Source organism: Lygodium microphyllum, chromosome 7, assembly GCF_053477565.2.
Source record: "Lygodium microphyllum isolate KBCC chromosome 7, Lygodium_microphyllum_v1.1.10, whole genome shotgun sequence".
NCBI classification, from domain to species: Eukaryota; Viridiplantae; Streptophyta; class Polypodiopsida; order Schizaeales; family Lygodiaceae; genus Lygodium; species Lygodium microphyllum.
Genome location: NC_141141.1, coordinates 99073276 through 99649991, shown reverse-complemented (window position 1 = coordinate 99649991; position 576716 = coordinate 99073276). Strand labels below are relative to the sequence as shown.

General features: G+C 41.7%; 4 protein-coding genes, 1 long non-coding RNA gene and 3 pseudogenes across 7 annotated transcripts; 3 read left to right on the top strand and 5 right to left on the bottom strand.

Annotated features, from left to right (window-relative positions):
- Positions 1-9468: 9468 nt before the first annotated feature.
- LOC148033757 (Trm112p-like protein) lies at positions 9469-42439 on the bottom strand. Its single transcript, XM_087681746.1, has 4 exons — positions 42240-42439; positions 10305-10504; positions 9878-9967; positions 9469-9766 (listed from the first exon to the last, which is right to left on the bottom strand). The coding sequence occupies exons 2-4, from the start codon at positions 10479-10481 to the stop codon at positions 9665-9667; spliced, it is 369 nt and encodes a 122-aa protein (XP_087537872.1). The 5' UTR covers positions 10482-10504; positions 42240-42439; the 3' UTR covers positions 9469-9664.
- Positions 42440-113969: 71530 nt separating this feature from the next.
- On the top strand, positions 113970-141833 carry LOC148033756 (28 kDa heat/acid-stable phosphoprotein-like protein). The gene is made up of 8 exons (XM_087681745.1): positions 113970-114395; positions 116443-116483; positions 129384-129452; positions 129540-129623; positions 130135-130169; positions 140470-140555; positions 141401-141466; positions 141551-141833. The coding sequence occupies exons 1-8, from the start codon at positions 114317-114319 to the stop codon at positions 141583-141585; spliced, it is 495 nt and encodes a 164-aa protein (XP_087537871.1). The 5' UTR covers positions 113970-114316; the 3' UTR covers positions 141586-141833.
- Positions 141834-190230: 48397 nt separating this feature from the next.
- LOC148033755 (uncharacterized) lies at positions 190231-191091 on the top strand. 2 transcript variants are annotated; one of them, XM_087681743.1, is made up of 2 exons: positions 190231-190517; positions 190610-191091. In XM_087681743.1, the coding sequence occupies exons 1-2, from the start codon at positions 190369-190371 to the stop codon at positions 190806-190808; spliced, it is 348 nt and encodes a 115-aa protein (XP_087537869.1). In that variant the 5' UTR covers positions 190231-190368; the 3' UTR covers positions 190809-191091. The 2 variants fall into 2 exon arrangements, with proteins under 2 accessions (XP_087537869.1, XP_087537870.1); XM_087681744.1 differs by having other exon boundaries at positions 190251-190517; positions 190643-191091.
- An 84064-nt stretch (positions 191092-275155) lies between these two features.
- LOC148033751 (uncharacterized) lies at positions 275156-516712 on the bottom strand. Its single transcript, XM_087681741.1, has 17 exons — positions 516363-516712; positions 459791-460063; positions 458417-458481; positions 443210-443426; positions 443036-443086; positions 442846-442959; positions 408300-408395; positions 408131-408202; positions 367219-367351; positions 362893-363071; positions 361424-361710; positions 361010-361121; positions 359490-359630; positions 359317-359412; positions 358763-359135; positions 358492-358671; positions 275156-275365 (listed from the first exon to the last, which is right to left on the bottom strand). Exons 1-16 carry the CDS (start codon positions 516609-516611, stop codon positions 358493-358495), a joined length of 2637 nt encoding a protein of 878 aa, XP_087537867.1. The 5' UTR covers positions 516612-516712; the 3' UTR covers positions 275156-275365; position 358492.
- LOC148033754 (uncharacterized) lies at positions 399444-400243 on the bottom strand (annotated as a pseudogene).
- Positions 424812-516742, top strand: LOC148033750 (uncharacterized). 2 transcript variants are annotated; one of them, XR_015691371.1, is made up of 3 exons: positions 424812-425862; positions 442472-442588; positions 516329-516742. It is a non-coding gene; the product is annotated as an uncharacterized LOC148033750 (long non-coding RNA). The 2 variants fall into 2 exon arrangements; XR_015691370.1 differs by lacking the exon at positions 516329-516742 and adding an exon at positions 460343-461341.
- LOC148033753 (uncharacterized) lies at positions 436407-437312 on the bottom strand (annotated as a pseudogene).
- LOC148033752 (uncharacterized) lies at positions 464302-470543 on the bottom strand (annotated as a pseudogene).
- Positions 516743-576716: the final 59974 nt, after the last annotated feature.

Here is a 576716-nt window from a genome sequence, read left to right as displayed (position 1 = left end):
TCGTGGTGGATGGCAAAGAGGCCAAAATGCAAACAGTAATGTTGAATGCTACTACTGTGGTAAAATGGGTCATATGGCTAAAGACTGCTATAAAAAGCAGAATGACATCATGAATGGAAAACTGCAACAAGGGAATTATGCATCTTCTAGTAGACAGGGTGATGACAGAAATGAGCATTTGTTCATGGTGCAGCACATGAACAATTCTATGACAAGTGCAGAAGAAAGCAATGATGTATGGTATGTTGACTCAGGTGCATCAAACCACATGACAGGTCATGCAGAATGGATGGAGGATGCAAGGAAAATGGAAAAACCAGGATTTGTGGAGACTGGTGATGATACTGCACATCCTATTGTGCAGATTGGAAAAATTCCCTTGTCTATGCAGGGTGGGAAAAAGAAATACCTGTCCGATGTATTTCATGTCCCGAATATCACCAAGAATCTGGTTTCAGTTGGTCAAATGGTTGAACAGGGCTTGCAGGTCAGATTTAATCCTCATGGATGCTTTGTTGAGGATATGAAAAATAAAGGTCGCTTGATAGCAAAAGGAAAGAAGAAGGGCAGAATGTTTACATTGGATGCAGACATGTCTGAATTGAGTGCAGCAATGTTTGCACATGGGACCGGTGTAGTTGCAGATATTGATATCTGGCATAAACGCATTGGTCATGTTAATGTACAGCGACTTAAATCAATGCAGGCCCAAAATATTGTTGCAGGATTGCCCAAATTCAAGGTTGCAGAAATGCATAAGGTATGTGAAGCCTGTCAGTTTGGAAAACAGGCAAGGAAACCATTTCCTAGACATGTTCAAGAGAGTGAGAAGCCATTGGAATTAATTCACTCTGATGTGTGGACAACTAAAGCTGCATCTCTTGGAGGCTGTCATTATTTTGTCAGTTTTATTGATGACTATAGCAGAAAAGTTTGGGTGTATTTTATGAAAAAGAAAAGTGAAGTTTTTGGGCATTTCAAAACTCTTAAAGCTATGGTTGAAAAAGAAACAGGCTTGCAGATAAAATGCCTAAGGTCAGATGGAGGGGGAGAGTACCTCTCAAATGAGTTTGCAAAGTTCTTGCAGGAGCATGGCATAAAGCAGCAATATTCATGCAGTTATACCCCACAACAAAATGGAATTGCAGAAAGGAAAAACAGGCATATTGGAGAGGTATCTCGTGCCATGCTCAATGAAAAAGACTTGCCAGATTTTTATTGGGCTGAAGCAGTTGCTACAGCAGTCTACATAATGAACAGGACTCCCACTGCAGCAATACATGGAATGACTCCAGAGGAGAGGTATACTGGTAGGAAACCAGATATTTCTCATTTGAAAATTTTTGGTTGCATTGCCTATGTACATGTGCCAGATGAGCTGAGATCCAAGTTGGATCCAAAAGCTGAGAAGTGCATCTTTATTGGTTACTCTCTGCAGCAAAAAGGGTATAGATGCTATAACCCTTCTACTCGTAAGTTTACAGTGAGCAGAGATGTTGTTTTTGATGAGATGAGTAGCTGGTATAAACCAGTAAATGTGATTGATGATGAAGATGCACAAAATGGTAATGCTACACAGAATTCACAGCAGCAGTCACAAAATATTAGTGGACCTGGAGCGTCCTCTAGCAGTGGTTCACATTCTTCGCCATGGACAGGCAGATTGAGATCAGGAGAATCTTCTCAAAGCAATGCAGATAGTGGTATGCAGGTATCACGAAAAGGAAAAGAGAAGGTTGATCAGCCCATGTTTGATGTGAATGCAGGTCACTCTTATGTGGATGGTGAATCCAGTGGCTCAGAACAGAGCATTGATGATGAGTTGGGTATTCCTTCTATTGTTACACCTGGAGTAAGGAAGACCAGGGATGTTTTGAGAGCACCTGGGAGTGAACCTACTTTGCGCAGGTCTACAAGAGCTAGGTATCCTGTGGATAGGCTGAAATATGATGGATTTACAGCCATTCACTATGCATATATGGTCAAAGTGATACAGGAACCAGAACCCACATCTTTTGAGCAAGCCATGGGAAAAGAAAAATGGGAGAAAGCCATGGATGAAGAAATGGATGCCTTGGAAGCAAATGCTACATGGGAGTTAGTACCTTTGCCTGAAGGTAAGAATGCAATTGGCTGTAAGTGGGTTTATAAGGTGAAGCACAATGCTGATGGTTCTGTGAACAGATACAAGGCAAGATTAGTAGTCAAGGGGTATGCACAAACATATGGCATTGACTATGAAGAAACATTTAGTCCGGTTGCAAGGATGGCAACCGTAAGAGCAGTCATTGCTATGGCTGCATCAAAGGGATGGTCTTTACATCAGATGGATGTAAAGAATGCCTTCTTGCATGGTGATTTGCAAGAAGAGGTCTATATGGAGCAGCCACCAGGTTATGTACATGCTGTTCATCCTGAGTTTGTTTGCAGGTTGAAGAAAGCCTTGTATGGCTTGAAGCAAGCACCTAGAGCATGGTCTGACAAGATAGGACAGTATCTTGTCACTATTGGCTTTCAGATTTCCAAGGCAGATTTCTCACTTTATGTGAGAAAAACAGAGAAAGGTATTATGCTGCTTGTCATTTATGTTGATGATTTGATTTTGACAGGTGACAGTGATGAAGATATCCTTCATGTGAAAATGCTATTGAAGCAGAAGTTTGAGATGAAGGATTTGGGAGAGCTGCGTTATTTCTTGGGCATTGAGGTGATTAGATCACCAAGTGGGATACAGCTCTTGCAGAGGCAGTATGGATTGGACATGCTGTCCAAATATGGGATGACAGGCTGTAAGCCTATTTCAGTTCCTTTGGAGCAAAATGTGAAGCTGAGCACAGATGCAGGTGAGCTTCTAGAAGACCCTACTATGTACAGACGCATAGTAGGAAGTTTGATTTATATGACTATTACCAGGCCAGATTTGAGCTATGCTGTTGGATTGGTAAGTCAATTTATGCAGGCTCCAAGGAAACCACATTTGGATGCGGCTAGACGCATACTTAGGTATGTGAAGTCCACATTGCAGTATGGACTATTTTATGAGACTGGGGTTCAAATACAGTTGCATGGATACACTGATGCTGATTGGGCTGGTAGCATTTCTGATAGACGATCTACCAGTGAATATGTGTTCTCTTTTGGGAGTGCTGCAGTCACTTGGAGCAGCAAGAAACAGCCTACAGTTGCCTTGTCGAGCACAGAGGCTGAGTACAGGGGTGCAGCAATGGCTGCATGTGAGGTAGCTTGGTTACATAAGCTACTTTATGATATGCATCAGTCTACAGATGGGCCAGTTGTCATTTATTGTGACAATATGAGTAGTATACACTTGGCAAATAACCTAGTCTATCATGCTAGAACAAAGCACATTGAGGTGCATTATCACTATGTGCGAGAGAGGGTTTTACTAGGTCTTATTGATCTAGTTTATGTCAGCACAGAGGATCAGGTTGCTGACATATTCACGAAGGCATTGGGCGCAGAGAAGTTGCGCAAGTTCAGAGACCTGCTTGGTGTGCAGGAATTGGGATTGAGCTCGAGGGGGAGTGTTGAGATATCGAGCTCCACTCGTGATACGCCAGGGTGACCGTTGTGCATTTATGTCACCGACTTGTCAGTTGCAGACGCGGTTGGTACACCGCCCATGAATAATAGCTACATGATAGCTATCCTTATCTACTCTAGTTCGTGGCTCAGTTAGTATGCCACCTTAGTTAGTTGAGTTTGGTTTGAGACCCATATATAGGGTTCTTCTATTTCTTTGTACTTGAGTTCTTTTGGCTTACACAACTAAGAAGAGGAAAACTGTTTTCAGCCTCCACCCTTGTGTGTCTTCCCCCATTGTGCAAGCAAGAAAGCTTCAAGCGAGACTCCTTCCTTCTCTCCCACAATCTTGACATTCAAGTGGTACTCCTTCCTTAGTTGTGTTAGATTTTCCTTCTTGTTGCACTCCATTAAGTTTATCAATTATAGTGCATATTCTAGATCAATTGCTAAATGAGATGGTTGGTTGAATCATGAAGGATGGAAAAATGACTATTTTTCCGCTCGTCATTTCTGTAAAACTCAAAATTAAACTTAGTAATATTAAATGTGCAAGCATAAGTATGCATAAAAGTTTTGATAAACTCGAAATGTACATTGTCTTTAGTACATATAAAAATGCAATTACAAGCATTTGTAGAATGAGCTATATGCCTATGTAGAAGACTAAAATCAAATAAAAACAACAAGGATTTTCAATAAGTAGTATAGTGTTTATGAGTATGACTCTCTAGAAAAATACACACAAGTAACCCTAATGAAACGGAAGCAAACATGGGATGCAAGAGAAAAGCTATGGAGTGCAAGAGAGTTGAGAGAGAGAATATGACAAGAGAGTTATGTGGGTACAAAATCAATGTACCCTCATTCTTTATTATCTTCACCTATGTATGACTATATATTGTGTACATATACAAGGGTTACCCACTCAATTATTGGCCATTGGCCTTTACCCCAACAACCTCCCACTTAAAGGCTAGTGTACCTTTATCGGAGCATAAGAAGAAAATGAAGATACTATCCAATGCCCATTGGCTTTTTGTAGTGTGCAAAGCACTCAAAAGGTAAAATCTTTGTGAGAAGATTTGCAAGGTTGTCTTCTATGTAGATCTAGACAAGCTCAATGTGCTTATCCTCAAGCATCTCCCTAATGAAATGATACCTCACCTCAATATGCTTTACATAAAAAACAAGGTTTCATGCCAATTTAATAGTACTCTCACTATCACATTGTGATGTAGATACTTCTCTTGCAATGCCAAAGTCTCCCACTTAAAGACTAAGCCATATAGCTTCCTTGCATGTGTCAATGGCTACAACATACTCTACCTTAGTGGTAGGATAAAGCCGTATATGGCTACAAAATATCCAAGAGACTACACCACCTATGAAAGTGAAGTCAAAACCCATAGTAGACCTCCTAAACTCTACACTTCTTGCAAAATCAATATCTACATATCCAAGAACATATGTATCCTTCATTTTGAAATGTATATGCGTAGATCTAGTGTCATTCAAGTATCTCATGATACTCTTTATTGCCTCCCAATGCATCTTGCTAGGTTTGCCCTAAACCTACACTACTATTGTATAAGCAATCTCTAAATATCTGGCAATTGTGGCATACATCAAGCTACCGATTATGGATGCAAAAGGAACCTTGGCCAATTCATCCTTTTTCTCATCTAACTTAGAGATGTCCTAAGTTTCAAATATGGATGCAATGGAACATTGATACGCTTCCCCCTCTCCATATTTAAAACACTCCAATACATTCCCACTATACTCCTTCTAAGATAAATAGAGTATCTTTTTATCTTAATCTTGCATAATATTCAAGACCACTATTGAGCAAGTATGTTCCTTGGCACAAGAAGCATCTATCACTGATTAATGGATCTTATATAATGGTATCTCCAATCACATGACCAACAAGAAATGTCTATATGGTTCTATACAACCTCTACAAGACTCCATCATTGTGGTAGTTGGAAATAAATTCTATATTCCAAAGATTATGAGAAATATCACATCAATTTCTTAGAAATATCTTATCAACTTTTTTTAAATTTTAAGAGAAATATGTTACAAAAGTATGTTATCAATTTCTTTCAAAGATTAACAGAAATACATTTGACAAATGTGTTATCAAGTTCTTCCATAATTTATATTGGCTATGAAGTGAGATTCACCAAGAGAGGTGCAAAAAATCTCAAAAGTACTAACAAAGTTGTAGGCAAAGGAGAAAGAAGAAACATAAATGAGCTAAGCCCTCTTTCAACCACTACTATTAGAGTAGCAAACTTTGGCATGAAAAGTTTGATCGCATTTGATTTACAGTGTTAAAGAATACACATAAGCAAGGTATGGTTGCTCATTACTTGCCTACAATGACTAAAATAAAGGAACTATGTGAAGCTTGTATGAAGCGCAAGGAATATAGAAAGGTATTTCCACATGAAAGAAAGAATAGAGCAAAGGCTCCTCTACAATTTGTGCATGTTGACTTGTGTGTAAGATGCCTATACAAATTTAGAGAGAGAGAGAGAGAGAGAGAGAGAGAGAGAGAGAGAGAGAGAAAGAGATTTGCAAGTGTTTTAGGTGAGATTTTTTAGCATATCTTTCTTTTAGGAGAGCTTTTCACTCTATCATTTAGATCACTAAGATCGCAACTAATTAGATATCATGACAACATTACAATAAGCGGGTGTCCGAAATGTCAGGAGTTTCATCACTAATCAATCCCATACAATTTGCATCTTAGTGGAACCCTACATATTGCTTAGCATGCTCGGTGGGTGATGCTATGCTCTATAATTATGAATTTTTATCTCAATGGTATTGACAGTTCTTATTTTGGCATCACTGCCTAGTGCATACTTTCTTCATCCTTACTAGCTGCACCTCTGCCATCACCAATCATGCATATGCTAGTTTTTCCCACACCATCAAATGAAATCTTTGAGGATACCCTTCTTGTTTCTAGTCCTCGATTTTCATGAACAGCCTTGGCTTGTGAGAGCAAATTTTAATTTTATTTATAGATTTTGTCATCTTGCACCACACAATCTCCTTATTTCCTTGCAAGCTTATTGGTCCCTCAAACCTATGATTCCTTGCCATTATTTCATGCACCATAAGTGCAACTTGCATCAACCATAGGATAATCCTCACTCCTCCAAGCCATTGTAAAGGTGCTCTCTCTCTCTCTCTCTCTCTCTCTCTCAAACACATGCATACATGCATAGAAATATATAATGCATGCACACATGCATGCTTGCCAATGCATTCATACACACACACCCATATGCAAATGTACATTACATTAAGAGAAATTTGGAGTTACATTTGGGCCGTTTAAGCTCTTTGGGATTCTAGGGAATATTCCATAATAACAAAAGAGGGTGAGGCTATGAAGCTTTTGAGGCTCCTTTTTGGTCAAGAAGTCATAACTTGAGCATATAAACTCCAAATTTGTCAAAGATTGGTGCCTTAAACTCTTCCCATCAAGACCTTTCCAATGATATGTTATATGATATAGTTTTGAGATACAATGGAAATGATTGTCCATGGATCCCCTTTTTTCTAATAGGACAATGATATGGCAATTCTTACAAGGCCCAAAAGTGAGTCCGAATTTCCCTTAATGCACACATACAAGTACATGTACATGTATAAAGACTATCACAAAAACGACTTTTAAAAATGAAAATTTTATTTTATAAAGTGGTTTCAATATTTCAACCAAGAAAAGGAGCACATGCAAAGTACCCATTTGGCATATCCTAACCCTCCTAACCCAAAAAAAAAGGTTGTAAGGGAGAATAGTTTGCTTAAAACAATGTGGAAAATTGACATGATAGTGGTCACAAATCATGCTCTCCCAAGACAATGAGTATCCAAGGAACAAAAAGCTAAAAAAGAAATGAAAAACATTGCAAGGGGACACCTACAACATCATTTTGAGTGTGAAAGAGTGGTTAAAATCAAGGAAATTTGATTTTGTTTAAGTGGAGACATATAATCATTTCTTATCATCTTGCCTTAAGAACATGGACCATGCTTGCTATATATGTTCCTCTATATTACACATAGTTGTTGGAAGAATCCCACAAATAAGACTTCTTAAGACATGGGAAGAATCTCACAATGGACGAAAATTGGATCATTTAGCATCCACAAAGAAAATGCATTTAGTACTCATGTTAAATGTTATTATCATAATGTGATCAAAATAATAGGCATGTCACATACAAACAAAATATCCAAGTGTGGTATAAAAACCATAAAATGTTACCATGATTTTGTTACCAAAAAAAGCCATTTCTTGCATGTAAACATTTGTGTTATGGGTATCTTTGCATGTTTGGAATGGTTGCAAACACAAGCTCTATTTTATTTGTATCACATGTAGGAATTGTGACTAATAAATGGGAATAGAAATGATATTATAGACCATTAGTATTTATTTGAAGTATCAAAGAAAGGATATTGATTCTCCACAAGCATTGTTGGGATGAAGAAATAAGGATACCACTAAGAGAAGAAAACAAGACCCACAATTGGTAACTTATAAAGAAGATGAGTATTGACGCCCCATCAAAGGATTGGATTATTTGCACTTTGGTATATGTTAAACAAACTATAATACCCTCAATGTGCAATTTAATACGATCTCTTAGGGTCCAATAAATGCTTAATATGACCATCATTTTTAACATGAATTCTTATTCTAATCTTTATGCATCTTCAAATAAATACATATCATGGTTTTTATGATTATGATTTACATGTTTGTTTGTTTTCTGTTTTTGAGATTCATTGTTGTTGATAAGTTTATAGTGATTAGCTATGAGAATTGTGTAAACAAATATGTATGTGCACATATATGTACATCTATTTACACAAGCAAAGGATATACCATTGTGATGTCGATATTTGTAGGGCGTTTGAGATAATACCATAGGCCAAGCTCTTACATCCGCTTCAAGCCATGGGAATATTATTAGAGATGATGGGACATGCATTCCATGACTTAGTAGCATAAGCGCTAACTATGATGATTGAGCCCTAACTATGATGCCTACCAGCATAGTCTAGAGCATACGATGGCATGAGCTAGGGCTATGCCCTTTCATCAATACTTCTTAGGCTATACATTGATGCAAATGTCAGTTCTATAGATGAGAATGGAGGACCACCACTTGGTCTTACTACTATATTGACATTAGATAGATTGTAGATTCATCGAAAGGACGACATATCATCTTAATGCCCCTACATGCCTACAACATTTTGAACCTAGGGAAGATAAAGATCATAATATTTAATATCTCTACTAGTTTTTTGCCACTTCAATAACAAGGCATTCTAGAGGACCAAGTATCATCTTGTGTCTACCCTCAGCATTGTAGTGGAGTAAGTGTCATCCAAAGTCTACCTTGGGATTACCTTCACTAGACCCAAATTCTCCATGAGGAGAGGTGTTGTTACAAAGCTCATATGTTCGTTTTTACCCCTTAAGGACCTAAAGAGACAATGTACCTAAATCTTATTCCAAGTCGAGGGCAAATTTATGGCCTTTCAATAAACTATTTTTCCAAGGCTCATGTACGCAACTACTTTTCGGTCTTCTTATCTCCACAACAAATAGTGAATGATAAGAAGAGTCTATGATTTCTAGCATAATATGCAACACATTGAAAATACCATGTAAGATCATGTAAGCAAAGTTGTTGCTACTCCATGCATTGGTGCATTCATGGATTATAGTAGTTGATGCTAGACAATACCCCTAACTGGCATTATGCTCTCACAAACGTGAAGAGGCAAAAGTTGTTAGGTTGCACAAGTGCATGGCTAAGGAAACACTCCCAAGTGAATGTCCTTCCACAATTCTAATACAATCTAGATACACCCACCATGTACCTCAATGACACTAAGTTGAACCACAAGAATAGACATCCAAAGGATATATGTGTGCATATCAAGAGACGCTGATAGAAAGGCATATTCTTGCTGCTGCACGGATGATTGTCATGTACAAAATTCCTATTGAAGGTAGATCGAGCAAGTTCAAACAACTCGCCCTGCTGTGTTGTATCGAAGAAACGGTTATCTGCTAAACCTCATCTTCATTCAGAAGCATGTTTGGAACTCCCTTGCTTACTGGGAATCGCCTGCCAGTTTGTGGGCAAATAAGTGCCCCTTCTTCCAAATGGACCTACATAAGCATCTCAATAGTCAACAGTCAACTTAAGGCTAACATCATCAACCACACTGCCTCAGATTAGAATCATATCAAGCTAATGGAATCCAGTATGATTCCCAGTACCTCCAGCAAAGCGTGATGGAAGATTTGGAGGAACTCCTCTTCTTCAAGGTTGACCTGATCCGCTTGCTCAGGAAGATTGTTCACACCAAGCTACAGTGCAACAAATGGCATATAAAGTTTACTTTAGCAACTTACGAGTCCTGAACAATTGCTTGCCCAGAATGAAATTCAAAATCATTTTTAAAAATTCCAATTACTATAAAAGATGGATTTAACCCTCCAAAATCACAGCACCACATCCTTTTCGAAGCATAATACAAATTAAAAATGGTCATGGGTTAACACTTCATGTACTCACTGTAACTGCAGCATCATGAAAAGCCTTCCACTCTAATTTGGGGAAAATGTGTCTTAAAAACTCTCGATTCATGTCCACCACCATGATACAAATTAAAAATGGTCATGGGTTAACACTTCATGTACTCACTGTAACTGCAGCATCATGAAAAGCCTTCCACTCTAATTTGGGGAAAATGTGTCTTAAAAACTCTCGATTCATGTCCACCACCTTAGTTTCGACATGTGTAGCCTCAATTCCAAGGGGAAATCCTTCAGTTACCCCTTTTATATTACAGGACAGCATGTTGTGGGTTAGCAGCCGCATGACTGTATATGCTTTTGTATCTCCTGCACATCACAGATTAAAGGTAAGTACAACAGCTTCTTAACCAGGTACCATTTTCAAGTATCCATCCATGACAATGCATAGATTGCATTCTATTGAAGGTAAAGTAGCTACATATACAGCTGGACAGTTTACTTTCCAGACTTTGGTAAAGCTATCTCTGCAGTTGGGACTACCCCAATAACAGCAATAAGCATTCAGTAACAAGGTATTTGCTTATGTACTATTCTCAACACCGTCCTCGTGTAGGTCTTGGACTACCACTCCAATATGAGCAAGCTAACCAAAACAAGTTTCTTGACATGGGTACCTGGCGATGCTTGAAACCCAATGTATTATCAAACATGCATTCAACATGGGTATGACCCACCTTAACATAAGAGTCCATATAGACATGCAGTTCACAAGCACATGTTTAAAGCACTTCAAATATGTTTATTTGGCTAGTCCCTCCTCAACTTCAAAGGAGAGAAAGCAGTGGCAAATCCAAATGTGGAAATGATCCTCCTACTCGTACATCGCAGTAGAAATGATGATAAATCCAAGAACAGAGGCTGCCAACAACAAATCTCGCTGCATTCTATCCTGCACACTCTGGCATTCGATAGAATACAGCTGCTGCTCTGTCAGAACATCACTGGGTGTCCAGAGATTTGTCATGTTTGGCCTAAAACCACCACCGTCCTAGCAAGAAGAGTTACAAAAGAGAGACAAGAAATTCTGCAGAAGATGAAGGCAAAATCCAACAAATTCACAAGAAATAGAAGAAACCCAACAGTAATTTATATTTTTCGCAAAGAAGCTTTTGGCTCAATGATCTATCATATACCTCCACTTTCAAACTATATTTCTAAGACTATGGTGTTGAGCTAAAAATGCATTAGCCTGACATAAACAGCCCCAAAACACGCTTAATTAATGAAGAAACCTTCTTAAAGAAACACTGTCCAAGTAGCACCATTCCCCTACGAGGACACTGTCCAAGTGGCACCATTGCATCATATTCCACATGAGTATGAAAACTTGCATCTTCCTTTGCATTACCCCATGCATTGGCATTCTGTTCATGTAAACACGCATCTGTGCACATTTATCCCTTTTCGATCACCCTTGGTCGACTCTAGATCCACCATACTCATAGCATAGCACCTGGCAGTCTCCTAAGGTAGTTTTTCCCCTTGAGGATTTCAAATCAATGTTCGTCCCATTGAGTCACTGTGCCACGAAGTACGGGAAATAAGGATGGATGGCCCACTACTTTCATAAAATAAGCAAAACAATCCCACACACTACTAGGATAAGTGCCTAGGGATTACCTAAGGATATATTGTGTGCCAATCATATGGAGAATGTGGAGAGAGAAGCATGACAAACATGGGAGCAAGCAAGTCAAGCAAAGCTAACATGTAAATGAAACCAGTCTTCCTTCTGTGGATGGGTGGTAAATCCATGATTACAACTTAATTACAACAGCAAACAATTAATGCAAATCTGAAAATACAAATTTACCTATTGATCTTGGACAATGCACACCCGATTGGCCCCAAAATTGGCGCCCCTTTCGGTATTTCTTTAGCTTTATTGAAGAAGAAGTTGATTTACAATGAGATTCTCCCGATCCCCTTTGCAATCCAAACTCCCCTTGCTATCCAAAGTGACTAGCAAGTCTTCAATCTGATTTGCCCCTTGATTCGAGCACTTAATTGGCCTTCACCCACTTCATAGACAATGGAAATGCCCCAAATTCAATGGCTGGCTAGTTCTCCACCTGAATTTAGCTGAAATTCACCTTCTGCCCTAAAAAATCCAAGTCTTGGAGCTTCCAATTTCTAGCGCACTTCCCGAGGCTGCTGCTAAACCCTAATTTCTGCTGTAAATTAGGGTTTACATCAGAGAAATTTGCAATTTCTCAACCTCCAAGGGTCCAAATGCTGAGATCTTCGAAGCAAGGCTGTAAACTGAGAGATGAGAGAGAAAGATATAGAGAAAAATCTAGAGTTTTGTCGCGATGAATGACTGAAAATTAGTCAAATGCAACTGCTACCCTGTCACAACAACATTAAATGCTGTCACCTACAGCTGAGATATCCAAATCAGCTGTCACCTTGCACTTGGATACAATCGCCCAATTGTGGAGGGTTCGAATCTGCAATCGCCTTCTCAAAACTCACTCGTGGTTGGCAACAATGGCTGAAAATAGGTTGGCCATGGCTGCTCACAGCTAGCATGTGAACATAGGGAAAAACTACCTTAGGAGACTGCCATGTGCAATACCACGAGTATGGTGGATCCAAAGTCGACCACTCCAAGGGTGATCAAAAAGGAATAAATGCACACAGATGCATGTTTACATGAACAGAATGCCAATGCATAGACACAAATATATGTATACATGAACAGAATGCCAATGCATGGAGTAATCCAAAGAAAGATGCAAGTAGTCATGCTCATGCAAAATACAATGTAACAGAGTCACTTGGACAATGCCCTTGCAAGGAAATTGTTCACGTGCCCCAAGCACCCTTTTATAATCATGTCATCTTGACAATGCGAATGAAGTTACAAATGTCCATAATGTAAAAATTAAATAAATATCTAAGAGTAAAAAATTTGTAAGCATCCGCATTGTCACTATCAAGAGAAGAAGCCGCCCCCTCACAAAGTGAAAGTGAAAACTGTAGACCGCCCCCTCTCACCATCAAATGGTGGAAGGAGAAGTAACCATCCCCTCTATCCCCAAAATGTTGATATCGATGGGAAAAAGGAGTAGTACCCAAAGAAGTGAGATACATGCTCAATGAAAAAGCTGTGAAATGAATACTGTTATGGAGATTGGCACAAACTATACACCACTTCCATCATTCATCCTTACTTAAGTGTCAAGTATGAACACATCTATTCATGCTGATTTTTCTTTTTCTCAAGTGTCGAGGGATCCTCTTGATGAAGGGGCTATTCATAATAATCTCCGTAATGGAGACTCGACCTCCCCCCCATACACTTTTTGGGTATCCCTTTGGAAGTGTATCCCAAACATATTCGAGTATCCTCCAATTGATACCACAATTTGCCACCATGGCCTTACCTAGTGGCCCAATTGGTCATTCTTCCATTTCCCAACCAACATTTGGACAAGGCTTATATGTCCCGATGCCTCCACCTCCCATCGGCATCTTACTGAAATATTCATGTTACCGTGTCTTCGCATCACTTAGCACCCATCGGACACTCACAATCTATTTCTACCACATCCCCACCCCTCCTCCACCAAATCCACCTTATCCACCTCCATATTCTACACCACCCATCTATTTCCCCCCCCCCCAAAGTTTTCCATTCATCTTCATCTACAAAGCATGCTTTTTCAAACAAGGCTCATTTTAATAGGTTGAATTTTACCACTTCATCCAATTTGATGAGGCATGTATTGGATTCCCAAGGTTTGTGGAAACTTGTCCTTACACAAGAATCTCAGTCTAGTTCCCCGTTGTTATCCATACGAGGTTTGTCACTCTAGGAAAAGTAAAAATGGCATAGGCATCATCGAGTAGAAGTAAGGTCTCCTTCTTGAATTTCACTCACAGCTCTAGCACATTGACCTTGCCTTTGACCGTTGGACCCATCTCGTTGGCCACTATGTGGTTCACGATCAAACTTGTCACATCAACTTAGATCATGAGCTTCAAAACTTCACCATCACCAATAAGGATGACTTGAAAGTCAAGCTAGCTGAGCATCAGCGTTTACTCGCTGAGTTCTCAACCACTAGGGTCCCTCCATCCCTTGACGATCAAGCAACATTATTCCTTAATAAGCTACCACATGAAATATTTCCATTTTGTGCACAAGATAATCTCATAGCCTCAAATACCCACGCTCTATGAATTTGAGTGTCAACTATTGTGTTATGCTCAACTGTTCTCAATAAATTTCATAGGACATCCTCCACAGAGGGGGCCTTAGTTACATCTTCTTAGAAGGGACAACAAGGCAACATTATTCCTTAATAAGCTGCCACAGGAAATATTTCCATTTTGTGCACAAGATGATTTCATAGCCTCAAATACCCACGCTCTATGAATTTGAGTGTCAACTACTGTGTTATGCTCAGTTGTTCTCAATCAATTTCATAGGACATCCTCCGCAGAGGGGGCCTTAGTTACATCTTCTTAGAAGGGACAACAAGGGACAAGCAAGCAAACTCAACCTTCCAAAAAACATCCAAATCCAAACCAAGCTAGTGAGTAACAAGAAACTTCCCAGTCAAAACTAAACCCGGGTGGCAAAATGTACCAAAGAAAAATATGTATTGTCAACATTGTTAAAAGGTCGGTCACTTTGATGACGAGTGTCGTTCAAAGGCTAAGGGCAATCCACCCAAGACTCGTGTCTTGAGCCCATCTAGTGTGGGCACTCCCTTCCCTCCCCCCCCCTCCCCCTTTCCCCCACAACCAACACAGCAGGATAGATCCACTGCTCACATGGAAGTTGATTCTTCTACTCCCTCTTCACTCGAGGAGTTGCCAAAAATGTCTATCCATCCTACTATTGTGGACTTCAATTATCCTCAAGCATGTGTTGTCTCTCTTGAGAACTGACTTGATGAGTCCCCTTCTCGCTTCAAGTTGCCCTCTCCTTTGAGTTCACAGCCAGAAGTACTTGAGCCCACTATCTCTAGAGACCATTCAATCCAACTAATTGCAAAGCCTTCCTCTAATTCAGATCTCCGTGATACTCACCATGATTGCTTTCCACTCCCCACCTACACATCACTTGCTCCTTGTAGGGCATGCTCTAGTTTTTCTTCTCTTTTCCGCTACACATTTCTCCTTTTACTTTCTTACATTCTTAGCACGTCTATCTTTTGGTAGTGGAAGTCTCATTCACATTTGTCCATACCACTCACTTGTAACGTTGAAGTCAAGGTCTGCATGTTTTATAATCTAACGTAGTTGTTTTTGCTTCCTTTTGCAGGTTGACATTTGCTTTTACAAGATCTACAGCCTAGCGAAACGTTGGATCGTTTGGCATTCCTTCCCATGGTTGCATCTTTTGGTGGCACTTCTTTCACAAGATTTGTCATTGCCTCTTCAGAGGCCACCTTGGAGGCTATTTATTTCACAAGTTTTCAGCTCGACATGTATCTCTCTCTTCTTCTTTGGGTGCTACTCATTTTCCCCCATCGATATTGACATTTTAGGAACAAAGGGAATACTTACTTCTCCTTCCACTGTCCGATGGAGATTGAGAGGAGGCGGTCTACAAATTTTCCCTTCCACTTTAAAAAGAAGTGGCTTCCTTCACTTAATAGTAACAGTGATGATGTTTACAGTTTTTCACTCTCAAATATTTATTTACTTTGTATTGTACATTATGGACATTTGCAACTTCATCCGCACTGTCAGGATGACATGATTGTAAAAGGGCGCTTAGGCAAGTGAACTCCCTACGAGGCCACTATCCAAGTAGCATCATTGCATTGTATTCTGCATGAGCATGCAATCTTGCATCTTCCTTTGCATTACTCTATGCATTAGCATTTTGTTCATGTAAACATACATATATGCACATAAATCTCTTTTCGGTCACCCTTGGAGTGGTTGACTCCGGATCCACCGTACTGATGATATTATACACATGGCAATCTCCCAAGGCAGTTTTCCCCTATGCTTACATGCTAGCTTTGCTAATCTTGCTTACTCCCATGTCCGTTGTATTTCTCTCTCCACATATTCTCTATATGATTCACACACACACACATCCTTGGGTAATCCCTATGCACTTCTCCCAGTAGTGTGTGGGATTGTTTTGCTTGTTTTATCAAGGTACTAGGGCTATCCATCCTTATTTTCCATACTTCGAAAAACAATGACTCAATGGAACAAATACTAATTTGAAGTCCTCACATTATGCTAACTTTTGTGATAGCCTATAGCCCTCAAGATTTTATTTTTTTTAAACAAAAAAAAGTCCATTAGTGATTCCATCTGCCTTTGTAGGACTTTGTAGGCCTCTAGGCAGCCAATAAGCACCCTTGGTCCAATGCCCTCACCTCTCTAGGGTAATCACTTAGCTTCCCTTGGTAAGATAACCATTGCCTTTATAGTCTTGGCAAGTTACTGGGCACCCGACATACACCCTTTGCTTGATGCCCTAGCTGCTTTGGGATGAAATGCCTTGGGATAAAAGAAAATAAACAAAAGGGCTTATTTCTCATGGCTCAGTTTTGGGCATGAGATGGGGTGTTGAGAGCTAAAAAAGCATTAACCTGAACTTAAACAGCCCCAAAACACACTTAATTAATGAAGAAACCTTCTTATTGCGATCCTAGAGAGTTACTGTGTCCCACATGCTAAACTTAATTTAGGTGTCCCAAACTTTCTACAAATAGACATGCAGCCCACCACTCTCCCTCAATCTCGTTTTTGCAAGTTTCAAGCTCTCTAGCTTTGCTGCCCACATCCAGTTCGTGGAGAATATCTCATCCGAAGCTACCCATTGCTATCTACATCAGTCTGAAGCCTGTTTCCAACCTCCATCATGTAGTCTATATTGATTTCTGTTGCATTTGCTAATGAGCCACATCATCTACAATTGGCGAACTATTGAACTATTGCATTTGTGATCTACGACTGTTGTAGAGTGTTGAGCTAAAAATGCAATAGCCTCACTTCAACGATCCCAAAACATGCTTAATTCAAGAAGAAACCTTCTTTACTTAAAAGAAATGTGTTCCTAGAGAGTGTTTGTATCCCATAAGCACAAATCCACTTGAGAGAGCCCAAACTTTCTGTAAAAGGTATGCTACTCTCCATTCAGCCTCAATCTCGTTTTTGCAGGTTTCAGGTGTTTTCAACTTGCTGCCCACACCCCATTCACGAAGGACATCACAATCCAAGCTATCCATTGCAATCTTCACTCATCTGGCAAATGTTTCCAATCCTCCATCATTTTGTTGTTTTTGTTAGCAGTCATGTTTGTCATGCCTTGTCATCTCCTGCCTATGAGCCTCACTCTGAGTCAGATGAGGACTTTAGGAGCTCTGACTTGTCTATCACTTGTTTTGATGGAGGAGGTAGCTCATTCTAGAGCACTCAGTTTATTGCATTTCAGTGCATTTTCTCCTCCAGTCGGGATTTTATGTGCATTTCCCGGGGCAGTTTCTACATTCTTCAGCTTGCCTCACCTGCCGGACATTGTTCACCCTTTCCGGATTTTTCTGAGCATTCCTGGCATTTTTACCGGCATTAAATGCTGGTCGGACATATTTATGGTCTCAAATTTCAGGTCGGCCAGTTTTTGGGTTTTTTGGCTATTTATAGCCATTTCCCACTTGGCAGTCAGTTGTATTATCATCTTCCCTCCTTCTTTGGCAGGTGCACACTCCGACTCCGTCATCTTCCTCCGTCTTCGGTGCTACCGTCATCATCAGCCTGATCTGGTGCCCTCATTGACGCTTCGAGCTGCGTGCAAGGACTGATCAGTCCATTTCAGTGTATTCAGCATTTCATTTCAGTCAGTGCAGATTTTCTTCCTTCATTTTCTGCTCTCTCTCTCTCTCTCCTCCTCTGTGTTCGTGTTCTTCCGTTGCGCACTCTCACATTGTACACCAGCCTTCTTACATCGAGGACCCGTGAGAAGCTTCTATGGAAGGAGCTATCCCTACTTGTCTTGGAGCATGACGAGCGACTCAGAGAGGTCAGTGCTAGTGGATCCAACTCTGCTAGAGCCTTTGTTGCAAGTTCGAGAGGACAGAAGAAGAAGAAGAAGAAGAAGTCAAAGGCTAAGAAGAAGGACAGTTCTTCAGACTCTGACTCAGATTCAGAGAGACCAAAGTGCCCACACTGTGGGAAAGGGACACATCCCGAGGAGAAATGCTGGAAGAAGTACCCTCACCTTTGTCCGGGAGCGAAGGGTGGATCTACATCGGAGCCTTCTTCTACCTCTACACCAGCTGTTACCCATGAGTCAGTGTTCCTTCATATCCATGCTTTGGAGGAGGATCCTTCTTCTGTGGCTGCAGTGTCTTCTGCACAGCCTTGGTTAGTGGACAGTGGTGCTTCGAGTCATATGACTCCCCGAGGTGATTTGTTACAAGATCTCCGTCCATCAGAGGGTTCAATCACTGTTGGTGACATTTTATCGGTGCCTATTAGTGGTGTTGGCACATTGCCTTTGTTTACCGACCGACCTTCGAGCTCCTTTTCACGGGCCCTACATGTTCCGGATTTGGGCCTTCCCCTCCTCTCAGTTTATGGCCTTACGAGGCTTGGAACACGAGTGATCTTCACCGAGCATGCCGTTGTTATTGAGGATTCTTTTACAGGAGTTGTCTTATCTACAAGTTGGCACGAAAGCGGGCTTTACAGGCTCCATTCCCCTTCTTTGATGCAGGGTCCTCCGAGGCAGTCTATTGCTACATCCGTTCCCGCTTGTGCACCTTTGATTCCACAGGTTTCTTCCCATCCCCTACCTTCTCCTCCGATGGTTCCCTCGTACCCCCCATCCCTTTCAGAGGGGGACGATCTCGGTGATGCAACTATGGATTCCCTGGGCCCTAGTGTTTTAGAGGAGGATTCCCAAGATCGTGAGGAGCTCCTTCAGCAGCAATCTACATCGACGGACTTCATCAACCTTGGCATTCCTCTTGCCACCCCAGGATCCGTTTCTCCCTCGGCCTTTAGCCACATCCAGGATCTGAGAGGGGATGTTAGCAGTCATGTTTGTCATGCCTTGTCATCTCCTGCCTATGAGCCTCAGTCTGAGTCAGATGAGGACTTTAGGAGCTCTGACTTGTCTATCACTTGTTTTGACGGAGGAGAGGTAGCTCATTCTAGAGCACTCAGTTTATTGCATTTCAATGCATTTTCTCCTCCAGTCGGGATTTTATGTGCATTTCCCGGGGCAGTTTCTACATTCTTCAGCCTGCCTCACCTGCCGCATATTGTCCACCCTTTTCGGGATTTTTCTGAGCATTCTTGGCATTTTTACCAGCATTAAATGCTGGTCAGATCAGCATTAAATGCTGGTCGGACATATTTATGGCCTCAAATTTCAGGTCGGTCAGTTTTTGGGTTTTTTGGCTATTTATAGCCATTTCCCACTTGGCAGTCAGTTGTATTATCATCTTCCCTCCTTTGGCAGGTGCACACTCCGACTCCGTCATCTTCCTCCGTCTTCGGTGCTGCCGTCATCATTAGCCTGATCCGGTGCCCTCACTGACGCTTCGGGCTACGTGCAGGGACTGATCAGTCCATTTCAGTGTATTTAGCATTTCATTTCAGTCAGTGCAGATTTTCTTCCTTCATTTTCTGCTCTCTCTCCTCTGTGTTCGTGTTCTTCCGTTGCACACTCACAGTTTTCTCTCTCCTCCTTGCTGCGTTTTACAGTTTTCTCTCTCCTACACCTATCGCCATGATCATCTCTGCCTGCATTTGCAGATTCTCTCTCTCCTCAACCTGCATTTACAACACACACTCTCTAGACTACCGTCTGCATCAAGTCCAACCACACACAGGCTGCATTTACTATTGTTTGACACTCGGAGGCTGCCTTGCTGCAATTTGAGATCCATTCAAAGTACAACACACTCTTCATCTCATTACCCATGCCCTGATCCTTGAGATACGGGAGTTCGAGGTTCAGTATTCATTCATTGCATAATGTGTTTGCTGCATAAGCATTGTATATTCAAAAGTCGTATCACTTCATTCATTCTCTGTGCTCATTGTCTCTGAGTTACCCTAACCCTAACCATGTTCTTCTATCGGTCTGTTTTTTGTCATATGGTGTTATTTGTGTTTTTGTGTTAGAGTGTTTCTTCACATACAGACTGCCACATAATCAATACCTACATTTTTGCTGCAATCAATCTGCCGCATCATCATGCTTTCGTTCTTTGTTGCCGTCAATCTACCACGTTATCATCAGCTTGCTGCAATTTTTCTCCTTGGATACCTGTGTTTTTAGGCTTTCTCTCTCCTCACTACCCGTCTACATCAACTCCAACTTCCAAAGCTGCATTTGTTGGGTGTTCGACACATTGGAGGTTGCCTTGCTGCGTTTCGGGATCTATTCAAAGTACAATACACTCTTCAACTTCCAGAGCTACGTTTGTTGGTGTTCGACACATTGGAGGTTGCCTTGCTGCGTTTCGAGATCTATTCAAAGTACAACACACTCTCCAACTCGTAACCTCTGCCTTGATCATAGAGATATGAGAGTTCAAGGTTTAATATTCATTGCACAGTGTGTTTGTTGCATGAGCACCGTATATTTAGTAGTCATTCACTTCATTATTCATTGTGTTCACTGCCTCTGAGTTACCCTAATCCTAACTGTGTTCTATGTTTATCACTTTGTGCTTTGTCATACGATTGGTTTTGTATTTTTTACATTTAGAGCATTTTTTCACATGGTATCATAGCCAAGTTCTCTTTGAGATACCTAGGACTTTGATCGGAAAGCTCATCTACAGAATTAAGAACAACAAAAGGGTCTGATGACTTTGAACACTTCCACACCACTTCAATCTCCACAACCAAACATGTCTAGAAACAATTAAGAGTAGGCCTCCCAGTTTGCCTTTGACAGACCTAGCATGGCTAGAGAGGCTTCAAACTACCATCGAATCTACTGACCGTATGAGATTCCAACTACAGAGAACAATCTCATTCTTATGCATAGGGGTCAACGACAGATTGTGTAATGAAGGAGACCTAACTGTCCTAACTAAGGGGAAAGAGAGAGAGAAGGACTATAGAAGAAGAGGGAGAGGAGAGAGAAAGGCAAGAAGAAGAGAGAGAAAGAAGGAAAGGGGAAGAAGAAGAGGAAGTCATGAAAGCTTGAGAATGTGAAAAGAGAGTTTCTTGATAATTTCTGCGATGCTTCAAAATACCCTCTTACACCTTATATACCGTCAGTGAGACTGGTATGTTCCCATGCCATATTCCCGTGATCCCCGTTCATTACAAACCATCCCGTCTCATGAAGTTTTTGTCCTCAAAAACAAGGGATGTAGTCATGGACTGTAAGAGTGTGCTGTAGAAAATCAGCCATAACTTTGGGTGGGCAACTCCGAATGGGACAATTGAGGTGTCGTTACGGAGCCCATGAGATGTACTTTCAGCCCATGTGGTTGGGGCGGGGCTGCAATCAGGTCAGAACCAAAACTGGTACAAAATAAAGGGCTGTCCAGGAATTTCTAGTGTGCAGTCCCAGATGGTATGGCTGGAGAAAAACAGCCATAACTTCCACTAGGGAACTCCGATCGGGGCAAGTAAGGTGTCGGAACGAAGCCCTTGAGGTGTACTTTCTGGCCATGTATGGAGGGTGGGGCTGAGAGTGGACCAGGACCAAATCTGGTACAAAACAGGTGGCTGTCCAGATGCAGACTGCAGCCCAAAATAGGGGTCATGGTGAGGTACCAGCCAACACAGCCTCCTTGAGGTGTGGAAATTCATCCAATATAGATGCTGGGCGCCAAGAGGCTTCCTCTATTGGTAGGCCTTGCCATTTGATCAAGTATTCATGTATGGAACGGATGCGGAGTTGCTTTTTACGTTGCCCAATGACCGCTTCCGAAATGTACTGAATAAGGCCCTCCTCATCTATAGGTGGGAGCTCCTCTACATGATCTTTGGGAGTGCCAATGAAAGGTTTCAATTGGCTCACGTGGAAGACGTCATGGATCTTAGTGGTGGAAGGGAGTTGGAGGCGGTAAGCCAAATCCCCGACCTTCTTAATGATCTTGTAGGGCCCATAGTAACGGTGTGCCAATTTGTTGCAAGAGCCGTCCTTTAGTGTGGCATAACGGGATTTGGGGACCTTGAGGAGCACCATTTCACCCTCTTGAAAGTCAAGGGGTCTTCTTTTTGCATCAGCATGGAGCTTCATGTGCTCTTGAGCCCTTTTGAGGTTTACCTTGCATTGTTGAAGGAGAGCTTGCATGCGGTCCAGCTCTTCTTTCCCCAAGGGGTTGAACTTTTCATTGAAGATCACGGTAGGAAGAGGCACCCGATAACCATACAATGCTTCGAAGGGAGAGACTCCAATGCTTGAATGGGTGGAGTTGTTGTAAGAAAATTCAGCCAAATGCAGCCATACATCCCAAGAATTCTGCACATCATGACAAAAATGTCGCAAATAAGTTTCAAGCCACTTATTGACTCTTTCGGTCTGCCCATCCGTTTGGGGATGATAGGCTGTAGGCGGAGCCAATTTGGTCCCCATGGAGCTGAAAATGGTCTGCCAAAACTGACTCATAAATTTGGTGTCCCGGTCATGTACTATGACTTGGGGCAAGCCATGCAACTTAAAAACATGCTCCATAAACTGAGTGGCAACTTGGGATGCTGTAAACTGTGATTTTGTAGGGATGAAATGGGCTGCTTTAGTGAATCGGTCAACTACCACATAAATGCTATCCCAACCCTTCTTGGTTGTAGGTAAACCAGTGATGAAATCCATAGTGATGTGGGTCCATTTTCCTTCGGGAATAGGTAAAGGCTGCAATAAACCACCCGGTTTAAGAGAGCTATCTTTATTTTGTTGGCAAGGCACACATCTAGACACAAAGTCTTTTACATCCCACCATAGGCCTTTCCAATGGAAGCTTTTTGAAACTCGATCATATGTTTTGAAGACCCCTAAGTGGCCAACAAACGGGAAAGAATGCATCTCTTCAAGGATCCTTTGGGTGAAGGGAGAGGCATGGGGAATCACAATACGGCCATGGATCCAAATGAGGCCATTATGGAGCTGATAATGGAAGTTCTCATCCAAGACACCTTGCTGTAATTTCTAGAAAAGAGGGCTGAATTCAGCATCAAGCAAGTATGCCTCTTGAAGCTCTTCAATCCAATCATGGTGGAGTTCAGTGATGGATGAGACTTCGCATGCCCACATGCGAGAGAGTGCATCGGCCACTACATTGTCCTTTCCACGGGTGTGGGTAATCTCAAAGTCATAGTTTTGTAGTGTCGCCACCCATCTACGTTGTTTGGGAGTGAGGTTGGGCTGAGTCAAGAAATATTTGAGCACACGGTGGTCACTTTTTACCTTAAATCTGCTGCCATACAAGTAGTGATGCCACTTTTTGATAGCATGAATGATTGCCAACATCTCCCGATCATAAACATGCAACTCTCTCTCTTTATCATCCAATTTTCGGCTCTCAAATGCTATTACCCCATGTTCCTGCAACAAAACTGCACCAATACCCCGTCCACTAGCATCACACTGAATGGTAAAATCCTTTGAAAAATCGGGGCATACGAGGATGGGGACTGAGGTGAGCAAGTCTTTCAGCTGCTGAAAACTGCGGGCAGCCAGTTCATCCCATAGGAAAGCCTCTTTTTTCAGCTGGTCTGTTAATGGGGCTGCAATGGTGGCATAATGGCGAATAAATCTCCTATAAAAGGAGGAAAGACCAAGAAAACCGCGCAAGGAGGTAGTGGTAGTGGGGGTGGGCCACTCCCGGACACATTGCACTTTTCTTGGATCAGCTTGGATTCCTTTTTCACTAACGATGTGTCCTAAGTACTCAACCTCCGTTTGCATAAAGACACACTTACTTTCTTTGGCAAAGAGACGGTGCTCTCTTAGTACATCAAAAATCTGTCTAACATGCTTCAAGTGCTCATGCATTGACTTGCTGTAAATGAGTATATCATCAAAGAATACCAACATAAACTTGAAAAGCCATGGCTGCAATATCTTGTTCATTAAGCTCTGAAATGTGGAGGGGCATTTGTGAGCCCAAATGGCATGACAAGGAAATGATACAAGCCACGGTCAGTCCGTAAGGCCGTTTTGACTTCATCACCCGCACGCATTCTGATTTGGTGGTAACCGGATCGCAAATCAGTCTTAGTAAAGTAGCGTGCACCCTTGAGTTCATCAAGCAAGTCATCAATTCGAGGGATGGGGTATCTATTTTTGACGGTAATCTTATTGAGATCACGGTAGTCAATGCACAACCAGAAAGATCCGTTCTTTTTCTTAACCAATAGAACCGGGGAGGCATAAGGGGAAGAGCTAGGCTCTATGAATCCCATCTCAATGAGCTCCTTGACTTGCTTTGCTACTTCCTCTCTCTCACATTTAGAGAGTCTGTATGGGGGTTTATTGGTGGGCTTGGCATGGGGCTCCAAGTCGATCGGGTGATCCACCAATCTTTTAGGGGGAAGGGTAGTGGGAGGCTAAAATAAGTCTTCATACTCAGCCAAAAGTGCTTTTAGTGCTGCATTTTGCTTCCCCAAGGTGTGTTGGTCATCATTATCCTTATGCAAGTGCAAGACAAAGATTTGGGAGCGCTTCTTGAATTCCTTTTTGAGTTGTCTTGTTGTTATGAGCTGAAAATTTACATTTTCTTTGATTCCCTCCAAGTGTGCAAGCTGCCCATGCATTACAAACTCCATGTACAGCTGAGAGAAGTCCATAGAGATCTTTCCCAACTGCTGAAGCCAATCACATCCCAATACAATATCCACGGGGCCCATATCAAGGGTAATCAAGTCCACCTTTGCTATGTAATTTTCAGCCAGCATGAGAGACACTTGTGTGCATACATGGGAGCTCACTTCCTCGTTTCCATTGGACACTTGAACCCGGAGGGTTTGCTGTAATTCAGTGGGAACACATGCCAAACGGCTAAGAGTTGATTTATTTACAAAGCTGTGTGTGCTGCCACTATCTATGAGGATGTATACACTCTTGCTATCAATGTTACCATGCACCCGTAAGGTGTTTGGACTCCTAGAGCCGGTCCATGCATCCATGGAGATTGAGCAGGCTGATATAGCGGTGGATGAGGGGTGCCAAGGGTCATTCCCAAGCATGTTATCAACGGGGCAGCCACCGGGGTCAAAAGGGAACCCGTCCGGTGAGTCATAAAACTGATCGGGATCAATATCCTCCTCATATTCAACATTTTCAGCAAGTGTCATTATTTGAGAGCTATCACGCATGTCCTCTTCCAGCTTGTCACTATCTTCCAACACATACATGCTATTAAACTTGACAGTGGCGTTCTTAAAGGGGCATTTGGATGCATGATCAGTTGTGTACTTATCCCCGCATTTGAAACACAAACCTTTGGCTTTTCTATCCTTGACAACTTCAGGAGGAATGAATTTTTGACCGTTGGAACCGAAGCCATTCCTGGCCTTATTTTCAGCATACTTTGGGTCACTTTTGAAGGGTGGTGCTGTCCCAAAACTGCCATATTTCCTTTCAGCATTAAAAGTGGGGTAAGTAGGAATTTTGGGGCTGCCATTCCCTGCGTTATTGCTGCAATAATTAGTAGTATATGGGGGTTGCCTACTAGGGTATCTTTGCTGTCCGGCAATGGGCTGCGTGCTCTCATTGCAGCGGTACTTTCGACCATAGCGTTCGGCCAATTCTATGGCTGCAAACAGGGTGGCTGGCTTTTGAGCCATTACATCAGCTGAGAGATGCGCATCCAGCCCATAAATGTATTTATGCAATTTGGCCTCATCACTAACTGCCTCAACATACATGGATAAGTTCATAAACTGGTTCGTGTACCCTCACAGTGAGATTTCGCTGATCAAACTGATACCATTGCCTAGCCAAGCATTCTTTTTCCACCGGGGAGACAAAAACTTGGATCATATGCATTTTGAACTCTTCCCAATCACGAAACTGCAGGTTTTCTCGCTGAACAAATCTCCACCATGTATGGGCAAAACCTTCTAAGTGAAGGGAGGCAAAAATGATATTTGCTTCATCGGTACGGGGGTAGATGAGAAAATAGGCTTCCAATTTAGAGGTCCATTCCTCTAGTTCAGCTGGGGATGAGGATTGCCCATTGAATCTTGTAAACACGATCTTGTCACGCAGCTCATTTGGGCCTGGTTGCCCATGAATGCCATGTGCTACATGCTGCCCATACATGCCTTGCTGTCCCAAATTCCCATGGGGGCCATGCTGCCCGTGCATTACATGAGGACCGAGGGCGGTTAGCCTCACGGGGAGGGACATACTCCTTGGGTCGATCCAAGGAGGGGACAATGGCGGGAATGAGGGCGCCCATGCGCTCTATGAGTAAGTCCATCTTAGCCATCATCTCGGAATGACGCTGATCTTGGCGGGTTTCCATCTCCCTGTGGCGTTGCTCCATCTCTCGATGTCGATCAGCATGGCGGGTCTCATGTTGGCATAGGGTTTAGTTGAGCAGAGACAAACGATCTATCTCGGAGGCACCTTCTTCAAACAAGTCTTCACGATCCTCCTGGGCTGAACTAGGATCGTTCATTGAGGCACGGAAGTCCCTTATTTCACGCTGAAATTCCTCCTGGGCCTTTGCTTTACCCTTGTGGCCTGCCATTCCAAGTGCAGTCTACCAGACCCCCTGTTACAGAAATGATGATAACTTGAGCTAGGGAACTCCGATTGCCAAACTCTCTGATTCAAATGAAAGCCCTCAATCCCCTCTACGAGGCTATGTAAAAATATCTCCGACAGTAAATGATCAGGGCTTTGCTGTAATCACTTTTTGTGGGCTGACTGTGTAGGACTGCTGCCTGTCCCACAGTACCTCTGGGCACAAAACTGAGTGTAACTCCCAAACCGTAGGGCGGAATGGAGAGGTTTTTAGCTCAGATCAGGGGGAAAAATGCCCTCTTCGAATCAAGCTATGGAGCTCACGCTCAGTCACACGAGAAGGCTTTGCTGTAATCAGTTCTTGCGGGCTGACTGTGTAGGACTGCTGCCTGTCCCACGGTGCCTCTGGGTACAAAACTGAGTGTATCTCCCAAACTGTAGGGCGGAATGGGGAGGTTTTTAGCTCAGATCGAAGGGGAAAATGCCCTCTTCGAGTCAAGCTATAGAGCTTGTGCTCAGTCACACAAAGAGGCTTTGCTGTAATCAATTCTTGTGACCTGACTGCGTAGGACTGGCTGTATGCAATACCCTGCAAAGGCTCCCTCAAGAAGCATTCTTTATCCCAATGGTGAGGGTCTTATCCCAGACATCCAGGGCCTCAATGGTGGCTCTCAATGCCCCATAAAGCCATATATTCTTTGCATCCATATCTTATTGCTTAGACCAGTTCCATATTGCATTCCCTGCCCTCCTTGCATTGCATCCACCATACATTACCAAGCGGTTTATGACATTACCAATGCATGTAGGGGTTTGTAGGCTCAAGTGATCAGGGTTCGGGCTATTCCATCAAATGTACCTGCACCTGCAATAATTCTTTGGGCTCCGGATCACCGAGAGGTGGGCAAAGTTCCCCCCAGGCCAGGTTGTGCACCCCTTCAGGGTCTTTGATGGCAAGGGGGAGTCACCCCTCTTTTGTCTTGCCACCTCGCCTAGCATCAGGCTTTTCCTCACCCGGAATATACATGGCAGACATTTATTAATTAAACAACCAGCATGAGATGCATTTCTGGAATCAAAATTTTGGGCTTTTCATGAAGTGCAAGGAATTGGAATGGGAATAGGGATAGGGAGCTTACTGGCAGTGACTCACTGCCTACTCACCCTTATACAATGGATTTTTATCACTTCTTGGCTCAGCCAATTCACAAAAGCCAAACGGGTTATGGATAAGCAAAATATAATCACAATGAAGCTTCAGCATGAGTAAAATCCATTTCAGCACTATAAGATCAAAGAGAAATGACTGGGGCAATTAATCAGCATGCATTCAAGGTCTGGGTCTCCTATTATCTACTTGGACTCATACATTCTCTCAAACAAATGGATGGGATTCAACAAGAGGCTTAAACGGAGAGAATGAGAGCCAAGAAACAGTTACCTTGAGTCTTTTGGAGAAGAAGGCAGCCACTGATGCCACGTCGGTCCTCCATGAGAGCTCCATATGATCCCGAATGCTCCACGGCTCCAAAATGGGTATGCTTCTTCAAGAAAGCTTGGGGCAAGATGGTTTAGGACCTCTCCATGAGAGTTCTTGCTGAAATGGAGGTCCTACTCCATAGCCATGGCTGCCCACAAGTGCATGCCTTCAAATCTTGCTTGTAATCTTCTTCCCGTTCTTCTTGATGGCTGAAATTTTGAGCAATGTTCAAGAGGGGGACTCCCGGGGACCAAGGAGAGACCAAAATCTTCAGGAATTCTAAGCTTGATGCCAAGGTTTCATGGCTGCCATGGACTGCACCAGACCAGGGTCTCTTGAGTGCCAACGGGGAGTCCAAGGACTGAGGAAAATGCCACTGATGCTGCCCAAGAAGGTGGCCAAGGACTAGGACTGAAGCCAGGAAGGAGAGGAGGGCTGGGGGGACTGCCCTGCATGCCAGGAAGCAGCCCATTTTTTGCGCCGCAAATTTCGGGCTGCTCCTGGGGCCATAGGCAGGGCTGAACCACGTGGTGCTGCTGCTCATTGTGCTCCTCTCACTGAGGGGAACACCTTAGGACCAGCCCAACTTGCTGAGGAAGAGGAGGGGGAGAAGAATTCCTAAGATTCTTGAGCTGGAGCTTCCATGGCAACTTGGGAAAAGAGGAGAGAGAAGGTCTTCTTGAAAAGTAACTGAGTCTTTGGCCTTCTCTAACTGTGCTACCCTCCTTTTGCCAAAAACCCTAAAAACTTGCATGAAAATTAGTGACGACCTGTCAAATTTGTTCGCCCGCCTCCAAATTTGTCCATGGTTCTTGGGAAAGCTCCAAGAAAGGCTGCCACAGACATCAAGAGGGCTGACAGCCTGCTTGAGTACTCCTGTGTACCTGTGAAAGAGATGTAACTGGAGCTTTCTAACTGTGGGAAACTGTAAGAGCCCTAAATCTATAGGGAAAGAGAAGGATCAAGGACAAAGCTCTGATACCACTTGTAATGAAGGAGACCTAACTGTCCTAACTAAGGGGTAAGAGAGAGAGAAGGACTATAGAAGAAGAGGGAGAGGAGAGAGAAAGGCAAGAAGAAGAGAGAGAAAGAGGGAAAGGGGAAGAAGAAGAGGAAGCCATGAAAGCTTGAGAAGGTGAAAATAGAGTTTCTTGATAATTTCTGCGATGCTTCAAAATACCCTCTTACACCTTATATACCATCAGTGAGACTGGTATGTTCCCATGCCATATTCCCGTGATCCCTGTTCATTACAGATTGAAGGTAAGACCGAGTTTTCTCCTTTAGATTCGATGCATAGAACTTATGACCATGAAGAAAAGACGGAATCTCCACCACGGACTAGTCATCCACAAGTGGAAACTAGCACGGACTATACACCACTTACATAATTCATCTTTACTCCAATGTCAGATATGAACACATCTATTCATGTTGATTCCTCTTTTTCTCAAGTGTCGTGAGATTCTCTTAATGAAGAGACTATCCATTATAATTTTTGTTTATGAGCAATGAAGAAGACAAATATTTCTTTTTGAACTCAAAAAAATGTATTCAATTGAAAGCAAAAGCTATAAGTATCCCTTCACCTCCTTTTTCTTCAAATGATTTTGTTTCTCATAGTCAAATTGAAGTAATGATTTTGTTTCTCATAGTCAAACTGAAGTAGATGCATCCACTTCCTCATCACAATCATCTTTTCAATTTCATGCATTTCTTGGACTAAAAGAACCCACTTTATTTCCCACTCCCACACCCATCACAAATCCTTTTGGGCTCCCACCCTCACATTCCACTACATCTTCCTCTCAGCCTCCATTAAGTGCATCGCATGTTCGACCACGCAACACCTTGGGGGGTTCCACAAACTTAGGCACAACCTTTAGGACACCTCCTTCCCTCTATCCACGCAGTGTGCCTGTGATGGAGGCTCCCACACACTTCCTAGGTATCCCTTTGGGAGTGTATCCCAAACATATCCAAGTGTCCCCCAGTTGATACCACAGTTTGCCTCCATGACCTTACCTATTGGCTTGATTGGTCATTCTTCCATTCAGCAACCAACATTTGGACAAGGCTTACATATCTTGATGTCTCCACCTCCCCCATTGACACCTATTCCAGCATCTCCACATCCTTCCCTCTATCCGCACAGTGTGCCCATGATGGAGGCTCGGCCTCCCCCCCACACACTTCCTAGGTATCCCTTTGGGAGTGTATCCCAAATATATCCAAGTGTCCCCCAATTGATACCACAGTTTGCCTCCATGGCCTTACCTATTGGCTCGATTGGTCATTCTTCCATTCCCCAACCAATATTTGGACAAGGCTTACATGTCCCGATGTCTCCACCTCCTCCCCATTGATACCTATTCCACCACCTCCACATCTATTGACACCCATTGGACACTCATAGCCTCTTTTTGCCTACCCCCCCTCCTCCACAAAATCCACCTTATCCACCTCTATATTCTACACCACCATCTATCCCCTCCAACTTCCCATTCATCCTCATCCAACAAGCATGCTTTTTCAAACAAGACTCGTTTTAACAGGTCAAATTTTATCACTTGGTCCAATTTGATGAGGCATGTATTGGATTCCGAAGGTTTATGGAAACTTGACCTCAAACAAGAACCTCAACCTAACCCCCACTGGTATCCATGTGAGGTTTGTCGCTCTTGGAAAAGCAAAAATGCCATAGCCATCATCGAGTTGATGCAAGGTCACTTGCGGTCCTAGAGAGTTTCTATGTCCCACATGCAAAACCCTAAATTAGGTGCCCCAAAATTTCTATACATAGGCATGCAGCCCACCACTCTCCCTCAATCTCATTTTAGCAGTTTTCAAGCCCTCTAGCTTCGTTTCCCACACCCCATTTGCAGAGGACATCTCATCCAAAGCTGCCCATTGCTGTCTACATCAATCTAGCGCCTATTTCCAGCCTCCATCACGTAGTCTATGTCGATTTTTGCCGTGTTTGTTGATCAGCCACATCATCTATTGTAATCTATGACTATTGTACCGACCACCATATCATCATACCTACGTTTTTGTTGCCATCAGCCTACGACATCATCATTCCTGTGCTTTTGCCGCCATCAACCTGCCACATCATTATCAGCTTGCTGCAATTTTTCTCTCTCCTCAGGTACCTACGTTTTTAGTCTCTCTCTCCTCATGGCCTGTCTACATCAAATACAACCCCTCTGACACACAAAGGCTACCTTGTTGCGTTTCGGGATCCATTCAAGTATGGCACACTCTCCAGCTCATAACCTCTACCTTGATTCCAAAGAGGTATGAGAGTTCTAAGTTCAGTATTCACTATGTAGTGTGTTTGCCACATGAGCATTCTATATTCAATAGTCATTCACTTCATTATTCATTGTATTCACTATCTCTCAGTTACCCTAAACCTAACCATGTTTTGTGTTATGAGTTTGTGCTTTGTCATACGATTGGTTTTGTATTTTCTACGTTTAGAGCATTTCTTCACATATGACTCGCAAAAAACCCAATTACTAAGACTATACCTCAATGAAATCCCAATTACTGAGACCATGGCTCTATGAAATCCCATTTCTGAGACTATGTCTTAGAAGAAATCGAATTTAAATCAGCCCAAAAGATCCATGTTTGCTATTCATGAATACAAGCAAAAACAATGCATCTATATCCCAAAATCAAGCCCTGAGCAAGCATAGAACAATTTGGTACCAAAACAACCATCATACATCAAAATACCCTCTATAAGAGCAATATCAGCCCTTAAAACATCATAAAACCTTTCCTTGATCTTCAACACTACATATATCCAAGAAGACCATGTAATTGTCAATGATTCTTTAAGACAGCAATTCTATCTTGAGCTTGGTTGCAACTTGTTTCCAACATGACTTTCACATACAAGCTCTGAATAATGTCGTCCAAGTACTCAAATCGAAGTAAACGAATCTAGTCAACAAGTCAATACGGGCAAAATTGTGAAAATCCTCTCAAAATAGTTGTTAACACCACTTTTTGAAAAATGCATCACTTTTTTATATTTTTAACCTTAGACCACTTATAACACTCCTCGCATGTGTTTAGATCCACCCAATGTTCTCATCAAGTTATTAGAACTTAATAATTGAAACTTAGACTATTTTGGTGGACTAGTTTTGATCTTAGAAAAATCTAAGCATATATCTGAAATACTAGTATAGATGTCTTTTCCTTGCTTTTTCTTCACTAAATATGTAGCCATACAACATCCACCTCCTCCAAACCTGCACATCCTTTGGCACGTACCACATTATCCAGCCTGCCTAGGTCAAAAGGCCAAATACTCATCTCCCAAAAAATCACACATATCAACATACAAATACCTTCTCAATCAAAAGCCCACATAATCACCTTGCATAAATCACGGACAGCATAGATTCTTCCGAGATTGTAAATCCAAATACTTGACATCCACAAAAGCATGCACCTAACCCAAGTTCTCCCTCTCAGATCATAGGGCATCAAAAGATCATGAAACCCAAATCGCATATAGCCATTTGCATCTTGCTCCAAGAAATTCATAGATCCACTAGGATCAAACAGTAGCAGTACCCTATCAAAACTTTGTAGCATCCCACGGCTTGCGATTCCACCCAAATAATACGGTAGCATTGAGGCTTCCCACATCCCTCTTGCAATCAGCTTACATTCATAAACATATCCACATTTGCCCCAACGTTATGCATAGAAAAGCATACATCCACATTCATCATGTTATCATGTATATAAAAGCATAGGATCCCAATATTAAGCATCCATAAAGAAGCAAATTGCATGACAAATATCTCTCTATTTTATACTAGGAAAACACCTTCAAAAGCATTTTCTTTAACTTGCACAAATTGAACAACATTTGCATCCTTCACAGATGCATGCTCAAAAGTATCATCTGCATTCTCTACCAATATATCATATGCACTTGCAATCAAAGCATCATCGGCATGCACTGTCATTGTCTCAATTGCATTCACTATCACTATATCATTTGCATTTTCAAACAAAGCATAGGTATCCATTGTCTCTATATCTTTTGCATCCATTGTTATTATATCATCTGTATTGACAAGGAATGTTCATTTGCACTTTAGGCAAAGCATCTATCCAAAACACATCTGCAACATCAAGCAACTCATCAGACAAGTCATTTGCATGTTTAGAATACTAAGCATCTCCTTCAAGTCGTGTTAGCTTTCACTATAACTCATGCGTTTTATGCAAGACTTTCTCAACTTCATGCTGCACAATCATCCTTGTATCCTTACAAACCACCCCTTCCGATATTGTTCACTCTTTTTTCTTGAAGTCGTGTAACCTTCAATTGCAACTCTCATATTTCTTGTAATAGCTCGCCACTAAATCTGATTCTTGAGATTATTCAAAGGCTTACTCTAGATCATTGTCTTGCTTTGGTTCCTGCATGAAATACTCTTGTTTAAGAGCTTGCTCAAAGTTTTCCTAGATTGCACCATATTCTAGCTGTATGTCTCAAACATGCTCCTTGATTTCGCTCACCACAATCTAATCAAAATACTTCATCATATGATTTTTTGGTATATCATACAATTCCATCTACATGCAATAGATTCTAAGATATTTAGATATTTCTTGCCTATCAAACCGACCTAGTTCACTGACGATTGCTTGAAGCACTTTTATCACTAGTTTATTTTCCATGATTGCATAATACATCTGCATCATATCTTCATCAAGTTGGAACTCCATGTTCGAATCCCTCCCTCAGTATACAATAACTCCCTTACGTCCGAAGGACCTATAGCATCTCCCATCCTATAAAACTCTTCTATGGGCCTTTCATGCCATGTTTATCAAAGATGTCAATAGATTTGTGGTATCTTGCCTAAAACCACCATGACTCACCAAAAGAGTTTATAGAAGAGAGAAGAGAAATTATGTAGAAGATAAAGGCAAAATTCAACGAATTCACGAGAAATAGAAGAAACCCAACTATAAATTATAATTTCGCAAAGACGCTTTGGCTCAATCCTTATACAACATATATATACACTTTTAGATAATAATTCTAAGACTATAGCTCAAAGAAAACCCAATTACTAAGACTATGGCTCGATGAAATCCCAATAAACGAGACTATGGCTCAATGAAATCCCAATTTTTGAGACTAGCTCATAGAATCCAATCCAAAAAATTTGATGTTTGCCATACGAGAATATAAGCACAAAACAATGTATCTATAGCCCAAAATCTGTTAGCAGTCATGTTTGTCATGCCTTGTCATCTCCTGCCTATGAACCTCAATCTGAGCCAAACAAGGACTTTAGGAGCTCTGATCTATCTATCACTTATTTTGACCAAGGGGAAGCTCATTCTAGAGCACTCAATTTATTGCATTTCAATGCATTTTCTCCTCCATACAAGATTTTATGTGCACTTCACCAAGGAATTTCTACATTCTTCAGCCTACCTCACCTGTCGAACATTGTCCATCCTTTCCGGGATTTTTCTAAGTATTTTTGGCATTTACCAGCATTAAATACTAGTCGGTCATATTTTGGCTCCAAATCTCAAGTCGGCCAATTTTCGGGATATTTTGCTATTTATAGCTATTTCCCGCTTGGCTGCCAATAGGTGCACACTCCGACTCAATCATCTTCCTCCGTCTCCGGCACTGCCATTATCATCAGTCTAGTCTTGTGCCCTCACTAACACTGTGGGCTGCATGCAGGGACTTATCAGTCTTGTATTTAACATTTGATCCTTGTTCAGTGCAGGTTTCTTTCCCCCTCCTCTTGCACGTTCTCTCTCTCTCTCTCTCTCTCTCTCTCTTCCTCTGCATTCGAGTTCCTTCTTCCATTGTGCACTCACATGGTATCAAAACATGGTATCATTGTCTAAGAGACACAGACCTGACTACTCACGGAGGAGACCACCCTAAATTGCCAAGCAACCTTGCCACATCAACGTTTTGCTGAAAACGTAGCTTTTTTCTTGGGGGCATCTGCTTTTCTTGTGCCAGGTACCCGTTTTGCTGCCCACTCTCTCTCTCCTGCTGGAGGTGACAAGCTTCCTCACTCAGACAACAGTCTTCTACTGCAAACGCAATGTTCCTTGGTCCGACGACAGCTCTCCTCAACAAACGCACATAGTCCTTGTGCACGCCACAATCTATTTCACCTAGGCGGACCCTCTACATTGACTTCCTTGTGATCTTGTAGCTGTTGTTGGAAAATGACAACTAGCTATGGTGGAGAGAAAAGAAAGAGAATGAGAGAGTGTCGAAGCAAAAAAGTAGAGTGTACTTGATAAACTAAAAGAATAAGAATGAAATGTAGAAGATAGGTCTAAGATAGACCTAGCTCTAACTCAACCAGAGTTAACTGACTCTAGCTGGTGACACAACTTATAACTTTAGTTGTGTTCACACTAAGAATTGAAAAAGAACTCAAAACTAAAACATAGAATTGGCAACTTCTAACACCTTGCAATGCCGATGTGGTAAAGTACAAGAATGATCAATCATCAAAGGGTAGCAAGCTTAAGGACTTGCAAAAAACCTCAAACTTCTCACAAGGTAGTGCCTTGGTAAAAATGTCTGCATTATTTTCCTGTGTAGGAACATACATCAAGTTGATCTCTCATGCATAGCATCTCTCTCTGACATAATGGTAATGTACCTCAATATGTTTCGTACGAGCATGAAACATAGGATTTCGTACCACTAGAATAGTACTCTAACTATCAAAATGAATGGGTATAGAATCCTCCAATGGCAAATGTAGATCAACCAACAATCTACACAACCATACACACTTCACAGTTGCCGTGATTGAAGACTGCCCTGTGCTCAACCTCACAGGACAAGGTAGCCACTATAGGATGTTTCTTGCTTAGCCATGAAATGCATGAACCACCCAGAAAGAAACAGTGTCCACAAGTAGATTGCCTGGTGTTTGCATCACCAACCCAATTTAAATTACTATAAGCCTATAATTGCAAGTCTCCCCTCCCGAAAATAATAATACATGTGATTGAGTACCTTGCAAGATCTAAATCCACAAAGTTGGCTAAAGCATCACCATCAATAGATTTGTTGGCTAATGTCTCTTAGACAGTCAAACTGGAGTCCTTTTTCTTCTCTATGGCTAATCTCTTACAACATTCATCAATATAGTGACCTGGCCTCTTGCAATAATGACATTTCCCATTCTTTTTAGACCTTTCTATGTCTTGGACAGCCTTATTTGGTGGTTGTCCATCATCACCCTTTTGCTGATTTTTTGCAATCTGCTTGACTTTTCCTTTGCCTTTGAACTTGGAAAGCATAGCCATATCTCCTAAAACACAATGCACCATTCTTCCAAGTTTATTCCTTTTGCAACAAGAGGCCTTCCAACCCCACAAATGTAAGGGGTTGCTGCCCCTTTCCCCCCTCCCCCCCCCCTCAAATACAACATCAAAGAGGTGTGGAAACCAAGGTACGACTCTAGAAGAGAGTTCAATGTGATGTTTAACAATTCAGCATCCTGGATGATTTCATCACATTGAGCTACTGCTCACGCAAATCCTATATGTGAATGAGGTGATCTATCATAATCACCCATGTTCACATTGGCCGACTCTCTACAGAGATAAGATATTCTGGCCTCGTTACATGCTACAAACATAAGCTTAAGTATATCCCTTGTCGAATGTATCGAATGATCGATCTTTTCACTAACAAGGCAATCAAAGAAAGTACCTATGCATCTTTTGAGTCCCATATCCTCTAATCCTCAATAGGAGGGGAAGGAGATACAACACCACCCACAGTCTGTCATCTAGCGTTATGCTAAGGTGTTTAAGGTACAAGACCTCCTAGTCGTTGCAAATTACCTTTAACATAGTCCCACAAGCCGTTTACTACAAGAGGATTACGGATCATAAAACTCCACAACGAGTAGTTTGATTCTTCAAGTCTGTCCTAATTGAGGACACCAAGGATATTGCTCTAATCATTAGTCCCCTAACGTGCCATGCTATTAGTAATGGACAAAAATCTGCATCCAAATACTTCTCTGCTAAAGTATAGATTGTACTTCTCAAAATAACAAAAATCCCCTCGAGATTATGCAACAATTATCAAACTGTCACATAAATTCCAAAGTGTGCCCAATTTGACCCAAATCAGCACTCAGTCAAGAAATAACAACAATGCACTGACGTACCACACCTGTCTCGTAATGCATGCCCTCAAAAGTACAAATTACAACTTAATGTTGATTCTTACCAAAATTTTATGTTCAATTTGACTGTAACAACAATTAAATGCTGCTGTACTGCTTATTTGCTACCTTCTTGGAATGTGTGTCGAGCAAAAGCCCCAATTTTCTTTCTAAATTTTCAAAGAAATTGAGAAAATTTGTACCTTACAAACCTTGAATTTCTGCAGTAATGTCACCTCGAGGTGTGTGCCAACAACAAACAACAACTGGTATTTGCCTTATGATGCGTGCCATAGCCTCTAGGAGAAAAAAGCCCCAAATTTCTTGCACAAATGTCGATGAAATTGTGCAATGTCACCGTTTCCAATGAAGATTCGCACATGAGACTGCAAATGAAACAAAAGCCCGAAAAGTTTTGGCAGGAATCTCAAAGAAATTGGGAAATTTCTTCGAATTAGTTATCAATTACTCTAGGAGCAAAAATTGACAAAAGCCCCAAATTTTGGGCGGCATGAGCTGAGATTTGAAAAGAGATTGCCAAAATGGGTGGAAAATTGCAAAAATTTCAAAAAAAATCCCAAACCTGAAAATTAGTTTTTTGTGCTTTTTAGAATTAGCAGAAAATCGCAAGCAAGGCTGAGAATATGGCAAGCAAAGGAGATAAAATAAGGGACAGAACCGAAAACAGCAGCAGTTCCTCCAAAACAGTAGCTCCTCAAGCTATGTGCGTAGGGTTGCGTACGAGACTGCTTGTAGGACTGCGTGTAGGGCTGCACGCAGTCCTACACGCAACACCCACTGACAGTGACTGAACTAAATTTGTGCATAGAACCTTGCTCTAATACCAAATGTTGGAAAATGACAACCAACTATGGAGGAGAGAAAAGAGAGACAATGAGAGTGTGCTGAAGCAAAAGAGTCAAGTGTCCTTGCTGAGCTGAAAAAATAAGAACGAAAGGTACAAGATAGGTCTAAGATAGACCTAGGTCTAACTCAACTTGAGTTAACTAACTCTAGCTCTAACTCTAAGAGTGGTGACACAACTTATAACTTTAGTTGTGTTCACACTAAGAACAAAAAAAGAACTAAAGACTAAAACATTGGGCACTGCCCATAGAATTTGGCAAATTCTAACGACCGTTTCCTCCTATTTCAAGGTTGTCTACCACCAAAATGCAGATTTTTTGTAGATATCTTGCAGGATATCGAAGATCTCTTATCACCAATTCTTTGCTAACTCAAAGAATGAGGTCTCTGTTCTTTCCTCTAAGAGACTGAGAGATTTTCGCGCTAGTTCACGCAATGACCGAAGACCGACTTGATGGTTTCAACTACTCGCTTTGGTCATGTAAGGTGGGGTGTATCCTTGATATCTTCGATCTTTGAGAGTTTTTTATCCACCCTATTCCCCATCCAATGGAGAATCTCACAGTTCGATTATTGATGGATCATGTGGCCTTATGAGATCGGCTCAACTCTCGATCTTGATCTTTCCTCTTTATGAGCTTACAGGATTCTATCCTAGTGTATGTGCGCAAGTTGGGAAAAGCAACAGAAGTGTGGACAAAGCTTGCTTCTTTGTATCATCAGAAAACATTTGCCCATCAAATTACTCTCAAGAAGAAATTACAGATGATCATTGTTGATGATTCTCCTTCCACAAGGATCATATCAATACGTTGGAGGACATGAGGGATGAGCTTGCATCCCTTGGCAAGATGATCTCTTCAGAGGATATGGCTATGATTCTTTTGACTCAACCGCCATCTCCTCGGTTTGATGTCTTCCATACCAACCTTCTTACATCCAGGACCCATGTGAAGCTTTCTATGGGAGGAGCTTGCCCCACTTATTTTAGAGCATGATGAGCACGACAAAGAGGTAGCTAGTGGATCCACCTCCACCAAAGCTTTTGTTGCAAGTTTAGGAGGGAGAAAGAAGAAGAAAGGGAAGTCCAAGACTAAAAGACCAGAGAGTTCTTCAAGCTCTACCTCCGATTCAAAGAAGTCTAAATACCCATATTGTGGGAAGGGGACATATCTAGAGGAAAAATGTTGGAAGAAATACCCTCACCTTCATTCAGGAGCGAAGGATGGAGCTAAAACGTCCAAGCCTTCTACCTCTATTCTGGCAATTACCCATGAGTCAATGTTCCTTCATATTATAGACTTGGAGAAGCCTTCTTCTATGGTTGCCTCATCTTGCCCTTCTAAGGGTTCAATCTCACTATTGGTTACATCGTATCAATGCCTATTTGTGGTGTTGGTACTTTGCCTTTAGTTCCCGACCACGTGTCGAGCTCTCTTTCACGAGCCCTTTATGTTCCGACTTTGGGCTTTCCACTCCTCTCAATTTATGGCCTTACAAGGTACTCGGATTGTCTTCACTGAGCAAGCCATTTGTATTGAGGATTCTTCTACAGGGATAATTATCACGACAGGTTGGTAGGAGAGCAAGCTTTACAAGCTCCATTCCCTTTCTCTTATGCAGAGTCCTCCGAGAGGCAGTTGTCTATTGCTACACTCGTTCCCACTTGTACATCATCTTTTCCACAGGTTTTTTCCCATCCCCCACCCTCTCCTCCGATGGTTCCCTCATACCCCCCAATCCCTTTCAAAGGGGGACAATCTCGATGATGTGGCTATTGGTGGAACCACTATGTCTTGTACGAGCATGCCAATGATGCTAGGTTTCGCAAAGTTTTTCAATTCCCTATGGCATTGTTCAAGGTTGTGTGTGATTTGGTTCGAAACAAGATGTGCCAAGATCGTACACTCCTTGCGTTTCACAAGGTTCGAAGGAGGATTTTCTTCGCGGAGCGAAAAGTCACAATCGCAATTCCTTGACTCGCATCACGCATGAGATGCATTGACATCTCTAAGCACTTTTGCTACGGTCACTCCATAGATTCCAGAGTCATTGAGTTCCAAACATCTTTAGGGAAACACGACTATCAATTGTTGCAATGGCCTCAAACCAACTCCAAGCTAGAGAAAGTCAAAGATGAGTTCAAAGGTTTACATGGATTCGCTAACTATTGTGGTGCAATTGATGCCACTCGTTTTAAGCTTGATCTTCCTATCCTAGAAAATGGAGCTGACTGGTGAAAATAGAAATATAATTTATTGGCAAAAAGGGATGGCAAAGACGTCCCTAAATTAGAAATACATGGACCTACTTTTGATATTTGATTAACTTATGCACCACATTGTTAGCAGCTGCAAATGTTTGAGCTTGGAAACTTGAGGACATAGCATAACATAGCACCGAACACAATAATGTGTTTGTGCAGGATGGCAACCAGATGATAATACAAACACTATATTCATGAATCCCAAGAAAGGCAACTAAAATCAAACCAAATGTAACGAGATAGATTTGCAGTAGTACTACATTTCAGGTTGAAAACTTGTTTTGTACAAAATTTGCATTGGCGTATCATTCAGAAAACATAAAAATGGCATACACGATATTATATTGCTTGCAAACATTATACTAATATATAGGCATGCAGGACCTAAACACCGTTGAACGGAAAATTGAAAGCACTTGAATGTTGCAGGTACAGCATTGAATAAACCCTACCATTTCCAGACATTCAAGCACAGAATTGTTTTATTTAGTCAAGAAGGTGTGCAAGTTCAGTTCTTTCCATTTCTGAATAAAATTAGTAAGTGGCAACATTATTTCAAGAGGATTGCAGAGCTGTTTGAATGACAACATGCTATGGAGATGTGCACAAATGGTAATCTGTTTTGTGATGGTGTGTTGTAAACATTGTTTCAAACAAAATACATGCTATGGAAATGTACACAGATGGTAATCTGTTTTGTGATGGTGTGTTGTAAACATTGTTTCAAACAACATACAGTCTGTCCGGTACAGGAATGAGATCAGAAGCAACTGTAATTGTCATCCTAACATGAAAATGAATCGATCTATCTTATGTACTGCGTATTGGAAGATTCCTAAAGATCGATTGCAAGGATGCTTGCAAAAACCATTTTAAAATTTTGGGCGCATCCTAAAGCAAGATGCGCAGAGATGGTAGAAACGCTAAGTTATATGGAGTTGCAAATCAAAAACAACATACTTGGGGAAAAAATTTCAAATTTGCATGAGATGCAAGCAGCACTGATATCAATATAGTAATGAATTTGAATTAGACGTGCACAGTATTGAAACAAACACAGAAAAATAAATGGAAAAGGCCAGTGAGAGACTGCAGCAACCGCAAAATGACACATGCTGCGAGAGACAGAGAGATCTAGGACTGACTAGTGAGCATGCAGCCTCAAACAATACGAGCCATGATTTTGTGCACGCGGTCTCTGTCCCGCAGGATACACAGTGGCCTTGAATTTGAAGCAGGGCATATGGGAGGTCGAGTATGTGCAGAAATGCAGAAACATGCAGCTGCGTTTCTAGTAGAAGCACAGAGAGAGAGAGAGAGAGAGAGAGATCCTCTGATCTTTGGCATAGCATGAGTTGGCACGGCATGTTGCGGACGAACTGGATGCAGATATGGAGAAATCTACACCAGCGTTGCCGGTCCAACAGAAAGAGGGAGAGAGAGAGAGAGAGAGAGAGAGAGACGCAGAAAAAAGGCATGACCACATACGCTGAGACATAAGATAGAGATTGAAATCGCAGTGAGAAGTATCAACAGAAGGAAATGTGCACCTGAGGTTGACTCGCGGAAGGTGTTGTCGCAGGTCGTGGAGGCTGAACGGGAGCAGGAACGCAGACGTCTGCACGCCCAACGGTCACTGGTTAGCGATGGCGTGCTGCAGCAGATTGTCCTCTCTCTCTCTCTCCTCCTGAGCAGATGGAGCAACCCGACAGGCAGTGTGGGAGCAGTGCAGGGCCGTTGTGCAGGGCCGTTTGCGTATGTAGACCTGATGTGGAAAATTTGAAACGTGTTTACATCATCTAACAACACGTGTAAAGTGAGAGCTCAGGCCTACCATGGCACGATGCTGTGCTTGAAATGAGGGGCTAGAGGTGGGCGAGTAAGTTTCTATCGGTCGAACGATCGAATCCCCGCAAGAGAGGGGCTAGAGGTGGGTGGATGCGTAAGTTTCTTTTTTTCGAATGACAATGAATTGTATTAGGTGAAAAGTTTTTTACAAGAGGAGAAGTCAGCCTTGTTGAGCTCCGAGGGTGAGACGCAAAGAGCGGTACTTAGTGGTAGAGACTAGTGGGTCGATTATATGATTATTTGGCAACAACCATACATACATCTCTATATGTACTGGGTAGATGGCTAAGCTACATTCAAGTGACTTTAGGAGCATCTAATCAAAAAGTGAGCGGAAACCCACTGGCCACATGTAGGTGGGGAGGAATCAAAACTTGGACATGGCTTCCTTTAAGAATAGGAGTATCTCGGTAGCTTCTCTTTCTTTGGCCAGCAATGCATCTTTCCTCTCCTTCTTCCCCATTGAAGTATTATCCCTTTGCAGCATCTTCCTTGCTTAGTTTCCAACACACAAGGAAGTAGATACATGCAGATGCTAAATGCCTCTGCCATGGTTCCCCCAAATCTCTAGTCACTGATGGGGACTCTGCCATGGACATCAGTAGACGGATAGGGGGTTGCCAATGTCCTGACCATAATGGATGAATCGAACGTTGTAAACATGTTGATTGGAAGTGGAGTGGGGGACGAAGCTGCTTCAGGACGGGAGGAAATGCTGGCTCCATGATGTAGAGGAGATAACCCTACCTGGGGGTGGGGGGGCAGACCTTCTGGGATGACGAGACTGTTAGCATGAGCGCCTGATACGGCATGATGACTTTCCCCCAGGACACGTGTCTTATCCGCCAAGAATGTGGCGGAGGAGAGTCTCGAGGCTTCCACGTGTCCATCCAAGAGTGGTAATGGTACCATTGGCGCCAAAACCGCCCTTAACAGTTGGTTTGGCGCCATGTACTCTGGTTTACGTGGTGGCGCTCCACCTCACTACAAACTTCCTTTCAGCTAGCTAAAGCTCATACCTCCGCTTCCCTCTCTCTCTCTATGACCGATGAGAGAGAGCTACCGGGTGCGTAAGTTTCTATCGATTGAAAGATCAAATCCTCATACTTTGTGCAACAGTACCTGTCGTGACATGCATCAAGTCTAGTACTGCAATCAATAGTCGAAAATCAAGGAAACACAACCACACATCATCATTGCTAACTCTATCAACTCCAATTGCTTCCATCCATCTGCGTGTGACTTGGCTCTAAGCAATGCTTTGGGTTAGACATGGAACTAGTGAGACACATGCAGCCAAGTTCAACAAATGGGTTCTATACCAATATTTGCTCCTATCCTAAGTATATGGAACTAGTGAGACACATGCAGTTAAGTTCAACAAATGGGTTTTATATCTATATTTGCTCTGAGCGACACTTTGGGTTACACATGGAACTAGTGAGACACACGCAATCAAGTTCAGCAAATGGGTTTTATATCTATATTTGCTCTAAGCAATGCTTTGGGTTACACATGGAACTAGTGAAGTCAAGTCTAACAAATGGGTTCTATATCTATATTTGCTCCTATCCTAAGGGCATGAACCTTGCCATGAGTTAGAATAGATCAATTAATGTTTCTATCCTTAAAAATAAGTAGTACATCATTTGACTACAATACTCATGCATGCAATAATTGAATCTTGGAAATTTAACTATTTGTATTATCAATCTAGAAAATATAACTATTTACGTTATGAAGCATACTAATATAGGCATATTGAAGTTGCTTTTAGCCATATCTAGGAAAAATGAATGTATGACTTTTGAACTATATATGAGAATTGAATGTGTATGCATCGTATTGATCTTGCTAAATTTTAACCATACCTAGGCAAAATGAATATGTGTCATTTAAACTATGTATGAGATGAATGAGACAAGTTTTTGAACCTAATCAGATTGGTTTGAAAATTGTTGTATTGCCTAAGATGTTGTCTTGATGTAGAGTACCTTGCAAAACATAAAATCAAAACCAAAGAAATAATTTGGTCAATGTCTTTTGTATTTCTTTTTTTTTGGCTCGGTATTAACTTATAACTTTATAAAAGCATAACAATAACACCAAAAAGCACATGAACATGATAAGCATATCGATGAGTTGAGTTGCACACATTTCTTCGTTGTTATATAATTATAGGAGAAGGTACCATTCCCCATATTTCAAGAATAAACATGTTTTTCTTTCATTTTCTTTACTTTTCTTTATTGTTTGACATCTTTAAAAAACAAAAAAAAAGTATATTCTAATATTGTGAAAATTTTGTATTTATGAACATTGCAATTCTTTTTGCTAATGTCAAGCCTACAATGATGAGACAAAATTAAATTACCATACCACATTAATTCTAAGTTTAAAAATTCATTATTTCACATTGGAAACTACATGAAGCAAGAATTCCATTATTAACTCAACATACTTTAACTATATGGTATCATTACCTTGACCTATCAACTTAACATAGTTTAACTATTTATGAAGTTTTATAAGCTCAAACTTCAAGACTATCATGACTCACTATGTTGATCCTACAACTTTAAATAATGTAGCAAACTATCCTAGAATTATACTTCATCCTTCTTATCCATGTTGATTGCATCATCTTATAAAATTGGCAAGTTTTCTAGGTACTTCAAAATCACCCCTTTGTCAAGGTCATTTGATTACTCAAAACCCCTTTACTAATCCTTTTCATGACGTTAAAAGCAAAGTTTTTAAAGTATCGACATACACTCTTCACATGTACTAGTGCCTCTCAAGGCCAGTGGCATCCCAAAGAGTCTTCCTTGTATAATGTTGTGCCAAAATCTCTATTCAATGAACCCCTATGCCTACATAAACTTCTACTTCCATCCTTATAGAATTCTTGTGAAAGCTTAATCGACTCAATTCTCTATATTTTAAACACCTATGAAATATATATCACCACTTGGTATGTACACTTTAATAATTAATTTTTACTATGACATCCAAACTCATACAATTGAGCATACATTTGATACAATTATACCTCATGATTCGATTAATTTGAAAGCATCACAATATTTGCTACATGTTTTAAATTATAAAAAAGCAAATCCGTATTCATTATAGGATGAATTTGTTTATAATGGTGATCGATACTAGTAACTTCATGAAGAAATATAGATACAACCTAATGAAGCAAAGAAATCCCTAAGTGAAGGTTAGCATGTGTTCATCTCTCCTTTCACCTTTCTTCACACAATCACTATTGAATATGTGCATAATTAAAATCATCATTCTAATTCATAGCATGTCAAATTGATAAAAACATAAGTATTATTGTTTGCTGATCAAGACATCAGTCCCTTGTAATAATGTCGTTGCTTTGGGCTCCCATTGCTTATTCTTATGCCACCATTGGCTGTGTCGCCCTAGTTGTTTCTTACCAACTTGCAGTGTTGCCCTCGTTTTGTCAACCTCACAACCGCCTTATACCTGGTCAAAATAAGTCCCCCATTATACTGAAGCTTATTGTCTGATTCGCCCTCATTTTGTCAACCTCGCAACCTCCTTATACCTGGTCAAAATAAGTCCTCCATTATACTAAAGTTTATCATCTAATCCAAGTTTTATTTTGTCCTTGTTGTTATCTTGGTGAGGATGTCATAGACTCTTCAATAAGGCCGAGGTCCTCTCGCCACTTGCACTCGTCGTCATCTAATTTGTTGTTGTTGGCACTTGTGCTCATCATCATCTAGTGGCATGACATGTATCCCTCAACATGGGATCAAATGGCCTCATTCTTTGAATCACGACATTGTCAATTGTGCTCTATGGCTAGGATGGTTCCATGTGTCATCAATGGACACATGGTTTGTATTTTTGTATCAATATACACCTCATTTGCTTTGTATCTTTGTGAGCAAAGGGAAGCAACAATGCTATCACATGGTTGCTTTTGACCTTTGCTTCCCAGGTAATTCGCTATATGTATACTCTCTATATCACGTGCACTCAATGCCTATTTATAAAAATCCTTATCTGTGAATTTTCCCTTAATAAAACATAGCCCTTTTCTATTCAATATGTAACCCTTTTATATGGGACCTTTCTATATGTAAAAAATGTGTAAAAATAGTATTTTTAAAATCCTTATGTTGAACCCACGTGATACAAGCATATATTTATGACTAGCCTCCCCAAGCTTTGCTTACATAAAATACAATAAAAAATGTGATACAAGTGCAACAAACAATCTATGTTTTTAGCTACTTGAAGCTATAACACAAATTCTTAGATATTTGATGTAGCTTATATGTAAGTAAACTTTTAACAATGAATCCTTTACTATTAGTCTATACCATCTCATTATTGATTGAGCCTTATATGAAAATGCATCATTCTAAAACTCATTAAGATGTGCCTCAATAACTTCAATCTTTTTGCATAGCACAAAGTCTTCAGTTAAAGACATAGCAACTCAAGTTTTGTTTCTTTATTAAGAGACCTTATGTGTGCATAAAGATGTAGATGCACCTATAATTGCATTGTGGCATTAAAGAAAAGGCCCATAACATGGAGATGTGTGTGTGGGGGGGGAGGATTTCTTACCACATTGATGAGAGAGAGAGAGAGAGAGAGAGAGAGAGAGAGAGAGAGGACATCCCCTATTGATACTATCATGTCACAAAGCCTTAGTTTTTTTATACTTTAAGATATTCACTAGATATCTAAGATTTGGTAGCATGGGTATTTTGTTGTGTGAATGTACAAATGTAGATATTCAAGCATGCACAAAATGTATATGTGTGGACCTTGATTGCATGTAAAGAAATACATATAGGGTCAAACATGTGACATGAGATTTTTAGTGATGCCAGGAGGCATATTCCACGGTGGATTCCGTGAGGTTTTACGGTGGATTCCGTAAACTTAGATGACCGGGGCTCATACACAAAGAGGATTCTTTGTGTGAGAAGTTGATGGGGATGCCTGTCCTTTTCGGGCGTTTCATTAATTTAGTGTGTACATGGGTGATTCCATAGCGGGTGATTCCGCAAAATGCATATTAAATTAATAAACGTTTATGAGTTTAGAGTGCGCACTCGTAATAAATTAAGGTTAGGATTTATTTCTAACCAGTTGATTTATTTATGTAGCTGAAGACTGCTAGGTATTCACTTTTGTCGGTTTAATTGTATTATTTTACTAACGATTGTGAATGCTTCAGTTGATGTGTAGAGATAGCAGCAGTGGCGGAGGAAAGCATTGGAGTCTAGCGAGTATTCGACCTTTGGACTATATTTTGATAGGCGCCACGCCTATATTTTGTTATGTCTATTGAGACATTGATTATTGATTATTATTTTGTATGCGCCTATACGCCCGGATATGTTATTTCTATTTGGACATTGAGATTGGGCGTGCCAGACTCTATGGGCACCGTCCATTAGCTTTATTTTCCTATTTTTGTAGAAAGCAAACTCAAAAGCTAAAAGCTTGTCATATTTTTGTAAATTGGGCTATTATTGAGCATGAAGATTGAAATATACATAAAATACATGCTTTGTGAAGCGCTCACACAAGGCATGGGGGAGATTAAACCCAATTTGTCTCTTGCTTCTTGTTGTTCAAGCTTTTACATTGTTTTTTGTGCAAAAAGGTAGAGTTCATTGTTCTTGGGGACCTTCAGGGATTCACTACGTGAGCTATCTGCGACCGATCTGCGCACTAGTGGTATCAGAGCGGAGCAGAGATCAAGAGCTTCCAATCGCTACCAATCTCGGGCGAAAGCGGAGCTCCAGGAACGAACGGGCTCTACAGTCAATCTCGTCGCGAACCGTCGATACAGGCAGACTTCTGGCAATCAAGAACCCTTGTTTCTACTGTCAGATCGCGAAGGACCAGGCTCTGCAGGCGGAAGACCACGCATACATCTCCATCATCAAGTCGTGGAGTTACAGAGATAAGTTTCAAATTTTCATATCTACCAAGCTTAAAATTAAAGCTTTATAAGCTTAAAGGAAGCTTAAGACTTCTCAAATTCACCTCGGCGTATCAAGAAGTGCCTCCGATTTTTCCGTGCGGGCAAAAAAAACGGCCCCCCCCAATGAAAATTCACGCCGCCCTGTTTCATCCCCATTAAGCTTATTAAGCTTAAGCTTCATCACTTAAGCTTAAGTCACTCAATTCTCTGCAAGTCACACAGGGCAGACAAGTCGGCAAACTCCAGGTCCTGCGCTGCAAAAGTCAAGTTCTACAAGTCAAGTGGAATCAAGTCCTGTAAGTTCTGTAAGTCGGCCTAAGTTCAGCAAGTCAACAACTCTGCAAGTCTGCTAAGTCTGCAACTCTGCAAGTCAGACTAGTCAATTGGAATCAGAACTGACTAGTGCTTAAAACTCATAGAAGACTTGTTCCTATGCAAAAACTCTGAACTGGAAAGTTGTTCGTGGCAAGCTGTTCTACCTATCTACAAGTTCGTTGAAGTACTTTCAACAAACGGATACAGAAAAATTGCAGATTTTCTGAAAATTGAGAAAGAAATACCCAAAAATACATAGCCTTGTAACCCCGAATTTGAGCTACGCTCATCCCGCTAACCTGATTTTGAGTGAGAAAGGTTTATTGAGTTTTATAGGATGACTACCCCACATATGGATGATCCTATGGCTGAAGACGACTTACCTGAGCCTACCATGGAACAAAAACTGGATCTAATTATGCTGCAAAGCATTGCAAGCGCAATTGACAAAACTACAAAGAGCGTCCACCGATAAAGAAGAACCACAAGCTGAAGATTTGATTCGACGTACCATCGACGCCACTCTTGAAGCACAAACCATTCGCAAGGAATCAAAGATAAGTAAATGAAGTTTCAAGTTTCGCACTTTCAATGGTATACGAGAAGGAAAGACTGTTTTATCATTCATTAGCCAGTTTGATGACTATTTCCATGAGAAAACTTATCCAGAAAAAGATAAAATCAAGTGTGTTACTAACCATCTGATAGACAGAGCATCACTTTGGTGAACTGTAGTCCGCAAGAGCATAGAATGTCTTGCTACATGGGAAGATTTCAAGAAGAAGTTCATGCAGAATTTCCTTCCACCGCAATTTCATGAGAAGGCTATCAAGCAATGGGATTTACTTCAACAAAGGGATCGTGAGCCTATTCCACAGTATACAGAGCGTTTTTGGAATGCACTCCTACAGCTACGCATGCTTGAAGACGTACCAGAGACGACACATAAGCGGAAGTATATGTCTGGACTTCTTGGACATTACTACGCTGAAGTGAACATGTTCAAGCCTGCTACCCTTGAAGACGCCATCTCCTTAGCTCACGACACTGAAGATAAGTTACGCGGAAGAGATAGATGACCACAGCAATTCCAAGCCAACGGTAATTATGGATCTAAACAATTCAATTCTAATTTTAGAAGGTTTAATCCAGGTCGTTTCTCATCACCATCTTTCCGCAAGAATTGGCCTAAACCACCTGCATTACCATCCACTGTCAATCCAAATCCTAAGCCTATTTCACAAGCAAATCCAAATGTACCCAGACTTTCAGCCATTGCAAATAATGTAACTAAAGCCAAGCCAATAGTATACTATAAATGTCACCAGCCAGGGCATCTCGTAGCAAATTGTCATTCAAAGAAGCCACCAGCACATATCAACTATCTTGGAGCCATGGACAAAGACGAGCATGAGGATATGCCGGATTTCACTGAAGATGAGGATGATACTACTACTACTTTCGATACTTTACCAGGTATGCCTACTCCACATTCATTGTTGACTATGAAATGTATGGTGCATGGAAAGGAAAGAACTATCTTGCATGATGACGGTAGTACTCATGACTTTATTTCAGCAAAATTGGTAAAGGAATTGAAATTACATACAGTACCTACGCATTATCGCATAAAAGCTGCATTTTTAGGCACTAGGTACAATGGCACACAAGAAGTACAAGATTTAGAAATTCAAATTGGTGCATACATTGAAAGAAGAAATTTCTTAGTTGTCCCATTACAGTCAAGCGACATTATTTTAGGAATGCCTTGTAGACACCAGCATAATCCAAATATAGATTATTCCACACACACAATGAATATTAATTTTCAAGGCAAATCTATTACATTATATGGTATGCATGCATCTTATATTTTTCCACTGCTTTCGCATACTCAAGCAAAACGTGCACTACGCAAGAATACTAAATCATATCTCATTTGGGTGAATGAATTGCAAACAAAGGAAAATCATATGCACCCTAGGCATAATGAATTTCTTGCATATTTTAAGGACTGTTTTGCAGAAGACCTACCTCCAGGTTTACCTCCTTCACGTCCAGAAGACCATAAGATTGATTTAATTCCTGGCACACAACCACCTTGCAAAGCACCATATAGGCACAATCAAATAGAGCAAAAAGAAATCCAGAGTCAAGTTGAAGAATTACTAAATAGAGGCTTAATTCGACCTAGCAGTTCTCCATTCGGTGCACCTGTACTCTTAGTCAAGAAAAAGAATAATACCTATCGTATGTGTATTGACTACCGAGCATTAAATAAGATCACTGTAAAGAATAGGTATCCTATACCTAGAGTTGATGACCTTATGGACAAACTGCAAGGATCTTCTATATTTAGTAAAATTGACCTTAAGTCTGGATATCATCAGGTGAGGTTACATAAATCCGACATATTTAAGACTGCATTCAGAACACAGTTTGGCCATTACGAATTCTTAGTCATGCCATTCGGATCGACTAATGCACCTGCTACTTTCAGTAGAATGATGAACCGTATCTTTCTGAAATATCAATATTGTGTGATTGTTTTCTTTGATGATATTTTGGTGTTTAGTCAAAGTGAAAAAGAGCATTATGAGCATTTATAATTAGTTTTTCAATTACTGAAAGAAAATCAATTGTTTGCAAATCTAGGCACAAAGATTGATTTCTCATCTGCATTTCATCCAGAAACAAATCGACAAACAGAAGCCACAAACAGCACCATCCTAGATCTTTTACGTGCATATACTATTTCTAAACCTCAGACATGGGATATTCATTTGCACTTATTACAGTTTGCATACAACAATACACTGCACACATCTACAAAGAAAGCGCCTTTTGAAGTCATTTATGGATATAGATTATCTACACCTGTTGCATCTTTGTCTAATAGAATTCAGACTGCTGATGATATTGCTACTATGCATAACAGTATTTTTGATGAGGTAAAGGATATGATTGCTAAAGCCCAACAATCATATACCAAACAAGCCAACAAGAAAAGACAAGCCATGAATTTCAAAGTTGATGATTATGTTTGGCTTAGAATAGAAAAGCGTAGACTGCAAAGTGTGGACAGACACCCAGTTGTCAAATTAGCTCCTAGATTTTATGGACCATTTAGAATCATTCATAAGATTAATGACAATGCATTCAAATTAGAATTGCCATCTCATTGGAGAATTCACAATACATTTCATATCAGTTTATTGAGACCATTTAGAGGCCAATTACCTATCCACCCTGTTTATGAAAACCCACCTTTACTAGAGGAAGAAACTGAAATACTTGAACCAGAAGCCATCATAGACACTGACTACATGACCACTAGAACTGGCCGAAGGTATTCTAGATATCTAGTTAAATTTAAGAACCATCCTGTAGAGGAAGCACAATGGATGCACGCTAGAGACTTAAATGCTTTCCCCACTCTGTTAGCTCCACATTGAGCTAATAGCAATTGAGGTCAATTGCTATCCCACCCCGGGGGTATGATGCCAGGAGGCATATTCCACGGTGGATTCCGTGCCACGGTGGATTCCGTGCCACGGTGGATTCCGTGAGGTTTTACGGTGGATTCCGTAAACTTAGATGACCGGGGCTCATACACAAAGACGATTCTTTGTGCGAGAAGTTGATGGGGACGCCTGTCCTTTTCGGGCGTTTCATTAATTTAGTGTGTACATGGGTGATTCCATAGCGGGTGATTCCGCAAAATGCATATTAAATTAATAAACGTTTATGAGTTTAGAGTGCGCACTTGTAATAAATTAAGGTTAGGATTTATTTCTAACCAGTTGATTTATTTATGTAGCTGAAGACTGCTAGGTATTCACTTTTGTCGGTTTAATTGTATTATTTTACTAACGATTGTGAATGCTTCAGTTGATGTGTAGAGATAGCAGCAGTGGCGGAGGAAAGCATTGGAGTCTAGCGAGTATTTGACCTTTGGACTATATTTTGATAGGCGCCACGCCTATATTTTGTTATGTCTATTGAGACATTCATTATTGATTATTATTTTGTATGCGCCTATGCGCCCGGATATGTTATTTCTATTTGGACATTGAGATTGGGCGTGCCAGACTCTATGGGCACCGTCCATTAGCTTTATTTTCCTATTTTTGTAGAAAGCAAACTCAAAAGCTAAAAGCTTGTCATATTTTTGTAAATTGGGCTATTATTGAGCATGAAGATTGAAATATACATAAAATACATGCTTTGTGAAGCGCTCACACAAGGCATGGGGGAGATTAAACCCAATTTGTCTCTTGCTTCTTGTCGTTCAAGCTTTTACATTGTTTTTTGTGCAAAAAGGTAGAGTTCATTGTTCTTGGGGACCTTCAGGGATTCACTACGTGAGCTATCTGCGACCGATCTGCGCACCATTTAGCCCATTATATATTGGGTTTCTAAGGAGTGTGCATGTGTGGTTGTTTGAGAGCTCCTCAAGATAAGGAATGTGTGTGTTACAACAAAGTAAAATCTCAAGCACTACTTAAACCACATGTTTTCTTACAAATGCAATTAACATCATAAAATGAAAATGGAAGGTCACAAAGTTACTAGCTTTTAGGTAGGAAATTGCCATAATCATTACAACATAAGGACAACCGAAGCATGAATGAGAGAGGGACCATTTTGATACTTGCAAACCAAATAGGTAGAGAGTTAGTAAGGACTACACTATCTATCTTACATCACACACATTGACAACAACCCCCCATTGTTATCCTTGTCACTCTAAGAAGTTTACGTACCTTGTTGTGCTCCATAAAGAAGCAATGGATGATAGACCACTATTAATGTAGAATTTATAGCAGCAACAAGGCAATGCAAGTTCTTACACTAGAAAGAGCACACTAAAGGAATAGAAGAAGAGTAATGCATGGAGTACCCAAGTTGAGACATTGTCATGGCATTGTATTTATAGAGTATGGTTGCATGTCCTTAAATAGAGGGTTAGGCAATTGTTGAGAATGCCGCTATAGAAGGACTAGAAGAACAAGGGAAAAGTTACCTCATTAGAGTACATAACAAAGAGATCCGTCAATTTTTATGTGGCAGTAGACATAAAAAGTTATGTAGACATTGCATCACATAATAGGGATAGCATTAAATAAAATAATAGTCACTAAGTGAGTTGAAGGTTCTCGGAATCGTTTGGTAGAGTTTATTTTCTCAGATATATTCTAGTACCTTGAAGTGGTGGGGACAAGGATATAACTCGGATAAAGCTACTCAATACTATCTTAGTATGAGTTTGAGTAATGAATAGCTACATGTATTTTCTTTCTGTTTCAATATATTTTATACTTTTTAAAAGAAGCCGTATTTGAATGAGTTGGGAGTAGCTAAAATCCATAATTAGCTTGAGATATCAACATAGAGGAGAATAAAGGGTAGCCATCAAATTTCTAAGTGGTGTTATGAAGCACCATTGATTAGAGTACAACTACATTGATGATTATGGATAGTAATATTGTATGTATTTCTTCAAAAAAACATCCCAAATTGCTATGGATGTAGAAATCACATGCAACTAAGCATGATACTACTAATATGAATGCACTAGTTTATCGTGAAGATAATTGCAAAGCACTTGTCCATCATAATGGCTATGACAAGTAGCCATATTACCTTGATTATGATAGCAGAATAGAGTGCCGAGTTTATTTAGTAAAGGTAATGCTCAACACATAGGGGCTTTATCACTTTGTAAGCAATGCAACAAGGCATGCACCTCTACAGTTGATGTATGGAGCTGAGAAGCTACTATTGTGAAGGCAACATAAAGAGCATAATTAGTCATATAGGTAAGAATGAAGATTTGGAGCAAAAGTGTAAGATTGCAAATTAGCAAGAATCATCCCATGAGTGTGGTCAAATAGAGAGCATATATAAAAAAGAGACAACAATGCATTGGAGTTCACTGTATTATACAATCCATTATGGATTTACAGTAGTAAGAGGAATATGTAACAACGAGTCCTACGAGAGATACAAATGCTTATGAAGAGAAGCATCCTACTATCTAGGAGAGGGAGGAAAAATAGCACAAGCCATCATCACATCATTTATTGATGTTCAAGGAAGGGAGAAGGCGAGGGAGTTCGTCAAACTCACCTTCATGTATGCTTCTCCAAAAAGCTGCATAGTGTTTGATAACCTATTTTTAAAGTGATGAAACCCTAGGTTAAAAAGTTATATTTAAATGTGAATAAGCCTTAAGAAAAGAACTTCGTGGAATATGGTTTTGCATGACCAATTAATTTTGTTTTTACACCATGTCAAGGGTTCTTGAAGCACTTGAAGGACTTGAAATAAAAACTTTGACCCCTCGAATCACATAATTTTTGTAGCTCATGTGTTAGAAGCCTAAACAAGTGGTGACACCTCAGTGACCACACTCGTTTGGTGTGGTCCATGAGGTATCCACCAATGGTTACTATAAAGTAAGCACAATCAACTATTATAAATCGAACTTCAGAAGGGGGTGGTTGGTTTTCAAGGAATCTTGCACAAGTCTCCATAATTTAGGTTTTTCAAACCCGTTATCAACAAACCTTTGTACAAATATGTGAAGTTTCTTGAAAGTACTATATGGTTGATTGTTGGAATATAAAATAGGGAAAATTTGTGAGATGATGGTCTTGTGACCCCAAGAGGTGGGTCTATTACTCCTACAATTTATATATCAAATGCATTTGATAGGAAGCTTTTCTCTTAAGCATGGATGATAAGATCTTGCAAACTGCAAGATATTATCGTATTGAGAAAATTAGTGGAGATGGAGAGGAATTGACCTCTATTTAGGAAATAGAGTTCATTATCTGAAAAGCCAAATTGAAGTGGGGCATTTGCACAGATAGTGAATGGAGAATTGTCTTGGTTTCACAGGAAGATAATAGAGTTGGGAACAATTAGCATAAAATATCATCATAGAATCTAAAGGTATGGGTGGAGTGTTAAAAAATATAAAAATTCTTTAAAGTAGCTAAGTTTTTCCAAAATTTATATTTTAAGAAGAATAAGGATAAGTTGCACCCTAAAGCTGAGCATGTTAAACCCACGGAAATCCCACGATGTTACCTTTTTGTAGTATCGGGGACAGAGCTCCTTGCCATAATCCTCATAAGCAATTTGCTCAAAAGAAACAATTGAGAACTTGTTATGTAGATAGTTGTCCAATTGAGGTAGAAGTATAGTTTCATATTGAGGAGTTGGCAAAAATCCAAAAAACCATTCTCTATGGAGTTCTTAGATTCAATAACATCAAATGTTCTATGGGAGCCCTTTGGGAAAGAGCAAACTTAAAGAGCTATTATTGACCATGCATAAATTTGTAGTAACAAAGGCTTAAAGTCTTGAAAGTAGAATGAGGTGGAATATTTGTGGCAATTACAAGACATCAATAGATGTAAAAGTATCTATTGGAGTGTAAACCATTGTCTTAATAAAAGATAGGAAGTGCCAACCAAAGATCACATGTTGCAAAATATGAAGAAGGATAGGATTCCCTAAGAACTCATTGTAGATTTGTTTTGGGGAAATTTTATCCATCAGCCCATTGACATAGGTAAGACGGATATATAAAGCCTTCCATTTTTCCAAAATCAGCTTGGAGCATCCATGTTATTGAATATAAACTTTGTGCATGCATCACTCAAAGAGAGCCTTTTTAATGGGGGAGCTGCTGCAATCATCCAATTCCACTCCTTTCCTTTTTAGATTGCTTGAAATTGTTTTTTCTAAAGCTACACAAAAAAAAGAGGATGTAGTACAATTCCCAAAATTTATGGGTCTAGAGTATGGTGGAGGGCATCTAGTATGTCTATGGTGTGGTCTATAGTGTGGTTGAAAGCATCTACTATGTCTGGAGGTTGTGTTAGTACCTTTGTTTGGGGGAATATCATTAGTTTTTTTTTTTTGTTGGTTGATCAAAGCATCTTTCAATTAGCTTAACCAAGTCTCCTCTTTTGTTTCCAAGTAGATTGTTATCATTTTTTGAAACCATCAATTGTATAGCTGATGTTAAGACTAGCTCCTTGTAGTAAGAAAAGACAATTAACTGCTTCGCAAGCTTCATTGGTCACCCATTTAAAAACTAGAAGCATTGATTCTCATAATGTCTTAGCTACTACAAACATTAAATCTATATTGTACATGATGAACCATAAAGAATGGTCACCAAAGGATTGTATTATTCTTGCATTCATTGCAATGTCTTGCTAGATCATAGAAGCACTTGATAAAGGGCCTAAGATAATTGAGAATTCCATATAGCAACTTAGAATCATGCTTGCTATCATTAGATTTGTGGACTTAATTGTCACACAAACACCATAAGGGGAAGTGCATCTGTTGGGCTTAAATAGAGCCATAGTTATGGGTCCATTTAAAATCGATATCTTGGAGTGAGAGAAAACAGAGCTAGAAAATTAATTTATCAATAGTTGCTTCATCAATCTCACCAAATAGAAGTAACCACATTTCAAATGGAATGGAAGCCATTAAAGTGAAAATAGCATAAAACCATGCTTGGTGGTTATTTGCATGTAAATCAATTTTGAGTAGGTAGAATGGTACAATGGCATCCACGTGTGAGCCTTGGTATTGTCTCTTGACCCATTAGGGTCTGTGTCCCAACAAGAGGCATTCAAGAATTCAACTTCTTCTTCCAAGAATTAAAAAGGTGCCAAGGATTTCCTTTTTGTATTGCTAACTTGAGAAGGTGTTTCTATCTTTAAGGACTTTCTAGGTCTAAGGTTTTCCTCTTTGAAAGGAATGTCCATGTGCCTAAAAAGATTGTTCAAAATACATTTAGAAGTACTCAACCTCTTGTTAAGGTTGGTCTCATCAGCCTTGGCAAGATTATCCAAGTTTTCCATTAGTAGTTTAAGCTTTGTGATCACAAGCTTAGTGTTGGTAAGAGAAATGCAGTAAATCTTGAGCCTGCTTACTATGTCTAGTTGTAGTAGTAGCAAGTTCTCCATGTCTGGATTCAAAGCTAGGCTAGCATTATCCATATCAATAAGAGTATGGTAAAATTCTTATGAGATAATGTAAGGTAATAATACTTGAATAAAAATGGACAGAGGAGGGAGGGGATAAATGTAGCCAAGGGCTTCCAAATCTGATGCCATGAGTTATGCTACAGTTATCCATAATAACATAGTTGATTAAAGGAGTAGGCTATATTTTGCACTAGCCCCATGAGTATCTATTACAACAAAGCAAGATCTTAAGCACTACTTAAAACAAATGTTTTTTTGCAAATGCAACTAACAACATAAACTAAAAAGGAAAGATTACAAAGTTACTAGCTTTTAGTTAGGAAATTGCCAAGATCTTTACAACACAAGTATAGCATAAGCATGAATGAGAGAGGGACCATCTAATACCCACAAACCAAATAGGTAAAGAGTTAGTTAGGACTACATAGTTTATCATGTGTCACAGGTGTCAATAATAACCCCCAATCATTATCCTTGTTACTCACACAAGCTTACATTATCTTGTTATGCTCCATAAAGATGAAGGGATGATAGACCACCATCAATGGGGGATTTTTAGGAGCAATAGGCAAGGTTGGTCCTTATACTAGAAAGGATGCACTAGAGGAATGGAAGATGAGCAATGGATGGAGTACTTGAGTTCAACCATTGTGTTTATAGAGTATGGTTGCATGCCCTTATGGAGTACTTGAGTTCAACCATTGTGCTTATAGAGTATGGTTGCATGCCCTTAATATAGAGGATCAGGCAATTGTCGAGATTGCTAGTGGACTAGAAGAGCAAGGGAAAAAGTTACCTTGTTAGACTATGTATCAGAGAGATCCCATCAAAATTTATGGTAGTAGCCTTGAAAAACTATGTATAGATTGCATTAAGTTCTCATATAGGGGTCGCACTAGAAAAAATAAATGTCATTAAGTGAGCTCAACAATACCCTAAAGTGGTGGGGACAAGGGTATAACCCAAATAAAGCTACTTAATACTATATTAGTATGAGTTTGAGTAATGAATAGCTACAAGTATTTTCTTTTTGTGTTAATATATTTTATACTTCTTGAAAGAAAACATCTCTAAATCAGTTGGGAGTAGTAAAAATCTATATTTAAGCTTGAGATATGAATGCAAAGAAGATTAATGGTTAGTTGCGAGTTTTTAGGAGGTGTTAAGAAGCACCATTGATTAGACTACGCCTACAACGAATTATTGAGAGGTTCCCCTAAATGAGCTCATGATAAATTATAGTAATATCTTATGTATTTCATTAAAAGAAACATCCCAAAATGCTTTGGGTGTAGAAATCACATGTGATCAAGTGTGATAATATTGATATGGATGCATCGGTTCATTGTAAAGATGATTGGAGAGAAATTGTCCATCGTAAAAACTATGATAAGTAGCCACATTACCTTGATTATGATAGCAAAATGGAGTATTGAGTTTCCTTAGTAAAGTTATCACTCGAAATGTAAGGCCTCCATTATTCTATAGATGATGCGTTAAGGCATGTGCCTATATAGTCGACGTATGGAGCTAAGAAGCTCCTTATTGCTATCATGGAGGAAGTGTCAGGAGCATAATTAGTCACTAGATAGGAATAAAGATTTGGAGTAGAACTATAATATTTGCGGGTTAATAGAAATCAACTTGCATGTGTAGTTAAAATAGAGAGCGTATAGTAAAAAGGACAATAATGCATTGAAGTGCACTATGTTATATAGCTTGGTATGGATTTGCAACAGGAGTAAGAGGAGTATGTAACAAAAAGTCATGAGAGAGATCATAAATGCTTATGAAGCATAACATCCTACTATCCAAGAGAGGGAGGAAGAATAGTATGAGTCATCATCACATCAGTTATTGATGTTCAGCAAAGGGAGAATGTAAGGGAGTTTATCAAACTCATCTTCACCTATACTTCTCCAAAAAACCACATAGTGTGTGATAAGCTCCTTTTAAAGTGATGAGAACCTAGGTTTTAAAACCTTCTTTAAGTATGAATAAGCCTTAAGAAAAGAGCTTTGTGAATAGGGTTTCGCAATGTAATAAAGGGAGCATCTAACCATACAACACTTGCAAATAATCCAAGAAAATATCAATGGAAACATAATCAAATATCATTGACACCTAACTAAGAAATAAACCATAGCCATGAATCAAGAATTAAATGGAGATGTGAGATGGAGGATCAATAAGAAACTCACCTCTTGCAATGGTGGGATTAGATACTCACCTCCAATCTAGGTGGAACTTGAACACACCCATACCATAGTGGATGGAACCATGAAAGGTTCTTGAATCTTGAAAAGGATAAGAAGTCCCTACATTTGGTACACTTGCCCCTTGTATAGAAAACCCTAAAAGCTAAACCTAATTTTAAAGATGTCCCTAGATTTGGCACACTTGCCCTTATATAGCAAACCCTAAAGGCTAACCCTACTTTTAAAGACTAAGGCTAATTATCCCTACCTTACAAGCCATCCTCTCCCAAAGAAGCTTTGTCTTGAAAGCTTGCCAGATGGGAAAAAAAAAGACTTTTTGAGATGGCTAAATGTAGCCAAGTGATAGTTTGAGATCCTCCCAGATCAAATGGGAATCCGCTAAAGAAATCATCTTCATATGTAGACTCCATAGAAATATACATCATAACAACTTCATTAAGAATGGGCTAAGGTGCATTGTCATTAAGCTTTTCATTAGCTATTTCACCTTCATCTTCTTTGTCCTCCTTATCAGCTTCTTGCTCTTCCTCGTCATCGTCATCGTCGTCATCATCATCATCTTCATCATCATCATCATCATCATCATCATCATCATCATCATCATCATCATCATCATCTTCTTCTTCTTCTTCTTCTTCTTCTTCTTCTTCTTCTTCTTCTTCTTCTTCTTCTTCTTCTTCTTCTTCTTCTTCTTCTTCTTCTTCTTCTTCTTCTTCTTCTTCTTCTTCTTCTTCTTCTTCTTCTTCTTCTTCTTCTTCTTCTTCTTCTTCTTCTTTTATAAAAAATGGTCAGATCAAGTAGTGGAGTTGGAAATGGATCATGTGAGTGTGGAATAGGGTCAACAATAGGACGAGGTTCCTAGAATTTTGATGCCCAAACCTTTTATGATAGCAATCAACTCATCAAACATGCTATCTATCTTTGCCATGGATTTGCTTAATAAATGGATGCCCCCAAGAATACCCACATTCATGCTATGTGTTTCCTTGGATAATTGTTGGTAGTCATTGGATGCTTGAGACACATGCTCTACTTCATCATCTTAATGATTGTTTTGAGCATTGAATGCACTCGTGCCTTCATTCTCTTAATGATTGTTTTGAGCATTGAATGTAGATATGCCTTTACTTCATGAATGATGCATGGTATGCATGTTGCTTAAAAGAAATAGCACGTTTACATGGCTGGCCATGTTCATTAGCATACTGTTGCCCATAGTATGCATGATGCTCCCTATGAGAGTAAGCATGACTATTACATGCAGCTTGCTATTCCATAGAATTTATGTCACTATCATACGCATGTTGTCCATAAATATACATATGTTGTTCCTCATTTATATTTGCATATACATCCTTGGATATGTCTGACACATGGACTTTTGGGAGCTCTTTGTGTTAAATTCTTTCTAGAAGTGTACCTGTGTGGATGTTGACCGAGATCTTCATTACCATGCAAGGTAATGAAATAAAGCTTTGGCCACCCTTATATCCTTTAGATTGGTACATACCATCATTGTGGGGATACGAAGTCAACACTAAGTCATGGTCCATAGCCCATTCACTATTTTGAATAGCAGTTTCTCTACTAAAGCTTTCTCCATACTATTATCTACTATCCTACAATTTCCTTTGCTTAGAATCAAAGCTTCTAAAAGATTCAGAGTATAACTACCTCTACCATATTCATTACAACCACTTCTTGTGTTGACATCATACCCTGTAGGACTTAACTCTATATGAGTATCTTACATGGGTAGTGTCATTAGCAAAATCCCCCCCTACATTTGCCCCTCGTCCTCCATAAGAATGTCTCTAATCGTTATCACTTAAGTTTGAAGAGATTATTCAGTTTAAATCCATGTCTTTGCAATCTACTAATACATTTTGTACTCTTGATCCTAAGCTAGTAGATTGATGCATCATATTCATCATTGCGAATGATGTTGTGTCATTGTGCTAATAACCATGCCTAATAGACTAAGAAGCTGATAAATAGGTTTTTCATTTGCTATAATACTTTGCAATTGTTCTTAAGCATAAGCAATAAGTGAGGATTGGTGATATTCTTGAAACAACTCTCTAATACCTTTGGCAATAGTTGATGGATAAGGCTATGAGTCAAAGACTCTAGAAACATCCAAGCTATCGTATTCCTTTCCCTCATAAGGGCCTTCACATAGAACCTCATCAATGGCATGACCATGTCTTCTGCAAGTATGTACTCAAACATGCATGCATCCATAAGAAGGTTGGAAAGTAAATTTGTAACCATCTTTGCAACTACTATGTTAGATGACTGAGCCAATGCAATCAATGGTAATATAGTTTTTGCACGGTTGGGCAATCTGTTGAGTCTTGTGAACTTATATGAAGAGTGCACTAATAAGGGCTATTGCAGCTTGCTTTATGATTCTCTTAATTTCCCCACTTAATACTCAAATAAGGGATTCTAGTCCACTAACAATGAGAGGGCTTTCACAAACGTATTGCTTAGCATGGAAGGCCTTAGCAAGGATTAAGGCTGCATGTTCTTGAGTTTTCCCATTTCCTCAATTGAGCAGCCATAGAACAACTTGAAGTGCAACATATGCATCAATACCTTCATTCAAGCTATTATCTTTAGAGGCAATACAAAGCAAGAACCACATGATATTTAGCACCTGAAGTTTCCACTATGGTAGATTGCTAAGAAGTAGAGTAGCTAGTTGGCCAATTGTGCTAGCATCTAAGTCATATACCAAATGTATTGGGGAAGGGCAACAAATGAGCATTTTGAGCGAGCATTTGAGCAAGCTTTTCTGGGCAGCCTCCAATTCTTATTCCACATAGTCCACTTATTCCACCCCTAGATATTTCCACCTCCACCACCACCATGGCTTCCTCCACCACCATCGTTGCCGCCACTATCACCATTGCTACCACCACCACCATAGCTACCTCCACCACCACTACCACCATCTCTGCCACCACCACTACCACTACCCTCACCACCTCCACGTTCACAACCACTACCTTCACTCTGTGTACCTCTCTCTCTCTCTCTCTCTCTCTCTCTCTCTCTCTCTCTCTCTCTCTCTCTCTCTCTCTCTCTCTCTCTCTCTCTCTCTCTCTCTCATTCTTAGTTTCTCAATTTCTCTCTTTACATGTATATTCTCTTTTTCTCTTTCTAACAAACTCAATCAAATAGCACACACACTCTCTCTAGCATGTAATGTGGGTACATTCATATGATCACCCCAGAATGGTACACCATGGCCCACACCTCTCTCTCTCTCTCTCTCTCTCTCTCTCTCTCTCTCTCTCAAATTGCTCCATGTCTTTACTCTCTCTCAACTTCTCTCTGTACATGCAATTTCTCCCTCCCTCTCTCTCTCACCCATATATGTATGTATGTATGTATGTATGTATGTATGTATGTAAATCTCAGCACTACTCACTCTCCGTGTTTATCTCCTCTCTCTCTCTCTCTCATGCAATTAGTCCACATTTTATAGTAATACCTCACATCAGATTACATGTGTTGTAACAAACACTTCTCTTAAATCCTCTCTCTCTCTCTCTCTCTCTCTCTCTCTCTCTCTCTCTCTCTCTCTCTCTCTCTCTCTCTCTCTCTCTCTCTCTCTCTCTCTCTCTCTCTCTCTCTCATAATGTGAATGCTTTGCACCACTCTATGTTTTTAGAACTTAAATTGCAATGGATCGATAAATCCCTCCCCCTCCCTCCCCCCAATGAATTCGATGCAAGACAATTCATACAAGCAATCTAAAATTACATTTATATTGCATTAACTCTAGAAATAGTGCTTTTGCTTGACAAATTAAGAGAGAAAATATCACCATAGGCTTGTCATAAGTTTGACATAAGCTATCCAACTAAATTGTAAAACAATACTTTCTTGACAAAATAAAATGCAATTGTGCCAAAGGGTAGTGTTAGTGTTGCATTGTTGGTCATACTATAGATGGTGTTGGAAAAGTTCCTCTGCTTTCAAATACAATATGTAAGTTTTCTTTAGTGAGTGTGGCTTGGTGTACACATAGTATAGGTGCTTGCATGCCAAATAAGCTTTTCCTTCTACGACATAGTCCATGAAATCTCGACAACTACATGTTGGATTCTTTGCAATGTGCACATCATAACACTCATGTAAGACACTTGAGTTAGGTGTCTTTAGTTTGAAAAGATCATGCTTCAAAGGCTTGACCACTGTGTGGACCTTCACACAGTTGCATCTAGAGCCAATGCCAAGTCTATCCTTTTCCCTATAGCCAATGAAAAACCTCTTCGATATCTACATGAGCCCTCATTAGCATCCACCTTTTGTGCCGCCTTTTGTAAAACAAACCCACCACTCTCCAACATGTGGATTTCTTTTGCTATCAAATTTTTGCCTCATGCCACTGGCTATACTTGTGGAACCTTGGAAGATTTGTGATGAATGGAAGAATAAATGTTCCATGTATGGTCCATACTATCATTATAGAACCACATGAACTGGTGGTTCATTCCATGTTGATTGCTATCTTCTCCTCTCGAGCTAGGCCACTCCATGATGCCCCAAAACAAGGGTGCTAGCACCCCATGAGTCGTGTTTTTGATTGGTTTTTTGCATTTTCCCTCTCTAACTCCCAACCGTCCTTGAAATTGCACACAACTATGAGCTCGAATCCTTCTTACAGCCCAAATAGTGTCATGAATGACTATCTCCACCACCATTTCCTCTGAATAATTTGATAATAGTACCCTTGATTGGTCAAAAGGAAAAGCATCCTCAAAGTTTAGTTTTCTTGTGCCCTTTCTTCTAGGTATGTTTTTGGTCACATAGCTAGGCATGTGAGAGGTGTTGGCTTCCTCTGAACTCACTTTCCCATCAATCTTTTGTTTTCTTGCTACAATCACATAGTTTCCTCGACATTGATGCAACTCAATTCCTCCTGCCACCTCCTCAATCATCCTTGATGTTGCTCAAGGCGTGGGGCTAATTCCTTCTTGTAGTCGACTCAAAAGCTTCTCTTCATTGGGTCTTGCACTGTGGAACTTTTCATTAATGAATGCATGCCATTTTGTGCTCAGTAGTAGTAGAGCATTGGCCAAATCACTAACACATGCATCATACAAGCTAATAGATCCCTTGAATCCCTCCCCTACCAACCAACTTGCATGCATTGGCTCCGTGAGGTTCATGGTTGGCATATGAGCAATGTCCTCCACCACTTGGACAAAAATACAACATGAGAGAGTATGGAGCATGAGAAAACAAATGCACCATACATCACATCCTACTATTATGAAGTATCGCCCCTCCAAGGTGGATATCTAATATGCCACTAACTAAGCCAACAATCCATTGCTAGTATATTGCAATCTGCAACTTTCCTTGAGGCCCACCAAGCTCAAATGAATCGATATTGTATTGTCGCATCATCTTGTGTGGTTGTATACCTCCACATGTGGCACAAGTGATTATGCTCATCTTGGAAACTCTTGTGCACACACTATGATGTGTGTATTTGGAGACTTTACTTCCAATGAAATAAGCAAGATCTCTCCCTTCCTTGCATTACGTTGTCTAGACCAACATTGAATGCTATGCGGATTGCCCTCCACTTGTTGGCGGCTACTTCGTCTACCTATGAATCCTCAAAAATTTATGCTTGGGTGGCCACACTCCTCCATCACTTCATTCATCTTTGTCCAAAAAAGAGCTGGTACATCTGTATCATCTTCCTTCATCTCACATATTGCTAGAGTCATCAACTCTTGTACACTACAAAAATACAAGACATGAATGGAAGAGTAAGGAGAACTATATTCGTTAAGTTTGTGTTGTGATGGTAGAATCATATGTAAGAGAAACTACCTTGGGTCATACACGTGCTACCATGGTGGATCCAATCATTAATGTGATGCACATGGTTGAAGCATATCCAAATGCCATTCCTTCATATACGATTCACTAAGTCAACCCCTGAGGTTGGCCCAATTGTTGATATTTTGAATATAAAGCACCTGCTATCATTGTCAATGAGTTGCCCAGGCATTAGGCTACCATGGAAAAATTTGTATGCACAACGTTGCTTTAACTTTAGAAGACGAGATTTCGTGATTGCTCTCAGCACATGCTGCACGGACCATGTATTTGAACCTGCATGCATGAAACATTGATCTTCATATGCATGGCTTTTTAATGATATTTTGGGAGGTGTTATGAATGGAATAACATGTTACCTATTCCTCTGAATGAGTGGTTGGAGTTTCTTGAGCATCATCGAGAGTTCAGTGTCAGACATGGGAACACCTTACTCATGAACTAGGGCACTTATCACTAGCCTTCTAGCCCCAGTCATTTGCAAGTGTTGAGGTCTAGCTGCACTAAAGTCTCTTACCATTTCCTCTATGGTCTTTCACACCTCTTTGACATTTGTTCTACACGTGTCTCTTTGTACCTCATGGTTGTGTGTGCCTTGATGGATGAAGAGTCTTGGTATTGTGCTCACTGACATCACATAATACACTACTCCAACTTTTCTATCCTAGACTTCACCCCTCTCTCTCTCTCTCTCTCTCTCTCTCTCTCTCTCTCTCTCTCTGTCTCTGTAAGGAGAGTTTGTACTTGGATTTGTTCCTACTTGGCTATTGTATTTATATATATCACAATTAGTATTTGATGGTAGGAAATCAAAAGGAAGCAATATATGTGCAAGAAGTAACTTTGAAACCCTCCATCATGGTGCCAGGTCAGATTTCAAAAGACAAGATCATGTCACCCTTTTCGAGGGCGATGAAAGCATAGCAGAAGGTTTAATCCAGCAAATGTTTTCCTTGTGTGCCGAGCTTGCTCCTTGGACGAGTGGGAGTTCTTATCACCATCATGCATCATAGAGGTGTGAAGGCTTGTAGCAAAGGCAATACTGAGATTGATGTAGACGAAAATGCAATTGTGCAATGGCCAATGGAATAGATGATAAGTAGCCCCTCTCTTTATTTTTGTTATGGTCGCTTTATCTCCCCCTCTTACCCTATTTTGGATTGTTGTTTGTAAGAAAGAGAGTGACTACCGGACGCGTCTCCTGATGAGGACTTTGACTTGCATCCATGATATAGAGTAGGACAGGTTGTTGTTATCAATAGCATGCAATCACAAGGGGAGAGTCGCCCTCCTCCAAGAGCAAGGGGGAGAGTAACACAAACACAATCATTGACTTCCATCAAGCTACAAATAGTCATTGCACTTGCATGTGGGAAAGGAGTGACTTTAGGAGAAGGTGGACACACTTCAATGACACATATGAGGAAAGACGAGAAAACTCATAGTATCAGAGAGCGATACTAATGAGAAAAGCAAATACTATCAAAGCATTGAGTCCTTTGGTGCACTACAGGGGCGTGGCTACACATAAATCAAGAAGAAGCAAACACAAAGAATTAAAAAGGAGCGTATGACAAAGGCCGTGGATACGATTGCCGAGACTGCTCTCACATTCACTTGCGTGATAAACGTATCGTGCAAGCATGCATTGAAGACCATTTGGAAACATTGACGGTGAGTGCTTGTAAGATATGGTGACATGATTTTGATTATGGTTTTTATTTTTTTACATTGATGTGGATATTACTTCATCATTTCATATACGTGCAAACATCCACCCCTTTGCAACCCATCCCATTACGTCATTTGGTTTCCATGCCTACAATTAGACAAGTCACACCAAGATACAAGCAACTCTCTGAGACATTTTTCAGCAATGGGTACATTAGAGGAATAGGTATATTCATAGTATCATTAAACACTCCAAGGCACCAGTGCAAGAAAGTTGATGATACAATTAGAAATGAATGGGATCCCCATTAGCTAAAGAAGCATGAGGACTTTGAGATAGAAATCAATAGCATCGATTGGGCCTTTTTGTCAAATTGCATGTTTTATGTTGGGAATGGCAACCATCGGCTCATAGCATGGATGAATGAGATATGCACATGTGAGTGGCCCTAAACCGTAGGACCTTAACATTTTGCAAAGTATTTGTTGCTCATGTCATCATTAACATAATTGATTATTTGCAATAGCCTTTCCAAATAACGCCAGGCAACATGTGCACATTGATTGTTGCCTTGTGAAAGTGACAAGTGTGGTAGAGGGGAAGATTTTGTTAGCTGTATCTCATGCAAATAGGTATACATATAGTGGACCATTTTTGCATATGCTTGGATTTCCTTTGTGCACTAAACGTCACATGGATTATGAAATATGCATGAGACCTTGATATTGAATGTAAACATGCTGGCACAAAAAAGGGGATTGCCCATACCTCATATACATACATTGTTTGCAAAGTAAGGATGCTAGGGCAAGCTAACCACGCAACTATTTTTGACAAGTTAACTGATGAGGCAAAGGCATTGGTGCAAGTGCACAGAAAGTTGGCATCCATTCCTGCATGGTACAAGCCACCATTGGTTACACTTACCTACGTCATGTGGAAGGTAGGTAGCTTTTCAAGCTAACTTAATAATGTTTTTCTTGATGTATTTTTTCCAATGCAATAATGTTGTCCTTAATTACCACGTGTAGGACGAGTATAATATGGTGGTGCGATAGAAATAGACACATCTCTGTGACTCTAAGTTTAGAATCAAGTAGGGCGAGGTGTATTATACTGTTAATGACAAGCTCGTCAAGAAAACTTGATGTTTGCTAAGAGTTGTAGACCCCCTCGGAGAGAAGTGGTATCAGTAAGTTGCTACCTCTTTATACTTGCCATTGATATGTACTCAAGCTACATTGGTCTAGAGTAACAATGTTTTTGTCAATGCAAAATCGTCTCATGCTTGGAGTCGGGGCTCTGAGATGGGGGGGTGTATTGAACGAGGAGAGAGTATGCACATTGGCATCCTCAAAGCTAAATGAGGCAAATCACATAAGGATATTAAAGGCCATGGAGAGTTTTGATTGGAAAATTTGAACGTTGATGGATATGCCCGAATGTAGGTTATTCTTCTTTGTCTATATTATGTGCATCATAAGTTTGACAAATTGGTATTAAATGATATAACTTTGATTCGAACATATGGAAATGCATCTTTTCAAAGTTGGGTATGATAAGAGACCTTCTAAGCCATGTTACAAGATGGCAAAAGAATATTGCTCTTAAATTCAATGTGTGATCACAGTTGGCAGGCAACAAACAACACTCTGAATTGGGAGAAGAAGGAGCGATCTGGAAGAATCTTGATCAGGTGTCATGCAATTTTACCCCCCTTTCGGAGCCAATAGAGCCGTTGGATTTGCAGTTTGAGCAACAAAGAAGAAGTGAACAAAGAAAAAGTTAATATTTGGTACACGTTTTTTATCTATCAGGGAGCTCTAGGAGATCTAATGCTTGGAGATTGCTTCCAAGTAGTCCTAGACAAGGATTTTGTTCATCTTCTTAGGTTCTATCAATACATAGTGCTTTGATTCATTGAGCTTTGTCTTTATCTTGTGTACCTCTTAAGTAGTTGGATATAGAGGATTGGTAGAGACTCAAGGAGAAGGCCATAGATTTTCCAGGATGATGGCACCTTATGACATACGTGTCTCATGATTAGAGGCCCGCTCACTTTCCAACAGCTCTGCTGACGATCCTTCCAACCTTGATCTACACTCCTTTACGCTCCAACATCATCCCACAATCAAAATCTCTCATCTCAGCACACCCCCTCCTCATAGAATCAACCATGGAAACATACAAGAGGAGAGAGGAGAAAGAAATATTGAAAATTAAAATTTTTATTCCCTTCATGAAAATCTATGTGCTCACAACCAAATTGAAGCCCTTGAGGAGTAGATCAGGGATGCGCCTCGATTACTTGATGATTCCCAGGATTGAGAAGACACAAATCTCCACAAATTTGGGGCACAAAGAAATTTGTGTCCCCTCCCTGCTCACAACAAATTTCTTACATGTTTTTTTAATTATTCACTTGCCATTTCATTTTTAAAAGTATTTGCTTACTCTTTGGGTATTCATACTCTCAACAAGTGGATTTTTGCATTTTGGAGGGGCAAACAAACTTAGATTTGAGATTACTGATTTTTTAAAGCTTTTTTATTTGTATGACTTATGTGAAGTGTGACCCATCAATATGCTTATGTTTATGTGATGTAAACATCATTTATTTTCTAAAATCCAAAAACAACACTATTTTTTATTGAATCTAGTGTTTCAAATTTAACAATTTTATTATTTAAAGGAAGTATCTTTGATAGTGTGCCATCCTCATGCTATGTGGAAAAAGTGGTATGTATCTAGTTTGAGTATCTTTGCTTAGATCACATAATTTAGCTCTAATTCCAAGTATAGGGCAATCTAGGCTATAATCATAAGGGTACTGTAATCTGTCAATTTGTAGACTAGGAAAACTTGTCCATATATCCATCTAACTATACGAGCAATGTCTAACATCCTCTACTACTAATTATCTAGATGAAGCCAATGCTAGCCATGGGTATCTATCCTAAGGGAGCTCCCATAGTCTATGTAAAAAAGTTATTGCATGTAGCAAGGCCTCAACGACTATAGATGCTCTCTCCCCATCTCCACTCTAATGATCTCTTGTGGAATTGAGCTCTTCACTCATAACATGCATGATATCATCATAGTCAAGGGTTGCTCCATATGCTACCATCTATCGTAAAACTCCCACTTTGATCCATCATAATATATTAGTGGTTTTCTCCTCATATGATAAAGGCTTAAGCCCAAAATTGCTACCCCATAGTGATTTTCTTGTAGAGAGACATAAGAGGCTCCCTTGAAATGTAGTAGACAAGTGTGGGTTTGCGTAATGTTCATAAAAGGCATTTAGAGCAAGTGCATTCTCAATGGTTTTAGATGAGAACATTCACTGACAAGAGTTTGTTATTGTGATAGTGTGTAAGTATAATGTTGTGTATCATGCTTCATCACAACACAGAATGAGCTCACCATTAAGGAGACAAAGGTGCCAAACACAGTGTTGGAAAATTGTAGAATTGAACAAATAATAAAATGGCATGTTTTAATCAAGTTGGAAAGTGTGGATAATACATATGCAATATACCTTACTTTTTAAGGTCAATGGAAGTACCTCAGTGATATCATTAAGGTGTTTATTTGCTTTTGTCAATATTAGGCCCAGCCCATGTCCTTCATCTCAAAGCTCTTATTGAGCTAACCTTTCAAAGCATCCAACTCATCATGAGCACTCCCAGCATGATATATTATCCACATAGAGTACCAAAATCGTAAGGCTAGCATCACAAGCCTTCTTCGTGTAAAAACACAAATCCATATCACTACAAGTATATCCTTGTGAATGCATGAAATCATCAAACTTGTGATACCATTTCCTAGGTGCTTGCTTGAGGCTATAATGTTCCTTGTCTTTTTCCTCAAAGTTCTTAGGCTGCTACATATAAATATCATCATGCAAGTCCCCATGTAAGAAAGCCATCTTGACATCCATTTGATAGAGGTCCAAATCTAGTTGTGCAACCAAAGCCACAATACCAAGCGTAGGGTAGTCATCTTGACTACAAGAGAGAAGGCTTCATTGAAGTCAATACCATGCTCATGCTCAAAACCCTTACCAATCAATTTAGCCTTATAGGCTAACTTGGGGTGTCCATGGGTACTTTTCATCTTGTACACCCACTTGCATGGCAAAGTACATTTTTCATAAGGTAAAGAAACCAAATCCCACGCATCTATCTCTAATGGACCCTCACAAAATAGGTTGTGGGGCTTGTACCTCCTATCTAACATCATGATCATGGGCCACTAGAGAGCATCAGCTCTATTATAGGCTATTTAGCAAGCTGTACAATAATAGAAGACTTCTCCTAAAATATCACACTACATACCTCAATGACCTGCTCAAATTTCTAATGCATTTTCTCCTCATGGAAAGCAACATCATGGATGCAAATGATATTTCGAGCCTATGAATCCCATACATAATAGCCCATCTCATGTGCATTCTCATAACCAAGAAATATATATTTCATAGATTTGGGATCTATCTTACTGCGCTTGTCAAATGTAACTAGCTAAAAGTAGAATGAAACTCATTTAAGCAGATGGATGTGGAAGTTTCCTCCTTTATATATAACTAGCCAATACATATAAGAGGCAGGCCTCTACTTATCATGGACATTACGAATCTTATCCCATAACTACCATGCAATCTATCTATTAAAGACAACATTATGGTAGACCTACTTAGAGAGTGACAAAATGATTGTAGATTTACATAACTCATTCAATTTAGCCTAATCCTCTACATCAATGTATTCAAACTTCCACCCTCGTGTCTCAATGGATTAATTTGCATTTTTTTCACCAGAACTTGTTAAATTTGTGCCTTCCAATAGCTATTTATTGGTGCCATCCAACTTGTTTTAATGTTGAAGATAGCATTGTCATTCAACCCATAAGCCATAATGCAAGAAATGAAAGCACAATCCAATACAAACAAGCTATTGTAAATGATAGCAAAATAGTCCAAAAGCATAGCCAAGATAGTGTCTAACAGAGAAAACATGGCAAAGAGTAGGGATGTCCACTAACTACAAAAGAATGTCAGTCAAGTCAAGGCATATGCCCTCATTAGTGATGCATAAACCTACAATTACAGCAAGCTTAAAATAAGGACAATAGCAAAATCCAAAGCCAAGTGTGAGCAATCAACTAGTAAGATCCAATCTACAACTGCCAAGTATATTCTGTAAGAAGTGGGATATATACAAACCACTAGCAATCATTGAGCATGCAATCGGTACCGAGAACTGTCAAACTCAATGTGTTAGAGAGCGATATATCCAATAGACATAACTATCATGTATAAAATAGGTCTCAAAGATAACTAAAGAGAACTACCGGATACACAATTGATTGAGCAAGTGTAAAGAAGCTCAATACATAGCCAAGCAGGATGAATACATCATTAACAACAACCTAACAAACATAGGTACCCGCACAAAATATGAAGCAAATTGACCAACTAGGTAAGAACTACATCCAAATAGCATCCACCCAATGAGCATTGACATAACTCCATTGAGTCCCACGGTGTCGGAGGGGTTTTTGTTGAAAGGTCGAATCCACCGGGGATCAGAAGTAGAAGGAAGTAGAGATAGGAGATGGGAGAGAAGATAGAGAATACCGAAGTGGTAAACACTATAAAGACAAATCACAATGAATTGAATCAATATGTATTGAAAGAACTTAGAATCCTCGCACTACTCAGAAGCAATCTCCAAGAATTAGATCTCCTGGAGCTTCTTCATAGAACAAAACGTGCATAAAAATTACAGCTCCTTCTTTACTGCTCGGAACCCAAATCTGATGGCTCCGTTGGCTCTAAAAGGGGGATAAAAACCCAGGACACCTGATGATGGAGCTCCCAGATCACTCCTTCTTCTTTCAGTTCAATCTGCAGTTTTCAGCCGATTTACAGCGATCGTGACGCGCATGATTTTGTCAATCTATCCTTCTTGTGAAAACCCCCTAACTGGTTGAAAAAGCAACTAGCTTTTTGCATGCCATCCTAATCTAGAACCTTTTTTCTAACTTTTTTGAATTTTTACAATAAATAATATAAAAAATATGCTAAATTTATCCAAAAATCTAGTATTTTCGGATAATCCATACAACTCACACTAGTACTAATGGCTCATATCACATTGACTCTCTAGATCAATAATAAAGAAGTCGGATGATGATGCATTCCATACTTTTTCACATCGTATCCTCATAACATCATGACATTCACCCCCTTTGAACCTGCACATCCTCCAGTATGTGCCAAAATCCTAGTTGTCACCGGATTCTGAGTCCTTCTCATCCTCTGCAACCATATCCTTTACTTCTTCATCTTCCATATCTTCTTGGCTAGCCCCTATATCAGGACCACTATTTTCTTCCAACTCTGGCAACTCATAAGTACTAGACTCCCACCTTTTGAATAATTTGATTCTTTTCCCTGATATCAGAAGTTTGATGGCTGTCCCATCCAGCTTATTTAATGCATAAGTAGCATTATCAAACACTTGTCTTACCACATAGGGTCCAAACCATCTGAAACTTTACGCATGGCACTATGCTGGTTATCTAAACTGCTATCATAAACCAATACCCAATCCCCATCTTATATGGTTCTTAGTCTCAGTCTATGTCTTTTGTTAAACCGTTTCTTGTTCTGTATCCTTGCTACCCTTAACTTTGCAGTTGTTGCCTCTATGTCTTCTGACTTTCTTTCCAATTGTCTAATGCGTAAGGCCAACAACTCCTCTAGATTCAACTCCTCCTCCCAAGATAACACACTCCATATGGCTGTCATCTCTTCTATCGGCATGATAGGTTTTTGACCATACATCAATTCTATAGGCATATATCCTATAACAACACTATGAGTTGTTCTGTTGGCCCACAAACCATAAGGGAGCAATCATGGCCACTCTTTTACCTTCTCTCCACATGCTTTTGCCAATGCCTTCACAATAGGTGGGTGACCTCTTTCACTTTTTCCATTTCCTTCAGGTTTATAGGCTGAAGTTAAAGCAAGCTTTCTCCCCAACCGTGCAAAGAAATCATGAGCTTCATCTACATCCAACTCACCCCTATCTACTGTAATTTTTTCCACACAACCATACTGACAAAAGATCTCTTCTAAGAGAAAAGTACACACATTTGTTGTCTTAGTACGTAAAGCTTTTCCTTTCACTTGATTAGTCAAGACTTCACGAGCAAGCACAAGATACCTCATTTGCCAAAGACCTGTAGGCATTGTGACCAAATCCACCACCCACTTAAAATGAAGAGACAATGGATATATGGGTTACAATCCATCCCGATGTCTCACAGATGAATACATTTGACATGTCATACATGTTTCCACAAAGTGAGCAACATCCTTATACATACCCTGCCACCGATATCTTTCTTTGATCTTTGTAAAAGTACCCCAAACACCTCTATGACCAGCCCACAAGCTTTAATGAAATTCTTGCATTACTTTTACTTGTGAAGCTCTATCACCCAAAACTCGCAATGGCATACCCTGTTTCTTTTTAGCATGTTTCCATATGTATCCATCTTTTAAAAAAAAACCAATACGCTTTCCTCTTGATTTTCTTAAACTCCTCATTTGACCATTCATCTCTCTTTGTTAATGTATTAAGGTATTAACCAATTCTCAGCCACTATCCTATATATTTGTATTCCATAAACACTTCTACACAAGATACAAAACATCTAAAGTGTCTTCTCTTTGTTGTCCAAGCTTCTATTAATGTTGTAGCAACACCTTGCATTGCTAAATTCACTCTTGCAACATCATTTTCAGCCATAAGAAAGTCATCTTCTTCCTCCTCATCCATCATCCCATCTTCATTTTCATAACGTGCTCGAGATAACATGTCTGCCACTAGGTTATCTCTTCCTGCAATATGCTGAAATTCAGGGTTCAAAGATTTGATATATGCAATCCACCGAAGCATACAATGTCCAGAGTAGCACAACTAGTAATCATACCCAATACCAGCAAACAATCGGTCTCAATGACTACATGAGCACCCATAAAATACGCCTTATCACATTTAAGGGCTGTCACAATTCCCCATAATTTTCTTTTAACTTATGGATATCTTCTATGCTGTTCAGTCAATACTTTAGCACCAAAGCGAATTGCATATCTTTGTCCTTCCTCATCATCTTGCCCAATTGCCCATCCAATCCCGATTGGGCTTATATTAACAATAATAATGATAGGTTTTCCATGTGAATAGTCAGCCTTTCTCAATGTAGGAGCAAATTTTAAGAGTTGCTTCAATTTTTTCATTGCTTTTTTATGCTTCCTTTCCCAATGAAATTTCTGACCTTTCCTTAGAAGCTGATAAAGAGCATCGGCTACATGTGCAAAGTGAGGAATCCATATCAAATAGAACACACATGCACCCAATAATCTACGCACCTCTGATACATTCGTGCATAAATCTTGCATTCTATCAATCCCATCTATTTTTGTTGGTGATGGCCTTCGCCCATAAGGCCCACACATATGCCCAACAATCAAAACCTCTTCAACTCCAAAGACAAACTTTTGTCCAGAAAGAGTTAAATGCACCTCTTCTAGACATATCAAAATCCTCTCACAATCCACAATATGGTCTGCAACAAACTGTCCGCATTCATGAGTATCCATCTCTTCATTCTTTTCATCCACTGCACACCCTTTGATTGGAAATCATCCAAGAAGGGCATAGTCAATTGTGGTATGAAATCCTTGAGTACCCTATTCATAGCAATTGTCATGTGTGCCACTAAGTTTGTTGCTCCTTGTGGGAGAGTACACTTCCGTACTAACCCCAAAGGAGTCTTCATGGTTGTGATATCCCTACTTTCAATTGCAAGCTGAAGCTGATCATAACCCGAGTAAAGATCACCCAAAGAATAGATCGCTCTGCTTGCAAAAGCCTCTGCAAATTCATCAACCACACGACCTGTACCCAAATTTCTTATGGTCACTTTATTGACTGGTTGCATGTCTTGAATAAATCTCAAAGCCCCATTCTTTTTGGGCACAATAAACCAATGATTTAAGTACAGTGCTAAAAAAGGCTCCAAGATCTTCATGTGAATATTTTTATTTAGCAAATCCATCAGCTTTGGCAAGTAAGTTTTAGGCACTGGAACATGCCTCAAGTTCCATGGTACATGTGGCACAGTAAATATGACCATAGGAGAGACAACATTTGGATCTAACAACCTATTTCACTTGGCTGAAATGTAAATGTCTTCCCATGTCTAGCCAACATCTGCATAAAATAGTCTCTCTCAACAAGCAAAAGAAACCCTTCTGCACCAACTTTCAATTCCTGTAATGTTTCAGATGTAAACTGATGACCTATATCTTTAGGATCCCGTAAGCTTGGCTGCCTTGACACTTTTTCATACATACCCTCACTCTCTGGTGGAAGTGGCAAAGCAATTAGTTTCACCTTTTTGTCAACTGTCTTATACTTTGTCTCCACAAGTGCTTCAACACATTTTAATCCTTCCTGCTAAGCAAACAATGCTATAACATCATACATTGCCAAAGAACATACTAACAACACTCTGTTTTCAGCCTCATTTTCTACATGTATAGTTGTTGAAATTTCAGCCATAGTGTCAGTAATATTCAATCCGTAAAAGATGCCTGAAATGCCATCATTTTCAGCTAATAACCCCAATGCTCTCAGTTTCTTAGTAGCCCATTTCATAGATATGCGTTCAGCCCTATAGATAGCTTCCATAGGCTTAAACCAACATGAACTATTTGCTGTAAACTAAGAATTACCAATAGTAAATGCATGCTTCATTTCATCAAGAGGCAAGTACAACCATTGATCAGCACTACTGTAGCCCCGCATTACAGCAGTGCTTAATGAAAATCCAAGTCTTTGAATTCCCTTGCATTTGGAACCAAAGGAGACTCTCAAAGTGTATCCCGATTTATAGGATGATTAACACAAACAATAAGAAATTGGACTGTTTTTCTCCCATCCTTGCTTTTGACTCTTGCATAAGTAGAACCATCATCAAGCACCTTTGTTTCCATATGCACACCTGTAATATAGGGCTGTCCCAAAATCATTGCATATGAGGAATTATCTTGCACAAAGAAGTGTTGCTTGCAACCCTCATTAGCCAACCATAATCAGTGTCTACAGGCCATGCACCATTTTCATACAATCCCCGCTCAATGACGTTTATCTTAGACCCATGGTCAAGTAAAGCAACACAAGGAGTTTCATGTTCTCCTATTTTCACTACCATTTCAGTGGTTGCTCTAGCCCAATGATTTCTTGTGTAGTGACTTTGAGGAATAAATCCTAGAGTCTCTTCTCCATATTGTTGCATTTGCCTTACTCCACCATGCATATTGCTACAAGACAATGCATTTACACCCACTTTCTTCTCTTTTCCACATGCTGTCCATTGATTAGTAGCATCCTGCATAGACAATCCTGTACTTACTTCATGCTCATATTCAACCCGAATATCCAACAAACCAATTTCCTCTTCAAATTGTAGCAATGCACTAGTGGTATCACCAAGAAACTGACGCTTCCTTTTAATTATGTCAATGATCTCATCATGAAATTCTCGCTTGGCAATGCCAAGCACCTCTCCCAAGGTAAATTCCACCCGACTATTTAAGATCCGTTCTTCAATAACCTTCTTAAGATCTGTGGATGTCTCAATGTCAGATTGCAACTTATATCCTGGCTGCTTGCCCTTCTTTTTGCCCTCTTGTTTGTTATCCTATTTTTGCTCCTGATGACTGACCTGTTCCATAACATGCTCGGGAGGTGGCTGATTTGCAGCTTTAGGCTGATCCACACTTCTTCTTGTTATTCTTTTAGATATCCTTACAATATCTTCATCTCTTTTTCGTTTTTCTTCCACAAGTACATCCGTGTTTTGTACCTTTGCTAAATATGCATACACTGAATGTGCATCTATCAATGATTCCCAACCAATTATGCCACGAATGTCTTGCCTTGCATGAGACATTTCACTATCAATGACCTTTCTCTTTTCAGCTGCATGTAAAGCATGTGTCCATATTTCAACCTTTGGACCAACCATCACTTGGCCATGCATTCTATCCAACTGTAGACCAAAAGTAGAAGCATGTACCGCCACATAAGCATTTCAAACAGCCAAGTCTTCCAACAACTTCTGCATACCTCCCTTTCCAAAATTCAAAGCAAGAGGCAATTCCATTTCTTGTGCATGGATCTTGCCATCTTTCTAGAAGATAAGCTATCATGCCAAGGCCTCCTGATAGGCAGCACGATCCTTTCTCTTGTGCTACAAATTGTCACACCACATACATCTTTTTCCAGGCTTAGGGACTTCTGCCCGTCCCCTTTCCTCTTGTCCTTTTTTGTCCAATTTTGCAACCTTCAATTGAAGATTCCACATGCCTTTGACCAATTCATCTAAGACATCTTCCCTAGCAGAGGGAACGATAGTAGGTACAACCATAGGGTTAGCCCCAGAAGAAAGTGACTTACTAGATGCATCAACTGTCTTGCCCGTAATAGTGGGCAAGCTAGAGACATGCAATCTTTCTCTTCTTCTATGCTTCTTCACAAGTGCAGTAACAGCTTCCTTGACATGTCTCCACTCTGTTTCCAAACCTGCCTCTATAGTCTGATCCTCCAGCAAATCATTAAGCTTCTCTTGAAGCTCAGGATCAGTTGCCTGTAGAAATAATTCAATTTTTTTACTTGCAAGAGCTTGCTGTTCTACAAGATCCAACTGCTCAAATCGACTTTCAAATTCTCTTAACAATTCTGTAGCCACAAGACCCTTATTGGGTTGTAAAACCCACTCTTGAAAAGTCTTGCAGGTAATCAAACTGGTGTCCTCAATGTAAAATTTTTCCCTGAGTGTCTTCTTGAAGGCTACCCAGTCTGCATCCTGCAAGTATAATTCAGTAATCTGTGCTTTCAGTTCATGAACAGTAACATGTACAAAATACCAGCTCCATGTAGATTGAGCCACCCCAAAGAATTTCATCTTCTGAGCATAGGTATATACATATGCCGATGCATTCCTTCCATTGAATAACTTCACCTCACGCTCAACTGCTTGCAAAGCATTCATCACAACACTTTCTGTTTTTTAGCTGAAGCTTGCATCACTTGTTGTTGTTGTATATGCATAAGCATATTCATATTTTGCACCAACTGTTGCAAAACATCACTGGAGAATGTATTCGAAGATTCTCCCATCTTGTCTTTCCTTCTTCTGACGACCTTTCACGTTGGGTTCACCAATGTCAGAGGGGTTTTTGTCAAAAGGTCGAATCCAGCGGGGATCAAAAGTAGAAGGAAGTAGAGATAGGAGTTGGAAGAGAAGATAGAGAATACCAAAGTGATAAAAACTACAAAGACAAATCACAATGAATTGAATCAATATGTATTGAAAGAACCTAGAATCTTCGCACTACTCAGAAGCAATCTCCAGGCATTAGATCTCCTGGAGCTTCTTCATAGAACAAAACATGCATAAAAATTACAGCTCCTTCTTTGCTGCTCAGAACCCAAATCTGATGGCTCCGTTGGCTCCAAAAGGGGGTAAAAACTCTAGGACATCTGGACACCTGGTCCACGGATCTCCCAAATCACTCCTTCTTCTTCTTTCAGTTCAATCTGTAGTTTTCAACATGTTTATAGTTTTCAGCCTATTTACAGTGATCACGATGCGCGCAATTTTGTCAATCTGTTCTTCTTGTGAAGATCCCCTAACTTGCTGAAAAAGCAACTAGCTTTTTGCATGCCATCCTAATCTAGAAGCTTTTTTCTAACTTTTTTGGACTTTTACAATAAATAATATCAAAAATAGGCTAAAATTATCCAAAAATCTAGTATTTTTGGATAATCCATGCAACTCACACTAGTACTAATGGCTCAGATCACATTGACTCTCTAGATCAATAAAGAAGTTAGATGATGATGCATTCCATACTTTTTCACACTGTGTCCTCATAACATCACGACAACGGTCTAACTGAAGTAAGCTCAATGGCATAAACCCAAAGCTCTACTCAAATCCAAAGTATCCAAATAGCGCAAATAACTCCCACTGGAACAAAGTAAATGCTAAAATGAGCAATGCAAGCTCAAAATATTGAGTAGATGACCATCCAAGCATCCAAGGTACATGAAGTGTAATAAAACAATTTTTGTACCCACCATTAGCTTAGGGGAAAATACCTTAATTGGGACTAAAGTATAAAAGGTAAGAGTGTGCCATTGTAACCATCTTTTAGAGCATTTGTAAACTTCTCCATTTTGCTTAGAGCTTAAGGGTTCTTGCTTTTCCCACCAACATTGAGGGTGAATACTCAATGCCCATCATAGCAAAAGGTGGATTTCTTACAATAGTCTGTCATCCATTATTCTCATTGTACTTTTGATTTCATCCAGCTATGGTTTCCTTATGTTGTAGATTTAATACATTTTCATCTATGGCATGGCTATTGCCAATTGATTCAATCATTGTTTCTTAGTTTTCTCGCTATTTTAATTCATTCTAGGCTAAGTTTATTTCACGAAGCATAAGCTGAGAACATAAAACCTAATATAGTATTTGTAACTACATAAGCCATTAAAGTAACAAAGATATGTAACCATAGCCAATATAAAACCTAATAGAGTCTTCGTAATGGTGTAAGCCATTGAAGTAACAAAGGCATGTAACCATAGCCAATATAAAACCTAATAGAGCCTTTGTAATGGTGTAAGCCATTGAAGTAACAAAGGCATGTAACCATAGCCAATATAAATGTCATCAAGCTCAAGAGCATCCCGTAGCATATTCGAGTGCGTAGACCAATGCTAAGCATCAATACATTTATGTGAAGCACCCGAATGACATCCGAGAGAGCAATAGGCATTAAACTTTCATGTGTAAAAGCTTACTATCCACTATATTGTAGCAGTAAAACTATTAAGAAAATGAGCCAATGCAAGCTTAAGATCAGCCCCAAAGCATGTTAGATCAATGCCATAACATCCATCAAGTGTCAAGCATCAAATACATGTTGTATGGGTAGTGCAAATGAGCAATAGAAGCTCAAATAGTAGATGAAATGTCTATCTTGCTGCTATTATAACATCCTGCCCACAATATGCAGCAATAAAATAACTATCAAAATCAACTCAAAAAGAGCTCAAATTTATCCCAAAAGCATTCTAATGCATCCTTGAATGATTCAAGACCAATGCATAGGCATAAAAGCATAAGTAGATCTCCAAAACTCTAAGAAATAGCCTATCCCAAAGGTATTACAACAAACCCAGCAATGGCTGACCTTATACAACCCAAACAAAGCTCAAGATCAACTCAAAAGATGTTATAAGACATTGTGCAACCATCCTCCAATGGTCCTAGCATCATAGCATGAGTAAACGAGTAGAAGTGGAGCTCTTTAAGAGGTTCAATGGATGTCCCTATTTTATGATAGTAGGTTGTCCTAAGTATCTAGCCACAAACTAAAGTTGAGAAGCTCAAAGATCGATGCTAATGTCAATGACCAATGCCTAGAGTGATTGGGATAAGCACCAAGTGTCCAATGAGTGTCCAAGAGGTGAAAGTGACTATTGCAAGGTAAGGAAGGGAGCTTGACAGCCAGGCACAAATCACACTAAGCTGGTTGCCCTACATGCTAGTTGTGCTGCTCAATATTGAGGCTTAAACACTACTAATGGCAAAGGTTTTTGCACCCCTAGAACAAGCCTCAATAGGCAGGAACAAGCAAGATAGAAGATAGAGCTCAATGCATAACTTGAGGTGAAAAAGCCATGGCTAACATGAGTGAACTACTATAGGTATTATCATGAGTTAAAGCAAATGTTAGGTGACGCTCTTTGATCTCAACTCTGATACCAGTTGAAGGGATGAGCCCTCAATGCAAGTACATGAGTAGAAGCAAAAGCTATGGTGGAAGAAGCAAGAGAGGAAGAGCAAGAGACACAAGATGTGGCGACTTCAACAGTCACAATGTGTGACTAGCCTTCCCTTATTCAAATGTCATTGAAAGAATAAAGAATAAAGTGACAGTGATGGGCGCCCACCACCTATAATATGCGTGTGTAGGTACTCTCATTGTAATGAATACACAAGCAATTAAGCACATGCACCTTTATTCCCATATTGGATCAATTGGTTTGGCTATGCTCTTAATAAATGTGACATTTTAGTGGTGGCCAATAGTGATGGATTAGATCTTTAGTAATGTTGCATCACACCTGCATAGTGACTAGAATATGATATTAGGCTAGAACATGATACTTGTTACATTAAAATTTGCTATTTTATATTTATTATGATGCTTGCTAACTCAAACAATTAATTTTCTTTCAATTAGCTATCTTGCATATAGAAGCTTGTGGGGCCTTGTTGGTTTGTGCAAAGTATGTGCTTTAAAAGTGAAATAGAGTATATTTTATAGTTTTGTTTTGATGCTTCATTAAAGAATTCTCTATAAGGAACCTAAGTTTGAACTACATTTTTTTCTAAGAATCAAGGTCTCATTCATAGATCCCAATCCCATCGTAATATGAATTTTCATGACTTTAAGATTTGTGTGGCAAACAATTTCCAATCAAAAATGGATTTTCCTAAGGTGTCCTGGTAATAAGGAAACATTGAAAATAGCACATGGCTTTGATCTGAGGAAGGTATAATGGTAACAATGATTACAAGTGAGGGTGATTCCAACACAAGCAAATATGTATTCAATGTCTCTCGCATGCACTCATCAACATGGTCTCTTTCTATCTTACAATGCTACTAACTTCTTTACGAGGGAGACTCAGGAGACCTTGGTGTATAGTTATAGCCCCAATCCATACAAGAGACTCTCTCACCACCATAGTTCACACGGATAGGAAGTATTGATTGATCGAGCTATTTAAACTTAGCCAATCTAGATGGCCTAGGCCTTTACACAGACGTTGATGACAACTTAATAGGTGGGTACCATAAATTATTACTTGCTTCTTGTTATATGTTAGGGATTTTGGTTTTGTTTGAGTGAGCTAGATGGGATCTCCTAAAAAATGGGTGTTAGTGGTCATGTGTTTATGTTCTATATATTTTCTTGAGTTTTGATACCCCATTAGTGTGTGGTGAAGATTTGTGTTACTATAAGTTTTGGATGTTTATTGCCTAGACATGTACATTGTAGGGATGTGTTCTATCTTATGTGTTGATTTTAACAACTTTGTTCTATCCTTATGAGGTGTCTATGACAAATTGTGTCCTAATTTGCATATCCAACAATGTGTCCTAATTTGCATATCCAACAATTTGTCTATGACAAATTGTGTCCTAATGGGGATTATGAGGTGTCTTCCTCTCCCTCTCTCATTTCCTCTCTCTCCCTCACCCTCACCCTCTCTTTCTCTCTTTCCCTATTATGTTTAATGTTTTTTCTCTCTCCTCTCCCTCTCTCATTTCCCTTTCTCTCTTCCTCTCCCTCTCTCATTTCCTTATTATGTTAAATGTTTTCTCTCTTTTTCTCCCTCCTCTCCCTCTCCCTCCCTCACCCTCTCCCTCTCTTTCTCTCTTTCCCTAAACTAGTTTAATGTTTTTTCTCCCTCCACTCCCTCTCTCATTTCCTTTTCTTTCTTCCTCTTCCTCTCCCTCTCCCTCTCTTTCTCTCTCATTTCCTCTCCCTCTCTCAATACACATGAATTTTAACAAAAGCAAGTACAAGAGAAAGAGAAAACATAAAAACAAAGCAAGAAGGAACAATGCACTCACCGTAAAGGCTCGAAGAAGGGTTTCACCGGCTCCTCTTCGCCCTCCGTACACTTCCTCCTCTTCTTCTTGAATGGCAGCGACGACGGTGAGAAGCTTTTCTTCTCCTTCTTTCTCTCTCTCTCCCTCTCCCTTTCAAATGCAAGATGTTCACTCTCCCTTTCACTCTCTCTTTCATGTATGCACGCAAAATAACGCGCTCGGGTTTCAGCCCGCATTTTTTTTGTCTGAGTATTGTGCGTCGTATTTGCGACACAAATAGCGATGCCGCTATTTTGCGTCGGAAAGCGTCGTCACTATACCTCCATATCCTTGTAGTGTAGGCCTTCTTATTCTTGGGGAGAGGGAGCGTAACACCTAGTGTTGCCACAACTTGAAAATGTCACAAATAATTTGCATGCTTTGTTTATAAGCTAGGTGTACTTGCTTGTAAAAATTGTGACTAAGCTTTGTAGGTTGGGACTTTGAAGCACCTTAACTAGGAAAAGACCTTTCATGAAGTTTGCTAGAACGAAACTAGGTTGTCACGTGCATGGAGATTTGGTTTTGCTTTTTTTTGTGTGAGTACTTGTTTTTGGAGCAATTTGGAGGAGTGCCATCCACATTGTGTTATTGGCATGTGAGAATAAGGATTGTATTTGATCGCTCCATCAAAACTTACATTGTTCCATACATCTGTCAATCATTGCTTTGTGATATGGTGGTCTAATATTACATCATGATCACTCCACAAGTTGCACGTATTGTTACTGTACCAATGATGCTCGGACATTCAGTTCCCCAAGTTGATTCCAATTTGTACAGATGATACCAACCTGTAGCACATGGTTTTAGCAATGTCTTTCTTGAAGCTATAGTTTTCATTTTCCCAGGAGACCTTAATGATGCCCTGTGATTTAGCATCTACATGGAGTGTATGGCTATTCTCTATTCTATTAGTACATGAACGTATTATCATTGCATGATTAAATACAATTTTACATCTTAATCTCTATGGTTGAAAAAACTACAACTACAAGGATATGGAGGTATAGCGACGGCGATTTGCGACATAAAATAGCGACATCGCTATTTACTTCACTATTAGGGTCGCAAATGCGACGCTAATAGCGATGATACTTAGACGAAAAAAATGCGGGCCGAAACCCGAGCGTGTTATTTTGCGTGCATACACGAAAGAGAGAGCGAAACGGAGAGCGAACATCTTGCATTTGAGAGAGAGAGAGGGAGAGAAAGAGAGAAAGAGGGAGAAAGAAGCCTTCTCACTGCCACTACCACCATTTGCGAAGAAGAGGAGGAGGTGTATAGAGGGCGAAGAGGAGCCGCCAAACCCTTCTTCGAGCCTTTACGGTGAGTGCATTATTCATTCTTGCTTTGCTTTTGTGTTTTCTCTCTCTCTCTCTTTCTTATTTTTGGTATAATTCGTGTATTGAGAGAGGGAGAGGAGATGAGAGAGAAAGAGAGGGAGAGGGAGAGGGGGGAGAGGAAATGAGAGAGGGAGAGGGAGAGAGGGAAACATTAAACATAATAGGGAGAGAGAGAGGAAGAGGGAGGGAGAGGGAGAGAGAAAGAGAGGGAGAGGGAGAGGGAGAGGAAATGTTAACCCCAACACGAAGAAAGCAAAAGAAAGTGGAAAAGACGCAGGGCAAAGGGGGAAAAAAGGTAGCCCAACTGAAGAAAGAAAAGGAGAAAAGGCCAAAAGCGCAAGGGCAACCTTAAAAGTCCAAGGCAAATACAAAAGGGGAAAGTCACATTTTTAAATAAAAAGGCGCATCCTAAAATATTGTAAAAGAGCGCCGGGCTCTCACCCGTGCAATTTGTAAATGTAGAGGGGCGGTGAAAAGGAAGCTAGGAAGATAGAAAGACAATGGAAAAAAGGGCCTAGGCTATGGCCGGCCATGTAAAAAGGGGAAAAGGGGATGACCGCCCAAAAGGGATTTAGGGTTTTGTATATAAAGTTGAAAAGTGAATGAGGAGCCCATTCTTTGGTGTGTGGCAAAAGGAGTCTTCTTCTTCCTCTCTTCTTCTCTCCTTCTTGCTTGTGTATGCTCTTAAGGGAGGGAGTGTGAGAGTGTGAGGGAGTGAGGGTGTGTGAGAGTGAGGGATCAAGAGGGTGAAGCTCTTCACCATCTCCTCTCCTCTTCTTCTCTTCTCTTGCGCACGCGGCTATGGAGAATGGAGCTTGGAGATGGAGGAGGCTTGAGGATGCTTGAGCTAGCATCTAGGATCGTGGAGCTACCGGAGTGCAAGAGAGAGGAGGGTACTCGATCGACCATCAAGGTAAGCTCACTACACTCGTAGGATCGACGGCGCATCGACTAGGTGAGAGATAGCCATTAGAGCTCACTTGGAACGCTTGAACAATAAGCAGTCCGTGGGTCTTGGCGGTTGAGCGAAAGCTCCCACATTTTGGTTCCGTTGCCGGGACCAACGGATTCAAGCTTGAGCACTTGCGCGCCTCATATCAAGCATCGAAGTAGGGTATTCATCCCTGAAACGGAGCTTGAGATAGGTAGGAAGTTGGGTGTTTTCGATCCTCAGAATAGGTAAGTATTTTGGGATATTTTGGTTGTTGATGATTGGAAAACATGGAGAAACTAGTTCAGTGTTTTGCTTTCGATTTATGTTGTGTTTAGGGTAGATTAACAGTAGGAAATCACACACGAAGAGGCAGAGGGTTGCTGCTGTGAAACAGTGAAACAGGGGGAAAATCGCAGAAAACAGGGGGAAAAATGGAGTAAATGCGAAGGTAACTGCGTAGGAAATGCCAGGAAAGGGATCTGTAGTGTTCAAGGAAGAACCAGCAGGGTATAAACTCTGGGAGGGCAAGAGAACCCCCATTTCCAACCAACGGAGAGAGAGAGAGAGAGAGCGAGCTTGGCAACCGTCCGATTGACCAGGGCACGGAGGACATTGCGTTTGGCGATCCCCAGGTAACCGATCTCCCCCTCACCACTCCAACTCCATCACTGGTGAATTTCGTGGTCAATAGTAATAGACATTTGGAGATAGTTGGGCAAATCCGTGTGCGCAATCTCATCGGACCGGCGGACTCGGACGTCTGACCTAGTGTCCGATTCCCAGAATCGGACACTCGGACAACCGTCCGATCGAAACAACCTGTCTGACTACTAGGATCGGACCAACCCGTCCGATTTTGAGAATCGGACGCTCGGACCACTCAGACACTCGGACTTGTACCAACCCGTCTGACTCGGATGCTTTGACTCGGACCCACCCTGTCTGATCGGACGGATTAATACACGTCACCAATCGAACCACCTGCCCGGTCCGATTCCCAGAATCGGATCCGCCCACAACTGGACCACTAGGATCGGACACTCGGACCAGTCTGTCCGATTCTAGAAATTGGACCACCCTGTCCAATCGGACCATTCGGACGAATCGGACCACCCAAAATCGGACCAGTCCAGAATCGAACCCCTCTTGTCCGATTCATCGAACACTTGCCTGTCCGATTTTTGAGAATTGAACACTCGAACCTTAAGACTGCCACTCAGCCCTGATACACCTGGTCCGATTCCCAAAATCCGACCACTGGTAAATCGGACGTCCGATTCCCAGAGTCAAACCAAAACAAAACCTGACCCATCCAGGGACACACTGGGGCACTCCCGAGTGACCCACCCCTGCGTGAACAACAGGAAGCAGCACAAGACCCTAGAATTTGTTAAAACAGCCAGGACTGGAGTAGCAAGCCTATGAGGCCCGAAACGAGCGAGAGTGAGTGAGATATCGGGAAATCGCTCGTAGCACTCATGTTGAATTTCCGCACTTGAAGTACACTTAGGAAAGTTGAGAGCCTGATTGAGCACAAGTGCACGAGGAACAACAAGCACTCACGAGTGGCCATAAGTTGAGCACTGCATTCAAAAATTAAAGGAACTCACTTAGATAAATCACCCAAAAAAACCCACCACTAGGAGAAGACCCAAGGTATAGGCAAACACGTGAAGCACAGGGTAGGATCAAGCAAGGAGCGTCAATGACAAGGATCTGACTCACGACCGGGCGTAAGAATTCAACCATGACAGAGGGAGGCTCAGACCATCGGTTTACAGGGGAGCTCGATGTGAGCGCATTCCCAGATGTTATACAGCAGATAGTGAGCAGTTATGATGCGCATGCCCGGTACGAGCACCGTGGCAGGACGGCAGATGCAATCATTGCGGACCTAGAGGAGGAGAGAAGGCTAGCCCGCAAGGCATTGCAGAGCATAGCCGAGTATAATAGAGACCAACAAGCCAGGAGCCTAAGGCAAAGCATGGAGCTGTATGAGGTGCAGCGAGTGCTGAACTTGGCTGGCCGGAACCGGACAGACCAAGAAAGAGCACTAGAGGAAGACCTGACGCTGGGCGAGCTCCTTATGAAACGGCTACTCGATGACACCGCGGTAGAACAGAGTGCCACTGCGCTAGCAACATCTCTACTTGCAGGGCTGGGGGCAAACCAGGGCTCAAAGAGCCAAGCCAAAATACCTATTGTCGCCAAGCAACTCGACAAGTACCAGTCATCTGACGACCCGTATAGCTTCGTCGAGCAATTTGAGCAAGTCTGCGAAGCCAATGGCCTCAACGACCAGGCTCAACGTTCGCAAGCATTCGGACTTTGCTTAAGTGATAAGGGTAGGACGTGGTATACAAGCCTGGACGCCATAGAACGAGCCAACTTCAATAACCTCAAGGACCTTTTTGTCAAGAGGTTTGCCGAACCCGGATACTCTGACAACCTGCTAGTACACCTGATGAACATCAAGCAGAAGGAGAAGGAGGGTATCTGCGACTATGTGACCCACGTGAGAAGCCTCCTTAAAAGAATCCCCTTAGGCGAGAGACCGACTGATAGGGCAGTATCGACTGTATTCATCAGCGGAATTCGAGATGAGGAATTGTATAAGGCACTTGCAGACAACTCAAGCTTGCAACGAGACATGGTGGCTAGGGTTTTTTAGGAAGCCATCAGGGTCGATGACTAGCTGAAAGAGTGGAGCTCCAGGAGCTCAAACCTAGAAGAAACCAACCCACGGAGTTTAGAGCGAACATCAACCTCTAGCGAGCGATCAAACCCATCATCCCAAGATAAGGGAAAGACCACCGAGACAGCTTGGCCGAGGTCAAGATGGAATTGGCCAAAATACAAGACATGTTGAGGCGACCGGCACGTCCGCACATCCAGTGCGTGTACTGTGGAGGAAACCACCTGCCAGCAGAGTGTCAGGACCCTAGATCAAGACCATGCGCTAACTGCGGTAGGTTCGGCCACGATGCCGCACACTATAGACTACCACGAAGACCACCATACGCGCAACCCTACGGCTAGCTTTATCCGGCTAATAGGCCGCAATCATTCTTCGAAAGGGGAGCCCCGCTAGCCCTACCTGCGCCTAACAATATGAAACCAGCTGTCCCTAGGCTGGACATAAATCCTACCGGCATTCCTAGACCGCCTGGTCCCTATGTGACCCACCCACCGAGCGATGCTCCCGTACACTACATAGAGGAGCCCAGTGACGAAGAGACCTACATATACCCTTACGTCTCGCATGACGACGAGGGCAATGCGGTCCTCATGGATTACCGACCCGTGCCGGTGATGGCATTAGGACGAGGATGGGATAGAGGCCTAGGAGGGCAGCCACAGGATCCGGTCACTTGTTGGACTTGTGGACATCCCGGTCACATCTCATCGCGCTGCCCCGAAAGAGAGCAGCAAAACAGGGACAAAGCTGACCAAAGGTGCGCAGAGTGCAGAATCGCCCATCTTTTCATAGACTACCCAAAACGGAAGTAGTCTTCCGGTTCAGCTAATTTGCCATCCGTCCCGCTGGGGCTGTTTGGTGTTGAAAACCCTGATGGGGAGGCCACACCTATTCCCTTACGAGTTATGACCCGAGCACAAACGAAGCAGGCCGGCATCTCTCTGCCAGGACCTAGCAATCTTGATGCAACCTCAGTAGGAAAGAAAAGCCGTAGGCGGAAAAAGAAGAGATCGAAGGCTAAGGTCGCACTAAAAACCGACAGTGTTACGACCTTACCTCAAGGGAAGAAAGTCTCAGACGCGGAGGCAGAGACTTCAGCCCCTAAAATAGCCCAAAAGGGAAGTGCTAAGGTAGGGGAATACCCATACCCCAAGCGACAATTAGAAGCCATAGAAAAGGTGAAGAAATGGGTGAGGGAGGCTCAACAACACCTTAAGGATGTTGAACCCATTACGGAGGACGAGATCGATGATCTCTCCAGCATAAGCATGCCAATATCACCACCCCAACCTAAGTCTGCCGAGGCTACTATGCCACAAGCAGTGCCATCGAGGCCAAGCCTAGACACAACAAAGCCGCAGATCAGCCGCGGCCATTGGCCCAGACAGTCTAGGCTAAAGGAAGGACGAGTGTTTAGCAATCTCCTGACCACACTAGTAACCACCCCTGTAACGTTTGGCCTGGGAGATCTGCTTAAGCAGCACCCTACCCTATGGCAGGACCTCAAGCAGTGGGTCGAGAGATCGCAAGAGCAGGCCCCGGCAGATCCTCAAGACCAGGATACAGAAACACAATTGCCAACTTTGACGCTACACTCCGGGCCTAAATCCTTGCACGTTAATGCTTTTTGGGAGGGCTCGGAGATGCACGCAGTCCTGCCGGTCCTAGCCCTGGGAGACGCAACGAGGAAGGGGATTGTAGACACAGGAGCTGGGGTTAGTGTACTTAGCCACGCAGTGCTATAGACGTGGGGAAATCCGCCTGTCGAAGCTGCTCGGTTTAATGTCACGCTAGCAAATGGTATGCGAGTGAAGCCATTCGGGGTCTTGAAGAATTGGCCAGTGAAGATTGCAGGAGTCCAGTTCTTTGTCGACTTTATAGTCATGAAGGGAGTGGACTATGATATCTTATTGGGTCGACCCTGGATGCGCAATGCTAGAGTTATTGAAGACTGGGGTAACAACTTGATCTTCCCTGACAACCGAACTGACGCCGTGAGAATAGAGATGGACACTTGGAAGACCTCGCCAGTCGACCTAGACGCCATCTCTACTATGCTCAAGGAAAACACTCAGGACAAGGAACCCTATGGGTCCTTAACTAAGTATATCCCATGCCCAGAGGACGAGCGGGATTGGATGCACGTCCTCGCTACACTTGACCTGTCGTTCTCAGACCATGAGGCGTACGAGCAGGCTGTCAAAACAATTGGCAAGCCAAAAGAAACACTCCCTACACCTGTCTACATGATAGCAGCATGCCTCCATGAAGGGCCTAAGCCTGTCATCTTCCAAGTGCCTACCAACAAGAGGGAACTCTGGGGAATACTGGAGCACTTAACGGACCGACTGGCAGGCAACGCAGCCGCCAATCTCAAGCCTCTCCAGGACCTCTTGGAAGAGTCCGAGTGGAAGTGGACCAGGGTACATGAACTGAACCTCAGGTATAACTGGGCTTTGGTTCCCGGCCAACAAGACGAGGCAGAACAAGCCTTGGGAGACGATGAGTAGTCGAGCGATAAAGATTCCTGTGATGAATACGAAGATTGCCAATCCTTCGATGATGAAAGTGAGGGTGAGGTAGATACCATAGAATACGACACCGAAGGGCGAGAAATTGAGCAAATCTGGGTAGATGCTAAGCCGCAGAAGAGACAGGCCCTTAGAGTGGACCAAGGAGTTATGTGTACGAAATGTGATCGTGCTTGGTTGGAACGGATGGGAGCAGTGGACCTTGAGCAAGCCGGCCTAGCCCAACTAGGAACGGCATCACTGCTTAGAACCGAATCGCCATCTGAACTGTGGCCACCGGGGGAGACCACCTCCTTTAGTGAAAATGGGGGGTTTAACTTTGAATCGGAAGTTACTTCGGATAGTGACCCAGAAATCCCTAGGCCACCCATGACCAGACGCACCAAGGGGGACTTACCTGTCCACCTAAGGCGCAGACGGTTGCGGCAGGATGAGGCAGACGTCCCAAGGATGCACGATCAGAGGAACAAAGGAAGCCGCAAGTCCTCCCTAAACGTTTCTCTAAATTCAAAAGAGGGGACATGGTAGTGGTTCTGCTAAGTGCCAAGCGCCAAGGGCAAACCAGCGAACCAATCAAAGGGCCAGCCAAGGTCAAGGAGGTAAACCTAGCCCTAGAAGGGGAAGTACCCCGACCAGTGTTCATTGCCGAGGACTTGACCACGGAAGAAGAGTCCAGTCTTGTCACTCTTTTGCGGGAGTACCTAGACGTATTTGCTTGGTCCTTAGATGAGCTACGAGGGGTAGATCTGAGTGTTGTGACTCACAACATACCCATGACAACAAATGCAACGCCGGTCAAGCAGCGACCATACCCCATGAATCCAAAGCATGCTCAGCTGTCAAGGAGAAAATCGACAAGCTGATGAGAGCTGGATTCATTTACAAAATTGAGCACACAGACTGGGTGTCACCCATAGTCATTGTGATGAAGAAAAATGGCAAGATTCGAGTGTGCGTCAATTACAAGAAGGTGAATGCTGCTACAAAGAGAGACAACTACCCCTTACCGTACACCGAGCACATGCTTGAGAGAGTGGTAGGTAAGGAAGCCTACAGTTTTCCGGATGGCTTCTCGGGGTACAATCAGGTGCAAGTGCATCCTGCAGACATGCACAAGACCGCCTTTGCCACTGATTGGGGCGTCTTTGCATACGTAGTCATGCCCTTCGGGCTAACCAATGCCCCCGCCACCTTTCAATGCCTCATGTGCACCATATTCAAGGACATGCTGCACAAGGAGTTAGAGGTCTTTGTCGATGACCTGTGTGTCCATTTGACCTGGATCAAACATCTAGACAAACTCCGCGCGGTCTTTGAATGGTGTCGCTTGTACCGTCTCTCCCTGAACCCCTTGAAATGTCAGTTTTGGGTGAAGCACGGATGCATCTTAGGACACGTGGTGTCCAAGAATGGCATTGCCACGGACTTCTCGAAGGTCAAAGTTATCGTGGACCTTCCACCCCCAGGTAATTACAGGGGAGTTCAATGCTTCTTAGGTCACACAGGATACTATCGGCGGTTTGTACTGAATTACTCGCTGATCGCTAGGCCATTGTACAAACTGCTAATTGTCTTCGAGTGGACTGAAGCATGCCAATGGGCGTACGAAGAATTGAAAAAGGCACTAACAATGGCACCTATTCTAGGAGCCCCAAATTGGACCATTACTTTCCACGTACACATTGACGCCTCTAAGTTTGCCGTGGGGGCAGTGTTGTGCCAACCTGGTGAGCATAACCTAGATTACCCAGTGAGTTTTGCTAGCAGGCAACTCACTGAGACGGAGATGAATTATTCGACAACGGAAAGGGAGGGATTAGCCATGGTGTTCGCCGTGAAGAAGTTCTGACATTACCTACTGGCCACCCCCTTCACCTTCTTCGTAGACCATCAAGCCCTGCTCTATTTAGTGAACAAACCTTGTGCTACAGGACGTATAGCTCGATGGCTTCTCCTGCTCCTAGAGTTCGACTTCTCCGTGGTGGTGCGGAAGGGAAAACAACATTACATGGCTGATCATTTGTCCTGTTCACCCACGAGAGAAGCCGCTGGACAAGGCATCATGGACGAGTTACCGGACAACCACTTATTCCATCTGTCCAGCGAGGGAGACCTATTCAGAGCCGATCTGACACCATACTGGGCAGACGATATAGTCCAAGTGCTCGAGCATAGGCTGCCCGAACGACCAGTAGAACGGGCACGGCTTAGGCGCTTAATCCTGAAGATCCAGTCCTACCAGCTGATTGTAGGCCAGCTCTATAGGCTAGGGCAAGATGGATTGCTACGTAGGTACGTATGTGAGCATGAGATGCACGATGTGCTCTCAGAGGTGCACAACGGTATTGCAGGAGGACACTTTAGCAGAGACACGATAGCACGAAAGGTGCTCCAGTCCCAGCTATGGTGGCCCAGACTTTTCCACGATGCTACACAATTTGTCAAGCATTGTGACGAGTGCCAACGGACAAAAGTCCTGGTTTGTAAAGATCAGATGGAGTTAACCCCTGTTATTGCTCGCCAACCCTTCGAAAAATGGGGGATTGACTTCATAGGACCCAACAGCCCCGCGGCACAATACTCACAAGCCAGGTACATCGCGGTGGCCACGGATTACCTCACCAAATGGGCGGAGGCGAGAGCCACGCGGAGAAATGATGCTAGGACGACTACCAAGTTCTTATGGGAGCAAGTAATCTCGCGTTTTGGTTGCCCCATCGAACTGGTTAGCGACCAGGGAACACACTTCATCAACGAAGTGATAGCCCATCTCCTATCCACCTTTCTCATCATCCATCGCAAATCCTCACCATACTACCCTCAGGCTAATGGCTAGGCTGAATCAACCAACAAAATTCTCATCAATGTCCTGACTAAAGTAGTCAGCCTCACGAAGTGACTGGGATAACAAGTTGATGGCAGCCTTGTGGGCCTACGGAACAGCTTATAAATCGGCCGTCGGTCAAACACCTTTTAGGCTAACCTATGGGACTGAAGCCATTCTCCCATTAGAATTCTTCGTCCCTAGCCTGAGGATAGTACTCCAAGAACGATGGGAAGGGAAGGAAGCATGGATGCAACGCTTGGTTGAGCTGGAACGCCTATCAGAAGTTCGTCTCCTAGCCACCCACGCACTTATCTGCGAGAAAGCCCAATGTAAAAGCTGGTTTGACAAACATGTCAAGCAACGGGAGTTTGAGCAGGGTGACCTAGTGCTCCTCTACTTAGTTAAAGGACATAATCAAAAGATGAAATTCAGAGGTCTCGGACTCTTCAAGGTCCGGGCAATCAGCCGAACTGGTAATGTCAAGCTGGAAACATTGGATGGTGAAGGAATGGGCTTCTTCAATGGCAGTCTGTAGAACCCACCTACCTCTGTGTCACGGTCACTGCCAAGCAGACGTGCTCCTTCAACGCCCTGATTGATGAGGGGGCGGATTTTAATGTTTTAACGCACGAGCATTGGATCCAGCTTGGCGCACCAATACTTCATCCCACAACAGCCAAATTAAGCCCATACGGGGCTCAATCCTACCCGATCCTCGGCACATGCCGAGTCGCCGTTTCTATCGAGTCTGAAACTATCCCCATGCTGTTTTACGTGTTGCCAAGTACCATGGATGCAAGCACAGAGTCATTGCTCGGGCGAACCTTTAAAAAGCAGACCCACTGCAATGTTGATTATGAGTCGCAACGCATCCACTTAACGATCGGCAACGTGCGTATTGTCACGTCTTTCAGCAAGGGCCTCGTAACCCTATCATCGCTCACAGGGCCACCGATAGAAACAGCTGTAGCTAGGACTAAGGAGGGGGGCCATGCATATCTACCACACCTAGGTCCCCATAAACCGTGGCCCGTAGCACCCAAAGCAAAACCCCAACAGACTCACTTGCAATGGGTACCTAAGCAGCCTCGAGAACCGCCTAGAACTAGACGCATGTCTGCAGAAGACCTACAAATCTAAACCTAGGAAACCAAGACACCATCATCGCAAGTGCCGCGTGATTAAACAAATATGGGTCCCTAAAATCCTCCTGTGTGTACAAGGCTACTATGAGGGGAATGCCTCGCTGTGGATTCCTAAACTCCCAACTGTCAAACGCACTAGTTCTACGTCGACCTCAAGTCTAATCAGTCCTTATCCCCTGATGCCTCAAGACCATGAATCGCAGGGCTCACCCCACTCATCCGACCCCTCTACGTGTCAACCCAAGAGTGTCGCACACGCCTATCGGCCCAAACAACGGCCATCACCACAAGTGGCATCATCCAACCAACCCAACCCACCGCTCAGCAGCCTAGCTGACTGTAGCAGCATAGCCCCTAAGATCAAACCCGACCCATCCATCTGGCCAACGCCCAGGTTGTCGACTCAAATGGACCCCCAGTCGCAGCTCCGCACTGTCAGAACCTCCAGCTCCAGCAAATCCCAACCACCCACCGGCCTTAAGCCCTCCTATGAACGAAAGTCATTTCTAACGCTGGCCATTGACCTTGCAGAGGACACTAGAGATGATGTGGTGGATTGCATCAAATAGTTCGATGCCACCTTTGTTGCACTGGCCCTCAGCTATGATCGCCTGGACTTGGGACTATTAGCAGAACCCTTTGCAACAGACGTGCGCAATATGCCTTGCTCTTGGGAGACTTTTGAATTCGCCTTTGCACAGGTTTCTTGCTCTGCCGCCGAGTTGCTCGCTAGCGAGGTCTCCAAAGAGCAAGCCATTAAGCAATGCCTCATCGCATCATTTGACCCGCGGACAATGTCTGCCATCACTGACCAAGAGAGCGCAAGGTTGTCCCACCTGGCAGATACGGGATCACCCTTCTTGAAGCAGTGGTATGCTCTTAGGTTGAAATGGGAAGTCGACGAATGCCGCATAATGACCAACGCCGAACAACGCCAAGCCATCAAAATGGCCGAGTATGATCCCACCTACATCGCGCCTACCTCGTATAGAGTGTTAACCACTCTTCGGGGTCGGACCATGGACGATCATATCTCAAGGCACCCCTATCTCGACCGCCTCTTAACAGAGGAAGAGCTCCACATCGCAAGTCGGGTCGACTCCGGTGATTTGCTCACATATGTCCTCACGTACATCACACATGTAGGCATTCGACCCTGTGACCTGGACTACGCTGCACACCTAGAATATAACCCCAACTTCTATGTTTGGCTCCTACACAAATAAATATGAACGCCTTGGCCCCACAACCTCCAATCTTGGGACGGATTCTTCTTTTCCAAAAGGGGGAAGGGGCAATAAGGGGATAAACGGAGTTAAATCTAAAAAGTAAACCAAGTGTGAAAAGCTCAAAATTGAAATGCCATATAAAAGGAGGTGATAGAAGTCTGAAAGGAAAAGTTAGGGCTATGGACAATAAAATCTGCTATGTTTGTGGTCGTCCAGAAAATTGGTTGCCAAAAAATACTAAAAAGGGAATTGGCTAAATGTGTAGGTGGCGACCATGGCAAGCCAAGACAAAGCATGCAAGTTCCCCTTCTCGGAGGAAAAACAAGTGAAGTACGGCCTCACGGTGGAAACAAGAGTGTTCAACCAGCTGAAGTTCCGCCACATATTCAACCTGGAAGACGTGGTCATCGAGGAACCTGCGGATGACAAATTATAGAGCAATGCCACCTACAGAGGTACCTGGACGCAGTGGGCCAGAGGTTAAACTACACCCTGTGCGCCGAGTTCTTGCGCACCTTCAACAGAAACAGGGGCATCGTCACGGTGCAGGACAGGGAAGCTACCAGACAAGTGCAGGTCGAACTGACCCCCGAACTAATAGAAAGGGCACTAGGGCTCCCAAACAAGGTGGAGAGGAAACCAAAAAGAGACGTCTATGCCATGTTGGGGATGGACAAAGTGAAGGTCCACACCAACGACAGAATTAGCATGGCAGACATCCCCAATCAAGAGATTCAGCTGCAGGCGAAGATGATGCATGCCCTGTTCTCGAGCCAGCGGTACAACAGCATTATGTCCAGAATCAATGTACCTCTGCTCGAAAGCATTGCTGCGCAATCGCTGGACGAGGTGAACCTCAATGGGTTCATAAGGAAGACAATTGAGGCTTCGGCAAAGGCCCTGGCGACTGGAGGAAGAGCCGTGGCAGGAGAATCCCCTTCACCCCGATCGACCCACAAAGCCTCATCCTCCAAGGCCTCCACCATAGGGTTTGGAGGTGCCCTTACCGCAATCATCCACTAAGCGATAGGGCAGGGACAAGCAGGAGAAGACAAACAGGGAGGTGACGAGAAAAGTGGCGAATCGCCGTCGCAGTCCCAGCCTCATGCGAAAGAGCAGTCTGATGAAACGGAAACGGACACCGACGAGGAGGGAGAACCCCAGGCTACACCAAAAAGAAAGGCGGAACAACGGACTAAGGCCCTACACGGAAAAAGAGAGGAGGAGCGAAGGAGGAAAGAGAAGGAAGAGCTCGAATGGACCCAAAGGGAGTCAGTAAGGGAAGAGGAGGAAAGAAAAAAGAGGGCCGAGGAGGAGCTGAGAAGGAGGGAAGAGGAAGATTTGGAGCTGGCGACCCATCGCTCCATCGAGGAACAATGAAGAAGAGACATGGAAGGAGCAGGGGGTCCGCACCAACCTGAGGTACCCGGTCCCAGCACTGGGATGTCGGAAATTGTGCACCTGCCTCCTGCAGAAGGAAAAGGAAAGGACCCAATCAGGCCAGCCTCCCCTCTCCTCATGCCACCCATGCAAGCCACCCCTATCATGGTGACACCCCCTGCTATCGCCACCCAGGGGCACACCCCAAAAATCGATGAGAGCAACGTGGTCACCTGGCTGCAGTTTCTGGTGGAAAGGGAGCTGGCAAGGGAAGCAGCCGTGGCCACCCCAACTTCAGGTGCCAAAAGGGCAGCCAGGACCGAACTGGAGCCAGGGTCGGAAGTGAAAAGATAAAAATTAGAAGAGATTGCCACCACTACAACCATGCCCCACCCCCCACCTCCAGTAGGCCACTACGACGAGTACGTGAAGGAGCTGCTCGCAGAGTTGCAAAGAGCCAGGCAGAAAAGGAGAATAACTGTGGAGGAGTTGGCAGCGGAAAGCGAATCATAAGCCGCTCTCCAGCTGGACAGAGTGAAGCAGATAACAAAATATCAAAGGGAAATCGTTGTGCTCAGGGAGGAAGCCAGCACTAAGGAGGCTGAAGAACTAAGAGCCTTGAAGGAACGCGACGCTGCCTGGGAGGGAAGAAGGAAAATCCTGATGGAGCGTCTCAACGGGGAGAGGGAAATGAATGCCCACCTTCGGCGCGAGAATGATCAGTTATCTGCAGCCAACCTGGAAGTGCAAAGCCAGACAGGAGGCTGAAGAGCTGGATCAATTAAGGGCAGAACATGTGCGAAGGATGCCGGTGAAGCTAGACTAGCTCAATGCGCAAATCGCAGAGGAACACCAGGAGCAGTCCCGCCTACACTGTGAGCTCGAGGCCCAGCGGCAACAACTCATGGCAATGACCCTCCATCAAGGGGAGAGCCTGGAAGATATGGAAAGAAGGGCAAAAGAATGGTCCGATCATAACGAGCATAGGGTACGGGACTTAGCACGCCGGCTAGCAAAGGCCGAAGGAGACAGGGTGCTGGATGAGAATCATGCAGAAGCAGCCCAGCTCTCCATGATAGCCCTGCAGCACACCTTTCTCAATACGCTGCTCCACGCCACCAGACCAGAAGGAGATGAAGCCAATGATCAGTTGCAAAGGAAGCTAACCATTGCGTGCAAAGCTCTCGCAGCAAGCCTGCACGTGCCGTTGCAGCTAGGAGGCCCACCACAGAGCCTAGAAGAGTAGAGAAGATATCTTGCATAGGTAGGCCTGATGGCACAGGAGATAGATGACCTCGGTTTCACAGAGGAAAAAACACAAGAGAACAAGCAAGCAGAAGGGGGTAAACCGGAGCTTGATCTAGGACCTCAGGAGGAGGAATATGTCCCACCATCCCCTCATCCACAACAAGCCGAAGTACAGCCCCCTGATACATCTGCCGAGCGAAGAGCGGCCCAAACCAACCGTAGAAAAGAGATGGTGGAGAAGGCAAGAAGAAAGCTGAATGCCAAACCTGTCCCAAGACAGCCTACCCCTCTCCTACTGTGCACCCAAGATTCCCCTGCTGAATTCCGTGCCGAATTGATTATCTGGGAACAGCAGGAGTATAACCGCGACCCCTTCGACTTGCGCTTTGAGTTCCCCACTGCCTTGAATAGGGTAGTGCCCATTCAGCTGGTGGAGGATGTCACTGCCATGGGGGCAAGGCTCAAAGCCAAATGGTTAGTGGAGCGTGAGGCTCACCCAACTGCTTGGGGAGCCGAGGACCGCGAGTTTTGGCAAGATAAAGTCCTCCAGGTGCCTAGATCAGTGGAAGGCTATAATTGCCAGCCCATCTGGAGGAGACGCATTTTTTACGTCAACCTGGAAGCGTGGATGACATTTTGCAACACCCTCCCTTCAGAGAGAAACGACCCCACTTTTATGCCGTATCCTCGAAGGGTAGGAGTGGACTTCAACCCCCGTCCATCCACGGCAGGTTCGATTTCCCCATCATCTATAATACCAATAGCACCTCCCATAGAAACGCCCTCCTTTTCACCCTCCCCGACTTGTATAGCTCTATAGATAAATTTCTTAGCGAATTCACCTCTTGCCCTGACCCTGCATTCATCACCACTTGTAATTATCTTAGGTTAATTAGGGATCCTAGTCCACCAAGAACCCGCACCCCAAGAATGCCACCTCCCACCCCTCTGTTTTGACCCCAACGCCATAGACAGCAACACCATGACTCGCCTCATGATGCGTGCTTCTCTTTTGCCATCTTTCTGTGGTGCACTACTCGAAGACATGAACGACAGCAAATTCACCCAGTCCAACCACCCCTTTCTTTCTACCACCACCCTCAAAACCCGCCTCCACATCAAAGGCTACTTATTGAGTCGAAAATTCCTTAACAAGGCCCCTCGCCCTCCACCAACCCTTACCCACTATTCAGATGACGAGGAGTAAAACTCCTGTCATGCCCTTGTACCGTTGCCTCCATGTATACGCCTCCTCATGCTATTTTATATATATATATATATATATATATATATATATATATATATATATATATATATATATATATAAAGAGAGAAAAAGAAAAAGAAAAAGAAAGAAAGAAAGAAAGAAAGAAACAAAAAGCACACACGATCACAGCACCGCACCTAGGGGTCCTCAAATTAGGTATGACTAGCGACCTTGGTCAGCTGGCTCTGTCCCTAATCCCCTGGCCCTTTCATACATCCCCCACAATCGTTGAGGGCACATTAAGGGTAGGACATACCTAGGGAGATCGCCTCGCCCATGATATTCCTTTGCACTCATCTCAACGCCCTTACAACCCACCGAGGTAAGCAAGGCTTGAAAGACAATGGAAAGCCCATAATGACGTCTCGAGCAATCTTCAAGTATACTCCACGTCTTCATTGACACATTTTTCCATCAACTTAGCCCCTTGCTATACAAGGCACCAGGCCCACAGTCTTGTAACTAAGTAATATCTAAGTATGCACAAGCACTCACATAATGCCTACACTGAAGTATATTCACAGTTTGGGTCCTCAAGTGCAGGACAATACTCTCAGCTTGCTTAGAGTTCGACCTGTCTCCCAAACTAATCAAATATGTCTTGTGCACAATAGGGAAGACTAGCACTACCCTTAGGGAGAGACCACCTGAGAGGTTTTCAATTGCAGGTATTGAAGACCACAACAGAAGTGTCATTCGTTCTTCATCACCACCCAACTCTGACTGCTCACCCCTCACCATCCGACAAGCCCGGAAAGAATAGTCCTGTGTAGAATCCCCAACAAACCAACACGTGTGCCGGCCACCAATGCAAACCCCACGAAAACCATAGGCGTCCTTGTCACCCACGTCTTCGGTACATGCTACCACCTGCTACCTATGACAATGAGTGCCATGGGACTGGCACTCGTCTAGGAGGGGGGTAATGTTAACCCCAACACGAAGAAAGCAAAAGAAAGTGGAAAAGACGCAGGGCAAAGGCGGAAAAAAGGTAGCCCGATTGAAGAAAGAAAAGAAGAAAAGGCCAAAAGCGCAAGGGCAACCTTAAAAGTCCAAGGCAAATACAAAAGGGGAAAATCACATTTTTAAATAAAAAGGTACACCCTAAAATCTTGTAAAAGAGCGCCAGGCTCTCACCCGTGCAATTTGTAAATGTAGAGGGGCGGTGAAAAGGAAGCTAGGAAGATAGAAGGACAATGGAAAAAAGGGCCTAGGCTATGGCCGGCCATGTAAAAAGGGAAAAAGGGGATGACCGCCCAAAACGGATTTAGGGTTTTGTATATAAAGTTGAAAAGTGAATGAGGAGCCCATTCTTTGGTGTGTGGCAAAAGGAGTCTTCTTCTTCCTCTCTTCTTCTCTCCTTCTTGCTTTTGTGTGCTCTTGAGAGAGGGAGTGTGAGAGTGTGAGGGAGTGAGGGTGTGTGAGAGTGAGGGATCAAGAGGGTGAAGCTCTTCACCATCTTCTCTCCTCTTCTTCTCTTCTCTTCTCTTCTCTTCTCTTGCGCGCGCGGCTATGGAGAATGGAGCTTGGAGATGGAGGAGGCTTGAGGATGCTTGAGCTAGCATCTAGGACGTGGAGCTACCGGAGTGCAAGAGAGAGGAGGATACTCGATCGAGCATCAAGGTAAGCTCACTACACTCGTAGGATCGACGGCGCGTCGGCTAGGTGAGAGATAGCCATTAGAGCTCACTTGGAACGCTTGAACAGTAAGCGGTCCATGGGTTTGGCGGTTGAGCGAAAGCTCCCACAGGAAATGAGAAAGGGAGAGGGAAACATTAAACATGATAGGGAAAAAGAGAAAGAGAGGGAGAGGAAGGGAGAGGAAATGAGAGAGGGAGAGGAAGAGAGAAAAAACATTAAACGTATATAGGAAAAGGGAGAAAGAGAGGGAGAGCAAGGGAGAGAAAAGAGAGGGAAACATTCAACATAATAGGGAAAGAGAGAGAGAGAGAGAGGAAGAGAGAAAAAACATTAAACATAATAGGGAAAGAGAGAAAGGGAGGGAGAGGAAGAAAAAAACATTAAACATAATAGGGAAAGAGAGAAAGAGAGGGAGAGGGAGGGAGAGGAAATAAGAGAGGGAGAGGGAGATAGAAAAGGAAATGAGACAGGGAGAGGAGAGAGAAAAACATTAAACATAATAGAGAAAGAGAGAAAGAGAGGGAGAGGGTAAGGGAGGGAGACGAGAGAGAAAAAGAGAGAAAAAAATTAAACATAATAGGGAAAGAGAGAAAGAGAGGTAGAGGGTGAGGGAGGGAGAGGAAATGAGAGAGGGAGAGTAAGAGAGAAAAGGAAATGAGAGAGAAGAGAGAAAAAACATTATACATAATAGGGAAAGAGAGAAAGAGAGGAAGAGGGTGAGGGAGGGAGAAGAAATGAGAGAGGGAGAGGAGAGAGAAAAAATGAGAGAATGAGAGGAGAGAGAAAAATAGAAAAAACATTAAACATAATAGGGAAAGAGAGAAAGAGAGGGTGAGGGTGAGGGAGGGAGAGGAAATGAGAGAGGGAGAGGAAGAGAGAAAAGGAAATGAGAGAGGAAGAGGAGAGAGAAAAAACATTAAACATAATAGGCAAAGAGAGAAAGAGAGGGAGAGGGTGAGGGTCGTAGTCGTAGTCGTGGTCATAGTCATGGTCATAGTTGTAGTCATCGTAGTTGTGGTTGTAGTAGTAGTGGTGGTTTTCTTGTTTGTTGTTGTTGTTGTTATTGTAGTAATGGTTTTTTTTGTTTTCTTATTTATTGTTGTCTAGTTTTTTAATTTGTTTTTGTTATTGTAGTAGTGGTAGCAATAGTAGTTTTTTTCTTTTCTTGTTTATTGTAGTAGTAGTAGTAGTAGTAGTAGTAGTAGTAGAGAGAGAAATATATTTTGTTAAAGAAAATGAGAGAGGGGGAGGAAGAGAAAAAAAAAGAAGGAATGAGAGAGAGGGAATAAACATACAACATAATAAAGAAAGGGAAAAAGAGAGAGAGATGGAAGGAGAGGAGATAATGAATGGATAAAAAACAAAGAGAGAGTGGTGGCAAGATCCGATGAGGTTCGGTGCAACACCACGAGACGGGAAACACTCCGACATATATACGTTAATTTGTGGGTGGGTGGGTGGAGACTTTACATACATTAATTTTTGCTGAGTTACAAGAGAAGAAATCCCTTCTCAAACAATTTAAGAAAGAAAAAAAGAATGATAACAAAAATAAATTGCTTTTTTGTAATGTAGACAAAATGGAAAACGATGAAGGTCTCATGATGATACCACTTGCAAATACCATGCCTGAGTCTCGTGATGATACATGACATGTTTTACGAAAGCTTGGCATAGACTACAACAGCATCCATGCATGTATCAACGATTGCATATTGTTTCGAGGAGAATACGAGACTATGGAGACATGTCCAAAGTGTGGTGCTCACAGGTATCGACAGGACTTGCAAGGGCAAACCATCCCTCAAAAAGTTCTTAAATACTTTTCGCTTATCCCCCGCATAAACCACATGTTTCGTACGTCTGGCATGGCGAGCTTGACAACGTGGCATGCGCAGAATAGGTCCACAGATGGAGTTCAACGAATATCAGCAGATTCACGCGCATGGAGCCACATTCTCTACCTTCCCAGGATTTGCTTGAGAGCCAAGGAATTTTCGGCTCGATCTTGCAATGGATGGCATGAACCCATTCGGTCCGTGCTCAACTTCTTACAATGTGTGGCCTATAGTCCTTATCAACTACAATATCCCTCCATGGCTTTCTATAAAGAAAGGACATCTCATCCTTAGCTTACTCGTCCCCGGCCACTACAAAGTCAAAAATATGGACGTGTATCTTCGTCCATTAGTTGATGAGCCTAAGATTTTGTGGGAGGAGGGGGTCACCGTGCAAGATATGAGCAAACACGATGGTCGACAGTCCGCCAATATTCGAGTCATCCTCATGTGGACAATGCATGACTTTCCGGGATTCAGAGAGTGCTCAAGTAAATAGGCTTCTGTTCTCATTGGTAATATCTATCATAGCTCGTTCAAGTTTGTATTCACTGGATAGAGGTGTTGGAACAGGTCTGGTTACCTCAGGTTATCATGCATGTCCATTGTGCAGGTCACAGTTAGACTTCCGAAGGTCACGAACCATGAAGAAGATTGTATATCAAGGATACGCCGCTTTCTTGCGAGAGAGTCATGAACTCAATGAAGGTTTTCTTGAACGACCTCTAACACGTATGAATGCTGCATGCTAGTACGAGCTGAAAATGGTCCACACGGAGTCACATCCAAATGGAATGCAACGGTTCTCAATTTTCTACGAGTTACCATATTGGACCCACTTATAGATCAACTACTTGTTGGATCCCATGCATATTTTCAGGAACATGGGTAGCTTTCTATGGGACCACATCACAAGAAAGAGAGACACTATAGGGGCACGAATGGATTTGAAGGAAGTAGGCAAGATGGAGGCGCTTTGGCCACAGTCAAGTGCTGATGGTCGCATACAGCTACCTCGCGCTCCTTGGGTTTTGTCCACTAAAGAAGAGCGCATTGTGAAGCAAATAGTCAAGTCTATCTGCACTCCGACAAATATGATGTGTTCTCTCATGTCTGTGTTTTCTAAAAGACGACCAATTATCAGGGCTAAAATCCCATGATTGGCATAAGATATGCCATATTTGTACTACGAATGGATTGTAATTGTCGTGCGCATTTTGCTATTTGGAGTGTAGTCATTGTTTATAATGCTTTCTCATTTGTGGCAGTTTGTACTACCGATAGCGATCGTAGGATGCCTTACTCCAGAAATACGTGTGGCCATTTACAAGTTGTCGACTTTAGTGCAATGGATCTCACATAAAGGGGATTAAGACGTCCTCTATTGAATCCGCGAGGCGAGGAGCAGTGAAGACGGTCCGTCTCTTTGAGAAACACTTGCCTACCAGCATGCTCACGATACAAATCCACCTTCTTGTGCATCTTGTAGATGAAGTGGAGATTGTTGGACCTCTCCATACACGATGGATGTTCTTCTTGGAGCGCTTCATGAGAACCATGAAAGGCTTTCTGCGACAACGAGCTCAGCCAAAAGGTAGCATGGCTGAAGGTTGGTTGGTGTCTAAGGCGCTAGTGCATACTTCACAATGGCTACCAACGATGGATCCAGACAACAATATGCTATGGTCGCTGCTGCTGAAGGATGATGATAGACTGACCTAAGATGTGGTGGTTGAAAATGGGGTAGAAAAAAGAATGGATGCTGTAATGGAGGAGAAGGTGAATCGCTTTTGCATGTTGCACCATGTCTTTATGGAGACGTGGCTCACCAGGTACCAGCAAGCTAGGCAGATCAAGAGAAAGCGCAATCTGAATTTCGACGTAGTATGCGCCATCGACCGATTCAATATCCCGAGGGCATAGAGGAGATGCTGTGGTTCATGTTAATGTGATGGTTGCATGGAGCTTTAACCACAGCATCTCGCGAAGGGGTGGAGGTCTCAACCGAGGAGTGGAAATTCTCCAAGGGACGTAGTCCAAAGGGTGATGACGTGTTTAGGATTTGTCGTATCTATATTTTATATGCAACAACTAAATTGAGTGTTTCAATGTACAATACACAATATATAGTGCAACATGGTCGCGCGGACGGCATTTTCTCATGGAGCATATTGACAAAATGCGCTCCACAACAAATTGTGGTATCATAGCAAGGTTTGAGCAAGAGAGCCGACGACAAGCAACGGATCCAAACATAGTTATAGATAAGATGGAGTATTTTGGGAACTTACAAAGTATTGTTACGATGGATTACCATAGCTTCTCCATGATACTATTCGATGTGCAGTGGTTCAAAGCAGTACTTGAAGGAGCTGGAGCAACAGTTCGATGAGGTCCATCTAGATTTCTCAAATAGATTCCGAAAAAAAATGGACGGATTTGCGCGATACCTTTGTGTTGCTGGCCCATTGTGAACAGGTGCATGACCTCATTTATTTGTTAATTGTATTACGACATGGTACGTGTTTGTGAACATATAATCTTTTATCCAAACCCCCGACAACCTTAATGGTGGTATGTTATACCTTCAGCTCCTCGAAGTGCGAGAGTATATGATCAAAGCGATGTTCCAAGCATAGATGAGGACAATATGCAAATAGAGGGGTTGATATTACAAGGGGTGGAGGCCATTGAAAGCTTGGAGCATGTAGAGAAGCCATCATCGGGTAACAATGATGGAAATACAGGAGTCCAAGAATTCTTTAAAAACGAGGTGGACTCATCCTTTTGTGGTGACATGTCTATTGATCTTCCAGTGTATGCGACAGGAGATTGACATGGGACCATAGGATACTTCATACTTGGAGCATCCACTTACTCAATTCGTTGACTAATTGCTTGTAAGGGTATATAAGATATATATTTTAAGTGATATCATTTTTTAAAGATTTATATTACCGTACTTTGTATGATTTAAATTGATTATACTAACATCATTTTTGTCTATGCAGGTGACCTTTGTGGATACTTAGATCATCAAGATGAGTCGAGGGATGAGCGATGAGGAGTTGCAGGATATCTTCACACGCATGTCTTCAGATCAAATGGCAAGATTCAGAGACATGGCGGACCAGGAGCTATCTCGGACATCGTCAGGCCGCTCTATTAGATCTACTTCAACGCGATCAGATGCTTCAGCTTCGAGCATACGATGTCGACGCTCGAGACTTGGGCCAGATGGAAGGAGTGTTTCAGGGTCAGGGGGATGCTGCAGAGATATGGATGCAGTGAGCCCGCGGTCGGCACGGGATACATGTGCTACTCCTCGCTGTCATGGCAGTTGCAGAGAGCGTGGCTTAGGTAGTTGGTATGGAGGCACAGACGCGGTATCTCCATCTCGTCATCCTGCTGAAGTTGCGTCACCTCAAGGATTTTTCACACATGTGGGGACGTCTACTCCAGTCACTCCGGCTTTTGCTCAGTCGTCTGTAGGTGGCACCCCTATGGGTGCTACTCCGATAGATATTACCCCGATCAGTACACTAGATGTACAGGGGTCTCCTGGATATGCCCAAGAGCATGGTCGTAGGTGGGAGAGGACCCATCTTAGGCATACCCCAGAGGGGTATGCCTACCTTGTAGATGATAGGTCATGAGCCATCATCATGAATGATGAGGGGAGGAGGGTGATGGCTCGCATGAGAGAGTTGTGCCAACAAGTTTTTCGGCACAATGTCTTGGATCATTGGAAAAACATACCGGAGGGGAGCAAGGACTACATAGTAGCATACTTGCATGAGGATTTTCCAGTACCAGCCGCAACAGATGGAGTGCATGCATGCATACATGTCACACAGACTATCGGATACACGCAAGGCACTTAAGAGTGGGGCTACAAAGTACGAGTGGCTAGACACAGATGACTGGCGTCGACTCAGGGAGGAGGCTATAGATTCTCTAGGACGTTGGAGTCAGCAGCGCGAGGCGGTGAGGGCATGATTAGAGGCCGGAGTAGTCCATCGTCTTGGGAGTGGCGGCCACAGGATATATCTGGAGGACTTTGTAAGTTTTTCTTTTATTTTGCTTGCTTATTTTTTTGCAATATCCTTTGTACTGACAATCGTGTTTCTAACAGTTAGTATTTTGTTTCCTTTGCAACACTCCATTACAAATCGCGATCCGATCGACCTTGAGACTCAATATGCAGAGAGGCACAGTCTCACTGCATTGATCGATCGATTGTATGGATGTGGTGGCCCTATAAGTCACTCATCTTTCTTGTCCGTAGTTACTATGTTTAATTAGAATGCATTATTATATGGTGGATTGATGTGTAGTTGTTTCTTTTTTTGCAGAGTTCGTTCGATGCTCCTTTGTGGCGAGACGAGCTTTTGGATGGCGATGATCTATAGCTCGCCCTTGGATCTCTGGAGCTCACACACCCTTCTTTTTTGGTCACGTGATCTGTGTACACATTTTCTATGTAGTAGTGATATCTTGCCATGATTATACCAGTCGCTTTCATTATGCGATCATGTATTTATTTCATGTATCAATGTTATGATTTAAGTACACTTTATCTTTATTTACACGAGCATTGTACACAGTGCAGAAACTATTTTGTATGGCCCAAATAAAGCACATAGTGCTATCACAAAATTTTTTCCCTTGTTATCGTGACTATTAGCGTCGCAAATTTACCTACATGCCTCATTGTTAGCGTCACAAAGTGTCGTTATCAGCATCGCTTTGCATTGATATCAGCGACGCTGATACCAATGCAAATAGCGACGCTGACAACGACAGTAATACTGACTTTTCTATGGTGTCGCCAATAACGAATTTTTTTGCGACGACGGGGGTAAATTTCTTTATTTACATTTTCGTCGCTTTTAACATCGGTATAAGGCCTATATCTTGTAGTGTACACGGCTTTTTTGAGTATTTTGATTGAGTTTAGTTACTCATGTAGAAATTACACAGTGTAATGAATAGAATCTATGTGAGGAGTAGAGAATACGCAACAAATATGATAAGAATAGAAATTGGTTTAATTTCAAACGAACTAATAGCAAGGTGGCTTTGTCCACCCATGTGCTTCCATTGCGAAGCTTGGATGGCGATCCAGATAGATGATAGAGGCAAAGAGCTTAAGGGTAGTTGTAAGAAAACTCTAATTGGGTGAAAGATAGATCGATGATAGCTTTGGAAGGGTCTTCCTTTTATAGCCCATGAAGGTAATCTAACCATATTATGAACCTTCCCTAGTTAGCCAATGAAAATTATAGGAAATATTTTATTTATTGTTGAGCCTACCTCGAGTTGCTACTAGCATAACTACTCTATCTAACCCAAACACTAGATCCACAAAAATCACATTTTTGCCATTCGGTCACATAGACCTCATCTAACATATAAGTAAGGACCCAACCAATATCCATGCTTACACATGGCTTCTCCTCATAATGGGCACCTTACAACTTAGAGCACCATGGAACCTTACGAGGGTGGGACATTGAGCATATCTAACAACCCATAGGTCATTGAAACTAAACAAATTTGGCTTGAGATGCTATATTGATAGAAAAACCTTGCAAACCATACAATTTTAAAAAAGGAAGTTGCTTGGTCAAACTCTAAGACTTGGTGGCTTTATTGGTTAACAATTAACTTATAACTTTGAGAAAACATAACAATAACACAAGAAAACACATAAACATGTTATGCATACAACATCTTGAAGAGTTGGCACATGTCTCTTCCTTATCTTATAATTGTGGGGGAAGATGCCATTCCCTTGTCTTTTGAGAAGATTTGTATTTTCCTTTCCTTTCCTTTACTTTACTTTTCTTTGCTACTCATTATCAAAAAAGAGGAAAAATATAAATTTTAACATTGTAAAAGATTGTACAGATGAAGATTGCAATTACATTTACTAAACTAATCCCTACAATGATGAGACACAACCAATGAGGAAAGTATATTCATTCTAAGTAGAACACTATTTCATTTATTACTTTACACATCTAATTATATTAAATTTTGTTAACAATTTTTATTAATTATGTAATTGATTTAGATATCTAATTATCTACTAAGAACTAAAGTAATATAATAATGCATAACTAAACTACATAGCCTACCTAATAATTAACAAGCAATGCATTAATGCATAATTAACTATATTCTCAAAGTGCCTTATGACTAATTAACCCTACTCAATGCTATATTAATTATTAATTACTAATGACTAATAGCTACCACTAACTAAAGTAACACACACATAATTTAACCAATTACTAATTAATTAACTACGAAGAACTAGCATCTAAAGTAATGCATAACTAAACCCTCTAGCTAAACCCCACAACTTGCCTACTAACTTATTAAGTACATACTAATACATAATTAACTACAATCTCTGTACACTACTAATTAATTAGTTAATTGCAACTAACTAAAGTAATACACGCATAACTACTAATAATCTCAATACTATGAATTAATCATTAGTTAGCTATTAACATAATATATACATAATATATTTAGTTAATAATAGCTACTAACTAATAATTAGCAAACTAGAACTAAAGTAACATGCAATTAACTAAGAGATACTACTATTTAAAGTAATGCAAAACTAAACCCTCTAAAGTAATATAGAACTAAACCCCAAAACCCACCTAATAACTAATTAACTGCATACAAATACATAGTTAATCCTAGTCTCTACAAATCACTAATTAATTAGTTTACTATTAACTAAAGTAATACATGCACAACTACAAGTAACTAAAGTACTGGCTAACTAATAATTGTTAACTATTAACATAATAAGTACATAATCTAATTAACTAATGATAACTACTAACTAATAATTAGTTAGTTACTAACATAATAATGTATACATTATTATTACTTATTTACTAGCTTGGTAATAACTAATTAATTCATAATAATAATAACTAAAGCTACCAACACAATATATAAATTAATTACTAATTACTAACATAATATGTACATATTAGTACTAAGTATTTATTATTAAACTAATAATAACTTAAATAATTGATAACAATTACTAACTAATAATAGCTACTAATATAACAACACTCACCCTTGTAGCCCGCATCCCAACCCCTCGCTAGCTTTGTGCCACCTTGCAACACATTAATAAACTTAGATAGATGAACCACAAAGCTCATGTTAGCCCTATGACGCAACATAATAAAACCATCAAAATAGGGCCACCCACCTTTAAAATATTAAAATAAATTAATAAAAGACTCGGAGCCACCACCATTAAGCATGTGAGTTGTTCGTCATCTCTCCAACCTCTTTGCCATCATCGAACAACTTTCAAATTACGGCAATTCCCATTTTGTTATGAAATCATGGAAAAGAACTTTGCCACGATGAGCACATAAGAGAAAAGAGCACTTGAACATCTGCAATTGTCCCTCGCCTCAATCAATAATAGCATTAGACAAGAGATACGTTTGTTGGTCTTTTTTCAGTGTTTGAGTATAAAAAGAAAAAAAGAACATAAAAATACCGAGCATTAAAAGTAGGGAGCATTTTTAATAAATTTTATTTTATTCAATAAAATGAAAAAAAAAAACAAGAAAAGTGATAAGTTGAGAATCATGATTAGTTGCACATGTAAAAAGCTAGGATTGCACAAACTTAGCTATGGTTACCACAAGTCTATTTTGACTTGGAGAGTGAATGTGATGCCCTCTAATATGAGACTACGTGGGCCGCAAATAGTAAAATGAAAACTTACTATATGAGCTAACATTTGAGTGCAAAATCTTGAGAAATTTTGAAGCTTAGTTATGGTTGACTAGAGGTGGATATGTTGTAAATGAGACCAACATGCTTCTAGCTATGGATATGTTTAATAACTTAAAGGAGGAATGAATGCATGGGAGGCTTTGGTACTATGAAAAGATGAGGGGGTTCAATCAAGATGTACACGAAAATACTTAGTATTAAAGAGAACATGTGATCAAACAAGAAATGAAGCAGTGCACAAGCATACCTATTCGCATTAACTTTGGGTCTCTTAAATAGGCATTGTGTACAATAGTGTGGGCATCAAGAAACCCTAACTAGCAAACCTTAGTTTGTGGTTGCATCGTTAAATAAGAACTAATCAAGCTTGAGACTCTTCAAGTTGCATCAATAGTAACATTGGCAAATCATATCTTGAACCATGCTTTATCTCCAAGGTTTCAACACATTTCTTATTTGATCACTAGGCCTAATTGGCCCAAACTACAATTAGATTCTCAAAACTCATGAGCTCTTATAAAGGAGCCACCCTCAACCTAACATGTTTTTAGATGGCCATGTCCTCACTAGGCTAGGTATGAGGTCCTGTATAGGGGGATCTTAAAGTGGCACTGTATACATCAATGTGGGCATCAAGAAACATAATTGGAAATCCTAAATCATGGTAACATCCTAAATAAGTGCTTATCAAACTAAGACTCTTGAGGTTGAATTGATAATGACATTAATAGGTCATATCTTGAACCATGTTTAATCTATAAGATTTCAACACTTTTGTTGTTAGATCCCTAGGCCTACTTGACCCTTGACCCTAGCTACAATTGGATTCTCAAAACTCATGAGCCACTATAAAGAGGCTAGGTTCATAGTCACATGCAAGAGCTCACGAGACTAAAAAACGCTTAAGAATGACATAAGAGTTTCCAATAGGGGAAAATGGCAAAAACTTTGCCTTGCACCTATGGCCATTGTTCCTCATTGAAGTAGGTTACATATGTGCTAGCCCTTTGTAAGAGTTCGTGACAATGTTCCTACTACATGGAGCACTAGAGGAAAAACACAAAACATTGTTAAGCATGTAGTGCTTGAAATGAGAGGGGCAAGTATAGTTTTCTATGTTTACAAAGATTGAAGCTATGCATGCACACACAAAAGGCTTATAACAAGGGCTCTACACTAGAGTTTCTAACAATGGAAATCGATTATGGCTTATCCGAATAAATGAATATGATGATGACAAGGACATAGAACAATGTGTCTTACTCTCATTTGCTTCAATATAGCAAAAGTATGTGCGCAAGTGGGCGGATTTGGGCAGTGTAGCAGACAAGCGCAGGATTGGGTCTTGAACATGGGAGCTGCTTGTAAAAGAAGATGTGTTAACCCTCAGGTAGCAGCAATTGGAGGGCACTCAACAGAAAGAAGTAACACACGATATAATGCAAAAGCAATATTGTGAATATCTTTAATCTCAGATGCCTCATTCAGAACAAGTTTGCGACAAGGCTAAAGCTTATTGGTGATTGAGAGGGTTGTGTGAAGGTCCAGGGGCCGTCTAGGGTCTCACATGGTGGTTTGTGAGGGGGTAGGTCATAGGTGTAGGTAAGGAAAGGTGGAGGAGCCATCATCATATGAGTCATGTGCCTGTCCACCTGCGCACTAGCACATAGGGTACTCACTCTTAACAGTACCTACATAAAAATCGAAAGGAAAATCTGCATTCCAGAGTACTTCAGTTGAGAAAGGGTTGTTCTCTTGCCCTCCCTCTCCCCCCTTCCCTTCCTCCCTCCCTCCCTCTCTGTCTGTCTGTCTGTCCGTGTATGTCCGTTTGTCTGTCTCTGTGTCGCACCTTAACTGGAAGCTCGCGCGTCTGCGCGTGGGAAGAGAGCTCGCGTCGGGCAGAGGCGTGCTAGTCTTGCAACCGACAAAGAAGAAGAAATTTGGTTTCTGGTGTCAGATTAACACAGGAAGCTTCAGCCATGGGGAAGGGTGCTGGTCGAGGCAAATTCAAGGGGAAGCCCACCGGTCGGCGCCACTTCTCGACTCCTGAAGAAATGGGTACTCCATCTCTCCCCCTTTTACTCTTTGCAGAAAAACCTGTCGTTCTTTGGGAGCTTTCTTAGGAGGAAAATCATTATTCTTGTTCCCACCAAGAGGCTCTAAAGGATCTCTTAGTCGTCTGATTCACAAGACGACTATGATGATTCATACATACATCATAATAAGAACTCTGCTAGTGCAGTTCGGAGAATCCGAAACCCATGGATTCGTACAAACAAATATGTGATGATTACACGATCAAGTCAGGAAAAAGAACGATTACAAGAAAGAAATTTTGTAAGACGAGGTCCTTTTGTATTTATGCATTGACAAATAAATGCACATGTCTATACATGTGCTTCCATGTACAACTTTTACAGGAGTATGGACGCATTGAAGTTCTCTCTCGTAAGGAAAATCACAATGGTATTTAATGCCATTTGATCAGGCTATTTCAAGGACACACTAATGGCGCTAGAATAGTTTGGCATAGAACTTTACGTCCACATATGCATGTTTTGTATGTAGAAATGTAACAAACAGATTAGGATCCTTTGTCAAATGGGAGGTACCAATTGTAGCCAGTGGACACGAGTAGTAGCTTCAGTGGATTATCTGGATTTGTTTATGATATGGTTATGGCTCATTCTTACCTTATCAGTGAAATTCACTATGCCGGATATTGAACAGGTGACTTATGCTGTCTGAATCATTAAACTTCAGGCTCATCAAGTTGTTTAAAGGAGAGCAAACTTCTATCATTGCTCATCAGGTGACTTATGCTGTCTGAATCATTAAACTTCAGGCTCATCAAGTTGTTAAAAGGAGAGCAAACTTCTATCATTGCTCTATGTAGATAGTAGAGTTGTGGCTCATCAAGTTGTTAAAAGGAGAGCAAACTCCTATCATTGCTCTATGTAGATAGTAGAGTTGTGGACTATTCAGAACATGTATAGCAAATTAGGGAGGCTGTGAGCCCGGGTCTGTAGAGTTCATTTTAGAAAATGGTACAACAAGAGGCGTCTTAATAATATTAACATGCTTCTACCATATTCCCTTTTTGGCGAAGTCTTACCTTGTCCTCTCTTTTTGATGAAACCTGAGCCGTAGGCTAATATTTGACCATCCCAATGCCATGCACTATTATTGTCTGGAGGCCGGACTTCTGAGTTTCTGTAGGGACCTATTGATCACACTTCTGACTAGGAGTGCAGGTGCTGTTTAATTGAATTGTTAGGAATGTTTCAATGTTACTGTTACACATTCTTTCCCAGGATATTGACACTTTGATAGCGGCATGCTAGCCCATGGTGAGTTGTAGCCCATGGTGAGTTATCATTCAGTCTGACTCTAAGCTCATTGGACACTTTAGTTGGCAAGTGTCCCTGCCCAAGTGCCCGCCATTGAAGTACTGATGGAACCTTTGTTGTCTCATACAAGCCTTGACCCTCCAAGCTTGTTTTTGTCACCAATGATTTATAAGTACATGTGCACTTGGTCATTTTTCTCAAAGAGTGGTGTCTGCTTGTATGTATAAATACTTTGCGCGTCATGAGAAGGAAAGAAAATGGAGGGCGTTGAGTTAAAGCAAGACATTGAATCACAGCATATCTTTTGAGATCCAGGTAGTTGCGTTTCTGCTTAGCTTGTTTACAAGCACTGGTCTGAATCAAGGCTTCTGTCGGTGCATTTTATGCAGCTTGCACAATGCAAAGGATCCAAAAAATGTGTCTTCCTCTTAGCAGTACTTATACACCAGCGAATTTAAGATAGTGTAACTTGCTTGACAATGTCTCCATGCATACCATATTTACCCGACCCTAAAGGCAGGTCTTAGCTTTTTGGAAAGGAAAGTGTTTTTTCATTATAAGTCTTAGCAATTGTTTTTCAACATTTTACTCCCACTTACCATCTTCCAGTGCTGTGAAGCACATGTTTGTTCTAAGCTTTCAATTTACTCAATTGAAATGTCACATGTAATTCAATTCAGTATTTTCTTAGCATTCTGATATGTTTTCTCATTACTCTATGCATTTAAACTAATTGTATTCTAGGGGTTTAACAGCTGCAGGTACGTCACAAAGAGCTCGTGGCTTCAGCAAAAGGGTAAGGCTTACCTTGTCCACTACTTGTAAGTGGTCATGGATTTATCTGATTTAGTGCACAGATCTATTATTCTACAGACCGCTTCATGTTTTTAATCTATGTAACTTAGAATCTGATTGTCCAAAGCAAGAAACCTTATGAATCTTAAGCCGATGAAAATGCTCAATTGTAGGCCATTAGAAAGATTTTGTTGTTGTGTAATGTTGACAATATATAAGTATATTAAATGAAGGGAGGTCTCTCTTTTGATGCACATGAATGTGGACAGCTTTTGTGGTGAAGCTATTGGAGACTGAAACAATCCAAAAGAATTGTGGATGAAAAGGCTGATTGATTCTATCATAAAGTTTGAAATGAGTTCCTGCAGATGTTACGTCCTGCTGAGAATTCTCATTAAAAATGTTTAGTTGTTTTTTTAAATATCTGGAAACTTCCTCTTTTTGGCTGTTTATAGAGCTGGATCAAAAAGGCTGAAGTGTAGTTAATGACCAATTGTTTTCTTTCAAATTTATGACAACAAAAGTTCTTATTTCAGTTCTGACCTGCATGTACACGTGAGCAAACAGTTAACAATGGACCTATGCCGATTGCTAGAGGACATGGTTCATGTTCTTGCAGTTGCGTGCTCGTGTGCTCTGTATTTCTGCTTTGTGGAACAGCAGCTCCATGAGAATGCTCTGCCTGCCCTGCTTGTTTGGTCAAACAGCCTAACAATCTAGTGATGTGCTTGATAGTCGGGGATATCTATCAAGTAGTCAACTTGGCTCATTGAGTCAAGCAAGCCCGACAATTAGCTTGTTAGTAGATGGAGAATCTAACAATTAATTGCTGATAGATGGTTTGTAAGTTTTGCTTGATAATTAGGAGTGGTCTTTCCAACAGTCATCTAACCCACTGTGGACATTGATGGTGATCTTGAAAGCATGGAAGGAGTTAGGAAGGTGCTGTAGAATTTATGACATGGAATCATCCTGTTTTGCCTTGTTGTCCTTGCCTACTTAAGCTGATCCAACAAATTGCTCTTGCTCATATGCCTTTAAGCTTGAAATGAACAAGCTGCTCCTCTAACTGGTAATGGCATCTAGCAAATCTAGCCTTCAAATATTCCCAAGGAGATTGTGTTTACCTGTTGAAGCAAATACCTTCTCCTAAATGAGTTAGACAAGGGCAACCAAGGTGCTTGATCAGCTACGTGCCATTAAGTTGAAATTGAACAGCATTTTGTAGAATTTGAACATTTTCCTTTTGGTCATGTCTCAACATTGGTGCAACTTAACGGGGGTTTGACGGATGCCTTCTATATATTGAAGTTGTTCTCAGTTTGATGTTGGGGAGGAACAGGGAAGCCTTTTGTGCTGCAGGAAACTTGCTAGAGGTAGTAGAAGCACAAAGACGAAGGGAGAAAAAAATACTGTGATAGGAGAGGGAAAATGTGAAAATCCAGATTGGAGTCATCTGTGGATTCCTTCCAAAATGCAGCAGTCCTCTGCTTTGGATTGTGTGTGGCTGATCTTAAAATGGGCTGGAGTCGTGGTTAAACACCTTGATCAGCATGACGCACTGCCACAGTCGGGGGCTGGCTGAAATCTGCTATAATGTAGAATTTGGGTGCCATGGCCCACTAACACGCATTGGAGGCTAGGAAAGCATGTAAAGACTTCTGTGGTGAAAAATGCAAGACTGGACTGGTCTGCTCCCACTTGCAGACAATAATTCTCCATCTTTTGGTAAGCTGCAAAGAAAAGGATAAAGTTTTTACTCCCATACTATGCTGCTAACAGAGAGTAGAGGCGTGTACAAAAGAAACGAAGAAAACCAAATGAAGGCAGAAACTAGGCTGCAGACTGAATGTTCAGAATTGGTGCACTCTATAGTTGAAATGGGCTGCATGCTGAAAATGGGCTGATCGAATGCCAACTCCTCCATAAATCAGATCTGATCTTTTGATCTGTAAAATAGGATTTCAGCGGTTGAACAAGAAGAAGAGCAGAGTGTCCAAGTTGCACCAGTCACCATCCAACTACATCACAACCATATTAATTTATTGCTTTAGGCTTAGCAAGTGCATACATGCTTGCCACACCAGCAGGTCACTGACCTGTTTTTAAATGACCTAAGCCCTTAGTCACACTTCAACCCTGAACTGAAGACAGATCTATTCTATAGTACACCCATGGTCACAGCTCAATATGTTTCTCATAAAAAGTCACATTATTTAATTAAAACTGGAATTTATCTGACACTTCCGCTTAAGGATGGTTTTCATCCTCAGAAACAGAATTGGGAAGGTTTAACTACAAAGTGGGAAATATGTTCTGAATAGCAATTGTTCCACTTTACCAAGCATTCTTGTTAAAAGATGTTCCTTGTTTGTCTACTACGATCATCTTAAATCCTTTTAGGCTCATATGGAAGGGATTTCTTATAAAAGGCTTCACTATCTTATTCCTTGTGACGAGGTTATTAGCTTCGCCTAGCTTTTCCTTAGCTTGCTTACATGGAAAACTAGATGTAACTTTGTGGCAAGATTGTAAACCATTTGATATATCTTCTTAAATATTGTGAATAGAATGCACTACATAGGAGACAACTTTGGACATTGTCTTTTTTACATGGTTTTGGATTGCTCAAGCATGTGAAGATAGGCTAGGGCTAGCATTAGGAAAACATAGTATGTATGATACAACTTAAACACAATAACTCAAATAAATGGCAAGGGTTTGCATTTAGAAAACATAGAATATACGAGCATGACTAAAACACAATAACTTAAACAAAAATACAAAATGCAAAATAGGGAGAAATGCAAATGAAATGGAATAGATAATGGATGTTGAAAGGATAAATGGTGTACGCAATGCTCAAAGGGAGACTAGTCCAACAATCAATGACTCGGGGGGGGTGGGTTGAGAAAGTGTATCGTCCATTGGAGATGGATCCAAAGTGTAACAACCACTAGTTGGATTAGAGGTTGATGAAGAAAAGGTGTGAAAAACTCAAAATGTTGTAGTTGGTAGTAGGAGTGATGACATGGCATTTGATAACTTGATTTATTCTCTCTTGGAGCTAACCAACAACTAGGTGATGATGAGGAGGGACTAGAAACAACCAATGCACAACCTGAATTGATGATGGCTATAGGCACCAACAATAACGTGTAGGCAGAGCGGCATCAAGATGACACAAATGCTAAGGTGGAAGTTCTCTAGAAGTTGGTGATAGCAAGCTGGCATGCTTAGTCAACGAACGTAGCAATTTGGATGAAGATGGCAATAGCGGGAGAGAGTCATTTATCTATTGAAGCAATCGTAGAGGATGAAGAAGAAGATGATGATGAGAATGGCAATAATTGAAGGCTCATTGTTGTATGAGTGGGGATAGAAGTGCCTTAGTATACCCTATTTATACAAGTGGGACCAACCAAAGTTTACGGGATTGCTTATGGGACAATTGAAGCACTCTTGTGCATTTGAGTTCTCGGGTTATTTGATGGAGTTTATGAAAGGTTTGATGTTAATGCGCCTTCTTTAGCTTAACACCCCCTCTTAGGCGTAAAACTTGAGCCAAGAGGGATTGTCAAGCAAGGCTTACTCCTTTCACCCAAAGAGGACCCACCCCCAAAGCAAACAAAGGCATTGGTTAATGGGTGCTCCTCAATTGTCCAAGAACCCACCAAAACTATAGAGGCCATGGTCATTTGCCCTAGGGAGCTCGATGGATGTTTCCTTGGTCTATTTTTTTGGTGGTGCCCATTAGGGAAAGGAATGATCGGTTACAAATCACGGAATAGAGAGTATTTACACAAGCAACTCCAAGGGTGTTGGCGAAGAAGTCTGGATGGGTAGGAAGGTGAAGTATTGTAGGTGGAGAGTACTTGGGACCCAAAGTGAGCATGGTGGATAGTGTCCCTCATGAGAAAATTGCTTATTTGTTGAAGTGCCCTTTTAACAAGGAAGGATGGTTTCACTCTTCATTGCTTGCCGATTTGTAGACACTTCACTACTCTTCTTAGATATCATCACAGTATCCCTAGTTTTGTTTATGGAGACCATTGCATTAGAGCTATCAAGAGTGGGGAACAAGAATGGGGAACGCGACGGGAATGATGAGGCTCCATTTTGGGAATTGGGAAGAAACATAATATTAGAAGATATATAAATTGGGGAAATTTTGTAGCTTTTAAATAAGCACTTCACAAGTATTCAAAGACTCTCTAAATATGATATTATACTATTAAAAAGTTAAACCCAATAGAACAGTCCATCATATACTAAGACCAATGAGTGCTATGAAATGAGTAGATACTACATAAGAAAAGTCTAAAGACTCGAGCAATAAATGTTTAAGGTTGAAGTACATATTCATTAGCAGTTTAGTGAGTCAATGAGTGAGCTTGGGCACGTGCAGTTGTGGATTGAGTATTGTAGCAAGTTTAGGCATTTTTATGTGCCATTATTATGGTGATTTCAGCATTTATGGCTGGCCAAGAAGCATTTAATGCTGGTTGAATTGATCATATTTATAGCATATTTTTGTGCTATAGATTCATGCTCATCCATGTTCGGGCTTTGGGTGCTGTTTTTTGCTGTGGATAGTCTGCCCTCTCACTGTTCTGTTGCTGATTAGCCCCTACGGTTTGCTGCAGCCTAGGTGATTAGTCCTTGTTGCAAATGGCCTGATTTTCTGCCCCTTGCTGCTTGTGTTTTCAATCAGCTGCCTGTGCTTTTTGATTTTTTGCAATATTTCAATGCTGATGCCCGCATTTACTGCTTAGTTGCTTGCGTTTTGATTTGCAGCAGCTGCATTTTGTGCATTTACTATTTGTGCAGGCTGAGCGACAATGATTTGAGCTTTCTGATAATGTTTTTTTTATTGCTCTCACCTTGATTATCTCAGATTTGGTAGACGCTTTGTGATCAACTTTCCTTGACATCGTTTGTGAACTTATACTTCATGCAGTTTATGTTGTGCTTGGTTGCATCTCTCTCCCTATTCTTTATCTTCTCTTCCTATCCTCTCTAGATAGATTTTCCATGTTCTACTGGTGACAAACTTCATGATCTTGATTACTTAACTTCTTGATGAGCAAGACGATGACAACCACGAGGAAGTTGCGCTGATATGGGATTCCGGTGATGCTCTTGCATATTCTGCTATTGTTTAATGTATCTCTAAAGAGGTTCTACCGGCGGTCACCTCTTGCAAGACAACTTTAACGATATGGGTGAAGCTTCAGATGTTCTATGAGGCTCTCTCAACCATGTAGAAAATTATCCTTCATGAATTGTTTCAAGAGATGAAGATTGAACCAAAGGATACTATCCAATCATTCTTACTTTGGATTACACATGTATAGGATCAGCTTTAGCACATGCAATCTGCCCTTCTAAAGGCACATCTTGTAGGGATTGTGCTCTATAAGCTCTCTTTGGAGTCTGATAGAGTAGGCAATGCTTTGTGGACCCAATGGTTAAAATAGCAGGTTGTCACTTCTTTTCATGCAAATTTTAAGGGTTCCAGGCCAAGTTTATAGTCCTAGGAGTTGGAAGAGGGTAAAGCCCGTCACTTTTTGCCTCAACCCTTTTTCTCTCTCTTCTCTTGCAAGTTGCTATGGCTGCCAGCCCAAAGAAACCCCAAGAAATTTGACCTGAGGGTGCTCCCCGACATCAACCAGTCTCGGGACTCATTCCTTGGCCTCCCAAGCTTCAGATCAAGTGGTGGACTGGGGGGATTTTGCCGCCCTGGAGGCCTACAGGACAGCCCTATAAATTTCAATGCATTTTGCGCTGGCTATCCTGCTCCTCCCCAGTCCTCTTACCACTCCTCTTGCTGCTCTCCCCACCCTGCCACTCCAGGGCAGTGCTCCAGCACATTGGCCTTCCCCCTTTGGCACTTTTGCTCCCTTTCATGAATTTTAACTAAGCGTTACGTGTGCTACACTGCTTTAGGGACTAACACTGGAACTTCCGTGCTACTAGTTGCCTATATTTAATTATGGAACGATCCCTAAATGCTATGCACAAAGAGGGAAATCAAAATTTGTATCTTTTCAGTAATTAGATTGTCGCACAAACTTCATTCCCCCCTCACCGTTAGGTGTTGTTGCGGTGCATAGGTGTAAATGGTTGTTTTGTATCATTTTTGTATGTAAAAAATAATAAACACGTACTATAACACAAAGGACGAGGCCAAACTGAGGCTTGACCTCATGGTTTAACCTTGCCAAACATTCATGCACATAGATCTTATTTTTTCACATTTTTTGAGCGCAAAAATCCCAATTTTCTCTAATTTTTACTATTTTTTCTATTTATTATTCATGGAAAATAGGTATTTTCTGATTTATTTGTATTGGCCTGTTATTTTGACTAAAACTTAACATTTTCTCTGAGTTTATTCCATTTCCACTCCTTTCTCTCAACTCAAAATTGAAAAAAACTACCAGTCTCCATTAAAAATGACATTTTACGGGTTTTAAAGAATTAATAACGGCTCTAAATCATTATGGGTTTTGTATTTTTGTAGTTACAACCCTCAAACATGATGCAAACAAGGTTCAAACAAAAATTCATCCCATATGAATAACATTTGGACCATGAAACAACAAAAACAATCAAATTTCTTCATAAAATTGAAGTATACCACGTGTCTTGCGTGTTGTTGTGGGTTTTTTAATAATTATTTTGGGCAGCCCACAGACCGGATCAGCAGCCATTCTTCAGTGCTGAACCTCTTTCCTCAGCCTTCTCTTCATCTTGAAGCAATCCAATCACAGCCGGACAAGCATTCTTCAGCCCCTCTTCTTATTGTTTTCTTGCACATGAATTGCCTCTATGCAGGAGAGAGAGGGAGGAGAGAGAAAGGCTGGTTTTTGATCTCCACAACCAGGCAGCCAATGGAGGAGCGGAGACCGGCGATGGAGAGTGAAGATAGGAAGAAGAACAGCCATGAGATTAGTTGGGGGCCCTGTTTGTAAGTGCCATAGCCCCTTCCATCAAATCGTGGATTCATGCCTCCAATGAGGCATTTGCAACTTTAGCAAAGAGGGGTGACATGAAGAAGTTGAAGGCGTAGTGTTATCACTATGGTAAGAAGTGGCATGTGCGCAAGGATTGTAAGGAGTTAATGACTTTGAGGAGAAGAAAGAGAAGAAGAAAAAGCAGGATATGGACTTCGATTTGGACTTGGATTCTCATCCTTTGACGTCGACTTGGATCCTTTAGCCAAGGTGAAGGCCAAGGTTTGGAAGGAGTCATCTTCTTCAAATCGAGGAAAGGGCTTGACTGTCCTTTTTTTGTTGCTTTCTAGTGTAGGTGATATAGTTCTCTCTTTTGACTCGTGTCGGAGAGGGAGTTTGAGAGGGTGGTAAGATGGGATAAGTGAGCCTCATTTATATAGGTATACACGTGAAAGAAAGGATCTAGAGAGGGACTTTCCTTCTGCATCGATTGAAGTTTGGCAAGTTTTGAGCTCGTGGAGATGCTCATGGAGCTAGGATTGGTATTGAGGTTCATAATGGGTTGTTAATCGCAAAAGAGGAGGATTGGCTCCTAGTTTGAGCTTGCATGAGAGGACACTTCAGTGTTTTGATTGAAGGTGGAGAACTCATCGTCATGTATGCTCATGAAGGCATTTTTGATAGATAGGATGGTTGTGTATGCTACTATGAGGCATTGTGTGAGAGACAAAGAGAGTTGCTATGATTCTTCTTTGTTTTTTGGTTTTGGTATGATTGACATTGACATCAGGTTCACTCCGAGGCACCTTGGTGGTGGCTTGATCACCCACTGCTTGGGTGTCTATGGTTTTATTTTTGTGGTCTTTGTTGTATGATCTATGATGAGTCATTATCATTGTATCATTATATTGTATCATATCATCCATGATCTAAGAGAGGGTGCTAGTAGTAAAGTCAACTCATGAATGAGTTTGGGCATGTGTAGTTGTGGGTTGGGTATTGTAGTGATTCTAGGTGATTTTAATATGCCATTATTACTATGATTTTAGCATTTATTGATGGTTGGCCAACATTTAATACTGGCCGATCCTTCTGACCATATTTATGGCATATTTTTGTGCTATATGTTGAGGCTCCCTCCTCCACAATCATTCATTCATCACTTGTACTCCAATCCAGGTCTTGTTGGAGAGAGGGAGTTGCTCCCAGTACCCATGCAACTAGTGACTCATTGTTATAGGTGACTGTCTCATGTTTGGTATGTGGATTCCATTTCTGAGTTCTTCCTTTGTAGTGCTCCTTTGTTTTCCTTTGTTTTCTCTTTTCTCGTGTTGTGTAGTCTATTACAAGTCTTCTACGCTTCCATTGATGCACCCACTTTTGACATTATTATGAAAGAGCAAAGACCCAAGTGGTAAGGCCAATAGTACATGCAACTGTGTAGTTGGGACAATGATCATAGATGGTAAGCTGAAGCTACACATTACTTATATGAATACTGGAGTCTCAAGTGCTATTGGGGTCCTTCAAGAATTCCACGATTCTTGCAAAACATACACGAATTTAGACAATAAACAAAGACAATGTCATTGGCCTTTTGCAAACCATGGATGTTGCTCTTCATGGAGGCAATGTGGCTAGGAGAGCTCCACACTTGCGTCAAACAAGAAGAGCTACCATCATGGCCCAACATGTGAATTGTTAACCATTGAAGCTAAGGGCTATTTCATGCAAAACTCTCCCACACATGGAATTGCGCTGGTGAACTTGTCCACTCAAACTAACTGAGCCATGGAAAGATGTGAGTTGCAAGTTGATCCCTTACTACATATTTCATGCTTGCATTAGGTATGATGCACTCTAAGATGCGTCTCTAGTAATCATTGCCTCCTTATCATTGTGCTGCCCATAAATTTGACGCTATTGGTTCAATATGATTGTAGCTACACACGAAGGAGGTTCATAAGCATCCCATTGTGTCGTACATCGTACATAGGGTACATATCTCATTATACTAATCCTCACTTGGCATTAAATCATGTAGTCTCTCAATTATCCTATTTGGGCATCAATTCTCTTCATCTCATTCCTAAAGTGCGCATCCTTAGTTGTGCCCATTTGAGATCTTAATAGGATGAGGCAAAGGAGAGCTCTTTTCTTGGAGAATTCATGGTGAAGAAATTGATGGTCAAGGACAATTAATCACCATTTCATTAGCTCTAGTAACAATTAACTTTACCCATAAGAGCTTGCAAACCTCCTTGAGAAGATCATTCAAGCTATGAGTAATGTAAAATGAAATTGTAATGTGGGGGTAATGCCTCTTGACTATAGGACTGATTGCTCTTGTCTTTTGGCTCAACATTTGCCACAAATGTTCCCACATTCTATGGCCCAATCGTTTCATTTCCATCCATCCATAGTTAAGTGTATCGACATTGTTGAAGGATCATATGATGAAATTAAAAAACATGTCAGCGTGAGTATACTACTAGCCCATTTATGGATCTCCTACGAATGTTGGTCCATCCATCTACAACTAAGGTCATTCTATCACATGCCCATAGCCTCTTTGAGTTGTGTGATGCAACATTTGAGATGATTGTAGTGTAGATGTGGGGCCATATTCCCAATTTTCTTTACCATTGCCTTGAAACAATTTGTCCTAATCGTACATGCCACACATGCATGCAATAAATAATATAGTTTACACGTAAACATTTAATATGAAGATCAAATCATCATTGAAATTTGCTTTGTAAATAGATGAATATTTATCATTCTTAATTTTACCCTGTTGCTTGAAAGGCAATGGGAATAGTAAAAGAAGTAAGTGATGATTGTATCGTTCTTCTCCTAGAGATCCCTTGATGCCTCAAGGGTACCCTATTGTTGCATGGAGGTGCAATAGAAGTAGATGATAAGGTGTTCATCTCAAATATGCTTTGGGAATGGGAGGATGAGGGCGTAGTTGTGGCTGATCTTGATATTGATGCATTCAGTGTTGGTTGTGGAATAGGTTTGGCAAGATTAGTGATTGCATATTGCATTAATTGAGCCAAGACGTCTTGGTTTGAAACACATGCCTAAAGCTCTAGCCTCTTCTCCAGTGTCAATCATGTGCAAATTGCACCTCTTTTCGAAGCTCAAAAAATGATTGGAAATCCTTGCGTTTGAGAGGCCCATATATGAGGAGGTGAGTATTTGGGGGAAGTGAGGGAGGTACCCCTCACCTCTGCAGTAGGGTAAACAGATGTGGTCACTTGTGGGTGTGTGTAAGACAATAGTGTGAAAGGGTGGCGTTTCCCCTAATGATGTACTAGGGTGTAAAGTGGCATTCACTTGGGGAGAGGTGACATGGTAGGGAGAGAGAGAAGGAACTAGGAGCAAAGATGGAAGACCCAACTCCTAGTGTCTTGGATGTAGAAGTGGAGTGCAATCCTAAATTACTGAATACAAAAGAAAGGGATTTTGGAGTTGTGAGTGGGATAGAAGGGAAGTGTCATAGGGAAGTGTCAACTCCATGCTCAAAAGAAATAGAAAATATAGCTCTAGGTATACATCTAGATGTATGTTTATGTCTAGTGCCTCCTTGATTAAAATTGACATCAAAAATCATTCGTATCTTGCACACCAAAAGGAGAAAGAGGAGCGAGTTTTGTTTCATATGACTCAAACGGGTTATATAGATTTGATATTTGGCTTGGCTGAGATGAAGGAGATGGTTCGCCAGTCGTCCCAAATGCCGTATGTTCCCCTTGATCAAGGAGGTGGCCAGCCCCACCAATGGGTCCAGATGTAGGGGAAGGAGTTGGTAGGAGAAAGGTTATTTGGACCACATACTTGAAGTGCATGAATTCTTCAAACTCCTCATCTGTCATGAAGCTAGGAGAAGAAAGTGAAGGTAAAGTGTCATCTTCTTGTTGAGTCCATAATACCTCATTAGGGCCTCTAGTGATGGAGAAGCTTGAAAGACACCATGGGATCCCAAGGAGTGTTGTCCATCGGAGACGGATCTGGAGTGCAGTAACCACCAGTCAGAGTAGATTCTGATTAAGAAAACTGCTGAAAACACAAAAATGACCTACTATAGATGCAAGTGCAAATCAAGCAGATGCTGGAAATGCAGGCTGGAACCCAAAAGGCAGTAGTCTCCAGGGTTGGAATGGGTAAATGCAACAATGTAATTGCGTGAAGATGATTTCAACTGATCACCAGCAGTAGTGGGAGGCTGGGTGATAGCTGTTGAACACGTAGTAGCAGTTGCTGGGGGTTGGGCAGCTAGTGGAAGAGGACTGATGGCTGAAACTTGCAAGACAATGATGGATTGACCGGTGGGCAGCCTATCTATTTATAGATGCAAAAGGATTCTCAAAAATCAAGGTTTCCCTTATGGGACATAGAAACTCTCTATGACGGCTCCCTATTTAATGACACTTCAGGTAGTTTACATGTCTTGGGCCTGTTTTAAAGAGCTAATCAAAATGTACAACAACAACAACACACACAGACACAAACACAAGGTCAGTGAGTATTGGTAGATCAGTTTTGTTGCAAGAAACGTTGAAATTTGAGCAAATTGATTATTGTATCCGAATTTGAAAAATCTTTGTGCAAGCTAAAGAAATACAAAAAGAGTTATTAATAACTACGAGCAATAAAGACTAGAGAACAATTTGATACATCTTGAATGGCTGATTGTGCTTGTTGCACGCTAATGAAAGTGAGTGTTTCTGAACATTGAGACACTATGAAAATGTGCATAGAAGCAAAAGCAAAAGCATGTGAAACAAGAATACAAAAGCACACGAACAAAGGCAGAAGACAATGAAGATGAAACCTCAATAATGGACAACAAAATCCATTTCATAGACTAGAGATACAAGGCATAAGAATGGTGCACGACTCTAGGTTTGAACCTTCTAAAAAACCAAACCCCCTCACACACCCACCACCCACACTACACCCCACCACTACGCCACCCAACAAAATTATTGTCCCTCGCATGCACTAAAAAAAGGTGATCAAGTGAATTACTAAATGAACATATGTGGAGAAGATACACATATATAGTATGAGAGAATGGGATGCCATCCTAGGTGACCAAGGTCCAGTCTGTTAAAGTGCCACTAAGATGTGCCCATAAAGTGACCATACACACACCAATACAATAAAACATACAATGTAATGCATAGAATCAGCCACTAAAAAAGATTTTTCGAATGTCCACCTTGTTCTATATCATAGTCATCATAGCAGTAGTACAAAACCCTTAGCAATGCTAACACCCTTCTCTCTTGTAGACACATGATATGCACACATTGTTAACACTCTCTATGGGTGCTCAATACAATGGAACATAGGGCAATGTGTTGCATTAGCCCCTAAAGAAGATTGTCTAAATGTCCACGATGTTCCAGATTATAATAGGCACTAGAAGGTCATATGACCTTGCGAACAGATCCTCCATGTATACTCCAGCACTATGCGCGAATGCCAAATGTGCCTTGAAAGAAGCATGGAGCAAATCCAAATCATATTTTAGCCCTAATCATAGAGAAGTAACAGCATAATCTAAATGTTCGTCGCTCCTAGCTTTGTAGAAGCTAAACGAGCACCATGCATTCTCCTCCTTTAGCCATCTTGCCAAAGTGTCCCACATGCAAGATACAAGACATGAGCCAAACCACTCAGCGTTATCTCTTGCATGGATCTGGAGTTGAACTAATTCTCAGAGTTCGGCAAAATAACTTTTGAATGAATGTGACCTTGAGGGAGGTTTTATTGCACATGGTTACTGTCTTTTTTCTGCAGTTAGACAAGCTTGAATTGAGGTCAAGGGAGATGTCTTCTTTGTGTTGCAAGAGAGATTTATTTTTTCTTGTTGCATGGTGTAGGCCGATACTCAATAAGTTTTAATATTATAATTTGGGTGCATGCAGGATGAAGAAGAAGAAGAAGTGTCAGAAGAAGAATCAGAAGAAGAGTCAGAAGATGAAAGTGAAAATTCGGTAATGTACAAAGGCATCTTTTTTGGTCTAATCCCAGCTTGTTTGCATGCCAGGCATATTTCCTTATCATGTGTGGTTTCTTTGCAGAAAAAGAAAGGGACTCAGGGTCTGATTGAAATTGAGAATCCAAATCTCACCAAGCCTAAGAACATCAAGGCGAAAGATGTAGATGTGAGTTTTGCTCTTCCATTTATTTTTAGGCAGAGTTTGTGAATGTTGAATCTGGAAAGATACCTAGCAATGTTATGTTCGGCTACTATATATAGCTGTGCAGACTGCAGCTTGCGAATTAACATTGCTGTCCAGTATTGACTTTGATTTGTTTCTTGCATATTGACCTATTGGATGGTCATTCATGTAATTGTTATATTGTTCTTTTTAATCAAGACCACACTGAGCTTTTTCAACAGTATTGTAGAGAAGTCCTCTCTTTATTGTATGTCTAGTGGTGCCACATATAAACGCTAGGATTATCACTATTTAAATAGCTTGAAAGCAGTATGAACATTTTTAGAGTATATGTAGTTCAACCTGTTGCCTTTTAAGGTTGGTTCCCCAATTGAAAAGGTTTGGATTGGAAACATAGTTTTACTGTAACTTTGGATTGTACTGTAGCTTTGGATGGCTTGTGTTACTATGTGCTGGCTAACTGTTGTTTTATTGGCTTGAATATTGTGAACAGTTGGAAAGACCAGCTGAATTATCTAGGCGAGAGAGGTGAAGCTCTGCCATTACCTTTCTCCCAATTCTTGTTTGTTTGAAGCATGTCAGCTGGTTGTATTATACAATTATGCTTGCATTTTATAAGAATGTTCTCTTGAAAATAAAGATGGGTGTCTTAGTTAATCTTTAATCATGTATAGCTGGTTGTGTCATACAATTATACTTATGTTTTATGAGCCAGATCTAGTCTTAGTTAAAATTTAATAATATTTAATAATAACAATACTTTTGATTTGCTCTTACTTTAGATTACTCATGGATCATTTGCATTAGGGTAAGAAAGAGACCAATTGCTTGCAAAAAATTTGAGATAAAGGGCATATAAAAAGTTTAAGATGAAGAGCATGCTTGAACATTTACAAAAGTGTATAGACTTAGCCAACATATTGTCAACATAACATCTTTTCAATTGCAAAGAAGGACAGGAGCTTCCGAGACGTGTTCAAGAAATGATGAGCATGTCTCTATATGCACTAACGTAGGTTGTGTACAAAAGGATTAGGATGACGAATTTGTGGGAAAAGAAACTTTGTTGCACCAAAACTATTCTTTCCTTTTTCCAAAATTTACTTTTTAATCTCGATCATCCTCTTTGCAAGCAGAGGTTTGGTGAGCTTTATATTATCCCAATGGTAAGCCTCTGGATTGTCCTTTGCAAGCAGAGGTTCAAATCCTTCTTTTTATTCGTTCCTCCAGATGTCAATATGGATGTAGAAATTGAACTGTAGACGTGCTGCTCATGTGGCTTTAATTTACCAACTGAGCTACACCTGTTTAGCCATCTTATATTCATAGTTTTCCCATATGGTAATCATACATCATAGAGACACATATGAAGTATGATTGGAGTATGATTCAGGCCGTGGGGCTGAATCATACGTTTGTCTAATTTCAATTTTAAAAACTAATAAAAATTTGTCTAGACCACGGCCTGAATCATACGCTTATCTAATTTCAATTTTAAAAACTAGTAAAAATTTATCTAGAGTAACTACTAACTAAGATAATAAGCTGAATAAAAATTAGAATTTCATTATTTCAACAGCTTTAGATTCTATGAAACAGTCACTACTAGTAAGGCATTCAATGATCAATGCATAACATTGATTTGCCAAATAAAATTCAAACTTTGATTTTTAGTCATTTGAGTCAAGGCACAATTAAAGCACTAATAGTAGGCGACCGCCATACAATGTGTCTATAGGTAGGTTATACCTTTTTTAATAAAGTTGTTAAGTTTTGATGCTTTTTTTAGTAATCCCCTTTCCCTCCTCTCCCCTTGGGGAAAAAAAGTGGTTAAGTTTGAAATAGGATATCATATTCCAAGTTTCGTAAATTTGTCACACATCTTGGATGCACAACATCAAGTATATTTTTGCTCACATCTCTATCACGCAAAAAAAAGTTGTATTTCCTATTTACAAAAATGATATGTGTCACACACTTTATGAAATTCTACAACTCTAAAAGGAGGAAACCTTATGACCAATACTTTGGATTAAATTAATTTCAGCCTTTGCACATTTGCATATCCAATATGTTTGTGTCATATTTCAATCTTTCAATTGAAGCATTGTTTTGCAAAATCTCAAAGCATGCAAGAAATGGGCTTCTTATTGAGCATCATGGTATTTAAAATAAGATGACTTTAAAATAAGTGATTACTCCAATGCAGCTTTACTTATGAAAATCAGATTTTGTCCCTCTATTTTAAGTTATACAATATGGGAACCTAGTGTATGTACTGCAAGGACAGGGCCAAATTGACTCTAAGTTGTAATAACTCTAATATGTTGGCCCTTGCAATCTAGGTAACAACCCAAGGCCCAATCCAGGAGATGTCCGCTTGCTTGCATGGCCCTTTAGGTTTGCCAGCGCACCTAGAACTTGTATTGGGTGTGCCCAAACTATGTTAACCAGTTTGGCGAACTTTGCACCAATAGCATGTTGACGCCAACCAACTTGGCTGCAAAAAACAACTCCTAGCAAAGCCAACAATAAACAATAATAATTGTAAATAGAACATCATGTTGCTCTATGTACATCTTCACTCCACTATGTATCCAAAGGCTTGGTCATAACCTTTTGAGGGACAATTCTTGGGGTTGCTTTTTTTGTACCATGGGTGGAACACAAGAGATGGCATACAACGTGACAAAAAATGCATGCATGCCATGCTTCAAAAGTTGGTAGTGTCCCCTACTAGCGTTTTAGGGAGTCATAGAGATCCATAGAGCGTGGATCATTGCAATCTCGTGAACTTCTTGTAGTTTTGTGGATGTCCTCATGCCATGTGGTAGAGAGTAGGTTGTGGCTTTGATATCAATGATATGCTCAATAGATCTCCAACTTGCATACATGACCTGATACAAGCCGTATGAGCATGATAAGAAACATAGAGGGTGGCATTGAGCTCACCTCCTAGTTGTAGAGCTAAACGGGCTTACCCTCAAGCGTGGGAGCCAAAAACATGTTGTGTGAAGCTCCCATCTCTAGGATTGATGTTCCCTATAATCAGCCCACACTATCCCTTGTGGAGTTGCTTAGGGCTTAGTGAAACCAGCCTTGCTTCTTGGATAGGGCGTTGGATGGCCTGATTTAACATTGATTGCGGCAAGCAAATAAATTCAAGAAACTGACAGAAAAATTTACCACAAAAATTAAAAATGGTGCCCCTTGTGGGATTTCTTGAACTTATATTACTTGAATTCATAGCACATTGGGATATAGATTGCTCTCTCTGTAAATTCCAATACATTTTACTTTCATTGATGACCAGCTGCATCAAGATCCAATTTGTACCTTGATTCAAACACAATTAGGACACAAATTAAATCTAGTACACTTGCACACATGTCAATTTCAATGTGGATGTCCAAACTTCACGAGCTTTGCTGTAAATACTTCATTTTCAGCAGCACCTACTGTGATCTTTGGGCTTTTGTTTAAATGGGCACGCACTTTGAGGTGGTTGAGAAACCATTATTTTTGTCATAAATTAGAGCATTGACAGCATAATTATTGTTGTGCACTTTGAAATAGCTAAGCATAAGTGAGAACGTCTAAGAGATTGTCAGAGAGGAGAGAATGTCAATTGACGAGAGAGAAATTTCTGCAATTCAGTCCTCAAATGGTGACCGACAGCAAAATTTCAAAATATGCCCCTTGATTTGAAGCAAATGTAGGCACTATTGGGTCTTCTATACTTACATGCAAGTCACCTTAGTTGTAGATGAGCGATTCTTCTTACATTTGCTGTAATTTTACAGATTTTTAGCAAATCCCCTTGTTGTATTTATAGAAATTCGAGTTGTACAAATGCACTAGGGTCAAGAAATATCAAATTTGTTGAGAGAGAAGAGATGAAGATCAAATTAGAAAAAATCCTTTGGTTTTCTTGCAATGAGAATGCTTGCACAACAATTCCCCCATTGTTTCAGCCCTAGAAAGTGATGTCCCTAATGGCTCAATTGCTCTCTTTTAGCCCACCACTTCATTTTGCAAACAAAATAGCCCAATATGAAAGATATAATTATATATAACCCAAAGCTGATCTAGACTTAATGTTTGTGGAATTTTCATTTTTATTGCAGCCTCCACATGCAAAAGTGAATTGCTTAGTCCTTTGGCTTTGTCCTCATTTTTAAAAAATATTTAATATCACCCAACCTCAATTTTAAAAATTTCACCTCTTTGAACATGAAAGTATTGAAACTTTCCATAGATCTCAATCTAGGACATATTGAATCTTAAGTCTTTAATCCCCATTACACCAAAAGTTGTTTCTAAGGGAAAAACTTTAATGTCCTTGATCAAGATCTGTTTTACTTATCCCAATGGTACCTCTCCACAACAACTTTTGCCAATGTCTCCCATTACTAAGGCCAAGATTCTCTCTCACCATGTCCCAATGCTAAGGCTAAGATTCTCTCTCACCATGGCAGGCCAAGATTCTCTCTCACCATGTCCCAATGCTAAGGCTAAGATTCTCTCTCACCATGGCACACATTTGACTTAAGCTCACATTTGCATCTCACAATGTGTACAACTTAAGATTCGCTGACAAAGAGATGCTAACAAGATTTTGGATCAAAGGCCTCTCTTTATCAACCTTGACAAGAAAGATCACAATGATTTAACCAGGTCTAAACACAATCGCTACAATTCTCGTGTAATGGGTGAAACAGTTAAACACAATTAAACAGATTATATTCTTGCATGGTATATGATGGATCAAAATGCATATCACAAGGTCGTCAACTATGAACACGAGTCGAGGCTTTTCCCCTTGCCAAGTTGGCTTTTTTGACCACAAGCCCCTTCTATTGGTTTATTTACTTGTCCTTGCCTCTTAGCTTCTAATAAGATTATTAACATGTCACCTTTGATGATGATAGTGATACCTCATCACAGATTCATAGATCTCTCTCTTTTTTGCATCAGATATACTAGATTGTATTTGTATTGTATGTTTTGCGTAGCCCATGTGACCATGATGGTCACCCTCCTGTATTCATCTAATTCTGTAATGAAATGGCTATTTTCACTTTAAACATGTATTCTATGATTTATCATTTAATGATTTATGATATTTATTATTTAAAAAATCATCTTAAATTTTTTCTGTACTAATATCGTATCATGTCTTATAAAATCATAAGGTATCATTTAGTATCGTATTTTATTGTATCGTACCGTATTATACATGACAACTATGAAGACATGCAAATTTTATCTCTATGTTTCATTTTCAGATTATACATACTTGATGGTAAAAAGAATGTGGTGGTTGATGCACTGTATGCAAGCCACAAATTTCAGCGGTCAACATGGTTTATCACATCGAGTTGAATACCATGAAAGAGCAATATGCTACTGATTCAAACTTTGCTAATGTTTATGATCAGCTTTGCAATGGCCAGAGGTATTAGCACTTTGTACTTAGAGATGGATTTTTGATGATGCATAGACGACTGTGTGTCACAAAGCAGTTGAGACATTGAGTTATCATTGAAAGTGATGCTTTTTTATATGTAGGACACAAAGGTAATGATGCCATAGTCAAGGTAGTGGAGCGCTTCTTTTATTGGCTAGCTTTGAGGTATGATATAGAGTAGTTTGTCAGAAGATGCATCGTAGGTCAGAAGGTAAAGCATGTTAGGAAAAAGATGCTGAGCTTATTGCAGCCCTTGCCTATTCCAGATAGGCCTTGGCAAAGCATTGCAATGGATTTTATTTTTGAGCTTCTTACAACACCTACAAGAAATGATGGGATATAGATTATCATTTATAAGCATGTTTCATTTCAGCGAGGAAAAAAATAAAGGCTGATCATATGGCACGATTGCTTTTGTAACATATCTTTAAGTATCATGGTGTGCCAAAGTCGATCATCAGTGATCGAGACCCTCGGATGACCAGTTTATTTTGGAAGGGATTGTTTAAAGTATGGGTACCACATTGAGATTCTCATTATCCTTCTATCGTTAGATATATGGTCAGTCTGAGGAAGCCAATTTCACAATGTTGGAACTTTTGAGATGCTATATTTCAGACCATAAGACATAGTGGGAGCATTGTTTGCCATTAGTTAACTTTGCATATAACAGTACAATGCATGGTTTCACTAGCAAAGCTCCATTTGAGGTGGTAACAATGAGAGCACTATTTGCCATTGGTTGACTTTGCATATAACAATACAATGCATGGTTCCGATGAGAAAGCTTCATGTGAGGTGGTTGAGGGTGGTAAGAAGGTACCACCTATCTTGCAAACTAAGAATAAGATCTTTGAGATTGATTGTTATGTGGAAAACTTGGATGCAACCTATGTAAAGATAAAGTATGCACTTCAAAGATCACAGGAAAAGCAAAAGGAGATAGCTAATCACCATTTACGACCTTTGTAGTTTGCAAAGGGCGATTATATATCGTTGCATTTTGAAAAGGCAAGGTTGAAAAAAATGAAAGGAAAAGAGACGTTATATTCGAAGTTGAGCATATGAGATACGATGGGCCCTTCCAAGTGTTAGAGAAGATCAACGATGCAACACATCGGTTGAAATTACCTTCATATTGGTGGATACACAATGCCTTTTATGTTAGTTTGTTTAGGCCTTTTTGTGGTGATGTACTTGATGATATGTCTATTGAAATTTAACCTAAGGTTAAGGAGCTGAATGAGATTTTGGTAGCTGAGTAGATTTTGGAGGTAAAGTTTCTAGGAGATATTTGGTGAAGTTTTAGAATTATTCACCAATTGGTGCAAGATGGATGGAAGAGGGTAACTTGGTAGACCATTCTTAGTTGTTGCAGATTATGCTTGGTTTTTAATGGTTTATAGTTGGTTTCATGGACAACAACATGTTAGTAAATGCCATTGATAGTTTTCGCCATGGTTTATGCTAAGAATATGCTTTACTATGGTTGTGAAGTCAGAAAAGTTGAGAAACATGATTTATGGATCCATCCAATGGGTTTTTAGCAACAATTTTGGGCTAATTCTTAGTATTATTTGATGTTTATGCCGGTTGGAAATTCAGCAAGATCTGGGGCTTGTGGCATGGTTGGATAACAATGGCTAATGTTGTGATTGTGATTCCTTATGAAAATTCCAATGCAGTATGCTTTTGTTGAAATATTAGTGTTGCAATCTAGTAGTGTGCACAAGAGGGAGAAGAGAACTCAAGTACAATAAAAGGTCTTGCTTATTTAGTTGCTCAAAGTATAACTAGAGTACTCTCTCTCATCTACTTGAGAGTGACCTTTAGGTTGTTTATATAGCCATTGGAAGCTAGGCTTAGGGTTTTTCCTCATCTCTAGTCCATTCACACCTCACCTTCCCTTATGCACCCTTGCTTACACATGGTTTCCATGCTATATTTCTAACACTTTTCCTTTCGTACAATGCAATGCAATTGAGGACGATTGTAGGGATTTCAAGGGGGAGGTTTATCACGAGGATGTGTAATCTTGAGATGCTTTAATCTTGTTGATAATGTTTTATTAAGTTATTAATTAAATGTGCAAGGTTGTTTAGCACATGTGATGCATATAGTAGTCATTTCATGGTAATAGGCCAAGGATCTCAAGGTGCGATGGTTATCAAAGGCAAAAGTTGTGATAAGTTATGTTAGTTGGGCTTTGGGAGTTAGTTGGTGTAAGTTTTGACCCTAGGACAGTTGTTTGGCCAACGAATGTAAGTGATGACACTAGGGACTAGTATTAATTAATTAATCAATGCGAGTCTATTGGTCAACATAGGTTAGGGACCTCTCTAGGTTGCAAATGGCCTGGCCAATTTAATTATGGATGGGCACAATTAATTTTGGGCAGGGCCAGAAAAATTGAAATTAATTTTGAGGATTATTTAATTTTAAAAATTAATTAAATGGTTGGATAATATTGGAAAATGTGTTTAGAAGGCTATCACTTGGTAAAAATGCCCATGTAAACTGAGAAGACTTTTTTGGTGGTTGGGTTTGAGTCATTCGGTTAGTTTACAGCTTGGGGGCACAGAGAGAGAGAGAGAGAGAGAGAGAGAGAGAGAGAGAGAGAGAGAGAGAGAGAGTTGGTCGTTTTTTGATCAAAGAACAACAATTTGCTGCAGAAGACAGCCGTTTGGAGCCTCAACAGGTAGGGGACATCAAGGAGACACCTTCCGAGGTTGGCAGCAGCATTGCTGATAAGGGACAACATTTTGGAGTAGTAGGTGACTGCATTAAATGCAGGCTGGAGCAGGCAGCATATTCTAGGGTTTTCTAGTGAAGAAAATCAGATTTCGCTCTTGTCTTGGCTTTATCTCACCTTCTCTAGTCAATTCTCAAAAGATCTCAACATTTCTCAGTCATTTTTAGCATGTCTTAGCCAAATATGGTGGACAATAGGACAAGTTTTACTGTGAACCTTAAATATTTTGCAGAAATTAGGGTTTAGTAACCATCTTGGGACCCATGCCAATAGGATAAGGCATCGTACATTGAAATTAGCAATTGCAATTTGTTGTATTGTTGGGAATTTCAGATGCCAAACCATCCATTGTGAATCGGGGCAGTATTTTGTTGGTTGGTGGTGCCATTTGTGCATGTCCTAGGTAAAAATCAAGGGGCAATTGGCCCAAATTGCTCGATGATTGTTTGTACAACAAGGGAGAATCTTGGCTTGTAATTGATCCATCGGCAATCGAAGTTAAAGAAATACCAAAAGGGGTGCTAGTTTTGGGGTTAACAAGGTGTCTATTGTCCAAGATTGTTAAGGTAATGTGTGCATTTCAGTTGATGCTCGATTATCAATTGTTTTAATTAAGTGCTTGATTAAGTTTTACCACCCAACCCGAGAAGCAAGGCTGGTGTCATCCAAACTCTTTTTATCTCATAGTTCTAGGTGGATTTGGAAGTTCTTGTAGAGTTGAGCCAATTTAACATCATTAAGGCCTGTCTTTAGAGGAATTCACAGATTCAAGATTACCAGCATTTCCTGTTTCAGTTTTAGTCTGAGAATTAACACCTTCACCACCTAGCCCTTAAGACAGTGGGGTTGTGCCTGAGTACCCCTTAGTCCAGGAGGTCTCCACCACCTATTAGCCTTCAGCTTATTGGTTGATTGTTTGAGGCTCCAAACTCGAGACGTACTTGTAAACTTTTCAGGGTCAAACATTGAAAGCTCTAAGTTCCTCCAAGGTGAGGACTTCTCTCTTAAAGGAATTGTTATTTGATGATTGATGTGTCTGGTGACTAGAAAGTCCTCCATATTTGTAGACATATTTCCTGTTGAAGATGTATGTCTGGGATGCTCAAGTAGAAAAACTTGTAACTTGTTACCTACACCTTGTTCTTTACAGTACCAAAATATTTTAGGTCCGTGCATGGTTCAGGCAGGGGATCTAACCAAAATTTTCCATGGATCCATCCTTGTATGTGTATGGAAACCACATTTAAAAAAGTTTGTAAGGATTTCGAAAGTTCTGGCAGCAGATTTTTTGTAGCATCTGAGTTGAGGATCTCTCTCTTCTTGCATGCACGTGTCTATCTTGCATTTCTGTGAAGTGCACTAATAACCTGTGCCATGTGCGCGGTGGGTTAGCGGGGAGGTATAAAACTTAGATAAAATTGACAAAATAATTTTAGACCTGAGGAACCACAACTTATGTCAAAGTGGCCATCTTTAGAAAATCTCATAACAGAAGCACACTGTATATCCTATGCAAGAATACTCACTTGTGGAACTCCATAGAAATGGAAACAATGGTTTTCTTCTGGTACATCACAGCTTTATGCTTTTCTATTGCACAAAGGGCCAGACTTGTGGGTTTCTTGCACCTTATGTGCTCACTGCATTTTTTTATTCAAGCATCCTCACAAAGTACTGCATGTAACACACTGAACTGAGTTAAATGGTTCTTGCGACTTTTGTGGCCTTTGGACTTATGTTAACAAGGTGAAATAAAAGCAGTGCAAGTCAAATTGAAGACAATGTTCTTAACCACCAGCTGTTTTAAGTGATTGAAAATTTTAGTGCAATCGAAGCTTGTAAAGTTTGTGTGTCCCTAATAACATTAGCCTGAACAGAGTCTGGTTTTATCAAATTGAGTTTGGGAATCCAAAATTTTAGATGCCAAGTTTTTAGTTGGAATTTTCACCGTTTTGAAAGACCATCCAGATTAGTCCTAAAAGTTTCGTTAAGTTCAGGAGTGAAAGTTGTTTCAAGCATTCACAAATGCCTCTGACGTGCTCTCTCTCTCTCTCTCTCTCTCTCTCCCAATCCATGTACATAGAAGCATTGCCTTGATCTTTTTGATTGTGAAGTATCATGTACAATGGTAGTGTGTGGCCCACTTTCATATAACGGCCAACCATCCAAATGGTGCCCAGACCAATTGCCCTCTTCCTTTTGTATGAGGACAATGGTTTGGCTTTTAAGTATTCTGCAGACTGATCAGCTAACAGCTTTGCTATTAACTAAATTAGCAATCAAAGGGATCTTTTCTTGCTGATAGCTTATTATTTATAATATGGTCAATCATTGGACCATGTTGCAGAGAAAAATTACGGGATTGAAATAGATTGTCTGTAGTATGGGTCAGTCTCTTCTTTGGCTCTGCTTTTCTGTTAAATGTCATTGTTTCTGTTTTGTTTGGAAATGTCGGTCTAGGATTATCTTTTGTGAATTTCCTGCTATTGGAAGAAAACTTGGATTCAAAGTCTTACTGTTTTTAATGTGGTAATTGCGGTTGGGAATTATCTGGTTGAATGATCTTGCACATCAACAAAGTTTCTGTGCTGTCCCATTGATTCCAGGGAAGAGCTTGAGAAGCAAAGGGCCCATGAGCGGTATTTGAAGCTGCAAGAACAAGGAAAGACTGAGCAAGCAAGAAAAGATCTGGGTATATTTCTAGTTGAGAATGATTTTCTGTTTGCAGTTGTAGGCGTTGAACCACTGTTTTGCTTTTGTGGTCTTGAACTTCTTGAACTCTTTTCCTCAGCCTTACACACTTAATTTCTAGCATGTGTATGCTTTCACCTCTATAACTCCACAGCTACGTATGTGCTTAGGACAGATGTTGGAACTCTTCATTGTAGGATTCCATTAATTGTTAAAATAACTTCACCACACACTCTACTCTATACTTCCTATGTTCTATTACTCATTGACACCTCTGAACTTCAATGTGCTGTGCATACTTCTGATGTATAATTGCTTAACTTGTGCTACTCCTGTTTTATCTTAAGCTTGAAAAAAGTAGTTGCACACATGCTATACGTGTTCATACTTAAGTCATGAGGGTTTTGTGCAGCTTAGGCAACCAACTTCTGAGGTTCCCGTTAGAGCTTGTCCTTCAAAACGAACCTATGGAAACATACACATAAAATGGTTCATATAACAAGTCTCATCAATGTATATGATACTGGTGTGGCTGCTTAGATGGTAGGATTTTACACTGTATTTATAGATATCACAAGTTCAAGTCTCGGTCTGAATGGGCCAATGATTCCTTCATCCACTGTATGCTGAGTTGGGTGAAGCCCAAAGAAGAAAACATTTGTCTGAGAAAAAGATGTTCACATAGTTGGCATCGAGAGTCTCCCATTAGCTTAAGAATAAGGCATTTTAAATTGTAGAAATCTACCATTTCTGGATGAGTTTTGTGGCAGGTCTATGAAGAGGTTTCAAGGGACAATATGTATTCTTTTGCTTGATAATCTGGTGAATGATCTTTACATGATGCAGAGAGGCTGGCCCTTATAAGGCAGCAAAGACTAGAAGCTGCAAAGAAGAGAGAGGAAGAAAAAGCTGGTGAGTTCCTTGCTTCCAAAGAGATTGGTATCTTCACCTGGTAGTTTTGGTCCATTGATGGATGTATGTTTTTATATGTCGCAGCAAAAGAAGCCAAGAAGGCAGAAGCTCGAAAATAATTGGCAGGTCCTTTTTTGTGCTGGAGACAGCAAACGTCTGTTCACATGGAACTGTATACTGTCATAATGACAGTTAAATCCCTAGAAAAAGACACAACTTGGATATTACATTTGCGAATTTAAAATCAAAACTTGAAATCTTATCGGTTCTATTCCAATACCAGAATCAGGATTTTTGATCCAGAACGCTTAGCTGGTGAATGAAGCTGGCTCTGTGGTTTAAATAGATCTTTATGATATTTGTGAAACTTTTTGCATTGTTCCTATGTTGGATCCCACTGAGGATCCAGGTTTAGAATGAAAAGGGTGCAAGAGCTTGGCATCTGAGCTTTGTTCAGTTTGTCACAGTTCTGGAAAGGGGATAATGAAAAGCTTGGCGAGCTCTGTGCTGAAACAGAGCGACTCTGATAACCTTATATTTGAGCACTAACGCAGAAGGCTGTGCCCGCATGTAAAATGCCAATGTGAGTTAAATAAAGCGCGTTAAAGTGGAACATAGAGTGCATAGGTGAGGTGTCGTCGAAGACCTGATAGTTGGGTCCAAGAGTGATCCGTTCCCTGTTTTGAGGTAATGTGGGAATCAAATGTATTCTGAACCCCCATTATCGATTTTTAGTTGCTGACCTGTGTACATTATTCTGGCTCAATCAGGTTTTTAGTTACTGACCTGTAAGATGCATTATTCTGGCTCAGTCAGGTTTTTTGTTACTGACCTGTGAGATGCATTATTCTGGCTGGGTTAGATTTTTTTAGTTACTGATCTGTGAGATATGCTATTCTGTCACAGCTCTCGTTAAAGAAATTGTTTCAGCTCCTTCAAGATAGTCTTAATGAATAGTAACCTTTGACTTAATTTATTTTGCATATAGTATTGCACACTTATATCAAATAAACTAAATTAGTTCTTAATAACCACGTGGTGCTGCTAACTAATCCCTTTGATCTATATTCTGTAACTCTTAGTCTAGCTTAGTTATTCACTAGCTAATGTTGTAGGATCCTTGTACTACTACCTCTCCCTAACTTTCGTGTACAATCCCCCATTTATAGCTTGACAAATGCAGTAATATTAATTTCTCATAACCTCCCTTTTTCAAAACGATAGTCTGTCAACTTTTCACCTCCCTTCTTATATGCTTGGATATATTAATCCACATCTTGACTAATCAATGATGACTCCACCTCTTGTATATATTTTGATCGACGAACACCTTTATTCTCCTTCTCCCTACCTTTTATTGCACTACTACCATTTCTTAGTGTTACTTCTCACCATCACAAACCTCATCTCCCTTTTGTAATCATACCTATAATTATTGATGTGATTCAATTCGTCATTTTTCATTGTTTGTCATCTTGCCATGGCTTTGTCTTGTAGCCATAGCTAATCTTCTTTGCCCCAATTGTTTGCTTATCACAATGTACTCCTATGATGATTGCCCTCTTACGCCTTTATTTTCATATTGTCCATGCACATTGCAGGTGCAGCATTTGATTGGGCCTTTGCATCCTTATCACTAATATTCGTTGGTTAAAAATTGACATCCTTATCCATGATAAGGTATTTCAACATTTGCTTTATTGTCATCTTACCATCACAATCATTCATCCATCTCACAATCGCACGTGTTAGTCACTCAGTTTCACCTACACCTTTTGGTTCCTATACTATTCCTTTGCCATCACCTTGTTGACATTTTTCTAGAAGTTGTTGGCGGTCTTCATTACCCCAACTTGATTGCATATCATCTTGTACTGCTATTGCTGCGACTACTCTCTTTCACCCTTGCTCCTTGTTTTGTGGTCTAGAGGCATAGCTTTGATTGCCGTTGAAGCTTTAGTACTTACATTTGGTTCATGATATTCAATGTCTTTACATAGGATAAGGTATGTTAACTTTTTATTGCATTATTTCAATTGATATTTTTCTAATATATGTTTCTATGGTTGATATATCTTTTGTCTATGTTGTATTAGATAGAGATGGTTGTGTGTTTTACTTACATAAATTCAAAAAAAAAAAAACTAATTCTTTGATGCTTTGGATTATTAGTCTTCCATACTACATCTTGCTCTAGGAACAATAGCGCGCGCACACACACACACACACACACACACACACACACACACACACACACACACACACATTCTTGCTATTAATGGTTCATCGTAACTACTTGGTTTCAAGGCCTTCACTTCCAATACCTTGCTGACTAGACCATATTGTAAACCCTATGTTATTGCTCTTACCTCAAGTTGCCCCTATGTTATTGCTCTTACCTCAAGTTGTTCTCTACCTTTCGTAGTAGTATAATTTTACTTAAAAGTTCTATTCACCATGGACGGCAACAAGCTAAAAATGCCAAAAGAGTTGATATGGATAAGAAAATAGGTTGATCTTTGACACTTGTAATATGCATTAGAAGTCATGGTTCTTACCTACTTCTTTTGTATGGATGTAGGTACTAGGCATCATCTCTACTTAGATTACTTATGCCTCTTGGGACTATAATGTTTGTAGTCTATTACAAAATGTTGATTTCTTGTAAGAAAAAAAATTATTTGGCAGCTTGAGTGTAACGTTAAGTCACTGAGCAGTGAAAAATTCCTCTTTTTTTTTCCAAATTTTAAACTAGTTATAATGATAGCTCATATTTTCTTTGATAGAATAATGCTTTTTGGTAACACACATCCTGCAATATGCACCTTACCCTTGTGATTGTTATAGGAGTTAACTCCATCCATATTTTTTGTAGTCTATTGTGCGGCACCTTGAACTTATATCAAAATCAACTCTTACCCCTTTCATTTTGGTAAAAGGATTACGTTGGAATATCGGTTTTGTTGAGCTACATTAAACTATCATAGAAAATGATATGGCTACTCGTCATGTTCTTTCAAATTCATGAGGGCATCTATTGTTGTAGTTGGATACTTCCAACTAGTTAAAAATCTATCATAATAATACAATTTCAAAGTTGAAGTTATTGGTTGACAATTTGGGTGCTCTAATCAAAGATGACAAACATAATCATAAATCGATGATTAGATCATTCTAAGGGTATTATTTGTCATCTTTTTTCTCATACTAATATAATGTTATGGAAAAAAATCCCAAACTTAGAAAGTCTGTGGAGGTCATCACCTCTTTCTACTAACCCTACCTTAATGAAGGTCGTTATCCCTTTTGAATTCTTTGAATTAGATGTTGAATTTTTAAATGCCACAAAGGATACTCCTAAATGGTTAAAAGGCCATGACCAAGTTTCTTATTTTGATGCCTTTATTCCTCCTCAAGTCCTTGAACTCTTATATTCACTCTTGCAAACAACCACGTTGGGCTTATAGAGTAGTCACTCTAATGTCGCCTATCCTAAATGAAATGTGGTTGTTGTGGCTTAGTAAAAAAGATGCCATTAATGTGACTAACTACTATGCAACATCAAAGGTGAAGTGGCTAGACTCATTGAAAGACATTCCTCCAATTACAAAGTTTTTATTCCAGTGAATTAGTCCTCTCGACAAAGGTCTCTCCTGTGGCAACCAAAGATCGCAAGGCCATTATAACCCTAGAAACTTTGGTTCTACAAGCTTCACCACTTCAACTCAAGGTTCTAGCAATAGCTTCAACACATCTCAAAATTTAAAAAGAAAAGTTCTTTTAGAAGTCTGCTGTTTCATAGCTAAAAAGTGGTTGTTTGGCTGTTTGTTGCAAAGTACCAGCACACACTATGACCTACTATCCCAAGTTGAGAAGCTTGATACAATTTTACAAGGGGGAGGAAGGAGGCAAGACCATATTACCAAGACTAGGCCAAGAGACCAAAATGACCAATAATCAAGGTCTTCATAAAATGTATAAAGACCATAACCAAGCCATTGTGAACTGTGAAATACAGGTAAATAATAGACAAGACTCAAGATTTTAGGTTGTACAAATGTAATTTTATAATGTTGGTAAGAAATATGACGTTGTGCATTTTAACTTTTTATTAAAGATGGCTAAAAATAAGTTCATTTTTGCTTACAGATGGCAACCACACAAGCACCATTCCTCTTAGCCATAGCATAGCTCATGGTATTCAGAAACCTAATAAAGGAGGAAAAAACGATTTCCCTACCTAGTAGAGACATGAGCTAAAACTATGGGGAGTAGGCCTCCTTAAGTTTCAAGTTCTCACCAACTTGAAGAATCTAACTAGGGAACACAATATTGCTAAGGAACTTGTTGCAATCTAGAGTCTTGGAGACAACATTAGAGCCATTTCCACTCACATCCACTTTTTAACTTGCTTCAGATTGATTGAGAACTATGACCCATTCACCAAATTCAACAAGTTTATATGCAATATAAAAGTAATGAGAACTATGATGAACATGTGACGCTAGCTTCAAGGTTAGCCAAAGCTAGTAAAAGAGACATTGGACATCAAAAGAGGTTCGCAAAGTACCTTAAAATATTGAAGATCCCCAAGCCTCTGAAAGGTAGGATAAGAGTTCAGTAGTCAGAGTTGATGCAATTGTAGTGAAAGTAGTGGCCACGAAGAATTCCTAATAGCTTTGCAAGAAGGTCTAAGGATGACAACATAGCTATTTTATCACATGTTCATTTATAACAAAACCTTGACTAACCCAACTAGGGATACCTAAGTGGCTCCTATGAGGCATACTAACAAGTATTGAGGATAGTAGGGCCATGAGAGATAGATCTACAGTTGTTTTGCATATTTTTGCAAAGATTTTGAGACAACACCATGATTAAACTAATGTAAAGATTACACGATGTGGGAGTACTTAAAGAGCTCAATGGGATTTTCTAATGCTATATAAGAAGTTGGTTGGTAGAGTGTAGAAGTGTAAGGGTACCCCTCAGCTTATGTTCACTCCACCATTGGAGTGAAGTAGGGATGCTCTTTCATTGACACTTTTTGGACTATGTATTGATGATATTCTTGACTAATTTGTAGAGGAGGAGATAAAGGAGCTCCATTAGTCGGTACTTATATATCCCTCTTACTATACATTTATGATATTGCATTGATATTTAACTCCCCACAAGGGCTACAAAGATGTCTTGATACACTATACTCTCACTATTGTAATTTTAACTCCTATGAGAATAGATTTTACTTTAAGAATACACAACATGTTGGTATTTTTGATCCTACCATTGTGGTTGATGAAAATCTCATGCTTCTTCTATCGAAAGGGTTAAATCGTATCCGTTTCAAAAGCTATAAAGTGAATGAGGCTCATATCTCTTTGCTTGCTGGTTTTAAGGAATTCCTATGCATTCTCAATTATGATAGAGGTGGCTATCTTGAAAAGTCCTTCTCATATATAACCTAGACATTAAACTTAGCATTATCCTCTGTTGGTGCTATCAATCATTATGATCCCAATCCTATCTCATTTTCTACCTTAATGACTTCTACAATGCTAGCTTAGATAAGTCCCCTAATAACTCCTTTTTCTTTTGTAGCTAGCTTGTTATCTCAAAAGAAAGATTCAATGGGATTGACTTTGACTCTTGTGACATGAATGCAAACTCCATGTGCAATATGTTGCATACATCCCTTATTTATCTTAATCTAGAAAATGTTCATTCTTAAGGAAAACTACCCTTCTTAATGGGTATTTATAAAGCTCACAAAAATGACTTTAGATGGCTTATGAATGCATCTAGGTGTATCTATTTTAATTGCACCATGATCCTTCTCAAGATCCTTTCTTCTTGCAAGTTTGAGATTCTCGCTCTTTATGCTTAGATTAATAGAAACATAGTCCTACTTACTAGAATCGACATCCAATCATTTTGGATTATTGATTCTAGTCAACAAGTCTTCATAAACTTACTGGACAAATATTTAGCACTTTTTCATCAGACATCAGGAAATGCTATAAAAACATTCCACATGATTGTGAATTGGGGCTTATCATTGTTATTAATAAGAATATCATCAAGTGGGATTTTTGCCACCATAGAAGAAAACTTTTCTCTCCATTGGTTAAGGATGTTTGTGCCTGGATGGACAAAATTTATTTCAAAGTTCCTTTATTATCCCTAAAAAATGCATAGATCTCAATTCTTGGATTATCAGCAACACTTAAATTATCCTTGATGCTATTATTAAGAGACAAAATAAAGGTATTCCTATGGGTTTCAACTGCTCACCATTGTGGTATAATCTCTTTCTAGAATATAACTTTTGTAAAAATCTAGCCACTCATAATAGATATGACATTCTCAAACAATTTCACATTGATTTGGGCTCTATGATGATTTCCCTTTGATTAACGTGCCTCATACTATCATTTTTCTTGGTAGTGACCCAAACTCTAATTTGACAACTCAGATAACTTCTTTTTTTCTTTGAATTTTTTCTTTGAAAAATGCAATTTCATATAACTTGCCACCACTTTTCTAACTATGGAACTCTGTTGTGCTAATGGGATCACTCTTATAAAAATTCCATTCACATAATTGATATCTACATGGTATAAGTAATTGTCCTTTTGGCTGGCCACACAAAGTTGTTATCTTGCTTATTGGGCCTATGCTCTAGACAAATAACCATGTGGACACTGCCTATGAAAACTTATGCTTGCTTGTTAAGCAGTTTACAAAAAAGGATTTACTAGATCACATCTTTGGCATGTTGGGGGTTAAAGGCTGCTTGTGCCTAGCTGCCTACATTTACTTTGTACATAGGGCATGCACACTTGTACACTGTAGGTGGTGAGTTGTGATTTTCTCGGACTGAGGGTTTTTGAGCAAGTCCAAAAAATTGAGCAACACCATAAAGACACACTAAGGTAATGAAAAATTTAAGACCTGACAATACAAAAAATTAAGTCTAAGGCAATGAAAAATTTCACATATCAAGAAGGCAATTGAGAGAGTTGGATGGAGACATTGTGAGCACATTGTTGCTAATTGGGAAGGCCATAGTATATTAATGTAAGTAGGGAGGAGATGAAGGAGATTTTGCAATAGGAGTTAAAGGTAAATCCCTCCTTTATTGTGTTAATATTGTCTGTAAAGCTCTCTTCTATTATGTTATCTATGTGTATATGGAAATGTCAGTCTTCTCACTGGATCGAAATATGCAATAGGGCTGCAACTACTATCTTCCCTACGAGACGATTACTAGTATGTGCCTTCTTCACAAGTGAGTTCTGAAGACATAGTCTAATGTAAGAGTAAAAGGAGACTGAGATGATTAAATCTAGTCATTTGAATACACTATGGGGGCCTTAAAATAAAAACTCATATGATCTTTAGACCCAAGTCTGAGCCAATCACAATCAAAATACTAAACCTAGGAGCTATTAACTTTTGTTCTTGTTAGATTCCATGGGGGTGAAGTTTTGATAGTTGGAGACCACCAAAGAATCCCATGGTGGTCTCTGAAGATTATTGTAAACATATGTTGGAACTTGGAGTTCTTCAAAAGTTGTTTCCTTCTGAAACATGGTGATGTAAAACAACTCCAATGAAGAGTTGAGTGCCTTGGTAAGGCATTGAGGACGGTCCCAATTGTTGGAGTTGACATTGCCTTAATATACAATTAACTTTCTTCTCAAAAGTTTCCTCAAGATCTATGGCACAACCAAGGCTATTAGAGCATTCACAAAGTAGACATTAATAGCATTCACAAAGTTTCTAGAGTGAGATGAGCTTTGTGTACATACTAATGCTAGGGCTTATGGCCCACCCCTGCCACCTCAGGGAGGTATTAATCTCTAAGGAATCGGCCTTATACATGATAGCGAAATTGCTCGCAAACTGGTGTCAAGCCAGTCATGGTGTCATGCCTTTTGCAGCTTTGTGCCGTTTTTGAACGCAATTGCTGGCGTGGCACAAACCCTTCGTAAGTCTCGTGAACGTGTGTTGAACCTCGACCTTTGCTACAACAGGTAGCGTGCCGTAGCCAGGGTGACGTATGCATCATGAATTGCTGATGTAAAAGGCATCAAAGTGCAAGCGAGGATGATGTAATATTAGCCCCTCTGATCGAGATGTGGGCCTTGGCATGCACCGTCTACTTAGGTTCAAAATGTAAGGTCCCTGCCCAGGGAAACAAAAGCATTGGCGCCTCCCCCCTCTGCGCTGCCCGGTGCCTTGTTTTGAGAGAGAGAGAGAGAGGCAATGAGTGATCGAAACATTGCATGAGAGACCTGCAATCTTTAGAGAGACCGCCCCCTGTCTCTGTCTCTCTCTCTCTCAAAATATCACACCCTATTTTGAGAGAGAGAGAGAGAGACAGAGCCTTTTTCAAGGCTTCCCCTACCATGTGTGCTATGAGAGTGAGACAGAGGGAGACTAAGAGAGGGAGAGATGAGACTTGGAGAACGGGTGGGGGGAAGAGGGTATAAGGGCTTTGTAGTTATATCATGGCATTGGTACCAAAAACACCTATATAGGGAGTAGTAGTGACTTTGAGCCCTCGGTTTCCACTCTATACGTGATTTTCTATACCCAGTGATGAACTCTCATATGTGCAACATCACGAGGGTGTAGTTTATATTGTACTGTTTCTTTCATTGAATAATACAAGAATATAGATTGCTCTTATATGTTGTGTTACCTTTTTGTGTCATGTTGAGTGAGTGATTGATTGCAGGTGCATCACACTTAGTATCAAAGCAATCCTTGCTTGGAGTGAAGAAGTGCTTATGGAACTAGGAGAGGAGATCTAGTGCCTTAAAATCATGTTATGGCACTCCACATCGTATTGCTCCATGCCGCACTAACCCCCGACGTGACGCTCCCGATACAACCATCCCTGGCAACATGGCGGTCCCAACCCATGTCATTATTCAAAGATGTCATGTAGCTTCCCCTCGATACAACCACCATCTGAAAGGGAAATGCAGCTTCCCGCATCAACAACACCAAAGTCGAGGTGCAACTTCCCACAACATAGAGAATGGTAGAGAGAATTCACCCATCCCAGTGATGATTGAAGAGAGGAAGAAGAGCCGAGGTCAAGAATAGAGAGAAGCTCAAGAGGAGAAAGTAGCCGGTCTAGAGCGGCAGTTGGAGGGTATGTCAGGCTTGTTGGACTCAATCTGGAGGAATATACAAATGAAGGAAGAAGAGGAAAAGAGAAGAAAACTAGAGGTGGAGCAAGGTTAGAGAGAGTGGGCGATTTTGTTATGGGAGCACTAGACTGTGCTCGAGAGACTAGACTAGATGCAAGATTTGTTACAAGAATTCTGATTATAAAATAATTCCACGTAGGGGCATAAGATACAATGATAACTTCACTAAATATAGAAAATCCCACAACCCGGGACCATAGGTATAGGCAATAGGACTCGATAGGATATGAAGGATTCCATAACTCGAGACCCTAGGTATGGATACAAGATATCAGAATTACAAGATCTTCCTCGACGGGGATAAGCAAGATACAAGATAGTACTAGACAAGATCTCGTACAAGATAGTACTAGACAAGATCTCGTACTATGTGATTACAATGTGACAAGACAACAGGGTATAATGGAAGATAAGACAAGGCTAGATACCATGACTAGATAAGAACTAGAACCAAAACTCAAAGTTGCTTACTTGGCAGAGGTCTTGACTCCTTGAGCTCCTAATTGAGAAGCTTTATGGCGAGTCCCTCCTTTTATAGGTGTTGAAGGGCAAGTGAAGATCTTCTAGAATGTTCCATGATGACATCATTGATGATGTAGATGATGACATGGCATATCTTCTAGAAGGTTCTATGATGACATGGCAATGATGGATTCACATGGTTGGATCGAGGATGTCCTATTAAGGGTGCACTCGTATGGGGTGTGGATTCATATGGCATGAGCAAGACTTAATCTGTATACTTGATCATGGCAAGTCCGTGACATCACCCCCTCCTTTAATGATGAGTTCCATGAGGAGTGGCTTAGTGGTTCGGTCCAAGTTTTTTTGGATCCGTATTGTGAAATTCTTTAACTTTGAGAGGTGCTCCTTGGAGAGGTTCTCAAGTGCGATCATTGATATCATATCCTTTCTAGTGAACAAGGTATTTCAATCGACCTCGAGAGATCCTTGAGTCTAAGACATGCTTGACCTCAAATTCTTCATGATCTTCAATCTGGATAGGTGGTGGGGGATTCGATCTCTCTATCCTTAGTAGTAAACATGGAAGATTAGGTGGATCTTCATGGTGCTAGGGAGCTAGAATCGGTAAGCAACTAGGTTGATCTAGGCTACGATAGTGAAAGGCCCAAATCTTTGGTGGTATAGCTTGGTGGAGGGCCTTGTTGTCTGGAGGTTATGCATGAGTTACCATACTTTATCGCCAACTTTGTATGCTAGATGTTGGAGATACTAGTATGCATTATACCTGTACTGATTTTGAGCCTTTTGGATTTGTTGCTTGAGTTCTTGGTGTATATCTGCTAGGTGTTGAGCTTTGTCTCAGGTGAGAGGGTTCTTTACTTGATTGGAGAGATGTACATCCATCCTTGGATGCTGGCTACTATAGGTTGTAAAGAAAGGAGTTTGCTTGGTAGATGCATGGATACTATTACTATTAGCAAACTCTACAAAGGGCAAGAGATCAAAGCAGTTTCTGATGGTAGTTGATGGTGCAACGAATATATTGTTTCGAGACTTGATTTATCTATTCTATTTGACCATCAATCTGTGGATGATTGGATGTGGATAACTTAACTTGGACTCCAAGGAGGTTGCAAAGGCTCTTCCAAAAACTAGATATGAATTGCGGACCTCGATCGTTGATGATGTTTTTTGGGAGTCCATGTAATTTGAAAATGTACCTAAGGAAGAGTCTAGTGGCTAGCTACACTTGTGATGGTCTTGGTGGTAGGGATGAAATGTGCCATTTTTGCAAACCTATCTACCACAACAAGAATAGAGTCATATTTTTTTGATTTGGGGAAATCTGTTATGAAATCCATGGACAGAGAAGACCAAGGTCGCATTGGAATGGACAAGGGTTGCAAAAGGCCATGTTGGTTGTGACGAGGTAACTTGGCCTTGTTGCAAGTATCACACGATTTTATATATTCCTTAACTTCTTTCCACATCAGGAGCCACCAAAAATATAGTGAAATAAGCTCTAAAGTCTTATTAACTCCAAAGTGTCATGCTCTGCTAGGGTGTCATGGCATTGTTGGAGTACCTGGAGTCTTGGCTTTCCTGGAGGGATGCAAAGTAGATCCTTATAGTACAACAATCCATTAGTTTCCTGAAACTCACAAACTTCATTTTTTTTCCCTCTTGATTTTTTCTCTTAATATTGTTAGCCAAAATCATCATGCGATAGGGCTTCATGGATTAAAGGTGGCTGTTAGCTAGAGGTGCTCTGGCTTGAGTAGTATTTCTCGTTGTTGCTGATCAAAAGCTTCTTCTCCCTTCTTAGGTACCGGATAGGATCTTCTTGATAAAGCATTTGATTGACATTGTTGATTACCTGGTGGGCGATAGGTGAGGACAAAGTCAAACCTAGATAATAAGTTACTCCAGTAGGATTGTCTTTGATTGAGGATGCGAGTTGTCATAAAGTATTCTAGATTTTTGTGATCTATATAGATGATAATTTTATGGGCTATACCCTCTAGATGATGACGCCAAGTATCAAAGGAATCTACAATGGTAAGGAGTTCTTTGTTATGGATCTCATAGTTTATCTTTGGAGGGGAGAACTTTCTTGAGTGGAATGCCATTGGATGCATATGACCATCATCTCCAGGCTGGGACAAGATGGCTCCTAAGGCATAGTTTGATGCATCGGTCTCCAAGAAAAATGACTTGATAGGATTTGGGTGGACTAGAATTGGGGCAATGGTGAAGGTGGTCTTCGAGGTTTGGAAGGCCTTCTCGACGTTTGGGATCCATGAGAACTTTGAGTTTCATGTGAGTTTGGTAAGTGATGGGACTATCTTTGAGTAGTCCTTGATAAATATCCTTTAGAAGTTGGAAAAACCAAGGAAACATTGGACATCGGGACACATGTGGGTGTCTCCCAGTCAAGATTAGTCTTGATCTTCTTGGGGTCCATGAAGATTTCTCTATGGGAGACATTGTACTCCAAGAATTCCACTTTTGTCTAATGGAAAAAACACTTCTTAAGTTTTGCATATAGTCCTTTTTCTCTGAGATTTTCCTAAACTAATTTTACATGGTGCTCATGCTCCTTTGGATATTTTGAGAATATCAAGGTATCATCTAAGTATATTACTGCAAAATCATCTAGATGCTCTCGAAAGATATCATTCATCATGTGTTGAAACACTGTAGGACCATTGGGGAGACCGAATGGTAGAACAAAATTCTTGAAGTGACCATACCTTATGCAGAAGGTTATCCTCCATTTGTCTCTTCTCTGATCCGTACAAGATTTTAAGCCCCTCGTAGATCAATCTTTGTGAAGATCTTGACTTTTCCAAGGCATTCTAAGAGCTCTGCTATCAATGGCAAAGGGTATCTAGTCTTGACTGTTATCTTGTTGAGTCCTTGATAATCCACACACATTTGGAGTGACCTGTCTTTCTTCTTTACAAATGGAACTGGGGCTCTAGCAGGAAAATTCCAGTGTCTAATGAACCCCTTGGCTAAGTTCTCATCAATGTTCTTGCGTAGTTCAACTAGTTTATTAGGGGATAGCCTATAGACGGGTCCAAAATGTAGTTGAGCCCCCTCACGCACTTTATAGCACAATACAACTCCTGCAGCCTCACTGGCCAAGACAATCGGAGCTAGAGCCACTCTTAGTCGTGCATGTCTTCGACTTACGCACAACGACTTCACACATCATATCGCTGATACCTTTGGCATGGGTGAGTCCACAGTGCGCAAATATTGTTACATTGTGGTTGATATTCTTGCCACAAAGCTTCGAGCAAGCATCATCTCTATTCCGTCTGGGGCACAATTACGGAGAATCATTGTAAACTTCCAGGTGCTCACATTGCTACCCAATGTTTGTGGTGCTATTGATGGCTCGCACATCAAACTTGCCAGGAAGCCTAACATAGAGGACATACCGACACAATATTGGTGCAGACATCATTTCCATTCTGTTCTTTTGCAAGCCATTTGCGATGCACAAAAGCGCATATGGGATGTTTGTGTATTGGATTCTGGTGGTACCAACGACACGGCACATTGGAAAGCATTAGCTATTTACAAGCATTTCAAAAATAGTGAAGTCTTGCAAGAGCTAGCCATGCTACTTCATGGAGTTTGCGTGCGCTCTTACCTCATGACTGATTCTGGGTATGGGGCATGTGCACACCTCATCAATCCCTTTAGGGAGGGGCACCCTCCAACATTTGGAGATTGGAAATAGTTCAATCGCCACTTGTCAAAGGGATGAGTGTGAATTGAACATGTATTTGGAATGCTTAAAAATTGGTGGCGCATCCTTAGGGACATCAATGTGAACCTGAATCGTGTCCCCAAGTACATTGGTTCTTGTTGCGTTCTTCACAATCTTCTTATGAATGGCATGCAAGATGAGCATCAAGAGGACGACTTTGATCCTCATTTGAATGATGGCGGTTTTGTGTGCAATGTCACAAGGTTGCTCAAGGTCAAGCCTTGCATCAAGTTGTGTACCAAGAGTGGACCCAACACATGCAAATATCTTGACTCTTGGCATGGCCTTACAAAACAACAATTTTAACATCATCACTTTTGTTGTTCCAACCTACATTTTGAGGTAGTTGTTGCTATTGCATTCTTTTTCAATGGAATTGTAGAAGTCCAACCATTTCTTTTTTTTTTCTCCTAGTATAACTTGATTGTCGTAATTCCATAAGTGGCTTTGCTTATAACCATCTCTACATTAATTCATGATCGATACAACAAACACTCAAGGTAATGAACAATGATATTAGCAATCACGTACGACTAACAAACATTTAATCAACTCAACATCTACAAATACCATATTTTAGTTCATCAAGGCACAATGTAGTGGCAGAGACTAAGTCTGGAAAACACAAACAAGTTGCACAACAAGTGTGCTTATTTCCACCCTAAGGTGTGTCCTCTATCTACTGGGGTTGATCACTTGATGTGGATAGATGATGAGGAGCCAAGAGTTCTGCCATCCTAAGTTGCATCTTCAACGTTTTCTCCTCCAATTCAATGCATCAAAACTTAGCTCGCTCCAAAGCCAATGCCAAAGCACCAATAGAATGCTCCATGGACATTCCCAAACCGTCCAATGCCAGTGCCGTCTTCCACTTCTTTTTCTTCTGGCCCCTTACCGTGTGTGTGACAGATGGGTCCAGAATTGGCATATTGTTGTTGTTGTTTGCCATTGGTGTGTCTTGGTCCTCATCATTGCCCTCAACTGGAGGGGGAGGCATGAAGGGGATGTAATGACAGTGGAAAAGGAGAAGAGGAAGATGCGGGAGAGAAGAGCACACACAATGTAGGTGTTGTCCAATTGAACTGATAGCCTTATTGCACTATCATATTATATATGAATAAAGAATGGGCGGTCACTGTGTACACAAGCATGCCTAGAGGCCTTTTACCCCAAAAACCTCCCACTAAAAGGCCAATGTGGATGGGGAGTGAAAACAAAGAAAAGAAAAGATAAAACAAGTTGAGGAATCATGACATCTCACCCAACGCCCAATCGGAAAGTGAGTTGTGCAAGAAGTGTTAGGAACCTCTACAGAAGAAGAGTCAAGCATCCCCGAGTCCATGAAATCTAGGAGATAAGCGATCATGTAGCTCCATACAATGGAGCAATTCAAGAATGCTTCTCATGAAGCAAGCACAACTCATCAGCCAACGATTGTAAAGCATCAGAGTCACACATAGCATTAGCGTGGCGCATACAAGATAGTGGAGAGCAGTCAAACTCTCCAGAGTCAATCATTGAAAGAGAGCCAACATCCTAGACACTCGTCCAACAGGGTCTCAAGACTACATGTGGCCTCAATGAAGCGGAAGACTGACATATGGCTGGTTGTCCAGCCTGCAAAACCACAAGAAAATGACTCTCATGAACCTGCAAGGGGTTTAGCAACTGACCACCAACATCCTGACCTTGACTGCTATGCATAGCTATGTCATCTAGGCCAATAAGTGCCTCATTTTCAGCATAAACAACTTGATGTAATGGTACCGTAGCTGTTATAAAATCAACCATAAAGCGTACTGAATGCTCATCAAGAGGCTTGAGAGGTGTCTGCATATCATAGAAGACATCATGATGGCTATGTATGACCTGTTGGGCATCCAAATCCTATAATATGTAGGCCTTAAAGTCACCATCTCCATAACCAAGGAGGATACATCTACGTGACATATGCTCATGTGGCATACATACAGATGCCTGGCAACCAAACATCCTCAAATAATCATAGGAGGGCTGTATGCGACTCCCTGCCTCATGGGGTGTAATATGATCCAAGATCAAGCACGACGTCCTGTTAACCAAATAGATTTCCGTCATAAGGGCCTCAGCCCAAAAGCCATAAGACAACTCAACTGTGGTAAGCATAGAAGCAACCTTTGCCTATAAGGTCAGGCACATGCGATGACCAATCCCATAATACCGTGGGCACAAGAAACCAATACCATACTGCTGACAAGAGGTCAGAAAGCTAGGAGAGAGAGCATGACTCTCATAATCCATCTGCAAGCACCTAGGCCTCCTACCAGCAGAATCCATTAACTTGTCAAGTATAACTACAGCATCCTCAATCTACACCAAGGGAAAAGCCCAAACATGGTGGGTAACATGATCAACAAAGGTCACAAAGTACGATGCTCCACCAAGTGACTGGAAAGGCATAGGTCCATATATTGCACAATGGACAAGATCTAGAGGAGCATGCCTCGTACAATTTCCATAAGCCAAGGGGGCTTTGCAAGGACCAAGAGTACAATTAGGGCAAGCATCAAGATCTGTAAGTGACATATGAGGTAGCAATGAGTCTGAATGAGACAAGATCTCCATCTCTCTATGGTGCATATGGCCTAGGCGATAATGCCATAACAATGCATGTGGTATCCAAATAACTGCAACCATAGAATGTCTCACATGAGAGACATGCACTGGGTAATGAGAACCAACTCTAGAACCTCTGGCCAAAACCAAGCAACCACGACAGATCTTCCATGACCTATCTAGAAGAGAAATAGAGTAACCTGCATCATGCAATTGACAGACAGAAATCAAGCTCTTACTAAGCATGGGAACATGTAAAACATCCCTAAGCATAAGAGAAACCCCATTAGGCAAAGCTAGGTGTATGTCCCCTATACCAAGTATAGCATAAGTCTGCTCAAGGCCCAAAGAAATGGATCCATCAAACTCCCTATAAGTAGAGAACCATGCTCTATGTAGAGTAACATGACAAGATGCCATAGAATCCAATAGCCAAACTAAGGCGTAGGCCATATTATTGAGCAAGAAAGTTGTAGGGAAATTAGATGACAGGAGTACATGCTCAACTGCATCATCATGGGTAACAACATGTACCTCACCACTAGTAACAGTGGTAACACTCGTTGCATCTCTTGTATCTTTGCCTTTCTGCTCATGTCGAGTCCGTCTTTGTCTCTGTTGCTCTCTAATCTATCTGAAACATTTTCTTTTAACATGTCCAAGCTTCCCACAATGGAAGCATACATGTAGAAGAAGAATCTGTAGAAAACGACAAGGAATCCAAGTCATCATGAATAGGGCTATCCACATCCAAGGAACTCAAAGAGTCTAGGGCTGTCCCAACATAGGGAACCTGCTCATCAATACAAGTGTCAGTAGAAGCACAAGTGGTAGAAGCATGCTGCTGCAAGTACTCTTCCATCCGCACTGGAGAGGGAAGCACAGAAGCATCAACTAGGGATGCATAAGCTCCCACATGAAAAAGATTCGTAGCTAAGTGCATGACATAACCAACCACAACAATGTAAAAGCCAAGACATCTGTCAAAAGAGCATACATTATTCAACCATGAAATCAGCTCATAACCATAATGGCAAATATGACTCTGTAGTATATCAGACCACATAATAGCATCCAAGTCAATGCAAGACCGGTAAGTTGTATAAGATCTTGCAATGGTCAAGCTCCAGGAGAAGCCCAAGTATCTGTACAACAATATCCAAATAAGTGGCTCTGTAAAGTACATGATAGTAGACAAAGTGCATAGCTGGGTAAGCATCAAGAGCAACTGCTCTCTAACTTGTATGGGCAAAAGCAACCCAACTAGCATAGAACCTAGGCAACACAGAAGCAACAAAGCCATAATTGCTAAACCCAAGCACTATCAAGAAGTCCACTGATCAAGGAGTAACCCGCAAAGAACCAAGCATCAATGAGCAATGAAAGCTCAATAACCAACTGCCAAGACAATGAAGCAAGCACTGCTCAAACATGTTTCTGCATCTAAGCAAATCCAAGATCTATAATCGGGGCATTAAGGGTCGAATAACATCCAAGCTGCATAAGTGATAAGCCGACCAAATGCAAACTACTCCACAAAATTCTCAAATGCAAGTCGATTCAAGCCCAAACATCTACCATACTGCAGTCGAACCCAAAAGCATCCACATCAGACATTAGTCCCATAATGGGTAGCACAGGGCATAAACCTTGTCAAGTGAAATGCCAGCTAAAAAGAAAATGACAATGGACCAAGAATTAAGCTCTACTCTTTGCTGAAGAAGCATCCAAGAGCATAAACATCAAAGTGGCATCATCCAAATACATCAGCATATCATCCCGAGTAGTCGAGAGCACCCGTCGACCATAGGCATAACCAAACTAGAGGTAAAATAACATGTCAACCAAGCTAGCATAAATCCCAATCAACAACGAAGTGTTCGCATCCAAATCAAGGCTCAATAGCTCTCAAATAGCATATCAAGGCATAAACCATGATGACCAAGCATCAATACATCCAACAGGACACCCGAATCTCAACAAAGAGCATTATGCATAAGTCTTCCCTAATAAAACATTGCTGCCCAAACAATGTACAACAATAAATCCTTACATAAATCGAGCTATGGAAGCTCAAACCAAGTCCCAAAGCGTCTCAAAACATTGGGCAAACATCCCCAAAGCATTTGGGTATCAAATACCAAGCCTCAGGAGCATCACATAAGCTAAGAGCATGATATTTTCTTGCTGTAAATCAACTCAGATCTATTACAAAAAATTATGTGATCAAAATTTGACAGATCTGACATCACCATTGCATCCGGAGCATGCCAAAACCCCAAGTTAGACTCTTACCTTGCCTAAATCGGGTTTCGGATGCTCGAGATATGAGAAAAAATGGAAAATTTGAGCCAGATTTTGAAACAGGCACAAAAAAAACATGAGCTGCTATTGTGGGGTATGCTGGTTATGCTGAGGATGCGGGGGCAAATGGGGGCATACAAGGTGTCCAATGAAGCCAAGGAACATCTGCAAAGAGCCTATGAGGGCCAAGGAGAGGCAAGAGATGAAATCTTACCTCGGGGGGAAGAAGCCATGGCTAGCATTGAAGCTCCAAGCTCTAGGTCTTCAATCCGGCTGAAGTAATGTCAGGCCAAGCTCCACGATCAAGCTTTGATCCAAAGCTCTGATACCAGTTGAAGGGGATGCAATGGTAGTGGAGAAGGAGAAGAGGAAGATGCGGGAGAGAATAGCACACACAATGTAGGTGCTATCCAACTGAACTGACAATCTTATTACACTATCATATTATATACGAATAAAGAATGGACAGTCACCGTGTACACGGGCAATCCCAGAGGCCGTTTACCCCAACAAGGCACATTAGCATCTTCATCTCCTTGTGCATTTTCCTCACCCCACAGCAAGAGAAACCACTTCGGGAGGGATGTAGTCTTGGCCCGAGAAGCCATCATTCAAACCTCTCACCTTCGGCATGCCTCCAATAAGTTCTTCCATCCTATTGAAGTACTCCCACCTAGAGAGCTCCGCTCCTGACTGTGTCTCTTTTTGCTTTTCTTTCATGAATGTTTTCTTTAGGTTTTCCCACTTGTATTGCATTGAGTATCTAAGAAGTATGTGTCGCACCTACCATGCGAACATCACACATACTTTAGTGGGGTCAATTATGATGAAAGCAAAACAACAATATAAGAAGAAGATAAGGAGATGCACCTAGAATTGAGGTCTCATGCAAGGTCTACCCAGTGTTTAGCCTTGAAGTTACCCATGTTAAGGGAAAACCACTTGTTCTCGTACAGAATCAACAAACAACACCTCAACAAGGGATGGTGTCCAAATTTCTGTGCTTTTTCTCCTTTGAGCTGAAGCTACCTCAGTTGTTGCCACTTGCACTCCACCAGGTGCTATGGGAGTGGGAGGGGTCACTTCCACAGCCCTATGGGATGCACCGAAGAAGGGGAAGAAGGAGGTTGCTCTAATAGTGCCTCATGCATCAAGGTTTGGAAGGTCAAGCCACATGGAATCACTCTACTAGAGGATGCCTCGGTGCTCTCCACAATATCATTGCCAAAGCATGAGCTAGACAATTGGGTCTCATTGCTTGTCATACCATTTGACATGCTTGCAGCAAGGAGAGGCCTAGACGTCATAGGAAGTGGGGGGGTGAAACGGAGCAAAGGCACGGGGACGAAAGAAAGGGTTTTGTCCTTCCATTTTTGAGCAATCCTACAATACTTATGATTGTGTTAATTGATGTGAGAATATAGAAATACTTGATGTGTTTTCTAAGAAAATATAATTCAAGTACCTATATATTAGTTAAACCTTTATCATTAGTTAAAATCTCTCTACCAAAAAGTATCAAGTTTTAGATCATACTCAAAATGCTAGCCATTATAATTCTAAAATAGAAGGCATAACAAAACTTTGGCTATCTAGTTATTGCAAGGATACCTAAAGCCAAGTTAGTTAAGATTAAAATAAATTACTATATAAAAATCAATCACTATTACTATAGTGTTGATGGAACTAGCAAAGACAATGTGATGTATCCCCTCCATTCTAAATTTTTTCAAGGATTGAAATGCCTTCAACAAACCATATTTGTTATCATCAAGTAGCAAACCAAAGTAAGGAAAAAGGAGGGGATCTAGTTTAAATAAATACCACTCATTACCTTATGAAGAAACGAGATTTGAGAACAACATTTTAATGTTCATAAATGAAGAAACTATCACATCAATCAATAATGACATTTCAAAAACTAAACAAAAATCCTTAAGCACTATCCATGACATAATAGTTGTTCTTTGCAATTTTCACAAAGAGCACTACCGCATTAAAAAACATCAATAAGAAGTGGATACTCTAAATTTTTTTGCCAAAAATTAGCTGTAAAATTAATTGAAAGCTAAATTAAATAATGTTATATCCAGAATCAAGTGTCTATCCAAGAAGAGCTTATTTGTACACTTGACATTCATATAAGATACCATACTTACATCCTTTATGTTAAAGCCTAGAAAATCAGGGTATAAAATTAATTCAAAAACAAAACTAAATTGTTTTATATCCAGAGTCAGGTCTCTACCGAGAAGACCTTATTCATATATTTGACATTTATATGCCATACCATATATCTGTATCTTCTCTTTTTTATTTTTTAAATCTTTGGATATATGCTTTGCAAGATTTCAAGTAACTAGTAATTAACTACCTAAATGAAACATCAATGCTCAAAATTTACCTCAATCAATTGAAGAGCTCTAAAGAAGTCATGATGCATACATATACGTATTTCTCAGACTTGAAATAATGCTGCATGCATACATATTTTCTATGTAGATTCATTCGAAAATCTTGAAGCTATCAAAATCAGTCACGCATGTAGATTGTTGATTCATTTGAAAACAATGGTCGAAAGGTGTGAAACTATTGTTTCCAGTGATACAACAGTCGAAAGTTGATTCATTTGATTACAATGGTTGAAAGCTGATTCATTTGATAATAATGATCGTGCTTTTGCTTCTTCATCAAGACATAGCTTAATTCTGTGAATAATGACTATTATCACAGAGAGAGAGAGAGAGAGAGAGAGAGAGAGAGAGAGAGAGAGAGAGAGAGAGAGAGAGAGAGAGAGAGAGAGAGAGAGAGAGAGAGAGAGAGAGAGAGAGAGAGAGAGAGAGAGAGAGAGAGAGAATATACCTTTTGATTGAGACAATGACATGCACAGCAAACACAGAGTCTTGATGATTGTGCAAAGTCCTGCACGAGAGCAAGAGATAGAGAGATTGCACCCAACGATTGGGTGCATGTGATGCACGTCATATGAGAGAGAGAGAGATAGAGAGATTGCACCCAACAATTGTGTGCATGAGAGAGAGAGAGAGAGAGAGAGAGAGAGAGAGAGAGAGAGAGAGAGAGAGAGAGAGAGAGAGAGAGCATACCTTTTGATTGAGACAATGACATGCATAGGAAACACAATATCCTGATGATCGTGCAAAGTCCTGCATGAGAGCGAGAGACAGAGAGATTGCACCCAACGATTGGGTGCATGTCATGCATGCCAAGAGAGAGAGAGATAGAGAGATCGCACCCAACGATTGTGTGCATATGTGTGAGAGAGAGACAGAGATGGTATCTGCTGTTGACGTTTGTGGACAAGCAAGCAAGGGCGATGCTTGTAGATGAGGAGCCTCTTAACATTGAAGATGGAATGGAAGCGCGCAGTGGCCTCACTCCTCTTGGCGGAGATGGAGCGACGGAAAGAGAAGCGGAGGAATCTGTGAAATTGCTTTTCACAACAATGCATGGGGATTTGACATGTGGCGAATGGAGCATAGTCTAACTTGTACTTGCGTGGTGTAACATGGACTCTCCACGTGGTAATTGGATAGGGGCATGGTAAATGGAGATGCCCAAGAATATCCAAGCTACTTAGGAGATGACATGGCGATAGTTTATCATGACATGACTACAGTTGGTCATGTGCGCGGAGTATGAGAGGTGGAGAGGTCTAGTGGGCTAGGCAGTAGAAATGGGGTGCCAAGCAAAAGGCCTTGGCAACGGGGAGCCTGTTGGTCGTGGGGGAGGGAAAGGCGAGGACGAGGAGCATGAAGTGAGGGCCACTGGCAGGCGGATGAGGGAGAGTAAGGTGTTGTTGTGGCATATCGATCAGTGGACAGCAGGCAAGGCTGATAGGGTGCGGGCTGCAATGGGCAGTAGGGATGGCAGGCTGCCATGGGTAGTGCTCATCACGGACGTGATGGGTTGGGCAGGCCTGCCACGGTGTGAGCCCAGTAGGCATATGGTAGTGGGCATAGGGCGGGGAATGACAATGGCGGGTGGAGAAGAGCATGGCAAGATGGAGAGTAACGGGCAAGGAGAGAGGTAGGTGGTGGCAAGCAGCGAGGGGCCAGGGTGTCAACAGGTGAAGGCCGAGGGTGTCGGGGGAGCAGGCCCTATAGGATAGCCGCAGGGTGGTAGGCGGCGCAGTGGATCTGGAGCAGCCAAGGCAACAAAATCGGGAGGTGAGGCAGCAGCAGTGCAAGATGAGATGAGGACGTAGGGTGACAAGGCGGGGAGAGTAGGCTCTGCTCTGCACCTACAGGACAGGGAATCTCTTTTTTTTTTTTCAACTTCTTCTCCTTCTTCTTTTTCTTTTTCTCCTACGTCTTCATTCTCTTCTCTTCGTTTTATGTTGGGTTTGACTCATGTTTATGCTCACAGAGAGGAGTGTCAGTGATCCTTAGTAGGATATTGGGGCACTTTTTACTACTTTGTATAAGAGTTTTTTTAAAAAATTATGTGCTTACGTTACACAATTTAGGCACTTATTGCATTTTACACCCTTTGGGTGTGAACGTCTGCTTACAACCCTAAGGTTTAAGGATTGTACTTTGTATTTGCACTTTACACCCTTGAGGTTATTGCATTGGGTGTCATGCTATCGCACTCTTTCTAGTGTCAATTCTACTCTCAACAGTAGCTGAGCTTTGATCTTCCTTCACCTCACATTTGGTATCAAAGGTGAGTTCAACTTAATCTTCTCTCTCTCTCTCTCTCTACAACTAATAGCATTCCATTGTCATCTTGAGCTTTAGGTTGGTGAGCTATTGCCAATGTCTATTAGCATTACCAACAGCGTCACCTGTAGGTCCGCTAGCTACCAATGTCACCACTTGCAAGCCTACTACCTATGCCTCCACTACCTGCCTTGTTTGCCACCCCTGCACTTGCCAACGCCACCTACAAAGCCTTCAACTGTATTGCCCCAGCCCTTGTCAACTTGCTCACTATGTCTGTGTCTCCAGTGCTCCAACTCTGCATTGCTAGTCCATCAGTCACCTATGCATGTGACCTACTCTAGTGCCCTGTTCTTGGCCTACGACTCATGCTCCACCAAGCAGTCAATTGCCGTCGTAGTGTCCCGGTGTCTTGAAACTACTAGTAGTTGAGTCGCCAAAGCCACCACTTGTTCCACCAGGTCCTCTAGGTCCCCGCCTACCTAGTTCAGCTCTACACAAACTGTATCAGATGTAAAAGAAAATAAAATTCAAATTTGATCTTATGGAAGGGGCTTTGCTCATGCAGTCTATCTTTGTTTCTGCATGTGTCTAGGACACATTTATTGCAAAGATTCTATGAATTTTAGGCAAAAAATTTGGGGCTTTTGTTGTTACCTCAAAGATTAGCAAATGTACACTTTTGTGCATTTTGGGACAATAAATTTTAGGGCTTTTGCATTATTAGTGTTGCTGAGCATTAATTGCACCTTGGACAACGTGCATTTCAGATAGCTTTTCTGGTAGAGTAATTCAAATTGCTAATTACAACAAAGTGCTTGTTGCAATTTCTAAAAATTCTTAGATTTTCAAGTTGGTCCAGTTTAAAATATTGCTCTTTTGCTATTTGATTAGTGACATTTATCATGGTAAATCAGGGAGGTGATGTATACAACATAGTGTGCATTGGATGGCAACAATGCAAGTTGAGTTTGATTTCATCATAAAGAATCAAACATGGGATTTAGTGTCCTTTCCTGTTGGGAAGAGAGTTGGTACAAAGTGAGTCTATAAGTTGAAAAGGAATGTAGATGGAACCATTGACAAATATAAGGCCAGGCTTGTGGTCAAGGGCTTTTCACAGAAGAAAGGCATTGACTATGAGGAGACATTTTCTTCTACATCCCGAATGACTATCATTAGGTCTATGGTTGGTTTGACTGCCCATTATGGTTGGATTGTGTATTAACTTTTTCTAAAGAGTGTATTTTTACATGGGGACCTTCAAGAAGAAGTGTATATACAATAGCCCATTGGTTTTGCAATTGTGAGACCCAAACACTTGGTGTGCAAGCTAAAAAAGGCTTTATATGGTTTGAAGTAAGCTCCTCGAGCTTGGTATGCAAAGATTGATGCCTTTTTTACTTAGCCAAGGGTTCATAAACAGCTCATCAGAGTCTACACTTTACATATGTAAAGAGGGGGGATCCTTGCTTGTCATATGTCTATATTTCGATGATATTTTGCTTACAGGGACACATGTTGATTTCAACATTCAAATAAAATTTGCAGCAAACTTTGGAGATGTCAGACTTGGGACATTTGCACTATTACTTGGGCATTCAATTCATTCATGATGCTAGAGGCATTGGATTGTCATAGTCTAGATACATTGGTAAACTTATTGAGAGGTTTTTCTTACAGGATTGCAAGCCAGTTTGTACACCAATGAAACCTAGACTAAAGTTGTCATTGCATGATGAGAGTGAATTGTTTGATATCCATACATATGCTCCAGCAGTTAGATGTCTTATTTACTTATGCAACATAAGGCCAGACATATAGTTTGCAGTTCTAGCCCTAAGCAGATATATGCATTAGCCACACATGTCACATTGGCAAGTTGTCAAGCGTGTTTTCTGTTACTTGCAGGGTACTAGGACTCTTGGATTGCTTTATGCCAAGGGGGAACCATTGCACTTACATGCTTGTAGTGATTCTCATTGGGCTAATGATTATGATTCTCGTCACTCCACTAGTAGTAATTGTTTCTTTCTTGGCTCATCTTGAATCTCTTGGCTTAGCAAGAAATAATCTACTGTTGCCACATCATCATGTGACGGTGAATATAAGGAAGCTTTCACTACCATAGTTAAATGCATATGGCTTAGACACACTAGTTAGCTAATTTGGATGTATCAATCATGAAGCCTACTCCTTTGTTCAATGACAGTCATAGTGCCATGGCAGTGGCATGGAACCCAATGTTTCATGCATGCATGAAACACATCAAGATTCACTATCACTTTGTCAGAGAGAGGCTACATACAGGTGATATCAACCTTGTCTACTATCCTACCATCAGTAATGTGGCAGTAGACATCTTCACCAAAGCTTTTCCTTGTAAAATAACAAAGTTGAAGCATTCCGTAATGCTTTACATTTGATCTCCTTTGGTGAATGATCCTTGTATCTTGATCACTCTTCACTGTAGGGGGATTTGTTGGGTTGACTCATGTCTATGCTATCAGAGGAGTGTCAAGATTCTTAGTAGGATATTGGGGCACTTTTTACTCTCCATATGAGATGTTTTTTCCCCTAGATTTATTTCTTTTTATTTTATGTGCCTATGTTACATAGTTTGGCCACTTATCATGTTTTACACCCTTCGGGTGTGAACACTCTCTTACAACCCTAAGGTTTAAGGGTTGTACTTTGTACTTGCACTTTACACTCTTGAGATTATTGCATTGGGTGTCATGCTATCACACTCTCTTGTCAACTATACTCTCAGCTGAGCTTCGATCTGTCCTTCATCTCACATTTTCTTCTTCTTCTTCTTCTTCTTCTTATTCTCACAAATTTGGATGTCACTTAGAGTCATTACAACTCCACCATTTTCTTCTAGAAAAATGTGAATACCCACTAGTGTTAACATACCATGATTACAAAATCATAAGCTTGACCATGGCCCAAACATGACTATCTCAACCCCTTTTTTGATTTAAATTTTTATAAATAAATGAAAAATAAAAATGAGAGAGAATAAATGATTCTAGCTAACAAAAAATTGCAATCCTCTTACCAACAAAATTTTATCCCTTCGTTACAAACACAATACCCTTAAAAAGCACTTATGTTTCGGAGTAGGCAATTTCATACCCCTACTATTCTACAAGTGCAATGCACAAGAGACTTTGTGGTCGATGTGTCCTTGGTCCCAGCAATGGAACCAAAATGTTGGCGCATGCTTAATGACATGGGACCATCGAGACATACTCTTATTATTTCAGGAGGTTCAACCTACGAAGTACTTAGGATACCTCTCACATATCCACTCGCACACGAGTTAAAACCCGTTTGTAGTGCATACCCTCAATCCCATGAAGGATGCTTAGCACACTCCACAATCCATGACACACTCCTTCATTCCACTACCCTCTATGACCTTCATCATGCAAGAGAGAAGCATGGTAAGCCATGATAGAGTACTTGGTGGAGAGAAGGGGCTTCACATTCCTTGTCCCTCACCTCACTCCTCACTTTCTTTCCTTCACTCTCACACTCTCACTCACTCACTCTCTCACAAAGACAAAAAAGTAGGAGAGCATGTACTAGAAGTTTGCATACATATGAATAGCTTGATCCATCCAAATTCAACCTTTTTATACATGATTTTAAGGTTAGGGTTTCCCCATCCCTCATTGGCATCCTACCCACCTTTTGGGCCTTTAGACCGGTCATCTCTTATTGCATACTTTTCCTAAGGTGAGAATGAACTAGAACCTTTACGATTTCACTATGGGAGCCTATTCTACCTTTACAAATTGCAAGGGTTCATGCTCTTCTTGCAGGTTTACACGAGGGTTTTAATGTTACATGAAGATATGGATGATTAATCCCAAAAAATGTGCTCATTTTCCATGCTTTCTTGCCAGTGCATCTTGCAGGTAACAATCCCATAGGTGATAACCCATCTCACTTGCATCTCAATAACCAAGAAAGATGCATTTCATGGACTTAGGATACCTAGCTTATTGTGCTTGTCCTTGGGAACATGGTATAATGCCTCACAACCAAAGGTGTGCAAATGAGCATATCATGGAGGTTTCCCAATCCATACCTACTCTGTAACTTGGTAATCAATAGCACTGAAAGGGGACCTATTAATCAAACATATGTTAGCAGTAACTGCCTTAGCCCAAAAGTGCTGTGGTAAGCCTACATGGCTAAGCATACTGTGGACTCTCTCCCAAATCGTCTTTGTTCATGTGTTTAGAAATACCATTATGGGGAGGGGATTAGGGGGAGGTCAACTGATGCTTAATACCCTGTTGATTGCAAAAATACTGAAAAGCTTTCGAAACATACTCATCCCCATTATTGGACATAAGGCATTTCAACCTATACCCAGACTAGTTCTCAACAAGAGTAAGCCAATGCTAAAAGGTAGACAAGACATATGATTTCTACCAAATAGGGTGAACCGAGACCTTATGTGAGTAATCATCAATGAATATGACAAAGTATTTTGCACCATCTAGAAATTGACAGGGCATGGGATCACATACATTTGAATGAACAAGAGCCAAAGTCTCGTCCATGCCCTTCATACTACCAAACTTCTTATGCATACTACATGTCTGTCTACCATATAAACAATGATCACAAGACCCAAAAAACTTATATAATCAAGGGGTAAAAGATATTGCAAACTGGTAAGAATTTTCATTCCTTTCAAAGACATGTGCCCAAGGTGTCAATGCCAAAGAGATACATGTGGAACTATGGCAATAGCTAAAATATGGCCAACTGATCTAGATACAAGTAAGGGATAGAAGGTACTAGACTTAGCACCACGTGCAATAACAAGATTCCCACAAGTAGTCTTTCACGAGGAATCACAAAAAGAGATAACATAACTTGCATCATCCAAGGTGCCAATAGAGTTAAGGCTCTTCGTGAGAGTTGGTACATGGTGTACATCATGAAGAGTGAACATGCTACCTCAATTGGACATCACCAATATCAACTATCTCCAATGACATGCCAAACGGATAGATCCATTCATATTGTGAAATGAGTGAAGTCACTCTATATGAGGGGTCACATGAAAGGAAGCCCCTAAATCTATTAACCAACACAAAGTATATCTTAACAAAGTATTAGTCAACTGTGAAGCATCCAAGGAAGAGACTGCCAATATGAGATAATCAAACATATAAGGCTACACCACATTAATCTCCTCAATATTGATGCTAGACTTGCTAGGCACAATGCTACAATAATTATTATTGTATTGCGCTTTACCCTTTTCCTTTTCCTTGTGCTTATCTTCGTGCATTTTATGGTGGCCGAATATGACCTACTTTCCCATAATAATGACAAGTAAGACGATTTATGTCTGTCCATTGTCTTAGATTGAGACCTTTGAGAGTCTCTACCATGGCTATTGCCATCCTATCGGCCTCTCATAGTTAATGTATGTGACGTATGGGAAGTATCTACATTCTTTCTATTCACCCCTTCTATCCTCAAGAGAGCACTCTTGACATCCTATAATTTTAGTCCATCCTTAGTACATAGAGCTATACGGAAAGTATCCCACAACTCATATAGAGTATGAAGCAAAAATAAAGGATGCAAAGGATCTTTGAACTCAACCTCGTCCGAAGTTAGATGACTAATGATGGAGTGAAACTCATTCAAATGTGTAGACATAGAAGTCCCTTCCTTCATGCGAAGGTTTGTCGTTTGTTTCAACCAATACATTTGAGATGCATGACTCTGTTTGTCATAAATATTCTTAATATGTGTCCAAAGCTCATATGCAGTCTGACTTTTAGTCACAACATTGTAATGAACCTACTTAGAGAGTGATAAAATGATTGTGGACTTGCATAGCTCATCTAGTTCATCCAAATCCTCAATGACAATGTTTTTGGATTTGGCGCCCTCATTTTTGAGTGGTTTAACTTGCAAATTTTGCACTAAAACTTGCCACATCTAGGTCTTCCAATAGCTGTAGCTTGTCCCATCTAGTTTCTCAATATTGAAGATAGAACTGTCGTGAGAACCATCGGCCATAATGAGAAGTCCCCCCACCACACGACTCGTGACATGGTATCAGAGTGGCGCCATTAAGAGAGGCTGGTTTTAAAGGCTGAAGCGAAGGAGAAGAAGCAAGGAATCGAGCAAGCAAGCAATGGGTAAGAAGCTCTTCTATTCTTCCACTCTTTCTCTTGGATAGTACCTGTGGAAGCACAAGAAGTAAGGCAGAGTGAAAATCTTAAATTGTTGGGAGATTTGGTGTGTGAGTAGAGCACTGCATATTTTGTAAACAAGCCCTTTTGGGCTTATCCACTCCTTTTTGTCCATTTGAGGCCGTTTGGGATCCCGTTTTAGACTCGCAAGGTTGCAAGGGGGAGATCTAAAGAAAGAGGTAAATGGCAAAATAGAGGTTCTAGCAATTCTAGTATTGTTTGTCATTATTATTGTCATATTGTAGCCCAATGTTATGCTAAGAAGGATGATATCCAGAGTGATAAATTGCAGCAAGGAAATTATGCATTGTCTTCACGATAGAATGATGACATAAATGAGTGTTTATTTGTTATGCAACATATGATGAACGCTGTTACAGAAAAAGAGACACATGATGATGTATAATATGCTGATTAAGATGCATCTAATTATATGATCAACTATGCTGAGTGATTTGGAGAGATGCAAGATTTACATAATCCAGGTTATGTGTAGATGGTGATGATTCATGCCATCCAATTTCACAGATTGTAAATAATTCCTTGTTCTTGCGTGATGGTCAGACAAAGAGTTTATCAGATGTATTACATGTGCCATCAATCACAAAGAATTTAGTGTCTATTAGCTAAATGGAAGAGCCAGGATTGCAAGTTTGATTTAATGCAAATGGTTATTTTGTGGAAGACTTTTATGAGAAGTGTAGGTTGGTCACAAAAGGAAGTAGAGTTGTTCACCTTAGATGTTGGAATTTCAACTATGTATGCTAAAGGCAAAGGAGTGGTTGTAGACATTTAAATATGGCACAAACATATTGGACATGCAAATGTGCAAAGGCTGAAATTAATGCAGTCCAAAGGGTTGGTTACAATGTTGCCTGCTTTTAGAGTTGTAGAATTTCATAAAGTGTGTGAAGCATGTTAGTTTAGTAAACAGGCAAGGCAACCTTTTTCGCATGATAAAGATGTGAGCAAGAATATACTTGATGTTATGCATACAGATGTTTAGGGGCTTATGTGAAATATATCTCTTGGCGGTAGCAAATATTTTTTCACATTTATTGATGATTGTTTAAGAAAGTTGTGGTTATATTTCATGAAGAAAAACAATGAAAAACTTTTAAGGCTATTGTTGAAAGAGAAATAGGCTTGAGAGTTATTCTCAAATTGTTGGTTTTCTTGCAAATTCTATAGTTCCTCATCAAGCTTGAGCTTCCTACATTCTTGTTTAGAGATATGCATTTTGTCCTCAAATTCTTTTTTCTTGCGTAAGATTAATGGTTTCCTATAGACATTGCTGGTTTTTTCTAGAGGATTTGTAGATAGTACACTACATTTGGCCAAAATCCAATCAATATCCACTTTAAACATTGGAATAAAATGTAAGTTATCTTAAAAAAATAATTCTTTTTTTATCATCCTTTATTTCTAGGGCTATATTAATAGTTTGTGTCATTAAAGTTTAAATTTAGGCATTAAAATCACTTAATTTGCTATTGAAGAAAGTTTAACCTCCTTGAAGCCATGACTTGAAAGGATGCTAGCACTAACCCTTGCAACTTGTTAGCAAGATAAAGTTCCTCATTAGGGATAATGTTGACTCTTGATCCACCATCTAACAAGTCATCATTAAACTTTCTTCCCAAGTACTCCACTTGAATGGTGGTGGATACCTAATAATCTATTATCTCTGTTTGGGTAGAATAATTGCCTAACAATCTAAAATACTTTTTACATATCAAGCATACTTTTGCCACACTTTTCCTTGATTAGTCATGATTCTTGGAAGCAAAATCTCCTTAAAATCTAGGATTAAATACAAGATTTATTCTAGAGATAATTGGAAGGATGATTTAGACAAGGCCCAAAATAGTTCATGAGACCCCTCTTCTTGTTCATGTACAACCTTTGTTGTTTTTTGATACTTTTGTTGTGTTAGATGTTTAGCTCACACTTAAAAAGTACTTTGTAAATTTTAGTTTCCCTTTTTATGTGTGCTAGAGGCATGTCTCACAAAATGGGATATTAAGATTAGTCACTTGTGTTGTGTTTTACCAGATACATGTACTCATACTCACACTCCAAAGTAGGGGTAAGCAAGAAAATATACATTTCTATCTATGTTAGAAGCTTGCCTTACACTCGAGAAATGGATTCAAACTTTGTTTTTCTTGTGCTATGTTGTGTTAGAGGTTACTAGAGGCATGTGTCATACTCCACAAATGAGATATTAGGATTAGTTGCTTGTGTTGTATTGTGTCGTATTGGACTACTTGAAGGGATTGGAGCATAATATTTCCATATGTACCCTACTTCAAATATCTCTTGGAATATGTTTACACAAGGATTCTCTAGTAAGGCCTACATTAAAGTGATTAATAGCTCTTTTGTCCATAGAGCTCATGTGGGAATTCCAATTCAATGAAAACCAATTGGTCATGCCCAAATCTTGATTACTAAAATTGTAGAAATATGTCTTGTATTGTGCTTTGCTCATAATTTTTAATGATTTTGTTATTATGTCCCTATCTAATTTATTGTGTATATTGGTCTTTTATGTCAGTTGAATGCAAATTGAAATGTTTTTCACTTGATATACTAAGTCTCAAATGCAAATGAATCAATATACTCATGTGAGAATGGTCATTTATTTCTTTAGATCATGAAAGATGTTACATGAACCATAGTTGCACTTAATGTACAAGATTCTAAGTTAAATCATGATGAAGCTCAAACATTCATCAAAGAAGAATAAGAAATGCTTAGCAATTAAGATTTGTCAACTATTCTCCAAAATGAACTTGTTGATGACATTGAGAGCAAGCCACTTTCACTTAAAAAAGCTAGAAAGCTATACCCAAATTGGTTCATATGAGAGACAATATTTCTTCTAGCAAGGTCCATTTGATGGAAAATAAGCTTCCTAAACAACAATCGATGGCCATCAAGTTTGTGCAACAATCCTATGTCCACTATTTTTTACAAAGGCATGTGAATTAGAATGAAAAGCTAGCCAAAGTGGGCATTGGGTAGGGGTTTATAATTGACAAGGTCCAGGTATAAAGAAGACAAGCTACAAAACTACCAAGAAAGTGACCCAGTGTGTTTATGCTTGAGGAACATGATGAGCATATCATGGAGATGGCAACACAAGGAGCAACACTAGTTACACCTCCTCAATTCTTGCTTTGCACTTCTTCTATACATTTGGTTGAATAGCATCTTCAACCAACACATTTTGATTGTCAGTTAAAGCACTTGTATCATCAACACCTTTAGTCAATACATTTGTATCATCAAAAGACACATATGTATCATCAGCACCCTGAATCCATGTATTATGAGCAACCTCAATCAAAACATTTGTATATAACATATTTGCAACATTAGAAAACACATCAAATAAGCTACACATTCAATATCCTCAACACCATCCAAAGAAGGTATTGGCACTATGGATCGCCCTTTTTCTTTAAGTTTGTCAACTTTTGCTAACATTGATTCCTGAGATCTCACAATAAAATGATCTTAAACATCATCTTGCACCAAATTTTTCATGAAATACTCTTCTTTAATAGTTTGCATTAAATTTTTCCAATTTGTGCCTTGTTTTAGTAATATGTATCAAACTTATGTCTTGAGTTACTCATGACAATCCATACAAAATACACCATCATCTAATATTTTGGAACACTGTGTAGCTGCATATTGCTATCATAGATTCTATGATATTAAGATACATCCTACCCATCAAATGGATCTAGATCACTTTGTCACTATTGTTGCGTATACATTGAAAATGCTTGAAGTGTCACATTTCCTTTGCAAACCACATGTGCGCTCCATTGGAATCCCATCACCAAACCCCCACTCCAACTGGTTTCAAGTCATGTTCACCAAAACGATATCAAGAGAGTTTGTGTCTATTGCCAAGAAAACACCAGTCTCAGATTGTGAGAGTTCTATGTAGAAAGAGACAAATTTCACAATTTGAAGAAGAGAAGAGAAGAGGGTTTTAATTCATTATAATAGACAAATACATTGAATGCATGCAAATGATGTCCTTGTAATCCATAGAAGAGTACACGTCCAATAAAAATAAGCACATGTTTGGACTTTGAAGACTCATGAATAGTAAAATCCAAGCTATGATTAGCGCTATTTGATTATACATAACCCATAGTGTTTATATGCAATCTTGCGTGCATATGTGGTTCAAGAACAACCCTATTCTTATCTATGAACAACCATGTATTTATTTGTATTAGTTCAATCCTTTTTTATATCATTCTAGCCCTTTATATTCAACATATATCATCCTTGATATAAAGATTCAAAGCTTCCCTTTTATGATGCATCAAATTAGCCCTACATTGCCGCTCTTGATTCATGACATCAATGTATATCTCTATTAGAATAGTTTAGGCCTACTCTTAATCATAATATTTTAACCCACTTTCATGCATGCTCTTCATCTCCTAGATCAACATTGGTACTCTTTAGATCAACCGTATCTTTCCCTATGCTTGATGTCCACGCTTAATGCCCTACATTCTTCTTGTCTTCAAGCTTAAATCAACACTTTTCTTCTTGCCCTTATTGTCACGTTTTTTCCTAGTCATATGCAATCCTAATGGCACCAAAAATTGTGTTGGAAGGAAGGCTTTGTTGCTATCCCTAAAGTCACCCCCCTCCTCCCCTCCCCTCCCCCCCCCCCCCCCCCCCCCCCCAAACTCAAAATTCCAAACCTTAATTAATGATTTTTAAACCTGAGAGCTTCATGAACATGAATGCATCCATATGCCTTACATGCAGGTGCAATGAATATCAAGCACATACCACTTCATTCAAGCCTTAAGGTTTCAAATGGGCATATCCTAGGTCATGCACGATTTGCATGCATACATTCATAGTACGATTACTAATTCATAGTCATACAAACTATAGATATAAAGTGACATAAAAAGAAAATAGCAATTCTTCACTATTACTAAAAGAGTATGATGCTTTGGATTTACATGAATACACATCAAGAAAACAAAACCAACATGGCATATTCTCAACGAAACCAACAAAAAACTAGTAAAACATACGTACCATATAGTCACAAGGTACATCAACATAATCAATGTCTCCAAAGCTAAGCGGTTTTTCTCTAGAGACTTCATTCTATTCATTTGAGAAAACCCCCTCTCACAATCCATTGTACTTGCAATAATCACTAAACAAGTACACCAAATTTTCTTGATTTCTCTATACAGTTGCTCCTAATGCTTGTCAATTCCAAATTTTTCCCATGCCTCATGCATACGCATGCATGGGCAAGTCCTTTTCAATCTGATCATGAAATCCTTATAGTGCAAGTTACATGCATTCACATCAACTAAGTCCCCAAATTTTTCTAAAAGAATGGTCATCCAAATCCTTCCCATTGCAAACATTAGCTTGTGCTCAATAGCATAGTCTTTTGGACTAAGTACTTTTGCTCCTTCAAAGAGTTTTATGTCTTTGAATGGTAGACACAAGGATGATATAGTTTGCCCAACAAATTGTCTACCACATCATGTTGCCTAGTTGAGAAGTAATTCGATATGATGATGATCCCACCATGTCCCTTTGTGCATTTCTCGTTCAAGGGAATGCACTAGAAATACTCAATTGCAAAGTATCTCTTTTTGGGCTTATTAGGACCCATAATCTGGAGAGAGACATATAACTTGTATGCTATCGTTAATCAATATATAAAATTACATAATGGTATAAGGCTTAGAATACACACTCACATACACATACACACATAATGGTATAAGGCTTAGAACACACACTCACATACACATACACACACTCACATACACACACTTTTTCAAAAGTTAAAAACTAAATGCATAAACATAGAAAAATAACTCAAAGAGAAATGTGATATGGGTATCTACCTCGATCAATGGAGTTGCAACGTGAAGTGTGGTTGCTAAAGCTTGTGACACTTAACAAGTTTGTAGGGCTCCTTCTTCAATTCCACTCTTAAATGTTTTCCTTTCATGAGCTTAAGAAATCTACACATACAGAGAAAAATCCTTATATGGTAATCAAGCTTCCTCTCAAAATTTTATTGAGAATGCATGTAGCACTGAGAATTCAATAATCATGAACCCACTTGACTTAAGAGTCTTATTGGATTATAAAATAGAACAAGGCATACCAAATGAGAGTGCCTCAATCAATCTAAAACTGGAAGCTCGATATGGCAAATTCATGTTGCATGCAGCCATTGCTCACTGTAATTCAAAAAACACATTGTCAACCATGGCAAAGATATCATCGTAATACTAAATAGAGATGATGTACACATCTCTTGATCTCTAAATAACAACCAAGACTTGGGCAATGGGGAATGTGTACCAATCCTACTCAGTGCAATTGCTACTAATTTAGCTAAACTAATCAGTGCAATGTCAATTGTAGAAGTCAGAACAGCCCCTGGTCCCAATGCCCATAGGTAGCATAATAGTTAAATCACCAATTCACAAGTGTACAATGGTTGAACTTCCTTATAAAGGTTAAGATTATAAGCTTAATTAATGGGGTTACACGGTCATTGGTTAATAAATGAATGAAGCAAAATGCTCTTTGACATAATAGTAGTAGCTACAACATGCACCTCCTCTGGCTATGACGTGATAGTCAACAGCCACCTTGCTACATCCAAGCTTCCAGATTTCAATGCTTGCCCCAATGCCCTACATCATCTATGATGCCTAGTGCCCCAACTCTCGCACTTCAGTCCAGTAGTGTTTGGCGACCCAGATTGCTCCTTACACATGGCCAATGGTTGCCATTGTCATGCCTTGCAGGTTGCAAAGTTGCAAACTTGTGTAGTGTGATATTTCCTGGCTCTTACTCTACAATGCAGTATTCCTTCCATGAATGGATACTGCGGGCAATGGTCCATGTGGAACATTCAAACCTCTTGCTTGTAGTTTCTCATTAATTGTAGCTCATGGCATTGCCTCTATTGTCCTCCATGGATCAACTAGCTCTGCTTGACACTATGTTATATCTAGCCATAAAGGCGTGCAGCAAGACTAAGGCCCTTATTCGGAAAAACTATGCTTATTCTCATTTTATCTCACATAAATTGCAGCTCACAAGGCTCATAGGAGAGCACTTGGTGCTAGCCCTAGCTCAGTGTGGTGCTCTTGAGGATGCACATCATGTGTTTCTATCCCTACTTGGTCAAACAATCTCTTCATGGACAACCATGAAATCTGGCTCGAGTGACTACAGTCAACATTGAGAAGCGCTACAAATGTATCACTCTATGAAAGTTCATGGTGTTGTGCCAGGAAAATACACTTATGTTAGTATGTTCAAAGCATGTTCAACTTTGTTGGACTTGCAAGAAGCCCAACATCTATTTATTGATGTAGAGATGAAGGATCTTTCTGGTAATGTTTTTAATGGAAGCAGCTTATTGATTGTTTATGCCAAATGTGGAAGCCTCGTGGAAGCTGAGGTAGTGTTTGACTATTTAGTGGAGCGGAATGTGGTATCACAGAATGCAATGATATCAGCATATGTCGAACATGATGAAGAAGTGAAGGCTTTGCTATTGTTCAGACAAATGTGTGACAAGGTAATGGATTTGGATTAGTAGACCTTTTTTATGATGATTGAACCATGTGGTACTCTTTGCAAAGAAGGCTCAAAGTTCCATTCATGAGGACCAATTGAACTTTTTCATGTGCATTGAAGTTCGAAAGGCTTTACATTGTGATTCCCAAAAGAGGGGATTTACTATAGATGTATTTGTATGTATTGTACTTTTAACCATGTATAACAATTGTAGAAACATTCTAGAAGTAGAGAATATGCTTAATAGATTGTCACAATGTAGTACTATGTCATGGAATATAATGCTCTCTACATATTCATAGCAAGGCCAACAAGGAAAGGCTTTGCAATTTTATAAACAAATGCAAGAGGAATGGGTGATCATAACTCAAGAGACTGTTACAATTACTTTCAGTACAATAGATGTTTTAATAGAGAAGGAAAGTTTTCTTATGCAAGAGCAATAAAAAATATTGGAGTTTTTGAATATTGGTAAAGCTTTACATGATGATGTTGAGAGACTTGGCTTTTTGAGGGATATTTTAGTTGGAAGCACAATCTTGGGCATGTATGGAAAGAGTGGAAGCCTTATTGAAGTAGGGAGTGTCTTTGGGGGACTTGTTGGTGGAGAATGTGATCATGTGGAATGCAATGATGGTTGTTTATTTGGAGCAAGCGCAAGGAGAGTAGGCTCTATAGTTGTATAGACAAATGCAAGAGGAAGGGGTGAGTTCAAATCAACAGGGCACTTCTCTCATCACTTCACACATGCGATGTTGTTTTTGAGAATGAGGAAGCTGTGTATATATGAAGGGGCAACCAATAAAATTCCCAATTTTAGATATAGGTAGAGAATTACAAGAAGCTGATTGCATAAGGAAGGGCATTGTCAAAGACCTATTTGTGAAAAACACTCTTATAAGTCTATATGGGAAGCGTGGAAGCAAAGCATTTATTTGATTGGTTTTTCGTGGTGTCATGGAATGCAATGATGTCAGCCCATGTTGATCAAGGTCAAGGAGGAAAGGCATTGCAAATGTATATACAGTTCCAAAGTGAAGCAGTGAGTTTGAGGCAATAGATTTATGCAATTCTTCTTTGAGCCTATGGTTCCCTTGTAGAGAACAAAGAAGTAGTTTCATTTGAATAAAGGATAGTGATAAGAGCAGTGTCTTTGAAAATTTTAAAAGCAATACACACAAATGTGGAGCAGAAGAAGCTCATGACAGACACTTTTTTGTGTATATCCTTTCGACCATGTATTGGAAGTCTGGAAGTATTTTGGAAATGAAAGGTTTATTTGATACATTGCCAAATATTGATATTGTGACTTGGTGTCTAATGCTCTTAGCTTATGTTGAGCAAGACCATGGACCTAAGGCTCTAGAGTTGTATCATCAAATGCAAGAATAGGGATACATTCCAAATCACTGGACACTTGTAGTTGCTCTTTTGGCTTGTGGTTCTCTTTTATGCAAGGGTCATGTTGCTAATAATAGACAATCAACCACAAGCATGCCTTTGGATATTGTAAGGGGCTTACATGTTGATGCTTAGCAAAAGGGTTTGTCATCCCAATCCATTTGTTGATAGCAACCTTGTTTCCATTTTTGTTGTATTTGATGGGTTGTTGGATCAGTCCTATGTGTGTTGGTGTATAATGCTCTCAGCATATATTGACAAAGGTCATGGGGAAAAAGCCTTAGAATTATACATTCAAATGCAATGTGAGGGGGTTAGATTAGATGTTACTACTATAGTCTTTTGTGTGATACAAGCCTATATTGAGCCTGCATTATTGCTAGAGTGATGGAAATTGGCATGGAAGTGTATTTCAATATTGTTTTTGTAGGGCTTGATCTTGATCTTCTTGCGGCAAACACATTGATTCATGCATTTGGTAGTTTTGCAATGATGAAACATGCACATGTAGTCTTTGATAGACTGTCTAAACTTGATGTGATTTGATGGAATTCTTGCATTGTTGGGTATGCACCAAATGGTAGTAGCTTATTACGCCTTCAAGTGTTAAGAGGAAATGCAAGGGTCTGGTATTAAACAAGATGAAGTCACATTCCTGGTGCGCAGATCGGACACTGTATGCTCGCGTAGTGAATGTCGGAAGGTCCCCAAGAACAATGAACTCTACTTTTTGCACAAGTTACAAGGTAAAAAGCATGAACGACATGAACAAGAGACCAATTGGGTGCAATCTCCCCCCATGCCTTGTGTGAGCGCTTCACAAAGCATGTATTTTATGTATATTTCATCTTCATGCTCAATAATAGCCCAATTTACAAAAATATAGCAAGCTTTTAGCTTTTGAGTTTGCTTTAACACAAAAATAGGAATAAAGCTAATGGACGGTGCCCAAAGAGTCTGGCACGCCCAATACAATGTCCAATTAGAAATAACATAACCGTGCACCCATGTGCATACAAAATAATAATAAATAATCAATGCCTCAATAAATAGGCATGACAAAATATAGGCGTGGCGCCTATCAAAATATAATCCATAAATCGAATACTCGCTATCCTCCAATTCTGTCCTTTGCCACTGCTGCTATCTCTACACATCAACTGAAGCATTCACAATCCTTAGTAAAATAATACAATTAAACCGACAAAAGTGAATACCTAGCAGTCTTCAGCTACATAAATAAATCAACTGGTTAGAAATAAATCCTAACCTTAATTTATTACGAGTGCGCACTCTAAACTCATAAACGTTTATTAATTTAATATGCATTTTGCGGAATCACCCGCTATGGAATCACCCATGTACACACTAAATTAATGAAACGCCCGAAAAGGACAGGCATCCCCATCAACTTCTCGCACAAAGAATCCACTTTGTGTATGAGCCCCAGTCATCAAAGTTTACGGAATCCACCGTAAAACCTCATGGAATCCACCGTGGCACGGAATCCACCGTGAAATATGCCTCCTGGCATCAATTCCTGTCACACTTGTGTGCTTGCAATCATGCTAGCCTTGTGAAGGAAGCTATTGAGAGTGCTTTGAAATTATGAGCAAGGATATCAGGATTATGACCAACTCAAAACATTATCTTGTCATGATTGACCTTCTTGGGCATGCAGGGGATTTCAACGCAGTAGAAAACATACTGTCAATGATGACATTGGAGGCTAACATTTTAGTTTGGCTACGTTTGTTGAGTGCATGCAAAGGACATGGCAATCTGGAGCTGGGAAGACAAGCATTTGATAGTGCAATGCATTTAAATCCCGAGGATGGTCTGCTAACACGGAGAAGGGGGAAGGGGAGGGTAGAGAACGACATGAAAAATAACCAATCTAGTCCCATAAGAGAGCAGGTGAAAATTTTCTCACTGTGACTGACATCTGGAGGGAGCTTTCTGATATGTATATATTCACAAGTAGACGAACGATCCTTGCCATTGTAGCTGTGGGGCTCTAGCTTTGGTAAAGGTACTTTGTCTTTATGTCAAGGCCACACTGGCTGGTAGCTTCCTTTGCAACAGCAAACAAGATGTGCTATTGCATTGAAGAGCTGTATACTTCCTGTCTGTTAGAGCTTTGCTTAGGTTTTGACACTCTATCTGTCTGTCATTACCTACTTGTGATCTTGACGTGCTCTCTCTCCTGCATGGAAGTTGGGTCCCCTCGACATGTGCATGTTTCCTAGCTTAATTTGTGACTACAATTATCCGATATGTTTCCCTCTCCCTTGGACTGCACCATAAGAGCTTCTTGCAGTGTAAGGGGCCTCTATAGTTTTAAGTGTGCTAAAAGTTGTATTTTAGCTCTTATTGCTATCTTTGATGGCACATGATGCATTAATCCCATGTTACAAAATGCATACATCAACTCAGTTGCACGGGTTGGATTCCAAATTCCAATGATTGTGTTGCTTAGTGTAAATAAAGTCAAAGGTAGACTAGTCACGCTCGCAACTACCATTAGAAGTTGCAAAACTATTAGTACTCAAGTGGCAACATATTGTAGCTCAACCACCTCTTCACCATGCTCGTTCCACCACATGAGTCCACTAACTTATTTTATTGTGTCAATGTGCTATGGATCTTGAAACGTTCCCATCTTTTTTGCATATGCCACATGCTGGTGAAAAGCTTATTCCATTTAATCTCCTGGTAATAATGGCGAGCATACTTTTTTGAAATTACCTATTACTTCACTTTATGCGAACAAGGCTATGAAAATATGTAATGTTATATGAATGACACATTCAAAAAATTGAATGTGAAAAGAAAAAAGGGTGGAAAAAAAAAAACGTAGTCATATATACTTGTATTGCACCTTTGGAGTCCTCAAGCTAGTGAGGCCCACCAGCCATGGTCATGGGAGGGTCATGGCCATCTCCTTTTCTAATTGGATAGGCCTCTCCTCTAACCCTAAACATACTCAACATAAATCACAAGAAGGACATACATAGGAAGCTCATCCTACTCTAGTAATATACCAAACTCCTTGAGTCATGCTAAATAGCTCCTCCCTTTTCCTTTGTCTTTTTTGAGTGCCATGAACCCTCCATGAACCAAACCTTGAACAATAAGGTAGTGAAAGACATTAAAAAAATGGATATTTTCATCTTATCAATACCATTTTTTGAGTCAATGTAGAGACTTGCACATCAATATTCCACTCGGATAGAGAACCCACAAACTTTATTCAAATACTAGTCCTCCTTAAGGTCTTCTTTTACAATCCATTTATTAATCATTACGAAAAATCATTTCTATCTCTCAACAAATGAAGATACATTGAACTACAGCCTATATGGATTGGTTCTCAAGCATAAGACTTTAGGTAGGAGGGTAAATTGTACTTACAAAATTTTGAAAAAAGAACAATGTTGTAAGAACTTATGGTATTATTTTGTTGAGAGCCGACATCCTTCTTATGAAAATTGTAATAACTAGATGGTACCTTCAAGTTATTATTTGCATCAGTCAATTTTTAGTCAAAGACTTGGGTCTGAAAGCATGAATAGGAGCCAAGATCGGTCAAAATAGACACAAAATGGGCAAGATACCCAAGGGGCATGCATAAACCCCAAGCCTAAATTTCATGTATAAAAAGGATGAGAACTAATGGAAAGGCCTATCCATGTGTGTGCAAACTTTATCTTCTTGATTTCTTGGAGTTGTTTCCTTGAAAGTGAGAGTGAAAGAGAGTGAGTTGAGAGCTCGTTAAGAGAGTAAGGCATATTGAGTATGAAACACTTTGCATGTTGCCTTCTCTTCTCCATCCCATCATGGTGAGTGACTTCATGAGTAAGAGTGCATGAGTTGAGAGTGCAAGAGGGTGAGGGATGTGGAGTGAGATACTATCTTCTTCTCTTCTTCTCCTTGAGCTCATTACTTACGAGTATCTCTTCTACATTGTGAAAAAATATAAGGGAGTGAGATCAAAGGCAAAGGGGCATGCACTTGGATCAAAAACCAATATACATAATACAACAAAGAAGATAAGTATATGTAAGTGCATTTTCCCATCTCGCATCAATCCATCCTGTGAGTTAGCTATGTGAGAGCTGGTCATAGGTTACATACATTGAACTCTTGCAATAACAAAAACATGTCCAATGGTCCCAATTCAAGCTTGTAGAGCATGAAATTTTGGTTCCAATGTTGGGACTATAGATACATTGATGACAAAGCTGCTCATATGCATCAAAACCATGGAATAGGATACATACCTGCATGCCTAGTTTGAAATGTGGGTAATAGGTAGGTTGTAGTCCCAGATTCTGTGATTAAAAATCACTATCCATATTATTAGAAAAATTAAGAATGAGGTAATGAGTGATAAACATCACTTTGGAAAATATTACTACATATGAAAAGAGAGATATCAACAATAATGGAAAGAAAATATATTAAATTTTGTAGAGAGTTACAATATTATTCGGCACTTCTATCTCAAGGGTTGAGCATTAGACCTTGAGAGATAAGAGGGGGATAGAGAGAGTGTGTGCTTCAAATTATTTTTCCTTCTACCTCCTTTTGAAGAGAGACAAATTGTGGAAAAAAGAAATGCAAGAATAAATTAAAAAAGCATATGTAAGTTTTTTTGGGTTAGACCCTATTATCTTCATCTCCACAATAGAAGGCACCCCTATTCCAAGTGCTCTACACAACATTGTGATGAGCGCCAATGCACTAAATTTCCAATTAGAAAAAAAAATCTTGCAACTATGCATATTAGCATAGCAACAATTGTTTAGATGATCAAGTGGGCCGAGGCTAGGGCCACTAAAATCCTTTGACATATGAGAACATAGGACTATGTGGGTATGTGGCTTCCAACTTGTGGTGTTTGTTGGTTTTGGAGTGTGGTGACCTTTGGCATTTGGGGTTGGTTTTGGCGTCTTGTGGTTTGCTGGTGGATTTGGAGTCTAGAAATTTAGTGATGGGTTCCAAAATCCCCTCTCACAATATTTTGATCTTTTTCTCATCGAGATGTCTGGTGGTTTGGTGGTGGATTTGGAGTTTGGGAGTTTAGTGATGGGTTCCAAAATCAATTCTCACAATAAGTTGATCTTTTTAGCATCCACATGTCTAAGGGAGTTTCACAAATGTCCCCGCCCAAAGGAGGTGGACATTTGGACCCACCAATCACCTTTCAAAAAGCAAAGGAGGAGCTTTCACACTCATCTGCCCCCCAAACTTAACCATTTTTGCATACATGTGCCCAAAGGAGGAGGTAATTTGCGTGGCGATTTTCATTGCCCAAAATCTTGTTTTCCTTGTTCTCACGAGTTAACACACAATCTTCTTCCCCTTGCATGATTCCTTTCCCCTTCCCATCTCGCTGATGTTCTTTCCCCATCCTCCTGCCAATCCAATTTCATTCCCCATCTTGGCATGGATCTCTTGGAGGCTATATATATAGCTCTCAATGTGATAATTACATTATCTCAAGTTGTTCATCTCATTGAGGCTTCCATCATTGATGGCTTCCATCATTGTTCGAGTTATCTCTATAATGGGTTTCATGTTCCTTTTTGTGTTTGCTAACAGCTGTCATGTTCTCTCTTGCATGCAATGATATTTGTGTGCATGCAACTCTACTCTCAACTTCTTCTGCCACAACATCCAAATGTTGCCATCAACAAATAATTTCTATGAGCAATACCAATTGAATTCGATCTTTTGCAACATCATTTCTTCAAGTATGATTGATTTCAATGTAGTTATTAGATTCTAGCTTGTAAAATATAATACATGAAGGAACACTTATTAAGTTTCGTTGTCTACGTGAATACATGAATGTACTTAGGGGGACTCTCTGCTCATTGTTTGAATATCTCAACGTATGTTTGATTTCAATCAAATTATTATATTCTAGCTTGTAAAACGTAATATATGAACAAACACTTATGAAGTTCAATTGTCTATGTGAATGTAGGAATGTACCTGGGGGACTCTCTACTCATTGTTTGAATATTGTAGTGGGTAATATTAGTCACTTTTGCAATATTAGTTATCTAGGTATATTTTATTTTCTTTAATAAATGGAGTTTTTCTATTTGCTATTTTAAAATCTAGATTAATAACTTTTACATTTTCTCTCTTTTAGCATTTCTACGATCTCATATTTTCATGGATGACTAGTCTTACATACTCTATTTTAAATTAGGATATTGCAAGAAGGAAATTTTAATTTGTTTACTTATATAGTGATCCATGCTATTGTTGGAGTAGAGGGCAGTTGTGTTTTTTACAGCTATATTGCAATTTCTACAATGTACATGATGAATCTTTTTCATCCCTTTTTTAATTTCTTATATGTTGTAATGGTTGTGCACTTCTATTTATATGGATCCATTTGGCCCTCATGTTAGGTATTTGAACAAAAAAAATGGCTATGCAATGACTCTTGACAAATTCACAGCTTGATGATGAATTGACAGAGTCATAGGCTTCTCAATTGTCCAATATCCAACCATCCATGGTATTGTACAACCAACCTCATTTGTATCCCTCCCAAAACTTTAGCCCTATATATCCCTCTATGACTTCGATATTCTTCACAATGTAGCCTAACCTTCCAAACACATATCCCATCTCTTGTCAAAACCAACCCATGATAATGAGTTAAAGTCAACCCTTGCATGCTTCCCCTAATCTTTCTACTCCAACACAAGCTTTAAAAGATGTCCCAAATCCTAGACACACCACCTGCATCAGCAGAAGGATCAAAGAGGGAAGGAGGAGGACAGGATCAAGCTAGTAAGTCTACTAAGAACAAAACCAAAAAGATAAAGAACAATAGTGAAAGTCAAGGACTTGAAGGTAGTGACAAGGTAGAGCCCGGTAAACAAACTCAATGGAAGGACTATTGGGTAGTCAACTTATGCCATGAGCATGGTGCTTTAGATGATGAGTTTAACAAGCTCCAAAGGCAGGGGATGGTGGCCTTGTAGTCAAAGATTGTCAACAAGCTAGCACCAATGTACTCTAACTTTGATAGAGAAAGTGAGGCATGTCCTAAGAAGTGGGGTCGTGTGTATGATGCATACAAAGCTAACACATTGTATAACTCAATCTATGGTAATGCTGCTCAGTGAACTTGCAAATCATATGATGTTGTAGATGAGTACATGCATGATCAAGCTCATGTACCTCTATACTACCACGCTTCAACAACATGAGATAGTGTGTTGTGTGAAGAGACAATTGCTGCAGAAGGGATTACAAAAGAAGGCCAAGGTTTCCCATCTAGCACTAGCAAGCCAACTTACAACAAACAAAGTCGAGGGCCAACAAGAGGGATGCACATATTGATAACTTGATTTCTCAAGTTGCTGACATAGGTCGTGGCTTACTTGCCCACTTGCAACATGCAAGTGAGGAGAGAGATGAAGTTGAAGCACAAAGGGAGACAATTGAGAATAGAAGGCTCACTATCTTAGAGAAATTGGGAACAACATTGATCTGCTTTCTTGCCCAAGCTAGAAAAGATTGATGTATCTTGACTCTTTCTAAAATGACTGATGTATGCAACTTGAAGCCATTCTAGATTGGACTTTGCACTTTAAAAATTGCACTGTGTCCCTTTGATTACTTTGCATTTAATTTCAACCGTGGTTCAGGGTCATGAGTTTAAAGTTTGGTTTCTTTGCAACACCAGGGATCTCTCTCAAATATTAAACATCTTAGAAGAGGAGGCCATGCTATATGCATGTATGTGCATTTTATTAATAGCAGCAATCCTTGAGGAAGCTCCTCATAGCCCTAGTGATCAAGAGGAAGAGTAGGTTGTGGCAAGATGGTTAGAGCATCAACATGCTATTGTGGTGTTGAAACATTGCTCTCAAACTGTATGACGAAAAAGTCGACATGAAAACCACATATGTTGTATGCTGGGTGACAAAATTTCCTAGAGTGTTGTCTATTTGGATCATATTCAGATACACTATCAAGAGGCAGATAGAGAGACATTCCAATTTATATGCAACAAAGTGGCTCCATTCATGCAGTGTCGAAGCACTTGCATGCGGGATGCAAATCTTGTAGAGAAGCGTGTATGTGTTGCACTACATAGATTGGCAACTAGAGCTAGTTTAGAGATTATTGGGGACTTGTATGGTTGTGCCACAAGTACATCATGTAATATAGTGAATTGTTTTTGCTCAAAGAGTCTGGTCTTCTAGTTCTAAGGTTGGCCAATAAGTGAAGTGAATTGAATCTCTAGCACTCATCATTGAAAGAAATAGTCTTGTCCATGCCCACTTCTAAATCATCCTTGACGATGACTTGTTCTGAATTGTCCTTGAAGAGGACTTGTTCTTGTCACGGATGGCTATTACCAAAGCAATTGATAAGGAAAATAGATAGACCCCTAGTACAAATGCTATCATCAAAATGTGGATGAACAATCATGACCAGCAACCAGTGGTAGCAATATTCCATTGACTCCTATTCCCTATTAGGATTTGGAGTGAGTGAAAAGCTTATTGATGGGTCAACATCTCGCTGCTAGTTAGGGGTTATATCTAGTTGGATCAAAAGAGCCATCATTCTCATTTCTCCTTATCCAACATAGCTCTATGATGTGAAAAAGAAGGTGCCCCTATAATGTGAAACTTGAGCCATGTCTAGTAGATGTTGAGCCCAAGAACCTTGCCACTCGTCCCGCCTCATTATTACTCAACAATCACATCTAAAATTACCCAGATCTGCAATTAAATTTGGTTTTTCACATGTAATGAAAGACTAAAAATAGATTTATGTCCCACTTAATTAAGCCCCACTTGCATAAATGGAGATTGCAAATCAAGCTAAAGATTAGTTTGATGGTGGAATGCTGCCATAATATATAAAGCAATTTAGCCCTGGTAGCTTTGGTAGCATGCCTAGCTCTAAACCGACCTAAGGATTATATATCTTCAAAACATAAGGGCAATGGAAGCATTACATTTGGTTTCCTTGACTGAACCACCCCACAAGTCCTTGATGAGTTGGGACATTAGTTGACAGTTGTCCTTCCAACTCCCTCAATAAGGCTTTTAGTGAATTGCAAACTGCTAATAGCATCCAAGAGATTGCATCTCCTAACGCATCCTTGAAAATATGTATTGGGACTATTGATAAGGGCACATGCAATGGTGAATTTCTCATAATGCTCCCATGATACACCTTTGTTTGCATTGTTTGAGATGCCCCATGACACCTAATCCAAGCCTGGGGAATACCGTTCTTGTGACATTTTAAGGGTAAGGCTTTCCAATTTTGCATAAATATCTATAGTTTGTGGATTTTTTCTATCTTCAATAAAAAACATGTATAAGTTTCCACTTGCATCAATCCACCAATAGTGTCTTGGCTTTTTCCATGCTTGTTTTTTCACTCTCAAAGCTTCAATTTTGTCTACATCTTATTGTCTACCCATGTTTGCATTTATATTGCTCATTTAGATGTAAGTTAAAGCATCCTTTTCATCTAGTTACACAGCATGTTGAAAGGCAGGCCTTCCAAGCTTCATGCTCCCCCATTTTTGACAAGCACACAACACAATATGCCACACTGTAAGATTTGCAGAAAATGCCATTTCCTTAACCAATGCAACTACCTTGTCTAAGTGGCTTGCCTAGACAAAAAGATCAAGCATGCAAGGGTAGTGCTCAAAATTTGGGATAATGTTTGTACTCTGAGATCATAATATCAAAGTACACCTAGCCTTTGACGAGTAGACTTACATGATTGAATGCTTTCAACAAGATAATAGAGGTGTTGCATCATGTTGGGTTCATCGGTAGTAGATATACATATAGTAGAAAGCCATACGTCTGACTGGTTTGCTTGGATGAATTGGCCACTTGCTAATTTAGGTACCTTTGATCCTACCAAACTAGTTTGTCCATCCAATATCCCATATCTTGCACAATCCCTCACTAATGTCAATGGTTTTGTCTCCCTTTAAAAAACTGCACCCACCTCTCTTGTCAATCTCGATTACAAAAGCTTGTTGTTGGGGGTTGGATGTCATCATAATTTCCTTTTGCAACCACTTGGAAGGAACATGACTAGCTACGATCCTAGAAGGAAGATCGTTGGGCGGCTATAAAAGATACAAAGGGGATTCAAAGAATTTGCTATTGCTTGTGATAGACTTGGGTGTCTCTAGGATTTTCACTCCAACCAATTATAACCGCCAAGCAATGAATAGATGAATGAATGAGAGGGGGAGAGATGGGGGTTGGCATGGCCTTCATGTGCAACACCAATGCTGTACAGGAATGTTGGGTCATAGGCATGTGTGGATAAAGTTCTTGGGAGTATCCGGATGCGTGCGAAAGGGGGGACGGCTCTTGAGCGTCCGGATACCCCCGCCCCCCCCCCCCAAAGGAGGAATTTCTTTTTGAAGTGTATGTGGCAACTGCAGAGAGCATCCACGTGTTAGGACACGGAGACAGGGGGAGGAGCAGCTTATACCGAGCTTCTCACGCAGAGAGAGGGAGGGAGCGAGGGAGAGAGAGAAGGCATGGCTTCTGATCAAGAGGAAACGCGCTCCCCCGACCAGATCCCTTTGGATACGATACGTCAGTACAGAGGGGCTGCTCAAGAGGAGTCCATGAATGCTATCCTGTCTGCGCATGATCGATACGACAGAGCCAAAGCCCAGGCATCCGTGTAAGTAACTCGTAACTTCCCTTGTGAGAGAGAGAGAGAGAGAGAGAGAGAGAGAGAGAGAGAGAGAGAGTCTTGATGGTTTAGGGTTTCAGATTTTCTTGGTACGACTCTGTGCTCTCATACAGGCGTGACAGCACCCATGATGCCATCGCCCAAGCGAGGCGCAAGATTGAACAGGAGATCAAAGCAGAGAAGAGTGAACACGCAGAAGAAGACAGCACGGAGTGGCAGAAGCATGAAGAGGAAGATGCAGGAAATGGAGATGAAGGTGAAGAAAAGGAGAATGAATAAGGAGATTCATCCAAAGGAGGTGTCTTGGTGTCGGTTGCTGAGGCAATTTCGGCCTATGCCCACGATGTTAAGCATGCTGTGGTAGGGGATTAATTAGGCTGTTTATGACAAATCTTCTCTCCATTAATCAGATCAACCATATGAGCTTTGTTTGTGTGTATAGAAGGTTAGGGCCTCTTTATAAAAATTGTGAATAGTAATGCATCTTTGTGTGCAGTATAACAAATTATAACTAACATGCGCTTTCATGTATACTATCGATGGAAGTGGTGCCTTTTATGAATGAGTTATCTTTTGTCTAGTTTTTTAGTTGCATGGTAATGATGTGTGGTGTGATGCACACCTTTTTACAATGATCTTTCTTGGCCCTCTTCAACAATAAGGATCAACAAGGAAAGGAAAGTCGAGTTATAGTTCTTTTGTGTTATAAGATGCCTACGAGAGGGATTTCGAATTTAGATCTTTTTCTTTTCAAGAGATCTTATTAACAAATAGATAGATGATGTCAAACCAAGTGTTATTATCAATCTTCCTTGCCTAAAGAAGCCATTGTCATGAGCCTTACCAACATTGCCAAGTAGGGCTCGTAGTCCTACTTACTTTCGAATAATGTAACTTTGATTGTAGTACATAGAAAACGGTGCCGGTATAAATGTTTAGTTTTGATCTTGTGATTGAAACTCGACATTTTTATCCTTATTGTAAACACATTAATGAGATTGTGATCTTGTAGGCTCCATATCAATGAAATTGTGATCTTCTAGGCTCGTAGTGTTTACGATGTATATCTTGAACATGAGCATGTCTTTTGCATTTATGATAGTCATATGGACAATGGATGTTTAGGTCTAATGTGAATAATAGCCATTTTATTCTTGTAGAACGAACGAGGGCCTTTCATCTGTGTACATTATGACCTCGCAAACGCTATCTAACGTGAATATTTGAGATTTTATTATTGTAGAATAAATGGAAGTTTGCGTCTTTCTTTACATTTATGATCTTGTTCTTCGAGTAAGCATTTGCTTTAGAGCATTTAAGCATTTATGACATTTGCATCGAGTAATTTTGGAGGAGAAAATCAGAATATTGATCTCGAGTGGAACTTTTGCACTTCCTTTTCCATGAAAATTTGCAAACTTTTAATGCCATGCTATGCACTAGCGAAGTTTTGTTTAAATTAAATATGATGTAAAATATTGTGAGATTGATTAAAAATGCACATGTAGGAATAACCATAAGTTTATATTTAAAAAATATTAATGCTATGTAGTCGAATGTTATAATATAACATCACTTTGCATATTTCTATTTCAAAAATTCGGATATCCAACATCGCATAGCTAAACTTCACCCACCTTGATATCATGGATTATTAGTTACCTTAAGGCCATGGATTATTAGTTACCTTAAGGCCATCCATAATGTAGCTAAAGACCACCCACCTTGATATCATGGACCCAATTATTATCCATGTTTAGATCATTTACCCACTTGTCACCAACTTGGTGCACACCATTTTACATAAAAAGATAGAATGGTAATACTAATACAAAGTTAAAAAACTAATAATGCTCCTTCATGTAATGCTCCTTCATAGAAGTCCTTATACAACAAAAATGTGTCCAATTGCGTTGAATGCTAATGCTAATAATTACTTAGCCTTACAAGCATAGGCTACAAGAATAGGTCATTGCATTGTAACTTCATGATGTCATATTTGAATTGTTGCAACCATTAATAAGCAAGACACTTCTTTACACCTTATGCATGGAAATTATTTTGCATGTACTAAGATTTTCTAACATGCCAATAAATTACCCCATCACATGAAAACTCATGGCCATGGGCTAAAATTACTCATGGGTATTGGTTGCTTGAGATGTTAAGAACTAGACATGCTTGAGTACATGGGATTTTTCTTTTGCTTGGAAAATTGAGCATGGTCCTTGCTTGTAGAAATAAAAACCCTCTTTTAAGGTCAAAAGGTTATATCGCCCACAAAATTCTATAGAAAGTGGTAGGGTTTGAAGCAAACCTACACTATGGGCACAAATGAGAAGATAGATGACATAAATTCTATGGAAAGTGGTAGGGTTTGAAGCAAACTTACACTATGGGTAAAAATGAGGAGAGAGGGGACGTCCTTTATTGTGGGGAGTAGGGAGTCGCATTTTTACTGTATTCTCCCAAAGGTTTAATATTAATGTTGCCTTTATAGTTTTAGCTACTTGTTTAAACTTTTGACATTGCAACATAAGCCTAAAATTGAGTGTTTACAAGTTGGGAGGAAACAACTTGGAAATTGAAAATATGGTTACTACTAGCTAGGATGTTTTAAATTGGCATTTGTTGTAAAATTTTACTTCAAAGTTTTTAGTATTTCCTTGAGACAAATTGGGTTGAATCTCCCCCATGCCTTGTGTGAGCGCTTCACAAAGCATGTATTTAATATATATTTTCAATCTTTTTGCTCAAAAATAGCCCAATTACAAAAATATGACAAGCTTTTAGCTTTTGAGTTTGCTTTCTACCAAAAATAGGAAAATAAAGCTAATGGACGGTGCCCAAAGAGTCTGGCACGCCCAATCTCAATGTCCAAATAAAAATAACATATCCAGGCGCATAAGCGCATACAAAATAATAATAAATAGTCGATGTCTCTATAGAAATAATCAAAATATAGGCGTGGCGCCTATCAAAATATAGTCGAAAGATCGGAAACCCGCTAGACTCCAATGCTTTCCTCCGCCGTCAGAGAGTGGTCCTTCGCGATCTGAGAGTGGAAACAGGGGTTCTTGATCGCCAGAAGTCTGCCTGTATCGACGGTTCGCGACGAGATTGACTGTAGAGGTCGTTTGTTCCTGGAGCTCCGCCTTCGCCCGAGATTGGTAGCGATTGGAAGCCCTTGATCTCTGCTCCGCTCTGCGCACTGGGAACTTGGTAAGATGCTTATTACTAGCTAGGATGTTTTACATTGGCATTTGTTGTAAACTTTTATTTTGAAGTTTCCATTAAATCATATATTGAGAGTTGAAGTTGCCATTAAATCATAATACTGGACTTCCACATTAAGTGTGGTCTAGGGTTTATAATTGATTTACATTGATAGCACAATGTAACCTTATTCAAATAAAAAGTGTGGTTGTACTTTTAAAAACCACCTTAACTAGTGAGTATTATGTGATGTATTGTATCATTTGTTAGGGTTGAAAGCTTAGTAGTAGTAGGAATGCAGTGAGACAAAATATCCACTATAGGTGTGGAAATGCGAAATAAGCATTGAAAAGAATGTACCAAAAGACAAGGGGACATGAAGGATTTGGTAAGAATAAGTCCATTGACACAAGGCAAAGAAAGACCATTTCTTGAGTTAGCCAGTAGCTAACTCATGCAATGGTTCTTGACAGCTTAATGCAAGCAACTATTTTAGGATTTGAACACATCAAAAGATGAGTTTGTCTTAAAGTATGATAGTAGATGTAACAAATATTTTACCTTAGCAAAAGTAGTGAGTTTGGAGTATTAGCAAATGCTCATCTAGAATTAGAAGAGGATAGAGTTTTGCCCTTGAAAACATGCCTAAAATACCAACCCCAAAGTATGTACACCATTCATTAGGTTAAAGCTACTTATCTTTGAATGTTGGCAATTAAAGACATGATTCTCCCCACACAAAAAAAGACTATAGTATGTGCATAGAGAGTTGTAAACCATCATGTATGTTTGTTTAACTAATCTCAAGTTCATCACTACTTTATCAAAGCTAGAAGTTTTGAAGCTATTCTAGAGTTCATTGCATAGTAGCATAATGATACTCTCTCAAGATGTACAAATTAAACCTAAAGTGCCTTAGATTATTCCAAGATAAACCCTTCCATAGCATAAAAGAAGTGAAAGTTGATCTACCTACTTACAAATATATCTAGAAACTTGCAATATTTGGAAATATTTAAAGCACTTAGAAGTACACACAATCACTTGGAATTACTTTGAAGTATTTGATTTGCTTGACAATGATCCCAAGTACTCTTAAGGGCTTACATAGAAATTATGTTTACCACAATATGGTTAAGGGCCTTCAAGTAAATGCAATAGGCATAAGTTATGCTATGGTTATCCTAAGGTACTTTTCGAAGATGATTATGGAAACTCATCATGGATAGTGTGGATGATATAATATCTGCGGGATGGATCTTGATCTCTCCATTTTTATGCAATGCTATGGTGGTACATTTGCACAACTTAGCTTTTGCAACTTGGCAACAAGTCACTCCCTTATTTGTTCACGACCAACTAATTCGTACAGTCAACGACAGTATGACATGCTAGGAGGAGTAATGGGATTCTTCAGGTTGTAGGGTATAGTAGTCTTAAGAGTGGAAACAATGATCACTACCACAATTGGGCTTTGTGCCCCACTAGCCCCAACTCCCATGACTATATTAGGGTTGGCTTGGCGATGGATGGATGAAGACAGTAGGGGATGGGACCTAGGGTCTTGTCGGGGGATTGTTTAAAGATGGAAAAATGAGAGCTTAGTCCATTGTAGTTGGTGATGAGCCTTAGAAGTAGCTTAATAATACCAAAACATTCAAAGCCATGCTCTTGCACAGCCTCCCATTATAGGTGAAGATGGAAGAAAGGTCATATGGTAGGTGGTGATGGGTTAGCTGATTGAGGGAGCGAATGGTCATGTGGTGGCCTTTTGGCTTGCCTTTTGTCACACAAAGCCCTTCAAAGCCTTCATGAAGCATTCAAGGAAGAACATTCACCTAAGTGTACCATGTTAGTTATAGCTATCTTGTCCATAAGATGTACTAACATATGCAATTGGATGGTGAGCATTAAGGTGAAAAGGTACTTCTCCAAGAGCACCACCACTTCAATGGAGTTTTTTCTGCTACACCTATGGAGGATATATGTATTTTATTCTACAATATTGACTACAATGGTAGGCCAAGCTTGTCTATCATACAATGAGTCTCTTGGGTTAATGACAATGTGACCCAACTAGTAAAACAAATTGCAAGCACAAGAACAAAAAAATAAGCACTTTCCAAAGAAGTATCAAGCCATGAAACAATTGCATCCATATTTATGAATATATAACCCACTTACTTGATTGTTCTTAATGAAAACTCCCATTAGGAAAAAATGAACTTAGAATTGAGCCTTTTAGCTTCTCCCTCTCTCCTCCTCAAAATGAGAAAAAGTAAAGGAATAATACTTCTTAGATTCATTTTCTCTCCTCATTCAAGAATATTTTTTCAACTAAACTTTATATTAAAAAAGGAGTTAGTTACAGGAGTGTGGTGCTTGGTTTTTAATGCAAAATGATTAGTAGATATAGAGATACTCATTTTTTTAAAGAAAAAACAAAAAAAAGAAATTTTGAGAGTTTATTTCAAGATATTTCGGGATTTTTCATATTCGTTCTTTTGGTCAACAAACAAACCTATTGCTCAATTTTCTAGTTTGTTAGAAATGTTTGTGGAGGTTAAATTGAATGTTCTCAAATCCCTTCTCTCTAAGCTATTTTTCTCCATTTCACTACTCTCTCATAGCTCTATTGTGAGCTATGTATGGTGTGATTAATGTGAAAAGACAGTGCAAACGCATGCACACCACGTAAGCAAAACATGCCATAACCAGACATGATTAGAATGGATTTTTTGAGATACCATGGGGCCATCACGTGCATGAGTTAATTAGTAGGTTTCGTAAACGTGACACCATGTCAGCATGAGTGGTGACTTCTGATGGCCATTCAATTTGGAGGCAGATAACTAGCAAGGAAGAAATGCTAAAATTTGATGGTGAAGAAGGAGTAAGAGAATCTAGTTTTGGGCATTGGACGTTGTCAGCATGATAGTGATGTACCCGAAATCCATGAATAGTCTTCGACAACAACTTACCTTCTAAATTGATCATATAGAATGAGTTAGTGCCACAATAAGGAAAGACCTAGAAAGGACAGCTCAACTAGAACTTGAGCTTGCCCAAAATTTTCCCCATCCATGTCTTAAAGACCACGACGAGTTGCCCCTTCTAGAAAAATGGTTTCTTGGGGTAGGCAGTTGACTTGGTGTTTCTGTCGTGCTTGGACTTTGGATAGAATATGGGTGGTGCTACAAATCCAATCTTCTAGTTGGGTGATAGCTTCCATCTGAAATGGAAGTGATTCTTTTGGGATGAGACGATTGAGTATCGCAAGTTGAAAACTCAAGACTACAAACTCTAGGAGTGTAATGGCTTCTAGATCAAATGCTAATTTGTATGGATTCATGATGCTAGCGACCTTGAAGGAAGTTTGGAATGCCCATAGTGCTGTGGGGAGCTTAGTATTCCAATCCTTTCTATTTTGATCAGCCAACTTTGTTAAAATTTTACATAGGACCTTATTGGTGGACTTTGCTAAGCCATTAGCTGTGGATAATAAGGAGAGGATTTTTTATGCACAATGAGAAAAAAATGAGGCGATTTTCCATGACTTTATTGACAAAGCATGTACCTCTATCACACTAACCAATTTGATTAGAATGCCATACTTGGTGAAGATATCTCGAAATAAACATTTAGTAGTTGATTTGGCAATGTCGTCTAGTGGGGCCCATGCTTCTATCCATTTGGTGCAATAACCTATTGCTAGGATGTTATACTTGTTTTTCTAGTATACGAACCAACTAGAGAAATGGAACCCATGAAGTCCAATTCCCATTTTTGGAAGTTTTCAGGGTAGGTTCGGTTGAAGCAACAAGCAGTCTCTAGCTCTAGGTTGACCCATCCTTTGGCAGGAATCACAGTGTTGGACCCACTTTGTAGACATCACCATGCATGGTCAGTTCACCATAAACCAACTTGTTGGATTTTGCAAATTGTTACTTCAACAGTGAAGTGACTACTGACAATCCTTTGATAGGCTTCCTCTAGGATAACTCGCTGCTCCACTGGGAGGACCACTCTTTGTAGCACTCCGAAGAGAATGTGGCAATACAATGGCCCATGATAATCTTGCCAGCTTTCGAAAGCTAGTTGTTTCCATTGGTCCTTCTAGAGATGGGACCGAGTTACGTCGATTTCCAAGAAATCCATCATTTCTTTATTCCATGACCATAGAGGGTTTGGTGGCTTAGGTTCAGGTGCATCCACTTCTACAACAAATAATTGTGCATTCGAGAAGTCATCTTCAATACCAATTGGCGGTTTTTCCAAATCAAGGTAGGATAGAAAGTTTACAATGACATGCGAGGTTTCAGGGACATGTATTACTATGTATTCAAATTCTTGTAGCATTAGAATCCATCTGGTGAGTCGCCCAATGACATTTTGCTTTTGATCAAGTAGACTAGAGTTGAATAGTCCACATGAAAAATGAAAGCGTGCTCGAGAAAATAATGTCGTAACTTCTTGATTGAGTAGATCATGCTAAGACACTCCAGTTTGGTGACTGAATCGTTTCTCTCTGCATTGGATAATCTTTTGCTTGCACAAAACGTTGGTTGAAACCATCCATTGGCATCTTGCTAAGTACACTTCCAATAGCTATGTCAGAGGCATTAACAAATACATGTAAAGTTTTTGCCCAATCAAGTGGGATCATGATGGGGGCCCTTGAGAGTAATGGTCGGAGGTGATGAAATGCCAAGTTGGCTTCTTCATTTTGCTAGTAGACAGGTTTGGCCACGTACACCAATTTATTCAGGGGAACAACTAAGTGTGCCAAAATTTAGAAGTGGTGACCATGCCATCGGATTTGGCCCAAGAATCTGAGTAGTGCAGATGGTGAATACGGTACTACAGCTTGCATGATTGTTGCCACCTTGGTGGGGTTTACAACAATGTTGTTTTGAGAAATGATGTGGCCCAGTAAAATGCCACCTTGAATAGCAAATACATATTTTAGAGGATTTAAACTTAAACTTATCTCTCAGCAACATGTTAGGCAAAGTTGGAGATGCATCTGACAACGTGGCCTTTCCAAAGACACTAAAATCATTAAAAAAACTCTCATAAAATTATTTAGATAAGGTCCAAAAATCATATTCATGTCTCTCTAAAAAGAGACTAGAGCATGCTAGAGACTGAACCACATCATTGTAGTATATACATATACTTCCCATGCTATGATGAAGGCTATTTTAGATTGATCCTCTGGAGAAAGATGAACTTGGTTGTATCCACTGAAACCATTGAGAAAGCAGCATATCTTGTGGCCAGCCACTTCATCTAGTATAGTATCCAAATAGGGAATAAGGAAGGGATCCATAATTGTGGCTGCATTAAGATTTCTATAGTCCACATAGATTTGCACCTTCTTATCCTTTTTCGACACTATGACAATCGAGAAAATCCAATCTACTCAATCTATTGGAGCATTGAATCCAACTTGTAATAGTTGAGCTAACTCCTCTTTAATTTGTTTGGCCATGTGTAGTTCATCCTGTAGTGTTGCATCAAACTGGGACACCATCCGGTCTCAGAGGAATCCAGTGCTAATGGAAGGGAGGATCCAACCCTTTCATCTCTAAGTATTCCCAAGTGAAAACATATTTGAACTCAATCTTGTGCTGACGAAAATCTTGGCACTGATCTTGACTAGTTTGGACCAAGATATATTGTGTCTAATTAATTTTCCTTTACCCTTGTGACTTTCTGCATTTGCGCTTCAAACCTGCACTCTTGATTAAGGATTTCTCTAATGTCAGTGTAAGCAATCTGATCAGCATTAGTACTATCTTTTGTGTAGTATGGATTCTGAGTTTTGGAACTATCTAGATTGTTGCCCTTTTCCTTCTCTTTCGGGCCTTAGGGCTGTAGACTTTGTGGTTGCATGTACTGCTCATTGATTTGTAGAACAATAATGAGACATCAAGGTTGTGAATCAGAATTAGCCTTCAAGAGCTCCTCTTCTTAATTATCACTTAAGCCCTCGATCATATTGACTATTTTAGATACAACTAGTTGGCAATAATGCGGGGTAGGTGAGGCAACATTGGTCAAGAAGACAATTACTTTATGTTGTTTCTTGCAGATTATAATTTTGTCCGTATCCTAGTTATGGATGCTTGGTGTAGCCAAGGTCTAAGCGATAATCGTCGCTAATATGCTCCATATTCAATTTTCATAATGGTGGCAATTTTTAGAAGTATAGAGCAAATGATACCCAAAGGTCTTACTCGTTTGTTGATTGGCCTTCCCTATCTATAAGGAGGTTGGTTCCCAATCCATCAATCCCAATTCTCGGCAAGTTGCCAATGTCATGATATTGACACTTGATTCGAGCAAGACAGTATGGATGATGTGGTTCTTGCACGGAACATGAATAAATGAAATGATTAGATTAGATAGGGGGCCCTGTTGGCATGGGTTGCTGCTAAACTTTTCTACCAGTTTCCTTTAGAGCATGGGCTATCATGGGTGCTCCTTCTAGTGGCACTTTGGTTGAATCATCTTTAGGAGGCGATCCTTGAAAGTCAAGACAAGAGGTCACCTAGTGGTATAGTAGTATTTATAGGTCCCTATCTGATTGATGCTTTGGATGAGTTCAAAATAGCTAAAGCACTTGGCATGCTTTCTTCTGGTTCTATTGTGGGCTTAACATCACTCTGTTGTGTTGACTTCTACTTCCTCTAGGATTAGCATCCATGGTCTTACTTTATCTCCATTTAGGATGATATTCTAGATTCTTCTTGCAACCTTTTCCAATATTTTTGTCCGAGAATTGGCTCTTTTTCTTGCCACGATAAGCTTTTGGCTACTTTTCTTTTTCAATCCTAGGAAAACTGCCCGGATTCTTTACTCCACTTGGTTGCGGATCTTCTCGTGCAACTTGATTGTTTTTCTCTAGTGTCGGGTTTGCTACTTCTTGTGCAAATTCTTGCTACGATTTGAACTTTGCAAACTCTAGACTTATGACCAAGTTGGGGTTTAAGTGACTCCATATGTTGGGTGTGGTTGTGTCTTCACAACTACGTTGCATTCCTTATTTGGGTGGGATATGTTGATTAAACTGTGGTTGCTTAAAGCTACCGATCTAAATTTTTAGGTTTAACATTTGAATTAGAGCTCCGCAGACCAAATATTTTATTGCCATTGGATGGCTTGTAGTCCATCTTGCCACCTGGTGGTAGACCTTCTTTTGCTTGGTCCATGAAGTTCCTATGGGTTGCAATGCAACATCTTTATTGGTTTTGCTTGATCGGATAATCATATGCACCTCCAGTTCTGGCAATTCCTCGATCTCCATTGTGTTAGCGCTAGGCATATGTACTGGGCCTTGTCCTCACCTTTTCTGAGAATCATAGGCTTGGGTGTCCGTACACTCAAATCTCCAGTGTCCTTCTTGCATGCAAAAGAAGCAATGGTTTAGTAAAGGGCTGAGAATTCATTGGCCTCGACCATGTCCACCACAAACACTGCCAGGTTGGTTGTACTCCTGATTGGTATAAACAACAGCTTGGGTAGGAACTGGATTGGTCAGGAGGGTTGTCCATTGGTCAAAAGTGTTTGCTTTGGTACCTTGCCATCCTCCAGGATTGGACCATCTTGTACCTACCATTGTACCGCTAGTACTCAATGTTGTAAGTAGCTATGTTGCAAATAATGCACCATCTTTGTCTTAGGCCACATTCAGTCTCCTGAACGTGCTTAGGATTGTTGCTATTAACTACAGCACAAGAAAAATAGAAAACAGTAAAAAAGTGTCAGTCACGACCTAAAAGAGGTGGCCTAAAAGGAAATCAGACACAACGGAAGAAGCAAGAAGGGAAACGACTGAAAGCGCAAGGGCGGCCTCAAAAGCTAAGTCAAAGGCAAAAGTACATTTTTAAATGCAAGGTGCCCCTAAAATTGTTTGTAAAAGAGCTCCAGGCTCCCTCTTATGCAAATTGAAAGGTCGATGGGCGGTAGGAAGGAAGCTAGGAAGATAGAAGGACAATGGGAAAGATGACCTAGGCCATGGTCAGCCATGTAAAAAGGGGATGACCGCCCAAGAGGAATTTAGGGTTTTGTATATAAAGTTGAAAAGTGAATGAAGAGCTCATTCTTGTGTATGGCCAAAAGTAGCTCTCCTATTCTTCTTCTTCTTCTTCTTGCTTGTTTGAGTTTGTTCTTCTAGAGAGGGAGTGTGAGAGTGTGAGGGTGAGGGACCATGGTGGAGATACTCTCCATATTCTCCTCTCTTCTTCTCTTCTATTCTCTTGCTCAAGGCAATGGAGCTTGGAGCGTGGAGCTTGAGGATTGAGCTCGCTTGAATCTTGCACTTGGATTTTTGTGGGAGCTCTCGCGCTCAATTGCCAAGACCCACGGACTGCTTATTGTTTCAAACATTCCAAGCCGAGCACCAATGGCTACCTCTCACATAGTTGATGTGCCATCCATCTCTATGGGTGTAGTGAGCTTACCTCTATGCCGATCGAGTTATCTCCTCTCCCGAGCACTCTGGTAGCTCCACAATCCAAGTGCAAGCTTCAAGCAAGCTCCATCCTCAAGCTCCATGCTCCAAGCTCCATTGCCGCAAGTAAGAGAAGAGAAGAGAAGAAGAGAGGAGAAGATGGAGAGCTTCTCCTCCCTAGTCCCTCACCCTCACACACTCACACACTCACACACTCACACTCCCTCTCTCAAGCACAAGCTCAAGAAAGCAAGAAGAAGAAGAAGAGGAGGAGGAGAGCCACTTTTGGCCACACACAAGAATGAGCTTCTCATTCACTTTTCAACTTTATATACAAAACCCTAAATCCCTTTTGGGTGGTTATCCCCTTATCCCTTTTTTTACATGGGAGGCCCTTTTTCCCATTTGTCCTCCTATCTTCCTAGCTTCCTTTCCACCGCCCGTCTACCTTTACATATTGCACGGGTGAGAGCCCGGCACTCTTAAAATAAATCAAGGTACGCCTTGCGCATTTTTACGACAATATAGACTCGCGCTTTTTTTCGTGCGCCGTTTTCCTTGATTTAGGACTCTTTTGCACTTTTTGTGTTTCCAGATTCTTCTTGGAACGCCTTCATCTTCTGTTTCACTTTTGCCTTGGCCTTGTCTTCTGCTTTATATTTTTTGGCTTTTTCACCTTGTTCGTTTGAGGGTTAACATTCATGAAGCTACCAAAGTGCTCGGGAGAGAAGGCAACTAGATCGAGCATGGAGGTAAGCTCACTACACTCATAGAGAGAGATATCATGTTGGCTATGTGAGAGGTAGCCATTAGTGCTTGGCTTGAAACGCTTGAAAGAATAAGTGGTCTGTGGGTCTTGATGGTTGAGCTTGAGCTTGCCTCTAAAAATGCGTAAGCGGTATGTGGGTCTTGGTGGTCACCTCTACATTTTTAGAGGCGAGCCCAAGGTCAACCACCAAGATCCATGGGTCGCTTATTCTTTCAAGCATTTCAAGTCAAGAGAAGAGAAGACAAGAGAAGAGAAGAAAAGAGAAGAGAAAAGAAGAGAAGAGAAGAAGAGAGGAGAATATGGAGAGCTCCACCACCACGGTCCCTCACCCTCACACACTCACTCCCTCACACTCTCACACTTCCTCTCTCTCTCAAGCACAAGCTCAAGCAAGCAAGAAGAATAAGAAGAAGAAGAGAAGGAGAGCTACTTTTGGCCACACACAAGAATGAGCTCTTCATTCAATTTTCAACTTTATATACAAAACCCTAAATCCCTCTTGGGCGGTTATCCCCTTTTTACATGGCTGGCTGTGGCCTAGGCTCTCTTTCCCATTGTCCTCCTATCTTCGTAGCTTCCTTTCTACTGCCCATCGACCTTTACAATTTGCACATGAGGGAGCTTGGAGCTCTTTTTACAAATAGTTTTAGGGGCACCTTGCATCTAAAAATGCACTTTTTCTTTTGACTTAGCTTTTGAAGCCGCCCTTGTGCTTTCGGTCATTTCCCTTCCTGCTTATTCTATTGTGTCCGATTCCTTCTAAGCCACCTCTTTTCGGTCTCGACTTAGGGTTTTCTACTTTTTTCACTTTTTCTTGTGTTACGATTAACAGCAACAATCCCGAGCTATTCTCACAACACTAAACTCTAAACCCTAAACTGGTGCGAGGAAAACCATACTTTAATGCTCAATTCAGAGTGCGCAAGCACTCAAGGCTTGAATTTGTTGGTCCTAGTAACAACGGAATCAAAATGTGGAGGCTCAACCGCCAAGACCCACAAACTGCTTATTCTTTCAAGCATTTCAAGCCAAGTAGTAATGGCTATCTCTCACATAGCCAATGCGCTATCTCTTTGTACGAGTATAGTGAGCTTACCTCCATGCCCGATCGAGTTGCCTCCTCTCCCGATGAGCACTCCGGTAGCTTTACAATCCAAGTGCAAGCTTCAAGAAAGCTCGATCCTCAAGCTCCATGCTCCAAGCTCCATTGTCGCGAGCAAGAGAAGAGAAGAGAAGAGAAGAGAAGAGAAGAGAAGAGAAGAGAAGAGAAGAGGAGAGGAGAGGAGAAGATGGAGAGCTTCTCTACCATTGTTTTTCACCCTCACACACTCACTCCCTCACACTCTCACACTCCCTCTCTCAAGCACAAGCTCAAACAAGTAAGAAGAAGAAGAGGAGAGCTACTTTTGGCCACACACAAGAATCAGCTCTTCATTCACTTTTCAACTTTATATACAAAACCCTAAATCTCTCTTGGGTGGTCATCCGCTTTTTACATGGCCAGTCATGGCCTAGGCCCTCTTTCCCATTGTCCTTTTATCTTCCTAGCTTCCTTCCTACCACCCATCGACCTTTACAATTTGCATAGGAGGGAGCCTAGCGCTCATTTACAAATAGTTTTAGAGACGCCTTGCATTTAAAAATGCGCTTTTGCCTTTGACTTAGCTTTTGAGGTTGCCCTTGTGCTTTCAACCGTTTCCCTTCTTGCTTCTTCCGTTGTGTTCGATTTCCTTATGGGCCACCTCTTGTAGTCCCGACTTGCACTTTTTTACTTTTTTTTACTTTTTTTTACTTTTTCTTGTGTTAACATTACCCCTCTCCTAGCCTAGTGTCGGTCCCATGGCACTGATGGATAGTAGATGGAAGGTGGGATGGGTGTAGCCAGATGGTTTTTTGAGTTTATATACAAGCCCTTGTGGGGGATGGTGTTGGATGGATCGGCCCTTGAAATTGAAGATGCTGTTGGGCATGGTCCTTCGCTAACACGCTGATGGTAGGTGGATCTGTCCTTGAAATTGAAGATTGTGGACAGATCCTTGCTTGGAGAGAGGTGGATGGGATAATCTATCCTTGAAATTGATGACGGTGTTAGACAGATCTCCCCTTGGAGAATGGCGGGTGGACGGATCTGTCTTTGAAATTGACGATGGTATTAGATTCGTCCTCTTGCCCTTTGCGATTTCTACGATGCGATCTTAACATGGCTTTTTCCTATTCCCTTCAAGTTGCCTTATCCCTTCACCGATGTCCATTTGGCATCCTGATAAAATGAATTACATTGCGCCTCGCACTTTCCTTGTGAGATCCCTCAGGGATCTCCTTTATCCTTGACACTGCCTTGCTGGAATATTTGGTGCTTATCTCCAACCTATCTAAGCACCTTACTAGAATCTTTGGTGCTTTCTGTCATCCTTGAGAGAGCATCCTTCATCCTTGATAGGACCTCGCCAAAGCAGGCGGAGCTTCCTCTTTTTTTTGAGCTTTCCTTCTTCTGCACTGTTCCAAATGAGCTTCTTCAATCAATTTTTGACTGGGGCTACCTTGGTTTGCCTATTCTTGTTTCGACTACATGGTGACATGTCGTATAAGATTATCTCCCTCCTAGACGATGGGTGCTAGTTCCAGTTAACTTGCGGTTTTGAGTTGATGAAGGTTCAATGATTTAAAAGGGTGGATGTGTGAGTCGATGATGATGGGGCTGTGGGGGAATAGGTCTTGGGGATAGGTTGATTAACAAATTGAGGTGGTGGGGGCCAAGAATGTATTGCATGGATGATGGAGCCTCTGAAGTTGGTGGGTTGCAACATTTGTGATTACTTGAAAAGAAAAGAAGGTGCACTACCTGGATGTGTGTCTACTTTACCATGTGGTGCATTGTGCTTGTGGTAGTTGAACTGTGAGTTGGGTCAAAGTCGGGGTGTTGTCCCATACTTGAGGACCCAGTTTGTGCAGCATTGGAGGTTTGGTGCATGGCTTAGGGAGATAGGTTTCTAACCATAGGCGAGTGTGACCTCCCTCGGTATGTCCTGCACTTGATCTGCCCTAAAATAGTGATGTGGGGAATCAAAAATGGGCTAGGAGGTTAGAGATGGAGTTGGCCGACCGAAGCCATCGGACGTTCCTAACTTGAGGACCCAGGTACATTGACTATGACCTATGTGCATTTTTGTTTTGTTTTGTTTTGTTTTTTGTTAAAAAAAAAACACATTGAGTCAGCCATAATGTAGATATCTTTGCCATCATTAGAGGTCAAAAAGAGTGATGGGGAGGGAGGGGGGCATCCTTGTTGTAAAAACCTCCTTCTAAGGAGCCGCGACTTGCTATCCCCTTTTAAAACTTGGCCTTGTGTCTTTAGTTGTTGGCCTTCACCTCTCTTCGCCCCTGTGCTATAGTGGCTCCACTTTTGTGGGCCTGGCAATTTGTGTTTGGATGTGTAGCCCATGCCTTAGGACCATGCTAGTGATTGCCATCTTTTTCCTTAAGGACTCAATGGCCTCCTTTTCCTCAGATTGCAAGGCATCCAAGAAAATGTAGAGGAAGGCATGTGTTCCTTTTAAGGTCACTTGTGCGGCCTCTATCCTGCTCTCTGCTAGTACCTTGTTACCTTTTGGAAGGGCTAGTCGGTGTACTAAGTCACTCACTTTTTCTTTGCTCTTGTTTACTCATTCATATGCTTTTTTCTTCATTTCTTCCAAGCTTTCGTTGTGCCTACAGGAGGCTAATGCCCTTAGCCTCTTCTTCTATTCCTCGATTTCTCTTTCCAAGCGCTGTTGTTCTTCAAGCTCCGAGGCTAGCCTTTTTTTCAAATTTGTTATATTCTTTAGGTGTTGTCGGTTTCTTTCTTCTTCTACTGTTGCTAGGTGCTTTATGGCATAGCGGATTTATTTATTTTCTTTTTGCAGCCCTTTGTATAGCTCCACCAGCTCATCAAAATTGTGTTGTAGGCTCATAAGGCTGTGTTCTTCCACTGTAAGTTTATTAAAACACGGATCTAGAGCATGGCAGGAGTTATGGAGGATGAAAGATGAAAACAAGGCTCATGTTAACATAGACAAAGAGAGACCAATTATTGCACAAGTGAATTAGGTTCCAAGATAGATTAGCTTGGAATCATAAAGACAATCTTGTGCAATGAATTGACACTGACAAGGCACTAAGTGAAAGTACAAAGCATCATGATATATGTTCATTCCATTGTCAAGTACAATGCTTTATAGAAGTTGGGTTGTTCTACTCTCCTCATTGTGCATATGGAATTCAGGACATCTCTTCATGGAGCATACATCATTTGTCATTTCTCAACACCTCCCCTCAAATGATAAGTCTCTACCCTTGTTGGCTTTCCTCCCCTTCATGATGTCATGGCCTACGAGACTAGCTCATAGGCAGCCTAGTCAAGTTAAATCTTGAAACTTTACATCTTTGGTAGGAGTTTTTATAGAGAAAATCCACTAAGGGAAACATAGAGATCTGCTATGGGAAAAACATATGAAAGATATAGAAAATTTCTTAGAACAATCTGTCGAAATTATTGATGTTAGTGAAAGCATCATCATCTTTTTCTTCACTCATGAATTGGTTTTAGTGGTAATCATTCTACATCTACTATGCTCTTTTCTTGTGGAAACATTCATTGGGTATATGGTTAGTCTTACCACATATATAAGAGATTTTTCCTAGATGATGGAATATCATCTTTTGCATTCTTGTTCTTTTGTTTATTCTCTTTATCAAGAAGAGAATGCTCAATATCTTTAAGTGAGAGACTGGGAACATTACTTAGTGTTGAAACAAGGTTCTCATATGGTTCATGATTAACACTGGCAAGTAGCACTGCTATTGCCTCATCCTCATCAATGTTCTTTTGAAGAGTTGCTAGCTGAGTTTTAAGACACTTGAACTTATTGATGTGTACAGTCATAGATGAACTGTCTTTTACATCCAACTTATAAAAATGCATAAGTAATTTTACCTTCGAGTTCCTTGCTTGTGTACCAAAGATCTTATCAAGTTCTTCCCATGCCTTCTTTGCATCCCTGATGCTAGAGATGTGGTGTAATACATCATCTAATAGACCCCATGCAATAATACCTAGAGCTTTGTTGTTCATCTTCTTCCATGCCTTTGTTTTAGGCTGGTCTTCTACATCATCTTCCTCTTTAACATATTCTTTCTTGTCATCTGCATCATCTTCTTCAAAGAGATCCTAGAGGTATTTTCTCATGAGATGGTACATGGTTTTTTCCTTCCAAGTGTGAAAACATTCACCATTAAACTTTGCTATCTGCTCTAGTTTAGTCATCTTAGCATGGTAGGAGTTATGGAGGATGAAAGATGAAAACAAGACTCATGTTAACATGGACAAAGAGAGATCAACTGTTGCACAAGTGAATTAGGTTCCAAGATAGATTATCTTGGACTCATAAAGACAATCTTGTGTAATAATCTGACACTAACAAGGCACTAAGTGAAAGTACAAAGCATCATGATATGTGTTCATTCCATTGTCAAAGTATAATGCTTTATAGAAGTTGGGTTGTTTCACTCTCCTCGCAGTGCATATGGGATTTAGGACATCTCTTCCTGGAGCATACATCATTTGTCATTTCTCAACAAAGTTTTGCTTGCCATCTCTCATCTTCTCCTTCCTTGGCCTCAAGCTTCTCTTTTAGCTCCTTGTTCTCTCATTGATGGAGGGCCACTTGACGGGTTCTTTCCAAACTGAGAGACTGCCATTATCTCCCTTTTGGCCTCGAGCTCAGCTACATAGATATTTTTGTCTTCCTTTGCCCATCCCAGCTGTGACACGAGTTCTTGCACATATGCATCATAGGTTGTGGATAACAACAGTGTAGAGGGACCCTTGGTTGTAGATGCTTCAATCTTTGGTCATTTGAGGTCTCTTTTGGATTATGCATCTACAGCTATGTGTCTTCTTGCTCCCATAACAGGGGTTCTTGCACTCAAACCTTGAGTTTCCTCCTTGTTGACCAGGAACTACACCCATGCCACAAGATTGCTAGGTGGAGGATTCCTCCTTTATTCTCTTTGCCTCGCCCCTTTCTTCTTTCTTTCTTCATTCTTTTGTGCTTTTGGGCTCCCCTTGGGCTTTGTGTAGGTCTGTTTTCTCTTTCTTCCCCCCTTCTTCTTTGGGTTTCTTCTGTGGGGTCGCCCTCTTTGACTTCTTGGCCCTTCCTTGGCCAGATTGTGCATCTTGCTCTCCTTTGTCCTCACTCACAGTCCTTTCATCAGACCGCTCCTGTCCTTGGTGTGGAGAGGATGACTACCTTGTCGTCTTGTGCTTTCCCTAGTGCCTCTCTTATGATGGATGTCAAGATTCCTCTGAAGCCAATGGTGGAGGCCTTTGAGGACGACGGTTTCCTGGCTTTAGAGGCTGGGGACTCTCCCCTCGTGGGTCTTCTGCCGATGGCTAATGCTTTTGCCAACGTCTCTATTATCTTTATGAAGCCATTGAAGTTTACTTCGTCGAAGGACCATGCAGCAATTCTCTCCAGCATTGGTACATTGATTCGGTTCATTAATGCATTATACTACTAACTGGAGAATAGAGTGTGCACCATTTTGGCCTGGATTTGAACCTCGGGGTCGGGGATGTTGGCTAGATTGATGCTATCGTTTGTGTGGATTATTACTTTGTCCATGCCCAGCAGGTTGTACACATCTCGCTTTGGCCGTTTTTCCACTTTGTTTTGTAAGCCTAGTGCTTTTTGTAGCAGTTCAGGACTTAGCTCGATTTCTACTTGGCGGGCTTCATTTTCTAGGTGCACCGTGATAGTGCCCTGGTTTTGGTTGAAGGTCTGAAGGAACTCGGCTCACTTCTCGTAGTCGATGGCTTGGTTGATTGCCTCCATGTACTTCTAAAGCTCGCACTGTTTACCAATTGCTTGATGGCTGGTTCTTCCACGACTATGTCTTTTAGATTTAGGATATACTTGGATTATAAGCCCTCATCTCTAACGAGAGGCTGCACTTTGCCTGTTCCTCTTCTAGAAATGGGAGTTTGTTGCTTTTTATATTGGCTTATCATAGTGGGTAGCTATCATAATGCCATAGTTCACCATTAGTGTCCTCAAGGTATTTTCTTGCAAAAAGTTGAGCAGGAATTGATTATGCTTTCTAGGGAATAATAACATGCTTAATTACAAAGAAGAGCATTTTTTTCTTCAAAAAGTCCATTTATTCCAAAGTTTACAACTTTTCATTAGTGACGAGTTGATTTTTATCCACTCTCTTCCGCTCTTGGTCCACTGATGGGGGGCGGTTTTATTCTTGCATTTCATTCACCTTGCTTGTTCACATATTTGATTTCGCCTTGACCCAGAATCCTTCCTAGCATTAAGGTTTGAGGGGTCAAGGGCATCCAACACTAGCTTGTGGTGTTTCACTTCTGCATGAGCCAATCATAGAAGTTTAGATTGTATTCAAGATTAGCATAGCGGTCCATGTCGAAAGGACGGATGTCTACTTGAGTGATGTAGGTAAGGACATCTATGAGGAGGTCACCAAAGTCGATCCTACTAGTAATGTGTAACTCTTCCTCAGTAAGGACTTGATCTAGATAAGGGTGGCTCATGACATGATCTTCTAGTGGATCGATTGCGAGTGATGGCCAATACCCTAAAAGATGTAGGAGCTACGTAAGTGGGATCATACTCGGAGGTCTTAATGGTGAGTTGTTGCTCAGCATTAGTCATGATTTGGCAACCTTCTTTTTCACACTAGAATTTGAGAGCATACCACTTCCGCAAGAAAGACGAGTCATTATCGGCTAGCTTGCGGAGTTCCGCTTGTGGTAGTAACTCTTCTCTTGCTATAGGAGGTGATCAACCATTGTTTGAGAGCTTGGTCTCGAGATATCTTGGCATTGGCAACCAATTCCTCTATGACCATGGGAGTTTTTACCATCACGAATTCCTATTCCTCCCAAGTGCACGGCATGGACATCCAACACCAAGGATGGATCAAGCACGCCTAGGTCCAAACGGTCTCATAGCTCTTAGCAAGTAGAGTGAATGTGGTATCCAAGCGCTTTGATGTAGGTGATTAGGTCATCTCATGTGTTCTCGACTAGATCTTTAGCCAATGTGATGATTGATTGTCATTCATAGGACGGCTTAATTGCTGGTGGGTAAGGCTTGACCAAACTAAATAATTTGGTAGCTAATGACTGTAGCTTTGGTTGTTCCCAAGAGTGTGGTTGGGCTCCTTGTGTGATGGGCTTGCTTAGAGTCAAGGGTGCGTGCTACTAGATGCTAGGGAGGTCTTAGGGGCACTAGTAGGACAGGGTTGAGGCAGCGTGTGAGTGGCAGGCTATGGCTTTGGTCGATAGACTTGTTGAGTCTCTGTCGGCTTATGCGTTTCAGGTTTTATAGGCTTTGCGAGCTTGAGTAGTTTGTGGCACTAGAGTGTTTTTTGTCACGTGGCTTGGTGTGGTCAAGGTTGCGGGTGGCATTTGAGTAGTGTCCTTGGCCATCTTGGCTTTAGGTACCCATATCCAGGCATTACCCTCATAATAACCTTGTGCTCACAATAAGATCTTGGGGACCCATCATTGCTTGACTGTTCGTTGATGCCTATAGTTCCTTTTCTACCTCTTAGGTTTCGAATACGAGTTCCTAGCCTTGCGATGTCATGATTGTGCGCTTTTTGGGTGGTGGCCCTTGATGTTTAGGCATCCATTTGAACTATGGTGCATAAGCCTTGGCTTTGATTTTAGCGGTTTGCTGGCTTTGAGGTTTGGCAGGTTGTGACAAGCTACAACCCCCCCCCCCCCCCCCCCCCCCCCCTTAGGCTTGGTAGTGGATTTGCTCTACTGGTGGCTTTGCAGGCTTTGATGGAGCCATGCTGCCCTTGTTGAAAGTCGTGACTATTCGTACATTGCTGATAGCAAGGTGAATACGCTGTGAGTCATAGTCGATGCTGCAAAGTATTTGGTTTTTAAATGTACGTTCTAATAGTGATTCCATACTTGCATCCTTTGCATTCGACAACACATAAAAGACCATTGGCATGCTTTCAAACTCTATAGAGATTGCAACCTTGCACTTTCCCAGAAGTGCATATGATAGATCCCCAAATAGGCTAAGTTTGGTGTTAGTGGGCAATAATTGTGGTTTGCCAATTTGAGTCCAATGATCGTGAGACAAGATATTAAAGTTAGCACCCTCATCAATTAATGCATCAATGGCATGTGTTTACTTGGCAGTGACAGTCATGTGCAAGTAAGCAAGAGCTATGACTTCCTCATCTTCATCTTCAATTTTTGTGATAGTGGCCACTCGTACATTGAAAGGGTTAGGTTGTCTATGTGAGCTTCTAGCCATCATGCATACTGGTACGGAGGGCATTCACTAGGCTTACCAATTGCTTTAGCGGCTTGCTCGTACTCCTCATCATCCAAGAATGGCAGATTGATCGTGGCTAGCATGTGCATCCAATCTTGCTCATCTTCAAGACACAAGATATACTTGGTCAGTGGCCCATACGATTTTCTACCTTGCGCATCACCCTTCAACATGGAAGAGATGGCATCCAAGTCAATTGAAGTGGTCTTCTATGTGTCCATCTCCACTCTCACTGATTTCGTTCGATTACATAAGAAGATGACCGTTACCCTAGTCTTCTATGACCTATGCATTACGCATCCAAGGCCTTCCTAATAGTATATCATAGTCCACCCCCTTCATGACTATAAAGTCAACCAAGAATTGGATCCCTAAAATCTTCAATGGCCAGTTCTTTAATACTCCAAATGACTGCACTTTCATTCCATTGGCTAGGGTGACATTGAACCTAGCATTCTCAACATGCGGGTTACCCTAGTCTTGGAGTACCGCGTAGTTCAGCACACTAACTCCTTCTCCCGTATCCACAATTCCCTTTCTCGTGGTGTCTCCTAGAGCTAGGATGATCGGTAAGTCTGCATGCATTTCGATACCTTTCCAAAAAGCATTGGCGTGCAAGGACGGACACCTAGTCAGTGCAGCGTCATCAAACTGGGTATCTGAGTTACCACATCATGATCATGTAGATCAACTGCCCCTTGCTCCATTGGTCCTTCAACCCACTGCTTTAGTTATTGCCATAGCGTCGGATGCTACCACAGCATATCTCCTAGGCTTAGAGTCACCGAGGTGGTCACTAGCATGGTGAGAAGGTTCTTAGCTACTTGCCTCTCTCCTAACTCTACGTTTCTTGGCCAATGGTTCCGACTGGTTTGCTGGCATATAGCATGTAAACTCTATTTAAGTAGCACTGCTTGTGGCACAGTCACGTCCCTTGACTTTGGTCGTGGAGGTGAGGCTGGTGTGCTTACGCTTGATAGATCATCGATCTCATTTTCTAATATGGGCTCAGTATCCTTTAGGTGCTCCTGGGCTTTTTTCACCCACTCCTTGACCTTTTTGATGGCCTCGATTTGGTGTTTCGGGTTGGGTTACTCCCTGATCTTCGCGCTCCCCTTCTCGGCCATCTCTGGAGTTGATGTTTCTGCCTTTGCATCTATCATCTTTTTGCCGGTAGATAGCATCGTGGCACTCTCTTAGCATCACCTTTGCATCATCTTCTTTCTTTCTCCTTCACCTCTGACTTTTCTTTCCGATGAGGCTGTATCTAAGTTGCCAGGTCTAGGCAATGATATGCCGACTTGCTTTGTCTGCGCGTGGGTCATGACATGCAACGGGATGGGTGTGTCCTCTCCATTAAATGTCTCAACTCCAAACAGTCCCAATGGTATAGATGGCTTATTTGCCGCACTAGTGGGTAGTCTTTGTCTTGGGCATTTGGCAAACAAGTGAGTGATTCCACACTCTAGGCATCTAAGATCCGATTAGCTTGCTCCCGTTCAGGGTAGCATGAGGAGATATGTCATGGGTGTCCACAAGTCCAACACGAGATTGGTTCTTGGGTCTGCCCTCCAAAGCCTTTGCCTCTACCTCTACCTAATGCCATCACCGGTATAGGTCGGTAATCCAGAAGGGTTGCATTGCCCTCTTCATCATATGATACGTAAGGGTGCACATAAGGCTCTTCGTCATTTGGCTCCTCCACATAGTGGACTAGAGCATGGCTCCTCCACATAGTGGACTAGAGCATCGCTCGATGGATGGGTCATTAGGTTTCTCTCCATCCTAGGAATGGCCGATTTGGCGTCATTAGGTGCTAGGATAGCCAATGCGACTCCCCTCTTGAAACCTTTTTGCAGCCTATTCGCTAGGTAAGGCTATCCGTATGGTTGCAAATATGAGAGTCTCCTTGGTAGCTCGCAATGTAGGGTATCATGACCAAACCTACCGCAATTGGCACAAGGTCAGGACCTCAAGTCCTGATACTTGGCTGGCAGGTGAGTTTTGCCACAATACACACATTGGACGTGAGGGCGTGTAGGTCGTCTCATCATTTCTTGTAATTTGACTAGCTTCGTCTTTATCTCCGCTAACTCTTGACTTGCATCCGTGCCCTTTTCCTTATGCTAAGAACTTGGGCCTGATATTTTACTTGATGTTGAAGCTCTCTTAGAGTTTCTAGCATTTGTCTCCTCTCGGGTCGAGCTCTTGGAGCTTCTCTCTTTGAGCTGTTTGTCCACTCTAATTGTCTCATTAAAGACCCTAGCTAGTGTGTATCCCATTGATGAAGATTGTGGAGACTGCTCTTTTGGTGGGTCGCTTGCCAGTTGGGATCCTCTTGAAGAGACTCCACACGTGGGTGATGTAGTCTCTTATGTCCTCCTTGTCTTTTTGCTTGATGTTTATCGATCGCACTATAAGGTTATTGGAGTACCTAGGCGTAGAGAAACTCTTGATGAAGAGACCCTTGAGGTTGTTAAAGTTGGTTTGCTCAACAGTGTCCAGACTCGTGTACCGAGTCCTATCCTTATCTCCTAAGCATAGACCGAAAGCTTGTGAGCACATCGTAAGATCGGTGAGGATGTTGGCCTCACAGACTTGCTCGAACTGCTCTATGAAACTATATGGATCATCATTTAGCTAGTACTTATCTAATTGCTTAGCCACGACACGAATTCTTGATTGGCTCTTAGAGCCCTGGTTAACTCCTAATCGTGCAAGCAACGAGGTTTCCATTGCAGTGACACTCTACTCTACTAACGAGTTGTCTAGCAGTCACTTCGTAAGAAGCTCGCTCAATGTGAGATCGCCTTTTAGAGCTCTTTTCCTCTCTGCATCAGGGCCTGTCCTATTTTTGCTTGTTAGGGCTAGCACTCGTTGAATCTCGCACATTTCTATGCTCTATCGCAAGCTTCTAGCTTGTTGTTTTTCCTGATTGTAGGTCACTGTGGCCTGTAAAGATTCCCATGCTAGTCTCCTCTCCTCTTCAAGGTCTGCTATGATGTCCTTGGATGTCCTACCATGATGGTCGGCGGTCTGGGTCTATAGATCGTAATTGGCAACTAGCTGCTGGATTTCTATCGGGAAACCGCTTAGGTCAAGCTCTTCGCCATGTCTGTGGTTAGTGCTTGACTCTGCCATGTTTGCGGTCTCGTGCTTTGCCAAGTTGTCGATGAGATTGATCAAGTCGAGTAGATCTAGTCCTCCAATGGTGTCGGTCCTTGCAGCACGTCTGACACTTGGATTGCATCAGCGCTTGGTCCTATACTTGGGGTTCTCGATCACCCAACTATGTTTTAGGGTCTTCTCCTACCAATGAGTTTATTCTAATTGTTAGGTCTGAGTGAGTTCCTTATTATTTACAAACAATCCTCAATTAAACTCACTTGGTGTGTGTGCACGTGCTTTCTTTCATGCACCGTGCGAAATTAGGCTTTTAGCTTTTCTTAAGTGTATTTCAAGTGTTAGAAAACAATGTGGGTATGAATACAAGGTGATGATTGTAGCTCTTGCACTCTCGTCTACATACCTGGCCTAATGGGGCTCTAGGCTTGATTCTTGGACACTCTTGGGTATACCAGAATTTTTGCTGTATCATTCTACTTGGTTGGGGGCAATGGTCTAGGCATTGATTGGCAGGGTCAGTCAGTTGTGTTTTGTTGTTGTTGTTGTTTTTTTTTTTGGGATACAACCTTGATCGATACTCATTTGTCTAATTCTCAAGAGTCCCATTATCAGAATTGAACGTTCGATTTTGGGTTGGTCCGATCGGATGGTCCGAATCCGAGTGGTCCGATTCGGGTGGTCTGGGTTGGTTTGATTTTTGTGTGTCCAATTTTCATGCGTTCGATTCCCAGGTAGTCCAATTTTGAGTGTCCGAGCATCCGAATTGAACGAGTCTCTTGTGTCTGATCGGATGTATTTTTAGGGTATCCGAGTCCAAAAATCAAACCATCGTCCAATTCTGGGAATTGGACTGCCATCTGACTCTGGTAACAGTGTCTAATTCTTGCCGACGAGTTTCCAGATATGACAAAAATCAACTCGATTCTAATGATTTTGGTTATGAGGGACTGCACAAACTTCCAGAATGTAAGAATGGACCTTAATGAAGGATTATATATACCTAGAATAGCAAATAAACTCCAAAATACAAATCGGCAAACAAATCAAACCCTCTTGCCCTGTTAGGATAGCAGAAACCCTAATGCTTTTTTTTTGTTTTGTTTTTAGCTATCCTAATGTATCCAAATCACAAATCAAACACCTACACTACTCCAACATGCTTTTTCAAATCCAAAGAACTAGAAACTTACTTGCTAAGGAGATTGAATACCTCTTCAAACTCCCTCGCTTCCTACCTACTATCGGTCTAAAGCACTGGTTCAAGGAAAACCCTACTTCAATGCTCGATTCGGAGCGCGCAAGCACTCAAGGCTTGAATCCATTGGTCTTGCAACAACGGAACCAAAATGTAGAGGTGAGCTCAACTGCCAAGACCCACAGACCACTTATTCTTTCAAGCGTTTCAAGCCAAGAACTAATGGCTACCTCTCACATAGCCAATGCACACACTCTCTCTACAAGTGTAGTGAACTTAGCTCCATGCCTGATCAAGTTGCCTCCTCTCCTGAGCACTCCAGTAGCTCCACAATCCAAGTGCAAGATTTAAGCGAGCTTGATCCTCAAGCTCCACACTCCAAGATCCATTTCCATGAGCAAGACAAGAGATGAGAAGAGAAGAGAAGAAGAGAGGAGACGATGGAGAGCTTCTCCACCATGGTCCCTCACCCTCACACACTCACTCCCTCACACTCTCACACACTCTCTCAAGCACAATCTTAAGGAAGCAAGAAGAAGAAGAAGAAGAAAAAGAGGACAGCTACATTTGGCCATACACAAGAATCAGCTCTTCATTCACTTTTCAACTTTATATACAAAACCCTAAATCCCTCTTCGGCGATCATCCCCTTTTTAAATGGCCGGTCATGGCTTAAGCCCTCTTTCCCACTGTCCTCCTATCTTCCTAGCTTCCTTCCTACCGTCCATCGACCTTTAAAATTTGCACAAGAGGGAGCCTGGCACTCTTTTACAAATAGTTTTAGGGACACCTTGCATTTAAAAATGCACTTTTGCCTTTGACTTATCTTTTGAGGCCACCCTTGTGCTTTCAACCATTTCCCTTCCTGTTTATTTCATTGTGTCCCCATTCCTTATCTGCCACCACTTTTAGGTACCGCAACTTGCACTTTTTTACTTTTTCTAATTTTTCTTGTGTTGCGGTTAATAGTTGCATTGTGTACACCAGAGGTTTTTGACCTCATTCTTCTTGGTGTTTTAGATGTTTTCTTGTATTTGTCCTTCTTGCTCTTGGTTTGATTTTTCTCTTCCTCCTCAGATTCTTCACTACCCGATTCTTCTTTTAGGTTAGAATTAAAAGTGGAATAAGTATTGTCATCATTTTGATGCTTTGGAGTGGACTTATTGGATTTCTTCTCTTTTCCTAACTTTCATTTGACAGAAACTGCTCTCACTGAAGAGCTTTCTTATAGAAGGGTCGATGCTAGTACCCGATAAATCATTGAAAGCAAATGCTTTTTGGATAGGATTATTGAAACCTTGAACACAAAGTGTATTTAGCATTTTATCTTTTGATTGGTTATTGGGATCAATTTGACTATTAAGGATAATGAACTTGGTGATATACGCTTGGATAGATCGATCACCTTGCTTAAGATGGCAAATTCTTTCAAGTTTCTGTGCATTTGCTTGGTTTGAATATGGAAAGTGGTGAGTACTTCATTCCATGATGGCTAGCCATGTTCTATTGCTAGCCAAGTAGCAATCTTTTTCCATATCGAGGATTCAAATATGGAAACCTTATGAGCTTCATTGACCTGGCCAGGGTAGTTGACTATGTATGCCACATTGAATGGGAAAATAAAGGCATCCAGTTCCTCATTAGAAGATCCAAAGGACTTTTGAAAGTAGATACTGGGTGGGTGAGACATTGAGATCAGAAGAGGGAGTGTGGGATTGGGGCTATTGAGGGGACACCAACTAGGTTGAGCAAAGCTAAGAAACGACTTGTTAGGTTTAGTGAGGTAATGGGAGGAATCATGGCCAGATTTGCTACTAATCCTAGGAGTGGAATGCAAACGATGGTTTTTGAATTTTGAAGAAGATTATTGCACTCCAAATAGAGCCTCACTGAGGATCAAAAAAGCCTCAAGAGATGGTATTGTTTGGCGCTTTCTAGACATAGACCGTTGTACATAGCCTAGAGCTAGAACTACATCACAAGCAGATGGTATGAACATGTATGCATTCATCATAGTGGGAGGAGGAACAATGCTCTTGGTCGCCATGTGTAATTGGGTATGAGCACTGCCACCACAAAATAGAGGGTGGACAAAGTGACACGCGTAGACACCAACATCACACTCGATAGTCAGTGTTCAAGGTGCAAAGTTAGGCATAATCATAGCAACAAGATCAAATACCAAGTGTAGTGAAAAGATCAACCCGAAATATATTGTTGAAATAAGAACAATACATCTATCAGAGATAGAAAGTGGTAGCGACATAAGACTTTGGGAATGACTAGTGCAAGATCACAGAATCATCATGAATACAAGACAATGACAATAATATTGATAAATGTGGTGACTATGGACAATACAAGATTGGCTTTGCCGATATAGAGTACTGAGGATACCAGTCACAAGAGAGACTGGTTGAAACTTCTCTACTTTCATTAACATGCATCATTTTTTCCTCTCTAATCTAACTCCATAGACATAAAATCCCCTATTTTCATTAATATTTGTACATGTTAATGTAGAGTACCTTGACACACTCAACATACATCTAGTTGGATTGTGTAATCTAGTTCACTTTCTTCATGTCAATGAAGGTCATCGAGAATTGGACACTCATGATTTTGATTGGTAAATCCTTGAGGACTCCAAATGGTCTCACTTTAGTGTTATTGGCCAATGTCACATTAAAATGAGTATTGTCTTTCGAGGGATTGTCCTAAGTGAGCTACATATTGAGATAGAGCTTGAATATGCCCCATTATTCAAAAGAACAGAGTGTACCAATGTTAGCTCTCAAGTTTTACAAAGTTATAAGCATGTGGGATTAAAGTGTGTGGACTTGTGCGTTTATGGAGGGAATCTACCCAATTGATCCGCTAACCAATAAACCTCCAATTTTCTCAAGAATTAGAAACTTGGTGAAATATGTGTGAGGTGAAAATTGATTGCTTGGTCACACTATGCAACGTAATGTTCAAGCAAAAGAATGTGTTCACAACCTGCGAAGAAACTACAAAAAATTATCATGATATCATCATTACATATCAACTTCAAAATACAATGGCTAATAAGAGAAGTAAATCAATTCAATGAAATTATAACTCAAAAAAGTGATCACATTATCACAATGTAGGATAATATTCATGACATCTGTATCTTGCATGAGGCGACTTAAAAAAGAAGATCAACAACAAGTTGATAGAAGAGTACAAATGAAAGAAAAGGCCAATTAATGAGTTAATTGTGAGCTTGGACCATAGTAGAAGATGATGCTCCACTCTCACAAAAGAAAGCATATGAAAATACTAATAAATTAGCTGCATACAAATCAATTCAAGCCATGTCACTAAAAGAGCACATTATGATGTATCAAGTGGGAAAAAAGACCATGCCCAAGTGGCTAGAAACAAGGCTTTGGGAAGGTAGCAAATGATAAAAAGACACCAAAGATAGTAAGATGAAGAATACATTCAGTGTGATTGTATTCTTTTGTTTAAGAGAGAAAGAGAGAGTGCATCTATGTGAGTGAGTCTTAACATAGAATAGAAAGTAGGAGATGGTCTCTATCAGTGGGTCAAGATATACTCGATCTCTTTTACAAAAGAATGTGTTCATGCTCTACAAGGGATAGTAGATGCTTTTTTGGTAGACTTGATGAGTGATACTTAGCTTTGTGTAATACATGCTAAGTGCATTATTATAAACCCAAGGACTTTCAACTTGTAAGGAATCTCAAGAAAGTAAAAGATGCATTTATTCCAATGGAATGAATGTTGTTTGTAATGTTTTCTTGTTGGCCTACATTTATTCCAATTGAATGAATGTTGCTTGTAATGTTATCTTGTTGGACTAGTGTCCTCCTCATGCATAGGACATATGACTTTATCTAGCTGAAAACTATTGTATAAGCTTTGAAGTATGAACAAAGTTTTTGTTTTCAATATTTACTCTAAACTTAAATGTGAGTCTTTTTGCTATATTCTAGCTACATAATTAAAGTACTTTTTATGATTTTTGATTTTAATATGAGAAACACGTGCCAAATTGCCACATCTAATTGTACACTTTACTTTCAAGGCCTTTGTAGAGTCTATGTGGATAAGTAATTGCAACACTAATTCCTTGATTATTGATTTATTCATAATTTTTAATAGAATTTTAAAAATACCTAATCATATCAGAATGCACCAAAACTTAATATACACATCACCCTTTGGTGCCCAAGAGCATGTCCTAGATGTTAGACTTTAGAGCAGAGTCCTCCTAGCATTTTTTTGCACAATTTTTTTTTCTTCTGCTCTTAGACACTTAACAAGGATATATTTTAAGTTTCATCACATTTTGATAAATAATGGTATCTTTACAATCATACAATGAATTGTATGTGTGACACTGCATATAGATGGTTTTAGGCTTTTAAGGGGTTACAAGTTCAAATTTCTTCTCATTCCATATATCACTTTTACTCTTTCCTCCTGAGCTTCCTTCTCTTCTCCATTCTTTGCTCATTGGGCTTGCATGGCTTGCACCAAGCAAACTGCTCTCACCATAACCCCATCAAGAGCTTATGCACAATGCCCCTTGTTGGGACACTAGCTATAGCAAGTACACCATCCTCTAAGACTCCATGCACATATCCACAAAAGAAGAAGAGAAGATGGAGACCAAGTATTGCAGCCATGTGAGAGATCAAGCACCATTCCAAAAGGTGTTTGAGAGGTCTTATAAATTTTGCAATAGATAAGCCTAGGAAAGTTTTGGGATTGAGTGATAGATAGTCCAATAGCATAGAAGTGGACCACTATAACAATGTAGGCCGCCTTACAGATGGCAGCGAGGCGTATCTCATTGACCTCTTCAATGACACTTAACTAGCAACCATCCATGCAAAGAGGATCACTATGATGATTGACAAGTAAAGTAGTTTGTATGAAAAAAAAAATTGCAGACCCTAACCAAAGAAACTTAATGTTTTTTTAATTTCTTTGATGGCAAACATGAGAGGCCTTTAGATGCAAAAAGAGTGGTTTCTTTGACTTGAACACAAGGCACTTGCCCTTCAACTCTTCATATAGGAGAAGTGGATCAGACACCTTATTGAGCTCACTTAAAGTAGTGACCATGTAGATGGCTCCACCAAGCACTTCATTGAACAAGTGCAGAAGCTTTTTGCACTTCATAGGGCCACCTTATCCATGCTAGAGGTTTTAGGTATCATGTGAAATGATGCAAATTTTGACAACACTCGAATCTTCATTATTGTCTCATCCCCTCCATGCAAGCACTTCTTGTAGTAGATGATCATATTAGCAGTAAGGTAATTGATGTACTACTTCAAGGCTGAGTCCTTGCGCCAATTTGTATTCATTGATCCTCCTTGACACAAAGCAAACTCATCAATGTAAAGGATGACTTGGATCAAATTATCCAAACAAAAATATGATTATTAGCTAACCAAGAGTCAATAGAATGTGATGAAACTTGACCAAGGGGTGCATGTCTAAAGGATGCCACCAATAAAATCTTGCCAAAAAATGTGAGTTGTATGCTAGCCTTGGTTAGAAGTCTAGCATCCATTGATGAAATCTTGCAAGAAATGTGTAAGAGACTTTTATTTTTCACCATTCAATTAATATTGCAAAGTCTCTTCATCTTACATCTTCTTTCTCTCAGCTTCCATATCTTCTCTCACTTCTTTCCAGTATTTCTCTCTCCTCATTCAAACTTTCTGTCTCCTCTGCACTCTTTCTTCCTCTCTCATGTAGTATTCTCTCTCCTTATTTCCTCTCTCCTAGCTCAATACTTTGTAGGATGCCAACGAAGCATCAAGGACTATACTCATGGAAAACAAAAGCAATGTGGAGCCCTCTTCTATTTATGCAAATACAAACACAATCAAAGCTAGAAATTAAGTCACAAAAAGATTTTTAAAGGTTTTCTTGAGGTACGATCCTACATTTTCTAGCTTATGAACACCTTGCTGAGATACTTCCCAAAATAAAGTCGTGCATGGCATTCAAGCAATCCAACACAATAAGTAAGCTATCTCTATGCTATGGCCCATATTACAGAAAACTTTGAATCATGTTTCAACCTTTTATTTTTAGAGTGAAAAAGCTTCCCAACAAATAGGAGAACTCTATCGTTATGATAAAAATAGGGTTTTCTAGTTTTTAAGTGTTTTGTCTTGTTTTAAAGATTCTTAAAGTAAACAAGATGCTAGATAAAAAAATTTCTTGTCAACCTTGCACATCCTTACAATATCCATATAATTTTCTTGAAATTATTGAATATTGCATTGAATTTTTAAAATTAATGAATATTATATGTAAATGCTTTTCCAGTATTATAGTATCCCATCTTTTTCTCAAAAATCTCAAACACTTCAACAAAGTACCTTTCCTCTCTCCATTTTCCACAAAATTTGCAATTCACACTACTACTTTTCATTCAACATATTCTTTTGCCTTGTCTTATATTTCAATGGAAGCTTCACATCCTCTATGTTCTTCCTCTTCTGCCGAATCAATCATAATATAGAACATTTTGGATCTTGATGACTTAAGGTGGATTTCTACCACCATATCTATTGGTACTTGGGTCATGTTGCATATAAAGAAGGAGAGAAGACATGGAAAGACATTCATTGACATAAGGGTCGAGTTAATTATTTCAAGCTCAAAGGACCAAGAGAAAAAATCAAGAAAGTGCATATATAACATGTATATATGCACTTTGAATTGCACTTACAGAACTACCCCATTGACATCCAATGGCAAAGACCAAACTACAAGTTAAGGGATATCAATAGGTTTTAGACTTAGTAATATGTTTTAGAAATTCAGTAAAGTTTATGTCTATGTTTGTAGATATATATCTATCAAACCTTGAAGATTGGTGACCTATCAAAAGCATAGTTAAGTCAATCTCACATGCAAGTATCTTCTTTCTCAAAAATTGGTAATGCACCTTAATATGGTATTGTCCTACATAGAACATGGAGTTCCTAGCCAACTATATATTGCTCATATCATCACAAGGAATGCTGACTAGACTATCTAGTTGCACATCCAAATTAGCCAATACTTTTGTAGTTGTACCATCTCACATGCCGCCACCATAGGAGTACACTATACTCAACCATTGTACTAGACAAAGTAGTTGTGATCACTTTTTGCTACACTCCAAGTGTGGTTGGTTAAGACCCAAGGGGCCTATAGAAGATTCATAACACAATCAGGTTGGTAGGCTATAGGACTCCAAGCACAATTAAAGGAACATGACTTGGAAATAAAATCTGACTAGAAGGGTTGCAAAAACAATGTTAGGAAATTCAAGCCCATCTGATAGGCCTCAATCAAAGATGAAGGTCTAGGATATGGTGATTCATATTTCCAAAATCCATCATTGCTCATCAAAAGATTGCAAAAGCAAGTGAATGATAAAGTTTTATAGGTCATAGGACCTCCATTTCTTATCAAAGATATGTACTATGGATAATATGAGAGGTGATCTATAGTAAATATAATGACATATTTTACAACTTATAGGCCTTGTATCCATCCTTTGTTCAATTATTTGAAGTGATTCCAAATGAATGTGATAGTATCCTCGACTTTGTGCTCAAGCTCAATCAATGTCAAGTTGTGAAGGAGAGAAAGTTGGAATTGACTATCGTCATCTTGATGAACACGGCACTTGATCTAATAATTTCAAAGGAAAATCCAAAATGGTTTAGTTTCTAGTCTAAGAGAAAAAAATATTCATTGGGGTTGTTTGAGATAAGCAATGTATTTATATTAGGAAGTTTTCTTATGCTAATATTTTGGTTGCGTCAAATAAAGAATAGTATATGCTTATAATATGTGTGCATGGCAAGTTGCATCCAAGAATTTTGAAATCTTAGGTTTTCCACAAAACCAATAAACCCCAAATACTTTCTGAGCAAAGAAGGGGAAAATCATGGATATGAAAGGCTTTGGATGGTACACGATAGAGTGACACCTTGCTAGTCACTTCAAGCCCTTGAAATGCATGTAAAATACCTTAAAGGAGGCCAATTCAAAGAACCCATGTATATATTGCATATGTATTGCAAGTCAAACCAATTTTAGATATTCCATCGTTGAGAGTCCACATCTACACAATGCGTGGTCCCTGTAGAATAGTTGAGAAACTACTTTCTTATACATATGTTTTGCTAGGACTCTTCAACCTAAATATGTGCAAGTTACATCAGTCACAACACTTAAGAGAAGGCATTGTTAGTTATTGGTTTACATGATGGAAACTTGAATATTGAAAAGGATAAGAAAATTTCAAAGGATGGTTGAGATATGCCTATGAAGATTTCCATTTAAGGTATGAAAGCACCAATATTTTTAGCTTCATTGGCCTTAAAATAATCCTCCTCAAGGAATACAATTTACTTGAGGATTTAATACAACATGTGGATGTGCATCGATAATGCACTTGTAGACCATGCAAACAATGGTAAAGTACGATCCCACAAGGCTACTATTTGGAAGTATTTAAACATGATATTTAAGTTCTATGACATGTAAGTATGGAATGCTTTTGAATGTCAAGCCTCTAAAATGACATTAGATGAGTACAAAAAGTTGATTGTTAGTGCATGGATAGATTAATATATCATCCTTTTCATGGTACTTTGTCTTCTTAAAGTTTGATAAAGCTCAATTATCTAATTGCAAGTGCTTTGTTAATCCAATCCTTTTTAATTCTTTGATGGCACTTAATATACAATTACACCCCTTGATTTACCAAAAAATATGATTGTTTGTCAATCTGTCAACTCAAGGAATGGAGAAAACCTATTATCAAGTTCATTTCAATTATTTCAACTATACAAGATATGATAAAGGAGTGAAGAAAGCTAACTATTTAGAAGAATTACATCAATGGACCTACGAAAAGCTTATCCATAAGGCAAATAGGGAATAAGCACTAAGAACATATAAAATTATCAAAGTAATGCAACATTTAAAGGGATTAAAAAGAAAGGAATCTTGGAAAAATTCTAATAAAGCAATTAAACATCCTATGTGGCAATAAACTAAACAAAAATAAGGAAAAGCTTGGATACCCCCACAACCAATAGCTCCTCACACACGTATATGCGATTAAATACTTGAGAATTTTTATAGAAATCTTCACACAATGAAATACTTGTGAAATTTTGTACTTAACCTTATATAATAAGTGACTTCTTATTTTTAGAAAATATTGTTTTGACTTCTATGACCATGTAATAGTCTTCATATCTGTACTTATGACCTTTTCCAAGATGAGCCGTCTTCATCCTCTACTTGTAATGATTATTGATTTTCTATTGGAATTGATCTATTCTTACTTCTACTTATTTAATATTTTCTTTTGTTTCATCTTCTATTTCAATGGAAGCCTCATATCCCCAACATCCTTCCTCTTCTATTATAAAAATCATGATATATAACAATTTTGATCTTGTTAATCAAAGGTGGATTTCTACCACCATCTCTATTAGTACTTGGATTATGTTGCAGATAGAGAAGAGAAAAATGCATGGAAACAAATTCATAGACACTTACAAGGGCCGAGTCAAAGATTTCAAGCTCGAAGGACTAAGAAAAAAATCAAGGAAGTGCTTATATAACATGCATATTTATAGTTTGAATTGTGCTTATGAAACTAGTCCATTGGTATGCCATGTGATAGATCAAACTATAAGTCAAGGTATATCAACATGCTTTGGATTGGGTTATATGTTTTAGAAACTTGGTAAAGTTTATGTCTATGTTTGTAGATACATATCCACCAAACCTCAAAGATTGGAAACGTATCAAAAACATAGTTGGAATTTTTGATACATTTCATGGTTCTATTGCTGAATGATTATGCAATTCTAAGTCAACTTGATGATTGGATAAGGACATGGCTTCCTTTTATGACAAATTTCACAATGGGCCATCAAGCATTACAAGATATCAATCTCTTTAGTCTCTTCCACTTTTGGCTCTAGATAGTGCAGAATGGCCAATCCTAGAACCAAAAACATGTGAATCTTTCTAATTGAAGATTGGCATTGATATTCAAAGAGGTCAATGACCTAATGTAGTAAATTGTGAAGTGAAGATCAAAACCTTTAGACCATTTCATGTCCTTGTGGACTTTCTTTATGATGAGGATTTTAAAAAATATCACATGCATGGAATTATTGGGTCAAAGCTAGGATATGAAAGAAAAGTGTGAGATCATGTCCAAAGTGAAATGAAAATACATTTTCTATAAATTTATAATTGTATTGAAAAATTTATTTTAACTTTATTTTACTTGTGAGATTTCAATACATGATTGATTGTGGCGATATCGATTAAGATTTCTTAGAGGATGATATTGATAATTCTTTGATGATGTTAGAGGTTTGATTAGAGGATAAGACCTTAACAATGCTAAATGCAAGGGAAAACATCTCTTTATGTTGCCATGTGCAAATGGGTGTGGCAAACAAGAAGGACCTAAAATCCCTACTATATATTTGCTGAAGGGAAATGGTTGCAAGTTAAGAATAATACATAATCTAAAACTATGTTAGATTGAGTGTTGTTAACTAATGTTAATTATTGTGAAACTATGTGCAAGCACCTCAAAGAAAAGAGAGAAATGTTTCATGTAGAGACATTGTAATGAAACAAGTTTTCCTATTGCCATGACCTTTGTAAAAGAAATTATGATAGTATGCAACTAAGCTCCTATGCTAATGATATGTATGTACTAGGTGTAAACGTGTCATAAAATAATACAATGATGATTGAAATTTGATTAGAAAAATGATTACAACTTGATTAGAAAGATATGTTTTATGTATATGGGGGGCAATTTGTGATTTGAATATAAAATTGTGGTTATCATACATTTGGTTCATTATCCTATCCACCATAACAAATGCATATATTTGCAGCGTTGCTCTTAAGGTATCTCATAATACCCTTCATGGCATCCCAATATTGCTGGTTAGGTATCGTTATATAGTGAGCCACAACCCTCACTGCAAATGCTATGTCAAGACGAGCCCAAATCTCTTCTTGATCTAAGTCTTGAAGGGATTCAATTCCAGCATGAGTACGTCTAGCAATCAACATATAGTACCAAAATGATAAGGCTACCATCATAGCCTTCTTTATATAAATATACAAATCCATAGCGTTGTGAGAATAATCCTCTGGATGCATAAACACATCAAACTTGTGGTACCATTCCCTATGTGTTTGTTTAAGTCCATAGAGACTCTTTCTCAACTTGTACACTAGGTGTTTCCTGCCCTTTTTCCACAAAGCCCTTAGGCTATTGCATATAAATTTCCTCATGTAGATCCTTATGTGAGAGTGCCATTTTCACATGCATTTGATAAAGCTCTAGATCTAGATATGCAACCAAATACAAAACCAAGATGAGGGTAGTCATATTGACCACAGGAGAGATTATCTCATCAATATCAACTCCTTTTCTTGTTTAAAAGCCTATGTAACAAAAAAAACCCTCTATATTGGCTTAGGGTGACTAGAGGTGCTCTTCAACTTATATACCCACTTGCATGGCAACACATGTTTACCATCTAGCAAGGAAACCAAATCTCACATGCGACTTTTTTGTAGGGAATTAAACTCAAACTATATGATCCTCTCCCAAGAGTGACTACCACCTTTGTGCATAGCCTCCTCATAAGGGGCTCATTAGAATATGTCACCAAGAAATAATGCATAGAGGACTCAAAATGCTTAGAAGGATGCAAATCTCTAGTAGAGCGTATAAAGAATAGTGGTGGGACCTATACTACTTGTCCTCTCTATTTAACATCATGATCTTGCACAACAAGCGGGTCTTGGGCTGCTACATCAGCACTAGTAGCAACTATATGTTGTCTAACTGGGTTGGCTCTACTATAAATAGGCTCTTGTTGAAAGAATATCTTGCATAACTCAACCACTTGCCATAGTCTCTTATGCATCTTATCCTCATGAAACATAACATTATGGCTATGGATAACCTTCCAAGCCTACGGATCTGAAAGGCAATAGCCTATCTCATTTTCATCACCATATCCAAGAAAGATGCATTTGCCAAACTTGGTGTTAAGACTGAGTTGACACCACACCTTAGAGTTATGTATTAGGAGTTTAGAAGTCAAGTTAAGCCTTAGGGTAAGTCAGATATGAAGGGGTGTAAGTTTTTGGAATGAATAGTCATAAGTAAGGGATGTGAGGAGTTATCAATCCCCGAATGTAACTGTTCAAGTCAGAGCGCATATGTGGGTGTAGATCATGTCTGCGTGTCTGTCTGTAAGCAGAAACTGAAGATATGAAGAACAGTTCAGAGTCAGATATTGTTTCCCTGTCTTGAAGTGGTAAACTGTTTTCAGTATTCATGTTATTTATTGCTGAAATGAAGTCAGATGGTTCTGTAAAGGTGTACTGTAATGATGGAATGTGTGTATGAAAGTTATATGAAGTCAGTGCAGTCAGAAAGTAAGTCAGTTGGATTCAGAAATGTCAGGTAGAGTAGTTTTTCAGGGAGTAAATCGCAGGCAGTAAATTAGCCTGTAACACTTGGTGATCCTGCGAATTGTTCAGACGGCACAGGTCTTATGCGTGCGAATGGCAGAATTGTCTAATTCTCACTTTCAGAATGGAAGAGGTCCTACTGTCTTGGTTGGAGGATTTTAAACATTGGACAACAGAAGCAGAGGAGCAAGAAGCCTTCGCGCAATCTCTTTGCAGGGAATTTTACAATTGGACTACACCAGAAGAGGAATTTGAGGTGTATGGCCAAAATTTCCTGACTGATTATTTTCCTGACTTACCTGTGGACGTGGTCAGATTAGTCAGGGATAGGGTCTGGAAATTTCAGTTGAGCAAGGTTTGCCCAATAGCCAGAAGTCGGACAACTGCAAAGATCAGGAGGATATGGGTTAATCATGAGAAATGGCAGTTCCACCATGCATATGGCTTTAATTCCATATCATCCAGATACAGACGGGGGAGAACTTCTAACTTGTGTTTGACTTGTCATCATTGTCACTGCTGCATTACAGGAGAACAGCACTAAGACAGGCTAATGACAGAGAAATCCCTGTTTTATGTCAGCAGAGAAGTATAGAGGGGAAGGCTTTGGCAAGTATTATACAAGATTACAGGCAAGGCTAGAGCAAGAGGAAAAGCAGAAACTAGAACAGAAAGGAAAGGGACATTACAGGTCCAGTAGTGGAAGTCAGGTAGACAGTTTGGATCTGGGCTATCTGAGTGATCAAGAGATACAAACTGAAGAAGTTGGTCCAAGCCAGAGTATCCCTGATGTTGCACCTATTTCATTTACACCACTTACACCAGGTGAAGAACAGAGAAATAGGAACAGGTTTCTAGGAAGTTTGGCATGGTTCCAACTTCAAAGACAGTCTAAAAGGAGTTTGAAATTCCAACCATTACCTAAATTGTCAGGGAGGAAGAAGACTGCACCAAAAGTACCACCAGTCATAATGGCACAACCCCTTAACCCAGCAGACCTGAGAGTCAGATTTGCTCACTTCAAGGGTCACTAAAAAAAAGAGGATCCTGATGCCCATGTAGCACAGTTCAGCACTAAATGGGAGGCAAGTGGCTTAGCAGGAGTGTATGGGGATGATGTGAAAAAGCAGCAATTTGCTGCCACATTGGAGGGAAAAGCCATGAATTGGTTTACTCAGTATGGGGCAGCTCATTTTCCTGACACAGTGGCATTACAGACAGCATTCCTGTCTAGATTCAGAAAATGGAAGACACCAACTGATATTTTGAAACAGCTTAAAACAATGAAACAGAAGCGACTTCTTGTTGAAGATTATGCACAACAGTTTCTAGATCTGAATGGGAGATTAGCACCTGCAGAAAGACCTACCAATGAGATGTTGGGGGAATATTTCTGCAATGGACTCAGGGGAACTTTAAGGACAGCAGTAGCAAGTACTGAAATACTTGGAGGTGTTGGAGGCTTTAATGAACTAGTGGCAGCTGCAAGGAGAGCAGAGAAGAGACTAGGTTCTACCAGATCCAGGAAGAAAAAACATGATACTGACTCTGACTCAGAGGAGGATTCAGATTCAGGTACAGATACAGATTCTGACACAGATTCAGAGTCAGAAGCATATGATTCAGATTCAGAGGATACTGATTCAGAAGAAGATGGAAGAAAAACTAAAACAAAGAAGAAGAAAAGGAAACACAAACTGAAAAGCAGGAGTAAGGACTCTAGAGACAGGAAAGAACACAGAAAATCCAAAAGGAAGGTTCAAGACCTGACTAAACAGATTTCTGCCACTCTTAAAAGTATGGGGATCTCCACTTCAGCAAAGAAGGAAAAGCCCTACTGTAATACTTGCCAGAAACATGGTCATAGTGATGCTAACTGTTGGTACAACCCTAATAACAGGGCAAATCCCAACCAGCAAACACAGAGAGCCAATGTACCTGCTGCTAATGCAGTACAACCTGACAGGAGCAGAGCAGGGGATGGCCAACAAAATAGATTTGGAGGAAGAAATAATTGGGTACCACCCAATCAACAAGGACCTGCTGATCCTTGTACTTACTGTGCAGAGGTGGGTCATAGACAGGGTCCAAACTGTCCTTTATGGTGTAAACACAGAGAGGAAAGAGGCATACCCATTGTCAGATACAACAATCAAAGGCCACCAGTGCAACAGCAACAAAATAGACCTCCACAGGAAAATGTAGTAATTGTAGAACAGGCTAAAGAGATTCATGGAGTTGTGAGCCATAATGTTCATTATGAGGATCTGGATGCTATGCATGTACAATGTGACTGTTCTAACTGTTTACAGGAACAGGTGACTACTGACAAAGTTGCTCCTGTTTTGGTGATTACAAGATCAGGTGCACAATGTGTTGCTGACCCAGTTATTTCCCATAAGGAGATGAAGAATCCTAAGTTTTGGGATACACAGAGACAGGTCAGATTGGGTTGTGTGAAAGAAATTCAGAAAAGTCAGAAGACAGATAAGATGGGGACACAGATGCATCAAACATTACCTGTTGTACTACCCAGTATAGAAGAGGAGATCCATCAGCAAGAATTGAAGGAAGCTGATATGACAGAAGAAGTGCTAAAGGCAACCACTGTCACAATGGATCAAATTCTCAGTCTGGTACTTGAGTTTAAAAGACAGGTATTGAGAACCTTTTACTGTGAAGAAGTTCAGCAAGTTGAACCTGAAGCTTGTCAGATTGAACCTGAAGATGTGGATTACAAAGTTCCCAAGATTACTGTGACTTTTCAGCAACAGGATATACAGGGAGCACTTCTGGATGGAGGATTAGGGGTAAATATTTTACCTGAATTCCTGTATACTAAGCTGAAATTGCCGGATCTTGATGAAGCTCCATTTCAGTTAAAAATGGCTGATCAGAGAAGAATCCAACCTATGGGAATTCTCAGGAATCAACAGATTACAGTTGCAGGGCTCACTTTTTCAGTGAATTTTGTAGTCCTGAAAATGGATGAGGGAGACAGTCCATATCCTATTCTGTTGGGAAGACCATGGTTAAAACAGGCCAAGGTTAGACAGGATTGGGGGGCAGCTCAAATAACACTCAGAAGAGGAAAGAAGAAAGTACACCTGAGTATGGTTCCTACTGCAACTCTACCCAGAGAGGCTAGAGCACTGTATGCACAGGGACTGAATATGTTAGAAGAAGTAGATGATGATGAGGAAGATGCTTTTCTTAAAGCCAATGAGTCAGTGATTCCTGTCTTTGATATTGATGTCGTTAAAATTGTGCAGCAGTTTAAGGAGAATAAACTTTCTGGTAATCTATTACAACAGGAGGAAGCATTACAAGATGTACCAGAAGGAGAGGATGTAAACAAAATTCTGACTGAACAGGAGGAGAAAATGCACATTCAGCAAATAATCCAAGCTGAAAAAGCCTTTGAAGAACAGATGGCCAGAACAGCTAGGGTGCAAGAGGATGATCTTCAGGATCTGAATTTAGGGACTGAACAGAATCCCAAAATGGTAAAAGTTAGTATTCATGTGACAGGACAGTTTAAGTCAGATTTGGAGGAGCTGTTACAGGAATTTAAGGACATATTTGCATGGAGTTATACTGACATGAAGGGAGTGGATCCACAATTCTGTATGCACAGGATTAATCTCAAAAAGGATGCAGTACCTGTCATTTCCCAAAGATACAGGATGAATCCTAATTATGCTAGAGCTGTTAAGGAGGAGTTGGATAAACTACTTAAGGTTGGTTTCATCTATCCTGTAGAGAAGGTGACTTGGCTATCACCTATTGTGGTGGTTCCAAAGAAGAATGGGAAATTAAGAATATGTGTAGATTACAGAAAGTTAAATGCAGCCACTATCACTGATCCTTTTCCCCTACCTTTTCAAGACACATTGCTGGATGCAGTTGCAGGTCATCAAATGTACAGCTTCCTTGATGGGTTCAGTGGTTATAATCAGATTCTGATGGCAGAGGAGGACAGAGATAAAACTGCCTTTATTACAGAATGGGGAGTATATGCAAGCACTGTCATGGTGTTTGGATTAAAGAATGCTCCACCTACTTTTCAAAAGTGGGTCCAGGAAGTCTTTGCTCCATATCTTACCACATTTATGAGAGTATTCTTGGATGATTTCAGTGTGTTTGGGAAGACAGATGATCATTTAACTCAGTTGAAACTCTGTTTTGAAAGATGCAGAATGGCTAGGTTAAGTCTGAATCCAGCCAAGTGTGCATTTGCAGTAAGAAGAGGGATTTTACTAGGCCATATTATTTCAGAAGATGGAATGCAGGTGGATCCAAGAAAAGTTCAAGCCATTCAGAAGGCTAAAGCACCAGTCAATCTGAAGGAACTCAGTAGATTTGTTGGTCAGATAAAATGGCACAGCAGATTTTTGAAATACCTATCCCATGTTTGTGTTCCATTAACTAAGCTCACAAAGAAGGATGTGAAGTATGAATGGACAGAAAAACAGGAAAAAGCATTCAGGCTACTGAAGAAGATATTACAGGTGGCACCTATAATGCAACCACCTGACTGGAATTTACCTTTCCATGTTTTTGGAGATGCATCAGATGTAGCTGTGGGAGCAGTTTTGATGCAAGAGAAGCAGAAAGGATGGTTCAGGCCTGTTTATTATGCAAGCAAAGTAATGACATGAGCTAAAAGGAATTATTCAGTTACAGAAAGAGAGTGTTTGGGAGTGATTTTTGCTCTGAAAAAATTCAGACACTATTTGTTGGGAAACCCTATTGTCATACATGTTGATCATCAAGCTTTGGTATATCTTGTGAATAAACCAAATCCAACAGGAAGGATTGCTAGATGGATATTGCAGATGCAGGAATTTGACTACAGCATCATACACAGACCTGGTAAAGATCATATAATTGCTGACTACTTGAGCAGACTGGAATCAGGAGACCCAGTTGAAGGAATAGCAGATGATCTTCCTGATGCGGATCTTTTTCAGATTCAACCAACTCAGTCAACAGACTGGTATGGACAAATGCTGAACTATCTTACTGAAGGAGTTTTTCCTGAAAATATGAACAGTGATCACAGAAGAAAGTTGGCACTCAGAAGTGCAACATTTTCAGTTATTGGAGGACATTTATACAAGAAAGGAGTTGATCAGATACTTAGAAGGTGTGTTCCTGAAAGTCAGAAAAAGACAGTTTTGTTTGAAGCTCATACAGGAATTTCAGGTGGTCACTATTCAGGGGACATTACAAGCAGGAAAATATTTCAGAGTGGACTTTGGTGGCCAACTGTTATTAAGGACTCATACCTGTTTGCAAAAACCTGTGAACGGTGTCAGAGAGATGGATATCCCAGGAATCAGGACAGGATGATTCAAAATCCAGTGCTGCCTTTAGGGCCATTTGAGAAGTGGGGTATGGATTTTATGGGTCCATTCAAACCTGCAGCAGAACATTCAGGAAACAGATATATTCTAGTGGCTACTGATTATTGTACCAAGTGGGTAGAAGCAGTTGCTTTGAAGGATAATAAAGCCAGGAGTGTAGCCTTTTTTGTCTACAACAATATTATGACCAGATTTGGTTGTCCTATTGAGCTTGTATCTGATAAAGGTGTTCATTTCCTGAATAAAGTTATCAAAGTGCTTGCAGAAACACACATGATTAGTCACAAAATGTCTTCTGTATATCATCCACAAGCAAATGGATTAGCTGAGAGTAGTAATAAGGTGTTGGTTAAAATTTTGAAGAAAACAGTTTCAGAAAACAGAAAGGATTGGGACTTGAAGTTGAATTCAGCACTATGGGCATTCAGAACAGCTTACAAAGTCAGTACAGGTCTCACACCCTTTAGACTAGTGTATGGCCTTGAGGCTGTAGTGCCTATGGAGTTTGTTGTACCATCTTTGAGGATAGCAATACAACATAGGCTAACACAGGAGGATTCTCTGAAACACAGATTGGAACACTTACTGTCTCTGGAAGAAGACAGATTTCAGAGTGCTTATGTCGCAACTGTGATTCAAAACAGGAGAGCTGCATGGGTGAATCAGTATTTGAAGAAGAAACGATTTAAGGAAGGAAATTTGGTCCTGATGTACAACTCAAAGTTGGGAAAGCATCCAGGGAAACTGAAACTCAGATATGTTGGACCATATAGAATTTACAAGGATTTGGGACAAGGGACATTTCAGTTGATGGATTTGCAAGGCACACTGTTAAAGAAACCTGTGAATGGTTTCAGGTTAAAACTGTTTTTGCACGAGGAAAATCAGGAGTTGCCAGTGGTGGATTCTCATTGGCTAGAAGTGCAAAATTATTTTAATCCTTTTCTTGAAGAGAGTGTCGTGGCTCTCCTTCCAGAGGAAAGTGCCATTATAAATCAACACTTTGAATGTGACAAGGGTCATATCACCGCATGTGTGGAGGGATTTATTCGAATTCTCATTATAACTCAACGGGAGGCTTTCGTATTGCGTTTTGTACGCTACCTTGCACCTTGTACTTCTGCGTTTTCTGCCCTGAGCGCGTTAGAAGCTTGGAGGTTGCCTGAGTTTTTTCATAGCCCTTCTCTCTTCTGCAACTATTGTTTCCTTGCTTCATTTATCTCAGCCCTGAGTTCTCTCATAATGAGGAAGAAAATTACATCACCTGACAAGCTTGTTGACGAGCCAACTCGGCGTTCTTCAAGGGGAAAAGCAATAACACAGCAGCCTTTACCTGAAGATGTTGACCTGAATGAGGAGGAGGACATGTCAGGCTATGAATTGAAGCCTAGGGCGGCGAAGGACTTGGCATCAAATTTCATGCACCCACTACAAGATTTTCAGGTGATTCTGTCTCTGGAAGATACTGACAATGTGGCATGGCTGACTCAGTTGAGGTTATTGGAGTTTGCTCAACTACCCTGGGGGAAATTCATGCAAAACATTTATGCACCAACTCAGCTGTTATTTCTTCAGAATTCAGAGTGTTCAGACTGCAATCAGGAAATATCACCTGACTTGTTTGCAAGTTTGTTCAAATTGCCAACAGATGGGATTTCTGAATGGGAAAAGGCAACTGATGACAGAATGATAGGTGAGTTTGGCCCAACAGAAGGTTCTAGGGGATATTTTGTTATCAAGAAGGCTAAAACTCAACACAGGAGAAATCAGTTGATGTGGTTCATAGAAAGAGTTTTGATGTTAGTCAAAATAGAATATATGAGTAAAGACACTTTTGGCCTACTCACTACAGCAGAGGAGGGAATACTTATCAACTGGTCACAAATCATGTTCAACAGATTTGTTATTGAAGTGCATGGCCTTGATAAAAGAAAGCAGTCGGGAGCTTCAAAGATTCCTGCTTTTCTGGGGATGATTTTTGATTATTCCAGACTCAGTGGCAAGAAATTGGCTTTACCACAGAGTATAGCTGGAAGCAGGGGGAAAACATCTTTAGGAAAAGGAGGAAGGAGACTAAGTTCTGTATCTGTCAAAGATGATGGAGAACCGCCTGAAAAGAAGGCAAAGACAGAAACAGCACCTGAGGAACAAACAGGTGGGCAAACAAGCTCTTCAAAAGAACAGGAGGAAAGTATGAAGCCAAAGCAAACTGTCCAAACTGAAATCGCAGATGAAGACTTGACAGGAAATCTCATTCAGAGACCTTCAAGTAGACAGGGTAAAACACAGGGAGTGCCTACAAAGAGGATCTCAATAAAGTTAGGGAAGCAGAAGATGACAGAAAAGCCTATTGAAATTCCAAAAACAGAACAGGCAAAGCAAACTGAAGAGCCAGGATATACTGATTTGGTTTTAAGTGATGTTGATTGTGAGGAAGTCAACTTGAATGAAAATAGGGTAGCTAAAGTAATTAAGAATTTACAGGAGACTGCTCTATTTGTTGAAAGACAGCAGAGGACTGCTAAACGTTTGTAAAGGAATATTGGGGCATTGCGTGATTCAAATACAGCCTTGGTGTCCATGTATCAAGATGAAAGGAGTAAATGCATAAATTATGACAAGTTGGTGGGAGATGTTGAAAATCTGAGGCAGCTTTTTAGAGCTGAAGTCAAATCTCGTGAAGATCAAATTGTGAACTTGAATAAGGAACTGGCTGACGCTAAAGTAACAGCATCTACAGTCAGAGAATATTTGCAGGAGGTGAAGGCCAGCTTTACAGCTAAAATTTCAGTTTTGGCTCAGACAAATACAGATTTGACTGTACAATGTGGAGTTCTGACTGAGAGGATTAAAGCTTTCCAGGAGGTGGAGGAAAAACTCAGAAATTCAGTTGATCAGGAGGAAGTGGACCTGGATATTGTCTTTTTGTCCAAGGCTGATCTTACTGAGTTAACAGATGAAGTTGTAGAAACAGGGGAAATGATTTGGCAGTCGATTCAAAGGAGGATGCAGGTGATTTTACAAAAGCCATATGCTATGATTCAACTGAAGGATGAAACAGAAGAAGAGTCCAGCTTAGCTGCAGAAAACAGAGAGATGAGGAGTAATATTGCAATACTGAAGAACAAGCTGATGGTTGAGGAGTTGGAAAACGAGCTACTGAGTTCATAAGTAGCTGATTTGAAAGCAAAAGCTGACAGGAAAAGTGGCTTTATAACACCACAGCCTGAAATGGTATCAAAACAGTTTGCATATGAGTCAGATTTCAAGCTGTTGTTAAAGTTTGTGGCAAAGAACAAAACCATTTTCAATCACATTGCGGATGAGGCAGATGATGGAGAATGGCAGTGTGTTAATCAGATGATAATGGACTATGGTCTGGAAATTGATTTGCCTGATCCATTTGACTCTTCAGTACCTTTGCCAGAGGGAGTGATAAATCAATGTTGGGCTATTGTGCCTTTAGGCACAGTCAGGGATGTTGCCATTGAAGAAGAAGGAGTTCAAGTGGGATGCATAGCAGCAACAGTCTCTGCTAGGACTGATGAGGAAGAGCAACCAGCTTCAGAAACAAAGGATGTTAGATCAAAGCAAGAAGGGGGAGGACATGATGATGATCCTACTCCAAACTGACAACCACTGCACTTTACAAGGAAATATTCCTGACTACTTGAATCAGCATTTTCTAGTTGATAACTGATCAAGGGATGTTGTGGGCTCAGGTCCACTATTTTGGGAAAATAGTATCCACCGGGTGTGCCAGTGTTAAGACTGAGTTGACACCACACCTTAGAGTTATGTATTAGGAGTTTAGAAGTCAAGTTAAGCCTTAGGGTAAGTCAGATATGAAGGGGTGTAAGTTTTTGGAATGAATAGTCATAAGTAAGGGATGTGAGGAGTTATCAATCCCCGAATGTAACTGTTCAAGTCAGAGCGCATATGCGGGTGTAGATCATGTCTGCGTGTCTGTCTGTAAGCAGAAACTGAAGATATGAAGAACAGTTCAGAGTCAGATATTGTTTCCCTGTCTTGAAGTGGTAAACTGTTTTCAGTATTCATGTTATTTATTGCTGAAATGAAGTCAGATGGTTCTGTAAAGGTGTACTGTAATGATGGAATGTGTGTATGAAAGTTATATGAAGTCAGTGCAGTCAGAAAGTAAGTCAGTTGGATTCAGAAATGTCAGGTAGAGTAGTTTTTCAGGGAGTAAATCGCAGGCAGTAAATTAGCCTGTAACACTTGGGATCCAACTTGTTACATTTTTCTTTGAAAATATGATAGAAAGACTCATATTCAAAGACTCACTAAAGTGCATATGAGGGAGATTTACTAGACCATTCCTCTTCTATAACTCTATAACCAAGAGTAGTGTATGGGGATCTATTAATGAGATGAAGTATAGTAGTAATAACCTTAGCCCAAAAATGTTGTGGTAAGCTTGCTTGACTAAGCATATCATGGACTCTATTTTGAATAGCCATATTCATGCACTTTGCAAACCCATTTTGGGGTGGGTTATAAGGAGCGGTCAACTAGTGCTTAATATCCCTCTTATCACAAAATTTCTCAAAAGCACACGAGACATATACATCCCCATTTCCAGGGAGCAGCAAACCGTAGTCTTTTCTCCTTTACCTAGACTGGTTCTTACCCATAACAATAAAGTATTGAAAAATGGGTAACATTTATGACTTATACTTACTAAGATAGGCCCAAACTTTATGCAAATAATTATTAATAAACATGACAAACTATTCAGCACCACCTAAGGACCAATAGGCCATAGGACCACAAACATTTGGGTAAAAAAGGACAAAAGGCTTACCCATGCACGTAGAACTAGAATTTTTATGCTTACAAGTCTGCGAGCCATAATGACAATGATTACATGAATCAAAACATAAATAATCTAAGCACATGAGATACTGCAAACGAGCCAAGACATTCATTTCTTTGAGAGATATATGCCCAAGATGGGGATGCCAAAGAAATACATGTGGAAGATCGTGAAGGACCAAAACATGATCAATAGAACCAAATATAAGGTAGGGATATAGGCTGCCAATCTTGGCACCTCTAGACAAAGTGAGATTGCCACATGTAATCTTCCATGGAAAATCACCAAAAGATACATATTACCTATCATCATCCTATTGTCTAGTTGAGAGAAGACTTTTAGTCAAAGTCGAGACATAATGTACACCATGTAGAACAAATAAGTATGAATATCAAACTGTAGTCTCACATCATATATGATAACAATACCACATACATGATCATCACCTAGTTTAACTGAACTTGTAACAACGCGGTAGGTATAAAATCAACGACGATTACATGGTCACATGAAAGGAAGCCTTTGAATCAAGAATCCATTATTGAGAGTAAGAGGATTGAATATTAGTCAATTGAGTAGCATCAAGTGAAGAAGCAACAATTATGTAATAATCTAAACTATACTCTAATGCATTTATCTCCTCAATCTTGATAGTGGAATTTGGAATAATGTGATCATCACAAGACTTAGCATTATCTTGTACTTTTCCTTTGCTTTTTCATGCCTGTCCTTGTGCATTTTATGGTATCATGACCTTATATAACCTTGCTACCCATGAAAATGACAAGTAAGAGAGAACTTAGACCATGGTATTTACCACATGACTGTCCATGAGACTTATACTTACCCCTATTGGGCCGTGAGTCTCTACTATGGGGGTCACTATTCCCTTTGCTATCATGTCTACCTCTAAGTGTAAGTGGATGAGAAGTATAGGATGTATTAATATCCTTCCTATTCACTTCTTTTTCACTTCTTTTGTAATCAAGGCTCCCTCTACATTGGAGCATTTAAAGCCATATTCTCAAGGGGATTGATGCTCATAGTAGTACGAAAGGTATCCTAAGACTCAAGTAGTGTGATAAACAAGAATAAAGACTTAATGTTATCATGAAACTTAATCCCCTATGACGTAAAAAGGTTGGAAATGGAGTGGAACTCATTCAAATGATGGACATATGACTATCCACCTTTATAAAAATGTCAAAAATGTTCTTTAGCCAATACAACTATAAGGCAAGACTTTGCTTGTCATAAAGATCACATATATTTTTCCATGAATCATAAGCACCACCTTCATGTATAATAACATTGAAATAAACCTATTTAGACAAAGAGAAGATAATGGTGGACTTGCATAGCTCATCAACCTTATCCCAATCCTCTCTATGCCAATTTTGTGGCTTTATTCCCTTGGTTTTCAAGGCTTAACTTTCTTCTTTTACACCAATACATGCCAAATCTGGGTCTTCTAATACTAGAAGTTATTGCCATCCAACTTCTTTATGTTAAAGATAGAATTATCATTGAAATAATTTGAAACACTTGCCATTATGTCTACCATACACAGAGAGTACAAACTACTATAATAACAATAAATCAACCCCAAAAGAGAGCCAAAAAGCATACAATAGGAGGAAGATTGAGCTAATACACTACTATCAACAAGTAGGAAGCACTAGACTGCTACATGCAATACTTTGCTTTCAAAGAAACTACTCAAAATTAAATTTTAGCATGGTTATCCATAAAAATTTAGTAAATGAGTGTATAACTATAGGAAAAAGATAAAAAAATACAAAGTTGCCACTACAAGTCTAGGTAGCAATCACGATATACAATGCAATTAGCAATGTAAGAGAGAGCACAATGGCACCAAGGTACCAAAAGTTGTCAAAGACCCAAAGATGTCAAGTACATAGATGAAATTTCAAGAAAAATAATAGCATGTACATAAGCAAACTATACAAATAAGATTTCCAGTAGCGACAGATATCCACCAATCTACAAGTAACTCACTGCATATGAATAGTGAATCTCAAGTAGTACATAACCAAGTAAGCATTCAAAGTTGATAGTCTTGTTTGATAGGAGGAAGTAATGGGAATACAAATCAAAGGTGAACTAGCTCACAATCATCAATGTCTGCAAGGACAGTGTATACTAAAACCAACTAAGCGTATATACATAGGTATGACCACTATCTCAAATAAACCAAGCTTTGTAATGAGAATGTCAAAGTACTCCCACTGGAAAAAAATCTGAAATAGCAAACAATAATGCAAGCTCAAGACATGAATGTCATCACATCTGGGAACCCAAGAAGCATCATCCCATGGAGCTCAAATTCAATCTCAACATAAACATATTTGAGCATAATAATCAATACCAAGCATTAAGATATCCATGTACCATCCCCAAAGTGCCTATAGGCATTCGATACATAAGCTTTCACAATGTATGCTTGTTGTCCACATGGTATAATAGCAAAGAATAGAGTATAATATGTTATACCATGTGGACATCACTACAAGTGTATCCATAGTGGATAGAACTATAACATGGTATACCCTATGGATAGATTTACTACTATAAATGCATCCAATGGAGCTCAAATTTAAAGCTTAGAGATCACCATAAGCATATTTGGGTATAATAATCAATACCAACCATCAAGATATCCATGTATCATCCCCAAACTACATGTAGGCATTCAATACACAAGCTTTCACAATGTAGGCATTCAATACACAAGCTTTCACAATGTATGCTTGTTGTCTATAAGGTATAACACTAAAGAATAGAGTATACCAAGTTATACTCGTGCATACCTTGTGGATAGCAAGTTATACTATGTTTTGAATTAGCCATGCAAAAAAAGCTATTTGAGATCTAGCGGATCCAAAGAATTTTTTCCTAAGCATCAAACCATCAACATGCATTAAAATAACATCACATAAGCATCAATGAAGCAACATGCATTAAAATAGCATCACATAAGCATCAATAAAGCAACATGCATTCAAATACACATAGCCCAAAGAGTGTGCAATAGGTCTGTCCTAAACAATAGGTCAATGTCTAACTATAATCCCTTCAAAGAGTGCTCAAGAGGAAGCCTTTCAATGTTGGGAGCAGTGCCAATTATCAATAATCCTGGATCTCAGGCAAGAGCTAAAATAGGTGATCCAATCTAGAAACATGGGACTATCATATAGGTACAAGTCATGCATGCTACTCCTAGTTTGCTACTGCAATGGATGAGCTTAAAGCTCACTTGAAAATGCTATAATGATCCTTGGGAAGGTTCTTAGCAATGTAGGAACAAGCCAGATTGAAAGGGAGCTGTTACTTCCATTAAATACGTGAAGAATGGGCTGCCATGGAAGTTTTGCATGAAGCTTTCTTCGCGGGTTGAAGTCAATGTGGATGAAGCTCCTCAAATGCCCGCTTTGATACTAGTTGAAAGGTGGAGCAAGAGTGAGAGCACAAGCAAAAGTAAGAGCTATGGAGATTCAAGCAAGAGATAGAGCAAGATGGTATGTTGGATTGGAGTGGGTGGATCTCTCAAATATGTTAGTGACCCTAACCTTAGATCGAAGGTGAAGAATCTCCAAAATGCCCTTAATAAGGACATTGTGGCGTGTAAATCTCAATAGCTTGCTGGATGTAAAGTCCCTCAGCATTATTGTGACTTTGTGGGCTTGGGAAGCCAATATATATACATCTTGGAATAACTCCACCATGAAGTTCTCAGCTACCTGCTATAGGCACCCCAAAGCTAAAGCCTACTAGTGATAATCCAAGTTATTTTGCTCAAATATCTCATTTACTGCCCTCGTGAATGGAAGCTTGGAGATATCAAACTAGATGTAATCCATGATTTTTTTGAGATCCTTTAGTGCAAAACTATGTTACTCATAACACCTACATGGAGTAGGCAACTAAAAGGCAAGCGTGTTTTTTCCAAAAGAGGACTCCTTGCATCTCTTAAAAGTGTCATTCTAGTGGTTGACTTTGTGTTAACCATTTTTAGAGACAAGTAGATTACTAAATAAGAATAACCATCAGAAAGGGTGAAAAATAGAAAAAATGGGGTCCAATAGCTAGGATTGACACAATGCAATAAGAAGCCCCCAAAATTGTAAGGGATCCCTCTTTGTGTTGTGCGGATCCTAGACCCACATAGTGCAAGGGGGGTCACCTAATACTCTCAGGGAAGCCTACTTGAGTTGTTGTGTAGGTCAAGGAGACCACAATGTAATATTAATCTAAGTGTGTCTTTCCAATGTAGAATATTCTTTCTACCATCCAAATGCCAATAAAGATTTATTTCTATTCACTCACAAGATATTGAGTGAAACTAGAAAACAAATGGCTTTGAAATTTAGAAGCAAAACACTTGACAAATACCTATGCTAGGTACTTGTTTAGCACCTATGACTTGCAATAAGGTTTAATGACCTAAGAAATATATTTAAGTTCCCATGTCTAGTGCTTTAAATTACATGCCTTATTAATCTACATATGTTAGGTATTGTGCTAGATAATTCTTTAGCACCTATGACTTGGAATAAGGTTTCATGATCTAAGAAATGGATTTAGGTATCTATGTCAAGTGCTTTAACTTGCAAGTACTAATATACCTATGTTAGGTACTGTGCTAAGTATTTATTTAGCACCTATGACTTCTAATAAGATATAATGGCCTAATAAATATACATAAGTACCTATGTCAAGTTCTTTAAATTGCAAGTATCATTAATCTACCTATGATAGATACTTTATTAATACTTAAATATAGATGCTTATAGATATTATAGGTGCTTCTTCTTTATGAGCTAGGATAGATACTTTAATAAGTAACTAGACTCTTCCATGAAGAAATTTATCATGTACCTAAAGTAGGTACTTTATAGCACCTATATATTTTAATGATGCTACCTAGGTGTGTCCCAATTATGATATATTTAAATTATATTACTAGTTAGATAGTAGTAACTATAGGTATTTTTGTAGCACCTACAATAGGTAGCTTATAGGTACTTGCATTAGATATTGCTAGACCTACTACTAAAGAAACTTGTAAGATATCCATACCAAGTACTTGTTGAGAATCAACAATCACACTCACTAAAACAACCTCTTTGTATGGAGCTTCAGGATCAAGGATATGCAGGCTAACTTATCCCATATGCACAATGGTGCCTACTGCAGTTTCCTACTTTCCTATAAAGCATTGTACTTGCTTCCTTTTCTTAATGCAATGATTGTACTCTTTTATTTTCAGTGAAGTGTCAATGTCATTGTCCACATACACAAGATTGTGTTTATGAGTCCAAGTCTCAATCTTGGAACCTAATTCACTTGTGTAACAAAGTGTCTTTTCCATCATGAGTCCACACTTCTCCTTCCATCCTCCATAGCTTCCGCCTTTGCCATGCTCTAGATCCCGCATTTCTCACATGGTATCAGAGCCCAGTTGGGCATGGCATTGCTTCTCTAGCCTCTCTTGATTCCTCTCAACCTCAATCTAGCTCAATGTCAGCTCATGACTTCATCTCCCAACTCTACTCTCACTGAAGCTTCCATGGCAGCCATAGCCAGCAGCACCATGTCAGATTGAGTTGCTTATATCTCACTCCACAGGTCAAATATCTTGGAGCTTCCTTCTGGAAAAGTATTACCCAACTCACAAAGCTTCCCTGTATCACATCAATCCGGGACATTTGACCATCTGGAGCTCAGCATTGTGAAAATTCTCAATCTCTGCTCTGTGTCTGCCATAGCCAGACATGACCTACCTCACTTGGAGCTTCAATAACTTCTCAACCAGGCCACTTCAGCTCTTGATTTCTTCTAGGGAGTTGTTCCTCTACTCAAGGCGCTTCATGCTAGCATGAAAATCGATCACATTGCTACGCCCTGACCCCAGCATTATGGAAATTGCGGAAACTTGTCCTGAACTGCGCTGAATCTGTTCGACGTGCCTGCGTGCTTCATACAGTCCACGATCTTGACGATTATCATGGGGCTTTGATAGCCCATGAAGTCAGCTTCCTAGGCATGTAAAAATTTTTGAAAATAATCAAGTATAGCTCCTGCAATGTTGAAAAAACCAGGCCCCTGTCTCAAAAACCCTAATTTCACCATAGCTAAAATTTCTCAAGCTTTTTTTTCCTCAGTTTTTCTTTCTCCTGACACTCAACCCAAGCCTCTGTCACTCTAATCCATTGACCCAGTATCAAATCAAGGAGGGGAAGGACTTGAGAAGATTGAAGAACGACCGAACAATCCCGAACAAGAAGAATCAAGAATCAAGCTCAACATCAACACTGACATAGTGTGTTTTCACACTGTCACTAACTGTGTCTCTTGACACACTGCATTCTGCTCTTCTACTGATAAAATCTCAGAATTCTGGTGTTGATTTGATGTTGATCTTGCAACCTCAACATGGGAAAAGACTCTCCAAATGCTCGATTCAAAGGAGTCGGGTTTCACACCTGGCAAACCCGCATCAAGCTCATCTTGATGAAAAAGGGTCTCTGGGCCATCACAAATGGCAAAGAGAAGAAACCTCGGGATGCGGACCTTGCAACTACTTGGCAAAAGAATGATGACAGATCCCAGGCCATTATCAAACTGGAGCTAGACGACAGTTATATCCACCATGTGGATAATTGTGAGATCTCACAGGATACATGGAAAAGACTTGACACCCTGTTCGGTGCACAATCTAAATCATCAAAGTATGGTCTCCTGATTGAGTTCTTCAGGGTTGAAATGAAGTCGAGCACATCACTTGCCACACATCTCAATTACATGGAAGAACTCCTAACCCAACTTGCAGGAATCAACATTAAAATGGATGAAGATGTTTGCATCGATGTTCTACTTAAGAGTTTGCCTCCTGAATATAATAATGTATCAATAACTTTAATCAACATGCCAAATCCTGAACTTGTTGATATCCATGCATCACTGTTAGAAGAAGAAAAGAAACTTAAAAGCAAAGAAGAGCCCAGCACTTCAAAGGATGAACAAATGTTATATGTAAACAACAGATACAAAGGAAAAAAGGAACCGCTCTTCTGTGACTTCTGCAAAAGGACCGGACATACTGAAAAGTTCTATCATGCTAGGAAGAGGTCCCAAAAGGCCTATCTTGCAGCTATAAAAGAAGTAGAAGACCATGGACCAAAAGATGAAGAAGAAGATGAAGATGAAGACCACCAGGATCGGAAGAACAAGACTCATTAGTCCTTCTACTCTCATAACTCTGATAGACTGTTTTAAAGCCTTGTATTTCCTTGCCCTAATGCTTCTTGCCATAAGCTTTGTAAAACTCCTTATGTAACTTGGCATTACAGTCCCTGTACACTTTGTGAGGCCCCTGTTACAGCCTCTGGATGTCCACCATGTTTATGGTACCCACACTTAGCCTTTTCTGCGACAGCCTCTGGTATTTTGCCATGTTTGTGGTATGCCCACACTTTGCAGGTGGTTCTCATTACAGCCTCTACACACTTTGTGCCTTTTTAGTTGTGATTGAGGAGGGGTGTTGAGAATCAGCAACAATCACACTCACTAAAACAACCTCTTTGTATGGAGCTTCAAGATCAAGGATATGCAGGCTAACTTATCCCATATGCACAATGGTGCCTACTGCAGTTTCCTACTTTCCTATAAAGCATTGTACTTGCTTCCTTTTCTTAATGCAATGATTGTACTCTTTTCTTTTTAGTGAAGTGTCAATGTCATTGTCCACATACACAAGATTGTGTTTATGAGTCCAAGTCTCAATCTTGGAATCTAATTCACTTGTGTAACAAACAGTGTCTTTTCCATCATGAGTCCATACTTCTCCTTCCATCCTCCATAGCTTCGGCCTTTGCCATGCTCTAGATCCCGCATTTCTCATAGTACTTACCAAGTTCATGATCTTAAGCATATGTTTATGATATATCCACCTCTAAATTAATAGAAAATATGATCTTGTCTACTCAAAGTAGTGCCAAATGCAATAGAAAGTGCAAACATCTAGGTTGCAACCTCTCTTACACTCTTTTGATTCCATAGACCTTGCTCCCTTCACGATAAATTTCTTGGTTCTATTGGTGAAAAACTATACAAAGCCAAATCAAATAGGTGAATGGTGGGGTGAATGATGGGTTTTTCTTTTACATTCACAATGTACCATCAAGCATTACAAGGCATATATCTCTTAAGCCTCTTCCACTCTCTACTCTGGATAGTGAAGAATGACCAATCTCAAAACTAGGCACATATAAATCTTTTAGATTAAAGATTTGTATTGATATTCAAAGATGCCTGCAACTTAATGTAGCAAGTCATTAGGCAAAGATCAAAATCTTCAACCATTACATATCTTTATGGACTTCTTTTATAAAATGAAAAAGTTTGAAAAATATCATCGATATTTATTTGCAAATTAGAGAATGCATGGACTTTCTAAGTCAAATATGAGATACGAAAGAAGTGCATGGGATTATGTCCAAAGTACAACAGAAATCCATTATCTATATAAATATATGATTTTACCATTCACCTTATAACCATCACCAATATATTGTTGGGTTTATCATGGTAAAGGCCACATTCTTTATTAGGGATTATGATTAGGAACTTCAACCTCAAAACTCTCTTTCTAATACTCACCCATCCCTAGTACTTTTTCTTCATAAAACCCATCCCATGGCCCACATCAGAAAATTGTATTTTTCCTTTTTTATTACATGAGATGGGATTATATGAATGGAAAGATAGTAGATCAATCAAGACTTAGAGGATGGCATGATAATCTACTAACAATATTAGAGGTTTATTGTTGGGAGTATGAGCGATGCTTGGTGTAAGGGAAAACTATCTTTAGTTCTAGTGCAATTCGACCCAAAAAATGAGGAGAACATCCTTGCTACGTAAATCTATTCAAGTGCAATGGTTGCAAGTTAAGCAAACTACATAATCCAAAAGTGTGTTAGATTTATTAATGTAAGAAGCTAAAAAGAATACATATTTTAGTGTGGAATTATTGATAATACCTTATCACATTGATATAGGTATAAAAGGGGTGAGACATGTAAATTTTCACATCTTTTGATCATTAATATATTTATTGTCTCTTACCTCACCTCTTTGTTCGTAGTTTTTATGGCAGATGCCAGGGGAGATAGTGGGACAATAGAGAGGTGACCTCCCCCACTATTGAAGGGGTGCAACTAACCGACCCGGGGGAAAAATTTCCCATCTCTGGGTGATTTTGAGTCAGTGTAGGGAGTCTATCTTGCCATTTTATCCCACATAGGTACCACGAGTGGAGAGTTGAAGTTTCAAGTATCTTGAAAATCAAAACAGGGTGAAACATGTCTTTTACAAGATACTATATGGTATGAAGAGGTCACTACAAGTACCATTTTCATCATTGGGATATAGGTGCAAGTATTAAAGGTTACCCATGAGTTCTATCCAGATCCCCATAGGGTTTGGAGCCCCTTAGATACAACCATTTTTCTCTCATAGATGAAAACATATAACTTATAAGTTGTTTAAATAGAGTGTAGGCTTGGATAGTTCAATGTCAAAGATTGGGTTACAAATTTTTCTATTCTAGACTTGTTCAGGTTCCTGTATCACTTTGACCATATAGGCATAGTGAATGGCTGTAAATCCATCATTCTAATGATGCCATTTGGGTTTATTAATGCTTTAACTACCTTCCAGAGTTAGATGAACAAGATTTTGCAACCTTTCCTCTTCTAGTTTGTCCTGGTATTTTGTGATGACATATCGATTTACAACAAGACTCTACAAGGCCATTTATCACATATGAGGAAGGCTTTTGATGTATTGAGGTATCATAGACAAGGAGAAGAAGTGCTCTTTCATGCAGACTGTGGTGGAGTACTTGGACCATATTGTCTGTAAAAAAGAGATACAGGCTGACCCTAAGAAGATGCATTGTGTTAGAGATTGGACAATACCTATTATCACTACTTCACTTAGAGGGTTTCTTAGTTTATCATCATTTAATTGCCAATTCATTAAGCATTATGCGACTATTGCAGCTCCTTTGACTGACAAGTTGAAGAACGAAGCTTTCTTTTGGGATACACTTGCAGATAATAGCTTTAACTAGTTAAAGAAATATTTTAGTATACTCGGATTTTTTGAAAGAGTTTACCATACAGTGTGATGCCAATGTCCGTACCATAGAGGTGATTTTGTTATAGGAGCATGGAGTTATGCATTCAAAAGTTGCAAGCTTACAGATAAGAAAATGGATATGAATGTCTATGACCAAGAGGTGTTGGCTATTTTACAAGCCAATGGCCGTAGCATAGAGGTGATTTTGTTATAGGAGCATGGAGTTATGCATTCAAAAGTTGCAAGCTTACAGATAAGAAAATGGATATGAATGTCTATGACCAAGAGGTGTTGGCTATTTTACAAGCAATAAAAAAATGACACCATTACCTGTATTGCAGCCAGTTTAGAGTTTAAAGTGATCACAAGGTCCTAAAGTATTTTCTCACTCAGTCAAATCTCACTCCTAAGTAGTGTAGGTGGGTAGCTACTCTACAAAATTATGATTTTGATACTACTCATACAACAGGCAAAGAAAATGTGGTAGAGTATGTTAAGTTTCAGTTATGATTGAGCTACATAGTGATTGGATTAAAGAATTACAAGAAGCCTATCTTTTGGATTATGAGCTCGGCTATGTTTTTCAAAAATTACAATAAGGTATCATGGAGGAAAACTCACATTATGAGCTTAGAAATGGACTAATTTGGTTTAATGGCAAGATTTTTATTCCCTCTACTTCTTCTTTCACACGAAAAATTATAGAGGAGTTACATTCTTCACCTTTTGTTGGACATTTTGGAGTTTTAAAAACCTATGATAAGATGAGAAAATTTTTTTATTTGAAAGGAATATGGAAATATGTTAATGATTTTGTTATGAAGTGTATGCCTTGTCAGTAGAATAAGGATATCACCCATAAACCAAGTGGTTTGTTGCAGCCACCACTACCTATTCCTCAGGTCAAGTGGATACACATTACCATGAACTTCATTACTAGTTTACCTACTATCAAAAGAGGGTGGAATAGTATCTACGCGGTAGTGGATAGGCTCACCAAGGTAGCCCACTTTATTTCTACCAAGACATAGTTCATTGCTTCACAGGTGGCTAATCAGTTTGCAAATCTTAGTTTACATGGATTATTGTAGGTGATTATAGATGACATGGATTTAAAGTTCATAAGTAACTTTTGGTAGACAATATTTAGCTCCATGGGCACTAAATTGGCTCCTTCTATAGCCTATCATCGACAGACTGATGGCCAGACAGAAATAGTAAATAAGTGGTTGGAGACTTACCTTCGCTATTTCTATCATGATGTATAATATGCATGGGATTCTTGGCTGCATTTGGCTGATTTTGCCTATAATAACTCCACTCATACTAGTATTGGGGTTACTCTTTGAGGCTATGTATGGTTATAAGGTGCCCTAACCCATAGTCATTTTCAATGAAAAAATCAATTATCATGGGAAAGAAGAATTGGAAAGAATACAGACCCTTCTTTAGCAGTGTAAGATGAATTTTAGAAAGACCCAAGATCAAATCTATATTCAAGTCATAGGTCAATGGGAGAAGAAGCTTCTCTCTTGTTCTATCATTGAATATTTGATTAGATGTAGAGGTTTATCACTTAAAGAAGCTTCTTGGAGGCTTGAATATATATTAGATGAGATTTCTTATCTACGGGATGCATCGGTGGGCTGAAGCATAACTATAGTGGAGCCAGTTATGGAGCACATAAGGTCTTGATGATGACAACAGTCTATTTTAGAACAATTTATAATTCTGTCCAATTTTTAGAAATATGCAACCTATATAGTGTCAAAGTACTATTCAAAAGCTACATTTTGACATTATATATATATATATAAGTTGTAAAAAAAAAAAAAACAAAGATGATGAAAAACACAAACCATGAAAAATCTATCTAAAATCACCACCAAACAACATGATCTTTCTCCTAAAAGATTGATTGTAAAACGTGATGTCTCGCAAATCTTATCTATGGCCTCAAAAGCATAACAATGCATCATCAAAGCTTTGTCCCACAAAATGAGACAATTTTCCCTCAATAGTCTAGCCTGATCATTCTGCACTGGTGTGTTGCATGTTGAGTCACCCTCCAATTGCAATGAGATCTAAAGTATCGAGTGCATTATTTGACAATTTGGCAACAACAATGCAACAATACCCGATGATGCAAATTTTTTGTTTTATATACATGGTAGAAATCTATGATTTGAATACAATATTGTGTGGCAACTATAAGAAAAGTTTGCTCCACACCATCTAAATATGTAATGTTTGGATCAAATGATGCAGATGTGGATACAATCCTTACATCTCTAGGTAGTGGACATGGTGGTGTGAGGCACATACGTGGATGGTGTTGAGCTATTTCTGTGTGATGCATAATTAATGAAATTCTCCACTATCTTAACTATGAACACTAAAACATTGCCATCTCTGTAGTTTGTTAAGTGATAACTCTCGATAAAATCATTAGAAAAATGTTGATTATAAGTCTTTAACACTTATGCTCATTAAATTTTAACAAAATCAAACATACACTACTCATAGATGATCCAAGTGTAGTTTTGCATTATAATGAACTCTTCACTCCTATTTGTGGCCATTACTATGCTCTAGCACTTTATAATTAATAATTGGTATCTTCTCAAACAAATCATGCTCGTGTTATGGCCTCATAACCCTTAACAAAATTTTCAATTGATCTATTGTGAAAAAGAACAGTAATGTTAGTGCACACACACACACACACACACACACACACACACACACACACACACACACACACACACACACACACACACACACACACACACACACACACACACACACACACACACACACACACACACACACACACACACACACACACACACACACACACACACACACACACACACACGCTAGATCATACAAAATGAGACTATTGGGATCAACATGGCAAGAACAGAATAGTAAAAAATAAACTAGAGACATTTGAAAGGTCCTTGATGGTTCATTTTATGGTATTACTAGAAAGTACACAACCTTCATATTGCAGTTCCTATACCAAGGCTACACATCCATATATCATTTGTGTTTTTGTATGACAAAAGAGAGTCCACTAAAACCCCCTTCTATTTTCTAAGTCCTCTTGTTGGTCAAATGGAAGGCTTATAAGAACCAAGTTGCAAAAGCAAATATCAAATCTCAAATCACATTCTTACAATGAGAAACATGAAAAGTTTTCTAAGTATTAAGACTTAAAGATATCTTAAAATAGGACTTGGTCATTCACTCCTTGTGAGGATTTGCAAGGACCAAGTTATCCTCATTGAAATGCATAGAATGTAGTTGTTTCCTCCATAAAGGCAACACAACAACATCAAAATTCAAAGTAAAGCAATTCAAAGGTAGCATGGTCTATGTGCCTCTTATGAATATTCATCCTCTTCCCATCTCATAACTTCTCCTTGCCCATCTTCTATTCAATCTTGTGGTGTGAGAGTGGGTGGGGAGATTGATCTTAGATCGAAGGGCCGAAATCTCTAAAACACTCTTCACATTTTTATTAGGTAATGCCCTCATGGCTAATGAACTTATTGTATCTAAATCTCAACAATCCAAGGGAAGTGAAGCCCCTCAGCATAATTGTGACTTTGTGGGTATGGATGGATGACATGTATGTATCCTCAAAGAACTCTACTAAGAAGTCCTCATTTGCTTCTTTTAAGGCTGCATTTTAATGATAATCCAAGTTGTTTTGCTCATAGATCTTCTTTACTACCCTTGTGAATGGTGGACAAGCTGTGATGCATGATTCTTTTTAGTTGATATAGTACAAAGCTGTGTTTCTTATCTTAGCTACATCAAATTTAGTTGCCTACAAAGTAAGCATATCTTTTCAAGAAGAGGATCCCTTGTGTCCAATCCATGGATCTCTCAACAGCATCATTCTAGTAGTTAACTTTACGTAAGCCATCTATAGAAACAAATAGATGACTAGATAAGAAGAACTCTAACCATTAAAAGGGTGAAAATTAGAAAAAATCGGGTCCAAGAGCTAGGGCCAATACAACACAAAAAGGATCTCCCAAAAATACAAGGGAACCCTCTTTCTATTATGTAGATCTTGGACCTACATAATGCAAAGGGGGGCACACAATACTCTCGAGAGCCCCTACTCACATTATGAAAGTCGAAGACTACATAGTGCAAATAGGGGAGATCCAAGACAGACATAACGCAAAGATGGGTCTTTGAGAGATTGGGAGGGCCCTATTTGCATTATGTGGGTCCTAGAATTACATAGCATTGGAGGGGGGATCCCTATACTCTTAAGCCTAGACACACACGACAGAGATAGGCCATTGAAAGGTTGGGGGCTACCCCCCCACAAGATTTGATGGCCCCTATTCACATTGTGTGGGACATGGACCCACAATCTGAAGATGACCACCTTGAGATATGGGGGACCCCCTATTTGAATTGCATGGGTCTAGGATTTTCACAATTTGAAGATGAGTCCTTGTGAGATTGGGGGCCCCTATTAATGTTGTGTGGGTCCAAGACCTATACAATGCAAAGATGGCTCCTTTCAAGCTTTAATGGCCTCTGTTTGCATTATATGGGACATGGACCCAAACAATGCAAAGCCACTCTTGAGAGATTTGAGGGGCTTCTATTTGTGTTGCAATGATGGCCCTATGCAAGATTTGAGGGTCCTTATTTGCATTGAGCAGGATTTAGACCCACACAAACAATGCGAAGGCATTCTACTCGAGATATATGAAAATCACTTATTTGCATTGTGTGGATACAAGACTGACATAAAATTTTGAGGCTCACACAATACAAGAGAGCTCTTTAATAAAAGAAGAAGAATTGGGCCTCAATGTGAGGGGTGTTCATGATTTCAAACATCCTTCTCTCACATTGTTCTAGCTTTGAGGGATCAATGACTCACTATTTGCTCATGTGCATGACATGAGACAATCTTAGAAGATGTTTTGGTGTGCCAATCCTTCTAAATCACTAATCATGCAACACAAAGTCAAAGTTTACATTTTGGATGTTAACTATGTATGGAAATCGCATGTCTTGATATCACTCCTCCACACAATCTCATCAACCACAATCGCATATACATGCAAATATTTATTAAACTAAGGAATAAATGATACAATTCATCTAATGTATTTTTACAAGAATTTAAGTGTTTAAAAGAATGCATTAATAATTTACAATGATATCAATAAGTAATTAGTGGTTATCATATGCACATACATTTAGTATTCAAAGGTGTTTCCATCATTACATCAAACTTCCATTTTGTGTGTGTGTGTGTGTGTGTGTCTCTCTCTCTCTCTCTCTCTCTCTCTCTCTCTCTCTCTCTCTCTCACTTTCTCTCCCTCTCATGTTTCTTGATCTTATCACTCTCCTACTATTTGTTTGTAACATTCAATCTCCTCTCTTTGCTATTGCTATGTGGGTAGATGTACATCAAGATATGAGATACCATACTCACACAAATACAATGTAGTCAAGGCTGGTCGACACCATTGGGGGTGCCATATTGCACTTCCAAGTCCTCCACATTAGTTTTTATTTTTTTCTTTTCTTAGAGGGCCAAACCAACACAGCATGAGGGGATGCTACCCATGGTCTCGATTGCCTCCCTCCCATTGTATTGACCCTAGATAAGCATAACTTTGGTGGGGGGCAAGGGGGTGGAAGGGGTTTGACAGTCTTGGAGCCCTCCCCTACATTGTGCTAGCCCTAGGCTAGGACCAAGGTGAGGGGAGGCCTACACTAGCACAAGGTGAGTGTCTTGGCACAACATGAGGAAAGGCCCTTTGAGATCCCTCCCCACCCCACCTACCCAAAAAAAACACACACTCGCATTGATATGGTCCAAGGGCCCACCTTGCATTTTTAGCCTTGGGCTAGCACAAGGTGAAGAGAGACCTAGTTGAGTGTAAAGCATGGGGAAGCCTTAGCCCACCGACACAATGCAAGAGAGACTCTTTAAGATTGTTTTCAAAACCCCCACCCCCGCCCCCCCAAAAAAAGCCTAGGGGAAAGTGAGGGAAAGCCCATGTTAGAGCAAGGTGAGGGGTAGCCCTAGCTTGACACAATGCAAGGAGTGCCTCTCAAGAGAGCCCACCTAGGGACCCCTTGCCCATATTTTCTAAGCACATAAGGGCCACCTTGTGCAAGCATATAAGGGCCCTCTTATTGTTTAAGCATGTAAGGGCCTTGTTGAGACCTTTGAACAAACCAAACACCACCCCCCCCCCCCCCCCCCCCCCCCCAACTCCAAGCATTCTTCTAACCATAGTGTGAGGGGCCAAGTTTCCATAGCGTGTCATGGTGTTCCTTTCCACTAGACTCCCTAGACTAATATTGCAATATTAGGGGCCATACCTTCTCATCTATGGAGTGTCAATGTAGGGCTTGATACAATTTTACATGTTTACTTGTATATGAATGCTATGAAGGTGTAGAGAATGGAGGCTCAATGGCCTAGGAGTAGTGAAGCTACTCTTGACATGTTGTTAGATTCCTTTATCAAGTGGAACAACATCATCTCCATCCACAAGTGCATGAGCCATCTTCTATCACTATCTTTTGTGGAGAGGAATGGAGTAATACTTCATAATACTACCTTGCATAGCACGCTGCTAGATTCCAAGAGCACATATCTAATAGAGAAGTGCACATATATGATTTCTTTGCCAAAAATCAAGAAGCTCATTTGGGTAATGTTGAGCATTCTAGCAGATATGAAGGAGACATACTTATGTGTTGTGTGCACAATTAAAAGAGCCATCTCATGAATTATTTTTAGGGGTTTTTTGCTTTGTGTATATGTTACTAGGAGATGAAAGAGGATGAAGAAGATAAAGATTAGTCTATTGTAGCAAATGCTAATGAAGTTCAAGTAGTCTTCCAACATTGCCTTGGCTAGTGAGAGGGAGGAAAATACTTAACTGGATATTGATGCTTTGAGAAGGAAGAACAAAAAGGTGGATTTGATTGGTTGAGCAAGTAGTAGAGGATGAAGATATTGATGTTCCAACGACTATGCTCCCCTCCTTTCCTATTGGTGGTGAAAGGCAATATGTTCTCTTGACCAATATTGAAGCCTTGTATAACATTAGCATTAAGAGAGTTTTGAGGTCTCGAAAATGCCTTTTAGGATGTGGAGAGAGAGTGCTCTAGACCAATAAGAGCAAAGCCTCTGTAACGGAACTTTTATTTTTTTAAAAAATAAAAAATAATTTTATAAAAATATATAAATATAATAATATTACAAATTTTTATTTTTATTATCTATTTTTAGTCTCTTATATTCGTGATTATGACATCTTTTGCATTAATGGCAGAGTCTCGGCTACTTTTATTTAATGATATATCTAGATTAATGATAATGACTGATGTAATCGAAATTGAAATTAGCGAAAAGCATGGCGCTCAGTTTTTCCCCTCCTTTCTTTTATTCCTCTATTGTTTTTCCCTTCGTTATGGTAGCCTAGTCCTCTCTCTCTCTCTCTCTCTCTCTCTCTCTCTCTCTCTCTCTCTCTCTCTCTCTCTCTCTCTCTCTCTCTCTCTCTCTCTCTCTTTGCGTGTCTCTCTCTTCTACCATGGATACAAAAATTCGACCTTCAATAAGGCGTCCAAGCTCCCAAATCACATCCATATCAGTGTTTAACTCATTCCAAACTGATGAAAGATGGATTCTTACTATCATTAGCAAATGTAGTTGGATTACCATGCAACAAGCAAAACGTGGAAAAAGGCAAAGACATGAGAGCTTGTTTATCTCTGCTTGGAAGGGCAGAATTCAAGATTTTAAGCTTGGAGCAAATAAGAATAGCATCAAAGAGGTACTAGTGCAACATGTGTTCATGCATAGAGAGCTGTGTTTGGAACTTGGATCTTCAAAGCTTCCAATGCATAGATCAAATTGTAAGAATTTGATTCTTAAAGTTTTTCATTTCTTAAACATGGTTTAGGTTTTTCCATTATAATATTTGTTTGTCTTGTAGATGTCTATCCCTTTGATCTTGAGGAATGGCAACCAATGGAGTCTATTATTGATATTATTGATGTTATACATGGTTCAATTGGAGAAGAAATGTATAGAGGCAGAAAGAAGACAGAGCTTGCAGAGAATGTAATATTCTTTTATGACCATTCTTATGTTATTCCTATGCGGCGTTGCCAATGGGGATCAATAAACCTCATTCCTTTGCCAGATTTTTCAAGCTTTGAGTGGCCTTTGCCAAGTCCAGCTACTAGTGAGGACTATAGATGTAAGATATTTCCTGAGATCCAGAAAGCACTAAAATCTAATATCTCAAGTAGGCTAAGCAAAGTTACTTTGTTTATGCCTATTAATATATTTATTGATTTCTTCTCTAATATGGAGATAAGAATAACAAAAACCATGTTTTCAGTGAAGAGACTAACATATGATCATATCATACAATTTATTGATGAAGGATGGGATACAAGGACTGAAGGAAAAATTATATGTAAGATAGATCAAGACTCTATAGCTTGTAAATATATGATTACTACTCAAAATTTTATCCTTAGCTTTTACTATAGTCGATGGCATTTTGTTGGTAATAGTCTAGTTGCTTTAGACCAAAATCTTGATGATTTCAGCAAGATTCTATAGTGGATCTTGATATTTCATTCAACCAGGATATTATTGCAATCTTAAATATTAGAAAATCATGTACACTACATCAAGTGAGAATGGATTTACAAAATGAAGACATTGAACTACCATGCTTCTTTGTATTCCAACTTGACAAGAAACGAGTAAGTTTTCACATCATATTATATCTACTTAGATGTATATTAAGATCTCACTTCTTAACTAACAAACATTTATAATTTATTTTTTACAGATATCGAAAACGAGAGAAAATAATATACACTGCAAGGACATTCAAGAAAAGATATATTTACTATCAATATAAAATATATGTACAAATTTTGTAGCAGATGTCTATCTGCAATCTCTATGAGATATACAAGGACTGAAGGGCAAATTTTTATATATGAAGGCTTACAAGGCGAAATGACAAAGCTATTTCTTTTTTTGAGAACTATCCTTTCTAGGAGTCATTTTGTCTTTCTTTGATGTCTTGGGTATAGAAGGTGTGGATAAAGGTGTTGAAGTTGTGGCTTCACCTTCCGTGGTTATAGGCACCGCATCTCCTTCATGGTGCAAATTCCCACCAATCTCTGTTGTTGGTTGTATACAATTGACCATTATATACTTCAAGAGCTTTGCTTTGACGTACCAAACATACTCAGATACATAGCAATCCTTCGAAAACTGTCACACATTTATAGAAAAAAGAGTTTTAATTCATTATTGTTTTTACAATAGACTATATTTTTATCATCAATGGACTATTTTCAATGAATATCTATCTTAAAGTTTAGCATCTTTCATATTACCTTTACATGTTTATCATCATTAAGATAAACAAAGTTAACCATTCTTCTAGCATTTGCAATCACCCTCCAGCCCACAAGAATGTCTATCATCCTGACGAGGACATTGCAACCACCAACACAAAGTAAAACTATAAAATTTACGGATGGTAGTTCATAGAATAAACTTATGTTTCAATTATTTTAATTAATAACTTACCGCAACTTGTCTACATTGTATTGTTGCAAGCAAATAAGATGTCATAGGGGGCCTTTTCTCTAGCTCTTCAATTAATCTTTCTGCACCTCTATATATAAAATATATTGAAATTTAGAGTACTTAAAAAAAAAAAATTGAAATATCAAGGAGCCCTTGGATAATATAACTTACAATTTAGCATTTCCATGGCTTCCTTTCATAGAGTTGATTAAAAAACATTGCTTATCCACACAGTCTATTGCAATCAAGCTCCAATGAGAACTGAAAGCAATCATATCTCAACAAATTAGTAGGATAAAATCTCAAAAACTCTAATAGAATATTGAATCACTTACTTTTCATTATATGGAATTATAAGGAGCTCCAAAGTATCGAAGTCAATCAGATTGAACCACTACTCAACAAAACTTGTATCAAGCTCGTTCCTCATAAAGAATGAGATAGATGGATCAAGAACCTCAATTTTTTGTTGCATATTCAAAGGAAACTCATGCATTACACACCTAAAAAAGGCATAGAAATAGTGATTATAAACAAGAAAAATCTTATTGTTAAAAAAATATAAAAAAGTAAAAGTAATTATGGATGGATATACCTTAGGCTAGCAAGAATAATACTGTCATTTATTTCTATTCTTTTATCCTTAAGAATCTGAACACATGCAGCATTAAAGGAGATAATCTCAGTTCTTTTGCCTCAGTCACTAGGTAAGAAACAAAACACATTGAATCCTTTTGGATTAGCTGCTTCAAGAAGGGTGGCCAGCTCATTTTCAAAGGACTCTAGTTGCTCTGCTTTCCTTTCTTCAATCCTTTGCCTCCTATACTCTCTCCATTTATTTGCCTGTTCCTCTTTAGCTTTCTCCTCTTTTTCATGTTGCCTTGTATCCCTCTCATGGGTGACATCCTCAACCTTGGGACCAGAATCATCTTTCTTTCTTCTAGCCGGGGGCACATTAAGGATATTAAATGTCTTCTCATCAATGAGGGAAATTGGCTCAAGGACCTTTGAAAATCTATATCTTAGCCTCCTAAGAATTACCATGTCCTTGTCCATGAGTGTGAGTCTATGAGCATGAGCAGCACAAATATAGGCATCTTGAAAAAACTCAACTAAAAAATCCTCTATGACTTCTTGTATACAATTAAGGGCTATTCTTGTCCATCTGAAACTATCCAAACTATATTTATCATAAATCTCCCTGACAAGCATTTAAAAAGACAACTTTGGAATTGCATTGTTAAGAGCCTTTATTGCCTTCCTAATCTCCCTTAGGCACCTGACATTTTGAGAAAACTTTCTCTTTGGCTTTGACTTTCTAGAGAGCTTCTTAGGCTTTAAAGATTGATGAATCTTTGATGTTGAACCTCTAGGATCAATCTTCTCCTTTCTTGCTGTTGCTTTAGTCCTAGCCATCTGCCAAAAAAAGACGTTACTTCTTGTCCAATGTGTCCGGTGAAATGCGAGTTTCAGATAAGAGACTTTCTTGCAGCATGTTGTTTTCACGTTTCACTAGACAACACATAAATAACAAAAGAATCAACAAAACGAAGAAAAACAAAACATTAATCTAAGGAATGCTATTACAATTACCTAAAATCTCCACAATATTAAAGTCGTAGAAGCAATGTTATTAAACATTAGGAAAAATAATTCTTTATAGTGCTCATAGGCTCATACTAGGGAAAAAGTTAGTTTATAGTGCTTAAGGCTCATAATAATACAAAAAATTAAGGAATAGTATAAAAAAAATGCATCGAATGGATGCATGGGCATTGAGAAGGACGGATGCAGAAAACCATACCTTCTTTGGCGCTTTGCTGGAAAAAATCTGTTTAGAACCAATTTTGTCAATAGCTCTGGTGAAACGCGAATACGTTCTTCACAACCACAGCTCGAAGACCCTACTGCATGACCACGAAAATGTGCTCCATGACCATAAAAATATGAAACAAATTTGGCCGTTGTTTTCCTTTATTGGGAGATTTTTAAAAAACCGATGGTACATGCATTACTTGGCGAAGTGTTAAGTAAAACACGTGTGACGTATTCTCGAAAAAAGGGAGTGCGTACGTCTTCTGAGAAATTTGATACGGTGTGTTAAGTGAGACATGTGCGCACGTATTCTGAGGTATTTCGTGTGTGTAAAAATATTGAAAATTGTCCAAATTTACGGTCGCGTTTATTTTGCCATCATTACGTAAACTTTTTCGTTGGAACTATCAACACATGTTTGACAATCAATATAAAAGCGTCGAAGTCATCCTCTCCGATATTGTCTTTCTTTCTCCCGAAATTTTGTTTCGATTTCCCTTCAAGGTCCTCGCTTCCTGTTTGAAGAGCAGTTTAACAATTTTTGATAGGTTAATATAGAAATAATTTTTAATAACACTTAAAACCATTATAGATGCCATGTGCTTTGTGTCTTTTAAAAAGAGCATGGCACTTCCAGAAAGAATTTTATCATAAATTTCTGTCTTTTAATAGAATTAATTCATAGTTCATGTTTCTCTTTTTATTCTACATCTTTTGACCGATGAAACGTGAAATAATGTCTCTGGTTAGTGGTATGTTGCTAACTATCACGTTTCATCGGTGAAATTTTGAAATAACTTTCATTTTCAAGTAGTGTCTGATGAAATGCGATTTCTTCACTGGCTTTTGTCTCTAGATATCTTGTTTTTGCGTTTCACCGGTCACTTAAAAAAATTTCTCATTTTTTGATTTTTTGTATTGAAAAATGCAATTTTGGGGCCTCTTTCCATGGTTCCATAATGTTTTATTGGACATTGTTGCCATTTTGCTTTGTTTTCAGGGATAAATCTTTTGTTGGTCAAGACGACAAAGAGAAAGCTATCTCTGGAAGGAATGGATGAGGAGCTAATGGAGACTTCTGATGATAGGCTCTTTGATTTCTTACATACAACTGGAAATTCTTCCAAGTTTAGCTATATCAGGGAAATTTTCAATGTTCCTTTTGATTTGAAGGAGTTATTGGAGGATCTTGAAGATAAACTTAAGGAGTACATATATTTTTATGATAGACATGTGCAAGGTTTAGAAGTCAATGGATTTGTTCATTATAGTGATGTCATGGGAGCCACCAGTACAACCAGGTCAACTTTGCTAGGCAGGTTCAACCTCATTGATGAGGAATTCATGAAGAGAGAAACATGTTGCCATTTCCACAAGTATCAATACCAATGCCTTCTAATCCACAAGGACGTTGGATTTATTGTGTATTTTCAGTACATGGAAAATTCTTCTCCAGATATAGACCAATAGGGAAAGCTAGAGGATATTGTAAGTATGGATAAGGAGGTCAAAGAGAGGAGGAGATGTTCCAAGAAGATTTGAGAATCAACTTGTCCAAGGTTTTGATGTAGGTTTGTTCAAGAGTGACAATATCACAATGGTGGAAGAAAAGGAGATCGAGCGAAGTGCACAGGTTGATGAAGAAGATCCTCTTGCATGTGTTCCAACATTTCCCACTTATCTTATTAACAAGAAGAGATATGTGTTGCTAAATGATATTTAACATCTTTTTGATCTTAGAGAAGATTATTGCTTAGTAATCCTTGTAGGTTGGAGCCAAAATGATATGAATTTTATAGGTTATGAACAAGAACCACTAGCATGTCTTGATGTCGAGGGAGAGAATTTCCAAGATAGCTCTATAGCCTTACATACATGTATTAATCAGATCGTAGAATACGAAAAGGGAGGCTACCTACAAAAGAAGAGTTCTTGCAAGTCCAGAAAAAACTTCATATTGATGATGTAGGGTATGAAGAGAGATTGAAGTCTCCATCAGATGAGAAACCCAAGAGTTCAATAAATCTTTATGAGGTATGAAATATAATTCGAAGTTACCCATTCAGTTTATGTTAGACATTATTATGCATTATAGATAAATATCTTATATCTTATACTGTTGTGGTTTGTTGTGTAGATTGAGATTGAAGATCTGGACAACTTTCTTGGAAGAGCCAAGGGCTCTAAGCCAATGAAGCTTGGGAAAAATCAAAGCCTTGGCCATTATATTGGAAACTTAAACAATCAAACAATTGTAATATATCATAGTAGATTGTCAAGCTCTCCAAGTCTACCAATGATGGCTTTGAGAGCTATCTCAAAGGTCATTGGATCTCAAGTTTTCAGCAGAGGTTTGGACAAGATCATTTTAGTGGAGAAGGAAGAAGCCATAAGAGTTTTGAACTTCATGCCTAGATACAGTGGATCTAGAGCTGGATATTTTGGAGTTCTTGGCTCATATTTGCTCTTTTATGTAGGAGATAGTAAGAATTTGAAGCTTCTTCTAGGCTATCGGAAACAGGAGTTTTTGAAATACAGAGGTCTTATTGAGTGGGATGAAACAAAAGATTCCTCTAGAGGCCCTGTCAAGATACCTGAAACTAAGGACTCCTCTGAAGGCCCTGTTGAGGTGCCTGAAACTAAGGACTCCTCTGGAGGCCCTGTCAAGGTGCCTAAAACTAAGGACTCTTTTGCAACACAATCAGACTAGAAGATGCCAAAGATCAAGGGTTTCTTGAAACCCATCTTTTTCCAACTCTTTGTTTGGTTTGTAACCATTCTGTAAATCTTTGCTTTGCGCAATAATTTAAATATCTATCTTTTCTTCTTTGGGTAACAATTTGTATAGTCCTTGCTAAAGATGATGTATTGCTTGATGTGGTTGTATCTTTAAGCTTGAATTTATGCCAGATTTGTCGATAGAACCATTGAAAGTCTTCTAATAAACTGTTGGCTTTGTGTCTTCCACCCCATGTCTTGTGTGTCTGAAATATTTTGTTCTTGCTTGATAATGTGATTTTTCCATACCTTGGGTTGACCAGATAGATAGAGATCCATATTATTTAATAAAGTATGAAGCATAGTTGTATAAAATATGCTGTATAGTCAACAAATAAAGAAAGTTATTAAAAAAACATTATATGAGTTCGACAATGAAGAAACAAACATATACAAACTTCTTACCATATAGTGAGTAAAGAGTTGATCACCCCAAGCTTCTGTCATCGCCTTTTTTAAAAGGTTCAATTGGTTTTTAAAGTCTTTGAGATCATCATCATTCCATTCAGTCTTATCACAATAAAAGAACACTTTGTCTAGTGTTTCCCAAACTTTAGCTTTTCTATTCCGAGCTTGTCCATTATCAATGTGATCCTTAACTGCATTATGTAGGGATTTTCACTAATTAAATTTAATAGTTGAGCCACCATTTCTCGAGTTTATCTTGCCAAGTCTCCCATGAAAGCCTAGAAACCTTCTAGCCTTCACTCCACCAATAGATGGTTTTTTTGGGACACAATTACTATCCTTAGACTTCTAAAGATCTAGTTCAATAACAACATTGCCACCATGCAAACCAATTGCAGAGAGAACTTTTTCAACCTTTATTATAGTATCTGTTCTAGTTGATAATGACTTCAGCTTCCATGCAAATCCTATATAGAGATGAACAAGCTTTTCAATTATCCTGCAAAGTGCATGAAGTGTATAAATATGGATATTCACTAAAGAAATGCCCAAGACTAGTTTAAACTGTGAATCCTTATTGTGCCTAGAGGGAGCTCTATTCCGATTGCTTGAGTTTAACTCTGCAGTTGGTGAGATGCAGTATAAGCAAGGAGATCTCGAGTTGGCTCTCTTTGATGCATTATACATACATTTGAGCGTGTTTAGGTCACCAGCTATGTGCCACTCAATCTTGTAGTTCCCAAATCCTTCAACAAATAGCTATTCTCATGCTTGTTGCCTTTGAATAACATTAGGTATTGATGTTTGATGAAAAACCCAATATAATATATCAAAATTCTCAGTATCTACCTCAAATGCTCCTAGCCACCAGATGTTATATTGAGATTGAACACTAAATGATGTTGAGTGATTGCAATGACTTGACGAAAGTGCTCTATTCATCAAGGTGATAGAGATTCTCTTCAATTTTTTACATTTTAGAATCTCACTTTCATCAAGTTTAATCACAAATCTAGCTACTCCCTGTGTCTCTGCTACTGACAAGTCATAAAATTTGATCATTAAGCATTGTAGGGTAGGCAAGTCAAGGAAAATATTGTTAAATTCATTGAATGTAACATATTTTTTCTTGCCCTTGAAGGTAGCCTTGATATGAAAAGGCTCACCTAGAATCCCAATCACTTTGTTATTAACTCTTTGTTTTATAGTCCTAACCACAAATGGCTTTGAAAGTATGCAATTGCATATTTGTCCTTGCTTCATATTTAATTGTAAAAGTTGAAAAAGTTGTATATAAGCATCTTGACTGATACCAATACTATCTAGTGTCTTCTGTACTAACTCAGAATCCAAAGAATGATCCTTTACAAATGATTCCAAGCATAGTTCCTTTGCTTTTTTAAATTTCTTCTTCTCCAAAATATCCTTTGAAACTACTAAAGGAAGAAGATGATAATAAAAACGAGCTGCTTTTAAAGAATCTATTTCACTTGCATTTGATTATAGAAGAGATCTAAGCAAAATTAATATCACAAATCAATACAAGTAATTTAAATAAAGCCATATTTAATAAATTTTCAAGTGAAAAAAAATATAAATTGCTGCTTGGATTCTTTTACCACAGCCTCCTCCTCCTCGTTTGAGATTCTCAATATTTTTAAGAGCTCTTTATCGATTTCGAAGGCCTAATAAAGTTTGCTTTCGTTGATAAGCTTTGATACGTTTTTCCAATGAATGAATTTTTTGTTGACAATCCTCTAGCTTTTGCAACAACTCTATATTGTGTTTCATCAAAAGATGATTCTCTAGTCCAAGGATATCCTTTTCTGCAACAAGGTCAAGTGTATAACCGAAAAATCCATTGTAGCCATCACCAATAAACCTCATTAATGATGAGCTATTATAGAAAGGAGGAGTGTTATTTTTGCTAGGATCTTTGGGATATAGCTTTCCATCTAACCAAAGATCAATATTCTTCTTTCCTTCAAACCTCAGTATATGTTTCATAAACTTTGTAACCGTGATAGATTTTGTTCTCTTTCTTATTGGTTCATACTCACTATCCAACTCAATATGAAGATGATAGAGATGTCTTTTATGAGAGCTACAGAGATCATTGGATGATTGTACCATAGCTGAGTTACAGAGATTATTGGGTGATTGATCCATAGCTAAGGATATGATTAGAAGCAAGAACGAAAACAAAGAAGAGTCTACTTAGGAGGAGAAAAAAAAAGAGAGAAACGATAGAGGAAGGCAATCGAGTATCCACCAAAATTCAAATTGAAGATTACTTCACTTTAATGAGGAGAGGTAAGATCTTCATTATGACAACCTTGCCAACTTTATGGCGACCTAGATTTTTAAGTTTGATGTGACCACGAGAATATCACGACAATGACTTATTAACGAATTTTGATATTTTAGCTTACCAAAATATAAATCTTTTAAAAATTATATAAAATGATTTTATTTATTAAATTGTTTTCTCTCTTTAAGATCTCTTATAGGGCATTTTTGAGACCTCAAAACTCCCCTAATGGGAGGACTATTGGCTAGCCATTTTTGCACAAAATCTTGAAGATGATTTTGACTTTGTTGTTCTAAATTAGGATAAGTAGCTATTAGTGGATTGAAGACTTATTACAAGCTATATTCATTTGGATAGCATATAGATTTTCATAAGAACTTTGTTATGATTAACTAATTACATTATTGTCTTTTAGCTTCTTGTATATGATGATGACTTTATTGGTCATGCAACTCACAAAAGGAAGGGAGGTCTAAGCAAGGAACTTGCCTTGGAAAAGTATATCAAAATCTCACATTTCAAATTTTGTTATATATTAACACAAGTTCTCAAGACACAATGCAAAGTTTTATTGGTTTACATTAAAGATCCTATCAAAATATTTGAAGGGTATCCTATTAGATGGAACTCCTAGAAGATAATATTCATGGAGAAGTAAAAATTTGTACAAGTTTTGAATCAAATCCCTAGTTGCCATGCACTATGCAGTCACTACCATTTAGCATATGCATCATGTGGATTAATGTGTGTGTGATCAAGGATCCAAATTTGCTTAGAGACCATGGAGGGAGAAAAGACATTTTGTTGAACTATTTGATATTTTCAAGATACTAATAGGGATACTACAATGGAGGGAAATAATTTGGGGATAATATTTAGGAGTCTCAAGAAATTGGGTATAATATTTGAGAATTTCAAGAAAATGACAAATAGACTATAAGGGTGTATGAGGCTATTAAAAAACATATCTATCTAGTATCTTAAATTGTATCAATATCTCTTGCTTTTTGTGTCTCCACAAATTTGTATCCCAAAAATATCTAAAAAGACTTTATTTTTAGAAAATTTTAAAACAAGATAAGACACTTCAAAATTTAAAAAAGACATCTTTACTAATAAGGGCAGCTCTCTCACTCTATTGGTTAAGAGGATTTCTCTCTCTAAAAGTAAAAACCCCAACTATGAGTCCAAGGCTTTCCTAATGTGGTCCATATCATAGAGATAGTTTTGTTGTTTTCTTGGAGTGCTTGAATTCTACGCATGAACATTTTTGAAAGTACCTTGAAAAAGTCTCCTTAAGGTTCAAAATGTAGCACCTTACCTCAACACAACCCAAAAAATCTTCTTGTTTCTAGCTTTGGTTGTATCACTTCAATTTGCACATACAAAATAAGGATAGACATTGCTTTTGTTTGCTTGGAGTGTAGTTCTTGATGCTTCCTTAGCATCCAACCATTTGTATATTGCTTTAGCATAGTGTCGAGGATTTGGATACTTTGCATATGCCTTTGAAGGATCTCATAACTAAGGTACTCTCAACTCTTGTGACTTCATTTCTAGCTTTGGTTGCATCACTTCTATTTGTGTAGATAGAACAAGGATATGCTTGAAACTTAGCATCATGCTTTGTCTTGAGTTTGGAAAATAAATTTGAGTCTATTTGCATATTACCTTGAGCCTAATTTCTCATTGCTCTTACAACTTATTTGGAATCTAAACTATGGTGGAAACATCTTGCAAACCTAAACATGTCCCATGTAAAAGCTCATTGAGCCATACCATATGTTTGAGGCACTTTGTTGCATATAAAGATTAGCCTCAAGGTAGGAATACCTCAAGCCAAAGATTCATGGGATTTTACAACTCTTGGATATCCAATACCTAATGCATGGACTTCCAGTCTTTTGGCATGGGCTAAACCTATTGTAAGAGCTAGAGTGGCTAGTATTTATGCTTGCAAGGCCTAAACCTACTATGAGGGCTAGAGTGACTAGTAATTATGTTTGTAAGGCCCTCACATGCTGAAATTTCCTCAAACAACTTTACATTGAGTCAAGTAATCAAGCTTACATGCCATATATATCTTGCAAGGCTTGATTTTGTAGACCCCACAAAACTTAGACAAGGACCTTATATCATATTAAAGCTATAATGTTGGAGATGTAGTAGCCTTGCTTGTGCTTTGAGGCCCATCCTTACATCTCTTCTTAGCCTTGAGGTAAAATGTGATCATTACATTGGGATGAAATTTCATACCATTGAAGGACCTTGCAAAACTTAAACATCACCTCTTCAACCTTGACAATAATTGGAAGAAGGTTAACTATTGGAGGGACTACAAGAATTTGCTTGGATTGGGCCACTCTTGCACCCCACTTGATCACATTGATCCTTAAGACAAATGAGCCAAAGTTTTCATCATCACTAGAAGCCTTTCCACCATCCAAAACATCTTATGTAGAAGATTTTACACCTTGGACTAGACCTAGCATTGAAAGGGGGAGATCTTGTTTACCAATGATTTGTTATGATCTTGCATTTTATCATACATCCATTCCTTGAAGGTGAAATAATATTATTATCTTAATCCAATATCTATAATATCTCAAGTATAAAAGCAATATGGTCTCATGTCATAGTTGCCACTCGACCTTGGTGCACACATCCCACCCACCTTATGACTTTGTTGGACCTTAGGAACCTTTAGCATGTAATTGCTTTGTGCCTACATTTAGACTATGCCATTACCTTAAGGGGAAATCTTTAACTCCCTTTTGAGTTTTTATAACACCCAAGACATCTTCTCCCTAAGCATGACACACTTGGGATGAGACCTAAGACTAGACTTTTCTTCACATGTTTAATTGTTACCCTTGCATATTGGCACACATTTTCTATGTCAAGTCAATAATACCTTAAGTCTAGCCCACAATACTTGAAGCAAATATTCTTGGATTTCATGAACCTTCTTAACACCTAGCCTTTGGTGTAAATGCCCTATACATGTTGGACATAGTCTCCACTTTATGCATAAGCTACGGCAATTTGGGATTGTGGTTGAGACCTATTGCATGCCAAAAAATACATTGAATATACCTTCAAGGATACATTGACTAAGTGGTTGTTTACATCATGCCTAGGAGATGCACCCTTTGGAGACCTCATTACCCCAAGCTCAACAACTTAACCATATAAAGAGTGTAGCACTACCCTACACTAAGCAACATAAACCAAGGGAAAAACAAGAATCATGATTGTAGCAAAGGAAGCCAATAAGTACAATGTTGGAGAAGCCCTATATAGATTTGAAGAGAATTTGAACAAGCATGCGGGTCAAATGGTTTGTGAATAGAAGACAAGAAGATTCAAGCCTTTATTTCATGATTAGGCAAGAAGAGCAAGAGTTAGCTTACAAATCTTGCTGCAACTAAGAAGGCTAGCTTCCCTACTCTAAAAGAATTCTTTAGCAAGTAATTCTTCAAACCAAGCCATGCATGCAATATGTAATAGTCAAGCTAATGAATGTATATCAACAGAAGGAGAAAAAATACATTTGGGACTACATAACAAGTGTCTAAAGTGTTTTTTAAGAGAATACCCACTTTCAATGAAAAAAATTAATCTCTACCACCTTGATTAATGGGATTAAAGACAAGCCATTGACATCAATTTAAACCTAGATAGAACATATTTAATTATTTAAAGTGATAAGAGTGGATGGCCCACTCAAGGATATGCTATTGCTCTTAGTGATCTTGTCAAACCAAGAAGGCAACAAGTTGCATAAGGTCAATCAAAGCTGAATGATAAGATTTGAAAAAGGTGAATTGTTGGTTTTAGAATTTTTAAAAAAGAGAGTGATATAATGTTTTAAACTCCATTGTATGATTTTAGGTAATGGCTGTGAGAGATTATGACTAGAGTCCCATTGGTTTCTTGGTTGCTATAGGAGTAATCATTCCTCCATTAAGCCCTTATATTGCCTTAGGCATTAACCAATGTACTAAGAACTTTTAATTCCTTTGTCGAAGATGGCAATATTGCCAATATTCTAGCATCATAAGGAGTGTCCTCGAGGAGATGCAATATCATAGTAATGTTTCATCTACCTACATGGCTTGAATACACAAATACTAATAAAGTCAATGTACACATGTCACCTAAGATGCATTATGATGACTTCTTTAAGAGCACATAAGAGTATATCAATCAAGTTGATTTGTCTTTTATTGTGGGGGGGAGAGAGAGTCTTAAAGTAATACCACTAAATTTATCTAAACATCACCATCCAACATAATATTTTTGATATTATTAAACAAAATCATAAGGAAATCAAGATTTAAAAATTGAAGATGCATGACCATGTTGCAAACCAAGTATTGGAAGGAATGAAATTAAGGAAGAATAAGTTAAAAAAATACCAAGGTATTCAATAAAATCAAATGAAGATATTAGGTGGATAAGATAAATGAAAATACATATAAGAAAACAAATCCAAATTATTTGATAGTATCCGAGCACATGAAATCGAGAAGGCACAAGGATGATAAACATGGTCATTAGTATGCTATGTAAAATATATAATCAAGAGACCATTGTCATGATTAACTATTAGACTGTAGTTATAATACTCAATATCCAACTAACATGATCACTTTTATTATCAATATCAAATATTGTGGACATAATCACTTTTTATATCATAATCTAACAAGTATTGAAAACAACAATAAGAGAGAAAAGTAAGAGCACAATAACAATTCAGAAGCATGACTAAGCTCATCACTCTACAAATAAAAATAATAGAGAAGAAGATGATACAAAAAGTAATATGCAATCCCAAAAGTGCATTACAATGAGATGTATACAAGCCCAAGAAATAAGTTTCTTAAGGGAGAATTTGAGGGGTTTTGTATTCACACATCATAAATGATTAAACAAGTACATGGATATAATGGATCAATCTAGAAAGCATAACATGTTTAAATCTATGCAAAAAGATTCAAACGTCTTAGAAACAAGAGCTTTTATTAATATACTTATCAAATTACTTTATATACCAAGCTAGTCTCACAAGCTAAGAGTCACTCTGATACATAATTGTAATGCACTTCAATGTGCTTTGTGCAAGTATGAAAGACTTGATTCTTGACAACTAGCACATGATTGATCTACCTCCATGAATACTACCTTGTTATTTGCTTTGAAAGTGAAACTCTCCATAGCATATTGTTTATTTCTCAACTATGTTACTACTTTAAAAGCACTTAGATGAAATAAAAACTTGTTATTGGGACACTTTAGTATCACAATAACTTGCATCATAAAAAACATGAAACTAAGGATAATCACCATGTGGGTAAAGCACAATTATGTATGCGATATGAACCTATGCTATGCATAAATGTATCCACAAGTAACATTGCAAAAACAAACAAGTATGCTAAGATTTGTAGGAGCCTCATACTTATATGCATCAAGATAAATTTTTTAAAAGTAAAATTTGAACATACTTGGGCTATGCCACATGATGATAATAGAATGATGTGCAAACTAAATGCTCAAGTAGTAGTGCAACAATCCTAGGTCTAAATCTCAAAAGCAGAATGCAATTCAACTTTCAAGGTTGAAATTGCAGCTTCATTTGGACTAGTAAGTAGTAGATTACCCATATGCAAATTGATGAACAAGAGAGAGCCTTTATCTTTTCCCACATAAACTATACTCTCTATTAAATTATTGTAGAAACCACAAGACAACGAGCATATATCTAACTTTTCATATCAAGCTCAAAGTACCTACTTAAGACCATAAAGAATCTTTCTCAACTTGCAAAAACTTTATATCCATTAATAGGAAAATCAAAAGATTGCATCATATAGACCTCCTTATGCAAGTCACCATAACACTCCATCCATAATGCCTAACCAATATAATAATAGATTGAACTATGGTCATGTGCAAAGTAGGTCCAAAGTTCTCATCATAATCAATCTCCTTTTGCTAAGTATAAGCATTTGCAACAAACCGAGCCTTGGTAATGATCAATACTACCATTTGCTTTCCTCTTTGACTTATAAACCCACTTGGTATTGATGGCCTTTCCTCTTCAACTTATTAACCCCCTTATTATCAATGGCCTTTTTGTCTTAAGGTAATCAATTGAATTCTATGTGTCAATTTTTACTATGGAATCATAGTCACCTTGCATGACATGCATCCGATCCACTCTTTTGCTAGCTTAGATAGTTTACAAAGCCCATTTGGAGAGCAAATGTGTCAATTTTTACTATTGAATCATAGTCACCCTGCATGACATGCATCCAATCCACTCTTTTGTTATATTAGATAGTTTACAAAGCCCATTTGGAGAGTGATTGTTTTGATTCATCAAGCTACTCTATTTTTGAGCACTACCTTATCAAATACATTGGCCCAACAAATTGAATAGTGAGCAACCTATGTGGCTACACAACATGGGCATTAATGTCCTCTCCATTAACATGTCAATCGCCTAGTATCAAACAATGAAATACATGTGTTGAAGATATCTAATGTGAATGTACTTTATTACCTTCCATATAAGAGAAATGGTTGAATTATGTTTTTTTAAAAAGACCACCAATGCTATTAATCACTTTCTTAGTTGGATGGTCCAATTTGTACCCTTCCCTTTCGTTGATATATTCTACAAAATGCATTTCATGTACTTGTCACATCTTACTTTGTGCATTGTCTTTCAAGCACAAGAGCATAAGTCCAAGGACCAAATATACGTAAACATGTAATTCAAGGCTTTCTATAAAGCCAAGTCTTGTAGGAGCCATCATTTGTAAAGCAATACTTAGATACTTGTCCAGCATGTAATTAGCTTACATAATTCTTCCAATAAAAATTTCAGCAACAAAGTCTGTACTTTGACCAAGGTTCCATCTCCATGAAAGTCCTATTTTGCCTCTCAACCACTCCATTTTTATTGGAGTAAGATGGCATATATTGATGTTTAATACATGTTTTAACTTCTATTGCATGAACTCTACCATAATCTTTATAATAGTGTACCAAGAGCATAATTAATCTCATCCTTAGCTACAAATAAAAACTTCCAAGACCACATAAATACTTTTGACTTTAGCTTTATAGTGTAAATCCTAAATACTTTACTTATTACTTAATATACAAGCACAATATCCACTAAGTGAAGGTGACCTCATAGAACCACAAATATTAAGCTACATACTTGCTCTAATTGAACCTACATTAGGAAACAAAACATGCTAAATCTTACTTAGTCTATATCTCTCACATATAGAAACATACAAATATGGTAGTTAAAAACCATTTCTAGCTAGTTAATAAGATGCACCAAAGACCCAAAAGTTTCAAGTTTACAAAATCTACATATATTTGCAATGTGACAATAACATGATATGGTTCATATTGGTAACTAGGGTACCATCTACAATGATTTACTAAGCCTATATCTCTCACATATAGAAACATACACATATGGTAGTTAAAAACCATTTCTAGCTAGTTAATAAGATGTACCAAATACCCAAAATTTTCAAGTTTTCAAAATCTACATATATTCACAACACGACAATAACATGATATGGATCATATTGGCAACTAGGATCTACAATGGTTACATCAATTATAGCAAGCTACTTAAGACCTCATACATCCAAAGTCACCCTTATCTATACACTCACAATTTAACTAATATATCCACAAAAGTTTATGCCAATCATTTTTAGATGAGTGAATATCACATATGATTTCTCTGTTGAAAAGTAGAGTTAATAATGTAAGAATATGTACAAGTGTATGAAGAAAATAAAAAACTTTAAGTTATTATTTCTTGAAAAATATAGTACCATATTTTAGGTATTTTGTACACATATCCGCCATTTATCACATTATTATACGATATTCATACAAAGCATGGATAAAGCTATCATTACATTCATCTCTAACTAAACTATCAATTACAATACCGAGTCATGTCAAAGCCATTTCATTGCTCGTTAAGCCTCAATTAAAATGGCTTCATTTGCAAGGACTTGAATTGATGTAATACAATAAACAATGAGATGTGGATAAAAACTTATGAATGTCAAATATAAACTATTAAACATGCAAATAATTGATTATAAAATTTCAAGACTAGAGCTTAGCTTAGTTTTTTGAATTCTCTTCCGACCCACTTCTAAGTTTCAATAGACTTCAATATCAAAACTTCATCATGAAGAATTAAGATCTATGTGGTGGGTCTTGGAAAACAACACAAAACTTTATGCTTTCTTATAGTGAAAAATATATTCAATGGAACTAGTTCTAGAATTATTTGACAAGAAAAGAAAATAATACTTTAATTTTTCCTAACTATGTGAAGGATATAACTTCTATTAAAAATTCAATATTCTCTTCCAACTTTTGGATCCAATCTTCATTATAATTCGTAAGAAAAATATTATCTCATTGAGATTGTATAAAAACATATACAATTTGATACATGCATGTATTATATATTCAAGATGATATAGTGTACACTTTTTTTGGGGTAAAACTATTATTCATTATATCACAAATGTACAAAGAGAGTGGACCTCATAGTAAAGCTTTCTCCAAAGAAAAAGAAATGGGGGTAAAACATATTGAGAGAAGCATATGCACAAAGTTGTCAACTATCATGTAGGATTATTGAAAGAGTGACAAAAGTAGGTATGATTTGTCTTTTATTGTATTCTTTGTTGTTGGCTAAAATGATTGAGCTTTCAAACGTTTATATTTTTCTCCAAAATTTGTCCAAGCAACTCAACATCTAACCACAACAAAGAATCTTGTATTATTGAGATAATCTAGACAAATATATGCCAAATAGCCAAAAGGAAATTGCTAAACATATTTTCTAGAAAAGGGACATGAAATCATTGATAAAGTTGATCCAAAAAAGCTTAGTGGCCAAGTAATACGAAAGGAGATGTGTGATGATCTTTGAAACACGAGCAACTTAAATAATGAGGGGCAATGCTGTGTTTTGCTAGTTTTTGTGCCACCAACAAAACTCCCAATCACACCTTTACAGGAACAACCTTCATTTTGAAGGCAAGTTATTTTTCCAAATTTTACAAACAAATGACCTCCATTTCCTTCACAAGCATAAAAGAGAATAAGCATGCTCGTCCTTCCAAGCTGGAGACAAGATATGCCTATAAACTTTAAACTAAGGTAATTCCTTGAGGAGAGACTATGATGGCAAACCTTTAATTTTCAATTCTAATCCTCAAGTCCTTTAGTACATCAAGCGAATGGCCCCTACCTCCACATACACCCCAACACTAACACAAGGGAACATGTTACTTTTTCAAATTTCATTGTAAACAAAAAATAGTTGCAAGTCAAGAAGGTCCAACTAGAGAGCAATTGGTGCTTGAAGTATTAGCAATTCCATAAAGTGGAAAAATTAATTTATTCTCAATCACCACTATGGATATAGTTTCTTGAATCTTATATATTCTTGTAAAAAGTGAGAGTTGAGCTAACTCTCGTGCAAATTGTAATACTTCATTAAGTCAAAACTAGAAGATTTGCGACTATTGTACAAATTGCGGACAAAGCCTATTCATTTGGAAAAAAATTGTCCACAAATCTATTGTGAGTAAATTAAAGTGCAATGTAAAAGAGAGAATTGATCACAAAACTAAGTGGGTTGAGGCTAGCCACCCGTGGACCCTAACCTTACGTGTATAGAAGCTCTCATTCTTGAGAGTAAAATATTTTGAACCTCTTCTCCATTTTTTAATTCTACATGCTTGCAACCTCCTTAACGAGAGAGAGAGAGAGAGAGAGAGAGAGAGAGAGAGAGAGAGAGAAAGAGAGAGAGAGAAGGTTTCGCGATGACGCTGCCTGCGTGTCCTGCCTGCTGTCGACCGGATGATTGTCGCCCCTGCCCGCCATCGTTCCTGCTCGCCGTCGCGTGTCACACCAGCGGCTCCTGCTCGTCGCGGTCCTGTTCGCCATCGGAAGCCTGTCGCCTGTCAGACGACTGCCTGCCCCTGCCGCCTGTCAGACGCCTGCCTGCCCCTGTCGCGTGTCCTCGCGCCCGCCCCTGACGACTGCCTGCCCTGTCCTGTCAGACGACAGCCTGCTCTGTCACCTGTCCTCTCGCCCGCCCCTGACGATTGCTGCCCTGTCGCCTGTCAGACGCCATCGTCTGACAGCCGCCATCGCCTGCCAGCAGACCTGTCCGTCCTCGCCTGTCGGATGCCACCCTCGCCTCTTGGACGCTGCCCTCGCTAGTCAGCCGCCGTGGTCGTCGCCCCCGCGAGAGGCCGTATCCTCTGTTCGTGCCTGAGCCTGCGCCTCTGGGTTCTGCGACCTGCACACGGAGACAGTGCAGCCTTGCCTTTCCACAGACACCGAGAGAGAGAGAGAGAGAAGACAGCAGTATGGCTGGGCTGGATATGGATTTTCTAGACCGGACGGTGGCAGCCCTTGGCCCTGATTACGATACAGAGGAGCCGGAGGATATGGTGCCCTGCACGGAGATGTCTCCGGGTTCTGAACTGCCGCCTGCGGGCAAACACTCCAAGCATACTTCTGACGAGCCAATGGGTCCTCAAGAGCGTTCCTATGTGCAAGTTGCCTCTGATCCTGTGGATTCGCAGGAGATTGACTAGGAGCATTTGCTGGACTTAGCCAATACTCTGCTTGGCGATTATGTCCAGCACAACAATGAAACTTTTTCTGACGCGGGAACTGATAGTTCACCTATGGGTGGACATTGAGGGGGGGTGTTAGATATGATCAATGCCGCACCCTCATTAGGTGCCACCAATGATCCATGGTGCTCAAAGTTGTAAGGCCCCCATTATGAGGAGAAGCCAAATGTGAGCCCGAACATTGGTTGAGTCCTGACTTGTATATCAGATGAGGTCTATGTGACCGGATGGCAAAAGGGTGACTGTTGTGGGTCTAATCTTTGGGTTAGACGGAGTGGTTAAGCTGGTAGCAACTTGAGGTGCACTGCATCGAGTTGCGGGGTAAGGGAGTTATAAGGGGCCCCTATTGTGGGGTTCGGGGGAAGCGCCCCCGGCCCGATGGTAAAGGGAATATTCCCTGGCTGACTAGTAGAGGCTCATATGGTAGGTCGGTCAACAGGCCCGACCTAACGACCTTCGCGGGGTCGGTCAACAGGCCCGACCTAACGACCTTCGCGGGCTATAAAAGCTAAACCCCTTCGCGATCCCAGTGCTTTCACATATTCGCCAGTAGATGCACCATTTATTGCAAGGGGAGTGTGTTGAGGAGATCTTCCTTGGACCTCCCGGCTTTTATGAGGTGCTGCTGAAATTGGAAACACATCGCGCTGAGCTCCTGTCCAAGTTGCCATTATTCTTTGATCGCCGCTTGGTCCATGTTGTACCATGGCGCCCTATGGGCGATTTCCAGCGTCTGCTTCAACAAGAATGCCCGGTATGGGTGGAAGTGGAAAATTGTCCGGCGGTCTATTGGCCATTGTTGAAGGATGCGATGGTCGTTGTGGGAACCGTGCTGGTGTCCCCAAGCCTTAGGGCTATGAATCGAAACCGTTTATGCATGTTATGGAACACACCTAGGAAAAGGCCTGCGTGGTTTCGCCTCAATTGTTCTGGCATGCATCCTTTGCATTTTCGCTTGAAATGGGGCAACTTTGCAGGCCACTGCTTTTCATGTGGTAAATTGGGGCATTTTATGGCCGAATGCCCTGAAAGGCAACGGTCTTCCGAGGATGCGCAGGTTGTGCTGCCTAAGGATGACATGGTGCTTGATGCCCCGACACAGGAGGCCCTTCAGCCACCTAATGTCGTGGATAAAGGCAAACAACAAGTCTTGGGTTTGGATTCTCGTAGCACTGATTGGATTGAGGCACGTCAAGAAAAAGGTAAAAAGTTGGATGCAGACCTGGCGGATCCTGGGCCTAATACTTCACAGGATTCCGTGCGCACGTATATGCGCAGGAAAGAAATGTTCACTTCAGAGCCGGCAGCGCGTACTATGGCCCCGTCTGCCCCCCGTAATCAGTCTACAAGGAAAGTCTATACAGATGGCCCCAAGGGCCTACCTGCTAAGCTGGCGTTTGATACAAAAGGTAATGTGATTACACCCTGGGATCGGCGTTATCCCTGCCCCACTCCCAAGGCAGTGGATTTTCCTTCTACCTCTAAAGCAGGTCGCCAGAATTCGTTTGCAGTATTGGCTGATTTTCTGGATGAGGGTGTCCTAGATGCTCTCGCAGAAAAGGTGAAATCGAGGCAACAGGCGCCTCGTTCCTGACTTCCTTTTTCTGAAGATATATGAAGATAGCCACGTGGAATGTGCAAGGCATTTGCTCTCGCCATAAGCAACATGCCATGTGGATTGTCTTGCATGAGAACCAGTGGGATGTATTGTGTGCAGTTGAGCACAAAAGTCACACTGAAGCAGGAAAAATTGTGGATTGTCATGGATTCCGTCTGTTTTATGCAGGGACACATGCTACGCACTATTCGGGCGTGCTGATGATTGTCCATGAGAAATACCAGCCTGTTCTTGTTAAAAATGATGTGCAGGGCCGCTTTCTGGTAATCGAAGTCTTATTTGAAGGAGAGATTTTATGGTTGCTGGGCCTCTATGCTCCGAATGATCCCGCATCCCGATGGGATCTTTGGTCGACTTTGCAGGGCTCGATGTCACTTGGCCAAAGGGGTTTTTGATGGGAGATTTCAATATGTGTATTGACTCTTCTCAGTCCACTTCAGGGCATTCGGTAATGGATACGCCGGAAAGCCAGGTGTGGAATTCCTTTGCTTTGCGCGTACTTAAGCAAGATCTTTGGTCGTGGCTTCACCCTTCTTTTTCAGGGTTTACTTATCATTCCGTACAATATGCAACTACTTGGTCGCGGTTGGACCGAATGTATATCATGCAGGGGGATGATTTTCTTTCCGAGATGCTGGAAATGAAGGTCTTGCAGCAATATGCGTTGTCGGACCATTTCCCCCTCCAGCTTCAGATGCGGGCACAATCTATTGCACCTTTTATGCAGTTGCTGGATAGGCTCCCTTTAGGTTTCAACTCCTCTTATTTGACGTATCCAATTTCTCAGGGCTATATGCAACAATTGATTGAGAGGTTCTTATTGGACTTCGCCTCTGACGGCTTGGCTGCATTTGCGCGGCTGCTCTCTAATGTGCAGCAGGTTGCTCGGCAGTATGGGATTCATCATGCCTCTCTTTGTCGGCGACGTCGACATGCAGCAGAGGACTTACTGGCTTTGGTCCGTTCCTTGCTCGTGGATTCCCTAGATGATTTTCTCCTGTCGCTGGAAAGGCGTTTGGCCCATCTTATTCAAGTATTTCAGTTGAAATCTTATCAGCAGGCCAAGTTGCATAACTTGACTGACACATTGCAAGATAGTGCCTGCCAGTCTCATAAGTTCTTTCGCGCCTTGCATGCTTATCCTGCTCGCGAAAATATGACTAGACTCCAGGATTCGGAAGGTCGCATGGTCACTAATCCGCAGACCATTGTCACTATGTGCAGAAATTATTTTATGGAACTTCTTGGTTCTTCTCCCTCGCCTTCTAGCTAGGTTACGCATGCCCGCTCGGTCTTCTATCATCTGGTCCGCCAGCAGGTTCCACTTGATATGCAAGCCACTTTGGAGGCGGATATTTGCGAGGAGGAGGTTATGGATGTTTTGTTGCACCTGCCTAAGGATAAAAGTCCTGGTTGGGATGGTCTCACTAATGAATTCTTTGAGAACTCCGCCTCGCAGTTGGTGAAGCCATTGGCGGTCATGTGTCAACAGGTTTGGGAAACAGGGGTCATGCCTTCCTCATGGAAAGAAGGCCTTATCAAACTGATTCCCAAGGTCCCTTCGCCGTCAAAGCTGCAACACTGGAGACCAATTTCTTTGATGGGCTCGATGTATAAAATCTTCTCCAAAGTACTGGCGAATCGGCTTCACAAGCACCTTCCAGCTGTTGTGCATCCTCTCCAATATGGTTTCATTAAGGGCCGCAACATTCTGCATAATATCTTGAATGTGCAAATGGCTATTGACTATGCGCGGCACTCCAGTCAGGAAGTGGTATTGATTCAATTGGACTTGGAAAAGGCGTTTGACTATGTGGACTAGTCTTTCATTGCAGATCTCATGTCTGCTATGGGCTTTGGTACCCGGATGTCCCGATTGATCTACACCATTAGTGCTGCGGCTTCTTCAAGAGTTATGCTCAATGGTGGGGTTACAGAGCCATTTGTCCTTACACGCTTGGTCAGACAGGGTTGCCCTTTGAGTCCTCTCTTGTTTGCCCTGGCGACTCACCCGGTCCTTTCAATGTTATCCTCAATGGCGACTTCTGCTCAGCTGGCAAGATTGTCTCTTCCTTTGGGGCAGCACTTCATTAGCCAATCTTTGGCTGATGACACCTTTATGATTTTGCGGGCAAACAGGGACAACATTCGAAAGGCATTAGATGTTTGGACGCTCTTTAGTTAGGCCTCTGGCCTTCGCATCAATGCCTTTAAGTCAGTCATTCTCAGTTGCACGGAGCCTGATTTACAGTCATTAGGATGGCAAGGCCAGGCGGTTTCCCGTGGATCCATTGTCAGGCATCTTGGATACCCGTTGGGGGTGGATGTACGGCCGAAGGACCTACTGGAGTGGATTTCACAAAAACTGGTGGCGAAGTTTATGTATTGGAAGTGGCAAGCGTGGCCATTCCATGTGCACCTCAAAGTGGCTCAGACAATTATGCTACCAATGCTAACGTATTTCCTGCCATTGCTGCCGTGGACGCCTACTACTTTGAAGGCTCTCACTCATCCCATTCGTTTCATGCTATGGAAGAAGGATTCACTGTGCAGGCAGGCATTTCATGGATTTCATGGTCACATACATGTACCCCTAAACGCATGGGTGGTGGCGCTATTTTGGATGCAGAAACTCATATGCTGGCTCTTCGTTGGTCTCTTTTTCGTGCCATGTGTGTAGATCATCACCCGTGGACCATCATAGCCCGTTATTTTCTTGAGGACAGCGGGCTACGCCATGGTAACACACGGCTTCGGGCCTCCTGGTGGCATGTCCTTAATGCTGACTCTCGATTTTCCAGTCCCTCTTCCTCTTTGTTACTGCACTTGGTCGGCTCTTGGAAAGTGGTGCTCCAAAAGGCCCGTTGGCATCCAGTAGGGGACCGCTTGCAGACTAACTCCTTTCAGCTGGAATTGTTGGCAGTATCCAGATTACTTTCTTGGGAAGACAAACATCAGCTCAGACCAAGATTTAACCGCATGGGCCGTTTAGGTGTGACTTCGATTTCGGATGCTACCCTCGCCACTCGCAATGTCCTCGCATCGTTTCGGACTGCTAGGAGACTTTTCAGGATCCCGCGCCGATACCGTGGTTTATGGGAAAAGCTTTTGTTGGAGCTTCAAGGTAGGCAACCCTTTCCTGCCTTGGCTGTGGATCGTCCTTGGCAAGACTGGGACCTTGCAGGCCGGTTGAGTCTGGAAAAGGCCTCTACTAATCAGGTGTATCATCTTCTCATTCAAGATCACCAATGGCTGGGTGTGAAAGCTAATACTGTTTGGGGACTACGGACATTGCTGTCATGGTGGCAGGCAACGCTGATGGAGGGCTGGCTGAATAAGGCACCTTTCAAATGCAAGGTCTTTCTTTGGCGGGTAATGATTGGTGGTCTTCCTCTTGCCTCGGCCCTTTCCAAGCGTCGAATCTCGAATGGCAATTGTTTCTTCTGTACCACTACTGCGGAATCGGCCCGACATCGTTTTCTTTCTTGCCCGCTCGCCAAGAATATCTGGTTGCTCTTGTCGCAAATCTGGCGCGCGGTGGTGGGGTCCTCACTAACTCCTTTCGATTGGGTTTTTGTGTGCCCAAAGTACCCCACACCGCCACAGTTACATATGAAGATCTTATTTCACTTTTTCAGATACTGGGGATGCTGGCACATTTGGACCACGCGCAATGCTTTTCTCTTTGATTCGGCCTCTAATGTACCGAGACATATTGCCAAGCTTAAAGGGCTCTTGCATTGGCAGCTAGATCTCATTCGGCACTCCGACTTGCTCCCTCGGGAGGATTTGCATCCCTGGCATATGGCAATTGCCTCTGGGTCGTTGCCATGATTGGTGTAACCTTTTTAGTGCATTAGTATAGGGATTTCCCCCACGTTGGCCTAGGGCCCTCGTGTCTCTTGTAATCATGTAATCATGTAATCTTGTACCTTTTTTCGTAATTAATACAATTACCTTTTACGAAAAAAAAGAGGGAGAGAGAGAGAGAGAGATGTCGTGATCAAGATGTCGTCGTTTGTGACTGGGCCGACTGTCCTGCGACCTAACCCTGGTACCTCGTCTGTCCTCCAGCGCATCACCTGTGCCTGACCCGCTAGCCTGTGCACCCTCTATTCCGCCCTACTGCACACAGGGGTCACCCAGACTCCGACGGATCATCAGCGAGGCAGAGAGACAGCCAAACCCTAATCGTTTGTGCCCAACGCTTCCTATCTATCCTACGCCCCCTGTGCTCCTGTGGGGCTGGGACCTGTGTGCCACCAGCAGGCATCTCAGCCTCCTATCGCCTGTTCCTGCAGCATGCAGGGCAGACTGTTTGCCCCGCGCGCGCTCACACACACCCATAGAGAGAGAGAGAGAGAGATAGATAGAGAGAGAGAGAGAGAGAGAGAGAGAGAGAGAGAGAGAGAGAGAGAGAGAGAGAGAGAGAGAGAGAGGACTGCTGCCTAACGAGTGCGCCTGACGCTTGACGACTGTCTGCGCGACGACTAACGACTGCCTGCCTGACGAGTGCTTGCTTCGCGATGGCCTGACGACTGCCCGCGCGCCTGAAGACCCACCCACCTGTATTCGTCTGTGGCCACCTGCTCCGCCTGTGCCTGTCTGCTCGCCTGATGCCTGCCGTCTGAAGCCTGTGGTCACAGAGCACAGGCTTAGCCGCAGCCTGCTCCTACTTGCTTCTTCAGAGAGAAGACGGCAGTATGACTGGCCTGGATATGGATTTTCTAGACCGGATGGTGGCAGCCCTTGGCCCTGATTCCGATACAGAGGAGCCGGAGGATATGGTGCCGTGCACGGTGGAGATGCCTCCGGGTTCTGAACTGCCGCCTACGGGCAAACGCTCCAAGCATACTTCTGATGAGCCAATGGGTCCCCAGGAACGTTTTTATGCGCAGGTTGCCTCTGATCCTGTGGATTCGCAGGAGATTGACTGGAAGCATTTGTTGGGCTTTGCCAATACTTTGCTTGGCGATTATGTCTAGCATAATAATGAAACTTTTTCTCACGCGGGAATTGATGATGTGCTGGAAGCCACGGTGGACCCGAAATCAGTCTTGCGGTCCTTTTCGGTGTTTTATGACCGTGCCGTTATACTTTTCTTCACTGCCAGGATCCCAGTGCTTTCACATATTTGCCAGTGGATGCACCATTTATTGCAAGGGGAGTGTGTTGAGGAGATCTTCCTTGGACCTCGCGGCTTTTATGAGTCCAAGTTGCCATTATTCTTTGATCGCCGCTTGGTCCATGTTGTACCATAGTGCCCTATGGGCGACTTCCAGCGTCTGCTTCAACGAGAATGCCCGGTGTGGGTGGAAGTGGAAAATTGTCCGGCGGTCTATTGGCCATTGTTGAAGGATGCGATGGCAGTTGTGGGAACAATGCTGGTTCCCCCAAGTCTCAGGGCTATGAATCGAAACCGTTTATGCATGTTATGGGACACGGCCAGGAAAAGGCCTGCATGGCTTTGCCTCAATTGTTCTGGCATGCATCCTTTGCATTTTCGCTTGAAATGGGGCAACTTTGCAGGACACTGCTTTTCATGTGGTAAATTGGGGCATTTTATGGCCGAATGCCCCGAAAGACAACCGTCTTCCGAGGATGCGCATGTTGTGCTACCTAAGGATGACATGGTGCTTGATGCCCTGACACAGGAGGCCCTTCAGCCACCTAATGTCGTGGATAAAGGCAAACAACAGGTCCTGGGTTTGGATTCCTGTAGCACTGATTGGATTGAGGCACGTAAAAAAAAAGGTAAAAAGTTGGATGCAGGCCTGGCGGATCCTGGGCCTAATGCTTCACAGGATTCCGTGCGCACGTATATGCGTAGGAAAGAAATGTTCATTTCATAATATACTGTGCGTACTATGGCCCCGTTTGCCCCCCGTAATCAGTCTACAAGGAAAGTCTATACAGACGGTCCCAAGGGCCCACCTGCTAAGCTGGTGTTTGATACAAAAGGTAATGTGATTACACCCTGGGATCGGCGTTATCCCCGCCCCACTCCCAAGGCAGTGGATTTTCCTTCTACCTCTAAAGCAGGTCGCCAGAATTCGTTTGCAGTATTGGCTGATTTTTTAGATGAGGATGTCCTGGATGCTCTCGCGGAAAAGGTGAAATCGAGGCAATAGGCGCCTCGTTCCTGACTTCCTTATTTTGAAGATATATGAAGATAGCCACGTGCAATGTGCGGGGCATTTGCTCTCGCCATAAGCAACATGCCATGTGGACTGTCTTGCATGAGAACTAGTGGGATGTATGTTGAGATATCGAGCTCCACTCGTGATATGCCAGGGTAAGCGTTGTGTATTTATGTCATCGACCATTCAGTTGCAGACACGGTTGGTACACTGCCCATGAATAATAGCTACATGACAGCTATCCTTATCTACTCTAGTTCGTGGCTCAGTTAGTATGCCACCTTAGTTAGTTGAGTTTGGTTTAAGACCCATATATAGGGTTCTTCTATTTCTTTGTATGAGAGTTCCTTTGGCTTACACAACTAAGAAGAGGAAAACTGTTTTCAGCCTCCACCTCTGTGTGTATTCCCCCATTGTGCAAGCAAGAAAACTACAAGTGAGACTCCTTCCTTCTCTCCCACAATCTTGACATGGTATCAGAGCCTTGTTCGTGGTAAGGAGCTCAAGAAAGCAAGCCAAGCTCGCGGTGTTCTGGTAAAAGGAGCAGTGTTGCTTTCATTTTCTGTTTTGGGAGCAGATCTCTGCAGGTAGCACAGCCAGAAAGTGCAGGAGTGCATTGTCTCAGGTTGAGACGTCCTTCGCGGTGAAGCAAGAGGGCGACATTGTTTTTTTGATTTGAGGCCATTTCGGAGCCTGTTTTGGAGGCGGAAGTTTTCTGCACGTACTCGGGAAAAGGCCCAGTTTTATGCTGTGCAGCCACTGTTCTACAGGTCGGTGAAAAGTTACTGTAGAAATTGCATCGTATGCTTGTGCGCAGAGACATTGGGAGTTACAGAATCATCCCTGTTGCCTGTTGATGCAAAATCGTCACTAGGAAGTGACTGTGTGGTCAAATACCACTTTCTCAGTTTTGCAGATTTGCCTTTGTGAGGCTGAAGCTGTGTTCTTTGCAGTGACAGAATTTTTTGCAATGTTCTGTAATGGCGTCTGATTTTCTTTCACAGATTGTCACTGAAAAGCTTGACAAGAACAACTTCCAAGCATGGAAGTTTAGAATGACGAATTTCCTTATGGGAAAAGGATATTGGGAATTTGTTGCAGGAAATGAAGAGGAACCAATTCTTCCTGATATTCCCAATCAACAGCAAATGCAGGTATTTAAAGCATGGTATGAGAGAGCCAGGAAAGTTATATACTGGCTGTCTATCAGCATTTCAGACTCTATGATTGTGCATATTCAAGATGCAAGTACGCCAAAGGAGGCATGGGATACTTTGTAAAAAATGTATAGCACAAATACGCAAGCCAGGAAAATGCAGCTCAAGCAAGAGTTGCACAATGTGCAAAGAGAAAGTATGAGCATCAATGACTACCACATGAAGGTGAAGAAGATTGCAGATGCACTTGCTTCCATTGGGTCGCCAGTGGAAGATGATGATTTAGTCTCAGTGACCTTGAATGGTCTAGGAAAGGATTATGCACAGTCCCGAACGTCCATTTCCGTCCGTAAAAGATTTCCTGATTTTGAGGAGTTGATTGCTCTTCTAATTTCTGAGGAGCAGAGAAATGGTGGTGCATCTTCTTCAGGAGGAACTTCAAAAGAAGCTGTCTTCTACTCAAATGCTGGAAGAGGTAGAGGCAGAGGTAGAGGAGGCCGATTTGGAGGCCGTGGCAGAAATCAGAATATGCAGCAAACTCAAGAAAACCAGTCCTATGGAGGAGGACATGGTAACTCTAGAGGCAGGGGGAGCCAAAGAGGTCGTGGTGGATGGCAAAGAGGCCAAAATGCAAACAGTAATGTTGAATGCCACTACTGTGGTAAAATGGGTCATATGGCTAAAGATTGCTATAAAAAGCAGAATGACATCATGAATGGAAAACTGCAACAAGGGAATTATGCATCTTCTAGTAGACAGGGTGATGACAGAAATGAGCATTTGTTTATGGTGCAGCACATGAACAATTCTGTGACAAGTGCAGAAGAAAGTAATGATGTATGGTATGTTGACTCAGGTGCATCAAACCACATGACAGGTCATGCAGAATGAATGGAGGATGCAAGAAAAATGGAAAAACCAGGATTTGTGGAGACTGGTGATGATACTGCACATCCTATTGTGCAGATTGGAAAAATTCCTTTGTCTATGCAGGATGGGAAAAAGAAATACCTGTCCGATGTATTTCATGTCCCGAATATCACCAAGAATCTAGTTTCTGTTGGTCAAATGGTTGAGTAGGGCTTGCAGGTCAGATTTAATCCTCATGGATGTTTTGTTGAGGATATGAAAAATAAAGGTCGCTTGATAGCAAAAGGAAAAAAGAAGGGCAGAATGTTTACATTGGATGCAGACATGTCTGAATTGAGTGCAGCAATGTTTGCACATGGGACCGGTGTAGTTGCAGATATTGATATTTGGCATAAACGCATTGGTCATGTTAATGTACAACAACTTAAATCAATGCAGGCCCAAAATATTGTTGCAGGTTTGCCTAAATTCAAGGTTGCAGAAATGCATAAGGTATGTAAAGCCTGCCAGTTTGGAAAACAGGCAAGGAAACCATTTCCTAGACATGTTCAAGAGAGTGAGAAGCCATTGGAATTAATCCACTCTGATGTGTAGACTACTAAAGCTGCATCTCTTGGAGGCTGTCATTATTTTGTCACTTTTATTGATGACTATAGCAGAAAAGTTTGGGTGTATTTTATGAAAAAGAAAAGTGAAGTTTTTGGGTATTTCAAAACTCTTAAAGCTATGGCTGAAAAAGAAACAAGTCTGCAAATAAAATGCCTAAGGTCAGATGGAGGGGAAGAGTACCTCTCAAATGAGTTTGCAAGGTTCCTGCAGGAGCATGGCATAAAGCAGCAATATTCATGCAGTCATACCCCACAACAAAATGGAATTGCAGAAAGGAAAAACAGACATATTGGAGAGGTATCTCGTGCCATGCTCAATGAAAAAGACCTGCCAGATATTTATTGGGCTGAAGCAGTTGCTACAGCAGTCTATATAATGAACATGACTCCTACTGCAGCAATACATGAGATGACTCCAGAGGAGAGGTATACTGGTAGGAAACCAGATATTTCTCATTTGAAAATTTTTGGTTGCATTGCCTATGTACATGTGCCAGATGAGCTGAGATCCAAGTTGGATCCAAAAGCTGAGAAGTGCATCTTTATTGGTTACTCTCTGCAGCAAAAAGGGTATAGATGCTATAACCCTTCTACTCGTAAGTTTACAATGAGCAGAGATGTTGTTTTTGATGAGATGAGTAGCTGGTATAAACCAGTAAATGTGATTGATGATGTAGATGCACAAAATGGTAATGCTGCACAGAATTCACAGCAGCAGTCACAAAATATTAGTGGACCTGGAGCGTCCTCTAGCAATGGTTCACATTCTTCGCCATGGACAGGCAGAATGAGATCAGGAGAATCTTCTCAAAGCAATGCAGATAGTGGTATGCAGGTATCACGAAAAGGAAAATAGAAGGTTGATCAGCCCATGTTTGATGTGAATGCAGGTCACTCTTATGTGGATGGTGAATTCAGTGGCTCTGAACAGAGCATTGATGATGAGTTGGGTATTCCTTCTATTGTTACACCTGGAGTAAGGAAGACCAGGGATGTTTTGAGAGCACCTGGGAGTGAACCTACTTTGCGCAGGTCTACCAGAGCTAGGTATCCTGTGGATAGGCTGAAATATGATGGATTTACAGCCATTCACTATGCATATATGGTCAAAGTGATACAGAAACCCATTTCTTTTGAGCAAGCCATGGGAAAAGAAAAATGGGAGAAAGCCATGGATGAAGAAATGGAGGCCTTGGAAGCAAATTCTACATGGGAATTGGTACCTTTGCGTAAAGGTAAAAATGCAATTGGTTGTAAGTGGGTTTACAAGGTGAAGCACAATGCAGATGGTTTTGTGAACAGATACAAGGCAAGATTAGTAGTCAAGGGGTATGCACAAACATATGGCATTGACTATGAAAAAACATTCAGTCCGGTTGCAAGGATGGCAACCGTAAGAGCAGTCATTGCTATGGCTGCATCAAAGGGATGGTCTTTACATCAGATGGATGTAAAGAATGCCTTCTTGCATGGTGATTTGCAAGAAGAGGTCTATATGCAACAGCCACCAGGTTATGTGCATGGTGTTCATCTTGAGTTTGTTTGCAGGCTGAAGAAAGCCTTGTATGGCTTGAAGCAAGCACCTAGAGCATGGTCTGACAAGATAGGACAGTATCTTGTCACTATTGGCTTTCAGATTTCCAAGGCAGATTTCTCACTTTATGTGAGAAAAACAGAGAAATGTATTATGCTACTTGTCATTTATGTTGATGATTTGATTATGACAGGTGACAGTGATGAAGATATCCTTCATGTGAAAATGCTATTGAAGCAGAAGTTTGAGATGAAGGATTTGGGAGAGTTGCGTTATTTCTTGGGCATTGAGGTAATCAGATCACCAAGTGGGATACAGCTCTTGCAGAGGCAGTATGGATTGGACATGCTGTCCAAATATGGGATGACAGGCTGTAAGCCTATTTCAATTCCTTTGGAGCAGAATGTGAAGCTGAGCACAGATGCAGGTGAGCTTCTAGAAGACCCTACTATGCACAGATGCATAGTAGGAAGTTTGATTTATATGACTATTACCAGGCCAGATTTGAGCTATGCTGTTGGATTGGTAAGTGAGTTTATGCAGGCTCCAAGGAAACCACATTTGGATGCGACTAGACGCATACTCAGGTATGTGAAGTCCACATTGCAGTATGGACTATTTTATGAGACTGGGTTCAGATACAGTTGCATGGATACACTGATACTGATTGGGCTGGTAGTATTTCTGATAGACGATCTACCAATGGATATGTGTTCTCTTTTGGGAGTGCTGCAGTCACTTGGAGCAGCAAGAAACAGCCTACAGTTGCCTTGTCGAGCACAGAGGCTGAGTATAGGGGTGCAGCAATGGCTGCATGTGAGGTAGCTTGGTTGCATAAGCTACTTTATGATATGCATCAGTCTACAGATGGGCCAATTATCATTTATTGTGACAACATGAGTAGTATACACTTGGCAAATAACCTAGTCTATCATGCTAGAACAAAGCACATTGAGGTGCATTATCACTATGTGCGAGAGAGGGTTTTACTAGGTCTTATTGATCTAGTTTATGTCAGCACAGAGGATCAGATAGTTGACATATTCACGAAGGCATTGGGCGCAGAGAAGCTGCGCAAGTTTAGAGACCTGCTTGGTATGCAGGAATTGGGATTGAGCTCGAGGGGGAGTGTTGAGATATCGAGCTCCACTCATGATACGCCAGGGTGACCGTTGTGTATTTATGTCATCGACTTGTCAGTTGCAGACACGGTTGGTACACCGCCCATGAATAATAGCTACATGACAGCTATCCTTATCTACTCTAGTTCGTGGCTCAGTTAGTATGCCACCTTAGTTAGTTGAGTTTGGTTTAAAACCCATATATAGGGTTCTTCTATTTCTTTGTATGAGAGTTCCTTTGGCTTATACAACTAAGAAGAGGAAAACTGTTTTCAGCCTTCACCTCTGTGTGTATTCCCCCATTGTGCAAGCAAGAAAGCTATAAGTGAGACTCCTTCCTTCTCTCCCACAATCTTGACAATGTATTGTGTGCAGTTGAGCACAAAGTCACGCTGAAGCAGGAAAAGTTGTGGATTGTCATGGATTCCGTCTGTTTTATGTAGGGACACATGCTACGCACTATTCGGGCGTGCTGATGATTGCCCATGAGAAATACCAGCCTGTTCTTGTTAAAAATGATGTGCAGGGCCGCTTTCTGGTAATCGAAGTCTTATTTGAAGGAGAGATTTTATGGTTGTTGGGCCTCTATGCTTCGAATGATCCCGTATCCCGACGGGATCTTTGGTTGACTTTGTAGGGCTCGATGTCACTTGGCTGAAGGGGGTTTTTGATGGGAGATTTCAATGTGTGTATTGACTCTTCTCAGTCCACTTCAGGGCATTCGGTAATGGATACGCCGGAAAGCCGGGTGTGGAATTCCTTTGCTTTGCGCGTACTTAAGCAAGATCTTTGGTCGTGGCTTCACCCTTCTTTTTCAGGGTTTACTTTTCATTCCGCACAATATGCAACTACTTGGTCGCGGTTGGACCGAATGCATATCATGCAGGGGGATGATTTTCTTCCCGAGATGTTGGAAATGAAGGTCTTGCAGCAATATGCATTGTCAGACCATTTCCCCCTCCAGCTTGAGATGCGGGCACAACCTATTGCACCTTTTATGCAGTTGCTGGATAGGCTCCCTTTACGTTTCAACTCCTCTTATTTGAAGCATCCAATTTTTCAGGGCTATATGCAGCAATTGATTGAGAGGTTCTTATTGGACTTCGCCTCTGAGGGCTTGGCTTCATCTGCACGGCTGCTCTCTAATGTGCAGCGGGTTGCTCGGCAGTATGGGATTCATCATGCCTCTCTTTGTCGGCGACGTCGACATGCAGCAGAGGACTTACTCGCTTTGGTCCGTTCGTTGCTCGTGGATACCCCAGATGATGATTTTCTGCTGTCACTGGAGAGGCGTTTGGCCCATCTTATTCAAGTGTTTCAGTTGAAATCTTATTAGCAGGCCAAGCTGCATAACTTGACTGACACATTGCAAGATAGTGCCTGCCAGTCTCATAAGTTCTTTCACGCCTTGCATGCTTCTCCTGCTCGCGAAAATATGACTAGACTCCAGGATTCGGAAGATCGCATGGTCACTGATCCGCAGACCATTGTCAATATGTGCAGAAATTATTTTATGGAACTTCTTGGTTCTTCTCCCTCACCTTCTAGCCAGGTTACGCATGCCCGCTCGGTCTTCTATCATCTGGTCCGCCAGCAGGTTCCACTTGATATGCAAGCCACTTTGGAGGCGGATATTTGCGAGGAGGAGGTTATGGATGTTTTGTTGCACTTGTCTAAGGATAAAAGTCCTGGTTGGGATGGTCTCACTAATGAATTCTTTGAGAACTCGGCCACGCAGCTGGTGAAGCCATTGGCGGTCATGTTTCAGCAGGTTTGGGAAACAGGGGTCATGCCTTCCTCATGGAAAGAAGGCCTTATCAAACTGATTCCAAAGGTCGCTTCGCCGTCAATGCTGCAACACTGGAGACCAATTTCTTTGATGGGCTCGATGTATAAAATCTTCTCCAAAGTGCTGGCGAATCGGCTTCACAAGCACCTTCCAACTATTGTGCATCCTCTCCAATATGGTTTCATTAAGGGCCGCAACATTCTGCATAATATCTTAAATGTGCAAATGGCTATTGACTATGCGCGGCACTCCAGTCAGGAAGTGGTATTGATTCAATTGGACTCGGAAAAGGCGTTTGACTATGTGGACTGGTCTTTCATTGCAGATCTCATGTCTGCTATGGGTTTTGGTACTCGGATGTCCCGATTGATCTACACCATTAGTGCTGCGGCTTCTTCAAGAGTTATGCTCAATGGTGGGGTTACAGAGCCATTTGTCCTTGCACGCTCGGTCAAACAGGGTTGCCCTTTGAGTCCTCTCTTCTTTGCCCTAGCGACTCACCCGGTTCTTTCAATGTTATCTTCAATGGCAGCTTTTGCTCAGCTGGCCGGATTGTCTCTTCCTTTGGGACAGCACTTCATTAGCCAATCTTTGGCTGATGATAGCTTTATGATTTTGCGGGCGGACAAGGACAACATTCGCAAGGCATTAGATGTTTGGATGCTCTTTGGTCATGCTTCTGGTCTTCGCATCAATGCCTTCAAATCAGCCATACTCAGTTGCACAGGGTCTGATTTACAGTCATTGGGTTGGCAGGGCTAGGTTGTTTCCCGTGGCTCCATTGTCAAGCATCTTGGATACCCATTGGGGGTGGATGTACGGCCAAAGGACCTACTGGAGTGGATTTCACAAAAACTGGTGGCGAAGTTTATGTTTTGGAAGTCGCAAGCGTGGCCATTCCATATCCGCCTCAAAGTGGCTCAGACAATTATGCTACCAATGCTAACGTATTTCCTGCCATTGCTACCGTGGATGCCTACTACTTTGAAGGCTCTCACTCATCCCATTCGTTTCATGCTATGGAAGAGGGATTTACTGCAGGCAGGTATTTCGTGGATTTCATGGTCACATACATGTACCCCTAAACGCATGGATGGTGGAGCTATTTTGGATGCGAAAACTCATATGCTGGCTCTTCGTTGGTCTCTTTTTCGTGCCATATGTGTGGATCATCACCCGTGGACCATCATAGCCCGTTATTTTCTTGAGGACAGCGGGCTACGCCATGGTAATACACGACTTCGGGCCTCCTGGTGGCATGTCCTTAATGTTGACTCTCGATTTTCCAGTCCCTCTTCCTCTCTGTTACTGCACTTGGTCGGCTCTTGGAAAGTGGTGCTCCAAAAGGCCCATTGGCATCTAGTGGGGGACCGCTTGCAGACTAAATCCTTTCAGCTGGAATTGTTGGCAGTATCGAGATTACTTTCATGGGAAGACAAACATCAGCTCAGACCGAGATTTAACGGCATGGCCCGTTTAGGTGTGACTTTGATTGCGGATGCTACCCTTGCCACTCGCAATGTCATCGCATCGTTTCGGACTGCTAGGAGACTTTTCAGGATCCCGCGCGGATACCGTGGTTTATGGGAACAGCTTTTGTCGGAGCTTCAGGGTAGGCAACCCGTTCCTGCCCTGGCTGTGGATCGTCCTTGGCAGGACTGGGACCTTGCAGGCCGGTTGAGTCTGGAAAAGGCCTCTACTAATCAGGTGTATCATCTTCTCATTCAAGATCACCAATGGCTGGGTGTGAAAGCTAATACTGTTTGGGGACTGCGGAAATCGCAGTCATGGTGGCAGGCAACACTGATGGAGGGCTGGCTGAATAAGGCACCTTTCAAATGCAAGATCTTTCTTTGGCGGGTAATGATTGGTGGTCTTCCTCTTGCCTCGGCCCTTTCCAAGCGTAGAATCTCGAATAGCAATTGTTTCTTCTGTACCACTACTGCGGAATCGGCCCGACATCGTTTTCTTTCTTGCCCGCTCGCCAAGAATATCTGGTCACTCTTGTTGCAAATTTGGGGCGCAGTGGTGGGGTCCTCACTAACTCCTTTCGATTGGGTTTTTGTGCGCCCAAAGTACCCCACACCGCCACAGTTACATACGAAGATCTTATTTCACTTTTTCAGATACTGGGGATGCTGGCACATTTGGACCACGCGCAATGCTTTTCTCTTTGATTCGGCCTCTAATGTACCGAGACATATTGCCAGGCTTAAAGGGCTCTTGCATTGGCAGCTAGATCTCATCCGGCACTCCGACTTGCTCCCTCGGGAGGATTTGCTTCCCTGGCATATGGCAATTGCCTCTGGGTCGTTGCCATGATTGGTGTAACCCTTTTTAGTGCATTAGTACGGGGATTTCCCACACGTTGGCCTAGGGCCCTCGTGTCTCTTGTAATCATGTAATCATGTAATCTTGTACCTTTTTTTCATAATTAATACAATTACCTTTTACGAAAAAGCGAGAGAGAGAGAGAGAGAGAGAGAGAGAGAGAGAGAGAGAGAGAGAGAGAGAGAGAGAGAGAGAGAGAGAGAGAGAGAGAGAGAGAGAGAGAGAGAGAGAGAGAGAGAGAGAGAGAGCGATGGATCGTCGGCTGCCTGCACCCTCGTCGCCTGAGCCCCCGTTGCCTGCCTGAGCCCCCGTCGTCTGTTCCCCCGTCGCCTGAGCCCCTGCGCCCCCGTCTGGGCCCTCGTCGTCCGTCAGAGCCCTCGTTGCCTGCGCCATCGTCGCCTGAGCCCCCGCCGTTTGCCCACGTCAGTCGCCGTCGCCCCCGTCGCCTGAGCCCCTGTGCCCCCGTCTGGGCTCCCGTCGTCCGTCAGAGCCCTCGTCGCCTGCGCCATCGTTGCCTGAGCCCCCGTCGTTTGCCCACGTCAGTCGTTGTCGGCTTCTGCGCGTCTGCGTCCGCAGGTACGCATCTTCGCCTGGATACCTCTGCGCGTGCCCGTGAGCGAGACAGAGCTCGTCAGAGAGGAGTTGAGCGAGCGAGCGAGTTCAGCCCCTTCGTCAGTCGTCCTGTCCGCCCTCTGCTCTACGTCTGCTGCCCGTGGGTGCCTGCCCTCTGCATCTTGCGATGCCGTGACAGGGAAAGGGAACCCTAATCTAGCAGCACGTGACTGCAACCCTGCTCAGCTCCGAGATCTGATCTGCTCTTGTACAGAGAGAGAGAGCGAGAGAGGGAGAGAGAGAGAGAAGAGAGAGAGAGAGAGAGAGAGCCCTCCGGGACTTGCACAGAGAGAGAACGAGAGAGAGTGAGGGAGCGAGCGAAAGCGAGAAGACAGTAGTATGGCTGGCCTGGATATGGATTTTCTCGACCGGACGGTGGCAGCCCTTGGCCCTGATTCCGATACAGAGGAGCCGGAGGATATGGTGCCATGCACGGAGGAGCCGCCTCTGGGTTCTGAACTACCGCCTGCAGGCAAACGCTCCAAGCATATTTCAGACGAGCCAATGGGTCCTCAGGACCGTTCCTATGCGCAGGTTGCCTCGGAACCTGTGGATTCGCAGGAAATCGACTGGGAACATCTGCTGGACTTTGCCAATACTCTGCTTGGCGATTATGTCCAGCATAATAATGAAACTTTCTCTGCTGCGGCTGCGGATGATATGCTGGAAGCCACGGTGGACCCAAAATCAGTCTTGCGGTCCTTCTCGGTGTTTTATGACCGTGCGGTTATACTTTTTTTCACCGGCAGGATCCCAGTGCTCTCACATATTCGCCAATGGATGCACCATTTACTGCAAGGGGAGTGTGTTGAGGAGATCTTCCTTGGACCTCGCGGCTTTTATGAGGTGCTGTTGAAATCGGAATCGCATTGAGCTGAGCTCCTGTCCAAGTTGCCACTATTCTTTGATCGCCGCTTAGTCCATGTGGTCCCATGGCACCCTATGGCTGACTTCCAGCGTCTGCTTCAACGAGAATGCCCGGTGTGGGTGGAAGTGGAAAACTGTCCAGCGGTATACTGGCCATTGTTGAAGGACGCAATGGCGGTTGTGGGCACAGTGTTGGTTCCCCCGAGTCTCAGGGCTATGAACCGAAACCGTTTATGCATGCTATGGGATACGGCCAGGAAAAGGCCTGCGTGGCTTCGCCTCAATTGTTCAGGCATGCATCCTTTGCATTTTCGCCTGAAATGGGGCAATTTTGCCGGTCATTGCTTTTCATGTGGTAAATTAGGGCATTTTGTGGCCGAATGCCCGGAACGGCAACCGTCTTCTGAGGAGGCGCAGGTTGTGCAGCCCAAGGATGACATGGTGCTCGATGCCCCGGCACAGGAGACCCTTCAGCCACCTACTGTCATGGATAAAGGCAAACAACAGGTCCGGGGTTTGGATTCTCCTAACACTGACTGGATTGAGGCACGACAAAAAAAAGGTAAAAAGTTGGACGCAGGCCTGGCAGATCCTGGGCCTAATGTTTCTCTGGATTCCGTGCGCACGTACACGCGCAGGAAAGACGTGGTCACCTCACAGCAGGATGCGCGTGCTATGGCCCCGTCCGCCCCCCGTCATCCGTCTTCAAGGAAAGTCTATTCAGAAGGCCCTAAAGGCCCACCTGCTAAGCTGGCATTTGATGCAAAAGGTAATATGATTACACCTTGGGATAGGCGTTATCCCCGCCCTACTCCCAAGGCAGTGGATTTCCCTTCTACCTCTAAAGCAGGTCGCCCGAATTCGTTTGCAGTATTGGCTGATTTTCTGGATGAGGGTGTCCTGGATGCCCTCGCGGAAAAGGTGCTATCGAGGCAACAGGCGCCTCGTTCCTGACTTCCTTTTTTGCAAATATATGAAGATTGCCACGTGGAATGTGCGAGGCATTTGCTCTCGCCATAAGCAACATACCATGTGGTCTATCTTGCATGAGAACCAGTGGGATGTATTGTGTGCAGTGGAACACAAAAGTCACGGTGAGGTAGGAAAAGTTGTGGATTGCCATGGATTCCGTCTGTTTTATGCAGGGACACCTGCTAAGCACTACTCGGGCGTGTTGATGATTGTCCATGAGAAATACCAGCCTGTTCTTGTTAAAAATGATGTGCAGGGCCGATTTCTGGTAATCGAAGTCTTATTTGAAGGAGAGATTTTATGGTTGTTGGGACTCTATGCTCCGAATGATCCCGCATCCCGACGGGATCTATGGTCGACTTTGCAAGGCTCCATGGCACTTGGCCACAGGGGGTTTTTGATGGGAGATTTCAATATGTGTGTTGACTCTTCTTAGTCCACCTCAGGGCATTCGGTCATGGATACGCCAAAAAGCCGGGTGTGGAACTCTTTTGCTTTGCACGTACTTAAGCAAGATCTTTGGTCGTGGCTTCACCCTTTTGTTTCAGGTTTTACTTTTCATTCCGCACAATATGCAACCACTTGGTCGCGATTGGACAGAATGTATATCATGCAGGGGGATGATTTTCTTCCCGAGATGCTGGAGATGAAGGTCTTGCAGCAATATGCGTTGTCGGATCATTTCCCCCTCCAGCTTGAGATGCGGGCACAATCCATTGCACCTTTTATGCAGTTGCTGAATAAGCTCCCTTTACGCTTCAATTCCTCTTATTTGAAGCATCCAATTTTTCAGGGTTATATGCAGCAATTGATTGAGAGGTTCTTATTGGACTTCGCCTCTGAGGGTTTGGCTTCGTTCGCACGCCTGCTCTCTAATGTGCAGCGGGTTGCTCGGCAGTATGGGATTCATAATGCCTCTCTTTGTCGCCGTCGTCGACATGCAGCAGAGGACTTATTGGCCTTGGTCCGTTCCTTGCTCCTGGACTCCCCAGATGATGATTTCCTACTGTCCCTGGAGCGGCGTTTGGCCCATCTTATTCAAGTATTTAGCTTGAAATCTTATCAGCAAGCCAAGCTGCAAAACTTGACTGACACATTGCAAGATAGTGCCTGCCAGTCTCATAAGTTCTTTCGCGCCTTGCATGCTTCTCCGGCTCGCGAAAATATGACTCGACTCCAGGATTCGGAAGGTCGCATGGTTACTGATCCGCAGACCATTATTAATATGTGCAGAAATTACTTTATGGATCTTTTTGGTTCTTCTTCCTTGCCGTCTAGCCAGGTTACGCATGCCCATTCGGTCTTCTATCATCTGGTCCACCAGCAGGTTCCATTTGATATGCAAGCCACTTTGGAGGCGGATATTTACGAAGAGGAGGTTATGGATGTCTTGTTGCACCTGCCTAAGGATAAAAGTCCTGGTTGGGATGGTCTCACTAATGAATTTTTTGAGCACTCGGCCACGCAGTTGGTAAAGCCATTGGTGGTCATGTTTCAGCAGGTTTGGGAAACAGGGGTCATGCCTTCTTCATGGAAAGAAGGCCTTATCAAACTGATTCCCAAGGTCCCTTCGCCGTCCAAGCTGCAACACTGGAGACCAATTTCGTTGATGGGCGCGATGTATAAAATCTTTTCCAAAGTACTGGCAAATAGGCTTCACAAGCACCTTCCAGCTATTGTGCACCCTCTCCAGTATGGTTTCATTAAGGGCCGCAACATTTTGCATAATATCTTAAATGTGCAAATGGCTATTGACTATGCGCGGCACTCCAATCAGCAAGTGGTCTTGATTCAATTGGACCTGGAAAAGGCGTTTGATTGCGTGGACTGGTCTTTCCTTGCAGATCTTATGTCTGTCATGGGCTTTGGTATCCGGATGTCCCGATTGATCTACACCATTAGTACGGAGGCTTCTTCAAGAGTTATGCTTAATGGTGGGGTTACAGAGCCATTTGTCCTTGCATGCTCGGTCAGACAGGGTTGCCCTTTGAGCCCTCTCTTCTTTGCCCTGGCGACTCACCCAGTCCTTTCAATGTTATCCTCCATGGCGGCTTCGGCCCAGCTGGCAGGGTTATCTCTTCCTTTGGGGCAGCACTTCATTAGCCAATCTTTGGCTGATGACTCCTTTATGATTTTGCAGGCGGACAGGGACAACATTCGCAAGGCATTAGATGTTTGGACGCTCTTTGGTCAAGCCTCTGGTCTTCGCATCAATGCCTTTAAGTTAGCCATTCTCAGTTGCACGGAGCCGGATTTACAGTCGTTAGGCTAGCAGGGCCAGGTGGTTTCCCGCGGCTCCATTGTCAGGCATCTTGGATACCCATTGGGGGTGGATGTACGGCCAAAGGACTTGCTGGAGTGGATTTCACAAAAACTGGCCGCGAAGTTTACGTATTGGAAGTCGCAAGCCTGGCCGTTCCATGTCCGCCTCAAAGTGGCTCAGACAATTATGCTACCAATGCTGACGTATTTCCCGCCACTACTGCCATGGACGCCCACTACTTTGAAGGCTCTCACCCATCCCATTCGTTTCATGCTATGGAAGAAAGACTCATTGCAAGCAGGCATTTCCTGGATTTCATGGTCACATGCATGTACCCCTAAGCGCATGGGTGGTGGAGCTATTTTGGATGCAGAAACTCATATGCTGGCTCTTCGTTGGTCCCTTTTTCGTGCCATGTGTGTGGATCATCATCCGTGGACCATCATAGCCCGTTACTTTCTTGAGGACAGCGGGCTCCGCCAGGGTAACACACGGCTTCGGGCCTCATGGTGGCATGTCCTTAATGCTGACTCTCGATTTTCCAGCCCCTCTTCCTCTCTGTTACTGCACTTGGTCGGCTCTTGGAAAGTGGTGCTCCAAAAGACCCGTTGGCATCCTGTAGGGGACCGCTTGCAGACTAATTCTTTCCAGCTGGAATTGTTGGCAGTATCCAGATTACTTTCATGGGAAGATAAACATCAGCTCAGACCAAGATTTAATCGCATGGCCTGTTTGGGTGTGACTTCGATTGCGGATGCTACCCTTGCTACTCGCAATGTCCTCGCATCGTTTCGGACTGCTAGGAGACTTTTCAAGATCCCGCGCGGATACTGTGATTTATGGGGAAAGCTTTCGTCGGAGCTTCAGGGTAGGCAACCCTTTCCTGCCCTCGCTATGGATCGCCCTTGGCAGGACTGGGACCTTGCAGGCCGGCTGACTCTGGAAAAGGCCTCTACTAATCAGGTGTATCATCTTCTTATTAAAGATCACCAATGGCTGTGTGTGAAAGCTAATTCTGTTTGGGGGCTGCGGAAATCAACGTCATGGTGGCAGGCAACGCTGATGGAGGGATGGCAGAATAGGGCACCTTTCAAATGCAAGGTCTTTCTGTGGCGGGTAATGATTGGTGGTCTTCCTCTTGCCTCGGCCCTTTCCAAGCGTCGAATCTCGAATGGCAGTTGTTTCTTCTGCACCACTACGGCGGAATCGGCCCGACATCGTTTTCTTTCTTGCCCGCTCGCCAAGAATATCTGGTCTCTCTTGTCCCAAATCTGGCGCACAGTGGTGGGGTCCTCATTGACTCCTTTCGATTGGGTTTTTGTGCGCCCAAAGTATCCCACGCCGCCACTGTTACATATGAAGATCTTATTTCCTTTTTCAGATACTGGGGATGCTGGCACATTTGGACCACTCGAAATGCTTTTCTCTTTGATTCGGCCTCTAATGTACCGCGACATATTGCAAGGCTTAAAGGGCTCTTGCATTGGCAGCTAGATCTCATCAGGCACTCTGACTTGCTCCCTCGGGAGGATTTGCATTCTTGGCATTTGGCAATTGCCTCTGGGTCTTTGCCATGATTGGTGTAGCCTTTTTAGTATACTAGTCCGGGGATTTCCCACACGTTGGCCTATGGCCCTCGTGTCTCTTGTACCCGTGTAATCATGTAATCTTGTATTTTTTTTCGTAATTAATACAATTACCTTTTACGAAAAGAGAGAGAGAGAGAGAGAGAGAGAGAGAGAGAGAGAGAGAGAGAGAGAGCGAGGTCGAGAGGCGATGGCGGCGACGGACCTTCGTCGGCTGCCTGCGCCCCCGTGGTTTGCCAGCGCTCCCGTCAACTGCGCCTTCGTCGCCTGAGTTCCTAAGCCCCGTTCGCATAGCCCCCGTTGTCTGCCTGCACCCCCCTCGTCTGCGCCCTAGTCGCCTAAGCCACCGCCGCTTGCCCGCGCTACGTCAGTCGCCGTTTGGCCTCTGTCCGTCTGCCTCCGTAGGTCCACGTCTTCGCCTGGGTGCCTCTGTGCGTGCCCGTGAGCGAGACAGAGCTCGTCAGCGAGGAGTCGCCTGCGCCCTGGAGCCATAGCTTGTACTCCCGCTGCCTGTTCCGTTCGCCGTCATCTGCAATCCCGTCGCCTTCTCCTGCAGGCCCGTAGCCTGCATCTCAGAGGCCCGCCAGTTGCGTACTTTGCTCTGCTGTCGCCAGTCGGATCTGCAGCCTCCGCTAAGACAGCAGTATGGCTGGCCTGGATATGGATTTTCTTGAACGGACTGTGGCAGCCCTTGGCCCTGACTCCGACGCAGAGCAGCCAGAGGATATGGTGCCATGCACGGAGGAGCTGCCTCCGGGTTCTGAACTGCCAGGTTCTGAACTGCCGCCTGCCGGCAAACGTTCTAAGCATACTTCAGATGAGCCAATGGGTTCTCAGGACCGTTCCTATGCGCAAGTGGCCTCTGATCCTGTGGATTCGCAGGACATTGACTGGGAACATTTACTAGACTTTGCCAACACTCTGCTTGGCGAATATGTACAGCATAATAATGAATCCTTTTCTGAAGCAGGAACGGATGATGTCTTGGAAGCCACGGTGGATCCCAAATCAGTCTTGAGATCCTTCTCGGTATTTTATGAGCGTGCAGTTATACTTTTCTTCACTGGCAGGATCCCAGTCCTGTCGCATATTCGCCAGTGGATGCATCATGTATTGCAAGGGGAGTGTGTTGAGGAGATCTTCATTGGACCTCGCGGCTTTTATGAGGTGCTGTTGAAATCGGAAATGCATAGAGTTGAGCTCCTGTCCAAGTTGCCACTATTCTTCGATCGCCGCTTGGTCCATGTTGTGCCATGGCGTCCCATGGCCGACTTCTAGCGTCTGCTTCAACGAGAATGCCCGGTGTGGGTGGAAGTCGAAAATTGCCCGGCGGTATATTGGCCAATGTTGAAGGATGCGATGGTGGTTGTGGGCACAGTGCTGGTTCCCCCCAGTCTCAGGGCAATGAACCGCAACCGTTTATGCATGTTATGGGACACGGCCAGGAAAAGGCCTGCCTGGCTTCGCCTCAATTGTTCAGGCATGCATCCTTTGCATTTCCGCTTGAAATGGGGTAACTTTGCGGGCCACTGTTTTTCATGTGGTAAATTGGGGCATTTCATGGCTGAATGCCCTCAAAGGCAATCGTCTTCGGAGAATGCGCAAGTTGTGCTGCCCAAGGATGACATGGTGCTGGATGCCCCGCCCCAGAAAGACCTTCAGTCCCCTCATGTCATGGATCAAGGCAAACAACAGGTCCTCGGTTTGGACTCCCGTCACATTGACTGGATTGAGGCACGTCCCAAAAAAGGTAAACAGTTGGATGCAGGCCGGGCGGATCCTGGGCTTACTGCTTCTCCGGATTCCGTGCGCACATATACGCGCAGAAAAGAAATGGTTACTTCACAGCAGGCTGCGCGTAATACGGCCTCGTCTGCCCCCCGTAATCAGTCTCCAAGGAAAGTCTCTACCGACGGGCCCAAAGGCCCTCCTGCTCAGCTAGAGTTTGATGCCAAAGGTAATGTCATTACACCCTGGGATCGGGGTTATCCCCACCCCGCTCCCAAGGCAGTGGATGTCCCTTCTACCTCTAAAGCAGGTCACCAGAACTCGTTTGCAGTATTGGCTGATTTTCTGGATGAGGGCGTCTTGGATGCTCTCGCGGAAAAGGTGAAATCGAGGCAACAGGTGCCTCGTTCCTGACTTCCTTCTTTGAAGATATATGAAGGTAGTTCCGAGAAATGTGCGAGGCATTTGCTCTCGCCACAGGCAACATGCCATGTCGACCGTCTTGCATGAGAACCAGTGGGATGTATTGGATTTTGGGGATTTCATGAAAGAAAGAGACATACTCGGAATGCCTTTCTTTGGATTCAGCCTCTAAAGTCCCGGCACATATTGTGAGGGTTAAAGGTTTCTTGCATCGGCAGATAGATCTCCTTCGGCACTCAGGCGTACTCCCTCGGGAGACCTTTCTTCCCTGGCATATGGCAATTTCCTCTGCGGCTTTGTCATGACTTTTGTAACTCTTTTGTAGTTTAGTACTGGAGCCTTTACACATGATGGCTTACTGTCATCATGTATCTTGTAACCAAGTAAACTTGTATTTTTTTTCGTAATTAATACAATTACCCTTTACGAAAAAAAAGAGAGAGAGAGAGAGAGAGAGAGAGAGAGAGAGAGAGAGAGAGATCTTTTTTACGAAAAAAAAAAAGAGAGAGAGATCTTTATCTTGCAAGTTTCAGCCATCAGCCCTTGTCCACTAGCTGTCCAGCCCCAACGATTGCTACTACATGGTCTATAGTTGTCACCCAGCTTCCAACAGCTGCAATGATCAACTCCCACATTTTCAGGCGGTAAACATTGCTACGTTTACTTGCTCCATCCCTAGAGATTGCTACATTCTGGGCTCTAGCCTGCTGCCCTTGCATTTCCATCCCATGCAAATTGTAATACTTCATTAAGTCAAAATTAGGAGATTTGGGACTGTTGTAGAGATTGTAGACAAAGCCTATTCATTTGGAAAAAGATTGTCCACAAATCTATTGTGAGTAAATTAAAGTGCAATGTAAAAGAGAGGATTGATCACAAAACGAAGTGGGTTGAGGCTAGCCACCCGTGGACATTAGAGAGCAGCTGTGCAAATGAAGCCAAGCCCTCAGAGGCGAAGTCCAATAAGAACCTCTCAATCAATTAAAGTGCAATGTAAAAGAGAGGATTGATCACAAAACGAAGTGGGTTGAGGCTAGCCTCTGAAGGTCTCTTGCATTGGCAGATAGATCTCATTCGGCACTCTGACTTACTCCCGCCGGAGGACTTACTTCCCTGGCATATGACAATTTCCTCTGTGCCTTTGCCATGACTTTTGTAACTCGTTTGTGGTTTGGTATTGAGATGTTACACACAATGGTGTAGAGCCATCGTGTATCTTGTAATCATGTAAACTTGTACCTTTTTTCGTAATTAATACAATTACCTTTTATGAAAAAGAGAGAGAGAGAGAGACTTTGGCGCCCCCCTCCCCATTGACTCCTGGACCTGCGCTGTCGCCTATTCGCTGCACTACTGTCGCCTGTTCCCTGCACCCCCGTCGCCTGATTGCCTGTTCACTGCAACATGGTTGACGTCTGGTTCTATGCCCGATTGCTTTCGTCGGGCAGTCTCTTCTTCCCTGCTCACGTGCTGCACATCTAGCCTCTTCGACAGGCTCCGCCAACTATCCCGCTAACCAGTACACCCTAGCTGTTGCACCGTCTGCCATCCGTACTGTGTCTGCTGCCTGTGAGTGCCTGCAAAGTGCATCTTGTTGTGCCGTGAGAGAGAGAGAGAGACACATAATCGAGGAGCACGCGACTGCGACTCTGCACAGATCACAGAGCTGACCTGCCCCTGTACAGCGAGCGAGAGAGAGAGTGAGCGAGAGTGAGAGAGCGAGAAAGAGAGAGAGAGAGAGGAGAGAAGTATGGCTGGTCTGGATATGGCTTTTATCAACCAAACGGTGGCAGCCCTTGGTCCGGATTCTGATATAGAGGAACCAGAGGATATGGTTCCTTGCACAGAGGAGATGCCTCCTGGTCCTGACTTTCAGCCTGCGGGCAAACGCTCCAAGCATACTTCAGAAGAGACAATGGGTCATCAGGAACGTTCTTATGCTCAGGTTGCCTCTGATTCTGTGGATTCTCAGGATATTGACTGGGAGCATTTGTTGGAGTTTGCCAACACTCTGCTTGGCGATTATGTCCAACATAATCATGAAGCTTTTTCTGACTCTGGAACTGAAGATGTTTTGGAAGCCATGGTGGACCCGAAAAATGTCTTGCGCTCATTTTCGGTGTTTTATGACCGTGCTGTTATACTCTTCTTCACTGGCAGGATCCTAGTGCTTTCCCATATTCGCCAGTGGCTGCACAATCTACTACAAGGGGAGTGTGTTGATGAGATTTTGGTTGGGCCCTGACGGTTCTATGAGGTGCTGTTGAAATCTGAGAAGCATCGTGCTGATCTCCTGTCTAAACTACCATTGTTCTTTGATCGTTGTTTGATCCATGTTGTGTCATGGCGCCCTACGGCAGACTTTCAGTGCCTGCTTCAACGTGAATGCCCAGTGTGTGTTGAAGTGGAAAATTGCCCAGCTGTCTATTAGTCATTGTTAAACGATGCCATGGCCGTTGTGGGAACTATTCTGGTCCCCCCGAGCCTAAGGGCCATGAATCGTAACCATTTGTGTATGTTATGGGACACTGCTACAAAAAGGCTTGCGTGGCTACGCCTTAATTGCTCTGGCATGCATCCTTTGCACTTTCATTTGAAATGGGGCAACTTTGCAGGATACTGCTTTTCATATGGAAAATTGGGGCATTTTATGGCCGAATGCCCAGAGAAGTAACCGTCTTTAGATGATGAGCATGTTGTGCTGCCTATGGAAGACATGGTGCTTGATGCTCCGTCACAGGATGCAACCCAGCCACCTAAAGTTTTGGATCAAGGTAAACAAGTTGTTTTCGGTTTGGATTCCCGTCGCAATGACTAAGTAAAGGCACGTCCCAAATAAGGTAAAAAGTTTGATGCTGGCTTGGCGGATACTGGGCCTAATGCTTCATAAGATTCCATGCGCACATATATGCATAGGAAAGAAATGTTGTCTTCAGAGCACGCTGCACGTTCTATGGTTTCTTCTGCTCCCCGTAATCAGTCTACTAGGAAAGTATATACAGACGGTCCAAAGGGCCCACCCGCTAAGTTGGCTTTTGATACTAGAGGTAATGTGATTATACTATGGGATCGTCGTTATCCCCGTTCCATCCCCAAGACAGTGGATATTCCGTCTACCTCTAAAGCTGGCCGTTAGAACTCTTTTGCCGTGTTAGCTAATTTTTTGGATAAGGATGCCCTTGACATTCTAGCAGCAAAGGTTAAATCGAGGCAAGCAGTGCCTCGTTCCTGATTTTCTTTTTGAATACACATGAAGATAGCCACGTGGAATGTGCGAGGCATTTGTTCTCGCCATAAGCAACAGGCCATGTGGATTGTATTGCATGAGAATCAGTGGGATGTCTTGTGTGCTATTGAGCACAAGAGTCACGGTGAAGCAGGAAAAATTGTGGATTGCCATGGGTTTCACTTATTTTACGCAAGGATACACGCCCCGCATTATTCTAGTGTGCTTATGATTGTACATGAGAAATATCAGTCTGTTCTTATTAAAAATGATGTACATGGCCGCTTTGTGGTAATTGAAGTTTTATTTGAAGGAGAGATCTTATGGTTGCGGGGCCTCTATGCTCCGAATGACCCTTTATCCCATCGGGATCTTTGGAATACTTTGCAGACCTCCTTGTCACTTGGCAGACGGGGTTTTTTGATGGGGGATTTTAATATATGTGTTGATTCTTCACAGTCCACTTTAGGGCATTCGGTGATGGATGCTCCGGAAAGTCGGGTGTGGAATGCGTTTGCTCTTGCTGTACTTAAGCAAGATCTATGGTCTTGGCTACACCCTTCTTCTATAGGGTTTACTCTCCATTCGGCGCAGTATGCAACTACATGGTCGCGGTTGGACCGCATGTACATAATGCAGAATGATGATTTTCTTCCTGAGATGCTGAAAATGAAAGTCTTGCAGCAATATGCCTTGTCGGACCATTTCCCTCTCCAGCTTGAGATACTTGCACAACCCATTGCACCTTTTATGCAATTGCTGGATAGACTCCCTTTGCATTTCAACTCATCTTATTTGAAGCATTCAATCTTTCAGGGCTATATGCAACAAGTGATTGATAGATTTTTATTGGACTTCGCCTCTGAGGGCACTGCTTCCTTTGAACGATTGCTCTCTAATGTGCAGCGGGTTGCTCGGCAGTATGGGATCCATCATGCCTCTCTTTGTCAGCAGCGTTGACATGCAGCGGAGGACTTACTGGCTTTGGCTCATTCTCTGCTGGTGGACACTCTAGATGATGTATTTCTGCTGACACTGGCGATGCATTTGGCTGATCTTATTAAAGAGTTTCAGTTGAAATCTTATGAGCAGGCCAAATTGCTAAATTTGACTGAGAATTTGCAAGATAGTGCTTGTCAGACTCATAAGTTCTTTCGCACTTTGCATGCATCTCCTACTCGAGAAAATATGACTAGACTCCAGGATTCAGAAGGTCGAATGGTCACTGATCCTCAGACTATTGTCAATATGTGCAGGAATTATTTTCTAGATCTTCTTGGTTCTTCTCCGTCACCTTCTGACCAGGTTACACATGCACACTCAGTCTTCTATGATTTGGTCCCCCATCAGGTTCCACTTGATATGCAAACTACTTTGAAGACATATATTTGTGAGGAGGAGGTTATGGATGTTTTGTTACGCCTGCCTAAGGATAAAAGTCCCGGTTGGGATGGTCTCACCAATGAATTTTTTGAGAAGTCTCCTACCCAATTGGTGAAGCCATTGACGACTATGTTTCAGCAGGTTTGGGAAACAGGGTTCATGCCTTCCTCATTGCAAAAAGGTCTTATCAAATTGCTTCCGAAAGTTCCTTCGCCAACAATGTTGCAACATTGGAGACCAATTTCTTTGATGGGTTCGATGTATAAAATCTTTTTCAAAGTGCTGGCGAATCGGCTCCACAAGCATCTTCCAGCCATTGTGCATCCTCTTCAATATGGTTTCATTAAGGGCCGCAACATTCTGCATAATATCTTGAATGTGCAAATGGCTATTGACTATGCAAGGCACTCTAGTCAGCAAGTGGTATTGATTCAATTGGATCTGGAAAAGGCTTTTGACTATTTAGATTGGTCTTTCATTGCAGAACTTATGTCTACTATGGGCTTTGGTACTCAGATGTCCCGCTTGATCTACACCATTAGTGCTGCGGCTTCTTCGCGAGTTATACTAAATGGTGGTGTTACAGAGCCATTTGTCCTTGCACGCTCTGTGAGACAAGGTTGCCCTTTGAGTCCTCTCTTCTTTGCCGTTGCGACTGATCCGGTTCTTTTGATGTTATCTTCGATGGCAGCTTCTACTCAGTTGGCTAGATTGTCTCTTCCTTTTGGACAGCACTTCATTACTTAATCTTTGGCTGATGACAGCTTTATGATTTTGTTTGCAGACAAGGACAATATTCACAAGGCATTAGATGTTTGGATGCTCTTTGGTCATACTTCTGGTCTTCGTATCAATGCTTTCAAATCAGCCATTCTCAGTTGCATGGAGTCCGATTTACAGTCATTGGGCTGGCAGGGACAAGTTGTTTCCCGTGGTTCCATTGTCAGGCATCTTGGGTACCCTTTGGGTGTTGATGTTCGGCCAAAGCAAATACTAGCGTGGATTTCACAGAAACTGGCAGCTAAGTTTTTGTATTGGAAGTTGCAAGCTTGGCCCTTCCATGTTCACCTCGAAGTGGCTCAGACAATTATGCTGCCAATGCTCACATATTTCTTGCCATTGCTGCCTTAGACTCCTACTACTTTGAATGCTCTTACTCGGCCCATTCGTTTCATGTTATGGAAGAAGGATTCATTGCATGCAGGTATATCGTGGATTTCGTGGTCGCATACATGTACCCCCAAATGCCTGGGTGGTGGGGCTATTTTGGATGTTGAAACTCATATGCTGGCAGTTCGTTGGTCTCTTTTTCGTGCCATGTGCGTGGATCATCACCCGTGGGCCGTTATAGCCCGTTATTTTCTTGAGGACCGCGGGGTTCTGCATGGTATTACACAAATTTGGAGCTCCTGGTGGCATGTTCTTAATGCAGACTCTCGGTTTTCTAGTCCTTCCTCATCCCTGCTTGTTCATTTGGTCGGCTCCTCGAAATTGGTTCTCCAGAAGGCGCGTTGGCATCCAATGGAGGACCGCTTACATACTAACTCTTTTCAACTGGAATTGTTGGCAGCCTCGAGGTTACTTTCGTGGGAAGGCAAACATGAGCTCAGACCAAAATTTAACCGCATGGCCCATTTGGGCTTGACTTCAGTTGTTGCAAATGCCACCCTTGCTAGTCGTAATGTCTTCATATCGTTTCGTACTGCCAGGAGGCTTTTCAGAATCGCTCGTGGATACCGTGATTTATGAGAACAGCTTTTGTTAGTGCTCCAGAGCAGGCAACCCTTTCCTGCCCTTGCTGTGGATCGTCCTTGGCAGGACTGGGACCTTGCAGGTCGGTTGAATTTGGAAAAGGCCTTAGCTAACCAGGTGTACCATCTTCTGATTAAAGATCATCAATGGCTGGTTACTAAAGCTAATACTGCATGGGGATTGCGGAAATCTTAGTCATGGTGGAAGGCAACTGTGATGGAGGGCTGGTTGAACAAGACACCTTTCAAATGCAAGGTTTTTCTTTGGAGGGTGATGATTGGTCGTCTTCCTCTTGCCTCGGCCCTTTCCGAGCATCGAATCTCTAACGGCAATTGTTTCTTTTGCACCACTACTGTGGAATCGATTTATTTCTTGCCCTCTCGCTAAGAATATCTGGTCGCTCTTGTCAGCGGTTTGGCGAGCTGTGGTTGGTTTCTCGCTAAGCCCTTTCGATTGGGTTTTTGTATGCCCAAAATACCCCACATCGGCACAGTTGTATATCAAGATCTTGTTCCACTTTCTTAGATATTGGGGATGTTGGCACAATTGGACCACTCGGAATGCCTTTCTTTTTTATTCGGCCTCTAATGTTCCGGGACACATTGCGAGGCTTAAAGGTCTCTTGCATTGGCAGATAGATCTCATTCGGCACTCTAACTTGTTCCCTCGGGAGGACTTACTTCCCTGGCATATGGCAATTTCCTCTACGTCTTTGCCATGACTTGTGTAACTGTTTTGTGGTTTCGTACTGAGATTTTACACACGTTGGCTTAGAGCCATGGTGTATCTTGTAATCATGTAAACTTGTACCTTTTTCCGTAATTAATACACTTATCTTTTACGAAAAAAAAGAGACTTTATTTTCGATTTAGCATCGGGCATCCATGGGCATGTGGCCCATGTGCGTGGAATAGTGTTATGGCAAATCTTGTCTATGATATTAGTGGACCTGGTTCTTCCGGATATCGCTGCTCCCTGGCTAGCGATTGTTTGCTCTACTCCAGCTATTCCTTCGGTGTGATCTATTAGTACTGTTCATGTAATAGGTTCTTCTGGTTGTTTTGAGAGCCTGCAGGCCTCATGTAAATATTAGTTACACAGAGAGTGGGAGAGACACAGTATGCTGACCTGATGGTCTCATGTAAAAGAAAGTAAGAGCTATAGAGAGAATGTTGACCTGATGGTCTGATGTAACTATTCACTATCTAATTCAATTATCTTCACGAGAGAGAGAGAGAGAGAGAGAGAGAGAGAGAGAGAGAGAGAGAGAGAGAGAGAGAGAGAGATCCTTATCTTGTAGGTTTCAAGCATCGGCCCTCTTCCACTAGCTGTCTAGCCCCAACGAAAAAAAAAAAAGAGAGAGAGAGAGATCCTTATCTTGTAGGTTTCAAGCATCAGCCCTCTTCCACTAGCTGTCTAGCCCCAACGATTGCTACTACATTGTCTATAGCTGTCACCCGACTTCCAACAACTGCAATGATCAACTCCCACATTTTCAAGTGGTTAACATTGCTACGTTTACTTGTTCCATCCCTAGAGATTGCTACATTTTGGGCTCTAGCCTGTTGCCCTTGCATTTCCATCCCGTGCAAATAGTAATACATCATTAAGTAAAAATTAGAAGATTTGCCTATTGTAGAGATTGCAGACAAAGCCTATTCATTTGGAAAAAGGTTGTCCACAAATCTATTGTGAGTAAATTAAAGTGCAATGTAAAAGAGAGGATTGATCACAAAACTAAGTAGGTTGAGGCTAGCCATCCGTGGACCCTAACCTTATCTATATAATGCTTAAAAGAAATAGAAGCTCTCATTCTTGGAGTACAATATTCTGAACCTCTTCTCCATTTTTTAATTCAACATACTTGCAACCTCCTTAACTTGAGAGAGAGAGAGAGAGAGAGAGAGAGAGAATCTTGTAATCAAGTAATCTTGTATTTTTTTCGTACTTAATACAATTACCTTTTACGAAAAAAAAAAGAGAGTATGCCGTTGTTAAGCCTCAAATGAATGAAGGTGGAAAATCCGGAAAAGCTAAAGCAGAAGACAAAGACAAAGGCCAAGGCAAAGAGAAATGGAAGACAAAGACGCACAAGGAGAAGAGTCCTAAATAAGGGAGAAAGGCGCACAAGGAAAAGTGCAAATTAAAACTTTTGTAAAAGAGTGTAAGCGCATCATGGTTTAATTCAAGGAGCGCCGGGCTGTCACCCATGCAATTTGTGAATATAGACGAATGGTGGAAAGGAAGCTAGGAAGATAGAAGGACAATGGGAAAAATGGCCTAGGCTACGGCCGGCCATGCAAAAAAGGGGAAAAGGGGATGATCGCCCAAAAGGGATTTAGGGTTTTGTATATAAAGTTGAAAAGTGAATGAGAAGCTCATTCTTGTGTGTGGCCAAAAGTAGCTCTCTTCTTTTTCTTCTTCTTCTTCTTCTTCTTGCTTGCTTGAGCTTGTGCTTGAGAGAGGGAGTGTGAGTGTGAGGGAGTGAGTGTGTGAGGGTGAGGGACCGAGGAGGAGAAGCTCTTCATCTTCTCCTCTCTTCTTCTCTTCTCTTTTCTTCTCTTGTCTTGCTCGCGGCAATGGAGCTTGGGGATGGAGCTTGCTTGAAGCTTGCACTTGGATCGTGGAGCTACCGGAGTGCGTGGGAGAGGGGGTAACTCGAATGGCATGGAGGTAAGCTTACTACACCCGTAGGTATGGATGGTGCGTCGATTATGTGAGAGGTAGCCATTAGTGCTCGGCTTGGAACGCTTGAAACAATAAGCGGTCCGTGGGTCTTGGCGGTTGAGTGAAAGCTCCCACAACCATCGCCTGTGCACTAAGTCCCAGCGTTGCCCGTCTGACCTGTGTGTCATTGCCATCGCGTGGACTTGCGCAGCCTATTGGATTGAGCTGTGACTTGATGCGCCGATCTCCTGCCCCGTAACGTTGCGCCACGCTGCAGACGCCCATCAGATTCGACCGTCCTGTTGTCCTCATGATCATGCTCATCCATATCTGGAGAGGCGCCGCTCTACAGTAACCCTAGCCAGCTACTGTCTTTGTCAAAGAAAGGGAGAGCCTGATCACACCCATCACGTCCAAGTATTCTGCATCTGCTGCCCCACTAGCCATTAGCCCTGCGTCTGCTGCCCTAGTGTGCACGTTGCTGTGCTGAGAGTGAGAGAGAGACATAATCTGGCAGAGTGTGATTCCGACCTTGCACAGATCAGAGTGCTCATCGGCCTGCACACACACACATACACATACACACACACACACACACACACACACACACACACATACACATACACAGAGTTGTGGTCTACAAGCTTGCAACAGGGGAGAGCAGCAGTTCATGCTCAACATCTAGATCAATGAATGGAGATTCTGCGGGAGACAAATGGTATCGATGTGGCCTGTTCTTATTAAAAATAATGTACGGGGCCGCTTTCCGGTAATCGAAGTCTTATTTGAAGGAGAGATTTTATGGTTGCTGGGCCTCTATGCTCCGAATGACCCCGCATCCCGACGGGATCTTTGGACAACTTTGCAGAGCTCCATGTCACTTGGCAGAAGGGGTTTTTTGATGGGAGACTTCAATATGTGTGTTGACTCTTCTCAGTCCACTTCAGGGCATTCGGTAATAGATGCTCCGGAAAGCCGGGTGTGGAATGCCTTCGCTCTTCATGTACTTAAGCAAGATCTCTGCTCTTGGCTCCACCCTTCTTCTTCAGGGTTTACTTTTCATTCCGCATAATATGCAACTACTTGGTCGCGGTTGGACCGAATGTATATCATACAAGGGGATGATTTTCTTCCCGAGATGCTGGAAATGAAAGTCTTGCAGCAATATGCATTGTCGGACCATTTTCCCCTCCAGCTTGAGATGCTTGCACAACCTATTGCACCTTTTATGCAGTTCCTGGATAGACTCCCTTTACGTTTCAACTCCTCTTATTTGAAGCATCCAATCTTTCAGGGCTATATGCAGCAATTGATTGAGAGGTTCTTAGTGGACTTCGCCTCTGAGGGCTTGGCTTCCTTTGCACGGCTGCTCTCTAATGTGCAGCGGGTTGCTCGGCAGTATGGGATCCATCATGCCTCTATTTGTCGGCAGCGTCGGCATGCAACGGAGGACTTACTGGCTTTGGTCCGTTTGCTGCTGGTGGATACCCCAGATGATGAATTTCTGCTATCACTGACGATACGTTTGGCTCATCTTAGTCAAGTATTTCAGTTGAAACCTTATCAGCAGGCCAAGCTGCACAACATGACTGACACATTGCAAGATAGTGCCTGTCAAACTCATAAGTTCTTTCGCGCCTTGCATGCTTCTCCTGCTCGAGAAAATATGACTAGACTCCAGGATTTAGAAGGTCGCATGGTCACTGATCCGCAGACCATTGTCAATATGTGCAGATCTTCTTGGTTATTCTCCGTCGCCTTCTAGCCAGGTTACGCATGCACGCTCGGTCTTCTATGATCTGGTCCAACAGCAGGTTCCACTTGATATGTAAGCTACTTTGGAGACAGATATTTGCGAGGAGGAGGTTATGGATGTTTTGTTACACCTGCCTAAAGATAAAAGTCCTGGTTGGAATGGTCTCACCAATGAATTCTTTGAGCACTCCGCCACCCAGCTGGTGAAGCCACTGGCGGCTATGTTTCAGCAGGTTTGGGAAACAGGGGTCATGCCTTCCTCATGGAAAGAAGGCCTTATCAAACTGCTTCCAAAGGCCCCTTCGCCATCAATGCTGCAACACTGGAGACCAATTTCTTTGATGGGTTCAATGTATAAAATCTTCTCCAAAGTGTTGGCGAATCGGCTTCACAAGCACCTTCCAACTATTGTGCATCCTCTCCAATATGGTTTCATTAAGGGCCGCAACATTCTGCATAATATCTTAAATGTGCAAATGGCTATTGACTATGCGAGGCACTCCAGTCAGGAAGTGGTATTGATTCAATTGGATTTGGAAAAGGCTTTTGACTATTTAGACTGGTCTTTCATTGCAGAACTCATGTCTGCTATGGGTTTTGGTACTCGGATGTCCCGATTGATCTACACCATTAGTGCTGCGGCTTCTTCACGAGTTATCCTCAATGGTGGGGTTACAGAGCCATTTGTCCTTGCACGCTCGGTCAGACAGGGTTGCCCTTTGAGTCCTCTCTTCTTTGCCCTAGCGACTCACCCGGTTCTTTCAATGTTATCTTCAATGGCAGCTTTTGCTCAGCTGGCCGGATTGTCTCTTCCTTTGGGACAGCACTTCATTAGCCAATCTTTGGCTGATGATAGCTTTATGATTTTGCGGGCGGACAAGGACAACATTCGCAAGGCATTAGATGTTTGGATGCTCTTTGGTCATGCTTCTGGTCTTCGCATCAATGCCTTCAAATCAGCCATACTCAGTTGCACAGAGTCTGATTTACAGTCATTGGGTTGGCAGGGCTAGGTTGTTTCCCGTGGATCCATTGTCAAGCATCTTGGATACCCATTGGGGGTGGATGTGCGGCCAAAGGAGCTACTGGACTGGATTTCACAAAAACTGGCAGCAAAGTTTATGTATTGGAAGACGCAAGCATGGCCGTTCCATGTCTGCCTGAAAGTGGCTCAGACAATTATGCTGCCAATGCTCACATATTTCTTGCCATTGCTGCCGTGGACTCCTACTACTTTGAAGGCTCTCACTCGCCCCATTCGTTTCATGTTATGAAAGAAGGACTCATTGCAAGCAGGTATTTCGTGGATTTCATGGTCACATACATGTACCCCTAAACGCATGGGTGGTGGAGCTATTTTGGATGCTGAAACTCATATGCTAGCTCTTCGTTGGTCTCTTTTTCGCGCCATGTGTGTGGATCATCACCTGTGGACCATTATAGCCCGTTATTTTCTTGAGGATAGCGGGCTATGCCATGGTAATACACGACTTCGGGGCTCCTGGTGTTATGTCCTTAATGCAGACTCTCGATTTTCCAGTCCCTCTTCCTCTCTGTTATTGCATTTGGTCGGCGCGTGGAAAGTGGTGCTCCAAAAGGTGCGTTAGCAGTCTCGAGATTACTTTCATGGGAGGACAAACACGAGCTCAGACCAAGATTTAACCGCATGGCCCGTTTGGGTGTGACTTCATTTGCGGATGCTACCCTTGCCACTCGCAATGTCTTCGCATTGTTTCGTACTGCCAGGAGACTTTTCAAGATCCCGCGCGGATATCGTGATTTATGGGAATAGCTTTTGTCCGTGCTTCGGGGTAGGCAACCCTTTCCTGCCCTGGCTGTGGATCGTCCTTGGCAAGACTGGGACCTTGTAGGCCGATTGAGTCTGGAAAACGCCTCTGCTAATCAGGTGTATCATCTTCTCATTAAAGATCATCAATGGCTGGGTGTGAAAGCTAATACTATATGGGGATTGCGGAAATCTCAGTCATGGTGGAAGGCAACTGTGATGGAGGGCTGGTTGAATAAGATACCTTTCAAATGCAAGGTTTTTCTTTGGCGGGTGATGATTGGTGGTCTTCCTCTTGTCTCGGCCCTTTCCAAGCGTAGAATCTCGACTGGCAATTGTTTCTTTGTACCACTACTGTGGAATCGGCCCGACATCGATTTCTTTCTTGCCCGCTCGCCAAGAAGATCTAGTCACTCTTGTCACAAGTTTGGCGCGCAGTGGTGGGGTCCTCTCTAGCTCCTTTTGATTGGGTTTTTGTACGCCCAAACTACCCCACACCGCCACAGTTGCATATGAAGATCTTATTCCACTTTTTCAGATACTGGGGATGCTGGCACATTCGGACCACGTGGAATGCCTTTCTTTTTGATTCGGCCTCTAATGTACAGAGACACATTGCCCGGCTTAAAGGTCTCTTGCATTGGCAGATAGATCTCATTCAGCACGCGGACTTGCTCCCTTGGGAGGACTTGCTTCCCTAGCATATGGCAATTTCCTCTGGGTCTTTGCCATGATTTGTGTAACTTTTTCGTGGCTCAGTACTGGGATTTTACACACGTTGGCCTCGGGCCCTCGTCTATTTTGTAATCATGTAATCATGTAAACTTGTACCTTTTTTTCGTATTTAATACAATTACCTTTTACGAAAAAAGAGAGAGAAAGAAAGAAAGAAAGAAAGTTATATTAACGTCTACAACAGGCCAAGTTGGCCTATGAGACCAAAATGTTGCATACAAATGTCTGGGAGATTTCAAAAGTCCCAGTGAAGCTAACATTTATGCTATGTTGAACTAAATTGAGTAGGTACAAAATGATATCTGGACTAGATACAAGCTAGAGATACTCCCAGTGCGGTGTGGAACTGCTCCAGGGGTGTTCATCCTAAGATGTCCCGCATGGGTCGGTCTAGCATGGAGAGGCTAAAGCGGCGGGGCAGGGCCCTCCGATGGCGGCGTAGTATCCCTTGTATCTTCGACCGGTGTCTTCTGCGGGGACGAGAGCCGGCGGGGTGTGGGCGCTGGGCTTTACCTCTCGCTGTGGCTATTTCTAAGGTGGCCCCCGGGGGCCGGGATGTGGAACGTGACAGAGATGGAAGCCCTTTTGTCGCCTCTCTGACCCGCGTATCCCTCCTGTCGCCGGACCTGCACGTCACTGTCGTCGCCTGCCAATGTTCGGACATGCATCACTGCTATTGCCTGGACCTACTCGCGCCCTCTCGAAATGGACCTACGACTCGTTCGTTAATTCGTGCCACGCTGCAGACGCCCCCCGGATTCGAACGTCCTACTGGCCTACGGCCCTCCTGAACGTGCTTGTCCTGATCTGCACAGGTGTCACACTACAAAAAACCCTAATCTCGACTGTTCATTATCAACGAAAGGAAGTGTTACGCCACGGCTAAGTATTTTGCATCTACTGTCCCACTAGACATCAGTCATGTGTCCTATTGCCCCTGGGCGCCACGCTGTGCATTTCTGCCTTCCTTGAGCTCTGCTTTTTTCCTGTCGTCCTGCGAGCTCTGTCCCTGCATGCCTACAACCTGTCATCGGTACCTGCCTTCCGCGACCTCTGCCCGTGCACGCCTACAACCTGTTCGTGTGGCGCCCAGATCTGTTCTTGAGACACAGACGCCACGTTGGGAGAAGAGGCAGCTTTGTCCTAGGCAGAAAGAGTCCTACTATTCGGGCAGTCTTCAGCACACCCTGCTTGAAGATCGTCTTACTTGCGGATCGTGGCTTTGCATCTAACCTGCACAAGTGGCGATACAACATGGCTGGTCTAGATATGGCCTTTATTGACCAAACGGTGACAGCCCTTGGTCCGGATTTTGATACAGAGGAACCAGAGGATATGGTTCCTTGCATAGAAGAGATGCCCCCTAATACTGACTTCCAACCTGCGGGCGAACACACCAAGCATACTTCAGAAGATACAATGGATCATCAGGAACGTTCTTATGCGACCTCTGCCCGTGCACGCCTACAACCTGTTCGTGTGGCGCCCAGATCTGTTCTTGAGACACAGACGCCACGTTGGGAGAAGAGGCAGCTTTGTCCTAGGCAGAAAGAGTCCTACTATTCAGGCAGTCTTCAGCACACCCTGCTTGAAGATCGTCTTACTTGCGGATCGTGGCTTTGCATCTAACCTGCACAAGTGGCGATACAACATGGCTGGTCTAGATATGGCCTTTATTGACCAAACGGTGACAGCCCTTGGTCCGGATTTTGATACAGAGGAACCAGAGGATATGGTTCCTTGCATAGAAGAGATGCCCCCTAATACTGACTTCCAACCTGCGGGCGAACACACCAAGCATACTTCAGAAGATACAATGGATCATCAGGAACGTTCTTATGCTGAGGTTGCTTCTGATTCGGTGGATTCTCAGGATGTTGACTGGGAGCATTTGTTGGAGTTTGCCAACACTTTGCTTGGTGATTATGTTCAACATAATCATGAAGCGTTTTCTGACTCTGAAACTGAAGATGTTCTGGAAGGCACTGTGGACCCGAAAAATGTCTTGGGCTCATTCTCAGTGTTTTATGAACGTGCTCTTATACTCTTCTTCACTGGTAGGATCCCAGTGCTTTCCCATATTCGCCAGTGGCTGCAAAGTCTACTACAAGGGGAGTGTGTTGAAGAGATTGTTGTTGGGCCCTGAGGCTTTTATGAGGTGCTGTTGAAATCGGAGAAGCATCGTGTCGATCTGTTGTCTAAACTGCCATTGTTCTTTGATCGCTATTTGGTCCATGTTTTGCCATGGCGCCCAATGGTAGATTTTCAGCGCCTGCTTCAACGTGAATGCTCGGTGTGGGTTGAAGTGGAAAACTGTCCGGCTGTCTATTGGCCATTGTTAAAGGATGCCATGGCCGTTGTGGGCATTGTGTTGGTTCCCCCGAGCCTAAGGGCCATGAATCGTAACCGTTTGTGTATGTTATGGGACACTGCTCGGACAAGGCCTGCTTGGTTACGTCTTAATTGCTCTGGCATGCATCCTTTGCACTTTCGTTTGAAATGGGGTAACTTTGTAGGGCATTGTTTTTCGTGTGGAAAATTGGGGCATTTTATGGCCGAATGCCCAGTGAAGTAACGCACTTCAAATGCTGAGCATGTTTTGCCTCCCATGGAAGATATGATGCTTGATGCTTCGTCGCAGGATGCAACCCAGCCACCTAAAGTTTTGGATAAAGGTAAACAACATATTTCGGCGGGTTTGGATTCCCGTGGCAATGACTGGGGACATGTATGTGCAAAAAAAGATAAAAGGTTTGATGCTGGCATGGTGTCAAATCAAAAGATACATTTCAGCTGATTTTCTCTCTTTCTACAGCATTCTCTCATCTCCTCTAGTCTATGCTCAAGCATTCTCAGCCCATTGGTAGCAGAGTACAGTCAAATTTGGTGGACAACAGAGAGTTTACTGCTGTAAACTCTAAATTACAACATTAATTAGGGTTTAGCAATCACCTTGGGACCCGTGCCATCAGTCAAAGGCATTGTACACTAAAATCAGCATCGGAAATTCGTGGAATTGTGAGGATTTCAGATGCCATCCCATCTATTGTGAATTTGGGGCAGCATTTGACGAGTTGGGGTTTCATTAGAGCAAGTCCTGGGTGAAAATCAAGGGGTAATTTGCCTGAATGCTTTGCTGATTACTGGAATAGCAAGGGGCTTTTGAATCAGCCAAGGAGATCGTGAAATCTCGGCTTGTAATTTATCCATCAACAATTGAAATTAAAGAAATACCGAAAGGGGCGCTAGTTTTGGGGCCAACAAGGTGTCCATTGTCCAAGTTTTTGAAGGTAAAGTGAGCATTTTAGTTTATGTTCATTTTGTTGATTGCAGTAATTATGTGCTTAATTAGGTTAAACCACCCTATCCGAGAAGGAAGGCTGGTTTCATGGTTCCATTGCTAGGATAATCACTCAATCTCTTGATTTGGTGAGCCCGAGGCACGTGATTGCAAGCCAAAGCTTTGTGCTAGTGCTGATTTTTGTGCTCAGATGAGAAATTACAGAAACATATCTTCATACAGTGAGATGGAATCAAGCAGTGATGATGCCTCTCAGTATGGACATTCTCATGGGAATGAAGGAAATGCAATGCCTAATCTTGGACAAGGCTCTCATGATGGACAACAAGCTAAAAATGTTGCTGTTGGGCAAGATGCAGGGCCTTTGAGTCGTCATGAGGTAGATGACCAACAAAGTGAAGAGGAATTTGATGACCAGTTCAAGAATCGGATGAGGACAACAGCAAATCTCTTTGCTGAATTGGCAAAGGATCCTCAATTCACCCAATTTTTGAATGCTTTGAAGAAGGATAGCAAGGGCAAGAAGAAGAAGTCAACTTCTACACCTTCGGGGCAGCAAGGTGCATCGAAGGTAGTGCCAAATCCTTCACTTGAAGCTCCTAAAGAGGCCAATGAAGCTAAACAGTTGGTACCTATGGGGCAAGGAATGCAAATGCAAGGCCATTATGGAAGTGCCAATCCAATGGATTTTGGACAGCCGGGTATACATGCTATGATGGGGCAGCCAGGTTACTTTGGTGGTAGCACGATTTTTCATGCAATGGTTGACCAAGGGCCGCATAGGGGAATGCATGGCACAAATCCCTATGGTATGCAATAGCCAATGCATGGTGTGCAAGGCCCATTGTTTTTGGCTATGGCTGGAAATGTGCAAAACCCTATGTATGGTAGCATGGCTTGATGCCTGGGGCACAAAGTGGAATGTTTGGCAATGCATCTGTACCCCCAAATGCTTAGGGGCTCAAGGAATGACTCTTGGTCATCCAAATGCTTCATTTGGGCTTGGTCATGATGTAAATACAACAAATGCACCCTTTTTGCAGCAGCCAGTGTATGACAACTTGACTCCCAAAGGGAAAGTAAAAGACTATGATGAGGGTGGAAAAGCAGTGAAGTTTGAGTCCTTTAGTGGTGCACAAGATAGGCTGAAAGCTTTGACCTTCATTCAGCAGTTTGATGCAACCTATTCAGGGGGAAACTTCACTGAATCCTCTAAGATTCGAAAGGCAGTCACTTTCTTGAAGGGGAATGCATTGCAGTGGTAGTCCATGCTCTTGATGCAAGATAGAGCACCGTCAACATGGGTACATGGTTGACTAGTACCTTTGAGGTGGACATCATGACAGCTTGGAAAAAGCTTGATGCAAAGGAATGCAAGAATTTAGAGCAATACAATAAGAAGTTTTGGGATGCATTGCTGCCCGTTAGTTCTTATCGTGCCATACCCCTTCATGAGTAAGTGGAAAAATATGTATGTGGGCTGCCCAAAGGAATTAGGGATTTTTGCATAAAATCCACCGTGTCTAGCATGTCTCAGCTCATAGAGACTGTTGCTACAGCCGATGCTTTGCTGCGTGGAAAGGATTCGGGCTTCCAAGAGAGCGGTGAGAAGTCAAATAAAAAGTTGTTAAAGGCTGAGAAAAGGGGCATATCTGAAAACCAACCTGAAAAGAGGCCAAAACAACAAAGAAAGGGCTTGAAAACATTGGCACAACGCAGGGAATTGATGGCTGCAAATAAATGCTTTATTTGTGAACAGGAGGATTATATTGCCAAGAACTGTCCCAATAGGCAGCAAGCTGCAAAATCAGAATATCAGGGAGATCCTAAGGGTAAAAGGCCCAAAATATCAGTGGGATTGGTGCCCAATGTTGTTAGTGATCATCCCAATGATGATACTACTGAGTTGTGCAGAGCATGGGGCAAAATTAGGAATCAACATGCGTTGATATTCTTTGATAATGGCGCACGAGCCAACTTCATCTGTACTGACATGGCAGCCCGTCTAGGCATCAAAGAGGATGAGATGGGAGCCATGGGGGAAGTTGGAATGGCATGTAAGGGTCATGTAGAACCTGTCACACCACTCATTGGAAAGCTTCGGTTGCACATACAGGGATATGTGGACAGCGAAGAGTTTTACATTGCTCCACTTGAGGGTTGTGATGTGTTGCTTGGTATGCCATGGTGCCACCGTATGCATGCAGTGATTGATTCATATGCAAAAGAGATCACTATTCAACATAAGGGAAAGACACTCACACTTGATGTAAAGTTGAAAGGGGAATCTGTCCTTGTTGTATCCGCAGCTGCTATTTCTGAAGTAATGAAAAATCATCTTTCAACGTATTTAGTTTTTGCTAAGGATAAGGATGATAGTGAGAATGTTGGGAATATGTCTAAATTAGAAAAGGATCGTATGCCATTTCTGAAAATGTATACTGATTGCTTCTCTCAGTCACTTCCAGGGTAGCTACCACCTGAAAGACCTGAAGATCATGGCATAGACCTTATCCCTGGAAGTAGCCCTCCTAATAAACCACCCTATAGGGTCGGTGCAGCCCAATAGGAGGAGTTTATAAGTCAGGTAAATGAGCTGTTAGAAAAAGGGCTGATTCAGCCCAGCTCATCTCCTTTCTGTTCTCCAATGCTTTTGGTGCAAAAGAAGGATCGTTCATGGCGTATGTGCATTGACTATTGTGCTCTGAACAAGATCACGATAAAGAACCGCTTTCCAATCCCTCGGATCAATGATGTTATGGATAGATTGCAGGGGGCAGCAATATTCAGCCGTATAGATTTGAAAAGTGGGTATCATCAGATACGCATTAGATCGGAGGATGTGCCTAAGACAGCTTTCAGGACATCTTTTGGGTTATATGAATTTCTTGTCATGCCTTTTGGACTTACGAATGCTCCTGCCACTTTTAATCGGATGATGGATCGCATCTTTCGGCCACATAGAGCATTTGTGGATACTTTCTTTGATGACATGATTGTCTATTCAAAGAATGAGACGGAGTATAGAAAGCACTTCGACATTGTTTTCAACGTGCTACGTAAGCATAGGCTGGTTATCAATGACAAGAAGAGTGAATTCTTTTTGCATGAAATCCACTTCTTGGGACATATTGTATCGGCTGATGGTCTTTGTATGGGGCCTGCTAAGATTGAAGCAATACATTCATGGCCATCTTTGAAGAATATTCATGAGATCCGCAGCTTCTTGGGTTTATGTTCTTACTATAGAAAGTATGTATGCGGGTTTGCTGACATTGCATCTCTATTGCATGCTTGCAAAAGAAAGATGTGCCATTCAGATGGACAACAGTGGAAATTTCAGTATTTGAAAAGTTGAAGGAAAAGATGACTTCAGATCCTGTGCTCGTGTTGCGTGATCTAAGGAAGTCATTTGTGGTTCAATGTGATGCATGTGGTAACATCATTGGGGCTGTCCTTATGCAAGATGGCCGAGTTGTGGCTTATGAGAGCCGAATTCTCCACAGTGCAGAAAGGAATTTACAGGTTTATGAGAAAGAGCTCTTGGCTGTAATTCATGCACTGTCTACATGGAAACATTATTTGTTGGGGGCTGATTTTACACTGCAAACAAGCCATCAGACTTTGAGGTACTTTTTGACGCAAACAAAGTTGTCAAAGAAGCATATGAGATGGGCAAATTTTCTCTCTATGTTTCATTTTCAGATTGTACACATTGATGGTAAAAAGAATGTTGTGGCTGATACATTGTGACGTAAGCCACAAATTTTAGCCGTCACTATGGTTTATCACACTGAGTTGGATGCCATGAAAGAGCAATATGCTGCTGATTCAGACTTTGCTGATGTTTATGATCAGCTTTGCAATGGCCAAAGGCATGAGCATTTTATGCTAACAGATGGATTTCTGATGACGCATGGACGATTATGTATCACAAAGCAGTTGAGGCCTAGAGTGATCATTGAAAGTCATACTCCTCCGTATGCAGGACACAGAGGTATTGATGCCACAATCAAGGCAATGGAGCATTTCTTTTATTGGCCAGCTTTGAGGCATGATGTAGAGCAGTATGTTAGGGCATGCATCATATGTCAAAAGGTAAAGCATGATAGGCAAAAGATGCCGGGCTTGTTGCAACCCTTGCCTATTCCAGATCGGCCTTGGCAGAGCATTGCTATGGACTTTATCTTTGAGCTTCCTAGGACACCTACAAGGAATGATGGGATATGGACTATTATTTGCAGGTTTAGCAAACAAGCCCATTTCATTCCGGTGAGGAAGAAGATAAAGGCTGATCATATGGCACGATTATTTATGCAACACATTTTCAAGTATCATGGTATGCCTGAGTCGATCATCAGTGATCGAGACCCTCGGATGACCAATCTATTCTGGAAGGGGTTGTTTGAGAATATGGATACCATGCTGAAATTCTCATCATCCTTCCATCCTCAGACAGATGGTCAATCTGAGGAAGCAAATTCCACAGTGTTGGATCTTTTGAGGTGCTATATTTCAGACCACAAGACACAGTGGGAGTAGTGTTTGCCATTGGTTGAGTCTGCATACAACAATACGGTGCATAGTTCCACTGGCAAGGCTCCATTTTAGGTGGTTGAGGGTGGCAAGAAGGTTCCACCTATTTTGCACACCAAGGATAAGATCTTTGAGGCTGATCGCTTTGTGGAAAGCTTGGATGCAACCTATGCAAAGATAAAGTATGCACTTCAGAGATCACAAGACAAGCAAAAGCGGGCAGCTGATCGCCATAGATGTGCTTTGAAATTTACAGAGGGCGATTATGTATTGTTGCATTTTGAAAAGGCAAGGCTGAAAAAGATGAAGGGAAGAGAGAGGTTGTATCTGAAGTTAAGCATGAGATACTATGGGCCCTTTCAAGTGTTGGAAAAGATCAGCCATGTTGCATATTGGCTGAAATTACCTCCACATTGGCGGATACACAATGCCTTTCATGTCAATTTGTTGAGAACTTTTCATGGTGATGTGCTAGAAGATGTATCTGCTGAAATTCAGCCAAGGTTAAGGAACTAGATGAGATTTTGGTACCCGAGCAGATTTTGGCACATAAGGAAAGGAAGGTCACAGAGGTAAAGTTTCCAAAAGATATTTGGTGAAGTTTTAAAACTATTTACCAATGGATGCAAAATGGATGGAAGAGGATGGCTTGGCAGACCATCCTTAGTTGTTGTAACTTTATCTCAATGCCTTTCAGTTAGAGCCAACTTTTGATTGGGCTTACTCAGGTTCAGCAGAGCGGGGGTCGGGACCATTGTCTAATGCTCAAGGGGGAGGTAGCACTTCCACTCCACCGGTTTTGGACAGCTCTCGTATGTAGTGGATCTCGGATGTATTCAGCATGCATCCAAGGTACTGTGCTGACAGTATGTCTGCCATGAGGTCACTACTCGGTGTACTAGTCACTATGAGATACATGTATATGAGTATGGTGGTCACCCCGACTCTGAGACTATACTTATGCATGAGTTTTTGGACCAGTTTGGCATGAGTTTTAGCCTCAGTTTTGAGATCAATTTCTGATTAGTTTCAGCTCAGTTTTTGATCAGTTTGAGAACCGTTTATGATCACTTTGGGATCAGTTTTGCATCAGTTTTTGCATTAGTTTCTAATCAGTTTTTTTTTTTACCATCAGCTTGTGATCAGTTTCGAGTCACATTTGCAGCCATTTGTGATCACTTCTCATATCAGTCCATGATCAGGTCATGCTCAGTTTTTAATGGTTTACAGTTGATTCCATGGACAACCGCATGTAAACGAATGTCATTGACAGTTTCAGCCATGGTTTATGCTGAGAATATGCTTTACTATGGTTTTGAAGTCAGAACGGTTGAGAAACATGAGTTATGGATGCATCCAATGGTTTCTAGCAACAGTTTTGGACTTTTTTTCAGTTTTCTATTATGTTTTACTGGCTGGAAATTTTCAATAAGTTTTGTGCATATGCAACGGTTCGACAACAGTGGCCAATGTTGTGATGGGTTCGACAACAGTGGCCAATGTTGTGATGACTGTCATACCAAATTGAAATTCCAATGCTATATACTTTTGATTTGGCCCAATGTAGTGCAACGATTGCAAGGTTTTCAAGGGGGAGGTTTGTCACGGGGACGTGAAATTTTGAGATGCTTTAATCTTGCTAGTAACATTTGATTAAGTTATTAATCAAATGTGCAAGGTTGTTTAGCACGTGTGATGCACATGGCAGTTATTTCATGGGAATGGGCCAAGGATCTTGAGGATACAGTGGGTGTAAAAGGCAAAAGTTGTGTTAAGTTATGCCAATTGGGTTTTGGTGGTCAGTTGGTGCCACATTGGACCCTAGGACAATTGTTTGGCCATAAAGTGTCAGTGGTGACACTAGGGACTAGCATTAATTAATTAATTAATGCTAGTCTAAGGGTTGACAGAGGTTGGGAACCACTCCAAGTTGCAAATGGCCTGGCCGAGCCAATTTCATTACAGATGGGCATGTTTAGTTTTGGGCAGGGTTAAAAGGGCTGAAATTAAATTTCAGAATTAATTAATTCTGAAAAATTAATTTAATGGCTGAAAATGCATTAGGAAGGCTGCCACTTGGCAAAACTTTCCCATGGAACTAGGGAAAAGCTGTTGGAGGTTGGTGGAAGCTGAATTGCAACCATTCGGTGCTTGGTAGAGAGAGAGGAGGTCATCAGATTTGGCTCTGAGAGGCGACGATGACTGATCGGGCGCCGCAACAGGACAGGGGGCAGCAGGATTTCTCTTTCGCCTCAAGAGAGGCGGTGGTAGAAGAGGAGGGCTCGCCAGCCGAGCTAGTGTTTTACGCCCCTTTTGAAGCTGTTGGTGCCATTAGATTTGTCATCAGAGCTACGAATCAAAAGATACATTTCAGCTGATTTTCTCTCTTTCTATAGCATTCTCTCATCTCCTCCAGTCTATGCTTAAGCATTCTCAACAATTCTCAGCCATTGGTAGTAGAGTATAGCCAAATTTTGTGGACAACAGAGAGTTTATTGCCGTAAACCCTAAATTACAGCAGTAATTAGGGTTTAGCAACCACCTTGGGACCCGTGCCATCAGTCAAAGGCATTGTACACTGAAATCAGCACCATAAATTCGTGGAATTGTCAGGATTTCAGATGCCAGCCCATCTATTGTGAATTTGGGGCAGCATTTGACCAGTTGGGGTTCCATTAGAGCAAGTCCTAGGTGCAAATCAAGGGGCAGTTTGCCTGAATGCTCTGTTGATTATTGGAATAGCAAGGGGCTTTTGAATCAACCAAGGAGAAAGTGAAATCTCGGCTTGTAATTTATCCATTAGCAATTGAAATTAAAGAAATACTGAAAGGGGCGCCAGTTTTGGGGCCAACACGGTGTCCATTGTCCAAGTTTATGAAGGTAAAGTGAGCATTTCAGTTTATGTTCATTTGCTGATTGTAGTAATTAAGTGCTTAATCAGGTTAAACCACCCTATCCGAGAAGGAAGGCTGGTTTCAGCATGTGACTACGCCTAAACGAATAGAGGGAGCAGCTTTGTTGGATGTTAATTTGCATATGAAAGCCTTGAGGTTGGCCCTTTTGCAAGCATTATGTGTACAGAGTCATCCTCAGTCAAACATTGCAAAATTTTTCATTGAAAAGACTGGCATCTCTCATTGTAACATGGTTATTGGTGCCTCCTGGTAGCATGTGCTTAATTCCTCGAGGCCTATTAAGATCACCCAGTCTTTTCTCCTTTCTCAATTGATTGCATCCTGACAGGAGATCTTACATTTTTCAATTTGGCGCCTCCCTGAGATTTGCAAGGAGGCGAATTCGCTACAAGGAGAAGTCGGCCTCCTCCAGGTTGTTGGATTGACCAGCGGACAAAGATTTGCACATACTCAAGTTTAATCAGATGGCTCATTTGGGGTTGCAGACAGTTCTTGACGGTGTTATTCCTGGGCAGTCCCGGCTTTACTCTTTTCGGCATATTCGTCAATACTTTCGGATACCCCGTGGATATTGTGACATCTGCTCATCTATACAGGTCAAACTTCAGAGGTTCACTCCTTTACTAGTGCTACAACCATTGTATCCATGGCATGACTGGAAGTTTGTGATCTCGGATGATTTCAAGAAGAGGTCTGCTAACCAGATATACCATTAGATGGTGGAGGCCAAGAGATGGGTCACTACAAAGGTGAATAAATTATGGCATATTAGGGATGGCAAAAAGAAGTGGCACAAAAGATTCCTTAAACTTTGGAAGTCTAAGGTTCCCTATCAGGGTAAAGTCTTCTTGTGGAGAGTGTTGATTGGTAGTCTTCCAACTGGAGAGGTGGCTCAAAAGAACTCTATTGGTCGTTGTGTATTCTGCACTACATGTGATGAAACATTACTTCATCTTTTTGCCTTTGTCCAGTTGCGAGATAGATCTAGTGTTTTATTTCTCGCGTGTGGCTCTTGACGACTCAGCTCCGGATAATAGCCCATTCATGGATTATGGAAAATCTTCCCTCCACGCCTTCTTTGCATTCTGATTATTCTTACCTTTTCCAATCCCTTAGATGGTCTGCCTTGTGGTATATTTGGCATACTCGGAATGCCTTTATTTTTTATTTGGTCTCGGGCCTCCATGGTCATGTGGCCCATGTTCGAGGTTTAGTGCTATGGCAGATTTCTTCTATGATATCAGCTGACTTGGTTCTTCTTGACATTGCTGCCCCTTGGCTGGCTATTGTTCGCTCTACTCCAGCTATGTGATTTTCTCTTTGTGTTAAGTCTTGATAGTCTTTCGTCACTTTCTTTGATGACTTGATGGTCTGATGTAACAAAATGTAAGAGATTTAGTGAGAATGCTGACTAGATGATCTGATGTATATATTTTCTACTTAATTCAATTATATTGACGAAGAAGAGAGAGAGAGAGAGAGAGAGAGAGAGAGAGAGAGAGAGAGAGAGAGTATATTAACGTCTCTAAAAGGCCAATGTAGCCTATGAGACCAAAGCAATACATACAATGATCCTTATCTTGTAGGTTTCAGCCATCAGCCCTCATCCACTAGCTCTCCAACCCCAACGATTGCTACTACATGGTCTATGACTATCGACCAGCTTCCAACTGCTGCAATGATCAACTCCCGCATTTTCAGGTAGTTACATTGCTACGTTTACTTGTTCCATCCCTAGAGAGTGCTCTGGGCTCCAGTCTGCTGCCCTTGTATTTCCAACATTGTCTTGATCTACATTTGCATCTACAATAGGTTGTTTTTGTGTTTTCAACACTTTTCTTCATCAACCTTTTCTTCAACTAGTGGACACTACACTCAAGATCCATCTCCAGTGGAGGATGCACATCGACACCTTCTCAGCCTACTCTCAAGAGAGCCATTGGCTGTTGGATAGCTCTACCCTTGAGCATTCTACTGGTTGCTGCATTCCAACTAGTTGGGAGAGGTTCAACAACAGATAACAACTGAACAGTTAGGTTTTGCACCATGCTAGAGTTGAACACAACCTTCATAGACCAGGTGATGGATGCCTTGGGGCCTAATTCAAATGATGAAGAATGGGAAAAAATGGTTTCTTGTATGGAGATGGTTGCCCCTTGTTCCAAGATCTAGCCCCACTCTAATATGCAATCCCCCCACTGAACGCAGTAAGCATGTCTCTGATGCAATGATGGAATGCAATGAGCACACCTTGGTGATGTAATAGCAGATTCTCAAGCCCCTCCACAATCTGAGCATTGTGCTTATTGTTATGTGCAGGTGACTTCGACTGTTGAGTAGTCCCAGGACTTGGACTCGAAACATCCCTTGGAATTGCCAATATGATGTTTAGTGAATATGTTCAATACAACCTAGAATCCTTTCCAGACCAGGACAAAGAGGATGTTTTGGCTCCTATTATGGATAGACTGTGTTGAGATGACAAGCTCAACACATGCGGACATTAATGATGGACCGCCTGGTTAGATGGGTCCACACGTCTACACTTAGCACGTCGGTGGTCATTATGACTCTCACATGGCCACTGACTCATTACTTATTATATTCAGGTTGTTACACCTATTTACAGTTGGCATAGTTATAGCGCTAGTCGACTAGTGTAGTCGGTTATGCATTGTTTGACTTAGTAGGTCACTTTCCTTTATGTTGTATCTTATCTATACTTTGTGTACATTGTAAAGTGTGTGGAAGAAGAAGAAGAAACCAGCAAGAAAACGTTTTGGCCTCCATCTCTCTTCTTGGCTCTTGAGTGAGCTTCTCCTTGTGCATTCTGTGTGTGTTCGGCGCAGCATCTTGAGCAAGTCCCCCCACCATGCGATTCGTGACAGACTGTACTGCATTCTTTTTCCACCTATGAAAGAGGGGTCATCCTTTTTTTCACTGTAGGATTTTGGGGCTCTCCTAGATCCGCCAATGATTAAACTTCATTTTACAAGGACATTGTGTAGATGAAATCTTTGTTGGTCCACAAGACTTCTTGCTCAAATGCCTAGCACTTCACAAGACCCCTTATGCACATGTGTGTTGCAAAGACAAGGCATTATCTATATCTACTACTCTGAAGGTCTCTACTAACCATTCATAGGACCCTCCTGCATGGCTTGCTTTTGATCCCAGTGGTAAATTAATCACCCCTTGGGATCATCAATACCCAAGGGCCACTTCAAAAAAGGAAACAATCCGTCCACCTCCACAAATTAGCATTCTTGATATTTTGGCTACAAAAGTATAGTCGAGGCCAAATTAGCATTTATACTAAAATCCTTTTGTCATGACATATGAGGCTCGCCACTTGGAATGTGTGTGGCATTTGTTCACACACTAAGTAGCATGATATGTGGCGCATTCTACATAACAATCAATGGGATGTGTTGTGTGCTCTTGAGCAAAAAGATCATGGTGAAGCGAGCAAAAGCATGGATTGCCATGGTTCCATTTGTTCTGTGTAGGGGACTCAGCTCGATGCTATCGAGGTGTGCTTATGGTCATACATGACAAGTTTCAGCCGGTCCTTGTAAAGAATGACATCCATGGCTGCTTTTTGGTTGTTGAAATTCTATTTAAAGGGGAGGTACTATGGCTAGTAGGCCTCTATGCACCAAATGACTGTTCGTCTAGATGTGATCTATGGGACCGGTTGGTAGCTTGCTATGAGTGTTGATGGAAAATTTCAGTGTGTGTTCATAATTCACAATCTATCTCCAAGCACTCGGTGACAGATGCATCTTAGAGCCATGCATGGGATGATTTTGAAATGACTGTTTTGAAGCAGAACGGTTGGCTCTGCCCATCCGATTTCGTTTTACTTTTCAATCAGCGCAATACTCCACCACATGGTCTTGCTTGGGCAGCATGTATGTTATGCACAATGATGCTTTCTTGCTAGAGATTCTGGACATCCAGGTGCTGCAACAATATGTTTTTGTTTGATCATTTTTCTTTGCAGTTCAACATGCCTGCCTACCCATTTGCCCCTTTAGCGTAATATTTGGAATGGCTCCCATTACATTTTAATTCATATTATCTGAGGCACACAATCTTTAATGGTTATATGGAGCAGCTGGTTGATAGGTTTTTGCTTGATTTTCCCTCTAGGGGCAATGATTGTTTTGAGCAATTGCTCCATAACGCGCAAAGGGTTGCCAAGCATTATGTTATTCATCATGCTTCTCTTTGTAGGCAATGCTCACACTATTGAAGCAACACTGGCATTGATCTGCTCCTTGCTAATTGATTCTCTAGATGATCCATCCCTGCTACCATTAGCCACAAGGCTAACAAGTCTCATTTAGCAATTCCCGTTGAGATCATACTAGCAAGCCAAGTTGCAAAGCTCAATTGAGAATTTATAAGATGCTTCATGTTAGTCGCATAAATATTTTTGAGACTTGCATGCCTCTCCTACTCCAGAGAATATGGTGCATCTCTAGTATGAACACAACTCAATGGTTAGAAATCCATAGTCCATTGTGCATACATGTAGAGAATACTTCCTTGACCTTCTTGGTTCTTCATCTCCTTCTATTCATTAGACCACCCACACCCGCTTAGCTTTCCATGCCGTATTTAGGGAACGCTAGATATGTATGATGATTTTGACAGAGATATTATGGATGTTTTGTTGCATTTGCCGAAGAACAAAAGTCCAGGATAGGATGGCTTGACTAATGAGTTTTTTGAAGTCTATGCTGCCCATCTAGTGAAACCCTTGACAAACATGTGCCAATAGGTTTGCAAGATTGGAATTATGCTTGCCTCACAGAAGGTGGGAGTCATTAAGTTTATTCCGAAAGTATCGCCGCCCTTAATGTTAAAACATTGGTAGCCAATTTCTTTGATGGGATCTATGTATAAAACTTTCTCTAAAGTCACAACTAATTGTCTCCACAAGCACCTCCTTGGACTTGTGCACCCTAATCAATATGGACTTATCAAAGGCTAGAATATCTTACATAATTTATTGAATGTTACAACTGGCTATTGACTATGCAAATCACTGTAAGTAGGAAGTTATGCTAAGCAAGAAGTCGTGCTGGTTCAATTGGATCTTGAAAAGGCTTTAGATTATTTGCATTGGTCTTTTGTAGAACTCATGTGTGTTATACAACTTGATCAATTATCACCATGAAAATAAAAAGATAAAAGGAGAGAGAGAAAGAAAGAATAGAGTCAACACCACATTGAGAGCAGAACTGACCCTCCCCATTTATAGGAATTTATTGAAACAAACCATGGGCACTAAGTGCTCAAACCATGTACAAAAGGGCTGATTTGTTGCAATTCTGAAAATTAGGGTTTAGAAACCCTAATTTCTGCATACTCTAGATAACAAGCTAATTTTCTTCTTTAGTGCTTGGGTAGATCAAGCTAAGTAGAAAGTGCTTCTTGGATGAGTACAAGATAGGAGAGTATAAAGCATGTGGCTGAAATTTCAGCATGAGAGCTTTTTGGAAATGAAGAGAGAGACCTCCACTATATAGGCATGGAACTCGAATGGTTATGAATTTGAGATAGGCGCTAAAGAAAAAATTGTTCCTTGCGAAATTCCAGAGCCGTTGACATGAACAGAATTTCATTTGAGCAACTTCCAAAAATAGTAACCCCCTAAATTTTAGGAGTCGTCAAACTTAAATTCTCGAGAGCTTCATTATACAAGTTTATCGGTTCATGGTTTGTTTCTTTGATCACTAGCATTTAGTTTCACTTTGTGAAACTACTCATTATATGGGCTTCTAGTCAATGTGACTACCTAAGTTAAAAAAGTCTTAGTCATCTGAGCTTTCTGGTCAATTTGACCCCCCGACTAAACTTTTAATTTCTCTTGGGCATCTCATCAATGATGACCCAAGTATAATTATAGGGCATTCTAGCCATTGGCCAACCTTGAATAGAAAGATGAGCATTTAATCATATTTTGAACACTCAAATAATACAAGTTGACTTTTAGAGTGTATGAGCATCAAATTAATTTGAATCATTGAGCCAATATGTCTTGGTAACAATTGATATACAAAAGGTTGGTTAACCCACGGTCATGCTGAATGGTGGGGTCATTCACTCTTCCGCACTTGGTCAGATAGGGTTTCCCTTTGAGCCCCTTGTTCTTTGCCCTAGAGATCCATCTAGTCCTCTCCATGCTCTCTCATTTGGTAGACATGGAATAGCTGGCTAGTCTCTCTCCTCTTTGGTGAAACTTTTGTGGGCCAATTGTTAGCAAATGACAAGTTCATGATCCTCAAAGCAGAACAAGAGAGTCTCCAGAAGGCATTGGATGTATGGAAGCTGTTTAAGCAAGCCTCTAGTCTTCATATCAATGCAACCAAATCCTCCCTCATTAGTTGTATTGAACCAGATTTGCAGTCTTTATAATAGCAAGGGATGGTGATTCCCCATGGGAATGTTATGTGGCATCTAGGTTACCCTCTGCACATTGAAATTCATCCCAAGCAATTGTTGCAATGGATTTCTCAGAAATTAGAGGCGACATTTCTTTACTCAAAATTGTAGGCCTAGACTTTCCATCATACAATGGAAAAAGGACACTTTGCATGTGGGTATCTTGTGGATATCTTGGAGTCATGCTTGTACGCCGAAAAGTATAGGTGGTAAGGCTCTTTTGGATGCTCACATTCAGATGGTTGCTCTTTGATAGTTTCTCTTTCATATCATGTGCATTGATCGACAACCCTGGGTCTTTGTTGCTAGTTCTTTTTGGAAGAGCATGGCGTGTTTCATGGTAATGCAGCCATTCATAGTTCTTGGTGGCAGGTTCTTGCTGCTGATGCTTCCTTTTTCCTCATCCATTTCCTTCTTGGTTGCTCAACTCATCTACTCATGGAAGTTGGTTCTTCAAAAGGCCTAGTGGCATCCTGTGGAGGATCCTTTGGTAGCTAACTCTTTTCAAATGGATTTGTTGGCAGTATCCAAGCTGATTTTGTAGGATGGGAAGCAAGAGGCTCATTCTAGTGAGTCATCAGGGTTTGATGTCTTTACGCAATGCTAGGAAGCTTTTTTGTATCCCTTGAGGTTATAGGGGCTTGTGGGACTACCTTTTGATGACATTGCAACCCAAAGAACCCTTACCTACCCTCCTTTGTAGTCGTCCCTGGAAAGATTGGGACCTTGTAGGTTGACTCCATTTGGAAAAGGCTTTGGCTAATCAAGTGTGCCACCTTATGATTAAGGACCACACTAAGGTCAATGTTTTTGGGGCTTGCATAAATCTCAAAATTGGTGGAAAATGATTGTCATCGAGCGTTGGTTCAATAAGACACTATACAAAAGTAAAGTCTTCCTTTGGCATATCATGGTTGGTGGGCTACATCTTTCCACGGCACTTGCAAAACGCCGCATTTCCAATGCTCCTATTTTTTCTACCTCACTAATGCAGAATCTTCTGGTCAACATTTTCTTTCGTGCCCTTTGGTGTGGAAATTTCGGTCCTTGTTGTCGACTATTTGGAGAGATGTGGTTAGCATGTCAATGCACGCCTTTGATTGGGTCTTTGCTCGGCCCAAGTATCCTATTCTAGAACAACCACATATGAAGATTCTATTTCCATTCCTCCATTTTTGGGGATGTTGGCACAATTGAACAACTCAAAATGCTTTTATTTTTTATTTTGCATCTAAGGTGTAGACACACCTTGCTAAGTTGAAAGGTCTCCTACGTTGGCAGTTAGATCTTATTCAACACACTAATCTCCTTTCTATGTTGGGTTTGACTGATGCCTACATTCACATAAGAGTGTCAATGATCCGCAGTAGGACACTGGGACACTTTTACTCTCCGTAAGAGAGGTTTTTCCCCCAGTTACATTATTCTCTATTTGTGTGTTTATGTTACACAATTCGGTCACTTACCACACTTTCGGGTGTAAATACACCTTAGGGCACTTACACAACCCAAGGTCTAGGAATTATACTTTTGTACTTTGACTTGCACACTTTGAATCTAATCGTGTGTTAAGCTGTGTCTACACTCTCACTCTCTCTCTACTGTTTATACTATGTATTGGGCTTGGAGCTGCCATCTCTATCTTCAACATTTGGTATCAAAGCTAGGTTCGTCAAGCTAGCCTCGGTCAGCTGCAACACTCTTGATTAGCCTCATTAGGCTCGCCCGGTCCAGCTCCTCATTAGCTCTCTAGGAGCTGCTGCCTATGGCCAACCAGTGCTTGCCTAGCCCAATCTGCTACCAAGCTCGCTAGGTCGGCACCTGCACCCTACAACACCACCGTATCTAGACCTTCGCCTGCCTTGCAACATAGCAAGCTATGCCGCTTGTAGCCTATCCCGTTGCCGCCTAACTACTCCGCCTGTGCCACCCTGTACAACCGGCTATCTTCAGCCTTGCTAGTGCCTCCTCCAGTCTCGCCGCTAGTTGCTACCAGCCTACCAAGAGCTCTTCTAGCTCATCCAGGTCGCCGCTTGCTAGCTTGGGCAGTCCCACCTATACTTTCGGCAACCACAGCTTGACTCAACTCGTTTTCCGCTTGCTCTCAGTTCTCACAAGTATATTTTATCATTTTATTCAAAAAATTAGAGCTATAGTAGGGATTTTGCAATGGAAAAGTGCATTTCTACTTCAACAAGTGGTTTTGGGCACAAATTGCAGAAACTTCTTGGAATTCGGGTAAATGCACATTGAACAATAGTGATCAAGTGTGACGTTGTTTTGTTAATTACAGCTTGGTGTTTATTGTAATTTCTAAAAATTTGCAAATTTGCAAGTTAATCTAGCTTTGGTTATTGCTCTTCTGCCTTTTGGAAGAGTGACATTTATCATGGCCAATCAAGGACAAAGTAATGTATTCACTTATGTATCTAAAGAGGACAGATTGGACAGCAATAACTATTCTCTGTGGTCCTTCATGATGAAGAATGTGCTCGTTATTGCTAAAAATATTTGGAAGTATGTTAGTGGTGGTTAGTGGTGAAGTCCATCCTGGAGGTATGGCTCCTACAACTCCTCCCTAAGGAGGATGTGGTTAGAGGGTAGCTTCAACTTAGCCACTACCCCAAAGAACAACTGCACATAAGGCTTGGGACACTCCGAATGCCCAAGCATTGTCACTTATTGCATTGGTAGTTCAGCAATCCATAATCCTGCATATACAGGACTTCTTCACGAGTAGCATGGCTTACACTTGAGAAAATATTTGCTAGAAAAAATGAGACATTTTTTTTTCTTGAAAAATGAGCTTAAAAATGTGAAGATGGACAAAGGTAATGCTATGTAGGATCATCTTAACAAAATTCAAGACTTGCGTAAGCAGTTGATGAATGTAGATGAGTATTATTCTAATGCACATATGATCTCTATTACTTTGAATTCCTTGCCACCTTCCTATTTGGCCTTTCACACAGCATTGAATCTCACAATGAGAATTTCTCCACAGCCATTTACCTTTCTTCAGTTGGTTAGTTTGTTGCTGGAAGAAGAGTAAACAAGAAAGAACAATGGGGTGGATGTTGTAACCTTAAACCAGGCTTTTATAGCAAGATAGAAGGGCAAGGACAATCAGTCTAGGAATGCTCCGCAAAGTTTTGAAAGTTCAGGCACTTCACAGAACAACAAGAAGTAGGGGGTATGCAAGCCAAGAATGGCAAGTGCCATTATTGTAAAAAGCCAGGTCACTACATCACAAAATTCAAGAAATGCATTGCCAAGGAGAAAAAGGAGTCTGGGATGTCTATTTCCGATACACCTACTGCTACTGCTATACATTCCGCGTTGTTTGTTGTTGACAGTGACTACTATTTTTACACTTGCAGTTATGATTCTTCTTGGGTAGATAGAGCATTTGGCTCTACATAGGATGCTAGCACTTGGTTTTTTGACAATGATGCTTCTGAGCGCATTACATCCCATAGGCATTTGTTTACCTTTCCTATTGTAGCTCCTGTTGGCAAATCTGTGCAATGTGCCAATAATGCATCTTATCTTGTTAGAGCTGTTGAAGAGATTGTCCTGAAAGCCATTGATGGCTCTACTCTCCGTTTGCAGGATGCATTATGTGCCATGAATTTTTTTTAAAAATTTGTCCATTTCTTCTTTAGCAAAATGTGGAATGCAAGCCATATTTGATGATGACAAATACATGGTCAGAGATAAAGAAATCTTGACTTTGGTACTTACTGGCACATTATATCATAGACTCTATGAGTTAGGTGCTCATTTGATTGATCAGTTAGTCTATTCGGCATCTACTATTACTCCTGCTATGTCATAGACAAAGTTATGGCATGCTTCTATGGGGCATGTTAACTATGGCAATTTGATGCTTATGCAGCATACTCAGATGCTAGATGGTTTAGCTTTCTTGGAGAGACCTCTTGAGCATATTTGTGAGGGATGTATTTTGGGAAAAATGTATCGATTTTCCTTTCCTCGTAATGTTGCTTTTAGAGCTATGGCCAGGTTACAGATTGTGCATTTAGATGTGTGGATCTATGCGGACAAAGTCATTGGGTGGATATTATTATTTTATCATCTTCATTGATGACTTTACTCGTTTTGTTGGGTCTATTCGTTGATGAAAAAGTTAGAAGTGTATGACGCATTTTTTGGCTTTTATTGCACTTGTGGAAAATCAGTCTAGTTGTCAAATTAAGACACTCCATTCGGACCGAGGGGAGGAATACATATCTTCTTTACTAAATAAATTTTTGAAGCAAAAAGGCATTGCACATCAATATACTACTGTATATACTCCACCACAGAATGGGTTTGCAGAAAGGAAGAATAGGTCACTGATGGAAATGGACAGATGTATGTTGAAAGCTAAAAAATTGCCACATGGTTTTTGGATGGAAGCATTTATGTGTGCTTGTCATGTTTTGAACGAGTGCCCTACTAAAGCATTGAAAAATGTCACACCTTTTGAGGCTTGGAACAGCCATAAACCTTCAATTGGTCACTTTCGTAGTTTTGGGTGTCTTGCATATGTTCATATTCCCAAAGTATTGAGAAAGAAGTTGGAGAATAAGTTACTTTTATGCGTGTGTGTGCTCTTGGCTACTTCACCTCTCTCCCCTCTTGTTTGTTTTCAAGAAGAAGGTTTATAGTGTTCTTGATGGATTCTTTGGATACAATCAAGTTCAGGTTCATGCTGATGACCGGCATAAGATTGCTTTTGCCCCTAAGTGGGGTGTCTTTACTTACATTGTCATGCCATTTGGGCTAACCAACGCACTTGCCACCTTTCAACAATTGATATGCACGATCTTTAAGAACATGAGTCATTTGGATGCTATTCTTGCTGGTCGTACTCGAAGACAAGCACGTCTGCATGATCATGCTAATACAATGGAGTTTGTTATGGCAGGAAACACACTTGATGATAAGAAGCCTGATTGAAGCACAACAAAGTGTGCATTGGATGGAAGCATTCAAGCTGAATTTGATTCTATCATGAAGAATCAAACATGGGATTTAGTTACACTGCTTGTTGGAAAGAAAGCCATTAGTACTAAATGGGTCTATAAGCTGAAAAGAAAAGCAGATATATCCATTGATAAGTACAAAGGCAAGCTTGTGGCAAAAGGCTATGCGCAAAAGAAGGGCATTGATTATGAGGAGACATTTGCTCCTACATCTCATATGACCACCATTAGGTGTATAGTTGCTTTGGCTACCCATTATGATTGGATTGTGCACTAGCTTGACATTAAAACTACATTTTTACATGGGAAACTTCAAGAAGAAGTGTATATTCAGCAGCCCATGGGTTTTGCAGTTGAAGGATCCAAACACTTGGTCTGCAAGCTGAAAAAGGCTTTATATGGTTTGAAGCAAGCTCCACAAGCTTGGTATGCAAAAATTGATGCCTTTTTACTCAACCAAGGGTTCCTTAACAACCAATTGGAGTCTACTCTTTACGTATGCAAAGAGGGGGGAATCCTTGTTGGTCATTTGTTTTTATGTGGATAATCTTTTGCTCACAAGTACACATGCTAATCAAATTTCAGCATTTAAGAAAAATTTCTAGTAAACTTTTAACATGTCAGATTTGGGGCCTTTGCATTACTACTTGGGTATTCAGTTTATTCATGATGCTAGAGGCATTGGATTGTCATAGTTCAAATATATTGGTAAACTCCTTGAGAGATTTGGCTTCCAAGTTTGCAAGCCTGTCAGCACACCAATGGAGACTAGACTCAAGCTCTTTTTGCACAATGACAGTGATCTACTTGACATTCATACATATACTTGACATTTATACATATGCTCCAATAGTTGGATGCCTTCTTTATTTATGCAACACAAGGCTAAATATTCAGTTTGCAGTTTTATCCCTGAGCAGATATATGACCAGCCCACGCATGTCACATTGACAAGTTGTGAAGTGTGTTTTTCACTAGCAAGGCACTAAGACTTTTGGATTACTTTCTGCCAAAGGGGGGCCGCTGCAGCTACATGCTTATAGTGATTCCGATTGGGATTTTGATTCATGTCACTCTACAAGTGAAAACTGTTTCTTACTTGGCTCATCTTGCATTTCTTGGCTTAGTAAGAAATAATTCACTGTTGCCACATTGTCTTGTGAAGCTGAATACAAGGCAGCTTTCACTACTACAATTGAATGTATATGGCTGAGATGTTTGTTCGCTGATCTTGATGTATCTATCACAAAGCCTACTCCTTTGTTTACTGACAGTCAAAGTGTCATGGTAGTGACACGGAACCCAGTGTTTCATGCACGCACAAAACACATGGAGATACATTATTACTTTATCAGAGATACATTATTACTTTATCAGAGAGAGGCTACATGTAGAGGATATCAGCCTTGTCTACTCTCCTACCAACAACAATGTGGCAGACATCTTCACCAAAGCTCTCCCTCGCAACACATTTGAAGCATTTCACAATGCTTTAAATTTAATCTCGTTTGGTGGATGATCCTTGTATGCTAATCACTTTTCACTCCAAGGGGTTTTATTAGGTTTGACTCATGCCTATGCTCACATAGGAGTATCGGTGATCCGCAGTAGGACACTGGGACACTTTTTACTCTCCATAAGAGAGGTTTTCTTCCCTAGTTACATTATTCTCTATTTGTGTGTTTATGTTACACAGTTCGGTCACTTACCGCACTCTTGGGTGTGAACGCACCTTAAGGCACTTACACAACCCTAAGGTCTAAGGCTTGTACTTTTGTACTTTGACTTACACACTTTAACTCTAAACATGTGTTGAGCTGTGTCTACACTCTTACTCTCTCTCTACTATTTATATTGTGTACTGGGCTTGGAGCTACCATCTCCATCTTCAACAGTCTATGGAGGACTTGGTCGCTTGGCATACGAAAATCTTTGCTGCTTCTTTGCCATGAATTTTATACTCTTTTAATCATCTGATCTTCTGTAAAAGAGAGTTGAGGTTATGCATAAAGGCCTAGAGCCATCCTGCATCTTGTAATCTTGCAATCTGACACTTTTTCATAATGAATATAATTACCTATTACAAAAGATAGATAGAGAGACTCTATCTTCTCATCTAGCTTCCTTCTATTCTTCCCTTCTTGCTTCTATAGGTTGAGTGTAATAGAGTAAAAATGCCTTAATGCCTTAGCCAATATTTAGCGTACTAGGGTTAAGTATAAAATGTTAAGTTGTAACTTGCCACCAAGGATCTTTTTAGCCATTTCTAACATTTCATGTTTGAGGTCTTAACCTCCCACCATCTAAGAGGGTACATACTCTTGGCCACTATAGGATTGGGGCACATACCATGCTCCAGCCTCTCAACAACTGATTCTCAACCATTAATGGTAATATGATTTTAGTCTAGCCACCTTGGCTATGGTATCTTGGCAATTTAGCTTATTTTCTTGTATTTCCAGCTTATAGTTTGCTGTGGGAATTAGCTTCTTTACATTAATATCAAAGAAAATCTTTGATCCAATGGGAAGGTCATTTTCATGGTGGATTTGGTTATAAAACTAGGCACAGGGTAACTAGAGGACAAGAATTAGTCACAGAACTTGACACAGTTAAAACCATTACTAGTTAAGGTTCTTTGCCGCAAGTCGGGACTAAATTTGAGGATCTTGAAGAAGGTTTGGAGAAATAATGGTAGGTTCAAGGTTATTTAGTGGCTTGTCGTCAATTTGGGGCCATTTTGAAGGTTTTTGGACTTAACTTGAGTCTAAACAGGATTTGGAAGAGTTAAACTGTGATTACTTTTTGAAGCAATCTTTTCTTTTCTCTTTTCAAGCTTCCTTGTAAGAGCTTTCATGGAGATCTCTTCTCCTACCTCTTTTCCATGGCCATTACTCTTCATGTAACCTACAAAGGATGATTGCCAAGGTCTTGAGCAACCTGTGAAATACCTATATGCCTCATCCCAACTTCAACATCTGATGCAAGAGGAGGTTCCAAGACAGTTTGTGCTAGTTTTCAACATGCTTCTATCCTCTTGAATCAGTCCACGACTTCATCCTCAAGCTATGCCCTCAAGTACTTGATCAAATACAGCCCTAACATGGAGTATTAACCATCTCCTACTTGATCTTTCACTCTTCTTGAGCCTTTGAGCTCTCATTATAACCTTAGCTCTGGCAAAACTTAGACAGTATGAAAATTTCAGAGATTTCTTGAAGATTTGAGTCAATCTCGGTGCCTTTAAGCTTCAAGAAGTGGAAGACAACCATCTACAACTGACATTGGGCATACATTGAAGCTTTAAAGCAAGATTGGAAACATTTTCTCCATTTCAAACTGAGGCAAAACGGGGCAGCCATCAATTTTCATCAAATTTTGCTCATTTGAAGCTTCAAACCATGGGGCTTTTGTTGTCTACAACCTAGGGAAGGCTAGATTGAAGTTACTTTATCAAGGATTGGCTTACATTGAAGCATTCCATCAAGATTGATGGCATTTTCATCCTCTTGAACATGAAAATGTATGAAAATTATTGAAATTCTTGATTCTATCAAGAATTTGGATTTTTCAAGGCTCAAAGGACCTTCTCCAACAAATCATTGTAGACTTCTACTCAAGTATGGGATTCTTTTGATTCATTGGAGCAATTTTTATGATTGGGAATTGAAGTTACATGGAAGCAATCATTGTGGAACAAATTTTTTGTTGAAGCTGGCCTTATGTTCTTGATCCATTGATAATGGATTGTGTTGAGAATTAATCAGTTGTGGTTCATCTACTAATCTTCATCAACATTAAGAGGTAATCCTATTCCTTTCAGCTAAATCTCTCTTTTCATCCTGTTGTTGAACCAGTCCTACTGTTGATAAAGAGAGATTGAGTGTAATAGATCCTCTGAAATCACCATTGAAGAGCATATAGAATTCAACCTAGGACTGATTGTGATTGCTTTATGATTTCCCTTTTCTGCCCATTCATAAATTGATGCCAAATTGAATTGCATAGTGCTACTCACTGCCTACCCAACTTGGAATTTGATTGGATGATTAAACCTTGATGCTATAGGATTGAAATAATGATGAAAATGGTAAGTGGGATATTTGCAAAAGCAGCGAGTCACTGCAAAAGGGTAATGCCCTATCCTTAGCCCTTTCAATTCAATCATTTCCTAATACCCACTCGCATTTCATTGAAGAATCCAAAGACTTTTTCAGACAATGAATAGAATCCCTGTTTGATTAGCCTTTAGAATGTACTTGCCATGTTGATTTCCACAAGGAAAAAGTGGATGCCAAGCGAGTTGGGAAGACAATAGTGAGGTGACCCTCCCTGATTATAACCCTAAAGGGGTGTACAACCTGGCTTGAGAAGGAACTTTGCACACCCCTAGAGTCTTGAAACCCATACGATTTTCAAATTTAGATGCAGGTACATACCCATTAACAGAGGTTGACGATGAGGAAAAAAGACGCTCACGCCCGTCATGTCGTAAGCTCCCCCCCTGTCACGACTGATCGCGCCCACCAGATCTTCGCGCTGCTACGTCAGCTGGCCCCCCCCAACTTCCTGACGGCTCGCAATAGCCCAGCGCCCCGCCTGTCCGCCTTTCCTCTCTGCCCCGACAGTTTGCTACGTCCCCCCCCCCCCCCCCAAACGAATTTGGCCGCCTACTGCACCTTACCCGCCACTCCATCCCCACCCCTGCTGGCCCCCCGCCTGCTCTGCTGTCCCCCGCCATAACCACCTTGGTACAATGGCTTTACTACAGAGGCATTTGCACTCCACATCAGGTTTCTTCGGCACCCAGTCACCCTTCTTTTCCCCGGCTTGGTGATAGAGTATCGCCAGTTGGTGGAAGACTTTGGATAGCTCTTCGGCACTGTCCTTCCCACGTCTTTCGCGGATGCAGTGACAGCAGCAGGAGTCCCAAAGGTACGGGTGGCAGTGAAAGAGGTCCAGAATATCCCACGGCTCTTAGAGATTGAGATGGGTGGGCATGCCTTTAGGCAGTAGGTCATTGTGACAGGGCAGTGCCTGCATTGCCACAACTTTGGGCACCACGCAGCAGTCTGTACACTTTTTGGAGCCAAGGCGGCTTCGCCGACAGGCGCGCAGGTGGACGCTAATGGCTTCACACAGGTTTCACAGACGACAGAGACAGAGATGGCAGGGGAGGCGCAGCCAGCTCCTTAGACCCAACCTCATCAGCAGGGAGCAGGTGGGTGAGCGACCCCCCCTTGGCAAAGCACTCCACAGCCCCCCCCCCCCACCTGCCCCACGCGGCAAGACTGTAGCCCCCCACATCAACCACCCGCGCCATAGACTATCTGACGTGAGATCCCACAGCCCCCACCCCCCCCCCCCCCCCCACTGACCCTGGCCCACAGCCCCCCCCTCCAAGGCCACCAGCCCCCCCCCCATACCTACCATGCACCTCCGTCCATCCCACCATCCCTTGATCCTCCTCCCCCCCACCACCTCCCCTACCAAGCACCCCCCTGATCCGCACCCGGTACAGGTGTTCCCTCCCAGACCCACCCCCCCTCCTTCCACAAGAGGTGATGAGCCACACACGCCTACATCCTCCTCCCACCAGCAGTCTTCCCCCTCCCATACAGCCACCAGCTCATCCGCCCCTACTACCCGTCACACTTTCGTGAGACAGGCACAGCTGTTGCCACAGGAGTTTTTCTGCAATGGCCCATGGTCCTACCTGAGAGTTGCGGAGCGTAAAGAGTTCCCATTACCTCTAGAGATGGGAATCTTCATGGTCCGTAAGTCAAGGAGGGGCAAGGGCCATCTACTAGCACCACCGGATGAACCGAACTACGCCTTTTTTCTTCAGTCCTCTCACTCAGGGGAGTGGACGACTACATAGGTAGAGGAAAAGTTGAAGAGTCAGGTAGCAAACCACATCTCCCAGTGGATGGGAGAAGAAAGACTAGCACTATTTGCACAGCAGTGGCCTGGTTGCATGATGGACATTAACTGGTGGGCTGATGCCAAGGTTCCACACTTCAGCATTACCTTTCGAGCTCCTCCACACTGGAGAGCTCCGAGGGATGTGATCGAGTGGCCCCTGGCAGAAGCGGCCCGTTTCTACCAGCTTACAAAGTCACAACTCTCAGCATGGCTGATAGATGCATTGATAGTACCACCTAGAGCATTTATCACCCCTATGGTCTTGGCCGAGGGCCACTATGAGCGACTGGAGATCGCCATCTAGACCGACGGCAAAGCGTACTTGCATGCCTCATAGCTTCTCCTCCTCATCAGCAGCCTCCACATTGAATAGATGCCTGTTCGGTCAGTCACAAGTCTCTTCATGAGCTTGCACCTTGCATCTTGGAATGTGAATAGTCTCCACTACAGTGGGGCATGCGGTTCTAGGAAGTTGATTGTTCGGCAAGAGCAACAGCCTACCCTTGCCGGAAGGATCGACATCTTACTTCTACAGAAGCATAAGCTCACCCCCACCCAAGCCTAGCAGGTTCGGAAGGTACTTTCGGGCAGCTTGCACACTTACTGGGATATGCCATAGGTGCCCACGGCAAGAGTGGAGACGTATGCACCTCTATTGGCCCAAGTCTCACCACTTGTGTACAAGACCACGGGATGATAGTGGCAGGAAGGGTTCTATGGATCAGATTGGATATTGGGAACTCATGCCTTGGAGTCCTCAATATCTATGCCCCTACGGAGGTTAGGGCACGCAGCACGTTTTGGGTGGAGATCGCGGATGGACTCCCAGAATTGGACTCCTCGATCGTTGGAGGAGACTTCAACAACCTAGAGGCCTTGGAGGACCAACAGGGCAAAGGTAGAAACTACCATGGGGAGGAGCAGGAGGCATGGGAGGTCTTTCTGCTAGCAGTAGGAGCATGCGATGCCTGGAGAGACCCTGCCTTCCATAGGAGGGAGAGTTCGTTGGACTTCTCTTGGGGATGCAAGCATCTAGGTGGAGCCCTGCTGGAGGGGTTGGATAGGTTTTATGTGGGAGAGTGGGGAGGCTCTCGTGGAGGCCAGATTGAGCAGTTGGCAAGCACCACATTGTCCGCAATCATTGCCCGGTTCTCCTGACACTTGATCCCCCATCATCCGCACTAGACGCACGATCCTATCGAATCCCTGACTTCTATAGGAGGGAGGAGGTGGCAAGACAAATAGAGCACATTTGGACCAGAGAGTGGGATAGGAGAAACCAGATAGCAAAGGAGGTTGCAGAGGTCCTAGCCGAGTCGAGTAGAATCTACCAAGAGGCAGTCATACAAGCCATGCACCAAAGCTGGGAGGAGGAGAGAGCACTCTGGCGGGACCTAGCAGCCATGTAGAGATTATTACAGGAGGCACCAAGGGATCCCACCCTCCACACACAGGAGGTGCATGTGCGAGCAGCCATTGCTGGCCTAGAGGACAGGCGCTTGGAGTTCTCTTTCCGAACCTCAGCAGACTTCTGGGCGCGGAAGGGGGACACGATGTGCAGGGAGTTCTTGCAAGTGCACCAGCCTCGCACCGTAGAAGAGTAGATACGCAGACTTCAGGATCAGTATGGAAGGACTCGTTCTAGCCCAGATGAGGTGATGGAGATTGCCACCGACTATTACATGCGCCTCTTCTAACAAGAGACAGCTTCAGCTAGAGGACAGAGATGTAGACAGCACGTCTGGGATCACATCCCGTCCCTCGTCACAGAGGAGATGGGACACTCTCTCCTAGCCCCCTTCACAGAGAAGGAACTAGAGGAGGCCTTCCATACACAGGATGGGCAGAAATGCCTGGGGAGGGTGGCCTATCTAAGGCCTTCTTCACCACCTACTGGGAAGTGGTGAAGGACCCCCTATACTGATGGCCTTTTAGGAGATTTTCACTTCAGGATAGATGCCAGGAGTCTTTCAACAGGCCTTATCAGTCTTCTCCCCAAAGGGGGAGACCAGTTGGAGCTTTCCCAATGGAAACCGATCACCTTTTTGTTAGTGGACTATAAGGCACTAGCAAAGATGATTGGTAGGCGACTACGCCCCGTGCTTCCAGACATCATCCACGACACACAGACAGGCTTTGTCCACGATAGGAGCATCCTAGACAATGTATTTACCTTCTTTGAGGCGATAGAGTGGGCTCAGCATAGTGGGCAGAGACTGGCCATACTACTCTTGGACTTTGAGAAAGCTTATGACAGGGAGGACTAGGATTTCCTAGAGGGAACCATGGTGAGGTTGGGATTCCCCCAAGTTTGGATTTGCAGGGTCTCCACCCTTTACAGATCAGCCACCAGCAAGGTTCTCATAGGCGGAAGGCGAGGGGAGGAGTTTCGAATGGAGAGATCAGTTTGACAGAGCTGCCCCTTGGCCCCATACCTGTTTCTACTCTTTGCGGAGGCGATGTCTCACTTCCTCAAGTCACGTGTGAGCGGATTACGCAGCCTCCGACTTCCAGTGAGAGAGGAGACTAAGTTGTTGGACTCAGAGTATGCAGATGACACAATACTCTACATAGAGGACGATGAGTTGATGCTAGAGAGAGTGAGGCTGGCTCTTGACGTATTCTCTTCTATAGCGGGAGCGAAAATCAACTGGCGAAAGTCAGTTGGGTTCCTCATAGACCCAAACTATAGCACGGAGTGGGGCGTCCACCTGGGATTTAGATGAGTGAGCTATGGTTAGACCGTTCGGTACCTAGGGTTCCAGGTGGGACTCGACATCACTCCTGCCCAGTAGTTTCTTCCTGTCCTTGATTCTATTCGGAGGAAACTAACCTACTAGAGTCGCCTCTCACTAGCCAGCCGAGCCCTAGTGGTCAACCAGGTACTCCTAGCGATGGCCTAATACATCACCTCGTGTTGGTGCTTCTCCTCATCATGCATAGTGCAACTCCGCCGCCCAGTGCGGAACTTCCTTTGGTCAGGGTCAGATGGTTCCATGGACTCCTGGGCCAAGGTGGCGTGGGCGACCATCATATGGCATCAGTCAGAGAGAGGACTTCGGATCATAGACCTAGAGTATCAGAGTATGGCCCTCTTGGGCAAGCTAGTAGTCCACGACCTCCCACCAAGAGGGCAAACCTGGAAGGTCCTATTGCAGGAGGGTCTTTAGGATTGTAGACCGAGGCTTGGCGGTGAGTGGAGGCCATCCTTGAAATGGATCTCCACGTCAGCCCAAATCACTACCCCCACATCACCTTTCCTACGCAGCTTACTCCGCGTGTGGTAGGGCCTCCGTAAGGCCCTAATCTAGAGTCCCCCAAGCTGCCAGGAGGAGATAGACAGTTAGCCGGTGATCTGGAACCCCCAGGTCAAAGATAGGAAAGGTGAACAAATCAGCGAGCGCCCCCACATCCAATGGGCTGGTTGGGAGGCTGGCCCCGGCTCGTAACATCAGGCCATGGCGGGAGGTGTACAGGATGGCGGATGAGGAGATGCTGCAGCGTGTATCAGGTTGCTAGAGAGGAGTGGAGTTGAGGAGAAGGGAGATAGACGCAGGAATACATCTGGAGTGGCTTGCTCCCCCGATATGAGAGCTAATTGAGCTCGGGGAGGTATGGGCAGCTAGGTTTTTACCAATAGGTATCCCTCTACAGGTGGCACGTAGAGTGGGCGGCGCCCCACAGGGGACTTTCTTCGCCGTGCACGAGGGGGGACATTTGGCCCTTGACAGAGGGCAACAAGATGAGGGGATAGCCGCCCTTTCGTGGAGGGGGATTCGAGTGGTGGGCCTTCAGGGGAAGACATGGCAATTGGATCCCTATGTTTTCTGGAAGGAGCTCACAGAGTGGCGCCTCTGGATCTGGGAGGGCAGACCACTTGATGAGTTGGAGTGGGATCCAGAAGAGTGGCTATGGCCGGCCACTACGGTCGCCAAGAAGCCACCCAAGTTCCTAGAATACAATGCCAGGATTGGCAGACATGTACTGATGCAGGAGGATATGGATTGGGCACCGTCACGCAGCAGGCACTGGGCAAAGCACAGCATCACAAAGCCCTTCCGACGTTCCTTCTGGCGCCACCTATGGGATAGTTGGAGGTCGAGGAGGGTATTGTATTTTTTATGACTGGTGGCACATGGAGGCTTGGCAGTGAGAGGCTAGCTTGCCCAGATGCAGGAGGGAGGTTGTAAGAGCTACACACAACAGCCTCTGGAAACCCCAAAGCACTGCCTCAGGTCATATGAGGTGGCGCAACTCGTGTGGAGAGGAGCATGCCGCATCCTTCGCCGTATAGCACGCAGTCTTGGATGTATCTCATGGGGAGCTTTCTATTGGGAGGCAATCAGCTAGGGCCGTCACCTTCTGTATGAGACCGGGATGCAGGACACAATATTCATTATTGAGGCAGGATCATGCGCAATGGTGGGTCTGGAGGCTCTACCCATCCGCTAGGTACTGGAGCCCACAGCAGACTGCTCGGAGGTATGGGAGATCATAGGAAATCTTACTGGATGGCATATCTGGAAGGAGCGGTGTCAGGAGACTTTCGGCGGAGAGAGACTTTCAGCACAGGCGACATTAGCAGAGCTCTAGACCTCCATCATCCACTCCCTCCATGGCCCATGGAATCAAGTGCAGGGTGAATCCAGGGATCGTCAAGAGCTCCGCTGTCATTTCATGCGCACTTGGAGCGGCCAGAATCTATTTTTCATGATGCAGGCAGACAACCCTAGTTGGCGATATACCCCCCCCCCCCCCCCCCTCCCCAATGGATTCTTGCCCCTATCCCCCCCAGACCACCTTGAGAGGCTTGTATACATGATATCCTTGTGATTTCGCATCAGCTCCGGCTAGTCTGTTGATCATGAGCACTCTGATGTAATCAGTTTTTTGAGTAATATAATCAGCGACATTTTACTTGCAAAAAAAAAAAAAAACAAAGGTTGACAATAGTACAGCAATGATCAGCCCTATTCACAGAACTACAGGTGGTTGAAGCTCCATAGGAACAATATTGGAAGAGGTGCAGGGCATCTCATATTCTCTAGATTCCTACAGATGGTCACACTTTCACAAGTTTATACAAGTACCCACCATTTCATAGGTCATTTTTGAGCCTTATAGGTGTCCCGTAACCCTCTCCAAGTTGCTACAGGGATTATTCTCACATAGGGAACTCCCACAGGGTCAAACAGGGCACTTACAGGTTGTGGATAGGATGTAGGAAACTTATGTTCAGCACTGAAGATCCCATGATCCAAGGTTGTCCACGTTTAACGGACGGGTCAACTCATCCAAACCATCCAGTACCGTCTGCCATGTCCGATCCCGTCCAGACCTGTCCGATCTGTTCCCCACCCAAGTTGCCCGACTACGCCGACTGCACCTTCTCCAACGGTCGACCGCCATTACCTGTACTGTGTATGCCTACAGCCAACAAACGGTCACTTTTTTTTACAGTTTCCCCCCATTTCTTTCAACGCTTTCTTTTCTTCTTTTCTTTCTTGAATCTTCTCTATTCTTCTTTTCTTTCTTAATAAGTTTAAAAACTCTCTCTCCTTTCCTCTCCCTCTCTCATGATTCAAATTTCATCCATCTCTCTCTCTTATATACACACAATGCCACCATTCAAATTTCAGAATTTCTTTTTTTTTTCGTAAAAGGTAAATTTCAGAATTTCTCTCTCTCTCTCTCTCTCTCTCTCTCTCTCTCTCTCTCTCTCTCAACCCTAAACCCCAAAGCACTCTCCCTTTCTCTAAAAATCTTCCCCCCTCCCCCAACCATCTCATTCATCCTTTCAAGTTCTCCACCCCTCCTACTCCTTTCAAGCTCTCCATCCATTCTACTCTCTCAAGCTCTCTCCTCACTTAACCTCTCAACCCTTCCAACCTCCTCCTCCATCAAGCTCTAGCCTCTCTCTACTCATAGTTGTCAGGTACGAAAGGTATGATACAGTACGGTACGATCAAATACAGTACTAAATGGTACCTTATGATTTTATAAGGTATGGTACAATATTAGTATGAAAAAAAAAAATTTAGGCGATTTTTAAAATAATAAAAACAATAAATCATTAAATGATAGAATACATGTTTAAAGTGGAAATAGCCATTTCATTACAAAATAAGATGAATACATGAGGGTGACCATTGCGGTCGCATAGGCTGTGCAAAACATGTGATACAACTACAGTCTAGTATATATCTGATACAAATAAGAGAGAGACCTATGAATCTATAATCACTATCATCATCAACATCAGAACCATCTGAGTGCTTATCAAGAGAGTCTAAAGATGACTCTTAGGCATCGAATGATGAGACACACTCATACTCATCCTAATTGATGAGGTTACGATCATCGATTTGATGGTTCCCTAGGTGGCGGCTGTGTAGGCAAGGGGGGGATGTCATCATGAGGCACAGGATGTGAGCTACTAGAGCCCTGCCTTACATATGTTTGCAAGCCACTCGAACCACCCCTCCTTGATGTCCGAGGGCATCGAATGACCATGCCCCTGCTATACCATCTACTCGAACTCCTCACCCATGAGCACGCTGGCTGTGAGTGTCACGAGTATTTGCTGCTATAAGCTCTCTATAGAGCTTTGCAAAAATCATCTCCTCCTCATCCTCCTCCTGATGTACACTTGAAAGAGTGTCGCCCGTCAACTTGAATGTATCAACATTCACCTACACAATGCAGTGATGTATGTAAGATTCTAAATGCTAAAGTCTAAATTGTAAAGTATAAACTTCAAAGTTCAAAGTTTAAAACAACATATTTTAAATTTTATGGTCAACTATTTAAACTTTACCTACTTCGCACTACCCATGCTCATCATAGCCCTCATCATGTGTAAGTTAGTGTGGCAATAGACTAGCCGCTCTAACTGTCGTGTACTAAGCCAATTGGGAATCTTTGTGTGATTGAGAGAATAGGCACTCCAATTTCTCTCACATGCACCCGAAGAGTAATCCTAGGCAAAGACCCTCATGGCTAAGGTATGAAGGATCTCCAATGGGTATCCAAAGTTTTGCCACCAAAATAAAGGCTTCACGAGTGACTCTCTCCTCCAACAAGTGGGAGAAGCGAAAGCCACATGCCCTCTTTGATCTGCATAGCATCCTAGCTCCTCCAATACTGCATTGTGGTCATCCACAGGGACCATGCGAGTCAAATAAGCAAGCTGGTCCAAACAAAACTCTCTATCATCCATGACCGTCGGTGACTTATAGGCCGGATGTACCAATGCAGCAAGACCATGGATAGGCTTATGCATCCATGCATGTCTCCTCTCTCTGCTATCTCTAAAACATGTGTACGCTACTATGTGATCATTGTACAAGCCCATGGTGGACCCCTCGCAATCACTCGTACATAACACCTTATAAAAGGGAGTCACAACAATAACAATGGCATGGAATTTTTACCAAAATTGCTCAACCTCAAGTGCTTGTGCCTTAATGAGCAATAATGACGCTCCAACAATAACCACATGTAAGCAAGTGAGTTGAAGAAAACTTTTTCAACTCTAGTGTGCTATGCACCTCTTCACCCTCTTGAGCTTCCCAATGTCCTCCATGGGCAAGTCCAAATAATGACTTGTACATGGAGTCCACACAATTGTGGGAAACTCGGCCTCAAGCAAATGGCCCATGCGCCGACAATTCGATGCATTGTTGGTAACAACTTGCACCACATTTGAGGGACCCACCTATAACCACAATTTACAATACAAGTAAACTAACAAATTAACAATACTTGGAGATTAGAGAGAGAAACAGAGAGTTGAGCCTTTCAAGTTTCAACTTTTCAGATTCAAGAATGAAGAGAGATGGGGTTTGGGATTGGGGCTCGGGGAGAAAGAGAGAATCGAGATAGATATTAGAGAGAAATTAGAATAGTGGGTCATTATAGCCCGTTATTTTCTTGAGGATCACGGGCTTGTGCATGGTAATACCCAAATTCGGAGCTCTTGGTGGCATGTTCTTAATACAGGCTCTCGGTTTTCTAGTCCTTCCTCATCCCTGCTTGCTCATTTGGTATGCTCTTGGAAATTGGTTCTCCAAAAGGCTCGGTGGCATCCAGCGGAGGACCACTTACATACTAACTCTTTTCAACTGCAATTGTTGGTAGCCTTGCGATTACTTTCTTAGGAAGGCAAACATGAGCTCAGACCAAAATTTAACCGCATGGCACGTTTAGGCTTGACTTCAGTTGTTGCAGATGCCACCCTTGCCAGTCGCAATGTGTTTATATCGTTTCGTACAACCAGGAGGCCTTTCAGAATCCCTCGTGGATACCGTGATTTATGGGAACAGCTTTTGCTAGTGCTCCAGAGCAGACAACCGTTTCTTGCCCTTACTTTCGATCATCCTTGGCAGGACTAGGACCTTGCAGGTTGGTTGAATTTGGAAAAGGCCTCAGCTAACCAGGTGTATCATCTTTTGATCAAAGATCATCAATGGCTGGTTACTAAAGCTAATATTGTATGGGGATTGCATAAATCTCGGTCATGGTGGAAGGCAACTGTGATGGAGGGCTGGTTGAACAAGACACCTTTCAAATGCAAGGTCTTTCTTTGGAGGGTGATGATTGGTGGTCTTCCTCTTGCTTCAGCCCTTTTCAAGCGTCGAATCTCTAACGGCAATTGTTTCTTTTGCACCAATAATGTGAAATCAGCCCGTCATCGATTTATTTCTTGCCAATATCTAGTCACTCTTGTCAGCGGTTTGGCAAGCAATGGTTGGTTTCTCGCTAAGCCCTTTTGATTGGGTTTTTGTACGGCCCAAATACCCCACACCGGCACAGTCGCATATGAAGATCTTATTTCACTTTCTTAGATACTGGGGCTGCTGGCACAATTGGACCACTCGGAATGCCTTTCTTTTTGATTCAGCCTCTAATGTTCCGGGACATATTGCGAGGCTTAAAGGTCTCCTGCATTGGCAAATAGATCTCATTCGCCACTCTGACTTACTCCCTCGGGAGGACTTACTTCCCTAGCATATGGCAATTTCCTCTGCCTCTTTGCCATGTCTTTTATAACTCGATGGCTTAGAGCCATCATGTAAACTTGTACCTTTTTTTCGTAATTAATGCAATTACCTTTTACGGAAAAAAAATTTAGAATAGGGAGATAGATAGTTATGCATAAATCAATTATCATAATGAAATAAAGTGAAATTTTTTTAAAAGGCAATGTATACCTCAACGATAGCTTATCGAATGTGGTGGTAGATGAATGCATCCGTCGTTTTCCTGTGTGCCGGTTGGGTGAAGTATGGATGCTCTATCCTATCTAATGGATAGAGTGACAACAAAAAAAGAGGAATCATCAACATCCTCGTCTCTTACCCACTTGGGACATACTTCCTATGAGTGGTGGATGTGGGCACAAGGGGAAGGAGAACCACGGGCTCGCCCATGTATCGACACATACAGCAAGCCATCGTTGAGATAATACTTCTAAATCCATTATTTTGTAATCTCTCTTTTCTTTTTATCTCCCAAATTTATTCTAATTTCATCATGTATAATCTTGTAGGTTGGGCCACAAAATGTAGTGCAAGTTGTCACGGACAACGCCTCGAATTGTGCATCTATGGGATGGAAACTTGAGACCGAGTTTCTGTCCATAGTATGGACACCATGTACTACACATTGTCTAGATCTTCTTATGGAAGATATGAGCAAGTTGGAGTGGGTGGCGAGGATTGTCAATGATACTTGCACAATCGTTGGCTTTGTTAACTCCAAGGTCCGAGTTCTTGCGATTTATCGCTCATACTCGAACTTGGAGTTGAAGACTCGGTTTGCGATCATGTGGCTTCTCCTCGAGTGTCTCTATGACGTGCGCAATAAGCTACCAAAAATGGTCGTATCAGATGAGTTTAAGGAGTGGCTTAAAGGGGAGTCCACATCAACCAAGTGGAAGCAAAGGTCGTTCAAAGAATTTGTTTAAAGGAGGAATTTTGGATGGATATGAGAGGCATTGTCCTTGCCATCACTCCCATCAACAAGGTGCTTCGCATGACGGACATGGACAGGGCTATTAATAGCTCAGGTCCACCACCATGCGGCTATGAGGACACTCAGGGGAGCATTTCTTTTCTCATCACTGGACAACATTGGAGCAAGATCCCTACCCCAGACTACTCACAGACACAGTGAACTCAGGGACATTTTCACAGATGGGAGTTGATTTCCACAATTATAGCTTGGTACATATGGACTGCGAGATGTAGCCAGGTCATTGATCTTCATGATATACCCACTAGAGAGTCTTTATCGAGGATTTGGACAGAGATAGTCCACACTCCGTGGGAGATGGGAAAGGTTGTACGGCAACTCTGAGAGGATGAGAAAGAAAAGAGAGGCTTTCCTGCGGATTTGGGATTCAAACATCTTTCATACTACCCCTCAGATGGTCTCGCACTTTAGGCCACCAGATTGGTTGTTTACACAACCATTGTATCTTTGATGTACTTAGTTACTCTTCACAGAGTTTCTTGTACTTTGTATTTACCTTAGGGGGCTTTCTCCGAGGTGTTATTAATAGAATTCTCTTTTCTTGAAAAAAAAAACATAGACTTAAAATTATATGTATTTTTTCTTTCATTGGACGTAGGTCCAAGATTTATTAGTCCGATTACTACCATAGTAGCATCGGACTGTACTAATCGGACACCATCAGATGTGAAAACCCTGATCCTATCACAAAAAATCCTATACCGATCCATATTAAGAACTTGATAGCTCCTTATGAAGAGGGGATCCTAAGCTTTGATTTGAATCAAAAATTTCCTTGATCTAATATCGGAAGCTCAAGTTATTGCTGATTTACTGGCATAGGTATAGTGAGACAACATCTAGGGTGACACTGTTTATCATTGTTTCATCTAAAGTCTCCAACCCAAGTTTATATCTTTTGAAATCTTGTATATTCCCATATAATAAGCTTCCCATTGAGCTATTAAGTATTGGGATCGGTGCTATATTCTAAGAGAAACAGGGGATTTATTGCCAAATTATCTACTACTACAACATTGTTTTCTAATGGCCAGGAATAAGAAGAAAGACCCTATTACTAAAGTATTAAATGAGGGTGTTAGGAACTTCCAAGAGGATCAAAATTACACAAATGAAGCTAATAATTTTGAGGAAATAGATGAGGACCTAAGCATTGGAATTGCTTATAGTACACACCAAGAAAGGGATGACAGACATAAAGTACATGCAGTGAATGATTACTTATTACTGTCAAAAGGGTTGAAACATGTGAATGAAGGCCTTCTCAAGAATTGAAGACTTTGAATGAAGGCTTAATACATACGAATCTAAGTTTTTTGCAAGGGATGGCACAAGTAAATAAGGGTATCACTGATCTTCAGCAAAGCAACAAAACTTTATTTCAAGAACTCATTTTAGCCATTAAAAAAATTGGTAGCAAGCCACAAAGGGAACCTCAAACTATTGAAGATCCGCATGCAACCTCCAAACAAAGAAAGTTCTTAGTCAGCTATGCATACTTTTGAAAGAGAAGAACCATCAAGAGTGAGGGGTAACCATCTCTCTTCACAAGTCCATGGCATTCATACCACAAGGCCTCGGTCACAGCAACCCAAAAGATAGTCTTAGACATGAAGAGGAACAAGACAACAATCGAGAATGATGATTATCATGGATGTGACCCCTTCTACAAGTCTTTTTACTATCAGCCCTCTAATGTGCAAAAAGGAAATGCAGTTGACAATTAAGTTCATGAAGGTGAAAGAAATGATGGGAAAAGATCGGCCCATGATCTTTCAAATAAAGAGCATGTTTCAAACGGTCAATCCTCATCTCATGGTTTTGGGCAACCTACTTTTAAGTAACACTCTTGGAACAAAGATTCATAGAAGTAACATTCTTATGGACAGCCATCTTACAATGAAAAGGAGTATAAGAAAAATATCAACATCACTAATTTCAAAGGAAACAATGCTTCACCTTCGGAATGGGAGGAATGGATTAACAAGCTTTGTACTTCATCCTTTATCCTTGAAGTGAAGAAGCCAATATTTATTTTACAGCTCTTCATCTTGAAGGTTACGCTCATGCTTGGTGGCGATACATGTGCAAGATTGGGCAATACTTTCTCACTTGGGAGGAGTTCAAGCAAGCAATGATTGATGTTTTTGTTTCCCCTTTGGAAAAAGAAAGGCCTCAAAGAAGATGATATGCATGTGCTCAAAGAGGGATGTCCGTTAGAGACTACTCAAACATCTACTTGAATCTCTCTATGTCAAAGGCATTTCAGATTTTGCTAAGCTGAATAAATATATTTTTAGTCTTAACCTTGCCCTATTATTGGAGGTGGGAGCTCAACAACCAAAAACCTTGCATGAGGCCATACAATTGGCTAAAAAATATTCTTTGAAGTACAAGAGATATGCAAGAAATTTACAACTAAGCAGTTTGGGCAATAACTTTTCCAATCAATCTATAAAATATGGGCAAGTTCTCAGCCAATCAAGAGACACTTTCAAGCAAGAAAATGGGGTTACAACAGTCATATCAGTTATAACAACAAAGTGCCAACTTTCCCTACTGTTTGTGCCTCAAAACGGGGTAGAAATTATGCACAAAAGCAAGGGCAAATTTTCAAAAATGTGGGTGAGACAAGAGGCAAATTTTAAGGGCTAAAAGTGCTTCTATACTGTCCCAAAATAGTTCTAACAACAACTTTCTTCTTCACGATAAGCTTAGGGAAATGCACACCAAAGGATTATGTTTCAAATGTGGGGAAAAGTAGTCCCAAGACCATAAGCTAAAGTGCAAAGTCAAGAATTCTAAAATCAACATGGTAATCACTCAAGATGTGGAAGTTGAAGGAAAAGAGGAACAAGAGGAAAATTTACTGCAAGTTGATGCTTATCCAATGGTGGAATAAACTCATGAAGAAGAGGATGCCACTAATGAAGGATTCTATGATCGTACAGACGGGTTTCTATTTGATCCAAGTGGCACTGGTGATTTTTATTTTTCCTTGTGTGCTATTTCACATGATGCATGGACAAGATTCAAAGGAGAAAGTACACTTAGATGTAAAGGTATCACTAACGGCAAGATTGCACATATTCTAGTAGATACAAGCAGCACTCATAGCTTCGTTAACACCAAATCTTTGACTAGACTGAAATTGCTATCCATTGACATGAAAACATCCTTACGGATATGGTGCATATGAGTCTAGTAAAGAAGTGTGTCCATGTACTCCAATTGAACTATTTCCCTCTTGCACAATACAAGTGGATTCGATCACTTTGAATATGGAGCCTATTGACGTTGTTATCGATTGTAATTGGCTAAAAACCCTTGGCAAATTTACTTTCGATTTGAAACAAATGCAAATGGAATTTAATTGGCAAGGGAAGCACATTGAATTGAATGGCATCGACCACAAACATATAGAAGTCATCTCCATAAAGAAATTGCAGAAGAAAATCAATGCCAAGTCATGCATCTTCACTCTTTTGCTTGCGAAAGTAGATGAAAAGCAGCCACCAAATCAGCCATCTTCTCCTCCAAAGAAAAGGGATCCAAGATTGGAAGAGCTATTGGAGGAATACAAGGATTTGTTTCAGCCACCATGATCTTTCCCTCCAAAGCGAGAGGTTCTAATGACAGGCGGCAGGGTGGGGGGCATCAGCAATGTCATGCAAGATGAACAGCTTGACAGAATTACATACTTAGAAAAAGTATCCCATATTTGGTTTGGCAACTTGTTTGAGAGTAATCATATAACAATGAGATAGTGTTTAAAGTGAAACAATCGCTTGTGTGAAAAAGTCAATAGAGTAGTATGGCCAGTTCAATGTGATGATCTTGACAACTTGCACAACACCAAACAACGAACTAACACACAATCAGTTATACACGAGTGAAGAAAGGAAGGACAAATTGTTGCTTTTTAATCATAACAAAAGATACCCAAGTGAAGGAAACAACACTCAGACCAACCTACAACAGGCCCAAAAACAGGTATTTTTGATATGACTTAGGCACATTGAAAACCTAAATGGAGGGCATCTTTTGAATGCTGGAATACAACAACAGGACCCTGTACAACAATGCAAAGCTTCCCTCAGAAGTACTACTTCCAGGATACACAACACATTGATGCCAGAAATACCTTATTGTTTCTGATTTTGGGACTTCAACTTCAAAATTTTATCACGTGCCTCATAAAATGCCAGAATTTCAGCATCAGTTGTTGGGTTTCCCGTAAGTAAAGCTGCAACTTTTTTACTCTGGGCAGTAGAGCCTGAAGTTTGACAATCACCAACTAGAGGTAATCTGTACCCACTCTTCTCTGTTCAATTCAAGCATGGACCCTATGAGATTCCAGATGTATCCTTGAAACAGCCTCATAACTGTGAAAACAGATGAGAAATTCAGTTTACCTTCATGTTGCTGAGGCTCAGGGGAATCCAGAACTTCAGGAACATCCTTTGCACATGGATATCTCATCTCTTGAAAATGATGGCATGAATTACCAACATTATTTTGCATAATTTCGGAGTTTAGAGTCTTGTAGACCATAGATGGTTTCAATTTATGTAAAGATGTTTCATGTTCCTTGTTAACAGCCACACCCTCTTCACCACTGCTGGCAACTGATTGTAACTCCGGGATTCTATAATCTGTTGTAGATTTGTTAGTATTTTCAGATGAGTTTGATGTTGTAGCTGACAGCATGGGTAATGTTGACAATGAGGACCCCTTGGAATCCTGCTCTACTCGGCTCATAACAGACATCCATTTTTGAAAATCATCCTGAACAAAGGCAGCCATCACATGATGTACCTCTCTGTATGTCAGCACATATGCATTTATCAAAATGCTTGAGCACTTACACAATAAAAATTTTATGGACACAGAGTACAAAACGGGATCACATACTAGCACAAATAAGGATACCCTGCATGCCAAAATGACAAAAGGCATCTTAATGAACCTGGACTTTTAAGTGATTTTGCTCCAAAATGTGATGGATGTTTTCAATTTCTTTCTTGAGGTCCCTTAGCTTGTTAAAACCATCTTTGTATTTTTGCTGAAACAACCAAAAGGACATTAGCATTTTCAGTATACTTTGAGCCATAATCAAATAAGTATGAAATCGAGTCAAACCTTTTCAGCTTCAATCTCCAAAATAAGCTGATCCTCACAAGGATCTGATGCCAAAATTTCTGTTTTAGCCCCATTATACAATCCTTGCATTGCACGCTCAATACGTTTCTTCTCTATTTGAGACTTTAAGCTAATGATTCTCTGTAGCAACGTGTAACACATTACACAATAAAGAAGCAGTGTAAACAGTAGCATATGCTATGTGTATGACTAACTGCATCATGTATTATTAGCTATGCCATGCTGTATCGAAAGAGGGAATGGTTAACAACCAGAAAGTCATTCAAAAGTCTATTGGGACACAAAGGAAAGGCCCAAAGGGGAACCAGAATTGTCCAATATTGGGATGGACAAACTGTGAGTCCTTCATGCAGTCCTAGGAAAGATGTTTCTACATGTGTGTCATGATGCCTTTTATTTGATATTCGTTGATCCTCCTTGTCCGTAGGTTTTCAAAGTTAGTTTCTTTCACCTTTTGTTTTAATGTGAACATGTTTGCATTATTTGATTGGGTTTCATCCCAATCTCTTCACCCCAAAGGGTCAGGCACTGCAAAGTGGCTCAACCACAGGTACCCTGTGGAGGTCATGGCTAACCTATAGTGTCAAACTAGGCTCAAGGTAGAAGCAAGAGGCATTCATTACCCAAGTTTACCTGAGTACAAATTGGTGGTATGTAAGTTCCAGAGGTACGCTAAGTAGTATGTTTGTAGTTGCAAAAATCTATCCGTGTAAGCATTCCTCCAAATAACGTCATCAGCAATCTCAAGGAGGGAATCTGTACTTCAATAGGAAGAAGAACCTGCACTGCAATCTCACAGACGGACTCTGCACTTCAAGAGGAAGTGGAATGGCAAGACCTTTGTGCCACTCTTAACAGCAGTTCTACATGCCCATTAAGCACTCATAACTCCAAGTCCCATGGTTTTTGATGCTCCATACTCATCTTTGACAGCATAGGAATTAGTTCCCCATTAAATCTTTCATTCATGCCATTCCACTGCGGATAGTACAGTGTACTGTCCTACGTGCTTCATAGATTGTACCTCTGGAACTCATATAGAGCCAGTTTATAATAGGACGAACACTTAGTGCCTCTTGCTTTTCATACCTTGAGCCTAGCTTGACACCAAAGGGTAGCCATGGCCTCCAAAGGATGTAGAGCCTTGTAATGGTTAGTAGACCATTCTAGCATAACAAACCAAGGGTTAAATCCATGGTGTCCAAAGGGTTGGAATGGTTAGACCATCCTCGTCAAGACCACCCCAAAACCGGTGCCGCAACCACCCCCCACCCGCCCCCCCCCCCCCCCCCCCCCCCCGCCCCGAAAAAAAAAAACAAGCAAACAAACAAAGAACAAAAAAGTTGCCCTGAAATGATACTAAGAAAATTCTTACTTTCTCAAGAATATCTATTCTGGGAATTAACTTGATACAACATAAAAGCTATTTCATTTGCATTGGTATGCAATTAAAATATTCTAATGCAGCTTCAACACATTCAAAGAATAGAGGAAACTACATCTCGAGCTTTATTAACATTGTCCCCAATACACCGTGCTTCTCCATATTTAGCCTTCAAAAGAAGTTTGTTCTCTTGAATTGTTTGTTTTTGCGGATAGTTTCTCTGAAATCTACAAGAGAGATTAGACCCATTACATACCTTCGCAAACAGTAAGTTTGAGATCAAGTTTGTAAACAACTTCATTCACACAAAGATGTTTATTAAAAAGACATATAGTTCGCCTTGTGTGGATGTTAATGCATATTTGCAACTACTATTGGAAGCTAGTCTCTACACCTCTTATGCTACTTTCATACTTGTATGGCAATCTTGAGGAGAGCTTCTTTCCTTTAATCTACGTACCTCCATACCACATACTAGGAATAATTATTAGAAAGAAACAGAAAAGACTCATAAGAAGAGGAAAGTTACATTTCAAAAGCTTGTGCCCGATTCATAGGTGGGTTGGCAGCTGGAGAAAAATGCAACAACACTTCTGTATTTACATGAGAAGAATCCAAACTTCCAGTGTTTGCTCCTGCCATTTTATTTTTGGCTTTCTCAAGCATTGTTCCTGAAGTTGAGCCTGACGTGATCCCATCACTTGGTATGATCTGCTTAGAGCCTGTTTCTCGCAATTGCTGAAACTTAGGGCCCATCATGTCATGTTTTTGAATAAATGAAACTAGCATATTTATCTCATTGTCCTGCTCTTGAACCTGCATATAGAACAAGTCTATCAATTGCACACGTGCTACAAAGAGCTGCATACAACAGCACACTACAGTTGGAAGGGGCCAACTTAAGTATTGGATCCTCAGTACAAGTTACAGGGCAATTATCTGCCGGATTCCTCAATCAATACAAACAGTAAAACAAAATCATCTGATTGAGAAATCCTCTGGAACGAAAACACTAAATCCACAACTCAGCCTCAGCTAACCCAAAGTCTTGCATGAAAAGCACCTAGAATCCCAACAATCACAGCTAGATTCCAGGAAACAAATATCCTGATCAGTAAAGTCGCAACACGAGAAACAGAGAACAAAGATGATACAGTTTGAAGGTCAAAAACAGCTCACTGGATCAAAAGTGTAGTCTAAATCCACCATGCTTGCAAAAAAGGTTTCTAGGGCCTGGAAATCTGAAATGGATTCATTGACTGCTAGGCCCTTTAAGACCCTGCTTTGATATTTTTGTTTTAGCATTTGATGTTCAGCTTTGGTTTGGATTTTCATAAACTCCTTAATGAAGGATAGGCTGCTTCAGAAAAAACCCTACATCTATGGAGCTTTGGGTTTCATTTGCAACTGTTTGTATGGTTTGAAAAAAGCAGGAGCATTTGCTGAATAGTTGTTTCTATATTGTGACTGCTGAATAGTAGTGTTTCTGTCACTAAGGTTATCCTGCAGGATGGCCCGAATAATAGCATCTACCGGTCTGGTGCTGAAGCTTCTCACATCCCTACTTGGTGCTTGAAATAATTAGCTGTTGGGTCTGACAATTCAAATGGTGCTCTTCCTTAACCAAAAGTTAATGCATGGACCCAAACCAAAGACTGTAAATTTATTCACTACACTAAGGTAAGGGTTTCAAAAGAGCTTTGCTTCAAAATTTAATGCATTGTTCTGGTAGGGATGGAAAACTTATAAAACCTTTACCAAAAAGCTCTTGAAACTTTCCTGGCATAAATTGACCTACAAGGATGTGTTCTTGCATTTCGGAAACCTTGTTTCTTTTCTGAAACCAATGTTCTGATTAGACATGCACCCATGGTAGTGAACTAATTCCTAATTCAGACCAAATTTTATATTCAACAAGTTGGCAAAGTCACGCATCTACATACACTTCTAGTATCCTACAGCACCATGACCAGAATTACTTATATTTGATTAGGCTACCTTACGATGCAACTCTTGAATGGTGTCGTGCAGGTGTGACACATTTTTCCCTTCTGTAGTTCCCTCAGATCTCGTAATTACATCAGAAATAGACTTTTCAGACTCGCTGTTTGTACTTCTTTCATCATATATAATCTTCTTGAAAATCTGGAAGATTGTTCGTATTTGTCCTACGCTTGCTGTTCAAGAAATTTTGGACATATTAATGGACCAAGGATTTCAAGAGATTTCATAGGTATTATTTGACCAACAAAACCTTTTGCGATAGCATAACCATATCTTGATGTATGTTGATTAACATTGCCTCAGAAGAGTTTGACATCAATTTGGAAACATCTAACATGTTAGACTTCGTATTTTAAAAACTTGTATATGCAGAAAGCCAACATATGGGTAACAATACCATACTACATCAATAAATTTCTCAATAAAGTGGTACAAGGAGAAATAAGGCTGAGACAAGATGTTACACAAGCCTTTCAGAAGCTTGATGATCTGAAAAAAATCTCTTACACTTCAATGAGCTAGAACAACAATGTCAGACTCTGAAAAGGAGAGCAAAGATATGGAAACACAAGATAGATGCACCATAAAGTGTGAGCCTAGTCAATGCTTGTCTGATTGATTGCTAGATAATCTTGACATCAGGTCTTTGTGAATATAAAGTGCCAGTAACAGATTGCATGGAATTCCAACTGCACCAAGGATCTCATTATAGCAATCCTTTTCCAAGAGAGGACGTGCATGGCTTATGCTAATCCAAATATCAAACCTTCCCTTCATTAGAGAGCTGGGATTCCAAGCATATGACATGACTGCTAGATATTCTTCACAGCAGCTCTACGTGAATCCAAAGTGACAATAAGAATGCATAACATTCCAAATGCGCAAAAGGATCTCCAAATCTCAAACCTCCCCTTCATTTGAGAGCTGGGTTTGGTGCCAGGAATCAGAAATGTTCTCTGCACATAGTCAATCTACCTGGGTACTTAGACATGAATGTGGAAGCCACACTAACAATGTGAAAATACTGCGCTTCCTCAAGAAAAGAATGGCTGGTTAGAATATGAAAAGTCACAAGCTCTTCACATGTAGGAACACTGGAGATACATTTATGTTAACAAACAAGAAGCCCATGTACAGATTTGAGGGATGCAAGGTGCAAGGGATTGTTTGCAGCTGCTATTGATGGCCACAGCATCTGGAATGGATCCGCAATTTGCTCCACAGCACATATATTTGACAATGATAAGGATCACCACAGCTTGGGTGTTGGCTCTCGAGGTGGAGATCCTGAGGTGAAGGGGGGATGATGAAAACACTAGAGATGATGGACGATTTTTAAGATATCCTGATACATGACGTTGCTGTCTGTCTCCCTCTTTGGATCACATGTTATTCCAAGCGAATGTTTTGAAGCAGGATTAGTCAATGAAAATTTGAGATGGGAAGCCTCTTTATTACGAAGGCATAACAGTTTACATGTTGATCTAGTATGCCAAAAAATTGTTACTTATAGAAAAATAGGGTAATAAGCCTGTTCAAGCATGGATTTCTTGGGACCATGTCACCACTCCTAAACATTTGGGTGGGGCTACCTTGTTGCATATGTGGTTGCTTATGCTAGCTTTGAGCTACACACTGTTCAAGATTTATGTGTTGCTCACATCCATGGGATGTTTCTACTGCCTCATCTTGAGTTCATGGCAGGAGATGATCACATAAAAAATGATATTCTTTGACGCATAGACAACATCATTTCAGATCTTGATGACTTGCTGGGTTTGATTGGCCTGGGAAAATTTAACAGACATGTCTCCATGGTGCACATTGAAAAAGTTCTATCACCACAGAGAGCATGCATGAAGGTTCTTATGCTGAGAGTTTTATGCCAAGCCCCATATTATAGGCCACTCTCATATTGGGACTTCATTGGTTGCTTCATTGCTTGGTACATGTGGATATTGAGATGTAGTGAGGCTATGTAGAGACACCATCTCTCAACATTAGAGACCCTTTCCTACATTTGAATAGAGGTCATTCACACATTCAGAAGTTGCTGACTGTATGAGCAAGAGATGTGAGGCCTTTGTACACCCCTCACCTAGGGGCTTTCCACAGGAGTAGCATTACAGGCCACTAGACTGGTTATTTCACTAGCATGTACTTAACAAGTCTTTTGAGTAGATAGCCAAGGAGAAGTGCAACAACACACACCCGCAGCAGCTTGTACTACAAGTCTTTTGAGCAGATAGCCAAGGGATTTTTGGGACAAAAGGAGACAACTTGTGTATGATGAGCCTTTGAAGTTACAACTTGGATGGATCCTCCAATGATGAATGATACATTAGCCTACATAAACTTTGACAATAAATAACATTAATACCTTTCATGCTTAGGCCTTCACAATCGTAATACCATCTATCTCAAGAGCCTTCCCTATAAGAAAATCTTCAAAGGTCTTCGCTTCAGCCTTTGCTTTTGCCCTTCTCTCCATCAAAGCTTGAATTTCTAGATCAGTTTCCAACTCCTTGTGTCTTTGTACCTTTTCATAACTAGAGAAGCATACAAATATAGAGCATCCTGAGCCTTTTGATTGTTAGCCATAATTTTTCTCCCCACACCTTGACATAGTGAACCGCAATGAGAATTGTTGAGCCCAAAAGATATTGTCACCCTAGAAAAGTTATTGCAAGGAAGAGGTCCTTGCTCTAATACCAATGTAAGCACTGGGAAGAACTTGAGAATGACAGTATTTTTAGTTGTCCACCTTGATCAATTATTAGGCTTGGCCTTTCCATGTCCATCATAAAGTGGCACAGTATATCATGCTTCCCACACTCACTTATTTTCCCCCACTCTTGCCATCCATGCTTGCATTCCTAAAAGTATGGGTGGTGGGAGTATGCTAGATACACGCACTAGCATGGTTGCTCTTCAATGGTCCCTCTTTCGTACCATGTACATAGATTGACAACCCTAGGTCTTTGTTGCCCGTTTCTTTTTGGAAGAGTGGGGTGTGGTTCAAGTTAATACAACCATTCAAGATTCCTAGCAACATGTTCTTAATGCTGATGTCCCCTTTTCCTCATCTTCCTCCTTCCTATTGACCTAGTTGGTTTGCTTGTGGAAGTTGGTTTTTCAAAAGGTCCAATGGCATTCTATGGAAGATCGTGTGGTCGTTAACTCATTTCAGATAGAATTATCGATAGTGTCCAAGCTGATTTTGTGGGATGATTGGGCATATCTTCTATCTCTAATGCCACTTTAGTGAGTTGCATAGGGTTGATGTCTTTCTGCACTGCCAAGAGGAATTTTTGGATCCCTTGAGGATATAGGGACTTATGGGATCAGTCCACACTGCAGTCCAAACAACCCTTTCCTGCCCTGGATTCTGATTGTCCATGGCAAGATTGGGACCTTGCAGGTTGACTCCACCTGGAAAAGGCTTCGGCTAATTACATTTATCACCTTATGATTAAAAACCACCATTTTCTAGTCTCCAAGGCTAATATTTTTTGGGACTTGCATAAATCTTAGGATTGGTGGAAATGACTATCATAGAGAGTTGATTCAACAATGCTCCATACAAATGTAAAGTCTTGATTTGGCATGTCATGGTTGGTGGGCTTCCTCTTGCTGGAGTACTTGCAAAACGCCAAATTTCCAATGACAACTACTTTTTCTGTCTCACTAGTGCAGAATCTTCTCGCCAGCATTTTCTTTTAAGCCCCTAGCATAAAAAATCTAGACCCTCCTCTGATATTTTGACGACTATGGTTGGCACATCACTATCCCTTTGATTGGCAGCCCAAATACCCCACTCCGGCAGAACCACATATGAAGATTCTGCTTCATTTCCTCCATTTTTGGGGCTGTTGGCATAATTGGATAACTCTTAAGCAAACTATAGGTCTACGTGCCATAAAGACAATGATCACAAGAATCAAAACACTTATAGTCAAGGGACAGAAGATACTACAAACGAGTAAGCATTTTCATTCCCTTTAATGACATGCCCAAGGCGACGATGCCATAACGATACATGTGATACTACAGCCACTACCAAAACATAGTCAATAGACTCAAATCCAAGTAAGGGATCAAGAGTGGCAGACTTCACACCTTGTGCCATGATAATATTCCCACGAGAGTAAGCTTCCATGAGGAATCACCAAAAGGGACAGCAAAACCAACATCATCCAATTATCCAGCTAAAAGTAGGCTTTTAATCAAAGTGGAAACATGGTGTACATCATGCAAAGAAAGCTGAAAGAAAATGATGCTTTATTATCAACCATTTTGGAAAAGGCCTATGAAAATGACCTCCAAATTTTAGACATGCCTCATGGGATGTATCATTGATATAGCTAGTAACTTGTTCGTGTAGTGACTGCACTTGACTTTCACTCAAAGGGAGCTCTTCTCCACAATCTCCTCGTAGTAACTGGATCTCTGTCTGTAAAGTCACGAAAGCAAACATATTACTTGCTAGAACAGATAACAACTTTTTCTGAAGCCAAATGGTCACAAATAATGAAAGACGCTATCAATATTGTGCATTAGATTTGTTGCTAAAAACTGTGGATTAATGTCAAATAGCAATGCAAAATTACAAAAACTAGACTATACCAGCCATGGAAGATGAGAATTTTCACATCCATATATACAAGATATTGATATTAAGAGGCAAAAGATTTTGAATATGATGAACATACCCTTGTATGAATGTAAATGTCTTTATGTGGGCATGAAAAACTGAAACATAAGACTGCCCATAAAGGGGTTGCGTACATCTGTACATCTTGCCTGTCCTAACGCAAAAATCCTTCAATTGTCTCTTGTGCATCCTTGGAACTAATGTAGGACAATATGTCAAAATCAACCACACCTGTCAATGAATGCACCTTTCTTCATATACATCAACATAATCCAAGATGCGGCCATGTCACTTTACTGGTATTTTACAACATCGTGCAGCTCGTTGGTCACGTGTACAGAGAATATTCAGGATCCCTTCTAAATCTGACCAAACTTAGTATGAATTCATAGACTGAGTTCTCATCGACATAAAATAAGAATTTGGGAGTGGAGGACTAGGGTCATGAAGAAGCGAACTCAATGAAGCTTGTAACTGCATTCATGACAGGGACAGAAAGATTGCTAGCTCCAGGACCCTTTTCCCCTTCCCAAGAAAAGTTTGATATACATAGAAAAACATAAAGCAGAGCAAGAAGCTCAAGCTGTGGAAGATTCAAAAGATGATTGCTTGAAGCAGAGGTGATGACGCCATAAATAAACAGCAGGAGTGTGTCATACTTGAATGGATCCTGGATGGGGCAAGCGGTCAGCACTCAAGTGCGAGAAGGCCTCTGAATCTGCCTCTTTAGGATTCCAACCAGTGCAGAACAGGAAAGAGCAGCAAAATGCAGCAATCTGGACGAGGATGGCAATGTGGCAAGGCAAAATCTGTGTTTAACAGCAGCAGCACTGTGGCGACTTGAGGTTGCAAAACATAACTTTCCAGAGAGGAAAAGATGATGTGGCAGGCTGCTGTAATCATGGATAAAAGAAAGTTCTAGACTTTCATCATTCTGCATTAATTTTCTAAATTTGTGTTTGGGGCTGTATGAGAGCAAAAGAAATTACCCAGTAATTATAGAACCAATTTGGCCTGAATCTTTGGTATCTTAAAAAATCCTCCTAAGAATCGCAACCCTCAGCCCCATCCAGAGATGGCAAACCCACTCCATACAGTCAGAGTGGGGCCAACAGATAAGCACCTCAAAACCAGTTGGTTGTAACAACTAGTGGAGACCCAATGGTAATTCAACTCCTGGACAATCTCCTTAGTCAGTGGCCTACTTAACCCTGAAAGGGATGTCTACTTCAATCCAGATGCCCATCTTACCTCCATCGAAAGTATGAAGGATGAGAGCTTGGTCCATATCTATGGGCTCATATCTATGTACTGCTTTCTGATGACCCACAGCCTGCAGAGGCCAAACCCACCCTTCCATGTGGCCATTAAGTTAAATGGATAGTGGATAGTGGATAGTGGATAGTGGAGCTGCCCTTCATATGACCCCCAATCGAGATATCAGTATCTCACATAGGTTTGTAGGTAGAGCCATGTGATGTGGCAATACCTCCTTGGCCAAGCTTCCCAACATTGGCTTAGTTTCATTCAACCCTCACCAAGGTAGACAATGTATTCTTGGTTCCTTAATTATGCGTGAACTATTACACTCATTTTATGTCCCTCTTGGTCATTCTAGTGTGAATGGTCTCTCATGCTTCATGATAGGAAGCTTTTCTCCCAGTGTGACTGCCCTCTTGGGAAGGGTTACTTTAATACCTTAGAGATATATTGCACTTTCACTTCCTACCATTACTCTAACAAAGTTCAGTATACACACTCATCCAAATGTGTGGGCTATGTACTTGTAAGAGAGCTTTGGACTAGCCCAATAGAGGTATCAAGCCACCTACCTAGTCACTCATCATCACACCACCTCGTGCATCAAATCTTGCAGCCATCAACACTTAGCAGAATCATCACCTTCAACAAAGCACAGGTTTTCTCACATCCATCCCTTTCAGCAATGCACAAGTTTTCTGATAAACAGTACCCACATCATATAGTAGGAGGAGGAACTCAGCAATAGATAAGAAACTGAGGCAAAAGAAGAAAAGTGCTGTTCAAAAACAGCATATAAATGATTAAAACAACCACAATGAGAAGATCATGACCAGCAGAAAATGTAAAACATCATGCTGATATTTTCTTTCCCCTCACATTGGTCAATCATTTATCTCTCGACTAGTGGGAGACACATGAGAGTTTTTCTCTCCCCTCACCAGTGCATCTTCTCCTTGGCAGTAGCATCCATTCATCATGTTTTGGCTCATCCAGTTTCCCTGATCTATTTAGACCTTAATTTTTAGTTTGGGTGCCCCATCCAAAATTTGGAAAGCCTATCCCAAAAGTTGATCCTACCTGACCATGAATGCCTCCCAGCCAAATCTTTGGGTTCTCCATCAAAAATTTTCTGCAGACCTGTTTTGGGGTTTTTGGATGTGCTGACCACATCCATGCAACAAAGAGAAAGGTGTGCTTCAAACTTATTTAAGAGGGAGGACCCCATGTACAGAGGACTAGCATTAGAGGATTTGGGACTTACCAAGACATCACAGGGCATTTCAAAGTGCACAGAATATGGGGATCATCTATTGGATCTAGGAGGTACACGTGTTGGGAATCATACTAGTCCCAACTAGTAGCCAGTTAACGCATAAGAACCTTCTCTAAGTAATGGAAAAGCAGAGGCCAGTTAGGTGGTCTCTATTGGCAGATAGTAGTTTTCTAATTGGTGCTTTTGTGGGTAAGTGGCTTCTCCCTACTCATTTAACTTGCCTATATAAGAGACTCAAATCTATGAATAAAGAGTCGTGCCTGTCATCTTATTTTGCTTTCACTCTCACTCCATTGTACAAGTAAGATGTGTGCATTTTGGTTTATTGATTGATGTTGGCATCGATTTCCATCATGGTACCAAAGCCATCTCTGATCTTTTTGCACTAAAAACAGACACATTTTTTTTCAGACTTCTGTTTGCACTAATCATGGTTTCTCTGCATCACCTTATCAGACAAGCTATCATTGGGCTTTTGTAGCTCATATAGGCCTCTATCACTAGCTAGGAGAATTCTAAGAAATTCATTCTCTGCTGCTCGCTGCAAGCATTTATCTTAGAGGCTGTCAAGCAGCCATAGCTAAATTTCATGCTTGCTCTACCTATTGAACTTGTGTCTCTCTTCTACCCCAAATCTTTGGCTCTCTGATCATTATTCCCAGCTCCACAAGCACTGCAGAACCATCAAAACAAATGAAGCTTTATAAGAAGACCACACTAAAATATATCAACATAAACAAGATATCAAATTTGAAGAAGAGGTTCATCAACAAGAAGGACAAAACTATTTGGGATTCTCCATCTTTTCTGAGAAAAGCTACTGCACTAGTGACATGCTGAGGAGAAGATAGCAGCCATTCTTATCATCTACATGGATGATTTAATAGTCCTCTCTTTATGAAGCACCTTTTAGCTCTTTACAGTGGATTTCTCCACTACAACTCTCACTAGTGAAGGTTCACTGCAAGAGTGGGTGTTCCCACTAAGCTTGACTCTCCATTAAACCTTTTTGGAAGTGACCAGCAAGGAAGAACAAAAGGGACATTCTGTTGCCAAGTTTAATGGATAAAACTTACACACTTGGTATTGAAGGCCCAGTCCTTGTTCATTAAGAAGTGAAGGGGTGATTGTCGCATGACGGTGCATGGATGAGATAGGGGGCAGAAAAAGAAGGGGGAGCAGGAGGGGGGGGTGGGTGTTGGGTTGTTGGTTCCTCACAGCAGTATGCTCACTCAGGAATCAATGCTACGCCTCCAAATTCCTTGACATTGCTCCTTAATGCAAAGAAGATTGGGAAGGAAGGTCTAGCAAAGAGGGGAGAGAAGTCTAGGAGGAAAGGGGAGTTTGGAGGGAAGAGGGACAAGGCTGCAAAGAAGTCTCAATGCAAGAAGTCCACAAACAAAGACAACTAGGAAGGGGTCAAATCTAGAGGCACAGAGATGTTTCACGATAGAGAAGTCTAGGAAAGAGGAGAAGCTTGGAGGCAGAGAGAAGTTTGGAGAGAGGGAAGTCTCGGGAAGAGAGAAGTCTAAAGACAAAGAAGTCTGAGAAAGAGAAGTCCGGAGACAAAGACGACTAGGAAGGGGTGAAACGCGAAGGCAGAGATGTTTCGCGACAGAGAAGTTAGGGAAGAGGAGAAGTTTGGAGGCAGAGAGAAGTTTGGAGACAGGGAAGTCTCAGGAAGAGAGAAGTTTGGAGACAGAGAAGTCTCGGGAAGAGAAGTCCGGAGACAGAGAAGTCTGGGGAAGAGAGAAGTCACACAAAGAAGTGTGGAGTCGAGGAGTCTGGAGAGAGGAGCCTAGATAGAGAGAGACGTAAAGTCTAGAGAGAGAGAGGTGTCTAAGTCTAGAGAGAAGTATAGAGAAGTAGAGGCAAAGCAAGAAGCCTAGAGGAGAGGAGAGAAGGTGAAGTCTAGAGAGAGGAGGGAAGAGAGAGAAGTTTGAAGATAGGGCTAGATATAGGAAGTCCGGAGGATGGAGGAGAGAGAAGTGAAGTCTAAGGTGAAGGAGACAATGAAGAGAAGTCTGGAGACAAGAATGAGAAAAGAAGGATAGTGGCGCCTAAGTGGTGAGAGATAGAAGATCACAGACTTACAAGAGCACACTTCTATTAGCATAAAATGATTGCTTGATACGCTAGTTGCCTCCCCTCTCTTGAGCTATAAAAAGAGAAGTTGAAGAGAGGAGAGGCAAAAGATCTTCATACACTATCATATCTAGAGACAGAGTGATAGAGGAGGTTTTCTCTAGGCTATCGCCAAAAAATCTCTAGGTCGGGAGCTTGCAAACGGGTCCTATGTGCCTTCAAAAGTCTCCACACTAAGTTTGGAGAAAAAAATCTATGGCGTGACAGCTGCTGAGACAAGTCCACGACTGGTCCACCAAGGTCCAAGAAGTCTCTAGAGAAAGTCTAGTCTAGAAGAAGAGGAAAGAGAGAGAGTAGATGTTGAGGGGGGTCATGGGTGAGGGAGGAGGCGGCAGGATGATCACAAGTGGAGTAGTGGAAGCAGTTGTGCTGTTTTGGGCCTTCTTTGCATGTTTGGACTTGCACACATAACTGAAGACTTTGCAGTGATATTTAAGATTTTTGGTTTTAGAAGAAGAGAAGCTAGAAACGGATGGTGGTATGGAAGAGAGATACTGAATAAGATAAGTTAAAAAGCGAGTAGAGGAAGGAGAAGGTGTGGGATGAAGATAAAGGTAGTAGTGAAATAAGTGGTAGAGTTTCAAAGTGGAAGAGGTGGGATTTTCAAGGAGACATTGTACATGGCTATGAATGGTTAGATTGGCGATATTAATGAGACGATGGCGATTTGCAGCTCGTGATTTCTTGGGGAGGGTGAGAATGGTGTCAATGGTGTCAGAATCAAGCTTCTCACCTATGGGGAGTTGAAGATGCTTATGTATGTAGGATTCGCAAATATATTCAACAGGAGGGGGAAGTTTAGAGGTGAGGGTATCAAGCTAGGCAGTTGAAAAAGGAGAAGCATAGCGGGGATGGATGGAGAAAAAAAGAGGTCGGGGGTGATCCACAAACACGTAGATGGAAGTTTACTGTGAAGAGGATGGTTGGCATACCTACAGTGAAGGGGGATTTCCCTGGTTTGATGAAGCTGATTGGCGAGACGGTCAATACATCTCGTCGTCAGTGTCACTGCATGTGCTCATAGAAGTATCTGTGGAGCAGCTATCCTCGTTGTTATCTTGATGGGATGAAGATCCTGGGACTGTTGAAGTGCAGGGAGGAGTCAAAGAGAGGGCACCCAAGAGATTCTGTGTTGGGCCAATGGGACACAGTGGAGGAATATCAAATAAGCAAGTGCAGGTCGAGGAAAAGGGCCGATGCCAAGCATGCTTGTAGAATGAATGTACTCAACAATGGCCCAAGTGTGTGGAGAAGCAGAAAAGACCATGTGACCTGTGGAAGAGCTAGAAAGTGCCACTGAAAGTGTAGGTTGAGCAGGTGCTAGTAGCCCTGAAGAGACTATTGGTGGTGCCATGGATGACATAGGAGCTGCATTGAGGTCAAGTGCCTCTGATGGCTTTGTTGATGGTGCGATGGGGCTTGTTGACAATTCCATGGCAGCATAGAAACAACTTGCTACTGCTACTTTTTTTTTCCTCTCTCTCTCTCTCTCTCTCTTTCCCACTGCTGCTTCTACTTGTACTTCTTCTCTTTCTTCTGCTTCTTCTCTTCCCTCTTTTTCTTCTTCTCCTTTTTCTTCTTCCTCTTCTTCTTCTCTTCCTTCTTTTTCTCCTTTTCTTCTCTTTCTTTTTCCTCTTTTTCTTCTCTTTCTTCTTCTTTTTTTTTCCCCCCTTCCCCTTGGTGTTGGGTGGCCTGCAAAATGCAGGCTTTGGGTGGTGATAGTGGGGCTGGTCGGAGGGGGACAGGGCAGGAAGGTCAGGTGGGGGTGGGGTGGGGCAGGTGTGGGGTGGAGTGGGACAGCGGGGCAAGGGTGGTGTTGGGGGTTGGGTGGGCAGGTCGAAAGGCAAGGGTTGGCAGGTGCGCGGGGCGAAACAGATCGAGTAAAAGGGTAGGGCGCGGGACACGTTGAGGGTGGAAGCAGCATGGGGTCAAGTGATGAGGCAGGTGGTGGGCAAGTCAGGGCACGTTGTAGGGTAGGGATGGATAGGGGCAAGGGCAAGTCGAGGGTTTGTCGGTTATGATTTTTTTCTTTCTTTCTTTCTCTCTCTCTCTTTTTATCTTCTCTCTCTTTTTTTTTCTATTTTCACTTTCTTTACAAAAAAAAACAAAGGCACATGCCCATGCTTATGCGGGGTATGATGGGCATACTCTCAAAAGCAAATAGAGAGAGATGGGGATGCTTCGAAATATGGTATGGCAGGCAGCTGTTTTGTTCGCAGGGCAAGAGAGAGAAAGAAAGAAAGAAAGAGTATATTAACATCTCTAAAAGGCCAATGTGGCCTAAGTCCAGAGCAATACATACAACGATGGTGTGTTTCTCATCTAGAACGAGAAAAGATTTAAAAATATGCCTATAAGAATGGAAAGTGAAATAGTGTCCTATAAAAAGAGAACATGTCGATGATCTAAAAGTAAAAGTAGAAAAAGGTAACTTTCCATCAACGAGATGTCTATCCTCTAAGGAGATGTATCTCTCCATGGTTGAGTCGTCTCTGCATCTGTCTCCTATGGTGCTCAATGATGGCTCTAATTTGTTTGTGGTGTGGATGTCTAGGCTTTCATCCAAGTGGACGTGGGCGCCTAGACTGGCTGAGTGCCATTGCTCTATCCAAAGGGACACCTACAAAAGATGAGGTTCAATGATGATGTACTCAAGTAAGATGTGTGGCAATAGTAGTGGTATGTGGCATACTTGAAACCCAAGTATCTCTGATCCTCAAACTACATGATTCATCTCAAGGATCCAAAACCCTCTAGAAACAAACAATGGTATCTAGCTCATATATCATAATATACCATGCATCGGCACATGTAGTGTTCCTCTATCTCTAGCTCTCTATCGCATAGTGGTCATATGCATTCCTCTGTCTGTATGCCCTGCCATCTACCTATCTCAATCCTCGAGTGGTGGGATGAGGTGCAGAGACCAACAACTATGCGCAATCCATAAGGTAGCTATGTATCCATGTAATTGGGTTGCGTGATGAAACCATCCTCAGATACCTGAAGGAAGTAGGTCTGGTAGTGTGCCATCCTTGTCCCCTGGGGGAAGGGGGGTCGGATCCAAGTATTCTCCGTATCTAGCCCCAATATGTCTGCTCTAATCACATGGTTCAACTCTAATCGGCTTAAGTCAAGTGTAGGACAATCCAGGCTATAGTCAAAGGGGGGTAGTCTATCAATCTACAGCCCATGTAAACTTATCCATGTTCTCATTTGAGCATACCAACAATGTATGTCACCATCTGCTGCTAGCTGTCTTTTTTTTTTTTGCAAGTAAAATGCGGCTGATTACATTACTCAAAAAAACAGATTACAACGGAGTGCTCTTGCTCAACAAACTAGCTGGAGCTGATGAAAGTCACAAATATATCATGCATACAAGCCTCTCAAGGCGGTCTGGGGGGGATGGGGGCAAGAAGCCATGGAGAAGGGGTGTATCGCCATCTGGGGCTGCCTGCCTGCATCATGAAAAACAGGTCCTGGTCGCCCCAAGTGCGCATGAAGTGCCATCGGAACTCCTGACGAGCCTTGGACTCGCCTTGCACCTGATCCCATCAGCCGCGGAGGGAGTGGATGATGGAGGTCAAGAGCTCTGCTAAGGTCGCCTGTACTGAAAGTCTCTCCACCGAAAGCCTCCCGACATCATGCCTTCCAAATATGCCAACCAGTAAGGCTCCCTATGATCTCCCATACCTCAGAGCGGTCTGCTGTGGGCTTCAGCACCTAGCGGATGGGTGGAGCCTCTAAACCCACCACTCTGCATAACCTTGCCTCAATGATGAATATCGTGTCCTGCATTCCGGCCTCATACAGAAGGTGACGGCCGGGCTGACCACCTACCAGCAGAAAGCTCCCCATGAGATACATCCAAGGTTGGGTGCTATACAGCAAAGGATGCGGCATGCTCCTCTCCACACGAGCTGCGCCGCCTCACACAACCTCAGGCAGTGCTTTGGGGTTTCCAGAGGCTGCTGTGTGCAACGCTTACAACCTCCCTCCTGCTACATCTAGGCAAGCCAGCTTCCCACCGCCAAGCCTCCATGTGCCACTAGCCATAAAATATACAATACCCTTTTCGGCCTCCAACTATCCCATAGGCAGCGCCAAAAGGACCGTCGGAAAGGCTCCGTGATACTGTGCTCCGCCCAGTGCCTACTACACGACGGCACCCAATCCATATCCTCCTGCATCAGTACATGTCTGCCGATCCTAGCAGTATACGCCAGGAGTCTTGGTGGCTTCTTGGCGACCGCAGTGGCTGGCCATAGCCACTCTCCAAGAACCCACTCCAGCTCATCAAGTGGCATGCCCTCCCAGATCCAGAGGTGCCACTCCCTGAGCTCCTGCCAAAAGACAAAAGGGTCCAACCGCCATGTCTTCCCCTCAAGGCCAATCACCCGGATCCTCTTCCATGAAAGGACAGTTATCCCCTCATTCTGCTGTCCTATGTCAAGAGCCAAACAGCCCCCCTCCTATACGGTGAAGAAGGTCCCAGGTTGAGCGCTGCCCACTCTACCTACCACCTGTAGGGGGATGTCTGCTAGTGAAAACTTGGCAACCCATACCTCCCCGGGCTCTATCAGCTCTCATATCGGGGGAGCAAGCCACTCCTGAGGTATTGCTGCATCTATCTCCCTTCTCCTCAACTCCACTCCTCTCTGGCAGCCTGATCCTCGCCGCAGCACCTCGTCCACGATCCTATACACCTCCTGCCATGTCCTAATGGTATGAGCCGGAGGGCCAGTCTCCCAACCAGCCCACTGCATGTGGGGGCGCTCGCCAATCTGTGCCCCTTTCCGATCCCTGACCTAGGGATTCCAAATCACCAGCTAACGGTCTATGTCCTCCTGGTAGCCTAGGGGAGTTTGGACTAGGGCCTTACGAAGGCCCTGCCACACGCGGAGCAAGCTGCATAGGAAAGGTGATCCGGGAGGGGTGATCTGGGCTGACGTGAAGATCCATCTTAGGGATGGTCTCCACTCCCCGCCAAGCCTCGGTGTACAATCCTGAAAACCCTCCTGCAATAGGACCTTCTAGGTCTGCCCTCCCGGTGTGAGGCCACGGACAACTAGCTTGCCCAAGAGGGCCATACTCTGATACTCTAGGTCTATGATCCCAAGCCCTCCCTTTGACCGATGTTGTATGATGGTCGCCCACACCACCTTGGCCCTGGAATCCCTGGAGCTGTCTGACCCAAACCAAAGGAACTTTTGCACTAGGCGGCGAAGTTGTACTACGCAGAATCAGTAAAAGCACCAACACGAGGCGATGTACCAAGCCGTCGCTAGGACCTAGTTAACCACCAAGGCTTGGCCAGCTAGTCAGAGGCGAGCCGTGCTCCAGTAGGTCAGCTTCCTCCGAATAGAATCGACGATTGGAAGAAACTGCTGGGTGGGAGTGATATGGAGTCCCACCTGGAACCCTAGGTACCGGACAGTCTGCCCTCTGCTCACCCATCTAAATCCCAGGTGGACACCCCACTCCGTGCTCGATTTCGGGTCTGTGAGGAAATCAACCGACTTTCAATACTTGATTTTCGCTCCTGTTGCAAGACAGAACTCAAGAGCCAGCCTCAGTCTCTCCAACATCAGCTCATCATCCTATATGAAGAGTATTGTAACATCTGCATACTCTGAGTCTAACAACTCAGTCTCCTCTCTCATTGGAAGTCGGAGGCCGCGTAATCCACTCACACGCGACCTGAGGACGTGGGACATCGCCTCTGCAAACAGTAGGAACAGGTATGGAGCCAGGGGGCACCCCTGCCATACCAATCTCACCAGCCGAAACTCCTCCCTACGCCTACCACCCATGAGAAACCTGCTACTGGCCGATATGTAAAGTGTGGAGACCCTGCAAATCCAAGCCTGGGGGAAACCCAACCTCACCATGGTGCCCTCTAGGATGTCCCAATCCACCCTGTCATAAGCTTTCTCAAAATCCAAGAGCAATACGGCCAATCTCTGCCCATTGTGCTAAGCCCACTCTGTCGCCTCAAAGAAGCTGAATACATTGTCCAGGATGCTCCTATCCTGGACAAAGCCTGTCTATGTGTCATGGATGATGTCTGGAAGCATGGGGCATAGTTGCCTACCGATCATCTTTGCCAGTGCCTTATAGGCCACTGACAATAAGGTGATCGGTCTCCACTGGGAAAGCTCGAACTGGTCAACCCCTTTGGGGAGAAGATTAATAAGGCTTGCCGAAAGACTCTCTGGCGTCTATCGTCCTGAAGTGAAGATCTCATGAAAGGCCATCAGTAAGGAGTCCTTCACCACTTCCCAGTAGGTAGTGAAGAAGCCCTTAGTGAGGCCATCCTCTGCCGGGCATTTCTACCCGTCCTGTGTATGGAAAGCCTCCTCTAGTTCCTTTTCTATGAACGGGGCTAGAAGGGAGCGTCCCATCTCCTCTAAGACAAGGGACGGGATGTGATCCTAGACCTGTTGTCTACATCGCTGCCCTATAGCTGAGGCTGTTGTCTCCTACTGGAACAGGCGACTGTACTAGTCGGTAGAAATCTCCATAACCTCATCTTGGCTAGAACGAGTCCTCCCATACTGATCTCGAAGGCTGCGTATCTACTCTCTTGAGGTGCGAGGCTGGTGCACCTGGAAAAACTCCCTACACATCATGTCTCCCTTCCGCACCCAGAAAGTTGCTGAGGCACGGAAAGAGAACTCCGGGCGCCTGTCGTCAAGGCCAGCAATGGCTGCTCGTGCACGCACCTCCTGTGCATGGAGGGTGGGATCCCCTGGTGCCTCCTATAATAATCTCTACATGGCTGCAAGGTCCTATCTGAGTGCTCTCTCCTCCTCCCAGCTCTGCTGCTTGGCCTGTATGGCTGCCTTTTGGCAGATTCTGCTCAACTTGTCTAGGACCTCTGCAACTTCTTTGCGATCCGGTCCCTCCTTCCCCACTCTTGGTCCAAACCTGCTCTATCTGTCTCGTCACCTTCTCCCTCCTATAGATCGAGTCAGGATTGTGTGTCTAGGAAAATGCTAGGAGATTTAGTGACACGAGAACCGGGCAATGATCGGACAGCGTGGTGCCTACCAACTGCCCAATCTGGCCGCCACGAGGGCCTCCCCACTCTCCCACATAAAACATGTCCAACCGCTCCAACAAGACTCAACCTAGCCGCCTGTATCCCCAAGAGAAGTCCAGCAACCTCTCCCTCTTGTGGAAGGCAGGGTCTCTCCAGGCATTGCATGCTCCTATTGCCAGTAGAAAGACCTCCCATGCCTCCTGCTCCTCCCAAGCCATGCCCTAGTAGTAGTTTCTGCCTCTGCCCTGCTGGTGCTCCAAAGCCTCCAGGCTGTTGAAGTCTCCTCCAACGATCCACGAGTCCACCTCTGGGAGTCCATCCGCGATCTCCATCCAAAACCTGTTGCGTGCCCTAACCTCCGTAGGGGCATAGACATTGAGGACTCCAAGGCACGAGTCCCCAATATCCAATCATATCCATAGAACCCTCCCTGCCACTATCGTCCCGTGGTCTCATACACAGGAGGCGAGACTCAGGCCAATAGAGGTGTATATGCCTCCACTCCTGCCGTGGGCACCTACAGCGTGCTCCCAGTAGGCGTGCAAGCTGCCCGGGAGTATCTTCCCTACCTGCTGGGCCTGAGTGGGAGTGAGCTTATGCTCCTATAGAAGTAAGATGTTGATCCGTCCGGCGAGGGCAGGCTGCAGCTCCTACTAAACAATCAACTTCCTGAAACCACATGCCCCACTATAGTGGAGACTATTCACATTCCAAGATGCAAGGTGTAAGCTCATGGGGAAATCTGCGACTGACGGAACACGCATCTATTCGGTGTGGAGGCTGCTGATGAGGAGGAAAAACTATGGGGCATGCAAGTACGCTTTGCTGCAGGTCTGGACGGCGAACTCTAGTCCCCCACGGTGGCCCTCGGCTGAACCATAGGGGTGATAGATGCTCCAAGTGGTACTATCAATGCATCTATCAACCATGCTCAGATTCATGACTCTGTACACTGGTAGAAACGGGCCACCTATGCCAGGGCCACTCGATCACATCTCTCAAAGCTCTCCACTATGGGGGGGCTCAAAAGATAATGCTCAAGTGTGGGACCTCGGCACCAACCCACCAGTTAATGTCCATCATGCAACCAAGCCACTGCGAAAGAACTCCTGTGGCAACAACTGTGCCTATCTCGGGAAGGTGTGACGAGCCGCAGGGGCAAATGAGCTGGTGACTGTGTGGGAGGGGGAACACTGCTGGTGCGAGGAGGATGTAGGCGTGTGTGGCTCATCACCTCCTGTGGGAGAAGTAGGGGTGGGTTTGGGGGGGATCACCTGAAACGGGTGCAGATCAGGGGGGTGCTCGGCAAGGGGAGTGCTGGTGGGAAAGAGGATCAAGGGATGGTGAGATGGTCGAAGGTACGAGGCGAGTGTGGGGAGGGTGGGCTGGTGGTCCTCGAAGGGGTGGGCTGTGAGCCAGGGTCAGTGGAGGGAGCCTTGGGGGGGGTGTGGGGGTGTGGGTGTAGGGGCTATGGGATCTCACGTGGGGTACTGTGTGGCGCCGGTGGTGCATATGGAGGACTGCAGTCCTATCGGGTGCGGCGATCGGGGGGGGGGGGGGGGGGGGGGCTGGCTGCGAAGCACTCTGCCAAGGGGGAGTTGCTCGCCCTCCTGCTCCCTGCTGTCGGGGTTGCGGCCCCCCCTATCGTCTCCCTCTCTATCGTCTCTAAATCAGTGTCAACGTCCACCTATAGGACCAACGATGGGAAGGAGGGGCACACGTGTACCACCTCCATCCCCCCCCCCCCCCCCCCCCCACTATCACTTCTCTCCCAAGAGAAGCCGACTGCATGGCAAGGGGGGTCAAATTGGCTGTTTGGGCGAGAGAAAAAGGAGGGGCCTGTCGGCGGACCCGCCTTGGCTCCGAAACGCGTACAATCTGCTGCCCGATTCCCAAAGTCATGGCACCGCAAGCATTGCCCTTATTGCCCAGTCACAATGAACTGCTGCCTAAAGGAGTGACCTCCTGCCTCGATCTCCAAGAACTTTGGTATACTCTTTGTGTCTTTAACGGCCACTCATACCTTTGGGACTCCTGCAGCTGTCACTGCATCCGCGAAGGAGACAGGGAGAACTATTTCGAAGAGTCGTCCAAAGTCCTCCACTAACTGGCGGTACTCTACCACCAGTCCGGGGAAAAGTAAGGTGACTGGGTGTCTGAGAAATCTATTGTGGAGCACAAATGACTCCACAGTGAAGCTACTATACCAAGGAACCATGTAGATGACCCCTTCATGGAGGCATAGGGCGAGCTCTCCACTAACTTACGAGCTGCATTCGCAGAGGTGAGTCGAGCCATGAAGATTCCTTCGCCTATGAGGACTGCCTCCATGATTTGCGTTGTGCCAATGCACAGCGTGGAGTAGAGCCAATCTCACAGTTGGGCCCTTGATGGGGAGTGTCCAACGACCGGACCAAAGATCGTTGTTTCTTTCAGCTCCAACTCTGTGCCATGGGCGGCTAAGAGTTGTTCCTCAGAGAGGATGATGCGCAAGGTGTTTGACTAGGGGGCACTCGCAGAATGCGTCGGCGTCTGACCAGAGGTTTCCATTGCGCGTCCCTACTGGGAACCTACCTATCACGCTGCGGTGCTACCGAGGGGGGGGGAGGGGGGGGTTTGTTTTCAAAATGGTGGTGTTATCTCAAGGCGAAAGAGATGCGGGAACACGCACCGAGGGGGGGAAAGGGAAACGGGCCGAGGGGAGGGAAGGAAGAGGCTTGTTAAGCGGGAGGGGAGAGGACAGGCGAGAGGGCGCAGGGCGGAGGGAAGGAGGACTAGCGCAAGCAGGGGGGCAGGTCTGGTGCAGGTGGGGGGAGGGGAGAACTTGCACAGTCGACGGTCGAGACGGGGGGCCAGCGTCGCGTGGCGATGGCGGGAGTTGACAGTCATATGACTAAAAAATTGAAAGCGAGGAGCTTTGCTGCTAGCTGTCTAGAACAGGCCAAGGCTAGTTGTGCATATCTATCTTGGGGGAGCTCCCATAGTCTATATGAAAGTCATTGCCTAAACCAAGGCCTCAACCACCATGGGTGATACTCTCAACTTAGCCATGACAATCCCATGTGGGGTTGAGCTTTTCCCTCGTATCATACGTGAGATGATCATGACCAGTGGTCTTTCTTGGATACCAACAAGAAGAAGCTCCCGACCGACACGTCGCTACTCTCGTCCCCGCCATCGCAACCCGTTGAACCCCCCCCCCCTGCTGACTGGAGTCGCACCACCCCGTCTCTCTCACTTGCCGCCAGCCATCACTTCACATCACATCTCTAACAGCTCCTACCATAGCGTCAGCAATCCTCCCCCCGCCCTGCCCTGCGGCCGCCTTTCTGCCCTGTGCCTCCCCTCTCGCCCCCCTGCCCGCCCTGCGTCCCCCCCCCTGGGCCCACCTATGCTCTGCTTTTCCCCCCCTTGGCCGTCCACTCCCCCCCCCCCCCCCGGCCTTTTCCCTTACCGATTCTCCGCCCGTTCTCCCCACCCCCCACACACTCCCCCACCTCTTCCGCCTTGAGGCCCGGCTAGACGGTCACACCACCATTTTGAAAACAACAAATTTCCCCCGCCCCCCCAAACCTTCAGTTCCTCCCTCCCCCTACAACAACTCCCCCCCCCCCCCCCCCCCGTAGCACAACAGCGTGATAGGTAGATTCCCAGCAAGGGCACGCAATGGAAACCTCTGGTCAGACGCCGATGCATTCTGCGAGTGCCCCCCAGTCAAACACCTTGCGCATTATCCTCTTTGAGGAACAGCTCTTAGCCGTCCGTGCCACAGAACTGGAGTTGAAAGAAACAGCGATGTTCGGTCAGGTCGTTGGACACTCCCCATCGAGGGCCCAGCTGCGGGATTGGCTCCACTCCACGCTGCGCATTGGCACAACGCAGATCGTGGAGCCAGTCCTCATCGGCCGAGGGATCTTCATGGTTAGACTCACTCTGCGGATGCAACTCGCGAGTTAGTGGAGAGCTTGCCCTATGCCTCCACGAAGGGGGTCATCTACATGGTTCCCTGGTATAGCGGCTTCACTGTGGAGTCATTTGCGCTCCACAACAGATTTCTCAAACACCGAGTCACCTTACTTTTCTCCGGACTGGTGGTAGAGTATCACCAGTTAGTGGAGGACTTTGGACACCTCTTCAGCACAGTTCTTCCTGCCTCCTTTGCGGATGTAGTGACAGTTGCAAGAGTCCCAAAGGTACGAGTGGCCGTGAAAGGCACAAAGAGTATACCAAAGTTCCTGGAGATTGAGGCAGGAGGTCACTCCTTTAGGCACCAGGTCATTGTGACTGGGCAACCAGGGTAGTGTCTACGCTGCCACGACTTTCGGCACCAGGCAGCAAATTGTACGCATTTCAAAGCCAAGGCGGCTCCATTGACAGGCCCGCAAGTGAACACTGACGGCTTCATACAGGTCCAGAGATGACAAAGAGGGAGACGGCAGGGGGGGCCGCAGCCAACTCCTCAGACACAGCCTCGACAGTTTGGAGCAGGAGGGCGAGCGATACCCCCTCGGCAAAGCACTCTGCAGTCCCCCCTGCCCGCTCCACCAGATAGGACCGCAGTCCACCACAGCCACTACCCGCGCCACAGACTACCTCACCTGAGATCCCACAGCCCCCCCACCCACCCCCCTACCTCCTAGGCTCCCCCCACTGACCCTGGCCCATAGCCCCCCCTTCAATCCCACCAGCCCCCCTCCCAACACCCGGCACATACCTCCGATCATCCCACCATCCCTCGACCCTCTTCCCCCCCCACCACCTCCCCTGTTGGGCTTGATTTGCACCCGTTTCAGGTGATCCCCCCCAGACCCACCCCCCTCCTCCCACAGGAGGTGATGACCCACACATGCCTACATCCTCCTCGCACCAACAGTTTTCCCCCTCCCACACAGCCACCAGCTCATCTGCCCCTATTGCCCGTCACACTTTCCCGAGGCATGTATAGCTATTGCCACAAGAGTTCTTCCGCAATGGCCTATGGTCCTACCTGAGAGTTGCGGAGCGCGGAGAGTTCCCGCTACCTCTAGAGGTGGGGATCTTCGTCGTTCATAAGTCAAGGACGGCCAAGGTCCATCTACTAGCACCACCAGATGGACCAAACTATGCTTTTTTCCTTCAGTCCTCTCACTCAGGGGATTGAACGACGACACAGATAGAGGAGAAGTTGAAGAGTCAGGTGGCGGACCATATCTCCCAGTGGATGCGAGAAAGACTAGCACTATTTACACAGCAGTGGCTTAGTTGCATGATGCACATTAACTGGTGGGCTGGTGCCGAGGTCCCATACTTGAGCATTATCTTTCGAGCCCCTCCATAACAGAGAGCTCCGAGGGATGTGATAGAGTGACCCCTGGCACAGGCGAGCCATTTCTACCAGTGTACAGAGTCACGACTCTCAGCATATCCGATAGATGCATTGATAGTACCACATAGAGCATCTATCACCCCTATGGTTTGGCCGAGGGCCACCATGGGGGACTGGAGTCTGCCATCCAGACCTGCGGCAAAGCGTACTTGCATGCCCCATAGTTTCTCCTCCTCATCAGCAGCCTCCACACCGAACAAATGTCTGCTCGGTCAGTCGCAGGTTTCCCCATAAGCTTACACCTTGCATCTTGGAATGTGAATAGTCTCCACTACAGTGGGGCACGTGGTTCGAGGAAGTTGATTGTTTGGCAGGAGCTGCAGCCTACCCTTGCTGGACGGATCGACATTTTGCTTCTACAAGAGCACAAGCTCACTCCCTCCCAGGCCAAGCAGGTAGGGAAGGTACTCCCGAGGGGCAGCTCGCACACTTACTAGGAGCACACCATACGTGCCCACAGTAGGAGTGGAGGCATATGCACCTCTATTGACCCGAGTCTCACTGCTTGTGTACGAGACCACAAGACGATAGTGGCAGGGAGGGTTCTATGGATCAGATTGGATATTGGGGACAGAGCTGGGAGGAGAAGAGAACACTCTGGCGGGACCTTGCAGTCTCTTTCTTCTCTTCCTTCTCTTCTTCCTTCTACCTTCTCTTCACTTCTCCCTTCTCTTCTTCCTTCTTCCTTGAACCTTCTTCCTTCTCTTCCTTCTTCTCCTCTTCTCTTGAGTCTTCCTTCTAAGTTCTTTTCCAAGTTCCAAGTTCTCCTCTTTTCTTCTTCTTCTCCCTTCTCTCCCTTTCCCTTCTCTCTCGACTTTTGAGTGAGTCTTGACTCTTGAGCCTTCTCCCTTCTCTCGAGCCTTCAATTTTCAGCCTTCAATTTCTCCTTCTCTCGACTCTTGAACCTTCAATTTTCAGGCTGAAATCATAAATGGCTTCATCTTCCCGCCCCGCTCGTCGGGTTGGTGGTCGAGGAAGAAGGTCTGATGATTGGTCATGGTGGGAAGAAGTAAATGATGACCGCCCTTTGAGTGGTGGAGGATCTCAACCATGGACTTGCAAGCTTTGCACATACAAGCGAACTAGTGGAGCAAACAAGATAATCCATTGAGCCGAGCATTTGTATTTCAAATTTTGATTGATTTTAATTTTTCAAACTTCCTTAAATATTAGAATATGGACTACCAATTGCCACTTGTTCCATTTTACTATTTATCCATAATCAGGTCTCAGCTCATCTCCTACATGAGCCAAATTCAGAGGTGCAGTTTTGTCCAAATGTGACCTTGAAGAAGCAAAGGGAGCTTCGTAACCGTGTAGCAGGTCAACAAGCTTATCTTGCATCTAGACCACGACGTGTTGCAGTTGACCCTGCAACTTTTGTGACACCATCCCCATCAGATGTATCTAGAGCAGGGTCAGTATCAGGAAGTGCTACCTCCACACCTACTGCAGGCATTGCATCGGCCATGGCATCAACAACGCCACATGTTGCACGTAGACAGAGCACACTTGATGCAAGTTGGGATCCCAAGAAGAAGGAAGGGGTGGATACATCAGTGGCACGCTTTTTTTATCATGACCACATTCAATTTCGTGCAACCAGGTCAGAGTATTTTAAATTGATGTGCAAGAAGATTGGTGAGTATGGCCCTTCGTATGTACCTCCATCATCAGAGACCTTACGCACCACTTTTCTTGACAAGGAAAAGCGCCTTGTTGAGCAAGCAGCAGTGACTAGAAAGAGCATGTGGGCTAAAAATGGAGTTTCCTTGGGTGCTAATGGTTGGAGTGATACACGCAAGCGATCCATTCATGGTATGGTTGCTTATTCGCGTGGAGAAATGTATTTCATATCTTCACATGATGCATCAGGGACAGGAAAGTCAGCAAATGTACTTGCAGCAGAGTGGGTTACAGGTGTTGAGCTTATTGGCCCAGAGCATGTTGTGGGATTTGTTGCAGATGGAGAGCCTGCAAATAGTACAGCAGGTGCTATTATTCAGGGATATTATCCGCATATCACAGTTTCATATTGTATGGCTCATTGCTTGAACAACCTACTAAAGGATATTGGTAACCTGTCATGGATTGCACCTGTCATAGAGCAAGGAGCTCAAATGGTTAGCTTTGTTTTGAATCACCAGTTTCTTCGCCATCACTTCTCTTTGCGGTCGAAGAAGACACTTTTAAAATACTCTGGATCATGGCACTAGACGAAAGATCAGAGATCAGCTTTCATGTTATAGGACCTTTCGGGGTTCTTTTGGTTGTGGGAATGCACAGGAGGATCGCTGTAAGATTGGGGCAGCTTTGTGGTGGGAGGACTATGGTTCGGATGGTCCTGAGTTGCAGCAACTAGCCATCCGTATTTTGAGTCAGTCAGTTAGCTCCTCTTGTTTGGAGCAATTGTGGAGTACCTACGCTCACATTGCTTCAAAGAAGAGGAACCGTCTTGGTGTGGAGAGGGCAAACGATCTAGTATTCGTTAGTGCTAATTTGAGGATGTTATGTAACAGTATGACAACAAAGCCTGATCCATTTACAGAGTGGGAGATGCAGCAAGAAGAGGAGACACATGCTGATGTTGAGGGAGATGCAGCAATTCATGGTACACATGATGATGAGGCTGGCACTTTAGGAGTGGCTAGAGCAGTCTCAGATCATGATCATGATCTTTGATTTAGCTTACTTATCACCAGTCTCATGATACATGAGTCATGACACATTTACATTATATATGATATTATGATCATTGATGACACTGTGACACTTAGGCTGTTGACAGTTGTGCCATGCCGATATTATATTTGTACTTGAGTCTTGCAGTCTTGCAGTTGCCCTTTGGGCTATTTTGGCATGCCGCATTTTGCTTCAGTCTAGAGATTAGACTTTATATTTGTAGTCTTTTTTGGGGCAATGAGCATGTTCTTTCAAAGATTAGACTTCAATTTCATATTTGTAATCTTTTAAGTTTTTTGGCAATGGTACCATAGGCATGTTCTTTTAGCTTAGACTTTAAAGCTTAGTTCATTGTTCATTGTTTTAACATTTATGATTTTTGGCATATGTATAATGGATTTTATTATTTATAATTGAATAGCTTACCTCTTGAGCCTTGTAAGTTGCAATTCAATTTCTAATGAGTAGTTTTAGAATAATGCATGATATCTTAAAGTTAAAACTTAAAATGATTTGTCCTTGTGGATTATATACCTTGGTTTTAAGTTTTAACACTCCAGAGTCCACATGGATTATAAGTGAAATATTAAATTTTTTTCATGAATTTTGATTTTTTAAATGCCGTTCCCGTTCCCACGTCCCCGTTCCCTAGGTTTGGCGTTCCCATCCCCATCCCCGTCCCCGTTCCCCGTTTCATGTTTCTATGCACACTGACTACTACAGATGCCTTTTCCAGTAGGAGACAGCCTCAGCTAGAGGACAATGATGTAGGCAACAGGTCTGGGATCACCACCCGTCTCTCGTCTCAGAGGAGATGGGACACTCCCTCCTAGCCCCTTCACAAAGAAGGAACTAGAAGAGGCTTTCCATACATAGGACATGCAGAAATGCTCGGGAGAGGAGGCTTTCCATACATAGGACAGGCAAAAATCACCTTATTGTCAATGGCCTTAAAGGCACTGGCAAAGATGATTGGTAGGCGACTACGTCCCGTGCTTCTGAACATCATCCATGACACACAGACAGGCTTTGTCCAAGATAGGAGCATCCTAGACAATGTATTCACCTTCTTTGAGGTGACAGAGTGGACTTAGCACAGTGGGCAGAGACTATCCGTACTACTCTTGGATTTCAAGAAATCTAACGACAGGGTGGACTGGGATTTCCTAGAGGGCACCATGGTGAGGTTGGGTTTCCTCCACGCTTGGATTCACGGCGTCTCTGCACTTTACAGATCAGCCACAAGCAGGTTCTCATAAGTGGTAGGCGAGGGGAGGAGTTTCGGCTAGACACATCAGTCCGGCAAGGCTACCTCAGGTCACATGTGAGCGGATTACGTGGCCTCCGACTTCCAATGAGAGAGGAGACTGAGTTGTTAGACTTAGAGTATGCAAATGATACAGCACTCTACATAGAGGACAATGGGCTGATGATGGCGAGAGTGAGGCTAGCTCTTGAGGTGTTCTGTTCTCTGCAACGGGAGAGAAAATCAACTAGCGAAAGTCGCTTGGCTTTCTCACAGACCCGAACTCAAGCACGAAGTGAGGTGTCCACCTAGGATTTAGATGGGTGATCAACAGGTACCTAAGATTACACGTGGGTCTGTCACTAGCCGACCAAGCCTTGGTGGTTAATCATGTCCTAGTGACGGCCTGGTACATCGCCTCGTGTTGGTGCTTCTCCTCATCCTACATAGTGCAGCTTCACCGCCTATTGCAAAACTTCCTTTGGTCCAAGTCAGATGGCTCCACGGATTCCAGGGCCAAGGTGGTGTGGGGGACCATCATACGGCATCGGTCAAACAGAGGGCTTGGGTTCATAGACCCAGAGTATCAGAGTATGGCCCTCTTGGGCAAGCTAGTTGTCCACGGCCTCACACCGAGAGGGCAGACCTGGAAGGTCCTACTATAGAAGGGTCTTCCGGATTATAGACCGAGGCTTGGAGATGAGTGGAGGCCGTCCCTGAGATGGATCTTCACGTCAGGCCAGATCACCCCCCCCAAATCACCTTTCCTATGCAGCTTGCTCCGTGTGTGGCAGGGCCTTTGTAAGGCCCTAATCCAGAGCCCCCCAAGCGGCTAGGAGGAGATTGACCGTTAGCCGGTGATCTGGAATCCCAAGTCAGGGATCAGGAAGGGGCGCAGATTTGCGAGCGCCCCTGCATCCAGTGGGCTAGTTGGGAGGTTTGCCCGGCTCGTACCATCAAGACATGGCAGGAGGTGTACAAGATGGTGGACGAGGAGATGCTGCAGCGAGTATCAGGCTACGAGAGAGGAGTGGAGTTGAGGAGAAGGGAGATAGATGCAGCAATACCTCAAGAGTGGCTTGCTCCCCTGCTACTAGAGCCGATAGAGCCTGGGGAGGTATGGGCCGCTAGGTTTTCACCAGCACGCATCCCCCTACAGGTCGCAAGTAGAGTAGGCAGTGCTCCACTTGGAACCTTCACGTGGGGGGGGCATTTGGCTCTTGACAAAGGGCAACAGGATGAGGGGATAGCTGTCCTCTCATGGAAGAGGATCTGAGTGATTGGCCTTCAGGGAAAGACATGGCGGCTGGACCCTTTTGTCTTTTGGCAGGAGCTCCGGGAGTGGCGCCTCTGGATCTAGGATGGCAGACTACTTGATGAGTTGGAGTGGGATCCGGGAGAGTGACTATGGCCAGCCACTGCAATCACAAAGAAGCCACCGAGGTTCCTGGAGTACACCACCAGGATTGGCGGACATTTACTGATGCAGGAGGATATGGATTGAGCGCCCTCACATAGCAAGCACTGGGCGGAGCACAGCATCACGGAGCCTTTCCGATGGACCTTCTAGCGCCGCCTATGGGATAGCTGGAGACCGAGGATCATATTTTTTATGGCTGGTGGCGCATGGAGGCTTGGCGATGGGAAGCTAGCTTGCCAAGATGCAGCAGGAGGGAGGTTCTATGCGCTGCACATAGCAGTCTCTAGAAACCCCAAAGCATTGCCTTTGGTCCTGTGAGGCAACGCAACTCGTGTGGAGAGCATGCCGCATCCTTCGCCATATAGCACTCAGCCTTGAATGTATCTCATGGGGAGCTTTTTGCTGGCAAGCGATCTGCCAGGGCCGTCACCTTCTGTATGAGGTCGGGATGATGCAGAACACGATATTCATTATCGAGGCAGGGTCGTGCGCAATGGTCAATTTAAAGGCTCTACCCATCCGCCAGGTACTGGAGCCCACAACAGACCGCTTTGAGGTATGGGAGATCATAGGGTGTCTTACTGGTTGGCATATCTGGAAGGCGCAGTGTCAGGAGGCTTTTGGCGAAGAGAGACTTTGAGTACAAGCAGGGTCATGCGCAGTGGTCAGTTTAGAGGCTCCACCCATCCGCCAGGTACGGGAGCCCACAACAGACCACTCCAAGGTACGGGAGATCATAGGGATTCTTATTGGTTGGCATATCTGCAAGGCGCGGTGTCAAGCGGCTTTCAACGGAGAGAGACTTTCAGTACCCGCGACCTTAGCAGAGCTCTGGACCTCCATCATCCACTTCCTTCGCTGCCAATGGGATCAGGTGCAGGGCGAGTCTAGGGCTCGTCAGGAGCTCCGATGTCATTTCATGCGCACTTGGGGCGGCCAGGACCTGTTTTTTGTGATATAGGCAAGTAGCCCCAGATGGTGATATACACCCCCTCCATGGCTTCTTGCCCCCATCCCCCTCAGACTGCCTTGAGAGGCTTGTTCACATGATGTACTTGTGACTTTCATCAGATCCAGCTAGTCTGTTGAGCATGAGCACTCCGTTGTAATCACTTTTTTTGAGTAATATAATCAACCACATTTTACTTGCAAAAAAAAAACAATCGTCTTTCCATATGCTCCCACCCGTCATAGTATTCCTTCTCTGGTCCATCCTGGTCTCCCAAAGGCTGTCTCCTCGTGTGGAAGAGACTCGGACCCTGAATAGCTGCCCCATATAGGAGTGTGGGTGTAATCGGGGTATCAAAAAAACCATAGTTTGGTGCGTGGTTCATGAAATAGTATGTGAGCACATCACCTCTCCAATGCACCTAAGGCTGCATATGCTTTTGCCAAACGAGCCTCTCTCTGCCAAAAGCTGATAATGCATGTGCCTTCACTAGTCTCCAAACAAGAAGTCTGGAACAAAAAATCTCTAGTGGGACAGTTGTTGAGACAAATCCATGACCAATATGCCAAGGTCCAAGAAGTCTCCAGAGAAAGTCTAGTCTAGAGAAAAATCCAAAACTCTCTCTAGAAAAAAACATAGTCACTCAAGTAAAAAGTAACTTACTAAACTACCTTGTACATGATAAAGATTGTTCCTATGCCATAACGTCAGTACAACTTGAACACTTGCTGATATATACAAGTGTGAAATACAACTCAAAGCTTTCTATTAAAGAGCTCAAGTTGGTCTTTCCATGCGGTGTACAAGGAGGCTTGAAGGAAGGTGGTCGAATGGAAAAAACAAATGTCTCAAAGCTGCAAAAGACAAAGTTACTTGGATTTTGCATGAGGAGAACCATGTCCGTCACATTGGATATTGTGAGTACTAGAAATGAGATCAAGAGTTGAAGAAACCTTTGGAATAAAGGTAAAGCCACAATAATGCGCCTTTTGATTAGATTTTTTACTTTGGAGATGGAACCTAGCATGCCTTCTGCTTTCTCAAACAAGATAAAGAGTGTCTCATCTCAAGTAATTGGCCAAAGGTAGCATATAAATGCAAAGGTTCCATTGCAATGTTGTTGAAAAGTCTCCCCAAGTTATGGCAACCTTGTTATCACTTTAAAGAACATTCCAAATATTACCTTGAAGCAACTAGAGTCCTCTATTAATGAACAAAAAGAAACTTTCCAGTCATGATCTTTACATGGAGTCATCCATGTAAAGGGTGAATTCAAGTCAAAGTCAAAGGGGAAACCTTCCTACAACCATGGTAGAAGAATTGGTCAATGGAGGACTATTGACACGAAATGAAATACTCTTTTGTGGAAAAACTAGACAAGCAGCTCACTACTACTCTAAGGAGAAGGAACAAGCCAATGTAGCAAAAGAATCTCAAGACATTAAAAAGACACGCATCATTTCTATTGATGATCATGACGATAATGATTGAGCTCTTTAAAGCTCTTTTAGTAGCCGAGAAAATCTCCCCCACCTTGTAATGATTTGAGTCTAAAGTATCATTGTCATAATGGCCAAGTTGTAAGTGCAAATAAGTGTAGGCTAGGGCAAATAAGGCATACTTGGAGTAATAGTCTAGTAGCACATAGCAATTACTCATTTATGATTAGTAGATTAATGATTTCTAGTAGGTAATGAGTTAGAATGTTGGTTCTAGTCTAAATGGAAGTGTCAGGAACCATACTAGTTCCAATTAGCAGCTAGTTACTAGCATAAGAACTTTCTCTCAAGTAGTTGAAACGGGGAGGCCGGTTAGGTGGATGCATTTGTAATCAATGGTTTATGGGTAGTTGGATTAGCTCCCTACTCATGGTTTTTGTCTATATAAGAGGTTCAAATTTATAAATAAAGAATCGTGCTTGTTCTCTCATTTTTCTCTCACTCTCACTTCATCCACTGGCTAGATGTATGCATTTTAGTATATTACTTTATGTTTACCTCAATTTCCATCAACATGGACCAGCAGGAGTGAGCTCCTTCACAAACCCTACACAAAAGCTTAGAGCGAACATACTGGATTACCTCCTTGGATCTATTGAGATCTATACTTCTCAACCAAATATACAATCTTTTACCATCTCCCCATTCAATTGCTATAGCTATAGATCATCAATTCGCACAAATCCTAAGGTTTTTGGGTATGTCACACTAGATAACCAAACTAGTGACCCCAAGAGAACTTTGCTAGGGTTCCCCGTGGGACAGCAGTGACATATCTTGGATGTCATGCGGGGGGTTGATATTACCTTAGAGTAGTAGTTGGCACCTCTTCTCTTGAAAATCAAATAAAAACTCCTTTATTTGAGCACCACAATGCATTCTCTATAGAGAGTAGTGGTTTCCAAACGAGCTCTTCTTGTGACCATGTGGTATATCAGATCTTGTTGTGCATTCTTAGAGTCATGCATTGGTTAGGTGAAGCATCTCATCAAGAATTTATTTTGGTCACAAGGAGATGGGAGCCTAGCCAAGGCAAACATAGATTGCGATGTTATCATCAAGCTCAAATCAACGGTACGGTACGATAAAATACGGTACTAATTGGTACCTTATGATTTTATAAGGTACGGTACGATATTAGTACGAAAAAAAATTAAGATGATTTTTAAAATAACAAAAATCATAAAACATTAAATGATAGATCATAGAATGTCAAGATTCTGGGAGAGAAGAAAGGAGTCTCACTTGTATCTTTCTTGCTTGCACAATGGGGGAATACACACAAGGGTGGAGGCTGAAAACAGTTTTCCTCTTCTTAGTTGTGTAAGCCAAAAAGAACTCAAGTACAAGGAAATAAAAGAACCCTATATATGGGTTTCAAACCAAACTTAACTAACTAAGGTGGCATACTAACTGAGCCACGAACTAGAGTAGATAAGGATAGCTATCATGTAGCTATTATTCATGGGCGGTGTACCAACCGCATCTACAACTAACAGGTCGGTGACATAAATGCACAACGGTCACACTAGCATATCACGAGTGGAGCTCGATATCTCAACACTCCCCCTCGAGCTCAATCCCAATTCCTGCACACCAAGCAGGTCTCTGAACTTGCGCAGCTTCTCTGCGTCCAATGCCTTCGTAAATATGTCAGCTACCTGATCCTCTGTGCTGACATAAACTAGATCAATAAGACCTAGTAAAACCCTCTCCCGCACATAGTGATAATGCACCTCAATGTGCTTTGTTCTAGCATGATAGACTGGGTTATTTGCTAAGTGTAAACTGCTCATGTTGTCACAATAAATGACGACTGACCCATCTATAGGCTGATGCATATCATAAAGTAGCTTATGCAACCAAGCTACCTCACATGCAGCCATTGCTGCACCCCTGTACTCAGCCTCTGTGCTGGACAAGGCAACCGTAGGCTGTTTCTTACTGCTCCAAGTGACTGCACCACTCCCAAAAGAGAACACATATCCACTGGTAGATTGTCTATCAGAAATGCTACCAGCCCAATCAGCATCAGTGTATCCATGCAACTGTATCTGAACCCCAGTCTCATAAAATAGTCCATACTGCAATGTGGACTTCACATACCTAAGTATGCGTCTAGCCACATCCAAATGTGGTTTCCTTGGAGCCTGCATAAACTGACTTACCAATCCAACAGCATAGCTCAAATCTAGCCTGGAAATAGTCATATAAATCAAGCTTCCTATGCGTCTGTACATAGTAGGGTCTTCCAGAAGCTCACGTGCATCTGCACTCAGCTTCACATTCTCCTCCAAAGGAACTGAAATAGGCTTACAGCCTGTCATCCCATATTTGGACAGCATGTCCAATCCATATTGCCTCTGCAAGAGCTGTATCCCACTTGGTGATCTAATCACCTCAATGCCCAAGAAATAACGCAGCTGTCCCAAATCCTTCATCTCAAACTTCTGCTTCAATAGCATTTTCACATGAAGGATATCTTCATCACTATCACCTGTCATACTCAAATCATCAACATAAATGATAAGTAGCATAATACCTTTCTCTGTTTTTCTCACAAAGTGAGAAATCTGCCTTGGAAATCTGAAAGCCAATAGTAACAAGATACTGTCCTATCTTGTCAGACCATGCTCTAGGTGCTTGCTTCAAGCTATACAAAGCTTTCTTCAACCTGCAAACAAACTCAGGATAAACAGCATGCACATCACCTGGTGGCTGCTCCATATAGACCTCTTCTTGCAAATCACCATGCAAAAAGGCATTCTTTACATCCATCTGATGTAAAGACCATTCCTTTGATGCGGCCATAGCAATGACTGCTCTTACAATTGCCATCCTTGCAACCGGACTGAATATTTCTTCATAATCAATGCCATATGTTTGTGCATACCCCTTGACTACTAATCTTGCCTTGTATCTATTCACAGAACCATCTGCATTGTGCTTCACCTTATAAACCCACTTACAGCCAATTGCATTCTTACCTTTAGGCAAAGGTACTAATTCCCATGTAGCATTTGCTTCCAAGGCATCCATTTCTTCATCCATGGCTTTCTCCCATTTTTCTTTTCCCATGGCTTGCTCAAAAGAAGTGGGTTCTGGTTCCTGTATCACTTTGACCATATATGCATAGTGAATGGCCGTAAATCCATCATATTTCAGCCTATCCACAGGATACCTAGCTCTGGTAGACCTGCGCAAAGTAGGTTCACTCCCAGGTGCTCTCAAAACATCCCTGGTCTTCCTTACTCCAGGTGTAACAATAGAAGGAATACCCAACTCATCATCAATGCTCTGTTCTGAACCACTGGATTCACCATCCACATAAGAGTGACCTGCATTTACATCAAACATGGGCTGATCAACCTTCTCTTTTCCTTTTCGTGATACCTGCATACCACTATCTGCATTGCCTTGAGAAGATTCTCATGATCTCAATCTGCCTGTCCATGGCGAAGAATGTGAACCACTGCTAGAGGACGCTCCAGGTCCACTAATATTTTGTGACTGCTGCTGTGAATTCTGTGCAGCATTACCATTTTGTGCATCTACATCATCAATCACATTTACTGGTTTATACCAGCTACTCATCTCATCAAAAACATCTCTGCTCACTGTAAACTTACGAGTAAAAGGGTTATAGCATCTATACCCTTTTTGGTGCAGAGAGTAACAAAAAAAAATGCACTTCTCAGCTTTTGGATCCAACTTGGATCTCAACTCATCTGGCACATGTACATAGGCAATGCAACCAAAAATTTTCAAATGAGAAATATCTGGTTACCTACCAGTATACCTCTCCTCTGGAGTCATCCCATGTATTGCTGCAGTGGGAGTCTTGTTCATTATATAGACTGCCGTAGCAACTGCTTCAGCCTAGTAAAAATCTGGCAAGTCTTTTTCGTTGAGCATGGCACGAGATATCTCTCCAATATGCCTGTTTTTTCCTTTCTGCAATTCCATTTTGTTGTGGTGTATGACTGCATGAATATTGTTGCCTGATGCCATGCTCCTGCAGGAACCTTGCAAACTCATTTAAGAGGTACTCCCCCCCTCCATCTCATCTTAGGCATTTTATTTGCAAACCTGTATCTTTTTCAACCATAGCTTTAAGAGTTTTGAAATGCCAAAAACTTCACTTTTCTTTTTCATGAAATACACCCAAACTTTTCTACTATAGTCATCAATAAAAGTGACAAAATAATGACAGCCTCCAAGAGATGCAGCTTTAGTAGTCCACACATCAGAGTGGATTAATTCCAATGGCTTCTCACTCTCTTGAACATGTCTAGGAAATGGTTTCCTTGCCTGTTTTCCAAACTGACAGGCTTCACATACCTTATGCATTTCTGCAATCTTGAATTTAGGCAATCCTACAACAATATTTTGGGCCTGCATTGATTTAAGTCGTTGTACATTAACATGACCAATGCGTTTATGCCAGATATCAATTTCTGCAACTACACCGGTCCCATGTGCAAACATTGCTGCACTCAATTCAAACATGTCTGCATCCAACGTAAACATTCTGCCCTTCTTCTCTCCTTTTGCTATCAAGCGACCTTTATTTTTCATATCCTCAACAAAGCATCCATGAGGATTAAATCTGACCTGCAAGCCCTGCTCAACCATTTGACCAACAGAAACCAGATTCTTGGTGATATTCGGGACATGAAATACATCGGACAGGTATTTCTTTTTCCCATCCTGTATAGACAAAGGAAATTTTCCATTCTACACAATAGGATGTGCAGTATCATCACCAGTCTCCACAAATCCTGGTTTTTCCATTTTCCTTGCATCCTCCATCCATTCTGCATGACCTGTCATGTGGTTTGATGCACCTGAGTCAACATACCATACATCATTGCTTTCTTCTGCACTTGTCACAGAATTGTTCATGTGCTACACCATAAACAAGTGCTCATTTCTGTCATCACCCTGTCTACTAGAAGATGCATAATTCCCTTGTTGCAGTTTTCCATTCATGAGGTCATTCTGCTTTTTATAGCAGTCTTTAGCCATATGATCCATTTTACCACAGTACTAGCATTCAATATTGCTGTTTACATTTTGGTCTCTTTGCCATCCACCACGACCTCTTTGGCTCCCCCTGCCTCTAGAGTTACCGCGTCCTCCTCCAAAGGACTAGTTTTCTTGAGTTTGCTGCATATTCTGATTTCTACCACGGCCTCCAAATCGGCCTCCTCTACCTCTGCCTCTACCTCTTCCAGCATTTGAGTAGAAGACAACTTTTTTTAAAGTTCCTCCTGAAGAAGATGCACCACCATTTCTTTGCTCCTCAGAAGTTAGAAAAGCAATCAGCTCCTCAAAATCAGGAAATCTTTCACGAACTGAAATGGATGTCCGAAACTGTGCATAATCCTTTCCTAGACCATTCAAGGTCACAGAAACTAAATCATCATCTTCCACTGGCGACCCAATGGAAGCAAGTGCATCTGCAATCTTCTTCACCTTCATATGGTAGTCATTGATGCTCATATTTTCTCTTTGCACATTATGCAACTCTTCCTTGAGCTGCATTTTCCAGGCTTGCGTATTTGTGCTATACATTTTTTACAAAGTATCCCATGCCTCCTTTGGCGTACTTGCATCCTGAATATGCACAATCATAGAGTCTGAAATGCTGATAGACAACCAATACATAACTTTCCTGGCTCTCTCATGCCATGCTTTAAATGCCTGCATTTGCTGTTGATTGGGAACATTAGGAAGAACTGGTTCTTTTTCATTTCCTGCAACAAATTTCCAATATCCTTTTCCCATGAGGAAATTCATCATTCTAAACTTCCATGCTTGGAAGTTGTTCTTGTCATGTTTTTCAGTGAGACAATCTGTGAAAGAGAATCAGACGCCATTACAGAACACTGCAAAAAATTCTGTCACTGCAAAGAACACAGTTTCAGACTCACAAGGGCAAATCTGCAAAACTGACAAAAGTGGTATTTGACCACACAGTCACTTCCTAGTGACGATTTTACATAAACAGGAACCAAGGATGATTCTGTAACTCCCAATGTCTCTGCACATAAGCATACGATGCAATTTCTGTGGTAACTTTTCACCGACCTGTAGAACAGTGGTCGCACAGCATAAAACTGGGCCTTTTCCTGAGTGTGTGCAGAAAACTTCCGCCTCCAAAAAAGGCCCCGAAATGGTCCCAAATCAAAAAAACAGGGTCGCCAAGGGCTAAAGCCCTTGCCCGCAGCATATACTGCCCTCTTGTTTCACCGCGAAGGGCGTCTCAACCTGAGACAATGCACTCTTGCAATTTCCGGCTGTGCTACCTGCAGAGATCTGCTCCCAAAATAGAAAATGATAGCAACAGTGCTCCTCTTACCAGAACACCGCGAGCTTGGCTTGCTTTCTTGAGCTCCTTACCACGAACAAGGCTCTGATACCATGTCAAGATTGTGGGAGAGAAGGAAGGAGTCTCACTTGTAGCTTTCTTGCTTGCACAATGGGGGAATACACACAAGGGTGGACGCTGAAAACAGTTTTCATCTTCTTAGTTGTGTAAGCCAAAAAGAACTCTAGTACAAGGAAATAGAAGAACCCTATATATGGGTCTCAAACCAAACTCAACTAACTAAGGTGGCATACTAACTGAGCCACGAACTAGAGTAGATAAGGATAGCTATCATGTAGCTATTATTCATGGGCGGTGTACCAACCGCATCTACAACTGACAGGTCGGTCATATAAACGCACAACGGTCACCCTAGCATATCACAAGTGGAGCTCGATATCTCAACATAGAATACATGTTTAAAGTGGAACTAGCCATTTCATTACAAAATAGGATGAATACATGAGGGTGACCATCACGGTCGCATAGGCTACGCAAAACATACGATATAACTACAGTCTACAATCTAGTATATCTGATACAAAAAAAAAGAGACCTATGTCAAATGAATCTATGATGAGGTATCACTATCATCATCAGAACAATCTGAGTGCTCATCAAGAGAGTCTCAAGATGACTCCTCGGCATCCGATGATGAGACACACTCATACTCATTCTCACTGATGAGGTTACCATCATCATCAAATGATGGCTCCCTAGGTGGCGGCTGTGTAGGCAAGGGGGGGATGTCATCATGAGGCACAGGATGTGAGCTACTAGAGCCCCATCTTACATATGTCTGCAAGCCACTCGAACCACCCCTCCTCGATGATGGAGGGCATCAAATGACCATGCCCCTACTACCACCTACTCGACCTCCTCGCCCACGAGCACGCTGACTACGAGTGTCACGAGTATCTACTGCTATAAGCTCTCTATAGAGCTCTGCGAAAATCATCTCCTCCTCCTCATCCACCTCCTTATGTATACTCGGAAGAGTGTCGCCCATCAACTTAAATGTATCAACATTCACCTACACAATGCAGTGATGTAGCAAACACAGATTAAGGCCTAAAGAGATAAAAAAGGGAGATTGAGTGTTGGTCTATGACAGCAGCCCAAACAACCAGTACAGTGTTATCCGCAAGGTTTCTAGACGATGGTTTGGGCCCTATTTAGTGCAGCATGTCCATGACAATGCTACATATTCTTTGGCAGAACTTGATGGTACGACCTTGCGGATTCCAATTGCAGGAAAGAGAATCAAACTCTTCAAAAGAAGAGATGCTATAGCCTATGCAGTCGAGGAATTGGATGATGCGATTTATGATAGACTTGATTCTGAAAACAACAAATTTTAAATGTTATGGTTAAGTGTTTAAACTTTACCTGCTTTGGACTACCCATGCTCATCATAGCCCTCATCATGCGTAAGTTAGTGTGGCAATAGACTAGCCGCTCTAATTGTCGTATGCTAAGCCGATTACGAATCTTTGTGTGAATGAGAGAATAGGCACTCCAGTTTCTCTCATTAGCTGCAAGCTTTGACTCATCCAGTCGCATATTCACCAACTTGCGCATTAAATGCACCTGATTAACAAGTGTGGTGATCTCATGAGTAGTCTTCAGCTTCTCCCATATTGCATAACCTGTGTCTAAACCCTTAATGTCTGTCAGAATGTCATCAGTGACACCCATCTTTATGTAAGCCACAGTCTTTTTATTCACTCTGGCCCAATCTACATCAGACATTAGTGCGGGTTTATCTTCCTGCAAAGCATCCTCACAATCCTTCAGGAACACAATGCCCTGCATACGGTCTTTCCAAAGGTCAAAGCCATGACCATCAAACCGTTTGATCTCCATCTAACTCTTGATGTCTGAACTGGAAGAAGTTGCAGCCATTTTATCACGAACACAAGAGTAAATCCACTAATCTACGGAAGCACAAGCTGAACCAGCAAAATACCCTGCCGTTTTTCCTCAACCAGAAATAAATCTCTGCTGTTTATACATTAACCAGCCACTACACGGGCAAAAGATGCAGAAATTTACCAAAATTCTGCGCAAATCCCAAAAATTTCAAGTCCAAAATTGCATGAATGTCAGTCAATCTCACCCAGCTAAGTAAAACTTTGCCAATACATGAAAAGCCCCAAATTTCTGGGATCTAATGTCATGAAATTTTACCCAAAAATGCAAAATTTCGACAAAATTGGCAAAATCCCCAATTTAATTGAGATCACCGCTCGCGATGTCTGCAATTTCTGACTCAAAAGTCACTGACAGGCATGAATGATGCCAAATCTGGGAAAAGCCCCAAATTCTGTGGCCAGATTTGCACAGATTTTGAAATTGTGTCTCTGGTGTGTGAACTCCCGCCAAGGAGGAGGGATTCAAGAAAAGATTTTAAAAAGGATGTTTGGGATTTACGAAATGACAGCTACGCCCAGCTCTTGTCAACTGATTCCGTCAAGTCAGACCAGACTTGTCAATCTTGGAAAGTGTGCAGAACCTTTGGCTCTGATACCAGTTGTTGGAACTGGAAGGACACATCTGAGAGAGTTTGAGATCGAGCAAGAGTGAGCATATGAGTGTGACGGCTGGAGTGAGTATGAGCAAAGTGAAAGTCCGAGATGATAAGAGTGTACCAACAATGCGTTGGTACACAAAGAATAAAATGTATTTATACTTAGGGCACATAAAGGGTGTGTTCACATATACAGTGTGCATGTACTATATACATGGAGGTCACAGGGCCTTTATATCCCAACAGGAACAGAAGAAGAAAGAGTTGGTTGATTAGTCAAAATAATAGGAGATTTTAAAGGTGAAACAAGCTCCATCAATGGAGTTTTTGAAGTTGAAGTAGAGCCCAATCTTAGTCGCATCCGCTCTCTTCGAGCAATCATGTTAACTGCATCAGTAACATCTGTCCATGCAGTCTTGACTCCTGATTTGGAGGTAGCATCTTCTAGGCGATTAGCAAGCTTCTCTTGCAAAATGGGATCTGCAGCCTTAAGAAATAATTCAATCTTCTGACCTTCCATACTTTGTTGGTCTTCAGCATCAAGTTGTCTAAATTTACTTTCAAACTCATGGTATAAAGCGGTTGCAGCTAAACATTTGTTGGGTTCCTCAACCCAATCGGTGAAACTTTTCTTCGTCATTAGGCCAAAGTCTTCTAAGAAGAATTCTTCGCATAGGGCTTTTTTGAATGCAGCCCAATCTGCATCTTGCTAAAAAATACCATGGATTCTTTCTTGAAGACCATGCTTGGCTAGTCTGGCAAAATAACGACTCCATGTATGTTGTGGTACACCAAAGAAGAGCATTTTTTCAACATACAAGTGAATAAAAACAAGGACATTTTGACTATTAAATTGTTTTAATTTCCGCCCAACTTCCTCTAGGGCCTTGATAGCTGTGGAATCAATATTATCTTCGTCTTGCCTTTGTTGTTATTGTAACATTTGGATTTGTTGTTGCTGAGTCTGCTACAATATGCGCACCAATTGTTGTAGAGTATCTCCTGAAGAATCCCCCATCTTGGAGTTCTCTTACACCGACCTTCACATCGGGTTCACCAATGTCGCAGCGCATAGGGTTGAAGGTCACCACAAGGGTTTGGCAAGAGAAGAATGTATGGGGGTTCAAGAGCTTTTACTCCGGACATGGTAAAGATAAGAGAAGGTTGAAGGTTTGAAGATAAGAGACAGCAGGGTGTAGAGTCAGGGAGAGGAGTAGATGGAAGAGAAGGGTTGAAGGTTTCAAGCCAAGTTCTTGAAGATAAGAGACAGCAAGGTGTAGATTCAGGGAGAGGAGTAGACGGAAGAGAAGGGGTTTGAAGAAATTGAAGACATAGAAAAATACTCCCAAAAAGAAATAGAAAATGAAGAGCATACTAACAGAGATGAAGTCTGTCAATTTCTTTCAGCATTATGAGAAAATATAACTCTAATAGACAAAAACGTATACAAAATAATACCTTCCTCTATGCTGCTCAGATCGCCAATCTGATGCTTCCATTAGCTCCAAAAGGGGGGTTCAATACCAGGATACCTGGCCAAAATTCAGTCAGATCACTCCTTCATCTCCCACTTTGGAGTATTGTTCGCTGCCTAAAAACAGCGATCACGCGTCGCGCGATTTCGTCAAACTCTCTTTTTACATAAAATCCTCTCAAATTGGTTGAAAGCTACATGTTTTCTTTTACATGTCATCCTAATCTAGAAGTTGTCTATAGTTTTATGGATTTTTACAAGAGATAATATCTAGAATATCAAAGATTGGCTAAAATCTTGTCCAAAAAAATCTAATATTTTGAACCATGGACACTAACACCAATGCCTAAAGTGGCATTGGCGCTCTAAATCTAAAAGGAAGCCACACTCTAGAGTTTTTTACACGGTGTGCACGTAGCGGCATGACACCGGCCTCTCCGGTCGCCAAGAAGCCACCCAGGTTCCTAGAGTACACTGCTAGGATTGGCAGACATGTACTGATGTAGAAGGATATGGACTGGGTGCCGTCACGCAGCAGGCACTAGGCGGAGCATAGCATCACAAAGCCCTTCCGACGAACCTTCTTGTGCCGCCTATGGAATAGTTGGAGGCCGAGGAGGGTGTCGTATTTTTTATGGCTAGTGGCACATGGAGGCTTGGCGGTGGGAAGTTGCCTTGCCCCGATGCAGCAAGAGGGAGGTTGTAAGCGCTGCACACAGCAGCCTTTGGAAACCCCAAAGCACTGCCTTTGGTCATGTAAGGAGGCGCAGCTCGTGTGGAGAGGAGCATGCCGCATCCTTCGCCATATAGCACCCAGCCTTGGGTGTATCTCATCGGGAGCTTTCTGCTGGCAGACAGTCAGCCAGGGCCGTCACCTTTTGTATGAGGTCGGGACGCAGGACATGATATTCATGATCGAGGCAGGATTCTGCGCAGTGGTCGGTCTGGAGGTTCTACCCATCCGCCAGGTACTGGAGCCCACAGCAGACCACTCGGAGGTATGGAAGATCATAGGGAGTCTTACGGGATGGCATATATGGAAGGCGCGGTGTCAGGAGGCTTTCGGCGGAGAGAGACTTTCAGCACATGCGACCTTAGCAGAGCTTTGGACCTCCATCATCCACTCCCTCCGCGGCCGATGGGATCAGGTGCAGGGCGAGTCCAGGGCTCGTCAGGAGCTCCGCGGTCACTTCATGCGTAGTTGGGGTGGCCAGGGTCTGTTCTTCATGATGCAAGCAAGCAACCCCAGTTGGCGATATACCCCCCCCATGGCTTCTTGCCCCCATCCCACCCAGACCACCTTGAGAGGCTTGTATACATGATGTATTGGTGACTTTGCATCAGCTCCAGCTAGTCTATTGAGCATGAGCATTCTGTTGTAATCAATTTTTTGAGTAATATGATCAGCCACATTTTACTTGCAAAAAAAAATTGTTCTTTTATTAGATTCATGCTTAGTATGTCTAGTCATCCTTGCTTTAGAAAAAGCCTTGCACACTCATTATTATTACGATTGCATATGAGGGAGGTGAAATCTTTTGAGAACTATGGAGAGGCCATCAACATCAAGTAAAGGGTATTATGGAAGCTCAAAATGGAGCTTTTTGGCACAAGTACATGGAGCCATTGTCATCAAAGAAGCTACTAATAGAAAGCAAAGGTATTTGGTCATCTTGCCTCTTCGTTTATTGTTTTCTTGAGCATGAAAGAATGCTCAAATAAGAGATGGACTGCTGTTTGTGGACATTTGTCCTATTGGCTGTTGCTATTGGGCAAGTGGAGTTGGGCCGATTTACAGCCCAAATTGGATCATGTCAACTGAGGCATGTCTCATGTGTATACTCAAGGATGAGCATGTGAAGTGGAAGCAAGGAGAGCTTTCACACAATTGGTAACTTGGAAGCTTCTTAAGGGGAGAAGCTTGTGAAACACACCATTGAAAATGCATGTTAAAAGAGCATGCAGGTTAAGAGATTGTGTACAACATATTGAGGGTTATGTCTTTATTAAGGTTATGGATTCAAGAGTCACTCATTTACAGCCCAGGTAATGGTCAACCTGATGAAGCAGAATATGGAATGATTATGAGAGGTTTAGCAACAAGCCTTGGATCAAGATGATTGTAATAATCAGCCTTGAGTGGAAATCGTCCAAGTCGTCAAAGTTCACCATGTCAGAGTATCCCTCAGCACAAAAGACTCCTATCTCACTTGAGCACCATTGTTCTTTGATAATTCCTGCCTGCCGCACTCTGGTAGCTAGGGTGATAATAACATTGAGGCAGCACCAGTAGTCATAGCTGCTCACATCCAATGATGCAGCCATGGAGACAGGATACTGCTGCCACGAGCTACTCACCACAGTACAGTATAACTCTCATTGCAGTCTTGATCGGCCAGCTGCAATAGCTGCCCCACGCCATATTCTACTGCACTGGTGCTGCACGACTGCTAGTGGACAGCGGCCTCTTTGATGGCATCCTACAGCTTGTCATGACTGCAAGATCCATGGCAGCTAATTCCTGCTCCTGTTTCCTTTGATCGCAGGATGACAAATAAAGAAATGGCAGATCGTGATTTTAAGGAAGAGAAGAGATATGTGACAAGAAGGGGAGCAAGCAGCTCCGCCTGTGGTGGCTCTATGGCCTTCCCAGGAGGATATAAGATGGCTCAAGTTCAGTTACAACACAATAATTAGTTTACTGGGCAAACAGCCCAAAACTCCAGAGGACTGGCACAGGCTTCGCAGGGGCATTAACCCCCACACGTGTGAGCAGCAACTCTCTGACCTCCTTAGGTTCAAAGGCATCGATACTGGTACAGATGATGGCGTGTAGTAGTGTGAGTCCCCCAGGGATGTGGGGCTGCTGCTCACCATCATGGGCCACAATAAGAATGCACAGCAAGGCAGGCAAGTGATGAAGATGAGATAGAGAAAGAACAAGATGACAATGATGACAAGGATAAGAGATCAGAAGAGGAGATAGAAGTGTCTATGCCACAAAAATAATCCACTTATTTTGTTCTTTTTCAAAGAAGAAAAGGGGACTGTTAAGTCAATTTTAACTTTTTATAAAGCATTATGTCCACACAAAGAGTGAATATATTGTTATTCTCTCATGTATTGTGAGTAACCTTACTTGAGTTTGAGTGCTCAAAAGTTAAAACAAAAGAGTTGTATCCACCCATCCCATGAGGGTTCTCCTACCCAAGCCACGTAGAGCTCCAAAGTGATTGTGTATATGCATGTAAATCTAGACATGTGTTTCAAGATATGTTGCACAGGAATTGGCTTGTGCTGGTTTCGCTACCCAAGATTAAGGTCTCAAAAAGAATTTCTGAGTGCATGGTGTGTAGAGCATGCACATGGTTGTTGCATGCATGGGTTTCTCATGCCTTTCCCAAACATTGCAATTGTTCAAAAAGGATGGGGTAGGTTCACTCGAGCAAACAGTGCTTGAACGAACATTGATACATGCACATGAAGCATGCATACGGTGGACTAGAGGTGTCTAGTCATGTGGCACTCCAATATAGCATTGAGGGGGAGTGTTGAGAGGTAACGATTGCGATTGTGCAATGTTACATTGGATGGGCAACAAGGTCAAGCAAACACCTCACTTAAGAGGGGGTGTTCAGAATCTAAGCTCGGTGTTGTGGGTACGTGTATATGTGTGTGAAAGCACTCTATGTGCTAGACGTTGCATGGTGTATAGACATGGATATGAGCTATGGAGAGAAGTGTGCTACATAGGTGCACACATGTAAAGTGTGAGTAATGGTGTGTCACATAGGGACACACATGGAAAGTGTGAGGCTACATAAATGAGGCCTCACCTCTTCTATAAAAGTGTAGCCATTTTATGCAATAAAAAGGAGAGAACAATTGTTGAGTGTGCATACTATGTGTCTCCTTTGTCTTTAGCCATGAAGTTCCTTGTCTATTAAAATCCTCCGTAATTATATGTCCAATTGGTTTGTAACACACCATGATTAAACCCACATTGGGATTGTTAACAAGCACTTAAGATTCCCGTTCTAAAATACTCATGAAGATAGTGGATTTATGGACATTGTCACAGATGGGAGCTAATTGTTAGCATCATTGCTTGGTTCATTGAGATTGCAAGGTGTAGCCATGCTATTAATCTACAGGATGTCTCCACTCTAGAGACTCTCTCTAGGATCTACAAAGACTATTCACACTCTCTACGAGAGGTGGGAGAGGCTACAAGGTGAGTCAGAAGATATGGAGGAGGAGAGATACTTTTATGTGGACATGGGACTCTAGCATCTACTTTCACCTAGCACCACATATGGTATAGCACTGTAGCCCACCAAATTGGTTATTTACTCAACCATTGTATTTATGTTGTGCTAAGCAGTACTTTATGGGGCCTTCTTTGTACTTGGTATTTACCTTGGTAGGGGTTTTTTGGGATGGGGGGGACTTGTTTCTCCAAGGTGTAAATAATAGAATTTCATTTTCTTGGGAAAAAAGAATCTATGCAGTTCCTTCAAGCATATCAATTCATGCAAGGGGTCATCTGTCTCATTGCAAGATGCACCTTAAGGGTGGAGTCATTATGTGTGAATAATGCTTCCTATGCCATAAAAGGTATTGGGTGGAAACGTGCACTTCATCATTATTGGCTGCAGTTCTTTGATGAACAACACATTCAGCTTACTCAAGAACCAACAATAGTTGTCTTACTCTTTGCCTACAAAAAAGGGAGGAAGGCCACATACTTGTACGTGCAGATTCTTCTGGAATGAGAGGAAGCTTGTGGAGTAGGAGAGCTGGTGCTTTAAAATTGTATTTTGATTTTCATTTTGTATTCCTATTCCTGTGTGCTCTTGTTTTTTGTGTCTACATTTATCTACTCCCCCTTTCATTTTTCTGCTATCTATTGCACTTTAACAAAACCTAGATTGAACAATAAGTTTTCCCAGGGCGTATCTGCACACTCTCTTTCATTTTTCTGCTGTGTGTCATACTTCTAACAAAACCTAAATTGACCATTAATTTTTTCAAGCATGGTAGTTGCATTCAACAGCATTTTATAGTTCACTCAGCTATTAATTTCCTTAACACTCAATACGGTTTTTTAAAATGTACACGAAGTTTCTTCATTTCAATGATCAGAGCACCACAACAGTGCTTCAGAAAGAACAACATTGTGAAGGGATGGTTGTCTCTTGTTCTGCATGCAAAAAAAAGCTTAGATCAAGGCTAAAATGCTGAACTGACTAATTGTATGTTCACTTTCTTGCAAGTTGACACATCAAGTTAAAGTCCATGGTTATGTTACCTTCAGGTCCTTAACCTCCTGCTTAAGCCTTCTTATAACAAGGTTGGGATCTATCTCTTCATTCAAAAGCACCTGTTGAAATGTCTCATGAGACAATATTGAATTGCAAACCTAATGAAGCCGTCTATCAAAGGGCATGTTGATAATCAGCATGGAGGACTGAATATACCCGATTGGAAATTGTGGCCACTCTTTGTGCAAAGCGACAAGTTGAAATGGTTTCCTCCAATTGATCCTGAGCAATAGACACAGTTGCAAGCATGACCTAGGACCAAAACCGCGAGGCTCAATTCCATCCAGAGTTTTTGAAATCCATTCACATTAAATTATTTACTCATCAGCTTTTCCTCAGAGTTTGCTTCTAGTTTTACAGAACACACACTAAAAAAAAAATTCACTAGCAATGGATTAATAAACATTGGATTAAAGGACTTGTGCATGAATTGTCTTGTCTTCACATAAATATACCACCTTTAAGAAATCAAATCCCATCATGTAAAAAATAAATCAGAAATTTTTCTCCCTTTCCATCTGACCTCATAAAAATCCTACCATCTACGGGAATCCTCTTAGTTAGGTCTGTAGAAACCGGAAAAATCTTATCTCAGATGTGGTGTCCAATATTGAAATATAGACAACTGAGCTGGTCAACACTATACATGTTATCTCCTGATATTGCTATCAGCACTCTGTGTACTCAAACATTGCAGTGACGTACATACGCACAAAAAGTTATACCAAACAGGGCACCTGGCTCTAACAAGACATCCTCTAGCTACAAAGGGTTGCAGTAAAGGCTCACAACCCCCTGCACTAATTTCTAAGGGGGATAGTGGGCCTGAAATGCTGCAGCTTATCTAACGAGATTTATTGTGCGGTACAGCAGTACAAGATTCTCTATACCATGAGTATTTCATAAGTGGATCAAACACAGAGGAACACATAATGTACAACAATGCAATGAACACAAACAATACAGTACTCACAAAAATGAATCATATGAGAGTGTGAACACTGAATGGCTTGAAAGCTCCAGCAGAGATAAGTGAATAATGGTGTCAAATTGTGTCCCAGTCCTCACGGATCCCAAAAACCAAGCACCAGCAGCAGTTCACTGATGATGATGATGTCGCGGCAGCAGTGGAGGGATCAAATCACAGTCCTCTAGGCAGCAAGATGTCTTAGGAGACTCTGGGCAGAAAAAATGTAGGTGTACTGGCTGAGATGGCAGTCGGGAATGTAGAAAATGATGAGGTCAGCAAGTAGGCTGCAATAGCAGTAAAATGCAGCCGGCTGTAAGGAAAATGCAGGCACCAGTTCACTCTGATGATGGTGACCAGCTGGGTAGCAGCAAACAGGGACTGCTGACGATCTCCTCAGGCTGGCAATGTCTTCCAGGATCAGGACAGCAGTTTTCAGCACTGGGCAACAAGCTGGGCAGCAAGGGGGGCACCTCTTGACAGTAGGGCAGACCTTCCTTCAGCTGGGAAATAACTTCTCTAGGGGTGTGTGTTGTGTCAAGGGTGTCCATGTAGAGAGGCATGATGAGTACATGAATGTAAGCTTCAATGGATTTGCATAAGTGTGATTGCTCAATGGTAATTGTTCCATATTTGTGAATCCAAGTGAACCACTCTTCGACAAGGTAAAAGGAAGTACACTTACACAATGCAATGGTTTCCACATTGGAAGGATATGTTTACTCTCATAAGTTCTCATACCTTCCTATTTCATATAAACACAATACCAATGCACGGGATATGCAAGGGATAATCCAAGGTGTCATGCAAAACAAGATGAAATGCAAAATACAAGAGTGCCACTTAAACAGTGACCTCATGGGGAATTGTTCACTTGCCCAAGTGCCCTTTTACAAGAGTGATCATCAAGATGTAAACAAATAATGATGTGAATGTATGAGTACATCAATACAATAACCAAAATCCAAATAAGCACTGAGAGAATTAGTATCACAAGCACGTGAAATTTTATTGCTTTGCTTAGCATTTGATTAAAGTTAATCAAATGTGCTAAGCTCACACATGTGAGCTGTAAGTTAATTATTTCATAGTGTGAGACCCAAGACCCCGACATATCAGTTGGAACTTGGTGCCAAAGGCAAAAGTTGTAATAAGCTATGCGTTACAGGTACTAGGTGGTACTCGGTGTCACATTTGAGCCTAGACAATTTTATTGGCCACTAATATCAATGGGTGGACATTAGAGACTAGGCATTAATTAATGCTAGTCTAAGGGTCAATAACTACTTAGGGATACTTGGAGGACAAATTGGTCCAGTCAATTTACTTATTGGCTAATAGAATTAGCTTTATGAGCACTAAAATAATTATTAAATTAATTTTTAGAACTAATATTTGAAATTTAATTTAGCAAGCTGAATAATATTGAAAATGGGATTAGAAACTTGTCACTGCAAGGGGAAAAAACGTTTCTAGGGGACTAGTAGAAGTCTATTCTAGCCATTGTGAGAGAGAAGGAGGCTATTAGAGAGCAAGGAGAGACTGTTGATGTGATTTGCAACCACCAAGGATCAATCCTACAACATACAATAGCAGTTTGGAGCCCTCCAACAGTAAGAAGCAGTAGCCCAAGGTCCTTCTAGTACAGATGATAGCATAGAAGAGGAGGCAACAGCCATTTTGGTGGTCCTAAGCTGTAGGTGGCAACTTCCATGGCTGTCTGAGCAGGGCAACACTAGCTTTTGAGCATTTCTTTGCGATAAAACTCTAAATTTTCTCTCTCTACAACATTCTCTCTCATCCCCTAGCCATCTCTTAAGATATCTCAACATTTTTCAATAGTTTAACCCATCAAAGGAATAGATTTTAGTCAATCTCTACTATAAACACAAATTTACTACCACAAGCATGGGGAAAAACATGAGAATGACAATACTTTGAACTTAATCAACTCGATCAATTACCACCATGAAAATTAGAAGATACACACACACAAGAGTCGACACCACATTAAGAGGGGAACCGGCCCCTCCCCCTTTATAAGAATTCATTCAAACAAATGACGAGCATGAAGTGCTTGAACCATATATAAAAGGACTGATTTGCTGCAATTCTAAAAATTAGGATTTTAAAACCCTAATTTCTCCAAGCTCCAAGCAACAAGCTGATTTTCTTCTTTCGTGCTTGGATTAGATCAAGGTAAATAGAAAGTATTTCTTGGATGAGAGATAGATAAGAGAATACAAAGCATGTGGCTAAAATTTTACCATGAGAGCTTATTTTAAATGAAGAGAAAGACCTCCAATATATAGGTGTGGAATGGGTGACCTCCCGGGAAGTCCTGGTGCTGCACCCTTTTGCATGCTTGTTTCGACCCTCGCCTTGCCTTGGGTGGTCAAAAGTGGAATATAGAGGCTACTGTAAGGGCACTTATCTCTTCAAAATGTCACATATCCTATTCTAGATGCCACATGTCACTTTTCTAGAGAAAGAAGCTTCCAAACCTTCTGTGAAGAAATACTCTAAACGCAGAAAACACAAAACCAATCGTATGACAAAGCACACACACTGATAAACACAAAATACAATTAGGGTTAGGGCAACTCAAAGACAATGAACACAATGAACAATGAAGTGAATAAATACTAAATATACAATGCTCATGCAATAAACAAACTATGCAATGAATACTGAACCTTGAACTCTCATATCTCAGGGATCAAGGTAAAGGTTATAAACTGGAGAGTGTATCGTACTCTAAATGGATTCCGAAACAGAGCAAGGCAACCTCCGTGTATCGAACACCAGCAAACGCAGCCAAAGAAATCTAAATCTAATGCAGACAGCAATACAAGAGACAGGGAGACTAAAAACACAAATACCTAAGGAGAAAAAACTGGTAACAACTTGAGCTGGCAAACACAACGGTCTGGAGGTCGGCAATAATGTGGATGATCCTTTGGGAGAAGATCAAATACAGACAGTTAGTACAAGGCGAAGCACCTCCATGATGGCGATAACTCCAGAAACCCCTAATGGTTGTAAACATAGCTTGGATAATGACATGAGCGGTTGTGGATGGACGCCTGGCAACAAACACAAGTCTAGCAATGATAGAGCAGCATGCGACAGCTGGATGTGGGTGATAGAGGCTAGAGTCAAGTGCCAAATGATAGCAAACAGAAATGGAAGACTTCATCTACGATGTCCTCCGCAAACGGGGTGTGGGCAACAAAGATACAGAACCTAAAACTTGCAAAAATGAGATTAAAGAAGAGTGATGGACTACATATGTATTTATTGAAAGTTTGGAATAACAAAATTAGGGTTATGCATATGGAACATAGTGACTCTCTATGATCACGTTTCTTTTTAAATAAGATGTTTTTTGTATTAATTAAGTGTGTTTTGGGAGAATTTAAGTCAGACTAATGGATTTTTAGCTCAACACCCCATCTTAGGTCCAAAACCGAGCCATGAGAAATAAGTCCATTATGTTTATTGTCTTATATCCTAAAAGGCGTCTCAAGGCGTCTCATTCCAAAGTAGCCAGGGCATCGGGCGAAGGGTGTACGTCAACTACCAATTGACGTACCAAGACTACAAAGGCAATGGTTATTTTACCAAGGGAGACCAAATGATTACCCCAGAGAGGCCTGGGCATCGAACCAAGGGTACGCATTGTTTGCCCAAGGGCATACCAAGTCTTGCAAGAGGTAGATGGGATCAACAATGGACTTTTTTTTTAAGGGTTATGGGTTAACTTGGTCACAAGATTTAGCATTAAGTCAAGGTTTCAAACAAGTGTTCATCCCATTGAGTCACTGTGCCCCGAAGTACGAGAAAATAAGGATGGATAGCCCTACTATCTTCAAAAAGCAAGTAAAACAATCCCACACACTACTAGAATAAGTACCTAGGGATTCCTAAGAGAGTGTATATATATGTCAATCTTATGGAGGATATATAGAGAGAAAAGCACTACGACGGCAAGTAAGCAACCAAGACAAGCAAAGCCAGCATGCAAGCATAGGAAAAAAACACCTTTTGAGAATGTCATGTACAATGCCACGAGTATAGTGGATCCAAAGTCAATCACTCCAAGGATGACCAAAAAGGGATAAATACGCACAGATGCATATTTACATGAACAGAATGCCAATGCATGGGGTAATGGAAAGAAAGATTCAAGTATTCATGCTCATATAGAATGTGATGCAACGGTGTCACTTAGACAATGCCCTCCTAAGAGGATTTTTCACTTGTCCAACTACCCTTTTACAATCACGTCATCTTGATAGTGCAAATGAAGTTACAAATATCACTAATGTATAATACGAAATAAATAAATAATCAAAATTGAAAAACTGTAAGCATTATCATTGTCACTATTAAGAGAAGGAAACCGTCCCCTCTCAAACTAGAAGGAAAAGTAAGAGAACAATACCCTCTTCCCATCAATCTAAAGAAGTAAAGAAGGGTGTACCCAAGCCGATCCATAGTAGAAGGTACTATAGTACCAGTCTGTTGACCGCCTTGGTCAAAATATCTATAAAATTGTCACTAGATAGCACAAACTCTAGGCGAATAGTATCTAGCTCAACCTGCTCTCTGGTGAAATGGAAATGAACCGCCATGTGTTGTATCTAAGGGTTGATGATAGGATTGTCCGCAAGAGCAGTAGCACTTTGGTTATTACAGTAGACAATTGTAGGCGACTTGTAAGAAAACTGTCGTGCAGCCAACAAGTTCCTCAAATAGATGGTTGAGATACTTCAATAATACAAATCACCTTTCAAAGTACATGAGCATCAAATTCAATTGGAATCGTTGAGCCAATATGTCTTGCTACCAATTGATATACAAAAGATTTTACATTTATAGTAGAAATTAGGGTCTGTCTATTAGGAGCACGTGAAATTTCATTGCTTTGCTTAGCATTTGATTAAAAAGTTAAATGTCCTAATGTTACTTACATATGTGAGATGCAAGTTAATTATTTTACAATATGGGACTCAAGACCCCAAGATATCGGTTGGTGCCAAAGACAAAAGTTGTAATAAGTTATACCTAACAAGTACTAGGTGGTATTCGCTATCAAATGTAGGCCTAGACTAATTTATTGGTCACTAATATCAGTGGTGGTATTAGAGACTAGGTATTAATTCACTAATTAATTAATTTCAATCTAAAGATCGATAATTGCTTAGGGATACTTGGAAGAAAAATTGGCCTAGCCAATTTAATTATTGACTAGCGGAATTAACTTTCTGAGCATAAGAATAATTATTAAGTTAATTTTCAGAATCAATATTCTAAAAATTAATTTAATAAACTGGATAATGCTGAAAAATGAGATAAAAACACTGTCACTTAGCAAAACTTGCCCATATAAGTGGGAAAAAAGTTTTTGGGGACTCGTGGAAGTCTATTCCAACCATTGTGAGAGAGGAGATTGTTAGAGAGCAAGGAGAGACTGCTAATGTGATTTCTAGTCACCAAGCATCAGTCCTACAACATGTGACACCAATTTGAAGCCCTCCAGGAGCTGATGACAGTAGGCCAAGGTCCTTATGGTATAGATGACAGCATAGAAGAGAGGGTAGCAGTCTTTCTGATGTCCTATGCTATAGATGACAGGTTCCATGGCTATTTGAGCAGGGCAGCAATAACGTCTTAGCATTTCTCACAAAAGAAACTCTGAAATTTCTCTCTCTACAGCATTCTCTCTGGTCGTCGAGCCACCTCTTAGGTTATCTCATCATTTTCCAGTAATTTGAGCCATCTGAGGAAGAGATTTCAATCAATCTCTTCTGTAAACCCTAATTTAGAGAAAATTTTAAGGTTTGTCTTTCACGAGGACAAGAAATTTTATTGCTCTACTTAGCATTTGATTAAAAGGTAATAAAATGTGCTAATGTGACTTGCACATGTGAGGTGTAAGTTAATTATTTCACAGTATGGGATCCAAGACCCCGAGATGTCGGTTGGTACAAAAGGCAAAAGCTATAATAAGTTATACCTGATAGGTGTACTAGGTGGTACTCGGTGTCAGATTTAGGCCTAAACCAATTTATTAGCTACTAATGCCAATGGTGACATTAGACACTAGGGATTAATTAATTAATTAATACCAATCTAAGGGTCAATAACTTCTCAAGGATACTTGGAAGACAAATTATTCTAGCCAATTTAATTATTGGCTGGTGACATTAAATCCTTAGATTAGCAGTAATTAGTTAATAATTGCCTAGTCTCTAATATCACTACTGACATTAGTGGCCAATCAATTAGTCTAGGCCCAAATCTGACACCAGGTATCACCTAGTCTACTGTCACCAGGTATCACCTAGACACTAGGGATTAATTAATTAATGAATACCAATCTAAGGGCCAATTTAATTATTGGCTGGTGAAATTAACTTTTTGAGCACCAAAATACTTATTAAGTTAATTTAATATTTAGACATTTAATTTAATAAGTTGGATAATAATGAAAAATGGGATTAGAAGGTTACCATTTGGAAAAAAATTACCCATACAAGTGGAGAGAACGTTTTTAGGGGCTGGTGGAAGTCTATTCTAGTCATTGTGAGAGAGAAGGAGATTATTAGAGAGCAAGGAGAGATTGCTGATATGATTTGCAACCATGAGGAGACAATCCTACAGCATGTTACCAAAGTTTGAAGCCCTCCACCAACAGGTGATAGCACCCCAAGGTCCTTATGGTACAGATAAGAACATACAAGAGGGGGCAAAAATCCCGCCTTACAGGGCACCTAAGGCTTTTGCAATCATGCAGAAGCAAAATATAAGAAAGCCAACAGCGTGGTCTACTCCAGCTCCTCCATCTACATCCCCTGTCGCAGCGTCACCCCCTGGTCTTACAGTCCCGCCTGTGCTACTTGGCCTGCGCTACCCCCTGCTCCGCCACTTGATGGCTGTGCCATCAGCAACCAAACCCACCATCACCTCCACCAGAATCAGGGACCGCCACTGTGCCTACAGGCCTGCTGTGTGTAGCAGTAGGCAGCATCTGGGCCAAACAGACAGAAAGAGTGCAACCCTGATCTGCAGCCCCCTGTCCCACGGCCCTTGTAGAGCACGCCTGTCTGCTGTGTCCTGGAACCCCTGCAGGGCATAGGAAGAGAGAGTCGCCCCTTGACCATAGACCTACTATGGGCGGTTCCGCCCTCTACCTCACGCACGAAAGACCTCCCCAGTTGACCTGCTCCGGTGCCTCCATCCTATGCTGCACGTTCATACCACTAGCATTTGGTGCTCCCTCCGTCTGCAGCAACATTCCCCCCGGTATAACAGCAACTAGATTGGTAGCCCCCAGCAGTGACACACAATGGAAACTTCTGGTCGGAGCATTCTGTGAGTGTCCCCCCAGTCAAACACCTTGCACGTCGTGCTCTCTGAGGAACAGCTCCTTTCAGTCCGTGCCACAGAACTGGAACTGAAAGAGACAACAATCTATGGAAAGGTTGTAGGACACTCTCCATCTAGGGCCCAACTTCGGGATTGGCTTCACTCCACGCTACGCATTGGCACAGCACAGATTGCAGAGGCAATTCTCATGGGTCAGGGGATCTTCATGGTTCGACTCACCTCCATGGATGCAGCCCGCAAGCTAGTGGACAGCTCGCCTTATGCGTCCATGAAGGGGGTCATTTACATGGTTCCCTAGTATAGTGGCTTCAGAGTGGAGGAGTTCGCGCTCCACAATAGGTTTCCTAGACACCCGGTCACCCTTCTATTGCCCGGACTCGCGGTAGAGTATCTCCAGTTAGTGGAGGACTTTGTACAGCTTTTTGGCACAGTTTTTCCTCCCTCATTCACAGATGCAATGACAGCCATAGGAGTCCCGAAGGTGCGCGTGGCTCTAAAAGATACAAAGAACATACCCAAATTTCTTGAGATTGAGGCAGGCAAACACTCTTTGAGGCAGCAGGTTATTGTACAAGGCAACCTAGCCAGTGCCTGCGATGTCATGACTTTGGGCATCAAGTAGCAGACTCAATGCATTTCGGAGCCAAGGCGACTCGGCTGGCAAAACCACAAGTGGATGCTGACGGTTTCACACAGGTCCAACGACGATAGAGAGAGAGATGGTAAGGGGGGCCTCAGCCAGCCCCTCAAACATAGCCACAGCAGTAGAGAGTAGGAGGGCTGGCAACGCCCCCGTCAAAACACTCCGCAACACCCCCACGTCCATCCCACCCAGCAGGATCACAGGACTCCACCCCCACCACCTACTACTGAGGCATCTCAACCCCCTCCACCCAAGATCCCCCAGCCCCCATGCCCCCTCCCCTCCCCTCATGGATCCCCCCCCAACCCTATCCCACAACCTCCCCCTTCCGGGGCACCCACCTCATACGTCTGATCACCCCACCACCCCTTACTTGTCCTCTTCCCCATCTTCTCCCCCGCCAATTGGTCCCCCCCGGTCTTCACCCAGTACATGTGTCCCTCCCCCCATCCATTCCCCCCCTTCCCACAAGAGGTGACGAGCCTCACACGCCCATATCCTCTCCTCACTAGAAACCCAGCCCTCCCCTCCCCACACAGCCACCAGCGCATCTGGTCCCCAGCCGCTCGTCACACCTTCCCTGGACACGCACAATTGCTCCCCCAAGAGTTTTTCCGCAGTGGTCCGTAGTCTTATTTGAGAGTTGCGGAGCGAGGAGAGTTTCCACTACCTCTAGAGGTGGGGATCTTTGTGATCCGCAAGTCAAGGAGTGGCAAGGTCCATTTACTAGCACCACCAGATGGACCAAACTATGCTTTCTTCTTTCAGACCTCTCAATCAGGAGACTCGACGATGATATAGATAGAGGAGGAGGTGAGGGGTGAGGTTGCAGATCACATCTCCCAGTGGATGGGAGGAGGACTAGCACTTTTCTCCCAATAGTCGCCCAAGTGCATGATGGACATCAACTGGTGGTCTAGAGTCGAGAGATCCCACATTTGAGCATTCTTTTCGAGCCCCTCCACAGCGGAGTTCATCGATGGATGTGATCGAGTGACCCCTTGCACAAGCTACCCGCTTCTACCAGTGTACAGAGTCACGCCTCTCAGCCTAGCTGATAGACACCCTAGTGGTACCACCTGGTGCATCTATTACCCCCATGGTCCGCTGCCCGAGAGCCACCATGGGGGAATGGAGTTCACCCTCCAAGCCTGCGGCTAAGTGCATTCGCATGCCCCATAGCTCTTCCTCTTCATCAGCAACTTTCACACTGAGCACATGCTTGTTCGGTAGTCTTAGGTTTCCCCATGAGTCTACACCTAGCCTCCTAAAACGTGAACAGTCTCCACTACAGTGGGGCACGTGGTTCTAGGAAATCGATTTGCAAGAGCTCCAACCTACTCTTGCCAGACGGATCAACATCTTACTTCTTCAAAAGCACAAACTCACCCCCTCCCAAGCCCGTCGGGTAGGGAAGGTACTTCCAAAGCAGCTCAAACACCTACTGGGAGTACTCCATCGGTGCCTGCGGCAGGAGTGGAGACGTATGCACCTCTATTGGCTTGAGCCTCACCGCCTATGTACAAGACCACGGGACGATTGTGGCAGGAAGGGTCCTATGGATCAGACTAGATATAGGAAACTCGTGCCTTAGAGTCCTCAATGTTTATGCTCCTACTGAGGTTAGGGCACGCAGGAGGTTCTAGGTGGAAATTACAATAGAACTTCTAGAGGTGGACTCTTGGATTGTTGAAGGAGCAAGAGGCATGGGAGGCCTTCCTCCTCGGAGTAGGAGCACGTGATGCTTCGCAGGACCCAACTTTCCACAGGAGGGAGAGGTCGTTGGACTTCTCTTGGGGATACAGGCAGCTGGGCAGCGCAGCTCTTCTAGAGCGACTAGACAAGTTCTATGTGGGAGAGTGGGGGTGCTCTCGCGGAGGCTAGGTAGGGCAGTTGGCCGGTACCACTTTGTCTGATCACTGCCCGGTTCTCCTCACTCTTGATGCTCCTGCTTCAGCCCATGGCACGCAATCCTATCGGATCCCAAACTCATCTACAAGAGGGAGGAGGTGAGGAGGCAGATTAAGCAGTTCAAGACTAGGGAGTGGGCCAAGGGGGACCGGATCGCAGAGGAGGTTGCAGAGGCCTTAGCCGAGTCGAGCAAGATCTGCCAGCAGGAGGCAGCCCTATAGGCCAGGCAACAGAGTTGGAAGGAGGAGAGAGCACTCTGGCGAGACCTAGCTGCCATGTAGAGACTACTCCAGGAGGCACCAGGGGATCCCACTCTCCACACGCAGGAGGTGAGCGCATGGGCAGCCCTCGCCGGCCTTGAGGATAGGCACTCTGAATTCTCCTTCCGTACCTCAACAACTTTTTGGGCACAGAAGGGGGACACCATGTGCAAGGAATTTTTTCAGGTGCATCAACCTCGCACCTCAGGAGACCAGATTCGCAGCCTCCATATCAGTATGGGAGGATCTGCTCTAGCCCATATGAGATGTTGGAGATTGCCACTAACTTCTACAGATAGCTTTTTCAGCAGGAGGTAGACTCAACCAGAGTACAAAGATCCACGTGACAATTAGGCACCTTCTCCACTGCCTTTGAAGCCTTTGCCTATTGAGGCTCCACCCCTATTACAGAAGGAGATTGCTTCACCATGAGATTCACCCATTAAGCCAGCTCCGGTAGACATTCAAGAGACTTCGGCAGAGGCAAAGTAGCAAGGGGAGTATTAGCCTCCTCCTCATTAGGCACATGATACACTCCATGATTTAGGGATTGAAGGCATCCCTGAGGAGTAGTAGCCCCCACAAGATGGTTTTTGGCACTCTTGGAGGAATTAGGCACACATACCACTAAGCTTGTTTGTACTAACTATTGTTTGATGTCTCGTGCCATGCAAAATAGGAAGCCTACCTCTGTGAAGGAGACTTTACAATCGCAACATTGAAAAAAGGCTATGGAGCAAGAGTTGGATGCAATTGAGGAGAATGGCACTTGGGATCTTGTGCCTTAGTCCGCTCATAGGAATGTGACTAGAGTCAAATGGGTCTTTAATGCCAAGTACCACAATGATGGCACTCTGGATAAGCACAAGACAAAGCTTATTACAAAGGGGTTCCCTTAGCAACCAAGGGTGAATTTCCATGAGACTTTTGCACCTACAACTCAAATAGCTATCATTAGGACCATTCTTGCCTTGGCCAACCATAGGAGATGGCCAGTTTATCATCTTGACGTGAAGTCTACCTTTCTTAATGGAGATCTGAAGGAGGAAATCTCTATTGAGCAGCCTCCTAGTCTTTCCTCATCCAATGGCAAGGTGTACAAGTTGAAAAAGGCCCTTTACAACCCTAAAAAAGGCTCCACGTGCTTGGAAGGAGAAGATAGACTCGTTTCTCCAAGAGAAGTTAGGGTATCCGCATTGCTCTTCCAATCCCCACTTACATGTCCACACCTCCGCTGGGGGACACGTGTTGTTTGTTTCTCCAAGAGAAGTTAGGGTATCCACATTGCTCTTCCAATCCCCACTTGCATGTCCACATCTCCGCTGGGGGACACGTGTTGTTCGTTCTTTATGTGGATGATCTCATCTTGACAGGTCAGAAGGTCAAGCAAAGAAAGGAAGCACTACAAGAGGTATTCGAGATGACAGATATGGACCTTCTCCAATTTTTTCTAGGTCATGAGATTTGGCAAACTTTGAGGGGGATTTTCATCTCCCAAAACAGCGGTATGTGTAGGAGCTTTTGACTACATTTAAGATGGAGGGATGTAAGACTATTTCTACTCCTATGGATCTGAATTGGAAGGCTATGGCCCATGCAGATTCACAAACGGTAGATGCTATCTACTACAAATAGTTGATTGGTTCATTTATATATATCCTTAACACTTTGATTGATTTGTGCTTTCCTCTACTATGAGGATTTTGCAATTCCTGAGGGGGACCCCCGATCTTGGTATTCATTATCAAATACGTATTTGCAATCCAACTTTGGTTCTTTCAAGCTAGACTGATTCCAACTGGGCTGGAGATGCTAACCAGTAGAGGTCAATAATAGGATATTGCTCTACTTTGGGTGCACGTGTTATCTCGTGGAGTAGCAAGAAGTAGCCCTCAGTTGCGGTTTCTTCTACAAAGGCAGAGTATAGAGTGGCATCTTCTACTACATGTGAGATAGTGTGGCTTTGGAGGTTACTAGGAGAGCTTGGCTATCCACAGACAAGTCCTACGACACTTCATTGTGACAATGAAAATTACATTGCTCTAGCATGAAACCCTATGTTTCATGCTAGGTTGATGCATGTTGGGATACAATGCCATTTCATTTGGGAGAAGATCTTGGATGAGACCATTGATGTGGTATATTGCAAGATAGAGGACAATTTGGCATATTCATTTACAAAGGTGCTTCCTCAGGTTGTTCTTCAACAGCACTCTAGATCCTTGAGCCTTATGCCTCGTCCAAGATCTGAGAGGGGCTGTTAGAAATTCAGTCATCCCCGAGACTCGCATTGCCAAGCTACAGTTGTACAATTAGTTCTCTCGGGCACAATTACACATTTCCTATCAGTTCTAGGCATTTTCAGCTGTCAACAGGCACAGGTACCTTTTACCAAGCAGGTCAAACGGTAGGTGGCAGTGCCACGTGGCACATCTGCTGCAGATCACTGGTTTTATCATTATTTTATGTGCAGCCAATCATTTTTAGCTGCCTGACCTGGTCATTTTTATGGCTCTTTTTTCAGCTATCAAGGCTGAGCCCCAGTCCACACTCGCTTGTGTTTGAGGTAGTGAGAGAGAGATTGGCTCCAGGAGATACTTTGACAGCCTGTTTGTATATCTGCCTTCTTCATTTTAGCATTTATTGACTGCAAATTTCTATGTTCTACTATCTCTATTCTCTCTCCCTCTTCTTACCCAAGCACCCTTTTACAATCATAGTCATCCAGAGGATGCAAATAATGATACAATGTACAAATAATAAATGTTTAAGAAGAAAAAGTGAACCTAAATCTTATCACTCTTAAGACAATAAGGCCATCCCCTCTCAATGTGGAAGGGAAAGCCAGAGAGAATCACCCTCTCTCCATCAATTCAAGGGAGTAGGGGAGGGTGCACCCATGCGGATGCTAGATAGCAAGTACTAAAGAACTCGGCGATTGACAGCTTTGGTCAATATATCAGCAAAATTGTTTGATGTAGACACAAACTCTAGGCGGATAGTGCCTAGGTCAACCTACTCCCTCGTGAAATGGTAGTGTACACCAACATACCATATCCATGGGCTAATGATCAAGTTACCAACTAGTACAATGGCACTATAGTTGTCAAAATAGAGAACAGTCAGTAAAGCACATAAGAATTGTGGAATGACTAGCAATCCCCTTCAAGTAGACAGCCTCTGTAGTGCATTCAAAGAGGGCTTGATACTCTACCTCTACTCTGGAAGTAGCTATTATCTCTTGCCTATGGCTTGACCAAGAAATAGGAGTCATGCCCAAAGAAAAGATGTATCTATGAGAACACCGCGTGTTGGGAATTCTAGCCAAGTTTGAGTCACTGTACCCCTACAAAAGCAAACCATGATCATATGTCAAACCATAAGTAAAAGTACAACAAACATATCCCAACACATATATGCAAGCAATCCAGTGTGACATTTTAGGTGCATTAAAATATTGACTAAGAGAGAGAATATGCAAGATCTTAACTAGTATGAATCAACCAAAGAAGTTTTCCTACAATAGATCTATTGGTGTGCTTTTGACCTAGGGCATCCTTTGAAAGCTTTATAGTGGGATCAATAGGCATGGCCACATACCATGTCTAATCAATATAGTACTAAACTAACCGAAGAGCATACTTCTGCTGTGAGACAAAAATACTATCCCTAGATCAAATTACCTCCATACCCAAGAAATAGAACAACTAATAAAGATCAATCATCTCAAAAGTAGAACAAAGCTTAGCCTTTATATCCGTTATGATGGGAGAGTTTGAGCCCATGATGAGTCAAGTGGATCAAGAGCGGATAGTAGATCCAACTCAAATGGCATTATCCCCAATGTGTAAGGAAGGGGGATCGGCTTAGAGACCAGTGTAGTGCTATGTACCATATCGCCCTCATAAAAAATGGCACCTCTCAAAACAATCACTTTGTTTGTCTAAGGATCAAACAAAGAATAGGCTTTTGCCTCAGTAGAGTAGCCAACAAAAATCAAGAGATTAGCTCGTGGACTGAGCTTTCCTATTTTATCATTAGGAATGTGTCTGTAAGCACGACAACCGTACACTCTAAAGCAGAAAATGATAGGCCAAGTGCAAAAAAATGCCTCGAAGGGAGTCTTTTGAGAAACTGTTGTAGTCGAACATCGGTTAAGGATGTACACTCAAGTGTTAATAGCCTTGACCCAAAGGACCTCAAGAAGCTCTACTGTGAATAGCATAGAGAGTGCCATATTCACCACAATTCAGTTCCTATGCTCTATGACTCCATTCTAAGAGGGGGAGTTCGTATAGATGAGTTGGCATGAGATGCCGTGCTCCTATAGAAACTCCATGAACTCATATGAGATAAACTCACCACTAGAATTACTCCTCACATATCCTACTCAATGACACCAATCTGACTATGTACAAGTAACACCCATGAAGAGAAGTAGGTGAATGCATCATATTTATACCCACATGTATCTAGAAAAATCATCCACTATCAAAAAGAAGTACAACGTGCCATTACAGGCAACAGTGGATGTTGGCCCACAAAGATCAACATGGATCAATCTAAGAGGCACCTCAGGATGTCGTATTGCTGCGCATTCGAGGTGTGAAACCACCCAAAAGTTGTGCATGAGATTTGTTACTTTGTACATACTTAGTTGTTATGCTTGCTCTTTCATTCTATGCCGAAGATGGAGAAGAATAAGGTTTTTGATGGATTGGAAACTCGAGATGCAATCTCATGGGCTACACTTATTTCAAGATATGCCGAATATGGGCTTTGTGAGGAAGTACTAAAATAATTCCAAGAGATGCAAGTCGAAGTATATTGGTAGATATGTTTGCCAAATGTGAGAGCATGCTTGATGTTTAGCACACCTCAGAATGGTGCAATACAACTAGTAGGAGCATCAAGTCAGGCTTGATTGTGAGTGTCATTGTATCACAGTGGACTTGGGCAGCTACTATTTTGCAAAGCTCTAATGTTACATGGGAGTATGGTGTCAATGGCCCTTTGTGGTATGCGAGTGAGACGACAATTCAGGTGCTCCTTTTTGGAGTATTTGCCATTGAAATCAAACGGAAGGCATCATCAGTACATACAATTGGTGAGATTGTGTGTGTGAGGTGGGTTCTTTTTGGTGCACATTGTTGTTGTTGGTGTTTGTTTTGCCCACTTCACCAAGATGGATACGCATAGTGGTAGCATGATTCGACTTCTCAGGCAACGGAGAAAGTGAGGGTGAATTTCAATTTGGCAACTATTCTAAAGAAGTGGAGGACCTTCGTTCTGTGGTAGCTCATTGGATGCAGCGGGGGCGTATTGTGAAAGCTATAATTGGGCACAGCAAAGGTGGGAGTACTGTGCTACTGTATGGATCCAAGTACCATGATGTACATAAAATAGTAAATGCTACCGGTTAAATAAAAAGGAGGGAAATCTGAAAAGGGAGGCAAGCTTCAAAAACGAAGATGAGAAAGCTAATCAAAGGGGCATTAAGCCAAGAAAAGGAGGAAGATAAAAAGAAAGGGAAAAAGCAACGGAGATGGATTACGACGACGAAGGGACGAATTGGGAGGAAGAGGAGTCCGCGAAGAGGAAGAGCTCTGAAGAGGATTGACGGAGGAGGAAGAAGAAATGCCACAGGATGATGATCACGCCTCAGGAAGATGATCGCGGATGCGTGAAGAGGCAAAGCAGATGTGAGGTCCAGCATAAATATTTGACAGAAAGGCCACAGGAAGATGACGACCACGGATGCGTGAAGAGGCAAGCAGATGCAGTGACCTTGAAGAAGCCGTTGAGATTGATTGAGCATGCATTTCCTCCACTGCAGCTGCTTTTACATGAAAGTACGTGAACGGACCCAGTAAATCGCATCAAAACTCGTGGGGCTGGATTGAAACAGATATGGTGGCCAAGAGAATTTCAAATTTTCGTAGACTGATATTTTTCCTGCCAATCTTTTCGGTGCTTCTTTTTCACTTGTTACTACCTCAAAGTCCTCGAGTATGCCATCTTCTGAATCACAGTCCTCAGCACTATCGTCAACTTGCGCATCAACAATTCCGCCTTCTTCATCATCAGACAGATCGACCAGGTGTTCTTGGAAAAATTTGGCCCATTCCAATGTAGCGGCTTCCTAAACTTCCCCTTGTTCTTTCTTCTTGTCTCACAAAATTCACAGGAACAGTCGTGATGCAAGGGAAGGTTTGGTAAGGTGCAAAATAGTGCTACATATATGTCGGTGGTGGGGCGGTTCACTATTGGAAAGGACTTCATCAACTCTCTTCTTCAAGAGGCTCTCAAAGCCTAGAAGAAGCAGAAAAACTTTTCTTTCATGTTGCAAAGCCTAGCATTTACACTTGGAATGCGCTTATTACAATCAATGTCAACTTTGATAGAACTCAGAAGGCTCTGGAATTGTATCAGAGGATGCAGGAAAAAGGCCGAAAACCTTCCAGAGTCACTTTTTTGACCTTGCTAAAGGCATCTAACAATGTAAATGCAATAGAGTTGGGAAGGTGGATTCATGAACAAATTGTAAGTTTTGGGTTGGATTCAGATGTTACTCTTGGGAATGCTCTTGTATTCTGATTTATAACATAAAGTGGTTTTCTTGCGAGGATTGATTCTTTTGGTTGATCCGTCTTGTTACTTGTACTTGAACCAAAAATTGTAATACACTCAAACCCTGGCATCATATTCGTCCTGATTGTTTGTTTCGCTTGATCTTTCATCTTGGAATTTCTCAAGAACCTCTGTGGTTGTGACTTTGCTTTCACAAACCCTTCGACATCTTTTATGTGTGGTCTGCTGAGAAAATGGTGTGACGTGCTATTTCCCTACCTAACAAGCTCGGCAAACATCCTTGGACAGTTTTAGGTGTGGAAAGCCTGCAACTAAAGCAACATGTTCACCTATTGCTACCTTTCAAACATGTCCTTACATGTATTCTAATTCATATTTGTCCAACATATACGATACTCGATGTTTGAGTAAGATTCATATCCCAAGTTACAAAAATATACACACCAGTACCTTGATAATTGTAGGTCCTAAAGCAAGTATTCTTCCAAAGACCTTGCACTATGCAATCTATGCCCCTCTACCGAGGACAATGATCATTCCCGTAGTATCCTATGTGGTGGCTAAAGCCTAGAAACCATGGAACTTTGAGTCCTCAACTATCAATTGGGAAATAAATTGGCTCATCATGTAGAGGCCACTAGGCTATGCCTCTCCAAAAGCAATCACTTAACCAATCTCGGAGTCTATGACCTTGACTATTGTTGCTATAAAGAAAATTGCTCTCAATCCAATCAGCAAAGCTGCTGAATGGACAATAAGTTCATCCCAAGCTAGGGGACATAGTAGAGTGAAGCAAGATCCCGGTCCTCGTCACTATTAAACTTGATGTAACCTAGACCATGGATCTTGATAGAGGAGTTGTTCCCACAACAAGAATTCCTAGCTGTAGGGGCTCAGGATATAAAATATCCTAGATGGGATCATGTGATGGGTTGCTCCACTATCCATGATCCAAACAGAAAAAGACATGCTTAATTGGGTAGAGTGGGCCTCTAGAGTCACCTTGTTAGGAGGTAACTTGCAAATGTGGACTAAGCTCAAAGCCTCTAATATCTCCACGGAAGTGACATGAGCCTCATGTCTGGCAGACCAATCAAACATGCCCTCTAGAGTTAAGAACAATAGTGGTTGTAATGGTGGCTGACCCGTGGCAGTGTGGGTCTGGTAGCATTGCCACTATCCCTGATTTTAGTTGCCACTCGTCTCCCTTGCTGAGGCTACCCAACTGAGGGGTAGGGATTTGAGTCTTCTACTTTGGTTGCGTGCCTCTAACCTTTTGTCAACACTCATCCTCAAAATGGCCAACCTTTTGACAATGTTGGCAATACTGTTTTTTATTTGGAATATTCTACAACCCAAGTTTTAAGGATGATTAGGAGTTTCCTATGTCTCAATTGTTTGGTTTTGAATTTGATTTGGGTGTTGGCTTTGGTTTTTATTTTTATTTTTCTTGCCTTGTCCTTGGTGCCCCTTCTGAGAAGAGATAACAAGAGCCCCCTCTATGGGGAAGCACTATGAAATTGATTGAACAGCCGAGTGTAAGGCAAGAGCTAACACTCAAATTCATAGAATGTAGGCATGTTGGGCTATGAGATCACCTACTGTACAAAATGGAAGTATTTTTCAGGCAACTTAAATAGAAACAATGTGACCTGGTTATTAGGGGACTTAGAAGCCCCTATAGTGAAAATTTTGGCAAGAAGTCACCGATACTCAACCAACTTAACCTTAAGGTCATCTTAATCAATGATTTTTAAATTTTGAAGCTCATGGTCAAGATATACAACAAGTCCTATCTCGAGCCGCATAGCGGTCACTCAAGTTCTACTGCTGCTCTAATGCTATGTCAAAATGCTATAGTTGTGAGTGGAATTCAAGTAAGAGACCTTGCATCAACTTGACAATAGTAGAGGCATTTCTGGCCTTCCAAGAGCAGACAAACTTTGGTGGAACAACACGCGAGTATAGTTGGGGTGTAAGTCCTTGGGCAAGGTCCCACAAGTTCTGTGAGTCAAGAAGATGTCTTATTAGATTTTACCAAGTGGTGTAGTTAGACCCATTAAAACGAGTCTTGATAGTGAATGCATGCTTGGCTAATGAGGATGAAGAACTATGAGGTGTCTAAGTATATGGAGGATAGTAAGGATCCTCTACTCCTCATGTCCCTATCCCTCCACCTTGGGGCTCCACAAGCGGTTACCATGCCCATACCGAGTCTGCCCTTGCCCACATTTGGAGCCGCTATGCCCACTTCTCGTATGCATAGTGGGCACTCTAGGATTGCTTCCCAAGTGTACTCCACTTCCCCACCCTTCACCCTACCCCGATTACACACCTTCTCCATGTCCTATCACTACCACTCCTATTGCAACAGCCAAGAATGCCTTCACAGATAAGACTCGTTTCAATGGGTCAAATTTCACCACTTGATCAAGCTTCATGCAATAAGTGCTTTTATCTCAGGGACTTTGGGACCTCATTGTTAGCACCAAACCTATGCCGCGCTTTGCTCACCCTAATCACATCCGTCAACAGAGAGCACATAATGCCACAACCAATGTAAAGTTAATGTAGGGATTGCTTCCTGAGTTTCACTCTCAATTTCAGCATTTTCCCCTCGTATCTAAGCGTTGGAGTCATCTCATTCATTGCTATGCGGCTCAAGATCACACTCGACGTATCAATGTCAATTTTGAGATTCAAGAGTTTTCCATTGAAAAAGGGGATGATCTCAAAGTCAAGTTAGCCGACTTTCGGCAATCACTCGCCATGTCTTCCACTATTGGCTCCTCGAAATCAGACAACGATTAGGTTACGTTCTTCTTGAATAAGTTGCCTGACAAATACTTCCATTTTATCTAGCACATTATCTCGCTACCTAGATTGCCAACCTTCTACGAGTTTGAGTGCCAGTTCTTGCATTACGCGAGAGTGCATGATCAAGTCCACAAGAAGTCCTCCACACACATTCATTTAGAGGCATGAGGGTTGGTTGCCTCTTCTTCAAGAGGGAAAACCACCAATGGTAAGAACTCGCAAGATGCAAAGGTAAGCCAAAACAAGGGCAACACCACTTCCTCCAACGGAACGAAAGAAACATGACTCTTTTGGCAACAAATTCCTAAGAAAAATAGGTTTTGTATACATTGCCAGCAGAGGTTGGGCCATGTGAACGAGGAGTGTCATACCAAGGCCCAAGGTCTTCCTCCTAGAAAACCACCGCAAACTGTTGCGACTGCCTCCACTGTTGCACCATCTGTTCTATCTACTCCAACAGCTACTGGATATATGGCATACATACAGTCTCAATAGCCTATCTCCTTCACTACTCCTGAAGGATCGGCTGATTAGTCTAGCAATGACTCGACTATTGCACTTTACGCATCTATTCCTAAGGCATCCATTGCATCTTCAAGGACCCCTTCCTCACCTCACCGTGCGTAATGGTACCCACACACTTAGCCGTTCCCTTTTTAGACTTCTATTGTATGCTTACATACTCATTGCATTGCACTTGGCTTTGCTTTTTTTTATTTTCAATTTTGTTTTTTGGAGCATCTCGCTACTCACCTCTATGCTTGCAGATTTTGATCTCTTTTGCAGGGTTTTGTATTTCAATGTAGGGTTAATATACACACTTGCACCAATCTTTCTTGAGCTGGAGACATGAGATGCACACCATTCCTTTCATAGTTCCATCTACTTGGAGTTTTGCTCTTCTACTAGCATAAAGGCTTCCCCTCTCGTAATGGATCATACAGCATCTCTCTAGATGCCATCATGGAGGTGTCTTCTATCCTTGCTCTTCCAATAGGGATGCTTCATCATCATGGTTCTCTACACCACATGAAGACCGTCGACATCCTCAGTCTCCTCTTCCTTCTTCAACATCTACATCCAGGTTTAGAGGGGGTTCCTACCCATCTTGATATTCTACATGTTTTGACACTTGTCTTCAACAACGGCCTTCCCCCCTGTTGTACCTTTCCCTATGCATTGCATGATTTCCTCATCTTTGTACTAGGGTGCTTGGGCAAGTAAACAATTTCTCCACGAGGGACAATAGCCAAGTGGCACCTACTACATGAATATTCTTCACCATGTAACATACTATGCATCCCATTGTGTAGAGCACCACTGGATGAATCCTAAGTTATTTCTATTGGCCAATTACACCACCATCCTTCTTCCCATGATACTTCATTGCCTTTCCCTCGTCATCAACATCCTTGAATGGTTGGGTAAGCTTGTATTGTTTTGTGATGTGTTAGCTATACCATCCCTACTCCAATCTTCTGGGTCACTGTTATCCCTACTCCCGTCTTCTGGATCATTGTTACTTAATTGGTCACCGTCCCTAAAATTAACTTTCCATTCCAAAAAAACCCAAAAAAGAAGTTTCATGTGGTTCTATCTGCCTTTGTAGGTCTTGGTAGGCCACTGGGTAGCCAATGAGCACCCTTTGTTCAATGTCGTGTACTCTCTAGGATGACTACTTAGACTCCCTTGGTAAGATAACCATCACCTCTGTAGTCTTGATAGGACACTGAGTAGTCGATGTGCAACCTTTGTCCAGTGCTCTAGCTACTTTGGGCAAGGACACCTTCGGGTAAACATTGACGGCCTTCCCTTTTAGGCTTAGTTTTGGGCCTGAGAAGGGGTGTTGAGCTAAAAGACAAGCTTCCCACCATTTAGCCTTGTTCTTTTAGCACAGATTTCAGCCATCACTCTCCACCCTTGTGGCGGTCCACTCCTCATGATAGGTGCCACTACTTCTTTAGCCCTTATAGTGCCTGGCACCTTCCTCCTTGGTTGTTAACCCACTGTCTAGCACCCTCTTCCCTACTACATTTGGACTCTTCTACCATCGCCAACACACAATCTGCCTCCTCCAGTTTGCATTTAGACACTCCACCATGCGACAATTTACAATGACCTCCCACACTTCCAACGACTTTTTGATGCTTGCATTTGGCCTTCACCACTCCAAGTGGCAGCTAGCAACACTCCTCCTTATCCAAGCATTTTCTACTCAGCTCCGTTTGCAGCCTTTTCGTGGCACCACCTTCCTCTTCCATCTTCCACAACCATCGCTATCATCTCCAACATCTATTGGGATCTGCGTTTCGTAGTCTTCCTCTCTTCGACACTTTGACTGGAGGTCACAACACTTGGGATCCATCTCCAATGGGCATCACTCTCCGACACTACAGTGCTCTGCTTTGGGCATTCTCTACACTCTTATATTCATTTACAACATTCATTCACTTCAAAATATCTTCTCTTTGTGTTCATCTTTCTATTTGAGTCTTGAGTTCTTTGTGTTTTGCGTTTTGCATTTAGGGTTTGACTTTTTGGTTGTCTATGTCTGAGTCTTTGTGTTTTAGTCTTGGTCATACATGCTGTGTTTTCTCAGTGCAAAACCTAGCATATCTTCACAATTGAAGCAAGGGTAGAGTCTCCATATTGGGAGCATCCCAAAGGCGCATAACGTGGAGGTTGAGCCTCCCCCAAAGGTGCATGAGCATCACCCCAAACTGAAGGTGTACAGATCTTAAAGGCTATGCCTATGCGTAAAGAACCCCTCGGCGTGGTATGTGCAATGGCATGTGATGTCTGAATTGGAAAGTTGAATGGTGCAAATGATAATGTTGATGCGGCAAAAAAAGTGGGTGGGATAGTTGGCTTTTGGAACGGTGGTGTAAATGATGATGAAGATGCATTTAATTGATTTTGATTAAAAGATAGTTAAAATGATGATAATGATGATATAGAATGCATAGAAGAAGAAATATCATACTCATTCTGACTTTGAGAAGCAAAATTCGAAAAACAGGGTCTCCTCCTCCTCCTCATTCAGTCATCATCATTCTTCAGGTGGTCTTCCTATTGGAGAGAAGAGCCAGTGACAGTGCCCACATGGCCAATGACTCACTATTGTATGCGTCATTCTCATGTTTGGTATAAGGATTCCATTTCTCAAGCACATCTCTGAGCTCTTTCTTTTGCAATGTTCTTCTATTTTCTTTCTGCTTTGTCGTATGTTCAACAGTTTATTTCAACGCTTGTCTATGCTTCCACTGCTGCACCACTTCTAAAATGCAATCAGATTGCAGGATCTAGGTTTCTACCGTGATTTTTTTGTTAATTACATGTCTTTCTTCCCCCTACTGATCAGGCCTGCGTTTTCAAACCAGCAACCTACATTTTCAGATTGCGCCTAGATTCCAGCCAATAATCGTCAATTTGCTGCATTAAATGCTCCAACAACCTGTGTTTTTCATTTTCTGCCCCTACCCGTGGCTGGGCGACTCTTTGTACAGGCCGTTTTTGCTGTTTTTGACTAGTTTTTCTTCATCTTGCAATAGTTGGCCTTCGTGTCTGATCAAATTTTTTGTTACACTACATGTGAACTCTTAGTTTGTGAAGTCTTTGTTGTTGATTTGGTTGTACTACCTCTCCGTATACCCTCTATCTTCTCTTTTTCTCCTCTCCAGATGGCTCCTCCGTGCTCTTCTACAAATGATTAGTTACATGGACCTAACTATCTTACATGGAGTGCTATGATGAAAGCTTGGTTTGCGCAGAAGCAGATTTAGTACATTGTCAATGGAGCTATTCCTCGACCTCAACGTCCTTTTTCTTTTCCCGATGATTTTGACGAGAACAACCATGAGGAAGCTGTGCTTACATGGGATTCGAATGATGCACGTGCGTATTCTGCACTGCTTCAATGTATTTCTAAAAAAGTTCTCCCGACGGTTACATCATGCACGACATCACTAGAAATATGGTCGAAGCTTCAAATGTTGTACGAGGCACCTTCCCCCATGTGTGCTATGACCCTTTATGGAGAACTTCAACAAATGAAGTTTGAGCCAAAATATACCATTCAGTCATTTTTGCTCCGTATTACACAAGTAGAGGACTAGCTTCGACACATGCAGTCTGCCTTTCTCGAGGAACATCTAGTGGGAACGGTACTCTACAAGCTTCCTGGAATCGGTCTATGACTCACATAAAGCGGTAGTTCCTTCAATTAACACCTGGTCTTTTCACACACACACACACATACACAAATAGAGACCACACTCCCTCGTTCAACACCAGATTGGCCCCAAAGATCGGCGCCCCTCTCGTTATTTCTTTATCAATTAAAATATGGAGAGTTACAAAAATTGAAATGTTCCAAAATAATTAACCTGTGAATAGTTGGTTTTCATCTTTTCTAAGTAGATCCCAGCTATATAAGGACAGTAGAGCATGACTAGAACAACATCCCTTTTAGGAAAGCATTTTCTGTGACCATAACTCAATAATTTATGTGCAAAATTGCAGTCGACATCTGTAATTACTATTCTAGAACAACATCCCTTTTAGAAAAGCATTTTCTGTGACCATAACTCAATGATTCATGTGCAGAATTGCAGTCTGCAGAAAACTATATTTACGGTCTTACTGTCCAGCATATCCACAACAACATTCCTTTTACCTTGGCATCATTCTAGCAGTAAAACAGTCCCACAAACAGCACTAAATCAAAGCTGAAAAACCATGTTCCTGTGTGGCATGGTCATCACTTTCTTTAGTTCCTGCATTGGAGAAGCCAACAACCGCTCTTGAACTTGGACAGTGAGGCTCTTGCCTCAACAGAAGTGCAAAGAAAACATAGAACTGTACCTTGGATGGAATCAACTCATCATGCAGAGCATTTCATCTGAGAATAGAGAGAGAGTTGACCAGAGGGAGCAAGCTCTACCTCCTTACATGAGTCAGAGACGAAGAAGTACTCTCCATAGCTGACGAACTTGCAGCAATCTGCCCTCAACTCCTCAAAACTTCATTCTCAGATCTGCCTCTCATGCATTTTACGTTTTTTTTTTTTTTTTTTAATAAATTAATGCTCTCCCTCTCTCTCTTTTGGGAATTTATGCCACATGGCATACATGTAACAACTTTCTCATTTAAACCTTCCGATCTGAAATTCTCCGTGATCGGTGCAAAATTTGACCTCGGCACAGACCATAAAATTAATCCTCGTGCAAAAACGAAGATAATGACGCGAATAGATTATGGGGTCCAAAAATAGTAACTCCCGAAATTTTAGGAATGGTGACCCCTGCATTCCTCAAGTTGTTCTGAGCAACTTTTAGCACTGCAACCACATCAAAAAGTGTAATGTGGCTCAGTTACAGTCACTTTTATTCCGTGAGCATTCTCAAATGTGCATCTTCTATCTTGGCCAAGCTCATTGTATTGCACCATCTCCAATGGCTAAGCACACAGTCCCAAACCACTGGCATTCTATTCTTCAATGCTCATTCAATATGGAACCGGTCCTAAGGCTCAGACAAACCATTAGTCCAATTTGTCCCAATGGCTACCTCTTTTGGCCATGCAAAGATCTTGGCTTAATCCAAGAGAACTCTAGGGGTAAAAAGCAAGAGCAACTAAAGAAAATAAAAATAAAATATTTATATTAGTAAATAAGGAAAGCAATTGCAAAAAGTATCACCACCTAGTGACATACCCCCCTCTTGAAAGAAGCAAGCGACCTTGATTGCATGCCACACATGCTAACGGATGACACAGGACGATAACACGATTCTCCATGTTATTAGTACCATCGCATGTATCACTTGCTAACAAATGACACGGGGCAATGGTAGGAGTTTCCCCACTACCATTTAGGTCACTGCAAGTTCAAGTCTCACATAGGTGGAGGATCACATCCTTTATCCAACTATGGTTACTAGGAGCCTTTCTAATATACATGTTTCCGGATGCAACACAAGGCAATAGCACATATCCCCGAACTATTAGTGTCACAACATGTATAATCATTCAACTGAAGTATAACAAATACAACTTCAAAGCACTGAGATTTCATTCAATGATATGATACATATGTTAGTGCTAAGTGTAAACCAGACATTGTGCATTATTCAATGAGATGCATTATTCAACTGTACAATAGAGAATGTACATTGCTTCAAAAAGCATTCTAGATCACTGTAGATTCCAGTAAGAAAGCTTCTCGGTAAAGTTGCAATAACTAAGGTGAATCTGCCAGTTCAACCTCTTCCATCCATTTGACATCCATTGGTGAATAGTTCTTGAACTTCACCAAAAAATTTCTTATAACTCTACCTTTCACTTTCCTATCCTTATGTGCCAAGATCTGCTCAGGAACTAGAATCTCCTCTAATTCCTCTACTTCAGGCTATTCCTCTTGAACCATATCTTCTGGCAATTCACCAATAAAAGGCCTCAATAGGCTCACATGGAATGCATTATGAATTTTCCAATTCTCTGGCAATTTCAACCTATATGCCATGTCATGGATCTTCTCTGAGACTTGAAAAGTGCCATAGTAACGCATACTCGGCTTTGGAAACAAACGTTCCTTATCCTTCTATTTTCTCAAACGTGCCTTTTCAAAATGCAACAAGACTCAATCATCCTTTTTTAACAAGAGTTCCCGACAATGACTATCAGCAGCTCTTTTCTATTTAGCTTGTCACGTTTCTAAGGCATACTTGACCTTTTTATATGCTTCTTCCCAATCTTTTACATAACGATCTGCTTCAAAAATGTTATCTTTTGTCTGCGAAATGGGAGACAGTTTCTTTCCACCTTCCACAATCTCAAAAGGTGCTTTGCCAGTAGATGAGTGCACTGTATTATTGTATGCATACTCAACCAATGGCAAGTAGTGTTCCCAAGAAGTCTTATGATCTGAAACATAACACTTCAGTAGATCTAAAACAGTCGAATTTGCTTCTTCAGAGACTGTCCATCAGTTTCTGGATGGAAAGAAGATGAAAATTTCAACGTAGTACCCATGTTTTCAAACAATGCTTTCCAAAACAAGCTAGTCATTCTTGGGTCCCTATCACTAACAATTGACCGTGGCATAGAAACATGAAACGGGGAACGGGAACGGGGAACGGGGACGGGGACGGGGACGAGAACGCCAAACCTAGGGAACGGGGACGTGGGAACGGGAACGGCATTTAAAAAATCAAAATTCATGAAAAAAATTTAATATTTCACTTATAATCCATGTGGACTCTGGAGTGTTAAAACTTAAAACCAAGGTATATAATCCACAAGGACAAATCATTTTAAGTTTTAACTTTAAGATATCATGCATTATTCTAAAACTACTCATTAGAAATTGAATTGCAACTTACAAGGCTCAAGAGGTAAGCTATTCAATTATAAATAATAAAATCCATAACACATATGCCAAAAATCATAAATGATAAAACAATAAACAATGAACTAAACTTTAAAGTCTAAGCTAAAAGAACATGCCTATGGTACCATTGCCAAAAAACTTAAAAGATTACAAATATGAAATTGAAGTCTAATCTTTGAAAGAACATGCTCATTGCTCCAAAAAAGACTACAAATATAAAGTCTAATCTCTAGACTGAAGCAAAATGCGGCATGCCAAAATAGCCCAAAGGGCAACTGCAAGACTGCAAGACTCAAGTACAAATATAATATCGGCATGGCATAACTGTCAACAGCCCAAGTATCACAGTGTCATCAATGATCATAATATCATATATAATGTAAATGTGTCATGACTCATGTATCATGAGACTCGTGATAAGTAAGCTAAATCAAAGATCATGATCATGATCTGAGGCTGCTCTAGCCACTCCTGAAGTGCCAGCCTCATCATCATGTGTACCATGAATTGCTGCATCTCCCTCAACATCAGCATGTGTCTCCTCTTCTTGCTACATCTCCCACTCTGTGAATGGATCAGGCTTGGTTGTCATACTGTTACATAACATCCTCAAATTAGCACTAACGAATACTAGATCGTTTGCCCTCTCCACACCAAGACGGTTCCTCTTCTTTGAAGCAATGTGAGCGTAGGTACTCCACAATTGCTCCAAACAAGAGGAGCTAACTGGCTGACTCAAAATACGGATGGCTAGTTGTTGCAACTCAGGACCATCCAAACCATAGTCCTCCCACCACAAAGCTGCCCCAATCTTACAGCGATCCTCCTGTGCATCCCCACAACCAAAAGAACCCCGAAAGGTCCTATAACATGAAAGCTCATCTGTGATCTTTGGTCTAGTGCCATGATCAGGCACTAGACGAGACAAAATAAGTCTCCATGCATCCATAACCTCAGTGTCATTCTCCTGACCCTTGCCCTGGAACTCAGGATCCACAACAAATGCAGCTGTATGCATGGGTGAGCTATAGGAGTTCCACCTCGTCACAACTAAATGGTGTATTTCCTCATACGCCTCATTATTTGGTGCCAACTCTTGCAACTTTTCATTCAGTCTGTCCATAGCCTCATATACCTTGCCAATGCAAGGTTGCATAGCATCCATAACCCTCAATAAATGTACAATGGGTGATACCATAGCATCTATCCGCTTTACATCATCCCAAAAAGTTGAGTTATTTGCTTTCTCCAAGCATAAGATACCTGTAGGAGTATCTACCAATGTTGATGAGGTAAACTCATCACTAAGAAATAACTGCCTCAAGGCACCACTATATTCTCTTAACCTGCCTAGCATCAAGAAGTTAAAGGCAAATCTGGTATCAGAGTATTTTAAAAGTGTCTTCTTCAACCGCAAAGAGAAGTGATAGCGAAGAAACTGGTGATTCAAAACAAAGCTAACCATTTGAGCTCCTTGCTCTATGACAGGTGCAATCCATGACAGGTTACCAATATCCTTTAGTAGGTTATTCAAGCAATGAGCCATACAATATGAAACTGTGATATGCGGATAATATCCCTGAATAATAGCACCTGCTGCCCTATTTGCAGGCTCTCCATCTGCAACAAATCCCACAACATGCTCTGGGCCAATAAGCTCAACACCTGTAACCCAGTCTGCTGCAAGTACATCTGCTGACATTCCTGTCCCCGATGCATCATGTAAAGATATGAAATACATTTCTCCACGAGAATAACCAACCATACCATGAATGGATCGCTTGCGTGTATCACTCCAACCATCAACAATCAAGGAAACTCCATTTTTAGCCCACATGTTCTTTCTAGTCACTGCTGCTTGCTCAACAAGGCGCTTTTCCTTGTCGAGCAAAGTAATGCGTAAGGTCTCTGATGATGGAGGTACATACGAAGGGCCATACTCACCAATCTTCTTGCACATCAATTTAAAATACTCTGACCTAGCTGCACGAAATTGAATGTGGTCATAATAAAAAAAGCGTGCCACTGATGTATCCACCTCTTCCTTCTTCTTGGGATCCCAACTAGCATCAAGAGTGCTTTGTCTACGTGCAACATGTGGCGTTGTTGATGCCATGGCCGATGCAATGTCTGCAGTAGGTGTGGAGGTAGCACTTCCTGATACTGACCTTGCTCTAGATACATCTTATGGGGATGGTGTCACAAAAGTTGCAGGGTCAACTGCAACACGTCGTGGTCTAGATGCAAGATAAGCTTGTTGACCTACTATACGGTCATGAAGCTCCCTTTGCTTCTCCAAGGTCACATTTGGACAAAACTGCACCTCTGAATTTGGCTCATGTAGGAGATGAGCTCGGACCTGATTATGCATAAATATTAAAATGGAACAAGTGGCAATTGGTAGTCCATATTCTAATATTTAAGAAACTTTGAAAAATTAAAATCAATCAAAATTTGAAATACAAATGCTCAGCTCAATGGATTACCTTGTTTGCTCCACTAGTTCGCTTGTATGGGCAAAGCTTGCAAGTCCATGGTCGAGATCCTCCACCACTCAAAGGGCGGTCAGCATTTACTTCTTCCCACCATGACCAATCATCAGACCTTCCTCGACCACCAACGCAATGAGCGAGGCGGGAAGATGAAGCCATTTATGATTTCAGGCTGAAAATTGAAGGTTCAAGGGTCGAGAGAAGGAAAAATTGAAGGCTGAAAATTGAAGGCTCGAGAGAAGGGAGAAGGTTCAAGACTCAAGACTCACTCAAGAGTCGAGAGAGAAGGGAAAGGGGGAGAAGGGAGAAGAAGAAGAAAAGAGGAGAACTTGGAACTTGGAAAAGAACTTAGAAGGAAGACTCAAGAGAAGAGGAGAAGAAGGAAGAGAAGGAAGAAGATTCAAGGAAGAAGGAAGAAGAGAAGGGAGAAGTGAAGAGAAGGAAGAGAAGAAAGAGAAAGAAGAGAAAGAAGAAGAAGGAAGAGAAGGAAGAGGTTGGAGGTGGGAGGAGAAAGAAGAGAAAGAAGAAGAAGGAAGAGAGGGAAGAGAAGGAAGAGAAGAAAGAAGAAGAAGGAAGAGAATGAAGGTGGCTGGGCCGCTGGCCGCTGGGGGCAGGATGCAGGCGGGAGTCTGGGCGCCGGGCAAAAGTAGAACGCGAAGCGCAGGCGGATGCAGAATGCGGGCGACCGGGCACAGGTAAGTTTCGCCTACCACGTGGCGTTCCCTGTCCCGTTTCAGACAGGGAACGCGTTCCCTGCTGCATTCCCCGTCTGAAACGGGACAGGGAACGTTCCATTATTTGGAAACGCGGTCCATGACAGATACATTCCGGGGACGGCGATTCCACGTGCCGGGGGGCCGTTCCGGCCGTTTCCTGTCACTATGGACCATGGCATTCCATGTTACTTGAAGATATTATGCATAAATATCTTTACCATGTGTTCTGACTTAACCTTTTTCCTTACAAGAATGAAATGTGTCTGTTTGTGCTGAATCTGCAAATGATAGTCCAGATTCCATCATTCCCTGAAAAAGTTCTTGGAAGATCAAAATGAAATCCATGGTAATACTTTCCCATGGCCTTTCTAGAATAGACAGTGGTTGCAATAACCCTGGTGCCTTCTGTCTATCAAATTTGACCTTTTGGCATACAAGGCAAGATCTGACATATGCATTAACATTAGAACTCAAGGCTGGCCAATAGAATAAAGTCTCTACCACTTTGACTGTAGCATCAATATCACGATATCCTACATACGGTGGAGCATGACTTTCTTATAAAACTTTTAGCCTTAGCTGTTTTGTAACGCATAGTCTTCCATGCATCATGATAAAGCCTTTTTTTAACACATAATGATCATGATGTTAACCATTGATCAACTGTTCATAGATTTCAGAGAAATCTTCGTCATTAGCATACTGCTCTTTCATATCATCCAATTCATGGTGATAAGAAATGGAAACAGTTGACACCTGTGGTTTGCAAGATAAAGTATCTGCAACTACATTATTCTTGCCTTCCACATGCACTATCTGAAAATGAAACATAGATAGGAAATTTGCCCAATGCATGTGTTTCTTTGACAATTTAGCCTGTGTGAGAAAGTATCTAAGCGTTTGATGATCCATTTGCACTACAAAATCAGCACCAAGCAAATAGTGTTTCCAACTAGAAAGTGCATGGATCTCAACTAATAACTCTTTCTCATAAATTTGGTAAGTCATTTCAACGACAGAAAGTACTCTACTCTCGTATGCCACAACTCGGCCATTCTGCATTAATAGAGCACCAATGTTGTTTCCACATGCATCACACTGCACTACGAATGGCTTAGACAGATCTGGCAAAATAAGTACTGGATCTGTAGTCATTTTCCCCTTCAAACATCTAAATGCTGATTTCTCTTTGTCAGCCCATTGCCATTTGACATCCTTCTTTTCAAGCGCATGCAAAGGAGAAGCAATCTCTGCAAAGTGTCTTACAAATCTTCTGTAGTAAAAGCATAGGCCAAGGAAACTGCGGACATCATGAACGGTTTTCAAGTCTGGCCAAGAGACAATTGCTTCTATCTTTGCAAGATCCATCTTCACACCATCTTTAGAAACTATGTGCCCAAGGAAGTGAATCTCTTCCAAAAAGAATTCACTCTTCTTGCCATTAATGAGCAATTTGTTATGCTTAAGCTCATTAAAGACTGTAACTAAGTGTTTTCTATTCTCTTCTTTATTCTTTGAAAAGATAATCATCTGCTCAATGGATCTACAATGTTCAAGAACCTATCTCCAAATGCTCTCACCAGCTGAGACCAAGAACACTAGATCAAAGATTATCTGCCTTGAAAGCTCAAAGGCACAAGAAGACTAATCTTCCAGAATCTTGGATCCTGTCAAATTCTCCCTCTGCACTGCTAGGAAAGTCCTATCTAAACAAGATCTTCACTACCATGCACCCAGGACTCTAGCTTTCATGTAGAACATCAGAATATTGACCAAATCCTTCACAATCAGTGCAGAAGAAAACCCCCTAACAAGATCAGCTAAGAAATCTCTCCCAAATGCCACATAACAGAGTAGGAAGAAGAGGACCTTGCAAAAGCAAACACAAGTGCTCAAACCAACTTTTGGATTACACAATCAGTTCCAAGACAGCATCATCCTGCCCAGATCAGCATCACCAGTTTCATGAAAGCCATTGCTTGCACTAGAATGGCATCACCAGTCTCATGAAAGCCACTGCTTGCACTAGAATGGCATCAGTTCCAAGACAGCATCGCCCTGCCCAGATCAGCATCACCAGTCTCATGAAAGCCATTGCTTGCACTAGAATGGCATCACCAAGCAAAGATCAGCTTCACCAAGCTCCAATCAGTAGAAAGAGCACCGCCAGTAGTGGGAACAACACAATTAGCAAATGTAGGAAAAAGAATGCCTGAGACAGCCACAATCCCAGTTAATAAATCCCACATATGATGAGAAAGCTGTGTTTTCTACCTTTGCCTTTGTTTTCCTGTCTTCCTTTCAATTTTTTTCTTTTCAAATAAACAATTAAATGTAACAGTAAAATTTTACTTGTTTAGCTACTAATTTATCAACTTTTTGTCCCACCCCAAAACATTTGCTCACACCCAAATTTAAATGAATCAAGTGAAGCTTCATTTAGCATGAATTAACTAAATGTGCACAAAAACTTACATATTCATTGTTTGTTCACAAAATATAAACCACTGATGGACTTGCCCAAAGAACCAAAGATAAATCACATCCCCATGACATCAACTAACCCACCTAAACTCCTCTACCTCAGCCAAAAGTTGCCCTCTAACCCCAAAAAGCATCAATATTCCTACTCCTAGAATTCTGTGTACCCGCAAAGTGCTATAGCACTGCTTCCTTCGATGCCAACTGCCAAGGAACTGGCACTCATTTAGCAAGGGGTGTAACATTAACCGATTATGGCAACACATAGTAACATGGGACAGTCATTTTCTAGCTTCCTGTCACAGTCCCATACCATTCCAAACCTATCCACATGTTAAAGCCCCCTCCCATGCTGATAGGGGGTGGCAATTCTTGTGCCCATTCCCATCCCAAAACCCGTCCCATGTTACTATGTGGCAACATGCAGCAAGGCTATTCCAAAAGTGGAAGACATAACAAAAAGAAGCGACAGAAATTTGAAAAAAGTGAAGGAAAATGGTAGCTACCAAAAATAGCAGCCACTTAAAATGGCAACTAGAGTGATAAGCAAGAGCTTGAAAATAGACTCTGTAATTTTTTAATATATTTTAGGGTCTGATTTTAGAAAATGTAAAATCTGGCATAAATATTAAAATTTCTGCCTCATGTGCACATTGTAGAACTTGCAGGCATACTGCGAAGGCATACTGGCAATGTAAGTGCCTATGGGCTCTGCAGAATGGGCAGGACAAGTAAAAAAGATTGCGAGTGGATGCCCAAAAACCGTATATATTTAAAGTGCAAAGGTGAGTTTACCCCAAGTCACTATAATAGTATCATATGTACCATGAAAAACCATCCCATGCCTATCATCCACCTGCTCTTGGAATCTATTATTAGTAACCACTCTCGACTGTCGTCATACTCAATAGACTTCTGGTTTCCAAAATAAGATTCAGGCAGTTAAACACACATGCATACAGTCTACAGAGTATTAACAATTGAGTATCATGTCAGTAACTAATTTTGCAATAAGTTCTAAATGCTCCTATTTGACACTTACTGTTTGACAGTTCCCACCCAAGGAATCGCGAAGTACTGTTGTCATTAAAGAGTTCCTATAGGGTATATGTTGGCGAGGCTTCCCTTGATTCCTCTCTTGGAGAGCAATAATAACCTGTGATCAAATCTTCAATCTCATATGGAAAACATATTGTTGTTTTGAGATTTGAATCTTATAATATAATAACAACCTGCTCCAGAAAATGAAGGGACAGATTGATATACTTTGCTTCCTTCAAAATCTGGAATGTTCAATGTATGAAACAAGAAGTAATTAGGATCTCAGCATAAGTCCTGATTGGAAAGATGTATATATGACTTCTCTTGTTATTCTAGAAAACGGACCAGGCCTTATAGGCCTTTACCTGACCATCAACCCCTGTCTTGCTGACACGTTCTGAACCAGCAAGATCTACTAAATGCAGTTTAGACTTCCGTACAGTATCCTCACCTGCTCTGCGAGCTTCAATGATTGCTGTGAATATGCAATGAGATCTGCTACTAGCCATATTCATTGGTGTAGAACTGATCATTCGGTTTGTATCCCCCACAAACAGGAGATTTAAAGCTTCTTCTTCATTCCTAACATGAAAATATTGGCGGCACATATTCAATTTGGAGAAAAGAGAGAGAGAGAGAGAAAGAAAGAAAGAAAGAAGGAAAATATTGACATCTAGGCCAAGGTGGCCTATGAGACAAAATCCAAACCGTTGAGCTAAGAAATGCATTACATGCTAATTAGCCTCTTAAACAGTCCCAAAACATGCTTATTTAAGGAAAAATGCAAAAATTGTGCATGGTTCAAGAGAGTTTCAATGAAACCCTAATTTGGGAGGGTCCATCCACATCTATAAATAGACAAGTTGCCCCCATTCAATCTTCATCCTTTTGAGCAAGTTTTTCACTCTACTGTGCACATTTCAGCCATTATCCACCTACCAACTGCTGTCCAACCATCATCGATTGCAGGCCATCACTATCTAGGTGTAGGCAGCCTGTTTTCAGCCATCGCCCCACTGTTTGGATGTCCCCATCTGCTGTGTCATCATAACAATTGATCAGCTTGCATTTTCAGCATCTAGTATCAAGCGACGTGCTACTGCCATCTCTCCCACTGCAGTACCTACGTTTTTGCTGTCCAACAAGCTACCTACATCAGCAAACACCTCTCCTATTGTTGTCTGACAATTCTCTACCTCAGGTGATCAGTTTTCAGCCTTCTCTGGTGGTACACGCTGTGTTTACCAAGTTTCACCTCCAACTGTTGTGTTTTGGAGACCAGCCTACTGCCCTTCATAACCCATGATCTCCTATTAGGCTTCTCCATCACTGGAGACCCTAAGGAGGCATTGCGGACTTGGCAAGGTGTAACCAGCCTTCCTTCCGTGGACGGGTGGTAAATGCCTGATTACAACTTAATTACAGCAACAAACAATTAATACAAATCTGAAAATACATATTTACCTACTAATCTTGGACAATGCACACCCAATTGGCCCCAAATTGGAACCCCTTTCAGTATTTCTTTAACTTTATTGAAGAAGAAGTTTATTTACAGTGGGATTCTCCCAATCCCCTTCGCAATCCAAACTCCCCTTGCTGTCCAAAGTGACCAGCAAGTCTTCAATCTGATTTGCCCCTTGATTGAGCACTTAATTGGCCTTCACCCACTTCATAGACGATGGAAATGCCCCAAATTCAATGGCTGGCTGGTCCTCCTGAATTTAGCTAAAATTCACCTTTAGCCCTGAAAAATCCAAGTCTTGGAGCTTCCAATTTCTCGCACGCTTCCCAAGGCTGCTGCTAGACCCTAATTTCTTATGTAAATTAGGGTTTACAACAGAGAAATTTGCAATTTCCCAACCTTCAAGAGTCCAAATGCTAAGATCTTCAAAGCAAGGCTATTAAATGGCTGGGAGATGAGAGAGAAAGCTGTAGAGAGAAAATTCAGAGTTTTGTCGCAAAGAATGACTGAAAACCAGTCAAATGCAGCTACTGTCCCACCACAACAGCATTAAATGCTGTCACCTACAACTACGACATCCAAATCAGCTGTCACCTTGTACTTGGATGCAATCGCCCAGCTGTGGAGGGTCTGAATCTGCAATCACCTCCTCAAAACTCACTCGTAGTTGACTGCAATGGCTGAAAATAGACTGGCCATGGCTGCTCACAGCTCTCCCACATTTGTTATAGCAAGAATGATCTCGTTTTTCCTCTTCTTCAGCCTTTTACCAACCTGTATGGGCAAGTTTGCCAAGTGGTACCCTTCCCGAATGGTTTTTCCAACATTATCCATCATTGAATATTAATTTTCAGCCTTTAATTACTAAAAACTAATCTAATAATTATTTTGATGCCCAGAAAAATAATCTGACTTGCCAATAATTAAATTGGCTAGGCATCTTTCACTCCCGAGTATCTCTGTGCCATCTTTGACCATTAGATCGGCGTTAGGTACCATTAAACACCACATCTCGAGTGTCACCAAAACTGACACTTATGGCCAAATGAATGACCTAGGCCAACAATTGACACCAGATACTACCAAGTACCTGTGCAACATAACTTATAGTAACTTTTGCCTTTGACATCCTGTGATTTTCTCAGGTCCCGGGCTCGTATATTTACTCTAACCCCAATTGCACCTCACATGTGCAACATTTACTTAATCAGGTGATTAAAAATTAATCCACATGTTAAGTGAGGTTTCAAAAATATATATTCTCATGATAGCCCTCCTCCTTGAAATCCTTGCAATCGTCCTCGATTGCACTGCCAAATGCATCAAAAGTAAAGTACTACACTGGAATTTTCATAGGGAATCATAGTCAGCACAACATTGCGCATTGTTGTTCAACCATTTCATATGCCCAACATATGCTGAAAATTAGTAACCAACATAAGATAACATAAGACTCACAAAGAATCTCAAAAACATTGCCAGATTATCATGTGACATGTCCATTTCTCATTGTTGGAAAATAGGTCAAATGATGTATGTTGCATGATGAGGAGACTTGTATCCCATAAGCACAGTGAGGAGAGTGGAAAAGCTATAAAAGCATGTACTTAGTTCATCTTTCAATGCAATGCTATTATACTTTGTACTTAGAGTCTTTGTTCCTGTTCACTCAAGATTGTGTTTATGAGTCCAAGCTAATCTATCTTGGAACCTAATTCACTTGAGTGAAAGTCTATGTCTAGTCATCAGTCTTCATGTCTCTTGCTTATGAGTTCAAGCCTCCATAGCTAAACTGTATTCAAGTTCCATGTTTCTCAACATGGTATCAGAGCCATGGTGAGCTCAGTTTAGCTCTTCTCCTTGCTCCTTCAACTTCTCACAGCTCAGCTCCAACTTAGGACAAGTGTATGAGCTTATCTCTCACTTCATCTACACTTCCTACCTGTTGGTCTGCTATAGCCAACCAAACCCTGTCATCTTTGAGCTCTTGAAACTCTCAAAATAAGACACATCTCTTCGAGGTCTCTTTTGGGTATATCTCAAGGATCTCAGGGTGCAGTCTCCAGTCATGAAAATCCCTAACATTGATTATTCTGATGGTCGGCATTGAGGAAATTGTACCTCGTTGTCTCAGGTTGCGCCTATCATGGTCGTACGCGTCGTCAACACAAATCTCGTCAAAATCAGTTCTACCAGCTTAGGGCTTTTAAAATCTGGTATATAAGCCTTCTCTCCAACAAATCTTTCGTTAGTTGATTTCGTGTACGTGCTGCTACAGACAAAACAATAGTCGGATATAGAAACCCTAATACAAGGTAGCCATAGCATGTGTAGTTCAAGCTCACCTTACACTTCAGTCCCTCACTTCCTCCAACTAATTCAAGTTGCTGCCACTCTGATTTGAGTTCTAGCTCAGTCCACAGCACTCCAAATCAGTAAGAGAAGGAGATCATTGAACAACATCTAGCTCAACAAGGAGATTCAACATTAATAGTATCTTTTGATACTCAATCAGTGTCTCTTGGCACTTGTGTATTTAGCTCACTCATAAACAAGCTATTCACTGATTTTACCTCAACTGCTCAAAAGCTCATTCTCAGAACTTGTAATGATTTAAAGCCCTATTGATCAAATCCATTTGTAAGTCTCAATTTCTTTGTAAAAGGATAGACACTGCCCGAGTGTTCTCGTAGTAAGACCTCCTTCTAAGATGACTGAACTGGAGCAGATAAGTTTAATGGTGAAGGCTTTCACACATGGAAGGAGAAAACTATTTATCATCTCATGAGGAAAGACCTCTGGGATCTCTTTGAGGAAGATGATGCAGATGACAAAGAAAGAAGATGCCTAAAGAGAAAGATGCTGCAGAAGACTAACCTAAAACAAAGGCATGGAAGAAGGCGAACAACAAAGCTCTAGGTATTATTGCCTGGGGTCTATCAGATGATGTATTACGCCACATCTCTGGCATCACAGATGCAAAGAAGGCATGGGAAGAACTTGACATGATCTTTGGTACACAAGCAAAGAACTCAGGTAAAATTACTCATGCAATTTTAAGTTGGATGTAAAAGACAGTCCATCTATGACTGTACACATCAATAAGTTCAAGAGCCTTAAAACTCACCTAGCAACTCTTTAAAAAAACATTGATGAGGATGAGGCAATAGCAGTGCTACTTGCCAATGTTAATCATGAACCATATGAGAACCTTGTTTCAACACTAAGTAATGTTCCAAGTCTCTCACTCAAGGACATTGAGCACTCACTGCTTGATGGAGAAAGCAAATTTAAAAGCAAGGATATAAAAGAAACCAACTCAAGGGATAACCTCTTATACACCAAAGGTACTTATGCAGCACAAGGATTTGGTCAAGGATTCACCATCAACAACAACAAGGACCAAATTATTTGTCATTACTGTCACAAGACTAGCCATGTAGCCAGTAAATGTTTCCACAAGAAGAGAGCACAACAAGTGCAAGATGATCACCATCAAGGTCAGTTTATGAATGAAGGAGATACTTCCGCCACCATCAAAAACTTTGACAGATTATTCTAAAGAAATTTTCATTGTATATTTCCCATAGTGGATCATGTTTTTTCCATAGTGGATGTTTTCTTTCCCTTAGTGGATTTGTATTGAAAAAAAACCTTGCCAAAAATGTAAAATGTCAAGCTTGACTTAACTAGGCTGCCCATGAGCTAGTCTCCTGGGCCATGTCATCACGTAGAGGGAGCAAAAGCCAGCAAGTGTAGAAATTCATCATTTGAGGGGGGGTGTTGGAAAATAGGTCAAATGTGTACGCTGCATGATAAGCAGACATGTATCCGTAAGCACAGTAAGGAGAGTGGAGAAGCTAGAAAAGCTATTAAAGCATATACTTGGTTCATCTTTCAAAGCAATGTTATTGTACTTTGTACTTAGAGTCTGTGTTCCTGTCCACTCAAGATTGTATTTATGAGTCCAAGCTAATCTATCTTGGAACCTAATTCACTTGAGTGAAAGTCTATGTCTAGTCATCAATCTTCATGTCTCTTGCTTATGAGTTCAAGCCTCCATAGCTAAACTGTATTCAAGATCCATTTTTCTCAACACTCATGAGTTCAACTCATCTAGCAAAACCAAACCATAGTACAGCGAAAACCAAGCATAAACGATGACTAAAACATAAATGGCATCATAAGACATATTTCCGTTCACAAAACTAGCCGAATACTGAGTATAACTATTTACACACCAAGCATAACGGATGCAAATGTACAATTTCAAACTTCTAGTGAAAACCATGTCAAGATTGTGGAAGAGAAGGAAGGAGTCTCACTTGAAGCTTTCTTGCTTGCACAATGGGGGAATACACACAAGGGTGGAGACTGAAAACAGTTTTCCTCTTCTTAGTTGTGTAAGCCAAAAGAACTCAAGTACAAAGAAATAGAAGAACCCTATATATGGGTCTCAAACCAAACTCAACTAACTAAGGTGGCATACTAACTGAGCCACGAACTAGAGTAGATAAGGATAGCTATCATGTAGCTATTATTCATGGGCGGTGTACCAACCGCGTTTGCAACTGACAAGTCGATGACATAAATACACAACGGTCACCCTGGCGTATCACGAGTGGAGCTCGATATCTCAACACTCCCCCTCGAGCTCAATCCCAATTCCTGCACACCAAGCAGGTCTCTGAACTTGCGCAGCTTCTCTGCGCCCAATGCCTTCGTAAACATGTCAGCTACCTAATCCTCTGTGCTGACATAAACTAGATCAATAAGACCTAGTAAAACCCTCTCTCGCACATAGTGATAATGCACCTCAATGTGCTTTGTTCTAACATGATAGACTGGGTTATTTGCCAAGTGTATACTACTCATGTTGTCACAATAAATAACAACTGGCCCATCTGTAGGCTGATGCATATCATAAAGTAGCTTATGCAACCAAGCTACCTCACATGCAGCCATTGCTGCACCCCTGTACTCAGCCTCTGTGCTCGACAAGGCAACTGTAGGCTGTTTCTTGCTGCTCCAAGTGATTGCAGCACTCCCAAAAGAAAACACATATCCACTGGTAGATCGTCTATCATAGATACTACCAGCCCAATCAGCATCAGTGTATCCATGCAACTGTATCTGAACCCCAGTCTCATAAAATAGTCCATACTGCAATGTGGACTTCACATATCTGAGTATGCGTCTAGCCGCATCCAAATGTGGTTTCCTTGGAACCTGCATAAACTGACTTACCAATCCAACACCATAGCTCAAATCTGGCCTGGTAATAGTCATATAAATCAAACTTCCTACTATGCGTCTGTGCATAGTAGGGTCTTCTAGAAGCTCACCTGCATCTGTGCTCTGCTTCACATTCTGCTCCAAAGGAACTGAAATAGGCTTACAGCCTGTCATCCCATATTTGGACAGCATGTCCAATCCATACTGCCTCTGCAAGAGCTGTATCCCACTTGGTGATCTAATCACCTCAATGCCCAAGAAATAACGCAGCTCTCCCAAATCCTTCATCTCAAACTTCTGCTTCAATAGCATTTTCACATGAAGGATATCTTCATCACTGTCACCTGTCATAATCAAATCATCAACATAAATGACAAGTAGCATAATATCTTTCTCTGTTTTTCTCACATAAAGTGAGAAATCTGCCTTGGAAATTTGAAAGCCAATAGTGACAAGATACTGTCCTATCTTGTCAGACCATGCTCTAGGTGCTTGCTTCAAGCCATACAAGGCTTTCTTCAACCTGCAAACAAACTCAAGATACACACCATGCATATAACCTGATGGCTGCTCCATATAGATCTCTTCTTGCAAATCACCATGCAAAAAGGCATTCTTTACATCCATCTGATGTAAAGACCATCCCTTTGATGCAGCCATAGCAATGATTGCTCTTACGGTTGCCATCCTTGCAACCGGACTGAATGTTTCTTCATAGTCAATGCCATATGTTTGTGCATACCCCTTGACTACTAATCTTGCCTTGTATCTGTTAACAGAACCATCTGCATTGTGCTTCACCTTATAAACCCACTTACAGCCAATTGCATTTTTACCTTTAGGCAAAGGTACCAATTCCCATGTAGCATTTGCTTCCAAGGCATCCATTTCTTCATCCATGGCTTTCTCCTATTTTTCTTTTCCCATGCCTTGCGCAAAAGAAGTGGGTTCTAGTTCCTATATCACTTTGACTATATATGCATAGTGAATGGCTGTAAATCCATTATATTTCAGCCTATCCACAGGATACCTAGCTCTCGTAGACCTGCGCAAAGTAGGTTCACTCCCAGGTGCTCTCAAAACATCCCTGGTCTTCCTTACTCCAGGTGTAACAATAGAAGGAATACCCAACTCATCATCATTGCTCTGTTCTGAACCACTGGATTCACCATCCACATAAGAGTGACCTGCATTCACATCAAACGTGGGCTGATCAACCTTCTCTTTTCCTTTTCGTGATACCTGCATACCACTATCTGCATTACTTTGAGAAGATTCTCTTGATCTCAATCTGCCTGTCCATGGCGAAGAATGTGAACCACTGCTAGAGGACGCTCCAGGTCCACTAATATTTTGTGACTGCTGCTGTGAATTCTGTGCAGCATTACCATTTTGTGCATCTACATCATCAATCACATTTACTGATTTATACCAGCTACTCATCTCATCAAAAACATCTCTGCTCACTGTAAACTTACGAGTAGAAGGATTATAGCATCTATACCCTTTTTGCTGCAGAGAGTAACCAATAAAGATGCACTTCTCAGCTTTTGGATCCAACTTGGATCTCAACTCATCTGGCACATGTACATAGGCAATGCAACCAAAAATTTTCAAATGAGAAATATCTGGTTTCCTACCAGTATACCTCTCCTCTGGAGTCATTCCATGTATTGCTGCAGTGGGAGTCCTGTTCATTATGTAGACTGTTCTAGCAACTGCTTCAGCCCAATAAAAATCTGACAAGTCTTTTTCATTGAGCATGGCACAAGATACCTCTCCAATATGCCTATTTTTCCTTTCTGCAATTCCATTTTGTTGTGGGGTATGACTGCATGAATATTGCTGCTTTATGCCATACTCCTGTAGGAACCTTGCAAACTCATTTGAGAGGTACTCTCCCCCTCCATCTGACCTTAGGCATTTTATCTGCAGGCCTGTTTCTTTTTCAACCATCGCTTTAAGAGTTTTGAAATGCCCAAAAACTTCACTTTTTTTTTTCATAAAATACACTCAAACTTTTCTGCTATAGTCATCAATAAAACTGACAAAATAATGACAGCCTCCAAGAGATGCAGCTTTAGTTGTCCACACATCAGAGTGCATTAATTCCAATGGCTTCTTACTCTCTTGAACATGTCTAGGAAATGGTTTCCTTGCCTGTTTTCCAAACTGACAGGCTTCACATACCTTATGCATTTCTGCAACCTTGAATTTTGGCAAACCTGCAACAATATTTTGGGCCTGCATTGATTTAAGTCGTTGTACATTAACATGACCAATGCGTTTATGCCAGATATCAATTTCTACAACTACACCGGTCCCATGTGCAAACATTGCTGCACTCAATTCAGACATGTCTGCATCCAACGTAAACATTCTGCCCTTCTTTCCTTTTGCTATCAAGCGACCTTTATTTTTCATATCCTCAACAGAGCATCCATGAGGATTAAATCTGACCTGTAAGCCCTGCTCAACCATTTGACCAACAGAAACCAGATTCTTGGTGATATTCGGGACATGAAATACATCGGACAGGTATTTCTTTTTCCCATCCTGCATAGACAAGGGAATTTTTCCAATCTGCACAATAGGATGTGCAGTATCATCACCAGTCTCCACAAATTCTGATTTTTCCATTTTCCTTGCATCCTCCATCCATTCTGCATGACCTGTCATGTGGTTTGATGCACCTGAGTCAACATACCATACATCATTGCTTTCTTCTGCACTTGTCACAGAATTGTTCATGTGCTACACCATAAACAAGTGCTCATTTCTGTCATCACCCTGTCTACTAGAAGATGCATAATTCCCTTGTTGCAGTTTTCCATTCATGATGTCATTCTGTTTTTTATAGCAGTCTTTAGCCATATGACCAATTTTACCACAGTAGTAGCATTCAACATTACTGTTTGCATTTTGGTCTCTTTGCCATCCACCACGACCTCTTTGGCTCCCCCTGCCTCTAGAGTTACCACGTCCTCCTCCATAGGACTGGTTTTCTTGAGTTTGCTGCATATTCTGCTTTCTGCCACGGCCTCCGAATCGGCCTCCTCTACCTCTGCCTCTACCTCTTCCAGCATTTGAGTAGAAGACAGTTTCTTTTGAAGTTCCTCCTGAAGAAGATACACCACCATTTCTCTGCTCCTCAGAAATTAGAAGAGCAATCAACTCCTCAAAATCAGGAAATCTTTCACGGACGGAAATGGATGTTCGGAACTGTGCATAATCCTTTCCTAGACCATTCAAGGTCACGGAAACTAAATCATCATCTTCCACTGGCGACCCAATGGAAGCAAGTGCATCTGCAATCTTCTTCACCTTCCTACCTCTAGAGTTACCACGTCCTCCTCCATAGGACTGGTTTTCTTGAGTTTGCTGCATATTCTGATTTCTGCCACGGCCTCCGAATCGGCCTCCTCTACCTCTGCCTCTACCTCTTCCAGCATTTGAGTAGAAGACAGTTTCTTTTGAAGTTCCTCCTGAAGAAGATACACCACCATTTCTCTGCTCCTCAGAAATTAGAAGAGCAATCAACTCCTCAAAATCAGGAAATCTTTCACGGACGGAAATGGATGTTCGGAACTGTGCATAATCCTTTCCTAGACCATTCAAGATCACGGAAACTAAATCAACATCTTCCACTGGCGACCCAATGGAAGCAAGTGCATCTGCAATCTTCTTCACCTTCATGTGGTAGTCGTTGATGCTCATACTTTCTCTTTGCACATTATGCAACTCTTGCTTGAGCTGCATTTTCCTGGCTTGCATATTTGTGCTATCCATTTTTGACAAAGTATCCCATGCCTCCTTTGGCGTACTTGCATCCTGAATATGCACAATCATAGAGTCTGAAATACTGATAGACAGCCAATACATAACTTTCCTGGCTCTCTCATGCCATGTTTTGAATGTCTGCATTTGCTGTTGATTGGGAATATCAGGAAGAACTGGTTCTTCTTCATTTCCTTCAACAAATTCCCAATATCCTTTTCCCATAAGGAAATTTGTCATTCTAAACTTCCATGCTTGGAAGTTGTTCTTGTCAAGCTTTTCAGTGACAATCTGTGAAAGAGAATCAGGCGCCATTACAGAACACTGCAAAAAATTCTGTCACTGCAAAGAACACAGCTTCAACCTCACAAGGGCAAATCTGCAAAACTGACGAAAGTGGTATTTGACCACACAGTCACTTCCTAGTGACGATTTTGCATCAACAGACAACAGGGATGATTCTGTAACTCCCAATGTCTCTGCGCACAGGCATACAATGCAATTTCTACAGTAACTTTTCACCAACCTGCAGAACAGTGGTCGCACAGCATAAAACTGGGCCTTTTCCTGAGTGCTTACAGAAAACTTCCATCTCCAAAACAGGCCCCGAAATGGCCTCAAATCAAAAAAACAAGGTCGCCAAGGGCTAAAGCCATTTCCCGCACCATATACTGCCCTCTTGCTTCACCGCGAAGGGCGTCTCAACCTGAGACAATGTACTCCTGCACTTTCCGGCTGTGCTACCTGCAAAGATCTGCTCCCAAAACAGAAAATGAAAGCAACACTGCTCCTCTTACCAGAACACCGCGAGCTTGGCTTGCTTTCTTGAGCTCCTTACCACGAACAAGGCTCTGATACCATGTCAAGATTGTGGGAGAGAAGGAAGGAGTCTCACTTGAAGCTTTCTTGCTTGCACAATGGGGGAATACACACAAGGGTCGAGGCTGAAAACAGTTTTCCTCTTCTTAGTTGTGTAAGCCAAAAGAACTCAAGTACAAAGAAATAGAAGAACCCTATATATGGGTCTCAAACCAAACTCAACTAACTAAGGTGGCATACTAACTGAGCCACGAACTAGAGTAGATAAGGATAGCTATCATGTAGCTATTATTCATGGACGGTGTACCAACCGCGTCTGCAACTGACAAGTCAGTGACATAAATACACAACGGTCACCCTGGCGTATCACGAGTGGAGCTCGATATCTCAACAAACCATACCGATCTGCATACCAAACATAGTGACTAGTACATTGAATATTGATCTCCTGGCAAACATACTGTTCAGCTACAATACCCTAAATGTATGTTGAATACATTCGAGATCCACTACTTCTAGAGTTGTCCATTACTGAGGAGTGGAGGTGCTAGCTCCCTCACAAGCATCAGGTAATACTCTGGACCTCTGCTCTACTGAACGTGATTGAGCCCGAACTAAAGTCGGCTCTAACTGGAAAGCATCAAGGTAAAGCTATAACAACTAAGGATGGTCTGCCAAGTCATCCTCCTCCATCCATTTGGCATCCATTGGTGAATAATTCTGAAACTTCACCAAGTACCTTCTGGAAACCTTACCCCTGATCTTCCTCTCTTTGTGTGCCAAAATCTGCTTTGGTACCGATATTTCATCAAGCTCTTCAACCTCTGACTGAATTTCAGCAAATACATCCTGTGGCACATCTCCATGAAAAAATCTAAGCAAGCTCACATGAAAGGCATTGTATATCCGCCAGTGCGGAGGCAATTTCAGCCTATAAGCATGCATCACTGATCCTCTCCAACACTTGAAATGGCCCATAGTATCTCATAGACAACTTTGGATACAATCACTCTCTACCCTTCATCTTTTTTAGCCGTGCCTTTTCAAATCGCAGCAATACATATTCGCTCTCTGCAAAGTGCAAAGCACGCCTATGACGATCAGCTGCTCTCTTTTGCTTATCCTGAGATCTTTGAAGCGCATTCTTAACCTTTTGATAAGCTGCATCCATGCTTTCCACATAGTGATCAGTCTCAAAGATCTTATCTTTTGTGTGCAAAATAGGGTGTACTTTCTTACCACCCTCTATCACCTCAAAAGGAGCCTTACTGGTGGAACTATGCGCTGTGTTGTTGTATGCAAACTTAGCCAATGGCAAATACTGTTCCCACTGTGCTTTGTGGTCTAATACATAGCACTTCAAAAGATCTAACAATGTGGAATTTGCCTCCTCAGACTAACCATCACTTTGTGGATGGAAGGATGAAGAGAATTTCAGTGTTGTACCCCCGATTACAACTTAATTACAGCATCAAATAATAAATGCAAATCTGAAAATACAAATTTACCTACTGACCTTGGACATCGCACACCCGATTGGCCCCAAAATCGGTGCCCCTTTCAGTATTTCTTTAACTTCATTGAAGAAGAAGTTGATTTACAGTGGGATTCTCCCGATCCCCTTTGCAATCCAAACTCCCCTTGCTGTCAAAAGTGACCAGCAAGTCTTCAATCTGATTTGCCCCTTGATTCGGGCACTTAATTGGCCTTCACCCACTTCATAGACGATGGAAATGCCCCAAATTCAATGGTTGGCTGGTCCTCCTGAATTTAGCTAAAATTCACCTTCAGCCCTAAAAAATCCAAGTCTTGGAACTTCCAATTTTTGGCACACTTCCCGAGGTTGCTACCAAATCCTAATTTCTGTTATAAATTAGGGTTTACAGCAGAGAAATTTGCGATTGCTTAGCCTCCAAAAGTCCAAATGTTGAGATCTTCGGAGGAAGGTTGTGAAATGGCTGGGAGATGAGAGAGAAAGCTATAGAGAGAGAGAAAATTCAGAGTTTTGTCTTGAAGAACGACTGAAAATCAGTCAAATGCAGCTACTGCCGTGCCACAATAACATTAAATGCTATCGCCTACAGCTGAGACATCCAAATCAGCTATCATCTTGTACCTGGATGCAATCACCCAACTGTTAAGGGTCTAAATCTGCAATTGCCTCCTCAAAACTCACTTGTGGGTGGCTGCAATAGCTGAAAATAGGTTGGCCATGGCTGCTCACAACTCTCCCACATTTGCTACACTAAGAATGATCTTGTTTTTTCTCTTCTTCAGCCTTTTACTAGCTTGTATGGGCAAGTTTGCCAAGTGGCAGCCTTCCCAAATGGTTTTCCAACATTATCCATCATTAAATATTAATTTTCAGACTTTAATTACTAAAAAATAATCTAATAATTATTTTCGTGTCCATAAAAATAATCTGACTGGCCAATAATTAAATTGGCTAGGCATCTTCCACTCCTGAGTATCTTTGTGCCATCTTTGACCATTAGATCGGCGTTAGGTACCATTAAACGCCACATCTCTAGTGACACCAAAACTGACACTTATGGCCAAATGAATGACCTAGGCCAACAATTGACACCAGATACCACCAAGTACCTGTGCAACATAACTTATAGTAACTTTTGCCTTTGACATCCTGTGATTTTCTCAGGTCCCAAGCTCGTAAATTTACTCTAACCCCAATTGCACCTCACATGTGCAACATTTACTTAATCATGTGATTAAAAATTAATCCACATGTTAAGTGAGGTTTCAAAAATACATGTCCTCATGACACAAGGAAGACGACACCCCATCTTCACCTTCACCTTCACCTTCTTTGTTTTTTCCTATTCTAGATTTCAGCCTCATGACATAGGAGGAGTTTCAAGAGTACTTGCATATCACGTATAGTTGAACTTACACCCCTCCTACCAGCTTTGCTACTCATTTCGGACTAGTTGATAAGGCTAGCCACATGTCCGATCATGGAGGTCACGTTCATACAACCCCTTTGAGTCATATGGAGGTCACGTGTCCCTATCCCTCAACCATGGGCTCCTCATGCAGTTACCATACCCATCCCTAGTAAACCCATGCCCACCTTCCGATCCACTGTACATACTTCTCGCATGCATGGTGGGCACTCTAGGACCCAATCCCAAGTGTACTCCATTCCCCCACCCTATCCATCTTATTCAAGCACTACTACTCCTATTGCAACAGCCAAGAATGCCTTCACTAATAAGACTCGTTTTAGCATGCTGAATTTCACCAATTGGTTGAACATCATGCCACAATCTCACAAATCACTTAACCGCAAATTCAGTAGTAAGACAATTCACACAAGGGGATCTAGAAACCTAAAACTATTATGATTTAAGTGTATTCAAATATTAGATTTCTAGCTCTTGTGCGAAGGGTCTTATTGGTGAATTTGCGGTTAACTTTGCGAGATTAAGTTTATGATTACCACCCTCTAAGGGTCTAAACGCATCAGTAGCAGTCCACCAAGGGCTGGACATGCAAAGTGAAGGCCTGCTGGATTCAGTTGTCGCAACCTCCGGAGGGCAGCAAACAGCAGCCACCTCATGTCAATGATATTCAGCAGTGTTTGGCCAGCAAAACACAGAGTGTGCGGGCTTCTGGCAGCAACAAATAGGTCCATGAACGGCAGCCAAAAGCAGCAAAAGGTAGACGACAATGATAGCAGCTCTGAACAGCAGCAGCTCCACCAGTCAACGGCAGAGGAATGATAGTGAAGTGGAGTCTGATAGTTGTTGGGCAGGGGCAGTAGCATACGCAGGTGTCAGAGCTGATGGCGATGGCTGTAGGGAATGGTGCCTAATGACAACAAAACCAGGAGGATGACGCTGGCATAATGATGATAATGACAAGGGATGAGGATGGGTGCCCACATGTCCTTTTATAGCAGATTTTTGGGCATTTGTCCTATTATCATTTATTTGTTTTTTAATGCATGGTAGTTCACATTAATTAAGGCTTTTTATTTTACTTGCTCAACAAAAGCAACAGAGAATCACGCTGCAAATAAAAATCAGATAGAAGAGCAGGTCATGGTGTTGCCAGGACTAGCTTGGATAGGGAACAAACTTGGGAAGCAGAGAACAGGGAAACAGACAGACTCGCTGAAGATGAGAAGTAAAAGATCTAGGTGGAAGGGAGGAATCAAGGACCGATCAAGCACGTATCAGGTTATTAGAACAAAGATTAATACTCCAGTAAAATAGACTTGTAGAACGATATAGAAATAGAGGAACGTACCTACGTTGCAAGGTGTGAAGATAAGTTTCTCAGATGAATCATGTTTTCATCATCTTCAAGTAGTATAACCTGCATACAAAATGCAATGACCACTTATAGAAGAGAAGTTCTGCACATGTGAGGGAACTTACTGACATTCTTGGTAATAGAGAAAAAGAATAAGCAGCATGAGATGACAAGATCCTGAAAGGCAGCTTCATGTAATATCACAGGAGGCCTTTACATACCAAATCCTAAAAAGAGGATTCAACAGCGGCAGCTCTATAAAGCATGTGTCCAAATAAAAGTCTGGTAACATAAGGAAGAAAATCTCTAGTTATTTCCTTTGAGTGTGTGCATTATTTCACGATAACTATGTGATGGCTTTCTTCTACCAGCTTTATATGACTGATGGTGGGAACTCTTGAATTATTTTTTTTAACCCATGTTATGCATCATGTATGGGGTTGAGATGTAGCATTAAGTGTAAATTGTGACCATGGCAGGTCACACAGATGCAACTTAAGAGTTTTAATACAATCTTCTTTTGAATGTAAAAATTGTGAGGATATCCAACATGAGCCTTTTCTCTTGCTTGAGAGGATCAAATGTTATTGTGTTTGTTGCAACTTGCAAGTTTCAAAGTGATGATATTCCTCCCTGATGCCTGCTGTCCTCCACTTGATTTAGATCAAGACCGATCAGATATTTCCCTCCCATCATTACTCGAATGACCCACTTTGTATACAGGACCTTAGGTTTTGTTACAATCTTTTGAGAAGATTTTTCAGATTCATTTCATTTTAAGGATGACTTTTAAAAAGTACCTTAAAGACAAGTACCCACCAGTAATTATGCCAACAGTGGCTTTGATGAAAGTATTGCCTTTCTCATCACCATTTCCTGGCTATCTCAGTATCACCATAAAGGTCACTGCCAAGTGCAGCTGCGTTACCAACTAACCTCACCACATTTGCAGCCATCATGACAACTAACACCCCTTGCTACTAGCACTGCCATCTTGCTATTCAACAAACCTACACCACTGCAAACTCCCTCCATCAACTTTGTGGCCATCACCCAAGGGTAGAAGAAGCAAGAATGGACTTAGCAGGGTGCAAGTTGCTGAAGGGCACATGTGCAGGTTGGAAGCAGCAGCAGGTTTTCTTGCACAGCAACAGCATCACGAGCAGAGCTGCTCCAATCTTTTACAGATAAGGCAAACACTGGTTTTTTAGCATGTATCCTGCTTATCACAATGGCCAAATATTTTGGCATTGATTTCAATTGTAGTTCATAATGATGACATCACATATTACATGCACACAAACCAAGTTCAAACATAGCAACTTGTAAGTCTGGAATGCTGATAGTAAATTTTATATGGACCAGAACAAACCTTTGGTAAGTCTTCCAGAGCCTTGGTTTCATGGTTAGGATTCAGCAGGTCAATTCCCATTTCATTGTAAATTTCCAGGTAAGAATAGTGAATAGTATAGGAATATTCACTTCGCCTTGAAAGTTCACTGTAGATGAGAGAAATTGCTCGAGGAATAATGCCCCTGTCCACATATCGTTCTGCACCACCTGTAATGCTGAAAGTCTTTCCAGACCCTGTCTGACCATATGCAAATATGGTACCATTGTAACCATCTAAAGCACCTAGCACCACCTGTAGATTACAAGCAAGTTACTAGGATTATGATAACAATACACGCATCACGTATCTTTCAGAGTATATGCATCATGTGCCCTCTAAAGACTTTGTGAAAATCAAAACGATAATAATATGCATCACATGTCCTCTAAGTAAGAGAGAATTTTTACTTCTGTAGGTACCTGCATTTTTTCAATCACAGTTTGTATGTGCTATTGTTTCCCCTTTTACAGATTGGATTGTTGAAACACTCCATCGACAGAAATTAAGCTAAGCATTTTCTTTCAAGTGCAGGTACTCCCATGTGGTGACTGCGTCAAATATTTGCAATTCTTTGTTAGTGTGCATGGCAGCCCAAGCATCCACCCTTACATGGCTATTGGATGTGCATACCATTCTAGCTAATCAAATTTGCCTTCATTATGTGGTGGTTCTTCAGAAAATGTGTTGAAATGAAGTTCTCTTATGAAAGCTGCCAATGTTGGAAAAATCCGTACCGCATTCAGCAACCCACCTATGTTCTGGGATTCCAATGTTTTCTAGCTAGTTTGAAGACCTGTTCTAGACACTGCCACATGATAATGATCCAGCCTATATTGACTTGATTATCATACCAAGTAGGAGAAACAAAATGGGACGAATCAAGACACTTCCAAGGGATGGTGTACTGGTCATGAGTGTACTGGGACGTCGGCACAAATAAGCCTTGATGCAAATAGGGAATCAGATCTAAACAGGAACAACAGCAGGTCACACCAATGCAGTAAAATATGGCCAACTGCAACAAATGCAAGGCAGCACACAGGATAAAATAGTCAGATGCCTCCAAAATGTAAAGGACGACTGGAGCTAGGTAGGCCTGGCTGGACAGAGACAAGCAGACAAGATTAAAACACACTGTCAGAGCTCCCAATGTCCCCATCTGACTCAGACTGATGCTTACAACCAGGAGATGGACACATAGAAAGGACATGAATACGACATGATTGCTAGCACGTAATAGACGAACAAGGAATACTGTTTATCAAGAATTCCTGATAAAGTGGAAGGATTGCTTAGAAAAGAGTTCAACATGGGAGCAAGTAAGCACAATCATAGATGGATTCCTAATTTAGGATTGGACCTTCCCAATTCTGTTTCCGAGGATGAAATTTTTCCTTCAAGGGGAGGAAGTGTCATGTCAATTAATGTGACATGAGGGGGGACATTATAAGAGCTGTGGCTATCCATGTCTCATAGAATATACATGTATAGGGTTCAAGGACACAACTATATTCACACATGAGATAAACATGTAAACGCAGACTAAGGCTAAACAGTTTATGAGCATAGGCCAACTAAAGTGTATAAACAGGAGCTAAAGCCAAGTGTGGGTAACATTTTCTTTGGTGGGCACCCCTACAACCTCACACTGCCCCACCCTCTGTGCTGCCTCACCCTCCACCTTGCCCACCTCTCGTGCTGCCTCTGCTGCCTGCCCTCTGCATCACCCCACTCCAGCCCATCCCCCTCTGCACTGCCCTGCTCCAGGCTGCCACCCTGCACCCTCTACCCCACCCATGCTGCCACCCACTGTCCACTGTATTACGGTTCAACCCCCTCCAGCCCATCCCCATCTATGCTGCCCTGCTACAAGCCACCACTCTGCACCCCCTGCTCCAGCCTGCCACCCTGCACCCTCTGCACCCCATGCAACCTCCACATCGCTTACCCAGCAGCCCCTGTTCCAGCCTGTGCTACCTGGCCCATGCCTTCAGCCCATCACTCTCTCCTACCATCAGCTGATGTCTCACACTGCCCCTTGACTCCACCCCCACCCCCCTTTTCTCTCTCGGCTCAAAAGCAGGCTCCTTATCAGCTGCTCCCTTTTTTGCAGCAGCATTACCCTCTAGACATCCAGGAGCTTACCCAAGTGGTCTTCAAAAAACACATGCAATGGAAACCTATGTTCCAATGCCGATGCACTCCATGGGTACCCCACAACCACAAGCCTTGAGAGTCATCCTCTCTAAGGAATAGCTTCAGGCAGTTCGCACTATAGAGAACAAACTAGAGGGGACCACTGTCTACAAACAAATAGTAGGGTCACTCCCCTTCCAAAGCACAGCTTTGAGACTAGCTTATGTCGACCTTAAGCAGCAGTATCAAAAAAATGACTAAGAGACTAGAGAGACAATAGGGTTTGCAGGGAGAAACACAAAGTGTGTATGGCAAACACAGAGAGAGAAGAGAAACTCAGAAACACAAGAAGAACACATTGTTGATTCATTGAATCATGCTATGAGAAGAAAAGTTGATACAACGGAGTCTAAGCTCAAAAGATGATTGCATTGTCTTGTCTAAATAAAGCAGCAGCACCTGTAGGAAATCTGCACAATGGTGCGAGCGAAACACAAGCCTTTGGGCAATGGGCTATCGAGGTAATCACTGGAAGGTGAAGGACAGCTATGGAGGGAGCGAACCACAATCATCCGATGCCATCAAAGATGAGGACGATGATCACCAGCTGTCGAGGCAGCAAACCACAGACCTTAGATTCTAGGGAGATAGCCTCAGCAGCAAACGCAAATCTCAAAGTGTGTCAGAGCTGTTAAACATAGGGAGAGCAGCCTAGATACTGACGCCAGGTGTTGGATGATGATGCTAGATGTGATGGATGTCCATAGGCATTAAAACACAAATACTAGGGGCTCAAGGTGCTGACGCCAAGCAGAAAAGGCTGACATCAGGTGCTTAAAGCTGACGCCAAGTGCAGAGAGCTAATACTAAGCAGAGCTAACTAGACTGCTAACACCCCCTGTTGGCGAAAGAGATCCAGAGTATGTCTCTTTCTTTTTTCAAACTCTTTCATCTACTCCAATGCAAGGTACACAAGTTTCTACTTTTGTCCCTTCTTCCTTTTTTACTTCTACTCCTTTGGAGCATTTTGATAAAGACCATGAGAAGGTTAGAGTTTAGTATGTTGATCATGGAAAAGGTTTCCTTGAAGATCAATTCTTGTATGTTAACACACGTAGAGGGGATTATAAGAAAAAGTATGGTAGCTCTTCTTCTACTTTTCCTTCTTTAAATTATGCTTCTCAAAGTCAAAATAAGTTTGGTGTTTCCTCTTCATTGCATTCTACATCTCCATCATCGTGTCAATTTCCACCACTAAGACAACAAAATCAATTTAATACATCTGCATCCACATCATTTACACCTCAATTTCAAAACCCACCCATCCCACCCACTTTTTCCATTGCATCTCCATTACCATTCACACGATTTACATTCCCCTTTTAGACACCGCATGTCACTTCACACATCACACTAGGGGATTCTTCAAACATCAGCACAATCTTAGAACCTCTACACATCTATTGGGGGGGTTTCATCCTTCACCTTACACACCTTTGGGATATTTACAGCATGGGATACATAACTAAGCTTATCGACATGTAGACCAGTTAATATCATAGTTTGCCACCGTGGAAATCCCTAGTGAACTCAAGTGTTGATCAAAGACAAGAGGTACCCAATCCAAACCTTGAAATCAAACCCCGCCCCTCGGTTGCCCCAGCAAAATAGGCAGGGTGATGGCAACTAAAATCAAGGGCAATGGAGAGGCTAGACCTACACTACCACTGGTCAACCATCACAGCTAGTATCATTCTCAACTCCAAAGGGCATGTCTAACTGGTTTGCAAGACATGAGGCCTACCTCATCTCCATGGAGACATCAAAGGATACAAGCTTAGACCACATTTGCGAATTACATCCTACTGATGATGAGGTGGCCTGCAGAGGCCCACTCTACACCATAGTTGATTACATACGTCTCATACTTCCATACGTGTATGGGTATGAAAGTATGATTGAAGTATGATTCAAACCCCTAGGCTGAATCATACGTTGCCCTAATTTTTGTCTTAAAATATTAGAAAAATATAAGAATGATAAGTTGAACCTTAATATGAATTGTAGACATTTCAAAAAAGCTTACACTTTGAAAAACAAGCATAAAAGACATTTAAATTTCACAAGGGGACTATGGATTTTGAGATTATGATCAGCCCACAAAGATCACAAAATGTCATGACTCATTGACTCATAAATTATAATTATAATCATCCCACTGAGAGCAAAAAATGTCATGACTCATAATACATCATAGTACTCTAGACTCTATAGAGGCCACTCGAGAGACTGAATACACAAAGGTCAAGACTTCGAATTGTAGACTTGTTGTGGCATGTAATACTCAAGTTGACTCATGAGTCATTTTCATCTCCAGCATCATCATCCACATCCTCATCCTCCTCACCCTCACCCTCACCCTCATCCCCATCCTCCACCTCATCCTGTCACACACTAGAGATACCAACACTTGATGCACCTATTGTCACAAGAGCTGAATTCTCATCATCTTCCTCTCTAATTTCCTGCAAAGCAAGCAGCCTTTCATTATCCTTTTCCTTTTTTAGCATTTCCAAGGTCACTTCTATCTTCTCAAATCCTCTTTCTTTCAGCTTACTTATGAGACGCAAATTGGTGTGTATAAAAACAAGCTTCTCCGTATTCTTTGGCTTAAGCTTGTTCCTTTTCTTCATATGAATGAGAGAAAAAGTGCTCCAATTTCTCTCACATGGTGAAGCACAAGTGCCTTGAGACAATATCCTAAGTGCCAAGCGCTGTAAATTTGGTGTCTCTGCCCCAAAAATTTCCCACCACTTCATACCTTGATGCATCCTCTTCTCATCCTTTGCAATAGGACACGCAAATGCACCTGACTCAAACTTATGCTTATCCAGTTCATCATATAACTCCCCTTGAGCACTTACATCATAGTTTGAAACATATTCAACTACATCCATCCAACCCTTACTCACCTCCCTGTCACTGTCAAGATTCTTTGCTCTCCAAACAGGATGGAGCATAATGTTAGAGATCATAGCCTGATCAGGGGATCAGGGGCAGCAGGGCAGGTTTGGTGGCAGTCTGCACAGTCAGACTGTGCAGTCGGACTGCCACGTGGCAGTCCAACTGCCTGCAGCCTAGTCGACTGCATTTAATGCAGCCGACCTGTTCTGGTTGCGCTCTATTTCTAGCGCCCTATTTTCTGGCAGATCTCGGCTATTTATACCCGACGTTCCCAGCAGTCTTACACACTTCTCTGACACAGATTACAGACCGGTGACACGCAGATTCCATCTCTGTTCACAGATTTCAGACAACAGACAGTGCAGACTGCAGCAGACTTCGAGGTGGACAGCAGGTTGCATCGTCGAGGTGGAGACACGCAGTCCAGCGCACTGCGCCCGTGTATATCTTTGTATTCAGCATTCTTTATACAGCAGATCTTCATCGTCCACTGTCTCTCTCTCTCTCTTCTCTCTCTGCGTTCTCTCTCTCTCAGTCCTACACTTCCGCACTGCTGCACTCTGACATGGTATCAAAGCAGTTTTTAAGGGCTGACTGAGCGCAGAATCGACCTGAAGAGGAGTTTCCATCACGACACAAATTTGCGTTTTTTGCGTTTAAGGGCAGACAGGAGGGCTGCGCCTTGGAACAAGGCTGAAACGAGTGTGGGCACACAGGAAAGGAGTACAGGTGGTGGATTTGTTGCTGTTTACTGCTGTTTGACGCGGAGAAAGTTTGAGTTTTCAGCCTACAAGTGCAGGTTTTGCTTTTTCATCGCCTCCGGCGGGTGAAGAAGCTTCAGGACGCGGAAGAGCCTTAGCAGGCTGAGTTTTCCCAGTCAGAGGGGGCTGCTTTTGCGTTTGTGAAGGCAATGCAGGTGAAGATGTCTACAGAGATGGACTTGGAGTTCCAGGCGATTATGGACCGGAAGGTGCCTGTCTTACCGGCTCTTCCTACATATCAGAAGCTCGACGGCGACAACTACCGCATTTGGCGCGCCATGATGTTGGCTATCCTTGAGTCCTATGATTTGGCGGAGTTGGTACAGGAGGAGATTGACCGGCCCTCGGTAAGAGATGAGTCCAAACTCTCTTCCGATGCTCGTGCGGAGTTGGCCAAGGCCCAGCCTCATTGGGACAAGCTGAATGCCATGATTCGATCCTTTCTCTTTCTATCATGCACTACAGCCGTGATCGCTCACATCGAGCACTTGACGGTGGCTTGGGAGATATGGCTGGAGCTTGATCAGATGTACAATCGGATGACCCTAATGAAGAGGGTTTCTTTGGAGGTACAGATGCGGACCTTGTCCGTCAATAAGTCTTCTTCGCTACGGGAACACATTAACAAGCTAAGGCAGCTACAGATGCAGGTTCAGAATGCGGAAAAGCCGATTTCCTCCGAAGACATGGCAATCACACTATTGTCCCAGTTGCCGCCACGATTCGGTACATTTTACTCTGCCCTTATTGCTTCGGGGCGAGAGTCTACTCTTCAGTGGGAAGAGTTGGTTCCTATGGTTTTGGACCAAGAGGAACAGTTAAAGGGACAGAATGCTTCCAAGTAGGAGGCGCTGACAGGTCAAGCCTCTCAGAAGAAGGGAAAGGACCAAAAGAAGAAGAAGGGGGATAACAAGTCCAAGAAGGACAAGGAGAAGGACAAGGACAAAGATTCCACATGCCACATTTGTGGAAAGACTGGCCATTGGAAGAAGGATTGCCCTGACAAAGACACGAAGGACACCAAGAAGAAGGACACCAAGGATTCTGGAGCGGTGGCTGCACCCTCATCAACTGCATTTCTTCATCTAGCTGTCATTGAGAACACTTCACCGAATGCTTCTGATGCTGCGATGACGGCTCCCCAGGCTCGAGAGTGGATTGTTGATAGTGGTGCCTCACGGCACATGACTCCTTCATCAGATGGTGTTGCCCAGCTGCGACCCTCGCGTGGGCAGATTCTCATTGGAGACAGCTCTTCAGTTTCTATTGCAGGTCGGGATAAGATGCAGCTTATTCCGGATGGACGAGGTGGTACCCATACCTCAGAGGTTTTGCATGTACCAGGATTAGGGTACCATCTCCTTTCAGTTCATAAGATTTGCTCCCTTGGCCTTTTGGTGGAGTTTGACAGTACTACGGTGCGAGTCCTTGATCGGGGATCGAGGAAGGTTCTCTCATCCGGATATGAGGAGAACGGCATTTACAAACTGAAGTCTTCCACCGCCCTCTCTACTCTTCTTCTTACCTCACAGTCACAGTCAGAATTATGGCATGCTCGGTTTGGTCACCTGAACTATGACTATCTTCGGAGGGCGTCACGTGGACAGCTTGTTCGAGGGTTGCCAGATATAGTGGTGAGCCAGCAGCCATGTGTCTCCTGCATTCGGGGGAAGCAGCATAGGGATGCCATTCCCCACACAGCTTCGCGGCGGTCTACTTCCCCGATGGAGCTAGTATCTACGGATCTATGTGGCCCTATGAGAAATGAGTCCCTGCGTGGAAGCTCGTACTTCATGCTGATCGTGGATGACTATAGCAGGATGACATGGGCCTACTTTTTGGCATTAAAGTCAGAAGCTTTCTCACACTTCAAGGATTGGCTTCTCTTTGAGGAGAACCGATCAGGCCGGAAGTTGAAGACCTTGCGATCCGACAAGGGAGGTGAATTTGTGTCTAATGAGTTTGCTCGGTTTTGTGTAGATAGAGGAATTCACCAGGAGTTTGCCAATACCAATACTCCTCAAGAAAACGGTATTCTTGAACGGAAGAACCGCAGTGTGATCGAGATGGCGCGCACCATGATGGAGCACCGACAGACCCCTCAGGTTCTGTGGGCCGAGGCTGTGGCTACTGCAGTCCACATCCTTAATCAATCCCCTACTTCGGCCGTGGAAGGGATGACCCCATTTGAGGCTTATTTTGGGACGAAGCCAGATGTTTCTTACTTTCGGGTCTATGGGTGTGATACCTATGTTCACATTCCCAAGGCTCACCGTGATAAATTTGAAGCGGCTTCCCGAAAACAGGTATTTGTTGGCTACAGCTCCCAGTCCCAAGGCTACCGACTGTATGATCCCGTCAAGCGGGATGTGTACACTAGCCGTGATGTGCGGTTTGTGGAGGTTCCGGCTACTTCACCGAGTGAGGAGCATCCCGTTCTTGGAGATCCAGGGGAGAGTTGGGCTCCTTCTACGGTTCCACTGGAGCCCCTGCCTTTTGATTATGATTCTGTTTCTGACACAGAGTCTACTGTTCCACCGGATACCTCTGAGGAGTTACTGCCGGTGGATATTCCAGAGTCTTCTACTGATGGAGAACGTCGAGGGGAGGTTCGGCCTCCTCCTCGCTGGGCCCGTGACACACTCCGTGATTCAGGGATCGAGGGGGTTCCTAAGGAGTGGGGACCGCAGGATGGTCCGCGGCGGTCACGGAGGCACCAAGCACACTCTACGGAGCTTGTTTGCTCCAACTATTGTTTGATGACCCGTGTTATGCACGATCGAGAGCCCACCTCCGTGAAGGAGGCTTTATAATCCGCCCCATGGAAGAAAGCTATGGAAGCTGAGTTGGAGGCTATTGAGAGGAATGGCACTTGGTCACTCGTGCCCCGCCCCCGAAGAAGAAGGTGATTGGAGTCAAGTGGGTCTTCAAGACCAAATACCTCAGTGATGGTACTTTGGATAAGCACAAGGCTCGCCTTGTTGCTAAAGGTTTTGCACAGCGCCCAGGTATTGACTGTCATGACACTTTTGCCCCCACAGCTCGTATGGCGACCATTAGAGTTGTTCTTGCTTTGGCTGGCTATAGGAGATGGCCTGTTTATCAGTTGGATGTGAAGTCGGCCTTCCTGAATGGTGATTTGAAGGAGGAGATCTATGTTGAGCAGCCTCCTGGCTTTGGTTCTTCAGATGGGAAAGTCTACAGGTTGAAGAAGGCCTTGTATGGCCTCAAGCAAGCTCCGTGTGCATGGAACGAGAAGATTGATTCGTTCCTCCAGTCTCAGTTGGGATATCGGCGGTCCAAGGCCAATCCGCAGCTGTATGTACACACTTCCGAGGATGGTTGTGTGCTGTTTGTATTATATGTTGATGATTTGATTGTCACAGGTGATACTGCACAGCAGGTCCAGGAGACGAAGTCAGCTTTACATCGGACGTTCGAGATGACAGATTTGGGTCTACTCCATTTCTTTTTGGGCCATGAGATTTATCAATCTCAGAGGGGGATCTTTATCTCTCAACAGAGATATGTACAGGAGCTCTTGGTGTCTTTTGAGATGGAGAATTGTCGGGCCCTCTCTACTCTGGATCCGAACTGGAAGTCCACTTCCCATTCAGCTTCTCCTTTGGCGGATGCGTCCCGCTATCGACAGTTGATTGGATCCTTGATTTGGCTTCTCAACACCAGGGTTGATCTATGTTTTGCTGTTGGGCTCTTGGCAGGGTTCATGAGTGAACCTAAGACGGTGCATTGGCAGGCTGCTCAGAGGATACTTCGGTATCTAAGGGGGACGTCTGATTTAGGGATTCATTACCCCGCAGGGACAGATGGGTCTGATCTTGTTCTTGCAGGTTGGAGCGACTCGGATTGGGCCGGTGACGTAGACCACAGGCGGTCTACTACAGGTTATTGTTTTACTTTGGGTGCAAGTGTTATTTCATGGAGTAGCAAGAAGCAGCCCACGGTAGCCCTTTCGTCTACTGAGGCGGAGTATCGGGCCACGTCTTCCACCACCTGTGAGGTTGTGTGGCTTCAGAGATTATTGGAGGAGCTTGGGTGCCCCCAGACTCGTCCTACATTGCTGCGATGTGACAATGAGAGTTGCATTGCCTTAGCAAGGAACCCTGTTTTTCATGCCCGGACGAAGCACATTGAGATCCAGTACCACTTCATCCGAGAAAAGCTTCTCGATGAGACCATCACTGTGGAGTATTGCAAGACGGAGGACAATCTTGCGGATTTGTTTACGAAGGCACTTCCTCAGGCTCTACTTCGGAGACATTCCAGATCCCTCAAGCTTCTGCCCTATCCAGGCTCTGAGAGGGGGTGTTAGAGATCATAGCCTGATCAGTGGATCAGGGGCAGCAGGGCAGGTTTGGTGGCAGTCTGCACAGTCAGACTGTGCAGTCGGACTGCCACGTGGCAGTCCGACTGCCTGCAGCCTAGTCGGCTGCATTTAATGCAGCCGACCTGTTCTGGTTGCGCTCTATTTCTGGCGCCCTATTTTCTGGCAGATCTCGGCTATTTATACCCAACGTTCCCAGCAGTCTTACACACTTCTCTGACGCAGATTACAGACCAGTGACGCGCAGATTCTATCTCTGTTCACAGATTTCAGACAGCAGACAGTGCAGACTGCAGCAGACTTCGAGGTGGACAGCAGGTTGCATCGTCGAGGTGGAGACACGCAGTCCAGCGCACTGCGCCCGTGTATATCTTTGTATTCAGCATTCTTTATACAGCAGATCTTCATCGTCCACTGTCTCTTTCTCTCTCTTCTCTCTCTGCGTTCTCTCTCTCTCAGTCCTACGCTTCCGCACCGCTGCACTCTGACACATAAAAGTAGCAGCATGCAATGGAGAGTGTATCATGTTGCATCGGTCTACACAAAGTGCCTTGACTTGCTATAGCTTGGAAGTAAAACCTCATGACTTTCAATCTTTTCTATCATGCAATCAGTGAGACACCAACCCCATGGTGGTACCCTCTCTATCAGCAAGACACAAAATCTTTAAAATTGGAGCACATAGCTTCACAATCATCTTGGCATTGGTCCAAAATGAAGAACCCAAGACAACAGATGAAACCTGCAAAGCCTTGGCACTTATGCTTGTTTTCTTTCTGCAATACTCACCATTAACAACCATGCGGATCCATTGAAGACTCTCTCATCCAACATGTTTGATAAATTGATAAACATATATGCAAACTGAGTATGTGATGTTTAAGCAATTCTTTTGAGCTGAACCTTCTATACAAAGCAAGAACTATGTTTTTTCGTGTGACAAATGTCACCAACCTGCACAACATCCTCCAAAATAGGCTTCACCCAAGAAAGTTCTCCAATATCCTCAAACAACAAATGAAGGCAATGGCATGTGCAACGGGTGTAAAAATGATTGGCCACTCTTGCTCAACCAAGTAACCAGAACGAACACAATTAGTTGCATTATCCATGCACACTTGGACTACATTTTGAGGCCCCACTTCAAGAATGGCATTGTTAAGAATTTCAAAGATATACTCTCCTAACCAACACTCACCACTTATATCAACTGATCGCAAGAATATGGAACCAAATATGCATGAAACCATTACGTTGATAATTGGTTGATGACATGCATTAGACCTCATCTTTTCCATTTCTCTCTGAGATCAAGCAAATTTCTTTTTCACACATTTGACCTCATCGTCCAATTCCTTGGTGTGCAAGTCATGGTATAAAGGGGCCTTGAAGCTTGAGCCAACATTTCCAATTGTCTTCACCATGTCAAGAAAGTAAGGACTAACTTTCATATAATATGCTTAGTGACTCCTCAACAACCTCCCATCTATCCTACACATTCAATCAGGGATGCTATCACCCTCAGTAGGATAGATGGTAGAAGGATGAGAGCCGCTAAATTGCATCAACTGGCCACATCAAAGAATGGTAGGCCAATCGGCAAAAGAGGCATCCAAACATTCGAAAGCCAACCATTCAGGGCGGAGTTGAATTACTATTGTTGGCAAATTGTACTTGAATGTCTCCACCACCATCATTCAAATGATAATAACATGGAGACAATGCAAGAGATAACTTTTTTATTTCTTTTTCTTTGATATTTTAGCTTAATGAGTCTAAATTTTATTTGACAACAATAAATGGGATTAGAAACAAAGTTTTTGAAAAGGAATCGAATGTCATTTATCTTTCCTAATATATGTTAGGTAGCTAAGCTTTAAAAACAAAGCTTTTAAAGAGAGATTGAATATAATGATCTTCTCCATAAAACTATCAAACATATTAATTTTATGATCCCTCCATGTGAAAAATTATGTGTATTATATTATCTAATCGACTGTAATATAATAAATAAATAGTACTATAATCAAAATACATATCCATGAACTTGTTAATAAGTAATATTGTTCAAACTAATAGATTGAAATAGGCTTTTCTTAAGGAATACATTATTCAAGAAAACTTGTATGGTTGATACTACGGTTCTCAGTTAATTCACGAATTCATATAGAAGATAGTTGATTGAGGCAATTCTTCTTCTTCTTCATCTAGAAATTCAAGATTGTAATTGTGAATGAGATTAAGAGTGAGATTGGGATCCCTTATCATGTATATGATATAAGCTCAGGGGTGATCAGGAGGTTCGAGCTCCATATTGGAGTGCATGTTGTGATGTTCCATTGTTCCTACTCTATAGACTTGATCAAATATTATATTGATTTCTCTTCTTCTCTATTTTCTCCATATGTATTTTTATTTTTTTCGATTCACTATGTGATTTATCATGATTATAAAGAAGTCATGTTACACAAGGAACCTAGAAGATCTACCAACCTTGAACCGAATATCTCATTTATGTTTACTTTATGGCTAATTATATAGCACACTTTGAGTCGGAGAGCTGGCAAGAGGCTCTAAACCACCCCCAATGGCGTGAGGCCATGGAAAAGAAGCTTGAGAGCATTGACCGAAATAAGACTTGCACTTTGGTGGATAGTTCGAACCATGAGAAAGTCATTGAGACCAAGTGGATTTTTAGGACTAAATTGAAAATTGATAAAACATTGAACAAATACAAAGTTCGCCTTATTGTACAAGGTTTTCGACAAAAACATGGCAAAGATTATAAGGAGACCTTCGCATCCACTGTACAAATGATATCATTCCATATGTTGGTTGCACTAGACACTCACCACGATTGGCTACTCTATCAAATGGATGTCAAAAGTGCCTTCCTGAACGGCTACTTGGAGAAGGAAGTCTAGGTTGAGCAATCTCCCGAATTTTCTTCTACGGACCATAAGGATAAGGTCTTTCATTTATGAAAAGCTCTTTATGGATTGCAGCAAGTGCCGCACTGCTAGTTCCATAGGACAGATGAGTTCCTTAGAACTCATGGTTATCATTCTAACCCTTATGATCCAAACTTACATGTCAAATCTACTTTACATAGGATCACAAGCTCAAATTATGCTATCATAGCAAATATAAAGATCCAAATTTATTCCATATTCGAGATGACTAACCTTGGTCAATTGTCCTATTTCTTGGAGATGGGGAGGTAGTTGGATCTAGGGACAGTATTTTCGTCTCATAGCAAAAATATGCCCTTCAGTTAGTTAAGTAGTATTACAATAATTAGACATAGCCTATGGCCATGCCTCTTGATCCCATTGTCAAGCTTTCTAAGGATTTCCTAAACCAGCCCTTCAATGTGCATAAGTATAGATTAGTTATAGGGAAATTGCTTTGGTTGATTCAAACTAGGCCAGATCTTGCATACTCTGTTTATTTACTTAGTCATTATTTCAATGCACCTAAGATGTTATATTGGATTGTTTGCATGTGTGTGTTAAGATATGTTCGGTATACTTATTCTTATGGTCTGCTTTATGGTTGTAGTTTGTTTTTATAAGGATACATTGATTCAAACTAGGCTGGAGATCTCAACACCTGACGTCCAATTGTGGCTATATCTTCTCTGTGGGTATGGCTCCCATCTCTTGGCCAAGCCATAAGCAAGAGATGATGGTTGCTTCCATAGTCAAGGTAGAGTATTGAGCCTTCTTTGACGGCACCACAGAGACTATCTACCTAAGGGGCTTATTGGCAACACTACATTTCCATATACTTCACCAACTATCCTCTGTTGTGACAACCAAAGTACTATTGCACTAGCTAGTAAACCTAGCATCAATCTACGTATGTGACACATTGGTATTCACTACTACTTCACCGGAGAGCAAGTTGAACCAAGCACAATTCGCTTTCACTCTCGGCCGTGAAAGCTATCATCGTCTCTTGCTTATGGCTGGCCCAAGAGATGGATGCCATGCCCAAGGTAAAGAGGTAGCCGCCATGGGAATGCCATGGGTCAGGATCTCCTATCCGATCAGAGTCAGTGTACTCTTGCAAACATAAACTAGAACCATAAGTTAAGCCATAAGAATAGATACATTGCAAATATCTCAAAACACGAAGACATACAATCGAATGTGACATTCTAGGTGCGCTGAAATACTAAGTAAGTAAGCTAAATCTGGCATAGTATAAATCAACCAAAGAAGCTTCTCTACCACAAATCTATAGGTGTGCTTGTCGAAGGGCTAACCTATGGTATCCTTAGAAAGATAAACAATGGGATTAAGAGGTGTGGCCACAAGCCGTGTTTGATCCGTGTAATATTGGTCCACTAATTGAAGAGCGTACTTCTACTATGACACAAAAATACTATCCCCTAGATCAAACTACTTCCATTCCCAAAAAATAAAACAACAAACAAAGATCTTTCATCTCAAAGGTAAGGCAAAGCTAGGCCTTTATTTTTGGTATGGCAAAGCTAGCGCAATCAACAGACCAAAGGATAACAACTGCGCAGTAGAAGCAAAGGTCTCTTCGTAGTCAATACCTTGCTTCTATCGAAACCCTTGCACCATAAGTTTATACTTGTCTAAAGTCCCATCAATCTTTAGCTTAGTCTTAAAAATCCCATCAATCTTTAGCTTAGTCTTAAAAATCCATTTCATCCCAATGACTTTCTTGTGGCTCGGACGATGCACCAAGGTCTAAGTCTCATTTCGATCAATACTCTCTAGCTCATTTTCCATGACCTCTTGTAATTGGGGATGCCGAAGCACCTGCTTCGACGGCTCAGAATGCGCTATGTAATCAATTGTAAACAAATGACGCAAATGTTTAAAGCAAAATACCCTAACATAGAAACATAAACAGAAACCGGACGACAAAGCATAGACTGATAAAAGAAACACAATTAGGGTTAGGGTTAGAGTAACTCAAAGACAATGAACACAGTGAATAAATGAAATGATATGACTAATAATAATACGATGCGCATACAGCAAACACACTATGCAGTGAATGAATACTGAACCTCGAACTCCTGTATCTCTAGGATCAGGGCAGGAGTAATGAGCTGGAGAGTGTGTCGTACTCCGAACGGATCCCGAATCGCAGCAAGGCAACCTCCGAATGTCGAACACCAGCAAACGCAGCAGTGAGAAGCTGGATCTGATGCAGACAGCAGTGAGAAGAGAAAAAGACTAAAAACAGAGCCTACAGGAGAGAGAGACTAAAAACACTGGCAGGACAGCCGGCAGGAGAGAGAAATACTAAAAACGGAGCCTACAGGAGAGAAAAACTAAAAATGCAAGCAAGACAGCCTGCAAGAGAGAGAAAGACTAAAAATAGAGTCTGTAGGAGAGAGAAAGACTGAAAACGCAGGCTGGACAGCCTGCAGGAGAGAGAAAGACTGCAACGACTGCAGACAGGAGAGAGAAAACTGTCAGGGCGGCAACTGGAGCCTGCAAACGCAACAGTTTGTTGGTGTGGCAGGCTATACGACAGCAATGCAGATGAACAACAGTCAGTCGCCAGGCAGAAACAGCAGCAATCAGCGTGTGGAGGGCTGGAAACAGGCGCCAGACTATAGGGAACAGTGATGGACAGCAAGGGCTGAGATGTCCTCCGTGACCGGGGTGTGGGCAGCAAGCTGGTAACACCTAAAACTTGCAAAAACGAGATTATAAAAGAGTGAAGGGTTGACTACCAATTTATAGAAAATTAGGGTTCTAGATCCTCTCCCACTTAACTTTCTCGATCCGCTTCCCGTTTTAGGGGTTTGGCTAAAATAAGCCTAAGATAAGTATGTTTTGGGACTGTTTAAGTGGCTAAGTACATTTCTTAGCACAACACCCCCTCTTAGTCCCAAAATAGAGCGAGAAAAGTAGGCCCGCCTAAATTTTGATTTACCCCAAGGCATCCCACCCCAAAGCAGCCAAGGCATTGGACAAAAGGTGGACGTCGGTTGCCCAGTGACCTACCAAGACTACAGAGGCAATGGATATCTTACCAAGGGAACCCAAGTGATCACCCCAAAGAGGTCAGGGCACCGCACCAAGGGTGCTCATCAGCTATCCAAGGGCCTACCAAGGCCTACAAAGGCGAATGGAATCAACAATGGACTTTTTTTTTTCTTTTTTTCTTTTTGAAAAGTATTTTGAAAATACATAAGTATTATAGGGGTAGCAGCCGATTAAGTGACAGATAGGAAAAGATAAAGAGAGTTTTAAACCCAAGTTATTCACAAAACTAGCAAGCCAATCCCTCGCACTGACGAGGATAAGTGTCTAAGGATGATAAACGTGAGTGTGTGTGCCAATCATGTGTTGAATATGTCCAAGTGCCCTTTTACAATCAGGTCATCCTGATAGTGCGGATGAAGTTACAAATGCCCATAATACAATACAAAAGAATAAGTGAATGTAATGTCTAAAAAACTGTAAGCATCATCACTGTCACGATCAAGAGTAGAAGCCGCTCCCTCTTAAACTGGAAGGAAAAGCAAGAGGGAAGCACCCTCTCCCCGTCAAGCTAAAGAAGTAGGGGAGGGTGTACCCAAGCCGATCCTAGGTAGCATGTACTGAAGAACCGGCCGGTTGACCGCTTTGGTCAAGATATCTGCAAAATTACTTGATGAAGGCACAAACTCTAGGCGAATAGTGCCTAGCTCAACCTACTCTCTGGAAAAGTGAAAGTGGACTCCCACATGCCGTGTCCGTGGTGTGATGATCGGATTGCCCGCAAGGGCAATAGCACTCTGATTCTCGTAGTAGACAATTGTGGGAGAGTCACATGGAAAATGAACCGCCGCTAGTAAACTCCTCAGATAGATGGCCTCGGTGGTGCCATCGAAGAGAGCCCGGTACTCAGCTTCGGCCATGGAAGCCGCCACCGTCTCTTGCTTACGGCTGGACCAAGAAATGGGAGCCGTGCCCAAGGTAAAGAGGTAGCCGCCATGGGAACATCGGGTGTCGAATTTCCTGCCCAATCAGAATCAGTGTACCCCTACAAACATAAACCAGAACCATATGTCAAGCCATAAGAAAAAGTACACCGCAAATAATGCAACACACGAAGACATGCAATCCAATGTGACATCCTAGGTGCTGTGAAATACTGATTGAGTATGCTAACTGAGTACGCTAAATCTGGCCTAGTGTGAATTAACCAAAGAAGTTTTCCTACGACAGAACGATAGGAGTGTGCATCAAAGGGCCGTCCTAGGGTATCCTTCGACAAGTGGACAGTAGGATCAATAGGCGTGGCCACTAGCTGTGTCTGATCCGAAGTGTACTGTTCAACAAGATGAAGTGCGTACTTCTGCTGTGACACAAAAATACATCCTCCAGAAAGAACTACCTCCATCCCCAAAAAATAAGACAACAAACCAAGGTCTGTCATTTCAAATGTAGCTTTAAGCTTAGCCTTAATTTCCACTATATCAGCAGAATTTGAACCTGTGATGAGTAAGTCATCAACATATAGCAAGAAATAGCTAATCCCCTCTGGAGTAGATCAAACATATAAGTTCGGGTCATAAGGGATAGAATGGTATCCATGAGTCTATAAGAACTCATCCATTCTATGGAACCAAGACCGCGGCGCTTGCTTCAGCCCATAAAGAGCTTTCTACAAGCAGAATACCATATCCCTAGGGTTCCCTAAGGGAAAGCCCAATGGCTGCTCCACATAGACTTCCTCCTCCAAGTATCCATTTAGGAAGGCACTCTTGGCATCCATCTGATGTATCGGCTAGCCGTGGTGAGCAACAAGCGCGAGTAGCAACCGAAAGGAAGTCAACCATGTAGTAGGGGCAAAGGTCTCTTCATAATCAATGCCGTGCTTCTGTCAAAACCCTTGCACTACAAGGCAAGCCTTGTACTTGTCTAAAGTCCCATCAGCTTTTAGCTTTGTCCGAAAAATCCACTTTGTCCCGATGATTTTCTTGTGGCTCGGATGATCCACCAATGTCCAAGTCTCATTTTGGTCAATACTCTCTAGCTCCCTTTCCATGGCCTCTCGCTATTGAGGGTGTTGAAGAGCCTCCTGCCAGGTATTCGGCTCAGAATGTGCTATGTAATCAGCTGTAAACATCGATGCAAATGATACATGAGGAGCAAGCGGGGTAGATCTTCTAGGTCCCTCCGGAGTGGAATCCGATGGTAGGATCCCCGAATCCCACATGGTCTGCTAGTACCAGCGAGGTAACGGGTCTCGCGAAGGGGGCCTGGGAGGTGAAGAAACTGCAGGAATGTCAGAGCGGGAAGTAGACCAGGCTCAGTAGGCACGATCTCTGATGATGTGGAAGAAGGAAGCAGATCGGAATCCAGTGCAAAAGACTGCACAATATCCCTCTCGTCAAAGACGACATCCCGCCTAACAATCACCTTGTTTGTCCGAGGATCGAACAAACGATAGGCTTTCGCTTCAAAGGAATATCCCACAAAAATAAGGAGATCAGCTCGGAGAGTAAGCTTTCCTATCTTGTCATCAGGCGTATGTGTGTGTACGCACGACACCCGAAGACTCTAAAATGGGAAATAACAGGCTGAGAGCCAAAAAATGCCTCATACGGGGTCTTCTGAGGAAGAGCCGCAGTCGAGCACTGGTTGAGGATATACACCGAAGTGTTAACAGCCTCGACCAAAAGGCGCTCAAGAAGCTCTACTATGAACAGCATAGAGCATGCCATTTCCATGATTGTGCGGTTCCTACGCTCTACGACTCCATTCTGAGAGGGGGAGTTGGTAGAGGTGAGCTGGCGAGAAATGCTATGCTTCTGTAGAAACTCGAAAAACTCGTGGGAGACAAACTCGCCACCGCTATCACTCCTCATACACCCAACACGACGACCAGTCTGGTTATGAACCAGCAGCACCCAGGCAGAAAAATATGTGAAAGCATCTAACTTACGCTTGAGGAAGTACACCCACATGTATCGAGAATGATCATCCACGATCAAAAAGAAGTACAACGCGGCGTTCAAAGCAACAGCGGATGTCGGCCCACAAAGATCAACGTGAATCAATCTAAGAGGCTCCTCGGCTCTATATGTAGACTACTAAGGAAATGGGATACAGTACTGCTTCCCGAGCTGACAGGCTTTACAGACATCTCGAGCTAGCTTCAGGTGTGGAAGGCCCCCAACTAGCTCACGGCGTGACAACTCATAAAGTGAGTCATAACCAAGATGCCCTAAGCGAAAATGCCAAAGACGCTCCTTGTGCGTAAGCTCCCGAGATGTAGCTAAGACCTGGAAGCTATGGAACACGGAGCCTTCGGCGGTCGGCTCGGTCAGAAAGTGTGTCATGTGGTATAGACCATTAGGCTGTGCCTCATCGCGAGCAATCACTAAACCAGTCAGAGAGTCAAGGACCTCGACTATGGTCGCTGTAAAGAAAACTGCTCGCCCCAACCGGCAAAGCTGCTGAATAGATAACAAGTTCACCCCAAGCTGAGGGACATGATATATATTGTCCAGCGAAGCTTGATCCGAACCCTTGTCAGTGGCAAAACTGACGCAACCTTGAGCCTAAATCTTGACAGAGAAGTTGTTTCCTACACGGACCCGTCCGACTGTAGGGGCTCAGGTACTGAAAATGTCCTCTATAGGAGTCATGTGATGTGTAGCTCCACTATCCACAATCCAAACTGGAGCTGAAGTGCTCGGCTGTGACGAGTGGACCTCTGCAGTAACCTCGTCGGGAGGCAACTCACAGATGTGGACGAGACTCGCATCCGATGTCACTATGGAGACGATATGGGCCTCTACAGACTAGTCAGACAAGCCCTCTGGAGTTGAGAACGTTGTCGACTGAGATGACTGTGTGGTGGCAGTGTGAGTCTGACCTTTAAACTGGCCCTCGCCATCACCTTACCTCCCCTGCTCAAGGTTGTTCGACTAAGGAGCGGGGATCTGAGACTTAGGTTTTGGTGCTGTGCCTCGTGCCTTTGATCGACACTCATTGTCAAAATGACCAGCCTTTTGACAATGTTGACAATACCTATTCTTTTTAGGTACATTCTGCCACCCAGGTTTGAGTTGTGATGACTGGGAGTTTCCTTGAGAATCCCCAGATTGATTTAGCTTTTGAGTTTGATTTTGATTTTGAGTGGAGGTTTGGTTTGGTTTGCCCTTCCCTTGTTGCCCTTTCTGAGAATGAGCAAGAAGAGCCCCCTCTGAAGAGGAATTCATATGAAACTAATCGAACAACCGTACGTAATGCAATAGCTGACACTCAAATTCATAGAATGTAGGCATGGTAGGCTTTGAAACTATTCCTTCCACAAAATTGAAGTATTTCTTGGAGAGTTTATTTAGGAATAATGGGACCTGATCGTCAGAGGACTTGGGAGTCCCCATAGTGGAGAATTCAGCGAGGAGACATCAATACTCAACCAACTTGACTTTCAAGTCATCCCGGTCAGTGATTTTGAAAAGCTGAAACTCATGGTCAAGATTAATACGACGGGTCCTATCTCGAGCTGCATAGCGGTCAGTCAAGTGTGCCTATCGCTTTGACACTAGGTCAAAATGCTGAAGCTGAGAATGAAACTCTGGGAATAAGCCTTGCATTAGCTCGACAATAGCGAAGGCATTCCTAGCCTTCCATGAGCGGACGATCTCTTATGGAACAAATGTGGGATCAGGTTGGGGTTCCAACCCCTGCACTAGATCCCATAGGTTCTGTGAATCAATGACATCTCTCATTAAATTCGACTAAGTAGTAAAGTTTCACCCGTTAAAACGAGTCTTGTCATTAAATGCATTCTTGACAGAAGATGAGCTAGAACCATGAGGTGTCGGGTGGGTGGAGTAAGATGATGGTGGGAAAGATGGTGGAGGTGAGAGTGTCTTATAAGAGTAAGAAGAAGAAGGAAGAGGTGGGTAGGCAGAAGTAGGCTGTGAGTGTCCAATGAGTGCTGATTGATGCGGAGGCACTAGAACATGAATGTTTTCATAAGGTGCCGGTGTAGATGGAGGCACTGGGACACAGTAGCCTTGTCCAAAGTAAGGCTGGGACACAGCATTATAACCAGAAGGTCCACTAGGCAATGCTATGGAGGCAAACTGTGGAGGCAACTGATCGACACTCGGGAGAGACTAAGTGGGATACCCAGACTGCAATGATCCCGAAAGTGTGTATGAGGTAGGTGGAACACCGCCCGGCTGAAAGGATGAGGTCCTAAAGAATGTGCCTATGTTTCCATAACCCCCCGGTGTGATGTGCGGTGCGACATGAGGTGTCTGAAATGGAAATGTAAATGGTGTAAATGGAAGGGGTGAAGCAATGGAAGAATGTGGTGGGATGGATGGGTTTTGAAAGTAAGATATATGAGGTGCAAATTCTTTTTGTTCATTTTTATTATTTAAAGACTGAAAATGAAACTGTGAAGATGATGATACACCATGTAATGAAGTGAAAGGAACACCAAATTCAATCTGATTATGTGAAGTAGACGGAAAAGAAGGAATGACAGAAAAAGAGTTACTTAGCTTTTCTTATAATCACCACAACGTGTGTTAACATACAAGAATTGGTCCTCTACAAGGCCTTTTCCGTAGTCAACAGACTGGACTCTTTCTTCCACATGATTTCTACTCCGAATCTTGCTCTCCAAGAGGGGGGCCCATCCCTGATGGAGGTCTCGACGGCCCTGCAACATCATCAGACTTACGCGCAACATCTGAAGAGTGAAATCCATGCATACCTTCATTTAGAAGCTTTTCTTGAAGGGCAATCCTTCGGTCAAGCTCCTCAATCTTTTTTTGTCGATAGGCTATGATCAGTTTATATTCCTCAGAGATCAGCTTGCCTATCTTTTCTTCCATGTACTCAGATGTTTCTCCCACCATGTCGGAACTTTATGGAGCAAGCTGATCGGCCCACTCTCGCTCGGTTCTCGGCATAGGCTGATCTGGAGACTAAATCGGTGTTGATGTGTTCGAAGTCATTTGAACCTACTGTTGTTCTTGCTTCTCGCGAAGAGCTTTCAGATCAAAGGCCTAGGTTTCTCAGAGAGTACCAAACTCTGATGCCATGTAAAGAAAAATACTCTAACACGGAAACATAAACAGAAACCATACGACAAAGCACAGACTGATAAAAAAAACACAGTTAGGGTTAGGGTTAGAGTAACTCAAAGACAATGAACACAATGAATAAATAAAATGATATGACTACTAATAATACGATGCTCATACAGCAAACACACTATGCAGTGAATGAATACTGAACCTCGAACTCCTGTATCTCTAAGATTAGGGCAGGGATAATGAGCTGGAGAGTGTGTTATACTCCGAACGGATCCCGAATCGCAACAAGGCAGCCTTCGGATGTCGAATACCAGCAAACAGTAGTGAGAAGCTAGATCTGATATAGACAGCAGTGAGAAGAGAGAAAGACTAAAAACGGAGCCTGCATGACAGAGAAAGATTGAAAACGCAGGCAAGACAGTCTGCAGGAGAGAGAAAGACTAAAAACGGAGCCTGCAGGAGAGAGAAAGACTAAAAACGCAAGCAGGACAGCCTGCAAGAGAGAAAGACTGCAGCGACTGCAGACAAGAGAGAGAAAACTGTCAGGACGGCAGCTGGATTCTGCAAACACAGCAGTTTGCTGGCATGGCAGGCTGTACGACAGCAGTGCAGATGAACAGCAGTCAGTCACCAGGCAGAAACAGCAACAATCAGTGTGTGGAGGGCTGGAAACAGGCACCAGACTGTAGGGAACAGTGATTGACAGCAAGGGCTGAGATGTCCTCTGTGACCGGGGTGTAGGCAGCAAGCTGGTAACACCTGAAACCTGCAAAAACGAGATTATAAAAGAGTGGAGGGCTGGCTGCCAATTTATAGAAAATTAGGGTTCTAGATCCTCTCCCACTTAACTTTCTCGATCTGCTTCCCATTTTAGGGTTTTGGCTAAAATAAGCCTAAAATAAGCATATTTTGGGGCTGTTTAAGTGGCTAAGTGCATTTCTTAGCACAACAAGATGAAGCCTGAGATGCAAGCCGGGTAGATTTTCTAGGGCCCTCCAGAGTGGCATCCGGTGGAAGAATCCCCGAATTCCACATGGTCTGTTGGTATCACAACGAGGTAACAAGTCTCGGGGAGGGGCTTAGGAGCTTAAGGATCTACGGGTGGTCCAGGAGCGAGAAGTAGACCCAACTCAGAAGGCACTATCTCTGAAGGAATAATGTAAGGAAAGGGTTTGGAATCTTGTACAGAAGACTACACAATGTCCCTCTCATCAAACACTACAACTCTCCCAACGATCACCTTGTTTGTCCAAGAATCAAACAGATAATAGGCTTTCGCTTCGAAGGACTATCCAACAAAAATCAAGAGATCAACTCAAGGAGTAAGCTTGTCTATTTTATCATCAGGGGTGTGTGTGTAAGCATGACTCCCAAAGACTCTAAAGTGGAAAACTACAGGCCAAGAGCCAAAGAATGCCACATACAAAGTCCTTTGAGGGATGGCCACAGTTCGGTACCGGTTGAGAATGTATACAAAAGTGTTAACAGCCTCAACTCAACGGCGCTCACAGAGCTCTCTTGCAAATAGCATATAGCGTCCCATGTTCATGATGGTCCAGTTTCTACGCTCTACAACTCCATTCTATGAAGGAGAGTTGGTAGAGGTAAGCTGGTGTGAAATACCATAGTTCTATAGAAACTCGAAAAACTTATGGAAGGTAAACTCGCCCCGACTATCACTCCTCATGCATCCTACACAACAACCAATCTAGTTATGCACCAACAACACCCAAGTAGAAAATAATGGAAAGGCATCAAACTTACGCTTAAGAAAGTACATCCACCTATAACGAGAATGATCGTCCACGATCAAAAAGAAATGCACGGCACTGTTCAAGGAAGCAGTGGATATCGGCCCATAAAGATCAACATGAATCAATCTAAGAGGCGCCTCAGCTTTGTGTAGACTGATGAGGGAAGGGGGTATGGTGTTGTTTCCCAAGTTGACAAGCTTTACAGACATCCTGCAATAGCTTCAAGCAAGGAAGGCCATCAACCATCTGTTGATACAACAACTCATAAAACAAGAGTCATATCCAAGATGTCCTAAGTGAAAATGTCAAAGATACTCAATGCTCGTAGGCTCTCCTATAGCCGCTAAAGCCTGGAAGTAGTGGAACTCAAAGCCCTCAACTGTCAGCTTGAAAAGAAATTGTATCATGCGGTACAAACCACAAGGCTATCTTGCCGCGAGCAATCACTAAACCAATCTAAGAGTCAAGGACCTCGATTGTGATCGCTATCAAGAACACTGCTCGGTCCAACTGACAAAGCTGCTAAATGGATAACAAGTTCAACCCTAGCTGGGAGACATAGTATACATCATCCAGCATAGCGTGGTCCAAACCTCGGTCAATGAAAAATTTGACGCAACCATGAGTCTGAATCATGATCAAGGAGTTGTTTCCAACTCAGGCATGCTCGACTATAGGGACTCGGAAAATGAAAATGTAGATGAAGATGTCTTGTGAGGCCGAGACTGAGTTTCAGGCAATCATGGACTGGAAGCCGTCCTATCGGCTCTTCCTTCAAATCAAAAGCTTGATAGTGAGAACTATCGCATCTGGCGGATTATGATGCTTGCCATATTGGAGTCCTATGATTTGGCGGAGCTTGTTACAGAGGCTATCAATCGTCCTTCTTCACGAGACAAGTCCAAACTCTTTTTCAGTGAGAAGGCGGAGTTGGCAAAGGCTCAAGCACATTGGGATAAACTCAATACACGCATTCGCTCATTTTTATTTCTCTCATGTACTACAGCTGTTATCTCTCACATAGAGCATTTGACGGTGGCTAGGGAGATATGGCTGGAGTTGGATCAAATGTATAATCGGATGACCATCATGAAGCGTGTGTCTTTGGAAGTGTAAATGAGGACTATGAGTGTCAACAAGTCATCATCCATGTGGAAGCATCTCAACAAGCTAAGGCAGCTTTAGATGCAGGTTCAAAACTCATGGAAAGTGATCACTTCTAAAGACGTGGCGATAACTCTTCTTTCACAATTACCGCCTTGGTTCAGTGGTTTTTATTCCGCCTTGATTGCTTCAGGGCGGTTTGAGACTCTTCGGCGGGAAGAGTTGGTTCCTATGGTCTTGGACTAAGAGGAGCAACTGAAAGGCACCAATGCTTCGAAATATGAAGCTTTGGTTGGTCAATCCTCTCAGAAAAAGGGGAAGGACCAAAAGAAGAAGGAGGAAGACAAATCTAAGAAGGACAAAGACAAGGAGTCTACTTGTTACATTTGTGATAAAGCAGGTCACTGGAAGAAGGATTGCCCCGACAAGGAGAAGAAGGAGAAGGAGAAAAAGGAGAAATCTTCAAAGGATTCCAAAGCGGTAGCTGCTCCCTCATCAGCTGCTTTTCTCCATTTGGAGGTGGTTAAGGATTCGACTATGCTGGCTTCCGATACTGCGTTGATCGCCCCATTTACTCAAGAGTGGATTGTTGACAGTGGTGCCTCTAGGCACATGTCTCCCTCTTCAGCCCAATGTTACTCATTTGCGGCCTTCTCATGGTCAGATTCTTATTGGAGATAGTTCGTCTATTCCTATTCAGGGACGGGGCAACATGCATCTTATTCCAAATGGGGGTGGTGGTGCCCATGCTTCTAAGGTACTTTATGTACCGGCTTTGGGGTATCATATTCTCTCGGTGCACAAGATTTGTGCCCTCGGCCTCTTTGGTAATTTGATGTGGATTCTTTTTGGATTCTTGATCGAGGATCGAGAGCAGTTCTTTTTTCAGGTTATGAGGAGAATGGAGCATACAAGTTGTGGTCTTCTTCTGCCTTGACTTCTCTTCTTCTTACCTCTCAAACATAGTCCAAGCTTTGGCATGCTCAGTTTGGTCACCTCAATTATGAATACCTTTCGGAAGGCGTCTAAGGACCAGTTTGTTCGAGGTTTGCCAGATATTGTGGTGAGTCAGTAGCCTTGTGTATCCTGCATCCATGGGAAGCAAACTCGTGATGTTGTTCCCAGCAAAGCTTCAAGGCGGTCTTTAGCACCCTTGGAGCTTGTTTCCACCGATCTTTGTGGACCGATGAGGAAAGAATCCCTTCGAGGGAGTTTGTATTTCATGCTCATAGTAGATGATTACAGCAGGATAACATAGGCCTATTTCTTAAAGCTGAAGTCGAAGGCTTTCTCCAACTTCAAGGATTGGTTGCTCTTTGAGGAGAACCGATCGGGGCGGAAGCTAAAGACCTTGATAAGAGCGGAGAATTTGTTTCTAATGAGTTTGCTTGGTTTTGTGCGGATCATGGCATACACTAGGAGTTTGCTGATACAAACACCCCTTAGGATAATGGCATTTTGGAGCGGAAGAATCGCACTGTGATCGAGATGGCCCGCCGTACTATGATGGAGCATTGTCAAACACCTTAGAGCCTATGGGCTGAGATTGTGGCTACTTCAGTTCACATCCTTAATCGTTCCCCTACTTCCGTTGTTGTTCGTATAACTTCTTTTGAGGCGTACTTTGGATCCAAACCTGATGTTTCTTATTTTAGGGTTTTTGGGTGTGATGCTTATCTTCGCATCCTGAAGACATAGCGTGACAAAGTTGAAGTGCCTTCCAAAAGACGGGTGTTTGTGGGCTATAGCTCACAATCTCAAGGCTTCCGATTGTATGATCCTGTTGAGGACTCTTCTTCGGATGAGGAGCCTACTACCCATGTCAGGATTGTGGGAGAGAAGGAAGCAGTCTCACTTGTAGCTTTCTTGCTTACACAATGGGGGAATACACACAGAGGTGGAGGCTGAAAATAGTTTTCCTCTTCTTAGTTGTATAAGCCAAAAGAACTCGCATACAAAGAAATAGAAGAACCCTATATACGGGTCTCAAACCAAAGACAACTAACTAAGGTGGCATACTAACTGAGCCATGAACTAGAGTAGATAAGGATAGTTGTCATCTAGCTATTATTCATGGGCGGTGTACCAACCTCATCTACAACTGACAAGTCGGTGACATAAATGCACAACGGTCACCCTGGCATATCACGAGGGGAGCTCGATATCTCAACACTCCCCCTCGAGCTCAATCCCAATTCCTGCATACCAAGCAGGTCTCTGAACTTGCGCAGCTTCTCTGCGCCCAATGCCTTCGTAAATATGTCAGCTACCTGATCCTCTGTGCTGACATAAACTAGATCAATAAGAACTAGTAAAACCCTCTCCCGCACATAGTGATAATACACCTCAATGTGCTTTGTTCTAGCATGATAGACTGGGTTATTTGCCAAGTGTATACTGCTCATGTTGTCACAATAAATGACAACTGGCCCATCTGTAGGCTGATGCATATCATAAAGTAGCTTATGCAACCAAGCTACCTCACATGCAGCCATTGTTGCACCCCTGTACTCAGCCTCTGTGCTGGACAAGGCAACTATAGGCTGTTTCTTGCTGCTCCAAGTGACTGCAGCACTCCCAAAAGAGAACACATATCCACTGGTAGATCGTCTATCAGAAATGCTACCAGCCCAATCAGCATCAGTGTATCCATGCAACTGTATCTGAACCCCAGTCTCATAAAATAGTCCATACTGCAATGTGGACTTCACATACCTGAGTATACGTCTAGCGGCATCCAAATGTGGTTTCCTTGGAGCCTGCATAAACTGACTTACCAATCCAACAGCATAGCTCAAATCTGGCCTGGTAATAGTCATATAAATCAAGCTTCCTACCATGTGTATGTACATAGTAGGGTCTTCCAGAAGCTCACCTGCATCTGCGCTCAGCTTCACATTCTGCTCCAAAGGAACTGAAATAGGCTTACAGCCTGTCATCCCATATTTGGACAACATGTTCAATCTATACTGCCTCTACAAGAGCTGTATCCCACTTGGTGATCTAATCACCTCAATGCCCAAGAAATAACACAGCTCTCCCAAATCCTTCATCTCAAACTTTTGCTTCAATAGTATTTTCACATGAAGGATATCTTCATCACTGTCACCTGTCATAATCAAATCATCAACATAAATGACAAGTAGCATAATACATTTCCCTGTTTTTCTCACATAAAGTGAGAAATCTGCCTTGGAAATCTGAAAACCAATAGTGACAAGATACTGTCATATCTTGTCAGACCATGCTCTAGGTGCTTGCTTCAAGCCATACAAGGCTTTCTTCAACCTGCAAACAAACTCAGGATGAACAGCATGCACATAACCTGGTGGCTGCTCCATATAGACCTCTTCTTGCAAATCACCGTGCAAGAAGGCATTCTTTACATCCATCTGATGTAAAGACCATCCCTTTGATGCAGCCATAGCAATGATTGCTCTTACGGTTGCCATCCTTGCAACCGGACTGAATGTTTCTTCATAGTCAATGCCATATGTTTGTGCATACCCATTGACTACTAATCTTGCCTTGTATCTATTCACAGAACCATCTGCATTGTGCTTCACCTTATAAACGCACTTACAGCCAATTGCATTCTTACCTTTAGGCAAAGGTACCAATTCCCATGTAGCATTTGCTTCCAAGGCATCCATTTCTTCATCCATGGCTTTCTCCCATTTTTCTTTTCCCATGGCTTGCTCAAAAGAAGTGGGTTTTGGTTCCTGTATCACTTTGACCATATATGCATAGTGAATGGCTGTAAATCCATCATATTTGAGCCTATCCACAGGATACCTAGATCTGGTAGACCTGCGCAAAGTAGGTTCACTCCCAGGTGCTCTCAAAACATCCCTGGTCTTCCTTACTCCAGGTGTAACAATAGAAGGAATACCCAACTCATCATCAATACTCTGTTCTGAGCCACTGGATTCACCATCCACATAAGAGTGACCTGCATTCACATCAAACATGGACTGATCAACCTTCTCTTTTCCTTTTCGTGATACCTGCATACCACTATCTGCATTGCTTTGAGAAGATTCTCCTGATCTCAATCTGCCTGTCCATGGTGAAGAATGTGAACCACTGCTAGAGGACGCTCCAGGTCCACTAATATTCTATGAGACTGCTGCTGTGAATTCTGTGTAGCATTACCATTTTATACATCTACATCATCAATCACATTTACTGGTTTATACCAGCTACTCATCTCATCAAAAACAACATCTCTACTCACTATAAACTTACGAGTAGAAGGGTTATAGCATCTATACCCTTTTTGCTGCAGAGAGTAACCAATAAAGATGCACTTCTCAGCTTTTGGATCCAACTTGAATCTCAACTCATCTGGCACATGTACATAGGCAATGCAGCCAAAAATTTTCAAATGAGAAATATCTGGTTTCCTACCAGTATACCTCTCCTCTGGAATCATCCCATGTATTACTGCAGTGGGAGTCCTGTTCATTATGTAGACTGCTGTAGCAACTGCCTCAGCCCAATAAAAATCTGACAAGTCTTTTTCATTGAGCATGGCACGAGATACCTCTCCAATATGCCTGTTTTTTCTTTCTGCAATTCCATTTTGTTGTGGGGTATGACTACATGAATATTGTTGCTTTATGCCATGCTCCCGCAAGAACCTTGTAAACTCATTTGAGAGGTACTCTCCCCCTCCATCTGACCTTAGGCATTTTATTTGCAGGCCTGTTTCTTTTTCAACCATAGCTTTAAGAGTTTTGAAATGCCCAAAAACTTCACTTTTCTTTTTCATAAAATACACCCAAACTTTTCTGCTATAGTCATCAATAAAAGTGACAAAATAATGACAGCCTCCAAGAGATGCAGCTTTAGTAGTCCACACATCAGAGTGGATTAATTCCAATGGCTTCTCCCTCTCTTGAACATATTTAGGAAATGGTTTCCTTGCCTGTTTTCCAAATTGGCGGAAAACAGGCAGGCTTTACATACCTTATGCATTTCTGCAACCTTGAATTTAGGCAATCCTGCAACAATATTTTGGGCCTACATTGATTTACGTCGTTGTACATTAACATGACCAATGCGTTATGCCAGATATCAATATCTGCAACTACACCGGTCCCTTGTGCAAACATTGCTGCACTCAATTCAGAGATGTCTGCATCCAACGTAAATATTCTGCCCTTCTTCTTTCCTTTTGCTATCAAGCGACCTTTATTTTTCATATCCTCAACAAAGCATCCATGAGGATTAAATCTAACTTGCAAGCCCTACTCAACCATTTGACCAACAGAAACCAGATTCTTGGTGATATTCGGGACATGAAATACATCGGACAGGTATTTCTTTTTCCCATTCTGCATAAACAAAGGAATTTTTCCAATCTGCACAATAGGATGTGCAGTATCATCACCAGTCTCCACAAATCCTAGTTTTTCCATTTTCCTTGCATCCTCCATCCATTCTGCATGACCTGTCATGTGGTTTAATGCACCTGAGTCAACATACCATACATCATTGCTTTATTCTGCACTTGTCACAGAATTGTTCATGTGCTGCACCATAAACAAATGCTCATTTCTATCATCACCCTGTCTACTAGAAGATGCACAATTTCCTTGTTGCAGTTTTCCATTCATGATGTCATTCTGCTTTTTATAGCAGTCTTTAGCCATATGACCCATTTTACCACAGTAGTAGCATTCAACATTACTGTTTGCATTTTGGCCTCTTTGCCATCCACCACGATCTCTTTGGCTCCCCCTACCTCTAGAGTTACCACGTCCTCCTCCATAGGACTGGTTTTCTTGAGTTTGCTGCATATTCTGATTTCTACCACGCCCTCCAAATCGGCCTCCTCTACCTCTGCCTCTACCTCTTCCAGCATTTGAGTAGAAAACAGTTTCTTTTGAAGTTCCTCCTGAAGAAGATGCACCACCATTTCTCTGCTCCTCAGAAATTAGAAGAGCAATCAACTCCTGAAAATCAGGAAATCTTTCACGGACGGAAATGGATGTTCGGAACTATGCATAATCCTTTTCTAGACCATTCAAGGTCACAGAAACTAAATCATCATCTTCCACTGGCGACTCAATGGAAGCAAGTGCATCTGCAATCTTCTTCACCTTCATGTGGTAGTCATTGATGCTCATATTTTCTCTTTGCACATTATGCAACTCTTGCTTGAGCTGCATTTTCCTAGCTTGCGTATTTTTGCTATACATTTTTGACAAAGTATCCCATGCCTCCTTTGGCGTACTTGCATCCTGAATATGCACAATCATAGAGTCTGAAATACTGATAGATAGCCAGTACATAACTTTCCTGGCTCTCTCATGCCATGCTTTAAATGCTTGCATTTGCTGTTGATTGGGAACATCAGGAAGAACTGGTTCTTCTTCATTTCCTGCAACAAATTCCCAATATCCTTTTCCCATAAGGAAATTTGTCATTCTAAACTTCCATGCTTGGAAGTTGTTCTTGTCAAGCTTTTCAGTGACAATCTGTGAAAGAGAATCAGACGCCATTACAGAACACTGCAAAAAATTCTGTCACTGCAAAGAACACAGCTTCAGCCTCACAAGGGCAAATCTGCAAAACTGGCGAAAATGGTATTTGACCACACAGTCACTTCCTAGTGACGATTTTGCATATACAAGAACCAAGGATGATTCTGTAACTCCCAATGTCTCTGCACACAAGCATACGATGCAATATCTGTGGAAACTTTTCACCGACCTGTAGAACAGTGGTCGCACAGCATAAAACAGGGCTTTTTCTTGAGTGCGTGCAGAAAACTTCCGCCTCCAAAACAGGCCCCGAAATGGCCTCAAATCAAAAAAATAGTGTGTGCATATACTGCCCTCTTGCTTCACCGCAAAGGGCGTCTCAACCTGAGACAATGCACTCTTGTAATTTCTGGCTGTGCTGCCTGTAGAGATTTGCTCCCAAAACAGAAAATGAAAGCAACACTGCTCCTCTTACCAGAACACCGCGAGCTTGGCTTGCTTTCTTGAGCTCCTTACCACGAACAAGGCTCTGATACCATGTCAGGATTGTGGGAGAGAAGGAAGGAGTCTCACTTGTAGCTTTCTTGCTTGCACAATGGGGGAATACACACAGAGGTGGAGGCTGAAAACAGTTTTCCTCTTCTTAGTTGTGTAAGCCAAAAGAACTCGCATACAAAGAAATAGAAGAACCCTATATATGGGTCTCAAACCAAAGACAACTAACTAAGGTGGCATACTAACTGAGCCACGAACTAGAGTAGATAAGGATAGCTGTCATCTAGCTATTATTCATGGGCAGTGTATCAACCGCATCTACAACTAACAAGTCGGTGACATAAATGCACAACGGTCACCCTGGCATATCACGAGTGGAGCTCAATATCTCAACAACCTATCCATTGGATTCATCGCCTGGTCCTCTGTTAATGGTGGACCTTCCCGAAACTTCAACAAATGGAGAGCGCCGAGGCGAGATTCGGCCTCCTCCTCCTTGGACCCATGACACACTCCAAGATTCAAGGATCGAGGGGATCCGTGAGGAGTGGCAACCGCAGGATGGACCGCGAAGGTCACGGCGGCGCCAGGCACATACTATGGAGTTTGTTTGCTCTAACTATTGTTTGATGTCTTGTATTCTGCAGGATAAAAAGCCTACATCAGTGAAGGAGACTTTACAATCTGATCATTTATGGCAGGCGATGGAAGCCAAGTTGGAGGCTATTGAGCGGAATGGCACTTGGTACCTTGTGCCTTGTCCCTCTCATAAAAATGTGATTCGTGTCAAATGGGTCTTCAAGACCAAGTACCATAGTGATGGCTCTTTGGACAAGCACAAGGCTAGCCTTGTTGCTGAAGGTTTTGCCCAGCACCCAAGTGTTGATTTCCATGATACTTTTGCCCCCACTGCTCGCATGGCGACTGTTCCTACTATTCTTGCCTTGGCTGGTCATAGGAGATGGCCTGTCTTTCAGTTGGATGTGAAGTCGACCTTCTTGAATGGTGATTTGAAGAAGATCTATGTAGAGCAGCCTCCTAGCTTTGGTTCCTCAGATGGGAAGATTTACAGATTGAAGAAGGCCTTGTATGGCTTGAAGCAGGCTCCACGTTTGGAACGAGAAGATTGATTCGTTTCTCTAGGCCAAGTTGGGATATTAGCGCTCTACGGCCGATCTGCAACTTTATATACATACTTCCAAGGGTGGTCGTGTGTTGTTTGTTTTGTATGTTGATGACTTGATTATTACAGGTGATCATGCCTAGAAGCTCGAAGAGAAGAAGGCAACCCTACATCAAAAGTTCCAGATGACGGATTTAGAACTTCTCCATTTCTTTTTGGGCCATAAGATTTATCAGTCTTAGAAAGGGATTTTCATCTCTTAGTAGAGATATGTATAGCTCTTTGTGACTTTTGAGATGGAGGATTGCCGGTCCATTTCTACTCCTATGGATTCGAACTGGAAGGCCACTTCACACACAGATTCTCCTTTGGCGGATGCTACCTACTACCCTTAGTTGATTGGATCATTGATTTGTCCCCTCAACACACGGGTTGATCTATGTTTTGTTGTAGGTCTCTTGGATAGGTTCATGAGTGCCCCTCATCAGGTGCATTGGCAAGCTTCTCATAGGATACTTCGGTCTCTGAGGGGGACCTCCGACCTCAGGATTTCCTATCCAACAGGTACACGTGCTTCTAATCTTGTTCTTGCACGTTGGAGTGATTCAAATTGGGTTGGCAATGTAGATCAAAGGGGGTCTACGACAGGTTATTGTTTTACCTTGGGTGCTGGTGCTATCACTTGGAGTAGCAAAAAGCAGCCCACAATAGCCCTATCTTCGACTAAGGCAGAGTATCGGGCTACGTCTTCTACCACATGTGAGACTGTGTGGCTTGGCGGTTGTTGAAGGAGCTTGGCTGTCCCCAGACTCGTCCTACTATCTAGCGGTGCGACAATGAGAGTTGCATTGCCTTGGCACGAAATCCCGTATTCCATGCTCGGACGAAAGACATAGAGATCGAGTCTCACACACCTACGCTCACCTCAGCCTTGTTCTAATGTGCAGCCCACCTGCTCGCACTTGAACGCTAAAAACGCAGCCTTGTGTTGCACTGAAAACTCCTCTTCAGATAGATCCACCCTAGGTCAATCCTTCAATGCTCTAATACTATGTCAGAGTAAAGCAATGTGGAAGCGAATGACCGTGACAAAGAGTGAACAGAGAGAGAAGAGAGAAAGGGACAATGAAACGCAGAAAATCTGCAGTGAAGAATGTTGTATATGGATGCAGAATTATACACGCGTGCAGAGAAAATATATACATATGTCTCCGGCTCGAGGATCTCGATCTCCTTCAGTCCCGAGAGCAATCTCCGCAATCAACAGACTAAAATCTGTCAAAGATAATGTGACAAGACTGCTGGAAACTCAGCCTTTTAAAGGCTGAAAATAATACCCCGAAAAAAACCTGAAATAATCAGGTCGACTGTATTAAATGCAGCCGACTGCAGTCAGCAGACTGCTGCCACGTAGCACTGCTGACATGGCCACAGGAAATGACTCTCAACAGTACCAAACAACTAATCCACACTTGGTGAGGGCTAGGTGGCATTCCCAAACCATGAAAATGCCTAAAATGTGGGAATGGGAGGATGAACCTCCATCATGGAGACACCACCCGGCTAAGGAAAAGACAAGGTCCTAAAAGGCATGCCTAAGGGTAAAGGACCCTCCAATGTGGTGTGAACACATGTAAGGTACACTTAATGGAGGCTGAAAGGAGGGTATCGTGGAACTAGTGGGTGGGATGGGTGAAAGATTAAATGGATTTTTCATTTGTGTAGTTGTGGGAAAAGTGTTAGGTTCCTTTTGTCCATTAAATGCAAATGAAGAAATAGATGAATCACCAAAATCAAGCTGACCATGAGATGTAAAAGCTGAAGGAAAAGATGAAAAAGGAGCACTTACTATAGATTCTTGAAATTTTTGTTTACCTTTTCTTAAGTGCAACTAGAAAAATCTATCCTCTTCAAGCCTAATGAACCGATACTTAGTTTGACAAGTTCCTTCATCATGAGCAATATCTTGCAGAAAAGAGGAAGCAAAATCAAAAGATTGAGAAGTAGTAGCATGCATACCTAACATAGAAGTGAATGAAGGGGAAGAAGTGTGTGGAAAAGAGGAAAGAGGTAAGGATGTAGATAATGGTGGTAGAGTGGAAAATAGTTTATACTCCATGCCAATTTGCGCGTCAGGATGGCCAACCTGTTGTGGAACTTCTATCCTTCCTACAAAATCATTAGGCCAGTGCAAAGAATCTAGAGGGGAAAACTCAAATTTAACTTCAATCTATTGTTGAGCCTGATACATGAGGATGAGATCATATTTGGCTCGTGAGATCTCATATGGCCATGGACTCCATGGTAGTCCAAAGACTCTCTAACCATGTTGGTCGGAGGAGCAATTTGTGAAGCCCACCCCATCGCGTGTCTCGATGTGTTAGGCTCGACAACATCATGATGATGTGGTAAAGGTGTGTTTGAAGTCACCTTGCCCTCCTGATGTTCCTACTTCTTGCGAAGGGCTTTCAGATCAAAGGCCGAGGTTTTGTGAAAAAAAACCTTGCTCTGATAACATGTGAAAAGATACCCTAACGCAAAAACATAAATGAAAGCATACAACAAAGTATAAACTCAAAAAAACACAATTAGGGTTAGGGTAACTTAGAGGCAATGAACACAGTGGAATTTAAATAAATGACTTAATACTAGATATACAATGCTCATGCAACAAAAAAACCGTACAAAAATGAAAATTGCACTCTAAACTCGTGTCTCAAAGACTAAGGTAGAGGTGCTAAGTGGGAGAGTGTGTTGTACTCCTGACGAATCTCGAAACCCGGCAAAGGCAGCCTCGTAATGTCAAACAGCAACAAACACAGAAGTGTGTAGTGCCAAATCATGGACAAGCAAAGGAGAGAGAAAACTGCAAATACAACAAGCTAATGATGATGTGGAAGGCTGATGCCACCAAAAACGCAAGTATGATGATATGGCAAGCTAACAGCAGAAAAAACGCAGGTATGATGACGTAGCCGCCGGTAAAACAGCCACTGATCACAAACGCAACAATTCAACATGTCGCCAACTGTAGACAATGTGGCTGATCAGCAAACGCAACAAAAATCGGTATAGATTGTGCGATGGAGGCTAGAAACAAGCATCTGATGGATGTAGAGAACAACGGAAGCTTTGTCTGAGATGTCCTCTATAAATAATGTGTAGACAGCGAAGCTAGAGGACCTGAAACCTGCAAAAATGAGATTGAACTGAATGGAGGGCAGCATGCCTATTTATAGAAAGTTTCGAGACCTCATACCATGCACCATTTTAAAACTCTCTTGATTCACACAAGGTTCATTAATTAAGCATTTTTTGGGTTGTTTAAGTGGCTAATTCAACATGTCATGCTTATGTTACCTCAACATCCCTTGGTAAGATAACCATTGCCTCTATAGTCTTGCTAGGCCACTGGACGGCCACCATGCGTCCTCTAACCGATGCCCTACTTTGGAGTGGGACGCCTTGGGAAGAAGAAAAGGCATGGGCTAGTGCAGTCCTTTTCTAGTTCTAGTTTTGGAACTAAGAAGAGACGTTGAGCTAAAAATGAAATATATGTTGATTAGCCATATTAAACGGCCCCAAAACAAGCTTAATACATCAAATTACCAAGCTTTTGTTAAAAGAAATGTGTTCCTAGAGAGTATTTGTGTCCCATAGACCAAACCCTAATTTGGGAGGACCCAACCATCTATAAATAGATGGGCTCTCTATCCATCCACCCTACACTTGCTTTTTTGTATGATGCATCATGTATCATGTATACACTCCCATCTATCTACTTATAGCGTGTTGTGCATGTTGTTGCACATCAAGTTTTTGTTAGACAATCATTTCTTGGACAGTTGGTGGACAGCGGAGTATGGCAGTGCCATGTCAGCAGCCACGTCAGCAAACTGCGCAGGTGCCACGTGGCAGCCTGCAGTCGAACAGTTTCATTGCACAGTCGGCCAGTTTACTGCAGTCGGCTGCAGACCTAGTGCAGTTACTTCCTATTTTTTGGCTATTTATAGCCGGTTTGTGGCACACTCCAGCATTCATTCATTCATTTTCAGATTCTGATCTTGAGATCTGTTGGCTGAGACAGATTGTGCTCGGGCTGACGGAGATCGAGGTCATCAAGTCGGAGACATACACAGATATTTCCTCTGCCCCCTTGTATATTTCTGCACTCTTATACAGCATACTACACTGCAGATTTTCTGCGTTTACACTGTCTCCTTTTCTCTCTCTCTTCTCTCTATGTTCACTCTCTCTCAGTCTTTGTCTTACGCTTCCACATCGCTGCACTCTGACATGGTATCAAAGAGGTGAAGATGGACTAATTGAGGGCTGAACCTATCTGAAGAGGAGATTTCAGCGCGACACAAGGCTACGTTTCCAAGATTCAAGGGCGAGCGGGAGGGCTGCGTATCGGATCAAGGCTGAAGCAAGCGTGGGCATGTGGGAAAGGAGTCTAATCGGTGAATTTGCTGCAGGTTATTGCTGTTCAAAGGGGAGGAAGGCTACGTTTGAGGCCTTCCATTGCAGATTTTACTTTTTCATCGCCTCCAACAGTGAAGAAGATTTGGGCAGCGGAGGACCCAGCCCTAGAAGGCTGCGTTTACACAATCAGAGGGGGCTGATTTTGCGTTTGTGCAAGTATTGCAGGTTAACATGTCTACAGAGACTGATTTGGAGTTCCAGGCGATCATGGACAGGAAGGTGCCTGTCCTACCGGCTCTTCCATCGGATCAAAAGCTTGATGGTGACAATTACCGCATCTAGCAGGTGATGATGTTGGCCATTTTGGAGTCTTATGATTTGGCGGAACTGGTGATGGAGGAGATTAACAGGCCCTCGGTGAGGGATGAGTCCAAACTCTCTTCCAATGCTTGTGTGGAGTTGACTAAGGCTCTGTCTCATTGGGACAAACTAAATGCCAAGATTCAATCTTTTCTGTTTCTGTCTTGCACTACAGCCGTAATAGCTCACATCGAGCACTTGACGGTGGCTCGAGAGATATGGCTGGAGCTCGATCAAATGTACAACCGGATGACCCTGATGAAGAGGGTTTCTTTGGAGGTGCAAATACGGACCTTGTCCGTGAATAAGTCTTATTCGCTTCGGGAACACATCAACAAGCTTCGACAGCTTCAGATGCAAGTTCAAAATGCGGGAAACCCTATTTCCTCCGAAGACATGGCAATCACATTACTGTCCCAGTTGCCGCCACAATTCTGTACTTTTATTCTGCCCTTATTGCATCAGGGCAGGAGTCGACTCTTCAGTGGGAAGAGTTGGTTCCTATGGTCTTGGACCAAGAGGAACAGTTGAAGGGACAGAATTCTTCCAAATCGGAGACATTGGTTGGTCAAGCCTCTCAGAAGAAAGGGAAGGACCAAAAGAAGAAGAAGGAGGACAACAAATCCAAGAAGGACAAGGAGAAGGAATCAACTTGCCACATTTGTGGTAAGACTGGTCACTGGAAGAAGGATTGCCCCAACAAAGACAAGAAGGACACCAAGAAGAAGGACACAAAGGATTTTGAAGTGGTGGCTACACCCTCATCAGCTGCTTTTCTACACTTAGCAGTCATTGAGGACTCTACATCGAAGACTTCTGGTGCTGCGATGACAGCTCCCCAGGCTCGAGAGTGGATTGTGGACAGTGGTGCCTCACGGCACATGACTCCTTCCGATGGTGTTGCCCATTTGTGACCTTCACGTGGGCAGATTCTCATTGGAGACAGCTCTTCTGTGTCTATTGCTACGCGAGGTAAGATGTAGCTCATTCCAGATGGATGTGGTGGTACCCGCACTTCCGAAGTGTTGCATGTGCCAGGCTTGGGGTATCATTTGCTTTTGGTCCATAAGATTTGTGCTCTTGGTCTCTTGGTGGAGTTTGACAATGATCCTGTTCGCGTCCTTGATCGTGGATCGAGGAAGGTTCTCTCTACAGGATATGAGGAGGATGGCATCTACAAGTTGAAGTCTTCCCCAGCTCTTATCTCTCTTCTTCTTACCTCTCAGACACACTCCGAGCTATGGCATGCTCGGTTTGGCCACCTGAACTACGAGTACCTTCAGAAGGCGTCGCGAGGGTCGTTTGTCCGAGAATTGCCGAACATAGTGGTGAGCCATCAGCCATGTGTCTCCTACATTCGTGGGAAACTGCATCAGGATGCGATTCCCAATAAAGCTTCTAGACGGTCTACTTCACCCATGGAGCTTGTATCTACGGATCTTTGTGGCCCGATGAGGACGAGTCCCTGAAGGGGAGCTTGTACTTCATGTTGATCGTAGATGACTACAGCAAGATGACTTGGGCCTATTTCTTGACTTTGAATTCAGAGGCTTTCTCTCACTTCAAGGATTGGCTTCTCTTTGAGGAGAACCGTTCTAGCCGGCAATTGAAGACCTTGCATTCAGACAAGAGAGGTGAATTTATGTCTAATGAGTTTACTCGTTTTTGTGCAAATAGGGGCATTCACTAGGAGTTTGCTAACACCAACACTCCCCAAGAGAATGGCATTTTGGAGCCGAAGAGCCGAAGAGCCGAAGTGTGATCAAGATGGCGCGCACCATGATGGAGCACCGACAGACACCTCAGTTTCTGTGGGTCGAGGCAGTGGCTACCGCAGTTCACATCCTCAATTGATCTCCCACTTCGGCCGTTGACAGGATGACACCTTTTGAGACTTACTTCGGGACTAAGCCTGATGTCTCTTATTTCAAGATCTTTGGGTGTGACGCTTATGTGCACATTCCGAAGACGCAGTGTGATAAGTTCGAGGCGGCTTCTCGACGACAAGTTTTTGTTGGCTACAGCTCCCAGTCCCAAGGTTATCGTCTGTTTGATCCAGTCAAGCGGGATGTCTACACTAGCCGAGATATGCGGTTCGTGGAAGTTCCAACCACAGAGGGGGGTGAGGAGCACCCCGTTCCTGGAGATCTAGGGGAGAGTTGGGCTTCCGAGATAGTTCCTTTGGAGCCATAGTCTTTTTGATGGAGATTCTTCTTCTGATTCCGAGTCTTCACTTCCACGGCCACCCCCGAGGAGATTCCGCCGGTGGATGTTACTAACTCTTCAGCAGATGGAGAGCAACGGGGAGAGGTTCGTCCTCCTCCTCGTTGGACCCCTGACACACTCCAAGATTCAGGGATCGAGGGGGTCCCTGCGGAGTGGGGACCGCAAGATGGACCGCGGAGGTCACGGAGGAACCAAGCACATACTTCAGAGCTTGTTTGCTCCAACTATTGTTTGCTGACCGGTGTTATGCAGGATCGTGAGCCCACTTCAATGAAGGAGGCTTTGCAGTCTAATCATTGGCGGAAGGCCATGGAAGCCGAGTTGGAGGCTATTGAGAGGAATGGCACTTGGTCTCTTGTGCCTCGTCCCTCTCACAAAAAGGTGATTGGTGTCAAGTGGGTCTTCAAGACCAAGTACCTTAGTGATGGTTCTTTGGACAAGCACAAGGCTTGCCTTGTTGCTAAAGGTTTTGCTCAGCGCCTAGGCATTGATTTCCATGATACTTTTTCCCCCACTGCTCGTATGGCAACTATTCGAGCTGTTCTTGCCTTGGCTGACCATAGAAGATGGCCTATCTATCAGCTAGATGTGAAGTCGGCCTTTCTGAATGGTGACTTGCAGGCGGAGATCTATGTTGAGCAGCCTCCTAGCTTTGGATCCTCGGATGGGAAAGTTTACAGGTTGAAGAAGGCCTTGTATGGCCTCAAGCAGGCTCCACGTGCATGGAACGAGAAGATTGACTCGTTTCTTCAATCAAAGTTGGGATATCGGCACTCCAAGGCTGATCTGCAACTTTATGTGCATGCTTCAGAGGTTGGTTGTGTGTTGTTTGTGTTATATGTGTGAGAGCAGAGGATCGAGATACAGCCAGATTCAGTAGACAGTGTGAGAGTGAGAGAGACAGAGTTGAAGCACGACACCCAAGAGAATAGACTGAATGAGTGTAATCTGAAAATACAAAGTACAACCCTTAAATCTAGGGTTGTAGGGGGGTATTCACACCCGACACACACTAAGTGCCTAAATGTGTGTAACATAAGCACATAAGTACATACGATAATAAGACCATAAGTCTGGGGGAAAAAACCTCTCCTACCGAGAGTAAAAAGTGCCCCAGTGTCCTACTGATCACCGACACTCCCATATATGAGCGTAGGCGTAAGTAAGGCGTGAGTAAAATACCCAACAAACCCCCCTGGAGTGAAGAGTGATCAAGAGTACAAGGATCATCCACCACCAAAGGATATCAAATTTAAAGCATCGCGAAATGCTTCAAATTTGTCACGAGGAAGAGCTTTGGTGAAGATGTCTGCCACATTACTGGTGGTAGGACAATAGACAAGGCTGATATCACCTGCATGTAGCCTCTCTCTGACAAAGTGATAGTGAATCTCAATGTGTTTCGTGAGAGCATGAAACACTGGGTTCCGTGCCACTGCAATGGCACTCTGACTGTCAGTGAACAAAGGAGTAGGCTCAGTAACAGATACATCCAAATCAGCTAGCAAGCGTCTAAGCCATACGCATTCAACTGTGGTGGTGAAAGCTGCCTTGTATTCAGCTTCACATGACGATGTGGCAACAGTGGATTGTTTCTTGCTAAGCCAAGAAATGCAAGAAGTGCCAAGAAAGAAACAATTGCCACTAGTAGAGTGACGTGTATCATAATCACCAGCCCAATCAGAATCACTGTAAGCATGTAAATGCAGTGGTCCCCCCTTGGCATAAAGCAACCCAAGAGAACGAGTACCCTGCAAGTAGCGAAAAACACGCTTGACAGCTTGCCAATGTGACATACGTGGCTGATGCATATACCTGCTCAAGGCAGAAACTGCAAACTGTATGTCCGGCCTAGTATTGCATAGATAGATAAGGCATCCAACTGCAGGAGCATATGTATGTATATCAAACAAATCACTGTCATCATGTAATGACAGTTTCAGTCCAGGTTCCATGGGAGTACAAACTGGCTTGCAATCCTGTAAGCCAAATTTCTCAAGAAGCTGCCCAATATACCTTGACTGTGATAACCCAATACCTCGAGCAGTATGTATGAATTGGATACCCAAGTAGTAATGCAAAACTCCCAAGTCAGACATGTCAAAAGTTTGCTGCAAATTTTGTTTGAATGCTGAAATCTGATCAGCATGTGTTCCAGTGAGCAAAAGGTCATCAACATAAAGACATAAAATCAGCATAGATCCCCCTTCTTTACATACGTAAAGGATAGACTCAGATGAACTGTTTAGAAACCCCTGACCAAGCAAGAAAGCATCTATCTTTTCATACCAAGCTCTAGGAGCTTGTTTTAAACCATATAGTGCCTTTTTTAGCTTGCATACCAAATGTTCTGAGCCTTCAACTGCAAAACCAATGGGCTGCTGTACATAAACTTCCTCCTGAAGTTCCCCATGCAAAAATGCAGTCTTGATATCTAGCTGATGAACTGTCCAACCATAATGTGCAGCCAAAGCAATCATAGACCTGATGGTCGTCATACGGGAAGTAGGAGCAAATGTCTCCTCATAATCAATGCCCTTTTTCTGTGCATAGCCTTTAGCTACCAGCCGTGCCTTGTATATCTATGGATCCATCTGCTTTTCTTTTCAATTTGTAGACCCATTTTGTTCCAATGGCTTTCTTCCCAAATGGCAAGGACACCAAATCCCAAGTGTGATTCTTAGTAATAGAATCTAATTCAGCTTGCATGGCTGCCTTCCAATGCACACTGTGTTGTGCATCCTCATAACATTCAGGCTCTTCATTATCAAAAGTACTTGCTGCCATAATAAACTCCATAGTATGTGCTGAATCATGCAAACGAGTTTGCCTTCTAGTACGACCAGCCATGGGTGCCTCCAAAGGACTATCTTGCATAGTCTGCAAATACCATCTAGGTAGCTGTCTAGCATCCTGGCTGTGTGCAAGCTCTTGCTGAATTTCTGTTTCAGCATTATGCTGAGTATTCCGATCAGCCAATGGCTGAATTTCTGCACTTTCCATAGGAGCAGCTGGCTGAACATTAGGTTCATTTTGTGAACCTCCAGCTGAATCACCAAAAGTAATGGGCAGCAGCCCTTCAAAAACATCACGGGCAGCCTGATATGTGTCCAAACCAGCCAAGGATAATTCTGATTTTTCATCAAAAACAACATCCCTGCTGACAAAAACCTTCTTAGTAACGGGATCATAGAGTCTGTAGCCTTTGCTCTCATTGCTATATCCCATAAAAATGCACTTAACAGCCTTGTTGTCCAATTTTCTTCCAAGTACCTGTGGAATATGGGCATAGGCAAGACACCCAAAGATACGAAAGTGACCAACAGAAGGTTTACGGCTGTTCCAAGCCTCAAATGGTGTGATGGTCTTCAAGGCTTTGGTAGGGCATCTGTTCAAAATATGGCAAGCACACATGACTGCTTCCATCCAAAAACTATGAGGCAAGCTCTTTGCCTTCAGCATACATCTGGCCATCTCCATGAGTGACCGATTTTTCCTCTCTGCTACCCCATTCTGCTGTGGAGTATAAGCTGTAGTATACTGATGTACTATGCCCTTCTGCTGCAAAAAAGAATTCAGCATAGAGGACATGTATTCCCCCCCTCGGTCCGAACGGAGAGTCTTAATGTGGCATCCAGATTGGTTTTCAACAAGTGCACTGAAAGCAAAAAATGCATCATACACTTCTGACTTCTTTTTCAAACAATAGACCCAGCAAAAACGTGTGAAGTCATCAATGAATGTCACAAAATAATAACCACCACCCAATGACATGGTCTGCATAGGCCCACAAACATCTGAATGCACCAACTCCAATCTGGTTGTTGCCCTGAAAGCAACATCACGAGGAAATGAGAAACGATGCATTTTTCCCAAAATGCATCCCTCGCATAAGTGCTCAGGAGGTCTCTCCAAGAGAGGTAAGCCATCCAGCATCTGAGTACGCTGTAAAAGCATCAAGCTACCAAAGTTTACATGCCCTAAACGAGCATGCCATAACTCCACCTGTATCATAGCAGGAGTAAGAGTGGATGTCAAGTATGCTGACTGATCTACTGAAAGAGCATCCAACTCATATAAACCGTGACACAAAGATCCTGTCAAGACCAATGTCATGCATTCTTTTTCTCGAACCATGCAACGGTCATCATCAAAAGTGACCTACATACCACAACGTGCCAAAGAAGAAATAGAAAGCAAATTCTTCTTTATTCCAGGCACAAACAAAGCATCCTGCAGGCGGAGAATAGAGCCATCAATGGCTGTGAGCTCAATCTCCCCAATACCACGAACAGGGTATGATGCATTATTGGCACACTGTACCGATTTCCCAAGGGAGGTGCACTAACTGAAGCAAACAAATCTCTGCGAGATGTGATATGTCTAGAAGCACCACTGTCAAAGAACCAAGTGTCAGCATCCTCTGTAGAGCTAAGTGCTCTATCGGCCCAAGAGATGTCATAACTGCAAGTGTAAAAACAATAGTCCCTGTCCACAACAAAGGACGCGGACTCACTAGCAATGGAAGAAATAGTAGAAACAGACATTCCTGACTCCTTCTTCTTCTCTTTGGCAATGCGCTTTCTGCACTCAGTGATATAGTGGCCGGGCTTCTTACAATAATGACATTTTCCTTTCTTTGCTTGCGTCCCTCCTTGTGACTGATTCTGCGATGTGCCCGAAGTGCCAGAACTCTGTGGAGCATTTTTCACCTTGTTGTTCTTGCCTTTCTGTCTTGCCACAAAAGCCTGCTCAGAGACTATAGCATCCACACCACTATTTTTCCGTGTTTGCTCCTCTTCTAGAAGCAAGCTAACCAACTGAATAAAAGTGAGTGGGTGCTCAACAATCCTCATTGTGAGGTTCAATGCAGTATGAAAAGACAAGTACGAAGGAGGTAGGGAGATCAAGGTGGTGGATATCAACTGTGCATCCGAAAAATACTCATCTACATTCATGAGCTGCTCCCTCAAGTCCTGAATCTTGTTTAAGTGATCCTGCATAGAATCACCTTCATGCATCTTCAGAGTTTCCAACTCTTTCTTCAAGAAAGAGATTCGTGTCTCATTTTTTCCTGCAAACATATGCTCCAAAGTCAACCATGCATCTCGTGAAGAAGATGCCGAACGGATATGAGGTATGATGGGCCGCTGAACTGCCAAAGCAATCAGCGACAAGGCCTGTGCATCACGGGTATCCCAAGCTTTTTGAGCTGCAGTTCTTGGAGGAAGTGGCTGAGGTGGAGCGGGCTGAGGTCCCCGTTGTCCACGTGCGCCATGGGGAGGAGGAGTAGCGGGAGCTACAACTCCCGGCCGAGTTTCCTCTCCACTGACATAATCCCATAAATTCTTGGCCACTAATACATTTTTCATCATAAATGACCAAAGGAAATAGTTGTTTCCGTCCAGTCTGTCCTCTTTGGATACATACGTAAAAACATCACCTCCCTGATTTGCCATGATGACAAATTTCCAAAGACAATATGAGCAATGTCAAAGCAGTTCGAACTGGAAATCTGTAAATTTCCAGAAATTGCAGCAAATACGTTTCTGCAATTGATGTGCAAGGGCGTACTCTATCAGAAAACTGTCCTTTACTGCACGCTTCCCAAGGTGCAAACAGTGCAATGCAACACTGTTATGAATAAATCCCCAAAATTTTTGCCAAAATCTCTGTCAAAAACAGTCGTTTTGGACTGTATCAGCAGTTTAAATGCATCTGTCCTCCAAATACACAAAAGCCCCAAAATTTCTGACTATTCAGTCCATAAATTTGCATGAAATTTATTTTTCCAGTAGATCTGGGTGTGAAGCACGTCGCGAGCTGCTGACTTGACGTAGACAGGCGGGCAGGCGGGAGCAGGTCGTCTGACGGGCTGACCAGTCACGATGGGCAGGCGGGTTGCGCGTGGACAGGGCAGGTCGTGAATCTGACGCGTGTAGGCGGGCAGCGACTCTGACACGGGTCGGAGGGCAGTTCGTGGTCACAAGCACAGAGGAAACTTCGTTTGCAGGAAACGGGCCCTGGCGGACTGGTGGTGCTGCTCGCGAGCAGGCGTTGACTCCGGGGACAGGACGTGGACGTGCTGCTGATGTGAAGATTGCTGACGGGCGACTGCTGTACTGTGCTGAGGCAGCGCTGAGGAACAGCGCCTGACTGCTGACTGACGACGAGCTGTACTCTGCTGACAGGACTGACGACAGGCTGTACCTGTGCTGACGTGACGTCTGACGCTGGAGCAGGACTGGTGTGTGCTGCAGACTGCAGACTTGCACTCTGCAGGCAGAAGCTGAGTTCAGAGCTGAGCTCTGATACCAAATGTGAGAGCAGAGGATCGAGATACAGCCAGATTCAGTAGACAGTGTGAGAGTGAGAGAGACAGAGTTGAAGCACGACACCCAAGAGAATAGACTGAATGAGTGTAATCTGAAAATACAAAGTACAACCCTTAAACCTAGGGTTGTAGGGGGGTGTTCACACCCGACACACACTAAGTGCGTAAATGTGTGTAACATAAGCACATAAGTACATACGATAATAAGACCATAAGTCTAGGGGAAAAAACCTCTCCTACCGAGAGTAAAAAGTGCCCCAGTGTCCTACTGATCACCGACACTCCCATATATGAGCGTAGGCGTAAGTAAGGCGTGATTAAAATACCCAACAATATGTTGATGATTTGATTCTGACAGGGGATCATGCACAGAAGGTCTAAGAGACCAAGACAGCTTTACATCAGGCATTCGAGATGACGGATTTGGGGCTTCTTCATTTCTTCTTGGGTCACGAGATTTATCAGTATCAGAGGGGGATTTTCATCTCTTAGCAGAGGTACATTCAAGAGCTCTTTGTGACTTTTGAGATGGAGACTTGTTGGCCTATTACTACTCCTATGGATCCGAATTGGAAGGCCACTTCACACTCAGATTCTCCCGTGATGGATGCTTCACGCTACCATCAGTTGATTGAATCCTTGATTTGGCTTCTCAACACTCGTGTTGATCTTTGTTTTGTTGTGGGTCTTTTGGCAGGGTTCATGGCTGAACCCAAGCAGGTGCATTGGCAGGCTGCCCTGAGGATTCTTCAGTATTTGAGGGGGACTTTTGACTTAGGGATTTCTTATCTTGCAGGTACAGATGCTTCTGATCTGGTTCTTGCAAATTGGAGTGACTCAGAGTGGGCTGGCGATGTGGACCACCGACAGTCTACTACAGGCTACTGTTTTACCTTGGGTACCGGTGTTATGTCTTGGAGTAGCAAGAAGCAGCCCACGGTAGCCCTTTCTTTTACTAAGGCAAAGTATCGAGCTGCGTCTTCCACCACATGTGAGATTGTGTGGCTTCGGAGATTGTTGGAGGAGCTTGGCTGCCCCCAGACTCATCCTACTCTTCTGCGGTGCAACAATGAGAGTTGCATTGCCTTGGTACGGAATCCTGTATTCCATGCCCGAACAAAGCACATTGAGATCCAGTATCACTTCATTCGGGAGAAGCTTCTGGATGGGACCATTGATGTGGAGTATTGCAAGACAGAGGATAATCTTGCAGATTTGTTTGCGAAGGCACTTCCCCAAGCTCTTCTTCGGCAGCATTCCAGATCCCTCAGTCTTTTGACCCGTCCAGGATCTGAAAGGGGGTGTTAGACAATCATCTCCTGGACAGTTGGTGGACACCGGAGTACGACAGTGCTACATCAACAACTACGTCAGCAGACTGCGCAAGTGCCACATAGGCCGTGGCAGCCTGCAGTCGGACAGTTTTACTGCACAATCGGCCAGTTTACTGCAGTTGGCTGCATTTAATGTAGCCGACCTGGTACAGTTATTTTCGATCTAATGGCTGAGACAGACTGTGCTCGGGCTGACGGAGATCGAGGTCATCAAGTCGGAGACATTCGCAAATATTTCCTCTGCCCCCTTGTATATTTTTGCACTCTTATACAGCATACTACACTGCAGATTTTCGGTGTTCACACTGTCTCCTTTTCTCTCTCTCTCCTCTTTGTGTTCACTCTCTCAGTCTTTGTCCTACGCTTCCGCATCGCTGCACTCTGACAGTTTTGCCTTGTTATCCTTGTGTATTTATCTTATTTACTTAAGTGACATTGCTATTTTAGCTCTAAACATGTGCTCAATCATTTGTAGTCCAAAATAACCAAGGAAATTTTTTATTTGGTACTAATAGCGTATCGTACCTTCTAAAATCTTAAGGTACCAAATATTACCATATTTTATCGTATTGTACCGTATCGTACATTTCATACCTGACAACCCTGGACACAATAGTAAGGAACTATCGAAGGTGCCTTAAGCTCCATAGAAATACTAGGGAGGGCCAAGGGGCAAGGAATGGTGGCTCAATGACGAAGAAAAGGGGTAGCCGCATAAAAGAAATGCCCAAAGTAGACTTGAAACCCCATAGCAACTCCTCACAATCCTTGGAAGCCCCCTTTGAAACACAAAGGGCCAAGAAATCCACAGTCGCATCACCAATATCATCCCCCTTTGAAAGGGATGGGAGGTACGAGGGACCACTAGAGGAGATGGTGGGGTATGGAATGGAACCTATGGAAAAATGGTGCACAATCGGGAACAAGTGTGGCTATAGAAAGATGCCTTGGAGAGCCTTGCACAAAGGAAGGGGAATGGAGCATAGATAGCCCCCTCTCCGGCCAACCTATCACAAAAGTGACTCTAGTAGAAAAATCCCCAACAAAGACGGCTAACTTGATGAAGACAACATGTGTCCTGAGTCTAGGAAGGCCATAAACTAAGAGAAGAGAAAAATCCCAAGTCCAAAACAAGTAGGGCCTCACAAATGGAGCTTGATGGACGATCAAACAATAGAGGCAGGGTGCCAACACCACAAATAGACACCGAAGAAATGTCACCACAACAGTGATGATACCCTTGGACAAACAGAGAACCTATAGCAAATCATCTCAGAGAGTCATAGGACTCGAGACACCACTAGCAATAAGCCAAGGCTGCTCAGAGAAAGAGATAATCAAAGAAGGCTCCTCCACCTGATAAATGTGTAGAACCACTGACTCAATGGAAATAGCAAGTGACGAAGTAGAGGTAGATGAAGGCTCTGATGTAGATCCAACCTTCGCTCTCGAAAAAAGATGAGAGTATATCCTCTAGCACCTCTCCTTGAGGTGAGAGCTCTTCCCACAATGAGGAGATGTGAGATATCCTTTACACTTTCCCACAAAAGCTATATCAGACTCGAAAGATGACTCCAACTTCTTCCTCTTCCCTTTCTTCTACTTGGCTTGTCCTATACCTATAGATAAAACCATGTGCACGGGCTCCGCAAGAATCTAGCTCACTATGATGTGCATCCTGCTTAAGCACCAATGGAACTAGCTCCTCCTAAGTGTCTCCCAGGTACAAGAAGTGAGAAGACTGGTGTAGAATACATCATGTCTCGGTGACAAAGATGTGAGAAAAGTGTCATAGCTAGGTCCTCCAAAGAAATGTCTGTACCAAGGAATGAAAGCTCATCCCAAATCTCCTCCATCCAATGGATGTGATCCCTCATCATAGGGGAATCTGTGATGACGGAGTTGTCGTAGCTTCAACTCAAGAGATAATTGATGCCCAAATGTCTAGATCCGGAAGAGAGATACCGATCTCCTCCAAATCTTTGCAACGGTACAAATACATCGAACATGCATGAGCATAAAATCTATAAAACTCAATAAGAAAAAAGAGCGGACTCTAGTATTCAAGCGATCCCATAAAGTTGTTGAGTCCACGATCGCACCATCATGAGGATCCACGGTAGGTCAGGGTATAAGGACTATAACAAATCCCAAAGGTCATAGTCGTCAAGAAGACACTCCATGTGGCACAACTATAGAGGGTAGTTTGTGTTGCCGCTGGAATAAAGTGACCAATAAGAGGTGTCCTCGAGATAATCGGGGTCCATCGAGCCATGGTAAGAAGAAAACTAACTAAGGCAAGGTAGATGGGGAGAATCCGACATCGAAGGGAACATACAATGTTGGGCAAAGAGAGGAAGCAGTAAATGCAGAGGAAAATAGGTCTTCAACCTATAAACACAACCAATCCAAGGGCTGGTTAAGGACTAGGAGTGCCCACAAAGTGAGTCCCTACAATAAACGCACATTTGCCCAGAAATTGGCCTGCTATGGAGGCCGCCATGCACCAAAAAGAAGTCACCATGGTAAAAAAGACCAACCAACCAGTTTGAAACATAGCAAAGAAAGGATGTTGTCCACTTGTAAACAAGCCACCCAACGAAGAACAATGTCGCCCAGCTAAGAAGAGCTGCCGCCCAGCCTTAAAGGCTGCCACCTAGCAAAAAGGAGACTGCCGCCCAGCCTTAAAGGCTGCCACCTAGCAAAAAGGAGACTACCCAACAGCAAAACTTACACTCGGGCAAGGGGCGTGGGGGGGGGGGGGGGGGGGGGCCTGCGCTGCCTGCAAAAGACACACGCAATGCAGAGCCTATTCTTGCAGCAAGTGTGCCAAGGGTTGTCTACATAAAAACGCAGGTGATATAGGGGCCTATTCTAGCGGACCCAAAAATGCAGTAGATAGAGGATTTGCCTTCAAAAAAGTAGACCTAAATGGGCAGAAAACAGGTTGCCCATCTTGGTAGAAGCCATCCAGGTGCAGATTGAAGCCACCCAGCCTGCTAAAAGCTACCCCAGGCCAAAAACGAAAATCTACCCCGGTAAACGCAGCAATAAAGGGCTGGAGACAGGCCACCCTACCCCCTTTGACTCCAAACGCAAGATTTGTAGCACGTGTAGAAGGCGCCTAGCAAGTTTCATCATAGACAACACACTCCTCTTCAAGGTCTCGGGCCCCCACACGTGGCTCCAATACCATGTGAGAGCGCACAATTGGAAAGAGAAAAGTGAACACGGAGAGAAGAAGGAGACAAAGAGAACGCAGAAGAGTTAAGGAACAATGTGACTGCAATGGCTGAAGGTACAAGGCTGCAATAGTCAATGCCAACATGCAACTCTACGTGTCAGTGTAAGCGCCAAACGGTAGCAAGGGGATGAGAGAATGCGGAGGGTTGACTAATCACGAAGGATCAATGATGAATGATGGATAATGAAAATGGGAGGGCAAGCTATCTATATATAGGCAAAAAATAGGACAAACCCTAAACGTTGTCAAATCCCTAAAAAATAGCCAAATGTACACAAAAAGAAATGCACCAATGTGCCCTCCATCTAAAGTGTCTAAAACACATAAATGACAGACAAATACAATTTTAGAGCTCCTAATATCCTCATCTGAACTTAGACTGAGGCTCACATGCAGGAGATAACCACACAAGACACACATGACTGCTCACAGCTATAACGTGAGTAGGGGTAGTTAAGCACTACCACTCGGCCCATTCTATTTCTCCATAAGCGCTTAGCAATAGGGACACTCAACTAGTACTAGACCTTAGTTCTTGGTTGCTTGGTATCAATATGAGTATCTAATACATCAAAATCCTTGTCCACTAAATCCAAGACCACCAAATGCTCCTGTTGATCCAACCTTCACTCCATGTGCCATCCCATGGTAACAATCTCCCCTCAAGGTCGGGACACCATCACAATCGAGAAGAAGTCATCTGTCCCTGTATCGAAAAAAAAAAAAACATATAACCTACTTGAGAGAAGAGGCAATTATGCAAATTTCCCCTTGTCCATAATCAAAAGCTGGTTCTCAACCCTTTTCAATCCCCCTGGTGAAGTGTCGCGGGGACATGAAATTTTTACATGCTCTAATCTTCCCGATAACATTTGATTAAGATATTAATCAAATGTGCAAGGTTGTTTAGCACATGTGATGCACATGGCTGTTATTTCAAGGTAACAGGCCAAAGACCCTGAGGATGCAATGGGTGTCAAAGGAAAAAGTTGTAATAAGTTATACCTCATAGGTACTACGTGGTACTCGGTGTCAAATTTAGACCTAGACCGATTTATTGGCCACTAATGTCAATGGTGGCATTAGAAATTGGGTACTAATTAATTAATTAATGCCAATCTAAGGGTCAATAATTGCCCGAGGATACTTGAAAGACAAATTGACCTAGCCAATTTAATTATTGGTTGGTGAAATTAATTTTTTGAGCACTAGAATAATTATTAAATTAATTTTTAAAAATAAATATTCTGAAAATTAATTTAATAAGCTAGATAATGCTAAAAAATGGGATTAGAAAGCTTCCACTTGACAAAACTTACCCATACAAGTAAGAAAAGTGTTTTTAGGGGCTAATGGAAATCTATTCCAGTCATTGTGAGAGAGAAGGAGGCTATTAGAGAGAAAGGAGAGGCTGCTAACAATTTTACAACATTTCTCTTGCAATGAAACTTTAAATTTCTCTCTCTACAGCATTCTCTCTTATGTCAGTATTTTCCAACAGTTTAACCCATGAGAGAAAGAGATAATAGTAGAAATTAGGGTTTTGACAACCGCCTTGAGATGCGTGGTCGGAATTGAGGGCCTAGAACTTGAATTCCAACAACTGAAATTGAGGAATTTCAAGGAGATTCAAGAGGCTACCCAGGCAATATCAGATTTGGGGCTGAATTTGTCTTTAAAGGAGTGGGATAAAGGCCAATCCCCAAGCAAACGAAGGGCCAAATTGGTTTGGAGGCTTGCTGGTCAGTTTTGACAATAAGAGGCACTTGGATTAGCGGAGGAGATCAAAGGATCTCAATTGTACTCCTTTCATTTGCAATATAAGATAAAGAAATACCACAAGGGACACCAATTTCAAGGCCAACAGGGTGTCTAACGTCCAAGGTTAAAGTGGTAAAGTGTGCATTTTCAGTTTGCATGACCTTTATGCTAGTTGTAATTAGTGCTTAATCAGGTTATTCACTACCCTATCCGAGGAGGAAGGCTGGTTTCATGAAGAGCAACTATGTTTTTGTTATTGTAAACCCTAATTTACGGTAGAAATTAGGGTGCAGCATCCATCTCAAGTCTCATGCCAAGAAATTGAAGGCTTAGTACTTGAAATTAGTAGCTAGGATTCGAGAAATTGCCGAAGATTTCAATAAGCCAGCCATCCCAATTGGATTTGGGGTTCATATTGACTAGTCAAGGGTCGATTAGAGACTAATCGCCTATTAGAACACGGGGTAAATGGATAAACAGGCTTGCTGGTCATTTATGACAGCAAGAGGCATTGGAAAGAGAAGAAAATTGAAGCAATCTTTATATACTTCATCCAATTGCAATGAAAGTTAAAAAAATACTGCAAGGGGCGCCAATTTTTGGGGCTGATTGAGTGTCTACTATCCAAGATTAAGTGGTAACATTTGCATTTCAGTTTGTGTGAATTTTGTGCTTGATGTAATTAGTGCTTAATTAGGTTATTTACCACCCTTGCCAAGAAGGAAGGCTAGTTTCAAGCACTCCCTAGGAAAGTTTGGCAATTTAATGAAAAGTTTCATAATTGCATGGTTTGGGCCTGTTTTAAAGAGCTAATTGAATATTTTAAGTTTTTAATGCAATTTTTTAGCTCAACAAAGAGTTGTCATCCTCTAGAGCCCATTACAGAATATCTAGTTTGATGCAATTGTTACAATTCAATCATTCATTCTCCAAGTGACACTGATTCAAGGTCAGTTTCACAACATGCAGTCCACCCTTTCCAAAGCCCATTTCATGGGGACTATTCTCCATAAATTGCCTCTAGAGTTCAATGGTGTTGTTGATGTGTTATGCGGTTAGATATCGAATACTCCCATCAATTTCCAACACATGACATTAATGCTACGTAAGCATAAGTTTGTCTTACGATAACAAGGAGGTTTTCATCTTATTCTAGTGGCCTCCCTTTGGGTGCTTTGGCTGCTTCAAAGAGGGGTGACAAGTAAAAGAAGAGCCTACTATTTCTGTGGGGAGAAAGAGACACCTCCACAATGATTGCAAGAAGCTAGTGGTATTGCAGAAAAAGAACGAGAAGGAGAAGAAGAAAGACAAAAACTCCAATTCTTCATTGTCCTTGGATTCCAAATCCAATTCTAACCACGAGATAGAAGCTAGTCATTCCTCATGACTCTCTAGTGTCAAAGAGGAAGTGTGAGCAAGTAGTGATGCAATCATCCCTCATGACTCTCTAGTACCAACAAAGAGGGGGTGTGAACAGGTAGTGGTGGTAGGACATGCTAGCCTCATCCATATGCAAATGTGGTGGACCCTAAATATGGCTTTCTAAAAGCACCAATTGAGTCTAGCAAATTCAAATCTTGGAGCTAGTTTTCCTTTCAAGTTCATCATGGGAGATGTGACAAGAAGTGGTCGGCTCCTAGTCTGCTCCCACATGAGGGGACACTTTGGTGGTCGGGCTGAAGATGGGGAATCTAGGTCATGATGTAAGGTCATGATGTGCGTTCAACAGAGCTAATTTGTAGCAGGTATTGAGATTCATATGTTTCTATTCTCTATGGTCAACACTTGGTATAATCAACATTGACATCAATGTCTTTTGGAGGCACATTGGTGGTGGTTTGATCACCCATTACCTGGGTATCCATGGTCCTATCTGATTGTCATTCTTGTATGTACTATGATAGGTCTTTCATCATTGTATATTTCATTATACTCACCCATGATCTAAGAGAATGTGCTGGTGCAAATGTACGTATCATGGCTGTGCAAACATCATATTTGAGTGCATTTTCATTTCCGAGTAGGCCACATAATTATGGTTGACCAACCTGCACTAATTGCCGCATTAAATGTTGGCCAACCTAATCATCATTTTCTTTTATTTTAGCCTATATAAAGGCTACCTCTCCTCCATCTCATAATCGTCTCATATATACACAATGCATCCTACTAGAGAGATTGAGACTAGGAGCACTCTACTGGTTGCCCCAGCCCATGCCTTTATATACACTCTTGTGCTTTAGTATATGGATTCCATTTTCTAAGTTCATTATATTTCCAAGTTCTTGTGTTCTTGTTCTTTTATTGAGTTCTCTGTGTTTACAGCAACTTCATCTTTTTGCTTCCATTGCTCCACATTCATCTGACCAGTCTATGAAGCACGAGTCAAAGAAACGAGAACAGAGATTTCCCAAGTTAACCTTTACTCATTTTTCCATGTTAACTTTCCCAAGTCAACACATTAGATTTACTAGCCTTTGAATTCAAATTGAAGTAATGTACCACTACTAGACTGTGCCAATAGCTCCCTTAAATTAAGATTAAAGATCATGGAGTATCCTTCGTTTTAAATTTCACTCAAGTTTTTCTATAATCTCCCCTCATCATAGATCGTTTTGGAGCTAACTTTATTGGATCAGTATTCTATAGTGGGGCTGTCAAAAATGCTAAGCGACTCCCTATGACTCGGGTAGAAAGGCTAATTTTAAATAAAGTATTATGGGGGAATTTCACTTTCTTTGCCAAAGGCAAACATAGGCATGTTTAGAGGGATTTCATAAGCTTTTTACTTTGAGAAATTATGGATACATTTAGAATAATGCACTTTTTGGGTATTTTTCAAGCAGGTGTTGTACTTGAGAGCTAAAGATTTATACACTTCTCAGAGATATCGATGGACACCCTACACAAAATTCTTTTCTTTTTTGGTCTCACATTAGTAACCCCTAGTCTACACAAAACTACAGGCTTCCTTTGTCTCTCGTGACTTTTCAATAGGTTATAAATGGTTTATTTTGTTCATATCCAGGGAAACTGAATAGTGCATTTCTCAACAACGTACTGATTGCCAGCCCAATGTGCTGCTGGGTATGGCACACGTCAATGTGTGTTGGTTTTGGCATCTCTCAGCTGATCAACCCCTCTCCTTTATACAAGCATACTAAAGATGAAGGAAGGGAGCAGTCTAACCCAAATATACAAGCAAAGACCCCCAACCGTATATGAGCAGAGATTATTCACACTCTGAGAGGCAGCTAGGAGAGACTACATGGTGACTCAGAGCATGAGGAGGCTCCCTGCATGGTGTGGCATTACGGTCTACCTGACTGGTTATTCTATTAGCCTTGCACTCTACATCTCTTCCAGAATAGAGGGCGGGATATTCGTAGATTTTGATGTATTTATACCTTAATTGTCATTGATGTGTTGCGGTAATTCCATGTTAAGAAAAATCCTGTTCCCTAGAGAATAATCCATAGAACTACGATAGAGATCATTTGGACCATTCTTTCCGGTTTCATTTAGATGTTTATCGCCTGCTGTAATGAATTTCTCTTCTCGGAAGGAAACGTTAGCAGAGTGTTAATGCATAAAGCTCGAATCAGGGTCGGAAGAAAAGGCTGTACGACCAGCTCTGACCTTGCGGGCAACTCTTTCGAAGACGGCGTCCTGCTTGGCGTCTGTGTCAAAGATGCTCGTGAAGAAGAAGTCGTAGCGCTCCTTTTGATGGTTGGCCATTCCGGCGGCAATCTGGCGCGGCACATTCCACTGCACCCGACCTTCGTCGTGGTCGATCTCATACACAGCAGGAGTCGCTGAGACGGGACGCATCCGAAGATAAATGTCGATGTTGGACGGCCCCTCCTTGTTACTGATGTCGGTAGCCATGGCAGCACCTGTGTAGGGTTTCAGCGGGCAAGAGTTTGGACGAAGAATTCGGCTAGAAATGTGAAGAAGGTGACCATGCACATAAAACCACCCAAAACAACAAAAACAGCTTAGAACCACCCAAAACAACATGGCTGTTTTTTCTTTTCCTTATTTGTGGGGGGGGGGGGATTGGCTAGTTTAAATTTAGGGTGGGTTCACACGCGTCTGAACATTCACTTCTTATAGGTGCAATAGCATAGGTATCTAAAAGAGAGAGGCCCCAAAAAGAGTAAGTGGACAGCAAACTTGGCCACCATATTCATGCCAACCACTTGCGAGACATGTTTGAAACGATAGTCATCAAGGCTTGAACAAAGTGGGACATGCATTTCTGTGGAGACACATCTTGGAGACACAACCTTTAGCACATAAGTGCTCTATTTAGGACTTCGCTTTGAAAAGAAAAATCAAAGTCTAAAATTGGGAAAACTTTGGTTTATGATTTTTTAAAGAGTTTTTCAGTTCTTATTTGTTACACAGAATTCTTATATGGAATTATGGTTGATCTTGTGCAAATGTTTAGATAAATTTTATTTAAAATGGTTAAAATTAACTTCTAAAAATTATGTCAAGTTACTAGTTCACATTTTTCTAAATTTTATAAGTTTTCTAATATCATTTCAATGTTAAAGTGACAGTTTTTTGGTATTTTTTAAATTTTGAAATTATTATTACAAAAATATAAAATAGCTTATTTTAGGATTAAAATGATATTGTTAAAATATAACTGTCTAAATTTTATTTAAAAATAAAACATTAATGGATTCAATATCTTATTATTTTTGTATGATGTTAGGCTATACAATTTTACATTAAATATTTAAAAACTTAAATGCAAAAAGAAATGGACATTATTTTCATGGATGTCATAACATTCTTACATTCAAGTTCCTTTAACTCCTTTCTAGCTTACGATGCCTTAGTCAATTTCGAAATTCGCAAGGTGTCACCACTTACCCACTCTAATGGTCTTGAGTGCTAGCGTGAGCCTTATGAACTCAAGTTGTAAGCTTGGTAGAGTTTAGCCTAGGGTCGATCATAGACTTGGTTTCTTGTGGATAATGTTGCTAACCTTTTGGTGGCAACCCAAACATTCTATGGTCTCAATGCACCAATGGCTTGACCTAGGGCATGGTCAATGTAAGCTAAGAGTCTTCTTAAAATCTCACCTAAGTATATGTGCACATTCCTACACTAAAGAGTATACAATCCTATAAGTATGCATGTGTATACGTGTTTCTATACAAGTGCCTAAAAGTGCTTCTATGTTTGCATACGTGTGACTAAGTGGGTGCCTTTGCTTCTATGCTAGTGACAAAGTGCATGTGTTGTGTTGCATTTGTGTACAATGTGCAATGTATTGCATGACTATACTAACAACAAAATGGTTTTTGTTAGAATAAAGTAGTAATAATACAAATTAAAAGCATTGAATATGATACTTTGCAAGATATATGATTAGGGTGATCTTGTTCATGATGAATGGGTGATACATCTCGCCATCCCAACCATTAAGCCTTGTCAAAATTTTAAGGATGAGTGAATGACCAAATTCCATTTTGGGGTGTTGCCTCTTAGAATTTTGAGGCATTAAAGTTATAGTACATTGTTTGCTAAAAAGGAGATGATATTTAGACCATGGAACATGTATAAATAGCAACTAAATTAAGAGAGAAGGAATGTTGAAGTACCCATGGAATATGAGAGCCCATGTAAGTGAAAATCCCAAGAGTTTCTCAATAGAGATTAAGTATAAACATGTTGACCAACATCAGGTCTGCTTGTGAAAGTACCTTTGTAGTAAAGAGTTTGAAAGAAATATAATCTATAGGACTACCAACATACAAAGATTAATCGTAATTACTTAGTCCAAAACAAGGCTAGCAAAATATTATGACTAATCTATGCTTACCTAAATCACACTACCAATGTATCCCCTAACTAAGGAGTGTGAGCATAGTGGTATCTATGATACTAGAATATTCTTGATGTATGATAGCCATATGAAGATAGGCTCTCAAGTTGTGCATACCATCTCGAACAATAATAGCTTGTGCATGTGCACAAAGCTAAGGATACCTCTGCTTTTGTGATTGCAAGAGCTTATGCAATCATACATTATAGCCAACACCTCTAAGATACGACTATAGTCTTATGTAGCAAGAAAAGTTGGCATAACATAGGCATGAACACTCATGAAAAGTAGTCCATGGCATTAATTATCACCAAGACGAGCAATAGTGCAGCATACAAGCCTCATGAAGGTGTAGAGTTAGAAGCTCAAGAAATATAGTTTTGCGAGCATGGTCAGGTAATAATTTGTTTTACCAATTCACATTCACATATAAAACTAGCTAAAGCCTCCATCAACTGGCAAAAGTGGTGGTATTCAATGGCGCTATGAGCTATAGAAGGTAACCATACTTAGTAGATGTTACAACTTAATGGAGAGTACCAATTAATATGTAGAAAGACATCATACTAGGACTGGAATATTTACTGGAATGTACCAATTGATAGACATGATACTAGGGGATTTATACATATTCCTTTTATGTAGATAAACGTGTCAAAAATATGGCAGTGAGGATACACCCCCTTAGGGTACTAGAGTAAGCTCTAGTATCAAAATCAAGACACCATATTGCTTCTAGGTTATTGTCGAGGCATCTTTCAAAAAGTAATGTGGGTGAACTCTCTAGAGACAAACGTGGAGATTAACTCCCATGTTTGACCATTGACTTGACGTGACACCACCCAATCTTGTTGGGGGTTAAAGGACACATGTGTCTAGCTGCCTACATTTACATGTATGTAGACTTGCACACCTATATACTATAGGTGGTGAGCACCCATCATTGTCACTTTATTCTTTATTCTTTTAGTGGCAATAGATTTAAAAAAAGCAGGTCACACATTGTGTGACTGTTGGAATTCCCACCCATTGGTATCTCTCTTCTTGCTTGAACCTCCATAGCTCTTGCTCTCTTCTTGATTTTGCTCCTACTTCCATCTTCCACTCCTTCTTTCAACTAGTATGAGAAAAAACATTCAAGGAGCTTCATTGACATTATATTCAGCTTGGAAGAGAGCTTGAGTTACATCTTTCATTGCAACCCTGTTTTAGTCTATTTGAGGTATGCATTGGCTTTCCTACCTTCAATGCTTGTTCCAAGTTGGTTGAGCAGCTTCCTAGGGCTTAGCTAAGCCTTCTTGAGTGCTTATTAAGCTGAAAAGTAGCCATTCTATTCCTTTTGAGTGGATATAAAGTATGGTATAGAAGTTGTGAATAGCTGTGGCAGCTTGATAACCCTTTTGTATTTTGGCCATAACTTTTGCATATGAAATCAAATTGACGTGTTTTATAGCTAGAAATGAAGAATGTGATGAGAACTATAATTTGAGCATTATAGAGTCTATGCAGTTTTTATCTCTTTATTTTGCATAGAATAGAATAGCTCTAGTTTGGAGAGCAATCTTAAAAGTTTTAGAGCTTTATGTATTACATGCCTACATGCTATTTGGGTTTTCCATATGCTTATGTGGATGCTAAACATTCACTTCCAGTGGGAGACATTTGTATTTACTTTGCAAAGCTTGGTTCTTTAGAGTCAGTGAGAGTCTCTTGCCTATGTACGTGCTCAGTTGATATACACACATATAGTTCTTGCAAATATTGACTCTTGGGCTGATTTGCTTTTGAGCACTTCTATACCATGTATCTATAGTTGTCAATGGGTTGCAAATGGTGGATGCTTAACATGCATTGTTTGTATGCATTTATGTATCTAATACTCTATATGCTTTGACAATTCTTGGTACTTGGTTGCTATATATGCTAGTTGCATTCTATATATCTCGAATTGCAACCCAGATATTCTTAGTAGTGGGAGCTTGCTCCATCTGTCATTTTCCCACAGTTATATGGTGATTTACTATAGTTTTATGGACAATAATACTGAATGCTATTTATGAGCACTTTCTTTGAGCGTAGACGCCTATAGTGTGCATACTCTATTTCCTATTGTTTGTGAACAACTATATACTATTTTGTTTCCCACCCTTTGGCTAAGTTTTGGGACTATTTTGTTGTAGTTAAAGCATCCCATGTTCGTGTAATTTGCAGTCATTATGGCAAGTACTTCTCATGCATCAATTGATAGTGCTATTTTCAACATTGAAAAAGCCTGATGGTAACAACTTCAAATATTGGAAGATGCAAATATGGCAAGTATTGGTGCAGAAGAAGTAGGAGGCCATTGAAAATAAAGGGCATAAAGCTAAAGGTTGGGATACAGATGATTGGATGAGCTATGCAAGTCCACTATTATATTATCTTTGTCTAAGCAGGTGTATTTCAATGTTATCTCTACCAAGGGTGGTGTATATGATTTATGGAAGAGGATCCTTGATCTTTATGACAAGAAGAGTCCTACATCTCAAGAAGCTTGTGGACCTTCTCATGAAGGAGGGCAATCATATGTCTACTCATTTGAATGAGTTCCACTTTAATTTCAACTAGCTTGTCGTGTAGGACATCAAGTTTGAGAATAACATAAAGTCTTTGTTCTTACTTGTCAAGAATCATCGGATACATTTCGTACTGCTATGAGTGCTAATCCTTCAGAGGATGGTTTTAAATGCAGTGATGTAGAGAGTGCTTTACTTATGCTTTAGTGAAGAAGTAAACATGAGGAATATTTATGCAACCTGCACTTCTCAATGCACTCACAGTTTGAGATAGAAATGGTAATATTAACTAGGGTAGAGACTCACAGCCCCATATGGTCAAGTCTTAGTCTCATGGGCAATCCCATAGTAAGTCCCACAATTATAAATTCTCTTTAACATGTCATTATTGTGGGTAGCATGGTCACATTATGCCCCAGTGCCATAAAATACACAATGATAAGCCAAATGAGAAAGGCAAGGAAAAAGTACATGAAAATGCAAATTCAACTAAGATTGTGCCTAAGTCTAATGTGAAGATAGCAAAGATAAATGCCTTAGAGTATAGTTCTAATGACTATAATCTTACAACTTTATCTCTTGATGCTACTCAATTGACTGATTCACCATCCACTTACTCTCAGTATTGGCTTCTTAATTTGGGGGCTTCATTCCATGTTACCCCACCCTGCCATTGGTTTCATTGCTACCATAGAGTTATCAGTGATCATTGGATATCATAGGCATATGTGATGTTAGACTGCACATTGGCATTGGTGCTTCTTTTATGCTTTATGATGTACGTCATGTCTTGGCCTTGATGAAAAGCTTGGACAATCGGTAGTCTTGTTTTTGCTAGAGGTGCTAAGGTTGGCAACCTTTACCCTTTGCTTGTTTCCAAGTCTATTGACCATGTTTTGATTGTGACCAATCTTCCACCTATACCTTTATGGTATCCTTGCCTTGGACACATGTCTCTAAAGAGAATAAAAGTATTGACCATATATTGTATCTCCTGCCCTTGGATTATTCTTATTTTAATTTATGTGAGCATTATGTGTATGGTAGGTAGACTTGTGACTTGCATAAGAATTCTGATTCTACGTGTGTAGGTAAGCCAATGACTTTTATGCATTTTGATGTTTGTGGCCCCATGGCATGTTAGTCCTTGGGTGGCGCGAAGTATTTTGTACATTCATAAATGCTAATTTGCATAAGGTTTGGGATTATCTTATTAAGTAGAAATTGAATATTCTCCTTATGTTTCAATGTTTTCTTGCCATGGTTGAGAACCAGTCTAGGTATAGGTTGAAATGCCTTTCAGTTTGAAAATGGAGGTGAATATGTCTCCAAGGCTTTTGAGTAGTTATGTGATGAGAGGGATATTAAGTTGTCAATTAATTGGCCCATACAAACCACCCTAGAATGGTGTTTTAGAGTGCATGAATAAGACTATTCATGACTATTCAAGAAAGAGTCCATAATATATATAGTCAAGTAGGCTAACCACATCACTTTTGGCTTGAGGCACTTACTACTGTTGTGCATCTTATAAATAGATCCCCATAAACTGCTCTTGGTGATAGAGTGCAGAGGAGGTATGGTCTTGTAAACCTCCCTCGTATGCACAATTCAAGTCTTTGGATATGAGACTTTTTTCTATATCCCCAAAGACAAGCACAATACGTTGAACCCAAAGTCAGTCAAATGCCCTATCTCCTCCTTAGGCGGTCATCCCCTTTTTGGCCTGGCCTTTGTTCATTCCTCCACTCTTTTTCCTTCTCCTTTCTATTAGCATTGGCCTTAGCCTATGTCTCTCATTCTTTACAACTTGCATAGGGGAGAGAGCCCAACCCTCTTTTACAAAATACTACTAGTGCTCTTTTTCTTGCTAAACTATTAAGGTGTACTTATTCTTATGCACTTCCTCTTACATTTAGAATTTTTCTTGTGCTTTGTGTCTTCATATTTTTTATGAGTGAGCCTTTGTCTACTGTCTTCCTCTTGCCTTGGGACTATCTTCCACTTTCAATTTTCTAGATTTTACCATATTGGTCTTTCAAGGGTTAACATTACCCTCCTCCTAGTTGAGTGCCAATCCTGTGGCACTTAATGGTATGGGGAGCTGAAAATGTTGAGGATCGGTGTGGAATGGTTCATGGTGCCTTTGGAGAGGTAGGTCATGTTGGGGATGCTCTGTGAAGAAGCAGGTTTTGAAGGTTGTCAATGTTGGAGATAGATGGTTGTTTGAAGATGCCCTTTGTAGTCATTGGCTTGCCGCACCGCGATACAATGTATCTGAAAAGAAGAAGAGTACACTTCCTAGGGGATTGTGTTTACCGTACTGTGCAGTGCATTGTGCAAGTCATGGGGGAATTGGGAGATGGGTAGTCTAAGGTGTTGTCCCACCCTAAGGTTTTCTTACATTGAGGGGCGTAGATGACAAAAATGGGTGGTTGCACCCAGTGAACCTACTATCACTCATATTCTCTAATAGGCTCATCTAAAATGTTGGCAAGAGGATGGCTCTCATCATGAGGTGCACCATTGCACAACTATCCATTTTTGCATTAATATAAAAAAAAAGAGGCGGTAACTGCTCTTCCTCTGCAGTAGGCTTTTGTTTTATAGTATTCGCAAACACGAAGATAATTATAGGTGGTAATGAAAGCCAAATATGGGCAAGAGGAGAATTCTCTGAGAAAGTTTGCTATTAATAGGCGGAGGTCCCTTTTAGTGAAAGTTAGGCATTCTTCAAGAGACGTGGCATCTACATTGTAGATCATAGGGAAGTCATACCTATCATGCACCTCCTGGTTGAAATCAACTCCAATCCTTAGCGTGTAGGCCATGTAGGTAGGATTATCCCTCTCGTGAGGTAGGGTGCTATAGAAAGCCATCCATGCCTCTAAGTTAGAGTCCCAGAGGTTTCTACACCACTTAGGTTGAGCCTCATACCCTTCCACTTTCCTGGGCACCTCTACTGCCTTGTCTTCCTAATAATCGGTAGGCTCCTATTGCCACCTCATGGGGTGTCTCATTCTTTCCTCCAACCATCTCCTCCCCTTCCTCTCGAGAGCTTTATTACATCCTCCATCATCTTAGAGATAGGACCCTATCCAGCATTTGAGGGGGAAGGTGAAGGAAAATTCGAAAGGATAGCTGTAATTTTCCCACTACTCCCACATTGCAAGTTCTTGGTCCGAGTTTTATAGGGTCACACTCTTCTCCTTGAGGGATGGCCACATGTGAAACTTGCAACAACTTGGCTTGGAGTTTTCTGCATGCTATTCTACCCATTCTCTCCATTTGTGCCTCATTTCCACCATTCTTTCAGGTAGTATAGCTTCCTCCCCTTGCTCTTCCGGTTGTGCTTGTGGTTGTAGAGGGGGCTTGGTTCATGCGATTTCTCTTCTTCAATGTGGTCATGCTCAAAGTCTAGCCCTTCTTTATGGATTGACTCAATTAGCTTTTGTGGGAGGTTATGCTTGTTGATTCGGCTCCCCAAACCCTAGCAATTTGAGTTCTTGCATGGTTAATCTAGCTCTGACCAATCAAATGGGATCTGTGTTTCTCCACTCCTAAGCTGGTGCTAGGGTTTCATGCCTTGGCATGGAGTCCATGGTTAAGCGCTCTTCGTGCTAGCTCTAATTCTCTTTTGACTTATTCAATTGTTTCTTCCTCTTTGGGTTACATTTAGCACTGTGTTTAAAAAGGCTTGTTATTGCTCCAACATCCCCATCTCTACGCTATAGCTTTGCTCTTTGTCATGAGGCATTCACTCTTTGAATGGGCCAATTGCAGCGGTGAGCTAAGTCTTTAATTCTATCCTCATTCATGGCTGCCCATTCTTTCGCTTTCTCCTTTATCTACTCCAACCCTTGGTTTTGACATTGGGCTAGGGTAGTGATGACTTGATCTTGTTCTCGCCATAATATATTCATTTTTTTTAATTCTTGGTTTCGGTGCTTCACTTATTTCCTGAATGGCCTTCTTGACACCATACTAGATGAGTACAACGACCCTATCTACATACCATATTCGTGGAGAATAGGGGTAGATTACAACTTGGATATGCATGGTAGGCATGACTTTCTAGGGATCTACAATGCGAATGAAGAAAGCCCAGAGGAGTGCCTCATCTTCACTGAGTGGGACATTCACCCATCCATCATGCACTTCCTCGACCAGTTCTCATCTTGCCCCGACCCTGCCTTTATTACCACATGTAATTATCTGAGGGTACTTAGTATTTTTCTTAAACAAAATCCCACGACAAAAGAGGCTCGACTCCCGCCATTATTTTTTTATCTAAATGCAGGTATTGATAGCTACCTTATGGCCTATCTAATGATGAGGGCCGCACTCTTGCCTTCTTTTTGCATGGCCATCTTGGAAGATATGAATGATAGCCGCTTTATCAGGTGTAGCCATCCTTTCTATCAATGACACCTCTAAATGTCCGCGTTAACATAAAAGGCTACTTGTAGAGTAGACCCTTCCTTATCAAGTACCTTAGGTCCCCTCATAGCGTAGCCCCTGAAGAGCATAGGGATGACACTGCCTAGCATACTTCCTCCCCATGTATATTGTGTTAAAAAAAAGAAAAGAAAAAAAGGAGAAAAATAAAGGAGAAAAGGAAAAGAAAACACAAAGAAGAAGCACAAGAAAAGGATGAAATGGAATTCTCATGTACCATCAGAGTGCCATAGATACTGCACCTAGGGATAATCATATCCCTAGCCCTTCCCCACTTCACACTTAGGGCACATCAAGGGTAGGACACACCTAGGGAGTTTGTGCTCGCCTACGGTAGACCTGTCTCCCTAAGTCACACCCACAATAGCTCCCCTTATACACAAACTGAGTCCTCAAGTGTGGGACCACACCACAGGCTCCTCTATGATTTATGATCGAGCTTCTAGTCTCATTGGCATGGACACCATGCATTGCATGGTGAGGTAGATACACCCCCAAGTAGTGCACTTCTTTTTTCTTTTTCAAGTACACTCAACAATTGCGATCAACCACCGACATCAGAGGCCCCCATTATCCACTTAAATCTATCCTCAACCTCCGCAATCTCTCATCCAATTTTGTGATGCTTCTTCTCCCCATCGAATCTCCATGAAGCCCCATCACTAACCCACATGGCAACCCTTCAACCAACCGAGCCATCATCAACAAGTGGTTGCAAGTGCCACGGAATTGGCACTCGGCTAGAAGGGGGGCAATGTTAACCTCAATGTAAAGAAATTAAAAATAAAATTAAAAAGATGCAGGATAAAGTGGAAAAAGGCAGCCCATGGCTAAAGAAATAGGAGGAAAAACAGCCAAAAGCTCAAGGACAACCTTGAAAGTTCAAGGCAAGCGCAAAAGAGGAAAGAGGCATTTTAAATATAAAAGCGCACTCTAAATCCATGTAAAAGAGTGTTAGGATCCCTCCTATGCAGTTTGTAAATGTAGACAGGTATGGGTGAAGGCACAATGCAAATAGGAAGGGAATAGGAAAATAGGACCTAGGCTAAAATGGCCGGGTATGTTAAAAAGGGATGGGTGCCCAAAAGGGATTAGGGTTTTATATGAAAAACAAAAAGTGAATGAAGAAGCTCATTCTTGTGTGTGGCCAAAATTAGCTCTCTTCTTCTCCTCTTCTTCTTGTTCTTGCTTGCTTGAGCTTGTACTTGAGAGAGGGAGTGTGAGGAAGTGTGTGAGGGTGAGGGACCATGGGGGAGAAGCTCTCCATCTTCTTCTTCTTCTTCTCTTCTCTTGTCTCCCGTGTGATAATGGAGCATGGGTCTTGGAGCTTGAGGATTGAGCTTGCTTGAGATTGCACCACCATGGATCACGGAGCTATTGGAGAGCTTGTGGGAGGAGACAACTCAATCGAGCATGGAGGTAAGCTCACTACACTCATAGGTGTAAGAGTGTGTATGACTATGTGACAGGTAGCCATTGCACTTGGCTTGAAACACTTGAAACAATAAGCGGTCCATGTGTCTTAGCAATCGAGCAAGAAGCTCCCACATTGTGCAGAATTGACCATTGTATTTAGAATGGGATTGTCAAAGGACTTTCCCTCTCCAAGGGTTCCCACACGATGGTTCAATTCATTGTTGATAATAATGCATTTGTTGTTGAAGCAAACAAGAATTCAATCAAAAAATTGTTGGAGGTTTACTCTAAGTTCTCCAAACTCTTTGCCTCTAAAGTGGATTAGGGTAAAACTAAGTTGTTCTTCCTATCATGGAAGGAGCTTGAGTAGTGGGTCCTTCAATAGTGTGTTAAAGTAGTCAAAGTGGGAGAGTTGGTCTGGTACTTGGGAGCTCAGATAGGTGTGGTTGTGACTCTACACTAGTGGTTCAATTGGTTTTTAAAGAGATTTCAAGAAAAAATGAAGAGGTAGGATGATGCCCCTTTCTCCTTTATAGGTAAATTGGCAATAATTAGAAGTATCCTTATCTTTGTAACAGTTTACATTGGTACTCTCCTCCCTTTTAGCTAGACTATTTGGGCTAAGATTGAGAAAACCTTAAGGGTATTCTTATGGACTTATCAAGTAGGAAAATGTGGGCCTACATTAGATGGGATGTCCTCACTAACGATAGAAGAAATGGATGAGCAAGGATTGAGAGTCTCATAACCAAGTCGCAAACTTTGAGTTTGTCTCTATGGAAAAGAATGAATGACTGTCATCCTTGGACCATCATCCTTCAACATTGGATCACTATTGCTAGGATCAAAGGTGCTCTATGGAGTAATTTGACATAGCAAGATTTGATTTGATTCCCTCACTTGAAGATTAGGATCCCGGAATCTGATATTACTCAAGCACTCATCTCTAATTGACAAAGGATTGTTATTAATGCCAATTGGAAGTTTAGAGGTTCTAGACAAGATGACATAGCTCTCAATAGGAGTATATAGCTTGTGGCCTTTGAAAGGTAGAGTGTGAGTGAAAGCACGCAAGTAGAAGCAAGAGTAAAAGAGCTATGGTAGATAGAGCAAGAGAATAAGAGAGAGAGCCACCATATGTGGGAACTCCAATAATCACAATGTGCCATCGGCCTTCCCTATTTCAATAGTCAGTGAAATAATAAAGAATAAAGTAATAGTGATGGGTGTCCACCACTTGATGTGTAGAGGTGTGTGGTCATGGTGCATGTAGTAAATACAAGATGGCATAGGCACAAATGCCTTTACCCCCAAAAACCTCCCACTTAAAAGAAAATGTGCCTCTAGTAAACAAAGAGAACAAGAAAAAGTAACAAATGCCTTTACCCATAAAAACCTTCCACTTAAAAGCAAATGTGCCTCTAGTAAGGAGAGAACAATAAAAATGACAAAGTATAAATGTACATAAAGTATAATAGGATGAGGAATAGACGACATTTCATTGTACACCATCATCTTTCTAAGAAAGGCAAACATTTCATTGAGGGACTTTTAGTGAGCAGATCTATAGGATTCTCATCAATCAAGATCTTGACAAGCTCAATGGACTTGTCCTCTCCCACCTCCTTGATGAAGTGATAGCGCATCTCAATGTGCTTTGTCTTTGCATGGAAAACCAAATTCTTGGCCAATTCAATAGCACTCATAGAATCTGAATGCAATGTAGGACTAACAATGATACCAAGGTTTGCCACCAGATGGCCTAACCATAGAGTCTCCTTGTAAGCCTTAGTGGTTGCAGTATACTTTGCCTATTAATAGTAGATAAGTAACTACTGATCCAAGCATTCCATACTCTAGGTGCCTATTTCAGTCCATGTAAAGCCTTTTTCAGCTTACATACATGTGTAGCAAAGTCCGGGAGAGCATAGCCTTTAGGCTGCTCCATATATACTTCCTCAACCAAATCACCGTTCAAGAAAGTATTCTTGATGTCCATTTGCCATAATTTCCAGCCTTTGCATGCTGCCAAAGCAATGACAGTCCTGATTGTTGCTGTTTTAGCCACACCAGGCTGAAAGTCTCCTCATACTCAAGGCCATACTGCTATGCATACCCTTTTGCAACTAGCCTGGCCTTATAGAGTTCTAACGAACCATCTGACTTGCACTTAACCTTGTACACCCATTTGCAGCCAATGGGGACAACTCAACCAATTCCCATGTCTCATTTTTAGCTAGGGCTACATACTCGTCATCCATGGCAACACACCAGTTATCATCTGTAAATGCATCATCAAACTTTGTAGGTTCTTTGTAACCTGTGACACTAGCCATATATGCATAATGGCGGGCTGAATAACTAGTGTATGTAAACATGTCAACTAGTTTTCTGACTCTCTCATATCTCCGTAACTGTGGCTCACTCTGAGCTTGCCTCTCATGAGGCGGTACGTAATGACTCTGCCTTGCTCCAGGCATCATAATAGATGGAATGCCCAACTCACTATCCAAACTGTTGCTCTTAGATGACTCATAACCTGCTATAAGTGGACCTGTCACATCCTCAAGCATTTTTCTTTTCCCTTATCCAATCTCCCCCTCGCTGACATAACGTGTCAGTGGACATAAGAATACGACTCTGCAATTGTCCTGACCAAGGACTTATTGTAGGTGACCCATCACTTGTAGGACCACTCATAGATGTACTCACTGTAGGTGTATTTTCAGCATTACTAGTGCTGGATGATCCATCAGTAGCCACTGCAATAGGATTACCATATCACGATGCCAGCCCATAAAAAACAACATCTCTGCTAGTCAATGTCTCATGTGTAGATGGTACATAACACTTTAAGCTTTTCGGTCTTGTACATGACCAAGGAACAAACTCTTGACAGCTTTAGGATCCAATTTCTTCCTCTTTTCATCAGGAACATGCACATATGCAATGCTACCAAATACCTTCAAGTGTGAAATGTCAGGCTTATGACCATACAACCTCTCATATGGAGTTACATCATGAATCCTTGCTGTAGGGGTTCTATTTAGCACATAGATAGCAGTCACAACTGCTTCAACCCAATAACTATTTGGCAAACTCTTCTCATTCAGCATAGCTCTTGCAGATTCCACAAGTATCCTATTTTCCCTTTCTGCTACACCATTTTGTTGTGGTGTATAGCTGCAAGTTAATTGTCTTCTAATCCCATATTTAGCAAGGTACCTATCAAAGTAATTAGAGATATATTCTCCACCTCCATCTGATCTAATATATGAAATTTTACAACTCAACTCATTTTCAACATGCTTCTTGAAGTCCTTGAATGCATCAAACATATCATCCTTATGTTTCAGTATGTAAAGCCAAGTGTACCTAGTTGAAATCATGAATGAAGGATACATAGTAACGAGCACCACCAAATGAAGCATTATGAGATGAACCCCATACATCTGAATGTACCAATTGCAAGGGCCATGAGGTATTCCGTACATGTCTCATAAATGGAAACCGTGCTTGCTTTCCAAACTGGCATTCATCACATACATGTCCAAAGTCATGATACTTGAATTTAGGCAGTCCAAGCACAATCTCCTTCTTCTGCATAGATTTCAGCTTTTGTACATTCACATGGCCAATCCGCTTATGCCATATCTCAACATCTCGTATAGCACCATCATCATGTTCAAGCATGGCTACTTTCAATTCTAGAATTGATGCATCAAGAGTAAACATTCCGCCATCTCTTCGGCCTCTAGCAATCAATTTGCAACCATTACCATATTCTTCAACCAAGCATCCATCTCTATTAAATCTCACCTGCAGATTCTGTTATGCCATTTTTTCAATTGACAAAAGATTCTTGGTTATTGTAGGCACATGTAGTACATCATATGCAAGCTCTTTTTCTTGCCATCATGCATCATGAACGTAACAATTCCTATGTGCTGAATATCATGATGGGTGTCCTCCCCAGTACACATAACCATGTGAACCTGCAACCATCTCATCAAACCATTCTCCATGGGGTGTCATATGATTTGAAGCCCCTGAATCAATGTGCCATCTCTCATCTCTGTTCTGTCTAGATGTATTCTTAGACACATGCTGCATGGCAAACAACTTGTCACCCTGATCATCAGGAACTTTGCTAGATGAAGCATAATTTCCATGTTATCTACCCTTGGCTTTCATGTCAGCTTGCTTCTTATGAAAATCTTTGGCTATATGCCCATATCTACCACAATAATGACAGTCCTTGTCCATGTTTGCCAAGTCCATGCAATGTCACTGCAATCATATCATCCTCAGACACTAAAGATCCGATTGTGGCAAGTTGATCCGCTATGTTCTTGATCTCTTAGTGTAGGCCTAAATGCTTTTGCCATTCCTAGACATGTTATTGAACTGTTGCTTTAGCTAATCTTTCTTGCATGTGTTACATTTCCATAATTCTTCATGAATATATCCCATGCATCCTTTGGAGAACTGCATCCAATAATTTGTATAACCATAGCATCTGATATACATAAGGAAAACCAATGTAACACCTTGTATGCTCTCTCAGTCCATAGCTTATGAGCCTTTTTCTGATCATTTGTCGGATTCCTTTCATGCATTTTAGATTCAGCCTCTTTACCTGTATATAAGTCCCAATATTCTCTGCCAACCAAAAAATTCTTCATACGGAACTTCCATAAAGCAAAATTTTTGTTGTCCAGCTTTTCTCCCACAATTTGAGTGATATTGTTAGTGCCTTGAGTATTTGCTATAGTTATAGCTTAGGTATTCAATGATGTATATAGCCTGTAAGTATTTGACTCCTTTTCTGACAATTTAGGATCAATTTTCTACTACATTCAGGACCAATTTCCTGCAATTCAAGGCAGTTTCCTACAATTCAGGATAGTTTCCTGTAGTTCAGGATAGTTTCCTACAGTTCAGGAATATTTTTTGTGCAATTCAAGATAGTTTTATGCAATAATTTTTTGCACCAAAGAAACAGGGTATTTTAGCCCTTTACAACCTCAGAAACATCCACAAGCATGTGGGATAACCTGTAGGTATTTTAGTCAATACATATACTTTGCAAGTATTGTATCTCTATCTCATGTATTCTTAGTGCAGTGAAGAGAATATGCAATCTAAAACCTACAATTTGACATTAAGACACCTTCTGAACATTCAGAAAATCAACTCCTTTGAGATCCTGAGTGGTAAATGATGCTATTTTCTTCAGGATTGTAGATAGGCAATGTCATACACTGCATTTACTGTAAATGACCAGCCAAGTAAATGTCAAGGCATTTGTTTCATCTCTAGATTTCAATCCTTAGTTGCATCCAATGCTCTCTTTAGTCTTCCAAGCATTCAACATACATATGTCAAGTCATACAAGTGATAGGAGCTCCAAAATGACATGTAATGCTTCAGTAAGAGACAATGCTTTAATGCTTTAGTAAGAGACAATGCTTGTTGCCTACATTCAGTGACAGTTTCCAGCCATTTAAAAAATTCTAGATTTGAATATTTTTTAGCATAAGCTCCCAACTCCAATGCAGGACATCAAGTCCATATGACTTCCTAGCATATACCTATGCTTCAATGGTACTCCTGAACAAGTTTGAGAGCTCCAAGCTCATGTTAGAGGTGCATACATACTATAGGTTGTATGTATATAACAGATCTGTGTCATTTCAAATCTGTAATCAATTCTTCAAGCTCCCAGATGAGCTCTCAGTCAAGCTCTCAGTCAACCAATGATGCTATCACCTGTTATTTATTGTAGTAAACAGCCACTATGCACAGGTATGTGCTGAATATCTCAAAATCTGTGAGGAATTTGAAAAAAGTTTCTTCTGCAAAGTTGTAGACCATGTCAAAATGGTCAAGATAGTAAGGCCATTTCTCCAAAAACCATTTCTGTAGCAAGATATAGCTTTTGCAAAAAAACAGGTTGTAGGCACAGTCTCCTTGATGATGTTTTCTTCAGATCTGATGTCTTGATGTCAAATGGCCACTGCCAAGCCTTCAGGCTTCAGGCGTTGAAGCTCTGATACCATGTTGGAAGAGAGGGAGAGAGACAAAATGGAGCAGAAGATGAGCCTCAGCTCATTGGTGTTCTTATTCCATTATCCTTCCATCATACTGACTGAAATAGACTTACACACATAGGTATGACTAACCAAGACTAACTGTGGTTAAGTCACTAACTACACTGACCTATTGAATGTCACACACATGTACAACTATATCTAGCTAACATCATTCACACACATAAAGATAGACTAACTGAAGAGTAGTAGGAGCTTGATATTCTAATGGCCTCTCCTGGGGTCTTAAACCCTTGCTAGGCACAACCTTGATCCTCCCTATCACTTTCCTTGCGATTCCAACACATCTAAGCACTCATTTTTTCCATTTTTTTCCTGTTTGGGCCTGTTTTACAGCAACAAACCCTAAGCTTTCCACTCTGATTTCTAGATCCTAACCTACTCTAAATGCAACAAAAATCAAAAGCAAAGTAATGAAACGATTTCTCCCACTCAACCAATTATTAAAAATAAAAAATACTTACTTGTAGCATGATTTAAAAGCCCAATATATCCTATATAACTCAAACTCTAGTTGGGGATGAAACCCTTACTTTGATGCTCGATTTGAGGCATGCAGGCGCTCAAGCTTGAATCCGTTGGTCTTGGCCAATGGAACCAAAATGTAGAGGGAGCTCACACTCAACCGCAAAGACCCACGGACCGCTTATTCCTTCAAGCGTTTCAAGGGAGCATCTATGGCTATCTCTCACACCTAGCCGATGTGCCTTTGATCCCACCAATGTGTAGTGAGTTTACTTGATGCCCAAATGAGTTGCCTCCTCCCTCAAGCACTCCGATAGCTCCATGATTCGTGATGCAAGCTCAAGCACCCTCAAGCCTCCTCCTCCAAGCTCCATTGTCCATAGCCACACAGGAGATGAGAGAAGAGAAGAGAAGAGAAAAAGAAGAGAGGAGATGATGGAGAGCTTCACCTCCAAGATCCCTCACTCTCTCACACTCACTCCCTTACTCACTCACACTCCCTCCCTCAAGCACTCACAAGCAAGCAAAGACAAGGGAAGGAGAGAAGAAGATGAATCCACTTTTGCCACATACCAAAGAATGAGCTCTTCATTCACTTTTCAACTTTATATATAGAACCCTAAATCTCTTTGGGATGGTCATTCCCTTTTTTACATGGCCAGCATAGGCCCTCTTTTCCATTGTTCTCCTATCTTCCTAGCTTCCTTTCCACCGCCCATCTACATTTACAATTTACACATGAGGGAGCTTGCACTTTCGGTCATTTCCGTTCTTGCTTCTTCCGTTGTGTCCAATTTCCTTTTGGGCCACCTCTTTCTTGCGTTTTTCCACTTTTTCTTGTGTTGAGGTTAACAAAGAGGGTTAAGTGCAAGCTCGAATGGTGGGATGTGCTATTGCATATTCACAGGCAATTTCAAATGCAAAACTTTGGCATGAGCATTTTAGTTATCTTAATTTTGCTAGTTTTCTGCATCTGTATAAATTTGATATGATGTCTTCATTGCCTACACTTAAGACATCTAGAAAACACATTTGTGAAGGCAGTGCGTATTGGGTAAAATACAGTGTGCTTCATTTTCAAAAGATAATTCGATGAGAGCTATTTGGCAAACTATAGCTTGTACACAATAATTTTGTGGTTTGCAATAAAAAGTCAAATAATTGTACAAGATGACTTTTGAAGAGGTATACATTCAGAAAAACCATATGGCTATTGTGTAATCTAAATATGATGTTATTATAAAGAATAATACTTATTATCTATCTCCTAGCAAGAAGGCCATTGGTCCACCAAAAGTGTTTACAAGTTTAAGGCATAAGCTAGATGGTAGTGTTGATTGCTACAAAGCTTGTGGAGAAGGGTTAGGCTCAATAGAAGAGCATTGATTTTTATGAGATCTTTGCTTCCACTTGTCATATTACAACTATTTGTAGCATTTGTGCATTACTAGCTAATAATGGTTGGAATATACATTAGTTTGACATCAAAACTACATGTTTGAATGGTGATTTACATGAGGAAGGGTATGTTTTTCAATGTTGTGGTTTTGTGCAAAAGGGGCAAGAAAATAAAGTGTGCAAATTGAAAAAGGATTCAAATGTCTAAAGCAAGCACCTTGGGCTTGGTATGAGAAGATACATGCATACTTGACTACACATGGTTTTAAGAATAGTCCCAGGGAGAGCATTTAATATGTTCGATATGAGGGTAATGTGCCCTTTGAGTATTATGGTTTATGTTGATGGCATGTTGTTCATTGGTCCTAATGAGACACATATTGTTAAATTTAAGACTCAGTTGTATTCAACTTTTGATATGTTGCATTTTGTTCTACTATATCATTATTTGGGTATTTAGTTTAAGCAGTATAATGGAGGTATTTATTTGTGTCAAACAAAGTATGTTCACATTATTGTAGAGATTTGGCCTAAAAGACTGTAAACCTATTGCTACTCCTATGGTGGAGGTAGGTTTGAAGTTGAGCCTTCATGATGCCGATAATTACGATATTTTCCTCCATAGATATGCTTAATTTCATTTCTTATGGCCTTGTTTTATAGATGGAGGCACATATCCTCATCTACTTCATTGTAGGTGCCATATAGTGGTAGTAAAACGCTGTAAGCAAAGGTGGACACATGTGATGAGGAGCAAAACATCACGCTCACTACACGTATGATGCATAAATCATTGTGAGAAAATCTAGAATCCTCATCCACAACAACAAGCATTTTTTGAGAGTGAGATGCACATTAAGATTTGGTAGAACCTATACTTAAAATTCCAAGGCAAAATAGAGGAGAATAGTCCCGACGAAGGGGGAGCCAAAGAGGACAACTTGCTTGGCAGCTCTATTTTTACTGCAACCGTTGCTATCTCGTGGGGTGCAACTATAAGAAATCATTTATATAATGTGCATTAAGAGGATATTAAGAAATACCCTTTTCTTTACATCCTATAAGGCCATAAAATGACCCCTTTTAGTTTACTACACTTACAGTTCTTTTTCAAATTGTAATTTAAAAACCCATTTTGTAAATATAATCCTATAAATTTTACTAAATAAAGTACCCTTTCTTTTGAACACATGTAGTATCTTACATGTTCTATAAGGTGCACCCTTGGGGTTGCTCTAGTAACATCATAATATAGTGACACTAATATTGAAATAAATAGTAACACTTTTATAGCAATGCTAGTAGTTACACTTTTAGCAGTGGTAGGAGGATTTTTTTTGTAGACTACAAACATTGCGAAGCACATTGCTATAGGCCCAATGTGTTGTAGTATAAGCGAGTGACTGGGCCTTACAATGTAAGGTGTAGCAACCATGAGTGCCAAGTTGAGGCTTATGGTGGGTGTAGGGGTGATTTCCCAAGGTAGAGAGGCCAAATGATACAAGGCCACAAGTGACATAAGGTAGTTGATAACAAAGTATGTCTTCTTAAGAACCTTAGCTTAACCCTAACAAGAAAGTTAATGCAAGAATATGACAAAAGCAGATGTTCAAAAGTACATATGGAAAGGGATGAAGGTATTGAATATCCTAGTTATGGTGGCATTCAAGGGTGATGCTCCTTCAATATCATCCACTCCTTCCCTCGATCCTTTTCTTTCATGATTGCAATTACTCTTTCCTTTTCTCCTTTTTCTCCTCATAAAAAAATTGACCACCCTTTCATCTCTCTCAAATTATGAATAACAATGATGTTTTTCCTTCAAATTTACTTTTTCTTAAACACAACTTTTCTTGTAATGATTTACCTTCGTCAATTCCATTTTGAATAGGGTTCCTTTCTTGACGACTACTCCCTTGCCTATCCTCTAAAATTGAACCCTAATGCCACCTTAGAGGCCCAAACATCTCATCACCTCTCTCAACCATCCACCCTTTGATGAATATGCGTTTCTCTTTTCTCTCCTTTACATAATCCCTGCAACTCCAATGAGTGAAACTTGTGATGCGGGTAGCATAAATATGTGTAGATAACTAGATCTTATGTAAGTTTTTTTAAAAAAGTATTATTTGTGATTTCCTCTTTCTTTTCATTCAATTCTAATCAATTTATCAATCTCAATGACCAAACCAATGAGTCAGTACCCTCTCAATCTAGCCTTCTTAATCTAATTATGAATGTTTCCAAGTGCACACATGATCAAAGAGCCATCATATGATAAGAGTACTATAAGAACCTCAATAGTTGATTATGTCCTTATCTTGACAATGGAAACAAAATGATGGCTTTTCTCTTGATGTTGAGACTTTTATTGAATACTTATTGCTTCAAGAGCTTCCATTGTATTAGATATCTCACCTTGCTTCTTACCCTCCTCCTCAATCCAAGCATGCACTCATCTATCTATCTAGGAAAGCAAGCATGAGACTAGATTCAAGATGTTATAAGTTCACCTACTCATTTATCATATTGTAGTCATCACTCCATGGGTTTGCAAATAGCTCCACAATCTAGGTGATGCCTCTTAATTTGATCTACTTTCATGCTTGATCCACGAATGCTCCATGTGGTTGTAGGTGAAGAGAATAATAATAATAATAATAAGAGTTGGAGAATATTGCCTCCCCATAGGTTCTCACTCAAGCCCTCATACACACACACACACACACACACACACACACACACACACACACACACACACACACCTCTCTCTCTCTCTCTCTCTCTCTCTCTCTCTCTCTCTCTCTCTCTCTCTCTCTCTCTCTCTCTCTCTCTCTCTCTCTCTCTCTCTATGTGCACGTGCGCGCGCGCGCGCGCGCGCGCGTGTGTGTGTGTGTGTGTGCGTGTGTGTGTGTGTGTGTGTGTGTGTGTGTGTGTGTGTGTGTGTGTGTGTGTGTGTGTGTGTGTGTGTGTGTGTGTGTGTGTGTGTGTGTGTGTGTGTGTGTGTGTGTGTGTGTGTGTGTGTGTGTGTGTGTGTGTGTGTGTGTGTGTGTGTGTGTGTGTGTGTGGATAAGGATGAAGCAAGAGAAGTGAGCTCTCAAAGTTATCACACACAAGAACGAGGCCCTCTATTCACTTTTTAGTTTTTATAAATATGGTTTTGAGTTTTGAGTTTTGAGTTTTTCCATGAGAAGTTGGGCCCACCATCCCTTTCTTGGGCTCTTGACTAGTCCTTTGTAATATAGGTACACATTTAAGATTTGAGTTGAACCCTATCCTAGCTAAAATGAGATATAATCTACATGAGGGTAAGCTTGGATCTCATGTATTGTAGTTCAAACATAATATTCTTTTGGAAAAATTACTTAGTGATACTTATAGCAAATGACATTCCTTGGAATCAATGTTGTAAGAGATAACTTCATATTTCACCCAAAATTGGCACTTCAAGGGGTCTAGTGAGAGTTATCTCAGCTTATCCCAGTATATTCCTTCCCTAAATAATTTGTCCAATAAATACTTCTAAAGGCCTTCACATTCCCAATAAAGGTACACATTAGTATTTTGAAAAGTGATAAATGCTTTGTTAATCCAAAGGACATCACAATGTACATGACACTACTCTCTATTTGGTGATGAAGGCGATCTTGTCTCTTTTTTTTAAAACTAGACTTTCACTTGGTTGTATCATCCTAAAGAATCATCCAAGAAGTAATAAGCTTGTTTGTCTACCATTGTAGCATGTGCTCTATGTAAGGAAAAGGGTATTTATCATTCTTTGTACATGTGTTTACCTTTTTGTACTTGATACACACTCTAGTTTTTTGTTCTTTTTTATGACAACCACAGTGGGTGATGCCCTTTCTATGTGTTCAAGTTCTTTTATGAAACATGTGGCTTGGAAACATGTTGATTTCATCTTTTATAGCTTGAGAGAATAAAGGATCATAGGGTAGGGTATTTGCTTGATTGGTCTCTCCCCAAGCACCATGAGAATTGTTCGAGTCACTATATGTAGTCGCACTCCCTTGAGATCAAAGTAATCCAAATTAAATACATCTTTTCTTTTCTTCTTTATTCCCTTTCTCTTTCTCTTCTTAGATGTGCTGGCAAGTCCCTCTTAGTCTTCCTAAGTCCTCAAGGAATAGGGATTTCTTCATTTCTATCATTACTAGCCCGAGACGGAGTCTTTGTTTGAGGATTGGTCACTTTAGTTGATTCCAACACCTCAATCACTGAAGGGCTTTGAGTTATATTCTTGAATGAGCATGAGCAAGTACTCTTGAATGAGTAACTATTCTAAGTTGAAACCTACATGGAGGACATTGTTGCCTTTAGTGCCCTAATTAGTATTCAATTGAGGATCACTTAATAATTCCATTGTCTATGCCATAATCTATACTCTCACAAGCTACATTTGTGTAGAGCGTAGAAGTCTAATCTCTCTTCATTTGGCTAGCCATGATGGCATAGTTACATCTAGAGTTTTGCTTACATGCATTACTCCATCTCCAGGTCTTCTATCAAATTCTCAAGAGGTTGAAGTAAACTCACCCATTCCCATCCAACTTTTATCAAAGGAATTCTAAGGCTCATCTTAACTTATACCTTTTTCTAAGAAGCTAGCATATGGTCCTTTATTCCCCCCATTGGTCTTATTATTGGATTTAGGGCTGTAGGAATGCAAATAGACAACTTAGAGAAAAATAAGCTTAAAAGAAAACAACTCAAAATGTATTGAGAGATATCAATAGATAATTTTTACTAGACTAAGTATGCCCTAAACTGTGAATAGGCATATATAAAGGGCCGATGGAAAAAAGCCTCCTAAAAAGGAAAAAAAGTGCCATGATGGTCTTAAATTTTTTCAGAGATATCACTACCAAAATATGGTAACAAATCTCCCTTCTTTAGGAGTGATATGGTGAATGAGAGATGGCACTCCCCACAAAGGGGAGCAAGCCCAAAGCTTTTTGGAACACCTCAAATTTCTCACAAGGCAAGGCCTTTGTGAAAAGATATGCAAGTTTGTCATGTGTTAGCATATAGGCCAAGGTAACCTCTCCATAGAGAGTTTATCCTTGGCAAAATGGTAATGCACCTCAATGTACTTTTTCCATGTATGAAAATTGCATTTCATGTATCTACCAATGTGCTTTGGCTATCTGTTTGAAGATGGTGGTTCAATTAGCCAAGAGGCATCTAAGATAAACACACTTAACCACGGTTGTGAAAGTTTCCCTGTACTCAACTTCACAACTAGAAGTGGCTATATTGGATTGCTTCTTGCTAAACCATGATATGCATGAGCTACCAAGCATGAAGGAAAAACCATGTGTGGATACATGAGTGTTGTAGCAGGCAGCATAGTTTGAAATTGAAAAACCATGCAAATCTAGTAGTAATGATTCCTCCTTTAGGATAAAATAGCCCAAGGTGTCGAGTACCACTAAACTAGTAAATATTAAATTGAAGATCTTTAGACCAAAATCCTAAATAAGACCAAATAAAACAATATATTCTTTCATATTAAAGAAAGAGAAAACAAATACCAAATTTCAAAAGTCTTGTTCATCATTGCTCTCTTTCTTCTTCTCTCCCTCATTGTTGCCCTTTGTGTGTCTACTTGCATACACAAACAAAGTGAGATAATTAAATGTTTGATAGATAAGAAAAAGAGAAGAAAAAATTAAGCATATTAAATATTGCAAAAAAGCCTTTGAACCAAAAACCTTAAATAAGACCACATAGAATCATCAATCTCATCCTCCAAGATGGGCTCAATGTCCTTAAGGTGCTCTTGGGCCTCTTTCACCCACTTCTTGACCTTCTCTATGGCTTTGAGCTGGTGTTTTGGGTTGGGGTATTCCCCCACCCTAGCCTTGTCAAAGACCCTAGCTAGCATGTCTCACTACAAGCTTGAATTGCATGCCAAGGCCTTGTAGAGTTCCTCACTTTGTATCCCATTGATGAAGATTGTGGAGACCGCTCTTTAGATGGGTCACTCCACTAGTTGGGATTCTCTTGAAGAGACTTTGCATGTGGGTAACGTAGTCTCTTATGTCCTCCTTGTCTTTCTGTTTGACATTCATTAGTCGCACGAGAAGGTTATCAGAGTACTCGAGCTCAAATAATTTGTTAATGAAGAGACTCTTGAGGTTGTTGAAGTTAGTTTGCTCAACAATGTCCAGACTTGTGTACCAGGTCCTACCCTTATCTCCTAAGCATAGGCCAAAAGCTTGTGAGCATTGAGTAAGATCAGTGAGGCCATTGGCCTCGCAGACTTACTCGAACTACTCTACGAAGCTATATGGGTCATTGTTTGGCTGGTACTTGTCTAACTGCTTAGCCATGGTAGGGATTCTCGATTGGCTCTTAGAGCCCTAGTTAGCTCCTAATCCAGCAAGAAACAAGGTTTTCATTGCAGGGTGCTCTACTCTGTTGATGAGTTGTCTAGCAGTCACTTCATAAGAAGCTCACTCAATATGAGATTGCCTTCTAGCGCTCTTTCCCTCTCTATGTCAAGTCCTGTCCTATTTTTGCTTGCTATTGGAACTCACACATTTCTATGTTCTGTCTCACAAGATTTTGGCTTGCTATTCCTGATTGTAGGCCACTATGCCCTGCAAAGCTTCCCACACTAGTCTCCTCTCCTCTTTGAGGTTTGCTATGATATCCTTGGATGTCCTATTGTAGTGGTATGTCTGAGTCTGTAGATTGTAATTGGTGACTAGTTGCTAGATTTCCATTGGGAAACCACCTAGGTCAAGCTCTTCACCATGTTTGTGGTTAGTGCTTGACTCTGTCATATTCACACTCTCGTGTTCCACTAGGGTGTCGATAAGGTTGATCAAGTCAAGTAGATCCACTCCTCCAATGGTCTTGGTCCTTGCGACGTCTAACTCCTATGTCGCGTCCTTGCTTAGTCCTATACTTGGGATTCTCGATCACCCGACTATGTTTCAAGGTCTACTCCCATTGTGGTGGATTTGTTATGATTGTTAAGTCTAAGTGAGTTCCTTATTATTTACAAACAGTCCTCAACTGACACTCACTCAATGTGTGTGTGTGATGTCTTCCGTGCACCGTGTGAAGTCATGCTTTCAGTTTTTCCAAGTCCACTTCAAGTGTTGAAAACAATATGGGTGGAAACACAGGATAATAAGTGCAACTTCCGCACTTTGGTCTAAGTTTTTGGCCGAATAGGGTTTTTGCGCTCAGTTGTTGGCTGCTTTCTCTGGTCTCTAGGGTCTATGCTACATCGTTTAGCTTTGATCAGGGTCAAATGGGGTCTGATGGTTAACCTACGGCTCTAAGTGTGTCGAATATGCTGACATGATTGTCAACACTATTCGTGTCCATTTGGCTACGATTTCTAGGGTTAGATTTGTCTGCAAGGCTTTTGGTGAATTCTCCTGTTGTGGTTGTAGTCTCCATCATCCCGGGCGTGCTAGATTAGTTTTGATGTGTCAAAATCTAGTCTGATTTTGCAGTGTCCGATTTCAAGAATTGAAAGTCCGATTTGATAGGTGTTCGGTTTGGAGTGTTCGGTTCGATTTTTGAGATCAGACATTCCGATTGGATAGGATGGGTTGGGGTCCGATTTGAGTATATATGATTGACAAAATCGAACAAGGGTGGTCCGAGGATCCAATTTCCAAAATTGGATAAGGTCATAGGTTTGAGTGGCCCGAATGGCTGAGGGCGATTCTTGGGGTGTCCAAGTCTGGCGGCATGTCCGAGTCTACTAAGTTCGATCAGACAGGTTAGGTTGGTTCGAGTGTCTAATTCTGGGAATCAGACCCATGCGGACCGTGTTGTCTGATTCTGCCAACATGCAAACAGAGGCAATAAAAATCGCTTCATGGCAACGATTTTGGCCACATCCACAAGCAAGATTCTCCAAAATCCAAGGGTAGATACAAAGGAAGGTTTGTACACACCTGATCCAAGCAAAAAACTCTTGTGGCTGCCGATTGATTCGCCCTCGGAAGCTCCAAGTCTCTCACAAGCACACACACACACACACACACACACACACACACTCTCTCTCTCTCTCTCTCTCTCTCTCTCTCTCTCTCTCTACTGTAGAAATTGAAAATGAGCCTTCCAACCCCTTCCTTGTGTCTTAAGCCCTTGTCCTAACACCTTAGTGTTGCCCCGTTAATGCTTAAGCCTTGTCAATGGATTGTAATCCCATTTTTCCCCGATTTTGCCATGTTTTTGGCATGTTTTACAATAGAAACCCTAAAGCTTTTTCCTTCTATTTCTTAATTCTATCCTACTCTAAATGCAACAACAATCAAAATCAAAATATTGAAGAGATTTCTCCTACTTGCCTAATCGTCAAAAAACCAAAATACTTGTTGCAAATATTAAAAATCCAAAACCTTCTACCTATCTCAAGCTCTGGTTCCAGGGTGAAACCCTTACTTCGTTGCTTGATTTGAGGTGTGCAAGTGCTCAAGATTGAATCTGTTGGTCCCGAAAACAAAACCAAAATGTTGAGGCGAGCTAACACTCAACTGCCAAGACCCACGAACTGCTTATTTTTCAAGCATTCCAAGCAAACACCTATGGCTATCTCTCACCTAGCCGACGCACCTTCGATCCTACTCGGATGTAGTGAGCTTACCTCGATGACTGATTGAGTGCCCTCCTCCCTTGTGCACACCGGTAGCTCCACAATTCATGATGTGAGCTCAAGCAACCTCAAGCCTCCAGCTTCAAGCTCCATCCTCCATAGCCACATGTGAGACAAGAGAAGAGAAGAGAAGAGAAGAAGAGAGGAGATGATGGAGAGCTTCTTTCCCTTGATCCCTCACCCTCACACACTCATTCCCTCACACTCTCACATACTCTCTCTCTCAAGCACACACAAGCAAGCAAGAAGGAGAGAAGAAAAGAAAAAGATGAGTCTGCTTTAGCCACACACCAAAGAATGAGCTTCTCATTCACTTTTTGAGTTTATATACAAAACCCTAATTCCTTTTGGGTGCTCATCCCCTTTTTTACATGCATAGGCCCTCTTTCCCATTGCCCTCCTATCTTCTTAGCTTCTTTTCTACCGCCCGTCTACCCTTACAATTTGCAAATGAGGGAGCATGGCGCTCTTTTACAAACATTTCAGAGGTGCCTTGCATTTACAAATGTGCTTTTGCCTTTGACTTAGCTTTTAAGGCCGCCTTTGCACTTTCAGACATTTCCCTTCCTGCTTCTTTTGTTGTGTCCGATTTCCTTCTGAGCCGTCTCTTTCAGCTCCCGACTTGCACATTTTCTTTTTTTTCCAATTTTTTCTTATACTGAGGTTAACAACATTGTACTTGTTTTGCACACAAGGGCACTTAGTGCACTTACACAATCAATCTAGGTTTCACTCTTCTTAGGTTTAAAATGTGAAAGGAACTAGATTCGGGTAATAAGTATTGTATAACTATTTGTCCCCTCTTGCATGGAAATAGCAAGAAGTAATTATCCTTTGAATGTATCATGGAATGTGGTTATATTTATACCCTCCCTTTGGTACTACCATCCCTCCAACTTGTTATAATAGCCATTTTGGCTTGCCTCTCATTAAAAAGCATAATTTTTTACATAAAACCACTCTTCCTTTTGAGGCACGTCTTGATTTTGATACTATAGCTTTTTTTGTAATGCACATTCTATTAATAAAAGGATGCAATTACATGTAGTATCAAAGATATGTAGCATGTCACCTAGGCCATATTACTTGACTTTCAATGAAAAATCTTAAAGAACTAGTACCTAGATTTACGTAACCTAAGAATAGCTAAGCACTCTAATCTTAATTGACCAACCAAGCTATCCATTTTAACATTGCCATTAGAGCCAAAGATGAGACTATTTCTCTTAGTCCAAATGAATCTTATCGTCACTACTAACATTAGATTGATTGACTTCTAGCTACTATTATCTAAACCAACATGATCGGCAAAGAGCCCTATGGCCATGCTTAATTTGTCAACAATCAAGTTAGCTTCCTTCAACCATCTCTTAACCCATCTCCAAACTGGTGAGACATGCAAATATTCCCAAAATATATGTTTTTTCTTTCATTATCTCTTCCATAAAAATGGCACAAGGGGAAAATTGTGAACCTCTTGGCAAGGTAAACCCATAGGGGGAGCTTTAAAATTGTGAACCTCTTGGCAAGGTAAACCCATAGGGGGAGCTTTTTCATTATCAAACAACCACCTTGTCACATTCAATTTGTAGGAAAGCATGGAGCCCCATATTCTTTTGACTCTCCTCTTCCAAGTATAGGCCTTTGTCATTGGACACTCCTTTTTCCACTTCATTTGCGAATTCAAAAATAGACATGAAGAAGGTTCCAATGGTCTTATAGCAAACAAGTTGCTTCCTTGTGAGCTGCTAAGATCCTTTAGAATAGAGTCATGTTTCCTAAACTATCGAGGTTATCCATTTTTCCTTCCTTTGCTACAATGCTGAACCAAACCACTCCTTTTCACACTCAATAAATAAAAAATGATTAACTATCCACTCCATATGATACCATCAAGATTGTTGATCATCCCATATATCATTCTAGACTTCCAAACCTCTCTCATGCAAATTTCTAGCCATCCTAACATTGCTATGAACAAGGGCCTAGGGGGATCATAGGCAAAGGGTGTGGGGGGTAAAGCACATGTGCCTATGTTGCCTTGTATTTAATACATACACCATGATTGCACAGTTGTATACTATAGGTGGTAGGCACCCATCATATCACTTTATTCTTTATTCTTTCAATGACTATTGAATAAGGAAAGGCTATCACACATTATGACTATTGGAGTTTCCACATATGGTCTCTCTCTCTCTTGCTCTCTTGCTCAATCTATCATAGCTCTTGCTTTGATCTTACTTCCACTTGTGTGCTTCCAATCGAGCTCTACCTTTCAAACTACTATTAGAGTGGGCATTCAAGGAGCTTCTTCATCCTTTGCTTCAACTTGGATTCAAAGCTTCAACTTAAGGTTTCATTGTAGCCATTGTTTCTTCCGAAGTATGCATTAATTTTTCCATTTTCCTAGCTTATTCCAACTTACTCTTAGCTTGTCAATGAGCTTTTCAAGGCTTAACTAAGTCTTATTATGTGATTATTGAGCTTAGAAGTAATCGCTCTATTCATTTTGAGTGGATATAGAGAATGCTACAAAAGACGTGGACAGTCATGTGATAACTTGACAACACTTTCATAATTTGGCCATAAGTTTTGCATATGATATTGGATTTAGGTGTTCTATAGCTAGAAATGAAGAGCGCAATAAAAGCTACATATTTGAGCACTCATAGAGTTGATTTTGTGTCATTTCAATTCTCTACTTTACACAATATAGAACAATATTGGTTTGAATAACAAGTATTTGATTGATTTTGTTTTGCTAATGCTTAAGCTCTATAATGCTTATGGAAAATATTTGTAGTGCCTGGATGATGCATTGATGCTCCAAAAAGGCTTTTGGGATAATTAGAGCTTGATTAGCTCAATCATTGAAGTGTTTATTGTTGTAATAACAGTTTGGATAGCAAGCATATAACAATGAGCTTTGTGCTTTGAATGCATATTATTCCTACATGGTATTTCAAGTATGATATCTAGCATTGATGTATGAGTCCCGATATGGTTATGACATGCTTTGAAACCTAGATTTGAGCTACATTTAATGTTCTTGGGCTTTGTTAGTTGCTTTGAGCTTTCATGCTTACTCACTTATAGATATTTAAGCTTCATTTGGATACATATACTCTTGGATGTATTTGTGATGCAGTTGGGCTTCTCGGATGCTTTGATGTGTATGTCTTGATCTTTGCTTACGAAATTTGCATTTTGGATTTACTTCTAGTGGGAGATGCTTGTAATTACTTGGTAAATATTGGTTCTTTGAGACACTCAAACTCTTAGTTCATATATATGCTCTCTTGTATACTATTGGATATAATTACTCCTACTTACATAGACTAATTTGATTCCGTATGCTTGGACACTTGCAATTACCTCTGTCGACAGTTTGTGAGTGATGTATATGCTTATGGGATATAGGGTTTACTGACACTTTAAGTTCATTATATCTTTGGCACCAATGGTCTATGCTCAAATGCCGCTAGTTACATTCTTTGTATCCTGGTTGCTACTCAAATATCCATGGCAATGGGAGCTTTCTTTCTTAGCTATTTTCCCATAGTTGGATTGACATGTACTACTTTATTTATTTTAGCATTGCTATAATTACAATTTTTTGTATTGTCTTAGAGAGCAAACATTGTACTTTGGTAGTCAATTTCTTTGTTGCAGTTGGTGGATAGCTCTTCACTTTGGTATCCCCTCCTATATTGCCCTTATTTTGATTGAGTTTTAGGGTCTGATTTGCAATCATTTATAGTAGCCTATTCTCTTGGAATTCGCATTGGTATACTGCCATTATGGCTAGTTCTTTGAATGATAATGCTATTTTCAATATTGAAAATCTTGATGACACAAAATTCATCTATTAGAAAACATAGATATGGTAGGTACTAATTCAAAAGAAGCAATTAGGCTCTTGAAAACCAAGAGTGTAGAGCCTGAAGGGATGAATCATGATGATTGGGATGAGGTATGTAAATTCATTCTTATACTCATTGTCTAAACAAGTTTACTTCAATGTTGTTGAACCTGAGGATAATGCATGGTAATTATAGAAAGATATGCAATCTTTATAACAAGTAGAGTCCTACATCACAAATGTATTAGTTCAAATAGCTTATGGACCTTCGCATGAAGGAAAGGACTTGTATGTCCTCACATTTGAATGAATTTCATTCAATTTTCAGCCACTTGACTTCATAGGGAATTGAGTTCAAGGATAACCTATCTCCCTTGTTCTTGTTTGTGACACTTGCCAACTCATGGGACACTTTCTGTGTAGTCATGTTGTGTGATAATATGCCTAAGAATGGATTAAAACTCTAGGATACTGAGGGTGCTTTACATATAGATAAAATAAATGTAAAGAATGTAAATGCCTCCCACATGCATTGACTATTAGGGGTAGACATGATGGTAAGAGTAGTAATGACCAATGTGGTAGAGACTCACAAAGGTCTTAGTCTCATAGGCAGTCTCACAGTAAGTTCTGTGGTCATAAGTTCTCTCTAACATATCATTATTGTGGAAAGAAGGGTCATATTCACCCGTAGTGCCATAAGATGCATGATGAGCACAAAGAGAAAGGAAAGATCAAAGTGCAAGAAAAGTCCAATGATCGCAACATTATCCCTAGTAAGTCCAATATTAAGATTGAATAGATGAATCTAGTGCTGCCAGAGTCAGATGATGAGTACATCTTACTAGCTTCCTCTCTTGATGTTGATGCTTTATTTATATATTCTCAGTGTTAGCTACTTGATTCAGGCTTGGGGGGTCCACTAGGGTTTACCATATGGTACCACATGAGTGTAAGGGAGGGGGGTTATTTAAGGGAAGGAAGCTACATTTTATAAGGTAAGGTCCCATAAATAGGGGGGGTAGATAAGGGGTATTTTCATATATTTCTTGCACGCAGGTGACGTCTCCTTATTACTACTAGTGAAACCCTCGTGGATTCAGGGGCTTCCTTTCATGTTACCCTGCATAGGGATTGGTTTCAATCCTATCATAGAATAAGTTTTGTGAAAATAGAAAATGACTTGGCATTGGATATTATTGGAATAGGGATGTACAACTATAGTTTCCTTCAGGTAGCTCTTTTACTTTGCATAATGTATATCATGTACCAAAATCCTTCTATCTGGTGGATAGTTGGGGATGATGTAGACTATTATATATCCTTTGGTGATTTAGCATGAAAGATTACCCATGAGAATTTTGTTTTTGCACAAGTTGCCAAGGCTAGTAGCCTCTATCCTTTATTTGTATTTGGACCCCTTGAATGTTTTGGTTGTGGCTAACATATTGCATGTATCTTTATGTTGTCATTGCCTTGGACACATGTTCTTAAAGGAAATCGAAATGCTTACTCATTTGCAATATCTTCTGTCTCTTGATTACAAATGTTTGATTTGTGTGATCATTGTCTTTATAGTAGGCAGACATGCAACTCTCATAAGAAGTTTGGTATTACGTGCATGGGTGAGCCTCTGGCTCTTATGCATTGTGATGTATGTGGTCCCATTCCTTGTCACCCATTGGGTGGTGCAAAGTACTTTGTTACATTCATCAATGATTACTTGCATAAGGTCTAAGAATATCCTACTAAATAGAAATAAAATATCTTATCTACCTTGTTGGCTTGCTCTTGTTGAGAACCAGTCTAGGTATAGTCTAAAATGACTAAGGTTTAACAATGGAGGTAAATATGTTTCTAAAGAATTTGAGTAGTTTTGTGATGAGAGGGGTATTAAGCATCTATTGACCACCCCATACATCCCACCCCAAAATGGTATCATAGAGCACATGAACAAGACCATTCAAGAAAGAGTCCATAATATGCTTAGTTATGTAGGCTTACTATAACATTTTAGAGCTAAGGTAGTTGCTAATACTATAAATTTGATAAACAAATTCCCATGCATTACTGTTAGTTGTCAATTTGCACAAAAGGTATTGCCTAGAAAACCTCCCTCATATCCACATCTTAGAGTCTTTAGATGTGAGGATTTTTTCCATGTACCCAAGGACAAACACACTAAGTTGCATCCTATGTCAGCAAAATGCATCTTTCTTGGTTATGGGGGTGAATGTGACATGGGCTATCACCTATGGATTCCGTAGGCTTGGAAGGCTTTTTTTTCATCATGAGAAGAAGATGTATAAGCAACACGAGAAAATAGTTGACATACATTGGGTGAACTTTCAAGAGGATCCTCTTGTTACCATACTACTAGCTAGATAGCATATAGAGCTTATATTTCATTGATCCATGATCATAGTGTTAGATAGAATTTACAAGTCCTACAACATATTTGAGATGGTTTACTAGAGGTAGACATCAGCATAATTGATTTTCACCCTCCATGGAGTATGTTATGGTGACAAATTTTTGTGTGCCCTTATGAGGAGGCCATGTGTAGAGGTGATAGTCACTCTTGGGAGAGGGCCATGTATCTTGAGTTCAATTCAATGCAAAAAAACCATACATAAAATTTGATTCGTTTATCCGATGGGAAATATGCATTGCCATGCAAGTAGGCATACAAGTTGAGGAGTACCCCTGGACATCCCAAGCTAGCATACAAGACTAGCTTGGTTGCTAAGGGTTAAACCTAGGAGCATGGTATTGGCTTTCATGAAGTCTTTTCTTCTGTAGTCAAGATGACTACCCTACAATTAGTTTTGGCCTTGGTTGACCATTTATATTTAGACATGTATCAAATGGTTTTTTTTGCATAGGGACTTGCATGAGGATATCTATATACATTAGCCTAAGGGCTTTATGAAAAAGGGCAAGGACTACCTAGTGTGCAAGTTGAGAAAGAGCCTTTATGGCCTTAACTAGGTACCTAGGGAATGGTATCATAAGCTTGATGCTTCTATGCATTCGCAGGGATACACTCACAATGATATGGATATGTGATTATACACACGAAGATCCCTTATGCATCTACAGTGGGTAGTTTGACATATGCCATGATAGCCACTCATCCTAACATAGCATTTGCAATGGGAATTGTGGCACCCTATATGGCTACACCTTGCTAATGACATTGGGATGTCGTGAAGGGTATCATGAGGTATCTGAAAGGCACTGCAAATATATGCATTTGCTATGATGTCCAAGTAGTATACTCATGACATGTTATAGAAGTATGGTATGGATGAATGCAAGCCTATGGAGATACCTCTTGATCATGATCAGAATGTCAAGCTGTAGATTGATGTTGGGAATGACATAGAGAATGCGACCATGTATCGATAGATGGTGGACAGCTTGATATACTTGACTATTATCCATCCTGACTTATGTTATGCAGTGGGGCCAATTAGTCAGTTCATGCAGAAGCCTCGCAAACCACATTTAGATGCAACCAGGAGGATCATGAGATATGTAAAGGGTACTATAGATTATGGGTTGTATTATGCATATGGAAAATCCCTTGACTTAATAGGGTTTACTGATGTTGATTAGGCTAGTTGTGCCTATGATAAGAGGTCAACCACTGGGTATGCATTTGGATTGGTGGGCAGCAGTATGATAAGTTGTTTGGCAGAGTAAGAAATGGCCTAATGTTGCAGTGTCTAGTATAGAAGCTGAGTATAGAGGAGCTGCCTTAGTGGCTTGCCAAGTAGTTTGGTTGATAAAACTACTGAAAGACTTGGGAATACAGCTGGAAAGCAGAGTGAGATTGCATTGTGATAACCTCAGTAGTGTTATGTTGGCTAGCAATCATGTCTACCATGCTAGGTCCAAACATATTGAGGTTCACTACCATTTCATCATAGAAATGGTTCATATAGGACATATCAACTTGATTCTTGTGAAGACTAAAGACCAGGTAGCATATATATTTACCAAGTCTCTTGATAAAGAAAAGTTCATATACTTCAGACAGCTACTTGGAGTTTATCAAATAGTTTGAGCTTGAGGGGGAGTGTTAGAATATCAAGCTCTTGCTACTCTTTAGTCAGTCTATCTTTATGTGTGTGACCGACGTTAGCTAGATACTATTATACATGTGTGTGACATTCAATAGGTCGGTGTAGTCCATGACTTAACCACAGTTAGACTTGGTTAGTCATACCTATGTGTGTAAGTCTCTTTCAGTGAGTATGATGGAAGGATAATGGAATAAGAACAACAATGAATTGAGGCTTATCTTACTCTGTCTCTCTCCCTCTCTTCCAACAAAGGCAAGGGAAAGCCTCATTTGCATTCTTGGCTTTGAGAGAGAGAGAGAGAGAGAGAGAGAGAGAGAGAGAGAGAGAGAGAGAGAGAGAGAGAGAGAGAGAGAGAGAGCTTGCATGCCACGAGCTTATAGAGGATCGATTGGAGCATGCTGGAGTTTCTTGTGAGATTCAGGTATACGAGGCCCTTGCTCTACACCTGTAGTTGAATTCTGAAAGGTCTTGCAAGCGATCGTATCTTGAGCTTGGAAATTTTTAGTGAATCATAGTCGAATGCATGTTTTGACCAGCGGAATTGGACAGGCTTACTAGTGTTTGATTCCCAGAATCGGACATCCAATTTCGGGAATCAAATGCTCGGACCAAAGATCTTGCTTGATTCTAAAAATCGGACCCTACCACATCATCAATCAAACCACCCTGACTCACTGCCCAGCCGATCGTCTGATTCTCGAAATTAGACACATCCAAATCGGGCCAGACACCCCATTTGATCCAACACACCCTATCCAATTTTGACAATTAGCCATACTTGAATTGGACCACACCAAATTGAATGTCTGATTTACCAAAATTAGACCCTACACAATCAGACACACATAGACTGACAAACTTGGGAACTTGGCACATCTCGGATGATGTGGAGTGCAACCCACACTAGGAGAATTCACCGAACACCTTGCATGCAGTTCTAGACCTAGGAATCGTAGCCAAATGGTCGAGAAAAGTGCTGATGCATTGAGTGGAAATTTTGACACACTTAGAGTCGTAGGTTGACTAGTGGACCCTAAATTGACCTTGAACAAACTGAATGACATGGTGGAGACCCTAGCAGGCAACAAGAAAGGTTAGGAACCGAGCTTAGAGCCCCATCAGGCCATGAACACAAGCGAGAGTGCGAAAGTTGAATGGTCATCTTGTCTTCGCACTTGTACTATTTTCTAGCACTTGAAGTGCACTTAATAATAGCTGAAAGCTTGATTGTGCAATTGCACAAAAAAGAGTACACACACACACACACAGAGAGTGATTGTGAATTGAAAATTTCTTGTAATTAACAAGGAAATCACTCAGATGTAATAACCTAAAGGAACCCACTAGTAGGAGAAGACCATGAGACATAATTGGGTGATTGAAACCCCAAGCGCATGACCAAGGTGAAAACACAATAGACTAGCAATGTTGATACTCGCAGGACTAGGAGTTAAGCAGGGCTCCAAGAGCCAATAAAAAATTTCCATTGTTGTGAAATAGTTGGATAAGTACCAGTCGAATATTGACCCGTACAGCTTCGTGGAGCAGTTCGAGCAGGTTTGTGAGGCCAACAGCCTCATCGATCTTACTCAACGCTTGCAAGCATTCGGTCTATGCTTAAGTGATAAGGCAAGGACTTGGTACACAAGTCTAGATGCTGCTGAGTGAGCAAACTTCAATGGCCTTAAAGATCTCTTCGTTAAGAGATTCTTCGAGCTAGGGTACTCTGATAACCTGCTCGTGCGACTGATGAATGTCAAGTAGAGGGATGAGGAAGATATCTAGGATTATGTGATCCACATGAGGAGTCTCTTCAAGAGAATCCCAATTGGTGAGTGACCAACTGAGAGATCCCAGAGTATTCATTAATGGAATATGAAGTGAAGAACTCTGCAAGGCCTTGGCAGACAACTTGAGCTTACAGTAAGATGTGCTAGCTAGGGTCTTTGAAGAGGCCATTAGAGTGGACAACCAACTCAAGGAGAGAAACTCCAGGAGCCCGGATCGAGAGGAGACTACCTCTAGGAATTCCGAGAGAGATTCGATGACAAATGAAGATGAGATGATGAGACAAACAACATGCTCTCACATCCAATGCATGTATTGTGGCGGAAATCACTTGCCATCTCAATGTTAGGACCCTCAATCCAGACCTTGCACCAATTGTGGTAGGTTCATCCATGATGACATGCATTGGAGAGACTGCCGAGGAGACTCCCGTACTCGCAATCATATAATCAACCATACTTAGCAAATAGGTTGCCAAACTTCTTCGGAAGGGCAGCCCCATTGGCTCTCTTGGCACCAAATGACACCAAGCCAGCTATTCCTAGGATGGAGATAAACCCTACGGGCATACCTAGACCACCAGGACCCTACATGACCCATCCACCAAGTGATGCTCTAGTCCACTATGTGGAGGAATCGAACGACAAAGAGCCTTATGTGCACCCTTACGTCTCGTATGATGAAGAGGGCAATGCAGTCCTTATGGACTACCGACTAGAACTAGTGATGGTGTTAGGTAGATGAAGAGGTAGAGACTTAGGAGGGCAGACCTAAGAGCCAATCACATGTTGGACTTGCAGTCACCCCGGGACATATCTCTTCGCGCTACTTGAGAGCAAGCAAATAGAGACAAGGCTAATAAGAGATGCACTGAATGTAGAATCACACATCTCTTTGTTGATTACCCTTGATGAAAGTCATCCTCTAACTTGGAAAATGATCCATTAGCCCCATTAGGGTTGTTTGGTGTCGAGACACTCGATGGGGAGGCCATGCCCATCCCGTTGCATGTCATGACCTGCGCATAGACAAAGCAGGCTAGCATATCGTTTGCAAGGGCCTAGCAACTTAGATGTAGCCTGAATCGGAAAGAAGAGTTGTAGGAGAAGAAAGAAGAAACCAGACGCAAAGGTCATGTTGAAAACAGAGAGTGCTACAATGTTGCCTACTAGATAGAAAGTGATAGACGTAGAAGAAGAAACATCAGCCCCAAGGACGGCTGAGAAGGGAAGTGCAAAGGCCACAGGCAGTATCCCAACCCAAAGCACCGACTCGAAGCCATCAAAAAGGTGAAGGAGTGGGTGAAAGAAAAGATGTTGAGCCCATATTGGAGGACGAGATCGATGATCTTTCAAGCATAAGCGCACCAGTGTCACCTCCATGACCAAAATTGAGAGATGCGACTGCACCATAAGTAGTGCTGCACGGACAAAGCCTAAATGCTATGGGCTAGCAAACTAGTCAAGGCCATTGGCCAGGAAACACAAGGACATGAGAGCGACAAGCAAGTAGCAATCTCCTCACCTCACTGGTGACCACCCTTGTGACGTTAAGCCTAGGAGATCTGCTTAGGTAGCATCTATCACTTGTGGCAAGAGCTGAAACAGTGGGTTCAAGGGTCAATGGAGCAAGTTGCCGCTAACTCACACCAATATGATGCAAAGATGGAGATATCGGATTTAACATTCCACTCAGTGCCAAAATCCTTACACATCAATACTTTTTGGGAGGGCACTAAAATGCATGCGGTCTTGCCGGTCTTAGCTCTAGGTGACACCATAAGGAAAGAAATTGTAGACATGGGAGCGGGAGTCAGTATGCTGAGCCATGCAGTGCTCCAGACCTGGGGTAACCCATCGATCAAGGTGACCAGGTTCAATGTCACATTGGCTCACTTTGCAGATTCCTTGACCAACTATGCTTTTGTTGAAGATGTATTTTTCAATTGTTTTCTAGGGGAGCCTTTACAATTACCTTCTAATATTAGGCCTGGACTACTTTAGGGTCTTCTTGTTGACACGTCCTATTTTGGCCGTTGATGGTTAGTTTGGGTTATAAGTCAAGTAGCAATTGAGCATCTTCCTATTTTGTCATGGATGCATTGAATTCAGTATCATCATATTTGTCAGATACCCCTTGCTAGTTATGTAGGGGGATTAGCCAATAACTTGATGCACTTAGTGTAGGGCTTGAGGAGCCCATATCCTTCGTTGGTTTTGAGTGTGCAAAGAGGACCCAAGTCAATCCTATTCCAAGTATCAAACAACAAGCGAGAGCTCCATGAGATCTTAGAGCACCTGACTTACAACTTAGCTGGTAACCCATTAGCGAACCTTAAACCACTCGAAGATCTCTTGAATGAACCTAGGTGGCGATGGACCAAAGTGCATGACTTAAACTTGATGTACAATTGGACCTTAGCCACATTAACGAGAGGGACGAGACATGTCAAGACCTAGGAGATAATGAGCATTCAAACAAAGATAGCTCTAACAAAGAATATGAGGATTGATGTTCCTTCAATGATGACAAGAGTGAAGGGGAAATTGACACTATAGAATACGACACTGAGGGATAGGTGATAGAGAAAATACGAGTAGACTCCAAAAACCATGCAAGGAAAATGCCTTTAGAATCAAAAGAGGAGTTGTGCACAAGGGTTGTGATCACACCTAGTTGGAGCACGTAAGTGCAATAGACTTTGAGCAAGCAGGCCTAGTCCAACCAAGTGCCATTCCATTGCTTAGGATGGATTCACCATTGGAGCTATGACCACCGGGAGAGACTCCCTCTTCTAGCGAAGACCGAGAGTTCGATTCTGAATCAGAAGTAAGCTCTGATAGTGATCCCAAAATACCTCAACCTTCTAAAACTAGATGCACCAAGGGGGGCTTATTCGTCTGCCTCAGATGCCGAAGGTTAAAGGAGGAAAGAAGGAAGTAGACTAAGGACGCGCAAGCAGAGGAGCAGAGAACACTACAAGACCTACCAAGGAGATTCACTAAGTTCAAGAAATGTGATAGGGTAGTGATCTTGCTGGGAGCCAAGCGCCAAGGGCAAGCAAGTGAACCAATAGAAGGACCCGCCAAGGTCAAGGAGGTCAATTTAGCTAGGGAAAGGGAGATACCTTGACTTGTCTTTATAGTCAATAACTTGATGGAGAAAGAAAAAGCAAGTCTCATTTCTCTCCTGTGAGAGTATATACATGTATTTGCTTAGACCTTGGAGGAACTCAAAGGGGTAGATCCAAGTGTAGTGACTCACAATATACCCATGACACTCGACGCAACGCCGGTCAAAGCATCGACCGTATCTCATGAATCCAAAGCATGCTCATGCTGTTAAGGAAGAAATTGATAAGCTAATGAGAGCACGATTCATCTACAAGATTAAGCACACGGACTAAAGAGGAAGCTTGGAGTTTCACCCATAGTTGTACTAAAGAAGAATGGGAAGATCAGAGTGTGCATCAACTACAAAAAGGTAAGCGCTACTACGAAGAGAGATAATTATCCATTGCCATACACCGAGCACATGCTCGAGAGAGTGGCAGGTAAAGAGGCCTATAGTTTACTGGACGGCTTCTCCAGATACAATCAAGTGCAAGTGCACCCTGACGATAGGCACAAGACTACCTTTGCCATTGAGTGGGGAGTCTTTGCCTACATAGTCATGCCCTTCGGGCTGACTAATGCGCCAACTATCTTCTAGAGCCTCATGTGTGCTATATTCAAGGATATTCTTAGAAAAGAGTTAGAGGTTTTCATCGACGATCTGTGTGTTCACTCCACTTGGAAGGAGCACATAGACAAACTCCAAGCTGTCTTTGAAGGGTGTCGATTATATCATCTCTCATTGAATCCCTTGAAGTGCTAGTTCTTGTTAAAGCGTGGATGCATCCTAGGGCATGTGGTGTCAAAGAGTGGCATTGCCACCAATTTCTCAAAAGTTAAGATTATCGTCGATCTTCCAGCACCAAAATTGATTACAATGGAGTTTAGTGCTTCCTTGACCATACAGGGTATTATTGGCAGTTTGTGTTGAATTGCGGAGTGATTGCTAGAGGCTCTTGCCACTACACCAATTCTATGAGTCCTAGAATGGACAATCACTTTTCATGTTCACATCGACACTTCTAAGTTAGACTATCTTGTGAGCTTTGCTAGCAGACAACTCACAGGATACGGAAATGAATTATTCGACAATGGAGAGAGGAGGTTTAGCCATGGTATTTGCTATAAAAAAGTTTTGGCATTATCTTTTGGCTGCGCCCTTTACCTTCTTTGTTGACCATCAAGCCCTACTTTACCTTGTTTTAATAAACCATTCACTACAAGATGCATAGCTCAATGGTTACTTTTGCTTTGAGAATTTGACTTCTCCATGGTCATACATAAAGGAAAGCAACATTATATGGTTTATCATATGTCTCGCATCCCCACAAGAGAAGACACTAAACAAGGCATTGCAGATGAGCTACTTGATGCCCCACCTATTGAGCCTATCTTAAAAGAGATTTGTTTAGAGCTTATTTGATGCCTTATTGGGCAGATGACATAGTCCAAATGCTTGAGCATGGATTCCGTGAATGACCACTAGAAAAAGCCTAACTTAGGCGACTCATTCTCAAAATCCAACCTTATCAGTTGATAGCATGCCAACTCTATCAGCTAGGGCAAGATGGATTGCTATGAAAATGTGTGTGCGAGCGCGAAATGCACGACATGCTTGTAGAGGTGCATGGTAGAATAACAGGAGGGCATTTCAATGGAGACACAACAGCCTGCAAGGTACTGCAGTCTCAACTATGGTGGCCCACTCTTTTCCGAGATGCAGCACAATTTGTAAAGCACTCTGATAAGTGCCAAAAGGCCAAGGTACCCATCCGCAAGGACAAAATGGAGTTGAGTCCAATTATTGCAAGGCAACCATTCAAGAAATGGGGAATCGACTTCATTGGGCCAATCAGCCCTGCCGCACAATACTCATAAGTGAAATACATTGTTGTTGCCACAGACTACCTCACGACATGGGCGGAAGCATGAACTATAAGAGAAAATGATGCTAGGACCACTATTAAGTTCCTTTGAGAACATGCGATCTCAAGATTTGGCTAACCCATCAAACTCATTAGCGACCAAGGCACGCACTTCATCAATGAAGTGATCGCTTATCTCCTATCCACCTTTCTAATCATCCATCGAAAACATTCATCATACTACCCTCAGGCTAATGGCCAAACTGAGTCTACAAATAAAATTCTAGTAAACATCCTGACCAAGGTAGTCTTTGCTTCATGCATCGACTGGGATAACAAACTCATGGCAGCCTTATGGACCTACCACACAGCTTATAAAATGGCTGTGGGACAAACTCCCTTTAGGTTAACCTATGGGAGTGAAGCAATTCTATCTGTAGAGTTCTTCATTCCTAGCATGAGAATCACTCATCAAGAGAGATGGGATGGAAAGGAGGCATGGACAGAGCACCGAGTTGAGCTAGAATGCCTATCGGAAACTCGACTTCTAGCCACCCCTGCGCTAATATGCGAGAAGGCAAGACACAAAAACTGGTTTGACAAGCATGTCAAGCAGGGAGATTTCGAATGGGGAGACTTTGTGCTTCCTCAACCACATTGTAATGCACTTGTTCCATGAGAGACAAGATGAGGGTGGACTTGCATAACTCATCAAGCTCATCCCATTTGTCATCAGTCATAGTTTCAAGCTACTTGCCATGCTTCCTTAGTGACTTGATCTGATATTTTTGCACCAATACCTGCCAAACTTGGCTCTTCCTATAGGCATAATTCGTACCATCAGGCTTAGTGATGTTGAAGATAGCACTATTTGTGGAAGAAGATCCCATACTGTAGTCCAAAATGGTGCAAACAATTCAAAATTTCTTGTTGTTTTCTATTGTAAACAACCAAAATACCACCAAAACCAAGGCCAAATGACCACGAAAAATGGATAGCTAATGATGCTTCCCACCAAGTACAATCAAAAGTACATAAAATCAGGATGATTCAACATGAAAATTCCACGTCAGTCCATGCATACTGCTTGCTACAATAAATTACAGCTAGGTAAATTGTAGGCAAAATAAATACACCAAGGCAATCACTAACTGTCAAAGCATAACCGGCATCAAGCATGCATAAATTAGCATGTGACAGTCATACAGACATCGAGCAAATACCCAAGCATGTCAAACAAATCCATCAATAAGCCGGCACACTCCCTATGTAATAGGGCAAAGTGTACACAACACTGGCAAGACCTGACACAAGGAGGTGCATGCTCAAAGAGTGCAAAGCCCAAATCAGCCCAAGTGCATGTATGCAGATTAGGGCATATCAACCATGCAACATCCAAGTGAAGAAGATTCCACTCTCAGAAGACTCAAAGCTCAATAGCTTAAACCACTTGCTCAATGTGTGTCAAGCATCCAAAGATGCTCCCACTAGCACAAAATCCATATGGATCAAGCTAAGAAGCTCAAGAAAGGTATATGATAGCACCAATGACAAAAGATCCAAGACCAAGCATCAATAAGACATCATGAGCATATAGGCTATGTAGCCTCTAATTATAGCATCCATAGACATCAATTGTATCTCAAATATAGCTCTAGCAAACCAAGAAATATCCCAAGTAAGTTCTGAAAATCCAAATGCAAGCCAAGACAAGGCTCTAGTAGCAATCGACTCCAAATAATGTAACTAGCATGTAGTAGTGGCATAGGCCAAGCATGTCAAGACTAGTTAGACATAGGTAACATTCATGCCATATGTACATCCAAGATGGTGCATCAAATGCATTCCAAAACCAAGCTCAAGCTCAAATGAAGATCTTGAACCAAAGACAAGCTCGATTTTGTACCCTGAAGGTCAATACTTCATCGCATATCCCAAAGACATAGCCCTAAACCAATAAGCATAGCCAAAGCCATGTAAAATAGCTTCAGCCCATTCTATTACAATAGAGATTTACAGTTAAAACTGAGTATTTTCAGCAAGAAAATCAGTCCAAAATGATGGCATAACATGTGCCTTGATCCCTCAAACAATCGGGCATCAATATGTACAAAACCGGTTAAGTATAAGTGCCCAAACAAGCATAGCATTAGATGCCAATGTTACTTCTGCATAACATGACTATGGGACTGCTGTAAATCGTCATGGGAATGTAGAGATTAGACCCAAATCTGATGCCAATGATCAAGGAGGCATCAACACATGTTAGAGACCATAGCCAAGTGCATTGCCAAGCCCAAAGAAGCATGACATACCCATCACTAAGGAGTAGGTGTGCTGTTGTGTTATGCTGTCCATGAATCGGCCAAAAATGAAAAAAATTTACTGATGTGTTCTTTTGCTGTAGTACATCCACGTGGTCTCAATGGCAATGATTAGAGGCTCCACAGGGTGCCCAAGGAGGCACACAACAAGCCTCAAGTGCCCAAATGCAAGGGGGAGAAAGATACAAGCTCCAAGGGTTTGAGCTATGGCTGCCTTGATTGATTACAACTTGAGAACTAAATAAAATCACTAAAAGAACACTTCAATACTTCTATAGCAATGCCCTGAGGGTGCCTCAATAGACTGGGAAGGTGCTTGGGAAGCCGGGGAGTGACGGGAGCTCGGGAAGGTTGGCTATGGCTACCGAGAAGGAGACCCATTGTTGTAGGTATTTGAATAGAAGCTAAGAATGCCATGAACCAATCTTGGGAAGTCAGGAAGCCAAGCTTTGATACTAGTTGAAAGGTGAGAAGGATTGAAGCTTGCTTGGAAGTGAGCTATGGTGGCGGAGAGTAAGAGCAAGAAGAGAGAGAGACACGAATGGAAACTCCAATAGTCACAATGTGTGACCGGGCCTTCCTTTATTCAAACTATTACTAAAAGAATAAAGAATAAAGTGACGATGATGGGTGCCTGCTGCTTGCAGTGTGCAGTGGCGGGTAATATTAGTGTAGTAATAAACGGGTGGCTAGGCAGATGCGCCTTTACCCCCCAACAAGCTCACCCCTCACCATGTGTAGGAGCACCTTCACCTCCATGTGGATGGTGCATCAAAGGCTCCCACCCTACTCCCCACTAGCAAGATGGAGACCATCTTTGGCCATCCATCTTTGGCCATATGACCAAGAAAGAATATCATATCAACAATATCACAAGTAGACACACGTCAAAGCAAGGGGTACTTAATTTTTTTCTAGAAGCTTTGTATTTGCAAGCCAAGGAATTCAACATCTCACACAAAGTGGTCTCCATGTTTTTCTTCCTAGATACTCAGCCCATTGCATGGGCATGCATCTTTCTCGGATCACCTCCATGTGGTGTACAAGCACATGGCACATTGCTTTGTAGTAAATGTGAAGTTGTTGAGGGTCATGTGTAGCCAACACTTCACACTTTTATTCCCACCCCTCACCATAATTGATCCTACCCATCCCTTCACACTGCTAATGCAACCACCCCTCCTCTTCATCCCTACAGGATATTGCATAAGTTGCCATAGATGGATAGCCAAATGTAGTACAAGAGGAAGTGAACTACAGTTTTATGAAACATCCCAAGGAGGAATCCACAACAAACATGCTTGTTATCCAAGGGACTAACCAAGCTACCCTCGACACCACCTCAGAAGCACCACCCTCCAACTCTAACCAAAGCAAGTTGGACTTTAGGTCTTATTGTGCTTTACTCATTTAGACATGCTGAAGCCAAAAGCACCCTAGAGAAGAAGACTTGTAGCTACTAGTCAATCGACTGTCACTGTTCTACAACTACCATTTAGGTGGTCCCAATGGCCCTTACCCTATAGGCCACCTCTGCCATATGAAAATCCTCATCCTAACATAGTTTTATCCTAACATTGCCTAATGCTACCTAAAATATATGGCAAGAGGACTCTATCGATACCAATAGTAGCTGCAATAACAAGTTTAGACACTTTGGATGGAAGTGGAGCACATGAGAGGTAGGACAATGAGGCCCTATGGGCTTGGGTTCAATAACAATTTTCGGAACTTCTGGAGTAGTGGCAGTGTTTGCATGCTTATTGCGAGGTTCACTTAGACTTTGTTTACTCCATTCAAGACTAGCTCTAACGAGCAGTAAGGGATTTTGCACTCTTGCACAAGCAATTGGCTATAGTCATCAACCCACACAACATAATACCCATCAATTTGGAGACACTGGAAGAGTTGCAGACAAGCTTCTAGGAAGAACTATGTGATGCGAGGAACGATGTAACATAGAAATTCCAGGCTGCCCTCACATGGATCCTTGTTCCTAGCTGCTGCCACTACCACATCTAGAAGATAATCTGGATGTTGATGCCCAATCCCAGCCTTCCGCTTGAAAACATACAAAAGGGGAGAGAGATTAAGAAATTAAGAGCACGCACACAAAACAATGGAGACTTGAGTGCACAGAGAGATAGGGCTAAAATCTTCTTCTTTGTCTTTCTTCTTCTTCTTCCATTCAAAAGAACTAAGTCTACAACATGATTAAAGACTAATATGAAAGTATGATAGCATATGTGCATGCAGTCATTAAGTGTGAACCCACTAAGAAAAGAAAAGGTGGAATAATGAATGCGCCATAACAAAGGATGGACTATATGGATATAGTCCAGTTGTAGAATCATATGTGTATCCTCATATCATTCACTTAACATGCAAGTGAATAATATCCTACAAAATCACCAAGGCATATAGTGGATGCTAGCCAAGCTCAACATGAGCTCACAAACTCTAATTATAGTCTTAAAGCATCAAAGCTTCTCAATTCCTAAGGCCTTGGTGAAAATGTCAGCAACTTGATCCTTTGTGTTGACATAAACCAAGTCAATATCACCTACCAAAACCCACTCCCAAATGTAATGGTAATGGATTTCTATGTGTTTGATCCACGCATTATACAATGGATTCCTAGCCAATTGAATGCCTACTAAGGTTATTACAATAGATGATAATATTCTTATCCACATGTATCCCTAAATCACCAAGTAACTTGCACAACCAAGCTACCTCATATGTTGTAATTGCAGCACCTCTATACTCTGCCTCTATACTAGGCAAGACAACTATTGGCTATTTCTTGATACTCCAAGCAATAACAACACTATCAAAGGAAAACATAAAATCACTCATAGACCTCTTGTTTGAAATACTACCAGCCCAATCTACATCTGTGTAACCATGCAAATCCAATGGTATGCCTATACCATAGAAAAAGACATAATCCAATGTGGACTTGACATGGTGCAATGTGTGTGCTGTACACTACATCCAAATGTGGCTTCTGTGAAAATTGCATAAACTGAATTTCCAATTGTGTAGTTTAAGCCTAGTAATCATCAAATACATAAGGCTACCCACAATCTTCCGATACATAGTGACATCCTCAATCAAGTCACCCTCATGTGTACTAAGCTTAGCATTAACATCCAAAGGTATAGAAATAGGCTTGTAATTAGTCTTACCATACTTTTTCAATATGTCCAACACATACTGTCTCAGTGACAACCATATACCCTCTAGAGTCCTGATTATCTTTATACTAAGAAAATAGTGCAGCTCTCCCAAATCCTTCATCTCAAATTTAGTCTTGAGGAGACTTTTCACATGGTCAATCTCTATCTTTATGCTAAGAAAATAGTGCAGTTCTCCTAAATCCTTCATCTCAAATTCAGTCTTGAGGAGACCCTTCACGTGGTCAATCTCTATCTCACTATTATCCATAATGGTCAAATCATCCACGTAGATAGTAATAACCACAATATATATGCATCATTGTTATATACATAGAGTGAGTAATCACTTTGTGCTTTGTAAAATCAAATGCTGACAAGGCATTCTACAATTCTATCATGCCATGCTCTAGGTGCTTGCTTTAGCCCCCATATAAGGCCTTACGAAACCTACATACATAATCTAGTTTACTCTCATCTATTTAACCAAGTGGCATTCTTAACATTCATTTGATACATGATTCATCCTTTTGATGTTGTCACTACTATGACAACCCTTATAATGGCCATTTTAGACATTGGAGAAAAGGTCTACTCATAATCAATACCATGAGTCTATGCATACTCTCTAGCCATCAAACATGCCTTATAGTGCTCAATAGATCCATCAATTGAGCTTGTAAACCCATTTGCAGCCCCAATAGCTTTCTCACCTTCAAGTAAAGGTACCAGATCCTATGTGTCATTATCCTTAAGTGCAACCATTTTTTCATCCATAGCACGGTCCTAATACTCATTATCCACTGCATCCTCAAAACAAGTGGGTTCTTGCTCTACTCAGAGCCATTTGAATCAATATTAACATGAGAGAAACCTGATGATACATCTATCATAATAAATGAGTCCTCAACTTCTCTTTACCATTTCTTAACATCTATGATGTGCTTGGTGGAGTAACTTGTGACCTCAATCTGCCACTCCAAGGTCTATTAATAGAACCATGACTAGGAGACTCTTGTGGTCCACTCAATGTTTGGATTGCTAACCTATTTTCTGCACAACTGCACTCTCATGCTCATTGACTCTAGCTACATTCTACACATTATTGTACCAACGACTACCCATTTTTATCAAAAACAATATCCATGCTAACTTTCAACTCACATGTAACATGGTTATAATATCTATATCCATTTCTATGCATGTAAGAAATACATCCAAATATTTTCAGATGGGATAAATTTGGCTTTCTACCCATAAAGTTCTCTTCAAGTGTCATACCATGTACAACAGTAGTGGATATCCTATTCATAATGTATATAACAATAGTAACTACTTTAGCCTAATAGTAATGAGGCAATTTTCTTTTTAATATCAATGCAAGAGCCTTCTCTACAATATACATGTTTTCCTACTCATTAACTCTATTTTGCAATAGAGTATAACTACATGTATACTGCCTCTATATACCATTTTTTTGCAGAAAATTAGAAAACTTATTGGAAAGATATTCTCCCCTCCATCTAACCTTAGGCATTTAATATGTAACCTTGTCTCTTTCTCAACCAAAACATTACGGCTTTTAAAGTAAGTGAACACCTTACTTTTATCATACATAAAGTAAACCCATACTTTGCGAGTATGATTATCAATGAAAAAGACATAATACTTGCGACCACTCAAAGTTGTAGTCTTTATAGGATCCCACACATCAAAATGTATGAATTCAAGTGCCTTCTTGCATGCATGCTTTTCACGCAAAATTGTATGCCTTGCTTGCTTTTCAAATTGATATGCTTCACATACTTTGTGTATCCCATCAACTCTAAACTTAGGAAAAACATCTACAATCTATTTTGAATGCATGTCTTTCAGTTGGTGCACATTCAAACAACCAATTTTCTTATACCAAATTTCACTATTAGACACAATACATAAACCTTGTGCAAACCTAGCAGCATCCATTTTAGGCATTTGCTTCACCATAGCTCTTATGAAGGATTTTCTTTGAGTTCATTTTTAGAGACTAAGCATTGGCTCAAGGACGTAGTGCACCTACAGGGGTGGATATTGGGGGGGTATTAGATATGCTCAATGTCCCCCCCCCCCCCCCCCGGCGTAAGGTACCACCAATAATCCATGGTGATCTAAGTTGTAAGTCCCCCATTATAAGGAGAAGTCATGTATGTAATGAAGAGAAATTAGAGATATATTTTAGAAATATTTCAATAAACACTTGTTATCAAAGTGGCACAAGTATATAAAATGTAGGAGTATTAATTTTTGGACCACTTAGTAATAATATAAAGTCTCTTTTGTCTTCAAGCTTTCTCTTAGCTTCTATGGCTTCCATCTTACACTTTTTGTCTTTCTCTCTCTACTTTCAATATTTCTCTCTCCCTTGATTAGTATTTGTCTCTCCTTTGCACTCTTCTTCTCTCTCTTATGCAATCATCTCTCTCTTCTTTTTTCTCTCCTAGCTCCCTTCTTAACATGTGGTATTAAAGCATTGTAATGCTGAAGAGAAATTAGAGATATTTTAGAAACATTTCAATAATACTTATTGTCAAGATGGCACAAGTATATAAGACATTGGATAATTAGTTTTTGGACCATTTAGTAATAATATGAAGTCTCTTTCATCTTCAAAATTTCTCTTAGCTTCTATGGCTTCCATCTCACACTTTCTATCTCTCTTTCTACTTTCAATCTTTCTCTATCCTTGACTAGTTTTTCTCTCCTTTGCATTCTTCTTCTCTCTCTTCTATAGTCGTCTCTCTTTTATTTTCTCTCTCTTGATTCACTTCTTTACAAGTGGCATCAGAGCATAGACTCGATCCATTTGATTTTTTCTATTTTCAAACATAGTTTCTCTATTTTCCTCCAGTAAATCTTAGGTAGTAGATACATGAGCCACATGGTAGATACTTCTAAGCTTTCTACTTGGAGTAGAGGTTAATTTTGAAGCTATGACAAAGATCTTGGAGAGATTTAGCCAAAACCATGGCTAAAATGGCAGGTCGTGGACCAGTTTCTATCTATTTTGATGAACATTTTGGAGAAAGATGGCTAACCAAGGTTAGAGGAGCAATAAGTCATGACTACTTTTCAAAGTGAGGGTTCTGTTTCTCCTTTCTCAAGCTCTCCTACAAGTTTCATGGAGTTCTCAGCAAATATCTACTCTTTCCTTACAAACCCTATCTTGTTGTTGTTGCAGACATTCTTCATAAGAATCTTCTTCTAATCTTCATTCTCTACAAGTTGAATACCAATATTGACCCAAGTTGAGAAGGAGGAAGTCATAAATAGTCCCAAAAATGACGATACAATTTCAGTCTATCTCACTCCTGCACACTGACTCTGAAGGTTGCTTTCTTGCTTGAGATGTTTGTGTTGGTCATTAGCAAGTCAAACCTCCATGGAATCATGAAGATTGGTGGCATTCTCCTCTTCTCCAAATTTTGCAAACCCTAACCATGGCAACCATGAAAGCTTGGCTGAAAGCTTTAGTTTCTCTAAAATTTCTTGAAGTTTTTTCATCATTTTAGCCCCAGGATTCATCCTTGTGAAGATTTCTTGAAGAAATGCAAAGATTGAGCAAATTGATTAAGATTCCACGTAAAGAGCTTCCATGGAGTTAAGATTTGGGGTAAATGGGTTCAAGCCTTCAATCGCAAGATATTAAGACTTCAAGACTACTCTTAATAATTCAAAGAGTAAGGATTGAAGATTATCTAATCAACATTGAGTAATCGGAAGCATGTCTTTATCAAGATATACAAGAGGTACTTCTCATTAGTTCTTGATCTCTCATATTAATCCTTTTGTTGAGATCCATCCATTTTTTGGAGAAATTAAAGAATTGAGAAATTTCATCAAACTTCAATCCTTCATTGGTTAAATCAGCCCATTCATGGATAATATTGCTCTCTTGATTCAAATAGTGAATTAGAAGCTTTTGCTTAATCATTTAGCATTACATTCAATCCTAAGTTTCTTATACATTTCTAATGTTGTTTCTCATGGCAAAATATATAAGAATCCATTCTAGAGGGTTGAGTTGCTATGTGGTAAGACCCTCTCCCCATTCAATTTGTAGATTCCAACTCCATTCAATTGCATTACATGGACTGAGATGAATCATGGATATTTATAGCAATGCATATCATACTGATTGATTAGAGTAACATGCCTATGCTATGTTGAGATTCCTACCAAGGAAAAAGGTGGATGCCCAAGGAGATAGTGGAACAATAGAGAGGTGACCCTCCCCCATTATTAAATAGCCTAAAATGATGCAACCAACCAACCAACCCAAATGAAAACTTTACCCACCTCTCCTAGTGATTTTAAGCCCATGCAAGGAGCTTGTCCTATCATTTTATCCCTCACACAAGTATCACACATGGAGGATTGAAGATTCACACCTCTTGAAGGCCAAAATAGGATAAAACATGGCTATTACAAGACAATACAAGGTATAAATAGGTCATTATAGGTACAATCCTCATCATTGGGATATGAGTACATGTACTACAGGTTGCCCACAAGTCTTTTCCAACTCTCCACACGGTTTGTTAGCCTTTTGGTACATTAATTTTGGTCCCACATGTGGAAATAGGGCACTTATATGTTGAGATAGGGTACAAGACTAGACCATTTTGTTAAGAGATTGGATTGCATAATTTTCTATTTTACATCTATTATAATGTGCTAGTGCTCATCTTGAAGAGGCCATTTTTGGCTTTTATTTGAACTAAAAAGTTTTGTAATCAAAGTTTCCTAGCTCATTATAATGCCTCAGTCACAAGTTCATGGGTTGAATCCTCAAGTCTCAAAGGCTCCTTTGCCATTAGGAAGGTTCCAAACCAATTCATAACCACCTTATGGAAGAGGATCATCGCATTTGAAAATCCATTGCCTACCAATCATGATTATCCTATTTTTGGATCTAAACCTTTCCATGAATGGAAATTAAAGAACAAAATGGTTTTGGCAAAGTATAATGGAGTGTGTAATCAAAGTAATAGTGCAAAATGTTGTTGGTCCTAACTCACATGTCCTACAATCTAACTTACCCTAAAAGAACAATACACCTAGCTTCTCTTGAGATGAGGGCACCTTGATTCCTCTAAAGGAGAAATGATGTAATATCCCCAAAAGATCAATGTGAAAGGGGTGCTTGTAAAAGGGGAAAAATAAAATTAAAGGTTTTTTTTAAATCAATTTTACTAGTATTTTTTTGCACTCATCGTTTTCCATCATCAACGTGTACTTCTGAAACATTAAAATATCAGCGTCCTCATATGCATCACTATCACTATCTAAATGAAGTAGAAGTAATCAAGATGATTAGCTTGAAGGAACCAATTAGATGTCTAAATGGCCGGCATGTAAGCTAAAAGCTTGGTAAAGAAAAAATAAAAAGTTAATTTGCATTCGTCATCTCCTTGCTATTATTACATTCATTTTCATCTTCACTATAAGTCCTCTCTCGAAGCATCACCTCATTGCCATGCACTAGATAACAAGAAAGAGACAACTAGTGGGGACGATGCAAGGTAAAAGCCTCAATGGGTGCACTGTGAAGAACAAAGAGGGAAATACCAACAAGCCATACTTAGGCTATATAAGAAAAGCTTTAATAGCCTTAGAGGATAATGACTTTAATGCTTGTCATTGTGCTTTCAAATTGATTGAGAGAGAGAGAGAGAGAGAGAGAGAGAGAGAGAGAGAGAGAGAGAGAGAGAGAGAGAGAGAGAGAGAGAGAGAGAGAGAGAGAGAGAGAGAGAGAGAGAGAGAGAGGGGGGGGGGGGGGGGGCAAGGAATAGAAAGAGGGAAAGAAGATTTCAAAGATTGGAAGAAGATTCGATATCCTTCTCAGTGGTTTGCACTAGAGGCAGGGAATAGAGAGAGGGAAAGAAGATTTCGAAGATTGGAAGAAGATTCGATATCCTTATCAGTGGTTTGCACCAAAGGCAAAGCTCAACAATTCAAGATTTGTGGGAAGTATTGACAATCGCAAAGAGGAACAAGATGAAAGATGGCTCCATGATACCACGTTAGTTCCATTATTACCTCAAATCCATGAGTTGCAAAGGATCCCCAAGTGCTCTATTAGTTCTCTTTTCTACATCAACATCCAGTTTAAAACACTCTTGCATAGAAGTAATGGGGGGATTGTCTATCGAAAGGGAATGTCATTCAACACTTTGTCATACTAGAAGAAGATGGGAGTTATTCATGGACTTTTTTTTCCATGAATGTGATCCTTGTAGTCTAATGATAATAGAAAATTTTTTATTACATTACAAAGGATATAAATAACCCATGATTAGATCACCTTGAAGGTGCCCATCTCTCCTATTTGGCTCTTGGTCAGCCTTTCCCGATTTATACATATGCAATTAGATTACACTGACCGCCATCACAAAAGTGAATGAAAGCTAATGTGTGCATCCTTGTCAAGTTGTGGCTCTTTCTGCCTAGTAGAAAATATTACAACTTATCTCAAAATCATATTACAATTAATTATATGATTGCAAACATTAGCTAAAAATTATTATATTCCTTGCACCTTTCACTTGATTTGCCTTTTTTTTTTTTGCTTTGATGCCTTTGTTCGCCTTTGCTAATTTACTTTGCCATTCTTCCATCTTTCTATTTTATGGTTAACAGCCATGGAGGTTTCTATCTCCATCCTAGGCCCAACATGGGTTGTCGACCGCATGCTACCATAGGAGTGAACCTTACCTTTTGTGGTGGCCTTCTTACCAATTGACCTTTAGCCATTGTATCAAGCAATGCGCTTATAGGTCTCTTGCATTATCGGCATATTTTTCGTGGTGTGATCATGGAGGTAATCCATCCATACATAAAACCCTCTCAACCTTTATGGAATGTATTGACACAAGTAATGCTCTTATTGGTCTCTTGCCTTATTGGCATCTATTTCACGGTGCAATCATGGAGATGACCCACTCATGTATCAAATCCTCATCTGATAAACCTTGGAATGTGTATAACTCCTTTCCCCCCAAGGGATTCTTAAGATTCAAACAAAAGCAAGGCAAATAGTCAATTTTTAAACTTAAAACACAATATTTTCCCATGACAAAGATAACATCTCTTCAAGATTTGTAACCTTTGTGCAAGGCCTCAATGGCTAGATAATTATTTTTGTAAACCTTAGAATAGATTTATTAGACAAGGTTATAAATATTAGACCAAAAGCATGGTGTTCAAGCAAGCATAGTTCAAAAAAGATGCATTTTCACTGTATTTAAGCATAAAAAGAGCTAATGTGAATCCATAAATACATGTATGGGAAAGTGCTCACCCATATATGGGGGAAGATTGAATGCTTGTGTCATGTACACTTATTGTATTTTCTCTCTTCTTGTAATTTGTGAGAGCTTTCAATTTCTAGTTAACAATTCTTATTGTACAGTGAAGGGCAACAACATTTGTATTAGAACAAGGTGATTGGTTTACACATCAAGATCATAGGAAAAACATAGATCCATCCTTGAAAGCCACTTCATCTCCAACATCAATCATTGGTTTTTATCTAGGAATAAGTAAAGGCAAGAACTGGTTGTTCATGATTCAAAATATCTCTTTTGATGTCAATTCATGTGTAAAAATTGACTTCGACAAAGGCTTAAAGCCATCCCCTTACTACCAAAAATCACATGGGCACTAAGAAACTACTTTTGTATCAAGGTAGTTTTTGGACAAACCAAGAGATAGCCAAATTGACTACAATCGATCTAACTAGCTCAGATGTACAACTCCAAATCTAGTATTGGTAGTTTCTAATTCCAGCAAATGCACCATTCCTAAATTTAGTGGGTGTGTTCAATCCAATATCTTTGTCTTTGTTTTGTTGAAAAGCAAATCTTAAGATTTTTGTTTAAAAGCTTAGGTTTTAATAAAGCTAAAGCTTTATTTTAACTAAAATGGGTGGATGCGACAATGTTTTTATATTGGGAGGCCCTTATTCAACCTAGAGTTGCCACACCCTCCCATCCTCATCGCCACCCCTCAATTTCAAAATCCACCTTCCAACTCACAACCCTCCAACAATCTACTACTCCTTCTCCCTTGATGACACGAGTGCATCATGTAGCCCTTCATCCTTGCCTTGAAATTGGTATCCTCTAGGTGCTTCTATGGGGATGACAATTTGTCTTAATTAAAAAGATAAAGAGAGACTTTGATGTACCCCCAAAAATTAGTTAACTAATACTTCATCTTTAAATCCTAAGCCCCTACACTAAGTTTCAAGAAATCCTTCAATTCAGGCTCATTATAAACATTGTCCAAGGTCAAAGTTGACTCTCATATAAACTATCCACATGCAAGAGTACTCAACTCAACCAATCATGTGATAATTCATTTAAGTGTTTAGAAGTGCTCAATCTAAAGTGGGCTTATATCTAAACAAAGGGTGTATATACCAAGAAAAACCACTAAAAAATGTGCTTTGGCTTAAGGAGGCATGTTAATACAATAGGACCATCATCCACTCTCCATAAAAAACATGTAAAAGATACATTAATAATCATGGACCAACAACTGGAGAACCTCTAGCCCAAAACAATCACTAAGAAATTCTAGATTTTACTTTCCAACTTTATTTGAACAAAATTTTAGAAAGCCATGTATTGATATTCATTAAAATCTAATATTAGTCACCTATTATTTATATTGAATCCTTACTTAGTAAATCTAAATTTAATAGTAAGAAAAAACCACATTATCTAAATCACTCATATTGTGATAATTTACTACAATTATTGAAATATATTTTTTATATTTATATACACTTAATTTTTTTAAATGTGTCATTGAATTAACTAAGTATAGAAAATTTTTATGATATGAATATTATTTAGACCATATTAGAATTTTAGTGTGTGATTTTAAAAAAACTTATTAAGAAACTTGTAAGTTTACTAGAATCTAGGAATAAAATTAGTAACCTACACAAAAGAAAATTGATGATAGTTAGATAAAGTTAAGGAGCTTATACTTGATTCTATAACTTGCATTCTAGGAAATTATTTGGGAAAAAAAACAAACAACCAACCAACACTTATCCTTCTAGTTAGATTTTCATGCTAACCATTGTTATTCTCATGTGCTTCTCAAACTACATGCATTTCTTTATTGAATTGTGCACACCTACGTATTTATGTCTATGGAATATTCAATCTAAAATTTACTAACTCTTATCATATCTTCTAATAGGATAGTAGAGTATATACTTGCGCTAGATAGCTATAACTAGCATATTTAGATTTTATTCTAGCACTATTATGTATAGTATAAATCTATTTAGAAATGACCTTGTAAATTCACCTTGCTCGTAATAAATTAGTTAGTTCAGTCCACATGACATGCATATGGTAAATTCATGACACATGCCAATTGGATGGCCCCTTCTATCATGCACATGTGTATATATGTGTGCCCCCCCTCCCCACGCACACATTAAGTGGTAGTACATGACTACCTCATGACATGCATATGTCAAATTCATAGTGTATGCCAATCTGCTTAAGTAATTACATAAATATTGCCTTGAACACAAGCTTTCTTGCCTTCATGACATCACACTCAATTTCCTATAAGGCTTTGTTTTCTTAGCAATGCCATAATATGCCTCTTTGTCACTCAACACCCTTTCCTAGTCTCCTTGCATTCCAAAAGAATGGTTGTAAACAGAGAATAGAAGTGAGGGATGAAGCAATCAAGAGCACATAAACAGTGGAGACTTGAGTACACATAGAAGAAGGGTTGAATTCTTCTTCTTCTTTCTTATCCTTCCAAAAAAAAGACTCAGTCTACAACATGATGAAAGACTAGTATAAAAGTAGTAAAACATATTTACATGCAAGAGTGGACTATGTGGGTGTAGTGAAGATAATGTACCAATAAGGAAATTCTTAGCACATCACAAAGGCATGTGGTGAAGATGTCAATTCATGTGGAACTCGACATCTCAACACTCCCCCTCAATCTCAACATGAGCTCATGTACTCCAAGCATAGTCCTAAAGCAACAAGGCTTCTCAACTCATAAGCCTTTGGTGAAAATATATGTAGCTTGATCTTCTAATTAACATAAACCAAGTCAATATTGCATGCTAGAACCTACTTTCAGAGGTAATGGGTTTCCATGTATTTGGTTTGTGCATGATACACTTGATTCTTAGCAATTGAATGCTATTAAGGTTATCATAGTAGAGGATAATCCTCTTGGCCATCTACATCCCCAAATCACAAAGTAGGTTGCATAGCCAACCTACCTCATATGTTGCAAGTATAGCACCCCTATACTCTTAACTTTGTACTGGATAGTATAATTCTAGGATGTTTCTTGTTACTCCAAGAAATGGCACAACTCCTAAAGGAAAACATAAACCCACTAGTAGACCTCTTATTTGAAATACTACCATGTATCCATGTAAGCATGAAAGTCCAATGGTACACTTACAACATAGAACATGATATAGTTAAGTGTAAACCAAACATAGCACAATGTGCATTGCATTGTGTTCTAATGTAGTTTTCATGTCCAAACCAACTGTGTAGTTTAGGTTTGGCCTAATGGTCTTCATATAAATAGAGTAAGGCATAGTCATGTAAACCAAACATAGCATAATGTGCACCACACTACATCCAAACATGGCTTTCGTGTCCAAACCAACTGTGTAGTTTAGGTCTGATGACCTAATGATTGTCAAGTAAATAAGGTTGCCCATAATCTTTCTATACATAATGATATTCTCAATCACATCAGTTTCATGTGCACTAAGCTTAGCATTGACATCCAGAGGTATAAAGATTGGTTGATAATCAATTATACTATACCCTTTTGGCATTTCCAAAGCATATTGTCTCTATGACAACCATGTATCCTTTGAACTCCTAATTATCTCTATATCAAGAAAATAGTGCAGCTCTTCCAAATCCTTTATTTCAAACTCTACCTTGAGAAAACTCTTCACATGGGTAATCTCTATCCCACTATCACCCATGATAATCAAGTCATCTACATATATAGTAAAGACCACAAAACTCTCAATGCTCACACACATAAAGTGATTGATTGACCAAGACTCTATGAAATACCATGCTAACAAGACATTCCATAATCAAGATAATTGTCATCTACATAATTGCTCAACATTAACTTCTTGCAACTCACTATGCAAAAATGCATTTTAAACATCCATTTGATACATGATACAAGCGTTTGATGTATCCATTGCTATGATAACCCTTGCAGTAGCCATTTTAGCCATTGGGGCAAAACCCTCATCATAAAATCAATGCCATGAGTATGCACATACACTTTGGCAACCAACCTTATCTTATAGTGTTCAAAAGGTCTATCAAGAAACCCATGACTAGGAGACTCTTGTGGCCCATCTATGACTACTGACTTGTTTTCTATACAACCACATTCTCATGCACGTTAATCCAAACAATATCATATACATTACTATATCAACTACTCATTTAATCAAAGATAATATCCCTTCTGATTCTTAGCTTGCATTATGTAACAGGGTTATAGTATCTATATCCCTTCTACTCAAGAGAATATCCCACAAGTGTAAGTGTGTGTGTGTGTGTGTGTGTGTGTCTGTATGTGTGTGCGTGTGCACGTTGGTATCCAACTTACTGTATAACTCATCAAGAATATGCACATAAACAATACATCCTGTATACACACACACACACACATACACACTTTGGTATCCAACTTACTGTATAACTCATCAAGAATATGCACATAAACAATACATCCAAGTATTTTTAGAAGATGGGATGAATTTTATTTTTTACATGTATACTTTTTGTCATGTGTCGTATCATGTATAAAAGTCATGGGTATCTTGTTCATAATGTCTACAGTAGTAGCAAATACTTCAACCCAATAGTAATGAGACAAGTCTCTTTTAAACAACAATGCTTAAGCCACCTCTACAATATGCATGTTTTCCTGCTTAACAATTCCATTTTGCTGAGAAGTGTACCTACATGTAAAATACCTTTGAGTGCTAGATTTTTGCCAAAATTTTAAAAACCCATTAGAGAAGTATTCTCACTCTTAATTTGACCTTAGGTATTTAACATGTAGCCATATCTTCTTCTCAACCAAAGCTTTAAAGCTTTTAAAGCAAGTAAACCTCTCACTTTTCTTGAAAGGTGAGAAGGATCGAAGCTTGCACGCGAGCTATGGCGGGAGAGTAAGAGCAAGAAAAGAGAGAGACAAGAAATGGGAACTCCAACAGTCACAATGTGTGATCGGGCCTTCCTTTATTCAAACTGTCACTAAAAGAATAAAGAATAAAGTGACGTGACGGGCGCCCGCCACCTGCAGTGTGCAGTGGCGGGTACTGTCAGTGTAGTAATACACGGGGCGGCACGGTGGAGGCGCCTTTACCCCCAACAACCTCCCACTTAAAGGCGAATCTGCCCTAGTGAGAGAGAAAAGAAAAAGAAAAGACAATACAAATGTACATAGGTACAAGGGATGAGGAAAGACGACATCTCATCCAACGCCCATCAATCTCCTGAGGAAGGGAAAGCGCTCAGTAGTGAGGCTCTTCGTGAGCAGATCTGCAGGATTCTCGTCAGTGGAGATTTTGACAAGGTCAACAGACCTATCCTCCACGACACCACGTATGAAGTGATACCTCACCTCAATGTGTTTCGTCTTCGCATGGAAGACCGAATTCTTAGCCAACTGAATGGCACTCATAGAATCCGAATGCAGTGTAGGTGTAGCATCAATCCCAAGGTCAGCAACTAGACGGCCTAACCATATGGCCTCCTTGCAAGCCTCAGTGGCTGCA

Excerpts from the sequence above, each read along its gene's own strand:
- LOC148033757 (XM_087681746.1), bottom strand. The coding sequence starts at position 10,481 with ATGCGGCTGCTAACCCACAACATGCTGTCCTGTAATATAAAAGGGGTA. Across the intron at positions 9,968-10,304 it reads TTCATGATGCTGCAGTTACA|CTTGGTGTGAACAATCTTCC; the intron begins GTGAGTACATGA and ends GTTGCACTGTAG. Across the intron at positions 9,767-9,877 it reads TCCATCACGCTTTGCTGGAG|GTCCATTTGGAAGAAGGGGC; the intron begins GTACTGGGAATC and ends ATGCTTATGTAG.
- LOC148033756 (XM_087681745.1), top strand. The coding sequence starts at position 114,317 with ATGGGGAAGGGTGCTGGTCGAGGCAAATTCAAGGGGAAGCCCACCGGT. Across the intron at positions 116,484-129,383 it reads CTCGTGGCTTCAGCAAAAGG|GATGAAGAAGAAGAAGAAGT; the intron begins GTAAGGCTTACC and ends GGGTGCATGCAG. Across the intron at positions 130,170-140,469 it reads GAATTATCTAGGCGAGAGAG|GGAAGAGCTTGAGAAGCAAA; the intron begins GTGAAGCTCTGC and ends CATTGATTCCAG.
- LOC148033755 (XM_087681743.1), top strand. The coding sequence starts at position 190,369 with ATGGCTTCTGATCAAGAGGAAACGCGCTCCCCCGACCAGATCCCTTTG. Across the intron at positions 190,518-190,609 it reads GCCAAAGCCCAGGCATCCGT|ATTTTCTTGGTACGACTCTG; the intron begins GTAAGTAACTCG and ends TTAGGGTTTCAG.
- LOC148033751 (XM_087681741.1), bottom strand. The coding sequence starts at position 516,611 with ATGGCTACCGACATCAGTAACAAGGAGGGGCCGTCCAACATCGACATT. Across the intron at positions 363,072-367,218 it reads GGCATGTCTAAAATTTGGAG|CAAGCGTAGGACAAATACGA; the intron begins GTCATTTTCATA and ends TTTCTTGAACAG. Across the intron at positions 358,672-358,762 it reads TGAGCCTCAGCAACATGAAG|AGAAGAGTGGGTACAGATTA; the intron begins GTAAACTGAATT and ends TGAATTGAACAG.